General features: G+C 38.2%; 22 protein-coding genes and 2 non-coding genes across 40 annotated transcripts; 11 read left to right on the top strand and 13 right to left on the bottom strand.

The window, feature by feature from the left end:
• Positions 1 to 9,259: 9,259 nt before the first annotated feature.
• LOC117294986 (sec1 family domain-containing protein 1-like) lies at positions 9,260 to 24,632 on the bottom strand. The gene is made up of 20 exons (XM_033777549.1): positions 24,544 to 24,632; positions 23,435 to 23,594; positions 22,873 to 22,963; positions 21,900 to 22,022; positions 21,545 to 21,632; positions 20,872 to 21,017; positions 20,511 to 20,596; positions 19,486 to 19,585; positions 18,728 to 18,864; positions 18,340 to 18,430; positions 17,998 to 18,071; positions 17,621 to 17,702; positions 16,376 to 16,540; positions 14,615 to 14,694; positions 13,489 to 13,627; positions 13,265 to 13,318; positions 12,788 to 12,840; positions 11,626 to 11,728; positions 11,133 to 11,216; positions 9,260 to 10,520 (listed from the first exon to the last, which is right to left on the bottom strand). Exons 1-20 carry the CDS (start codon positions 24,581 to 24,583, stop codon positions 10,491 to 10,493), a joined length of 1,926 nt encoding a protein of 641 aa, XP_033633440.1. The 5' UTR covers positions 24,584 to 24,632; the 3' UTR covers positions 9,260 to 10,490.
• On the top strand, positions 17,390 to 17,462 carry Trnas-aga. The gene has a single exon. It is a non-coding gene; the product is annotated as a tRNA-Ser (tRNA).
• A 710-nt stretch (positions 24,633 to 25,342) lies between the features above and the next one.
• Positions 25,343 to 31,931, bottom strand: LOC117298338. Its single transcript, XM_033781542.1, has 2 exons — positions 31,722 to 31,931; positions 25,343 to 31,511 (listed from the first exon to the last, which is right to left on the bottom strand). Exon 2 carries the CDS (start codon positions 31,415 to 31,417, stop codon positions 25,343 to 25,345), a length of 6,075 nt encoding a protein of 2,024 aa, XP_033637433.1. The 5' UTR covers positions 31,418 to 31,511; positions 31,722 to 31,931.
• A 971-nt stretch (positions 31,932 to 32,902) lies between these two features.
• LOC117293523 lies at positions 32,903 to 37,040 on the bottom strand. Its single transcript, XM_033775874.1, has 2 exons — positions 36,121 to 37,040; positions 32,903 to 33,754 (listed from the first exon to the last, which is right to left on the bottom strand). Exons 1-2 carry the CDS (start codon positions 36,794 to 36,796, stop codon positions 33,615 to 33,617), a joined length of 816 nt encoding a protein of 271 aa, XP_033631765.1. The 5' UTR covers positions 36,797 to 37,040; the 3' UTR covers positions 32,903 to 33,614.
• A 1,456-nt stretch (positions 37,041 to 38,496) lies between these two features.
• LOC117297696 (phosphatidylinositol-glycan biosynthesis class F protein-like) lies at positions 38,497 to 43,640 on the top strand. Its single transcript, XM_033780846.1, has 5 exons — positions 38,497 to 38,757; positions 40,405 to 40,526; positions 41,448 to 41,564; positions 42,448 to 42,556; positions 43,415 to 43,640. The coding sequence occupies exons 1-5, from the start codon at positions 38,497 to 38,499 to the stop codon at positions 43,538 to 43,540; spliced, it is 735 nt and encodes a 244-aa protein (XP_033636737.1). The 3' UTR covers positions 43,541 to 43,640.
• Positions 43,641 to 48,382: 4,742 nt separating this feature from the next.
• Positions 48,383 to 60,201, bottom strand: LOC117289923 (seipin-like). Its single transcript, XM_033771123.1, has 8 exons — positions 59,763 to 60,201; positions 53,386 to 53,473; positions 52,139 to 52,214; positions 51,613 to 51,680; positions 50,900 to 51,034; positions 50,531 to 50,628; positions 49,824 to 50,041; positions 48,383 to 49,112 (listed from the first exon to the last, which is right to left on the bottom strand). The coding sequence occupies exons 1-8, from the start codon at positions 59,981 to 59,983 to the stop codon at positions 48,487 to 48,489; spliced, it is 1,530 nt and encodes a 509-aa protein (XP_033627014.1). The 5' UTR covers positions 59,984 to 60,201; the 3' UTR covers positions 48,383 to 48,486.
• Positions 60,202 to 60,842: 641 nt separating this feature from the next.
• Positions 60,843 to 65,761, top strand: LOC117305313 (centromere protein V-like). Its single transcript, XM_033790209.1, has 5 exons — positions 60,843 to 61,024; positions 63,020 to 63,051; positions 63,776 to 63,845; positions 64,540 to 64,654; positions 65,467 to 65,761. Exons 1-5 carry the CDS (start codon positions 60,962 to 60,964, stop codon positions 65,604 to 65,606), a joined length of 420 nt encoding a protein of 139 aa, XP_033646100.1. The 5' UTR covers positions 60,843 to 60,961; the 3' UTR covers positions 65,607 to 65,761.
• Positions 65,762 to 68,060: 2,299 nt separating this feature from the next.
• Positions 68,061 to 278,398, top strand: LOC117288372 (nesprin-1-like). Of its 8 annotated transcripts, none has more exons than XM_033769267.1 (132): positions 68,061 to 68,480; positions 70,434 to 70,729; positions 87,727 to 87,794; positions 90,429 to 90,524; positions 91,137 to 91,220; positions 92,329 to 92,421; positions 95,326 to 95,343; positions 102,490 to 102,752; positions 103,469 to 103,668; positions 104,321 to 104,406; positions 105,631 to 105,753; positions 107,104 to 107,415; positions 107,902 to 108,177; positions 108,863 to 108,959; positions 109,531 to 109,736; positions 110,952 to 111,113; positions 111,756 to 111,911; positions 112,895 to 113,233; positions 113,640 to 113,786; positions 114,744 to 114,911; positions 115,689 to 115,823; positions 116,936 to 117,097; positions 117,522 to 117,748; positions 118,022 to 118,127; positions 118,370 to 118,690; positions 119,077 to 119,295; positions 120,434 to 120,574; positions 121,456 to 121,776; positions 123,149 to 123,481; positions 124,010 to 124,321; positions 125,276 to 125,602; positions 126,077 to 126,730; positions 127,144 to 127,464; positions 127,838 to 128,188; positions 128,780 to 128,923; positions 129,502 to 129,675; positions 130,201 to 130,365; positions 130,779 to 130,934; positions 131,312 to 131,641; positions 132,183 to 132,335; positions 132,898 to 133,062; positions 133,823 to 134,149; positions 135,028 to 135,189; positions 136,156 to 136,320; positions 138,148 to 138,474; positions 139,291 to 139,419; positions 140,732 to 140,896; positions 141,704 to 142,030; positions 142,454 to 142,609; positions 143,423 to 143,587; positions 144,624 to 144,953; positions 145,542 to 145,697; positions 146,279 to 146,443; positions 147,106 to 147,311; positions 147,798 to 147,918; positions 149,441 to 149,599; positions 150,274 to 150,438; positions 150,766 to 151,092; positions 151,518 to 151,673; positions 152,084 to 152,575; positions 153,379 to 153,531; positions 155,081 to 155,245; positions 155,764 to 156,093; positions 156,874 to 157,029; positions 157,472 to 157,636; positions 158,234 to 158,560; positions 159,024 to 159,179; positions 159,597 to 159,767; positions 161,873 to 161,974; positions 162,548 to 162,862; positions 163,360 to 163,656; positions 168,417 to 168,532; positions 169,494 to 169,701; positions 170,829 to 171,032; positions 171,693 to 171,815; positions 172,395 to 172,515; positions 173,318 to 173,523; positions 174,163 to 174,305; positions 174,833 to 175,019; positions 175,985 to 176,290; positions 176,550 to 176,876; positions 177,288 to 177,611; positions 177,945 to 178,265; positions 178,743 to 179,069; positions 179,576 to 179,721; positions 180,382 to 180,568; positions 181,196 to 181,504; positions 181,964 to 182,290; positions 182,718 to 183,026; positions 183,659 to 183,916; positions 184,163 to 184,285; positions 184,775 to 198,349; positions 198,934 to 199,089; positions 199,783 to 199,965; positions 200,522 to 200,698; positions 201,124 to 201,468; positions 217,202 to 217,435; positions 220,208 to 220,348; positions 224,897 to 225,055; positions 225,926 to 226,138; positions 226,654 to 226,764; positions 227,435 to 227,455; positions 229,538 to 229,732; positions 230,825 to 230,950; positions 231,397 to 231,699; positions 233,009 to 233,335; positions 234,263 to 234,451; positions 235,074 to 235,211; positions 235,826 to 236,158; positions 236,618 to 236,926; positions 237,988 to 238,121; positions 238,690 to 238,927; positions 239,731 to 239,859; positions 240,381 to 240,578; positions 241,207 to 241,509; positions 242,336 to 242,529; positions 243,022 to 243,154; positions 243,727 to 244,362; positions 251,125 to 251,291; positions 260,072 to 260,234; positions 260,947 to 261,134; positions 261,727 to 261,877; positions 262,532 to 262,852; positions 263,153 to 263,353; positions 267,113 to 267,160; positions 270,436 to 270,918; positions 271,587 to 271,686; positions 272,512 to 272,714; positions 273,189 to 273,518; positions 273,650 to 273,868; positions 275,149 to 275,333; positions 276,001 to 278,398. In XM_033769267.1, the coding sequence occupies exons 2-132, from the start codon at positions 70,648 to 70,650 to the stop codon at positions 276,215 to 276,217; spliced, it is 41,478 nt and encodes a 13,825-aa protein (XP_033625158.1). In that variant the 5' UTR covers positions 68,061 to 68,480; positions 70,434 to 70,647; the 3' UTR covers positions 276,218 to 278,398. The 8 variants fall into 8 exon arrangements, with proteins under 8 accessions (XP_033625158.1, XP_033625113.1, XP_033625104.1 ...); XM_033769222.1 differs by having other exon boundaries at positions 161,621 to 161,974; positions 270,439 to 270,918; XM_033769213.1 differs by having other exon boundaries at positions 161,621 to 161,974.
• A 942-nt stretch (positions 278,399 to 279,340) lies between these two features.
• On the bottom strand, positions 279,341 to 287,496 carry LOC117289212 (TATA box-binding protein-associated factor RNA polymerase I subunit A-like). The gene is made up of 11 exons (XM_033770230.1): positions 287,284 to 287,496; positions 286,513 to 286,681; positions 285,686 to 285,849; positions 285,082 to 285,146; positions 284,644 to 284,746; positions 284,042 to 284,204; positions 282,628 to 282,725; positions 282,030 to 282,182; positions 280,931 to 281,142; positions 280,387 to 280,547; positions 279,341 to 279,901 (listed from the first exon to the last, which is right to left on the bottom strand). Exons 1-11 carry the CDS (start codon positions 287,335 to 287,337, stop codon positions 279,786 to 279,788), a joined length of 1,458 nt encoding a protein of 485 aa, XP_033626121.1. The 5' UTR covers positions 287,338 to 287,496; the 3' UTR covers positions 279,341 to 279,785.
• Positions 287,497 to 287,760: 264 nt separating this feature from the next.
• On the top strand, positions 287,761 to 294,527 carry LOC117289204 (TAF6-like RNA polymerase II p300/CBP-associated factor-associated factor 65 kDa subunit 6L). Its single transcript, XM_033770217.1, has 10 exons — positions 287,761 to 287,981; positions 288,856 to 288,942; positions 289,309 to 289,459; positions 289,750 to 289,806; positions 290,203 to 290,300; positions 290,740 to 290,913; positions 291,136 to 291,260; positions 292,248 to 292,380; positions 292,642 to 292,770; positions 292,983 to 294,527. The coding sequence occupies exons 1-10, from the start codon at positions 287,838 to 287,840 to the stop codon at positions 293,742 to 293,744; spliced, it is 1,860 nt and encodes a 619-aa protein (XP_033626108.1). The 5' UTR covers positions 287,761 to 287,837; the 3' UTR covers positions 293,745 to 294,527.
• A 1,448-nt stretch (positions 294,528 to 295,975) lies between these two features.
• Positions 295,976 to 298,571, top strand: LOC117289230 (probable L-asparaginase periplasmic). Of its 2 annotated transcripts, none has more exons than XM_033770253.1 (3): positions 295,976 to 296,151; positions 296,717 to 296,876; positions 297,308 to 298,571. In XM_033770253.1, the coding sequence occupies exons 1-3, from the start codon at positions 296,106 to 296,108 to the stop codon at positions 297,624 to 297,626; spliced, it is 525 nt and encodes a 174-aa protein (XP_033626144.1). In that variant the 5' UTR covers positions 295,976 to 296,105; the 3' UTR covers positions 297,627 to 298,571. The 2 variants fall into 2 exon arrangements, with proteins under 2 accessions (XP_033626144.1, XP_033626154.1); XM_033770263.1 differs by lacking the exon at positions 295,976 to 296,151 and adding an exon at positions 296,353 to 296,437.
• A 1,190-nt stretch (positions 298,572 to 299,761) lies between these two features.
• On the top strand, positions 299,762 to 311,165 carry LOC117289221 (thioredoxin-related transmembrane protein 1-like). The gene is made up of 6 exons (XM_033770241.1): positions 299,762 to 299,949; positions 302,702 to 302,863; positions 304,303 to 304,431; positions 307,725 to 307,770; positions 308,639 to 308,740; positions 309,900 to 311,165. The coding sequence occupies exons 1-6, from the start codon at positions 299,828 to 299,830 to the stop codon at positions 310,146 to 310,148; spliced, it is 810 nt and encodes a 269-aa protein (XP_033626132.1). The 5' UTR covers positions 299,762 to 299,827; the 3' UTR covers positions 310,149 to 311,165.
• A 3,445-nt stretch (positions 311,166 to 314,610) lies between these two features.
• LOC117290406 (prostaglandin reductase 2-like) lies at positions 314,611 to 330,101 on the bottom strand. Of its 2 annotated transcripts, none has more exons than XM_033771805.1 (8): positions 330,078 to 330,101; positions 322,304 to 322,422; positions 320,945 to 321,139; positions 320,251 to 320,421; positions 318,418 to 318,627; positions 317,043 to 317,246; positions 316,121 to 316,269; positions 314,611 to 315,913 (listed from the first exon to the last, which is right to left on the bottom strand). In XM_033771805.1, the coding sequence occupies exons 1-7, from the start codon at positions 330,085 to 330,087 to the stop codon at positions 316,162 to 316,164; spliced, it is 1,017 nt and encodes a 338-aa protein (XP_033627696.1). In that variant the 5' UTR covers positions 330,088 to 330,101; the 3' UTR covers positions 314,611 to 315,913; positions 316,121 to 316,161. The 2 variants fall into 2 exon arrangements, with proteins under 2 accessions (XP_033627696.1, XP_033627687.1); XM_033771796.1 differs by lacking the exon at positions 330,078 to 330,101 and adding an exon at positions 327,354 to 327,843.
• Positions 330,102 to 331,661: 1,560 nt separating this feature from the next.
• On the top strand, positions 331,662 to 340,634 carry LOC117290397 (calmodulin-binding transcription activator 2-like). The gene is made up of 2 exons (XM_033771784.1): positions 331,662 to 332,019; positions 339,468 to 340,634. Exons 1-2 carry the CDS (start codon positions 331,887 to 331,889, stop codon positions 339,827 to 339,829), a joined length of 495 nt encoding a protein of 164 aa, XP_033627675.1. The 5' UTR covers positions 331,662 to 331,886; the 3' UTR covers positions 339,830 to 340,634.
• Positions 340,635 to 345,482: 4,848 nt separating this feature from the next.
• LOC117306446 (phospholipase DDHD1-like) lies at positions 345,483 to 367,828 on the bottom strand. Its single transcript, XM_033791033.1, has 12 exons — positions 367,532 to 367,828; positions 365,056 to 365,491; positions 364,520 to 364,678; positions 363,683 to 363,811; positions 361,702 to 361,849; positions 360,676 to 360,904; positions 359,923 to 360,188; positions 354,291 to 354,369; positions 353,252 to 353,401; positions 350,371 to 350,593; positions 348,987 to 349,145; positions 345,483 to 348,131 (listed from the first exon to the last, which is right to left on the bottom strand). Exons 1-12 carry the CDS (start codon positions 367,634 to 367,636, stop codon positions 347,974 to 347,976), a joined length of 2,241 nt encoding a protein of 746 aa, XP_033646924.1. The 5' UTR covers positions 367,637 to 367,828; the 3' UTR covers positions 345,483 to 347,973.
• A 7,042-nt stretch (positions 367,829 to 374,870) lies between these two features.
• Positions 374,871 to 382,627, bottom strand: LOC117306554 (serine/threonine-protein kinase Nek2-like). Its single transcript, XM_033791082.1, has 8 exons — positions 382,417 to 382,627; positions 381,008 to 381,225; positions 379,997 to 380,234; positions 379,191 to 379,273; positions 378,829 to 378,955; positions 378,170 to 378,471; positions 377,956 to 378,035; positions 374,871 to 376,536 (listed from the first exon to the last, which is right to left on the bottom strand). Exons 1-8 carry the CDS (start codon positions 382,510 to 382,512, stop codon positions 376,286 to 376,288), a joined length of 1,395 nt encoding a protein of 464 aa, XP_033646973.1. The 5' UTR covers positions 382,513 to 382,627; the 3' UTR covers positions 374,871 to 376,285.
• A 433-nt stretch (positions 382,628 to 383,060) lies between these two features.
• Positions 383,061 to 389,123, top strand: LOC117288530 (ataxin-3-like). The gene is made up of 8 exons (XM_033769427.1): positions 383,061 to 383,121; positions 383,980 to 384,028; positions 384,909 to 385,024; positions 385,426 to 385,556; positions 385,922 to 386,076; positions 386,819 to 387,139; positions 388,014 to 388,089; positions 388,571 to 389,123. The coding sequence occupies exons 1-8, from the start codon at positions 383,098 to 383,100 to the stop codon at positions 388,893 to 388,895; spliced, it is 1,197 nt and encodes a 398-aa protein (XP_033625318.1). The 5' UTR covers positions 383,061 to 383,097; the 3' UTR covers positions 388,896 to 389,123.
• A 238-nt stretch (positions 389,124 to 389,361) lies between these two features.
• LOC117288538 (galactosylgalactosylxylosylprotein 3-beta-glucuronosyltransferase 3-like) lies at positions 389,362 to 396,805 on the bottom strand. The gene is made up of 4 exons (XM_033769437.1): positions 396,659 to 396,805; positions 394,487 to 395,085; positions 393,763 to 394,059; positions 389,362 to 393,258 (listed from the first exon to the last, which is right to left on the bottom strand). Exons 1-4 carry the CDS (start codon positions 396,744 to 396,746, stop codon positions 393,178 to 393,180), a joined length of 1,065 nt encoding a protein of 354 aa, XP_033625328.1. The 5' UTR covers positions 396,747 to 396,805; the 3' UTR covers positions 389,362 to 393,177.
• A 2,441-nt stretch (positions 396,806 to 399,246) lies between these two features.
• LOC117289008 (protein STPG4-like) lies at positions 399,247 to 403,771 on the top strand. The gene is made up of 7 exons (XM_033769909.1): positions 399,247 to 399,450; positions 400,127 to 400,201; positions 400,595 to 400,843; positions 401,860 to 401,933; positions 402,125 to 402,179; positions 402,379 to 402,486; positions 402,905 to 403,771. The coding sequence occupies exons 1-7, from the start codon at positions 399,328 to 399,330 to the stop codon at positions 403,016 to 403,018; spliced, it is 798 nt and encodes a 265-aa protein (XP_033625800.1). The 5' UTR covers positions 399,247 to 399,327; the 3' UTR covers positions 403,019 to 403,771.
• Positions 403,772 to 405,612: 1,841 nt separating this feature from the next.
• Positions 405,613 to 410,105, bottom strand: LOC117289003 (tRNA-dihydrouridine(20a/20b) synthase [NAD(P)+]-like). The gene is made up of 2 exons (XM_033769896.1): positions 409,928 to 410,105; positions 405,613 to 408,019 (listed from the first exon to the last, which is right to left on the bottom strand). The coding sequence occupies exon 2, from the start codon at positions 407,958 to 407,960 to the stop codon at positions 406,953 to 406,955; it is 1,008 nt and encodes a 335-aa protein (XP_033625787.1). The 5' UTR covers positions 407,961 to 408,019; positions 409,928 to 410,105; the 3' UTR covers positions 405,613 to 406,952.
• Positions 410,106 to 411,061: 956 nt separating this feature from the next.
• Positions 411,062 to 424,995, bottom strand: LOC117288994 (protein phosphatase 1 regulatory subunit 36-like). Its single transcript, XM_033769881.1, has 16 exons — positions 424,828 to 424,995; positions 424,598 to 424,665; positions 422,072 to 422,158; positions 421,593 to 421,729; positions 420,903 to 420,969; positions 420,380 to 420,478; positions 419,633 to 419,773; positions 418,927 to 418,969; positions 418,578 to 418,660; positions 417,394 to 417,543; positions 415,692 to 415,721; positions 415,402 to 415,491; positions 415,017 to 415,076; positions 413,739 to 413,843; positions 411,989 to 412,020; positions 411,062 to 411,784 (listed from the first exon to the last, which is right to left on the bottom strand). Exons 1-16 carry the CDS (start codon positions 424,855 to 424,857, stop codon positions 411,708 to 411,710), a joined length of 1,299 nt encoding a protein of 432 aa, XP_033625772.1. The 5' UTR covers positions 424,858 to 424,995; the 3' UTR covers positions 411,062 to 411,707.
• Positions 424,476 to 424,548, bottom strand: Trnav-uac. The gene has a single exon. It is a non-coding gene; the product is annotated as a tRNA-Val (tRNA).
• Positions 424,996 to 429,725: 4,730 nt separating the features above from the next.
• LOC117288707 lies at positions 429,726 to 498,634 on the bottom strand. Of its 7 annotated transcripts, none has more exons than XM_033769561.1 (17): positions 498,565 to 498,634; positions 490,457 to 490,728; positions 460,821 to 461,791; positions 460,069 to 460,166; positions 454,049 to 454,118; positions 453,032 to 453,229; positions 449,516 to 449,677; positions 445,581 to 445,616; positions 443,732 to 443,848; positions 443,282 to 443,377; positions 441,921 to 442,032; positions 440,669 to 440,821; positions 438,562 to 438,588; positions 436,035 to 436,063; positions 435,277 to 435,375; positions 434,689 to 434,788; positions 429,726 to 434,434 (listed from the first exon to the last, which is right to left on the bottom strand). In XM_033769561.1, the coding sequence occupies exons 2-17, from the start codon at positions 490,620 to 490,622 to the stop codon at positions 431,949 to 431,951; spliced, it is 4,920 nt and encodes a 1,639-aa protein (XP_033625452.1). In that variant the 5' UTR covers positions 490,623 to 490,728; positions 498,565 to 498,634; the 3' UTR covers positions 429,726 to 431,948. The 7 variants fall into 7 exon arrangements, with proteins under 7 accessions (XP_033625452.1, XP_033625453.1, XP_033625455.1 ...); XM_033769562.1 differs by lacking the exon at positions 498,565 to 498,634 and adding an exon at positions 498,465 to 498,551; XM_033769564.1 differs by lacking the exon at positions 438,562 to 438,588.
• Positions 498,635 to 499,022: 388 nt separating this feature from the next.
• LOC117292282 (protein-L-isoaspartate(D-aspartate) O-methyltransferase-like) lies at positions 499,023 to 505,955 on the top strand. Of its 2 annotated transcripts, XM_033774285.1 has the most exons (10): positions 499,023 to 499,083; positions 499,446 to 499,612; positions 500,352 to 500,462; positions 500,959 to 500,990; positions 501,297 to 501,401; positions 502,007 to 502,127; positions 502,747 to 502,832; positions 503,390 to 503,562; positions 504,672 to 504,752; positions 505,061 to 505,955. In XM_033774285.1, exons 1-9 carry the CDS (start codon positions 499,061 to 499,063, stop codon positions 504,742 to 504,744), a joined length of 891 nt encoding a protein of 296 aa, XP_033630176.1. In that variant the 5' UTR covers positions 499,023 to 499,060; the 3' UTR covers positions 504,745 to 504,752; positions 505,061 to 505,955. The 2 variants fall into 2 exon arrangements, with proteins under 2 accessions (XP_033630176.1, XP_033630184.1); XM_033774293.1 differs by lacking the exon at positions 504,672 to 504,752.
• The last annotated feature ends 452 nt before the right edge of the window (positions 505,956 to 506,407 follow it).

Genomic DNA, 506,407 nt, shown 5'->3' with positions numbered 1-506,407 from the left:
ATCTACAAGATGTATTCTTTTATTGCTACGCTTGTACAAATGTGAAGAAAGAAATAAGAGTTACAGAATTGAATATTTTGTGCAGTTTTATGAATTCTGAAATTAAATATTGTGGGAATGTTGTTTGTTATGAGATGTATATATAGTGGTTTACAATGTTGGTGACCATGCAATATACTATTTTCACATTTAGCCGATGTAGTTTTTTCCAACACTTTCTATTTCCAGTGTTATTTGAGGAGCCCAATGGCTAGAGAAAGTTTGTATCTAGATAAATGTTCAATGTAGTCGAGTTTAATAAAAGCCAGTTTGTAATAATCACGCCTGAGCATCCCCACAGAACAGAAATAAAATCACAAAAAAAAAGAAGTTTTCAATTCAACAAGTAGAAAATGCAGTTACTGCATGTATCACACTACTTTTATTTGTTATCATTTGCCAGTTTTTAACATTTATCTAATTGATGAGTGATTAAGGTAGAGAACAAATAACTATACATGAATTCAAAGTGATTGTTAATCTTTTCAAACTTTCTCGAAAATAAAACCTAAGGCAGTCGATAAAACTACTGGTTTTTTATCAAAATCCTAACAATGTGTTTGACATAGAAGTGCAGAGGTATGTCAATATTTGGAGGGAATCCAATTATTGTATTGAATGTGTGAACAGGCCTTGAACGTCGCTCTTGGAGGGGCAGAGCAATTTCCCTCTGATAAGGGGCACTTCTATGAGAACAATGTAAATTTGTATTTAAACTTTGCAACGGGCACCACGGCAATTGCTGTGGTTACCTTGGGTGAAGTCCTTTCTCTAATGCTTACAAATAAAGAGAAAAATGTGTTAAACGCCACGTTATTCAGACTACAAGACTTGCCATAAAAGATAACCTCACAAATCTGTGATGATTGTTACCTCAGTTAATTTTATAGAATAAGTTGAGAGACCTGACTTGGCAAAGTTTCAAATCCTATTAGTTATATCTAACAGGAAGTCTTGCTTTGTTTCCGTCTTCTTCTTTGTTGTTTCGCCCTGAAACTTAAACCAAAGGAAACCTGAAATGGTATCCATTGTTAATAACACCCTAAGGTGAGGGAGAATGGGGGACGCCTAGCAGAAAATCCATGACTATTTTTATTTGAAACTAATCTGCCATATTCACTCACTTACTGTTTTTTCCCTACAAAGTGTCTGTCTGTCTGTATTCTCACTTCCATAATGTATCACACCAGATCCATAATTTTTTTAAGTCTTCTGGCACAGACCTCATGTCTGCCATCAATTGGATTGTTAACAAGCCAATCTAGAATTCACGGCAGACACTGCAAGACTTCTATTATTCAAGATTTATCTTTCTGTAACCCAAAGCAAGGCCAGCGTACTTGTAAAACAAGAAAAAAAATGCACCGGCTGTTTCCCGAGGGACATCTCCTGAGATTTAGGTGTATTTGAGAGAAAGTGAGACGTAGTAGGAATTGAAGTAGAACCATCCTTGATGGTATCAGATCAGATTGCATCGCACCAGAAATTGAGTTTAAAGGATGAGAAGTTGAATTTTCTCAGTGGCTGGTCTGTAACGTTAATTGCATTCCACACACACAAAAATGTCTGGGTCGGAAGGGGAATCGCAATTCAGCAAATCTGAATACAAACCCTGTCTGGAATACAATCATAGATGTAATTATGATTCAGCATGCAAGATGAGAGTCTCGGAACATGTTTCATCACAAGGAGACAAATTCGTCCGTTTTTTAGACTCTATGTTTGTTGGTCTAGTCGAAGGGAATTATTTCAATATGGTGGATCTTTAATAAAAGACATGTTTGTCTTATTTGAATGTTGAAGGGCTTGTTTGATCAATGGAATAATTAACTAGTATTTAATTAAAAAGCCACATTGGCAACTAACAACAAACAGGCATAATTTTTTGTTTTTTTCATATTTTTTTCCCCTTTTAAAAATTAGCATGTAGTTATTTCTGTGTAACAAGCGACTGAAATTTTTGATACGCAAATTCCTTAGGCTGTATGTGAAACGCTGGAGGAGGTAATCAAACGTGATATGAGTAAATTATGGAATTCAAATTCCTCAGAATATTGGAATTCAGAAGGCTAGTAAATTTAATGATATGCAAACTTGGTAATGCAAATAATGTGGTGGCGATTTATTTAATATTCTGGTGTGTTCGGGTGTTAAAGTCATATGGGATTAATTTTTATAAAGCTTTTAGGCACAAACAAGATTGCCGAGCAAGATAAATATATTGCTGAGCAGAAACAGGTTACCAGCCAAAAAGACATGTCATTCACATAGTTATGACCGGTGTCCAGGTATTAAGTTTGCTTAGCAATGTTTCATGCTTATATAACAGGCTTATGAAATTTGTCTCAATTTCATAAATCCATTGAGCAGAAAATACTACTTAATCAAAACAATGTAAACCTCATGGAATTATAGACGGTTATTTGTTTCCTCCAAGCAAGATTTTTCTGCACACACAAGTTTTTGTGTTTATAGACTTTACGATGGGCCTCGCTGATGAGGTATGATTATTGGATGATATTTGAAGCTTTGTTTTAGGTGTGGGCAGTAAGAACTATTGACAACAGTTTGAATACAATCTCTTCTATCTGGTCATATCTTTGCAAAGGTCCTTTCACTTTCCTTGTCTTGGGTTCAGGTCTCGTTACAATGTACTGTAGATCAAAGAGGATAGTCGAAAGGTTGAATCTTGTTTTCTAGCACCCACTTTGCAATATACTTGCACATGTTGTAAATTGCAATACAAACTTTTTGTAGCAAAAGCTCAAATCGTTTCCTGCGCCAAACCATACTAGAAATATTTATCGGCTGTTATCTGTGGTTTTTTGCTTCTGTGTTAGGTGTGATGCAAAATTGTCCGCTATTTCCTTACCTAGATCCATACCTTTAAAAAAGTGTTATTTTAGCAATAATTAATTGGCAATTACTTGTTTTGTGTCTGTGAATGTGCCATGGAGCTTAGCTGAATGTAATTATACTCTTAAAATGAAATTTATTCTTATTTTTATAGTGGTTTGGGAAAAATTTACATTGATTATTTTTCATTTATTTTTTTGTTTATATTTAATGCATTTATTAAATGGTTCTATGGAATTTGGGACTAATTTGTAAGCCATGAAGATTTTGTTTATTACATAAGCCAAGTTATAATTGTTGGCTAAATCTGTTAATTTGACAGGCTATAAATTAAGCGATCAAACATCAAGGCTTCTTTTATTTTGTTTAATGTGTAAACAACTTCTGCCAAAAGTAAACTTATTTTTGATGATACAAATTATTGTTTTAATTTTTTTTTACAATCAGTTCACCTCATGGTGAAACTCTCAAGAATAATCCTGAACACTTTTGCGGATGGGAGGTAGAGGTCAGCTCGCCATGCCCGTTCTAAATTCCATAAAAACATTGTGATATTTTGTCAGCGAGTGGATTTGAAAATTAATGCCAAAAGAGAAGCGTGCTGCAAGCTGAACTGATTTTTTAATAGAGTTTAGCGGGTATGAGCGTATTGTCTGGCTGATACCTCACCGTGAATGAAATTCAATCACCAGTTAGAATGACCTAGTTGCATAATGTCTTTCATTCCTTGAAATTTCACCACTTCAATCAGATTAAATTATTCCTCTCGACACGTAAGATTTTGTTCATCAATGAATATTAAGTTTCCATCTGTTTAAAGGCAAAGTATACAAATTGTTTTTGGAACCATTTGATTTGTTTAATCCTATGTTCAAAACTAAGCTGTGAAAATATCATTTCAAAAGGTGGTCCCAATTTTGAGGTATTGACCCATTTCACCTGACGTCATAATCAGAAAAATCTGGAATACACCATACTGGTGGGCAATTTCACTGTGCGTTTTCATATATAACCCTATGCTGTGCGTTATGCAGTGAAGTGCGCATTGTAGGCGACGCTGCCTTAATACACGTAAACCCAACTTGCCCACCAACATGGTGAACGTGTGACGCAAGGGGTCAATTGCCCAAAAGTCCAGAGCGAACATGTCCACGGATTAATAATCCCTAATAGGAATGCACAATCTGAAAAGCGTGTAACGCTTCTGAGATTCTGAAATTTTGGGGCATACAAATTGATTTCTTTTTACATAACGGCATTTCTTCAAGGTGAAATGTTTCTCAAAATGCTTTATGTTATCAAGCGCTGCTTTAGGCTTCTAACCAAAAGGTTTTATATTGCCGTTAATTTTCAAAGTGATTACCAAACAAATACGCTCCCTTTAAATGACTTAAATGGCATTGATGTATGACCCTCTGACAGCAGCACATTTCATATTAATCAGGAATTGTTCAAAGTAAAATTTCTGATGACTAAACTTTGCTTCAGTTCTTTTTTTTTAATAGATGTTAAATTTGCATCGGGGATAAAGAATATTCATTTTGGTTTTACCCATACACCGATGTGTGTTAGCACTGTATACTCAGTACTTTCCCTAGTCCTGTGAAAAAATATCACAGGCATGTTACTCGGGTGGGATTCGAACCCACGACCCTTGCAATTCTAGAGCAGTGTCTTACCAACTAAACCACCGAGATTGCCCAGTAGCTAGAGGCAGTTCGAATCCTATGTTTTAGCAGCGGGTACTGCAAACGATTTAATAGATGTTAAATATGCCTGTAATTTTTTTTCACAGAGCTCGGGAAAGTACTGAGTATACAATGCTAACACACATCAGTGTATATGGATAAAACCCAAATGAATATTCTTTATTTTTGTTTCATTTCATTGCTGTATGTATAGTATTAAATTTGTTCATCTTTACAAAAATACAAGGGAATTATTTGTTAAGTTGTCTGTAGGAATCCTCTTCAATGTCGTTAATTCTTTGATTTTAAAAGCAATGAAAAACAGTATTTCTTTGCTTTTACATTTCAGTTTATCAAATTAAACATGTTTTGAATATATTATTCGATTGTTATACAATTTTAATTAACGATTTACTGACAATGGCGCAATTTGTGGGTATAACTAATTATAAAGATGTAACTTATGTTTTGAAGATTAATTCTTTACTCAGTTTATTTTCGTATTAACTCAAATCAATGTAAAACGTCAGAAAATTAAAGAAATGTGTAGATAAACTCAAGAAAAGTCTTGATGAGACAAAGAAGTACTGTTTCTGTGGCCTTTGAATCGTGTATGTATGCGTAGACCAGGGTTCTCCCTTAATAAAAATAGTAGCTTCTTATATAGCGCGTGTATCCGTCACTCAGTGACGCTCAAGATGCTTGAACATAACAGTATTTTTCTGCAAGGTGTCTTGGACTACGTTTGAGTTATGAGACCTACTCCTTTTACATAGCACCATTTAACGGTTTACAAGGTGCTGTGGCGCAACATGCTGCTAATCAAACCAGGAACACCGGGGCAAACCCCTTCTCTTTCTGATAAGTGCACTGGGTTCTTTTACGTGCATTACACAACACACGGGACCAACGGCTTTAGGTCCCAAGGGCGAAGCATCATGGTTAAGTGTCTTGCTTAAGGACACAGGTGTTTCGACCGGGACTCGAACCCACACTCTGCTGATCAGAAACGCCAGAGTTTGAATCGGGTGCTCTTAACCGCTAGGCCATGACACTCCACAACAGTGGTCCGCTGACCAAATGCCAGTTAAATCCCTTGAGGAGCAAGCAGTCAAGTGGTCCAGAGTTAACACTCTGTGTTAAAAAGCATCCAATTTAATATAAAATATGGACATGTGAAAAAGCTAGGGGACCAGCGAAGGCATAAGCTTACTGGTCCTGCTGGCTAGTGACTGATAAAGTAAAGGGCAAACCCTGTTAGGCTTATACACTTATGTCATCCAGCTGCTATCGTTGAGGTAAAGAAACAAAACGATACGTCCGTGTGATGCCCAGGATTGACCACAAAACAACCTCCTTTTGAAGGCACACTAATACAGCCCTGTTATGTGCAAAATGGCATTTAAGGAACCCTTTAAGTCTGTATATTCTTCAACCGCGAGTGGATTTCACAAAGCTTCGTATGAAGATGGTCATGGTGAAAAAACTCCGCTGTATAAACAAATGTTTTGCCTGAATGCCATACTTTTTGAGAAAGGCAAAAAAATAGTTCATGACGCTTTGACCCTTAATGGCTTAAAAAAGAGAAATGCATAAAACAATTACTTTTGATCCATTATGAGACCAAAAACTGGAGGTTCTAAAACTGGAAACCAAATGTTTTTATTTTTGTTTCAACAATTATTGTTTATGACTCCATTGACATTGATCTTAAAGGAACACGTTGCCTTGGATCGGTCGAGTTGGTCTTCGAAAAGCGTTTGTAACCGTTTTTTATAAAATGCATATGGGTAGAAATATGTTGTAAAAGTAGATTACAATGATCCACACAAACATGCCTCGAAATTGCACGGCTTTCCTTTTACCTCGTAGACTAACACAGCCGGCCATTTCCGACCATGTTAGTTCGCACAGTAAACGGAAAACCACGCAATTTCGAGGCAAACTTGTGTGGATCATTGTATTCTACTTTTAAAACATCTTTCCAACCATATGCTTTTTATAAAAAACGGTTACAAACGCTTTTTATAGACCAACTCGTCCAATCCAAGGCAACGTGTTCCTTTAAACTTTAAACTTTCACAAGAGTGTTTTTTCCTAAGTTGGTTCACATGAAGTGCATATACTGGCTTTGACACCAATGTTGTCCAAGTGCTTCAAGAGTATCATTGATTGACAAATAAAATTATTATGTCTGATAAACAATAAGTGGTACAAAAGTCCCAGACTTATATGAACATGATTGTTTATGCATGTACCATAAAGAAGTCTAGAACCCAATCACAACAGTCAACTCCCAAGTAACTAATAATGTCACGGAATTACGCTGTAGTACTTTGACATTTGAATGACACAGTTTAGTATAACCACCTGTGTATCTAACATTAGTCATCAGTCAACTCCTGAAGTAACATGAACATGCTGGATCAATGGCAGGATGACTTCATATACATGTATTCACCCTGGGGCAGCCTAACTGACAAAAATCAATCAACGCAGATTTTGTTATCCCCCTCCACTATCAAAGGACCAATGGTATTCTTTATCTGTGACTGTTGCAACTTAGTTTGAACTCATTCACACCAGAGTTAAAGACAGTGGACACTATCGGTAATTGTCAAAGACTAGGCTTCACAGTTGGTGTATCTCAACATAAGCATAAAATAACAAACCTGTGAAAATTTGAGCTCAATCCGTCATCGAACTTGCGAGATAATAATGAAAGAAAAAAACACCCTTGTCACACGAAATTGTGTGTGTTTAGATGAATGATTTCGAGACCTCAAGTTCTAAACTTGAGGTCTCGAAATCCAATTCGTGGAAAACTACTTCTTTCTCAAAAACTATGGCACTTCAGAGGGAGCCGTTTCTCACAATGTTTTATACCATCAACCTCTCCCCATTACTCGTCACCAAGAAAGGTTTTATGCTAATAATTATTTTGAGTAATTACCGATAGTGTCCACTGCCTTTAAATTTCATAAAGCATGTAAGCACAACAATATTACTTAACAGAAAAAGGTTGTTAGCCAAAATTACATTAAGTTTACATTGGTGTGACTGGTGCCCCACTCAACTTTTGCTTAGCAGAGAAAATTGCCTTCGAATATCTTCTGCTTAACAGTTTTTTTTCATGGCTCTGCTTATTGTGGAATTCTGTGCTTACAATGATCCTGTAGAGTTATGTGCTTACAGGGCTTGGTAAGCACAGAATTCTGCCGTAAGCAGAGCCATGATGTTGGACCCAGTTTAGAGACAAATAACGAGTGGCATGTGCCATATAGTTAGGCAGGGTTAGGTAGGAAGTTTGTTTATCTAACTCTCAAATAACCACAGCGTTCAAGTTGACTTATTCCTCAGCAAAACATGTTTAGGGTAGGTCCATCCCCGGCCTCAACAACTTCTAGTGTATCAACAACCTTATTTTCACATAAAACAGAACTGCTTCTTTGGGGTTGTTTTGCTTTGTTTTGTTTTTCTCTTTACACTTGGCAAGAATATTTTTCCGGTACCCTGCTTATTTTTGCCAAGCAGATCTATGAAATTGGGCCCTAGACACTTCCAAAGCCAAATAATATTTGTTAAATCCTCATTATTAACAACTCATCTGAAAAACAGAGTCTTTAAGGTCCCAATTTCTTAGTAAAAACAGAGCACAAGCCCCCAAGGTACCCCCAACGAAAACAATCGGATACACATAGGAAAAACATGGCCCCTGGAAAGCACTGTCCTTCCTCCCAGCTTACCCCTAAAGAGAAAGTCTGAGCAAATCCATCTAAAGATTGATTGCTCAAGAGCTTTCTTTGTTATATCCTGTTTTCATAGAATAACGTATTCATGTGCAAAACCCCCACAGCAGGGAAACGGATATGCCTCTATGGAACCAGATAAAGCGAGATAGACATCACAATGACATCACATGTTCCTGCGCGATTGCAAACAAATTGTGTGCAATTTGGATCCTGTGACAGCAAGAAACCGCATGTGTTTTGTTTGATTGATTAGCTTCAAGTCAAGGCACAAGTCCTACCCAAGTCTACCTAGCGTTCCAACAAAGTAGTTATTTTCAGTTTGCTTGATGCACTAGGTATCATCCATACCTTGACAAAAGGCTAACTTTATCGATGGCAGTTTAACCAAATCCAGTGAAACCTTTCATTTCAAAATTTCACTTGGAATATAGGAATATTTAATACCAAACATACTGAATCGCTATTCTGTCTGCCTGTAATGTTCTAGAAATTTATCCAATAACAAATTTGTTTCTACTTTCCTTTTTTCAATACAATTAAAGGCAGTGGACACTATTGGTAATTACTCAAAATAATTATTAGCATAAAACCTTACTTGGTGACGAGTAATGGGGAGAGGTTGATGGTATAAAACATTGTGAGAAACGGCTCCCTCTGAAGTGACATAGTTTTCGAGAAAGAAGTATTTTTTCCACGAATTTGATTTGAGGTCTGGAAATCAACCATCTAAACGCACACAACTTCGTGTGACAAGGTTTTTTCTTTTCTTTATTATCTTGCAACTTTGACGACCAATTGAGCTCAAATTTTCACAGGTTTGTTATTTTATGCATATGTTGACATACACCAAGTGAAAAGACTGGTCTTTGACAACTACCATTAGTGTCCAGTGTCTTTAAATAACAGAATAAAGCGAAAACATACTTGATTCATGTCTTTACAATACATTTATTATTTTCATAGGACAGGTACAATCATATTAAAACGTAGTTTGTCACAACTGCCCATGTATGAACATGGTACAGAAACTAGATTTATCATCAGCCAATGTCCTTTACAATTAGAACACAGTGAATCTATACACATAGCAGCAGCCATTTTGTATTCTTGATGACCACAGCTGTAAAACCGCTCTCATCTGGGCTCATGAAACAATGTAAATTGTTATAGAATTTTGGCTTGAAACCAGTTTCTGTAAAGCAATACTTTTCAGTGCTTAGCAAGTTTTTGTGCTTGCAGGCTTTATGAAATTAGGCCCATTACATGATACAAGAAACAGTACTTGCAGAGATGCATTTTGTTTTACTGCAAACAGAGGAAATGGCAAGCACGTCAAACTTTGCACTGCATTTTAAAGTTTTCTGAAGAAGAGGAAATGAGTTGGGCCTAATTCCGTAGAGCTGCTTAAGCAAAAAAAGTAGACAACAAAACTTTGCGTCCCAGAGAAAGCTACCAGTCAAAATACAATGTCACATGTACACTCTGTAACTGGCAATTTAAGGTTTATTATAGTTTTTTTACTCTACTCTACTCTTGAATCTCGATGTAAATTGGCTTTTATACATAATCTACATGACCAATGTTTTATACTTTTCAAATAAAATAATAAAACCTTTACCAACATAACAAAGTTTTAGAAGTTCAGTTGAGAATAACAGTTGTGCTAACTTGAGCCCAACCATTTGCTTAAACATAAGCAAAAGGAGTTTGGGATGAGAAAGCTCCTTCACTATAGATTTGTATTGTTGATTCCATCACTCATTTACTAGCAACTGCCTGCAAGTAAAGCAAATGCAAAGCGAATTTGGGTGACGCAACAATCGGTACGCACTCCATTTCCCTTTGTGACGCAGAGAAACTCGCTTCGCTCGAGGCATTCGCAGGAAGTACGAACCAGGCTTTAGAATGTCTTTCATCAATGCTTAACCAGCAAGGAGCCCAATGCAATTAACAATCTGCATTAGTCTAGTGAATTATAGATGGTGGTCAGGGTCTTAGGAAAAACTAAACTCAGTTTCTTTGAAGTGATGAGATATTTTTCAAAAGCTCCGCCACTCAAGTTAAATTAATACTCTCTTTACAACAGATAGATAATAATGTGCAATTTTATAAAGGTTGATTAGGGGTCAATGCTGTACATGTGTAGGATTCATCATCAGACGCTCTCCTCCCCAAGATGTGTTAACTGCAAAAATGAGAAGAATGAAACAATATTAGGATTTGAATATGCAAATGCATCAAAGAATTCTCAAACTAACGGTTGGTTTTTATAACCACAACTTATGGTATAATTACTGCATAAATCTGAACATGCAAATTCATCAAAGAATTCTAGAACTATTGGTTGGTTTCATAATGGCGTGTCATGGCCGAGAGGTCAAGAGCAACTCAAGTCGTGTTTCTGATTAGCAGAGTGTGGGTTCGAGACCCCTTCTTGACGCTTGTGTTAGGAAACTTAACCATCATTGCTTCGTCCTTCAGACGGGACGTAACGCTGGATGTCCCATGTGTTGTTGTGTAATGCATTTAAAAGAAGTTTTTCGTGTCGCTTAGAGAAGGGGGTTTGCCCCGGTGTTTCTGGCAGTGGCGGCTGAATGCTTCGCAGCACCTTGTAAACCCTTATAAGGTGTTACACAAGTGGGTCTCACAGTTCAAAAACTTTTTAAAAACCTGTCTGTAATTAAAGTATGATAAGCGCTTTTAGACACCCGTAGTAAAGGCACTATATAAAAACTTGTTTTTATTAGAATTAGTAGTAGGAAACTAAAGGAAACTACTGCAGAATAATATACGTTACCTGTTTCAAGAATTGGTCAGCATTGAATAATTCACTGCATCCGTACGTAATTCTCTTGCTGGACCCAGCTGTACTGGATTTACTCTGCCAAGAGAAAACAGTCAAGATATTTTGTATGGAGAGCGAGTAATGGTGACTGATATTGACTCATCAAAATTGGGACCAGTTGTGAACACGGTAACACCATTGCATGTTGGTGGTTCACTGATCAGCAGAGTGTGGGTTCGAGTCCCAGTCTTGACACTTGTGTCATCAACCAAAACATTAAACCATTATTGCTGCGTTGTTTGGTTGGGACAAAAAGCTGTACATCCTGTGTGTTGTGTTATGCACATAAAGTAAACCCAGTTCATTTGTCATCAAGAGAAACAGTTATCCTCTGTGTTTCTGGCGTGGTTGGGAGCAGATTGCGCCACATCACCATGTAAACCATCATAATTATAAATTCCTTGCAATAATGTGACAAACCCCAGGGAATAAAAAACATAGCTACCTTGACATAGTCATTGAGATTCTGGTATTCGATGTAATTGCCGCCACCAACGACAAACACAATGGCGTCTTGGAATGGCATCTTGTTCCTAGGGATGGCAGAACTGGAAAACAATAAGGAAAAGTAGTTATTATCAATCAGAGCTGGTAATGGGTTCTTCTCCAGCACATTTTATTGAAAAAAATTACAAAAAGGTGTTTTAAAGCCAATCTGGAAACAGTTCTTCTAGCATTTTTTCAAAAAAGCCTTGCAGGGCAAGAGAAATAAAATCCGACTCTGACTTAATTTGATCAAAGATGGCCACATTTCAAGTGACGGTATTTTTCACCATTAAATTTTTATCAGGCTGGATTTTTCGATAGCAGTTGTTAAAGTTGTTGTGGCCAAGCCATCAAGTGCATTGGATTCGAGTGGCTCAGTCATCAGGATGTGGGTTCAAATCTCAGCCATGACACTTGTGTCCTGGAGCAACTATAAGTGCTTCAATTCACACAGTGTCACACGGTGGTATATGGGCACCAGGTAGGGCAGAGTTGGTTCTTGTGGTGATATAGTTGACGCTACTCGGGCCAAACTCGGCTCGAGACGATGTGACCACGGTTTGTCCAATGTTAGAAGTTTGTTTCAATGGTCACAGATGCGGGGGCAGTTGTTGGTGCCTCACGGCCTGAGCTGGCAGGCTCTGGGTGCTTTGGTGTTGCAAGTTTATCATCAGTTTCACTTAAACGGTTTCTTGTGGTTGAGTTATCTTGGTACATGTACGCTTCATTGTTGGCAGCACATGCTGTATTGACCCATTTCACCTGACGTCATCATAAGAATAATCTTGGATGCGCCATTTTGGTGGTCAATGTCAACGTGTGCTATTCAGTGAAGTGCGCATTTTTAGGTGACGCGGCGTTTACACGTTAACCCATTGACCACCAACATGGTGAGCGTGGCATCAGTCGCAGCGTGTGGCATGCGTGCAAGGGGTCAATACTCCCCAGGGAGCTGAATTGGTTTAGGGAATGAAATAAATGGCCCGGTGACCAGGGATAATCATGTTGGAGCACCATGAGCGTTATAATGGCCGACAGATTTGAGCACATTATAAGAAGACACTATGATCATTATTATTATTATTTTAAAATTGATGTTCAGATAATAATGTAAACAATACCTGTCAGTAACTCTCAGCAGTTTGGGATCAAAGTAGCGATAATCGTCCGTTTCCTAATCAGCATCAGATAAAAGAGAGTAATGTAAGTTTATATGAAGAAAACTATAAATAAATAGTAAACTTGCGGGTATAACCATGTGTAAATCCCTTTTGTGGGAGTGCTGGCTCTAAAAAGAGCTGGTGTGGTCTCGACGTTTCAAACAGTTAACTCTGCTTGTCTTCAAGAGAATGCTGGACTACTGTTGGTGATGGTGGTGGTGGTGGTGGTGGTGATGGTGAAGCTTAAGTAGGGCTATGGGAATACACAATTGGGCGGGTATGATCCAAGCTGTTCTTGACCGGTGTTCTTGAACGCTTCACATGTTTTTATACTTACATGCTTGATGAAATTAGGCCCTATTCTGCAGGACAATTGATCCCCCAGTTTGGTAACTAGTAAAGACTTAATAATCCAATAATCTATCGGGTTAACCTTACCTGGTTGCTTTTGACTTCCATCAAAGCGTCCACGATTCTGGTTGCTGGTAAATTCTGCAGGAAGTACACATAAAAAAAAATATAAAAAAATTTCATTTTCTTTGATGTTTTTCAAGTTGTTTTACGGGGGACAGAAATTGACATGTTTTCTGTAAAGAGATGTCTAATTGTATTCAACTATCGCAGTGATAAATGAAATTTAAAAAAAAAAGATCTTGACTTACGTGTTTCTTGACAACAAAGTTTTTGACTCCTTCCATAACAAACTGTGAGCCAGTACTCATTAGTTTGGAGAACATACTGATGGTCTTGGTGCCCCCTCCTCCGTACTGACTAGGTGCTGTTGTCATCTTAGTGTAGTGTCTGCACCAAAACAATGAAGAAGTATCAAATGTCAGCGACTCAAAATATCAATGACTCAAAACTTAGTTTTCTTAAAATCTCACTTCCCTGAAAAATCTTTCTACATATAGATAACAAAACTAACAAGCAATCCTGACTTCACATTGCTTCTGTAAAACACCAATGTGTACAGTGCTACTCCTTAAAATTCGTCTTTAGTGGTGCAAGAATACATCAACAAGTGAACCTTATTGTAATGTTTATTACTTTATTTTTAAGTGCCACAGCTTGTATTCCTGGTAGCTTATACAATGAAAACTATACCATGTTACAGAATTTTCTATATTCACACCATGCACATTGAATCCCTCTATTGCAGCGGAGGCCATTCCTTTCATTTAATCAATTTAGCTGAGAAAAAATAACGATATCGAATGCTGTCTTTGACATTATATGGGATTTGAGGCATTGCATGGTGAGGTATCAATATATATTTGTATAGTCTCCTGACGATGACTAGAGCAAGCTAGTCGAAACGTTGAGACCAATTCAGAACTGACTCCACGGCAGTACAGTTAATTATGATCCTATAAGCTAAAGTAGTAGTCCCAGCCTATTTTCTATACCATCCGCCCTGGTAATAGTTAAAAAGCAAGACAGTTCTTTTCAGAACTGAGAAGTCTACCGAACCCCCGATTATCTACTCCGCGGCAGTAGAATAAAGCAAGGAGACAGTTCTCTAAGAACAAACTCTACCTGGCAAGTCTTTGACATTGCTGCCTAATAAGAATATAACTGTGTTTACAGACAGTGAATTTACAGAGGAGCATTTAATAACACTGTCTGCCTCCTGAGGCCTGGGTCCGATTTCACCAAACTGATCAAGCATGCAAATTTGCCGAGCACAAACAAATGTGTGCAGTTACTGACTGATTCTTTGTTACAACGTTTAACATTGCATATAAAATTTGGGCGCCTCGTCACAAGCTACAATTGGAAGCTACTTACTTCCATCTCTTGACGTAGCGTAGCGGAGCTAAATTACATCCTGCAGACTCCAAGGCAACTGAATATTGGTCGAACTCCGCCTGGAAAAATAACCAAATAAAGAGAAGATACAGAAACTTAACTCTTTGCCCCAGGGTTAATGTGTGGGTAGATACGTTCCTCTGAGGGAGAGTGCAGGGTTTGCATCCAAGATCAAACTTCGTGTGAGACATTACCAGCGGCCCGAGTTGAAGCTCAAATTTGACTGCCCTTCTGGCACTGTCTCTGCTAGATGGGTAGCTTTGTGAGATTTGTTTTGTAAGCTATCAATGAATACTTAGCAGTCTTATGGGAATTGTATACACATGAGCAAACAAAGTAGTCTGGTTTACCAATGAATTATGCATCAATGTTATTCTTGTGTTTGGAATATGACGCTGTTAAAGAGAACCTCCAAGGTATCATGATTAAACAAATTTTAAAAAAACTTCAATGTTCCTGTTTGTTCAAACACCTTGAGTGCCTTATTGTAGATACGTGTGTTATATAAGACTCCTGTATTATTGTTTACTTGATTGCATGGTTGTCCCCAAGATTTTTCAAAACCGAGGGGTATTTTGGACCCAATTTTGGGAAGTTTGGCCGAAGCACGCTGAATTGAAACAAGGTCCTCGGAATGTTTTCTACTTTGTGTTTTATCTTGGTTTGAAAAGTCCTACAGTGCACTCTGGATGGTTTTCTCGTGACATTTTTTGTTCCTAAATAAGAAATACAATTTTTACAAATTAAAATCAATTTTTGTTTTGGGTATTTGCTCGTATCAGCACACAATTCGTGGATCGGCCCGATATGCTAGCTTGTGCACGAGGAGAACCTTGGATTGATTCTTGTTTTATTATTTACAAACCAAGGATGGTAAACCCACTACAGATGTACGTCAGTGTACGTCTGGTTGTTGGTACATCTGGTTGTTGGTACGTGTGCTATATAAAACTCTTGTGTTCATGTTCATCTGATTGATTCTTGTTTCATTATTCCAAACTGATGATAGGTAACCCACTTACATCACTCATGGTGGGTGTTCAGATGTACGTCAGTGTACGTCTGGTTGTTGGTACATGTGCTGTATAAAAGACTCTTGTATTCTTGTTCAATTAATAATAATAATAATAATAATGAGAACTTATAAAGCGCACAAATCCATCAAAGTGCTCATGGCGCTAAATACAAAGAATAATATTTACATGTACAATAACCAAAATTGAAACGTAAGCCTAAGCTAAGAAGAAATCCAGAACATGTTGAAGAGAAATACAATACAAATGCAATATCAAAGAAAACATCGAAGGGTGGAAATCAAACCATTTTCTGAAATACTTGGTTGAAAAGATGTGTCTTAAGGTTTTTCTTAAATCGTGTTAAAGAAACAGATGATTTTACTAGTGCTGGCAATTTGTTCCATAGGCGTGGGGCAGCATATGAGAAAGATCGGTCTCCCCATGAATGATTGGATATGGGCTCAATAAGGAGACTAGAATTGTAAGACCGGAGTTTGCGAGGAGGATTGTATGGTTTGAGTAGATCATCAATATATATGCAGGGGCATTGTTGGTGAGTGATTTATACACAAAAAGTAGAAGTTTATACTTAACTCTACTGCTTACGGGTAACCAGTGTAATTCTTTCAAAATCGGAGTTATATGACAGGACTTTTTATTTAAGGTGATAACACGATTGATTCATGTTTCATTATTCCAAACCGAGGATGATAAACCCACTTACATCACTCATGGTGGGTGTACAGATGAAGAAGATGACAAACAATCTCATCTTATCCTCTGGTGATCCTGCATCCGGGTCCGTTATAACATCCATCAGGGATTTATCTAGAGACTGTTTACTCATCAGTTTCTCTTCCAACTCAAAGTAGACGTCCAGTTTACGCGCCTGGGCCGTATGAGGAGATATAAGGGTGAAAGTCATTGCTAAGAAACTAGGATCCACATTTTAGGAGGTTTTTTTTAATGATGGTCTTGCAACATTTGTATCACCCTAAAAGATTTCAAGAAGCTTTTGGGAAGAGCATTTTCAGCACTAAAAGGTTTCATCCCCTTATGGTGATCCCGTCTGCCACAAAAAAATCCTTGCTTAGTAAAATCAAATTACCGGCCAAGACTCCACTCCATTGTTATGCTAAGTAAACAACAGCTAAATACCAGTCACAAGCAATGTATATGGCATGAAATTTTGGCCAGTAACGTGTAAAATAAGCGAGCTATTTTCGTGCTTAAGCAATGCTTAAAGCAGCTCTATGAAATTGGCCCAAGGTTGTATTATACAGCTATCAGTTGCAGCTGACAGTTGTATAGCTTGACAAAGTAGGGAGACTTCCAACATAGTGCTAGATAGATAGCTCAGTTGGTAGAGTGCTGGCACATTAATCCGGAGGTTGTTAGTTCAAATCCCACTCTAGTCATCTTTTCTTGTTCAACCCAAAATCATTTAGAATTTATAAAGCCAGGTTCCTTTATGGTTTATTATTTGCATTGGGATAAAGAATATTAATTTTTGGTTTTACCCATATACACCGATGTGTGTAGCACTGTATACTCAGTACTTTCCCCGAGTCCTGTGAAAAAAATCACAGGCATTTTACTCGGGTGGGATTCGAACCCATAAAGAATATTAATTTTTGGTTTTACCCATATACACCGATGTGTGTAGCACTGTATACTCAGTACTTTCCCCGAGTCCTGTGAAAAACATAGGATTCGAACTGCCTCTAGCTACCGGGCAATCTCGGTGGTCTAGTTGGTATGACATTGCTCTAGAATTGCAAAGGTCGTGGGTTCGAATCCCACCCGAGTAAAATGCCTGTGATTTTGTTTTCACAGGACTCGGGGAAAGTACTGAGTATACAGTGCTACACACATCGGTGTATATGGGTAAAACCAAAAATTAATAACTTAAAAGTAGTTGCATGTTTCGTTTAAAAAATTATGCTTTGTGGGCGATGTGTTGTTTTACCTTGATTTGGTCTAAGAGTGCCGTAGCCACGTTGGTATGCATGTCAATGGTTTTCTTCTTCTGAAGTAGCTCTGGTAACGAACTGAGAACAAAAACAACAAGAAAGTGAACAAATTAAATAAATAAACAATTAAATAAAAAGTGGTCGCCTCCAAGTTGCCGGTAAATTTCCGTGTGTACAAGGCACTTCGGAAGACAAAGATATTGCTGATTGACATGCAGATATTGCTGATTGACATTGCGATCTCCAATCTTACTCAGCCATCTCAGATAACCTTCAAACCTGTAGCTTTACTTTTGGGTGTCTTATGCTCGTTGATACTTGAATGGTTTACTTTTCTCCATATAGAATCAATCTTGTATTGACTTTGACTTACCTAACAGCTGAAGTGAGTTTAGCTGTAGTATCAGATAACATACTGATAGCGCCCTCATCTTCTCCTTCAAGGCCCTAGGGTTAAGAAGAAACATTTCAACACTATGGTTAATCAATCTAGTTACCCCATCCACCAATGTCTTACATTTTTGTTAACAGAAACATGAGATTTCTGGGGGCGAGTGTTCAAAATGATAATAAGTGGACATACTGGAGTGTGACAAAAGATACATGACCACTCTAACTAAAAGGAACACTAACTAAGATTTGTAGACAAGGTGGGTCTTTAGTACTAAACTGTGGGCGATACTGTTGATGTTATTTGAAGGCAAGATGGACTTACCATGGCTGCTTTGAGTTTCTTGACTTCATCTTCAGATGCTCTGTAAGTTTCTAATTCGCTCTGTACCGCCTCTGCTACCTCTGGGAAGGGGCTGAAGAATATTTTTAAATAAAAAACAACATTGTTATAGTCATCTCTGCTTGCATGGATTCAGTCTTGCATTGTTTTACACACTTTTTAAATACAAAAAGAATCTTTTAACCATTATTGTGGTCCGATGATAAGAATTCCTCAAGTGTTGTTTATCACTTTTTCTTTGTTTGCTGTTTTGGGGCATACCATCATCTATAATAAACAAAGTAAATACAAAGTAAAAAGCTATGAACTATGAGCTTCTTCACCACACCCCAACAATGATTAAAGTTGACATGTTGATCCTGTTACTCACTTTCCTTTCTGCGATGACCAGAATCTATCTTGACATGATAAGTCGTATGACTTGGTTTTCTTCTTGGGTCGTGACCCCGTGGTGGAGTGACCTACATCTACGGTCTCCTCGATCACGACTCGGTTCAGCTGCAGATCCTATTGTAAAGGTGACACAGAGGGGAGGAATTTAATCTTCATCATTTATATCATACGGATGTGGGTTCGAATCCTGGTCATGACACTTAACTATAATTGCTTCTTTTCACCAAGGAGTAATTGGGTACCTGTTAGGGCAAAGATGGTTCTTGTGTTTGATTTAGCTTTGTGCACTACACATTTGACAGCACAGGCTGTATACCAAGGGAGCTGAGATGGGTTGGAACCCATTCAATTGTTTACTCATAGTAACTGTACACAATAAAACTAAGTGAAAAAAGTTCATTTCAAGAGGTGGTGGCATTTTTTAAATTTCCTTTGGGGAAGAATAATTCATAATTATAATACACAGTATGAGAAGACCAGGGCCCAATTTCATAGCGCTGCTAAGCACACAAATTTGCTTAGCATGAATTATTCCTTGGTAAAAACAGGATAAACCACCATATTTCCATTTGTTTGCATATTGCTTGTTACTTGTATTCAATTGTTGTTTGTTTATCCTCAAAACCTTGTGGAAATTTGGTTGGTAATTCTGTTTTTATCGAGGCCAAAATTTCATGCTAAGCAAATTTTTGTGCTTAGCAGCGCTATGAAATTGGCCCCTGGATAGAGACATACCAGTACATCATGTGCCAAAGCTTGGTAGGTCCAGGTGTGATGAAGTGGAGTTGCTAGATCCAAGTTCCGATCAAGAATCACTAACAACGGTCGCTGGAAACTGTGGATAGAAGTAAAATAACAACATTTGCTTTAAAGGCAGTAGACACTATTGGTAATTACTCAAAATTATTATTGGCATAAAACCTTTCTTGGTGACGAGTAATGGGGAGAGGTTGATAGTATAAAACGTTGTGAGAAATGGCTCCCTCTGAAGTGCCATAGTTTTAGAGAAAGAAAGTAATTTTCCATGAATTTGATTTCAAGACCTCAGTTTAGAACTTGAGGTCTCTAAATCAACCATCTAAACGCACACAACTTCATTTGACAATTGTTATTTTTCTTTCATTATTATCTCGCAACTTCGATGACCGATTGAGCTCAAATTTTCACAGGTTTGTTATTTTATGCATATGTTGAGATACACCAACTGTGAAGGCTAGTCTTTGACAATTATCAATAGTGTCCACTGCCTTTAAAACTATCTTGACAATTATATTCCCTGTATGTTTGTTGGTATTCCAAAGTACTATCACAGATGTCGCCGTGGTCTAGCGGTTAAACCGCATGACTTACAATCACAAGTTTGTGGGTTCGAATCCTAACAAGCTAAGCTGATTTCACAATGACTAAATAATGTATCGTAGTCTACAATTACTGAATCACAGTTTCCTTATTTGTGCAATAGGAGACTTTCTGGGACGATAGGTGGCAGCAGACTTACCGGTAAAGCCATTGTTCTCAGACATATGCGCATGCTCAGAACTACATAAACAATGGAAATTTACCCGGTAAGTCTGCTGCTACCTAGCGTTGGAAAGTCTCCCATTAATAATCATAGACGTTAAACCGATATTTGTATTCAGATAGTTTGGCTGTTGCCAGCTTGGAGTTTACATCCCTTTGTGGGAGTTTGTTGAGTTCCCTTTATTGGAAGATCTTCTAAACAAACAGACATACAGTATGAAGAATGCTCAGGAATTTACCTGAATTGTCCTGACTGCATGGAGTCCGTTGTGAAGAGGCTGTTTCGAGAATCTCGCAGGTTCTCCCGAAGTTTTTTGTCAAGTTTCTGATTTAAAAACAAACAACAAAGAAACTCTTAAACAATTTTCAAAAAAACAGCTTTACAAAAACATCAGCAAAAACAAAAGTTTACGGTTGAGGAGAATTTATTGTTCTCATCATAAAAATACAGAGCTTTTTAATCAAAAAAATATAAACGTTACAAAAAACATATATTTGCGACTACTTCAAGTGTTTCAAGTAGTTGATTTCACAACTTTGTGTAAAAAAAAAAAAAAAATTCTACGAATAATTTTGAAGACGAGTAAAATAAAATCTTACCTCAGCCACCATCTCGGCCGCATTTCCCTTTGGACATCTGATAATCGGCACAGTGCCCAGAGTGACACAAACAGAGAAGAGACTTGATGTAATGGTATCCATAATGGCCTCCATCTCTGTGTCCTTTACACAGGCATTATTCATACCTTAAGAAAATCAACAGAACAAACTTGTCTTCTTCTTATTTTTAAGAGTATTGAGAGAATTTGCCTTTTCCAGGTTTGCACTGTGCAACAAGAACTGGTATTCAATCTACAGTATTGTGAATGAGTTTGTGTACATAAGAACATAATTTGTAAAAATAAATTAATTTGTATTTTCACTTAGTTCTTTTAGGGATATAATTTGTGATTTGTCGGAATACAGGTTATTAGGAGGCGAAAGTAGTTTGCCAGAGCAGTTCAGGTGAATTGGGTGACATTTTAACGTTCAAACTTTTAGAGTTTAGTTCCACATTAGTTGTGGAATTGTGGAACCAAATGAAGTTGTGGATTTCAATGCAGTTGTGAATACCTTCAAAAACAAAGTTATTATGTTTTCCCGTTTAGCAATCTTGTTGGTATTTCTTACAAAGCAGTTGCATCATTTGATAATCTATCAAAATATAAGGTAATTTTTTTTCATTCTTCAGTTTTCACTAATCTATCATCCCAATGATTTGAGGGATACTCACTGTAGTATGAGATGGCATCTCTGTTCTGATGTCTGACTGTGAAGAAGAAATCTTCCATAGAGATGAAGTTGACGTACTGATCAAAAACCTGGACATTGTACATTAAGAGTTTGTTACACGTGATTCAATAAATAACAGCACAAACAAATCAAACAACACCCTGGATATAATCTGGGAAGATTTGGGAGTGTTTAAGTTAAGGGAGTAAATAAATTACTCAGATGTCTAATATTAATAAAAAGATTCTGGAATGTTCCTTTTAAGAATTACAATAAAAAAAGGTAGGAGGCTGTAGCTGTGACTTCAGCAGCTATTGTCACAAATTTATATTTGTATGACTCTGTTGAATACTTACTTTAGATATCTGTGATACATTGTTAGCTTGTAGTGCAGCACCGGCCAAGTCTTCCAGAAGCTGCCTCGAGATGGCCGAGATGAAATTCAGATAATAAGATTCATACAACTGGCTCTGACAATCCTGTAAATGAAATTGACAAAACAAATAAGCATGCATGTTCATGTAGTCACTTAGTCAAATTAGATGGATTGCAAGAGGAGATGACCAAAAAGGGAGTCTAATCAGTCGGGTAGCTGATAAGACAGTCCGGTAGCTGACAAGATTCTGAAAGCTACAACACTATAATTTTCTGGTGCGAAAACTTTTAGTCAGTCCTCTAATTTTACATTGGACTGAGGCCCAAAGCCAGCGATTGTAGCACTGGGCCAGTAAACTTATGAAAGGACAAGTCCAGTGGTCTTGTGTTTCTCATTTGAATATTAAAGGCAGTGGACACTATTGGTAATTGTCAAAGACTAGCCTTCACAGTTGGTGTATCTCAACATATGCATAAAATAACAATCCTGTGAAAATTTGCGCTCAATCGGTCATCGAACTTGCGAGATAATAATGAAAGAAAAAACACCCTCGTCACACGAAGTTGTGTGCGTTTAGATGGTTGATTTCGAGACCTCAAGTTCTAAACCCGAGGTCTCAAAATCAAATTCGTGGAAAACTACTTCTTTCTCAAAAACTATGGCACTTCAGAGGGAGCCGTTTCTCACAATATTTCATACCATCAACCTCTCCCCATTACTCGCCACCAAGAAAGGTTTTATGCTAATAAATATTTTGAGTAATTACCAATAGTGTCCACTGTCTTTAAATATATTTAACAAAATGAAGTGGTGTTCAAATGTTGACTTTTGAAGGTGAGTAAACTCTGAACTCCCGACAAGTATCAAAACGTAGGCTTTCTTACAAACAAGACACATAAGATAAATCTTTAAATGAATAAATAAATCAGACCCCTGAAATAAAAGTAACATACCCTGCATATCCGTTGAACATTCTCTTCGGTTGGAAGAACAAAATATACAGCTGGAACATCAGGAATGGGGTCACGATCTGAATGGAGTAGTCTGAAAACCACACAAACGCATCAGTAAATGGTTTCAATGTTTGTTTTTAGAATGTTGAACTGGTTTTGTTTTTCCTGGTAGAGTCAGTTGGTTGTTCAGAGCTACTTGGCATGAAATTTGCCCAAAAAAATTTTACATTAAAATTTACATTATAAAAAAGCACTAATCTGACTGCGCCAAAATCTACTGAATACATTGTACATCACAAGCCAAACAAACCTTGTTTGCCATTTGACCAAGCATTTCTTATCTTATTGGGTGTTAATATGACAAACTGTTTTCAGTTTTCCAAAATCTCTAATTGCTTCTATACATGAACGAACATGCATTTATTGAAGCATCATTTTGAGCCCACTAGAAAAAAAATACAAACTCTCCCTAACAATTTATAAGAGATTGGCTGATGATAAACAGACTTTCACTGGCCTCACAGAAGTTCAAGGTCTGCTTTTTCATGATGTCCCAACTTACAAATGCAAAGTGACACCCATATCTCTGAGTTCTCTGACGGACAGAATTGGAGAAATAATGTCCTGTCCAAAGCGATCGTATACCAGTATCTTCCATACTGGTTCGTTAAGGCTGCTCTTTGTTACCGGTGCATTCAGGTTCAGCATACGCTTCAGTGAAGCTGTGGACAAAACAATTGTATATAAAAATTGAAATGTTTATGGTTAACAAAAACTAGTTGAAAATTTGTGGCCCTCCTTCCTCCCCGACGGTCGTGAGGATGGAAGGGTTACCGGATGGGCTATTTTCTATTGACCCCATTTTCCCTTACTCTGACGCCACACACAGATAGCTACTCTCTGTTTACTGGTCGATCGTTTTGGGAGTAACACTGAATGTAAATAAGTCTATGGAGTTACTCCTAACTCGTCCTAAAGGTTTGCTCCACTGTTCATGGAGACGATTGCGAAACAAACCTTGTTCATATTATGTTGGTAGGACAAGGAGTAAATGATTGTAAATAATTATTCATAGAATAAATTGTTGGATTAACTATAGAATACAGGGCCACACTCGGCTAACCCTAATCCTAACCCTGATTGCATTCACGCAGTGTGGATTAAGTGGAGTGGCCCTGTATTCTATTATTGTACCAAATTATTAGAAAATGTATAAAAGTTACTAAATATCTTGTTGTTTTGCATATTGTCAATGACATTGACAACAATGTCATTGTGATTGCTGGTAATAAAAAGGTGATCCAATTCCATCCATGACTGGTGTATTTTTTTTTTGTAATTGTTGTCAAATTAAGTTCTAGGGAGGTGGTAACTAAACTACTGACTGCCTCTAGACCCACTAACTGGGGCGCTGTTTTTTCCAGAAATGTTGACATCAGCGGAGGTTGCGACCGCAGATGTCAAACTCAAATAATATTCGAAAAATCGGACATCGGACTCGGAGAGTACACATCGCCGGCGCCCAAGTTACTGGTGATTTTCCTTCAGTGTCTCTAGATATAGCAATAGTGTAGCATGTCAAGTATAATACTAAACCCTAAATACTTAAATATCTTTAAAATAATGTTTAAGGTTCCTAAGCAATAAGGAATTTGGAATAAAATGATTTACCAATCTGTTTGTCACGGATGGTGCTACTGGCAGCCGCCATGTTGATTTTTTTTTACAGTCTGTTGTCTGGAGACGTGATTTGCCATCAATAAAATAACGCATTCTTTGCTCTAAATTACAGCACCAGACTCAACCTTAATATATTATAGCGCCCTCATCAGCCACGTAGCGTTCTATTCTATTTATAGAAACGTTTATCACCAAACCTACTGGTTCGGGGGAATTACCTAACAGTAATAATATGCAAGTGAAAAGAAGGTGTACTTGAACTTTGATTTATTGGTGATCATATACCCGTGGTTCTATAGAGAAAGCAGAAATTAACCCCAATCAATTATACATATTGGGCTGGTAACAGTAATCATCGTTATACATTATACGCTATGATATGGGCCTACATGTACATTTATATGCATTGTAACAATGTGGATGTAAACAAATCGAAACGTGAATTACATGGAAAACCAACTTCCCTTAAAATCACCCTTTGTAATAATTAAAACAGTACTCACGATTAGGATGTACGCACGGGACTTTGGTGATTAATAAAAGTGATTCGATGATTGGATTAACCTGGATATTTAGGAATTATTTGAGGAATTTACGTGATTAGTTTGGATTTGGACTTGTAAAATGGCGATTGGTATGATCATGGAAACATTGGAGATTTTGATTCAAGAGAGGGCGCTATAACGAAAACTGTCCTGTTGCGGAGACTTTCTGACAGCCACCCCAAATTTAGGCTCTAAATTTTATCAAACAGAGAAAGTCTTCAAAAGTCCACGATAGGTGTCCAACTCTAGGGGTCTTCACTATCGGTGATCTCAGGTAGGCGTATCAGACGCGCAACGGGTCTGGTGTATTCGCGATCAGCGACTTTAACTCTGGCTGCTCGGATGCGATCATCAACTCCAGGAAGTGTCTCGATGACTCTACCAACTAGCCAATGAGCTCTAGGCTGCTGAGGGTCGGCAATCATGACAACATCGCCACAGGTGAGGTTACGGCAGTCCTTTTGCCATTTTGGGCGAAGTTGGAGGCTTGGCAGGTAGTATTTCAGGAAATGTGACCAGAACTGGTCCGCTAGTACTTGGCTGTGGCGCCATCGGCGTCGTCCTATCAGCTCGTCGACAGGGTATACTACTTGCGGAAGTGACTGGTCATGGCGTCCCATCAGTAGGATATTCGGAGTTATGGGATTGATGTCTGCAACATCAGATGAGATGTAGCCCAATGGCTTGGAATTGAGGATGCCTTCAATTTCTATCAGGACGGTGCGGAGTACGGCTTCGGTGACTGATTGGTCCTTGATTACAACCTTGAGACCGTCTTTAATGCTCTTGATCTCTCGCTCCCACACTCCGCCGAAGTGAGGTGCACTGGGTGGATTAAACTTGAATCTCACTTTCTGGTCGCCTAGTTGTGCTGCAAGGTCAGGTTTCATGGCATGGAATGCTTCCTGTAATTCAGTTTCAGCTCCCTTGAAATTGGTTCCGCAATCAGATAGCAACTCATAGGGCTTCCCTCGTCTGGAAATGAAGCGCCGAAAGGACATCAAGAAGGCATCGGTGTCCAGGCCTTCTAAGAGATCTATATGAATAGCTCTGGTCGTCATACACTTGAAGATCACCCCCCACCTTTTCTCGGAGCGGCGACCAATCTTGACATGCATCGGACCGAAACAGTCAACACCGGTAGAGTAGAAGGCTGGCTTAAATAGACGGAGACGGGACGGAGGAAGATCACCCATCTTTGGTACTTCGGGTTTTGCGCGCCATTTGCGGCATTCAAAGCATTGATGCTGATGACGACGAATTGCCTCCCTTCCCCGGAGTATCCAAAACTTGCGTCTTAATTCAGCTAGAATACGTTCTGGACCATAGTGAAGAAGCTTCTCGTCATAGTCACGTATTATCAGCTTGGTGATGTGGTGTTGAGGATCAAGGACGATTGGGTATTTAACAGCATCGGAGAGGATTTCTGCCCTACGTAGTCGTCCTCCAACTCTGATGAGCTTTGCGGTTTCGTCATAGGCTGGGTCCAACTGTGAGAGCTTGCTCCCGGACGGTATTCCTCGTTTGGCCTTTAAGGCAGACAGCTCTTCAGGGAAGCTTTCGAGTTGACATTTTTGGTACAGAAGATTTTCGATGTCCTCCCGCAACTGTGCTGTGTCATCTCCAGGTTTGGCCACCCCGTGAAGGGATAGTTTGAAAGCCTCTACCAGAGCGTCCCAGCTGTTGTACTGATGGAGATCGGGCTGCAATGGGTTTTCTACAATGGCAGTCTTACCACAGAAGGTTGCTTTTTTCAGCTCTGTTGCATCCTCTGTAGGGTCAGTGATTGGACTTTTCGGCCACTGAGACGGAGGTTGACGAAGATAGAGTGGGCCTGTCTTCCATCGGGATTCTTCACTCAGTTCTTTGAGTGACTTACCCCTGGTAATGTCATCGGCAGGGTTGTTCTGGGTGTCCACATAGCGCCAGTCCTGCACATCTGTAAGGGTCTGTATTTCGGTGACACGAGTACCAACGAAGACCTTATATCGGCATGATTCTGACTTCAACCACTGCAGGACCGTGGTCGAATCGCTCCATAGGGTGACCTTGTTGATCTCTAGGGTAAGTTCCTTACGAAGGAGATCGGCTAGTTGTGCACCGGTGAGAGCTGCTGATAACTCGAGTCGTGGCATCGATAGTTGTCTTTTCGGTGCCACTCTGGATCGAGACATGAGAAAACTGACGCTGACGTTCCCCTTGTCATCTTCAGTGCGGAGGTAGGCAACTGATCCGTATACTCGTTCAGATGCGTCACAGAAAACATGTAGTTCTCTATTGGAAGTCACTGTGTTGACATCAGGCGGGGTGTAACATCTCGGCAGTTTAACCAGAGGAAGGTCGGAGAGCTCCTCCTCCCAAGTGAGCCACTGATCACGGATCTTTCCTGGTTCCAGAGGGTCGTCCCAGTCTCGTTTTGTCTTCCAAAGGTCTTGCACTAGCACCTTAGCACGTGCTGTGAAGGGAGAAATGTAGCCAATTGGATCATACTGGCTAGCAAGAATCTTGTAGATAGTTCGTAGGTTGAGCGTCGAGTACTCAGTTGATCTGTGTTTATAACTGAGTTCGTCTGTTGAACATTGCCATCGAAGTCCAAGGGTGCCTTCGGACAAGTCGTTCTGACCAAAGGCTAACCAGAGCTCGTAGCCTTCAGATCTGGCATTAGATGGAAGTTCATCAACTACTGAAGGGATGTTGCTGGCCCATTGTCTGATGTTGAAACCACCAGTTGAGAGTAGCTTTCGCATCTTCATAACGAGCTCCTTTGCTTCGGATATGGTAGGTTTACTGTCAAGGCAATTGTCGACGTAGAATGCCTGGTCAACTGCACTGCAGACATCCTTGTCATCGCTGACGTGTTTGCGTAGTGCAAATGTGGCACAGCATGGGCTGCACGTGGTGCCAAATGGTAAAACTTGCCATTCGTAGATATCTGGCTCAACGTCTCGGTTCATCTTACGCCATACAAATCGAAGGAGAGGTTTGTCTTCAGGGAGTAGTCTCACTTGATGGAACATTGCCTGAATATCCCCAGATATGGCAACAGGGTGTTGGCGGAATCGCAGGAATACGCCGAGCAGTGAAGCACCTTGTGTTGGCCCTGGTAGTAGGTGATTGTTGAGGATCTTGCCTTCATACTCGTAAGAGCAGTTGAATACCAAGCGGTGTTTTCCATTGTGCTCAACTACGTGGTGCGGAATATACCAGGACTCTTCAGTTTTCAGAGCTTCTTCGTTGCTGATGATTTTCACAAAGCCTGTGTCGACAAGGGTTTGGATAAGCTTGTTGTGAATTTCAGCTTTATCTGGGTGTTTTTGGAGGCGTCTTTCGTTCCGCTTCAGGTTTTGCATGACGGCTTCCTTAGTAGCTCTGAATTTGTTGTCGTCTTTGGTGCGAAGTAGAGGAGTGGCGTAGCGCTGAACTCCGTCAATCTCTATTCTGATGGTTTTCTCTTCAAGTGTCGCTATGGCTTGCTTATCTTGTTTCGAGCGAGTGACTTGCTTTTCAGAGTAGGGTAGGATGTCTGCTTGCCAGAGTCGTTCAACATTTTTAAGCAGATCTGTGGTTGGCTGAAGGGTTGTCGTGAATAAGCACTGTTGCTCTTCTGATTGGCTTTGAAGGAGATTGGCTGGACCCTGTAGAGACCAACCAAGTTTTGTGCATACAGCTAATGGTGCTCCTCTGGGGCCAAATCGAACTGGTTGTATCGGGTGAATGAGGTCAGCATAGTCTGAACCAATCAGGATTAGTGGGCAAGCCTTATTGATCGGAGGCAAGGGTATCTGACGAAGGTGTGACCATCGTTTCTTGAGGGCTTCAACAGGATACGAGTACTCAGAGAGGCACAAGTTGTTGGCAGCAAAGGCACCATTGATAGGATATCTGACGTCAGAGTTGTCCCTGGGTGACACTTGCAGGTTAACTGATTTTCCTGCACATAGGAATGGCTCACTGCGCACTGTAGCCAGGAGTATGTTGTCTTCTACCCCAGAAAGCTTCAACGCTTGAACAGCTGGCATCAGGATCATGGTTCGCATTGAACCGTCGTCAAGGATGGCATAGGTCTCTATCATCCCTCCTGGTCCGTGAAGCAGAACTTTTACCACCTTTAGCATAATATGATGTGGTCGGGAGGGTTGGTCGATGAAGAGGGCTTGCGTTACTGCTTCTGTGACGTAAACCTTACTAGCTCCGCTCTGGATGGCAGCATGGAGGGCAGTCAGGTGCTGTTCTTTGCAGGTGTTACAAGGTTTCTTCAGGGTGCAGTTTTCTGGCTTGTGGGAACGCCCACACCTCCAGCACCTATTCTTTTCCTTGATCCAGTTAATGATCTGTTCGGTTGTCAACTGTTTAAACTCTGTACAGCTGTTGAGGTAGTGTGTTGTCTCGTTACACTTGGGACAGTAGGCTTTGGGTCTGTTTGGGCCCTTCTGTCCAGAGTAAGTGGTGTTCGTCGATGGGGGCATCGTTGGTGTTTCGTTTGTGACGAATACTGCTGTTGCAGGAGCATTCCTCTTCTGAAAGTGTTTATCCTTCTTATCAGTAGAAGGGTTGTCACTCTTCTGGATAGCAGTAGCCTGACTGACAATTCGCCTCGCTCGGGACTTCGTTTGCAACCAGTTTGCAAAGTGGAGTAGGGTATAGGTGTTGTTGGAGTCTACCTTAATTATGTCTCTACTAATGCAGTGCTCCACAAATCTATCTCTGTAGCTTGATGGAAGTTTGCTTAGGAGTCGGTCGACATGAGAACCGCACTTTAATTCATAGCCATTCTCTCCCTCCAGAGATTTAAGCATCCCTACCAATGAATGCACGGAGAGGGAAAAGTTCTCAAAGGCGTCATTGTCGTTGTACTTCACAGGGGGCATACTCAGGATGGAGTTGATTTCACTCTGTATCAACTGCCGTGGTTGACCGTACCTTTCTTTCAAGGCTTGCAGAGCTGCAGTGTATGGCTTGGCTTCATGGATGAAAGCTTCGGCTAACCTCTTGATGTTCCCGCTGAGTTTACCCAGCAAAACCTGGTACTTGTACGGCTCGGTTAAGTGGGGATGAACGTCGATCAGGTTATCGAGTGCCATTTTTAGGAGGGCAAAGTCTTTCTCCTTTCCACTGCTGAAGGTAGGTAGTACTGGCCTTGGTATGCCATATGAAGAGGCAATCAGCATCTCCGTGGAGTTCGGCATCATCATTTGTGCTGGAGCTGGCCCCATTGGATGTGATGGAGCCGGGTACGGTTGTGCGAAGGGGTTTGGAAAAGGTGGTGCCCAACCAACCGACTGTGTTGGTGCAGTCATAGGGTACGGATTGGTAACTGCCGGCTGCATGGATGGTGGTGTTACTTTAGATGGAGAATAAACAGCCGGAGTGGTGACATCAACTACGTGTACTTCAGCTTTGTGCTTATGAGCTGCAGTATTGCTGTATGTAGGGACATCACTCAAGTTGGCTATGTGACTATTCTCAGCACTGACTGTGATTGTTTGACCCTGGGTTGGTGAGTCAGACAATGTTGTTTGGTTGATGGAAGATGGGGTCACAGTTTGATGCTGTTTCTCTATCTCTGGTTCTGGATCACTGTTGACCATGGCTGTGATCAGTCGTGCTTCATTTAGCTGTTGTTCCACTTCTCGCAATCTTCTTTGTCTTGATAGTCGTGTGTTCAGAGACTCGCGCTGACGAAAAGCATTTCGCTCAATTTCTTCGGCACGTCTACGAGCCGCAAGGGCTTCTTCGTCTGCGTGTATCCGTGCGGCATATGCCTCATCGTCTAGCCTTTGTAACTCTTCATCTGCTGATTGATCTTCCTCAATCTGGCGTTTCATCTCTTCCAGTTCAGCCTGTTTGCGTTGCTGTTTGAGTTTCGCTGATTGGGAGTCACTCAGTATTGACTTGAAGGAAGATTTACTGTGACGGGACTGTCCGCTGTAGAGTGAGTTCGATGAGTGAGAACTCCTCCGTGAACGAGATGTTTGTGTGGTTACAACGCTATGCTCATCTGTTCTGCCGGAAGTTGAAGGATGGTGGTCAATAACAAAGTCCTGAAAGTGGGCCGGCATACGTCTGTCACGAGAGGACCGAGAACGGGATTGGACGGTAACAGCACTTGTCTGTAGTCCAACTGCTGCAGCTGTAGCTGTGCTGCAAACCCCGGTAGAGGAAGGTGAGGTCTCGACGATGGTGACAGTAACTGGGACTGGATGTGTACTGGTAGCTGGACTTGCAACTGGAATAGTAACACCGCCAATGGTAACTGCATGGGTATCATCGAGAGGGGTTGTCTGGTTAATGTTCTCGGTCTCCATTTCATTCGTAGCCATAGCCGTAGGTCGCTGGTTCAAATACGGGCTCGAAGGACCATGAAAAGAAGGTGTACTTGAACTTTGATTTATTGGTGATCATATACCCGTGGTTCTATAGAGAAAGCAGAAATTAACCCCAATCAATTATACATATTGGGCTGGTAACAGTAATCATCGTTATACATTATACGCTATGATATGGGCCTACATGTACATTTATATGCATTGTAACAATGTGGATGTAAACAAATCGAAACGTGAATTACATGGAAAACCAACTTCCCTTAAAATCACCCTTTGTAATAATTAAAACAGTACTCACGATTAGGATGTACGCACGGGACTTTGGTGATTAATAAAAGTGATTCGATGATTGGATTAACCTGGATATTTAGGAATTATTTGAGGAATTTACGTGATTAGTTTGGATTTGGACTTGTAAAATGGCGATTGGTATGATCATGGAAACATTGGAGATTTTGATTCAAGAGAGGGCGCTATAACGAAAACTGTCCTGTTGCGGAGACTTTCTGACAGCAAGAATTTTAAAAGTACGTGTTTTTGGAGTTGACTCATCTTTCGTGGATTACTCGATAAAACCGCATGAAAAGGCAATCAGCATGTCAGCCGGCTACCTCATTAATGCTTCTTGTTATGCTCATGGTGCCCCTGTCAGATGCAATTGTGTCCGCCATGCAATACTGTCCGCTCCGGACACTTTTGCATATGCAATCGTGTCCGGGGCTATGCAAAAACCGTCCGGTGGACATGTACATGACTGTACATGTATGTGCGCGCGTAAGCGAGCGTGCATGCACTGAACCTACGTATAAAATACAGCATGAATATTCACGTGTTTTATGATTGCAGGAATACCCAACGGCCGTACATTTCCCATGTCATTCATGACATGCACTTAGCTTGTAAAAAAAATGGCGAACGTGTTCCGTCGACCAAGGGCGTTTAATTTACTGCAAGGGCGGTTTTGCACAGGGGCGGACACAACTGCATATGCAAATGTGTCTGGGTGGATACAATTGCATTATGCAGCAGCGTCCGGGCAGACACAATGGCATTTGCAAAACCGTCCGGCGGACATTATTGCATATGCAATAATGTCCTCCGGATAGTATTGCACAGAAGACATAATTGCATGTCACTACCCCCCCCCCAAAAAAAAAAGTCCAACAACAGTCACACAGGTAGCATCAGTGGTTTCTGCCCCTGCCTTTCACCCGGTAGAACCATTGGAACCATGGAGGTACACGGACCGCCGGTGAGCTTGTGTATTGGAATTTTCAATCACTGCGTCACTACCCAAAAATGTTCACCCATGTCCACTTAAATGATAGGCTTATTCATAGTTTTCCAAATGCTTTGACGACTGTGTACACAGCTCGCCCCTATTCTTAGCCTATTTAATCTTGAGAATTAACATTAATAAATAAACAAGAAACCGACTAGAGCAAAGCAAACGAGACACAAATCACTTGTTGACACAAAATAAAGTTTTAATATTGTGCACTTGATTTATTTACAGGTAAAATGTTATTACAAATTTACACAATTATCTCAATATTGCTTTATCCGTTTTCTAAAATCGGGTGAACACTGAGATGTGAGTGCCCTGTCAATCGATCAATCGTTTTATTTCGAAGCACAGACTTCGGCAATGGAGGTTGGACTTGTGGGCAGGCCTAAAGATTAATAGTTTGCATCAATGGTTGAAATATTTTTCAAAAAAATTAAGTTGTCCATAACTATTTATTTATAGCCTCCGTCTTTATGATCATGCGAATAAATTATATTTTTGGACACTTCAGACACTTCAGAAGTTTCATACAGACAAGAGTGACGAAAAATTATGAAATCGAACGAGTGAAACTGACAGCAAGTATAGCTTTGAATGGCCCCCAAAAAATGGAAATATAAACTGAACTTTTTATATGTAAAATAAAGGTAGAGGGCCAACTAAATGAACACTTTCTCCAATGGTTGAAATTGACACTAACTCAAAAGTACGGCCATTTAAATTCCGACAAAGACTTTGTTTTAAAATGAAAAGACTGCAATTGAAAGTCTTAACCAGAATACTATTTTGGTGTCGAAGTTGTTATCGTTTTTTCTTCTTCATTTTTACTATTTTGAAGTTTATACGGTTGCTATTAATTGTGTTTGGCGACCCAGTGGCTGATGACTGGTTGTCTTGACCACATCACACGTCTTGCTCTCGCACGGCCTTGGCGCTCCGTAGGAGTTCTGCCGTACGGCGCTGCATCTCGGCACTGCGGTCCAGAGCTGTCTCGGTCCTCTGCTTCAACCACTCCACATGGGGCAGGGAACAACTTTTCGGACCTGTAGAAATAGGGAGACGAAAAAACAAAAATGCAAGTTATTTTCCCGAGACGCAAATGAATTTACAGCACTATTCGGAAACGAGCGGTACAAAACATAAAGAGAAGCCTGAGAAAAATGTCATGAGGACGAAATAAAGAATGATCTTTATTGCAATTTACGGCAATTAGCCTATAAACTAATATTATCCAATGCAAACCTTAGCAGCAGCCGAAAGTCTAATGGTAGCCAAACTTTGACGTGGCTGGTGGTTGACACTGGCCATACCAATTTGTTGTAAATGTTGAGTAGAACAGGGCTATTTATTTTCTGAATAGAGGGTATATTTTTGCTCTCATAAATCGACTTAACACATCATAGCTTTTCACTATTGGACATTATTAAAACGCCAAAAGGCCAGTACAGGTTCCGTCCCACTTTTGTAAATAATGTTGATTTCTAAATGGCGTATTAATTAACTGACTGATGTGTTTATTCCATGAAAGGGGCAACCTGCTGCCTATAACCAGCTAAACTTCACACGCTGGTTAAAAATAGCTCGATGACTATTGCTCCAATCAAAATCCCTGGAATTTCTCAGGGGTGTAGTTTCTGGCCAACTGGATGTATTGTTATTGAATTGTCATACAAAATAGAAGTACACTTTCTTGTGTCACACGCCCCTTGAAATTACCGTCAAGATGGGGATCAGGGTAAGATTTTGACGGGTGGAATACTCAGGAAGTGCCCTGAAATGACTCAGAACACCGTTGCCTTTATCTCGTACAACAACCTACAGATGTAATTCAATGGACTCTTGAAATAACAAGGGAGGATAAAATGGGTTGTGTGACTCAAACTTTACCTTGATTCTAGACTGACAGTGACATATTATTTTTATATATTTTTCTTTGCGTAAAAAAAATATAAAATCACCTGACTTTATTTTCGACTATACACGGTATTGCAGATAAAGGGACGGGTTGTATAGGCCCCATTATTTCAATATGGCACGTTAATTAAGGAATCCTTACTGACAGTGATATATTATTATTATTATTATTTATTTGTTCGTAATCTTTTCAAATAAAATCACAAGACTTTATTTTCGACTATACACAGTATCAATATTGCAGAAAAAAAGACGGGCTGTAGGCCCAATTCTTGAACTCTTTGTGTAAAATAGCCTACAAGTGCCAATTATCTTGTTCACAAATATTTCGTTTATTTTGATATTCAGTTCACGATCAACAAACTACACGTACAAAGTTCGTTCTGCCTCATAGGTTGTACATTATTTATAATAATCAGTTTGCGAAAGTTTGTCTGATAAATCCTTTCCAAATATGAAAAGCTAAACTCTGTGTTCCCTTAAAACTTAAAAGTCGATAGAAGGGATGGGCCCTAAACTTAAACTTTTACAAACATGAAGCACAGTGCGGTCCAGATCGCTTCATGTCTTTCATCTTTTATGAAACGCGTTTTTTATAGCGTGTTTTGTGTTTATTTAGGAATTTTAGAAACCGATATTCCACTCTCTTCCTCCTTAACATAATTATTCCATCTTAGCCTCGTCATTGCTGATACGGATATTAATCGACATCGAAACAACCAAATAAGTTTCATGGAACAGCAAATCAAACACTCTACCGATAAAAAAGAAAATTCCATGTGGACACAAAAACTCGTTGCTAAAATTTAACGCTCTCTCAATAATGGGGGAAATCAATAACACGGAAATTGTAAAAAATTTAATGATCGTAAAAAGTGCCATGGAAATTGATGGGTCTGCAACACTTCTTAAGCTTACATTATTTTCAACCAAACAACTTCAAAGTAATATAATAAATTGAAAATGTTGAACTTTGATTTTGTACTTTGAAATGTTTGTTCTTTACTTACAAATTTGTATTAAATTTTAGGGCAGGACAATAAGCATAATATTATAATCACAAACTGAAGTGCTATAAAACATTATGGCATCGAAGAATTAACTTTATGATGTTTTGTGCCATGCCATCAACATAGTGCTACTCGTGTAAACAAACTTGTGCACCACTTGGCTTTATAAAGTCAATATATTTTGGCTTTTACATACATTCCTTGTGGGCCAAGGTCTTCTCAGAATGTTTGAGTGTCTTTTATTATAAGAAATGTAAATTTGAATGTCAATGGGTGTTTTCTGTGTAAATTTACACACACAAATAATATGCCAGCTTGCCGGAAGAGGCGCTTTGTTATGAACTTGGCATCGAGATGCGTATCGTATTGTATGACACAACATGACAGTTGTATTAAAATAGCCACCCCCCCCCCCAAAAAAAAAAAAAAAAAAAAAAAAAAAAAAAAAAAGATCACGACACTCAAAACACTTTAATTATACTAACGATATCTCGATCTCCTAGACTTTAATTCATCGGCGAGCCATGACTTATTCGGTGACCGTAAAATAACGTCTTCTTCCCCATCACCATCGGCAAGACGTCTCGGTCTATGCACCATGGCCGAGGACATCGAGTAGCGTCTCCGCCTCGTCGTGGTAGGTGTTTCCCCGTCAAGATCGTCGTGATGGTCCCATGGGTCATCCCTCTCGAAGGGTGGAGAAGTTTGGATCCCTTCGTCGGCTGAAAGAGCATCCTCCTGTTCAGATTTAAGATGGTGACAAGGGGATGGTGATGATGAAGATGATAATGACTGAAGAGTAGTTGCTGGGATAGATTTTGTTGAGTTGGATTCCTCCTCATTGCACTTGGGTAATGGCATTTCACAGCAGTTCTGCTGAGATGTTGAAACCGACTTGGTTCCCAAACTGTCACTTTCGGTATCCTCACTTTCGTGTAGATTTAAAGGTGGAGTATCCTCTTCATGATCAGTCTTAATGACAACACTTCCCGTGTTCTCACAATGCTCTGGTAATTCACTTATAGTATCCAGTATATCCTGTTCAAAGCTTGGTCCTTGACAATCCATGATGGGATGCTGATGACGGAAGTCGGTTCCTCTCTCAGCAGTCGAGGAATGATTTTCAGGAGAAAACGTTGAAGGATTTCGGACGGTATTCATCGGTATTCATCCGCCAATCACCGCATACACTCAGAGTATTGTCCTTAGAAAAGAAATTCCAGAGTGTTTGTAACTGGCTTTTTTTACATGTAGATGAATCAGACAAGTTTTAGATCCCGTTCGCCTGTAAACCACAGAAATATGTTATGATACCTGCATGCTGTGAAGCCCCGTCATGAATCATAGCCCTAGATTAAAGTTCTCTAGCGATGATGGTTTGTTTATGTCCTTTCACTTCGACGTCACACTGCCCGGAGGTGCATTTTTCAAACTCAACACAAACACCACCCATTGTTACGCCACAAAGACTTACCTTGTGTTGTGCGTTGCATTGTGATTGTGTTCAGTCAAGCGAGAATTAGTAAAACTACCTGGGGAGACCGCCCAGTCATCTGTGACTCACGGTTCTATTGTTGGTGGGTAAACGAAGACTTCTGCGGGCAGACAGCAAAGGCTTTCACTCAAATATTTGTTGGCACATATCAATTTTGTTCATACCATATTAGTCTTTTTCTTTCCACCATTGTCAATTGAGCTGTTCTTGTTACTCATATTCAAAGTCTATAGGTCAATGTCGAAGTGTGGTAGGATCCCATTGCACTTTGTAACCACTGTAAACATTATGTAAATAACATTTAAAAGAAAATAGTTGAATCTGGGAAAACATTGCACTCACAACTGTATAGCAGAACTGCTTATGCTACCTCCAAAAATAGTTACAAAAATCATATACTTTTCTGTAAGGCCAAAAATCGGAGTATAGGCTTATGCCTATAATATAGGCATATTATGGCAATCTTTTTCAGCTAATGCGAAATGTCTAAACGGCAGAAATTTTGTAGTATTCGGTGGGACGAGTCGTTGCGAGTTTGCATCATAATAAATGAGACAAAATTAATTCATGAAAGGTGATTTTTGGAAGGAATACCGATTGGTCTTGCCATTTTACTTTTTTGTGAGAACCGTCTGGTGCAGTCTTGTGCATGCTTTATAATTATATCCACAACAATTTGGAGAATATAACTTCCACCACTTCCCCCAACGAACCTTGGATGAAAACTCCCGTTCAGTAGAATCGAGTGATTAAATAGAAAAATCATACGATCAAAGTTTATCATGACACATGAACAAGTATTGTGCCAAACAGGTGCGACTGTTGAAGCGTCGGACAGTCTCTAAGACTCAGTCCGAATTTTGTGCCAAAACACTGAGTTTAGCTGTCGTGACATCAATGTCATGCGATTATAACTCGGAACCTAATAATATTTACGCCTACAGTTTATGGTTTATGTGGCATCTGAGGCAGGTGTACAATCATTGAGGATACAAACAAAGTTGATACATGACTGAGAATATTCTTTAAAGCAGCTGGTTTTCAGTCTCAATTTTTGCAGCCCGAATGAGACTAATAGGCCCTAAGGAGGGGTACATTTTCTCCTACAAAATATTAAAGAAGGTCGAACGAAAACCATAAAGTGGACAAAATCTAAGAAGAACTCAAGGTACGTTAAAAATATTCTTTAATTTTTAGAGTGGTTATGAGTCAGAAAATCATCGCCTATCATTCATTAAATCTAATTGCTACAAATTTTGATAGTATTTTTTTTTTTGCAATGAAGACACCACGATGAGGTTGTACTGATTCAAGCATACAGCGCGAAATAGCGCCCTCTTCTGTTTAAAGTTGATTTGTTTCCAAGATGGCAGCGTCCATAGATGGCTCGATGAGGTCGGGAGGATCTAGTTTTTCGTTGAAATTCACTATTTTGGGCCAAGTTATTGTATTGTTATTCACATTAATGGCAAATGCAATACTAGTGATTCTAGATAGTAGATTTAATTTGATACAAAATGCGTTATATTCAATGAGAACGTTCTCAATAGTTTACGGAATTTTCCAGTGTGTTTTGTACGGAATAGTTTTTCGGGAGAAATTTGATTCAGATTTGGTTGGTTACAGAGTAAGTGAAAGTGTCGCTGTCATGCGCCCTGTCTGATTTTTGAATGGAAGTTTGTTTGAAATTGTTTTAAAATATTGTCTTGTATAATTGACTATTATTAATAATGGATAACTTTCCGTATGGCGCCACCACTTTTTCACTCATTTTTACTAAAAGAAAAAGGGATATCTCATTGAGTTGAAATGAGATACTATTTTATTTCATATCGAATAAAAAAGTGGTGGCGCCATGCGGAAACATTTCCTTAATAATACCTTGACTCTTTTGTTTGTTCAAGCTAGTCCAACTTCAATATGGAATGGGTCATCAATGCAGATCTTTTTTTTTTTTTGGCTTGTGTGATACGGCTCTCTTCTTTTTTGTTAAGATTGAGGCACTAGCCACTATATGAAACCACAGAGAGATCGTTCATCCAAGTATGGAGAAACTGTGGATAAGGTGTCTTCACCATCCAGGAAGGAAATGACTAATTAATAATGACCCTTTGTCTTCAGTCTTTGCTTTTCTCCTTTTCCCCACAGATGAGATATCCCCCTGTGTCTGTTAAATCCATTGTTAAATTGTAGCCTGCCTCATTCACCTAGTAATGACTTTCCTTTGTTAAGGCTAAGACTGTCTAAGAGTGGTTTGTGGATGCGAATATCTCTTTTTAGTTGTATTGGTTCTGAAAAGAACCTGGGGTTTAAAACCTCAGAACCAACACTACCCGACAAAAGAGATATTCACATGGTGTTAATGGAAACCTCTCTTTAATTATACTTCCACCAAGCTAAGTTTCAAATCATACTTGTCCTTTGTGTTTCCAACGTCTTGTGGTCAATCCAGGCCCTTCCCTTTTCCCTTTTTGTTACCCTCCTCTTTGTTCATCCCCTGCTTTCTCTTTTCTGCTTTCATCTATTTCCACTTGACTGCTTTTGTTTCACCAGTATGCCTGTTTCTGTTGAACATGTTCTCATGCCTGTTTCTGTTGAGCATGTTCTCACAACCATTGGGAAAGACTTTGTGGGGTCGAAATACAGGCAACTAACCATTTTTTTGTGCATTTATACCATAGGTTCTTTTGGTTGATAAGCAGTTTGCAATAACTAATACTATTTTTCATATTGATATTTATAATGGCGACTGTTCCACCCCAAATTGACAATCGCCCCATATATAGTTGGGACTGGTCCCAACAGAACTTGACTGTTAGTGTTACGGTTGGGAAGCCAGCTCGAGTTTTGGCACTAATTTATTGGGGCACTAATTTAGTTTAGTAGTTAGTTCTAGTTGCTGTAGCATGTTCCTCCATCCTCCTGACAGTCGCAACCACCTGGAGGATGGAGGGTTACTAAGGTATCGCAACTAAATTATCTTTCCATGCAGCCATTTCTCCATGAACAAGAATTGTGCAATCACAGGTCTTCAATACCTGTTTTGAAGACTGAAGAAAAAAATGTGTTTTAATTTTACATTAGTTATTTTTAAAAAGGGTATGCACAACATAGATTAGAAATGTGAAGTACATAAGTGTTCACTGCATACAACTTTAACATGGTGTAATGGTTGTTCATGGAGGAAAATTTCCCTTGAAATGTTTTTGCTTGAAATGCAAAAACAAAATGCTGAGGTTTGGTCTAACTTAAAATTTCTTCTTCTCATATTCAGACTAGCAACAGGGTGACGGTGATTGGCAAGATTTCTCGAGTCATAAAATGCGCTCTTCTGTTTAGTCTCAGTTGCATCATTATTCATATTGTTCTTATTCTCTTTGGAGCTGCAGTGCAGGAGTAAGTAAACAAACAGTCAGTTAAATTTGATTTTTGGGGTTGAACAAAGAATTGACTAGAGTGGGATTCGAACCAACGACCTCCGGATTAACGTGCCAGTCAGTTTCCCTTGTGGTTTATGTTGATATTGTCAGTTAAATTAGAAGAGTTATCGTTATTATCATCATCAGGGCCCAATTTCATAGAGCTGCTTTAAAAGCAGAAAATAGTCTGCTGAGCAAAAATGGGCAGTATACCAGCCACATTTTGTACTTGAGACATGGTAGTTTGGCTGTTGACCTTGCTCTTGTAAACTTAAATTTGTTTTGCTTAGCTGCTTTGTGTGCTTAAGCAGCTCTATGAAAATGGTCCCAGGTTGTTGGATGTAAGACTGTGGGTCATTTGCCACAGCTAAACTAATGCTGGGTTTGCATGCCTTTGACCACCAACATTTTGCCTGCGCTCCTGTTCAGTTTATATTTTATGATTTTGGCTTTGTTTAATATTTTGGTTTAAAGAAGGCTGTTCGCCTCAAGCCTCTGTTTATTTGAACAGTCTCCCTTACTAGCTACATTTTACTGTACTGTTTCTCTGTGTCTATATCATTGGTCATGTATACTCTTGTACCACATTGAATTAATTTTTATATTTTGCGAATGCGGAGCTAGATCCTTATTACTGTCTGATACTGTTATACTTGTTTCCCTAAGAAGAAACCACATTTGTTGTATTAATTTTGTACTTTACCATTATTAGTTAGGCCTACTGCTTTTCTTATTAACTTGTAGTTATTTTGTATGATGTCATCATATTCAGCTAAATAATAATGGCGGATACTAGTGTTATTCTCCTAAAGAAATAAGTAATATTTGTATGTTCCAATAAAAGGTTAAATATCCTATTTTTATTTCATGAGACACTTGTGTTTATTGTATTTGCTAGAGCTGTTGAAGAGACGTCGAACTTGGCCATTTTACTGTCTACATTGAGCACCCTTCCTTGTCTTTGCCTGCTGGGTGGAAATGGAGAGGCATGGAACCGCTTTGTCATCCAGAGAAGGTAGCTGTAACTCTAACATTCATACTCTTGGTCACAGCCAAACCAACCAGTTGAAACCATTCAACTTGTGGGATATGTACATGTATGGTAACACTACTGTGCACAGAACTAAGAATATGCAGTGTCCGAATTATTGCAGTGGAGGGTATTTACCTTTCAAAGAGTAGGAGGGTTACTGTATGTTTAAAGCACTTGGACATTATTTGCATGTGCACTAAAATGGGTCTTATATTTTTCGATGAGCACTTTGGTGTTGTGATTCTGGTGCTTAAAGGCAGAGGACACTATTGGTAGTTACTCAAAATAATTATAAGCATAAAACCTTTCTTGGTGACAAGTAATTGGGAGAGGTTGATGGTATAAAACCCTGTGAGAAACGGCTCCCTCTGAAGTGCCCTAGTTTTCGAGAAAGAAGTAATTTTCCATGAATTTGATTTCGAGACCTCAGATTTAGAACTTGAGGTCTCGAAATCAACCATCTAAACGCACACAAGTTCGTGTGACAAGGGTGTTTTTTTCTTTCATTATTATATCGCAAGTTCAATGACCAATTGAGCTCACATTTTCACAGGTTTGTTATTTTATGCATACGTTGAGATACACCAACTGTGAGGACTAGTCTTTGACAATTACCAATAGTGTCCACTGCCTTTAACCAGTGCCTTTTCCCAAACCTGGGCTCGGGCATCAATTTTGGAGCAGTGTACATTCTGTATGGTGTTTCCTGCATCAAACGAAGCCCGGAGCATAGCTTTAGCCACGGTTTTGAAAAAGCTGTTCTTTAAACGATGGTGATGTATTCAGTCCAATGCCATTTTCTCTGCTCTCAGAATTGTTCGCAAATATCTTACACTTGATATTCATCATTTCAATTTCTCACCAGACCCTTTGTTGGCCTTGAAACCTGCGTCCAGTATGTAGCTTTTTGTAGCCTGGTTGGTGCTTGGATGGGAGCATTCACGATACCACTTGACTGGGACAGAGACTGGCAGGTCAGTACTATCTTAATGCAGGTTAAAAAGGGTGTCCTTAGATTTAAAGGCAGTGGACACTATTGGTAACTACTCAAAATAACTATTATTAGCATAAAACCTTACTTGGTAACGAGTAATAGGGAGCTGTTGATAGTATAAAACATTGTGAGAAATGACTCCGTCTGAAGTAAAGTAGTGTTTGAGAAAGAAGTTATTTTCCACTTACTTAATTTTGAGACCTCGGATTTAGATTCTGAGGTCTCAAAATCAAGCATCTGAAAGCACACAACTTCGTGTGACAAGGGTGTTTCTTCTTTCATTGTTATCTTGCAACTTCGACGACCAATTGAGCTCAAATTTTCACAGTTTTGTTATTTTATGCATATGTTGAGATACACCAAGTGAGAAGACTGGTCTTTGACAATTACCAAAGGTGTTGGTCTTTGACAATTACCAATGGTGTCCAGTGTCTTTAACAATATTATGACATTCATCTATCAATAAGGATAGGTTGATGCTTGTTTCAAGTGAAAAAGCAACGTTGCAATGATGTGAAGTTGGGCTTTCAAAATAGTCAAGCTCAAGTTTGCCAATTTCATTTGGGTTGTGAAATAAGTAAAGTTTCTGGCAGTGGCTGCCAAATGCGCCGCAGTTCCTTGTCAACCCTTGGTCTCATAATTCATAATCTTCGAAACCTGTCTTAAAAGTATTTCTCTTTGTTTAAGTCTCTTCATCATCTCATTGGTGGATACAAGCGCAATATAAGATTAAATTATTTAATTATTATTACTCAATTAAAAAGTTGAGTTTGATGACTTTGTAAAGAAATTTGTGTCTGATGACATTTTTCTAAATTTGTATTTTTTTGTTTTTCAGGATTGGCCAATACCTTGTGCCATTGGTGCTTTACTGGGCCATACTATTGGATTGTTAGCAGGCTGCCTACATCTTCTCTCACTCATGTCCAAACAAAACTTAAAGAGCAAGAACAAAAACTTCTGAGCTTTGAAACCAGGTTCCACTGAGAGTCGTGGCCGAGTGGCCTAGTTCATCGGACCCAAGCTCTGGTGTTGTCAGCAGAAGAGTGTGAGTTCGAGTTCCGGTCTTGACACTGGTGCCTTTAAGCAAGGCACTTAACCATAATTGCTTGGGAAGGCAGTGCATTCTGCTCTGTAAGCCAGGCTCTTAGTGGATGATACCTATGCCTCCAGTAACACTGTGAAGGGGGTAACCCTGTTTCAGACCTAGGAGTGGGGTCAATGTGCCCCTGGTGACAGTTGATCTGGGGTGACAGCCTAGATCATGTGTACCTTTACCTTGAAGTGGCCATCTGCCTTGATGTTAGGCGATTTCTTATAAATAAATAAAAATTAAAACACTTGGTAGAGACTGTACTTTGTGGTCTACAAGCTGGCTAGTAAATTAACATCATATTTGCATGAAATGTTGGCATCAAGAGAGAAAGTATTAGTTAAGATAATGAAATTATGTTTCCAGATTGGATGTATTTCACAATAATGTAATTACATGTATGTACAGAAAACATGGGCATGATGTACAGAAGATAAATTAAGTAAGATGTATTGTAAAAAGATTGGTACTGACGTGCATGTGCATGTTTATGTCTTTGTTTTCTCATTATGCTAGTGTCTGTTAGAAATGTATCTTGAAACTTGAATACATTTATGTAAATTAAAATAAAACGAAGTAATGTACTCGTAAAGTTGAGGAATGATGAAGGATTTGAAATGAGGTTTTATTTTTGTGTGAGAGTTTATTGAGTGTCTTTATAAGCCTATCATCCTGATTGGCCTTGAGCTAAAAAGTTGCTTCAAACTAAAAAAAAAAAATAAGCCATGAAAATAAGCTTTTGAGCTGACCATAGTGTTTGCCTGGAGTTATTGTAGTTTTCCCTGTACCACCTTAGATGTATTCATCACAGCGGAGTTTTCGTAAATGTTTTGTTTCGCAGAGCCATCTTAACTGTTTTGCTAAGCGGAGCCTTTGTAACTTAGCGGAGCCATTGTAACTGGTGTGGTTGATTACTCTAAATTTTGTTTGGGCAAATTTCACTTGGTCTGCAAGTTAATCTGATACATCATTGAGAAACAATGAATTTTTGATTTGTTGGGGGTTGAGCAAAGACAAATTTATTTGTACAGAGCTTGAACCATTGACCTCTTGTTTAATGTGTAGATGCGCTACCAACTAAGCAATCTAGTCATATTGGCGTTCTCATATTTTTTCAAACTGTCTATGTTCGGCGATGCCAGTCAGAACCCATACAACCTGTAACTTTCAGGAGAATGAGTAAAGTCCCTCCCCTCCCCCGAAAAAAAAAGTGCGACATCTTGTAGCTTTTTTTTTAAATGCTTTATGAAACTTCATGCATTGAAATAAAAAGAAACAAAACAAGTTCTTTCTTTGAAAATGCATTTTATTACAATAGTTCTTCACACACGCACATTTCCTTAATTTTCTAGTAGAATATATTTATGTTAATTGTACAAATATCCTATTAAGATGGTACTCGTATAAAGAAAGAATTTTAAAGTAAACATACTCGCTAACAAAAGAAAATACAAATTAAGAACAGTATAACATTCACATTATCTTTTTTGCAGAAAAGAAATTGTGCAAGTTATAGGTAAAAAATGATGAGGCCGTCTTGGTTTAGCTCCCTTTACATCAAGTACAATATTGACACAGTCTCCAGGCAGAAAACAGGACGGCTGCCATGCCAGCCTTAATTTGTTTAAATACAGTAACTTAACTATTGGCTTTGGATGATGTTTTGACAATAGATACATGTATAATTCCCAATAATTATCTTTACAGACAAACATTGGTTTTGGGATTCCGGCTGCGCCAAACACTCACTTTTCTCGCAGCCAAATGGTTCACTGACCAATCACGCAAGTAAATAAAAACTCCCAAGTGCTGCTAGTGTTATATTGCACATTTGTGTGCTCAAAGAATGACTGATTTGCCTCCGGTGTTATAACTGGCATTTGGCCAGCGGACCACCAATTAGAGAGAACGCTGTACACAGTGATTAATCATCTATGTGTGTAAGGCAAAGGCTAATCTGACATTGTACATAATAAAGCTGCTTAACTATTTGTAATACCAATGTAAACATATTGTTAAATAAATTCATCAAAGTTGGTCCAATCATGGAGGAAGGAAAGCTACGTTCAGCACCATGTTATTTATTATAGAATTATGCCCTTATCCAAAGCACAGAAAAATAATCAAGTTATAAACCAGAGGGGAAAATAATGTATGATATTAGGCATGGAATTTTATCTTTGAGGGGGCAAGCTAATTTTCCAAGGGCACTTTCATTGTGAAGTCTATGAGAAACTTTTGAAAATGCAGCAAGGCCAAGACCAGGGCAAAAGTAACTCCAAGCATATGATAGGTTACCCTTCTGTATTGAATTAAGTGACCCTCATGTATTATTATTTTAATTTTTTAATAAATGACTGTTCTGTTTGATTGCAATCTTACAAAGCTATGAATTTGGCGTAGCATATTTGGACTGGTAGCTATGAAATGGCTTCCTTAATAATGTCATGGGTATAAGAAGGTACCTGGGTACATGACCTTTATGGTTTATGATAAACATTTACATATATATGCCAACATCGTAAATTATAAAGGAAGAAAAAAGAATTCCAACAGCTGCTTAGAAAATAAGTTTACTTATAAATAGAATGAATTAACTCATGGATATTAGCTTTCAAAAGAACATGACCTGGGCCCAATGTCATGGAGATGCTTAAACGGAAAATATTGCTGAACTATTATGATACCATGCACACCGGTAAACGTGATATGGCATTTGGCTGGCCACCTCATTCTGGTCAGCATAATGTGCTTAAGCAGCTCCATAAAACTGGGCTCCTTAATGAGAGATCTCAAACTTAAACTTTCAGTGCCTGCACGTTTTAGCAATATATAATATCAACAACAAAAACTTTGACTGGAAGAAAATTCTTTAATAATAATGTACTCACAAAGCTTGAAACCTCTGTGAAAATGCTGTTTATTAAATTTTTTAGAAAAATAATGGATTTGGTTGGAAGATGTATCTGACTTTTGTTTATCCCAGTCGACTAAAAAACTACCATAGTATGTTTTAAATTATTTTCCCGACTATGATCATGATGAATCCTTTATAACAAAACCTATTCAAACCCAAAAGAAATACCTAAAATAGAAAAGTTTTTTTAAACAACCTAACGTTTAACTTTAGAAGCAAACTGATGGATTTTTCCAAAATGAGGAATTTACAACAAAACCAAACTTGCGTAACAATAGACTTTCCGGCAATAACAAATCAAATCACGCAGAACTAAGTACATGTACATGCACAAGGAACACAATCAAATAGTAGTAGTCTACAACCAATGCTCTTGTTAGTGATTTTAAAAAACAATGAAAACCGGAAGAGTTAAGTTTACAATCCATGCCAAATCAACACAACTATAAATCCTTGAGAACCAAAAAAAACCAACTTAAAAACAGACAATACGGTTGAGATCAAGATATGATCGTATGAAATCCAATAATCTTTAGTGTTTCGAAGTTATTAATAAAAACAATTTAATATGAATTCAGAAAATGTAATACCGTGCATAGTTCATAATTGTTTAGTAATTTAAAGTTCATAGTGCACATCGTTCAAACTTAAGCACTTCCCGAGTATTTTTAGCTAAAGCACACAGACACCATTGGTAATTGTCAAAGACCGTTCTACGCATTTAGTGTAACCCAACCTGAAATAACATACATGTTTAAGTTTTAAGCTCAATCAATCACTGAAGTTTCAAGGGAAACAGTGGGGGAAAAAACACACAACATGTTTACATTGTTTTCAAACTTTTGAGTTTTTGACTCACAACTGAAAATTCATTGTTTTACTCGTTTCTCAAAAGCCAAGAAAAACACTTAAAGGGATTTTTTCCCCCATGACCATCTTTATCCCATGTAAGTTATGTGCAATTCTGTTCATATTTTCAACATTAATTTTCAATTATACCAATGTTGTGCACACTATAGTACCAAAAAGAAAGAAGCTGCAATATTCCAGGGAGAACATCGAAGGGTAGACGTTAGTGGATGGTATTAAGAGGCAAGAAAAAATAAATAGAAACAAATACTCTACAATAAATAAATACATTGAAAACCTACTTTCTGTATAATGGAAACCTAAAAGAGACTACTACTATTTCAAATACAGGTGGGATAAACACAATGGTAATTGAACATTGCAAAAATAGCATGTATTCAGGAGCCACAGTAATGTACCACCTTTCTACACCAAAAGGAAATGTTGTTCCATGAAGGAAAAAAAAGATAATTGATTTATCAAAAAAGCTAAGGCAATTTGTATTTTTTTGCGTCTGTGAATTGTTTTCTTAGATTCAAACAACTTTTTTGTTTTCATAAAATGTTCTTGACTGTCCGAGTGACAGAATGAATTTGACCCCATATTTAAATACTGACTTCACGATTATCCCGGTTATGTAAGAGAAAAAAAGCAAGTCTGATTTAAAAGAAAAACCTCATCCAGCACAACACAAAACCTCTCACTCATATTCGACAACAAAAACCAACTCTATAAGAATGTAATCTGTAAGAATTCCAGACAAAGTTCCAGAATTCCACGAAAGTGCACTTGTTGTTGGTATTCTTAAGTGAAATAAGAACCTGGCCCCAATTTCATAAAGCCACTCAGCACAAAAACCTGCTAAGCACATGAAAATCTGGCTAAGCAAAAACAGGTTACCAGCCAACATTCCATAAAGTTTACATTGTTGCAACTGTTGCCCCACTTATTTTGTGCTTAGCAGAGATATTCGTCAAGCACTATTTTCTGCTTAACAGCTTTGTGAAATTGGGCCCAGATGTGATGTTCACAATGACAGTCTTTGAAAGCGCTATTGGTCGGTGGTGTCGGGATCCCTCAAGCGTCGTCTCAATTCCTCACCTTCAGGTACAAGTGGCTCAACATCTGTCTCCATCTCACCAGCCAACCCTTCTACAACCTCTTCAACTTCTTCTTGTACCTTTCCTTTTTCTTCTACCTTTTCCTGTACATCTTCCGCATCTTTCTCCAAGGTCTCCTCTTCGGTGGTTGCCACTTCGTTGGAAGCCGACTGCTTGTCCAGGACCTCCCAGCTACCATCTGAAGATTGTGGCTCAGCATCCGTCTCAATCTCACCAGCCATCCCATCGACAACCTCTTCAGCTTCTTCTTTATTTGCATTCTCATCTTTTTCTTTAGCCTCTTCTTGTACCTTTTCGACAACTTCTACTTCCTTTTCTTTAACTTCGACCTTCTCTTGTACATCTTCCAAGATTGCCACTTCGTTTGGAGTTGGCTGCTTATCCCCGTCCTCCCAGCCACTACCTGAGGATCCCGCTCCTTGGCTTGGTTTGATCGTTTCAATGATGATGGATGAGCCTACGTCACCAACGCTGCTGATTCCTGAACTATGAGACTCTCGATCATCCTCACAGTTCCCAACAGTTTTCACATTTGATGGACGGCCCCGGAATAAAACTGAAATCAAAACAAAATAATGCGAGATTTAAACATTTTTAAATGACAAGTTGTCTTCAGAGTTGCTGTGGAGACAAACAGTTTTTTAAAGAAGTAGTTGAGAATGGCTTTTGGACATACATGCAGCGGGATGCTTTTAACGAGGTGACATGCTGAATGGAATGTTCCAACTTAAGAAATATTTACCCTCGCTACGTGTCTCCAAGAGTTACATTGTTTGGACGGCGACAAATCAAAGCTGTGAAAATCAAGGCAGTAGAAAGAAAGCGGAGCAATTTATACGTGATGAATAGACTGCTGATGTAGGTGACAATATAGTAAGAAAACATTGAGATGTGAAAGCAATCACTTGAGCCATGCAAGAATTCAAGCCATGCAAGATTCAGGAAATTACATCTTTCTCTGTTTAGGATGAATGAATTTTGTAAATCTTCTTGGGTGGATTGTAAAGCTACATTATTGTTCTCTACTATTTGAAGCACATTTGTGTGTGTGGCTGCGCGCATCAGATCGGTAAGAGCCTGTTAAACTTCAGAATTCAAAAGCAGATACTTTCCGACTTTGTTGGGACTAAAACAGAAATGCCAGAGTACATTGCTTAGCCAGAGAGTTGTCCCACTCATATCTCTGTTCTTTTCTTTGACTGTTGCGAATGATATTATCCCAAGTTGGAACTCCTTGAGTGTTGTGATTATTAAAGTAAGGACTCACCAGCTCGCTCAGACTCCAAGTTCTTCTTGATCCTCCTCCTTCGTTCCTCGTACCCCACGGAGTAAACATCGTCCATCCTAACCACCAACTCTTCCTCCTGACTTGAGAATGACTTGATACACTGCTGCCATGACAAGACAGTGATGAGCGAGAGGAAGACAAAGAACATGGTGATGAAGACTAGGGCGGTGGTCAGCGGCCAATGGTACATCAAGAACCTGCAGAGGGGAAATGATGAGGGAGTGAAATGTTGTTACTTGACTAAGTGAATAGTCACATTGTTTACTTGCAAAGTAATTACGTAGGGTATCAGAATACTTCTTTTAGTTGTTGAGGCATTGCATGGTGGGGTATCAATGTTCGGTTTACAACTTTTGCTTAATGGATCGAGAGGACTTTTCCTTATTAACTTCTTGCTGGCATGCTAGCTTCAGTAACGTCAATGAGAGGATTTGTCTTTATTATCTCCTTAGAGAATAAGTAAACCCACTCTTTGCAGAAAATACATGTATCATGGAAATAGCAGCCACAACTCAGAATTTTGAAACTTTGCACAGAAAAAATATTCCAAAACCAGACACATTTCGTCACAATATATTGGTTATAAACTTAGTGCACCTATTCACTGTGCAAATTTTTTTTAAAGCTGAAGATTCTGCCCTATAGCTGCTGATGATATTGAACTTCAATTTTTATAAACATTTTACCTGAGACCAGAGAAGTAAGCTTGAATCTTTAGCACTGAAGAGTAAACCTGTAGTTGCCTGGCTTGAAGCTCCACATAAACCCCCGTCGTTGGTTTATACTGTCAGATAAATATAATACTTAAAGGTAAATTGATGACGAAACAATGGAACTACCCATCTTTGCCACGTGGTGAATAGGATGGGCTTATGAGCTATCTTCTTTTGAACTCTAACCGGGGGCGCACTACTCAAATGCGTCATGAGCTGAAGGATTCTGATGGATATGGGACAGCTCCAGGCAAAATATAACAACATTTTTGGTTTAACTTTCCCAATTAATGAATTTAACAATACTTTTTAAGAATATTGAGATTAATCTGGTCTACTCACAGGATTGTCAACAAAACTCTCGATCAAACTGACGCGGATCAGTTGTTTCTCTTCACTGTATCCAGACAACATGAAAGGAGACAATATCAACGTCTCCATCAATTTCAGCAGGCCGGACCTGTAGCGCAACATGGCCTGGGGATAAATGAATAATTCAGTATACATCATCAAAAGTGAACACAAGCCTTGGTTAAATAAATTTTGTTCTACCTTCCACATAACATTTTAATAATCATGTTCCTGTTTAAGCATTCTTGATTTTTTTCTCTCAGTCCAAAAAATGTACATAAAAAACAGCCCCATGAATTTAATTCAATACAAAAAGATAGTATGGCTCCGTTTTGTTAAAGTACAAGTCAGTATTCAGGATTGTCTTTGCACAGCAGGGGCTATTTTGAAAGAGCTGCTTCAGTAGAAATATTGTTTCAAATTTTCCTGCTTAGCAGAAACGAGCATAATACCAGTCTCAAATTGTACATGTGCAGTGTAGTAAATCTGGTAAACAAAAAAGTTGTGGTGCTTTGCTACTTCTGTGCTTAACCAGCTCTATGAAATTTGGCCCATGGGCCCACGTATTAGACAAAGATGGAGGCAGCAAAGGTTACGGATACTCTCATGCATCCATCTGACTATGTCTTTCACCTTAACACTACATGATAATGTACGTGCACTACATGCACTACGAATACACCATACAGTTAAACCTAACTTACTGGACGTGATGAAGTTGCCGTGACCTCGCCACCCAATGATAACATGTCCGCTTTAACCATGAACATACCTGGAGTAAAACAATAAATTGATAACATGAATGAACATAAATTGATTATAAGTTGATTATAAGAAGGGTCTGGTCACCCGAATCTGGTTGCACCATGATACACTGTAGCATATAACTTGAAGGATAATTACATTATCTTGGCAGTGGAAATGTTAACTTAATTCCATCCTCTAACTTCATTTCATCCAATTTTGTCCAAGAACTTTGTCCAATTAATACTGTCTGGTATAATGATGTCCTTGATCACAAGTTACCGTTTACATTTGGATTCCTCAGACTATTACACAGCTCGATGTCACATGGTTCAGGGCAAGCTTTTGCTAAGTTTCATAAGAGACAGCAAACAGCCAAACTATTTTCTCACTTCATTTCCAAATTTCCACAATACACATTTTTGGAGAATCATAAAAATAAAAGTATCTTTTATATTCCCCATGTCTCACAACTCATCTACTCACCGAGGTTTTCATTGACCGGAGACTGAGGCATTTCCAACTCAAGCAGAACCTGGTATCTCTGACCACGCATCAACAACTGCAGCAATTGAAAAATGTATAATGGTTAAGATCATGGGAAGAAATGCATTTCAAGGAGTGGTGTGCTACCTGGGCCCAATTTCATTGAGTTGCTTAAGCACAAAAAGTAGCCAAGCACAACAGAATTATTAGACTAAGGTTACCAGCAAAAATACTCTGTAACATGTACAATTTGTGACTGGTATCGTGCTCATTTTGGCTTAGCGTAACAAACTGTTGAGCAATATTTTCTATTTCTAAATGCAGGTCTTTCAAATTGGGCTCTGTTGTCCATCATAAAAAAAACTTGTACTCAAAGGATTGCTTTATTATAGCATTAAAAACATAACCATACAGAAATCCATTCTTCATAAAACTAATCCACACCAAATAATTGTGTTCCTGAGAAGGTTTAGTGCAAACATCCCATTTTTAATGAAACAAAGTCTCCATTTTATCAACAGACCAAAATTATTGCACTATTGTCTCCTAAAGACAAGCATATCAACCGTTTGAATCAGCCAGAACATATCAACTACTCATTTTCAGAGCCAACAAAAGAGGTACATATGAATGTGTCAAAGAGAAAGGTTTCTCTATGCTTGTAACGTTGTACCTGCAAGTTGAGAAGTATTGTAGACGTCAAACTTCCAATTTTCAATAAGAAGGTTCATTTATAATGTAAATGTATGACTTGACTGTCATTATGTATAATATGTATAGCATCAGTGAAGCGTAAACATGACCCCCTTTGACATGTGTTTTGATGGACCCTGACCAGGCTATTATTAGCTAAAGTGATAATCACAATCCATTAATTATTTTGTGCATTGCAATTGTAAAGTGCAGATGGAAGGGCAATTGAAAAACAACATTGTGTAGGCTGCAAATAATAATGTAAATAATACTAGTTGATACATGACTCTTATGCAATGCACCTAATCCATGAAGCTAATGGCGCTTTACAACATTCCAGTTCATTGGGCATACTTTTAGACGGGTTCAATTGATTTCAAACGATTCAATTGTTAAACTGTGTAGGCATTTCTCCTCTAATTTCAATTCTGGTCTTTTACACGAAATTCTGGTCCAGTAAATATTTTGAGCTTAAAGTCTTGTGGGGTTGTCCCCCCCCCCCCCAAATTCAAGCCCTGACAAATGGTAATGGAGAAAGTGCAACAAAAACTTACGCTCGTCCCTCCTTCCAAGTTCTTCACCAGGGTTGTATTTACACTTGGGAACGGACAGTTCAGTTGAGTGCCATACTCCACACATGAACTGTGTAAAAACAAAACCATAATTATACAAAATTAAATAAATATGAAGAACTTGATTGAGGTGATTTTGACCACTGAGACAGTGGGATGTACGGGTCCACAGACTTTGAACTTTGCTCCTTGGCTATTTTATTTGGAACTTTTCAAAAGGCACCATGGCAAAAGCACAGTGCACCGCTTTATTAATTGCTGTGGTGCTAGGGCTAAACTTGAGGCGTGGTAACACTGTTCTCTTGAAAGGCTTAAATCCAGTTCACATTTCAGTACTTTAATTTGTTTAATAAGAAGTTGTTTAGAGGTGTTTTTTAGGGGGAGGGGGTATAATTTAAACCTGCTAAAATTACAAGTATGTTTTGGCTGGCTACCCAATCTCCCCAAATGAGTGGAACAACTGGCAAACGAAAACAACATGCTCAACAGTACTGAGCAAACATGGTCACAAGAAAGTCCTTGACATGTCTGGCTAATATATTAAGAATATTCATCTGTTGAGCAGAATTGGTTTGTCCAGGCATGATATTTTTGGTTCTTGAAAACAAAACCGGAGAAAACTTAAATTACAAGGGAGGACCTACAAGGTGTAGGCTCTAATTGACTATTTAGGCCTTACTAATAAATAACCAACTATTACTGTTTAGTGTTAATGATTTTTCTGAAGGGAAAATTTCAGAGAACAGACTCAAGTAGAAAGAATTTTAGCCCGTTTGTAACACCCTAAAGAAAATAAACGCCATTGATGCTATAAAATTCATTACTTTTACCAACAGTCTTTTAACAGAGATGAGTGTCTAGTAGGTATAGACCCTATAATTATGTGGATTGTGCTAAGCGTGGAACTCTTCAAAGAATCAGTGTCTAGTGTACCCTGGAATTCTGTGAATTGTGTGGCAGCATTTTAAGTTATACAAAAGCTAAGGACGAATGTCTGTACACAAAGAATAGTGTCTAGGTATAGACCTAAATACAATGTACCCTGAAATTTTTGCGATTATGTAACGGCATTAATTTAAACAAAAGCTAAGGTCAACATCACAAAGAATTGTGTCCAGGTAGACATATGTACCCTGGGCAGCGGATGAAGGACTTCACACAAAGACTTTACCTTGCATTCACAATACTGTCTGGCCTGTCAAAGGTGGATATTGATCAGAGCCAACAATGCACATGTCTGGGAATTCAATCATGGCTTCATGTTTGGTGAGGCACTCAAGAAAAGAAAATTGTTTACAAACCCACGTACAACCAAAAACACAACCCATGTCTAGTAGATGATAATTTTGATTCCCATTCATATACCTTTTCGGTAAAAAAACATCAACAGTAAACAACTCCTAATAAAGGAATGCTGTGCGCGTCGCGCATATCCCGTGATGTGGCACAACTGTTTCAGCCGTTGCTCTCGACCAATAGGAATGAAGGAACTGTCTTATAAGCACAGGTGCAAGCTCGCGTGTCATGCCCATGTTTCAACACTTTTTAATGGTCAATAATCAAAGGTTTATACACACCCACGTGACGCGCTCTCCACCATAGGAATAGCGCAACTGTCTAAGGTATATTGTATGAATTCCTTTTTTTCAAGAGGAATTTAGAGGAGTAGCCTGTAGATCTATTCAAACGTGCATAAATCATTGAATCCCGGTCATCCAATTCATACAGGCATATATAATTTCATCATTTAGGGTGTAATTTTGCAAAGAGCACTTCCACTGAAAAATATTAGTCCATTGGAAACTTTTGAAGGAGCACCGAGGCGAATACATGGGCAATGGATGCCATACGCCTCTCTTAATATTTATGCATGAGGTACGTCACAATGCTAACTCAAGACGAGGCGATGGGCGCAGCCACTGCAAGTGATTGGGGAAGTGCGCCCATAGCCTCATTTTGGGTAAGAATTATGACGTCATGCATAAGTATTAAGAGAGGCGTATGGCATCTGTGACCTCTGTTTAAAATCCTGACCAGTTCTTAATGAACTTTTTTGCAATTTTCAGAGCAGACAAATGAATTGAAGCTCATGTTTGTTTTACTTTGTGCTACCCTCATTAAAATCTTTGCGTTTGGAAACTGTATCAACTTTATGTGTTGTAATCAAAGACATAGTACAAAGCTCTGAGAATTCCTGAATGATTAATGCTGGTATGCTGCGACACTTCAGGAATTGTTTATTTTGTGACACAAATAGGTCTACTTAGCAAATGGAAAAACCATAAATCAATTTGGTTGTCTTGAAATTTGCTTTTTTTTAAGGAATGACAAAAATAATTCACATTGATTGCAACCCTCTGTTTCAAGATGGGTCCATGTCATGCACCGGTTATCATAACACTGACCTGTGCGATGTCGTGAAAATTAGCAAATATTATGTGCGCAGATGTAGGCCGTATTGTAATAAAATTAAACACGAACATGTGCGCATACATGCAATTAATTTATTTAAATACATTGCCAAAGAAAATATGTATGCGCACATTATTTGCGAAATGGTTTCACAACCAAAGTCGACATTGCGTAACAGTACCAGACTACAGGTACAGCTTTAGGAGTAAAAGTCTGCGCACATTTTGACCATTTTGCAAAAAAAAATCCCTTCCACGGCCACACCGTGGTTAGAGGACGTCTGTGATCCGTTGATTCAGATTCCAAATTACAAAGTAGAAGGTTCATGCAGGCTAAACAGAAGAGGTGGTGGGGTTGTACTTTATATAAAGCAGGATCTTGTGTATAAAACACGTCAAGATTTGTGTATTGGTAACTCTGAAACGGAAACATTTTTTATTGAGCTTGTTCACTCCAATAAATCTAATGTTATAATTGGAATTGTGTATAAACCCCCGAGTGTTTCTTGTAACGTTTTTACAGATGACATGGATGTAATGTTAGGTCGGCTTAATGCCGAGAACAAAAAATGTTATATTATGGGTGATTACAACGTAAATTTGCTGCAATCTGAGTGATACCGATAATGCTGTGCAACATTTTATGTCAATTCTTGATTCTCAGTCATTTTATCCCACCCTAAACAAGCCTACTAGGATTACTACTGATAGTGCAACTTTAATTGATAATATCTTGACAAATGATTATTTAAACCACACTGGAGGGGTTCTAATAACTGACATCAGTGACCACCTACCTGTTTTTTTAATTATTGATAATCTTAGAGAGAGTTCACAGACTAATGTGAAATGTAAAAGGCGGGTTTATGGTAACGATAATATTGAAAAATTTATTTGTGATCTGAATGCGACTGATTGGGATTTTATACCGTTGGTGAATGATATCAACTGTATGTACAACACTTTTTTAACTTATGTTAAACAACTCTATGACAGACATTTTCCAGTGATTGATGTGAAATATCGTTATGATAAATCTAAGCCTCCTTGGATGTCTGAGGGTATCTACAATTCTATTAGAAGGAAAAATCACTTATACAAGAAGTTTCTTAAAACCCGTACTTTACACAATAAATCCATTTATACTTTGTATAAAAATAGATTGAACACTGTTGTAAAATTAGCTTAGAAGTATTACTTGTGCACAAAATTTAATCAGGAAAAAAATAACATCAAAGGTACATGGAAACTTATAAATTCATTACTCAATAAGCACAAACAAAGTTTGAACCCCACTTATTTTTGTACTGATGACAATAACAAAATTACTGCTAGCAAAGACATCGCTGATGCCTTTAACAAGTACTTTGTTGACATAGGGAGTAACCTTGCCAGCAAGCTACCATTATTTAACACCCCTGTTGAAACATTCCTTGGTGCAAGATGTTCGAATTCACTCTTCTTGACACCCATTACTTGACACCCATTACGCAAGGAGAAATTGTAGACACTCTAAACAAGTTTCTGTCTGGAAAGGCATCTGGATTTGATGAATTGAACTCCTGTGTTATTAAGCAGGCTAAGTACTCCCTGGCTAAGCCACTTACTGACAACCCTAACCTCCTAAGTATATTTTATAGTATCAGTCCTCATCCCATCAAATCCCAACACCAAGGAATAACACTGCTAGTACACAGTACACAACCCATCAAATCCCAACAGCACACATTCTGCATTAGTACCCATCCCATCAAATCCCAACAGGCTCATACCTGTTGGGATTTGATGGGTTGTGTACTCTTGGCTTACTACAAAGTATGAAGAGTGTGGGCCTGCAGTGCCTTACCCATCAAATCCCAACACCTGTTTCAGTGCAGATATTTTTATAAATTTCTAATCCATTGAAATAACTACCCAAAACTACAACTTCACCTCACCCACTCCATCAAATCCCAACACTGTTACCCAAGGCCTGCAGACCTCATCCCATCATATCCCAACACCATATCAGAGTTGCACAGTACACATCCCATCAAATCCCAACAAAACCTGCTGTTGGAGTTTGATGGGATGGGGGTTGTTTTATTTTAATAAATCTATAACAGCTGGAGTTTTTCCAGATGGGTTAAAAAAGGCTCAGGTTATACCAATATATAAAAAAGGCTGCAAGCATGATGTTGGAAATTATAGACCCATTTCTGTCTTATCAACATTTTCGAAATTATTCGAAAAGTTAATTTATACCCGATTGATTTTGTTTATTTACAAAAATTACCCTTTGGGTTTGGCTTTAGACAGTTTGGCTTTAGACGTAACCGCTCGACTGATCTAGCTACATCTTTTGGTGTTAATAAATTGTATAATGATCTAGATGAAAACCATTTTTCAGTTGGTATTTTTTTGGACTTATCTAAAGCATTTGATACAGTTAACCATGCTATCTTGATGCGTACATTAGAACATTATGGTGTCCAAGGAAAAGCGCTTGACTTGTTTAAAAGTTACTTATGTAATAGATCCCAATATGTTTTGTACAATTCTGTAAAATCTACTGAACGGCCTATTACTTGCGGTGTACCTCAAGGCTCTGTTCTGGGTCCCTTATTATTTATCTTGTACATTAATGACATCTGCAATACATCAGAAAAAATTAAATTTTGTTTGTTTGCAGATGACACAAGTTTGTTGTATTCAGATAAAAATGTAGACTTAGCTGTGCAGAACTTTAATATTGAGCTCAGGGTAATCACTTCTTGGCTTTTAGCAAATAAATTATGTATAAACGTTCTCAAATCAAATTATATTTTATTTTGTGCTAGCCAGTTCAAGTACACTCAGTCTATTCCTTTAATTCTAAATAATGCCAATCTTGAGCAGGTTAAGGGTACTAAATTTCTGGGAATTCATATTGATGAAAATTTGACTTGGAAGAAGAAGCATATTGGCACTATAGCAGTTAAAATATCTAGAAATATAGGTATAATGAATCGGATTAAAAATGTCCTTCCCTGTAGCATATTACTGACCTTGTACAACTCTTTTATTTTACCTTATCTTTATTACGCTATTTTGACATGGGGAAGTCCAACTCCTAAATCTAATAAACTTCTTACTCTTCAGAAACGTGCAGTTCGGGTTATTTCCAAAGCGGACTATTGTGAGCACTCTGGGCCTCTCTTTTGTAATTTAAAACTGTTAAAATTCGTTGACCTTTATCATCTTAACTTAGGAAAGTTTATGTATAAATATATGAATAATCTTTTACCTGCTTATTTCAACTCCAGTGTTACACTTACCTCAAACATCCACTCCTATTATACCCGTAGCGCTGCTAGGAAAAATCTGTATGTTAACTATCGTAGTCTAAATGGTGTTGTCCAGCGTGGCACTTTATTTTGGAATAGTCTAGATGACTCTTTTAAATCATTGCGTACTCTCTCAACTTTTACCAAAAAACTAAAAACTCGTTTTCTTAATGAATACTAAGATTCTGATGTTATTTTTGTATGTAGACATTGTAACGGCTTTGTTTTCTGTCTTACACCTGTCAATTTTGTCCTGTTAGTTTTGTCCTGTATTTTTAATGTCTGTCTGTTTTTTTGGTTTGTCTGTTCATAGGCTGGGGAACAAAAGCTGTGCTTCTCCCCGGACCTAGATGTTGCCTTTTGTTTATTGTTTCATCTTTGGATAACTTTCCGTATGGCGCCACCACTTTTTCACACATTTTTTACAACAAGGGATATATCAATCAGGTAAATTAGATACTATATTATTTTATTGCGAATGAAAAAGTGGTGGCGCCATACGGAAACTTTTCCCATCTTTTAATATATTTTATATTTACTTTTATTTTGTCCATATTACTCTGTATTATACACTATACACTATTTGCAACATTGAATAAACGTTTATAATCTATCTATCTATCTATCTATCTACCATACAAACCTGAACTGCAAAAAGACAGGGCTGATGTGTGCAACTGTAGGCATGTAAGAATAGTAGAAACTTCCATACAGGAAAAGTGAAATCCACAGCTGTAGTGTGCCAAGCATGAGAAAACCCATCACTTTCAATGTTGTGCCTTTCAACCAAGAAACCCAGCGGTCTTTTCCCGTCGCAACAGACTCCATCACTGCGTTTGCTTTCCTACGGAAAATTCCCGACATGATGCTGATTTTTGTGTGGTGAAACTGCTGTACTACTGTAGTCAGAAGATGTACTTTTAAGTCCCTAGAAAGTGGCAGGCTGTCAGAGGGAGAGAGGCAAAACCCCAAGACGATGTTTCAACTCTACTCTACTTAGTCTTACTCTCTATGATGACACGAATCGAATGAGTGCCCTATATCCTCCTCTTCTCGATTTGATCATCATCGATCCGACACAAAAAACAAACTATCGATAAACAACATAAGAGGGCGACCTCTTGCGATTTATCTGTTACTACAATGTGTGCGTGCGCGCCCGAGCGTGACGTTTCAAGGTATGGCTGGCAAAACAGGACAAAACGTTTGCAGAGTTTTTATTGTTGTTTGCAGGGTTTTTATTTTTGTTTGAAGGGTTTTTATTTCTGGCCATCGAATCACAAAAGATGGTGGGTTTTTTTCCGTTCTTCCCGTGGTGTTTTGCAAAGCACGATACATTGAATAAGATTAATTTGGAAGTGTAATTCAGTTATGGAACTACAGATTTTAGGAAGATTTTCCTCGGCACTATTTTACCTCCATGATCCTACCATCCTACGGAGTATCGAAGAAGAAGTAGTAGTTAGATGAATAAAATTGACCCTGAATATGTTTAATAAAACTTTGATAAATGTCCGTTTTGTTTTTTGTATCATTTTCGTTTCACCACACATTTACAAAAAAATCCCCTTTTGCGTGACCTCTGGCCATGTAAGGACAGAGACTTATTCTATGCTCTGGACTATGGCATGAGCGATACTGGGTATTTTGGTTTATGCGTGATTAGGCCCGCCGTATGTCATTCGTAAGTCTCGCAGTCGTCGATAGGGGGCGTGCGTTGTTATTGTTTTGCTGATCAGCTAGCTGGCATGGCGCACAAAATAGGTCATCAAGTTCCTCCATGATCAAACGTAAACGCTCAGCTTAGAAGGAAAAGAAACAAGAGATCTTACATTTTTCGAAATGACTGATCTTGTGAAGCATACTGGAGGTTGTCACTGTGGAGCCGTCAAGTTTGAGGCTTTGGTAGGCAGTTTCATCAAAATTTGAAGTTGCTCTGATCAAACTGATTTTGATTTCATGTTAAAGGGCATTACATGCCATTTAAAATGAGGGGTCTCCCAAGGTCTTGGGAATTTTAGAACAAAAGTTATTGCACAATTTATATCGTCAAATTTGACCCTTTTTGATGGAAAATATTGCAAGCACAATTTGTGACCATACATGAACATGTACGTGTATATGCGTATACACAGTATAGGTTTATTAACAGAATACTTTGGTTACTTGTTATAGAAACTTATTTTAAAAGTAGTTTTAAGGAGCTCGCTCAACTTTGAGTTATGATGACCTTGCGATTAGCAAGTGAGTAGACCTAATTAAATATTCAAAATGGCTGCCATTTTGTATTAAACAAGTACAGTTTTGTAACAATTCGCAGGTTTCATTTTGCGATGGCAAGTTTGCGTGAGTATAACAGTTTCATTTATTCTTACAAGTAAACAAATTAAATGTAAATGAAATCATTATTGTCATTACAAGCTACTTAAAATTTAAACGGCCTCCAAATTTCTAAAATGACTGCCAAATTGGCCGCAAAATGTACAAGCCTTTAAAAATGGCCGCCAAGTTTTAAAAAATGGCCGCCAATTTTAAAAAAGGGCTGTGATTTGAAAGGCTCAAAAGTAATTTAGTTATCAACACAAGATTTATCAATTCTTTTCTCCATTTTTTGTTCCAGATATTCTGTACGGACTGTTGAAGGTGTGCACTTCATACTAATGGTAGACATTGGACACAACAGTCGCTGCTTCCTCCAAAGTCTGTCACGTCAGATTGTTTTCCCATGTGTGGCAAAGTCTCCACATGAAGTTGAATTTCCGATTTGAAGGCTGCAAATTGTTAAATAAAAGAATATTAAAAATTATTGTAGTATGTGTTGTACTTGTGTTTCTAAATAAACAGACAGAGTAGAGAAAAAAGAAGTTAATGTACCTGCCAAAATCGAATACATTATACAATAAAATAACCCCCCCCCCCCTCAGTCTCAAAAAAAAAAAAAAAAAAAAATCTTCTACAAAATTATTATCTGGAAGATTTGTATTTTTTAAAGCATTTTGGTGCAAAAAATCGTTTAAGAATACCAACAGTGAAGAAAAGTTTCTCAATCATCCTGATATTCATCAATTCTGATCAGCACGATTCTAATTTACTGCATTATTTACCACTTCATTATATATCCCCTATTTACTATAATGGAATGGTCCACTTTGGAAAATTCGGCGTAAACCTTGAGCATAAACTTGGACTATTCCATTAATATGATGGGAAGCCTTAAATGATATTTTAAAATTGTTTACTAAAATGTATCTCTAAATTTCACATAAAAATGTTTAAATTACGTAAACAAATCTTTAAAAATAAGTTTAGTCTTGTTCTTAATCATTTAAATGCTGAAATAAAGAAATTCTACTTACCCTGATTGACGCCGGATTCGTCCAGTTTTCCGCGGTGTTTTCGTCCCCGACCGCACACACCGGGCATCGTCGGGGCCCAAAATTTCAACCTGGGACACTTTTCACACAGCAGTGATTGATGTATCTAGGAAAACAAACCTATGGTGCATCTGTTTCTTTAGGTTTCAAGCTACGTCGAGACCATCCACTGCATCGTTTTTTATGTCAAAGTTGGGCAACCAAAACTGACGCGATCGGCAGAAAAATGCAGTTTTAACCAAGCCTGTAAGTCTTGAAAAAACTTTCATCATCGGGATTTTTTTTCGTAGACAACGGCAATATTTATGAATGAAACCAAGATGGCCTCCACCAGCTGATAACCGGTTCACATTCTGCAGAAAACAAGATCAATCCGCAGACACCCTGCAGAAAGCTATCGGCGAGTTTCAGGTTGCATGTTTGCGAGTTCCCGGATGTGAGTACTTCGGTCACAAAAACGCTACGCCAAAAAGCATATCGCGAAGCGCGCCACCAGCGGCGGCTCGCTTGATACTGCCTAGCTTTGGCACCAAGAGATGTTAAAGTTTTTGACTGCAAGTGAGTCCCATTTTTTATGTATGTTTCCAATCCAATCCAAGCAAAAAGAAATAATTTATGTACAAATTACAACAACTTTCTGCTCCCATCACTTAGATTTATAATAATTATTCAGAAATACCTCAGACAGTTTCGAAATTTTCTATTGGTGGAGAGCGCGTCACGTGGGTGTGTATAAACCTTTGTTTATGACCAGTAAAAAAGTTTTGAAAGATGGGCGTGACACGCGAGCTTGCACCTGTGACCTGTGGGTGCTTATAAGTCATTTCTTCATTCCTATTGGTCGAGAGAGCAACGGCCGGGACAGTTGTGCCACATCACCTGATACGCGCGACGCGCACACGATTCCCTTATAAGGAGTTGTTTACCCGAGGGCGGCGGAGGGCCTTACCTTTTCATAGCTGGAGGGGTGTTGTGTTGAAAGAAATCATTGAACAATTTTTAATTTTTGCATTTATTAAACTTTTTGACCAAAGGCGTTGATGTTTTTTGACTGAAAAGGTATTCATGAATGGGAATCAAAGTGTGTTGAATCGGTTTTCAACTAGTGGTTTAAACCCGCCGAGGCCTGGTTCTTGATAATTTACCTCGACTTTGTCTCGGTAAAATTATCAAGAACCAGGCCTCATTGGGTTTACACCACTAGTTGAAAACCTCTTCACCACACATTGATTCCCTTGATTATGCCCTGGCTGACAGGTTCTGTTTGCGTTTGTTTTACCAGCTGCAGTATATGCACGATGAAACAGAACAAGCACTTCATAGTCAATGAGTCTAATTTCACGATATTACGGGTAAGATCTTCCAGTCCTAGAGTTGTATACATTTATTTTTCACTAATTATTTAAAGGAACACGTTGCCTTGGATCGGACGAGTTGGCGCGCTTTTAACCATTTGATATAAAATGTATATGGTTTAGAAAGATGTTGTAAAAATAGAATACAGTTTTCTACACAAATATGTCTCGAAATGGCGTGGTTTTCCTTCTACCTCAACGACTAACATGGTCATCCATATATTGGAGTCATTGACGCCCTATAAATGGCCAACCGTGTTATTTTGCAAAGTAAAAAGAAAACCATGCAATTTCAGGGCAAATTTGTGTGGATCATTATATTCTACTTGTGAATTATCTATCTAACCATATGCATTTCATAACAAACGGTTTCAAACGCTTTTCATCGACCGACTCGTCCGATCCAAGGCAACGTGTTCCTTTAAAAAGAATGTTTTATAAGAAATATAATCCTAGCTACTCATTCATTAGAAAACTTACAACATCATGTATCATATCCTGAACTTTCTTATGTGTAACAACTGCCAAGAGATGCGTAACATGGAAAACTTGAGACATGTCAGGAATCCTAAATAAAACAGACAGAATTGCACTGCCCCCCCCGGTAGATGTTTTTTTTTTACCGAGTTCTGTTTAACTTTAAGTGTTTTGTTTTTGTGGGTTACTTGGAGCTCTTGATTTTTAATCACAGGGAGAAGACAATTTGACTTGCTACACCTTCAACACCAAGCAGGCAAAGCACACTTTCTGCAAAACATGTGGAGTACAAAGTTTCTACACACCAAGGTCTAATCCAAATGGGAAAGGTACAGCAAGTAATATTGTAATGTAATTATTATTTTTTTTTTTGGCAATGCTCAAGTTTACACAAACATGTAACAATACAACAAACCAGTACAAAAGGAAAAACAAAAAGGAGACTAAAATAATAAACAGACAATCCGGCAACCTGGCATCTTATTTAAAAAAGGTCATTTCTTAGAGCAGTCCACTTATTATCAAATTTGTACAGGTTGTTGTTGCCCAAATCTATTTTTTGGGGTGTGTTTTTGCCACATTGTTGTTTTTCTTTAAATATTGTAAATAAAAGTTTGGTTTTACAAACAATTTGTGTAGTTTTGTATATTATTTAATGAAGATTGAGTACAATTCTTCCTCAAGGGAAAAAAGAAAGAAGTTATTGTGATTGGTTTTGACTGGGAGGCAAAAGACAAGAGTGATAAAGATATTTGAAACTGTTAGGACTTTGACTAGGCCTACATCATTGGTTGTTGTCAAAGACCAATACCCACATTTTATGTGACCCATCACTCATCTTTATACATTCACATGAAATAACAATATCATTGAAGTCACACACAAAAAATAGTGAAAACCTACATTTCACTGTCTTAAAATATTTCGTTTCAGGCGCACAAAATCTTAACTAGTCGTTTTATCTGAAAAACTGCAACAGTTCAACCAAAATAAGTGAACCATGTAAACCTTTTAAATTCAATGTTATGCATAGCCTTAAAAGCCAAGTGCAAGTGTTTTTAAAAAGGTACATCCAACTCCCTTTTAACGAAAACCAGTTTGGTTTAAACATCTCTGCATACAACTTTTTATTTTATTTTAGGTATAGCGATACATTGTGTGGACAAGGGAACTATTGACAACATCACGATCATGACGTTTGATGGACAGAACTACGAGGAAAGCCTGGCAGGTGACCTAGAGAACATCAGGAAGTTGTCTGCACCCACTCAAGACGCTTGATCAATCAACCAAGAAAATAGTTGAAAGGATCCTCTTGTGAATTGTCAATTTCAAGATGGGTGTTTTTCACTGGTAGACAACTTTAAAGGTACTGGACACCATTGGTAATTACTCAAAGTAATTGTCGACATAAAAACTTACTATTAAGAGCTGTTGATAGTATAACACATTGTAAGAAACAAGTCCCTCTGAAGTAACATAGTTTTTGAGAAAGAGGTAATTTCTCACAAATATTTAAAGGCAGTGGGCAATATTGGTAACTACTCAAAATAATTGTTAGCATAGAACCTTACCTGGTAACGAGTAGTAGGGAGAGGTTGATGGTAAAAACATGGTTAGAAACGGCTCCCTCTGAAGTGAAGTAGTTTTCGAGAAAGAAGTAATTTTCCTCAAATTTGATTTTGAGACCTCAGATTTAGAACTTGAGGTCTCGAAAAACTTTCGTGTGACAAGGGTGTTTTTTCTTTCATAGTTGTCTGGCAACTTCGACGACCAATTGAGCTGAAATATCACAGGTTTGTTATTTTGTCAATATGTTGAGATACACCAAGTGACAAGACTGGTCTTTGACAATTACCAATAGTGTCCACTGTCTTTAAATACTTCAGGCCTGAAGTGTTTATAGGCCCAAGCCCAACGTTTTGTGCAACAAGGGTGTCTTTTCTTTCATTATTCTCTTGCAACTTTGATGACCAACTTAGTCAAACCATTCTTCTCACTTGGTGTATCTCAACAAATGCATAAAATAACAAACCTGTGAAAATTTGAGCTCAATTGGTAGTCGGAGTTGCGAGATAACTATGAAAGAAAAAAACACCCTTGTCACACGAAGTTGTGTGCTTTCAGATGCTTGGTTTCGAGACCTCAAGTTCTAAACTTGAGGTCTCGAAATCAAATTCGTGGAAAATTACCTTTTTCTCGAAAACTATGTTACTTCAGAGGGAGCCGTTTCTCACAATGTTTTATACCACCAACCTCTCCTATTACTCGTTACCAAATGAGGTTTTATGCTAATAATTATTTTAAGTAATTACCAATAGTGTCCACTGCCTTTAAAGGTGCAAAATTACTCAAAATAATGTTTCATTGCAATTGTTCATTAGGAACTATGCAAAAGGTCCTTAGAACGTATCATGTGTTAATTCAATGACTTCTGGTTGTCTGAAAAATTTAAACTTAAAAGATTACTATAAAAACAAAATTAACAAAAACAAGAACTGTTTCGCTGCGCTGCGCTACAAAGCAGCTAACAAGGAGTACTGAGCCTGACTTTCTTATTGTAATAGAGAAATGATGAATTGTTTGAGGATTCCCCATTACTCGTTACCAAGTGAGGTTCTATGCTGATATTTATTTTGAATAATTACCAATAGCGTCCACTGCCTTTAACAAACACAGTATAAACCCTTTGAAATATATATTTTTTTTAACCATGGTTTACAGGTTCAACTGAATAAGAGGAAATTTTGAAAATTTTAAAGTTATTTTGATTCTTTAAAAGAATTGTTTCATATCTCAGTGCTGTCTGGAATAGTTATTCATACCTGTATTCAGTTAAAATATTTCATGCTCAGTTTTATAGTAAAATATGAACTACAAAATATTTTTTTGTCAGCATTTTTATCAAACTATTTTGATTCTATTCACACTATAATTTTTGTATCAGCAAATTAATTATAATATTTTTGTTTCACTTTATTATAGTATTAAATTTGAAGAAGGGAGAAACAAAGTGTAATCTAAAGTCACTTCTTCCTAAAAGCACTACACGTATAAGCAAATTATTTTTCTAGTGAGATTAAAAACAAGTTGAACTTGAAGTAGTATTTCTTTGAAATACCATTTACTCAATTTAAATGTTTGGGGCAAAAAATCTAACATAGCATCTTTAATAAGAACTGTGGAAACAAGTTATGGATCTAAGGCTTACTTTTGGCTGAATTCATTATTAATTGAAAGTTGCCAAGTTTTTGAAAAATGTTGTTCCCATCTATTTTCTAATATAGACACCACTATTGATACGACAACTTTTGGCAAATGAAAGTTCTTGTTTACAAGTCATCTAGTTTTAAACTTGGGCAGGTTTCAAGGGTACGAACTGGTCTAATTATAAGTCTACCATGTCAAGATGCACGATGTTTGGTGGTAAAATAAAAACTTGTCACTAAAACTTTTCAATATATGTACACCACAAGGAAAACTGATGGGGTAAATTTTGAAATGATTTTTGGGGTTGAACAAAGAAAAATTGACTCGCTAGATAACTCAATTGGTTGGAGTCCCACCACTCTAGTCAATTTTTCTTTGTTCAACCCCAAAAATTGATTATAATCTTGACTGAATTTTGTTTGTTTGTGGTTTATTACTTGAATTTTGAAATCTAAACTGCCTTTGTAGGGTTGATGAAAGTATTGTAGTCAAAATCGCTTGAAAAGTATAATCTAACCAGAAATATAAAAAGACCATCCGACTCAAATTCACCCCACTAATTCGGTATACCGCCCTCAATAAATGTTACCGTGTCCATGTAGACAAAAATTGCAGTTCGATTGTACATGAAAAGTACATACGATAGACCATGCGGTGTATTGTACACAATCCCACATACACAGTGTGAGTAACGGAATATTCTGGCATGGAATGTCACACACAATAACAAAAGCTTTGGTCGATGTGTTTGTGTACACACGAGTACAAGTGGTAAAGCACTACACATAAAGCCCGTGTATGGCGCCAACGCGTGTGCTGTGGTGGATGGTACATGTATAACGTTTGCTCCTGTTGCCGCCGCGAACACTCAGTCACAAACCAGCGTCCAAATTTGGGGGAAGTCCGTGATTATGAAAAACGCCGCACCTCCATTGTTGAAATAAGGTAAGCCTTTTTAACGGTTCAAAATGAAATTCTTTTGTCTTGTTTACCTACTCGACCAAGCATCACTATTCCTAGCTGGACCTTGCCTCTTCTGGCCATCTCTATCTGCAGTCCAAGTCTACGGACGGGATGCAGTTTATGAATTTACAAAATACAATGTCAAGGTTAAGTCATTGTTGTGTTCCACTCACACGTCGAATTGAAGGTTGCAATTCATTGATGGGAAAAGTTTCCGTATGGCGCCACCACTTTTTCATTCGAAATAAAATAATATAGTATCTAATTTACCTGATTGATATATCCCTTTTTGTAAAAATGAGTGAAAAAGTGGTGGCGCCATACGGAAAGTTATCCCATTGATGAATGATGTTTAAGTGTGGGATCATTATGAACAGATGCTTCTGCCTTAAATTTGCATACAACAGCATGGTCTACACTTAATTTTCCATGGTTTGGAAACAATTTTCATTGATGAAGATCTTGAAGCTGTCAGTGTCGCAAGGATGTGGATGAGATGGTGAGAGCAGGATGGTGTTGGTCATGTGTGGGTGGGATGCTGATGATGGTGACTTATAACCAGTACATTCCATATGTCATATAAATGGTGATGATAGTGTTTTAATTTTTATTTGTCATGCTGCAGATAGAGGAAGGAAGAACAAATAAATATGCGTATTGATCAGACATTAAATAAATAACTGTTTAATTTTGATGTACATGTGACAAATTTGTGTAAAGAGTTAGTTAGTTGAGATAACGTAACCCTCCTCCCAGTCGGGAGGATGGCTATGTTATCGCAACTAGTATTACTAGTACCAATTCTCACTCTAGTATGCCTACTAGTAAAGTAGTAGTGAAGAGTGAGAATTGCTACTGAAGAGAACAATTTTTTCAAATATTTAAAGGCAGTGGACACTATAGGTTTTTAATTACTCAAAATAATTATAAAACCTTACTTGGTAACAAGTAATGGGGAGAGGTTGATGGTATAAAACATTGTGAGAAACAGCTCCCTCTGAAGTGTGGTAGTTTTCGAGGAAGAAGTAATTTTCCACGAATTTGATTTTGAGACCTCAGATTTAGAACTTGAGGTCTCGAAATCAACCATCTAAACGCACACAACTTCGTGTGACAAGGGCGTTTTTTCTTTCATTATTATCTCGCAAGTTCAATCACCGATTGAGCTCAAATTTTCACAGGTTTGTTATTTTATGCATATGTTGAGATACACCAGCTGTGAAGGCTAGTCTTTGACAATTTCCAATAGTGGCCACTGCCTTTAATTGGTTGGTAAAATGACTAGTTGTTGGATAATTTAAACACTAGGGGGCCTATACAATAACGCTTAAAATAGAAGCTTGGTAACAAAAACTCAGACTCGCAGACAATGTGTCACACTTGTCACTAAAATTTACTTATGTAAATTTGTAGCCAAGCAAACCCTTCTGATGTATAAGATTTGTTTGTGTAAAACAATTTTGACTCTATTTTTTTTCTTCTCTCCTTTATTATATTTTTGGGGGATTAAGTGTACTTGTTTTTAATATTGGGTATCACTTAGCTAAAATTTTGAAGGATTTGAAAAATAGAACTTAAAACAAAATCTTTTTGACTGCTTGATCACCAATTAGACCACAGATAATCAGACACAAACACACTTTATCCGAAAATACAAGCAGATTTTCATGAGGTTTGTTTATTGTCAAAATATTGACAATCCCAGACCCAGTGACTGGGGCGCTAGATTCCTTTTTTCAAAATTGTGACATCGGTCATTCATATGTCAAAATTTCGAAAAAAGGAATCTAGCACCCCAATCACTGGGTCTATGACAGTCCATGGAACACCCGGATTGCTTTAATAATATCAAATCACCCAACAGGTTCTCTTCACTCAAAAGTAGCCTCTCATAGATAAATGCAAACTAAATAAAACTGACTTTTGAACCTGCAGGGATCACAGATGACCATCCAGTGTGTACACACTACACCGTGCTTCAGACAAAACCCTCTCCATTCAGAATTTTCCCGCTGGTGCTGAGGAACGATAGAGAACTGTGCCTGGTAACCATCAATTGACTGGCGACCAGTCATTGCCGCCAAGACCCCCATGGATGTTATCAATCTGTCGCTGTCCGATGGATCAACATTGTTGGATTGATTAGAAGATGGCTACCCCACGGAGGGGTTTAACATTCACTGGACCACAACCAGATCATGTTATACAGTCTCAAATCAGACAGCTTGCAGGTTTGTTCCTTTGTCTACCAATTAAATATTGTATTGCTCCTTCATAAAGGCACTGGACACCATTGGTAATTACTAGAAATAATAGTTAGCCTAAAAACTTACTTGGAAACGAGAAATGGAGAGCTATTGGTATTATAATAATACAAAACATTGTGACGTACTTTTTGAGAAAGAGGTAATTTCTCGGTCAAATAATAAAAGACTTTAGCTGAAGCCTTTTATTATGCATCTGAAAGCACACAAAGAAATACGACAAGGGTGTTTTGCTTTCTTAATTCTCTTGCAAATTCGATGACCAATTGAGCCAAAATTTATTATTTTATGCATGTTGGGATACACCAAGTTAGAGTTTACTGGGTCTTTGACAGTTGCCGGACGTGTCCAGTGCCATTAACCCATTGTCAACAAAAATAATGCTTAACAGCAATTAATATGGGTTTTATTACATAGTGTAAACGTGAGGATAAACATTTTCATTCCCTGTTCTATGCCATCAAAAACTTGTAAAAAAAAAGTTTTAGTTTTAAAACAGAAGAAATAGGCTAGATTTGTTGTTATATCTGTTTATAAGGAACTTGAACCATCTCTGACTCAAATTGTTAAATACTACAGCTGTTACATGTAGTTAAATAATGTTAATTTTATCTTAGCATGTCATCTATTTGTGAATGCTGTACCAACAGTGACCTGCACTAGACTGAGTGAAAAATGTTTATGTGCAAACCAACATACAAAACAAACAAAATATAAACTAGCAGAAATATGTAAAAAAAAATCACAAACTATGTTCTATAAAGCAAACATCAATCCATCGTCCCTTATAACGAACGATGAACTGATGTTTGCTTTATAGAACATTTGTGCATAGTGATTGACAACTATCTCTAGATTTTAGTGGGTTTGTTTGTTTGGTTCACCAAGAAAAGTGTCAAAGTTACAATTTCCTGCTGGCTGAAAGAGTTTTGGTCTGTGTTCGCCTTTTTTGTTGAATCAACAGATCAACAGCTTACAAAAAGAATTCCCCCACCTTAACTTAACCCCATCCCAGAACTTTTTCACTGTCTATCCCCATAGAAATAAACAAGGGAAAGAAAAAGTCACAATATTTTTTATCTACAGATATAGTCTACCAGGATGTGCTTGAACCCTCGGAGCAATATTGAACCGATTATGACCAGGTTTCTTTCAGTTATTGTAGATTCCCGCTTTTTACCAAGACACTGTGTAAACAACAGTCTGTGTTTGATCTGAATTTATGAGTGATAACTTTTTTTTCTGGCTTGATGCCAAACAATGCACCCCTGGGTACACACAGATAGGAGGTGTAAACCCTGAGGGTACCACAACACTTTGATGATAGGGTTAGGGTCTGGGCTGTGGCCACATTGTGGGTTTGTGTAAATGAACCATGACAAACTTTTTGGATTATGAATAAAGGAAGCATTTGGCTTATAAAAGTTTCATGGATTCATTTTTTTGCAAACTTGAACAGTTTCCGAAAAAAAATTGTGGGATTGTGTCAATGAATTGTGAACAACTTTTCAATTTATGAATTTGTAAGGAAGCATTGGGCTTAAAGTTACATTAATTAATTTTGTTCTTCAAATTTTTTAAAGTTTGCAGAAAAAGGTAAATGAAAATTCAGCAGAAAATGGTAATCCTCATTAAAAAAAAATTGCTGTAAAATCAGTTGAAAGTAACAGCCAATTCAGAAAAAAAAGTAGATGAAAAATCAACTGAAATTGACAAGCCTCAATATAATCTGTAGGGCCTACTTGAATGAAAATAATAAATTGACAAGACAATATCACTGCAACTTCATGTCTTTACTTTAAAGGCAGTGGACACTATTGGTAATTACTCAAAATATTTATTAGCATAAAACCTTTCTTGGTAATGAGTAATGGGGAGAGGTTGATAGTATAAAACATTGTGAGAAATGGCTCCCGCTGAATTAATGTAGTTTTCAAGAAAGAAGTAATATTCCACGAATTTGATTTAGAGACCTCAAGTTTAGAACTTGAGGCCTCGAAATCACGCATCTGAAAGCACACAACTTCGTGTGACAAGGGTGTTTTTTTCTTTCATAGTTATCTCGCAACTCCGACGACCAATCGCGCTCAAATTTCACGGGTTGACTAAGTGAGAAGACTGGTCTTTGACAATTACCAATCCTGTCTGTCCAGTGTCTTTGATCTAAAATGTGTAAAAGAAGATGTTCATATTATTAGACCATGAAAAACATCCTCACTTGGCTACAGCCATCAAGCAAGGACACACACACATCTCCTAACTTTATAAACATGTAATACAAAGTAGAACATTAAAGCATCTTCACTTGGCTGCAACCATAGAGCAAGGACACATCATCTCCTTATTCTATAAATAGATCAGTCTGTCACCTTGAGAACTCTATGAAGCTTATCAAGTGTGCATTCTTAATAATCCGGATACAATGATTAACTCGCCATGCATCAAGGCTTTCATCCATTACTTAATTTGTTTAAATGGGATAACAGAATGGTTATAACGTTTTTGGAGGACATTCATGTGCTTTTCAACATAAAGAACTTAGAAAGAAGCTTGTTGAATAAAAAAAAAAAATAAACAGTGAATAATATGTTACATGGTGAGGTGTGAACAAGAGGGATCTTTTTCGAAACTATTCAGTCAAGATTCTTTATTTTCTTGTTTTTTTTTTAAAGACTTCTACAGCTTTTATGCCTACCCAAGTTTTTAAACTTTTAAGTGTTAGATATTTGCCATTATCGTGGCAAAGCAGTCTACATGTAGTTTACTGGACCCAAGCTCTGCAATCAGCAGCAGTAGAGTGTTCGTTTGTACCGGGTCATGACACTTTTGCTTGGGAGCAAGGCACTTGACCATGATTTCTTCGTAAAAATAGGGTATTCTGCTCTGCCAGCCAGGCTCTCCTTGTACAGCCTTCGAAGGGGGTAACCCTGTTTCAGCCCCAGTAGTAGTAGGTGGCTATGTGCCCATGGTGACAGCTGGTTTGGGTGACAGCCTAAATAAGTAGCCCTCACCTTGAAGTTGCTGTCCAGCCTTGTGAAGTTAGGCTATAATTCACACACAAAAAACCCCCAATAAAATGGAACACTTTGGAATTGATAAAACAACGCTCTTCATTGTACCCTAGGCACCCTTAAAGTGGCCGAGTGTACTTCCTTGAATTCTCTCCAGTTTATTGCAAACAGATGATAGTTTATTTATGATAACATGTGGATGGGAGAACCTGTGGATAGACAGCGTGTAGTGGCATTAGTTAGGGCAACCAAGCAACCGTTGATATGACCTAGATACAGATGTCAAAAAGTCACACGTCCCTGTTGTCAGTGTGTTTGTGTGTGCTGCACAACAAAAGGTCATTAGCGTTATTTGCTCAGTTTAAAATTACCAGTTAAAGAGGGCGCGGTAACCAGGACTTTGCTCCTAAATGCATCTAAATGCATTACTGAGAACTTGAATGAACTGAAACATGCAGTAGCATGCAGGCTATACAGATTGTAGTATTCTATACTGATGTCTATGGTATAAAAAGAGGACAATTAATGTTTATCACATTCAAGTCGGCTATTTCAATGTGCCGAAGTACCTGTGTATTGCTGAGTTGTGAGTGGGAGATGTTTTAAATCGACAGCTTTAAGGAAAAACTGTATTTCCTGGAGTCCTGGCTGGGTGAACTGTGTAGTGCGCACTGTAATGTGTTTCACCTGTATTGTGCACTATGCAGGTTTCCTCTTAAACTTTACAACTGTAGCTTGCTCTCAGACAAATTAACCAATTTGGAGAATCCATTGTTATTGAAATTATACTTTGGGCTGAAATTGAGATTATGTCTGTCCCTACATTATCTTTGCAACTGACTCATATGGCAAAATAAATAGCTTTCATACAAACTATGCATTTTCTCCGGTATGCACTGTACAAAGGCTAAAAGTAAAACCTAAGTTTGTTTGAAGTGTTGTAAGTTTGATTTTATGCAAAGTTAAGCAACTTCAAAGATAATTTTGAGCCAGGTGCATGGTCACTTACAGGGTGTGTAGTACCGAAGTGTCTGACATATTAAAGCACAAACTGTCTTACGTAAAAGTTGCTGTTTATTGATTGGGTGGAAGCCCTGTTCGAACTGGACTTAAAAGTAAAAGTGTCAGAGTAGAAGAGGGTAGGGGGGTATCCCAAATTGGATTTTCGGATAACTTTGTATACCGACCAGCCCTGGTCGGTCAATAAGGATTTTTTAGAAAAACTTGCCATTGATGTAAATTTCAAATATGTAGGGATTACATGAAAGAGCTTCATAAGCTGATCAATAACCTGTGTGTGTTTTGTGTAAATGCACAGTGTGCTATTCCTGTCAGTGAACACAGCTGATGTGGGCTTAGTAACTTGTAAGCTGAAACGCACACAATTTAAGATAAAATACTACCAGTACCTTCGAGCCTTCCTCCACGCTTCAAGCATAGAGAAAGGTCCTTTCTCTAAGGTACCACTACTAGTGTTTGTAAGGTTATGTTTGTGGATATAGACTCTCTTTTTCTTTAATAACATTAAACATTATTCACATTTTGTTTTCCAGGAATTTTTTTCCCCCAAATTATTGTTGTTTTATTCTAAAACCCTTTCAAAGTCAACCTACAATTCAAAAAGTCATTTCCAATCAAAGAAAAGAAGTGAATCCTTTAGAGAAACAACAATTCTTCTGCATTTTTGTATTACATTGCAACTTACCCTGAGAAAACATTCACAACTTCTATTGTTTTTTCTAATTTTAAATAGAATTTCAAGGTGCTGGTAGTAATGAAATTTGTATCATTTATGACATTTTTATGGTATACATTTATTTTGTATCCAGATGGTGCAAAGTAACAGAAACAAAAGAATGTTTTTAAGGCAAGTTAAAAAAACAGAACCACATTATGTTCTAATAAAAACTTTATTCTCATTTATTTCGTAAACAAGTTATTGCATTGATGTGAGGATACTAAGTACTGTTAAAATTTTCTGAGAAGGGTGTTTGAAACAAAAGCAGTTCATCCATCTTCTTGAGTCTTTTTGTATAGCATTCTACCACCAGATGACCGCAAAAATCATGCCAAATATCATTAGCTCATTTTTTTAAATGTTTTTTTTTTTTTTTTTTTCTTTTTTTGTGGGGGGGGGGGGGGGATTGATTTGGTGAATAGTTCATGCATGGAACTGCGTTGGCAGTGTATATATTTTTGTTGTGGTGGTGGGGGGGGGGGGGGGGGGGGAGGGGTTGCACATTCTAGCAGCTGTCTTTTTTCCACTGTCTAACCCCTAGCCTCAGGGTGCATTTTATTTTCTCTTGGGAAAACCCATTGAACTTCCCTTTAAAACCTACTGTTGAGTTCAATTCTCACCAATATATTGTTTAGCCTGGTCCAATGTATTTTGTTCCTTTGTAAGAAGAGAAAGCTTGTAACAGGAGTAGGATTTAGGCGTGTTTATTTGACTATGACCAAAAGAAAGTTTGCTGAATGATTGAAACCACCCAAAATAGAAGAGTTTGATGTTACAAGGCCAGGTGTAATATGAATAAGACCTTGTAAGTAGTTTAATTAAGTTTGTTTGGAGAATCAAATTCCATTGTCTTTCCATTTCAAACTTCTGTTTGGACGAGTTTATCTTACAAAAAAACTTACTAAATTCAATGTACATGTAAGAGTCAGGAACAAATGTATCTTAGGTGACTTTTCTGGATGAAAATTATCTCACAGTTGGTCGTTAATGATAAAAATTTGAACAACAAGCTCAACTAAGAAACTTACAACAATTCATTTTTAAACATAACAAACTAAATTCAATGTAAGGTCTTAGAACATCTTTATGTATGAAGTTTTAGGATAACAATTTTCTCACAATTTTTTTTTTAATCATACAAACAATTTAGACAGAAACATTTGTTTAAAAACATTGTCTAAATGTGTTTGCCAAACGTAGTCCCATCACTACTAGCCATCACTACTGTTACTCTGTACCATTATTAACAAAATTCATGAAACATAAGGAAACTGGAACACAATAATTCTCTGTGTGGGTCTCGTCCAGATCAAGTTCAGGCATCTCAAATTAATTCTTTGGTATAATTTGATCCTTGTTTGTGTACACAGAGCTTGGCGGTGTCCCTCAAAATATAGGTACATGTAACTTGACTTAAACCCGTCATTTTGATGTGTATCCCGTCCTACAATGTACTATTGACTTTACTATGTAGTGTTTACACTACACGAAAAGTAAACATTTTAATATTCTAGAACACCTGGGTATTTGTGCGTCGCGGATTATTTGCCATTCAACATTTTGGTATGCGTTGTTGTGGTTTTGGAATAATGAAGATGTCGGTCTCCTTTTGGTAGCTCATTATGTCATGCTGGTTAAGTCCCAAACATTCTGTCAAATCTCTCAAGAAGATTCCCCCTCCTTGTGGATGTTTCCGTGGAAACGATGAGGATGATGATGCTTATACGAGCAAATTGGAGAACGGAGGTAGGGTCTTTAAGTATTCCTGTTGACAATAGTATTGGACAATTAAATTCTGCTCATTTATAAAAATTTCTTTTTGTAGATTAGACTAAACTAAAATTTAGAGCAACTGTGTAGAGTAAACAGTGAGCCTTGTGTATAAATGTGTAGATGGATCAGTCCGGCCCGCATCATGGCCCAATGAACTTAAAAAAAAAAAATGTTTTGCTTTTAAAGGAACATTAGAGAATTGGTTTTTGCTAACAAAACAGTTGCTGCCAGTGTAAGCACTTTATGTAGAAGTTTGAGATCGATCGGCCATCTGGGTCACGAGAGAATAGTGAAAAACCAGTTACAAATTTTGCATTGCATCGATGCCAAAATAAAAATGAATAAAACGCTCACTGAGCAATAAACTCCAAACGCGAAGTTAGATTATTTATTTCTCATCAAATAGGACATTTCACATTTCAAACCGAAGTATTTCAAGGAATGTTTCAAACCATCATCATCATTAGAACGTGTAAGTTTTATGTAAATATGTGATCTTCACCATTTTTGTTTCTTACCAATTCTGTAACATTCCTTTAAATAATACAAGAACCATCTTGCTGAATAGAATGTTACCTGGTTAATCTCATTGAGACTGGCTCCTCTGCTAATGAAGAATGGTAAATTTGTGGTTACATATTTTCTGCTGGAAATGTCTTTGGAAATTGGCACAACAATATTTATGAAATGGTTTTTGTGCTATTTCGACTTCAGAAGGTTAAAGGGTGGCTGCAGTGTTTTTTTATTATTAATTTAAATAAAATAATAATAATAATAATAACCGTATTTATAACGCGCCTTTTGCCAAAGGATACAAAGCGCCAGGTATTATTACTGCAAGGAGTGGGGGCGATTTCTGAGATAATATAAGACCTAATCCTTAAGCACAATGTAATGGTTTACAAGGTGCTGTGGCGCAATATGCTGCCAATCCAGCCAGGAACACCGGGGCGAACCCCTTCTCTTTTCGACAAGTGCACTGGGTTCTTTTACATGCGTTTAAACAACACATGGGACCAACGGCTTTACGTCCCATCCGAAGGACGAAGCAATGGTTATGTGTCTTGCTTAAGGACACAGGTGTCACGGCTGTGGATTCGAACCCACACTCTGCTGATCAGAAACACCAGAGTTTGAATTCGGTGCTCTTAACCGCTCGGCCACGACACTTCCACCAACGGTTAAACATGACTTTTTAAACCTGAAATATTTTAAATTTTTATTATTATTAAATGCGCAAGGATTTTAAAAATGGTTTTCAAGAGATTAGGGGAACCCACCCTGCCCCTAAAAGGGGAGCCCTGATTTGCATAAACGTGACGTCATGTCGGTAACCCGAGCCGCCGGGCCCCCTGGCTGTGTGCATATAGAGACGTGTGCACTGTGTGGCCTGGTACCTAGGCGCGTGTAGTTAGGGACCAGACTCTTTTTGCCGAAGATATGTTTGAATTCCCGACGTGACGTCGATGGTAGGGGGGCAGTAACAATCAACAAAAGGGGGGGGGGCATGACTTATTCGCTAATTACGCAAGTCAGATATGTCGTGAATAAACAAAACACATTTTTTTGATGTTCAATACATATATCAGAAATAAATGACAGCAAAATTAACTGTTTTATTTGAATTCACTGACAGCATCCCTTTAAGGTAGTGTTATTTACTTGCATCTGTATTCAGACCCTTTTTCAAAAAGCACAATGTTTACGCAGTGCAGTGATTTTGAGTAGCTAACCTAAGTGTTTATGAATATTGACTCACAAATAACGAGCAGGAGTTGTTGCCCGGGATATTCAGTTGAACAAGGTCAAGTATGTGTTCCCAATCCCTTTAAAGTTATCATTTGCAGAAACATTAAAGTGTTTTCACAATTGAATTGAATATTAATAGCTGCCACCTGTTTAGCACCTGAAATGTGCAGAAAATATATTCAACCCAATTATAACTTCAGCTTAATAGTGAACAATAAGCTGTGAGTACGGATTGTTTTGACTTTGAAGAGGCAAGCAGAAAACCTGTTTGCTCAAAATTTTTTAAGTTTGTTTCCTGCCACTTTAAGACATTATTTATAGGTATAGTTTAGAAGACATTTTGGGTGCTCTGTCTGACCCTTCTATGGTTTGTATCATTGGCAGAACCATGAAAACAGGTCACACTTTTGTAAAGCTGTTAAGGAGAAAATACAGTCTGACAAATTTCTTTGCTAAGCAAAACAAATGAGTAGGACACCACACCAGTGCAGCAATGGAAACTTATTTTAATTTTAGCTGGTAAGCTGTTTTTTTTTCAGCTATACTTTTCTGTGCTTAGCAATTTTGTTGGCTTACTTACAGGCTTTATACCCCACAGTTTAAGTTGGTCACACCATAGAGAAAGGTCTTACTTACAGTGTGTGGTCTTACTGACAGTGTGTATGCCCATGCGTGGGTTGATTTTTTACTTGGAGTTCATTGGTCCCTAGAGACAAGTGGTCACACTGTGTCACAGCATAGAGCAACCTTGCTCTATGGTCACAGTCCATGTGGTCAGCAAGGTCATGTTTGACAACTAACACCATAGCAACCTATCGCCTTGACAACACTATCAGTTTACAGGTTGTTTTGGGACAGGGCGACTTTAAGGGCCTGCAGCTGTTGTGTCTGTCCCTATTGGCAGCTAGAGCTAGGGTGTGTAACTGTTTTTAATGATTGACTAAGTCACTGTGATATTTGGAAAAATATTTTTAAAATCAATGAAATTGTTTAAGTTCACTTTGAAGTTGTACTCTGAGAGGCTGATATGATTATGAAAGTGAGGTGAACTTTATTGGACAATGTAGTAAGCTTGGGCAATATCGATTTATTTTATTCACGATATATCGCCGACAATATATCGCGATATTCGATATAATCGCGATTAATGAAATTTGACATCATCAGTCTTCAAACTCCAAGTGAAAGTTGTAGAAGAGACAGTCATAGCTTAAGAGAGGTGTTCTAATGACCTATTCTTCTGGTTTTACTCCAAACCTATGGGGTGCAAGATGTCGCGATATATCGCGATATATCGATATTTCGATTAAAACCAAATCCATCCGATATCGAAATCGTTTCCAAATTAATATCGCGATGTTCGATAATATCGTGATATCGCCCAAGCTTACAATGTAGGACTCCAAAATGAATGCTGGATTGCAGGCTTGATGCCAGTGAATTTAGAATCAGGCCAGTAAACTTATTACTGGACAAGTATGGTGGGCTCGTGCTCGTGTTTTGATTCTGTTGAGTAAGAATACTTTAGCCGTGTAAAACTTCTCTCAGTGCTTGTTCTAAATAAAACAGTTGAAGTGTTCAACAACTGTTTGTATTATTTGTTTGCCCTCGCAGTAATTTCAATTCTGGTCTTGCCAATTAAATCTGGTCCAGTTAATATTTTGAGCTACAACTTACAAGCCCTGGTGTCTTGTGGCTTGACCAACCATTGTTTTACTACACTGCAGTAAACTCCATCTAAACACACAAACCGACAAGGATTTTAATCTCACTTAGTAGTTGGCAATAAACCACAAGGGAAACTGACTAGGGGAACTTCAATTCAATTTTGGGGCAAACAAAGAAAAAATGTCTAAGGTCATATTTTTGTTGTTTTTCACCCCAAAATTCACTGGTATACTTTTGATGTGTTTTCTCTTAATTGTTATTTTCTTGCATGGATTTTAATGCACTGCCCTGCATTAAAGTTGTACGGAATCCAATCAGTCACTTGTTGAACAAATTGAATGAGAAATTGTGTCATTTTATTGATGGGACATTTGAGAATTGATAGCACTCTGGACTCACACATTACCTTCCTGTTATTGATTTTTTTGTAAATTTGATGTAAAGGCCGCTCAATGAATTTCCCATCGGGATAAGAGTGAATTAAATGAATTGAAAATCAACACAATGGACTTTTGAAGCGCAGTAGCCATAAAAGACTGTAAATTATCATTGTCAAGTCCCGGAGTAATTGTATTTTATGTAGTCTAGGGATAATGCTAATGATGGCTTTGTTTGGGTACAAAAATGAGATGCATGACATTTTGATAAAATGAAAGCCTGTCTCAATGATGTGTGTGGGTTGGAGTAAAGTACATTATGTAGTACATACTACAGAAACCCTTAGAATTATTTGTTGCACAATATCCCATTGTGAGTTATTTGGTGCAGTCACTGGCAGGTGGTTTGCCAAATATCATGATTTTCAATGAATGTAAGTATTTTTTTAGTTTTTCTTTTAGAAAAGCTTTTCATCTAGATTTTCTTTATTATTTTTTTACTTTGACTGTGAATCTAACAAGTCAATTTTTTTTCAGTACAACAACTATCATATGGCTGAAACTGAAAGATTAGAGAACATTTTTGTTTTCATTTTCTGGTCTTTATCACTTCTTTCAAGTTGCTTCCCTCCTTTTCTGATATTGATAAAACCTTCATTTTGTCTTCCGCAGATTATAACAAAAATAGTTTGAACCCCTGGACTGATCTGGTTTATCTTCCCTTTCTTTCATGCCTCATTGCTTGACAAATTATGAGATCCATATTTTAAAAACAATAAACCTCCAGAAGGTTGAGGAAACTTGAACTGCAGGCGTCCATAAAGATTCAGAGCAGTATTCAAGATAACACAGCAGGGGGAATTTTCATTGTTTTTTTAGGGTAAAATTCTTAGCAATCTCAAATGCAAGATTTGCTCTTTTGGAACATGCTTTTCTTAACTGACTTGACTGAAGATTGTCCTAATTTTTACCTTGTGTAAATAGGGGGTTAGTAAATAGTACCCATTAGCCTTGTCACCTAGATTTCCTCTAAGGGTTTGTGTACCATTCAGCATACGCTTCAGGAGGTCTCAATAGGCTTAATAAGATAGAGGCGACCTGGAGTCATTCCTAGTCACAAAATGTGTATGCGTAGGAGGAGCGCACAATAGTGTGTGTAGCGTCTGTTGTGGTGTTGAATTACAGTACATTTACCTGTGGACCTATACACTGGTGGTAGACTGTTTGGTATGTGACCATCACTCACAGACCCTGTACACACCCTGCAGTGGACTGTAGGAGCTTACTGGAAAACACAGCCAAAAACTTTGGGAACCAAGTGCATGAAGTGTCTACTTTCCCACTGGAAGGTCTTGCAGGTCTTGTGGAACTATTGATTATATTTGCTTGGTACCGATGGATATATGGGTTACTACAGGAGGAGCCATTTATCTGTGTACTAACAACCTTGTGGGATTATTACTGCCCTATTGATGTGCCACCATGGAACAACGGCGTAGAAAGCTTCAAGGTTGGTTTGTTTGAGATGTTTTTAGTACATTCATACATGTACCTGTCAAGTCTGTGTTGCACATGGAGGTAGTTGCAACCATTGAAGAAGGAAACACAGGTTGCACTTCCTTGGTTTTGGTTGTTTGATCTGGGTCATTGGTTTTATCTAGGATACACAATTCACTCTCTCATTCTTAGGTTGGAAGATCTTACATGATGCATGATCTGTGATGTGACATGGATAAAGGAATAGATCCATGTTTGCACTTAAAAGCCACTTTCCTACCTACTCCTAAGCTATGAGGTTTGTTCCGTAACGATCGGAACAAACCTCATGGCTCTAGGAGTATGTCCTACCTATTTTCTTTCACATACTGAACTCACCAAATCTAAACTCACCACACAGCAAACAGTACTTTATGCTTCAACAAGAGAAGTTGTACAGTAGCATTGGTAGTGCAAGATGTGTAAGGTCCATTTAGCTGAAGTACATACAGTAAACATTTACAAGTTAGAGCGTCGTAAGCTTCTTATGTCCAAAGTTATCAAACTGGTGTAGTTTGTAGTATAGGTTCAGAGTTCCCACTGTGCTAGTCAATTGTTAGTTTTAAATACCTGAGGACCAGTGAAATCTGAGGACCAGTCAAAGGGCATCCCTGAAACTTTGTTTAATTTGAAACAGAGACCAGTGAAAAAGCTGGTGGATGTAAAAAAGTAAAACATTATGCTTACGGGTCCAGTTTGCTAGTCATTGAACTGTAGAGGTTGAGGACCAACCCTGTACCTGTAATTGTTCTTGGTTGCCTTGACACGTTATGTAATGTAATACGAGACTAAGAAGCTAGAAGCAGACATGATATTCTTCCTACTTTAGTCTGATTTCTGATTTGTTTACCCGATGATTAATTAGTCTTATCCTGAGTAAGGATAAGGACAAGTTATACTCGTTCTAACTTGGTGGTTTTTAAATATCTACTACATGTTGGACTAGCCCTTTTAGTTAGGGTTAGTCCTTTGGCTTGTCCTTTTGAGAAATCGACCCCTGAAAAGACCAATAAACCTAACACCTTGTGAAGGCCAGGTCAGCCCTTTTATTTGGAATTTTTTAAAAACTTTTTTTCCCAAGGACCAAATATCATGCATAATAGTAGGCTCCTACTGATAGAAGTAAGTTTGTATCCATGGCTGCCGTCAGTAAACTTCTTTCTCATTTGAGGTTCAGTAGTTTTTATGACAACAAATTATTGTAATGCTCAAGTTTTATTACGCTTTCAATACATGGGTCCCAAATCGCTCATTGTGTTTTTATGACAGTTAGGCCCCTATACAGTGTTACTTTGAATGATGGGTAATAAGACAGTGTTATGTTGTCTAATCAGACCCATTTGTGTAACACTTTGTAAGGATTTTACAAGGTGCTTGAATCTGCAGCAAACCATTCAAATTGCTGTGGGGACTTCAGTGTTACTCAAATGGAAATGAGTGGCCTTGGTTTAAAAAAACAAATATAAAAAAAAACCCGAATATTTCCCCAAATTCAACTTCATCTTTATGAAATGACAAATGAGTTAACTTGTATGTCGTATGATGAAATAAGAATTGAACACACAGTGGTAGTTCAAAGCAGCTCCATTTCAGGTTTGATTTTCTAAAAATACATACATCATATTCTTGGCTGCAGGGTTAATTTTTTACTTCTTAAAAATGAAGAGCTTTCTTTGAGACAGCAGAGAACGAAATATTGTCTTGAAACAATAAAATACAAAAAACATTGTTTGCTTTTAAAAAGTAAGGTACTTGGAATACACTATTCCCCAAAATAATTTAAGGACGCAAATGAATTTTTGTTGGTATCCCGTAAAATGTTAGTATTACTTGGCACATGCTGATGTCTTTCATCATCCATTTTGTGCAGCTACATCACTATTGAATAATGTGCTTGTACATACATGTACATTATGTATGTATGTACAGTCCATACCATTGTCATGGTCTAGTGGCAGTGCCACATCATTAGAATTTGCATCAAAGCATAGAAATCAAGTGTTTACTTAACTCATGTTCCTGGAAGTGTAAGGTTGGCATGAGTGACCGAGGAACATTGGAAAGAACTGCACATAAAAGCAGTACAGCCTCTGCTGCACATAAAAGCGGTACAGCCTTTGACTGGACATAGTGTTCAGAATGCAGTGATGGCTGTATTGTACCATAGAGAAAGCACCAGTCCTTCCTCAATGACTGTACTGTTTACACAGTCTGGGTGTACATTTGCAGTACTTGCCACATTGACATTGTTATATACTAAACTATAAATGGGGTGAGGCTATGTGCTGCTATAGGTGTTGCACAGTGTCGTAAATTCATGTTTGGGAATAAGAGTGGGGAAGGGAGTGACAAGGACAAAAAATAATAACATTGGATCAAAATGATTTATGGGGAAAAACTATGATTACAACGGATGGAATCCAGTAGGTGGGAGAAAAGAGTCAATTTCTAATCATTTAAATTGATCTGTAATTTGTTAATATTTTCCTAGAGAGCTGTACACAGATGTAAACAAACAAAGGTTAATGACAAGGAGACAAACTATAAACACTGAGCAACTCGTTGAATGTAGTTGGCATTACACAAACAATTTCAATAAAAACCCATAGCAAAGTTAGAGATAACCAAGAATTCATGCTGATCCTACCTTTAGAATGATGATGGTTGAAGTTAATTTTAAAGTTTTCAGGATCTTGAACTCAGTGTTCTCCACAGATTTTTAAATCTGTGAAATGAACTGTGGAGTTGTCCATACAGTATTTTTACTACAAATGAGTGGTGTAAACTTGTACTCTGACCCCAGACTACTCCACACATGGGAATTAAAGTTTATGGAAACTTTTATCGCAAAATATTTGTATGGCTTGGGTAAAGCCTTGTTGTTATGTCACACAAAGATAAGGTACTATAATGTAATTAATGCCCTTGTAAGCATCTCCACTTGTAAAACAAAGAATGTCTAAGGACAGCTTCAGTCAACTATATTTTGAAAGCGTCAGTTAGTTTGTTTTCAATCTAATGAAGGCTCACAATGAGAAAGCATGTGATTTCATACAGGCAACGCCAACAACAGAAGTCAGTGAGATTTGATTCCTATGTGGACATAAATACTTTACACTCAGAACATGCAATCACAGGTAAGTAATGCTGTACACAAACCATGGATCTTTTTTGTAGCTCCATTCACTAACTATGTAAACAGGGTAGGACACCAACGTGAAGGACGTCCATTTGTTGCTACCATGGTGCTGCTACTCTACATGGTTATTATAAGCATGGATTTTATAAGTCTATTGATAAACAGTGTGTTGAAAAGGATACCAATGTGTCGTAGAAGAGGATTTGTATCTTTTTGTGGATGTCGCTAATGTTGTGATGGGTTTTTTTTTGCAGGGAACTGCATCGTAATTTTTTACAAAATGATTACTTTGTTATCCTAATGTAGTGTAATAAACATGTATGTACATAACATTAATGTATACATGGTACACTTTGTGGAATTGATAGGACAACAAATGTACCAATGGATGTACATGTAGTGTAACAATACATCCATTAGCCCAGTTGGACCCTCTATGGTTGGACTATTCACTTTCAGAATGTGTCTGAAAAAGGGTGATTTGGGACAATTTGAGACCCCTCATTTATAACACTCATTTGTTGCCTTCAATTTATGGATGGTATTTTCTACAGGTTTTATTATATATAGCCTGACCTGATATTACAAAATATTGTGTATTAACGGGCGGCGACCCTGGGTTTACCACAGTCTGCTGCACCCTGCGTTGTTATATAAATATAAAAATACAAATGTCTGTTGTCATGTATGACCGACTTTGTGGTCAATGAAAATGTCACTTAAATACAAAATGCACCCAACCGTAATTAAATCTTGGATCTGAGAATTTAAGGCAGTCAGTTACACACACACACACTTACGTGTTGTACAGGTACATAATTTACGTGTAATATTATCATAGTAAAACTTGAGTCTTATTCAGCGCAATTATATCTACTGGTATCTCAGAGCATCTATCATTTTTTTAACGACAGGTACATGTATGCAAATTGTTTGGATCATGGAATCCAATTATATACATTGTAAAATTAATTGTTGTGGCTGATATGTAGACCTCTTGCATCTGACCTCACAAGATCGACCCAAACGAAACCTTCACTGAGGTCAAGGAATGACTAGAAAATAATAAAACAAACCAAAAAGACTGATAAACAAATTGTGTATGAGATGGCAATTTTGTTTTAGGAAATATTAAATGAAATTTACCCAAATTTCATGTGTCTCACGTAAATGATCTATTTGTTAATCCTTTAAAGGCAGTGAACACTATTGGTAATTACTCAAAATAATTATTAGCATCAAACCTTACTTGGTTACGAGTAATGGGGAGAGATTGATAGTATACAACCTTGTGACAAACGGCTCCCTCTGAAGTAACAGAGTTTTTGAGAAAGAAGCAATTTTCAACAAATTTGATTTTGAGATCTCGGATTTAGAATTTTAGGTCTCGAAATAAACCATCTAAACGCACACAACTTTGTGTGACAAGGGTGTTTTTATTTCATTAATATCTTGCAACTTTGACGACCAATTGAGCTCACGTTTTTCACAGGTTTGCTATTTTATGCATTTGTTGAAATACACAAAGCGAGAAGACTGGTCTTTGACAATTACCAATAGTGTCCAGTGTCTTAAAGACATACAATGTAGTGTGTAGCCAAAGGTTCAAGCCATTACAGTGCAAAACAAGTCTCTTTGAGAAGGCTACAGTAAACTTCTACACATGGGAAACATTTTCCAAAAGATCAACATTTCTTTCAACAAATCACACATTTAAAGATAACAAAATTACCCAGTGGAACTGAAAATGCAAATAAAACACAGTGTTCCACCATTGATAATCTTTATAAGCCTAATTCTTGAAACCTGGCTGGTTGTGATAAACATGGGGAGTCACCTGAAAGTTTTCCATGTACATGAATATTGAAGTGCTGGCAATGTATTTTAACCCAAAACAAAGGAAGGTATAAGAAACTAGTCAATTATTTGTCAAACAACATTTTAAGTACTTTTGTTATATGTTTTTCTTCCAGATGAGCAGGAGAGGGTGCAAAAGAAGACTTTTACTAACTGGGTGAATTCCTATCTGCGTTCATCCAAGGTAAGTACACTTTTGACTCAAATATGATTTGAGCATCTGTTACCCTGCTCATAACAAGGGAGCGTGGGGATTCATGAGGTTTTGTTGAAATTCTGTATTATAAATATAAAAAATAGTCTTTATCCAAAAACAAAATGTATCTCAAGCTAAAATGTGTGTTTCCTTGGTACATCTCAAAGACAATAGTATTTTTTTTTTACAGTGATAATGCCTTCTGGTTAAAGGGTTTGGTACTTTTTTTGTAGGACAAAAAACACAATGTCCACAGATTTACATTAAACTTACACAGCTTGAAGATAATGATGTAAGAAAGCTTCCCTGAAAATACTACGTGCTGAGGTGCTGTAGTTTTTGAGAAGTGAGTAAAACAATGTCATGAAAATAATTTTCGTCTCAGTGATAATAGACAAAACTTATTTTAGCATGTAAAAACATATTTTCATGACATTGTTTTACTCATTTCTCAAAGACTACAGCACCTCAGCAGCTAATACTTTAAGATACGCTTTCTAATATCATTATCTTCATGGACATCGTGTTTTGTGTTACAAAAAGTACCCTTGTAAACCTTTAAAACAGATATCATGGGTCGCACAAAATTGTACGATTGATGACATTTTTTGAGTACATAAACAACCTTGGCACTGATAGAGGTAAATGTGGCATTGCTTTAGAAGATAACTCTGGTGAGAATATTCCTCCGTACATGTAGCAGTGTGACCTCATTTACTATGGACCTTGCAATGTTACTGGTATGTAAATATATGTTCATGCCTACATTGCCAGTAAATAAGGTCACGAGTCTGGATCGTGATCATGACGATCATGGCGAACAGGGTGTGCATCACATTGGAAGCCAATTAGGTCAAGTTCAAACAATCAGACAGACAGTGCAGCCCAATGGGTACTAATACATAGTGTTATATGAACCTTTCCATCCAGACAGCGTTTATAATTTATAAGTTGGCAAATGCAGTTCAAGGGTTGATAATCACAGCACAAATTATTGAAGTGGTACTAATCATGTGCACATAGTATGCATTTTTGAAAGATTTTTTGAACGGGAGAATTATTTGCGAAATAAGTGCCACAGTTCTATATGATTCAATTTGATTCAATATGATTCAATGACAAAAAAACCCACCCTGGTTTTCATTTGAGATGCAATCAAGAGAAAACTAATAGAGCGGACAATTAATTTTAAATTCGATGTACAGCAACTTTCATTGATTGTTTTCATTAACGAATTTTCTTCAGAATTGTAAAACATTTGTTTACGAATTTTTGTAAATTTTCTTGTTCAAGGTGCATCTCATGATAAAGTGAATCTGATGGCTGAGAACATGTTATTAGAAACCCTGAAAGAGACTGAATTAACAGATTCATGCTGCATTCGATCGAATGACATTTAAACAGAAAAAAATTAAGAAGATATTTAAAGGAAGTCATGAAATCAAGATTTAGAAGGTTCTTGGGCAAATGTGGCTGTGGTTCAATTCCAGGCTAGGGCTATTCATTTTTTACCAGACAATGAATGACTGGCCAATATTAAGAGTGAGCCCTTTCGCTTTGTTGTTGTTACAATGCGAACAGCAATATAGATTGAATCTGTTGATGTAGAGTTGTTTAATCTCTGTGGTCTAAAGGTGTCTGACCATTTGGTCTCTCTCTTCTCGGTCCATGTCTAACCACAAGAGTCTGAAATTCTGAATCAAAGATTAAAGAGGGCCAACAGCGCAAGAAGGGCTATTTAGTAGAGCTTTATCTATCTGTTGGAACCTGAAGTACACTTGGGCTCCGTTTCAGGAAGTAAATATTTTTTTATGTCATAGTAATGGTCATTGTCTGCACTGATGTATTTTTGGATCAAACGCGCTGAAATGGCTTCAGTGCACATTTCAGCCAAGTTCCCCATCCTTCGGAGCTCAATGGTCTTTGGTCTGAATGCAGATTGATTTTGTGGATCTTTAGTTGTTCTTTTCTCAATGATAACAAGTTTTGGACTACTTGGTCTCGCTCTTGTTTGGTCCAGCTCTGACTGGACCCTGCGCCACTTAATGACACCAATCCCGCTTTACTTGACTGGGCATCAGTGGAGCAGCACAATAGAAATCTAGTCATTTAGCCATTTGGCCTGTGCCAGGAGGGCCTGTGCCAGCAGTCACAATACAACATCCCAACGGGATCACAGACCTTGACCAATTGAGGCCAATTGTGCTAAATGTTTAGGGCTAATTCAATCAAATTGAGCCATAACTTTAGTTTCACACAGGTCATACAAAATTGTCAAATGCAATACATTTTATAATTTCAACTAATAATTTGAGGTACATTAAATAAATGTACCATACGAGAGTATTGTATTTTGCAATTGTTGTTGAATTTTTTACAATGTTAAAAGAATATGCAAATAGTTTCCCCCACTTGTTTGCATTGAAATAAATTTCAAATCAAGATATAATGTAAGACAAAGTACAAAAGAGGAGAGAGTGCATTTACCATTTGTATTAACCCAAGAGCTACTATAGTACTGGTCCTCACCAAGAACAAAGTCGGAAGTACATTCACTCCTGTTAGCATTTCAGAATATTTAAACATTTAAATAATTTGACTGTGTTGTGGTCTTCCTTTCAGCGTGTTCCACCACTACAGGTTGTTGACCTCTGTCAGGACCTCAAGAATGGCATTGCCTTGCTGGCATTGCTGGAAGTCTTGTCTGGAGAATCACTGGTAAGAAAAATAGCGCTTTTTTTATCATTAAAGAGATTTTAGAAACATTTTGGTTTGGTTTTGAGTGCATGTATGAAGAGGAATCAGCGTCCTTGTTATCATATGTTTAACCCATACACCGATGTGTGTTAGCACTGTGTACTCAGTGCTTCCCCGAGTCCTGTGAAAAAATATCACAGGCATCACTCGAGCGGGATTCAAACCCACGACTCTTGCAATTCTAGAGCAGTGTCTTACCAACTAGACTACCGAGATTGCCCTGTCCTTGTTATCGTTTTCTTTATCGTTTCCCCTACCCTCACCCCCTCCTCTAAATATTGAAAAAAAAATTCAAGTTACATTTATTCAAATAAAGTTTTGTTTCCGTTTTGAGTATTTCCATGCATGTAGTCCCTCTCCCTTGCATTGAAGATTTTCAAGTGGCTGTTATAGATAAAGTTTTTTTTTTCCATTTTCTGTTTTTAAAAGTATTGCCATGTACAAATCTTAGTACTTGTAAGGTCCGGTTTGGATCGAAAACTAAGGCCATCTACCCTACTCATTGTAAACTAGAACTATAATACATTTAGTAAAAATAATACCAGTACTAATTGTTTCTCTTTTCTATTTCAGCCTTGTGAGAGAGGAAGGAATCTTAAGAGAGTGCACTTCCTGAGCAATATCAACACATGTCTACGATTCTTGGAAGGAAAAAAGGTAAGAATCCTACCCAGTATGCCATCTCTCCATCTTCTGAATCAATCAGTTCGGGAGTCATAATTCATCTTTGGCGTGTCAAGGCTGAGCAGTGAAGTGCATTTGACTCAAGCTCTGGTACTTCAGCTGCTGTTGGCATTTCAGAATAATTGTATCCCAAATTTAAGTAATCCCCAGAAGAAGTTTGTCTAACAATGTGACTAAAACTGTTGTTTGTTTGGTGAGTGTGGGATCGAGACACAGTCTTGACACAAGGATATTGAACCACTTTTGCTTCAAATGTCCTTTGGATGGGATGCAAGGCTGTGCAATTTAGGTCCTCATTAAGAGTAGGGGTTCACCATGGTGTTTTCTGGTACAGTTGGCAGCAGATTGCCCCATAGCACCTTGTAAAACATTGCATGGTGCTATATTTGAGTCTTGTATTTCAAATATAGCTCCGCATACAATGGAGAAAAATTATTAGCACTTTGAGACACCCCCGGGTATGATAAACCACTAAATAAGAATTGTGTGTTATTATTTTTATTTTTTTTTCATCTCAGCTAAACTAGCTTGATTTCATGCATAGGTTGTGGTCTCCAGGAAACCCCATTTAATAAGTATAATTTTGAGAAACATCTGTAGACAAGTCTTTGAGTCGTAATGAAGTAATGAAATCCCCTCTTGCTGCACGAGCAGAAATAAATTACTTTTTTCTTTGAGTCTTAAAGGCAGTGGACACTATTGGTAATTACTCAAAATAATTATTAGCATAAAACCTTTCTTGGTGACGAGTAATGGGGAGAGGTTGATGGTATAAAACATTGTGAGAAACGGCTCCCTCTGAAGTGCCATTGTTTTCGAGAAGGAAGTAAATTTTCACGAATTTGATTTCGAGACCTCAGATTCAGAACTTGAGGTCTAAAAATCAACCATCTAAACGCACAACTTTGTGTGTTCATTCATTATTATCTCGCAACTTCGATGACCGATTGAGCTCTAATTGTCCCAGGTTAGTTATTTTATGCATATGTTGAGATACACAAACTGTAAAGGCTAGTCTTTGACAATTACCAATAGTGTCCACTGCCTTTAACATAACTATTTCGTTTTTCTTTTCTTATAGATCAAGTTAGTTAACATCAATGCATCAGATATTGTTGATGGCAAACCACCAATTGTTCTGGGTCTTGTGTGGACAATCATCCTCTACTACCAGGTAAGAAGCCTTCTTATTATCTATACCAATGTGGAAATGTTGCATTACTGGTTCTCGATTACAATGTTTCTTATCTAACTGTAGGGACATTGGATGAAATTTTTAATTTGGGTTACAGTTTAGTATTAAATCTGCAAAGTGTAGCCTCTACATAATCCTAGCATTATCAAATTGGTGAAGATAATTGTCTGTAAATTTAAAGAAAATTAATGTCATCAAGATTTATGCAGTTAATGGTCAACTAAGGTCAATTAGGGAATCCTCCAAGTAACAAAATCAATTTTTATTTTGTTGAAAGATTGATCATAATTGATATGAAGTATTTACAGTTAATCTTTAATGCCTTGAGTTTGTGATTAATGGCATGTTTCAAAAGCCCAAAGTTTGATCAGGGAAAATAACAATATCATCTAATCTTTTCATCACATTTGATGTTGAGTAGTTTGAAGTAATAGCATTACCTGATAATACATTCATGTAAGGACTTATAATCCTTGTGATGTGCTGGTTGCAATTACAGGGATATTAAGTATTTCAATTATCATCTCTTATGGCGCACTGAAAAGCCTGGTGTGCACAAAATGCCCAGTTGGTTGTGAAATTCGTACTTTGCAAGAGCCACTTGAAATATCTACAAATAGCAGTTTGGGTAATTAGTAAGATTGATGTTTCCTTATGATTGCTTGGGTAAGCATTAATATTAGCTTTCCAAGAAGAAGAAAGAAAAAAAAACGAAAAAAGAAGCAAGAAGAAAAATAAACCCCCAAAACCCACACAACATCACTACTTTTGACAGTTATGGATGAAGTTCTACTTTTACAAAGTAGATAGCTATTAGATAACATAGCAATTAAAAAAAAAAGTCAATTTCTGGATCAACTTTTCAAGTAACAGTGTACCCACGATACAAGGTACATGTTCTACATGTATACCGTAGACTGATCACTGCTCGGGCCATTTGTTTTCTAAAATCAGCAGGGACTTATTTGTAAAATTCAACAAATAAATCACAACAATTAAATCAAGTGTCTCAAAGGATGAATACAACTTCAGTTGAAAATATAGTTCAAGGCTGTGTAAGCTTCGTTTTCAGCAAAAAAACAAAACAAGTTTTCACCAAAGAGTGGACATTATCACACATTTTGTATGCATTTAGAGCAATTTCTTTAAAAAGGTAGATTTTTCATCACTGTGCAGCCGTGGAAGAGGTGCCAGCTCACACAGCATGTGACTGTGTATTGCATGCTGGGATGCTATTCAGGCGATATTATCGTTCCGTCTTGAATTTCTGGGCTATTTTTGGTCGGGTTTTTCCAGTCACTGTATCCAGCTGTGGCATTGATAGATACTTCCATGAGATTGCTTCCTTTTACAAGCCCCTATTACTTCCTTCTCAGTCCAAGGGGAAGATATTAAACATTTGCTGGTGCTTTTTCTTTTGGCGGCGAGAATTAAAAGCATGCGACACTCACAAACCTGCATGACATGAAGAAAATGTGTCAAATAAAATCTTTATACTTGTTAATGAAAAATAGCAAAAGAAAGCTCAATATAGATTTCTTTCATCTCGCTCCCGCTGAGAATAGTTGTTGACAATTTATGTAGGAAAAGCTCTGCTCTTCTCCAAATAACATTCCTGGCTTTACAATTGCCTCTGAGAATGTTTGACTTGTAAAAAAAACCAAAACACGTATTTGTTTATATTTTGAAGCAATATTGCCACGTTAAAAGGTTCATTAGAAAAACCTTGTATGACTTAACTAAACTAAAAAACTCATCATGCATTTATTGTTTTAAAACCAATTAGTTGATTTGCACATTTTGGTTGAGTATGATTTTCAGATAGTACCACTTCTGTTTGTTTTGTTGATGATTTGAAAATTTGATAGACTTTGTTTTGCCTAATATCCCACCTTGCCATTTGTACATGTGTGAATAAATAATTGCCTAAAAATGCATGGCTTGCACGTTAGATGAAAGACCTGTTTGGTACGGGGGAGGGCTCCTGGTTTGGCCTTTATTCATCCGTTGGGTCGAAGGTCGCAGTGCACGTCTTCTGCGGCTGCAACACGCACCAACTGATGACACTCCTAGACTTGTGGAACGAGACCCAGGTCAGCTATCCCATGGTGCCTTTTGTTTTATTCATTCATCTAGCTGCACGACTGCTTGGATTTGTTTTTTTTGTCATCCGGATCACCACAGCGCCCTCTAAAGGGCGCATCAACTCATAACCTCATACTCACAGCTTTTTTTCATCATATCATGTTGCAGTGCTGTTTAGTTTTTCACCTAGGTGTGTGATTAATCATGCATCGGGTGTTTTGTGCAAATAATCAGTTTGAAATACAGCAGTGTAAATCAACAGTAACCATCAAACTAATTTTCATGAAAATCTGATGCAAAATTTTGAAAGGTGGCTTTGGTAAACAAAAGACATGTATTTTTAGGTGCATTCGGGATGGAATCTTAGTTTTTGGTGTTTACCCTACACAGATGTGTCACAAGCACTGTATACTTTTTGCTTGCCTGAGTCTTGTGGAAGAAAATGAAAACCCAAAGGCCTACTTGGGTGAGATTTGATGGTGGGTTCAAACCCCACCTGCTGCAGGACTCAGGAAAGCACTTAGAAAAGAGAGTAGACAGTTCAAAACTGAAAACCTTCTTGTGTCTATCTAATGGGAACTCAAATGTATACTCAAACATTTATTTGCACAGAACGCTTTATTAAACTCCTTCCTCCCTTTAGAATCTGCTAAAACCATCCAGACCAGAATGTAAGCTTTATTTGAGTTCAGGTGGTTCGGTCATTTGTTATGGCTGAAAGAAACTAGTTCCAGTCCAAACCAATAATGTTTGTAAACTAATAACATGGACAATTTCTCCTGTGTGAAATTTTTGCAGATCAGACATGCAATGCTGGTGAGTGAACTAACTTAACTTTGCTTGGATATGTTTGAAACAACAGTTTGTGTTGCTATGCGCGGTTGAACCAAAAAACGAAAACAAGAAAGGGCATGGTCTGAGGCAATCTGTATTGTTTGAAATTTGTGTGAATTCAAGTTTGACTTATTTTTTAAAATTGCTATGTATTGCTTCTTGTGTTTTCTGGTTGGAGTGTTGTTTTCTTGTTTTATGCGCTGCATGTACGGTTTTAGTTCTGTCTTGGACGTGTGTCTACGATCTTTGAGGGAGATTTCTTTCCTCCTTGGTATGGGGTGGCATGTTACATGTAGCTCATTGTGGGGTGCACTGTTGTTCTTCTTGGGTTCTCTTGATTTGTGTAGCATCCATGTATGGTGTGAGGTGGAATTGCAGGGTATCCTTGTACACTACTTGTCTGGTTTTAGTTCTGTCTTGGACTTGTGTCTACGATCTTTGAGGGAGATTTCTTTCCTCCTTGGTATGGGTGGCATGTTACATGTAGCTCATTGTGGGGTGCACTGTTGTTCTTCTTGGGTTCTCTTGATTTGTAAGCTTTATTTGGTGTGAGGTGGAATTGCAAGGTATCCTTGTACACTACTTGTTACAAATACACCATGAATTCAAATATGTATTTGCATATTGGCCCCTTGCACAACATCCAGGACAGGTACACACGCCTATCCTATCCGCCACTTTGGTAGTTGAGATAATATAAACAAAGGAATTGGCTCCCAAAATGATGGAAATGGTAGACTAGACATGCATTGTACTGAGGTGCGTTCCGCGTTGTGCTAAGTGGTCAATAGGTAGATTTTGGAATTGAAAACAAACAAAAACTATGCACTTTTGAATCATTCAGTTGATAAAGAGCTGGATTTTTTTGGATACAATGGGCTTACTGCATCTATGTTAAATTTGTAAAGAAGTTTTGTATTTCAGACTGGTGTTCATAATGGTCAAGTAGTGTACAAATGTTGTATTAATTATATGAATTGACTGTTTACGTTGGTACAGGCATAATGTACAAAGTAAAAGATTAATGAAAAAGACACTTCAAATCCTGAAAAAAGTGCTTGCATGTGACTGAGGTTTAGTGGGGCAGATACACAATGTAGGGGAAATATTTGGGGAAATGTGTATCGGATGATGCAGGAAGGCACTATGGCATACAGTCACAATGTGGCATGAGAAAGATATTTGGCTGTAGCACAGACGTGCCCTTTGACAAAATATAAGTACAATTTCAAACAATTGAAAAAAAAAAAAAAAAATCCTCAAAACTACTACCATTGCTTGTTTATTCTACCTGTATTTTTTCTAATTGCATATCTGGAATGGTCCTATAGCAAAATTTCTTTCTCACGATAGTCTCTGACTGAAATCCAGAATTAGGCACAATCCCCTATCAAAAGAAAAAATAGAGAGAGCGAGAGAGAGAGATAAGAGAGACTTTTTATTTAACAACCTGTATTCTGAAAGACACATTTTGTTGACTTAAGATTTTGCCAATTCGTGACCACCAGGAAGTGATTTAATGATACCAGTATAACATTATATGTTCCTGAATAGGGCCTATATATAAACACACAGTCCTGTTAATTATGCAGTAAAATAATGTCAAAAGCAGTTTATGTGAGACTGTTATATTTGGTAGCTTAGAAACAGTCAAGCATAAAACGGTAAAACACATTGTTCATTCATGTTTAAAAAGTTTCATTAGAACTTTATTAGACATCTTGCTGTGTAATGATCAGCTCATTTTTGTTGAAAAAGCAAGCAGTCATGAGTTACGAGTACCCTCATAATTCTCAGATCACTCTTTGTCAATCATGTCAATCATGATCAAAAATCAAAATCTTATTATGAATACGATTTCTAGTTCCTTGCTCACAACATCATTTGCTTAAATATATTGCAGTCTAGGCTCCTGAGTCACATCCATGGAGGTCTATTTCTACCTCCATGGTCACATATTCACTTCTCTCTAGATGCCAACTGTTCCTATCTAGGATTCCATGATATACACACTATTACTAGAACACCATGAGCAGTCTTCACTTGATTTAATAGCAAGCTACATGTAGACCAGTAGATTTGTATTATGCCTCACAGCATCATTTGCTTTTAGATACTGCAGGCTTGGCTCCTCGCATCATGGAGGTCTATTTCTACCTCCATGGTCACATATTTTTCTCTCTACGCCAACTGCTTTATGCTGCACCGCACCAAACTGGGATTCCATGTTATGGTTATACACACTGTGACACCACCAGCACTGCACTTGCTAAATATAGCAAGCTAAGGCAATACCAGTAGATTTGACAGCAGATGTAGGCTAAACATGGATCCCTTACACGCTTGCATGTATCATCTGGTTATTGGAGCGTGCACAATGTGTATAATTGGCCTGTGAGATTAGCATGGTCAACATTGCATTGCATGATACCAAAATCTATACCAACTAAAAACACCATTGGATAAACAATTATTTCCTAATTAACTTTATAACAAAAAATTCAATGAGAAATCTCTTTTGTTTGTCAGCTTCATTTTCATATAAAGATAAGCAGTTTGTCATGGCATTTGTTCTACCTCATCAAATTCTCAAACATGAGACGAGGAATCTGTAATTATACTGCTGATCCCAACTGAACAAAATGCTATATTGCTCAAACAATTTGTAAATACATGTTCATGTTTTGTGAGAATACATGCTGGGTTCGAAATAACCCATGGCACCCAAATAGTTGTCTCGGTGCCCCTGTGCTTGTGCCGTGGTGCCCTTTGCAAAGTACCAATACAAATTAAAATTGTTCTCATAGAAGTGCCCCTTACCAGAGGAAAATTGCTGTGCCCCTTCAAGACAAAAATTCAATGCCTGATGTAAGACCATGCAGGCAAAGGATACTGTGGATTACACTCCTAGGTTGGGAACGCTACCAAGGATATATTCAATTGAAGTTGTTTATATCTTGACCCAGATACGTGTTAGAAACAGAACAGAGTGGGGGTTGCTTGTGGAAGACCGTAATCTCAGCCAAGATTTGTTGCATGTCTAGAAGGATAGTCGCATAAGAAGGCAGAATAAGAGTGAGAGGTATTTTTCTGATCCCTTTTCTGAAGGCTGCTGGAGAAGATGGCGATCTGACTGTCCTTTGAAAAATAAAGGCCTTGAAATAACCAACGGCAATCACGGCCAGCAATTGGCTGTGGTGCCCTGTGGTTTTGCTGTGGTGCCCTTTGCAAAGTTTTAGTACATATTTACAATTTGCTCATAGTGTCCCTTACCAGAGAGAAATTGAAGTTCAAGGCATGAAAATGGAACCGTCCCATGTTTTACTAGAAAATCAAATTGAGGCCTAGCCCCCTTTGTTCACCACTGGTTAAAAATCATAGAACCTTTTTTTCCCCAGAAAATTATAAATTTACTCATTGAGATTTTCTTGTTTAGGGTACATGCACTTCTGAAAAAACACAAAAAAAACAACACACTTTCATTTCAGATTCAGTTCGGTATAGCTGCATTCACATTCATTTTACTATTGGAGGTTGCCTCTCTTTTATTATTGCTTGGAAATTAGATTGTTCATCCTTATTTCACATTATACATAATTTCAGACTAAAAAGGTCTGTGCACTCAATCAAACATGGCAGCATTTGCAATCTACTGTAAGGTGAACTGTGTTCTGGGCATCTTGCCAAAGAAGCTAAACACAAGCAGCTGGCTGTACTGCAATAAATGTTCGCTTGACCTCACGTGACACATGCATGTTGTGACACATGCATGTTTGACGCTGCTGTTCGTACATACATTATCCCTTTGTCTGGGTTCATATTGTTTTCAAGATGAGGCCCAACATCTTTTGAAATCCTTTTTACAAAATTAATAGTGAGCTGGACTTTCAGTTTATCTATTGATTCATGAACATTCATGAACATTCATGAAATCAAGGTTAAAGATTTGAATGATGGCTACATCTTGAAGTTATTATGAGAACATTTGTTGGGATGCGTTTTACAAAAGGTGAACCAATGGGCTGCCTCTGGTAATTTGCTCTGTTCAATGTTTAACATGGTTCTAACTTCAGGTAAAAACATTCAACAAACAATAATAATTTTTTTTTTATAAATAGGTCAAGTCGTTTTAAGCTAACAAATTTCTTTTTTTTCAAGTGGGCTAAATTCAGTCTCAGAATCAGATTAAATGGTGCCTGAAGGCATATACTCTGGGTATAGAAGTTGTGGGCGTTGGAACTGAAAGTAAATAACAAATGTTTGCACTGCTGTCCAACTGTTGTACTCTAAAAAAAAAAAGGGACATTCCATGAATCACATTGATGATCCCTCAACTTTATTATCCCATGGCGTGAAATATGAGCTCAGTAATGACAGTATTTACACCACTGTGCCAAGTTATTTTTGTTTGTCTGGGGTGGGGACTGGGTTGAGGGTGAGAGGTTGAGTTTGTCCCTGGGGCTCCTTGGAAGCAGAACACCCTAAGACATACTAGTATTTTATGGATGTCTCCATGAAAAATAAATGTTTTTAATGTCACATTGAATACACTGCTTTATGAATAACTGTAATCTTGATCTAAGAAACCTTTTGACAGCTTTCAAAGCTTGTCAAATGTTCTAAACTGTTCCCAGTAAGCATTGATACACTAGTCCTTGCACATACCAAACACTTGTAAAATAAATGTTGGGACTTGCCCTTTCAAAAACACATTAATATTTGATTTAATAGTTGTGCTCCTAAATCCATCATTTTTTAAAGATAAATTATCATGGAATTTATTTTTTAGAATGGGACTGCAGATGTTAACCTGTGTTTGTGAAGAAAAAAATACATACACAAATATCAAGTAATAAACTGCAAAGAAAGCTGACTGCTATTTAAAAAAAAAGAAGTCAATATTTTGTCATATCTTTGTGCGTGGGTGCCAGTCAGGGTGCCAGTCAGAGGCCATATAACCTGTGACTGCCATTTTGCCAGGGATCACATCTGAGTTTACCAAGCAGTAGCAGAGGGATCACCTTAACCAAGGGAATGTGAACAAATAACGATACCACCATTATTAGGGCTAGTTTAGCTCAGTTTGTGAAGCCCCAAGCGTTAATCCAGAGATCGTAGGTTAAAATTCTGCTCTAGTCAGTTTTCATTTTTTCAATTCAAATGGTAAAAAATCCACAGAATCGCAATGAAATAGAGCAGATTAAATAATACTCTTGTTTCTTTTAGTTAAGAAGTACATATTTTCCCCTTAAAAAAAAAAATGTTTGACAAACAACTTTCAGGCCAGTCCTACATGTAGGCATAGAGGAAGGAGTCATGGAGGCTAATGTGTGTATTTATTTATGCAAACATGTGCATGCAATCAATAACAATGTGTAGGTGGGTAGACCGATGACGGGGACTAATTTGCCTCATAGAAACTGCAGCGAGTACTTCATGAAAGATCTTATATATAGTGAGTCATTTTTAAACAGCAGTGGTGCTAAAGTGCGCTGACCTAGATTTCTGTAATTAATTGGAGAATCTGACACGCTAGGAAGCAGTAGACTCGTCAGACCTTCTTAATGTTGGTGTCCTCAAAAATAAAAGGTGATCCCTCTCCTGCTGCATCCCAGGTTAATTGTATACTTGGGTGTGGTCCCTGGCTGTTTATGCAGTTACAGGTTGAATTGCCTCTGACAGGCACGCTTAATGCCATTATACACTTTTGGTACAGAAAGAAAAGAAAAAGTTCACAGATTTACAAATAATTTACAGGGTTTACAGAAGGTAATGGTGAAAGACTTCTCTTGAAATATTGTTCCATGAAATGCTTTACTTTTTGAGGAAACATTAAAACAATATAAATTCTCGATAGCGAGAATTACACATTTATTTTAAACACATGTCATGACATGGCGAAACGTGCGGAAACAAGAGTGGGTTTTCCCGTTATTTTCTCCCGGCTCCGATCACCGATTGAGCCTAAAGTTTTACAGGTTTGTTATTTTATATATAAGTTGTGATACACGAAGTGTGGGCTTTTAGACAATACTGTTTACCGAAAGTGTCCAATGGCTTTAAACAAAGATAATGACAAAATAGGGAGACTGCCAACATTTGGGCTAGATGGCTCAGTTGGTAGAGCGCCGGCTTTTTAAGCCAAGTCATGCTCAACCCCAAATTACTGGAAATTTAAAACGTACATTTATAAAATAAAAACCTAAGGGCCATAGGATGGATTTGTTGGAAACACTTTGAAAAATCTATTTCTGTCAATAAACATGTTCTTCATACCTGTTAGCTATTTCCACCTCCATAATTTTAGTCACTAAAAAGGGAAGAGGGGTGGGGCAGTGAACTGAAAAATAAAATAAAAATATCTTGTTTAAAAAGGTAAACAAAAAATATGTTCTGCACGTTTCGTCTTGTACCTTTCCTATTGGATTCTTCTGTATTTGTACACATCGTCATTTACCTTAATAAGGGTGCTCTACCAATACTAATTTAAATGTACTTGTCTACTGGATGCAGTGTCATTTCTTTCAGAACAAGAAATGAAATACTTAAGTGATTGGCTGCAACTGCCAATGGTGCCACCACAGCCAAATGTCTTTTTTAATTAACGTTTTTTAGTGCATTTAAAAATACGTTTTAACTTACCTTATATATTGCACATGATTAAGCTTTGTACTGCCAGTTTTAAGTTCACACACAATACAAGTTTATAAGAATTTGCACTTGCTTTAGGCACCCTCCAAAGTTTTTAGCATTTTCCACGGGTCCTACAGAGAGTACTACTTTTTAGGACTTTTTCCCTCACCAGAAGTAGTACTCATAGTTTGCGCTGCACACAATTTAAAATAAAACATTTTACATACCTTTTAAAAGTATTTTGCCTCCGACTCTGTGTATGACTGTGAAAATATTTAAAACTTTGGACAGTCCTTAACTTTCAGAATGGTAAAAGTTGAAGACAACTCTGATATAGTGAGTCTCTCCTCAAGTAGGCAGCTCTTATTAATGCATTCATAGGACGCAACACACTGTAGACTACATCAAGCACAATTTATGAACAACTTCAACGGTCAATCGTTTCTTTTTGCAATCATTATACAATATGTATTCTGTATCCCCTCTATTCTGCAGATTGAGCAGAATGCCGGAGCGTTGGAGAGACTATGCGAGTCTGGTATGTCCAGCAGTACAGGGAGTATGGAGAGTGTCGGTAGTGATGTATCGCCAGCTCCATCTGCCTTCTCCCCCAGTAAGCCGCAACCTCCTAAAGCAAGTAGTCATCTGGAACCTCCACCAGCTAAGAAAGTTGCCACGGCTGTCTCAAAGTTGAAGGGGAAGTTGACGGCTAAGAAAGCTCTGTTGGGATGGGCACAGAAAGCTGCCAAAGCCTCTGGGTAAATCGGGGGTCCTTTTTGTCTGTTTCTTTTTCCTGTTTATTTTTACCTTTTTTCATTTCATACAGTTCTGGAGGCCATGCCCTTGGTACCTTCAAAAGTTTCAATAGACTTCATTTAAGAATTTACAATGGAAGAGCCCTTTGCAAAAAAATAGCCCTGCTCTCTCAAAGATGAAATTCCAGACTTGTCATAAGAGCTCTCAAGAAATGCATTTTCTTTTCAAAAAGTGATATTGACAACTAAAACTAATACCCCCATCTAACAACAGTCCCACAATTTTTTTTCTTCTCAATACTTGACCAAATTTGTTAGGTAATATTGGCCATTTATCAGTGATGACACTACTAAATAAGCAGGAAATTTTTCAATTGAGTTTTGAAAAGTTTTTTAGACTCGATCAAGAATGCCTTAAGTAAGGTTTATTTTAGAAGTACAATCTAAGGGAGATTTGAGGTTGCACCATTGAAACATCTTCAGGCCACGGGGGACATGGAAGCAGTTGCCTGCATGCCCCAATGTCATTGTCATGCTGCCCCTTGAAATGATCTAGTATTATTGTTTATTTTCCTTCTTATTGAGCCAGCAGTTTAACTCAAGTCAACTCAATCATTTCTGAATATATTTTTGTTTTTTAAAGACAAATTTGAAATCATTTCAACCAACTGCATAACACACATTGTAACTCTGTTTTCTTTTTCTTGGTTGATTTATAGCTCAGGCATCGATCTGCAAGTGAAAGACTTTGGCCCCAGCTGGCGGGACGGTCAAGCATTCAATATGTTGATTTATAACATACAGAACGATCTGATCGATCTCACAATGCTTCCTAAACGAACCAATTCAGAGAATCTGGACAATGCCTTCAATGTGGCTGAGAAGGAACTGGGTATCCCAAGACTCCTGGATCCACAAGGTTTGATTCTTAAAACATCTCATTTATTTCATGATATAGATTCATTTCTTTAAAGTTTGTACAAAAGTACACTGTATCATAGTATATAATGGCCTAATTTTCTACTAGGAAAATTGATTAGGCGTATTAGAAATTGTTACTGCACATGGATTTGAACCGCTGAAGGGTTAAATTTGGATGGGAAAACACTAAGATGGTTCCTTGGAAGTCCAGTGTCAACTTAATGATATTTTTTAGTAAGTTTATGTTATTCCATGCCAAGATGTTTAACACAACCCCAATAATGAACAAAAAAACACTCCAAAACAACAGATATTTCAGCATAATTTTCTTCTTATGTTGATGATTGTACTAACTGTAAAAAGATAAGTGTGCAGTTTTCATTTATTTCATAAAATCGCAAGTAATTGTTTTTACAAAAATAAGTATATTAATTTTTGAAGAAAAATCATTATTTGTGGACTTTTGTAGTTTCCCAAACAAATATGTGCACAGTTTTCATTAAAATCTCTTATGATCATTATAAATGTGAAAGTGCAATGAACGTCCTTTTAGAACTGAGCCGATGATTTTAACATTGTTTCCATGTAATTTTTAATCAAGTGTTGGTTTTAAAAACTTACTATTTTAAGACAATTCTTGTTCGTTTCAGATGTGGATGTGGAGAAGCCGGATGAGAAATCTATCATGACTTACGTCTCCCAATTCTTTAAAGTTTACCAAGAAACAGGGTCAAAGGTAGGTCTGCAGACGTGTTTGTATTGTACCATACCACATCCATGATACAATAAGTGAGCAATTAGCTATAGGCACCTAGCCATCTGTGAACTTGCCCTGCATGTCACATCAAATCACGGAGATACGTTTGACAGAAAAATGCACATTGTGTCTGAGTGATTTGGTATGCTCTTATTAATGAGAGTCAAGTCCCCAATGGATATTGGAAGATGGTTGTATTAAGCCATATGATGCCAAATTTGAAAACTTGAGCATATTATAAATACATTCCTGTTCGTCCTCTTCACTTTGCTGGACAATCCCTAGTGACTCAAAGTACTTTCTATGGTCAAAGAGTCTTCCACTTCATTGCCCCTTCGTCATGTAACGACATACCTCTTCATATTTGCAAAGCTAACTCTCTTCATATTTTCAAGGGATTTTTGAAGACTCATTTGTTTTATTTTTTTTCCTCTTCATTAATGTTTGGTGTTGCGCATAAAGGCATTTGCATTATGCACCATATAAATGTATCATATTTTTTATTATATTGTAGTAGTGGAATGCTCACAATGCAGCATTTTCAATGCTTTATTTACATTCCTAGGAGTGAGATATCATCAGAATTGTTGTATTCGGGTCTTGAATTACACAGAGGCGATGAAAGGCCATGGCATCTGTTGACCCTGGTCTTGGCCTTGGTACTGCTTCAAAAGTTTCCCCTAGACCTTAAGATTTTTCAATAGACGAGTGCCCTTTGCAAAATGAAAAGGTCCTTTATCTCTTAAGGATGATATTGACAGGCCTGTACAATGTATTATCTCAGTTTCCAAAAACTTAATTTTAACTGCTAATGAACATTTTGGAAACTAATGCTTAGGCTTGGGGTCCGACTTAAGGATAGTCCGCCTGTTTGAAGTCTTGTATGTGAAGGGTTTGTTTTCAAAATTACTGACGGAGATTAAGCCAGAGCTAAGCCCAGTTCTTACTTCCTGCAAATGCGAATGCGAATGCGACATGAATGTTGACGTCACAGGACTGTTTTTTGCTGCAAAAGTTGTGCAGGAGTTTAGCACATCTCTACTCTTCCGAATTAATTTTTGCAAATTTTTGCCGTAAAAATTTGTATTGCATCCGCATTTGCAGGAAGTATGGACCAGCTTTAAGCTTAAAATTGTTTGACTTCATAACATACGAATGACAATTTGTTAACATTGTTTGACCTTTGACCTTCTTTTAAATTAGGTTGATAAAGACCAAGAGCAGGAGAAGAAGATTTGTCATGACATTGATGATTGGCTGGTGAAGGGAGAAGCTATAATCACTGCATCTAGGCAGAAAGAAAGAAACAAAGAGGAACAATACCTGGTAAGTCTTAAGAAACTTTGAAACTTTGACATTGATGATTGGCTGGTGAAGGGAGAAGCTATAATCACTGCATCTAGGCAGAAAGAAAGACACAAAGAGGACCAATACCTGGTAATTCTTGAGAAACTTTGAAACTTTAGGTTATTTTGGCTGACTTTTTTCAGTTGAAAAATCAAATATTTCCTCAAGATTTGAATCTGAAAGTTACTATCAATTTTTCGGATGTTGGATTTATAAGCAAAAGGTCATAGGTTTATGTCCCACAACAAATGATTAAAGTAACATGGGACTTGTTTTTAACGATGTTCTAAATCTGGCTTTATTCTCCATTCAGCCTAATCAGTATAAATTGAGCCCCAGCTGTTAGTTGTTATCCTAAGCATCGAGATTTATGTCTTGCTTAGAGACAAGTCAATAATGAATTATTGATATTTATGATTGTCAACAGTTGCAGTTACAGTTAAAATGTGCACATCAAAGTCTACTGTTCATGTATTCGATTTTTGTTTTTTTCTTTGTTCGACTCCAAATCATTTAAAATTTACTCAGTTATTTTCCCTTGTTATTTTTGTTAATTTATTTGTTTGTAAATCAAGACCAACGGGAAAGAAATCATTACGAAAAACTCTTAGTATTCATGAAAATTACATAAAAACCGAACGAAAAAACTAATGATAAACCACAAGGAGTATCCGGATACTTCCTTTAAGATTTTGACCCATTAGACATGACAGCACTGTCTTATAAATGTCATCCTCCTATGATATCTTGAGTCAGCTGCTGTCCTCCTTTTAGGCCATGCATTCTTTAGCTGCCTCCGGCTGTTTATGTCTGGAGAACACATTATCCAAAATGCTGAGGAAAATGTTACGCTTAGCTTACAATGTTTTGTTATCAAAGTCTACCTATACTTACATCCATAGCGATCTATGCTTCCAGCTGTAGAATGTGCTAAGCAGATTTGATTGGTAAACACATTTCTTTCTATTTGGGATTGCGTTTGTTTCATACTAAGTATTTAATCGTTCTTGTCTTATCATGTGAGCAGACAAGATTGTCTTTGACAGCGTAGCAATATCTTTTATGGCTGTGGGTGTTTGTTTGCGGTCCCTTGGTGTTGAGGTATTAATTGTTATGAATATTCATGAGGTGTTTTGTGAAGTGTTTAAAGGTGATCAGGATGGAACAATGAGTTAAGGTAAGTTGTTTTGGGCGGGTAAATGTCTTCGTAATTGCTGGCAGTCTGGACAAAAAGAATGAAAGTAAAGGGAACATTTTATAATTCAGAAATTGACCTAATAATTACAACCACATGTGTGAAATAATTCATTTTGTTTTTCTTTAATTCAGCAATTCACAGAGTTCCAGTCTGAACACAAAAAGCGCCAGAAACTGATGACAGTGATCATGGAGAAGAAAAAGAAGAAGGTGCTACTTACGCTGTCGGAGGAACAATATGAGGTCACCGAATTAAGATGGAGTAAACTGGTCTCCAAGGAGGCGGAGTGGAGGAAGTCTGTGGAGGTGGGGCTTGCTGGTGGGCTCGGCCAATGCGGGGAGTGGCTTAACAAAGCTGAAGCCCTGTTGGGTGATGATTTGAGACCGTTACAGTCACAGGAGGAGACACATAGCACTATGAAGAGGAAATTACTCACTCACAAGGTATTATATGAATATTAAGTAGGGATGTATGAATATTGAGTAGGGATATGTGAATGTTGATGAAGTTATATGAATATTAATGAAATGTCACTTTCAATTTTTTGGAATACTTTTCTATGTAATTTGATATGAATATAAAGAAAGGAATTGCTCAAGTTTTCTTGGTAGATTTTTGTGTCAGATGAAGAAGTTTAGTAGATACAAATGTACTATTATAAAATGGAAGAAAAAAGCAAGAGCCATTTCAATAAATCTATTCAGAAAATGTATGAATGGATGTAAGTTTTTGAAAATAATTTACGATTGGGTTTAAACGGATTCAAATAAAGTGATATAGTTAAATATTATTCTTCCAAGTATCTTTAAAGTCTACCAACACCTCAAATCAAATGATAGGTCTCAAATGTTTGCTATGAAATATACAAATATTATTTTGCAGCTGTCTGAAAAAAAAAAAACCCATTTCAATTGTCCTTCTCATAACAGGAGCATTTCCGGAAGGCCACCCAGGTGCATAAGTCCTTCCTTGAACTAAGCCACACAGAGCTTGCAAAGGGCATCCCGCCAGAAATCCTGCAGAGTATGAAGGAGAGATTCGACAGGGTCTTAGTTGCGTCTCAGAACCGAGGGACTAAACTAGAGTACCTGGAGATCAAGTACAGACTGTTGGCGTTTATCGTCATGGCCGAGAAGAAGCTCCAGTCGTGGACGGTGAAATACGGCAACCAGGAGAGTGTGGAGTTGCTGCTCGCTAATTACAAGGTGAGGAAAGAAAAGAGGAAGCTGTTCAAGATTAGAAATGTTTTTTAATTTGTTATATTTTTTATAAATGAGTAGAAAGTTGCGTCAGATTGGTTGAGTGGATTTATGACTGATAATTTGAGTTTGCGGGCACGATTGGTGAAAGCTTTTTTCCTTGATATCGCTAGCTATTTGTCTGCTAGTAGTTGAATAAAGTAGTTATTTTCCAATACTGAATCAATTGCTTACTTCTAAAAAAAAACATTGCTGATACCCGTGCAACAAATTTTCTTATTCTGCATGTCATATTATCAGGCCTGATTATTTTTTTAAAAGAATTTTCAGATAGTTGTTGATACTTGCATGTGTTCTAGTTCTGCGAATGTCTTGGAAACTTAGCCATACCCGAAAGCAACCCCAAGAAAATAATAAATATGGTGTTAAAGGTCTACTTGTTTTGATTTAACCCTTAAATCAGAGATGGAGAAGTTCTTGGGTTTGATAAAGCAAACAAAAACAAAACCCAAAACAATATTAATCTTTATTTCACCTTTTATATCATCCAAGATTTGCCTGTGAATGTTTTTCTTCACAGAACCTGGGAAAGCTTAATACACATCGTTGTAAGGGTAACAACAAAATGTATTCCTTATCCCCCATGCAAATATATCATCTAACAAATCTTTATATGGACTCTCTGTTACAGATTTTTATAATCGATGATCAGTTCTTTGAGCAGTATGAAGAGACGTTGAAGCAGGTGGAGTTAACTACTGAGGCGTATCATAAGAGCATAACCAATGGTATGTGTCATCACTCCTAATAATTTTGACAAACTTTATGAATGAAATTGTTTACATTATAAACACCCCTTGCTGACTCTGAATTCTGGGTCACATTTCATAGCGCTGCTTAACGGCTGATTTTGTGCTTACTGTGCAATTTCTGTTTCATAGGGCTGCAAACCGTAAGCACACGAAAAGGCATGCTAACCTTCCGGTGCTTACCGTACACAATGCAAATCCATAAACACGCAATATGGCCGCCCAATTTTTCTGCAAACCTGTGAAATACGCTAAGGCTTAAGCAAATTTTTCTGCTACAGTAAGCACGCAAATTTGCTTACCGTTAAGCAGCACTTAGAAGTTGGGCCCTGGTCGGCTGATCTGGGGTTCAACAATATAGGCTAGTGCATAAATTTGTGCCACAGTGATTTAGATGCATGTAAAGACATTGCACGTGCGTCACTTGCGGGAAGTAGTTCCCAAAATAGTGCCCTCTCTTGCTAAAAAGTTATATTTTCTCATTTAGTCTCACTTTCATAATGTCCAATTTATGCGTTGAAGTGTTACTGTTTACCTTTTATTTACTCAGAGAAAGAGCGAGATACTATGCGACGCTTCCTTCATGACATGAAACAGAAGCGTCGCAATCTTACCGTTGAGGTAACAAGCATCAGCACTATGCTAGAGAGCGTGATAGAACACTGGAAATGCTACACTCAAAATGTCAGGCTGTTCCAACCATGGCTTGAAGAAGCAGAGAAGGTGTTACACAGAGGAGACCAGGCTGCTAAGATGGTAAAGTGCTTTCTTATTAAGGTTATTTGGTCTTATTTTCAGCTGTCCCTCCCTCGCCAACTTCCAAACAAGATTTCACAAAGCACAAGCGAAGTTCCTTGAATTTTCCTGAAAAAAAAAGCTTCTATCTTTCTTGTCAAACACCCCCCAAGTAAGACTTTGTATCGTGAAGCAATTTCCACTCAGGAAATGACACAATTCCATGACCTTTATGACTGAGTAGGCCAAGGTCATACACTGCACCTGACCTTTATGGCTGAGTAGGCCAAGGTCATACACTGCACCTGACCTTTATGGCTGAGTAGGCCAAGGTCATACACTGCACCTGACCTTTATGGCTGAGTAGGCCAAGGTCATACACTGCACCTGACCTTTATGGCTGAGTAGGCCAAGGTCATACACTGCACCTGACCTTTATGGCTGAGTAGGCCAAGGTCATACACTGCACCTGACCTTTGTGGCTGAGTAGGCCAAGGTCATACACTGCAGTTGGGTGTGGCCACACTAGATACATTTGGACAAGCCACTTGTTGCTGCGTTCTCTGAAATAAGTTTCAAAAATATAATCAAAGTTTGAGGGTATCTTGGACAAATCTGACAGAAAAGTGAAATAAATCCCTATGTATAATAATATAATATAGGTATTTATATAGCGCCTTTAACACAGATAAAAGCGCTGAACATTAAACAAAACAAGAACAAAGCAAAGAAAGATAGATAAACAAAACAACGTATGATTAATGACGAGGCTGACTGAAAAAGTAGGTTTTGAGTTTTTTTTTTTTTAAATGGCAGTAGACGATGATTCCCTGATGAGTTTAGGTAATTTGTTTCATTCCTTGGGCCCAGCTAGAGAAAAAGACTTGGAGCCGGCAGATCGAGAAGGCCTGTTCTCACAGAGAAGAGATTTATCAGAGGAGGACCGCAGACCTTCTCTGCCAGGAACCTAGCCAAGAACCAAATAGAGAGAAAACAAAGAAGGATGTTCAGTTTTAGATTTGGGAGGTATAACCCCAGAGAATTATTCCAGGAAGAGGTACCTCACACAATAAAGTAGGAACTGAAAACACAATCCACATAGTGCCCTCGAAGGGATTTGAACCGGGGTCCTAGAGGTGGTAGGCGAGGACAGATACCACCGCGCTAACCTAGCAGCCCTGGTTGTACTCACAAATTTCCTTCTTAATCTTGAGATGTTTGTTTTTATGTTGACAGGATTACTTCAGTGGTTTATCTCAGTGGCTGGACCGACACACTGCGATGAATGAAGGCGGTAACTTCCTGATTGAGACGTGTCAGGAGAGCGTCTCTCACAGCATCCAGCAGCAACTGCTCCTCATTAATAGAAGATGGAAAGAAACATTTGAACATGCTAAGGTCAGTCACAATGGGTGTTGCCATAACAATCTGGGCTCAGAATCGTAGAGCTACTTAAGCATGAAAGTAGCTAAGCACAGCAAAATTATACTAACCAGAATAAGGTTACCAGTTAAAATAGCATTTTACAACAACAGTTTACATGTACAAAATGAAACTGGTTTCCTGCTTAATTTTGCTTCTAAGCAATATTTTCTGCTTAAGCAGCTGTATGAAATTTGGCAGCGTGGAACTAAAAATAAAATAAACAAAGTTTTCTTTTATGAAACAAGTAGTTAATATTTCCCTCTTTTATTTTCAGATTGTTTTGTTTTGTGTCATGATTTGTTAAATAAATATTCTGTCATAATGTTTTTGTTTCAAAGATTTGGTTTTATATCTGAATTTATTAAGCACAACAGTACAAAAACACAAACTTAAAAATGTACACAAATCAAACTTAACAGTTTTTAAATCCAGTTTAAAATCATTTGTAATATCTGTACAGCAAAATTGACATATGAGAAATGTTTGTTTGTATATATTAAGAAACTGAGCTTAAATGTAGGAAAATCAGTGTTTTGTACCATCAACAACAATTTTGACAGAAAACTTTGTACAAGTTTCAAGTCTACAATCTGGAAACCTTTGATTCTCTTGCAGGTCTACATGAAATCCAACGAGACTGAGAAGCACCACAATGAGTTTACATCCAGAGTAGCTTCCCTTAATGCATGGCTGGACAAGGCAGAGGCTTGTGTGTTACAACCTGTAGGGTGTAGCTATGATGCCATGAGGGATCACGTTCAACATCTGGATGTGAGTACATGGGAAAAACAAGAGGAAATGTGACAGTGGTCTCTTATGTTGAATAGCTCATGGATTTTCTGCAAGGAGTATTCACGTATTAATCAATGGGTACACCTAAGAACAATCAAGAAGAACTATCACTATATTTGTTGGGCTTCTGACAAAATTGAAGGTGGAGAATAGAAATAAAGATGTGGGGTGTCGTGTTCGAGCAGTCAAGCGCAGCAGAGTGTGGGTTCGAGTCCCGGCCCTGAGACTTGTGTCCTGGACACATTTGGTAATTGTCATAAACCAGGGGTGGATTTCACAAAGGTAGTCCTAACTTAGGACTAGTCCTAGGCAATGCGAAGAGATAAGACCAGTCCTAAGTTAGGATGAGTTGCTGGTCCTAACTTAGGACCAGTCCTATCTCTTAGCATTGCCTACGACTAGTCCTAAGTTAGGACTACCTTTGTGAAATTCACCCCTGTGTTCTCACTTTGTGTGTTCTCACTTTGTGTATTCCACTATATGCATAAAAAAACAAATCTGTGAAAAATTTGAGCTAAATTGCAAAAAAAAAAGAAGGAAAAAACCACCCCACACATATTGCATAAATCAAATATATCATATATTATATCATAAATCATATATTTTCAAATATTTTAGTGAGAAAGTACGTCTTTCTCAAAAACTACATTAATTCAGATGGGGTGGTTTCTCACAATGTTTTATACTGTCAAAAGCTCTCTGTTGCTCGTTACCAAGTTGTTTTTCGAAGCTGCTTCAGCAGAAATTTTGCATTAACATTTTCTGCTAAACAAGAACTAAGCAGAACACGCGTGTGATATGATATTTGGGTTGGTAATCTACTTCTAGTAAACAAATCGCTTAGCTTCTTTTTGTGCTCAAGTGGCTCTACAAAATTTGGCTCTGGGTTTTCTGCACTTAAGGCTTAATAGGAAGAATCAAACTGTATGATTTCATAATCTCAATAAATATTTGATCATCAGGAATTCCGAAGCCAAGTACCAGGCCATGAGTTCAACTTCAAGCACCTCTCTCAGCTCGCGCAATCATTAGTCAAGACGCGCTCAAAAGATGAGACTGCTGCCATGGTCAACATTCTCCGGACGGTCAAGGATCGTCTGACCCTAGTCAGGGACTCCATCCCCACCCGGGCCAAGGCCATGAATGAGATGGTACAAGCCTTGAGACGATATGAGGATGGGCTGGAGGAGCTGGAGGGATGGATTGAGACGTCGGAGAGGATGCTGAAGTCTTATGAAGAGGAGAAGATGCTAGCCGCTGCAGAGCCTGTGGAGATGGAGAACCGTCTCAAGAAACATAAGGTGAGAAATACTTTCTCTAGTTTTAATTTAGCTTAGTTTAGTTAAGTTTAGTTTAGTTTATGTATTACCTTTATTGCACTAACATCAAAATAGAACAATAGGCAAAAGGGAATCACAGGCCCACTAAATGGAGACCCTTGATCACACATTAAAATAAAACAAGCAGACAGAGACAACAGCATAATACATTCTCCAGTTTTATCTTGAATCAGGGGTAGAAATACAGGAATTACCTTAGTTGAATTACACCATTTTTTTAGTTGACATAGATAGCTTACAGATACTTACAGAGGTTCATCTACCATGGTTATTTAACATTTTAAAAACATATTTCAAATTAGTAGTTAGTATTAACTGTGTAGTTGAGACTCATTGGCTAATATTTCTATGTATGGATTTGTTTCAGACCCATTTTTCCAAAGTGCCCCACTATGCACAGCAGCTGGAGGAGAATACTAGCATTGTCAGGTTCATCATCACTCTAAACAATGAGAAGTATACAGAGACTTCTGCACTGGAGACTACAACAGCAAACATCCAGCTACGCTATAGGGTAAGACAAATCACTTTGATCTGTGTATAGACCCCTTGCTAGGACATCACAATATACTACGTTCTGCCGATGGTCTGCCATTTTGGAAGTCAGTTTGCATGTAGAGACATTGTGAGCATAAAGGCACATGCATGTTGCCTTAATTCCGACATCAGTGTATTACAATAGGGAACCAGGGAACTTGACTATTACAATAGGGAACCAGGGAACTTGACTTCCAAAATGGCACGACAAAATTTGATGTGGTGATTCCTTTGGCCCAATTTCATGGCTCTGCTTACCGCTGATTTCTGAGCTTGCGATCACCAGTCTTTGCTTACAGCGCTGAATTTCTGCGCTAGCTGTGTAAGCAAAGAAAGTCCAGTAATGTGGAGTATGTACTCACACAAGCAAAAATTCCCTGCTAACCTGTAAAATATGCTCCATGGTAAGCGCTATATTCTCTGCTTCCATAAGCGCCGTTTCTTTACTTACGGTAGGCAGAGCTATAAAATTGGGTCGAGGTGATATGGGCCAATGGCGATCAACAAACAAATACAAGAAATCACATAATCAAACATTGTGTCTTGCATACCACCAACATTTTAAAGAATGTTTAAAGTTACTTGAAGAGTTTTCATTTGTTTGAAATCTCTCTTCAATTCCAATCTTTTTTTCTTATTGAGAATTCTCTTCCCTTGAATGATTTATAATGATTTGATCTGCAGCCGATTTCACGAAACGCTGGGATTAATCCTAACTCGAGTTAGGAAGAGTAACCCTTCCTAATTTAGGATGGGTTCAATTCGTCCTACGTATTTGGATACGGAACTGAACCCGTCCTAAGTCCTAATCCTAAGTTAGAAAGAGTTTGGTGAAATCGACGGCTGGACAGTTATTTACCCTGCACTGTTGTTAGGAATACTGAGCATCTTTTAGTTGTATTTCAACTTTCTATGATCCTTGATTATCATTCAGACTACGGTCAGTTTAGCTTGTGACTGGGAGGAGAGACTCTCTGGACAGAGGAATGAATGGCAGGGCTTTGAGCAGAGGGAAGCCGAGCTTGATGATTGGCTACAACAGGCCAACAAACAGCTGCAAGAACACAAAGGGCCAATCAGCAAACAGTTGGAGAGCCACAAGGTAAATATATAGACCTTATGCGATGACTTCATTCAGCCGCCATCTTAGAGGTAAAACACAGGCCACACAGGTTTGGCCAATGAACGGCTTCTTTTTGAGCTCTAGGTGAGAGATGATATGACATCATGTGCACAAGGTTAATTGACAGGGTGACAGTGAAAGGTAAGTGATTGAAAGAAGATTGCATTGGTTTAGATTGCACTTTCACTTTGTCCAGTTGGATGATACAAGCTTGTCACTTCATCTGTTCATGAGGGGGGTGGGGTCTGGTTGGCGTAATGGTTATCTTTCCTTGCCTTCCACCTCTTGGACCCTGCTTCAAATCTCTTCGGGATCGGGTTTTAGTCCCTACTTGATTGTGTGGGGTTTCCCTAGAAAAATTCGCTAAGGTTTTACCTCCCACATCTATCTAAAAGTGGCACTTCCTTCCTTGTCTGCTCCCCATTGGGTTAGTGGCTTGTATAATGATTAACTTCAACTCTCTGAGATACTTGGTTTCACAACCAGAATGAAATATCCGAAAGAATTTCTGAAAAAGAGAACATAAACATTTTCAACAGGTCGTGGCTGGCATTTCTTGTCTTAAAACTTTCCAACAGTTTCAAAGTTTTTTTATATAAACTTGTTCATACTATGTATTCATGATTTTAGTCGCTTCAAATTTATTTGCCAATATACCTGATCTTGAATTGATCACTGTATACTTGTATAATGAGTTTATTCTGTATGGCTTTGTCTGTATTTGCTTCAACGTTGACACATCTATATCCCTCATAGGTGTGGTTTGAGTCTGGGCAGCCCGATGCTCTGACTAGATTCCTATCAACGACTCAAGATCTGCTTCATTCACTACCACCAGAAGAGAGACAACTGCTGGAGAAAAGAGTGAGAACACTGCAGGATAAATACCAGGTAGGGGATTTACTGTTATTGAAGGCACCAGAAAATTAAGAACCAGTTAGTTTCCTTCATTTCAATGAATATGTTGATAGCCATTGAATTCCAAATGCTTTCTTACAAAAACCAATGATATACCACTCCATTGCTGTTCCAGTTTTGGTTTCTAAAGGGTCTGTATCTGTTGTTTTTGTTGAACCCTTGGAATGTTTCAATCATACACAAATGTAGATTTATACAGTAAAACTAGCCCATGAAAATTTCATTTTAACGATATTTTTGAAATGGGGGAGTGAATTATGTCCATGCAGGAAGAATAATCCCTTATACATTGTAGCAATACACATCACATCATCGAAGCGTTACCAGTAATGCTTTTTATATTCAAATTGTTGGGGACAAACAGTGATATATTTTTCTATAACCGCAGTACTTTGAAATTAAATGATTTTCAAAATACATTATAGACCAAACCAGTCGCGGAAGCGCTGGGCGCCGCAACGGGTGCCGCGCGCCACTGCTGCGGTGTCTTTGTGCCTAATTTGTGCACAAAGACATGATGAAATCGTTTTCCTTTTCACTTTTTATGGAAGTTGAATGTCTTCCTCGACAATCTGTGCAATTTCCCTGACATGGCTACATGCTATAACGATGTACTACATTCTTGATAAATTTGTTCAAAAATTCGGACAAAATGTAACGCATTTTAGCGACTTTTATGCAGTTTACGTGTCTTTTTCCCATAACTCACCTAAGACAATCATTGTTTTCAAGATGATTCAGTTTCTATTTAGTTGCAAATATTTGTGGTCAGTGATCTTCATTAGTATATCATGATGTCCTGGCAAAGGAAATTGTGTAAGTCGTTGAGGAAAACATTTAATTTTCATAAAGAGTGAAAAGGAACATGATTTCCTCATGTCTTTGTGCACAAAACTAGGCACATGTACACCGCAGGCGTGGCGCGCGGTGCTCAACACCTGTCCGCCCGGTGCGCACCTGGATTTGTCTCTACTATCCAAAGTTGCTGTACTTCTACCACATAAGTTTTTATTGGGATTAATTTTCAGACTCATTACCCAACGTATACAGAACCTTTAGGTTACACTTATCTTTGTTCTGCCTAGGCTGTGATGCAGGTTGTTCCTCTGAAGTCTGCCCAGCTACAATTCCATCAAGCCAAGGCCAATCTGGACCAGATACTCAAGGATGTTGAGATTGAGCTAGCAGATGAACACCAAGCTCTGAAAGATGGCACGCCGTGTCAAGATGTCATGGGCAAACATCAGGTGAGTGGTCTACATTGTTCAATGACATTTTGCATCAATTCAAAGTGAAGCCGGTACATCAAAACGACACTTTACTTTCGAAAAGGTGTCATGGCCGAATGGTTTAGAGCATCAGACTCAGTTTCTGGTGTTTAACTCATCCCGGTCATGACTACCATGATCGCTTCTTTCACCCAGGGATGTAAATTGGTACCTGTGAGGGTAGAGGTTGATATTGTGTTTGAAAAAACTTTGGAGCACCACGGCAGCCTGGGCTGTATACTCCCCAGGGAGCCGAGAAAGACTAAACGAATGTTATTGGCCGAATCACCAGGGCACTAATGTAAAGCACATTGATCTGGTTATTAAAAAGTGCGCTGTAAGGAACCACTTATTTCTATTAAATGCAAATTAATTTTTATGGGTGTGAATATTTTTGTTACAGAACTTCTTCCCCAAGCAGCAACCATTAGAGTCAAGTTCCAAATGCCTCCAAGCTATGGAGGACATTAAGAAGCAGCTGATGAGCCTTGACCCTAAGTATGACCCTTCACCTTTGACCCACACAATTCAACAGGGTCAGGAGAGACACACAAAGCTCCGTCAGCAGGTGCTGGAGTTATCCAAAATACTTCAGGATTTGCCCGAGAAATGGAAAGAATTCAATGACAGGTAAAGATTAAGAAAAAGAAAAAAAAAAGATCTCTAAATATTCATTTTAAACAAGGTTTTTTCTCAAAGATTTAGCAAATAAAACTTGTATAAGTCACAGTTTGTTTGGGACTAAATCGATGTGGTTACAAGTTGCTGTGGAAAGAAATAAACTAGCCAGACGGACTACTTGGAAATTTTGTTGACGGGTCCTTTTGTGTTTTAATGGGCAAATGGAACACTATTGAGGGACACTTACTTTAAATGCTGTATTTCTTTCATCTCAACTTGTAGATTTGAAGCTTTGCGCCAGTGGGTGTCTGACATCCATGAGGTCATGATGTCAATCCGTACCACCAAGAATCATGAGGACTTTAAGAAACTCTGTGCACAGTTTGAGGTAATCAGTCGTTTAGATCACAGGCCTGGAATTTCATTATTGAGAGGGTTTAACAGTTGGTGAAATCTGGCTTTTCCATTTCACCACCTTGTGGAATAGAATAGGAATAGTACAGAATTCGCCATATTCTCTACCAATGCACTAATTGGCATCAAGTATTTGTATACCATTATCAATCTCCGGGTAAGAATTTCCCTTTGACAGTAAACCAAATAACAACCATCTGACATCTCTACCCCCAGTTCCTGTCTGACATGGCCGACGATACCCACGATGAGTTCGCAAGGCTCAACACAACACTGAAATCCCTCTCCGCGGACTGCCCTCCGCAACAAAAGCTGACAACAGAGCGTCAGCTGGCCGGCCTTCTCCGCAACCACAAGTCTATCCTGGAGACCCTGCTTCAGTTCCCTGTGGAGAAGGTTGCTCTGACGATGATGTTCTCTTATACGGAGAGGGTGGGGGAGATGATGCAGTGGGTGAAGGAGATGAGAGAGAAGATGAGAGAGCCGGTGGAGTGGAGGAATCTAGAGTCTGTCAGGACTAGCCTCAACCAACAATTGGTATGCACTCAACTTAATTAAAATATGATATATTTCCCTTCATGTAGTGAAATATTTCAAATGATTTCGCACACACCAAACTGGCCCCAATTTCATGGCTGTGTAAGCGTCGTATTTCTATGCTAGCTTTGTAAGGGAAGAATGCCTAGTAATGTGAAGTACGCACAGGTGAAAGCAAAAATCACTTGCTAACCCATGAAATCATTTGGTGTAATCATCAAATTCCCTTGTTCCATTTGCGCAAAATCTTTGCGTTTTTTGGGAGACATTCAGTTGGATAAAACACAATAGTCATTTTGCTTTATAAATTACTGGAAAGGCAGCAGGTTAAACCTATAATGTAAACAAATTCAACAACTTGAGCTTGTGATTCTCAAAATACACAGGCAAGAGATTTGAAAATGCAGCAACGGGATGTTGAGGTGCACGAGTTGATTCACAACTGTCGTGAGTTGCAGCAGCAGCAGCAGCAGCAGCAGCAGCAGTCTCAGGCACACCAGCCACCAATCACCATGTCCGATGTCATGGGCCATGAAGCTACTGAGCTGGATAGGTCATGGAAAGATGTCAAGAGTAAAAGTTCACATAGAGTCTACGACCTCAAGGTGATTTAGTCCTTAATTATGATGTGATCTCTTCTTCAATTCAATTAAATTCACATTTATTCCCGCAAACCAAAGAGGTTAAAGAGGTACAGTTCTCAATATACACTGTTTTTTACGGGCAAGAAGGGTTTTAGCCATGAGCTGCGTCAAGCGTTCAAATTTTTCTAGAGAGCCAAGTGGTTTACGAACCAATCATTGCAGACAAAACTTTGTTTGCACTTATTTACGCATAACGCATAGTTGAGCTTTAAAAAAAATGATTGGCTCTCAAGATGACCAACTTCACACTCTGTGAAGTCAAGAGGGAACTATCTAAAAAATAGGCTGCAAAATGATACATATGAATCATTTGGTATAGACACTTTTGGCTTTGACTTATCAAATTAATCCAAAAGTACTGATATTACAAAGCAGTAATTTTTGCAAACATTTTGAAAGAATAACTAGTGAATAATATATATGGGCTTTATTTTGATATCACAACTTGCCTTGTCTTGTGGGCTTTATGCAGGCGTTAATTTGAAGCGTGGACCGACCCTCCTCACGTCATCACCTTTCTTCACCTGAGCCAATTATGTATAGGGTCAGGATTTCACCACTACTTCACTCTATCAGCAAATGTGTTAGTCCAAGCTTCACCCTTTGAATTATTTCCATAGGTTAAGCTACCACCACCAACACACATTATTATACACATACACGTTCGCGATCGCTAGCCTGAACATCTGACGTCTTTCCTTGCTGATAAGGTATAGACAGGGGACCAGTCTAGTTCGCCTCGTTGCTAACTTTCGCTAACTTCGACATACTTTCGGCGCGACCGATGTCGTGGATTCGATGTCACATCACCAAACACAAATAAGGCTTGTCAACGCTTCACCCTTTTCATAAACTTTATAAGTAACACTTCACCCAATTATTGAAAAAGAACGTTACGGCTTCACTATAACAACAAATTATTGACCTCAGGCTTTGGCATCGAAACGGCGTCGATATTTTGGGACCTCTGAGGAGGGTCGGTCCACGCTTCAAATTAACGCCTGCATTAGTCATATGATAAGTTTAACTTGACTTTCTCTTGTAAATAAAAACAAAACAGGCAAAATAATTTGTAAATTTGAAAACAATTTATGATTAGGAGTATCTGAAGTGGTTGGAGACCTATGAGAATGACAAAGGAAAAGTAGAGACATTCCTGAGGAAGGCTGATGCTGAGCTTCTCGAATCATCACCTCTGACTGGTCTGACGCCAATACAGAAGAAACTTACTGCGCTTAAGGTGCATTGTATACACATACATTAATTTTTTTTAAGTGAAGTGAGAGTCTTGTAACATGTGTTTTGTTGATTTTCCCCTCCCTTTGGTTTTCTTTTCTTGTAATCAGTCATAAAATCCTTCCTACTTCTTCCTATCCTTTCCGATTTTCTTTTCTTCAAATAGCCAGAAAAGTCTTTTAAAGCTTGCAGGTCAGCCCTTGTACTCATTCAAGTGTTCCTACTGTTTTCCAAGGACTAATTAGCGTGCCTGTGTAATGCACTTAAAATAGCTTAAAAATGCAGCAAATTTGAATCGTGTTGTAGAGTCCAATGCAGTGATTTTGTCATCGTTAAGAAAGTTTCTCTTGAAAGCTTCGATCTGTTGCTGTGGTCATGTTTGAATGATTGGGGGGAAAAAATGATGTAGTAATTTAAATACAGCTACTGTGTTGTAAGAGGAGACTCTACTTTTGAATGTTTTTATCCATTATTCAACTCAATTCAATTTTATTAGTCCTACCATGGAGGAAATTCATTTTGAATAAATGAAATACAGAAAAAATTAATAACACACAATCATAAATATCTACTGGAAATACATAATATTAATTAATCAGAAAACTACATAATAAACCACAATGGAATCATACTGAAAACAACATCTAAGCAGAAAGTAAACAAAGTAGTTAAACACTGAGGTTGAGTAGACGGACAGAGTATGGTATGAAGGAGTTGAGGTACCTGTTTGTTTTGCATCAAAGTGACTGCCATCTCCTACCACTTGTTCAAAGGATGGTTGGTGTTACATTCGACTGCCTCTGCTTTATGGTTTGGAAAAAAGACTGTTTGAAGTTTATTGAATGAATTGAGGCTTGTTATTAATCACTTGTTGTTCCATTGCAGGCTTTACATGAGGAGCAGACCAAACTGAAACCACTGCTTGCTGCTCTAAAAAATCTGACCAGCCAAATGCAGAACGCTTCGACCGACGATGCCACCAAGACAAACCTCCAAGATGATCTCTTCAGGCTGGAGGCAAGAAACGCCTCGATCCGAGATGAGATTGCCAAGAAGCTGGAGCATCTAAGAGGATTGGAGGACGGATGGAAGAAGTACGAGACGGAGGAGAGGAAGATGACTGAGTGGCTGGAGGCGACTGGCTCCAGTCTAGATGAGATTGAGAAGATTACAGGGCTACCTGAGAAATCATTGAGACAAGCCGAGGTAAGTGTGTCGTCAACTCTGCAATGGATTAAACTTGCTTGAATTTTGATACGACTCCATGTTGATGCAAACTTTGTCCCCCATGATATTGCGTTGCCTGGATTGGATGAACAGGCCGGGAATGATTATTTAAACAAAGAACACTGATAGACTGGGTTTAATTACTGAATAGTCCAATAATATTTACTATTGGACAGGCCCATCCAATATTAAATACATTGCAAAATGAACAAAGATAAATTTAGTAGAGCAGGATTCGAACCAATGACCTCCGGAATGTGTCGACTCTCTAACATCTTTGTTCGGATGTGCCAGTCAGCAGCCATACAAATGGAACCGGCAGCCAGGGGATCACCTTAAAGCCATTATACACTTTCGGTACAGAAAAAGAAAACAAAAGTTCACAAATTTACAAATAATTTACAGGGTTTACAGAAGGTAACAGTGAAAGACTTCTCTTGAAATATTGTTCCATGAAATGTTTTACTTTTTGAGAAAACATTAAAGGAACACGTTGCCTTGGATCGGTCGAGTTGGTCTTTGAAAAGCGTTCTGTAACCGTTTGATATAAAATCGAAAGGGTTAGAAAGATGTTGTAAAAGTAGAATACAATGATCTACACAACTATGCCTCGAAACTGCGTGGTTTTCTTTTTACCTTGTCGTCTAACACCGTCGGCCATTTATGGGAGTCAAGTTTTTGACTCCAATAAATGGCCGACCGTGTTAGTTCGCGACGTAAAATGAAAACCGTGCAATTTTGAGTGATACTTGTGTGGATCATTATATTCTACTTTTAAAGCATCTTTCTAACCATATGCATTTCATAACAAATGGTTTCAAACGCTTTTTATAGACCAACTCGTCCGATCCAAGGCAACGTGTTCCTTTAAAACAATATCAGTTCTCGATAGCGAGAATTATGGATTTATTTTAAACACATGTCATGACACAGCGAAACGTGCGGAAACAGGAGTGGGTTTTCCCGTTATTTTCTCCCGACTCCGATGACCGATTGAGCCTAAATTTTTACAGGTTTGTTATTTTATATATAAGTTGTGATACACCAAGTGTGGGACTTGGACAATACTGTTTACCGAAAGTGTGTAATGGCTTTAAAGGGATAATAATCAGATGTCAAATTTTATTTGAACTGACTGGATAAACTTACAATGATTTGATGTTGAAAAATCAACTAGAGCAGGATTTGAACTAATGACATCCATCAATTTGTCTCTGTTCAACTCCAAATTATTTCAAATTTACCCAGTCAGCTACCCTTATGGTTTATAATTTGATACCCAATAATTGATGACACCCACCAATAAAATGACAAGGATCTGAATGTATAAATATTTCTCTTAATTATACAGGTATTATTCACTGAGATTATTGAAAAGCAACATGATCTAGACTCCCTTGAGAGCTCCTTGAAGGATCTCACTAAGAACCAACCACGTCCGGAAACCGAAGCATTGATGGCGCAGAACCTTAGCCTCCACAACCAGTGGGAAACACTTTGCTCCCGGGCCAAGCTACAGAGCGCTAAGCTGAGTCAGGATGCAACACAATGGCAGCTTTATCAGCAACAGGTTGAGCAGTTGAAGCCCTGGTTGAAACAGACTGAAGAGCGGCTGGAGGGGAAGACTAGTCATATGGAGTGTAGCTCCATGGAAGATGTCGAGGAACTTCTTGAAGAGCTGCAGGTTATAACAACAAAATAATGGAATTGTCTTCTCTCGTGTAGTTTTTTTTGTGAAAAGGTTTTAATGTTGATGAAGAACTGGTCGAATACAGTTTTTGTGTTTTGTTAAGTCAAATAGAAAATATCTTTAATTTTTTGTGGGGTATATTATACAAAAAGAGGCACAGAGCCTTAACTTCATGCAGGATTTTGTGAATTTTATAAACTTCTCTGAAAACTATTCCAGATGTAAATTTTACAATTTAAGACCAGTGCATTATCTTGCCTTCTAGGAAATGCACTGGAATGTACAATTGAATACTCTTTATAAACAAGCTGACATGGTCTAAAGGTTTGTATTATTTTGAATCCCTTCCAGTCATTGGTGGTCTGCCACTGTTGGTTTTTGATAAAGAAAAACAATATTTAACAGAAATACTTTTTTCAATCAATTTTTACTTTGTTATTATCCGCCAAACTACACAATGCCTTAGGCTGAAAGAATTGAGTTGATGGTTAAATTATTTTCTAAATATTGTCCTATCCACAGGCAACGTCTAGAGATGTTGAGGAGCATCAACCACTGCTGACCAACATTCAACAAATGTCCACTCAAGTGACCCCTCAGCAGTCCGTCCAACCAGAGGTCAGTGGCCTGACCGACCGTTTGGCAACCCTTCAAGATAAACTGAGCATTTTGAAGGATGATCTGAGGGAGAAAGAGGCAGTATGGAAGGAGTATGAGGAGTTGAAGATGAGGTTGTTTAAGATGTTGGAAGATCAGGAAGCAATGCAAGGAGTTCACTGTCAGGAGTATTCAGGGAACTCGGCCACACTGGAGAAACAACTGGATGCCTTGAAGGTGAGAGAATTATTCTTTCTTTCATTTAGGAATAACAAATCTCATATAAAAGATGAACACCATTTTTTATTTACTTCTTAGGCAAGTACTAAAAAGCTTGTGTCTCACTGTGTGAACACCATCCCTTAAAAGAAGTGATGCAGTCATCAGAGAGAGATGTAGATAGCCCAAAGTTGTGTCCAAGCATGGAGTTTTGTATTTCTGGTGATTTACAGAGTCTGTAAACCTAAATTGAAATATCTAGGAGGTTCTGTGTCTAGAATAAGGGGGAACCCAGCCTGCAAGCCATTTTCAGGAACATTCATAATACAATTGTTGCACGCTGTGACGGGGTCCATGGCGTTTTGTACACTCGAGGGGGAAAATGGAACCCGAGGCGAAGCCGAGGGTGCCATTTTCCCTCGAGGGTGTACAAAACCCATGGAACCCAGTCACAGCGTGCAACAATTGTTTTGTTATACCTTTGTATAATTGTTATTCCTCTTCTTGAAGTTCTGTTGTCATCTTCAAACATTATTACTACAGGCTATTCATTGTTTAATAAGCAGACGAACAAGAAACAATCCCCTCGAACCCGCGGTTGTTTCGTACACAGCGCGAAATCGACCAACGCTGGGAACGATCAAGGTGATGTACACCGGTGTACATCACTTTTCATGTTACCCGGCCCGTCGAGCCATGTAACATGCGTTTTTGTTGCACGTCACATGATTGGTTCTCGACCAATCAAACTTCACAGTTTGTTACCGAGGTATAACAAAACTTTTTGTAAGCAGATGACCCTTTACTTATGTATACCTCTTATAATGGTTGACAGTGTCTTTGTACCCTTGTCAGAATCTATATTAGTGTTACAAGGAGTTTATTTTTTTAAATCATCTTCGTCTATGATAAGCTGTACTTTGAAAATGGTGTTTCAAGTGGTTAACTTTCCCCCTCTCTCTCTGTCAATAGAACCTGTCCGCAGAACGTCATTCAGCTCAGCCCGACATAGACAGATTCCACACTTTAAACAAATCACTGCAGCAACGCCACTGCACCCATCCAATTAGTGTGTCCAAGCTGCAGAATGATAACCACAACGTCGACACGAGGCTCTCCTCGGTCACCAAGACCCTTGACGATGGGGTTCAGACGGTTGAGGAGATCCTCGAGGCGAGGAAAGCGTTTGTCGGTGAGGCTGAGAGCTTGACGGTTAAGCTACAGGAGCATGAGAAACAGCTCTTGGATTGGTTGGAAGTTTACGATGATGAGGTGAAAGGAGAACTTGTTAAAGCTAAGGTAAGATTGACTCATTGATCTGGCTTTGAATGTGGATTTGGTAAATGGGTAGTGTACCAGTTTTGTTTTTGTATACAAAATGTTATCATTATCTCATTTTTAGAAAAATAGAAACTGTTGCAAACTATCTACCAACCAAAACGACCAATGCTATAAATGGCGTGACATTTTGACCCTAGTTGCTGTCAAAGGCTAAATATGCAAGCCTTTGAGAAATACTCTGCTAGGGTTGAAACATCAGGACATTAACTATTTTTTGCAGTTACTTGTATTCTTACAACCCTGCTTTGCCATCTGTCAATTAGCTATGAAAGTCTGTTACCATTTTTATCACATCTCATTCCATTTTTCGCAGAGGTGTTTACATCACGTTGATGCATCGAGACTGCTTTACTGATGTAGCTATGTAGGTGTTCCAGATTGCGCTAAGTTTCTGTATCATGAAGACATTTTTTATTTTTACTCATTGCACAGGCCAAACAAGCTGGAATTACAGAGCAAGCAACAAGGGTAGACAACCTGACCAAAGACGTCCAATCCGTCTGCAGTAAGTGTGACGCAGCCCAGGAGCTCTCCATCTCACGCAAGGTGACCGGAGTCTGCATGCTTCAAGAATCAATCCAAGAGGGCGCTGCCGCTCAGACTGGAGTCTTGCAACTCTTCCTTGAATTCGTTGAGACCCGCCAGACGGTTATGCAAACCTTAACGGAGGTAGAGGATGGATTGAATCACGGGGATCTGTCAAGAAGTCAAGTCTCTGAGCTATCTGAAAAACTATCGATATTGGAGTCAGTTTTCATACAGTGTCTTGAGAGGATGCAAGAGCTGAACAATCAAGCCCAGAGGGCCAAGGTGGTTCTTAAGATCTGTGGAGCCAAGAATGAGCCACCGAAGCTTCCCCAAACAGAGTTGAGCAGCTTGAAGACTCGACATGATTACCTGACACTGCAGCTCTCTTCACAGCTGGACAGGCTCTCTGAAACGGCGAGATTGACGGAAGAGTTTTGGGCAAAGCGGAAACGCCTGTCAGGATTGCTGGACAGCGTTGGTTCAGATCTTGAGGCGAAGAAAGCAAAGAAAGCTATCGCTACTCAGGATGATTTGCAGGACTGTCTGAAAGACTGTCAGGTAAGGCTTTTAAAAAAAATACTTTTATGGGTTGGTTAGTTTATAAACAACAGAGCTTGGAAGTTTGTTGGACATTTTTGCTCTTTGGCGGGGAGAGCTTTGGGGATGGAGGTTGGGAATAACCAAATCTACTTTGCAGCAGTAGAATATAATGGCAAGACAAGTTTTCAAAGAACATAAGCTACCCAGCAAGTAGATATGCACATGGTGTTACTGCAAACCAAATATACAATAACCAAATCATTTGTCAATTACCACTAGCTTTTGTTTTGCTGTTATGGTAGCAAAATACAGCTGCTGTTGAGACATCTTTTAAATGCATGATGGTACAAACATAAATCTGTAGTTTATTATCAAACATTTCATTTAAAGAAAATCAACTTAAAATATAATCAATTTTGCCTGTTACACAGAAATGTCAAGCACATCTTCTCGAGAGAAAGCCTGAGATTGCTTATCTCAAGAACCTTGGAGAGCGCCTCCTGAGGTTGGATCCCAAGGAGCAAGCCACCATCCAAGACTCGCTGGAGTCTCTCGACCACCATGCTAAAGACACCCAAGAGACGGTTGATGACACCGTAAAGAAACTTGAATCAGCTGCTGATCTTTGGTCAGAGCTGGACAGGTGCAGAACACCTTTTGCTGATGGAATTGGGAAGGTTGCTATGGTAACTGAGCAGCCAATCAAATGCAGTAGTAAGGAAGAGGTGGAGGAGTTGCTGCAACATCACCAGGTGAGGAGAAAATGTGTTTCCGGCTCTTTACTTTCTTTAATGACTACAGTAAATTGTGGTGATTATCAGAACAAGAAAACACCGAATGAACGAATCTCAAACCTTGCTTTGTACAAAGTTATTTACTGTGGTGTTGCCAAATAACTGTATCTGTCTGACTACTGTCTTTTTGTGTTACGTCTGCAAAGTTTTAGGCCAAATTTCATACAGCTGCTTAACTATGAGGCAAATGTTGCTCAAGAATTTTTTGCTATTCCAAAGTAAGCAGATTTTTTTTCACTTTTAATGCCATTTCACTACTTTGGAGAGCTTTCTGGTTTTGTCATAGGGTGTCAAAATATTTAAACACTTTTTGTATCAATTCATTCTGAAGGTTGCAAGTGACGATTTATCATCACTGCAAGAACAAGCACAGCACCTCACATCACTTGCCGATGACATCACATCACTCCTAAATGCTCTTCCATCAAACTCTGCTGACCCCGGATCAACGCCTCCCGCACTCCAGGAACCTCACTCCATCCCAGGCAGTCTTACATCCACAGAGGAGGTCTTGGAGGAGAGGAAGATGAAGCTAAGGAGACAGCTAGACTTATGGGATGCTGTGAAGTTCCAGGAGGAGGCCTTAGCGTCTTGGCTAGGGGCAGAGGTGATGGATTTGGAGCAGGTACCATCTCAGATGGAGGATGAAGGCAAGACTAAGGCGAGGTTGGATCAGTTCAAGGTTGGTTACTGGGCCTAATTTCATAGAAAAAATTCCTTGCATAGTAAAATCAGATTATCGGCCAAGACCCCACTCAATTGATATGCTAAGTAAACAACAGCTAAATACCAGTCTCAAGCAATGTACATGGCATGCAATTTTGGCCAGTAACATGTGTAAAATAAGCCAGCTATTTTCGTGCTTAAGCAATTTTTTGCTTAAGCAGCTCTATGAAATTGGCTCCTGCTCAACACAACAGGCTATTTTTTAAATATTTTTTTAAAAGCATTAATCAATAATTGATCACAACTTAAGAACTCACTCCGCCACAGTGAAGTTATGTCCCCTCGATACACACTGCGAAAGTAGACATCAAGGCTGATTTCATACCTTCCGCCCAGGTAGTGGTTAGTAGGCAGGACGGTCTGAATTCCTAAAAATCTAATACGTGGTAGTAGAATATGTTGCAAGACAAGTTCTTAAAGTAACATTGTCTACCCAGCAATTAGATACACACATGGTGTTACTACAAACCAACTATACATTGATACCTCACCATGCAATGCCTCGAATCCCATATTATCACAACTCATTATAATTTGTTTATAATAGACCGATATGTCCAGTCGTGAACCAGAGCTGACCCTTCTGGCAACCACTGTGGAAGAGCTGCGATCTATGAACCCCGGCGCTGCTTTACCAGTAGTTGAAGAAGCTGTCCAGAGAGTTGAAGCCAACATCGTCCAGGCCAAACAGGTGAACTTTTAGAAAACATCTTAGTGAAAGAAAAACAGAAATAACATTTTAATAATGTTTGCAGCTTACCTGGTTTGTACTGATACACACACCAATTTTCCCGAGAAATGTGTTCATGTTCTTGGCATTAAACGTCATTGTTGACCGGTCAAGGCCATTTTTATTTTCTGAAGGGCACTTTCATTGGGAATTCCTTTGATATAAAGGACACCTTTGAAGGGTCATGAATGTCAAGATCAGGGCAACAGAGACCACAGCCTCCATTCCAGGCCTGGTGTTAAGGAAATTGTTACATTGGTCTGCCATTTTATAATCATTATGTGCTAGTTTTTCAACAAAATGGTCAGCTATTGCAGGTGAATTTTCACAAGTTTTTTGTCAACAGGATGGTTGATGGAACATAATGGTTTTAAACAATATTCCGTCACCAGTGTATGATTACAGCGCACTTCACACTCGGTGTTTTCAAAGTCTTTTGAAAATAAATCCTGTCAGAAAAAAACCAAGGTCACACCAACTATGCACCATTGCTTGGAGATAGATCCATTATTCATGAGTTTCTTTGTATTTGACCTCAGCTTGCTTTGAACGCTGAGAGCAGCTTGGGCGAGTTCACCCTTCAGCGGGATGATCTCCGATCCAGACTCCAAGACATGATGTCTAGATTGAAGGAGCTCGATGACCGCCTGACAAGATGCTCAGATCTTAGCCTCCCGGAGGAAGGCATCGTGGATGAAATCCATGAATGTCAGGTAAGGTTAGCTGAATGATCCATGTCATGAGGTAGGTCGTCATTCATACACCCCATGGACCAGACTATACTGACTAAACAAATTGTTGTGCAGTTTTATTGTTACAAACATTAATTTTCTTGATTTATGTCTGCACTCTGTGATAGAAACAAAGAGCAACTCCAGCAGCTTTATTTCCCAATGTTTTACTCTACAAATCTCTTTGGAACCCCTTGCCTGGTGCATGTTTCCCTCAATCCTACAATCTAGACTGTTATAAGAGGAACATAAATTCCTACCTTTAGCTCCCTCAAATTATTTTTATCTTAAACGTTTTTTCTCGTAGCCCCAGTAGCACCTTTAAGCCTTGTTTTTGTGGGAAAAAAAATCTAAAATCATTTCAATAAATAATATAAAATACCGCATTATTGAAATACTCACTTCCTTACCCTTGATAATTGATTAAGGGTTCACTACTGAATTACCTTGTCGTATTAATCCTTATTAATCCGATTGTACTAAACATATAATTTTTCCACTTTTCAGGCTACGTCCAGTGCCTTAGACGACACCAGACCAGACGTCAACTCCTTAGCAGCAGACCTAGATGTACTACTAAAGAAGTTCCCATCCTCCAATGCAGCTCAGCTGAAATTAGATATGGAACTTTTACATAAGACGATTGATGAGGTCCAGCATAGAGATCACCAGGTAAATACTAAATTTCAAGTTACTAAAGCTGCACCTGCACTATGGAACAATCTTTTTCTTAGTATTTCTCACGCTACATCTACGGACGAATCAAGCCTAGGTGTAACTTATGTTTTAAGTTCTTAGAAACAACAGCAAGAAGCGCTTTAAAAATTGTGTTTCTTTTTATCCAAATCGTGAAGCAGTTCTGTCAGTAACGTTTTTTAAGATTGTGTATTCCTATTAGGGATCCTTATTCTTGTGTGAAAATATTCACAGCAGAATTTCAAAATGCAACCATGAAATGAAATTTATTGTATACATCTACATTTATAGTGGATTAAAACAATCAAGAAATTCCAAAAACCAAAGGAATTACGCCTTTCCTATTGCATTGAAATAAAACGATGATTTTTCTCATTAAATACCTCAAGATCGCCGAGGCATTGACCGATACCCTGATGAGTCTGTGTCAAGGTTCTCTCAGTGAGTTGAAGAAGGAGATGCAATCCACTGAGGAGGAGTTGAAGACAGTCTGCCATACCCAAGGTGAACCAGAGGCTCTGGAGAAGAGACTTAACCAGGTCAAGGTTAGTTCAGTTTGAATTGTTTGTCATTTTAATATAATCTCCTTTGGTAATGAATCCACAGAGTCTGTTTTGGTGGCTGTCGTGTTGAAGCCGTCTAGCGCCTCAGATTCAAGCTCTGGTGTGTCTGATCAGCAGAGTGTGGGTTCGAATCCCAGTCTTGGCTTCATGTGCATGCTCATATATTGACTCACCTAGTACAACTGCGGTCTGGCACATCGATGACGCTGTGATTGCTTGAGTGTAGGGTTGTTTGTCTGACAGCCGGGTATTTTAAATCGATAGTGCAGAGTGCTATTTTCTGCTCTGACACAATGTTTACGACTGCTTTTGTATGTGCTTTGATATTTTGAGTCTTTTTCTTTTTCTGTTCATTTAAGGATCTTAAGAGCAACCTACTGCCGCAGCATGTTTCTGGACTCTCAGCTGTCAACGACAAGCTAGAGAAGCTCCTCTCTTTCCTCCCCGTCGACCATCAGTCAGCCCTAAGTCAAAATGCTCAGTCCAACGGAGACCAACTCACTAAGCTACTCAAGGCTTCTGAAGAGTCTGAGAAGGCCCTGGAGTCATGTCTGCTTGACTGCCGAGACTTTGAGGAGACTGTTCAGGAGCTGTCGGAGGAAGTTCAAGATGTGGATAGAATCCTGGCGACTGCTCAGCAGCCAAGCTCTAGCTTAGAGGAGAGGAGAGTCCAGCTGAAGAAGTTACAGGTATTTGTCAAAGAGAGAAAGTTTCAACTTTGCAAGGGACAGTAATAGTTGCTGCGATCAGGGGCTTTGGGAGGGCGTATGGAAGCAAATTTGCTATCTGGCGGTTTGTTTCAGAGGGGTTGTGTGGAAGAAAGTAAGCCGACCTGCTGCTACCATTTTCCCCCACTGTATTCAAAAGTGTTAAGGCAAATTTATCCACTTAGAGGAAAGATAATGATTTCTGGCCAGCCAGATGACTGAACTGTTTTAGGCTGGAAGCTCTTGCTCTACTTGTTACTTGTAGCCTTCACAACTGAGTATCAAAATGCCAATAAAGACAATTATTGCACCCCTGCTACCCCACCTGGGGCGGTTGCAATTACAATGGCTGCGATATTTTGTCAGCAGAGAAAACAAATGTAAACAAGTAAAATTTAAATTAAAAGGCAAACATTTTTTTTGCTGGATCTTGAAAAAAAAATAGGATTGATTAGTAAGTAGCTAAATCAGCATAAAAATAATTGGTTATCACGGCTTTGATTTTTGACCCTATTCTTTACAGGATTTGTCCGAGCGGTTAGAGTTTGAGAGACCCACTCTGACCACAGTAGATCATAAGGCAGACAGAGTTCATACAAGGTGTGGAACTGAGAAGCCAATAAGTCAAGCCTCTGACCTAAGACGTGATTATGATCTCCTACAAGCAAGAGTCAAGGTAGGTTGTGATTGATAAATAACCGGAGGTATTGGCGTGGCATGGCGTATCGTGGTCGAGTTGTTAAGACCACCGGACACATGCTCTGGTATTTCTGATCATTGGGTTTGAGGCCCTGTCTCAACAAATGTGTCCTTTAGCAAGAGACTTTATTGGTTCATTTATTGATGGGACAGAAACAGTAGGTGTTATTTGTTGTGTAATGCATGTAAAAGAACCCACTTACCTTTATTGCTGAGAGAACGTATTTGCCCCAGTATGTCTGGCAGTGGCTGCTGGATGTGCTGCACCACCATGTTAACCCTTACAAGGTGCTACATAAATCGGTCACAAAAATCAAAAACTTGTCTGGAAGGAAATGTCTAATGATAAGCATGTTGAGATGCCCTTAAATAAGTGTCACATAAAATCTAGTCATTATTGTTATTTGTTTCCTTGTACCAAATTGAAATCCAACAAAACTTATGGCTTTTGAGGAATTTGGATAGGTGGGGTTAATGAACATACCTACAAGACCCTGTAGGTCTCTGTTAACAGATTTTAACAATTTTGGTTTGTTCAGGAGGCAATGTTGCAGTGTGAGCAAGGAATCATTTGTCATGAAGAGTTCCTGAGGACAACAGATGAAGCAGAGACATTCTTACACCAGGCTGAGGAGTCCTTAGCAACTTGTGCTGACCCCTCAGGTGACCGGGATTTGTGTCTTGGCAAACTACAAACATCAGAGGTATTGCTCTTTTTTTAAACTATCAGTCCTATCAGTTAAGGTTATTGTGTAAATGGTGGAAAATTTTAAGAAAATTTAACTGGGGGACTCTGTAACAAATTTCAAAAATTAAGTATTGAAACCGTGAGCTATTTAGATTTTTGGAAGTTAATAGTTAAAACACAATTTTATTTCAGAACCAACTATGTCTAGTAAACTTGCGTGTACAACCTTGTGTAAACCTCTTTTATGAGGAGAGTGAGCTCTGAAAAGAGCTGGTGAGGTCTTGAATGTTTAAAATAGTACACTCTGCTCAACTTCTGGGCCCAATATCATAGAGCTGCTAAGCACAAAAATCATTTTTGCATATTGCTTGTTACTGGTATTCAGCTGCTGTTTGCTTATCCCGAAAATCTTGTGGAAATTTGGTTGGTAATCCTGTTTTTATCAAGAAAGAAATTTCACGCTTAGCAAATTTTTGTGCTTAGCAGCTCTATGTAATTGGGCCCTGTTCTCTGTTCTCTCATGCTCATACTCCTGAAGACGAACAGAGTGTACTGTTCAAGACCATACCTGCTTGTTTCAGAGCCAACACTTTTCCCAATAGGGATTTAAACATGGTTGTACATGTATCTGCAAGATTACATGTCTTAGTTACTTTGTATTTTCCACACAATGCAAAGTTTAAAATATCACTTAATTTTATTTCTGTGTGCAAACCCAAATCATTTAAAATTTGCCCAGCCAGTTCATTACTTGATATTTATTTTGATTCAAACAGAATTTACTGTCCAAGCAGGACGACATCCAGTCTCATCTAGATTTAGCTGCCCAGTCCCAGGACAATCTGTCCCTTCAGACGACCCCTGAGGGCCAGTCCACTATGGAGTCTGTCATCCAGAAACTCCAAGGCCAGTGGAATCAGGTCATAGCCGGTTTGAACCAGTGCAAAGCGGTTCTGGAAGATCGGGTGCAGAAGTGGAAGGAGTTTGAGGTGGATATGTGTGATCTGGATCATTGGTTGCTGGAGGCTGAAGGTTCGATCAGTAAGGCTGCGGAGTTAAGAGAAGACCTACCTGAGAAAGCTTCACTTCTAGAGGAAGTCAAGGTATGACTTTATTTAACAGGGCATACAAAACATTTCCACAAAGTTTAAATCTTTATAGAGACCTTTAACCAATGTATCGCAAACTATGGGTTGTGACCTAAAAGTTGGACGCAAAAATAAATTCAGGTGGATCCCCGACCTTTGTCAGAAGTGCTTAGATTTACCTTAAAGACACTGACACTATTGGTAATTGTCTAAGACCAGTCTTCTCACTTGGTGCATCTCAACATATGCATCAAATAACCAACCTTTGAAAATTTGAGCTCAATTGGTTGTCGAAGTTGCGACATAATAATGAAACAAAAAACACCCTTGTTTCACGAAGTTTTGTGCTTTCAGATGCTTGATTTCGAGACCTCAAATTCTAAATCTGAGGTGTAAAAATCGAATTCGTGGAAAATTACTTCAGAGGGAGCCGTTTCTCACAATGTTTTATACTATCAACCTCTCCCCATTATTTGTTACCAAGTAAGGTTTTTATGGCAATAATTATTTAGAGTAACTACCAATAGTGTCCACTGCCTTTAACAATTTTGATAAAAAAGGGATGCCTCACAATACCTCAAACATGTTTTTTTCCCCTAACTGTTTATAAATGTTCATGCAGTTACTCATAAATTTATACAATTGAAACAAAGTGCTTTAATAAATAAATTTACGCATGTTTTGTTAAGACTTTACCTCTGAAGGAAAGGGTGCAATCAACTGGCAGGTTGGTCACAGCCTGAAGATTATATTAGGTCGCCAACCGGAAAGTTTGCAGACTGTTGACATGTTGTCATGCCATGTTGTATGATTTATTATAATGCATGCAAATATTTGAAGGTTAAACAAACATTTTAATTAGTTTGCTGAAACCTTAAATTTTTTTCTTGCAGACTCTGAGGGCTGAGATTCAACAGAAGGCTGAGCGAGTTGAGAAGTTTCAGCAGATGGCCGAATCTCTTGTGGCAGACAACTCACCAGAAGTGACTGAGCAAGTTGAGAGTCAGGCTGAGACCAGACAACAACACTATCAAGGTCTATTGGATAGAATCAAAGTAAGTTCCTATCTTAAAGTTACTCTCAAATGTATAAAGTTATTCTCAAAAATGTTCTGCAAAACTGAAAAGAGTCTGATTGTAATCAGCCACAAGGGAAACTGAACTGACTGGATAAATTGTTTGTGATTGCTAGCGCACATATTTTCCTTTGTGAATTTACCCAAAGTTTGGCACAATATTGAGGTCCAGCAGAACATTCTGGTGGTCCACTAAATAGACCGATCTATTAAGCTCCGCCCCATTGCGTATTGACCACAACGCAACGAAGGTCCGACAAATAAGGTCCGACATGCGTGCGCGTATGCTTGGCGCGCGCGGCAGAAGAGGCTCACGTGTTCTTGCTCACATGTGCGTCGTGGGCGGAGCCTAATGGATCAGTCTATTGTGAGCGTATACCTACATGAACGATCCTTCGTGCCTTGAACACGCCCAACTTTTGTAGGTAGAATCATTCAATGCACATGTCTGGTGCTTCTTAGTAGTACATCAAGCATGGAGCTGCTAAATCCCCTCATTTTGCTTTAAGCTCCCTGAAAGTTTACTAATCTTTCAATGTTCTGATGAATAAGTTTGAAAATCTTCCTGACTATAGTATAGAAGTAACAGTCCAGGGGTGGATTTCACAAAGAGTTAGGACTAGTCTTATCTCGAGTTAGGAAGAGGTACTTGTCCTAACTTAGGACTAGCTATACGTTTTTCTCTAAGTTAGGATTAGTCCTAACTCTTTGTGAAATCGACCCTAAGACTCTTTTAAGTGTAATAATGTTTTCAGAAGGATGTATTTGTATTGGCGGCTTCAGCTACGGCTACGACTGTTGCTGTTGGTGTTGCAGAGGATGTACTATACTTCAACACATGACGCAGAAATCTAGCCATAGCCGTAGTAGCCACCAATTTCGAACACGACCTAAGGATTCATTATCATTTCTTATCTTGGACACATTTCTTGTCTTTGATTATCAGACTCTTGAGGTACAACATGAGTCTGCAGTGGTTGCTCATGGATCATGGCAGGAGGCAGCAGAAGACATGTCTGGTATCATCAACGCAGTAGAGGAATGTCTGAATCAGACGATAGTCACACCATCTGATGTTCAAGAATTACAAACTAAGATGCAATGTCTACAGGTAAAAAGTTTTTTATTTTGCTGAAGTAAAACGTATTTAGAAATTGGCTGGGGATCTTCACGTTTTAGAGTGATGTCATTCCAGAGCTTACATTCAAAACAAATTGTGACGTTTTTGCATGTGTTTATTGAGTTTTATTGAAATAGGTTTTAGATTGTTTGATGCTGAGTCCACTTTCTGGCTGATTTGACCCAAATATGTGACCCGCTCCAACGAAATGAGGAATGTCTAGTAAAGTTTCATTTCGTGTAATTTGACACCGAACATAATCATAACAAACAATTAATGAAAATTATTGAATTTTTTAATTTTTTTATTACTACACTTTTAGGTTGCCTAAATCTTGATTAAACTTACAATGGTCTTACCTTTTCGTCAAAAGATTACTAAAGATGTAAAAACAGACGATTTCTGAGCCATGTTCTTGACGTAATTATCCAAAAATGTTCCAAATCCCACGGGACAGACAGCGAACATTCATTGAAAACACCAAATTTGGCGAGCGTCGCAAAACTTTTCACACAACTTGCATAGCGCCACCAAGAGTACCATTGGAAAGCCAAAGATTAGAGGTGTCTAAATATAGCCACCAAAAACATGTGTCAACACTGAAAGGGGTTCAAAGGTCACCAAAGGCAAACCCTGTTTTATCAGCGATGACATCTCCCATTCATAAATCCGCGTCGCGAGATTTAGTATGGCTCACAGACCGAGGCGTTGTTTATCCATGCAGCGTGAGAGTCCGATCACCCGACCCGGTCTTGTTGCCATAGCTAGTTGCAGCGCTGGTAATACGACAATGTACACACGAAGACTGCGCGGGTACCATGCACAAACTTTGCTACACGTACGACGTATGGAACAGTGGAATGTTTATCGAACGTTGGGAAAACAGTGTCTAATTTCCATCATTGTTTTGTGGTTTTTCAAGGTTGAATTGTTCCAAACCAAAATAATTCTGAATGTTAAAGGAATAATCTTTCAGTTAAACTTCATGCTGGGTAAGAAATTTCGCTAAAATCATGAGAAACATGCACGGGGAGATTGCGAATGTTCCCAGGTCTTCAAGCCGAGTATACCCGTGGGGGTTGATGCTATGCGCTGAGTGACAGCTGTCTTTACAATGTTTTGACTTGACGGAACAAAACTCGCATTTCAAGTTGGAAATATCAACGCAAATTGCTCTAAAATTTCAGGTAAACATTGTAAAACTTATTGGTGAAATTGTCTACACATTATAATCTAACTTCTCGTTGAGTTGTTTGTTCATTTTGGTAATTTTGTTTGCCTGACTACGGGGGGTTAAAAATTGATGTTTTCATTATCGTAAACAAAAATATTAATATTATTTTAATGAGTGTGTGAGACGTCGCGTTTTTTCAAATTAATTTTTATGGAGTTTGTGTTTTCCAAAACGGGTCGTAAAATTAAGCGTCAAGGGCGTCGAAAATTCCACATTGGTTCAGACAGGAAGGTCGTATGATCTTGATTTTTATTTCATTTAAAATATTAAGATTTGCTTGTTTGGAATATTATGAAATATGCAAATGTGAAATTCACTAGACATTCCTCATTTCGTTAGAGCGGGTCACATATGTTGATTTAAATTTTAAATAGCTTTTTGTGAAACATCATCAACTGTCAAAATCCATGCAGACAGAGAAAAAAGATAAACAAATTTTGGGAGAAATGATACTTAATTAATGTTTGGTAACTAGTGTGACATTTTCCCTTGTCTATGATTCTGTTTATAACCTAAGAAAGGAAATAGAGATTTAGAAGATCAAATTTTCTTTTTTTCCCTGAATATCCTTTCAATGTACACAGGACTTACAGTCCAAATGCCCAGAGGGCCAGTCCAAACTGAGTCAGCTCAACGACTGCACTGAAGATACACTAGCCTCCACCGCAGACACTGGACATGCCAAACTCAACCGCCAGGCCTCAGATCTCAATGACAGATGGGAGAGTGTTCTCGCCAGAGTGGCTGAATCAGAGGCTAAACTGGCGAGGAGTCTAAGTAAGAGGCAAGATCATGACGGGAAGCGAGATGAGTTTGAGGCGTGGCTGGCCAAGAAAGAGGCAGAGCTTGAGGAAGCTTCAGAGATGCAGCCAGATGAAGCCGCAAAAGAGAACGCCTGTCACAAATGCAAGGTCAGTATTGAATATACATGTAGATCCCTTATTTTCATATTTTTTGAAATATTAATATGAACCATGGTGAAAATGTTGTGAAAAAGGTAATTAGTTCTTTGCGTATGCTGTTTGTTGTGTATTTTTTAAATACTAATATGAACCTTGATGAAAATTTGGTGACAAAGGTAACTTGATGTTGGCCTATGAAATGGAAAAACAGTAAACAAGAGTGTGAAGATTGTTTCTTTCCCTATCCTGTTGGTATCCTGTCGTCATCATGTCTTATGCAAACATATCTGCTGCATGCACAAAGAATGTTGTTTGTTGTTGTTGGGTAAAAGTAAAAATGTTCATTCTATATTAATTTTGGTTTTACCCATACACATTGATGTGTGATAGCACTAAATACTCAATACTTTTCCTAGTTAATAAAAATAATAATAATAATAATAATAATAATAATAATAATAATAATAATAAGACAAACAAAACAATCAAAACAAAGAAAAACAGACACAACAAAATTAGTCCTTGAAAACCTGTGACATAAGATAAGTTTTGAGAAGAGATTTGAATGTTAAGATTAAGATTAAGTGGCAGAGAGTTCCAGATGCGTGGGCCAGCTGAAGAAAAAGACTTGTCACCCTGCCCATGAGTGTCGAGACTTTGGTTCAATGAGAAGAAGCATGGAACTGATGTTGGCCTAGTTCTGTGAGAAAAAATCACAGGCCTAATACTCGGGTGTATGTGGGTAAAACCAAAGTGGGTTTACCCAAACAAACCCCCGATGCAAATTTAACATATACATGTATTAAACATTCATTCTGTGTTCAGACTCTGACGCAGGATGTAGATGCACATGAGCCTGGGTTGGTTGATATATCAAACAGTGCTGAGCAGTTACTGGATACGAGCATTGAAGGCCTGTCAATCAGGTACTACGCCTTGAAGAAGAACGCAAAGGTAACTCAAACTTTAATAAGTGATTGATGAGTGACATATGTTGGTGTTGTAGGATTTGAAACTGTTCATGGTGGAAATATGATATGGAAAGGTTTGCGGTAACACCATTTATTGACTATCTCTAATAAGTTGGGGCGGTTCTGAAAAGAACCGTTGTTTTCAACTCAACGTTTTTATCAGTATGCTCTGACCATCGTCTGGAGAAAGCAACTCGACGTTTCGATCAGTATGCTCTGATCGTCTCAGAAGACATTAGAGATAGTCATTACATGGTGTTACCGCAAACCTTTCAATATTAATAACTTAAATATTTATAGCATGATCATGTTGTTACTCTGGTAATAACAATAGGCCATATGCACGAGTGCCATCTTAAAAACATTCTGCAATACATCTTAGGAAACCGAGTACAAATAAAAAAATACATCATGCTGCTAAGATGGGCGCCATGCTGAAGGTTACATGTGCCAGGTTTTCATAGTTGTGTACCACATTGCTTAAAAATTAGCGCACCATGAAAGTTGATGGTGTTGCTTTGACTCAGATTTGCAAAAATTTGAGGGTGCTCCGTCGTTGTCCCGGTTGTAATTATCTGTCCGCTGTATGTCATCTATTTAAAATTGAATACTTTCACTGAATGGTTTAATAGTTTTTAATTGTCAATAATCCATGTATTTTTTTTAACATACTATTAATGCTTGTAATGTGTAACAATGTTTTGTATTTGAGATTTTATACCTAATTGCATTTTTAATACTTCAGGATTTCTGTTGATTAAGTTTGTTGTTGAGTGTTTTTAAGAATGTTTACTCCCGTTGTTATAATTCCGTATTTTCTTATATTTTAGTTTGTCTATTTTTCCATGTTCAGCACTCTAGAGCATGTTTACAAATAATTAGGGCGCTATATAAGTTTGGTATTATTATTATTATTATTCTTATTATAATGTCAGTCCCGAAAAGAAAAAAACCTTGTTATCGGACATGAAGTTGATAAGTATCGGAACAGAGGGAGAAATTTGAGGGTGCTCCGTCGTTGTTCCGTTTGTAATTATCTGTCCGCTGTATGTCAGTCCCGAAAAAAAAAAAACACCTTGGTATCGGACATGAAGTGGATAAGTATCGGAACAGAGGGGGAAATTTGTGGGTGCTCCGTCGTTGTCCCGGTTGTAATTATCTGTCCGCTGTATGTCAGTCCCGAAAAAAACCCATCTTATTATCGGACATGAAGCGGATAAGTATCAGAACAGAGGGGGAAAAGTTGTACCGCAGTCAATGCTACATACTCACCTTGCCTTGTACACTTTGTACAGGAATCCTCTGAGCGAGCAGATAGAGCGCTGACTGATCACAGACTGTACAACCAGAGTGTAGACGATGTACAATCCTGGTTAGCTGAGGCAGAGACAGTACTTGATTCTAACAAGGTTGTGCCGTCACGGAAGGAGCAACTCCAGAAGCAGCTAGACAACTTAAAGGTAGTTTTATTAACTTTCTGAAACTACAACGTCTGAACATGATTTTAAGTTTGCTGCTAGAGGCACTAGTTATTGTTATTTACCTCATGTATAGAATCCTCTAATCTGATTGGTTAAAAATGGAGTCATGGAAATAGCTATGCCCCCTTTTTCTATCAAGATGACGTCATAGTGACTATGCCCGCCCTGAAAATAACGCAACTATGATACGTATGTAGAACTAGCGTTCGGTGTCACGGGATGACCTTTTTTCGCAGACGACCTTTCACCGTAGTCAGTGTTGATGATTAGAAGAATCTATATTCGGTATAAAAAAGAAATATTGACTGCTTAATAATCAGGGAACAGTTAAAATTAAAGGCCCTCGGTGATGTCAAAACCATGGCTATGCCCTCAGCTTCGCTTCGGGCATAGTCATGGTTTTGACATCACCTTGGGCCTATAATTTTAACTGTGGCCCTCATAGCAGTCAATATTTCCATACTATTATTGAGAAACATAGAACTAAATGTATCTTATGCAAACTGCAAAGGACCTATGGTATAAATGCAAAAAACAGTTAGTGGCCTAATGTTTTCAACCTTAGCAGATTCCTTCTGGGAGGCTGAATGACAACACAACACAACACAACACTTAGCAGTATACCTAATCATTTTTGTTCTGTTGTCATTTAGCCTTCTAGACAGACTCTGCTAGGGTCGAAACATCAGGCCACTAATTATTTTTGGTATTGTTATGTTTATTATTATCATTATTTCCCCAAAAAATCCAAGTAATTGATATCCTTATTTCACGCTCTCTTTTCAGAATCTTGAACAAAGCAGCGAAGCCGGCTGTCAGAAACTTCAAGATTCTACAACCATGGCAGAAAATGTCCTAACACTGACCTCTCCACCAGGTCAAGAGGTCATCAAAAGGTCAATCTCAAGCCAACAAAATGATCAGACCTTACTCAATCAGCAAACCAACCAGGCAAAGAGCCAATTGGAGGCAGTGTTACAGAAGTGGGAGGAGCATGATGAGGGATGTAAGAAGTTATCCGATTGGCTGACAGAGGCCGAGTCGATGATTGTTAACTTGGAGAAACCTTGCATGTCTTTAGAAGAGAAGAAGACTCAGCTTGAGAAACTCAAGGTGAGGAAATCGTTTTATTGTCCAACTGATAAAAGCAATTTATGTTTTTATTTCCTGAAGAGTTTTAACAAACACAGGAAGTACTAAATGAAATTCTTATTAAGGGCCAAGTGTGATTTTTCTGTATCTGCACCCACTCTCTGGAACTTCTTCCTTTACATATCCGAGCTACAAAGTCTCTAGACATTTTGAAAACATTGCTTAAAACTCACATATTCAGTATTTCTTATGATTGACTTTCTGTTTGTTATTTGTACCACTTTTTTTTGCCAAAACGTTTATGTAAATCTGTTTTTATCAATGTTCTTGATTGGTTTCAGTTTTGTAATCGCAAAACAAAATCCCTGCAGAGTTTGACTTGTCAGCAAGTTAATTTGATGAGTTGTTATGTGAGTATTATGTTATTTTTGTTTTATATTTCAGTCTCTTGAGCATGATGTACATTCCCATGAGGCACCCGTTGAAGCATTAACTCCAAAAGTTCAGCAACTCACAGAGGTTGGTGTGACGGATCCTAACATCCAAGGCCAAGCCATGGAGATCACTGATGAGTATCGGGACCTATGCAGCAGAATCAAGGTAAAAATCATCTATTTCTTGCACTGCTTGTGAGGGTCGATGAAGCAAACTTAAGGGGTCTAGCCCCCCCCCCCCCCCTTCACTAACAGCATTTGGTGGTTTGTCTGAGCGGTCAAGCCCACCTGACCCAAGTTTTTTTGTTTCTGATCAGCAGATTGTGAGTTCCGGTCTTGGCACTTGTGTCCTTAAAGGGAAGTTACACGTTTGGTAATTGTCAAAGACCAGTCTTCTCACTTGGTGTATCCCAACATAAGCATAAAATAACAAGCCTGTGAAAATTTTAGCTAAATTGGTCATCGAAGTTGTGAGAAAATGATGAGAGAAAAAAACACCCTTAATGGACGAATTTGTGTGCTTTCAGATAGGAATAAAATACTTCTAGCTAGAAGTCTTTTATTATTTTAGTGAGAAATTACCTCTTTTTCAAAATCTATGCTACTTCAGAGGGAGCTGTTTCTCACAATGTTTTATACTATCAACAGCTTTCCAATGCTCGTTACCAAGTCAGTTTTTAAGTTAATATTTGTTCTGAGTAATTACCAAACGTGTACAAATGTACCTTCCCTTTAAGTAAGACATTAAACCATTATTATGGTTTTAGAACAAGAAGAGATTTACATACGGTTTTTTTCAAGCGCCTTGGATGAGTGCCTTATTGGTAGATATGCGCACTACACAAGACTAAATGTATTAAACACAATCGTTCATGCTATATATACTTGTGACATTTTGCAGTTCAATTTGTTTTTAGTTGGAATAGTCCAAATACTTGCACAGCAATAACAGTTCTTTGATAATGTGTGATAATAACAGGTGCTGTTACAGCAGAGGGAGGAACAGGTGTCTGATCATCAGAAATTAACCAATCAGCTTCAAGACTTGTCTGATTGGCTGAAAGCCAAACAGCATGAGCTCGACCAACGCTCCCGATTGGCTCCTGATAAGCAAACCAACGAGGCTAGAGTGAGCCAGATTCAGGTAATTGATAGATCCATTTCTGTATGTTTAATGAACTAAATTTAAGTAGGATTTGAAACTTTGCATGGTGGAAATACGATATGGAAAGGTTTGCGGTAACACCATGTAATGCCTATCTCTAATGAGTTTGGGTGGTTCTGAAAAGAACAGTTGGTTTCAACTCGCCGTTTTGATCAGTATGCTCTGATCATCTTCTGGAAAAAAGAAAAGAAAAAAAAAAGAGGACACTTGCTGTATCTCAACATATACATAAAATAACAAACCTGTGAAAAATGAGCTCAATTGGTCGTCGAAGTTGCAAGATAATAATGGAATTAAAAACACCTTTGACACTCTAAGTTGTGTACTTTTAGATGGTTGATTTCGAGACCTCAAATTCTGAGGTCTCAAAATCAAATTCGCGGAAAATTACTTCTTTCTCGAAAACTATGTCACTTCAGAGGGAGCCAGTTCTCACATGTTTTATACTATCAACCTCTCCCCATTACTCGTCACCAAGTAAGGTTTTATGCTGATAATTATTTTGAGTTATTACAAATAGTATCCACTGCCTTTAAAGTATGGGAACATTGATGGGGGACACCCTGTGCCTCGTATCGGCGTGGTCTAGACATGAAACTACAAACAGTTCTTAGATCATGTAAATAAGGAAGCAAACATGTCTAAATGCTGATTGATTTAGCATAGGTTATATTTTTATTTTCGGGAATAAGAAATGATTAGACAACTGCCCTAAACCACCTTGCTTAAAGACAACTATTACTGTGCCATTCTAATTCTGAAATGGCTGAGGTATTACCTGTACACATTTTTAAACTGGTGTATAGTTTGACCGACTAACACGCAACATTTAAATTATCTCAATCTCCATTGTGTAAGCCAGACTACTATCAGTAACACTTCAAGGGAAAATAGTATTAAAATGTTCTTGGTTTGTTTGAAATTTAAGACGTCACCATGAGGTGAATGAATTTTCTAAGGGTGGCTCACATTAGAAATCCAATGTCAGCTAAAAACCTTGTGTATTTCCCATCAGGATTTCCTTGCCTCGATCCCCGATGGCGAATCCCAGCTCCATTCCTCCATGGATCAGGGTGGTATCGTCTGTCCGAACACCGCCCCAACCGGCTGCGATCGCATCAATCAACAACTCCAAACAGCGTCAGACAAACTCAAGTCGCTCATCCAGCAAGCCGAGCGCTCTCAGAGGAAACTCGGTGAGGGTGTGGACCTACAGCAGAGTTACGATGAGAGTTATCAGGAATTGAGAGACTGGATGACGGAGACGGACAAAGTACTCCAGGGGGATGAGGATCTTGGCGAGGGACAACTAGAAGCGAAGCAGGCCTACTTGCTAAAGATCAAGGTCAGAAACAAGTTTGAATTTTGATTCTATGTTTTTCCACAATGGTGCTACATACTGAGCTATCTTGCCCTATGTTGGCAGTCTTTCCTATTTTGTCAATTTTTTTGGTCAGGGGTGCCATTTAGAAGCCATTCATCAAGGTCACAAGAGAGTGTGAATTTATTCTACATTTTCCACAATGGTGCTACCAACTGAGCTTTCTTGCCCTAGGTTGGCGGTCTCCCCAGTTTGTCAATAACTTTGTTGGGGAATGCCAGCTTATAAGCCATTCAACTTGTAACTGTGGTATAGCCAGGGATTATTCCAAATTTTACGATACAATCTGTAAAGCGGCAGCAGAGGGATCACCTGAAGGGGATGTGACTTTTTATTTCATGAACTAAGTAATAAATGTGTGGTTTCTTACTTTGAAATCCAAACTGTGGCTACAATTGTCTTAACACGAGTCTGACAATGGTCTTGGTTGTTTGGAGAAGTTGTGGCCCAAAGATGTTGCCATCATTAACTCACTTAATTTCTAGTGAAGAGTTGTTCACAGCCTACCATGTCAGTCAATGAGAATTTGTATTGTTATCTCTGTGCTGATAGGCTCTTTGTGATGAAAGCCAGGAAATCCAGCCAATCAGAGCCAAGGTTACATCACTTGGGCAACAACTAGTAGCCAGTAACCCTGCTGCAGTGCACATCGGTAGTGAAACAACAAGACTCACTGCTTGGTACCAGACCCTGCATATGAATCTCAAGGTACTTTTATTTTCTTTGTCTTTGAACTTAATTTATGTTAAGGCAGTTCTTTTTTAAGACCACCGTAATGGACGGTTTTCATTTTTTTCCCCTCAAACCTCAAAGGCAGTAAACCACTTGATACTCGCAGACCTGATATTCATTCTGCTTTTTGTCTGATTTTGTTTTTCTTGCCCTTGAAAAAAATCAGAAAAATTGTGATCAAACAGCTTGAAAAGTTTAAGACTTAGAGTCTACACCATGTGTACATGTAGGGGAGGTAGTGCTTTCTGCTCTACCGGCTAGGCTTCAAATTGAAGATACCCAAGCCTACATTTGTATGGACTGTGAAAGGAGTAACCCTGTTTCAGCCCTAGGAGTAGGTGGCAATGGAAAAAATAATTGTAGCCCACACCTTGAAGTGGCCTTCAGGCCTTGTGTGTCAGGCGACTTGCATAAAAAAGAAAAGAAAAAAAAGATGGTACTTGATAAAATATTCATATTTTTTTCTCTAAGGAACAAATATCATGCCTGTACTCCGTAAAAAAATCCACCCCCCCCCCAAGAAAAACTAAATTTGATGTTTTTCTATTCTATTCAAGGATCGGGTTCGTCAAGCAGAGAGAGCAGTCACTGAGCAGCAGAACTTCCAGACAGCAGTGGAGGAATTCTACAAGTGGTTGAAGGCAGCTAGAGAAACTCTGTCCAACTGTCAGAATGTGACTGGAGAGAAGTCTGAAGTTAGCTCCAGGCTCCAGGAACTACAGGTAACGTTCAGTTCTCAAAGGATTATTTCAAACAAAATTGTGATCAACCACTGCAACTATTAAAAATTAATTTGATCAGTCACATCATTACCAATCAATCGTGTGATGATCAACTGACTGTTTTAACTACATCCACATCCCAAGTTATTAAATCTGGACCAAAATTCAATAGTTTGTAGCTAAGAAGTGTCTTAACGTATTGGGCATTTATGTTGACTAAGGGGTTTCTTTCCTGCCTTTCACCTCTTTTGACGCTGTTTTGAATTTTGTACCGGAGCCTTGCATGCGGTCCCTGCTTGATTGCATTGTTTTCATCATTTAGGGTTTTCTACCTACTTCTAAAACTGACATTTCTTCATCAACTTCTCTACACAGTTGTCTTCAGACCTATGGGTTACAGTTCTAGTCACTTCTGTGGCTCTCTTGTTTTCATTACCAGAAATGTATATTAACACTTTCAGTGCCAAGGTCGAACATTTAAGATCTATTTTATGTGTCCCGAAAGCGCCATTATCTTACATGTTCATGTACGATCTACTTTATGTATTCTAAAAGTGTACCTCAAAAAGCTGGGCAAGTTAGGTTTAAAACGCCGGCAAGTAATGGGCACTGTCAGTGTTAATAAATAATTTCTCTACCTTTTTTCACTTGCTCTTGGCCAGGAATTGATGTCAATGCGTCATCGTGGTCAGAGCCTACTCAACTCAGCGAGTAGTAAAGCTGAACGAGTCTTACCTCAGACTCCACCTAAGGGTCAGGAGGCAATCCAGGCTGAGCTTACAGGCATGAGAGGAGACTACACTGCCTTACTGGAGGACACGATGAGTGTGAAGGAGACTCTGGAACGATGTGTCAGAGACTGGAACAAGTAAGCTAAAGATAGTAGTTTATTGAACTAGCTTATTATTTTGTCATGCGTGCATAGCCACAATCATTGGCGCGGTTTTCTTTTACAGAGACACCATTTAAAATTTTTTTTGTATGTGTATCATTCTTACATTTTGAATGCTTTCTTATTTGATGACGCCTGTTTGTGGTGGTTAAACAGCTATTATGTTTTACTTATCAAAATCCCCCAAATTTAAACAAATTATAAATAAAGTGTAACTGTTCGCGGATCTTGTATTTGATAAACTTAACAGACTTATATACTTGTAATTCTTCCTGGACAAAGCTTTTTCAACATAAAAAAAACCCCAGTGGTTTTCAATTTGTTGTTTGTACTAAGGACACCAACAAAATATCCACCCATGATTATGGCTGTGCACATGACTTCTGAGCATGCCAACAATTAATTTTTTTACAATAAATTTATCCTAGCAAATAATTTGTACTAATTTCTACCTATCCACAGGTATGAGGCAAGCTGTGATAAGCTTTCCCGTTGGCTTGGCGAGTCCAAAGGACAGACCCGAATGGCGGCTGAACTGAAGTCAACTCTGGGTGAGAAGAAAGTCCAGCTTGAACGATGCAAGGTAAGAAATGACTGTGAAGCAGTGAAAGAGTAATAGTTGTGAAGGTAGTGCATTCAGTCAGGCTCCCTGTTTCAGCACCAGGGGCCAGTTTCATAGAGCTGCTTAAGCAGGAAATATTGCTTAACAACTATTTGCTAAGCAGAAATGAGCAGGATACTAGTTACAAATTGTACATGTGACATGATAGTTTGGCTGGTAACCTGATTCTGGTAAGCGTTATTTTATTGTGCTAAGCTACCTTTCGTGCTTTTAGCAGCTCTATAAAACTGGGCCCAGGAGTAGGTGGCAACGTGCCCCTGGTGACAGTTCAAGCAAAGCCCTCATTACCTTGAAGTGGTCTTCCGTGGCCTTATGTTGTTCGGTGATATCTCATTTTAAAAAAAGATAATATTTTTAAAGGGAAGGTACATGTTTGGGAATTGTCAAAGACCAGTCTTCTCACTTGGTGTATCCCATCATAAGCATAAAATAACAAGCCTGTGAAAATTTGGGCTCAATCGGTCATCAAAGTTGCGAGAAAATGATGAAAGAAAAAACACCCTTGTTTGATGAATTTGTGTTCTTTCAGATAGGAATAAAAGACTTCTAGGTAAACAGCTCTCCAATGCTCGTTACTAAGTCAGGATTTAAGTTAATATTTGTTTTTAGTAACTACCAAATGTGTACCTTCCCTTTAGAACCCATTCCAACCAATTGGCAGATCGCTCTCAAAGTCTGGGATTTTTAAAGATTTGTCTGAAGATTGCATTTGATTGGTAACAATCTTGTGTCGCACTCAACTCATCTGCAATGAGGTTCAAATTACTTGACATTGTTTCTTGTTTGCATTAAAATAGTAATAGTTAGTTTTTAAAAAGCATTGCATCTTTGAAATCTAGTCCAAGGTGTTGGCAGGTCACTTTCAAAGTTTGAGGTTGTGTTTGATTAGTAGAAGATATGTGTCCCACCTAACTCATCTAGTAATGAACATTCATATTGCCTTACATGTTTTTTTTCTGGTCATATGTTTTGGGAGTGTTAAAGACATTGGACACTATTGGTAATTGTCAAATACCAGTCTTCTCACTTGGCTGATCTCAACATATGCATAAAATAACAAACCTGTGAAAATTTGAGCTCGATTGGTCTTCGGAGTTGCGAAATAACAATGAAAGAAAAAACACCCTTGTCACACATAGTCGTGTGCTTTCCGATGCTTGATTTCGAGACCTCAAGTTCAAAATCTGAGGTCTCAAAATCAAATTCGTGGAAAGTTACTTCTTTCTCGAAAACTAGGTCACTTCAGAGGGAGCCGTTTCTCAGAATGTTTTTTATTATCAATCTCTCCCCATTACTCTTTACCAAGTGAGATTTTTTGCTAATAGTTTTTTTGGGTATTTACCAATAGTGTCCACTGCCTTTAAGCAAACTATGTGCATTTCATGATGATCATACTTTTCGATCATCGAAAAAGGCTGCAGTAATGTACAACACACGGACAATCAAGTTTTGTTGTAATGAATATTATTCAACTGAATTCCAGGCAATCCAGCAAGACGTCGCATCGCATCAGAAAGAAATGGTTGCCTTAACTGAGCATGCTCAAAAACTCCTGGATCAGAACCCAGATGGTCTTCAGCCAATCAGTGAAGAGCTCCTGATGTTCACTGACCAATACCAGAGCAGCGTGAATGACATCACGGTACTGGTTCCGCTCTTATATTTGAAAGAGGGTTTTTTAAAGCCCTTGATTGTTTTGCTTTGTTAGCATTAAAAAACTTATATTTAGTTTTTAAAATGCACATCATCTTTGTGCTCCCTTTTCCCCTACAAACGATCTGAAGGAGTGATCTATCCCACAAGCTTGAGTGGAATTCCAGAAAAATATAGCATTTTAGTGCCAAACTGCCAATGTGCAATGAGCTTTTTAATGGAGGATGAATATAGTGATTTGTTCGCTAATTTCATTCCAGAAACAGAGAAAATATTTAAATTTTATTTTTTAATAATCTAAAAGTTGGCATTCTGGCATTATTTCAAAACGTTATGCTACAGCACTCTTTTTCTGTTACAGAAAGGTGGTTATCTGGGAGGGACTTTAACAAATATCAGAATATTATTGTGTTATACCTCCTAAATTAGTGTTTATTTAAAAAAAAGGTCTTAGCTCGCTTAAAATATCTGGATGTACACACAAACTCAATAGGGGCCAAGATACTACGTTGTTGCATGGAGCGTGCTCGCTAAGGTACAATTTTGTTGCAGAATTGAGGTATGACTTTGTTGCACTGACAGGACAATATTAATACAGTTATTTTTATGAGATAGTAATTGCTTTTCAACTTATTCAAAGTTTAATTTCTTTTATTTTTGTAGTCTGCCATAGAAAATCATTCCCAGTCTGTCGCTGAACACACCGACTTCCAAAAAGGTCAGCGAGGGTTTGCGAACTGGCTCCGAGACGCCAAGAACAAATTGTCATCAGTAACTGATACATCAGGCAACAGTCAGACAGTGCAGGCCAAATTAATCGCACTGGAGGTCAGTATAAGTTCAAAGGTCATGACTTCTTGTTCTTGTCCAAGAAGGTCATTCTGTATTAAAAACTAACTTCTAACTTTATGGGCGCTCAATGGAAAGCCTTTGGATTCATTTTACTCTCTGCCACATGTCCTGATTAATGATCTTTGAAGTCCCAAAATAATTTCAGCCTGAGTTCAAAAGAAGTGGAGTTCCATGAGTACAAAAACTCAACTCAAAGCTCAGCGTAATGTACTGCATTGTCATTTCTCACTGTAAGTTAATCATAAATGAATCACAATCTCTCCATTAGTTATCAATGCCCATTTGTTTTTTCCCAATACAAAGGAACTGTTGGCAGCCAAGGAAGCTGGTCTTGAAAAGCTCGTCTCCGTCTCTGCAAGTGGAGAACGAACCCTTCCACTGACCGCATCACCTGGACAGGAGACTATCACGCAACAGCTTCAGAAAGACAAAGAGGAGATAGATGCACTGGCAGTCACCCTGCTAGACTCCAGAGACAGGCTGAAAGAGTGCGCCACACAGTGGGAGATGTACGAGGAGAGTCAGGGCGAGATGGAGGAGTGGCTGAAGGACATGGAGGAAAGACTAGGCACCGGGTTGGAACTTCAGCCTGGACTGGATACTAAACAGGACCAAGTGGAGAAGCTAAAGGTAAGGAGTAATGTGATAGTCACAAGAGTAAAAAGTAATTAACAATATGAACCAAAAATAAAATGGAATAAAATGTAAGTTTGTTTTAATACAATTACAAAGAAAAATGTACTATAATGAGGTTTAGACCCTTGACCTCCGACCTTAGGACCCAATTTCACAAAGCTATTAAGCAGAAAATTCTGCTTAGCAAATTCTTTTTCTAATCAAGAAATGGGTCGGGCACAGGTCGGAGCATAGGTAATTGTATTGTATACCAACTATTTTGGCTGGTAACCTATTTTTGTAGTAAGAGTTTTCTGTTCTTAGCAAGTTTTTTGTGCTTACTGTACATGCTTTATGAAACTGGGCCTAAAATGTAGATCTCTTACATATTATATTTCTGAATGTGTTGTTCAATCTAATTGGTTAAAATCTGTCTGCAGGATCTTCAAGAATCCATCCAGAGTAAGCAGCCAGCCATTGAGATGGTTTCCAGACAAGCGCAGACCTTGCTTGATAGCAGCGTTGGTAATGTAGGAGTTGTCAGTGAGTCTACTCGACTAGCGTCTAGATTTCAAAGGCTTGCCATGACAATCAAGGTAAATTCTTTCAACATTTCTTGGCAAGTTGCTGATTCTGGGTTGTTTGTGTGATGATCCGTCTCACATTTGCGTATTAAGTGGATATTGCGTCTACCCCAATAAACGAATTTATTAGGTCGAATATCCTCATTACTAAACAGTAATATATCCAGTTGTGTTTTTACCAAGGACACGTTTAAAACTAGGTGAATACTTCTTGATTTATCCCACACTACAAATGGACAGCCAAGATACCATTGGGCTTTTTACAGCAGTACAACTGTTTTCAGTGAAGACAGAGTGAAACACTTAGGCCCTGGTAAGTTGGAAGAGAACTTCGTTAAAAGAAGGATTTTCAAGACAGAGATTTTCAAGACAGAGATTTTCATAGTGTTACAAATCTTGATTGCCGTCTCCCTTCCTTCCAGGATCAAGTGAAGCGCAGTGAGCACAATTCCATTGAACATAGCCAACGCCAAGACACTCTGACAGACTTCAATACCTGGCTTGCCTCATCTCAAGAAGCATTCACTCAAAGCTCTGGTCTACTTGGAGACAAACCCACCCTCCTAGACAGAGCTAAGACTCTGAAGCAGTTGATGTCAAACAAGTCAACAGGACAGAACCTCCTTCAGGCTTTAGACCACAAAACCAGCAAGACGCTTTCCAACACAGCTGCCTCAGGGCATGAGGTCTTGAGACAGGATGTCCAGACGGCCCAGGGTGGTCTTGAGGAGCTGGTGACCAGCTTGAGTCTACAGCACCAAGAGCTTCAGCAATGCTTGTTGCTGTGGGATGAGTTTGATGACCAGTGCACCCAGGTAGCCCAGGACTTGAAGGAAGCAGAGGCTATCTTGGATAGGGAGCCTGAGCTGATGCCTGATGCAAAGCAGAAAGAGCAACAATTAGAGAAATATAAGGTAAGCGGACATGGAATTTTATCTTCAAGAGTGCAAGGTCATTTCCATTTTGCAAAGGCCACTTTCTCTGGAAAATATGAAAGTCTATGGGAAACTTTTGAAGGGACACCTAGGCCAAGACCAGGGGTCGATTTCACAAAGAGCTAAGATTTATCTTAGCTTCAAATCAATGACAGTTGCTAAGCAAATTGTGATGTCACAATACAAATCACTCTAGGAATACTGACAAGTGCTTTGTGAAATCAAGCCCAGGGCAACAGAAGCCATGGCCCTCATTGCAAGGCCTGTGTGTAAAGTGTAAGAGAACTGATCAATTGGTGAGGTAGTCAGTTGGGTGCAGGAAAGGCTGTTGCAATGGTATGGCATCAACTGGGCCCAATTTCATAGCACTGCTTAGCGGCCGATTTTGTGCTTACTGTGCAATTTCTATTTCATAGCGCTGCTAACCGCAAGCACACGAAAAAGCATGCTAACCTTCCGGTGCTTACTACACGAAAATTAATGACGTCACAATGCAAATCCACGGTAAACACGCAAACCTGTGAAATACGCTAAGGCTTAAGCAAGTTTTTCTGCTACAGTAAGCACGCAAATTTGCTTACCGTTAAGCAGTGAATGAAATTGGGCCCTGATTGATTTTGATTGACCCAAAAAAGTAGCAGATAAAAAGTGGCCTTTGATTCACTGCTCTCTGGAAAAAAAAGACAACAATTTAGAAATTTTTCTCTTCCAAAAACCAATGTTGAAACCGTCCATTTGATGCTATGTAAAACTCATCCATTTATCCGTTTGTATCATTGCAGAGCTTGGCAGATGACATAGCCATCCAGAATGATTCTCTGGAGTCTCTCTTGGCTGGAGCTAAAGAGTTGGAGAGACTGACCGAACAGGAATCGGTCAATGAGAAGATGGCTCAGATCACTCATCAGCACAATACACTGGTTAAAGCAGCCCAGGTGAGACTAAGCATTATATTGATTGCAAAAGGGTTTGGTAATAGGAGACTTTCCAACGCTAGGTGCTGCCACCTACCGGCCATACCGGGTAAATTTCCATTGTTTACGTAGTTCTGAACATGCGCATAATTCTGAGAACAATGGATTTACCCGGTAAGTCTGCTGCCCTCTATCGTCCCAGAAAGTCTCCCATTAGTATATACTTGTGGTAATGAAACCAAGGATGCCTTGTAAGTGAACTTAATCACTGAAGCTCACAAGCAAGAGAGACCTTATAATTATCAGTGCTTGCTATGTGCACCAGAAACATCGCGTTTAAAGGATCGCGTTGCCATGGATCGGTCGGGTTGGTCTTTGAAAAGCGTTTGAAACCGTTTGTTATGAAATGCAAATAGTGAAATGGATATTTTGAAAGTAGAATATAATGATCCACACAAACATGCACGGTTTTTCCTTTACATTGCGAAGAAACATGGTCGGCCATTTTGTGGGGTCAAAATTTTGACTCCATGAAATGGCCGACCGTGTTAGTTCGCAACATAAAAGGAAAACCATGCAGTTTTGAGTGATACTTGTGTGGATCATTATATTATACTTTTAAAATATCTTTCTAATATGCATATCAAAACAAACGGTTTCTAATGCTTTTCAAAGACCAACCTGACCGATCCAAGGCAATGTGTTCCTTTAAAGGAACACGTTGCCTATGATCGGTCGAGTTGGTGTATAAAAAGCGTTTGTTTCCGTTTGTTATAAAATGCATGTGGGTAGAAAGATGTTGTAAAAGTAGATCCACACAAACATGCCTCGAAATTGCACGGTTTTCCTTTTACCTCGTCGACTAACACGGTCGGCCATTTATGGGAGTCAAATTTTTGACTCCCATAAATGGCCGACCGTGTTAGTTCGCAAAGTAAAAGGAAAACCACGCAATTTTGAGGCAAACTTGGTGGATCATTGTATTCTACTTTTAAAACATCTTTCCAACCATATGCATTTTATAAAAAACGGTTACAGACGCTTTTTATAGACCAACTCGTCCGATCCAAGGCAACGTGTTCCTTTAACCACTACACTTCCACGATAAGTGTTCTGGGTTCTTTATGTGCACTACCAATCCTAGTTTGCTTTGTCCTGTGGCTTCATGTCCCATCCAAAGGACATACCAAATATGGTGAAGTAACATGTTCGAGGACACAAGTGTCATGATCAGGACTCGAACCCCCTCTCTGCTGATCAGAAACATCAGAGCTTGAGTCCGATATTCTCAAACACTCGGCCTCGACACGCCACATGTCGGCATCCTAATAATTTCCACACAAGTAAAAGTAGAAGTTAACACAGTTGTGAGAGTTCAAGTTACAGCCGTGTAGAAAGGATTTATCAGACATAGTTCTTAAAATTTTCGTTCTGCAAAAATGGATTTGAAACTATCAATGTTTTAATTAATTTTGCTTTTAAAAATGTGTATGATGTTTTTTTCCGATGGATGCTAGTGGTATTAAAAATAAATTTTTACTAAATTTGTTTGAAATCATTTTAAAATCAGATGGCAGTTGACACCACATCAAAGAGAGTGACAAACCACCAAGAGTACGATGACCTCAGCAGAGCTCTCTGCAATTGGTTGGCATCAACCAATCAGGGACTGACAGACAACAGTAGTCTAGCAGGTACTAAGGAAACGCTACAGCAGAGATCTGCCAATTTGAAGGTTAGGTTTTTTTTTTAATTCTTGTGTGCTGTTTTATCAAACCCTAATGTTTCTATGTAGTAAGCAGAGCACAGATGGTTTTAGGAATGAATTAAATGGCCCAGTGACCAGAGGTAATAATGTTGGAAGCGATTTGAGATGCCCTTCCAATTTGATAGTTAGGTTTTTGAAATTCTTGTGTGCTGTTTTACCAAACCCTAATGTTTCTATGTAGCAAGCAGTCACTGACCAATCATGCAAGAAACGTGTAAAATATCTAGAAATTTTTTGTTTAAATTTCATTTGGTGGTTTCTGTACACATCTGTATACTCCCCAGGGAGCTTGGATGGTTTAAGGAATGAATAAAATGGCCCAGTGACGAGGGGTAATAATTTTTGAAGCGCTTCCAGACGACCCTTCGGGTGTGTAAAGCGCTATATAAAATAATGATTACTATTGTTATCTTGTCTTTTAAAGAAACCATATAGTTATTTTTGAATTAATAATTTAATAATCCTCTGGTTGACTCCCCCAACAGGCTTTACAATCTGACATTCCTTCATTTGAGGCCAAGCTACTACACCCTACACAGTCCCTCGGCAACCAACTCCTCACCGAAACCTCCCCTGCTGGCTGCAACTCAATCCAGCAAGAACTGGATCAATGCGGTCTAGACTGGTCCACTCTGGTCAGGGAGTCAGACAACACAACTGAGTCTCTACAGGAAGCTATCCATGAATGGGAGGAGTTTGAAGGGGAGTATGGGGTGCTGATTGAACGTCTTGATGATGCTGAGGCTAAGATGTGTCAAGAGTTGGAGATGAAGAAGGATGTGACTGAGAAACAGGACCAGCTGAATTATTATCAGGTAAACTATTAAATTTACCTTAAATTCATGGGTGAGAATAATAATAACAACAACAATAATTAGCTTTAAAAGAAGTAGAAAAGATCAAAAGTACCAAGACCTGGCCAGGGAACGTCGTAAGATTTGGCAGGTGAAAGTTAAATCAGTACCTGTGGCGGTTTTGGTGCACTTTGCACCATTCCCAAGCCCCGGGGAAAATCTAGAAGAAATAGGCACAACTGTGAGGATAGATCTGTTACAGAAGGCAACGCTTTTGGGAACAGCAAGGAGCATGTGAAAGACCCTAGAGATCTAATACTATGGGACGAGGAGTTACCGGCACAACAAAAATCGTTTGCAGTACCCTGTAGCCACCGGGCAATCTCGGTGGTCTAGTTGGTTTGACACTGCTCTAGAACTGCAAAGGTTGTGGGTTCGAATCCCACCCAAGTAATATGCCTGTGATTTTTTTTCACAGATTTCGGGTAAGTGTTGAGTATACAGTGCTGACACACATTGTGTATATTGGTAACAAATGATAACTAGATTTTATATAGCACTTTATCTAGGGACATCTCAAAGCGCCTATCATTATTTAGTTACAGAGAGGTTTTTGAACTTCAACCTGTGTGTATATATTTCCATATTAATCAAATATGAATACTTGTGTGCATCAAATTTGACTTCTGCTAGGAATATCAGTATGTACTTCCTATCAACATTTCTGAAAAATCAACTGGAAATAAATTTGTTTTGCACTGTATGCAGTTAACTATTTCTTGGGTATCTTTGTGTTTTTAGAGCGTACATGATGACATACTTAGCCTGGAGACCCCTCTGAGTGCCACAGCAATGTGTGCTGAGCCCATCATTCATAACAATCCAATGGATTCAACAGTCAGTGGACAGGTATCCCAGGCTAGGTCTCGCAACCAGATGCTCATTAACAATGCCAAGGTAAATATTGCATGTTTTTCACAGTTTCAAGGAATGTTAAATGAAATTTAAATTAAGATGTGATTTTATCACCCACAGTTGGCAGCCTTGTTCATTATAATTTGCCATAAATTTGTTGTTTTTGGAATTAATTCATCTTCTTCTCAAAGTTTTGATAAACATTTAAATGTATTTTAATGTTTTTGTGATATTTATATTTTTTTATACAAATTTTCATTCTTTATGATTAACTCAGTGACAAATTTGTTTGACAAATAAACAAACCCAAAGAAAGATATAAAAAAAACAAGGTCAGAACGTGAAAAACTAGATTGCACGAAAACAATGTGGACAGTCTATTTTGCTTGAAATAGAAGATGAAAGAGACACATGTTATAAAGAATATTATTTGTAAACCCACTGTGATATCCATATTCATAAAATCCACTACTGCTTCCCACAGGCCACATTGAAGCTATGTCAAGAGAGGGTTGAAGATCATCAAGTCTTGAATCAATCATTAGAGGAGACAAGTGAACATCTTGAGGAGGCAGAGGAACGATTGAAACCTCTTAAAGATCTCTCAGGAGACAGATCATCCATTGATGAGAAACTGATGGCTGTGGAGGTAGGTTACAACAGCAACCAAGACTTATTACTCAGTCGATATTTTGAATTTCCAACCTGTAAAAAATCATCGTGTGTAGGATTTTAAACTTTGCAAGGTGGGAGTATATTAATCTGGGGTGCGTTTTGGCGGTCGTAACCAATAACTGTTTCGGTCATTAACCAATGGGCAACTCAACCGAAACAGTTGTTGGTTACGACTGCCAAAGCGCACCCCAGGTGAGGTTTGCAGTAGCACCATATGTAAATCTCCTTATTGTGTGTTGGACTACTCAAAAAAGATTTTTACAAGGTGCCATCAAGATGATGGTCTACGAGCAAAAATAAGGCCGACAAATAAATAAAGAGATTGAGTGAGACAAACCTTAATGGTTTTTTGTCTGGCAAACATTCCTGCAAGCAAGTTATGAGTAATAAAGTACTGATAATACAGAGACAGTGCTAACACAATGGTAAAAGGGGTAAAACACAATGTAGTTATCTTTTTCCCCGATGCAAATTTCCATCTATTAAATTCCATATTCATATTACCTTTTAAAAATTGGAAAAAGAAAGAAAAAAGAGAACCATTTGTCAAACCCTTTTGACCTCTTTACAGTCATTGGGAAACAGCCTCACCGACTACGAATCCCAAGTCCATCAAACCTCGGACCAAGGTCACCACGTCTTGCCCCAGACCTCACCTGAAGGTCAAGAGGTCATCCAAGGTCAGCTGTCTGACCTATCAGCGTTGTTGACCTCTGTGGTGCATGGAGTGAAGGATACCAATAAGGCGTTGGTTGAGAGGCTGAGATGTTGGAGTGAGTACGAGACGGTGGAGGAGGAGTTTGCCGCCTGGCTGAAGGAGATGGAGAAGATTCTTGAAGAGGAGCCGCAGAAGAGGGCGGATCTTGGAGACAAGAAGAGCCAGTTGGAGAGATACAAGGTAAGAGATAACAACAATTGACCTTTGTCATAGTTTCATTTCATCCTATTATTTTAAAAAATACTTTCACATTAAAGACAACTACATAAGATTGGTTCAAAGCTCACTGACTATGTAACATTTGTATCCTACCCTCAATATACTTTTTTAGGGGAAACACAATCAGAGTCGAGGAGCCAGGATTTGAAGACCTCCTAAAATCATTTTTATTTGAAATTGCCACATATCGTATCAGTGCAAAAATTTTGTATCTCCTAAAATAGCACTTAAGTTTTTATAGCCCGGATGGACTCGCATAACAATGACGAGCCGCAATAAAACATTTTTGCAACATTCAGAACATTCAGGCTTCTAACTAAATTCATGTAAAACGATTTACCCGAAGCCGGAACCTTGTTTCAAGTTACGTACATGTGCCCCCGCATTTCCTCCTAAGCTTTTTATCTATCTCTCTGTCATACAGGCCCTAGAGAGTGAAATTACTTCCCATAGCATCAATCTTGAAGACATGGGTCAGAAAGCTCAGAAGCTTCTTGAGTACGACACGGGAGACATGAATGTAGAAGAGCTGACTGATTCACTCAGAGCTCGTTACCAGGCACTCTGCATCAGATCAAAGGTAATGTATTAAGCTCTTGCAATCTTAGGCTGTGTCCGAAGCAGCCACAGCTATGGCTAGATCGGTGAGTCTGTCAGTGTTGAAAAATAGGCTGAAGTGAACGATCTAACTGTAGCCGAAGCTGCCGTTTTGGACACAGCCTAAGGACTCTATAGACTGCCACCATTTTGTCATGTTCCCTGTATCCAGTAACAGTAATGGATGCTAATATCCATTGTTTTAAAAGGAACCAGACTATTTGTCCTTTTGGCCTCCAAATTAAACCTCCTTCGGAAAAAAAGAAAGTTCTAAATTTTGTTTGAACAATTTCACTTTATAGTTTTGTAAGAGGTTTTATTACAATGGCACTAGATGTTAAAAATCTTAACATTTTTCTCACCTTTTTATAAACAAGTCCAACATTGTTTTTGGTTGCAGGATGTGACGGACACGCTGACACACAGTGTGATGGAGCACCAGGGTTATCAGGATGCACTCGAGGAGGCTGAGAGGGCGCTGTTTGACATTTCACAGCAGCTCACCGTCCAGGGGTCTCTACCAGAGGGAGAGAGCTTGGAGGATAATCAGCAACAACTATCACAACTACAGGTAAGTTACAGTTACGTGTAGCTGTATAAAATGTTACAAATTACAGGCATGTGATTGTACAGATTTTTTTCCTGATTTCATGTTTTTTTTTTTTCTGGAAGGAAGTAAGGCAACTATCAAACTGAGAAAGAAATGGCCCACATTGTGTCAAAACCTAAAGTTTTGAATTTTCGGTGATGCATAGAGTTCGTAAACCGCCTGAAGTGTAACATCTGAGAGGTTCTTGGTCTAGAATAAGGGGGACCGAGACCCACAAGCCATTTTCCTGGAATTTTCACCTCGGTGCAATTTTATCCCCGGTTGTATAATAACTCTGTTTACAATCTATGTGACACAAATCTGGGGGAAGAAAGTCAAAACGTAAATTGAGTTTGTGTTATTTTTTATAATGTCGTTTGTTAAAGATGAAGTACTTCAATTTTAACCATTGTAATGATAAATGTAATAGTAGCACCTGAAACATGCACTGGTTATGGTTGACTTAATTGTGGATGGATATTTGGTGATTAGAAAAGTTGTTTATGATAACATTTTGGCAATTCTCATTTGAATTATTACAGGCAGCTAACAAACATGCATGTAAAAATCAATACATATAAGTGCTAGTGTGAACAGAATGTAATCTTTCAAATGTTCAAATTTTTAAAAATAACAAAGGCCTAGATTAATAAAATTGCTTCTGCAGAAACTATTGCTTAACAGAAAAACATTTTGCGCAACTTAGACTAAATAATGTCTCTGGCAGCAAGCATCATGAAAAGGGACTAGAAAGCATTAGTTAGCTCAGCAACGTTTGTATAACGAATTATAAAATGAGCATCTTTTTGGGACCGGAAATCCTTTTGGAAAAAAAGCTGTGTGCACATTTGCTTCAATTTGTTGGACCAATAATTGTCATAGTATTTATTCTGCAACATTTAAACATTTTGTTAATATTTTTAGGTCAACAACTTTTTTAATTGAGAATAATTTAACATGATGAAAACTTACTGGACACAATCTGATTGGCCACATTTTCATTTGAGGTCAGGTTGAGTTTAAACCAATTACTGTTTAATCTGGTTAAAACTTTAAGTTGGCTAACTAATGTATGCTAACACTTCCTCTAGATCGTTGGCCAAAATTACAAAAGTATTTTATAAAAATGTAAATAAACACGTTCTAGTTTGAAAACATGTGCTTGTTTTGGCCAATGTTTGCATTGTACCCGTGTGGAATGCACCCAGGTAAACTAGACGTGGAAGTATGGTGACATTTATTTAATGGTAATGCTTTGGCTTTTGGGTTCTCTCTAGCTTTTTCAGACTTTACATTCAACATTAAATGCATGATTTAAACAATCTTATTAAAAAATTCTGTGTTGAAATAAATTTTGCAAATTTGTGCTTAATATTTTTCTTCAGCTTCTTAAAAAAGATTGTTCTAAGGCGTTGAGATGCAATAGTGTTTTGAGAATGGCTCATATTTCTAGCATGTCATCTTCTTTAATGATTGTCTTTTTGTTGGGTTTTAAATCCATGAAGGACATCCGTATTATGAAAAAAGCTATACCTGAAAAAGGACATTGATATAGAAAAACAGCAGAGAACATTTAACTGGTTGTTTACTAATTCTGGATGCAACAAAAACAAACCAGTTTTGCAAAAATCTTTGAGACATGCTTACCAAATTTATATTAACTTTTTTGACGCACTGGTTTTTTATTTTGACTCAGAAATTAAAACAATATTTCTTACTCTTCATCATTGTTTCTATAAATCTTGGTACATGGTTATACTTCTCTAACCATGGGGCATGCACTAACACCCCCCAACCATCTCTACCACTCCCCTTCCCCCTTCTAATCTTCACAGGGAATCATGCGACAAATCACTGCATGCTCTGCCAAACTAGACCATGCCTCTGTGGCCAGTAACCCTCTCACAAGCTCCGCCCAGGCCACGCCCGCACTAACCCAGCATGTAGAGGCGGAGCTTAAGTCTGTAGAGGAGGGGCTTCAGGCTGTCAATCAAACTGCACTGAGCATACAGACACGCCTGCAAGAGTTGGTTAACCAACAGCAGGTTTATAAGGAGACATTGCAGACATGTGCTGACTGGTTACAGGTGACTCAAGAAGGGTGGAGCCAAGATGAGGCGGACGGAGAGGCGGAGATTGTCAAGACTGAGGGGCTAGAGGATGCTCAGAATCAGCTGAAGGATCTCCAGGTAACAAACAGAAGTGTGACAACAAGAGATTGTGTATAGTTTGTTAGTAGTCAATATATGTGTCTGTGAATTATCATCAAAAACCTTATCTTAATGTTGGGTGTCTCAGTCTAGTTCACTGGACCTAAGCTTTAGTGTTGTTAGCAGCAGAGTGTGGGTTCAAATCCCGGTCCTGACACAATTGTGCCTTTGAGCAAGGCACTTCCATAATTGCTTCGTAAAAAGTTGGGAAGCTTGTGCATTCTGCTTTACTAGCCAAGCTCTTAGTTGACAATACCCATGCCCACATCCTTATGGACTGTGAAGGAGGTAACCCTGTTTCAGCCCCACGAATAGGTGCCAATGTGCCCCTGCCGTAGTTGATTTGGGTCGATAGCCAAAATCATTTAAGTGTAGCCCTCACTTTAAAGTAGCTACTTTGATGTCCTTGTGATGTTACACAATCTCTCATAAAAAGTTCCAATATAAATTTAATTTTTTTCTCATAGAAGTGCCCCTTAACCAGAGAAAATTGCTGTGCCCCTTAAAGAACGAGATTCAACTCCTGAAACGATATTTGATTTATCTCCTTAGTCTTTGTTGGACACTGCCGTGATGCACAACCAGCTTGTACAGGCCGCAGAGGAGGACCTCGAAGACACCAGCGGGGATCCCGCCACGACTCAACTCTCCTCCATTGTCCATCAGCAGTTTACTGTCGTCATCGAAACCATAGAAACACGCATCAGTGTCGCGCAGAAGCTGAGCAGCAAATGGAAGGAGTTGGAGGATCGGAAAGCAGTGTTGAGGGCGTGGTTGGAGAAAGCGAGAGCAATGGAGGAAGAGGAGAGACAGAAGCCAGCGGATCTAGAGGTTGCCAAGGCCAAAGGTCATCTTGAAAAAGTCAAGGTGAGAAAATGGTGTTTGACTACATTTTATCGCCTGCAAGATTGCTGATTGAGTATTTGTAAAATGTAGCTATCCATTTTGTTTTAACACAAGGTGATTAAAATATGATTTCCTATTTTGCAGTTTTTACCATTTAACTGTTAAATTATACTCATAATACTTGTAAAGGGTTTCCAATGTTTTCAATCACAGGATTGGTTAAAATATCTATTAAATCATTTGTGTACCCACTGCCAACACATTGGATTCAAACTGCCTCTAGCCACTGGGCTAGGTCGATGGTCTTGTGGTAGGACATCTGCTCTAGCAATGCAAAGGTTGTGGATTTGTATACCACCGAGTGATTTTTCTGTGGATTTTTTTCACAGAACTCGAGGAAAGTATACAGTTCTTAATACACGTCAGTGTAAGGGTAACAGATTATATTGAAATTAGTATTCTGCTTTGTTATGATGGAAACATTAAACTATTCAAACCTTTTTTATTTTACTCTAAAGGATCAACTGGATGATGTCAAATCCAAACAAGCAGAGCTATCTGAGATCTACTCTGAGCAATCCCACCTCTGCCACCGTCCAGACCCGGATCTTGATTCATTGGACCTAGACATCAAAGACCTAGCTGATGCTGTCCAGCAGCTGACTGAAGCTTGTAAGGAGCAACTAGTTGATGCAGAGAGATATCTAGAGACGAGGATAGCGGTGGAGGAGGTTCTCAATGATGCGGAGCGAGAGATTGCCGAGATGGAGAAGGATGACTTCATGTCCACGCAGGAGAAGTTGCAGAAGCATGAGGTAGGAATTGAATTTTTGTTCATGATTTAAGAAGGAATGGTTCGGGGATAAAAACAATGTGTTTCTTTGTTTGCAATATTTATGTTTTTTAATTACACTGTTTTGGGCAATTTGGTCTATTTATCAAACAAACACACTTCACATGCTATTTGTGCACATGTAATCCAAATTTATCAAGGGGCATGTTTTGATCTCAGCAGGATCAAGTCAAGACATGTGGCTGTATAAATTACAAATGACTCAATGGTTTTTCATTCAAATGTTGCTTTTTATAAATGAATGAAAGGTTTTCATTTATCAAGGGGCATGTTTTGATCTCAGCAGGATCAAGTCAAGACATGTGGCTGTATAAATTACAAATGACTCAATGGTTTTTCATTCAAATGTTGCTTTTTATAAATGAATGAAAGGTTTTCCCAGTGGAAAGGGTGCTGGCCCAACTTTAAAGTTGAAGGAGAGCTTTATGCTGCCACAAGATAGCAAAAAGTTTTGCGATAATTTCTTGCTTGCCCCTTCTCTGTCTATCTGGTTTGATTGATACTCAGTTGTTCCAGCTGTATATTCTGAGAATTTCTTTTTTTACTTCCATGGCTGTTGTGCTACCTGGTATTACAATTAGTTCTTGACTAATTCAAGTAATTTCTCATGGTAGTAAAATGTTTTAAAGTTATATTTAATACCATCAGCTGTGGTCTTGAATAAGGGAATAAAAGGGTAGCAACGTGTTCTTAAACTGCCGCTTAAAACCAGCAGGGTTGTGGCCGTGCGATAAAGGCCCGAGCCGAAGGCCCTCGAGGGCCTTTATCGCACGGCCACGTCCCTGCAAGGTTTTAAACGGCAGTTTTAAATTGAGTCACTTCTCTTTTATTTCCATTCATAAATGCCTTTTTGGTTAAAAGGCGTAAAGTAAGAAACTCTGTAAAACTTATCCGTTTTCTGACGTCCTTGAGCTCTGTATGTGTGTTGCATCTTTATGACTGAGACAGTTTCGGATATGCATTCGTGTGCGTAGTATGCATCTAAACTTATCCGAAAACAACCGGTTATAAACAGCTCAAGCTGGTCATTATTAACCGTTTAAACACCCCCACGTGACGCACTCTCCACCAATAGGAATAGCGAAACTGTCTGAGGTATTTATGAATGATAGATAAAAAATGCAATCCTGCAATATTATTTCATGTCAAAGCGTTCTCCCTAAACAGCAGTTCAGATGCTACTTAAAGCATCTCAGGCCTAGTGTAAAATCACTCCAAGTGGTCAACCTGGCTAGTTCAGTGTTGAAAAGAATCCCTACTTTATATGAAATATGGACTTGTGAAAAAGATGGTGGAATAACGAAATGGCGTTCTAACTGGTGTCGCTGGCTAGTCACTTAAAAAAAGGTTAAGGATTAACCCTAATGTGTGAATGCAACTACACAGACATACATGTACAGTTAGTTAAGTGGGTTTTTTTTTTTGTTTTTTTTTTAAATCAATTACAATATTGGTTTATTTTATTTAAAAAAAACATCACCAAATAAAAAGTCAAAGACTAAGGGAATTTGGTTTACAATAAGATTACATTAAAAATATGTTAAATACAAAATTAAAAAGTTTACTTGAGTGAAACAGGAATGAAGAAAGCAGCATTAAAAAAAACAAAAAAAAAAAAAAAACTGGTGGACACAAGTTAAAAAGGAAACAAAAGCAAATACAATACAAAGTGAACCGATGCTACCACATATGACCCATTCAGTTAAATGGTTTAAAATAGTCAGTCAACTAACTGGAAAATGTACAAAGAGTAGGAGGGTTAATACCTGATGAGATTCAACAAGATGTAAGCAGGAAAGTTTGGGCTACAAATCACTTTATTAAGGGAAAAAGATGACATGTAAAACGATAGCCATTAAGTTCAATTTGATCTATGTATTGATAGACTGTGTAGGTATTTTGTATTTAAATGTTTGGTTTTGCGAAAGTGTGTGATTTGGTTTCCTTTACATATTAAAAAGAATGTATTTGGGAACCCAAGGGGCCCCATAATATTTGAATGTGCATAGTGAGCTTTAATGAGCAATGCAAGCTGTTTGCAGACATTGACCTCAGTGAGGGCGTTGGGTTGCAATGCCATATGCAAGGGTTCTTACTGCTTCTTATTTTATAACATGTTTGTTCGAATCAATTTAACGGAATGGAGATATTTCTTCTTTCAAAAACATAAACTTTACTGCCCTTTTTTTAATTTTTTAGCTTTAGGCTGTTTTTCCTTGTTTTTCTTTAAAATGTTTCTCCTTTGTAAGACTGATTTGCATTCTGTTTGTTACCTTTACAATCCCCTTCACTCCCAAAAAGTGTTATTTCTTTTAAATAATATTTACTAAATTACTCCAACCCTTCCAAGCTGCCATAATATTATCACATACAACAAAAGTTATGTTCAAAAATTTCATGGAAAATCACTCTGTGTGGAAATAATTTAAAATTACATGTGTTCCTTTTCTGGAATCCAAACACTTAAGTCTTCGATCCATTCTCAAGTGAGATTCTTCCTACATCGCTTAAGAAGGACATCATTTTCCCCTCACAAGACTTAAAATAATCAATGTGCTCTTTGCAAAGTTTTGCAAGTCTATTGTACTCTAGTGTCACTCACCAATCAATACAGTATGTAGGAGAAATAAAGCAGCCATTTCTTCACTACATGATCGTACTTTTTTACCTGATAATGTAGTGGGTTGATCAATATTTAGATTCTTATCCACTGCACACATTCAGTAGCAGACAACTCTATTGTGTGATCTGTACTTGTCAAACAGCCCACCTCTTATTGGCTTAGCTGGCTTTACAGACAAGCCTACAATAGCCACGGGTATTTGCATATAGCTGATGGCGGGGACTTGAGATGGATTTTTTGTATATGGAGGGAAAAGTTGTTTACAATTTGTTCGGCGCTGTCAGAGTTACGACATGATGTAGAGAAGAGAGATCACATGTTGGTTGGTGGAGACATTGTGAATGATGTTGGTGATCCGTTCAGAAGAACTGACAAACCAAGAATGTCTTGTTGGAGAGATGAAGGAGACTGGATGTAAAAATTTTGAAAAGATATGCAGCAATTTTGGTTTGGAACTTTGGTGAAATAAACAGCAATTGGAACTTTGGTGAAATGAACAGCATTTGGAACTTTGGTGAAATTAACAGCAATTGGAATGCGGAACTATGAAGAAATTGACAGCATTTTTAATACGGAACTGTGTGGAAATGAACAGCAAGTTGAATGTGGAACTGAACAGCAAGTTGAATGTGGAACTGAACAGCAAGTTAAATGTGGAACTGTGGTGAACTAAACAAACAGCAAGTTGAATGTGGAACTGTGGTGTACTAGACAGCATGTTGAATGTGAAACTGTGGTGAACTAAACAGCACCTTGAATGTGGAACAATGGGAAAATAAACGGCAATTTGAATGTGGAACTGTGCTAAAATGAACAGGATTTTGAACGAGCAGCTGTGGTGAAATTAGCATCATTTTGAATGTGGAAATCTGTTGGACTAAACCAGAATGAATGTGGAATTCAGATGAATTGAACAGCAACTTGGATATCTTACAGTGCTGTTCAAATGAGACTTCCAGCTCTTGTGTTAAATGTCGTTCTCCAGACCGACTCTACTATGTTATTGTGCGCGGCGACATGACAACGCTTTTGTTGGAACATTTGTTCAGTCTTGACTCCCTTGGATAGTACTAACCCAAGGATAACCCACACTGATCACCATGGGTGCAGCAGAGAGCAGTTCATCAACATCCCCCAGAGGAAGTGTACCACATCTTGGCTTCTCAAAAATTGATAACAAACTCAAAAGAAGGGTCAGAAATACTTCAAATACCTCTTTGATTTATTGTGTACACTGTTTGGACACTATTCTTCATCTACCAGGGACCAAGTTCATAGAGCTGCTCATAGAGTTCATAGAGCAAGTTCATAAGCGCAACTTTAAGCTGAAGCAATTTTGATTACAAATAAAATACAATATCACACAAATTATTTGTTCCTAATGTCCTGCTTATTTTGCTTAGCTTGAAATATTTAAGCTAGATTTTCTGCTTGAGAAGCTCTGTTTAGAGCTGCTTAAGCAGGAAATATGGCTTCAAACATCCTGCTAAGCAAAAGTTAACAGGAAACCAGAAAAAATAGTACGTATGAAATGTTATTTTGGCTGGTACGTGGTGACATAGTTAGTGGAAGCAACATTTTTTTTTTTACTTGGCTAAATGTTTTGCTTTAGCAACTCTTTGAAATTGGGCCTAGTTAGAAATACACAATGTTGTTGACATTCGTTGCACATTTGTGACCCACTCTGTGAAAATGAGTCACATGTCGCCCAATGCATTATTATTATTTTTTTCTTTCTTTTTAAGATCTATAGTTGCATGGTTAACCTGTAGAACACTTACTTTTAGGCAATAAAGCTATGAATACAACAGTTTTGTGGTCATACTTATGTCTAATTTGTATCCCTTTGCACGAAATGGTAGTTTAAAATATCATTTTACTTTCAAATGGGAGTAACTCAGCAACGCGATACACCCCAAAGCTTAGACATATTCCAAATTACTGCTGCTGATGTGTTCTTTCCAGCCATGCATATAACTAAATTCTTGAAATTGCCTACCTGTGACTCATTTTCACAGAGCGGGTCACATTTGGTTCACAGTACATTGTATGACAACAAATGATAAAAATGTTTACACTTTCTTGTCTTGACCTTACAGAGAACCGTCTCCCTGTTAGCTGATAGGAAGGAACTGGAAGCTGTAAGAGAATCAACCAAGAAAGTATCTGGATCCACAAGCCCCAGAGAGAGGAATGCTGTGCAGGAGTTCCTCAGGTAAGGCGTTGGAATTAAAATATTGCATCACCTTGTTTTTTAATTGCAAAATAAATCTACTATTAAAGATATTAAGTAGGATTTGAAACTTTGCATGGTGGAAATACGATAGCTTTCTCCAGAAGACGATCAGAGCATACTGATCGAAACATCGAGTTGAAACCAACGGTTCTTTTCAGAACCACCCCAACTCATTAGAGATAGTTATTACATGGTGTTACCACAAACCTTTCTATATTAAAGATATTATAAAGGATTTGTAAGGATAAAAATGATGATGAAGTTTAAAATACTACAATGATTTTTTCTGTGTAAAATGTTTTAGAAACCTGTACCTAAAAAAAAACACCTTAAAACCTTTAAAGCTGATTTGAGTTGTTAGGACAATGTGTTACCATGCTGAAAATTGTGCGTGGTTTTTCACTATTTCCCCCCGACTCCTAATGTTAAAAGATTTACACACTTAACATACATGGTATACAAATGACTTAAACAATTAGTTTTGATCTTGCAGGGCCAGAAATGTTTGAAAACAGTAAAAAAACAATGGTAGGGTTTTCACTATGTTCTTGTGACTCCTATTGCCGATCGAGTTTAAACTTTCACAAGTTTGTTGTTTTACGCTCAAGTTGTGTCAACTAAAATGAGGACACTAGTCTTTAACAATAGCATTCTGCACTTATGCTAAAAATAGAAGCTAAGTACCTGGATCTCAGACAAAAGTGTACTTTAAAGTGGGCTTGTACGTTTAAATTGTATGTTTACACGTGACCATGGAGATAGAAATAGAGTTGCAACAAACTACACACTTTGGTGTGTGGATGGCGCAGTGATTTCGTAGGTTAGGCATGTTTGACAGCCGTGTATTTTAGGCCAAAATGACGTCATTAGTGAGGGGTGCTATTACCAATATTGCCGACTGCTTCAACAAACTACATCATTTCTGTTTTTCTGTTCATAGTGGAAGCACAGAGAGATGGGTAAGTCTCGGCGAGAGAGCCCGGACTGGTACCCACACCCTGCAGCACTCTCTGACAGACTACAATGCCTTCTTAGACAAAGCCAAGGAGTCTAGGATCTGGTTAGCTGAGACTGAGGGGGCGGTAGCCGATGGTTTCCTGATCAGCCCTGGGGTGGAGTCAGCTCAAGAGATGGTAGACGCTAACCAGGTAGGTTGAGTCCTATGTAAGCTGTAGTGATAAAAAAAAAAAGGCTTTGTGTAGCTGGACTGTTTCATGTTAAGTTTCGTTGTGATCCGGTTTGATCTTGAAAACTTTATTTTATTGCTTAGATAATAGTTATCTCTATGAAAGTCTTCCCTGGAAGTTGATCCTTGCAGGAGTATCTCCTATCATTAAAATGAAGCTTGTCAGTCAAGTTTTATCGAGGTGCTTAGAACAAATCTGATAGTTCAGAGCTCATCTCAACTCGCTGCATTGACTCATCCATGTTGAGCAAGTTGCTACTAGTGAAAATTTTGCAAACATACACAGTTAAGTTTTAAACAATCCCACTTCAGTTTCAAACTTACAAGAGACAAACTATGCAACCTAGCAATTAAAATTAAAAAGCAAAAATTTGCGTAATCATCTGATAGCGCCCTCTTTTCAACCAAGTTTGTAAGGCTATGTTTAAACACTCAGACGTGTTTATATCGCATGTTTAATCGTGGCCATGTGGTCTCCTCTTGACCAATCAAAATGTATTAACTGTTCCAGAATGTTTTTATTATTTTCTTAACTTGTTTAAATGTTTTACCACTGTGAATTGCTTGGGACCCTTTGGGTTAAGGTTGCTATATAACAGCTGTTTTATTATTATTATTGTTATTCCAGGTATTGAATAAGGGAATAAAAGAGTAGGCAGGGTCGTGGCCATGTAAGGCAAGGGCCTTTATCGCACGGCCACGACCCTGCAAGGTTTTAAACGGCCGTTTGAGAACAAGTCACTACTCTTATATTGCCATTCATAAATGCCCTTTTGTTAAAAAGCAAAATAATTCCACAATTATAGTTAATGTGACACTGCTTCTTTTGTGAATTTTTTCGAAGTTTGTGAAATTTCAAAAAATTTGAGCCCGTCGCACGGTGTGTGTATACGGGCCTGTTATTACATATTACGCGCTGTAACTAATAGCTATGAATTGCGTTCAGCCGTGTCTTAATCAACCGTTTAAACATCCCCACGTGACACGCTCTCAACCAATAAGAATAGCGAAACTGTCTGGGGTATTTATGAATATTGAATAAAGACTTAATCTAACAGTGCTTTGATTATTTGATCTCATTTCTTCCAGGTCGTGTGTTCAGACATCGCCAGTAAGAAGGCAGTGTTTCTCATCATCAGTGAGCAGGCTGATAAACTCTGCCAAGGTCTAAGCCACAGAGAGAGGGAGACTGTTCAGCATAGCATCCAACAGATCGGTGGGCAGTTAACCTCACTGCAACAAAGGGCACTGACTAAACACAAAATACTACAGACATGTGTCGTCGAGAGAAGGGTATTTATTGACTTCTTATTCTTTTGTTGGATATTTACATTTTATGATTTTCCAATAATTTTTTACAGCGACTAGCCAGCAGGATTAGTTAGCTTGCTGTGTCACTAGTCCACCAGCTTTTCACTAGTCCATGGTTCAATGGTTCATATTAAATATGGCTTCAAGGAATGCTTTTCCACACTGAACTATCCAGCCAGACTACAGCAGCAATTTGATTTTGGAACTTCGGTGAAATAAACTGCGATTCGAAAGTGGAACTTTTGTGAAACAAACATTGAACTAGGAGATGATTTTGACTGGTGGTTAAACTGGCAACTGGCCAGCATACTACTACAACCCGATTATGGTTGATATTAAAATTATCCTTACCTGTTATGGGAGACCAGTTCTGATCTTTTTTATGCCACGGTAATTGATTAATAAACGCAAAATGCCAGTGTTGAAATGAATGTGAATGATTGAATAAATGAATGTCGGCAGCATTGTGGTAGAGTGCAATTGATTTGTGACGTGAGCATTTTTGCAGCAACTCATTTGATTGATCAGAGTGAATTGTAATGGTGTGACTCCTTTTGTAGAGGTCTTTCTTTGCAGTGTTTTCTCATCCTCTGTTTTAAGATCGTTATTTGAAAAACTTAATTTGTATCTTCCTCATGTCAGGACTTCTGGCAGCAGTTTGAGTCCTGTTCGGAATGGCTAGCTGAGAAGGAGCCGTTTGTTTTAAGGAAGGAGAATCCTAAACTACAGGTGTCTGCTGTGGTCCAACAGGTGTTTGAAGCAAAGGTGGGTTGATGTCTCACAATACACACAAGATCAATTTTCATGTTCACGAACTAACCAAATTTCTGTTTTGGGGAACGACTCCAAAAGACTGCAAGGCTTGTAGCTCATATCTTTGAAAATGTTTCACAAGACTAAAAATCACTGTACTTATGGGTACAGCTTTCATAAACACTCAACAGAACTGAAAAAGATTTTTCTGAAGCAAAGGCAACATTTAAACACATTTTTTCTATAAGAAGATGGGGTGAGATATTATTATTCAACCACTCAAGACTGCCGGACTTGTCCGGTCATAAGTTTCCTGGTCCGATACTAAAAACACCGGCTGATAGGGCCTGCAGTCCAGTTTAATTTCAAGCTCTGCTAGTAAAATGAAAGTAACAAGAAAGTATTCATGAGATAAGTGTCAATGGCCCATGGTATAAATGCAAACAAATAGTCAGTGGTTTGATGTTTCAACTCTAGCAGAGTCTTTGAGAAACAGTTTAGTGACAGCTTTATAGAAATGGCCCTAGTCGGTAAGAGGAAAGTAAAATGAAAGTAGTCATGACCAAAGTATTAATCATCTTATTGATGCAGGCTGAGCAGGAGCAAGTGAAGTCTCATCATCCTCAGATGCAGCAGCTTGTCTCTAAGGGTCAACCCATCCTCCCTCAATGCAGTCCAGATGAACGCAAACAACTACTCTCTCAGCTAACAGGTATGTCAATTATCCAGTAATGTACAATTATTGTTAGCGATGTAAACCAAAAGAGACATAATTGGTATTTGAAAAAGCACTTTCTTTCATGTTTTTTTTTTTATACATATTCACAAATGCTGTGTGCTCTGAAATTTTCTTTTAAATGTTTTTATATTCAAGTGATTGTGTAAAACACGAAAAATGCTAATTGGTTTTTGTTGCCCATTTTTTATGCTGTTTGATTATTTCTGGAAGAAAAAGATTTGTAATGAGGCTCAATTTTGTTGTGTCAATGTTGTACACTTTCTGTTTTCACTTAGAACATTGTGCTTGTTTGAGCTTGAAATACTTGAAATAGTGTTTACATGTTCATTTATTTATTTATTTTCTATACTTATCCAAGGCAAGCCAAGTCTGTTCATTTTGGTTATTTGTGCTTAAAATGTATACAGGCAGTAACAAAATGAAACTTGTCACAAAACTTAAAACTTAGAAGTTAAAAAATATATGATAAAAACCCTTACCATTAATAAAAATATAAATATGAATGGTAACATATGAATGGACAGTTCTTTTCAGAACTGAGAAGTCTCCCGAACTTCTGATTATCTACTCCGCGGAAGTAGAATAAAGCAAGACAGTTCCCTAAGAACAACTCTACCTGGCAAGTAGATACACACATGGTGTTACCGCAAACCAAATATACATTGATACCTCACCATGCAATGCCTCAAATCCTATAACGTAATTGTACCTTGTCAGTTTTAAATGGTCCATGAGATATCTAATCGGTTGTGTTCTCTTGGATCTTTTTTAACAGCGATCCAGCAGCGCTACAGTCTCCTCAAAGACACGGCATCCTCTCGTCTTGACTCGCTGGGCAAGCATCTTGCTAAGACAAAGCGATTTGAGACTGATGTTGCTAAGATGGACACCTGGCTGAGTGACAGTGAGCTGGTTGCTTATGCACCGGTTGTCTTGAAGTGCCCACTGGAGCACATGAAAGAACAGCGTGAACAGTTTCAGGTCAGTGGGTTTTTTCTTAACTTCTTAGTTTCCTTGTTTTTCCTTAAAGCCAAAGTATACCTTTGGTTTTTAGAACCGTTCGATTGTTATAATCCCATCTAAATGTAGGTGTATACTGTACAATAAAACGTAACATCTCAGAATTTCACTTGGAATGAGGTTCGCGTTTTGACGTTTCGCCAACAATCCAGAGTGAATATGTCCACGCAGGAAAAATAATTGCTAATAATTCTTAGATTAAAATTTTGGGGCATAAAAACTGTTATCCTATTACATAACCACATTACTTCGAAGTGAAGTGTTTCTCAAAATGCTTTATAATATCGAACCATAGTAGTAATAAATATTTGTTATAGCACGTTTTACAATAACGTATCAATGTGCTTTACATTAGTTTTATGGCAAAACAGTGCAACTAAACAAATTGTTTTTATATCAGATCATTTGTGGGTAAGTTTATGTTTTTTTTTTTTCAATTTGTAAGTTTCAAAGGCGTGCTATGTATGGGTATGATTATAACATGTCCTTTCTCTGATGTTTTTTACAATTTGTTTTGTTTTTAAGGCAAAACTCTGATCTCTGAACTTGCTTTTATTATTTTATTTTTTTATTATAAATATCATGTACTTTCTTCCTCAGGAGATCTGTGATGACTCTCACTCTTATAAGAATCTGGTAGGCTCCTTACACACTCAAGCCCAAGACATCTCACCAGAACTAACATCTGAGGATAACCAGAGCCTAGATGAGCAGCTTCAACGACTTGATGACAAGTTTGAAAAGTAAGATGTTCTAAGCATTCAAATTGTTCGTAGTTCTAAATTTGAACTATGCTTACTACCAACGCTGCATCTTGTTTAACAGACAACACTGGTAATTGGCAAAGACCAGGTTCCGCACTGTGACCCAACTTTTGTATTAAATAACAAACCTGTGACACTTCAAGCCCACAACCATTTCACTGTTTACTAACGTAGAGTTTTGGACTTACAAGATCAATTCTTATTGTTTTCCTCATATCTCAAGAACTATAGCATTTCAGGCAAAACTATTATTAAAGGGAATATTATTTGGTTTTACCCTTGCACCATTGTGTGCTCGTAAGCACTGTATACTCAGTACTTTCCTGAGTTCTGTGAAAAAAATCACAGGCATATTATTTGGGTGGGAACTTTTCAACCAGGACCATCTTACTACCATGTAAGTTATGTGCAAATCTGTGAACATTTATCTTAAATCTAACCAATGTTGCGCACAACCTTGGCAAAAGATTCTGATGTTCAACTTTGTCGTTCTTTTACCCCAACAGAGTATCCGTCAAATCCTCCAACAAGCAATTTCATCTCGCAGAATCCATCAGCCAGAGGGAGGGTTATGAGCGAGAGATCTCAGACCAAGATGCTGAACTGTCTGAGCTACAGACCCTTGCTAAGGTGCTGGATGAGCCACTTAGTCATGATGTGGATCAGGCAACGGAACAGCTTCAGAAGGCACAGGTTTGTAGAATTCATCTCAGCCGCCCCCCCCCCCCCCCACCATGAACTAAAAAAGAAAATTCATGCTCTCTTGTTGACCATCATTCAAAAGCGTACTGGGCCCAATTTCATAGCACTGCTTAAAGGCAGTGGACACTATTGGTAATTACTCAAAATAATTATTAGCATAAACCTTTCTTGGTGATGAGTAATGGGGAGAGGTTGATGGTATAACACATTGTGAGAACCGGCTCCCTCTGAAGTGCCATAGTTTTTGAGAAAGAAGTAATTTTCCACGAATTTGATTTCGAGACCTCAGATTTAGAACTTGAGGTCTCGAAATCAACCATCTAAAACGCATACAACTTATGTGTCGACAAGGGTGTTTTCTTTTTTCATCGTTATCTCGCAACTTTGATGACCGATTGAGCTCAAATTTTCACAGGTTAGTTATAAAAAAAGAAAAAAAGAAAAAAAGAGTTAATCTTCTTTTGTTTGATCTCTGGACTAAGGTGAACATTGAACGTAAATCAAGTGGTAGGTTAGTGACTTCTTCAAGACCCTTGATGGTGTCCTCATCGAGGTCTCTGAGTCCCTGTATAAATCATGATAATTTAAGAGAGTAGCATTAGGACAAATGTCCTGGCTCGTAGGGATGCTAAATATCAGACTTTTATCTGTTTCAGACATTTTAAAGTCTGCTTGGTAAACAAGAAGTATGTATTTTTTCTCAAAATTTGTCAGGCTCTTTGATCTACTTCTCCAGCAGTGATGATACTGTTCTCCAAAGCTCCTTGTAATCTATGACTCCAGGGGCGAAATGCCATTATTTTAATGTTCCTCCTAAGTTCTGGATCCCAGTTTCACACTTTTTTGTCAGGAGGGAATTTCATCCCATGGCAGAATTCTACACCTATGGTCACTGTTTGTTTTTTTGTAATTTTGTTTATTAATATTTATACTTTTTGTGTATTTTCTTGTTTCAGGACATTCAAGTCAAAATTCAGAATCAACAACCCAAGATGGATGACCTTCACAACAGCAAAGTTGCCATGGTAGGCAATGATCAGGTCGACCACGCTGATGATGTCACACGATTAGACACAACCTATCAGGATCTGCTGAAGGCAACGTCTTCAAGGTGCTCTGTCTTCGAGGAGGCTGTGGAGGTGAGGAAAGAGTACACCAAGAATGTGACGGAGATAGAGGAATGTCTTGAGGAGTGTGGTAACGAGATCCCGTGCCTACAGGAAGCGGGAATGATGACTGAGGAGAAGCTGGAGAAATGTCAGGTAGTGTTTTTGGACTTGCGTTGTATTTCTGGGATCTTAAATAAAATGAGTTTTGTGGGGTTTTTTCCCCTGTTTTTTTGTTTGTTTCGGTGTATCCCTTTACTTGATTTCTATGATCTGATTTCTGAGGAATTTCTTACTCTCGTCTAAGCAAAATATTTGCAATTTAGAAGAAAACAAAATGTGATGTTTTGAAAAGCATAATTGTAATACGAAGTTGGAACAATTTTTAAATTTGAATTGATTGTATTCATTCAAGGCTCTGTTAGTGACACTCGGCAACCAGTTCCCAAACTTGACGACACTAGACACCCAAGGCCAAGATATTCTCCAGACGGCTGACAAGTCGGACCATCCCATCATCACCACCACCAACCTCAAGCTGAAACAAGACATGCAGTCCCTCGCAGAGCATCTCAAACAGAACCTGGAGGTCTTGGAAGGCACCAAGAAGGCCAAGGAATCCTTGACGGAGGATGTGAATAGATGTCTGGGATGGCTTGAGGAGACGGATACAGACATCAGAGGAGTGGCACCAATCAGATTGCCGTCTGAGAGAGTGGAGGAGGAACTCAGAAAACATGAGGTAAAACATCAAATTAGATTAAGTATTAATTATAAGTCACAATATGTAAACAAGAAATAGTTGGTTGGATTTGAAACTCTGCATGGTGGGAGTATAACCAGGTGAGGGTTTTTGGGGCACCATGTGTAAAGCTCTTTTGAGCAGTGTTGGTTCTAAACAAAAATGGTTGTTGAGAACTCAACATTTCGATCAGTATGTTCTGATTGCCTTCAGGAGAAAGAAGACATAATTGGGATGCCTTTTCCTTTATTGGGGAGCATTTTGAAAATAGTAAACAGAGGCTGACTGTGAGATACATGAAAATTACATTCTGAAATGTTTGACACTTGCCATGTTTTGTATCCACACCAGAAAATAGTATTGAATATACAAGATTCAAATGAAAAATGATACTTCTCCCACTTTCATCAGCTCCTTCAGCCCACCTTGGACAAGAAGCTCCAGCAAGCTCAAGCTCTAATCATCAGCGTCAACGCCAAGTATGCAGAGCTCCAAGAACCCATCCCAGCACAACTCCAAGCCGACCTCGAGCAGATGGACACCCTTCATTCTCAGCTACTCCACGGCACCAAGGAGAGAGCTGCAAGACTCCAAGAGGCACTGAGTCTTAGAGAGGATCTTGAGAGAGGGGAAGAGGCGGTGAAGGAGTGGTTGGACCCAGCGGAGGAGATGCTAAAGACAGATGAGGAAGGAGTTGATTATGAGAATGGTCATGAGCAGTTAAGAAAACACAAGGTGGGTTTAACTGTAACAGCTATTTTGTACACTCCAACTTGTAAATTGTGCAATTTTCCGTATTTATCTCCAGGTGTGCTGCTAAATGTTGCTGCATGGGGACACCAGGACTTACACATGTTTTTAATGAATGAAAAGATATGTTTATTCAAACACTGCACTTTTGAAGCAACAATTTGTACCGTTGTGTTTGAGGGCAAAGTATTCCTTTTGTTTTTGGAACAATTTAATAGATATTAACTTTGCATCATCAATAAAGATTATTATTTGGTTTTACCCATACACCGATGTGTCAAATTATATCAACATTTTGAATTTTGCTCTCGTTTACAGCTGCTGTTTGCCAAGGAAGCTATTTTCCAGAGTAAACTCGATGAAATTGAGGAAATCGCTGACAAAATCTTGCCCACTCTGAGCTCCGAGGAAAGCTCTTTACTCAAAGCGGACATTTCGAATCTCAGTTCACGATTGGCTGATACAGCTACGAGGTCAAGAGATATTGAAGAAAAGCTCCAAGATGGCGTCAATAACTGGCAAGACTTTGTGTCGAGTGCGGTAGAACTGAAGAGCGCCCTCACTGGTTTACAAGAGAGAGCTGTGTACCAGTCTCCCACCGATTTAGCGTCGGCAAAAGACAATGAGCAACTCAATCAGGTAAAGCAGCTCAATATTTGTATTTATTCTTAATTTCTGTTACCACGATTAAAACTGAAGAATTTTGTTAAATACTGTTTTGGGTTGAACACAGAAAACATTACTAGAGCTGGACTAGAACCTTCGATCTGCTACATCAGTTTCCCTTGTGGTTTTTTATTTGATATTGGAAATTAAATATTGCACCTCCTTAAGGTGATCCCTCTTCTGCTGCTTTCCAGGTTATATTGTAAGCTTGGGTATCATCACTGGTTATATGGCAGTCACAGGCTGAATGGCACCTGACTGGCACCCTGAACAAAGATATTGACAAATAGGGAGACTGCCAACATAGGTTAATATAGGTCAGTTGGTAGAGAACTGGCTCGCTAGGTTGCAAGTTGAAGTCCTTTTTTAAATGTTATTGTTTAACTTACGAAAATAGTTTATACAGCAAGTAAATCAAACATCTTTTTTTAAATTTTCTCTTTCTTCCAGGAAATCATGCAAGTAATGCAAGCCCAACTAACCCAACTGAAATCCCTGGAACAACAAGCTGAAGTACTGGTTAAGCATGGAAACCCACCAGGCAAAGCAGCTGTCCAAAAGAGACTGCAAGATCTTCAGGGTCTAGCGGAGATGTTACAAGACAAGTCGTCCAGTGACAACGAGAAGATGAGGAAGCAGGGAGAACGCTGGCAGGAGTATCAAGATGCCCTGCAAGAGGTGACGGAAGTCTTGCTGACTGCGGAGAGATGTTTGCCAGTGTCTGTCTCACACAGTATCGGGAATGAGGACCTACTTGTGAAACTAAATACAGCAAAGGTGTGTTAATATTAATCATAATGATTTTTATTTTATTCCTTGCTTAACATCTTCATGTAATCCTGATGCGCTTTACATGAAAAAAAAAGAATCAGTTAGTAAAACAACATTAGGCTACTTTTTTATTTGATCAAAAGTAGAACCTGTGAATGATAAATTCTTTCTCCAGATAATTGATGGAAATCACATAAATGTACCACATGATAGTTCATCAGCTCAGTGCTATAACCAAAGTCCTAAATTGCAATGTCGTAATTGGAAATGACCATTAAACGAATTTGGACCTTTAAATTATTTTTGATTTTTTAAGAACAATTACTCTGGAGACCGACTCTCAAGTCTTCTACAGTGCCAATATCCACAAAAGTCCACATCGCGCTTGATAAACTACAATTACCAGTAGCTCAAAGTTTGCAACACCAATTTAACAAAATCCATACAAACTGCATTCAAGACCTTATTGTCTCGATCTGACCAAATCTATTTATTGTATTCTTTACTATTAGGAAACAAATGCCAAGATTCACGATGGTGAGGCCAAACTTGCCAAGCTCCAGGAAGCTGGTGAGACGTTACTGTCTGACTTGGATGATCCAGCTCTCTCTGATCCAGTCTCTGAAGAGATTGCAAACATTAAGGCCAAACACAGCAGGTATTTACAAGAAATCCAAATCAATATAGCAATTGCTGTTGTATCATGCATAAAAAAGTTACTGTTAAACCTTGATCTTTCAAAATTGTTACTAATTGTTTTTCAGTGAAACTCATCTACCTTATGAATTAAGAAAACTGTGCTGTAATTTACAAAGAAACGCAAACTTAAAAATGTGCCAAAAAACACAGTAAAGTGTACATTTGTCTACCATTATGTCACAGTTTTTGCCAATGGTTGTTGCTTTTTTGGAGTACTAGAAACCACCCAAAAGTGTTTCAACATGTGAAATGAACATGCAGGCTTTTACTGAAAACGATTTGATTTGATTAATAATATTAACTTGGTAATGATTTTTAAATTTCAAAAAAAAAATTACGGAAAAGGTATGCAATTTTTTCTGTCCATTGTTGATCGAAGTTTGTTGGTGGTTAAAAAAAAACTGAATCAGCTCAAATTATTCATTGTAACCCTGCATGTCCATTTACATGTTGAAATACTGTTTGGGTGGTTTCTTTTACTTAAAAACAAATTACGACCACTAGAACAAAAATTATAACTTAACAGATGCAAAGTGGTACCCATTTTTGTGTTTCCTATCATATGCCTTTATGTCACCTCGAATCTGAGATATAAATTTTAACATTATTTGTTCTTCAGGTTGGAGTCTAAAGGAGCCAAGACTGAGGCCTCCCTGGAGGAGGAACTCACTGACAGGGATAGATTTGCCTCTCAGTCTGAAGATGTCTTGAAAGACCTGGAGACACTTCTTGCCAAGTTGACTGAGCTTGTTCAAAGTATCGGCCCAGAGCTCAAAGATGTTGAAGACAAGATGATTGGGAAACAGGTAAGGGAAGAATGTAACATTATAACTCGAGATTAGACTTGTAAGTTGTTTTTTTTGGTTTTCCGATGTTCAACCTCGAGTTAACACTTCTGCCCGGTCAAATTCTTCATTTTTCCCTAAGAAAATCACTACAACCCAAACGGCTGTCCCATAAGATGATATCATTTGTTAATTTAAAAAATAATAATAAAATAATAATAATCATCCTTTTTGTAAAGACAGTTAACTGAAATCTCTTTTGGATTTTAAACCAAATATCAAGTTGCATTTTTATCCTATTTTTTTTTACCAAGTTTAAAGTGATTTCAGCCAGAATTCCATATATTGGTGATGTTTTACTGATCTGGGCCCAATTTCATTGCGATGCTTAAGCAGGAAATACATGTAGTACTTGAAAATTGTCTGCTAATGAGCAGGATACCAGTCACAGATAGTACATGTGACATGCTGTCTTGGATGTAACCTTACTTTGGTAAGCATAATTCTGTTGGGCTTAGCTGCTTTTTGTGTTTAGGCAGCTCTATCAAAATGAGCAGTGGTTGCAAGGCAGTTATCACACCATGACGTTTTCCAAACATTCCAAAATGTTGTCCCTTTACACTGCATATTTTTTCCTCGTCATTCTAGGACTTCACAGATGACCTCGACAGTCTGAACCTGACCTCGGACGATCTGACCAAGACCCAACAGTCCAAGTACGACCACCTCCAACAGGCTCCTCCTCCTGAAGTAGCAGAGGAGATTGAGAAACTTCACATTAAGCAAGCTCAGGTCGCCGAGATGATGACGGCGGTCGAGAGGAACCTCTCAGAGGCCAAGGCACTTAGGGATGACTTCAGTAGTCAGGTGCAGAGGGTGGAAGAGATCGTTGGAGACGTGCAGGAGACCCTGGAGGGCAGAGTGACTGATGTCCAAAAGAGTAAACGCTCAAATGAGGTGGGTGGTTGCAGTTGTTTGAATAAATTTATAGCTTGTCATGAGTTTCATAGATGTTAAATTTGCATTGAGATAAATAACTATTTGGTGTTACCCATACACAAATGTGTATAAATTACACATTATACCGATATGTATTAAGCATTTTCCCTAGTCATGTGACGAAAATCAACAGGTACATTACTCAAGTGGGACTCCAACCCACAACATTGGTCATTCTAAAGCAGATATCTTACAACTTGACCACCCAAAATTGCGATGAGTTAAAAAGTAAATCAAGCTGCCACGATGGGTGCCATGCTGTAGTTTACGTGTAACTCTGTCATGTTTGTAAGTTGTGTATTGCATTGCTTTAAACTAAGTGAGGCATTATGGTCTCCAGTATGCTTGGTTTTCACCCTGAATCTTCTGATGTTTTTGCTCGTAAATATAACATTTTGTTTGATTTTTGATTGGCAGGAAGCTCAGGAGAATCTCCAAGAGGCTAAAGCCCTGCTGGACGTCCTCCAACACCAAGCTCACAGTCTCACCAACCAAACCAAGCAGCCTGTTGAAAAACAGCAAGTCACCGCCACGATAACCAACCTCCAGACACAGGTCATTACCCTTGGTCAAGCTGTGTCACAAAAGGTCACTGAGCTGACTGAGGCTGTTGCACTATGGGAGGACCATCATGAGGCTCTGGAGAGTGTTTCTGTTTGGCTGGCGGAGGGAGTCAGCATAACGGAGCCCAATCTTGTCATGACAAATCCACAGATTGTACACTCACAGCTTGATGCCCATCAGGTTTGTTTATGCTCTTTATACAAAAAATCTCTGCTCTCTGAAAACAGCCAGATAAAAACTTGAAGAAGAAACAAACCAAACAAAACAACTGAACCCTGGAATCTGAAATTCAGTACCTGGACAATTTCCAAACCTCGACTTGGGCTCCTGCTTATGCTTCTCCCGCTCTGGTTTGGGCTCCATCATCAACTTTGGAGCATTGTTCATTTTGCTAGATATTTGCATCATCAAACGAAGCCCCCACTGGAGCCTAAATCCAGGTTTGGAGAAAGCCCCAGAAATACTTTGTGCATACTTTCGACAGTTTGATTGAAGTTATTTTGATGTACACTGATGAACATTGTGCAATATTATTACATATTTTCAATTGCCAGCACACAAATGATCGAATTTATCATCAAAGTTTAATATTTACTTTCATTTTTAGAACGTCTTGGCTGATGTTCCAGACATAACAGACAATTTGGAAATTCTGAAAACCACCACCAAAGCCCTCGCCCACGTCTGTGACACCCAGGATCTTGCCCAGAATGCATCTGTTCTTGCTGACCAAGCCAAGGAAACGGAGACCATTACCGAGGAGAGGAAGTTCATCCTTGAAGATGCTGCCAAGAAGTGGGACAGTCATGAGAAAGAGATTACAGAGTTAACAGCCACCATCGCTCAGGCCAAGGCGGCCATGTTTGCTCCAGAACTAGAGTCTAAAGGACTCAGACAGCAAATGAAGGCACAAGAGGTAGGTTAAGACTCCTTTAAATTAGTGTAAATGTTTCTTGTGCACACTACAACACTAACACTCTCAACGATTTTGGGTTGTTTCTGGGAGGTTGCTTGTTAGTGTTCCCAACAGAGTGGCCATTGACTTGGAATGTGCACAGACAACGATTGACAGAGAAATTTGAACCTTCATGATGGTGTAGCAGTAATTGATGTCACAACAAGAATTTCACTACATGGAGATTTTAACAAAATTAAATATGGTACACAAACGAGAATTTGCTGTTATCTGAATTCAGTCCTCCTTATGTTTTCCATGTCGAAAAAACACATTTGTTTTCTTCAGATAAAAAGCAATCCTGAGGGGCCGATTCACAAAGCACTAAGATTCATCTTAAGATGAATTGTCAATATTAGTGCTTTGTATTGTGACATCACATTTTGCTTAGCAATCAATATTAATTCACTGTCAAGATATATCTTAGCTTGTTGTTTTTGGAGCCCTGCTCTGAGGATATTATGTTCCCAAAAGCTCCTTATATCTAGGGGTTACCAAATGGTAGAAATGCCATCATTTCAACGAACAAAGCATCAGACCTTTTTGTCAGCAGTGACTCTTACCTCTGTATGATGGTTTTGTTTTCTTTAAAGGATTTGGTGTCAGCACTAGAGATGTGTGAGGCAAGACTAGAAGAGCTCCAGATTCAACATGCGTTCATTGTCGTGGCGAAACCAACCTCTCCACAACACACCTCTGCCCCAGCCACTGAAGTAAGTGACACCACTGCCGCTACTCCTGACCAAGAGGTTTCTTACCCTCAACTGACTGAAGTTGCTGTTGATCTAGAGCAGCTTCATCAGATCGCTGATGAGCATAAGGAGAAGCTACAAATGTCTCTCATACAACAGGTTAGTTGAGGTTTATTTAACTGTTTGAACTAATCACTACGTTTGAAGATTTCAGGCATTATTCGCTGGATGATTCACAACATCCAGTATTATATAATAGTTCTGGTTAGTTCTTTTCCCAATAGACTTTTTGAACGATTATTGCTAGCAATTTTGCATGGTCAAATGTTTACACTGAACTTGTTTTGTACAATCTTAAGATGAAAACATTGTAATTTTGTTCTTGTTTATTTTGTGTTTTGTTAGGAGGAGTATGACGTTCAGCTGGAGGTCTTGGTCACCAAGATAAAAGCAGCTCAAGACAAGATGGCGTCACCCATTGAGCCAACTACAGTTGAGGAGATAAAACGACAGCTAGCTGAACATGATGTAAGTGGCTTTAATTATTTGCATTTCTATGTAATTTAATTCTTTGTTGATTTTTTTATAAACAGCTTAAAGCTGTAGCTAAGCGCCCTCATAAAATTATGTATGCCTCATTGTGGCTTTGGGGTTTTGTGGTCGCAAAGTCTAGGGCGGTGGGATTCGACTCTGTAATTTACAGAATGTGGGTTTGAATCCCGGCCTGGTCAGTCACTTAATCATAATTGCTTCTCTCCACCCAGGAGTACAAATGGGTACCGGTGATATCGATGGCGATGAACTTGCATCCTGGTGAATAGAAATATTCTTAGTCATGTAAAGCCAAGGGAACCAGATATAAACATTGGCGTGATGAGCTATTTTGCCTAGGGACCGACTTTATCTGTGGCTGTAGTATTTGCACCTCAGTAAATTTTACTTCTGCAAAAATTTGTGAGTGAATAATTTCTATTCATATTGATTTCTAATTTTTTTTTTTTACATTTTTCTTTGTAGGCTCTGGCAGCAGAAATCCAGACATATGAAGAGGAGATTCTTCAACTGAATGACAAAACAGACAAGCTGACAGAGCAGGCTGGAGCAAGGATAGCTGCGAGACGTGCATCCTATGCCAAGATCAATCCGCCCCTTCAGCTGATTACAAGGCCTCAGTTTGGTGTCCAGGCTCAGCTGATGAGGAGAGGTAGTCCAACGATGATTCCTGGATTTTATCAGACTCCTCAAGATGTCTCGCCTTTGAGTGAGCTTGATGGGGTGTCACCTGAGAGTGCCAAGATGGAGGCTTTTGGAAAGGATGAGATTGATCTTTCTGATTCAGAAGGACTGCCACATGAAACAGTAAAAGCTTCAGTTGGAAGTCCGCAGAAGTCTGCTCTAAGCTTCAAGCCTCATCAACAAGAACCTGTGACTCCTCTAGAAGATAAGATGAAACCACATGTGGTTACAGACAAGGGGCTGGCTTACATCCTAAGACCCCTCCAGAGCAAAGAACAAAGCATTGGGTCGAGTCCTTTGACTGGGTTGACTAGCGCCACCCCTGGTGGTGGCGTGGGAGAACCACTCATATCTCCTGACTTTGTGGTTGTTCAAGAAGTACATCCCCAGAAGGTACCAGCTGTCATTGGAGTAACTACAGTGAAAGATACAGACAGGCCGCTTGTTATTCAGGACCCTAGAACTGGAGAGCTCATGGTTGCAGAACCTGCTAGTGATCCACTGGAGCTTCAGGGTCAGCTTACAGCCTATGTACCTCAATCTGGGAAAGCACTGATTCTAAGTCCGAACAAGGAAAAGGCACTAGAAGCTTTTCCTGTTAAAGAAAGCAACGGGAAACCCTTCAAGCCTAGTGTCACTGAGACGGCTGTACAGAAGGAGCATAAACTCCCTCTAGAAGTTGACCCTGCTCATCAGCGAATGGCAGAAGAACCAACACTTCAGAAGCAAGTTGTGACAGATAAGGGATTGGCATTTGTCTTAAGACCACTTGAAGATACAGATTATACTGCTGGAGCTTTAAGTCCCTCATCTGGGGTGGCTGGCACTGCACCTGGTGGAGGATTTGATCAAGCAGTAGTGGACTATATTGTGCTGGATGAAGCTCAACCAGACAGCATGCCTGTGATTTTGGGAACCAGCATGGTACCTGTTGCTCAGAAGCCATTTGTGATTCAGGACCCACAGACAGGTCAGCTCATGATTGCAGAACCTGCGTCTGAAGTCCAAGAGCTCCATAATCAGCCAACTGCATACATACCTGCCTCAGGAAGAGCAGTTGTACTTGATCCAGGAAAACATAAGGCAGTTGAGGCTATGCCTGTTGGTGACATCCCACCAGTGTCTGAGCAGGTGACCTCTGTGAACATTACCCTCGATCAACAGCCTTGGAAAACAAATTTGACGTATCTCCTGTCTGAGGATCAGGAACACACTGAAATGCCAAGAAGTCAGCTAAAAACGCCTGAGCAGCCTATGGTAACACAGCTAGTAACTTCCAGAGGTCCAGTGTACGTCCTTAAACCAAGTGAAGAAGCTGGAGTTCCAAGCCCATTATCAGGTCAAGATGGTTCTGCTCCAGATGGAGGTGAAAGAACGTCTAACCTTAAATATGTCATTTCAGACGAGGCTTCCCCCCAGCAGGTACCCACCATAATTGACACTGTGACTGTTCCATACTCTGAACCTTTAAAGATCCAGGATCCAAGGACGGGGAAAGTCATGATGGCATACCCAGCTGAAAGGCCAGAACAATTGAACTCGGAAGTCACTGCATTTTGCAAACCAAATGAAATGTCACCGATGATGATTCACTATCCTAAGACGAACAGAGTTGAGGTAGCACAACCAGTTGAAACCCCTGTCGGGTTGGAAGAGCCATTGGAACAACTGGTTACTGAAGAGGGTCCAGCTTACATTCTGAAACCAATTACGGATCTTTCTCAGCCCATGAAAGTAACTGAGAATGGGATAGAACTGCCAGAACCTACAACAGTTCAGGAAGCAAAACTGGATCATGTACCAGCTGTGGTTACATCAAGACCTGTATCTCAAACTCCATCAGTATCACTGAGAGTAAGAGATCCAACAACTGGAGAGGTCATGCAAGCTATTCCGGCTTATAAACCAGAAGACCTTCAAAGAGAGGTGTCAGCCTATATTAATGATACACAGCCTGACCAAGTGAAAATCCACTATCCAGTAGCTAGCCAAGTCCATCCTCCTAAAGCAACACAATATGCACAAGAAATGGATATTGAGCTTGCTGCTGATAAAAAGACAGTTGTTGAGAAAACATGGTCAGTACAACTTCCCAAAACATCTCCAAGAGAAGTGTCTTTGTTCCTTGAAAGCAAACAAAGTCAGCCGGAGGTGAGAGAGAGTCAGTTAGTAACTTCAGAGGGGCCAGCGTATATACTAAGACCAATAGAAGATGTTGTAGGCATGGATCCTGCAGGTCCCTTAGAGACGGGAGAAGCTAGTAGTCCAAGCTCAAGACACCTCATCCCATCCCATGTGGATGAATTGAAAGAAGTACCTGCAGTAATCACATCCATACCAAACTTGCAATCTTCTGTAGAGCCTTTAAAAATCAAAGACCCTTTAACTGGATGCATTATGGTTGCACTGCCTTGCGGTGACCCAAGAAAGCTTCAAACAGAAGTAACTGCATACATTAAAGACCCAGATCAAGGCATCTTGAAGATCCATTATCCAGGCAGAGTGATAGTACCTCTAGAAAAGTCTGCAGATCCTGAACAGACACCATCACTTTCAAGACCTCATTTGCAGCATCCTACAAAGCAACTTGTTACAAATCAAGGCCCAGCATATGTACTTAGGTCTGTCAAGAAATCACTTGGGGCTGCAACTGCAAGCCCCCTCGATGATTCAGAAGGTATTGCCCCTGATGGTGGTGACTACATCATAACAAGAGAGGTTGCCGATGCATGCCTGCCAGTTGCAATGACTTTCAGACCTGTATCAAAAACACAGTCAAAGCTTTTGATAAGAGATCCACGAACTGGGGAGATCCTCGAAGCTGTTCCAGCTGATGATCCCCAACAGCTCAAGACAGATGTTACTGCCATCATTAGTGATTCGAAAAACCAACCAGTACAGATTTTCAAACCAAGTACAGGTCAAGCCCTCATTGCTCAACCCATCAAAGATTCAGGAGATGGGGAAGCTATTCCAGGTAAATCTTCACTCAATCAAGAAAGAGCAGTGAAAGAACCTCAACAGCAATTAGTTACTCAAGTTGGACCTGCCTTTGTGCTAAAACCACTCGAAACATTAAGGCCAGATGTTCAACGCATGCTTGAGACTCCTGTCATTCCTTCGGAAGATTCTGAACTGGTTGAGCTTCCCTTGGTAGTTTCCTCTTGCCCGGTCTCAGAGGTGCCATTAAAGGCTCGCACAATCAAAGACCCTTTGACAGGGGATGTTCTGGTGGCACTGCCTTGTACGGAGCCATCACAGTTCCTCACACAAACAATACTTTTTGTTGATCCTAAAGATGGTAGAGTGAAAATCCATCATCCCCAAAGCATTGAGCCAACACCAGAAGCAATAACTGCCTATCTTGAGAAACAACCATTGCACTTCAAGAAGGTTCCAGTTGAGAAGATGGACATTCCTGGAGAACAATTGGTTACTGAAGAGGGTCCAGCGTATGTACTGAGACCACTTAACTCAGTACAGCCAGATGAGAAACTCATTCAGATGACTCCATTTTCTCCTTCAGAAAAACTAGACAATGCTCCTATTGTACTTTCTACAAGACCGGTCAGTGAGGCTCCTATAGCAGCCATTAAAGTCAAAGACCCAATCACTGGGAATGTTATGGTAGCAGTGCCTTGTGTTACTCCAGCAGAACTACTGGCAGAAACGACGGTAGTTATTGACGGAGAAGACAACATAAAGATTCACTATCCACAAGCAGGCAAGCCAACACCAGAGGAAATGACTGCCTATCTTGAAAAACAACCATTGCATTTCAAGATTGACCCAGTTGGTGAGAGGGCCATTCCTGGAGAACAGTTGGTTACAGAAGAGGGTCCAGCCTATGTTCTTCGACCAATTGACACAATCCAACCTGGTGTTAAAGTTATGCGGAAGACTCCATATTCTCCCTCAGAAAAGTTGGACAACCTTCCTCTTGTAGTTGCCACAAGACCGGTCAGGGAGGCTCCTTTAGCAGCCATCACAGTCAAAGATCCAGTCACTGGCAATGTTATGATAGCAGTGCCTTGTGTGATTCCAGCAGAGTTACTGACAGAAACAACGGTAGTTATCGATCAAGAAGACAACTTAAAGATTCACTATCCACAAGCAGGCAAGCCAACACCAAAGGAAATAACTGCCTATCTTGAGAGACAATCATTGCATTTCAAGATTGACCCAGTTGGTGAGAGGGCCATTCCTGGAGAACAGTTGGTTACAGAAGAGGGTCCAGCATTTGTTCTTCGACCAATTGACACAATCCAACCTGGTGTTAAAGTTATGCAGAAGACTCCATTTTCTCCATCAGAACAATTGGACAACCTTCCTCTTGTAGTTTCCACAAGACCAGTCAGTGAGGCTCCTTCAGTGGCCATTACAGTCAAAGATCCAGTAACTAGAAATGTTATGGTAGCAGTGCCCTGTGTGATTCTAGCAGAACTACTGACAGAAACTACAGTAGTTATTGATCGAGAAGACAACATAATGATTCACTACCCACAAGCAGGCAAGCCAACACCAGAGGAACTGACTGCCTATCTTGAGAAACAACCATTGCATTTCAAGATTGACCCAGTTGAGGAGAGGGCCATTCCTGGAGAACAGTTGGTTACAGAGGAGGGTCCAGCATATGTTCTTAGACCAGTTAACACAATCCAACCAGGTGTTAAAGTTATGCGTAAGACTCCATTTTCTCCATCAGAACAATTGGACAGCCTTCCTCTTGTACTTTCCACGAGACCGATCAGTGAGGCTCCTTTAGCAGCCATCACAGTCAAAGATCCAGTCACTGGCAATGTTATGGTAGCAGTGCCTTGTGTGAGTCCAACAGAATTACTGACAGAAACAACTGTAGTTATCGATCAAGAAGACACCTTAAAGATTCACTATCCACAAGCAGGCAAGCTAACACCAACGGAAATAACTGCCTATCTTGAGAAACAACCTTTGCATTTCAAGATTGACCCAGTTGGTGAGAGGGCCATTCCTGGAGAACAGTTGGTTACAGAAGAGGGTCCAGCATTTGTTCTTCGACCAATTGACACAATCCAACCTGGTGTTAAAGTTATGCAGAAGACTCCATTTTCTCCATCAGAACAATTGGACAACCTTCCTCTTGTAGTTTCCACAAGACCAGTCAGTGAGGCTCCTTCAGCGGCCATTACAGTCAAAGATCCATTAACTGGAAATGTTATGGTAGCAGTGCCTTGTGTTACTCCAGCAGAACTACTGACAGAAACTACAGTAGTTATTGATCGAGAAGACAACATAAAGATTCACTACCCACAAGCAGGTAAGCCAACACCAGAGGAACTGACTGCCTATCTTGAGAAACAACCATTGCATTTCAAGATTGACCCAGTTGAGGAGAGGGCCATTCCGGGACAACAGTTGGTTACAGAGGAGGGTCCAGCATATGTTCTAAGACCAGTTAACACAATCCAACCAGGTGTTAAAGTTATGCGTAAGACTCCATTTTCTCCATCAGAACAATTGGACAGCCTTCCTCTTGTACTTTCCACGAGACCGATCAGTGAGGCTCCTTTAGCAGCCATCACAGTCAAAGATCCAGTCACTGGCAATGTTATGGTAGCAGTGCCTTGTGTGACTCCAACAGAATTACTGACCGAAACAATGGTAGTTATCGATCAAGAAGACACCTTAAAGATTCACTATCCACAAGCAGGCAAGCTAACACCAAAGGAAATAACTGCCTATCTTGAGAAACAACCTTTGCATTTCAAGATTGACCCAGTTGGTGAGAGGGCCATTCCTGGAGAACAGTTGGTTACAGAAGAGGGTCCAGCATTTGTTCTTCAACCAATTGACACAATCCAACCTGGTGTTAAAGTTATGCAGAAGACTCCATTTTCTCCATCAGAACAATTGGACAACCTTCCTCTTGTAGTTTCCACAAGACCAGTCAGTGAGGCTCCTTCAGCGGCCATTACAGTCAAAGATCCAGTAACTGGAAATGTTATGGTAGCAGTGCCTTGTGTTACTGCAGCAGAACTACTGACAGAAACGATGGTAGTTATTGACGGAGAAGACAACATAAAGATTCACTACCCACAAGCAGGTAAGCCAACACCAGAGGAACTGACTGCCTATCTTGAGAAACAACCATTGCATTTCAAGATTGACCCAGTTAAGGAGAGGGCCATTCCTGGACAACAGTTGGTTACAGAGGAGGGTCCAGCATATGTTCTTAGACCAGTTAACACAATCCAACCAGGTGTTAAAGTTATGCGTAAGACTCCATTTTCTCCATCGGAACAATTGGACAGCCTTCCTCTTGTACTTTCCACGAGACCGGTCAGTGAGGCTCCTTTAGCAGCCATCACAGTCAAAGATCCAGTCACTGGAAATGTTATGATAGCAGTGCCTTGTGTGAGTCCAACAGAATTACTGACAGAAACAACTGTAGTTATCGATCAAGAAGACACCTTAAAGATTCACTATCCACAAGCAGGCAAGCTAACACCAACGGAAATAACTGCCTATCTTGAGAAACAACCTTTGCATTTCAAGATTGACCCAGTGGAGAAGATGGAAATTCCTGGAGAACAGTTGGTTACAGAAGAGGGTCCAGCATATGTACTTATGCCCATTGAGGTGTTAAGGCCAGATGTCCAACACATACAGGAAACCCCATTCATTCCTTCTAGTGAGAGGAAGTTGGATGAGGTTCCTGCTGTAGTTTCCTCAAGACCAGTTTCAGAAGTGCCTTTTGAAACCATCACAATCAAAGATCCAGACACTGGGCAGATCTTGATAGCCATGCCATGTGTAGACCCATCAGATTTATTGTCTAAAACAACAGTGTTTATTGATCCAGCAGACAATACAATGAAGATCCATCGTCCTGCAGAAGTTAAACCTACAGAGGAGGAAATGTCTGTGTATCTTCCTGACCAACCATCGCAACAGAAGAAAAAACAACCTCAGCAACTTGTCACTGATGAAGGAAGAGCCTTTGTTCTCAGGCCTGTTAGAGAAAATAAAAAGTCGGCTAAAAAAGGCAAAGTCCTGACTGGAATTGAAATAAAGGAGATACCTACACTCAAAGCATCTAAACCAATATCAGCTAAAAAGCCTATCAAAATCAAGGATCCAAAATCAGGGCGTATCATGGAGGCCATCCCAGCAGTTGATCCCCATGAACTTGAAACCAACCTGGTAGCTTTTGTAAAAGACGATGATAAGAACACAGCTAGGATCCATTATCCACAAACTGCAAGAGGTACGAAGAGACCGTGGACCCCCAGTAGTGATTCTTCACAACCTCATCATGAGCCTGCTGATCAAGGCTTGTTGCATAAGCCTATCAAAGAGGATGCAACTGTATCCAAGTTCAGCAAGAAAGCTGCACAAGGATTCAAGTTTTCTCCTAAAAAGCAAGGAGTTGAACCTTTATCATCTGGAGAAATTGATGGTCATACCTTGAGACAACCATCAAAATCTGACTATGCTGCCAGTACCGACAAACATGTCTCTCCACAAGATGAAATGGTTGTAGATCCTAGCCCTATTACACACCAGCTTGTTACAGATAAAGGTCCTGCCTACACTCTAAAACCTCTGGATGAGTCGAGCACTAATCACTTTGGCAGTCCACTTGTAGGTAAACAAGGATCGACACCGGGTGGTGCAGTTAGTGGGGTCGACTACCTCATGGTGCAGGAGATGCCATATGAGCAACTCCCAAGGGTGGTAGGAACCAGACCTGTGACTGAAGGGCAGTTGTTAACGGTGCAAGACCCTAAAACTGGGAAAATGATGGCCGCTGTGCCTGCCCAGTCCTTGAATGATCTCAAGCGGTCAGTCAGTGCATATGTGCCAGATGGTAACAAAGATCAAGCCATGGAGATTTTCGATCCTGCAAGTAGGCAAGTCGCTGTAGCTTTACCAACAGAGATTGCTGAGGAGTTGTTAGATGGTGCAGATGAGGAATCTGCAGACCTTCCTGCACAATCTAGAGATGCATCCTTGCCCTCAACAACCCAAGATTCTGATGTTCCAATGTCATCTTTATCCTCCCATCAATCAAAACCTGGAGGAGCAGCTTCAGTATCTAAGCCTATTGAAGAAATGGAAACAAGTGAGCCACTTGACGATTCTTCATTCAAAATCATTGGTGAACTTGTTCAGACATCAACTCCATTTCTATCAAGGGCGCATTTTGAGAAGAAACCTTTGAGTCAAATATCAGCTTTTGAGTTTAAACCAAACCAGACACCATCGAATGAACACACAAAGACTGAAGAAGAGACCGAACACATTTCTGAAAATGTCTGTCAACTGGTGACAGATCAAGGACCAGTTTATGTTTTGAAACCATTTTATGACGGAGTGAGCAGTCCTGTGAAAGGTCAGCAGGGTAGTGCGCCAGATGGTGGAGTGGGTCCTCCATCTGCGGATTTTGTTGTATCACAAGAGGTACTACCACAACAGCATCCTATGGTCACTGGAGCTAGAGAAGTTCCAGAGACTTTGTCACTAATTGTGAGCGATCCAAACACAGGTAGAACTTTGGTTGCTAGACCAGCTGAGAACCTGAAGGACCTTGATGATCAACTGACAGCATGCATTCCTGACAATGCCAACCAGCCGGTGAGAGTTCATGATCCAAAGAAACAGAAAGATCAAATTGCCATTCCAACAGAAAATGTTCCTGGTCATGAATCATCAGCAGTACAGAGACCATCGGAAACACATTTGGCTCAGAAGCTTTCAGAGCAACATCCAGCTCAAGTTGGGGAAATAGAAATGAAAGATGCCCCTGATAAGGAAGACTCCCATTGGGATTGTTTCCAACTCCTGGCCAAAGAGGGACCAATCTACACGCTGGAACCCATGGACATAAATGCATTCCAACCATCACTATCTGAAGAAGAAAATCTGCCAGTTGATGATGAAGGTATGCCATTGGCAGATTTTGAAATATCTCCTGAAGATTCTCAACAGGATCATGAACCAGAAGTCACAGGTGCTAAAAATTTACCACAATCCAAAACTCTGATCATCAAAGATCCTAAGACTGGTCAGACGTTTGTCGCAAGACCAGCACAGAGTCTGGATGATATTGGTGAGGAGATAACGGCATGTATTCCTGATAATGCACAAGGCACTGTCGCAGTTCATTATCCTCACAGACCTCGAGCTGATGAGGCCATTCCATCTGATGGTCAAGGTCCAATTGAGGAAGCTGTATTACCTAGTAGAGTTGATGGAGTTGAAAAACCTCAAACTAAGCTGCCGAAGGCTCACAAACTACCATCTGCAGTAAATGGTGAAGAGCAGCATATGGATGAATCAAATTTCAGTGTACCTCCTGAAAAGGAAGTGAACCAGTTACTTACTGACCAAGGACCTGCCTACATCTTAGAACCATTTGATGGAGAAGTGAGCAGCCCATTGTCTGGTATAAACGGCAATGCCCCCGATGGAGGTCAAGGGTCTCCCTCAGTGGATTATGTAATCTCAGCAGAGACCCAACCACAGAATGTACTTCCACAGATAACAGGTGCTAGGAAAGTTCTTCCTTCTCAACCTCTTGTGATTCAGGATCCAGACACTGGGAAGACTCTGATAACCAGGCCAGTACAAAGTCTGAAGGAACTTGAGGATGAAGTGTGTGCTTTCATTCCTGACATCTCTCAACCAATCAGAGTCCGTAATCCTCACACCAACGAAGACAGAATTGCAGTTCCTACTGAGTATTCGCCAGTAGATGAAGTTGCATCTGCAGAGAGAGTGTACCCAGTCCACAAACCATTCAGACTTTTGGACGATGAAGTTCCAGTGGCACAACATCTTTCAGAAGAAGTGATGCAACTTCTATGTGATCGTGGACCAGTGTATGTGTTAACGCCATTACACACGGGAACAAGTGTTCCAACAAAGGGTGGAGCTGGATTTGCTGCTACTAGAGCAAAAAGCCCTCTAACAGCAGCTGCTGATATATCAGCAGATGTGCAACCAATGCAGGAGCCCATTGTGACCGGTGCTTGCACTGTTCCTTTGTCAAAACCCCTTGTTGTTCAGGATAAGGGAACTCATGAATTCTTTGAAGTGAGGCCAGCTCAAAATTTAAAAGAACTCTCTGAGGAGTTGACAGCATGCCTACCTGACAAAAACAACAACTTTATCCAAATCCATGATCCCCACACAAAGCAAGATCCATCTGAAAAGGCTGAAGAAGCTGCACAGTCACAAAAACCCAGTAAGAAGAAGAAACCCAAAAAGCGAAAGAAGAAGGGAACAGCAATGGATCACAAAGGGGACACAAAAGACATACCTGATGGACTTCCAAGTAAAGATGTTAAGCAGTTGGTCACAGACCAAGGTCCCGTATATATTTTAACACCAATGGATAGAAACTTGAGTTCTCCACTGAAGGGTCAAGAAAAAAGTCCCCAAAATGGGGGAGCAGGAGCACCATCAACTGACTTTGTGATTTCAGCAAAACCACAACCGCAGCAAAAACTACCTGTGGTTGTTGGTGCTAGGGATATTCCAGAAGCAAAGAAACTTGTTGTTCAAGATCCAGGAACTGGGGAGCTGCTTATTGCACAACCAGCTCAGAGTTTGAATGACTTAACTGACAAAATCACTGCTTGTATTCCGGATGATACCAATCAACCGATAATTCTTAACAATCCCAAAACAAAACAAGGCCAAGTAGCCATTCCATCTGAGAAGGCTGGCATTGATAAACCTGGACAGGTCAGTGAAGAATATGACGTGGTGAAACCTTCATCTCAAAGATCTAAAGGAGCCCAGCCTACGAAGAAACATCCAGTAACAGAAAGCTTTACAGCAGTAGCTTCTCCTGGTGCTACCACCCCAGAAATTGAACAATTGCTTACAGATCAAGGACCTGTCTATGTTTTGACACCAGAAGTTGACGATCCATCACATGTCCTTAAGGGCAAAAAGGGGCAATCGTTGGACAAGGGAGAGGGCCCTCCGTCTGATTTTGTAATATCAGAAGATGCAGAACCAAAGAAGCAACCAATCGTCAGTGGAGCCAGGAATGTACCAATGTCCAAACCATTAAGAGTGAAAGATCCCAGAACAGGCCAGACTCTCATTGCAAGACCCGCACAAAGTTTGAATGACCTGACTGATGAGGTTACGGCATGCATACCGGATGAAGCTGATCAACCTGTGAGAATTCACGATCCGTCTCTTACAGAGGACCAGATTGCTGTTCCAAATTCCTCGTCTGGTGGATCAAAGAAACGGAAGGCACAGAAAAGCAAAGACAAGAAACCAAAGAGAAAAGAAGCCAGCAAGGGAAAACAAAATATTGACACTCATCTGACTTCCGTGGCTCCCTCTGAAGAAATTCAGCAGTTACTGTCTGACCAAGGACCAGTTTTTGTGTTGACACCAATCGATGAGGTGAGCAGTCCATTGAAAGGGCTTCAAGGCAGTTCACCAGGTGGCGGTGCAGGACCCCCATCAGCTGATTTTGTTATATCCCCTACCACAACACCCTTACAACAACCGGTAATTACAGGTGCGCGGACTGTACCACTCACCCAACCCCTGATTCTCACAGAGCCTCTTACTGGACGAACTCTAGTCGCCAGACCAGCTCAGAACTTAAAAGATCTGAACGACAAAGTAACAGCATGCCTTCCAGAAGATTCAACCCAGCCTATGAGAGTCCATGACCCTATAAAACAGTGTGATCAAACTGCATACCCGCCTGAGCTTGATTTAGTTGATGAAACAGTGTCTGCTCAGAAAATTTACAGAGCAGAGAAGCCATTTGCAGATTTACTCGAAGATGGTGAATCAAAGAGAAGATCTAAAGATGACAGTGCAGATGATGTACCGAAACAAGAGAAACAACCAATGCTGCAACAGATTGTTACAGAGAAAGGGCCAGCATACGTGCTAAGGCCACTGGGATCATCTGCAAGCCCGCTGGATGGCATTGAAGGTGACGCTCCTGATGGTGGCTCCAATCAACCAATAATTGGAGATTACCGGATCCACGAAGAGGTACCCAATCAGAGCTTACCGATGAGAGTTGGTTCAAGGGCAGTGCCACTACAGAAACCGCTGGTTGTGATTGATCCCTGGACTGGAGAAGCAATGAATGCTTTCCCTGCAGAAAATGAAAAAGATCTATCTGAAAATACTGTAGCCTACATTCAAGATGAAGAACACAAGCCAATGACAATTCATGACAGTGGCACAGGCAAGGTGAAAGTGGCATATCCTATAGAGTTCAATCAACCAGAACAGTTAGAATCAGATGAAGAAGGGGACATGTCAAGTGGGGAGTCATCTGGATTTTACACCCCAGAAACAGGAACTCCAGCACGATCACGTTCAAACAGTGTGGAATATGTAATGGAGGAGCCAGTCCAGGCTAGCAAAGCTCCCACAAGTCTTACAGCATTCGGGTTCCTTGCCAAAGTGCTTGGAATCACACCCAAGGAAAAAGAAGACCCGAAAGATGAACAATTGACCGGGCTGGATGAGACTGATGATACAACACCCTTCGAAGAAGCAGCAGACTTTCCTCCAATAACAGACTCAGGTGATGTTAAACCAGGCAATGGAGCCAGTGAACTTCCTCAAGAACCAAGTACCCTGTCTCCAAAAAAACCATCAACTCCTGTCAAGACTGTTCGTTTTGCAGACAATATTCAACCAACTTCAAAATCTCCAGTGAAAAGGGGCAAGCAAAAACTTGTCCCCATTCAATCTCCTGATCCAGCAACTGAATCTCATCAGAAGCCAACCAATGTGGGACCGGGTACAACAAAAGCTGACGAACCACAAACTAGACAATCCAAGCCCAAGAAGAAACCAGCTGCAATTGAAGAGGCAGAGAAAAGGCATCCCACGCCGCCAACTGAACTTGCTTGGTGTCCAGTATTCTCCAAAAAAGCCCCAGAAGCTAAACCAACTCCTTCAGAAGTTCTCTCCAAATCGGAACTCCCTCCTACTTTCAAGCAGCCAACCCGTCAACCATCCATTGAGTGCCACCCAAGCTTTTCAAGACAAGATCCTAGTTCAAAATCACCTGCTTCGGAGCATCTAATAACCCCTGACACAGATTCTGATCTGTTCTACACCCCAGACGCACCATCTGAAGAAGAGCTCTACTATCCAGCTCGGCTACCTGATCAGACTACTCCGGACTCCAAGAGTAAAGCTATTACTTCAACTGCTTTATCTCAGCCTGGAGATTCCTCTCCAAGACACGATCCCAGTAAGAGTGTGGTCCGAAAGACGCCTGGAGACAGACGTCCTGAACCATCCAGTAATGATGGAGGAGATAAAATGGATGAACTCAACAAATCATGGGACAGTCTTCAGCAAAAGGTAAACAAATTTGTTTTAAGTTTCACTTTGATATTGGATATTTTTATTAAGTATCTTCAATCGAGGCAAGAAACTTGTTGGTAGAAAGATAACATTTTTCAGTCGTGATGCTTGCCACAGTCTAAAAGTGAAAAAATAATAATAATAATAATAATAGACTGATTTCATCTTTAAGACGACTAATTTATTACAAAATATGTGCATCACAAAATTACTGTAGACCCAGCATTTAAAAAATACAGTCAAAAATTGTGAAAGACTACATGTATTTATAGAATGGTTTATTACAAAATCTTCATAAACAGCCATATGCTGAATTACACTAACTTAGAATAAAAAGAGAAAACAACACATAAGTTGAGAACGTGACTTTTCAAAATTACATTAAAATTTGACATTAAAATCTTAAATAGAAAAAATGGTCGTAACAAGTTAGAAAATATAACATTTTTACTTTATGACACGCTGCACTCTGCAGTAATTTCACAATTAAACGATACATGCTTGGGTTTTGAATTTTAGTTTGGATTCTGTGGTAGCCATCAGGATAATAATAATTTTTCATAAACATCTTCGCTTAAAAGATGGGCGAGAAACAGAGGATGTTGCGGGAGGCTCTTGCACGTCAAGAAGATTACCACAATGCTCTGTCTCATCTCAACATGTCCTTGGAGGCAGCAGAGCTACGACTTAAAGGAGTTGACCAAGAGGATGTAGACCAAGGCATTGCAGCGCTTGAGGTAACTTTTCTGAAGGTGGCTGATGGTTGTGTTGGACAGTTTTGATTTCAGTTATTTTATCCAGGCATTGAGAACAGTGCAATTGTAAATAACTGATCCTTTTATTAATAGGGAATACAAAAAAAACAGAAGATTTGAGTTTTTTGCACTACACACATAAAGCTCTGTATCACTTTGGCTTTCAACCTCTGTCTGAAAGATTCCACTTACACTTAATTTGTTGAAAATAATGCATTTTAATAACTGGTACAATGCAGCTCTGAAAACACTGATCCAGAAACAATGCCTCAAAATCAACTTTAAAAAAATATTATTATGAAAAATTGCCCAACACAAGGCCACTCAGGGTGAGGGCTTCAAAGGACTAAAAGGGAAAATTTGAAGTGAGAGGATCAAATATCTGTTTACATTCCTCTTGAAATGTGGCAGATTGTGAGTTGGTGGAAAGGAAAATACAAGTAGGGAGTTCCAAAGTGCAGTAGTACTGGGGTAAAGGTTGTTAGAATATCTCCCAATCCTGGCCTTTGGAACGCACGCAGTGAAGGTTTGAGATGATGTGGCAAGGCATGTGCTGATTGTGACGGTGCATACAGAAGGGACAATGAGTGAGATACAACGAGTTAGATACCTTCTGCTCACATACCATGACAGATTATTTTATCAGATTCTTAATATTTAAATGTTTGATTACAGCACATCTTGGAGAATGTGACGTTACTCCAGTGCAGCATTGATGATGTGAAGGACAAAGGAGATAAACTGGTCTCACGCAGTGACGCTGGCAACAGAGACGCTAACCTAGCAACGTTGGCATCACTCAGTGAGAGAATAGACAACTTACTCTCTGATAGCTTGAACAAACTCAATCAGTTTCAGGTAAGTTTTGGAGAAATCATTACATCATCTACAATCACGGCCAAGATGTTTGGGCCATGTGACAATAAACATACCCTCCCTTGGCTCGAGCTCCCCCGCTTCCCCCCTCAATGTCATCAGACTTGGCACTGAGAACAAATATTCGATCGGGGATGGGGCCCAACGAGATTTGACAGTGATTGTAGAAGATGAAGGATATGTGTTTGCCTTTACTCTAGTGTAGACTTTTTTCATTTTTTTTAATGTATATTTTTAAATGAGTCTGGAACAACAACACAAATTTAAACAAGGAAACATTCATACAATTTTGTGATAAGGTTTTTATTAAAAAAATATTTTTAACTTAAAAAAAAGTCTAAACAATGGCTTATTTGAATTTGGATTTAATTAATAAACTTAACTTAACAGTTAATATTGTTTTTAGTTTGATTTGTCTCACAGCATTAAGATTTAGTTCAGGATATCAAGATTTAGTTCAAGATATCAAATTTGAAATTAAATTTTGTTTTTTTAAAGGTGTTCTCAATTTGTTTTCTTTCATTCCACCCTCGTTCAGATTGAGAAAGATGAGTTGAATCAATTGATGAGCCAGTTAACGTCTTGTAAGAATGAACTCTTGCAGCTTGAGGCGTGGTTGGATCACTTTGTTGAAGATCTTGAGGAAGCAGACGATCTGGCCCCCCAGGCAGGGCCAACTGTGGTCGTCATACAGCAACAGCTTGTTCTGAATCAGGTAAGCCAAGCCCATTCTTACTCGGAATGTTAGTCAGTTTAACGAGCAAAACATGTAAATTTTCATCGGGTTGAAGAATACTGTTTGGTTTGACACTTGCACCAATGTCTGTGGTTAAAACCAATAAATAAAACAACACAGCAACAACAACAAGAACAACAACAAAAAGATTTTTATTTAAAATTGGTCAATTCATGTTTGGTCAATTCATGTTGAGCAACATTTTCACATAAGAGAAAAAGAAATCCTGGTGCATTTTATGACAGCGTTTGTTGTCTGTACTTGGTTAAGTTATGGTTTTATTGTGACGACGATGTTCTCAACAACAACAAAAATCCAGAAAATTAATCCCTTGGATAAGCACAAAACAATTTTGGAATTCCTGTCAGTGATTGATAGTGAGCCACTTTTTTTTCACAACTCAGAACCACCAGCTTGACTTGAGTCGTAAACTCCAGAAGGTCCAAGACATACAGAGCATCATCAACGATATCCACGATGACCATCCATCCCGTGAAGGGGAGACGACCTCCTCCTTGGCCTCCCTCCTCCAGGCCCGCATGGAGACGCTGAAGAGAGACCTGACCGATAAGCAGGAACTCCTTAAGATGAGGAGAAATACGGAGCAGCTAGCTGAGGACTACCAGAGCGATGTACAACGTCTTCAGGAGTGGTTTGCTTCTCATCAAGGGATGTCGGTGGAAAGAGGGCAGGATCTACCGGCTAATGTGGGGTCCGAGTCATTGCAGAGGCAGATGGATCTCCAACAGGTAAGTTTTGTATTGAAATATTAAGTTATAAACCACAAGGGAAACTGACTGGTTCCTTTTTTTCAACAGTTTGTGTTAAAAAAATAAAAAATGATTGAGGTGGGACTTGAACCAACAATTTCCGGTACGTTAATCCGGAGTTTGTTGGTTCAATTCCTGCTCCAGTAAAATTGTCTCTGCTCAAACCCAAAGTATTGTAATATTGTGCATTTATTGAGTGTTACTATCCGTTGTAGTATCCACAGTTCTTAGTCATCATTGCTCCTTGAAGATATTATTATGATAGTCTTCCTACTTTGATTGCCGATAGTCTGAATTGCCGATTTGTTTTACCCTGAAAACTGTGATTAACAGCCTCAGGAGACTATTAAGGCCTACACTATGTATGCATAAATGACAGCCCTTTTACTTAATAAAATGTTCCTACTATTGTTCCAAGGACCAAGTATTATGCCAGAGAAAAATGAAAGCCAAACAATCAAGTATACTTAAAGGAACACGTTGCCTTGGATCGGACGAGTTGGTCTACAAAAAGGGTTTGAAACCGTTTGTTATGAAATGCATATGGTGAGAAAGATGTTTTAAAAGTAGAATATAATGATCCACACAAGTATCACTCAAAATTGCACGGTTTTTCATTTACGTCGCGAACTAACACGATCGGCCATTTATGGGAGTCAAAAATTCGACTACTGTAAATGGCCGACCATGTTAGTCAACGAGGTAAAAAGAAAACCACGCAATTTCGAGGCATGTTTTTGTAGATCATTGTATTCTACTTTTACAACATCTTTCTACCCATATGCATTTTATACCAAACGGTTACAGAACGCTTTTCAAAGACCAACTTGACTGATCCAAGGCAACGTGTTCCTTTATGATCCAAGGCAACGTGCTCCTTTAATAATCATACACATTGTTGACTTGCCCTTCAAGAACATCAACAGCTACCCTCCTAAAGTAGAGAAAAGTCTCCTTCACTTGATATATTTACGTCCCCATTTGTTTATGATTAGTAATTTCTAGAAAGATTGTTTTGTATTTTTTTGTCGCCTACTTTTTTATTCCCTTATTTTTTAAATATTTTTGTTGGCTCTCCTCCAAGGTTTTTTTTAGGAGCAATTAATACAGTTGAAGCACCTTGTAATGGTTTTGATGGTCGTTGAATCTCAAAATCCTCACTCTAAATTTCTTAGGGTCTCACCACCAATGGCTGAAACAAATCGTTAATAACAAAGTAGCAAAATACAATGTGTTTATTTTAAAACGATCCATTATTAGTCAATCACTGTTGTGTTGACACATTTTCTTTCTCAGTTTTACTTAGATTTGCTGTGTGGATGAGGCATTGGTTCATGTTTTTATTTTTACATTTTTGTACATAATTTGTTTGATACCTGAAATAACAAATAATTTAATGTATTTTTATGCTGCCTTTATTTTTTACTCCCCACACACATTCTAATTTTGTTAGTTGCTTGGTGCGGATCCCAGGGTAGGTCCTGAAACAAACGGGGTGGGGACCCGGACCCCACCCCGTTCTCAATGATGTTGTTTACTATCTGTTTTCTGTTTATAAACTTTAAACTTGTGCCGTCCGGAAAAAAATCTTGCAATATTTCCTGCATGCATTGTTGGCATAATCATTGTAACCCTCCAGTCACTCTTTCATGTTTTTGTTTTTGTTTTTTGGACCCCTTCCTGCTAAAAATTGCTGGATTTGGGCCTCGTTGTTTTTCATTCCTTAACAGTAATTTAGGAGATCAAATAATAACTTAATAATTACTGTTGTAAAATGGCAACTTACGTAAATACAAGCTCTAAACACTTATTGGCAAATGATGAATAGTACAAAATAATCATAATAATAATAATAATGCTGTACATATACAGCATAATTTTATATGGTGATGGACATCACAGCAGATGTTTTATTGTTGTAAGATGAACGATGATGGAGGGTTTCTATTCATTCTTTTGACCCATGACCTTTGCATTTTCCAGAAACACCTGTTACAAATGACAACAGGACGTATTTTGTACCTTAAGAAAAGGCAATTTTCTTGTATCTTGTTGGTTGAGATTTATTCTGAATTGGCTGAGATGTATTTTATTTGATCCTTACAGAGTTTTTAATCGTTCACAGTTAAGAAAAAATTAAACGTCCAATTACAACGATATAAAGTATCAGTCTCAAACGACCCACAGGCAGATGAGAAACTTTAAAAAGCCAGAAAGCCGAGAATGTTCTATAAAATATTATATATATATGCTCATTGACCAGGGATAATACTTTTCTAGCACCTTCATCAATATACACTTCACAAGACTCCAAATTATTAATATTGTTATAAAGAAAAGACATTTATTATGATTATAATTTGAAGGGGAAAATATATCATTGTTTTCTGGTACGAGTAAATTATCTCTCATCTCATTCTCAAAATATGTTAAAATGTTATCCCACTTCGAGAACTTATTCCTGTGGCAAGGCAATATATAAAACTATTGTAACATAAGAAATCTTCGGCAAAATACGTTACCACTGTGCACTGTGTACTCAAAAGCAAAGGTGTCTAATCTTATGTTGCAATATTAAGAGCCTGTACATGCACCTAACATTTGGCCTCTGAACACCAACGAAACTTTTGCAGTTATGCCTAACCCGCAACCTCAAACCCATAGGCACTTTTTTCTGACCTTGAATGACCTCAAATCCTGGCACTTTTTTCCTGAACTAGAATGACCTCACCCCAAAGTTTGATGTCTGACCCATGAAAGACCCAAACCACTTACTCCTGACCTGAGATGTGTCTGGGCATCTGTTATCTGCAAAGGTTCTTGAATAACCTCAAACTTTGGCACTTATCCTCGGGAAGACCTTAAGCAGTTCCCTTGCAAGACCCAATCCACTTATATCTGACCTGTGGTGACCCAAATCACTTAAACCTGTCCCGAGACATTTATAAGTTTATGCTGACACAATGAACATTGACTCATGAAACATGGGAACTCTACCCATGCACAGCTCTTATGAAATAAAAATACTTTTATAATGTGAATAACATTAGATGGATGATTTATCAAAACTTAATGTTACTAGAAGTCCTTTGGGCTCCATTGGTTCAAAGAGAAGCTTTTATTGACCAATGTTGACCAACTGACAATAATCTCGCTCCAGAGAGCTTAGGGTAGTGAAATAATGGCAATAGGAGAAAATCATTTTAGTTTTACTACAAGGAGAATGTTTTGGACGTTAAGGAATACGAAATGTAGTTCATTTTAAATGTTCCATTCTGTAGCTTTGTTTTTCATAATAGTTAAAAAGAGTTGCCTTCTGCAGCTTCATATTTCCTATAGTTAAATAGAGACGCTTCCGCAGATTCATATTTTCTATACCTTCTGCAGCTTCATATGTCCTATAGTTAAACAGTCGCCTTCTGCAGCTTTTTCCTAATAACAAAACAGAGTTGCCTTCTGCAGCTTCATATTTACTGTAGTTAAACAGAGTTGCCTTCTGCAGCTTTTTCCTAATAATAAAACAGAGTTGCCTTCTGCAGCTCTTTTCCTAATAATAAAACAGAGTTGCCTTCTGCAGCTTCATATTTCCTATAGTTAAATATAGTTGCCTTCTGCAGCTTCATATTTACTGTAGTTAAACAGAGTTGCCTTCTGCAGCTTTTTCCTAATAATAAAACAGAGTTGCCTTCTGCAGCTTTTTTCCTGATAATAAAACAGAGTTGCCGTCTGCAGCTTCATATTTCCTATAGTTAAATATAGTTGCCTTCTGCAGCTTCATATTTCCCATAGCTAAACAGAGTTGCCATCTGCAGCTTCATATTCCCATAGCTAAACATAGTTGCCTTCTGCAGCTTCATATTTCTCATAGCTAAACATAGTTGCCTTCTGCAGCTTCATATTTCTCATAGCTAAGCAGAGTTGCTTTCTGCAGCTTCATATTTCTCATAGCTAAAGAGAGTTGCCTTCTGCAGCTTCATATTTCCCATAGCTAAACAGAGTTGCCTTCTGCGGCTTTTTTCTTAATGATGAAACAAAAAATGCATTCAGCTTGTTAAGTATATATTATCATCTGAATCATCACATCATGTAATCTAACTTCAAGAGGCTCTCATTCAAAGATATTGTTTCAAAATGCAGGTTTACAGTTATTGGTTAGCATGCAGGTTTCCTCTTCAATGTATATTAGTGCCATAGAAAACTGAAACATGTCCACAAATTTGTTTGTTTTCTAGCAGGTTTCTACATTTTTTGCAAACTTGTACAGAGTTGCAAGTCTGAAAATGATTAAAGCTCTACTTGTCAGTTAGTTCAAATAAGGAAATGTAATGATAAAGTGGCAGATAAGACTAGTATGTCTTTCAATAATGCTCTATTCAAAACCATTTCCAAACAGTGAAGAATAAATTATGTTTTTGTCTATTACGTATTTTTGCTTCCTTTCTATTAAACAAAGAAATCGCAAAATTTATGTTTTCTTATGAGCGCTTGCAGTGTTGACATTCTGAGAAGCAGCTGCATTTAGATTCCTTTTAGAATGCTGCTGCCCTCAGCCTATGTACCTAGCCTCTCTTTATCATCAACCACTCATCTAGAAATGTGAATATGCATCAAGGTCATAGTTGAACCATGCGGTCTGCATGGCCAATCGTTTGCTCTGCCCCCACTGAATAAGTTAATAATACATTGATTGAAGAGGTGTACTACGTGTAGTGTATAGGGATCTCGTGGGCTCATTGCTGCAGTGCACTTATGCAACCTCACACGTACACATGTGCTGGCAGTGTGGTGGACAATAACAAGAAAAATCATCCAATTATGGACATCAAAACTGATGGAGTGAATGGGATATAAATAAATATATGTTTTGTTTGTGTCGAGTACACTGCACAATGATGAAATGAGGCTTCAATGTCTATGGGAGAGATCTTTACCTTGAAGGGAACCGCCATGCTGAGTTTACTGAACAGATACACCAGACAACGGAATGGAATAATGCGTTTATAGAATGGAAGCATATCTTAGGTTTTGTCATTGTGGGATCTAGAAATACTTAAAAGCATTTAAGTACACAGGCATTCTTCCTCGGTGATACAATCGGAGGTATTTGCAATGTACATGTATACCTACTGTACACGAGTCAGTAGTGTGTGCCTGCAATGGATGCTCCCTGTTGCCTCTCAACAACCACAGTCCAAAGATTACATTTTATGATAACCGGACGTACACATAAATCAACACGTAGTGCTACACCTACGTGGAACACACAGCCTTATTTCAAGGGATATAAACAACAAGGATGCATTCTGGATCATTAATAACAGTCACTACTTGGATTACTACAATGTCTCAACTGATTGGATGATAATTGTGAAAGTCGTTGCACAGCGTGCGGATTTACCTTTGAGAAATAATATTCCCTCTGAAGTGCCTTGTGATCGCACCACACAACAGCATCATGTATTCACCTCTGAAAACCAAACGACTGAAAATAAGCCACCGAGAATATGTAAGAATTTATTTGTAATATAAACAAGTTATAATTTTTCTGCAAATCATTATTTGTCATGCATGATATTCTTTTTATTTTACGTGATTTCCTTCTTCTTTTTTCGCCTCAGAAAAAAAAATCAGCAAAATCAGCCTAAAAAGACTCCTAATAATATGTGTACAATATGTAGCCTAAGGCCCAATTTCATAGAGCTTAAATTATTTCTTGATTATATTCTGTAGAAAAGTTACGTGGGATAACACTCAAAAATAGTATATGGTATTTTGGCTGGTTACCTTAATTTGCTTAGCATAATTTTGTTATGCTTAGCTATTTTTCATAATTAGCAGCTCTGTCCGAAATCCTACTTTATTTTTCCAAGGACTGTTGAATGTCATCCCTGAATTGTATATTCTCAAGTTCACTTGTATGTAGTGCTAATATTTTTGGTCCTAATTATGTGAAGTAAAAACACATTTGCTGGTACGCTGGTAGTAGTGACATCAGAAAGAGAAAGTTTATCTCTACAGTAAGCTTAGTTTGACATTTCATAACCGCCGATATGGAACTGATAAATTTTATTATGTTGCAGTCAGAAAGTATTTATGTCCAGGTTTGTGATAAAACTTTTCTGTATTTTCGATCTTCTACTTTATTTTGGGTGTTTCCTAAGATTGTAGATTTTCAAAAACAAGGTTCTCTCTGACGAAAAAATATTTACTGACAGTCTACAGTTTTCTCATTGATAAAAGCCCTTGGGAGAGACTCTGGCTTGAGAAATTAGGCCATTAACCACGTTTGCATTTATACCTCGGGTCATTTTGGTTGGTTGTCAGTTTGCAACTGCTAATTTTCTTGATTTCATTGAAATTAATCAAATTCAGTTTTGTTATGCACTCATTTTTCAATAGAAATAGTCTTTATTAATTAGGAACAAATTGCAAGTCTGTAAAAACCTCAAAACAAAACAGTGTTAGTTGTCATTTTGTCAAATATTCTTTTAAAGTGAAATTTGAACATAAAAAATACACAGGTCTGTACAATGCAAAAAAGAATGTTTTATGTCGGTCAAAAGCTCAAATCCATGATGTTTTGATTGAAAATCATAAAAATTTAGGAATGAACTAAAAAAATCTCTTTACAAAAAAATGTAGACATTACATTTTGAATTTGGTATCATCAAACATTTTTTTATTTTGCCGAAAATTGCACGGTACCAAATACAATGACATTTTACATGCTCTTAACTTGAGGTTATTGTCTTTTCCCCCAAGTTTCATTAAAATCTCTTTTGGAAAAATGAGTGAATCACGAAAACTGAATTGACCTCACAGTTCCTTCCTTTTTAATTATTGACAAGGGCACAATTGCTACATGCTCAAAGATGAAACAAAATTCCCTCGCTCCTTGAAACTGGAAATCAAGTATTGATATGTAAAATTACCTGGAGAATGTTACAAGATTCCATCAGACCTGAAGATATTATCGCAACAATTGGATTGCATCAATTTAATTCCGCTCATAAATAAAGTTGCTGGGTGTTTATAATAAAATCAAAATATATCACAGTTGATCAGGCTCAGTTTCATGGAGAGAAAAAATTGCTGTAAATAGTTTGTGCTAAGCAACATTAAGCAGGGTACCATCCACAAATGCTACTTTAGAAATGGTATTTTAGCTGGTGCATGTTTATGGTCAGCCTTATTTTATTGTGCTTAGCTAGTTTTTGTGCTAAAGCAGCTCTATGAAATTGGGCCCTACTGTTATTGAGAGTTTGTTAATTCGGATTATGTAAGTAAAGACTCACATGATGCAGCTGAAGAGCTACATTTTTTTCCGTCAAGTTCTCTTTTTCTTATGTGCCATTCATGTAGAGAGTAAAGACCACATACTAGGATAGAATATGAGGCATTGGAGCATATGAATCTAGTTGAGCTTGTGTTTTTATATTGAGGCCTATGGCAGGTGGCAACCACAGGCACTGTGCCAAGATTCTATTGACTGCTACATGGTGGCTCTGTCTGGCTAAGAAACTTTTCACAGATCAAAGAAGAATAACCATACATATAGGCTATCTAGGAACAAATCCTTTTTTGATGGTTTTTCACTCGTAGCTGTTCATATTCAGAAATTCAAATTTGTGGTGATTTTTCTCTAGTAGCCTTTAAAATAAATACCGACGGTCCATGTTTTTTGGTTATTGTGAAGAGAAACAAAATAACACAACGTAAAAATAGCATGTCATTGTTGTTGTACAAATAAGTAGTACAATTAATGAGGTGTTTTTTGTTTGTGCTTAGGGAACAATTTGTATAGTTTGTTGTTGTTTATTAATTTATTTTTTTCAAGAAACTTCTAACAATCGAACTTATAGATTGCGCTTCTGCAGGTGTAGGCACTCATGTTGTTTGTCAGTCAGGGTGTCACATTTTCCGATTTCCCGTGCAAAACAACAGAGTGCAGCTCAATAAAGAAACATCATCTCACCACCTTTTTGGTCTTTGAGGCTTGATGAATATTCCATTCAATTCTTAGGAGAAGGGCAAAACCTTCTCCTGTGTCATCATGTGAAACAAAGGTTAATTTATTTCCTTCGTCTTCTTGAGATCTGAGAGAGGCAAAAAAAGGGGCAGGCATCCTTCGATGTAATTCGTCTATGAACTGGAATGTTTTTGGCGAGTTAAAGTGGTCGTCCGATGTTTAATTTGCCACTCAATGCGTGGAATGTTACAAGGCAGTTTACTGTGTGGGAGGGGATAGCTTAGCTTCACCTACAGTTATGTACCTGATACATAAGCGTTCAGCGGCTTACCAATTTGATCATCAGGAAATAATGACATGGCTTTGAGATTTTAGGATAGCTTCTAAAGTGCTTTTCAATTTGTTGTCACTAATGAGTGCTGTGGCTTTTTGTACTTTTTTTTATATGATAAATAATATTTACACTGTAATTTTTTTTATTACTTCTCGGACAACCCTACATTGGAGCTTTGTTTTGGCTTTTATTATTAAAGGGTCTGTTCTGTCGGTTGTTTTGTCAATTAAAAGTATCTGGGTTTTGGCAGTTGCCTTTTTTGCTAAGTGGCACACATTTTACTGTAGAAAAAGGAAAGAAAAGTAATGAATTGATGGTATTTCTTTCTTATATATAAAAACAAAGAGGGGACAACACAATTTCACCAGGGTTTATACTTTTAGTTTTTGACCTCTTATTCTGCTTCTGGGAGGAAGTTATTAATAACACTTACAAAGCTTCTGCACCTGTCTTCATCTTTGAGATTCTACACTCAGGGAGGGTACATGCAACACTCTCAGATAGGCAACACTCTGTATGAGTCATATTTTGCACTATCGATAGCCTATCATGTTGACATTTATAAATGACTCTCTCTATGTCAGGTCATGTGGTCCCACAAGAAAATGTTGCCATGTCTCATTGTAACACAGAGGGGGGTTCTGTTTTCTTAAAGGGAAGATGAGATGTTGATCACAAAACGAGCTCAAATATGCCAAGCAAGCTACACCATTTGACTTTCAACCCATAATTTCACAATGCTGCTTAAAGGAACACATTGCCTTGGATCGGACGAGTTGGTCTATAACTGGGCGTTTGTAACCGTTTTTTATAAAATGCATTGGTTGGAAAGATGTTTTAAAAGTAGAATACAATTATCCACACAAGTTTGCCTCGAAATTGTGTGGTTTTCCTTTTACTGCGTGAACTAACACGGTCGGCCATTTATGGGAGTCAAACATTTGACTCCCATAAATGGCCGACCGTGTTAGTCGACGAGGTAAAAGGAAAACCGTGCAATTTCGAGGCATGTTTGTGTGGATCATTGTATTCTACTTTTACAACATCTTTCTACCCATATGCATTTTATAAAAAACAACTCGTCCGATCCAAGGCAACGAGTTCCTTTAATAGCGGCAATTCTTTGCTAACTGTGCAAGTTTCCATTTCATATAGCGCTGCTAACTGTAAGCACACGAAAAGGCATGCTTAACTAGCCAGAGCTATAGCTGCCAATTAGAACATGGCCTCATATAAAACATATCAAACTGAAATCATGTTGCTTAGGGTGATGTTTCTGAGCTTGTTATTTCAAGGTTTAGCCAAAGCAGTCAGCACCCGTCGCACTAGAGATTGAACATTCTTGTTTCTTCTGCTAGACCAATTCTGATGGAAAATCTAATACCTCTAAGTTTCAACGCGCTGAACCTTTGATATTCCTATGGACCTACAATGTACAACTCTGTGGCTTTGTTTCTGTTGTTAGCTCAAAACCAAAGAGTGGAGATTAGATGTCCTGCGGTTTACTCCCAGAATAAACCTTACAGCATGGGGGGGTGAACTAGTTGTACAGTCAATAAAGTACCTAATCGAGACCAGCTGTATAGTACCAGAGAGCCAAGACAGGTTTCTTTTGTTTAACTAGAACCTTTTTATACAAATTCAGCAACCCCACCTGCTGAGGTCACTTGATTGTCTAGACTGTTACAATTCTTATTGTATAGTTAACATTAATCCAATATAGTTGTGTGAAATCATGTAAAAGGATTAATGAATAGAATTCTTTGTTAGCGTGACAGGTGTTTGTGGATGAGATGAGGGTCTAGTTTAGAATTATTAACTTGTTGGTGATTAGCTGTAGGATTGAATGAGTCATCGCTCTTGACTTTGTGTTGGATTGTGTGGTAATTATAATATTGGTATGGATTCAGTTTAAGCATGGAGCTATTGGTTTAAGGGTCAGTTCAAAATAAACAAGTGGTGTGCGCGTGTTTTCTTTGGTGAACCAGTCAATTTGTGTTGCCCAACCTGCCTTTTTATATATTGACATTGATCTGCGAAGTTGTCTATCATCTAACCCTTGCACCTTGGTGTAGACCAATACATTTGCATATTTTGAAATGCTTCAGGTTTAGTTTTTAAGGTACATGTACATCTCGAAATTACCAAATGTCTGACAGACATTTCACCACTAGCTCTCAGTCTACCACCGCAATGGCCCGCAACACCGCAGTAGTACAGTCAGTATACACGTGTAAACAGAAATCTTGGACATGTATACGAGTAAACATTAAACAAGCAATCTTGGCCATCTTGGTGAATTTTGACTTGGTTTGTGAGGTTCACTTACTGAGCTTCTATTTTCAGCGCAGTGCTCTTGATTTACCGTTGTTATTCTGTCTCTTTTACTTGGGTGTTATTTTTAGTCTTAAATTTCTCATTAATGAAATAATGAGCGAAACCAGATAGAAATCCCCCACTGTGCCTAATTTTTTAGTGCATTATTATCTATTTCTGGTATTGAAACCAATGAACCTATAGGCAAGTAAAGAGAAGAAGTTGAAGAATTCTCAATTGTAGATGGTGGAGGAAGACCCCAACTGGGGAAACCTACACAATCAAGCAAGGACTGAAAAACCAATCCATACGCAAGGCTCACAAGAAACCACTCAGCCAAGGAATGCCAGAAATAGAATTACAGCAAGTTAAAACCATAATGTTAACAATTACCTCCTAATAGAATTAGGAATTTTTTGAGGGCTTGGGTTTTGGTTGCATTAAGGAATGATGTTGTGTTCTTAGAAGGCACGGTAAGACCATGGAGCTATGAATTAATTTCTACCTCCTCCATGGTTAGACTTACCTAAAGGCATGAGACATGTCCAAATACTACAGAGCGCCAAAAGTGCACGATGGGGAACTGGAGCTCCATCTATTATTGGAAACTGAAATACCCATGGGTGCCATTTCAACAAGCAACTATAAAATAATTGATAACAGTGGTCCGTGTCAGCACTGATCTAGTGTTGTTGCATTAAAAGAGTTGCTTACTGAAATGGCGGCAAGTGTACGTTTCATATTTCAGCCCGAGTTCCCCATCTTACACCTTCGATAAAAACTATTATTTACCGCCCAATCCCAAATTCCTTCCACCTAATTATCCCAAAACCCATGAATTTATACCCAGAGCTTCTTGATGGGCTTCCAAGTTCATTACAGGTCACCCTCACCTAAAAGCAAGTCACCTAGTGTGTAATAATACAGGCTCAGCTTAAATAGCCTTGGATGGTGGGAACACAACCACCACATGCCTAGATCTGGTTGTCCAAGGCCACATGTACCACGTTGAGGGAAATGCAAATTTGTTCAATTGATTTTCTTTTTTGTTAATAGAATTAACAATAATAAAAAGCATTTATATAGCGCAAAAATCCGCCTAAAAAGACGCTCAAGGTGCTTCACAGATTAAAAGAAGAATAAACGAGTAGCCAATAAACATACTGAAATACTATATATAAAGCAACAGTAAGCATAAACATGAATTCCAAACCTCAAAAAAACAAAAAAACAATCCCAGATAAAATTAAGGCAAATATGCTTACTATTTAAAAATGTTCGATGGTTACACAAGAAGCATTGTAAGCTTTGATTATAAAATCTAAAATAAAAGGCAAGATTGTAAATATTCTTGTTTACATTGGGTGTGATCAATATAAAATGTAAACATAAGTCATGCTTGCTAGTGCTTAACGTATTTCTATTTGGACGTTAGCCAAACAGTTTGCCGATTTTGTTAGCTCTGTGTATTTATAAATTTTGAGCTTAGTGGTCCGTAGCGTCAATCGAAGCTGGCTACTGGACTGTAACTGTACGTTCTTTTGTTCAGGTGACCCTAGGGATGACTTGCAATGGTTGGAATCCATGTAAGCCAAATGTGGCCAAATTTATTTAGGATTTAAACTTAGAAAATCTAAAGCCCACATTTTAGGTATTGTCTCTTATGACTGGGGAAAAGGTAGACTATGAAGTAGATTTCAGAGTTACTTTTTTTTTTTTTTTTTGTGACATCCGGGATCAGGATGGCCCAGTGGTTTCAACCCTGCCTTTCACCTCTGTTGACTATGGTTTGATTCCCATCTCAGACCGTAGCCTTGCATGTCGATTTAGTTTTTTTTTTTATTTACATGATTGCATGGGTTTTCTCCCTTTGAGATTTTCCTCTTACTTCTAAAACTGAAAATTGCCTATCGTTTCTTATTATTGGCGTTTATTGATGTAGAATGAAATAAATAAATAAATAATAAATAAATAAATAATAATAAAGAATAAGACAACTACACTATTGGTTGTATTTTGTCCAGTCTTCCACTTCATGATGCAATAGGAAGAATGGAAGAAGCTGCATCCGTTTTATAATGTTTACTATCTCTCCATATTGGCGCATTAAGCCACACTAATTAAATTACCAAACAATTAAGGCAGATGTATTGATCTTTTCTATAACCAGATAGGCTGAGGGGAATTGAACACCACTGGTTTCGCCACTAAGAGGATGTTCGTTTAGACTTCTATCTTATCCTCAAACAAATAGCGACTGAATAATTAAATTTAGGAAAAGAGTGAACACATTGTAAAGTCAATGAGGAGTTTATAAGATGCAGTCAGTAGCAAACACCATCTGTTTTTACATGACTCTTCTGTTACAAAATAGGGCATGGGTAATTGTTTACAAAAATATGAATTTCTTTTTGTAATCCCTTATTAGCAAGAGATACTTTTACTTTTATTCTTTATTCTGCTGCTTCTGTTTATTTAATCCATCATGTTGGAAATGACAGTTCAGCATGGAACTTTATCAATTTAATTTTCTGCCTTTCTGCTGTTCCATGCCTTTTAGCCAAATGGTGTGTGGTGGTTTTTTTTAGAATTCATAACAAACTCAATTTCATATTCATTATAAATAAAAGGCACATATACAAGGTTTAGCGGTACAGTGATTTCAGTTGAGTGGACTGGTAAAGTCTATGTAGTTTTGTAGAAGAAAAAGAAATAGGAAAAAGAAATATATTTGGAGCAGGACATAGAGCTTAACTCTAATTTGGTGACAATACAAATGTTACATGCTACATGGGATTTTAGGCATTGCATGGTGAGGTATCAATGTATAATTGGTTTGCTGTAACACCATCTACTCACTGTGTAGATTATGGTCCGCAGGAATTCATGACACTTCTCTACTACTGCGAAGTAGATTTTTGGAATTCGGGAGACTTGTTTATACATGCTAAAATACAAACAACCACTTATTTTAAAGCTCCGTGTTTTTAATCACCCTGGGCCTGATCATTTTTTATGGAGTGCAAATATTTGTATGCAACTACAAACACTATTCAAGATTAACGACACAGTAAAAGGCAGGTGGCAATCAGATGGAGGATTTGATTTTGCACACATTTTGCAATTTTGAGATGCAAAAGACTAACTACTATTAAAGTCATCTGCAGGAAAAAATGTGCTATGATTTGAGGTTAATTTTGTTGTCTTTCAGGGCAACTTATTACATTGAATCTAAAAACGTTGAATTGTCAAACACTGTGTTTCCTCATACCTGTAATTACAAAAAACATTGAATTGTCATTAAAATGTTTTTTTCATACTCACTAAGTAGCGTCAATAAATACATTAAGTTAATGAAAGAAGTCTTTTAAAAACAGACATCATGGGTATAAGGGATTGTGAAGGAAAGGTGATACCCAACGCCGGTTTTGTGCATCATCGTCTTAAGTCATAATCCCATTCAATATAGTTACTGACTACAGACGTATCACTCTGAAAGTATATTGATTACATCCAAGCCCTAGATTGACGTAAACAAGTATTCAGTCAAGAGTCTAGCCTGAAATGATGATCTCATTTCTCGCTAACGGATACTTCATGTTATTGACAAGGGACAGCAATATTCAACAAGAGGGAATAGAAAAACCACTTTTTCAAAGTTACTGTTACATTTTCTCAAAATTCAACAGATAAACAAGAAAGAGCGCACTGGGAATATTTTTTCTGGGTATTGTTTGAATAAGAAGAACAAAAATTTTTCAAAAACAAAAAAATACAAACTTAGATATAAAGTAAATCTGAGAAGATCCATTGGTATTGAACACATGAGCTAAAACTCATGTAAAAAGAGAGTTAAGCCGTTCCAATTCAATTAGTTGATTCACAGATTGCGGCAAATATTTTGTTGAAAATATAGACAAATTTAAACTGGAAATCCATATTTTTGTTTTATGCCCGGCAATGACTTTGGTTAGAATATATGTAACAAGTTGATTTTCAACATCAAGAAAACGGTTAGAAAGAAGAAAAAACACCCAAAACATTGTTAATCAGGCATAATTTTGGCCTGATGGATGTGCTTTGTGGCCTGGCTAATCCCAATATTAGAGCAGAGCTTACTGTCAAAACAACAAAAAACAGCTGATTTGGATTGTTCCAACAAATTTTTAAGGACAATGCTGAAAATTGTGTATGGTTTTTCACTATTTTCTCCTGACTTACACTTTGGATGATTGTACAGGTTTCTTATTTCATTTATTTAAACACAAGTTCTATCTGCGACTATTCCTCGGCTCTACCAATCCTGCATAATACCCTTTCAAATTCTATTCAGACGCTAAACATTTTGAATCGTTTTTTGTTCTTTTCTTCTTTTGACCTGAGAAATTTCTCATAATGTTGCGTGATGTAATTGATTGAGAGATGAGGAAACATCCCCCACCTTCCTTATCAAAAGGGCAAGACTCATGTACCATTCAGCTTCAGAGGTAGCCAGCCATCTTTGATTAAATGTTCACTCTTTTACTGTCTCTGTACATGGCTTCTAGGCAAGTCACAATCCATCATGGATCCACAGCTATAGTGTTGACATTAGCCGAGGGATGAAAGAAACATCTGCCTCACTCGGTTTGGGTTTTAAATTGTGATCGGTGCGAAGTCTTTGAGTCTCGTGCAATAATAAAAAATTAAAATAAAATCGTTTGTTAAAGCTAAATAAGTGCTCGTCTTTTGATTAGTATAATATGTAAAGACTATTACCCCATCCTCGATGGTAGAAAACAAAATGACTGCAGTGCAACAACAAAAATACTGCCCCGATCACAGTTGTGTTGAGAAGTAAGCTTTATTTTAACTATTAAATATAATTACTGGTTTATTTAAATCTGCTTGTACAATAAAAAATAATACAGCAAAACATTTATACAGTATAAATGTTTTGCTGTACTTTTTTTATTGTAAATCTGAAATTTTATTTAGCCTGCCGGCTGCGAAAAAGGATTGTTACAAATTTAAAAGCAATAGGCAAAAGTTTTGTTGCGAAAACCAAAAATAAACTCAGAAATTAATTACCAATTCATCTTTCCTTCCTACAGAGACTAGAAGAAGAGCTATCCGCTCACCAGGCTCTACTGAAGTCAGTCGCCCGCCGTGGATCAAGACGTCGCTCCCACGCCAGCAACTCTCCTAGTGATGATGAAGAAGTGAACGGCAAGGAGGATTCGGACCCGGAGCTGTCCGAGATGAAAGCAAAGTGGCGTGAGATCTCTATGCAGGAGGCAGAGAGGAAACAGCAGCTGCAGGCGTCTTTGGAGTATGCAAGACCTCAGGTAGGTGTTGGGTTGTTAAGGTTGAAGAGTAGCTCCTTCGTCTTCTTCTGTGGTGTGGCTGAGAGATCTAGTGTGATTGGACTCAAGTTCTGATGGTTAAATCATTTGAGTTAGGGTTCGGTTCCTTGAGCAAGGCACTTAACTAAAGTTGCTTGTCTTCATCCAGGTGTATAAATTGTGGGAATCTGCGATGGTTGACTTGGCATTAGGTTGGAGTAACCCCTTAGTGCTACATCTACATGTAGTATAAGCAGCTTGCGGTTTGTTTTATGCTTCCCAGGGGAAACATAACTACATAAAATGCATCTTACCTGTGATAGGTCCTACAACAATTTCTGCTTAGCAAATTTGTTTAGCAGAATTTCCATTTTTAAGCAGCTTTATGAAACTTGGTTAGGAAGTTTAGGAAATCAGGGCCCAGCGTTCAAGGTCTGCAAAGTACATCCAGAGATTGCCAACATGTAAAATACATGATTAAACATTCATGCAAGAATAAATATAATGTTATAGGGAGCGTGATTCGTCACTCATGCCTTCCTCATGAAGATACACAAAACACAAAAACAAAAACCACTTTGCTGCAGTGAAGTTTATGATAATAATAAAGTTTGTGCTTTGAAGATTTTGTGAAAGCCATCAACAATAAAGTATAAAAAAAACTTGGAATTGTCACTCAAACCAGAGGAACCTTGAAATGGTTGCGCAGTATAGTAAAGTTCAGTTTGTAAACTACTTCTTTAATTTGTAATACGGAACATGTACCTGCAACAACAAGAGCTCACATTTTATGCGAGTTATCAAAATAGTCTTGGTTGCACCATTCTGGAATAACATGTTCCCATGTGGTATTTTTCAAAAGGTTAAATGAAGCACATTTAAGTAGGGAAGAAAAGTAACACAATTCAATTCAATCCACAGTATCTTTTATTCCTACATATCATCACGAAGAAAACCCCCAAAAAGTACAACAAAAGTACAGTCAATATTATGAATGTGGAGGCACGTGCCTAAAAACAGGGCTTGTCAAGAACAGCCTACAAAACAAATTAAAACAACAGCTTATAAACAATGTTATAAATGTTTTGGGGTTGAATAAATTGTGTTTTTTTTTAGTTGTAAGCTTCTTTTTTTATTTCCTCAAAATGTTGTTGATGCATTTTTGATATATACACGAACATGTTCCCTCATAAAACGTCACAGCATGGATTTTTGTCCCCCGTGCCTCACAGGCATATCAAACCATGGCCCAATTACTCTGCACAGGTTTTCAATATTCCCAAGTTCAGCATCTTATGTGAGGGGAGATCTGCCCCCTAATGCAATCTAGAAGACAAAACACACAGATTGCATGGCAGCAAATAGCGCGCCAAAGGGCGTTCAGCTTGATCACGAACCACTGCAAGCCGCTTCTTATTTATGTGACTCAGTCACAGCTTGGCCCTGCTCATCAGTCACTATTTTTCTCGCTGTGCCTGCTGCCTTCATCGCCCACCGAAACAAGATGAATTATTTATGGCGTAAAGCAACCGAGCTGCCTCATTGGGAATACTCTTAGTGCCAATTTTCTATCTTTGGAAATTCTTTCCGGATGAACTATCATGAATCTAGTCATTCATTGTGGGTCATCTCCATAAAGATGTGGCAGGAGATCATTTTGAAAAAGTGCATCTTGTCCATTAAGCAAAATGTACAGCACTTCAATGAATTCTTTCAGTTTAAACCACAAATGTACTACAAATAAGTGATTCTTGCATGTGTAGGTTCTGTTCTGTTCAATTTCGTAAAGCTGTTAAGCAGAAAATACTGCTTAGGAAATACTTTAACTGAGCAAAAAAATGAGGTAGGAACCAGTGGCAGCAATGTAATCTTTTTGACATTTTGGCTGGTAACCTGTTTCAGCTAAGGAATATTTTTCCGAGAGCTGACATGCTTTATGAAATTTGGCCCCGGTCAATCCTGATTTGTTTCCTTATCTCATCTTGTCTGGTCAAAAATATCCAGAATTGTCCAGAGAAGCTTCTATTTATAGACCATGTAACCTTTGATTTAAAAGAAGAGTAGCTTTATACATTCTAGGGCCTTTGTGGCAGGAGAGATACTGCACAAGTCATAAGGGAAATTGTTTTTGTTGTGTCAAAATTTCCATGCAAACTTAATAATTTCCAAAATAACAGCTGAACAAGTTGTGAGATATATGCTCTCTTTCTTTATATCAAAACTTGAAAAAAAATTAGACAGTGAATCTTCATAAAATATATGATTTGGTGTTTTCTTCAATTGCGCCGACAAGAAGTCCAATGAACAAAGAATATTTTACTTAAGCTTAACTTGTACCTGCAATCTCTAAATTAAACTGCCGGCACACAGATATCTAATTTCAGACTTTCATTATGTCTGCTTGGTGAACAAAAAAACCTGTAATTTTTCTCGAGAAATAAAGAAATCATGTTTTTTTATCTAATTCTCTAGTACTGAGATTACTATTACGAGAAGCTTCTTGAAATCTGTGACTCAAGGAGTAAGGTCAAAATGCCATCATTTCAAATCACCTCCTAAACTTGAGATCCTAATTTCTGACTTTCTTTGTCAGCGGTGACTCTCGCCCCTGTTTAATTAACAGGTTAAGGACCTCTCCTGGGTCATATAACACAGAGTAAAGTAAGCCCCCCTGCTGGTAGCTAAGTAAATGACGCCCACGCCCAAGATCAAACCCAATCAAGATGAAATTATAACCCATTTTTCTTGTCCTGCTAAAACTGTATCCTCTTGCAGGAAAGCAACGGAATGCAATACCCACCAGTAAGACGAAGTTTAACCTTTGACATGCCTGAGAGTGCAAGTGGAGGGGATGATGAGAGTCTGAAGGCATCTCTGACTGCATTGAATCAATGTTGGGAACACATACAAACTCAGGTATGTAAAAATCTCTTCAAGTAAGTCATGTATTAATGTTTTGTGTCGGGTAACGAAGTAATGTTGTACAACTCCCAGATACATCCGTGTAGTAAGACATCAGGGCCCAATTTCATGTCTCTGCTTACCGTAAGCATGCCGTAAGCAAAGAATCTGCGCTTACTGAAGCAGGGAATCCGCGCTTACATTAAGCGTATTTTGCTGGCTAGCATTCAATTTTTGCTTGTGCACATGCCTACTCCACATTACTAGTAATTTTTCAATTACAAAAGCAGAAATTTGGCGCTTGCACAGTAAGTGGCAAAAGGTGATAAAAAATGCAGAATTCAGCGATAAGCAGAGTCATGAAACTGAGCTCGGCAAAGGTCTTTGGTTCGACAGAATCTCTGAAGGATGGTTTATAAGAATATTATTTTGGATTTACCCTTTAGTGTTCACATGTATTAAATCAAGTAGATACCCTCACCAGAAATCAGACAAAGAAAGTCATGTTGTTTATTCTTTTATTGACATTGCATTGCTCAATGTTGAGACTATAGCAGGGGATACCCAAACCATGTTACTAGAAACTGGCAGAAGTTCTCCCCCCCCCCCCCCCCCCCCCCAGCTATACAAAAACTCCAGGGTCCCCTCGTACACCAGCCATGAAACATGTTTCCAAATAAACATGGCCCTATAACTGAAGCAAGCAACGTTCCCGGAGCGTTCCCACCAAGAAGTGATTATCAGTGCAATGGAATCAATATTTTGAGGGAGTTTGGCCAGTGTTGTCGGAGTGGTATCAGATTAGATTCAGATTGATTCAGTGTGAGACACACGTCGGTAGCATTACCAATCCAGGCATGATATTCCTTCTACTTCAATCTGATTTCCGATTTTTTATTGCTCTTTGAAAAATCTGAAAAAATGATTACTCAGCCTGAAATTATGTCTATTAAAGGGTCTTTGTCATGAAAATAATTTTCGTCTCGGTGATCGTGAGACGAAAATTATTTTAGCATGTAAAAAGGTATTATCATGACATTGTTGTACTCATTTCTCAAAAACTACACAACACCTCAGCAACTAATATTTTAAGGTACGCTTTCTACTATCATTGTCTTCAAATGGTGAAAGTTTAATGTAAATCTGTGGACATTGTGTTTTGTGTTACAAAAAGTACCCAAATCCCTTAATGCCTTCACATTCTGTACATGTAGGTCAACCCTTGTACTCAATAAAATTATCCTACTTTTTTTCAAGGACAAGTTAGATATTATGCCTGTCAATCATGCTACCAATCAAGCTAGTTTGAGATACTTAGTATGGAAATACAGTCAAGATGCCGTTAAGAGGGGCTGTAAGCAGTAAGGGCAAATTTAGTTTTGTGATGCACTCATTTTCCAATAATGTCTTCATGAATATGGGACAAATATTACTACCAAGTCTCTAACCTTATGTTAAAATGGTGTAAAATATCAATTTTATTGACTTTTTTTTTCAGAGCGAAATTGTTTAACTGAAAGACACTGGACACTATTGGTAATTGTCAAAGACCAGTCTTCTGACTTGGTGTATCTCAACAGATGAAATAAAAAAAAAACAACCTGTGAAAATTTGAGCTCAATTGGTCGTCGAAGTTGCGAGATAATAATTGAAGAAAAAACACCCTTGTCACACAAAGTTGTGTGCTTGCAGATGCTTGATTTCGAGACCTCAAAATCTAATTCTGAGGTCTCAAAATCAAATTTGTGGAAAATTATTTCTTTCTTGAAAACTACGTTACTTCAGAGGGAGCCATTTCTCACAACCTCTCCCCATTACTCGTTACCAAGTAAGGTTTTATGCTTATAATTATTTTAAGTAATTACCAATTGTGTCCACTGCCTTTAAAAACATAATTGAATAGCAACATGAAGTGGTTCTGTACATTCCAAACAGAAAGGATTTGCCATTCAAAAGGTCAAATTCAAAGCTGTTTGTATTGTACACCATGGGGATGCAGGAATAATCTAAAAAATTCCCCCGCACATAGAGAAAACAGACCCATATTTAAAATGTGACATCATTGGATGTTTTCAGACATTAACAAAATTCCCACTGATATTGTATCAAATACAATGCCATTTTAGTCTGTTTTAATGAAAGTAAGAGATGCCAAAAAATAATCCACCTTCATAAGAACTCTGTCTTTTGGAAAGTGAGTGCTTGACAAAGCTGAAATTGACCTTGGAACCCTTCTATAAAGAGAGGCTTACACTAGAGTTCCCTTTAAACATCTATTTTCATGAGCTATTTAATTTACGTAATGATTTAAAATTGTTGGTTTCTTTTCCAGTGCTCGGAATATGTTTGGTCACAGATAGGCACTTCACAAATTTGTAATTATATTCTGAAAGACATTGTCACTATATCATAATAAGTATGATGGCTTAATGAGAAATAGCGATAACATGTTGTAGATTCAAGTCATGTCATTAAACTTTATATGTGATATCATAATGAGCATTTTGATTGTAAAAAGTAATGACAACATCTTTCGTTCTATTTTTATGTCAAACAACCAGTTTCTCGCCAGATGGCTGGTTTTTTATTGGTTAAAACAACAATGCCTATTTTGTTAGACGAGATTTTTATGGTATATATGCAATAACGATACTTTATGATGGGCAATACTTGACTTAACAGCTAAATAGCTTGGACACCCTGGTTATGCCAATGGTCAAAGGCTGTCCTGAAATATTGACAAACAATGCTCTTTGGCAGTGATTTCTGTAATAGCTGCATACATTACTGCAAACCAGAATCATTTGCATTTTGATACAGCTTGCTTTTAGCGGCATGTGGTTGAATACATTATTTGCAAATTTGTATTCATATCACTTTACGAATGGAAAAAAATGTATAAAGTTTAACAACAGAATGCTATTGAATCAACTCAAATTGATACTTTCCATCCTTACAATTTATTATGTTCTACACACCTGCACAATTCTGTGATTCAAAAATTCCATTGCAAGTTCCATTCTAAACATTTTCATCCGTAATAAAAAGTGTTTCCCCTGCAATGGGAGTAGGACCTGAATGTAATCATTGATGCAGTAGAAGTAAGTGCAGAACCTTGACATTCATACCACATGCTTGAAATAAATCATAACACGTTGTGGTTACTCTTAAAAACACCATTAAACATCAATTTTGTGTTGCATATTGCCCTCTTTACAAATCACCAAAATGCTTAAAAGGAACTTTGATTCACAATCAGTTTGAAGGGAAGGTTTACGTTTTGGTAATCACTCGTAAAATTTATGACAATCAAAAGGTTTGGTTAGAGGCTACTGTAGCTTTGGATAGAACATGTATCATGCATGTCGAGAAACATTTCACTTCAGAGAAGTTTCGTCATGTAAAAAGAAATCAGTTTTTTATTATGCCTCCAAATTTGCATCTAGCAGTACTGTTTACTCAGATTCCAATTACGGAATATTTGTTCTGCTCTGTTTTTTGTTTTTTTTGCGATATCTCAAAAAATTGACCAGCTTTAAAAATTAAATTTTCACATGTTAGTTTTATTGTATGCATCTACATTCATATGATTAAAACAATTGAATGGCTCCAAAAACCAAAGGTTCACTTTGCCATTAAGCATAGAAAGAAAGCCCACTTTTTGCTTGTTTGTTTTTATGTATCCAAACAAATGCAGAGGGAAAAGCCAAATGCTAATTTTGTTGTGTGTTCGTCACCGCATTGTCAGCCCCTTTTAGGTCAAGGTCATCTAGTCACTGTGGAGAAATGTCTCTCTCGTATATCTCCTGAAAATGCTGCAAGGATGAAATCATGCATGTTAGCTGCAAGCGTCTATAACAACGAGTACAAGAGATGGCCTTTAAGTGCACTGGCGTGAAACGCTGAATTTTTCTCCCCTGTACTGGCCGTCTATATGTCAATAACCCAATGGTCAAAGTGCAAAGACCTCGGATACAAATTGATTATGTAGATACAACGCAGAGGAACAATGACATGTGTGTTGTATTTTGTACTTTTGTAGTTTTGTGCAAATTTAGTGACTTTTGTTTGTTGGTGGATATTGCTTTAACTCTGAGAGGAGTTTGTGAGGATTAGAGGGGAGTTTTGTTGTTCGGGTTGGACTTCTGTGGTTGCCTTGATTTATGTAATGAAAATAAGAAAAGCTTGGAATATTGTATTAGATTAATTAATCTTACTGATATTTACAGCAGTTATGGCAACGAAATCGTAATAGAAAAATGCAAAGATTTGTTTACTTTCTTTACACTAATTAAATGTGTCCTGGAGGCAAAACATTTTCTGCAAATTCTTTGAATTATGAAACAATATTTATTGATGACAAATAAAATAGATTGATTGAAATTTCAGTTTAGAAGGTGTGTTAAAATGATGGCATTCCCACCTTAACCCTTAATACAGATTTCAAGAAGTTTTTGGTAACAGTTTTCTCAAATTCATTAATATCTTCCTCCATGAAATGAAAAGTAGTTCAAGAAATCTATGTAAAAAAAAAAACATTTTCATTATCTTGTTTTATTTTAGGTTGAAGACAAGCAGACGAGACTAGAGCAAGCGTATGAGTTCCAGTCAACGTATCAGACTGCCCTACAGAGAGTCTCTGGTTGGCTGGATAACATGCAACTCAAACTCTTCTCCTCCAATTGGCAGAAAGATACAGAGACTCAGCTAGCTGAACATGCGGTAAGGATCCCCAGATGACCAGTCACCCCATTTTACACAGTTCTTTGACAAACGCCCAGAGCTTGCCCTACGCCTAGCTCAGTGAACAATGTCTCATAAAAACTCCTACGGGCTAGTAAACGCAACTTCTCAACTAGAGTAGATTGTCATGGCCGAGTGGTTAAGAGCATCGAATTCAAGTTCTGGTGCTGATTCACCGGAGTGTGGGTGGAGTGTGGGTTCCAATCCTGGTCGTGACACTTGTGTCCTTGAGCAAGAAACTTTACTATAATTGCTTCTCTTTACCCAGGGGTATAAATGGGTACCTGCGAGGGTAGAGGTTGATATTGTGTATGGAAAAGCCACAAGCGCCTTACAGGCTGCTCAGGGCTGTATACTCCCCATCAGGGAGCTGAGAAACATTACAGGGATGTTATTGGCCCTATGACCAGGGCACTAATGTAAAGCGCATTGATACGGTTATTGTGAAATGCGCTATATAAGAATTTGTTACTATTATTTGTTATTAACTAGCCATGTGGGTTCATCGACCAACTCGACTGATCCAAGGCAATGTGTCCCTTTAAGCGCAAGGTCTGAGCACCCCCCCTTAGTCCAGGGTACAATCTCATAGAGCTGCTTAAAATTTCTGCAAAGCAAAAATAAGCAGGATACCTGTCACAAATAGTACACTTGACACTGTTTTTTGAGCTGGTAACCTAAATCTTGCAAACATAAATTGTTGTTGTCCTGAGCTACTTTATGTACTGAATGAAGCAGCTCTATGAAGTCGGGCCTAAATATATTTGCAGTTGATCCAAAAGCCTTTCACCACAGATCATTTGTAGGTAAAGCAATTTACCAGCCTATTTTTCCCCTCCTCATGAACAGAATCTTCAAGAAGAGATCCACTCGTTCCAGGACCAGCTAGAGGTCATGAACGACTCTTGCCAAGCCGTCATGTTGGAAACCAACGAGCAGAGTAAGCAGTTGATCCGGCAGGCCCTGGGTGACCTCAACTCACGTATGTCAACACTGGAGACTGAAGCCCAGCAGAGAGAGCAAGAACTCATGGAGAAGAATAGGAGACAGAAAGCATTCCAGGTAGGGGGTGTTTGTGATTGCATGGGGAGAAGGGCCCAATAGTGCATAGAGTCTTGAAAGTTCAGTTCGTTTATTCTGGCTGTGAAGCCAAGGATTCCCAGAAAAGTGAACTTAATCAATGAACTAGCCAAGAACCCAATGGAGGGCAGACAAGAAAGGAAGTTCAAGTTTTTGGAAGTAGGGGAAAATATTGAAACCAAAGCAGTCATTTAGGGGTTGAAACCCCAATCCTTATAGTTCCCCCGAAACGATTTTAACCGGGGTCCTACAGGTGGGAGGCGAGGAAAGATATCACTATGCCAACCTGACCACCCCAAGTTACACAATCTCTCACTTTATATCTATTCCATGCCCAAATTTTTACAGGTTTGTTATGTTATATATAAAGTTGATCGCCAAAAAAATGAAAACTATCTGCGACTATTTTGTCAGCTCTACCAATCATGTAATATGCCTGTAAGTAATGACAGTATGCTTCCCTTTTTTTTTCCCGCTGTGCTTTTATTTTTTGTCAGGATGAGGTTCAGGTCTTCCAGGGCTGGTTGGGTGATGCAAAGAAGAAGCTGAACCACCAAGAAGAGTCTGAGAGTACGCTGTCGTTAGAGGACAAGATCAACCAAAACCAGGTAAAATAAACCCTTCCACCACCAATTTCCCTTTGCACTCTCTTCATATGGATATAAATGTTGTCGATACTTTGCTTCACGAGAAATGTGCTGATGGACTCATATGGTGTCATTTATTTTCATGGCTCATCAATATGTAATCAATGGAGATCACATTGATTCTTCTACTCTGGGATTGGTATCATCATATTTAAAATGGCTACATCACTTACTTACCTGTTGAACAAATACTATGTTTGCCTAAATCTCTATGCTGGCAGGCAATTTGCTAAGAATTTCACAAATAGCACCCTCTGCTGTTTTACCTACATCGCCTTGTGAAATACGAGCCACACTAACATCCTCTTTTTCTCTTAGCTGCCCCAAAGGCAATATTGTCATACTCAAGTGCCTTGATTTTTTTTTTTTTTTTTTCAGAACTGCTATAGTTTTATCAGTAAATAAAGTAAAGAGTATGTAGAGTTGAGTTTGGTTTTGCGGGAAGTATGAACCAAGGGTAATTCTCATAATTTGGAGAGGACTGGCTCTGGGTCACTTTGATGTCACTGGTTACAATAAAATCCAAGTAGTATTACAAGTTCAAGCTTGTACATCATAGAGTTTTTATATCACGATAATATAACCACCATCTGCTCATATTGAATAACCTTCTTCCTTTGTTGAATGACAGCTACAACAGCAACAGATCAAGGTATATTTTCTAATGTGTTCTCTAGTTTCAAATCAATCTTTAGATTAGCTAGCCAATACTTCTGCTTCTTTTTCTGAAATGCTTGCCATGCGTACGATAGTGTACGTTATCTGAACGTGGATGTCCCAAAGCCTGTTTTTGTATTGGGTTTAACTAACAATTGGTTTACTTTGGGGCTTTGGGAAGGGTTTATATTGTTAACGACTAGCATTAGCGTTTTTAAAGGTTTTCTTGATGTGTAGAAACCTTGTTTATGCACGCTTGTAAAGTTAAAGTCTTCCGTGTCTTTTAGTGTCTGCCCAGTACTTTGTGTTTATATACAGCCTACCCGTCTCTTATGCCTCAAAGTTATAATGAAATTTTATGGTGAGGTGTTAAAGGGCATGCACACATTGAATGATGTTTATAAACAGATCTATAGTTTTTCAAATTTAAAAGATTTTCAACAAAACAAAAAAAGGAAATCAAGGTCTGTCCCGACCCAATAAGGCTCATTAGGTCAGGTTTTTTATCTGGTTTCATTGGCATTAAACGACTGAGAAAAATTAGATTCCCCCTGGACAGGATGCCATTGCAGGTTACTCAAGCTCTCATCGATACTGGTCGGGGAGAAGCCATTATGATAAAGTGCCTTGCTCAAGGACACAGGTGTCATTACCGACCAGGGTTCAAACCCACATTCAGAACTTTCAGAACTTGAGGGATCACTGATCCACATCAGTTATTCCTCTTATCTTGCAAATGATGTTAAATCGGCGTAAGAGTTTCTCAAAGTACCTAAATTTCTTTGATTTACCCAAGTTTTGTAAGGACAACGCAGTATTCTGATTGCCAGTATTGTAGGGCCCTTATAAAACAAAGTGTCGTTGTGCATGATTTACACATTACTTGTGTTACTGTGTAGAGGCTTGTATCTTTCATAAGTTACCTGAAAACATGGAATTGACGAGTATAAATGGCGCACAGTCCCTTTGCAATTATTAGTTTCCCTCATTTCCACTCCGGAAACTTTCTCAACTCTTGGGCGAAACCAGTGCTTAGGTTTCTTTTTCATGCGCCACTCTTGTACTAGCTGTAGAAGACACATCACGTGTATAATTGCCTTCTTGGCCACACAGCATATTACATCCACTCATTCTTTGCATTTAGAAGAGCAGTCAAAGTTTTGCATAAAATAGGTAATGACCTGACATGACTCTAGCAGATTCTTTCGCAAAAAATAGTTAATGATCTGACATTGCGACCCTAGCAGAGTAAAAAAAAAAAACGAAAGAAAAATAAATAGTAAGTGGCCTAATGTTTCGACCCTAGCAGAGTCTTTCTTAAAAAAGTAGTTAATGGTCTGATTTCGCCACCCTAGCAGAGAAATAGAAAGACTCTACTAGGGTCAAAACGTCAGGCCATTAACTATTTTTTGGTTGGTAAAAAATTTGCAAAGGCTAATACTATTTTCTCGTTCAAAGTGTTGTCATACTTCTAAGCTAAAAAGCATAGGTTTAGCATTTACATCAGAGTTTCTGCACGCCTTTCAAATCATTTGTTGTAAAGCATAGTGAGAAGAAGCTTACAGGAAATTTGGATTACTGACATTTTAAATTTAAATTTGATTTTGGGTTTAAAAGAAACTTTAAATTGTATGAAATAGTTTTATCTATTTCTTTATGCTTCTTGATTATTAGTGAAATGAGATTGCTATTAACAACACAGCTGGTTTAATGAGCTAAGTTCAGTGAGTTTTTCTTACTTTGGTTAATAACATCAAGCATGGAGACAAGTCACCCTGCTGCAAGGAAGGGGAAGGGGGCACACAAAAACACATGCATTGTTTTGAAAGGAAAATGAAACCCTCTTGTCGTTACCGTCATGAAACACAATACATTGTCTGTAGTATACCCTTTAAATGTTTCATAAAACTTTGTTCAATAGAGAAAGTCTGTTAAACTGCTTGCAAAATATTTTCTGCTGAAAATAATATATAAATCTGCAAAGTATAGTAATGGTGCATTGTGGCTGTTAGTCTGGGCTGTTCAGTATTTTTTTACTGCAAAAAATTTGAACTTTGTTAACAACTTTTTACTGCAGAATCTTGAAAGTGAAATCCAGCAGAATGAGATGAAGTTACGAGAGGTCGTCGAGAAAGGAGATCAGTTGCTGAACGCTGACCCCCAGACTCCAGCTGTTGGGAATGAAGTCAGCATGCTACAGGCCGGATGGGAGGACTTGTATCGACAAGCTGGCGTTAGGAGGAGACATCTTAACAAAGCTAAAGTACTTCAGGTATGTATTTTTGGTTTGCGGTAACACCATGTGTGTATCTACTTGCCAGGTAGAGTTTGTTCTTAGAGAGCTGTCTTGCTTTATTCTATTGCCGCGGAGTAGGTAATCGGGGGTTCCGGAGACTTCTCAGTTCTGAAAAGAACTGTCCTGCTTTTAACTATTACATGTACCAGGGCGGATGGTATAGAAAATAGACTTGGACTACTACTTTAGCTTATAGGATCGTAATTAACTGTACTGCCGCGGAGTCAGTTCTGAATTGGTCTCAACGTTTCGACTAGCTTGCTCTAGTCATCGTCAGGTATGGTAGCAGTTCAAACTGGAATCTACTTTATTACAGCTGCTGACAAGCAACATTGATAAAGGTTGAACAGAGATATACATAGTTTTTGTCTGAAATGCTATAGTTATTAAGTAGGGAGTAAAACTACATGCATTAGTTTTGATCTTGCAAGACCAAAACTTTCGATTTCGAACTTGAAAACGGGAAAATTTTAAAGTTTTCTTTCACTATCCTGACATATTGAGCTTAAATTTTCACCGATTTGTTATTTGAGTACATGTCGGGGTCAAACAAAGTGAGGATACTGGTCTTTCACAATTACAAATGTGGTTTATGTGCTTTAAAGTATGCAACATTTGATTAACACTTAACAAACTTTTCTCTGCAAAGTAGGTTATCAGCAAAAACTCCATGTTATGTGTATTGCCTGAGACGGTGCCACACTGATTTCCGCTAATCAAACACGTACATTTTGCCCATGATTTATTTGTTTATATATTTAAGGAGCAAGTGTGCAATAGTCTAACGGACATTAACAAGGTCAATGAACAGAATAGAAATTAGAGTCAGACTGAAGGCTGTTAAAAGAAAAGTTCTGATTGGCCAATCACATGGCCCACTTTGGCTCAGAGTTTCTAAACAAGTATAAAAGAAAAACAAAACTATATCGTATCTAGGAAATATTTTTCTTATTGTAGCTGTTTGACAGTTTGATAGTATAGACTGAACTCATTTCAAATTCTTCAATCCATTTAAAAAATTAAAATAAAAAAAACATTAACCAAAGTGTGATTTGTTTAACTTTCCAGGAGCAATACCACAAGATAATTCAAGACTACATGGAGTTTTTAGACACGGCAGAGCAGAAGTTGAGTCAAGATGAAGTCATTGCCACCGATGCACGTAACCTGAGAGAACAACTAGAGAAACACAAGGTCGGCTTTTAATGATACTATTGTCAGTCTGGACTTATTTATTTAGATTTGATTTTTTTGAATTTGTTTTCCTGAGCCATAGCGGTTTTCTTAACTGTAGTAATTAGTGTTGCACATTTATTTAAATAATAGCAAATTAGTTATGGCCATAATCATACTTTATATCGATATGACTTGGGCCCAGTTTCATATAGGCGATAATTAGCACAAAAACTTGCTAAGCACAGAAAAGTATTGCTTAGCAGAAACATTACAGTTTGCAGTGTCCTGACTAGTGCCCCACACAATTTTTGCTCAGCGATATTTTCTGCTCAACCCCTTTATGAAATTGGACAACTCGCAGCCAATGACATATCTTTATTGAGCTCAAAGAGGGCACTGTTTTGGGCTATTGGCATTGTATACCAGCGGTCTAATGAGCTGTCACTGTTTTTCTTTTTGCACAGGAGTTCTTTAGTGATCTAGGCACCCACCACCTCACTATCGAATCCATCGCCCAGAAAGCCGATCCATACACCCAAGAGCTCTTCACCAGCCAGCGGTCACTCCTTGACCAGCGCAGCCATTCCATTCAGGCCAAGGCCACAGTTAGAGGTCAGATGCTAGAGAGACTAGTGACGGACTGGGGTCAATTAGAGAAGAGTATCGAGGAATTGAGAGGCTGGCTGGGGCACGTTGAGGCTCAGCTTCCAAGCAGTATTGACGACGCTACACAGGAGAGTGTGCAGAAAGGCATTCACAAGTACCAGGTGAGAGAGCAATAACAACAGGGCCCAATTACATAGAGCTACATGTACTTGAGCATCAAAAAAAGCTAAGCAAAACAAAGTGTGCTTACCAAACTAAGTTCAGTTTGTAACTAGTATCCTGCATATTTCTGCTTAGCAGACAGTTGTTAAGAAATATTTGCTGCTTAAGAAGCTCTATAAAATTTGGCTCAGCTTATTCTCAGATAACCCCCAAGAAATGAACTGAAATGAGTCGACCAACTTGCAGCCTGATTGGTCAAATGTTCACAAAGTGCAATTTGCATATAGGTCACCCACCCAAACAGTCAATGAAAGACGTGGCTAGCCTTTTTGGCTTGCGTCCAACCCTAAAACTAGGGCTAGTCTTACCACAGATGTTGCCCAACAAATGGGTGACACAATGAAGATAGGATCTGCAAAAAACAGAAACTTATGCTTACTGAGGGTTCTCTGTAGTAAATAATGTATTTTATCTCTCTTGTGATAGAATGAATTAGAATTAGTCAATGGGCCATATTTTTGACCGCGTGAGGGCGCTCTCAATCACTTCCGGGGGTATATTCATTCATACCCAAAACAGTTATTAAAGATTGGAACACATAACCACCACAGACATCTAATCCATCACGGACAATAAGACTTTTAAAGGAGCCGTTATAATCCACCTCTAAAACAAATTGAAACTACGGCGCAACACTAATGACAGAACGCCTATTAATCTGTGCAGGGCGAATCGCGTATACCCCCGGAAGTGATAAAAGTACTATTTATAGCGCCCTCGCGCGGTCAAAAATAAGGCGCATTTCACTTCAATTCAAATATTTAGTGTACCACACTGCTTTAGCGAGGCTGTACCTGTCATTAGTTTCACACTACTGTTCACCGACTCTAAACAAACCTTTTTGGTTGTATTTGTTGATGCGTAAGAATCAAATTGAACTGACAGCTTGACATTTTGCTCAATGCCATTTGGTTATTTATTGCTTTTGTGGTTTTTTCCATTTCCTGTTGGTGTCAGAGACATTTCACCTTGGCAATTCAGAAAACTTATTATCCTTTGATCATGACACATTGTGTGGATGGAAAGTGGCTACCTTCTTTTCCAATTCACCCCCCCCCCCCAAAAAAAAAAAAAGAAAAAATAAAGGAAGGAAAAAAAAAAGTGCTAATTTCGGAACTTATCTGGAGTGAAAAATTATGCTTACTAACCTATCCTTCCCTCCCGTACAACTACTCCATATTTTTAATTGTTTTGTTAAATCAAACTAGCCCCTGATTAATGTTCTGTCTCTAATTTATCATCCTACAGGCCATGACAAACCTTCTGAGTGACCGTAAACCCACCTTACATCAAGTACTCAACCGCGGCCAATCCCTCCTTAAGAACGTCACCTCGGTCAAACTGGAAAACCAACTCCTGGACCTGTCCGAGAAGTGGGCATCTGTCCAGGCCAAGATCAGCCAGGAGTTGGCGATGTTGAACAGCCTCCTGGCAGAGTGGAAGGCCTTCCTGGAGGAGTCTGCAGGATTCCTGCCGTGGCTGAAGAAAGCTTCTAAGGAACTCATGGCATGGAGCAAACCTAATCAGGAACTCCATGAAGTGGGACCCATTGTTGCACAGTTGGACAAGTTCATGGTAAGGATGAGATTTTTTTTAAATTAACAACTCTTAAAAAAAATTGCACCGTTCAAAAAAAAGCTGACGAGGATTCAAAGCAGGCCTTGAATTTCATGGGGCAGAGCAATTTTTCTGCGGTAAGGGGCACGTCTATGAGGAAAATTTAAATTTGTATATGAACTTTTCAAAGGGCACCTCAGGAAAAGCATCTCTAGGGCACTCCGGCAATTAGTTTGGGTGCCACGGTTTGTTTCCAGACCTGCCATAGTATCAGCGCAAACAGAGCACTTTTGTAAACGTCGGGATCTTAGCCGGGTTATGTAAAGGAAACTCGCGTAGTAAGCACAAAATCGACCGATAAGCTCTAAATTGGCTCCAGGTAGTTCAACATTGGTTGAACCATTTTCTTACTTCACGTTTATAAATTCTCATTTACTATTAAGCAGCTGAACTTGCTCCGCTCGTGAAATACTTTTCATGAAATGGTTACATTTATTGAAGCATCAGCCAAAATTATTGCTATTCAAACTAGCCTATCTAAAGGATGTCTCATATTCAAACAAAATGCTACATTAAAGCCATTGGACACTTTCGGTAAACAATATTGTCCAAGGCTCACACTTCGTGTACCACAACTTATATATAAAATATCCAACCTGTGAAAATTTAGGGAAAAAATAACGGGAAAACCCACCCTTGTTTCCCCACGTTTCGCCGTGTCATGACATGTGTTTAAAATAAATCCATAATTCTCGCTATCGAGAAATGATATTGTTTGAATGTTTTCTCAAAAAGTAAAGCATTTTATGGAATAAAATTTCAAGATAAGTCTTTCACCATTACCTTCTGTAAACCCTGTAAATTATTTGTAAATTTGTGGACTTTTATTTTCTTTTCTGTACCGAAAGTGTATAATGGCTTTAAATCTTTGTTGTGTCAACACAGTTGTTCCGTAAGGACGTCGAGCGCCACACTGCAGTCAAGGAGTCAATCTGCAACCACGGCCAGCAGCTGATTAAAGTCAAGAAGTTAAACACACAGCCAATCACAGAGAAGCTACGTTTGATTGACAGCCAATGGAGCGAATTACAGAATGAGTTGCCTCATGTGCAGGAGGAGCTACATCATCTTCAGGTCAGTGTAAAAAAGTTTGTCCCTGTTTTACCGATTTTATTTGGATGTGTCATGGCCGAATTGGTCAAGTGCACTTGACCCAAGTGTGGGTTCGAGTTAAACTTGTGTCTTTAAGCAAGACACTTAACCATTATTGCTTCATCCTTCAGATGGGACATAAACCTGAGGTCCTGTGTGTTGTGTAATACAGGTAAAAGGACCCAGTTACATTTATTGATAAGACATGGGTGATTGCTTAGAGAAGAGGTTTGCCCTGGTGTTTCTGGTAGTGCTGCTTAATGCGCTGCAGCATCTTGTAAACCGTTACATGTGAGAGCTCAATGAAATAACAACATAAGCCACTGCACATATTGTGCTGTTGGAAAACTTTCTTCTAGTTTGTATGTAATTGAAGTTGAAAATATACAAAAATATTAAAAAATAAGGGTGAAGGAGTCGTATTTCTCAACTTGTGTAACTATTTGATTATTAGACTTTGAGAAAGACTTTGCTAGGGTCAAAATATAAAGCCATTTTTTAGGTTTTGCATTTATACCGTAGGTCTTTTTGGTTGGTAAACAGTTTGCAACAGCTAATTCCTTTTTCTATTTGATGATTATTATTGTTGTGTGATTGTCACTAGATGGATCTGCTACCATCTAGACAAGCTTTGAATGAGCTAATGATGTGGATGGATGCCTTGGAGAGAATCTTAGACAGTCATAAAGGAGAAACGTTCTGCAGCTCAGCTGAAGTAGATGCAATGAGACATGTCTACAGGGTAAGGGCTCATCTTAGTGTCTTTGTCAGTTACTGACATTAAGTTTGTAATTTTCCAAAAATACAGAAGACAATGATTTAGGCAATGTCACTTTTGATGTCACTTTGCTCAAAATACGTGGATAATAGAAAAACTTTCCACCACTCACTGGATCACTGCCAGTACACAGGCATGGTATTTTTCCAATTGAAGTCTGGTTTTCAATGTTATTGCCCTTTGGAAAAATCAGAAAAATTGTGATTAAATCTTTTATTGATCTTTGGAAAAAATCTGAAATATCACACTAGAAAAAAAACCCACACGTATAATGGCTTGGATGTTTCTACTGGCACCTACATCAGGGGAATTTGAGATGCGGTCTGAGATCTGTGTGCTTTGGTGACGTCACAATATTGAGCTTCTATTTTTAGTGTTAGTGTGGAGTGCTATCAAAACTATTATTGACATTTGACAAATTCATGAATACGGCCATTTGGTGCAAAATTTCCTTTGCTGTGTGAAAGTCTTGTATAGAATTTGTTGACTCCTCCCAACACTTTGATGCTCAGACTTTGGTTTTTCTTTAAAGTAAATTTTTGTTTTACTAACACATGAGTTTTTCTTTAATATTTCAGGGTTATAAGATCGACCTTTCAACCAAACTTTTGACCAAAGAGTTTGTCAACCAATCCATCCTCCACATGAGCCAAGACCTAGAATCCAAACGAGAGGACAAGACGGACTTTGCCGAACGTCTTGGGACAATGAACAAACGCTGGCAGACCCTCAATGTGACCATCTCCGAGGAAGTCAAACATCTAGAATTCCTGATGAAGGACTGGCTGGAGTACGAGAGACTCGTCAAGGAACTCAAGACATGGTTTGAGAAGCAGGAGGAGAAACTCAAGAAGTACGAGGGGAAAGTTGGACATGAGACAAGCGTTCAACAAGCTGTTAAGATGTGCCAAGTAAGTAATGGTTACCACCTTAAGTTTGTTAAGTTGTGCCAAGTAAATGATGTTACCACCTAAAGTTTGTAGAGCAGGAGTCCGCCATTTTTTTCTTGAAGAATTATTTTATATTTAAATACAACAAAGCGAAAAGCTTTGAAATCAATTTCGGGTGCCGTGGCAGAGCAGCCTCGTTCACTGAACCCAAGCTTTGGTGTTGTCAGCAGCAGAGTGTGGGTTCGAATCCCGGTCAACCAACATTTGTGCTCGTCCGGCCTTGTAATGTTAGGTGATATCTCATTTTTAAACAAATTTTAAACTTAAAAAATAATTCATTGTGAAAATTTGATGTATGAAAAGTTTAACTCAGTGTAGAAACAAAAAGTTTAGAATATTTGTTTTTTGCGATGAGATTACATTTTGAATGGAATAACAACATGGCCGTCACCTCGCTTTTAAATCTCCTTGTATTTCCAGACCATAGAAGATTCCATCGAAACCAAAGGATCCGACATCAAACGAATCAAACAAGCCGGCCTGACCCTAACCACAAGAGAAACCGTCCTTCAAACAACCAAAGATCTCGAGCAATCTCAAGCCGACCTCAAGACCCTCCTCCTGACCCTCCGAGGTCTTCTAATCACCTCCCTGGAGCAGTGGAGGATGTACCATGAGTGCCTACATAATGTATCCAACTGCCTCGGCAAAGCAGAGTATTCAGTCAGTCGGGTCGGCATGGCAACAGGCACGGTTGACTCGCTTGAATTCCAGCTGAACAAATTCAAGGTGAGAGCTGGAAAAAAAATAGATTTTTTTTTTTTCCCCCACATTATTATTTGTTATACACTACACTTGCATAGTTTGTGATGAACTAAATTACTTACCAATATTGTTGAGAAGTTGCGGTTCAAAACACATTCCTTTCAAATTGTTTTTGTTCACCCATAAATATTTTATTTGAATTTATCCAGTGAGTTTCTAACGTAGTTAACTACTTCAGAAATATTGTTAAAGTAATACTGTTGCGTCTTTCATCATATGTTATTTTTATCTCCATCTTTTCTGTTTAAATACATCCCATTGCAGGAATTACATCAATATAAGGTTTGCAAGGTTACCCTTTTTTTTGCACAGTTTTATCTCTTATTCAAAGAATTGTATTCAAGATTTACTCTGTCAAGTTGGTGTGTGAAGGAGTTAGTTTGATCATTGTCATACACTAATCAAATATTCTCGTTTCTGTTTGCAGTGCAACTTTTTTCTGCAATTTCAGAACTATCTTATAAGTTAATAAGCTCAAGCGCGAGTGGAATACGAAAAAATATAGCGCTTCTGCGTCCCATATCCAATAAGGCCACAGGCCGAGTTGGAAATTGGACGCAGATGCGCTATATTTTCCGTATTTCCACGAGCGCGCGTGTGATAACGTATTTATCTTCAAGCAAACTTGGCGCGTGACATAGAACACACAAGACGCAGGTAGTGATATTAGCCGTGCAATATAGGTTTTTATCACCACTCCATTCTGCAATTCTGATTGGTGGATTAGCGCATACTTGAAGACAAGTTTTGTTTACATTCATCTTCATAACCAAACTTCTTCAAAATATGAAATGATTTCTCCAGTTTCCTTTAAGCGTTATGTGTCAAAGTTTTAACATGCCACATTGTGATTTGCTGAGTTTTTACTTGCACGTTTAATACTTGAAGTGTTTTCAATTGTTTTGGAAGATTTGTCCTTTCGGGCGTCGGCCATCCCATGGTGGTCCGATTTCCAGATTTTTGAAAGATCTTCGACTGCCTGTCTTAGTAATGTAAAATAATTCAACGGTTTGTACTCTATGCAGGAACTGCAAGCTGAGTTTAAGAGTCATCAAGCACAGCTGATCAATCTATGCAAGCTAGCCGACAATCTAGGGAGTGTATGTAAACCATCAGTGTGTGAAGCCTTGGATCGGACGGTCAATGATATGACAACAAGGTGAGTCCAAATCGCCTATATATTCTTCGTCTTGTTTTATTTGGATTCTTTTTTCATTTGATGTCTCTCTGATCTGTAAAATGGAATAACCCTGGGCGTGTTTAGATTTATATAAGTCATGGAGCGGGAACCAACATAGCGTAGTTTGCTGTGTGTTCATGGAGGGGAGCATAAGCTTAAGATTGTGTGTTGTTTTACACATTTCAAGAAACAGTACTAATTTGGTCAAAATGTAATGCTGCTATTTATACAGCTTCTATATAGCGCTTGATCTACAGGTGCTCAAAGCACTCAATATTTTTTGACAGTTATACAAAGCTGTTTAGAGTTATAAAATCCATAAAGCTTAGACACTATGAATGCACAAGTAAATTTGTGAATTTTGGCGCACTGTCTTGAGTTTTCGTACTGAACTTTTAAATTATATTGCACAAGACTTCAGTTACTAATTTGAAATGTGTGTTTAAAAAAAAGTATCTCAGGTTTGTGAGCAAGTATTTAATACATTATTTATTACATTTGTTTTAGATAAACCTCTTATTTACATATCACCCTCCTTCCAATGTAGATGGAACACCGTGGACTACCAACTCACAGACACCGTTCTCCTCTTTGAGAAATCATGGTTACTATGGCAACAGTTTGAGGAAAAGCATGATGGCATTCAGTCCTGGCTCGGTGGAAAAGAGATAGCGTGTGAAGATGCAATGACCATCCCAGATGAGTCAGACACAGTGATAGATCCAATGTCAGACACAGTGTCAGACACAGTGACAGAGAGGGAGGGGCAACTTTTGACATGCAGGGTACAGTCATCTCTACTTTTCTCTGACGCGAAATTGATATGAAAACCTCGTAATAACTAGCAAGTTTTTCTGTAACCAATTGTAAAAGGAACAGGCATTTGAAGCTAGACTGTCCATTCAAATAACCGTGTCAAGGAGGCATCATAAACAGTAAATGTGCCTCCAGTGTGTCTGACCAGGGTCCAATTTCATAGCGCTGCTTAGCGGCCGGTTTTGTACTTACTGTCCGATTTCCATTTCATAGCGCAGTAACCGTTAGCACACAAAAAGGCATGCTAACCTTCTGGTGCTTACCACACGAAAATAAATGACGCCACAATGCAAATCCACGGTAAACACGCAATATGGCCGCCCAATTTTTCTGCTAACCTGTGAAATACGCTAAGGCTTAAGCAAATTTTTCTGCTACAGTAAGCACGCAAATTTGCTTACTGTTAAGCAGCGCTATGAAGTTGGGCCCTGGTTCCTCTTTATCAGGGTGTTTTAGCGTGAAACCAGGCCTTCTGCTTCTTTTCACCCATACTGTCTTGTGCTCTGCTGAGATGTTGAACGAAGAGCCACTCCAACAACTTTATTCCATGTACTGCATCTCTTTGGAATTTTTTGCCTGGTGCATGTTTCCCTCCATCCTACAATCAAGACTGTTTTAAGAGGAACATCAATTTCTATCTTCATCAGCTTCCCTGAGTTATTTTCATCTTTAAGGTTTTCTTCTTATAGCCCCTTACCAAGAGTTGCATTTTTGTATAAAAAAAAAACTTATTAAAAATATCATTCTTTTAACCTGCTTTACTGATAAACAGAAACTGCTTGAAGAGTTGTCCTCTTATTATGAGATTGAGACATTACGTAACCTGGTAGATCAGCTGACTAGACATATGGATGGAACTACAGCCAATAACATCTCCTCAAGAAGACGAGTACTCTCCCTGGTAAGACAGCGTTCTTCTTAAATTATAGGGACATAATAATAAATAAATAAAAATGGGTATTTTTATAGTGCCTTTAATAAGATCAAAGCGCTTCACAGTAAACTTAGATTCTCTAAACAGAAATAGAAAAAGAGGAAGGTTTGATTTTTGATTGATTGCTGTGTGCGCTTTTGCACTTTGGGCTATGAAAGTGTTTTGAAATTGATATGGTTGGAATATAATGATACACACATATATTCCTTGAAATTTAGTGGTTTTTCCTTTTATTTTGTGAGCTTACAAAGTGCACCATTTTTTAAGTCAAAATGTTTGCTTCATGTGCAATATACAATGTTCACTTTATAATTTGTATCTTTGAATTATATTTTTCTCTGTTGTTGCTTGTTGTGTGTTTTAAGTGCTGCGCTGTGGAATAAGGTCTAGTACATAAGCTAGATGGCATATTTTAAATGGCTGTCAACATCTTTTCCACACTGGTTAGGCAATTAATCATGACAACCAATATTTCCTCCCGTACACAGAAACAAGAGAGCCTCTGCAAGTCGCTCCGACGTTTCATCAAGATGCAAGAGGCAGATCTGAAGATGCAGAAGCAGTTCAGAGAGAGGACACAGAAGATGCTTGTCTGGCTTGAAGATACCACTGATGTTATCAATATGGATGATCCAAATCAGTCCTCAGATGAGAAGTCCATTCGAGATCGCATGACGCAACTTAAGGTGAGAGAATGAAAATAGAATGTTGAGACTGCTGCGATCTGTCGTCTGGGTGCGCACCGTCTGTGAAATATGCTGTACAGATAAAATCAGGGCATTGAAATTGCCTAAAAGTAGATGCACAAAGATAACTACAAACAGGATTCTCCTCTGGGTTCTGTTTCAATGCAGCAATTTTTCCTCGTGTTTTGAGATTCATTATTATTTCCAAATAAATCTATTTCCAAGGATAGAAAAGAAGGGTATATCTTTGGTAAAATGATGACCATGAAAACTTGGTAAGAATCACTGCAGCTGTTGATAATGTGTAACACCTTGAGAAACAATTATCTTCAAAGAAATGTGGTTTTACAGAGGGGCATTGAAAACCATAACCATATGAGAAACATTTCTGCATGAAACGTTTCTCAGAATGTGTGTTCAAATTAACACCAAAAGGCAATACTTTGCCTTTAAGCAGCTTGGCTTGAGAACAAAACAAATCGCATAACCTGTTTTTACTTTCTCAAATCAAATGTGTTCCCGGAAAATATATTTCTGTCAAGACTTAGAAAAAGTTTAAACTACATGATTATAAGTTTGTTTAAAAGTATACCTTTAAAATTGGTTAATCTTTGATTTCTTCTTGCAGGAGTCGATGGTTGCATTCAGTGGGCGCCAGTCGGAGCTCAACTCATTGAATGAGATGGGCTACCGGCTAAGTCTCAACCGTCCTAACGCGGCAGGCCTCTGCCTCGTCAACAACAAATGGAACGCCCTCTTTGGGCGGGTTTGTGAGAAGTTCCGTCGTCTTCAAGGAGTCTTGCTCCAGCAGCAGAGCTTTGCCCAGAAGTGCACCTCATGGAGTAACTTCATTGAGGAGACAGAGAAGAACCTGGCTGTGGTGATTGCAGGCAGCTTCTCGGAGCTGCAAGATCAACAAAAGGTTTACGAGGTAGCAATACATTGCTCTCAAGAAAATATTTGTATAAACAAAGCTAGTTTTGGGTTGAACAAAGGCAACATTGACTATAGTGAGATCTACCAACTGAGCTATCTAGTCCTTATGTTTGCAGTCTCCCTTATTTGTCAATCATTGTTCGGGGGGGGGGGGTGCCTGTCAGAAGCCATTCAACCTGTAGAAGCCATTCAACCTGTAGAAGCCATATTACGATACAACCTGGGAAGGGGCAGCATAGATTGGGAAGGGGTCATCATTGATTGATGAGCGGGTCACGGTCAATTGCCTGAAATATTCCTTGGGTTGCCATCCGAATGCCGACCGCTGCTCTTAGTTTGGATATCTAATTACCAATTAATAAATTCTTACATGTGTTATCAAATAACATGCTGCGAAAAAAATAAGAAGTAAAAAAAAAAAGTAAAAAAATGCCTCAAGTCAATTTTTAATACTGTAATTTAATATACCAATATAAACCACAAGGGAAACTGACTGGGTAAATTTTGAAATGATTTTTGGGGTTGAACAAAGAACTGACTAGAGTGGGATTCGAACCAACGACCTCCAGCACGTTAATCCGGAGGTCGTTGGTTCAAATCCCACTCTAGTCACGTTAATCCGGAGGTCGTTGGTTCGAATCCCACTCTAGTCAAATCATTGTTCAACCCCAAAATGTAATTTAATATATTGATGGATTTGTGTTTCTGTTCTAAGATGAGTTTTTCTTTTGGTTATGAAAAGCAATGCAGAATTTCTACCTTAAACCAAAGAATGAAATCTAAAATTTAATGACCTACATGTATATTAATCTTGTCTGCAGCTATTTGAATCTGATATCTTCAACCGTCAGCAAATCTTGTTCTCGATCATCAACGACGGTCAGCGGATGGTACAGGAAGGAGACCTGGATGACCCGGAGGAGTTCAAACATCAACTGGATCAGCTGAGTGAGCAGTGGCAGAGTGTGATCCGAAGGACCGCCGTTAAGAAAGACGATATTGAGAAAAACATCAGGTAAAGTTTCTCTGACTGTCGTCATAAAAAGCCAGTTTCTAAAGACAAATTGAAGATTTAATAGATGGAACTTTTGCATCGGGGATGAAAAATATTATAGGGTGTATACGAAAAGAGAAAAAAGAAACTTTGACAGAAGATTTTAACTTAAATGGCATTCACATGCTCCAGAATTTATGCTCCAGAGTTTTTTAACGACAGAAACCATTTACAAAACATCTTGGTTCCAAACAGTTTTGTGTTAATAATGTTTTTTGTTGACAAATGTAGCGAAAAGCCAGATTTCATACTTACTTTGTGGTTTTTGTGTAAACTAGTGACAGAAACCATTTGAACAAATCTTTGTTACAAATGTAGGAAATAGAGCATCTAAAACTTATTTACACATTTTTTTTTAAATGCCACTTGGTTTATATGAACAGCCAAAGTTCATGTGGTTGCTTGAACATTTATTGATTGATTAATTGAGTTTGAATGTGATTTGTTTAATAGAGAGTGGCAGTCATATCATCAGATGTTGAATAAGATGCAAGAATGGTTCGACGAGATAGAAGAAGAAGTAAGAACCTACGAGATCACGACCGCTCCACTCCAGAGAATCAGGAGCCTTGCTGACCAGGCAAAGGTAATCTCACCATTTACTTCTTTATCTTTGACATTGAAGCTTCAATTAAGAATCTACTTTTAAATACCTGGGGCCAATATTTATGGGGCTGCTTAACAATGTGATGCCCCAGCCCTGTCATATTTACACGGCTGCCCCACTGGTCTGCGGCCAGTAGACCATCGGGAAACAATGATAACTCGTTTGTAATTTTGATTTCACACTTTTTTTCAAAGCTAACATACTTTCCAGAAGTGTAGAGACAGTTTGACCAAAAGAAGAAAAACATTAGTATTAATTTTAAATTGTTTTAACGTTAATTAGTGTGTGTTTATACTGTCTAACTGCAGTTTGTTGAATAAGATGCAGTAATGGTATCACATTGTGTAGCAATACATTGTATCGGATTAGGGTTTTCTCTTCAGGAAAAGTTTGCTTACTACAAGGTAAGGGGAAAAAAAGAAAAAAAGTTGTAATTCGTTTTTGGTGCTCATGATACATTTAATTTGTTTTTTGCTCGAACTGTTTGGGGCTGTCGGAGCTGTACAAAAACTGTTTATTTAATATCATGCATTATTTTCTTGTTTTTACAGGGTACTTTGAAGTCAGTTGAGTTCCAAGAAACACACTACCTCTCATTGAACGATGCCGGTAAATCCCTCCTGAGAAACTCAGCCCGTCCAGCTGCTGAACAACTCAAATCAGAACTCACCAGCGTGCAGAAGAACTGGCACCAAGTGACCACCGGTCTGCGGAAGAACACTCAATATCTTGAAGGAATCATTGGTCAGTGGGAAGACAGCGATCAGCTGATGGACGAGATGCACTGTTGGTTGCGGACGAACCGGAAGGTCTTGAATCAACCTTTACCCCAGGATTACGAAGAGCTCCAAAAGGGATTAGAGAAGTGTAAAGAGATTGAGAACTCGTTTGACGCTACGAGTAGTAAGTTGGATAAACTCAGACAACATGAGTGTGACCTTCAGCCGACTGTCAGTCCAGACGACATGGCTGTTCTGAGCGAGCGCATCGCGCTACTCACTAAACAGTGGGATGAGATCCACCATCAGACCCGGCAACGCCGTCGACTAATCACGGACAGGCTTAGTGAGTGGTTAGTGTTCACGGAGAGATACAAGGAGTTTTGTGATTGGCTGACGCAGATGGAGGTGAAAATTGCACAGAATGGTGAGCACAGCATTGAAGATCTGCTGTTGAAGTTAACTGAGGTGAGCTGGATTTATATGTGTTTTTTTAGTTTTAGAAGAAGATGTTTAATTTTTTTGTTTACAGTCATTCAAATATTCTTGCCCTTTAGGAATACTTGTGTGAGGTGTTAATTGTATAGATGCTCATGTATGTTTGGGGAGAATTTAAGAAGTTTTTATGGGAGACTTGGATCTTTCTGCTTGTCATTACAAGGGGCACCAAGGGGCATGGGGCCAATTGCCTCTGTGAGGTATCAGGCCAGATACTTTTTTACAAGTTGCGACTTTGAAAGTATCAATTGTGACATATTGGATTCCAGGGTTTAGCCCTTGATTTCACTTCGACTTGTAGGGATTGTCGACTAGTTACTGAATATCATTTCTTGATTTGTGCTGCTGAAAATCTTAGGCATTAAATTATTGTTTGAATACGACAGAGCTTTGCCCAGTTCCCTCGTTCGGAAAACCATTTATACAAAAATATAAAAAATATGTATGTATTCATTCTCTTTGGACGTGTCTGAGGTGATTTTCTCGTATATGAAGAGGTTATCAGACTGACTAACAAATATCCAGCCTCAAACTTACAATTACTAAATTGTCATTCTGCTTTGATAAAATTCTACTATGCTGAACTATTTTCTCAGCCATGACTGGGTTGGGACCATTCATTGTCCAGTGGACAGTGGACTCAGTTTGTATTGTCATGGTTCAATTCACAGGTATGGGTGGTATTTGATATCCAATTTACGGTGGGCTTACTGTACATGTAGATCTTGAAACTTTAAAATGATTTAATAAAAGGGCGTCCAAGTTTGCTGGAAATTTAAACTCTGGGTTTCCAAATTGTTTACTTATAATACATTTACTTGAGTTTTGTGCACAAATCTTCACTGTTCATATGAAAGGTACTTCCCTCAATTCAGAGGGAAAAACTTAACAGAAAGAAATGATTCTAGTATAAACTTCATAATTAGTAAGCTTTCAGGCCAAAACTTGAAAAATAAGTGGTTGTTTTTATAAATAGTCTCATAGTCAGAGCACTTATTAAGAGTTTCAACCATCAGTGTTCAATACAAATTGGCTCTGAAACGTTTCATCTTAACTAATTTTCTAGGGGGTGGGGAAGAAAATTGCGTTTCTTAGTGACTCAAACATTTTTTTTGTTAACTTCCTCTTATTGTTTTTTTAAATGTATCACTTAATTTCTGTTTTGCAAACAGACATTTTAAAATTTCTTTCAACCAGGTTGATTTTTTTCCCCAATTAATGATAGTAGTTATTTCCCACTTCTTGTAATCTTCAAAAATTTATTTCCTTACTCACCTTACTAGGTGAATCTTTTAAGAAGCAAAACAAAACATTTTATTGAAGGGGATTGTAAGCATGTCATTTTAGATAGGAATTAATCCATCCATCAAGATGCAATTTGGAGGTACAAACGGAGATGGCTCATTCACCCATGACATTTACAATTTTTTACTGATCACTCATTCCTTCTCAAGTACCACCCTTGGGGGTCACTTTCAAATCCGTATAAGCTGCAACATTACACTCGCGTACCATTTTAATTCTCAAACCACACATTTCAGTGGAACAATAAGTGTACATTGTTGGCTCAAGCAAGGCGTTACAAGTAATCAATAGTGAACACAAAATCTGGTTTGACCCTTTCACTTTCATTGTTATTTTTCTCAAATAGTATTTTTTTGGAATACCGATCTGGTTGGTTTAGGCCTTTGTAGATGATTTATTTTGATTGTGTGTGTATGCACAAGGTCTTTTTACACTTAAAATTCTAGACGATCACAAAATAACTAAAGTACGGGCAGTTTTTGCCACTGGCTAGGATTTCTGTCATGCTGCGTTTATGTGAGTAATTATTTACATGGGTTTCACCCTTGTTTCTCTATCCACCCCCCCCCCCCCACACTTTAGGGGACTAGCTAAAAGTGTACAATTTTATTCCATTTTGTATGGTGATTTTTGTTTTAGTTCTTTAGACTTTGGAAGTTGGGTCACTGATTTAGTTAACTAATGTTATATTTTTTGTTGGTGGCCAGAAAGTCAGAGTCTTTCTCGAAGGCTAAGGTACAACACAACATAGACAGGAAGCAGTCTAGTGAATAGAAATGAACAGCTAAACAAAAATTCAAAACACTGTATTTTGTATAAATGTTTGAGAAAGTGCAGTAAACAAGTGTGAATGAAAGATGATTGGCACTTTACAGTAAAACAAACCCTTCTGTTGGGCAGCAAAGTTTAAAGCAACAAAGTTAGATTCCAAGTGTTTGTCAACAAACCTTCAACCTGTGTCCCAATTCCTGTCAATAAATAGAACTTTGGAATCTAAATAGTTCATCTTCACTTGGGTATCCCTGATGGGGGATCAATATACATTCTCAACGTGTTTACCCAAAGGGTACAACTTTATCAAACACAGTAAATAGAAATCTCCCAACACTCACACAGCACCCATGCGTCTTTGACCATGCAGGGAGTGTGACTAGAGCTTTGTGCTGGCATTCCCTTTAGGCCTGTTAAGCATCAATAGGAGATTGAATTTCCTGTGCATGTACTTAGTTCTGTTGCTGTTGCTGCCCGGGATCGGAGTGAGGTAACTGGCTCAGTAATATGCGTAGGTACACCACTTCAAGATGTACGCTAGGGCAGCCATTTTGAGTATTTTTGTCTTGGTGGAAGGGGTCGTTGATTAATTAAAGGAATGGAGTATACTTGTGGTGCGTTTGATTCAAGGAGTCATGTCTTGATGGGGTAAGTGTCTGAGATGATGCCAAGTATTTATAGTTCACATCAGTAGGTGCGAAGTGTCTTCCACACAGTGAATACAACCTGCATTAACTTGTTTGTTAAAACTCTTCTTTGTTTATGTTTTTTTTTTTACTGCTATCTTCCAACCCTGCTAATCTGTTTTTTTTAGATTCCTCTCAAAATCAAAGTCCAAATGTTTCAAAGTTAAAGGCAGTGGACACTATTGGTAATTACTCAAAATAATTATTACCATAAAACCTTACTTGTTGACGAGTAATGGGGAGAGGTTGATAGTATTAAACATTGTGAGAAACGGCTCCCTCTGAAGTGCCATAGTTTTTGAGAAAGAAGTAATTTTCCACAAATTTGATTTCAAGACCTCAGATTTAGAACTTGAGGTCTCGAAATCAACCATCTAAACGCACACAACTTCGTGTGACAAGAGTGTTTTTTTCTTTCATTATTATCTCGCAAGTTAGATGACCGATTGAGCTCAAATTTTCACAGGTTTGTTATTTTATGCATATGTTGAGATACATCAACTGTGAAGGCTAGTCTTTGACAATTACCAATAATGTCCACTGCCTTTAAATCAAACTGTGGTGGCAGGAAAATAACTGCAGTTCATGCTCGATAAGGGGATGTTTCGTTGTTGTTGTAAAGGCAAGTAAGTTATTCCTTGGTAAAGTGCATCACGAGGGCAATGTAAATGTCTACTACATGTTTCGAAGGGCACTGAGGCAATTATGACTGGGGCATGAAGCCAAATCCCTCCATAGCCTCTGTGCAGTATCAGGACTGAGATTTTGTACCAGTCATTGTGTTCTTTCCTCATGCTATAAAGAACAGTTTAAAAAGGAATCACATATTTTGCTCAATAAAAAACTTGTAGCAAAAGTAAGGAAATAATTGTTTTAATCTGGAAAAAAGATGCAGTTTGTGAATGATAAACTGGATAAAGACTTTTTTTAAACAAATATGGCATACAAGAAGTAGAAAAGTAACTCCAGGATGATGTTTGTGTTCATCTAAATTTTTTAGTTTTTAGTTAAACCAAAATTCAGATATACATTTTTTAGATGACCCACCCAGCTGGCCTTGATTGAAGCAGAACCCGTATGTTTAGTCATTTTTTGCCCTGATCCCTAATTTATGTATCTGACCACTCTCTACCTACATGTGTAAGCAGATTATGCATTAAAACTGCCATGCATCATTTCATAGATAGCTGTTATGCTCATATAAACACAGACTGACTGCTGCAAACCAAATTACATATTCTGGCACAAATTTCCCACTCACTAAAAACACGAGCTGACATATCTTTATTTGTGGAACCCCTGTGAAATAATGGCGATGGACTTTTGTTCGGGAGTTCAGGTCAAAACTTATCTCTTGCAGTTGAAGTTCTCTTGAAACTTTGCTTGGTTGTTGATTCAGTGTTACATTCAACAAAATGTGGGTCAACTGATGCCGTGCTTAAACGTTGACAATCTAAACAGTGGTACGTTCATGAGTATAGATGGTCATATTAAGTGCAGGATGGTATTTGGAATGAAGCAGTTTCTTCAACATACATGTATGTGAGTAAAACTGTGGAAAATGTCGATGACCGAGAAGCATATTGCTGATTGTTTAGTCAGGGTACTAGATCTCAATGATTTGAATGTTTATTATTATTAGGGCCTGGTTACTTGGTGTTAATGGCCTACAGGTCATCAATGTTTTTGTTTTTTATTTGTTTAATTTTTTTTACATATGATTGTAACTATAATCTTATTTTGAAATAAATCCAAGAAATACCTTTCATTCTAACCTATTAAAGTTCAGTTGCATCACTTTCTATTACGGCTCCAACCCCCTTTTAATTTGATGGAAGGTTGAAATGAGATGTTGAAGATGATTTAAGACGATTGGGAGTAGGTAGTGGGTATAGGTGGATTGTGGTCCTTTCTCTTTGGGTGGACACAGCACTGAGGGAGCTATTAAATAAGGGCCCCTACCTCCTGGTGGAGAGTCTAAAAGTCATTGCATTGTCAGTAATGGTTTAACCATGGTTTAATCTTGAAGAGATTTAATTCTATCAGGTTGTTTGGATTTGCTGTTATTTATTAAAAAATTTGTGAAGATTGTTTGTAGTGATCCGCTTTTTTGATTAGTTTTTGTTGGATCTAAAAACAAAAACTTGAAAACCAATATTTATTGAGATGCTTTTAAAGGGAGGGTATACCTTTGGTTATTACTCAAAAAATCAATTACCATAAAAACTTCCTTAGTAAGAAGCACTGCAGCTGTTGATAATACAATTTTGATAAACGATTCTCTTCTAAGGATTCAAAAACATTTCAATCTGAGAAATATATAGGGTTTTAACGATCAAACGGTTCCAAAAACCACAAGAAAGGTAGTCTGAATGATATAAGGAAAAATCATTCTTTGGTCAATTTATACTTTAAAGGCAGTGGACACTATCGGTAATTAATCAAAATAATTTTTAAAATAAAACCTTACTTGGGAATGAGTAATGGGGAGAGGTTGATAGTATAAAACATTGTGAGAAACGGCTCCCTCTGACCTGACGTAGTTTTCGAGAAAGAAGTAATTTTCCTTGAATTTGATTTTGAGACCTCTGATTTAGAATTTGAGGTCTCAAAATCAAGCATCCGAAAGCACACAACTTCGTGTGACAATATTAATTTTTGGTTTTTACCCATACACCAATGTGTGTTAGCACTGTATACTCAGTACTTTCCCAGGCATGTTATTCGGGTGGGATTCGAACCCACAACCCTTGCAATTCTAGAGCAGTGTCTTACCAACTAGACTACCGAGGTTGCCCGGCAGCTAGAGGCAGTTCGAAATCCTATGTGTTGGCAGCGGGTACCGCAACGATATAATAGATGTTAAACTTGCATTTAATTTTTGGTTTTTACCCATACACCGATGTGTGTTACAAAGTTGTTGTTTTTTCCTTCATTATTATCTAGCAACTTTGACAACCAATTGAGCTTGTGTGACAAGGTTGTTTTTTTCTTTCATTATTATCTAGCAATTTTGACAACCAATTGAGCTCAAATTTTCACAGGTTTGTTATTTTATGTACATGTTGAGATACATTGTGTCTTTAAGTAAGCATCATACCCATGTTTGACTATTTGTTGCTACAGACTCTGCCACCAAGTAATTTCCACATTCTTCTAATTATTGAAAAATAAAACAAACATCAATATTAGCATGATGACAAATGCAAGTTGACATTTGAAGTGGTATTAAGCTCCATACAATATTTCCTATCAACGATAGAGACTCGATAATTAAGTCCTTCATTGTGTAGTACTTCCCATTAATAATTTAAACTCTCTTATAATCTTGTATAATTTCTGGCGTAATGGCCTTCCGTTACAGCACCTTGAAGGTGAATGTATTGATTGAATATTACTTCCAGTATGGAGTCAAATCTCACTCAAGTATAGTAAGATGGCTTGTGAAGTGCGTGCTTCTACAGTGAACAACTTCTCTCATAGATTAGTTTTCAATTTGTGGCTGAATAAACTGCAAGTCTTGCGTTTATCAAAAACAAGAAAATACTTGAATGGAAAATTATTTTCTACAAAATGAAATTGTCCTGGTAAATTCAATTGATACAAACTCTTGAACAGATAACTACCCATAGCAAATTGTAAAAAAAAATATAACTTCAACTTTTATATAATACAAATACTTTGTTAAAATAAACATTAAAACAAATTGAAAACTTATTTTTTAGAAACCCCATTTGCAAATTCTGCCTGAATTTGTGTGACAATATTACACGTATGTTTAATGACAAAAATTATTTTAAGAAATTAAAATTGTTAACAAAATAACTGGTAACAGAGGTCAAATCGTATTCTCCGGTTTTCTTTGTAAGTTTGTTAAATTTATTTTACTTATATATTTCATATATGTATAGGGCCAAAAAAAAGCAACCGAATTATAATTCAATGTCTGACTGTTTTTCTTGACCACCAGGCCTACCAAGAGGAGATAGACTCAGCCGAGTTGAGCAAGAACCAACTGTTGGAGTTTGGGAAGCGTCTGATTGTAGCTAGCAATGAAGCTAGAGCCAGTGATATCGAGTATAAGTTAGCCAAGTTGACTGACCGCTGGGATCATCTCATGGACCTTCACAGTGCCAGGTAAGTTCAATTTGTCCAGTTTCTCTTCTTTTTTCAAATAGGGGAATTAAGCCCGGTTCATGCTGCCCGAAATGCAAATGCGAATGCGACGCCAATTTCAGCATCACAAATTCGCAACAAACAATTCGGAAGAGTTGAGCTGTAACATTCGCTGTGAAAACAGAGCTGTGATGTAAAAATTCACATCGCATTCGCACGAATCATGATCGGACTTACGGGTTTACCCTTAATGTTTACAGTGACTAACTAGCGGGACCAGTGAGCTTATTGTTTTTTTAGTCTGCTAGTTTCTCCCACTAGTCAATATTTGAGAGAATTTTGACTGGTACGCCGGGTTAGCATTTGGCCAGCTGACAATAGCTAAGGGAGAACACTGGGAATATGACCACTCAATACTGATGAAAGATTTCATCTGTGGAGAATTTTAAACCTGCCCAAAAAGTTTATCATGGCCTAATGTTTTGACTCTGATGGCAGAGCCTTTCTCTTTCTCTACTTATTGACACTCTGCATATTCATGGGGCTTCATCTTCATTTGTGGAAAATACCATTACCTGATTTTTGTGCAGTCAAACCCAAGTTTATGTGACTGCAAAGCCTTTTTGGCCTTGAGCATGCGGGATAGGTTTTTATTATTTTAACTTGGTAGTTGCCGTGTAAGGTAATAATGCACTGTCAGTTAATAAAATAAGTCAGAATAAAGTCATAAACTTCACAGGTTAATGAATCTCATTTATTTGACATTAAAATGTCATTATGACCGCTGAGTACACAAGGTTTCTATCTATCAAATTCAACATGAATAATACAGTGTCTGGGAATTACATAGTTCTTTGTGGAATTAACATTTTCTTAAGTGTACTGACTAGAAGTGTTCAGTTGTTTGTTTCACTTTTATTGATTTATTTTACATTTGGAATATGCAATATTAAGATAAACAAAGATAGCATTGTTTTTTCTCGAAAAAGATAATATTGGTGAAACTTCTGAAAGACAAAATATTGTGAATGCTCAATCGCCATAGTATTTAGTTTTGCCAAGAGGCTACTGTAAACATACCACACCGGAGGACAAGTAAAAAAAAAATGTTTTAATGTTTTCCTTTTTGTAACTTAAATAATGTAACCTTAAACCCATGCTAAGGAAGGTGCAGTGTCATGAATAGCGATCAGTAGTAAGCAGTCAATGTTTTGCCAACATTACCATCGCTGTGTCATATCTTGAAATCTAATTTGTCAGCTTGACAGGGCATATGTTGACATTTATTACACCCTGTGTAGAGACATCACATCTGACAGTCAAATCATAACCTCAGAAGATATCATCTTATAATCTGAACGATAGAGCAGTGAAATTCCAACCCGTTGGGTTCGTCCGTAGCTTCGACAGGATAAAACCTTGAGACCCTGCGGTGATACAGTATGCCGTTGAATATTGGATTCATTTCCAGCTTTATTAATTTCCAAGCAGGAGTTGTTAATACAGTATCTGGGAGAAGATTCCCCTTTGATAATCTCTGTAGGGTGCTATTTTTTTTTTTAGCTTGTTTTGTTTTGTTATAAAGTTCATTTGGGGTTGAACAAAGAAATATTTACTGGAGCAGGGGGTTTTTTTTAGCTTGTTTTGTTTTGTTATAAAGTTCATTTGGGGTTGAACAAAGAAATATTTACTGGAGCAGGGTTTTTTTTTTAGCTTGTTTTGTTTTGTTATAAAGTTCATTTGGGGTTGAACAAAGAAATATTTACTGGAGCAGGTTTTTTTTTTTTTAGCTTGTTTTGTTTTGTTATAAAGTTCATTTGGGGTTGAACAAAGAAATATTTACTGGAGCAGGGTTTGAACCTGAGACCTCTGGATTATCACTCTACCAGTTGAGAAAAAAAAAGAGAAAAACATTGCAAATATAATAATAATAATAATAAATAATATTTATAGAGCGCCTTTTACAAAAGTTACAAAGCGCTGTACAATAACTACAAATAAATACAAATTATAATAACTATTAAAGCTTTATAAATCATAGAAGTAAATGAGTATTTAACATGGCTTTGAAGGATTCAAGAGAGAATATTGCCCCAGGTATGCGAGTTTTAGTTTGAAAAGGTTCACTAGCTCAATATAGTTCAGGACAGTTCTTTTCAGAACTAAGTAGTGCCCTGAATTCTGAATTCAACTACTCTTCTGAATTCAACTCCTCGGCAGTAGAATAAAAAAGCAGGTCCAAGTTACCAACATCTGAACAGCAAAGTAGATATACACACGGTGTTACCGCAAACCGAATATACATTGATACCTTACTTTGCTATGCCTCTAAACTCAATATAAACTTTCATTTTGGGGCCTTTCTTTGTGGAGCTGAGACAAACTTATCTATTGGTATTGAAAAATCAACTTGACTAGGTCTAGAATCTTTCAGAGAATTTTGCTTATTTCATTCCTGAACAACTCTACATTACATGCACATGTGAAACTGTCATACTATTGGAATTTAACAAAATATAACAAAATAAGTAACTGTATATGTGATTTTACGTGTAAGACGTGCCATTACCATGGTAACCGAGATGTAAACATACTCCTAGAGTTTTGAATTGAGCCCAGGGTTTGTAAATAATCGGGGTCGTGACCTGCTTGTGAGGTCACATCAACAGGTGTTAATCTGTCGCATCTTGGAGGCAGGCTAGATTGGTATTGAGTGATGCTTTTGGCCCCAACTTGGCAATGAGACGGTGTGAAATGGAAGTTCCTCTTGTTGACTGAAGTTTTGCTGTGGGCCTACTTGACTGGGATACTGTGAAACAGAAGGTCTTGTTTGGGGGAATATCGTTACACTCCCATTCCACTTCTCTCAGCACATTTCTTTGAATTTAATTTACCACATGATTTAATTCATTTAAATTCAATGTTAATTGTTCATAAAATGGAAGTTTGCTCTGTCGAACTTGCTCATAACAGTACAAATATTTTTTTAAATTACAGAATAGCTAGGGTTTTCTGGTCTTTAGTTTCTATCAATTGTAATTTTGTACTTTAAATTAATGTTTTGCTTTGAAGTGAAGAAGTTTCTTGACTTGAAAGAACACTCTTCACACCATGCAGCTAACATTTTGCGAGAACTGAACCCATCTCAAGGAAATGTTTTGTCTTGAATTTGTGACATCAAATATCCCTTCACATTGACATTTGCGTGAAGTTTGAAATGCAGGCTTAACCATCACAAATATATTGAACATTGAATATCGTGGCCAGTTTGTGACATCAAATATCCCTTCACATTGACATTATGAATAAGCTTGAATTGGACTTTACTTTTACATATACTGAACAGGTGGAAATTGTGTATAAAATATCTACCCAGTTTTGTTTTGTTTAAGTGGTTTTTGTTGCAATTCATAATTTTTTTATATACCAGCAAAAGCTAATACGTTGCTTGAAATTAGTAACTCAACTGTATTTTTGGTAGGAGTAATATTTTTAAAATGGACAAAATTTAAAAAAAGATGATCATAAAACTGGATGAGGCAGTATAGGTAATAAAATTTAAGAGATTATCAAAAATTTATAGGTTCCATAGGACTGGTCAACTGACTTTTTCACCATATTCACTTCCTAGCTACAACTACATGTCCATGCTCATAAAGGAATGTTTATTTATGTAGGCTTTGGGGGTTGCGAAGATTATTTGTGAGTTACCATGACATTGTGCTGTTGCATGCATGGAGGAGGTTTGTTCCGCTGGTGTTCATTCACCTTTTGACCTGCTGCCAATATCTCAGGCCATTAACATCAACATCAAAACAATCCACTGCATAAATTGCTCAAGTCACCCAGGCTTAAAAGTGAAGTTGAAAGAACCTAGTCCCATAGGGGTCTTGGTAGCCAGGGCAATCAGACAGCGTGGGGGCGAGGTTTTGCACAACGGACAAGTGTAATTTACTTGTATTTGTTTGTGATCATTGGGTTGTTAAACGGCATTGCGTCCCGAGTATTAACGGTGAACAAAACAGACTCTCTGTTCCTCATTACACAGCTGGTTGAACTATCTCTATGGTTGTAGCTATTCAGATGTATAAATCAAGGTTTTATTCAAGATGCTTTTAATAACGACACGGTGGTTGAGCTTTTGACTCTCCTGCTGTGATTTTCCAAAATCTGGACTGGACATTTTCAGGCGAATAGAAGCATGGATAGACGACGAGACTCGTATTTGAAACTATTCTGGGAAGCATTTGCAGTAGCTGGGTGGTTCTGATGATGGGATCAGGGAACAGATTTTTGCTCTCTATGATGGGATCAACTCTGCATGAAGTTTCTGGACTGTAACAGAGACTGTTTCAGAATCGGCCAACATCTTGAAAATGCATTGTGAAATTATTTGCATTTTGGTGTGGTTTTCACCAGCGAATGAAACTAGTGTAACACTTGCTGCTGGCTGGTCTTCAGCCTTGTCTTCAGCCTTGTCTTCAGCCTTGTCTTCAGCCTTGTCTTCAGACTGATTGAGACTTTAGTTTCCCATGGTGTCCTTCCTGTGCATCTTAGAGACTGCAGCATTTGGAATCAAAGAATGTGTGGATCAATTACGCTTTGACAAGAATTACACGCTTGAATAGTAATCATTCTATAGGTTCTTAGGATGCGAAGAAGATAACATGCCTATTAGTATTACCCACTGGCAATGAGAGAGTGGGAGGAGTTTGGAGGCAAACAAAAGACTGTTATGTAACAATGTCAATAAGAGCCTGTTGTTATCTGCCTATTATAAGCAGCTTGAAAATGTTATGTACAATAGCTAACTACAATGACTACTGCTACTGAATAAACAACAGTTTATACTGTGAGAGTCTGTGAAGAACTCTTTGGTTATCCACCTCTTGTCATTATTGTCTGCGATATTCCACGGATTTGTTGTACTTTTAGCTGGACCAGGATCGTGAAGCAAATGGAGATTGCAGTCGAGAGTGATTTGTCAGCAGGAAATCAGCAGCCCATAACACAGTGAAGTCTTCTTTCTCAATGTGTAGTTATTATTACTGTCCATGGATGACGGATCACCACTCTATTGGATGACTATATATTCATTACAACTCGCTGATAGAAGTACTGTATTTAATATGGAACACTTTGACTTCTGTGATGTTGAGTAGGGAAAGAGCATTGAATGGTTCAGATGAGTTTTGACGGAGCATGAAGACGTCACAGTATACTGCTGAGAGATGATATGCCATCATTTTACTATACATCCTACATGTGTTATCTGACCAATCATATCTCAATGTCGGCTTCAGTGTTGATTAACACCATCATCTTACCAAGGTAAAATAGTAAGGCCAAATATGTAACAAAAAATACCAGTTGATCGTTTGGATTTTTCAAAAAGAGTAGGACGACGAGGGCCTTACTATTTACTATTTTTTTTCAAGATGGCCGTATTTCAAATCAAACAGGCCACCAATTATTCAGTTTGAATCAACCGCAAACTTATATATACCTATTAGTTGCATGAGGACCTGTGTTAACACTAACACTAACAGGGTCGGGTAACACTAAAAAGATTTGCTGGTAGGCATTCACTAATATTGTTTTATGAAACAGACGGTTACAAGAGTTCTTTTTTTATTTTTTTTTTATTTTTTATTTATACAAAAATCGAAAAAATAGTAAATAGTAAAAAAGAGGATGCGGCCTCAAAAAAGGATGCGGGCGGGGACGATCAACTGGTATTATTTTTTATTTGGCCTAATACTAAAAGTCAATGTCTCTTCTAGCGATGATGGTAACCCTCTAACATCCCGATGGTCGTAGAGGATGGAAGGAGGGTAACAATCATCGCCACTATGTCTCTTTCTTATGTACCTAGGTTATAGTTCTTACTCGTAATTTATTCCCTGTTGTCATTTTTAGCCTTTGAGGAAGACTGATTTGCTAACTTTGAAATGTCAGGCTATTAACTATTTTTTTTTGCTAACAAAAAGAAAACTGTAAGGTTCATTTTGTACCTCGGGTCGCCGGTTGTGTAATGAGAACATTCCAAAACTTCACCAAGACATCAAAATCGGCACAGGAGCTTATTTTCATGTGACGATCAATATTTTGTAGGATTGGCAAGATGGAATTTTGTTGTCCTACACTATACTTAATTGGATTTAAAATTTCCCTGCATTTTTTTTTTAAGAAATCTTAATAATTTGTAAGCACATCCAATTAATTTAATGTTTTTAAAAGATTTGTACATGTTTTGTTTTCTCCATTGATCTATGAGATTTTGTTTTTCTAAGTCTGTTGTACGACTTGCAAAACCTTAATACAATTTTTTTTAATGATTGCATCTTTATTAAGTTTTCTCTTGCTTTTCGGGCAACAACTTTGTCACTCTGCAAATTAGCTTGCTGTAGCAACGGAGAGAACCCGCCTTGATCCCATTTTGGGAGATGATTCTCACAGAAAACTTGGCGATTTCAAGGCTTTCTGGTGGCTTTCAAACAGATTATCCACACAGATACAGTATGCCTCTGACCACACAGAAGGGCCGTTTGCATTTTGTTCGCAAAGTCTAAATGAGGAAGGAAGTTATTAAGATGTGCCTTGGGTAGACTGAGCTTATCTTTTGATTTAACAGGAAATCAGCATCAAAGTGCTATGATTTGTTGAGAGTTGTTGTCCCTTTTTTAAAAATTCAAAACATTGTCGTTCAGACCCTGTCCTTTCCAGGGAGGTTGCTTTAGTTTGATGCACAGTTGTTTCCTTCTGGTGGTATGGATATATGAGACTTGTTATTTGCATCGTGCATGATTTGTACAGGATTGTATGGAGGCATACCTTTTGAGTTGTAACTTTCTTGATTGCATTTGTGGTGATGATGTCGAGTTTGCCAGAGAGTTTCCCTCCAGGTAATGTGTTGAGCAAATTGAATTTGCCATAGGGTTTGTCTCTCCTGGGAGAAAGCAACCCTGGTTGTGGATTTGTAGCAGTAGTGGACAAAGACATCTGTTTGTGTGTTCTGTGTGGGATTTGTGGTAAATTGTAAATTGCCTTTCCTTTAAATAAACTGTTGTTTTCTCATAAAATAATCATTAATTTCCAATTGTGTGAAATTTATCTAGCTTGTTTCCCTTTTGGTTATAATTATTGAATATATTTACGCGAGGAAATATTGACATTTTAAAAAGTCTATAACATGAAGTGGTTGAACTGAAAATGAGCATATCATTGAGCATAATTTTGTTTTGGATTATAGTTGGTTGGAGTGATTGATTTTGGTTTCTTGTTTTGGGGTTAAATTTCCAAATTGTTGTGCTCTCAATGTGTAGGTTTGCGGTGGATGGTGTCTGGGACAATTGCTAATAAACAGCTTGTTGGCCTAGGGAACCCTCTTTATTTTAGACCATGATTATAATGAACCTCCCTAATTACAATTTTAGGAAGTTTCCGTGCATCACCACAAAATATAAAACTACAGGTTTAGACACAATGTAGATTATTACTCTCTCCCTTTGGTGATTGCTTTACCTACATTGTAAATTCAAAAATTTAAAAGCTCAAGGAATTTTTTTCGCAAATCCATAGTAAACAAAACTTCCTGAGAATTCACACACGCTTGCGGTTAATTTAAACTGAGCAGGCTGATCAGACTGATGATTTTATGCTCCAGCCACCTAAACAAATTTGTTGGCTCTAATGTCTGTAAATAATGCAGTCTCAAGACTCCCAAGTCTTCATGTCCACACCACACCACCATGCATCATGTATGAATTGGTACCCACTGTACTCTGAATGTTGATTTTGTGATTTATGCGCAATGGACATTATTACAGCATCAGCACTGTGTAACCATAGGAGTTCTTTCAAGCCTTTCTGCCACTATTCACGGGGTAAATCGTGGCTGAATACAGACCCTCGGTATAAAAAGCTCAAGGGTTGTTTACCTCCAGAGAGAGTAGGCACATCATTCATACAAGTTGCCAATGGCCTAATAACAGAGCCCACCATCTGTTGGATATGTAGGCTTGATGGCTAAATGGGAGAGAGGAGACTTAGCTCATATTCAGGCCAAATCATATTGTTGCATAGTGGAAAAGTAGGCTAACGTAAGACAACAAAATGTACATGCACTGACTGAGGTTTGCCCTGTGGGGGCATCCACTCCTGCTGCCTCCGTCAAACCTGGGCTCAATTCTGCAGCAGCAAATATTCTATCCATGGCATTTTACATATGATAAATACTCGCTAGGCTGACTTGAAGGGTTTGAGTAGAAGTTCTGTGAAAAGCAATAAAGGGAAAGTAAATCAGCGTCCTTCTCAAGAGCTTAAATTAATTTCCTCTATTAATCAACAAACGCACCAGAGAAAGGACTAAAAATAATTAATTTAAAGTGAAGTAAATTTATTTTACAATGAAGCAAGAAAATCTTCTTTAATGTTAGGGATTTTTTTACATGTTATTTTGGGACTTATTTGTTTTGACAGTGGCAATTAAAACAAGCAGCAAATTTCAGATACAATTCTTTGTTTTTAACAGTATTGCAGGAGGAACAATTTGTCTGGAAGATTTCAGAATTCTGAAATGAGCTACAGTTTTGTTATCAGTGAGCTCAGACTATTTCAGATTGTAGGTGTTTCTAATCGTGGCTCACAACACCTTGTTTTTTTTTCTTCTTCTTCTCCTTCCCGTTCTTCTTATATCAGGTTCCAATCCCCCCTCTCCTGTTCCCCCCCCCCCAAAAAAAATGTTCCCCTGCCTGACTAAATATTTACTCTATTTTCACTGCCTTCTTCCTCTTCCGCAGAGTGCGGAAACTCCAGGGCACGTTGACCGCTGTGCAGGAGTTAGATCAGAACATGGGCAATCTCCGCCATTGGTTGACACAGACGGAGAAACAGCTGAGTACACCAATCATGTATGAGACGTGTGATGTCATCGAGATTCAAGCAAAACTGCAGACCCAACAGGTATGTTACTGACATACTACTAGTGTTAAGATCCCCGAATTCATAGAGATGCTTAAACTGCAAATATTGCTTACAGTTTTCTGCTAATAAAAAATAAGCAGGATACCAGTCACAGCTAGCTTTTACCCATGGAATGGTATTTTGACTGGTTTACCTTATTCTGGTAAGCATTATTTTGTTGTGCTTAGCTACTTTTGTGCTTGAGCAGCTCTATAAAATTGTGCCCATAGGAAGTGAATTTTTGTATGTATAACTGTGGAGGAACTAATTAAGTCTTCCATGGTAACGCAAAGCAAAATGCTACTCATAATGTATTGGTTGCTTCTCAAAAATCATCATTTGCAATCGGTGTAAATCATCATTTGCAAACGGTGTGTACAAAACTAATATTGAGCAAGGCTCACCATCAACACTAGTCCGGCGAACTTTGTCTTGTTAAAACTTATGTGGGCTAATCTACTGCTGAACTTGCCCTGTGGGCTACTATAAAACTGTATTTACGGTGCCCAGTAAAGCACATCATTTTATGTGCGGTAAGCGCAGAAGTCTGCGGTCAGTAGCCATGAAGCCGATATCCTTTTTTATCCGGTGTAGTGCCATACAAAAATTTAAAAACTGTGTTCTGGTCAATATCTGTTTTATTTTTCTGGAAGTAGAGTAAGAATGTTCTTCCGACTAAAGTTGTATGTCTGGAATTGTTTCTTTTCAACAGGAGATCCAGAAAGACATCGAGCGCCACAGTAGCGGAGTAGCCTCAGTGCTCAACCTATGTGAGATGTTACTCCATGACACAGACGCCTGCTCCTCGGATGCTGAGAACGAAGCTATACAGACCGCAACCAGAACGTTAGATCAAAGATGGAGGGCCATATGCTCCTCGGCACTGGAGAGGAAAATGAAGTAAGTGTGTGTCTCATATGAGTGTGAAGACTTATGGGGTATGATGACATTTTTACATTTCATACTGCTGTGCTTTAAAGGCACTGGATGCTATCTCAGTGCAAAGTAACACTTGAAGGGTTATCAGATGAAGTTTGCAGCAGCACCATGTGTAAACCTCTTTTGAGTACTGGTTCTAAAAGTAACAGGTGTTATATAACTCAATACAACTCCTGAAGTTGGACTCGGGAAAGTGCTTCACCACATCGGTGTATGGGGGTATTCTTTATCCCCCGATGCAAATTTAACATCTATTGTATATCATTGCGGTTCCCGCTGCCAAAACATAGGATTCGAACTGCCTGTAGCTACCGGGTATTCTCAGTTGTCTAGTTGGTAAGACACTGCTCTAGAATTGCCTAAGTTGTGGGTTCGAAACCCACCCGAGTTATACATGTATGCCTGTGATATTTGTTCGCAGGACTCGGGGGGAAAGTAGTGAGTATACAGTGCTTAAACACATCCATGTATGGGTAAAAACCAAAGTTAAAACTTTAAAGTGTTTTGTAGTCTTATTATCTTATCGCTGATTACTTGACCATTCCACGACTAGGATTGAAGAGACGTGGAGGCTATGGCAGAAGTTCATTGATGACTACACACGCTTCGATGAATGGTTGACGTGCAGTGAACGCATTGCCGCTAATCCACACACAACCAGTGCACCATTTGCTGTCATCAAAGAAGAAATCAAGAAGTTTGAGGTAAGTGTTTTTGTGATTCATTCTTCATTTTGATATTTCATTACAAAGCTTTAAACATATGGAAATGGCAGCTGGATTGTTAAATAATCTGAAAATGTACTTAATTTGTATAAATTATGTAACATAATTACAAACAAAGGAACCACAGAACCTGGACTTCTTGCAGGTACTATTTGTACACAACCCAATTGAAAACCACATAGCATATTGCAATTAATTTGTGTACTTGGGTTGTGTAGAGATATAACCTGTGACACCTCATGTTACATCTTGCCTTCCGGGAAATGCCTTGGAATGTACGAGGCCATTCCTTTTGTAAACAAAGGATTCCTGGTTATTAGGATTTTTTATTGGCAACCTCATGTTAATCACTCGCAAAGTGCGAGTTTAAGTTTAACTTTGAAACTAGCCCTTCAAACCTCATTGAGTCTGCGAAATTGGAGTCAATCAAACAAAATCAATATGGTTGGGAAGTGCCCTTTCAGAAAGAGACAAATTTGATTTATTCTTTTTTTATTTATTTCTTGATGGGGTTACATGCTGAGTTGATGACTTTTTGCCATTGTATAACTGACTAACAAATAAAGTGCCAATAACTTGTATAATCTTAGTCACCAAATTTATCAACAAGAATTTTTCATTGCATTAATCCAGGGATTCCAACGTAAAGTCCACGAGAACCTGACCCAGCTTGAGATCATCAACAAACAGTACCGCCGCCTGGCTCGGGAGGGTCGCACAGACAACGCCTGCCAGCTCAAGTCCATGGTCCACCAGGCAAACAGCCGATGGGATGAACTGGCTCGACGATGCACCTCCATCTTGAGAAGGCTGAAGTACACACTGGGACAGAAGGAAGAGTTTGACGCTTGTAAAGAGAGTATGTTGGTGTGGTTGACTGAGATGGACCTGCAGCTCACTAACGTGGAGCACTTCTCGGAATCGGACATATCGGTCAAAATCAAACAGATGATGGTAAGTGTTTTTATGGATGTAATAATTGCATCATGAGTGAACAATCTTGTTTTGGTTTTTACCATACACTGATTTTCATTTTGTAAAGGGTACCTCCAATAGAAAATCTTAAAGCCTATGGGAAAGTTTTAAAGTGGTACTTGGGCTTAGACCAGGGCAATGAAGGCCATTCAATTTGTTGCCACTGTGAAACTCAAAGCCTGTGTTTTCATTCTTTCATATAAAACTCTGTTTAACTCCTGACCAAATTTTGGTACTCAATTAATGCATTTACAAGCCAATGCACTCTATTTGCTGCAGGCATTCCAACGTGAGATCGAACTCAACCATTCACGGCTGGAAGAGATCTCCGAGCACGCTCAGATCTTAATGCAACGTTCAGACCCATTGGACAGTGTGATTATACAGACAGAGATGGACGAGTTACATCGCTACTCGATGGAGGTGTTCGATCAGGTCGGACGCTTCCAGCGCAAGCTGGAGAGATTGTCTATAGCCCAGGTTGGTGTTTTATGCTGTCATACCAATACTCTCATTCACATCCAAAAACCTTTGTAGTGCAACAATTATATAGAGTGAATCTTACAACTTGAAAACCAAACATATGCGATTGGTTTATTGAGTCACTTGTTTTGAGTGAACATCCAGGGCACAATTTCTTGAAGTTGTTAAGCAGAAAAATATTGCTTATAGTGGGGCACCAGTTGCAGCAATGTAAATGTGATGGAATTTTGGCTGGTAACCAGTTTGTGTTAAGCAAGTTTTTTGTGTGTGCTTAGGGAGTTTTTTGCTCACAGGCTTTTGGAAATGGTTCTGCTAACTGTATGCGAAAAATTTGTGCTTACAAAAGCAGAACAACCTGTGCTTAATGTAACCATATTTCACAGGTTAGCAAGTTTTTCTTCTGCATGTGTGTAATTCACACTTGCATACAGATTTGTGCTTAGCCTGCTAGTGAAAAATGGTGGCTGTGAGTACAGAATTCTTCGGTAAGCAGAGCCATGACATTAGACACAGGAGTGTCCAAGACAGATAAGATTTGAAATTGCTTAGTTGTTGCTCCTCCACGCTGGTTTGTGTTTCAGTTGGTAGATACATCCTACATTCGCAACCAATTTATTACCATTATTTGCCTCATCCGAGATTTGTGCAGTGTATGCAAAGCTTATCATAGTTTTGATCATGTACAGAGTTTTATTTGGTCCAGAACATCTACTGATTTATGCAAATAAATGCGTTGAAGATTATTTCGGTAGGGTCTTAAAGCAACTGCTGATTCTTGTGTTTATGCGTTAATATCTTGCAAGCAGTAAACAAAAAGTTTGCCAGACTTTTTTTTCAGAAGATATTTAATATCAGATTTATTTTTACCAGAGATTTAACTGAAGCATCTTGGAAACTTTGTTCTTATTTGTTTGTGCTGTCTTTTACTAACTTGTCACTTTTTATACTTGAAAAAAATGTATACATAGAAAACAGCACTCAATTCTGTAGATTTAGTGGAACATGTAGGCTCTGCAACGTTTTGTTTACTTTTTGTCAGATTCAATAACTTAACTTTTGAGAAAATAACATCACAGTAGCATGTTTAAATACTGGCACGACTCCTTGCACAATCTGAATGACGCACTTGAAGTTACACTACAACAAAATATATGTTTCTCAAATCTGTGATCGTTGCACTCTCACTCTGTCAAACTAACCCAAAACATTTATCATCTTCTAAACATTCTACAGGAATTTTATCGTTAGTCCTCTGCAAGTTAGCAGATATAGAGTAAATGTTGTTCAACTTAAACTTGGAATCAGTTATTAATCAGCAAACCAGTATAGAGTAGGGAAAGATTCTCCCCCAAGGTATGAAAGGACCATTCAGTAGCTGCAGTTGCGTGTGGCTTTTTTTTATAGACCAGTTCATCAATTCATTTTCACTGGCTATTCCAAACACCAGAGCTGCTTACATTGTTACTAACTGGTTTGGACACACCCTGCTTTTTAGTTAGCGTTCAAACTTTACCTGTTTGAAGTAGGTTTATGTTCATCAGACTTTTGGGTTTGCATTTGTTTTTGTTCCTTTCACAAGGGGCCAATTTTGAGATTTTTGTTCAGTGTTCTCATTCATACTGTAATCATCATATTGCTTCTGCACTAACATGTACTTGAGGTACCCAGATATCATGTATACATGACATGTGTCTACTGTTTTTTATTAAGCTACAGCTACGGCTAGATTCAAGCGTCTGTCTACTCTTCAACACTGGCAGGCGCGCCGATCTAGGCGTAGCTGTAGCCGAAGTCAATGGCAAAGTTAGTGCCTTAAGATTAGTTCCAGCCTCATCTGCTTATTATTCATGTCTTCTCTTTGTAAAGGACAGTGTTCTCCCTTAACTGTGGGTCCACCGGCCCAAAGCTAGTTGTTTCATTTAATCACTCATGGATAAAATACATTATTCAATATCCGGCTGGCTAATTCAGTATTGTAATAACTCCCTAATATCAAACATAGACTTGTAAAGAAGCAAAAACTTGCAGAAAAGTACAGAAAAGTGTTGCTTAACAGAAACAGTTTACCAGCCAAACTTACATTAAGTTAACATTCTTGTGACTGGTCCCCCACTTAATTTTTGCTTAGCAAAGAAATTTGACTAGCGGTATTGAAATTGGCCCCTGGTCCAGCTGGCTTTGACTGACTGGTCACTGAAAAGTTGAGGGTAAACTGTAGAGGGCAGTATTCATCCTAATAGTGATCACAGCTTTATTTACATCTTAAGTCCTGTAGCATTTTTCATAGAAATAAGTTTTTGTGCAGTGGAATGTCGAACAGTCTCTAAATATATGTCATGTCTGTCCTTGTTATCATCTTCTGTGTGCTTAGTGCCTGTAATAAGAATCTACTTTGACGTTAACTACTTTTCCTTTGTCATTGAAGAAAATTTTACACCATGAAAAATCTCTTGGTATTGGTCTGACCTTTTCACACTACAACATACCAATCCGGCGTTGACCTGTGTAACCTCCATCTACCCACTCTGCTGGGGAGTTGGGTTTGGGGTTTTGGGCCCGTGTAGAGAAATAACACTTGAAGCAAAAAAGCTTGTGTGAATGCAGTTTGAAAGCCGAGCAGATTTTAACAGTGTTGAAATGTTATGAAGTTAACTGGGAGTGGAACCACGTTTTTGGGAAAAAAGTCTAGTTTTGAGGCAGTACTGTCACAACAGGATACAATTGCCCAAGTTTTTGACACCAGATATGGAAAGACCAATGTTGGCCCTAATCACAGCCGAAAGGAAACTTTTCTTAGACCCCTGGCGAGTTGACATTTTGGGGTCCAAAAATAGGGTAAAAATTTCGATTTTGCAAGTTCTAAAAACCTACTGTAATGCATGATGCAAAAATAGCACAAGGGTGATATTTAAAGCAATACTTTTTTTCTCAAGGAAGGCCAAGAATGATACTTTGTAGTGATATAAAACGTTTTTTTAAATAATTTTGCATTTTGGTGGGGTGGAGTTGTAAATATGAGCTAAAAACCAGTTTTCAAACCCCAAAATCGGCCTAAAATGGCCAAAAAACAAAATGAGCCGTAACCATGGCAACGGGCTATATATAGAATTGAAAGTGCAATTTGTTTACTTGCACCCCAAGGCCCTTCCATCCACAAAGTATAAAAAAAATCATTTTTTGACCATGAGCAACTACATGTATGTCAATTATTTACCTGAACTGACTCTTAACAGACACTGGACACTATTGGTAATTATGAAAGACCAGTCTTCTCACTTGGTGTATCTCAACATATGCATAAAATAACAAACCTGTGAAAATTTGAGCTCAATTGGTCATCAAAGTTGCAAGATAACTATGAAAGAAAAAACACCCTTGTCACACGAAGTTGTGTGCTTTCAGATGCTTGATTTCGAGAGCTCAAAATCTAATTCTGAAGTCTCAAAATCAAATTCGTGGAAAATTACTTCTTTCTTCGGAAACCGTGTCACTTCAGAGGGAGCCGTTTGTCACAATGTTTTATACTATCTACCTCTCCCCATTACGCGTTACCTAGTAAGGTTTTATGCTAATAGTTTTTTTGAGTAATTCCCAATAGTGTTCACTGCCTGTGAAGTATAACTGAACCGAAGAATGATTTTTCCTTTTCTCATTCAGACTACCTTTCTTGCTCTGGGTGACGTCTTCCCTGAATTTGCTCTTTTCTTTTTTTTAAACTTTCCTTCCGATTTACTTTTTTTATCTTCATCCAAAAAGGGATCTGATTCTTCCTGTATCCCATTTGAATACCTCACTATCTCTAAGGTGAGTTCAAAGTTCAAAGGTCACAGTGGTACTGACCTCATCGCTTCTGTATGGAACTAAATGCAGCTGACACCTTTGTTCATGCATCGCTTCAATGTATAATTGTAACTGTGGAGTAATAATGTGAATAGCAGATGTCTTTAAAAAACTTGTCATCTTTCTTTTGTGTTTTTAATTTTTTAATTTGGAGACACTTTTTTGTTTCAAGGATGTGAGTTAATGCTGGTGACGGTGGTGGGCATTGATAATCAAGTGCCAGATGATTAGGTCGTTATGATAATCATAAAATAAAAAAAAACACAAACAATTGCTACTACTTGTGAAATATTCTAAACTGTTTGGGTAAATAATTAAGTGTTAACCGTCTTAAAATATCAGCAGAACAAAATTTTAAACCATGAATCGAAACCCCAAATAAAAATGCACTGCCCTAATTTTTAACTTCTCCCTGTTCTCAAAATGTTGCACCATCGAGGCAAATTTTTTCGCTCCATTTTCAAAAAGAGTGACCATGTACATTCCGTGGCATTTCTGCTCATTGGATATTGGATATCCGTGTCATAATTTCCGCATAAACTCAATAGTTGTAAAGTAGCAGCTGGACAAGTCTTGAGATGTGCCCCTTCCAAAAATCAGACGGTGCAATCTCCATAAAGTGTATGATTCAATGGTCTCTTCCAGGCCTGTATGCTTCTTTTTTTTGAAAGGACACCAAGGGCACCAAGACATGTTCTCCTTGGTAAATAGCACCCTATGAGGAAATGGCAAACATCTTCTAGAGCATTTCAAGGGCACCGAGGGAACAATTGCCTCTGTGAAGTCGGGCCTGCTCTTGCATTGAGCTGAGTACAAATCATGCCTGCAGGAAGTCCAGGCTCTGTGGCTCTTTGGGTAACATGTGATGTCCCAGGTTACATGGTTTGTTTACATGAATGTATCTCTGGTCCTTGCTCTATACAAGGGTGTTGTTGGAATAACAATGCCCTGGTTCATGACTCCCTCCTCATAAACATTGAGGTTGACATACAATTCAGCTCAGTCTTTCAATTATTCACGGTCGACTGCCTGCCTGATTGCATTCCTTCCCTCACAATAGAGCATGTGGGCAGTCTCTATTGTACTCTTGAATTACAAACCAGGCTATGAAGTCAGTCAAGGGTATTGTTTGCGGGCAATCAGTGTTTAGTTCAGTCTCCTGTTTGTTGTTGTTGTTGTTAGCAAGTTGAAACATGTTGCATTATTTTATGAGCCGTGGTTCCTACCAGTGATGATGTAAATGTTGACGAGTGTGGATGTGTTTCTTGAGTTTTATATGGAGGAATATTTGGAAATGAATTTTCAGTTGGGAGTTAATTTTGGAAGCGGATTAATAATGGTAAAGAAGAGATTATCAGCGAGGGAGATCACTTATCCCTATTGGATTCTAGAACCACTGGATGTTGTAAGTTGTAATTATTTGGCCATTGGCATTCATTACTGAACTAATGGAAGAAGGACCATACTAAACCATTGGCGCCTTTGGTTTACCATGGAGGAAGAAATGGTTTAACAATGTATCTTTTTTACTTAGTAGACCTACATGTAAGAAGTGTTTGTGGATATTTTGTTGTTGCTGTTCATGTTGATGGTAAGGTGAAGTGATTACCAGGTAGCAAGCATGTATGATTCTACAAGAGCTTTCTGATCAGTCCCAGGTCCCAGTGGTGAGACAAACCACACTAATTCCCAGTACTGGTCACAACCCCCCTCTTCATAGAGATTCATACATAGTTGTCACTTGTGAACCATTTCCTACCTTTGTTGTGCAACTTGCAAAACTTTGAGTTTGACTTAAAGGCAGTGGACACTATTGGTAATTACTCAAAATAATTATTAGCATAAAACCTTACTTGGTAACGAGTAATGGGGGACCTGTTGATAGTATAAAACACTGTGAGAGACGGCTCCCTCTGAAGTAACAGATTTGATTTCGAGACCTTAGGTTTAGAATTTGAGGTCTCGAAATCAAGCATATGAAAGCACACAACTTCGTGTGACAAGGGTGTTTTTTCTTTCATTATTATCTCGCAACTTCGGTGACCGATTGAGCTCAAATTTTCACAGGTTTAATATTTTATGCATATGTTGAGGCAGCAAGTGAGAAGACTGGTCTTTGACAATTACCAATAGTGCCCAGTGTTTTTAAAGGTAGAGTCATACTCATTGGCGTTTGTCATCGTAACGGCAATGCTGATTTTAGGCCAAATTATCAAGAAAGATAATGGCTGTAGCATTCACAAACAGACACCACAGAAATTTGAACCTCTAAAACTCACCTTGAGAAAGTTTTCAAGATTCTAACTCGTTGACATAATTTTACTGATTTCTAATCAACGAGGACATTTCAGATGAACTCAGATTGTTCACTGCCATACCATCTTTAAACAAGGAGGCTTTCAGATAGAATTTGCAAACAAAAAATTCAGTGTCGTACCAATGTGACCCTACCTTTAAGTTGTAATAGCAGACCTAACATGTTTTGTGTTGATGTTGACATGACAGTGCAAATGTCATGTTAAAGTTTTGTTTATTGATTTCTGCACAACCAATAGTAATTTGTTATTTGTGTAAACAGTTGTTGTTGTTGAGTTGCTGTTATTGAACCTGGTTTTATTTTGTTTCATAAGATGTATTTTTGTAATTAATTTGTAACCCTCTCAGCGTAAGACTAAACCGTTTAGCTGCACGCAGTTCATCCACTTCACAGATCCCTATGCTTTGCTCCACTCGCTCATAGTACTGCAGTGCTTCTTATCTATTTTGTTATCACTGTAATATTGTGTTATTGTAACAATTGGTTTTTTTATAGAAAGTTACTGCATGTTTCCCTTTTATTTGTGTATGAAGAGTCTTTTCAAAGTTTGATAGTTATCATTTATGCTAATGTAAACGTTACTACAGATTGAAATGTTTTGACTGTTTCTTGCTTGAAACTTGAGACAGACCACTGTTTGTTCCATTGACTGGAACATTTTCCAGCTGCGATGGTAATCATGTTGAAAATATTGTTAAAGGAATGTTTTTTAGCTGTTATTTTTGTTTTTGTTTAAATTGTTTAGTTTTATGAATATAGAGAAGTAGTGAAAGTACGTGCTTTCCTTTTCAAGTAGTACTCCTCTTTCTAACTGTTTTCTTGAACATTTGGTTCAAAATGTTAGTTTTTTATTTTCTAAATACTATAAAGAGGTCTTGCCAGAAACGGTTATTTTGACGGATTTATATTTCTCATTCTGAAGCAGCAATATGACACGGCAAGCACGGGGTCTGAAGAAGACAGCGAAGACCTCAGTTCAAGAGATATCAGTCCCGACCGAGACTCCCCATCCCACCTGAGCTCCCACCGATCCCTCGCAAGCAACAACAGCGCCCTCTCTGGCCACTCTCGATCCAGCCGTGCCAGTCGGAGGGAACCAAACTCATCAGGGAGATCGCGAGACACCTCTAGATCATTATCCCCGTCGCCAGCTCATGAGAACTATGCCTCAGGCAGAATCACCCCAGCCAGTGCGGTATCCCTTGACTGGGACATGTATGTATCTAACAATACCCAGCAGTATGCTGAGCCACCGGCGGGGGAGGAGGCGGGGCGGTTTAAGGTGGAGAATCAACATGTGCAGCAAGCTCTTGAGGATTGTATGATGAAAGTAGAGGCCACTGAGAATGCTGTCAGGTGTCGGACACCGACAGGACCAGAGATTGAGGAAGAGAAAGAAGGATATGTGAGTTACAGATTTTTTAAATATTTTTTTGGGAGACATCAGGGAAGGGCTGGTCTTGGATGGTGAATCATTGCTACCTTCCCCTTACTCGAAAAAAAACAACAACAGCCCTTTGGCCAATTTCATTAAGTTGCTTAAGCAAAAAGTATTGCCAAGCAATTGTCTGCTAATCAAAAATGAGCATGATGAGTCACAAATTGTACAGATGACATGGTATTTTGGCTGGTAACCTTAGTCTAAGCACAATTTTGTTATACTTATCCCTCTTCTCTAGGCACCTATGACTGGAAGATAACCTTTATTGGAAAAGATAGTCTTGATACTTGTGGCAAAGGAACAGATTGCCTTCATGCTCCCTGTAATTGCCTTGGTACTTACGTATTGATACAGTCCAGTAGAAATTGACATTACCCTCATAGAGGGGCCTTTTACTAAGATTGCCTTGCCCTTCCAAAGAGGAAGTATTAGGCCTTTGACTAAGATTGCCTTGCCCTTCCAAAGAGGAAGTATCAGTCCTTTTACTAAGATTGCCTTGCCCTTCCAAAGAGGAAGTATCAGGCCTGATCCTTGAATAACAACAAAGAATTCATTTTATAGAGAATATTTTGTATAGTTCAAGTTCGCTTGATGACCAGATGATGATGGGAATTTACTTTTTATTGATTCAGGATTCGCTGGTTGAGGATTGCCGGCTCAGTGTGGACGTTTTGAAGAGACTTGCAATCAGAATGCCCCAAGAGGATCCAGTACTTACTCAACAAATTGCAGGTAAATTACTCTTTCTATCAATGTTATAAGGTCAAGTAAAAAGACTTTTAAGGAAACTACCTTAAAAGGTAAAATGTATTGGACAGTGATATTGAAATTTGGAAAACAACTTTGTGGATATAAAAACATGGATCTGTATGCACTGCTAAAAATGGTATTCTTAAAATAAGATACATTATTATTTCAAGAACACTTTTATTGTGTCACTCCCAATAATCTAAAAAGAAACATTTTCTCGGGAGTGATACAGTAAGGTTTTTCTTGAAAAAATGATTTTTTTCTTATTTCAAGATACCATTATTAGCAGTGTGTAATTATTTTAAGTACAATTTATTGGCAGACATTTGATCTAGAGTGTTTGTCTCTTGTAACAAAAAGAAAAGAAGAAATACTTGCGTTGATTTCCCGCCCTTTGTCATGACACTTTCAAAAAGTGTCCAACCTATAAATTTATATATCACTCAACAGATGTTTTCCCTGAAGCAAAGGAGTGTGAAATTGAAAACAATATACATAACATGGAACTTTTTAAAGAAAGTTATAACATCTTTCCACCCGAGAAACTTTATGCAAACCTCAGATTTAGAATTTGAGGTCTCAAAATCAACCATATAAAAGCACACAACTTTGTGTGACAAGGGTGCTTTTTTCTTTCATTATTATCTCGCAACTTCGGCGACCAATTGAGTTCAAATTCTCACAGGTTTGTTATTATATTCATTTGTTGAGATACACCAAGTGAGAAGACCGGTCTTTGACAATTACCAATACCGTCCAGTGTCTTTAAATAACCAGTAATGATTTCCATCTCTCTCTGATTACCAGCTCTCTTGAATCGCTGGGAGGTACTCCAGGGTGACATCATGGAGAAAGATGCACATCTCAACCAGAACTACAAACAATGGCATCAATTCAGACTAGACCTGAACAATCTAAACACTTGGCTTGATGAAGCTGAGGTTCTACTAGGTACACAGGAGGCTAATGCACCCGCTGGAGATCTGGAAGGAATGATTAGAAGACACAGGGTATGTATAGTACTTGTGTGTGTTTTTTCCCTTTGCAGATGCCATCATTGCTGAGGTCAAACAAGTAGAAGCCTTTGTAGACATGACCAAAAGAGGTTTTTTTCACTGAATTCAGTGAAGGCGCCGTTTAAATTCCCGGCGTGATACGCAGGGGGTTCACTGTATTCTTCACTTTGGTTAGATTTTAGGGTGTTCATGCAAAGAACAGCAGTATGTTCAAAGAACAAAGGGAAATTCCTAATTATGAAGGAGGTCTTATTATAAAATATTACATCAAAGTATTTACCAGGCATGCATATATCAGCTGGTTTTCTCAATTTTTCTTCAGTGGTTTGTGCCATAGAATCTGAAAAGCACTGTTCATATTTGTGTGCAAGGTAGTTTTCTCTTTTTTGGGCAATAATGATTTACCTTTCTGATTGATGTACTGGGTTACACTTTTTATCACATCTTTTAAATTGTTTGTATATTCAGGAGTTCATTCTAGGCCTGAACGCACGCAAGGCCATCGCTCTCTCTATCAACCTATGCAGTCAACAGTTCCTAAGACCAGACAGTCGTCACACTCAAGCACTCCGCGATGAGCTCAGCAATATGAACCTACGCTGGGATCACGTATGCAGCAGAGCGGCTGACTGGCAGAAAGAGTTACAGTTAGCGATCATGCAGTGTGAAGAGTTTCATCAAACCACGGCTGATCTGATGGTATGGCTGGATGGTATCGAGGCAACCATGGATGAGAATGAGTCGGTAGATCTCAGCGCGGATGAGAATAGATTACATCATCAATACAGGGTTTTCATGGTGAGTTTTTATGTAACCGTTGTTTACTTTCTGCTAACTGGGGCCCAATTTCAAAGCTTTTAAACTGTCTAAACATTTGTTTGTTACTGTTGTTTAAACTTTTGTTTGGATTTATTCTTCATCATTCTCAGAAATTCAAGCGTGAGCTTGCGTCTTCCCAGCCCAAAGTGTCAGCCCTGAAAGAGACCGCTGATCAACTCCTTGTAGACGTAGAGTCCGAGGATTGTCAAGCCACTCGAGATAAACTTCATCTAATTTCAAGAAAGATCACAGCACTGCTAAGACGATGTGAGGAAAACCTTGAGCTGTTAGAGACCACCATTGACCCCACACAGTTTGAAATTGATAAGGTCGGTACATAGTTATTGACTTTTCCAAAAAGTCAGTTTCATACTCCTATTCAATGCACTCACATTTACTGAAAGAGGGTGTTTGTTCACATCAGCCTTTTTTGTTTCTAAATTGTAGCTACAACTTTGGGTATACACCTGTGTATACTTGTGGATGGCAGTAACTGTGTTAATTTCTGTGCTAATTATTTTTACATGTGAATTAAAGGCAGTGGACACTTTTGGTAATTGTCAAAGACTAGCCTTCACAGTTGGTGTATCTCAACATATGCATAAAATAACTAACCTGTGAAAATTTAAGCTCAATCGGTCATTGAAGTTGCGAGATAATAATGAAAGAAAAAAGCACCCTTGTCACACAAATTTGTGTGCGTTTAGATGGTTGATTTTTGAGACATCAAGAAAGGTTTTATGCTAATAATTATTTTGAGTAATTACCAATAGTGTCCACTGCCTTTAAGAGTTGCCTGTCTAGAAATCTTTGACCATATAAGTGCTTGACATTTTACACATTAAATGTTCTCCAATTTACTGAAGTATATTTTTGTTTATACCCACCTATCTAATATATAAATTGAAGCCGCAACTAATTTCCATTCTTGTGTATACTTGTGGTTGACAGTATAAACATGTTAATTCTGTGCTAACTATTTTTTTTACAACTGAATCAAGAGTGATTTGTCTAGACTTTGTTCACCATATCAGTGTTTCACATTTTACTTCTGAATATGGTTGGGTACTGCTTGTGCTAGTGGCACAATTTTTGTAAACTGTTGAACATGTTTGTGTGGTATTTCCATTTGTAAATCATCCTTAAGTATGGTTTACTGATAAGTTTGTTCATTTGGCTTGTCAAGTCCAAACCTCTAGGGCCCAGTTCCAAATTTTGCTCAATAATTTCAGGATATCAGTCGTTTTTGTAAGCATAATTTGTTTTGTGCTGAGCTATACCTTTTGTGTTTTTAACAGCAGCTCTATTTGGCCCCGGACCTGTTTTTCATTCATGAAGCTATATTTTAGTGGTAGGCTTAGTGTACAATTACAATTATTCTAAAACGTAAGGCACATGTTTGTGTGAAATGCGCTTTATAAGATCTAGTTATTATTATTTTTATTAGTATTATTATTACTATTATTGTTAGTATTATTATTATTGTTAAAATAACCTAGGATGAGCTTTTTTATTTGAATAAATCATTTGTCACTATTTATGAACGAATAAATTTCCACTCATCTACAGTTACTTATGATATGAATTTGTTTTGCTTTCGATATAACAGCCTGAAGATCAAAGCATCAGCCCACAGAGGGCAGCCTTCCCTCTTCAAGCCATGGGTGATATGATGGGGGAGTTTGGTAGTACACCAATGCTCCGTTCGAGTACACCTATATACACCATGAGACATTTCAGTGACGCTGCAACCAATACGATACCTAGAGATGAGACGGACGGAGCTCCTGTTGTGTAAGTTATTATTGCTTGATATCACATCCAGGACCCTATTTCATAGAGATGCTTAAGCAGAAAATATTGATTAACACATTTCTGCTTTATGGGATTCGAGGGGCATTGCATGATGAGGTATCAATGTATTTGGTCTGGGGTAACACCATGTGTGTATCTACTTGCTGGGTAGATAATGTTCTTTTGAGAACTTGGCTTGCTATAATATTATATTCTACAACCGCGGAGTAGAATTTTGGGAATTCGGAAGACTTCTTTACCAACACGGAGTAGATTTTTGAATTTAAGAAGTCGGTCAAATTCTGAAAAATCTACTCTGGCAGTAGAATATTTAGAAAGACAAGTTCTCAAAACAACATAATCTACCTAGCAAGTAGATGTACACATGGTGCTACCACAAAATAAATATAAAATTTTCTGCTGAACAAAATAAGCAAGATATCAGTTACTCATGACATGTGTTTTGGCTGTTTACCAAAGATATTATTGCGCTTAGGGACTTTTTGTGGCAGCTCTATAAAATTGGGCCCTAATCGTAAATTATTACATGATACATATAGTGATGAAATGCACACAGTGATAAATTATAGTTAATAACTGCTCATACAATAATCTAGTAAGAGCGACATTTTACATTCATTTGATATACTTTGTCTTCTTTTTACAGTGCTGTTGCTGGTGCCCCTGTCGGTCGTCGTCGCTCACCATTCATATCTAGAGCATTGAGGGCAGCATTACCTCTCCATCTCCTCATGCTACTTCTGTTGGGTGTGGCTTGTCTCGTTCCGATGACGGAAGAGGACTACAGCTGTACACTGACCAATAACTTCGCACGGTCACTACAGCCAATGTTACGCTTCACCAACGGCCCTCCACCCATCTGATTGATGGGTCGGCTTCTAGGACCCATCTGATTGGTGGGTCGGCTTGCAGGAATCGGAATGAGTGGATGTTCTTGTGCAATTCATTAAAGTGTTTTTAAGAGTACAAAAAACTTAGACAACTGAGTGAGGTGTTATTGTTTTGGAGTCATGGGGATTCATTGGATTGGAAGTATCAGACATTATCATGACGTTGGCCCTGCCCTGGAAATATTTCATGTGAAATTTGTTTGCCGAGCTACACCTAACAGGGAACCAGTTATGGATAATTTACATAACATGGCATGCGCACTGGTATTCAGAATCTAAAACTTGCTGGTACTGGGTTAGTGCTTAGAGATTTAGCCATCTTTTTATCTTAGCATGTTCACTTCCGACGACCCACCGTTTTGTATAAATCATCATGTTGTCTGATTGGTTATGGATCCAGTAAAACGAAAAGACAAATCTAAGAATATTCTCAGACAAAATTATAATTTCTTTTTACCTTCCTGTTTATTTACCATCAGTCAGGTAAGGTCTTTTAATACAACTCTCCGTCTGTGAGAGAATGTGACTCAATATTAAGTTATTGTAGTTGCGCACAAAGTGGTACAAAATTATTTTTTGTATTTCAGATTTCAAAAGTAGAATCAAATCAATATTTTACAAATCAGATCAACAACTAGTTTTTTATGTAGAGATATTGCAGAAATTTTTCTGAGAATAGCTGATATTTTATCTTAAGCGTCTAAATCATGTGCAGAAATCATGTGATTAAAAGTGTCACGCTCACACCCTTAATTTTTGGTAAACAGAAAAGGTTGCAGAAAATATTTGTTTCAGGCTGTCTCTTAATTAAGCGACTACGGCTGTGGCTGAAACACCACTTCAACAAGCACAGAAGCCAAGGCTGCCCTTAGTAAAAGCCAGAGCCGCTAATTCATACACGGCATTTTTGTAGAGAACTCCTTTTCAGTTAATAGTCTTTCGTTTCCTTTGTGAACCGGTTTTTAATTTCACCTTAGAGCTGTGCTGTAAAATGCTATGTTTTCATTTTGAAGTTTTGAAATATTAACTGATTTTGATTTGTATATAGGGTATTTTAACCATATTAAAAACTCAAGTTATTTGTAATTTATATTTTACTTAATATTTTCCTCTCCCCTTGGATGCAGTGATTTCATTCATTCATGTTGAGCAGCTAATTCTGTATAGAGTGTATTTTACTTATCTTAACATGTTTCAGTTCTTCACATTTTTCTTAAACTCTTGTTTGGAAAAAATGTTGAATGTGGAGTTGTGGGGTCCAAGTCCTGCCAAATACTTTTCTGAAAGTACTTGTGGGGACAACACTGGGGCATCATTAACTAGCTAATCATTCAACAAGCTTCGTGGTCATTCAACTTAAGCTTTCTGGTCATTCAACTAGTCATCTAATCATTGAAATATTTATCTTAACTAGTTGTAATTCAACTAGTTGTCTTTACTAGTTATAATTCAACTAGTAATCTCAACTGTGCTACATTTTAACATTCAAGATCATTAAAATTAATTTTAATTCATAAAAAAAAGGTTTTTAATCACATGTTTTTATGATACAACATCTATTTACCCACTGTGGAGAAAAAGTTTCTGTGAGCGTGGAAGGATTTCCAAAAATAACTACTCAAAACGCTTGACTTTGTTTTCTGTGAATTTTGTTTTTTCAATTCAACAAGTTTGATGTAATATTCATTCGCACGCTGCTCCTTTCTTAAAATAAAAGAAAAAGATATATATTCCTTGCCAAAGTACAGAAATATCAAGTTTGGGGGCAAACAAAATTGTTTGAAATAGTAATGAATGGTGGTTATTTGAAAATTAATTTAATCGTAAGTGTGTTATGAATATTAACTATTTTTGTATGGAAATCCATTTGTAAGAGTGTATCTAGTCTAATGCCCTAATTTATTTGTAAATTTTGGAATGTTGTATACAAAAGATGTATTCATTTTTTTACAACATTTTAGCTGTGGTTTTCAACTACAAGAATCCGTAATGGTAAAAAACATTCAATTAGTTTAAATTAACCGACCTTTTAATGATAGATGTTGTTTTTGTCACCAAGCATTAAGCTGCAAAAAAAAACACGCTGGTAGATATTTTTTATAATGCTTTGTGTATTCACAGTAGAGCATTTTGAGATGTAGATAAATTATCATGGTAAAGTATTGTCATAAAATAAAGATGTACATATGGAAATAAAGAAGTCATGTTTGCAAGAAATAACAAGTTGTCTCCAATGAGTTTCTTTACCTTGTGGATGGCAACGAATTCAACCAGATAAATTGTTTTCCTTCCAACCCAACAGGATATTTTATGGGATTTGTCGCAGGCTATTATGTTGCAGGCAGTGGCATGACACAGGATCAGGCCTTATGCTTCATTTTTAAAAGGGCACCACCGTCTTTTCTCCCAAGCGAGGGCACCTCTCTGTTTTTGTGGGATTTGTCACAATCAATTTTCTTTGAGAGTAGTGTCCCACTTCAACTCGGAAAACTATACAGTACATGTTCCCAATTCAAAACAGATCCCAAATCAGATCAATTTCGGAAACCATAGCCTTCGAATTATTGCTTGTCTATGTGTATTAGCATAGTTCTTGTTTTTTTGCGCCAGGAGTGTCATCATTGGCAGACATGGCGTATTATTATTATTTTATCATTGGCAAAGGGAAACCCTGACTTGACAAAGCAAAGTGAACAAAGATTCCCTTTGAAGCACCGGGATTTCTCTATCCATAAGTCACGCACCATGAATCACAAACTGGCTACCAACTGTTTCAATGACTGGAACCAAAGCTGGAACCTCCAAATGAAAAATAACACAAGTTTATGTAGAACAATATATTTGAAAATTAAACTTGATTTATTTATAATACCATATATATCGCAGCAGCATCCTTGAAATACATTATACATAATTTATTTTGGAGAAACAATCACTTCACATTATCATATTACAGACTGGCATAGTTTATCTATTATTCAAAACCACAGTGGATGATATTGAATGGTCAGACAGTAGGAGGATTGACTGTGTAGTTTATCCTTCAAAACCACAGTGAACAACTGGATGATGTTGAATGGTCAGACAGTAGGAGGGTTGACTGTGTAGTTTATCCTTCAAAACCACAGTGAACAACTGGATGATGTTGAATGGTCAGACAGTAGGAAGATTGACTGTGTAGTTTATCCTTCAAAACCACAGTGAACAACTGGATGATATTGAATGGTCAGACAGTAGGAGGGTTGAGTTGCATTCACTTCACGATACCATATTGCAGGCTGGCATAGTTTGTCAATCATTCAAAACCACAGTGGACAGTGGATGATATTGAATGGTCACCAGTGTAGGCTGGCAGAGTTCATTATTTAAAACCACAGTGGATTACATGAAATGGTCCAACCAGTAGGAGTGTTAATTGCATCGTGACATACACAAGCTAACCAGTCATTATTGCTGTGACGAAAATCCTGAGATTTTTTACAACTCCTGAGTTTTCTTGTGAGGAATCCGTTCGGAATAATGAACATTCCCTCAGCCCCTTCTATGATACCAAGTCATATTCTTCAAATAACTCAGCTGCATCCTCTAGGAGCTTGATGTATTTCGTCTCGTCTTTCTTCATGAAGTGCTTCTTCACAATGTGAACAAACTGTGATTCTGTGGAAAAGAATTGATACAAATAAATTGTTTACTTTGGGTCAATTTGGTCATACTGACAAACATTTGGTGTCAGAAATTTGTTTTTTATGTCTTGTCAGAGTTTTGTGTGCGAAAACAAAGTAAATATAAAAATTGTTTTTGTTTAACGCGAATCCCTGGAAACTGATGCTACCATAGATCGAGCAGCCGCAAAAACGTAGAGAAAATTAAATTGACAAGTATCTTTCAACCTGCCAATGAGTGATCAAGAGTGTAGAGTGTGTTTGTGCGTGTGTCGTTGCAGATCATCCTTGCACATCCTTGACTCCAGTTCTGATGGCATAGTCATTGGTGGCTACAGCTACGGCTATGACCATTGCTAAGGGTGTTGCTGAGGATGTTGTATACTTCAATGCACGATGACACAGACATCTGGCCTTAGTCGTAGCTGTACCCGCCGATTGGAACACATCATTACATTGATCACAAAGTCATTGACTAACCTGGGGTGTGAAGGAAAATAGCAACCAAAGCTTTCTGCAAGACCACTTTCTTATTACTCTTGAGTAGACCTTGAGCTGACTTGACATCAAAGTGGTAAGATGGCCACCAGTTTCTCATGCTCCAACAATCCTGAGCTGCTTTGATAGCGACAGTATCCTGTCTAAAAGATCCAGAGAGAAACAGCAAAATAAAAATCATTGAACCATCACCAAACCACAACCTTCTTACTCCACTTACTCTATGCTTACTCCAAGTAATAACAAAATTGTAAAGCGCTTATCTATCTATGATCAACCATAATATTCCAAATCAATTAAGAGAGCAAACATTACAAGATACTTAGATTATCAAATTATTCAGGGAATGTAATTAAGAACACATTAAGGAGAGATCGGCAAACTAACAAAAAACAAGTGGATAAAACACAATATATCTCTGTAAATCCCAGTCATGAGACATCTTTACATGCTACTTTGTATGGCGGGGTTCCAACAGCACCCTAAAATCTTGTAGTTTATTATCATTTGTAAATATATTTCTCACCTCCGAAATACCTTTGTAAGGTGTTTTGAAAGAATCTTCCAGGGTTTTAGCTTCTTATACCAGTACGGATAGTCCAACATATTGAATAGTGTATTGGTGAATGCATGGATTCTTTCGTTGTGTTTCTTTTTCTTCTTTGATTTGACTGCCAGCTGCTGGAGACGCACAAGCTCTAATGCAAGTGGGTCCGAGGGAACTCTTCTCACAAACTCCTAGAATTATAAAAACAAACAAAAAGAAACCAACATTGCATTAACCAGTCAAGATCAGATGAAGTGTATGCGGAATCTTCACACATAATTGTTTTGGACACACGACCAGAAATCAAGTAAACACACTTTTGTGAAGTACTCTGGGAATACTTGAACATTAACATGCACTGACATTCCCTTGTGTAACACTCATTGTGTAACACTCATTGTGTGACACTCATTGTGTAACACTCATTGTGCAACACTCATTGTGTAACACTCATTGTGCAACACTCATTGTGCAACACTCATTGTGCAACACTCATTGTGCAACACTCATTGTGTAACACTCATTGTGTAACACTCATTGTGTAACACTCATTGTGTAACACTCATTGTGTAACACTCATTGTGTAACACTCATTGTGTAACACTCATTGTGTAACACTCATTGTGTAACACTCATTGTGTAACACTCATTGTGTAACACTCATTGTGTAACACTCATTGTGTAACACTCATTGTGTAACACTCATTGTGTAACACTCATTGTGTAACACTCATTGTGTAACACTCATTGTGTAACACTCATTGTGTAACACTCATTGTGTAACACTCATTGTGTAACACTCATTGTGTAACACTCATTGTGTAACACTCATTGTGTAACACTCATTGTGTAACACTCATTGTGTAACACTCATTGTGTAACACTCATTGTGTAACACTCATTGTGTAACACTCATTGTGCAACGACTTATTTCCCATGCAAATAAAGAACAAAGAATGCTAGAATTCATGCTTGAAATCTCCATTTTTCTGGGGGGGGGTTATTGTGTAGTAATCAAAATAAGTAACAGTAATTTGTGAAAGTTTTATAATTCACACAAATTATTCATGAATGCTACCTTGAGAATCTGCATCAGATTGCTTTCACTTCCATTATTGCGTTTGAGAAATCTGTAGAGGTATCTGAAGGCGTTGGGATTGTCTTGACACTGAGTGCAGTATTTCTCAAGGACCTCCTTGGCTTCCTCTATCTTACCCGTCGTCTCCAGTATCTAAAAGATATTAACGCCATCAAGATAAGAGGCATTGCGATGAAGTTTGTAAATGTTAATATTCAGAAAAGAAAAAGAGCAAATTACCTTACACTAGCACAACAAACATTGTACAGTACTTTTCAGATTTACCATAATCGTTTCATCCTTCGGATGGGACATTAAGCCATAGGCCTCGTGCAAAGAACCCAAATCGTGGAAGAGTAGAGGTTTACCCCCTGTTTCTGGTTCACATAGCAAGCACTGATGTTTACAGGTTTCCTCAGGCTTGCGAGCTAGTGATTAAGTTCAAGTATAAGACATCACTGGCTTCATTACCAGAAAAGTTATAATAATAACCTTCAAGACATTAGATTTGCAGAGAATTTGAGCCTTGCGTCGCAGTGATTTAAGCTTCAGATACTACTTGGAGATACTGCACTCTATGAAAGCAAACAGTGATTACCTCAACATGTTTAGTGATGAAGATATCCCACACTCCAGGTCTACCAGAGAGTTTTCCCAGGCTCACACAAGCTCTCCTCACCTCAAACTCTCCACTCTCTGCATGGGGAATGAATCATTTTCATTATCTGCTATTTACCACAGTACATGTGTGCGAAACTTTTATGAAATGATCACAGGATTATTTAAAGGCAGTGGACACTATTGGTAATTACTCAAAATAATTATTAGCATAAAACCTTTCTTGGTGACGAGTAATCGGGAGAGGTTGATGGTATAAAACATTGTGAGAAACGGCTTCCTCTGAAGTGCCATAGTTTTCGAGAAGGAAGTAATTTTTCAACGAATTTGATTTCGAGACCTCGGATTTAGAACTTGAGGTCTCGAAATCAACCATCTAAACGCACACAACTTTGTGTGACAAGGGTGTTTATTTCTTTCATTATTATCTCGCAAGTTCGATGACCGATTGAGCTCACATTTTCACAGGTTTGTTATTTTATGCATATATTGAGATACACCAACTGTGAAGGCTAGTCTTTGACAATTACCAATAGTGTCCACTGCCTTTAAGAGATTGGTAATTTTTTGTTTTTCAAATAATAAACAACAAGGGAACTGACTGGATAATTTGTATAATAATTTTGGGTTGACCTAAGAAAACTGACAAGAGTGGGACTGAAACCTGCAACCTTAGTATTGTTGTGTTGGCCCTCTATCAACTAAGCTATCTAGTCCTAAGTTGGCAGTCTTCCTGTTTTGACAATATCTTTGTTTTGGGTGCCAGTCAGTTTAATGTATCAGTCAGTTTGTTTGTTATTACAAGTTTAAGTGTCTTTGTATGAAGTGTTTGTATCAAGGCCAGTTTTAATTTACCCAGTGTGGGATAATACAGTTTTTATCTTGTATTATTTTATCCTAACTTTCTGTTCTGTACTACTCAGTAAAACATCTGCTCTAGAATGTCAAAGGTCATGGGTTTGGGTCATCTGATTCATATCAAAATATGCCAGTGGATTTCGTTCACAGAACTCAAGAAAGTACGTAGTATACAGTGTATTAATTTTGGTTTTTACCCATACACTGATGTGTGTTAGCACTGTATACTCGGTACTTTCCCGAGTCCTGTGAAAAAATATCACAGGCATGTTACTCGGGTGGGATTCGAACCCACGACCCTTGCAATTTTAGAGCAGTGTCTTACCAACTAGACTACTGAGGTTGCCCGGTAGCTAGAGGCAGTTCGAATCCTATGTTTTAACGATATAACAGATGTTAAATTTTTTACAGTGCTAACACACGTCAGTGTATGGGTAAAAACCAAAATGAGTACACACTGCTTACACACATCAGTGTACGGGTAAACCAAATAATATCTTCTATACAAGTTCATTAAAACGGAATGAATAACGGACCAGCTGTATCGGCCTCCTGACTCTCTCTGTCCACAGACTCGAAATTCTGATGCCATGTCATGTACTGTAGCATCCCCGAGTAGGAGTTGATCAACAACTCCCAGAACTTGGATGTCTTCGCATCCTCTTTCCGCAGTTTGGTTCGTCTGGAACGCTTGAAAGACTGAAGAATAAAAAATTGTTTTATCAATTGAGATTTAGAACCATATTTACAGAGCCTATTTCTGGTTTCAATTTTTAAATTCATAAAACACATTACTACAACAAGATTTGGGGGATTGAACGTAAACAGAATATCAGGACTATTCAGAAATTGTGACATCATATTCATGAAAGCAGTATTTGTTTGGAATGACAACTGGTCAGTAAAATAATTTCGGGGAGTCTTGTTTAAAAATTGCCTTTCTTTTTGCAGCGTGTCATGGCTGAACGGACAAGCTGTGATGTTTCTGATGCTTTTAAACACTGAATTAGCCAGCCGGACTGCTTGGAGATAACTTTAATAATAATAATAATAATAATATTAATTTGGATGGGTCCTTGGCTAGCATTTGGCCAGTGGACCACTGTTAGGATTGAACACTGCTTGTTGTGGTACCTACCCTGACTTCCAGATGAGCTTCTTTATATTGCTGTCTACTAAGGAGGTAAAACACCTTCTCCAATCTCTTCTTCTTCAGTTGTTTATTGACCCCTTCTAGTTTACTATCAACAACAACGGTATCAGTAGGGATTAAGATTTTTTTTTTTAAATCAAGTAATAATGCACAAGGAAAACTGACTTAGTAAATGTTAACAAAGTTTGGGTTGAACTAAGTAAAACTAAGATATTCACAAAACAAGGAACTGCCAACCCGAGGGCAAGATAGCTCAGTTGGTGGAGTGCTGGCATGTTTATCTGGAGGTTGCAATTTCAAATCCGACTCTTGTCAGTAAAAAATACCAGTATTGATATGGTTTTAATCCCACTTCAAGGAACAGACAAAGAACCAGATAATAAAAACAGTTGTTTATTATATAGGAAGATGAAAGTTTCTCACCTGTTGAACTGTTCAATCAAAGCAGGGTCTGATCCTGGATGACTGTATAAAATCTCCACACCACACTGTAAATAGAATAAGACACATCTTGACGGTTAATGATTGTTTTGTGTGAGGAAATTTTGTCACAGGCGGTGATAAACACAGGATCAGGCCTGATGCTTCATTTTTAAAAGGGAAAGGACACCAAGGTATTTTCTTCCTGGAAAAGGGCACCTCTATAAGGGAAACTGTAAACTTATTCAAACATTTATATGGGCACCAAGGCAATGACCAGGGGCAAGTTGAGAGGCAGTTGTCTCCATGAAGTATGGGGACTGCATGATAACCTTTAGGCAGGGTTGGGTTTGGCTTTTAAAACAGAGGTCATCACTGACAACAAGGTACGAAACCAGGAGCAAAAACTTTGTGAGGCAAATGAAATGACATCTCAACCCCTTGAGTTATAGATTTCAAGGAGCTTTTTGAAACAGCTACCAAATGCTAGATCAAAGAGCATCTTCGTGTCAGGATAAACAGCTGCTTCTTTTAACTAGGCAGATAAAACAATCTACCATTCATCATCTCTGCCTAACCAGTGTCCTCACATTAATATCCTCCTTACCTTCCATACATAATCTTCATACTGCTGTGTAGGGTAAAGGCACATCATTTCCACAGCATGACTTGCTTCATTCCATCGATGTGTTAGTAGACACTCCCTCAGGCAAGCTAGTAGCAAAGGGAGACCTGTCTTCTCTCCAACGCTAAATCTGTCTGTTACATTCTCTACAATCAAAGGAAATATTCACAGAGTATTTATCCAAATCATCATCAGAACTGAATGAAGAAAACAAATAAAAAGTAACTAAATATTGTTGTTATTCTCTTGTCAAGTTAGCCATCAGTTAACTGTTTATTTATCATTAAGTGTTCTGGTTGTGAAGCCAAGTTCTCCCAGAACTTATTCATTATACTACTGTACTAGCCAAGAAGCCAACAGAGAGAAGACATAGTATGAGGTTTCAGTTTTTGATGTGGGAGGAAAACTCCAGAGATTTGTTCCAGGGAAAAAGTCACTCAATCAGAAAGGGACAAAAACCATATTTATGCCATCAAAAGTATTCAAACTTAGTCAGGTAAAGAATTTTGGCTAAAGAAATAAGAGATCGGCTAAGATTATAGCGCAAAAAGTAGCTAAGCTGCAACCAAATTATGCTTACCAGAATAAGGTTACCAGCTAAACTCCCATGTCACAAGTACAATTTTTGACTGGTACCCTGCTAGCGCTAATGTTTGCTTAGCAGATTCTTATTGTTAAGAAAATTTCTAGGCTTAAGCAGCCATGAAGTTGGGCCAAGATCACAAAGGTAGCATTATTACTAAATACCACGAGCAGTTATTAATGGGGCTAATCCTAGGAAAACTTTCAGAAGAAACAACAAAAATCACTTTTTAGAAAGTCTTTGAGACCAGGCAGGTGTTCCTCCTCTTTTTCTTCTTCGTCTTCAAGGTTTCCAGGGTCATCAGAATCCAAGATTGACGTGTCTGATGTGTCGGCATCACTCACATCCTTAGATGCATCATTTATTGACTCTGCATCATGCAGTGTTTTTCCATCCTAGACAGGGGAAACAAAATTAAAATATTACAGATAATTTTAGTGAACATAAATATGTCGGCATCACTCACATCCTTAGATGCATCATTTATTGACTCTGCATCATGCAGTGTTTCTCCATCCTAGACAGGGGAAACAAAATAAAAACATTACAGATAATTTTAGTGAACATAAATATAATTATAACAAAAATTGGTTCAGCACTGGATTGATGATTTGGTAATCGATGTGACTTTCATTGGTATGTCAACAAATTATCATAAAATTATAATAAAATGATCTTAAACTGTACAGAGAGAGAGGCGCATCTCAAAATTTGCTCAGCTGTGAAAAAATGTACACTTTCATGTACCCTTCATTTTCAGGAAATAATATTTTAATCATGGCAACATTGAATTCAAATATTTGTCATTTTTTTATCTATTATTTCCCATCCTGTTGGTCTGTTGTAATGACTACGTAAGATGGTGGGCTGAGACTGATACCTTTTGTACGTGGATACCTACCTCCATGGTTTCAGTCATTGTCCCTAAATTTATTGGGGAACATTTCACATTAATTTTTCATGTCAAATTATAATAACAATATGTGAGCTAGCTTACCGTTTGAAAATCATCACCACTCGATTCTTGGTCTTTCGATTTGTCCATCGTCATCTAAACAAGTAATCATTCAGACACTGAGAAGTTAGAACCGTTCAAGTGCGAAGTTGTTTCAAAGAAAACATTTAACCATTGAACCGATTAACAACAAACAAACTGGCTGTGTAAAGATTTCGGGAATTACCCCCATCCATGCGGATCACAAAATGTAAACACGTGTGAGAGCCAGGAAGTAGTTTATGACTTGCGCCCTCAACTGACGGTAGAGTTCATTTTATGGAAGGAAATTCTAGAATATTATTTTGGGGTGACTTTGTAAAACAATAGCTTAAGTTTAAATTGATAAAATTAATTAATAGATTATGCTCTTAAGTTTTAAGTTTTGTTTTTACATTTTTTAAAATACCCTTCTGATTTATTTGACATTTGTGATGTGTTCTATTATTTTACCTTCTTTATAATGGAATCTACCTTTCTCTGAAAACAAAATGGCTGCCTTCATTTGTCATTCTTGATTTCTATCCGGGAGCCAAAAAGCAGCTAGCAACTGAAACATGGCAGAAGATAAAAAGTTTGTGGTGCTATCAACGGATTCAGTAAAAACAGTAGCGGAGAGTGTTGGTATTGGCAGTTTATCTGAAGAGATTGCTGGGATGCTGGCAGAAGATGTGTGCTACAGATTACGTGAAATAACTCAGGTAACTTGACTTGCCGTTCCATAATTTTGAATGCTTTGCATGTTGCATTGCATAGGCCTAATTAAGAGTTTGACGAAATGCGCTATTGTTAACATTGTAACAATAACATTATGTTTCAGGATTTGACCCCTTGGAGCGGGAATGTGATTGAGACACCATTTAACCCCTGGCCGTAAAATATGTGAACATTCTGCTTTCATAACGATTGTTGTGTTAGTTACTGTACAGTTTTATTTTGAACTGAACTGAACTGTTGTTTGGCGCAATCTTTGAAAATTGCAATGTTTTGACATTCGCGCAAACCAATGTTGAAATTTGCATGCGCAGAGGCCATTTTCAAAGATAGTGGCGAACACACTCTATTCTCCCTACTACTCTAGAATCTAGGATTCAATACAGTTCAACTCGTTAAAAACTTATTAAAAACAACAGTTCTGAGACATAATTTAGAATTTTATGTATAGTGAACGGTTTGGACCATAAATTTTCATGGCTGTTGTGAGAATGTTGTTGTGTATGGATGGATGAGTGGAAAATGTTGATTTTGTTATTTATTAAAAAATAAAACAACTTGTTTACATATATTTTTAAATTAATGCAAGCAAAAAAGATCTTAAGTCTTAGATGGTAACTATCCATACCATTTTATATTGCTTTCATACTTATACAAATAAGACAAAAGGGAACTTCTTTAAAAAGTAACATTATAAGTTATTATATTTGATGTTAATATTGTTAGCATCTTATTAGTGTTTTTTTTTCCCCTTATTTAACATTGCTTTATTCTTTGTTAGTCTTATTTTAATTATAACTTTTCGCTTCTATAATCTATTTGTAAAAGTAATATTTTGTTTTAATAATTTTTTCCTTGCAGGCAAGCACCCAGTTTATGAAGCATGCTAAACGCAAACGTCTGAATGTTGAAGATTTCAACAAAGCACTGCGGTGGAGTGACGTGGAGGTAAGAATGGAATGAGACCATCAGGGAACGTTGCAATGGCCTCACATATTCTCAACCACCAACAGAGAAAAAGAGAAAGACAAACCCATTCCTTACCCTTATTGCCACCAAGGATAGCCGACAGTGTTTACCCTAAATCTTTCAGTCAAAAGGAAGCCGCACCAGCTGGTCATTTCACTAGTCTGCCAATCTTTTTACGGGTCCAATGGGGTAGGACATTTAAGTCGAGTACAGAGTAATAATTTAGTTGTAATTCTGAAGCTTCACAATATTACACCTCAAATATTATTCTGTTCTTTTGATTTTATTTGGTATCCTCTCTAAAATCATTCTTTTTTTGTGTTATCTTTAAAAAAAATATTACAGCCAGTACATGGCTATGGATCCCCTGACCCTGTGACCTTTGTGCCCATCAAAGATTCTGAGCTATTCTTTGCCGAAGATAAAGAGATCAACTTGACGGATATTGCCACAGACAATAAAATACTGTCAGGATCTGGCAAGACGTCAGTCAAAGGTAAACAAGATTTTGTTAGAACTAAATGTTGTTAAAATTTGAGGAAGAAATTTTCCTTAAAATTACTGATACTGATCCGATATTATTAGAACATTCCATCACTCTCTGATTGTAATGCTGAATTCAAGCAGATACAAACAAAATACAGTTTTATACAGTCCACAATCCACCTGTGTTGCATCAGGCATGGCTAAATGAAATTTTATTTCCATCCTTCCAAGTTTGAAATTCTACCTATAGAATGTCTGTAAGAGCAGCTAGATAATTTATTTCTTTGGATTTGTTTGCAGCATCTTGGGTTTCTATTGAAGGAGTTCAGAAACCATCCGGATCTCAGGCTAGTGCAGGTACGTCATCAATTAGAGGCCGTTCAGAATTGTCAATGTTTAATAATTAATCATTGAAAAGAAATAACTGAAACGGAGAGACTTGTAATTTTTGTCCCCAAGGACTTTGTCTTTATGGAAAATGGGTGCATCACAAAATTGTTTTTGACATTGGAGCCCCTCTTCAACACTGCACAGCCCAAACAACCCTGCTTGACTAAGTGTTATGCATGTCAATGTTGTTGGAGTCAAAATGTGTGGGTGTGGAGTTCCCATAAACTGAAGGATTTTGATTTGGGAGATCCCTTTACCTGAACATCTGTTGGCGAGTTTGGCTCCCAGGATTTTTTGTTACGAAACAAGTATTGAATAAGCAGAATTTAACTTGTAAATATTGCACACTTTTTATCTCATCAGGCGTCACCCACAATATTCAAAGTCTGACGTCCAATCTCCAGCAGTATTATAAAGATGTTACCAAGGCGATCTTTGATTTAGATGACCATCAGATGGAGGTAAAGCCATGTTTAGGATTAAATTTAGGATGTTAAGTTTGCTTTTTGAGGTTGCCATGGTTCCATGACCAGAAATGTATAAATATACTTTGAATGAGCAGAGTTATCAGGCAAGAAATTATAGTTTGAGATGAAGGAGGGTGTACTGTACTGTAAGTCCTTTTATTATCAGGGCCCCATTTCATAAAGCTGTTAAGCAGAAAGTAAAGCTTAGCAAATTTTTTGCTTAGCAATAAATAAGTGAGGCACAGTTGCAAGAATGTTTTTGTTTTTTTACATTGAAGAAAACTCATTTATCCTTATCAAAATGTATTAAACTATGAAATTTTGGCATCAAGATTCTTCTGTTCTTAGCTCATATTTGTGCTTACATGCTTAATGAAATTGAGCCCTGATCTTTTATACTTTAAAGATGCTGTGTTTGTGTTCACCATTACAGATAACTCTCATTGATCTGAGGAAGAACACCAAGATATCCGGACTGTTGCCATACTTAGTCAACCTTGCATCTTGTGGTATTAAGATGGTCAGTCATGACTTGGGCCAGTTGACACGTCTTCTGCAGCTTGTGGATGCTCTTATTCATAACCAGTCCTTGTACCTCGGACCGTATGTAAGTACTCCGCTAATCCTCCCACTATTGGGGTGTTTCTCAAGCCAACCAAACCATACTTCATTGTGCCACGACAGTTTCATTTTGTGGCACACACATGCTAACAACGCTTAATGAATTATGTCTTTCAAATTCGGATGAGCAGGGTTTGAAAAAAATGTGTTTAAGTATTGCAATCGTCCTAAGTTCTCACCTCTTTATTTATGTTTTTCTTTGCAATAGCTTGTGCAACTGATATCCACAGTGATGTACTGTATACTAGAACCTCTAGCTGTCTCCATCAATCCATTGAATGACCACTGGGCCCTAAGAGACTATGCTGCCAGATTACTCTCTAAAATACTCAGGTATTTATACATATAGGCATATATATTTGTTTCTGTCCATTTTATGAACAAATAGTTTGAAAACCACTGATTTAGGAGTTGTTTGAATACTATGTATATGTAGTAATTGCTGTGTCAATAATGAATAAAAAATGCTTGAGCTTGTTGAAAACAAAATCTGCAACAAGAGTTGCTAAGTATTCCTCTCACTGGTAAAAATCAAATGTTTTCGATCTCAGGCTGTGCTCCATGGTCATATGGGTCGGTGTGGCTTGCTGTTCTTGCATGCCTGCAGCTCGAACCGTTGGAGCCATGTCCTTCGCAATTCAGCTTCTCAGCTGCTAGTTAGGATGATCAGCCTCACAAAATACTCATTTCATTAGATCTTATATAAGCCTTCAGGTTTGGGTATTGTGGTTGTGTCTGAAGTGCCGGCTTTGGCAGTGGCTTTGGCTTTAACATCCAAAAGCCGGGCCCGTAGCCTCAGTCAAAATTGCTTGATTCTAACTCGGCTTAAACCACTTATTCTTGGCTCCTTTTCATGAAGCTGAAAAGCAAACAAATTCACTTAAAGGAACACGTTGCCTTGGATCAGTGGAGTTGGTCTTTGAAAAGCGTTTGTAACCGTTTTATATAAAATGCATATGGGTAGAAAGATGTTTAAAAAGTAGAATACAATGATCCACACACATTTGCCTCAAAATTGCGTGGTTTTCCTTTTACTTTGAGAACTAACACAGTCGGCCATTTAAGGGAGTCAAAAATTTTACTCCCATAAATGGCCGACCGCGTTTGTCGACGAGGTAAAAGGAAAACCACGTAATTTCGAGTGATACTTGTGTGGATCACTATATTTTACTTTTAAAATATCTTTCTAATCATATGCAATTTTATAACAAACGGTTAAAATACGCTTTTCAAAGACCAACTCGACCGATCCAAGGCAACGTGTTCCTTTAACACATTGCTCCTCTTTTCTTACACACTGACTTTCAATTAATTTTGCAGATCCTCAACTGAGATTGTAGGCCGATTTAGACACCAGCTCTTAGCCACATTGAAGGAAGTTTTAAGTGACCCAGCAAGGCCACTTTGTTCACACTATGGGGCTGTTGTGGGACTGTGTGCTCTTGGGACTAGGGTAAGGGTCTTTTAAAAGCTCTTGAATTTATAGTTAGGTTGCAGTAACACTAGGTGGTAATATTTGTTGCTGTGGTCATTGTAAATTTAGTTTTTTGTTGTTTTTTAGAGTTTTTAGAAATGTTTGTATTTCTAAATGTTTTTCTGTAATACAAAAAATTAGAAAAAAGTTTATAAAGCTCTGTATTTAAAACACAATTCAGCCTTTCGCTGCGAAGTTTGAATGTTTTAATAAATCATTAATAATAACGATAATTTACAGGCGGTGGAGGAGGTGTTTGTGAGTCAACTGTTCAGCTATTGGCCGACTCTTCAGCAAGTCTTGGAAGATACTTCAATCTCTAACTCACAGGTCAAGGGAGATGGTCACAAGGTTCATGGAGCCATTCTGGTAAATTTGTTATTTTGTGTTATCATTTCTCAGATTAAAATGTTTTTGTGAACATGTTTCAGAACCAAATTACTTCAAATGGAATCTTTTCAAAAAAATAATTCATACTGAAAACAGCTGCAGTGCTTCTCAGTTTTATGGTCATTTATTTTTGGAGTACTTACCAGTTTATGACCCTACCTTAAACAAAAACACTCATCATCTCTTCCCAGGCTGCGGCTGAAATGCTCCTGAGAGCAAGGCAAAATCAACCCATCTTGGAGGACTCTGACCATCCAACCTTTGATCAGTCCCCTAACACCAGCCCTGATCATCAATCAGACTTTCCCTTCGGTTCAGCCAGCCATCTCGTCCATCTCAGCAGCAGTGGCGTTAAGAGCAATGCCGACAAAGATGAAACCAAACCACAAAAGACATACACTGTTTCCGAGCTGTATAATGAACTCTACGAGTACCTCGGCGACAGCCTTACTCTTAGGATATATCCTTCTGAGCTCGCGGAGGAGCAGCCTGTCGAGGAGCCACCAAAAGATATTGATCTAATGCGACTGCTGAATGCGGATTCTCACAATGAGCATCTTCATGGAGGAGGATCGCTGAAGCTCAACAGACAAAAGCATCCCAACAGACCACGCCTTCTCTCTGGAGGAACAGGTAGAGAGGGGCTCCGCCCGCGCCATGGTAAGACACCAAAGAAGGTCCGTGGGCGAGCTGCCTGTCTCAAGGATGCCTTCCCTTTAGCAAAGACAATCAAGATACACAAGTCTGATTTCACAACACAGTTGAGCGTTCCTGGACACTTGGCAAGTTTGCGGACCAAGGGCTCATCTGAGAGTAGTGGGGCAATACCCTCGTGGTTGACAAGTAACTCTGATGTATGGAAGATTAACATGAGGATGCCTTTGTACGGGAAGAGGAGGTTAAGTGGAGGTCATTATCAAAGAACTGTGAGCGACTTGAGTGCTTGCTTGTAACATTCTTGTGAGCATAATCATTGGGATGAACTGTACATGTAAAACTACTATTACTCACGTGAAAATGTTAACTTTTCTGTCCATTATACCAGAATCTTGGTATTAGGATATCAGTTATCTTTAGGTGAACTGTTAATGTACCTAGGTTCAGTTAAAGATGCTAGGTCCACTTTTTGGCTGATTTGACCCTACATTTTTTAGTTTCCAGAAAGGCATGAACTTTATCTAACTGGTAGGTGATTAGTTTATGATAAATAATTGTAAAAACAAGGAATTATTTGGGCAAAAATTAACTGGATAATCAATTAACTTTCAAATTGAAGCTACTTGCTTTTTATTTTTTATATTATTCAATCATGTATTTTAGATTTAATGAGGTCAGTTATTTCAGTGCTGAAGATAGTCTTGACCTCAAGACCGGTCTTGAACAACAGCTTTATTTAAACGGCAGTGGTTATTTGCGCAAACTTGCCAAGCACAGAAAGTTTTGCTTAGCAGAAACAGGTTGTCAGCCAACATTCCACAAGGTTTACATTGTTGCCACTGGTGCTGAACTTATTTGTTGCTTAGCAAAGAAATTTGCTGGGAGCATTTTCTGCTTAACTGCTTAATGAAGTTGAGCCCAACCAGTGGTTTATAAACTGGTTGCAGATTTTACAAGATAGCTTGAAAATGTGGGGAAAGTGGAAAATGTTAATAAGAGCTTGGCCCGTGGACACTATTGGTAATTGTCAAAGACCAGTCTTCTCACTTGATGTATCTCATCATATGCATCATGAAATAACAAACCTGTCAACATTTGAGCTCAATCGGTCAACAAAGTTGCGGATAATAATGAAAGAAAAAGCACCCTTGTCACCTGAAGTTGTGTGCTTTCTGATGCTTGATTTCGATACCTCAAATTCTAAATCTGAGGTCTCAAAATCAAATTCGAGGAAAATTACTTCTTTCTCGAAAACTACATACTTCAGAGGGAACCGTTTCTCACAATGTTTAATACCACCAACCTCTCCCCATTACTCGTTACCAAGTAATGTTTATGCTAGTAATAATTTTGAGTAATTACCAATAGTGTCCACTGCCTTTAAATGCAGAAATTTTGCTGATGAGCTTTCTGCCCGGCAGGTGCTTAGCTTCTTTTTGTGCTTAAAAGCAGCTCAATTGCTTTTGCCAAATTGTGATTTATTTATTTCTGAAAAAGTATAAAATAAGAATAAAATGCTGTTATCTTGAAAAAGTTTAAATCTTATGTTCGTTCTTTAGGCACACTAAACACATACAGAACATTTGACCAAAAATAATATGCCTTTTAGAAACTTGATGATTGAAATGAGTAAGACTTCTGCAGCAACCGGAGATGTACCCGCAATAAATAAACATAATGGTCACCCATCATTATATGGAAGTTTGATGAGAGACCATTTAATGTTTTCTCAAGATTTGTTCAATCACTGAAGCCAAACGATTGATTATGAGGTTTTATTCTTGAAATGTAAATAGTTTTTGACAAACTTTCCCAATGGAATTTATACCATAAAGCTTTCAAAAAGACTACAAAAATTAGTTAAACGGCCTGACATTTCGACTCTATATTTTAGTAAAAGAACTCTGCTATGGTTGAAACGTCATGCCATTAACTAAGTAGTTTGCAGTTTATATCTTCTCTTTTAAAACACCGAGTCAAAGTTAAAGACACTGGACACTATTGGTAATTGTCAGAGACATGTCTTCTCACTTGGTATATCCCAATATAAGCATAAAATAACAAGCCTGTGAAAATTTGGGCTCATTGGTCATCGAAGTTGCGAGAAAATGATGAAAGAAATAACACCCTTGGACGAATTCGTGTGCTTTCAGTAGAAATAAAAAAAACTTCTGGCTAGAGTAGAAGTCTTTTTATATTTTATTGAGAAATTACCTCTTTCTAAAAATCTACGCTACTTCAGAGGGAGCCGTTTCCAACAATGTTTTATACTATCGACAGCTCTCCAATGGTCGTTCAAGTCAGTTTTCAAGTTAAGTTAATATTTGTTTTGAGTAATTACCAAACGTTCACCCTCCCTTTAAGCTCCATCACTGGTTTGATAATACAAAAAAGCTTACACAGTCATTTGCCCGAAAGCTTTTGATATAAGAGGTGACACTATTTTACATGATAATTGATTCAAAAAGATAATCACATCAATCTAAACATAATAGCAATACAACGACCACGTGCGCGGCGGCGGCCACTGATCTGTCTTTGGCTGCAACCCGTTCATAGTTGCTCAACCGTTATAATAATTTATAGAGCAAGAACCACAAGACTTGATGTGCTTTTGACAATATTTTGTGGGAAAAGCCGTCCGTAACGAGTGTTTGATGATCAAGATGACGGATGAAGTAGTATTAGTTCTGCAAACAGGTGGTAAGTCATGATTGTTCAAAATTATACCATAACATAGCAAGGACTAAAATATACATGTATGTCTGGCTAGTCGGATATCTATTCAAAACCCACAGTGAGAAATAACATCGACAAAGTGCAAACAAGTTGGGGGTTATATAAGGAGCATCAGTGGTTGAATATGTTGGCCTACCGCACCCATAATGGCACCATAAAGCGCGATATTCGTACAAAGGTTCACTACTTCCGCCATCATGCTGTGTATTATCCTTACTCTATGGTATTATGGAGCAAGGACAGCCATGCGGTTGGTGCACACAGAGCAAATAACGTTATTAACAACTTCAAACATTATCCACGTAACTAAATAAAAGAAACGTGTAGTTTCCGAACAGGTTGTTCATTTTTTGCATAGATAGGCTTTATTTTGTTTTTCCGATTCTGTTAATTCATTACTGCATTGTCTATCCTTTTTTGTGTTTACTTTTTTTTCAAAGCCAATGGAAGCCAGGTTCACTGTTTTTTTTTATGATGCGGACAAAAACAAATATATTATCTAATCTTATCTTCTTTCAACTCCGACCAGGTACAATAGACAAAGACTACCCCCATGTAAAGGGAGGTTACGCTTTTGAGATTGGGGAATCTGCCGTGATGGTTATGATGCAGAGAATCCGGACTGATGTGACATTTGAGTATCAGACAGTATGCAGGAAAGATAGTCAGGATATAGATGATGATGACAGGTGAACAGAATTGTGATGAAAATTAATTAGGCAGGGTTTATTTTTTGGTAATATTGTCAAAGACCAGTATCTTCACAGTGGTTTTATCCCAACTCATACAAATTTAACTTGTTAAAATGTAGGCTCAATTGATTGCAAGAAAACAGTGGAAGAACAAACACCCTTGCACGCACACAGAGTTGTGTGCTTTGAGATGAGAAAGGCTTAAACTATGACCTCTGTCCTTATACTCTATGCTTCAATCGGGTACGTTTCTAACAATGTTTTATAACATCTCCCCAGTGCTCTTTATTTGCCAAGTAAGATTTTATGGCAACTAATCTTATAAATTGAGTATAGCCTAATAAATACAAATTCGCTTCGTTCATTGGATTGTATAAATTCATTCGATTACTTAATGGCTTTTGTATCATTTTATTTCAAACCTATAGGGAGCTTCTTTGGAAGACCTGCCAGCAGGCCACACAGAAAACCATACTGATCACCCATGGCACTGACACGATGATTGAAACAGCCGCCTATCTTGCTAAAAGAAGGCTCCCCAATAAAAATATCGTTCTAACGGGAGCATTTCTCCCAGCTACCTTCAAGAAGTCTGAGGCAGAGTTTAACATTGGAGTGGCATTAGGGGCACTTCAGTGTTTGACAGAGTGTGATGTGTACATTGCAATGACTGGCAGAGTGCTTCGTTGGGATAAAGTGACTAGGGACAATCTCAATGGAAAATGTATTGCCATTTTAAAAGGGTAACAAGCATTGCTAACTGCTCAATGCACTGGTTGAAATGTGTCAAACTTTGTAAACGGTAGAGCCTACTCAGCCTTGCTCTACTTAATTTCAATTACTTTTTGTTCTTGTGTTATAGGGTGATGCCATGAAATAGAATTTAAGTAACTAATGCCTTAGCCTATGATTAGGGAGCGAGTAGCATCTTTGTATTTGACACTTTCGAAAAAGGAAGGAAAATATCCACGAACTTTTCACGCACAAAATAACCGCTGTAATGGGCGTGGCACTGGAAATCTAGTCCATGATAGTTGCGTTATGATCGGACTGGTTCCAGGATCTATCCGTATTTGAAACTGTGTCATTGGAATTCTGAAATTTGTTTGAATCAAAATTTGTATCGCACATTTTTGAATGTCAACTTGTTTGCCAGTGATCAGAGTAGGCCTCATCATTGAATTTCCTTGTGAACTGCAATAAAGGCGCAACCACGGCGTTATAGGCCATGGGACCACCATGTTTACCCAAAACAAACTATTGATGTCGAAGCTTGTTAATTTGGCAAGAAATCAAATGTGAAATCGTTTTTGATGACAAATTACCACATGGAGTTTTCAGAAAGAAGCTAGAATTGCACTATGCATATTTTGGGGCTTTAGGCTATATTACCTCAAAATAGGGCCCGGAAATCATATAAGAAAAAAACCATTGTTTTGACTCATTGGCTTATTTTTCACTCGGAATGCATGTGCAAATGTGTAGGCCCTATGTGTAGGCCTGGAGCAGTAGGGGCATAATTTTTATTTACCGCGAGTTTTAAAGGATATGCTAAGATCTTACATTGAGCCCTTGCTCTATGATGTCACCCATTCTTTAAAGCATACACTACTTTCGGAACAGGTTCACAGATTTACCACAAGGTAATGGTGAAAGACTTCTCTTGAAATATTATTCCATGAAATGCTTTACTTTTTGAGAAAACATTAAAACAATTATCAATTCTCAATATCGAGAATTACGTCTTTATTTTAAACACATGTCATGACACGGTGCGGAAACAAGGGTGGTTTTCCCATTATTTTCTCCCGACTCCGTTGACCAATTGAACCTAAATTTTCACAGGTTTCATACTTGTTATATTTAAGTTGTGATACACGAAGTGCCAAACTGTCCGCTCCGGACATTTTCGCATATGCAATCGTGTCCGAGCTATGCAAAAACCGTCCGGCGGACATGTAGGCATACATGACTTTGTGTCCGGGCGGACACGGTTGCATATGCCAAACCGGAAGGCACTAAAAACTAACCTCTACAGCTGTTCCGGGAACTTTTTTAAATGCATGGTTAGAAAGATGTTGTAAAAGTAGAATACAATGATCCACACAAACATGCCTCAAAATTGCACGGTTTTCCTTTTACCTCGTCGACTAACAAGGTCGGCCATTTATGGGAGTCAAGGAAGTTTTTGACTCCCATAAATTGCCGACCTTGTTAGTCGACGAGGTAAAAGGAAAACCGTGCAATTTCGAGGCATGTTTGTGTGGATCATTGTATTCTACTTTTACAACATCTTTCCAACCATATGCATTTTATTACAAAAAACGATTACGAACGCTTTTCAAAGACCAACTCGTCCGATCCAAGGCAACGTGTTTCTTTAAAGTACTGTTGCAGCAGGTTTGGGGAGTAGTGTTACATAAGAGTGGACTAACCACTAGGACCTGGTTGTTACGCTCGGGTGCCGAACCGCTGTGGAGTTTAGTATTTAGTGCCTTCCTTATTGCATATGCAATAATGTCCTCCGAATAGTATTGCATAGGGGACACAGTTGCGTGCGACATGGGCCTTTGGACACTACTGTTTATTTGCGCACTTGCCATGTCGAAGTGAAACGGCAGCAGGGCGAGCACTGTTTGAAACAACTTCGGAATTTGGCACGGCCAAAAATAAATAAATCTGGGTTTGAAGGCGCGCGTACATTTTGATTTTATAGCGAGGCCAACCTTTTCCTCGTCCCTCGGTTTGTTAAGCGTTAATATCATATGGGGACGAACTTGCTGCTATCCATAGTGACGAGGTTGATGTTGGGCCAGACACGATTGGCAACCAGACGACTTTGTACATGTCTTGATGGCAAATTATTATGGGAACCATGTGATAAGGTAATTTGCACATTGTACACGTCGACTTCTGCAAACTCCGACAAAGTTCGTGTAAAAACGAAGATGGAAAAGGTGACTTTGTTGGCCCTTTTGGCCGTATTTATAGTGTTTGCCGAAGCCAATGTGGTAGAAATTACTGATGAAAACTGGAGAACTATAATGGAGGGAGAATGGATGTTAAAATTGTAAGTTTTTAAAAGTAAAAAAAAAACGATTTGTGCATCATGTCAAGAATACATGAAAAGCAAAAGGTCAGTTCAGGATGTAATTTATTAAAGGGAAGGTACAAGTTTGGTAATTACTCAAAACACTTAACTTAAAAACTGACTAGGTAACGAGCATTGGAGAGCTTTGATAGTATAAAACATTGTGGGAAATGACTCCCTCTGAAGTAACGTAGTTTTTGAGAAAGAGGTAGTTTTCACTACAAGTACAACAATACAAAATTAATAAATAAAAGACTTCAGTTTTTTTAGCTAGAACTTTGAAGTCTTTTATTATTTATTCCTATCTGAAGAAAGCACACAAATTCGTCCAACCAACAAGGGTGTTTTTTCTGTCATCATGTTCTCGCAACTTCGATGACAGATTGAGCCCAAATTTTCACAGGTTTGTTATTTTATGCTTATGTTGGGATATAGTTGCGATAATCGTAACCCTCCATCCTCCCGACGGTCGGAGACCGGAGGGTTACGACACAAGACTGATATTATCGGTGTAACTAGCAGTTTTGACCAGTTTTTGCCAGACTCGTGATCAGATTCGTCCTTTTTTTCCACTTTCCAAAATCATGACAGACATTCTAAACACATGGAGTTGATCTTTATTGTATGACAACGTCATCTGGAACCCTTAAAACAACATCATGAAAATATTTGGCAGAAAAAACGACAAAAACTTACCAAAAGACTGACCGAATATATCCATAATCCATAGCGGGACCAACTAGTGATTTTGAACGTCGCACTTGCTTGGCAACAACCAATCAGCGTGACCCAACCATCGATGTCGTATGCGTATCGGCCATTCCAGCTTGCAAACTCACCGCCTGTGTGTGTAAGCACCGATCCCCCGCACCGAGTGCGCAGCATGCAGGCATGTACATGTACATGTACTGTATGAACATCGTGCGTGCACAAACTATACAGCTCGTAAGTACCGTGTGCTGCTCCATACCCCCACATGGCCAAACACACCCTGACGTTGTGTGTGTGTGTGCAAGTGTACACAATACATGTACATGTACATGCCTGCATGCTGCGCACTCGGTGCGGGGGATCGGTGCTTACACACACAGGCGGTGAGTTTGCAAGCTGGAATGGCCGATACGCATACGACATCGATGGTTGGGTCACGCTGATTGGTTGTTGCCAAGCAAGTGCGACGTAGTTGGTCCCGCTATGGATTGTGGATATATTCGGTCAGTCTTTTGGTAAGTTTTTGTCGTTTTTTCTGCCAAATATTTTCATGATGTAGTTTTAAGGGTTCCAGATGACGTTGTCATACAATAAAGATCAACTCCGTGTGTTTAGAATGTCTGTCATGATTTTGGAAAGTGGAAAAAAAAGGACGAATCTGATCACGAGTCTGGCAAAAACTGGTCAAAACTGCTAGTTACACCGATAATATCAGTCTTGTGTCGTAACCCTCCGGTCTCCGACCGTCGGGAGGATGGAGGGTTACGATTATCGCAACTAGTTGGGATACACCAAGTGAGGAGACTGGTCTTTGACAATTCCCAAACGTGATAATTTATTTGTTGATTACTACGATTGATAAGCGCTCCAGTTACTGGGTCTATCCCTAACCAGACCTGAGTGTGGCTGAGTGGCCGAGCAGTTTAAAGAGCTACCAAACTCAAGCTCTGGTGTATCTGATAAGACGGTAGCCAACCTTGTTGAGCTGTTAATGGCTCAGCTTTTAACATCGGTCTCATCACTGTCACCATTACAGCCCACCTTCGATACATGTCTTAAACGCTAAGTTTTCAAAGGTCGCAAAATGCGTGGTAGTTTGATTGCAAATTTCTCCCATTTTAAAAAGATTTTAAAAATCGGTCCATGCCAATCCACGTTCATATCCTTGGCCCCAGCATGTCTGATATTAAAATCTTTCTAGGTTCTTGCGTAGCTTCAATTCAATAACTGTAATGCTCTGGCTACTTTCAAACACCCAAGCTGAACTACCGGAGCGTTACATTTATTCATTAAAACTAAAACTAAAACTAAAACTAGCAAAAATCGTACTTTTGTTTGGCTATTGTTGAACACTTTAAATGATACCCAAAAACACAATTGTATTGTGAGTGTTACTGTTGCACAACTGTCATTATCACAAAATTTAATGATTTTGGCGATTGCCTCCGTTGCCCCTTGCCATTGCCTTGATGCCCATGAAATGCTCCAGTAGAAATTTACAATTTCCTCATAGGGTACCCTTGCCAAAGAGAAAATTGCCTTGGTGCCCTTGCCCTTTCAAAAACGAAGCATACAGCCCTGCAGTAGGCAATACAAATCTTATTTAAATATAACAGTTAAAGTATTTGTATAAACAAAATAATTGGGCTATCTCACCTCTAATTTGTGTGGGTAAGTTAGATTTTAATCTAGGAGATTGAACTTCATTTGCACTCGATACCAAAAAACAATTACTTCATTACACAGTGACAATTACACCTCTAATAATTTAGTTTTTGAAAGCAACATTTTGTATCGATGAAACACCAACCCATTTTGTTTGTGGACAATGTAGGACTAGGAGTGCACTATTTAGCTTGGATTTCTAGAAAATAGAAATAGCTGATTGCAAACAACTTACCAACCAAATGGAACGATGGTATAAATTATTACTCACTATAAATGCAAAAAAATAGTTAATGGTCTGGCGTTTCGGCCCTAGCAGAGACTTATTATTTTTTACTATTTCTTGTTTACACAGCTATGCCCCATGGTGTCCAGCTTGCAAGGCCGTAGCTCCAGTGTGGTCAACCTTCTCAGTTGATAGTAGAAGCCTCAATATCCAAGTGGGTGAGGTGGACGTGAGTTCTTCACCGGGACTCAGCGGTCGATTCATGGTCACCTCATTGCCGACCTTTTATCAGTGAGTACATTAACTCTTATTTATGTAAGCAGTTTTTTCCTGCCACCATCAAGGACTGGAATGTCTTACCCTGTAGTGTGATTTCCAGCAACTCATTAGACTTCAAAGATTTTCACTGAACACTTCAAAAGCAAACTGGTGTGATGTGTCATTAGAATTAGAATTGTTTTTGCCAGCCCAGTAATACAGATACAGATTACGATATTAGTTGAGGTTTGTAGTAGCATCATGTGTTAAATCTCTTTTGAGTAGTGGTGGAACCACCAGTTCTTTTCAGAACCAAAATTACTCCAAAGATATTTACACATGGTGCTACCACAATCCTCGCTGTACTAAGTTATAATGCTGTTAATGCTTACAGCAGGGCTCCAAGATAACACTTAATGGCAGGGCCAGAGGACTGTGGTCTTTTGTTTTTAAAATGCTTAATAATACATTACTGTGTGAAAAACTGTGTGCCTTTCCTGAAAAGTTCATACTAATGCCAATGCATTTCTATTCTGTGCCCTAGCAAAACAAAACTATGCTTACCAGACGGTCAGGTTGAATACCATTTCACATAAAGTATATGTGACTGGTATGATTGCTTAGCAAAAAACTTACAAGGTCAAATTGTCCTTTAAGCAGCTCTATGAAACTGGGCACTGGTCATAGCCATGGTCTGAATGGGATTGTTTACAAATGCAAGAGCAAATTTTTAGAAAATAAGAGCTAAGTATTATTTTATTTGGAATCCAAGCCTGAACCTATGAAACGCCTTCTGTGTTTGCCAAACCTAGAAATCTTTTTCTTGTACTTCTTACAACTGGGTCTACTGACCAAACTTGCCTCTTAACCTCAAGTCATCCAAGGTCCATCTCATTAGTGTTGCTTGAATTTAATACTGCACCCCACTAACAACTGGCTTAAAGGCAGTGGACACTATTGGTAATTACTCAAAATAATTATTAGCATAAAACCTTACTTGGTAACGCGTAATGGGGAGAGGTTGATAGTATAGTGCATTGTGAGAAACAGCTCCCTCTGAAGTGAAGTGGTTTACGAGAAAGAAGTAATTTGCCACAAATTTTTATTTTGAGACCGCAGATTTAGAATTCGAGGTCTCGAAATCAAGCATCTGAAAGCACTCAACTACACTGTATGTGACAAGGGTGTTTTTTCTTTCATTATTATCTTGCAACTTCAATGACCGATTGAGCTCAAATTTTCACAGGTTTGTTATTTTATGCATATGTTGAGACACCAAGTGAGAAGACTGGTCTTTGATAATAACCAATAGGGCTTTAATTCTATAGCATTCGGATATTCATTTACCAAAGAGAGGAGTATTTTGTATAGACAGCTTTTGGACAGAAGTAAGGAGAAATAGGAGGGAGACTGCTTTCAAGTCTATTTGTATTTCCTACAAATGTAATCAAGTCTATTGGTCTTTCCTACAGTGTCCGTAATGGGGAGTTTAGAATCTACAGTGGATCCCGTAAATTGAATGACTTTTTGGAATACATTGAGCTAGACCGATATACTGAGCTTACACCTGTATCACCCTGGAAGGCACCTGACTCCATCTTGTAAGTAGAAGGATTTACATCTTTGTATAGACCTTATTGCAAATACTCGGTACGCGTGTGTTAGGCATGGAATGAGGTAAACACTGTACTAGCTAGCGATCAAGTTTGATTGCTAGCTAGACCAGCATGCACCTTATTTAACAGTTAGCGCTTGCGCAATGGGTATTTGCGAAAAGGTCTACGGTGGGAGTATAGTTTGGCAAGGTTTGCGGCAGCAACATGTGTAAGTTAAAAAATAATTGGATAATAAATATTATTTTAAAAGTCCATTTTGAGTAGTGTTGGTTCTAAATAGAATCGGTTGTTGACAACTCAAAAGAGATTTACACTTGGTGCTACCGCAAACCTCACCTAAATTGTAAGTAGATTAGTTGAAACCAACAGTGTTTTCATGTACCATATGACGAACATTGTGAGTGTCTGTTTTCAGATTCAAACTAGCTTCCTTTTTAAAGCCATTATACACTTTCGGAACAGAAACAAAAATAAAAGTTCACAGATTTACAAATAACTTATAGGGCTTACAGAAGGTAATGGTGAAAGACTTCTCTTGAAATAATATTCCATGAAATGCTTTACTTTTTGAGAAAACATTAAAACAATATAAATTCTCGATATCGAGAATTACGGATTTACTGTAAACACATGTCATGACACTGCGAAACATGCGGAAACAAGGGTGGGTTTTCCAGTTATTTTCTCCCGACTCCGATGACCGATTGAGCCTAAATTTTTCACAGGTTTGTTATTTTATATATAAGTTGTGGTACACGAAGTGTGGGCCTTTGGACAATACAGTCTACCGATAGTGTCCAATGGCTTTAAAGGTAGGGTAATAGATTTTTTTTCTTTTTTTTTTTCAAAGTGCTGATTTTATAGACACATCAACAAAGAAAGATATAATTCAAGTCCTTTGTTGAAGTTTCAGCTGAACATGGTTTGTACTTGCTGAGAACAAATAATGTCACTGTATTTACTCACTAATGTCAAATCCTTCCACGTTTAGCAAGGTCCACATCTCATGGCGCAGCAATCCCTAATGGACACCAACCCTCAGAATGTATTGAGAACCATTCTCAGATTTAACTGTTTTTATGTGGAAAATAATCCAAACTGTATTACTTCAAAGGGAACCCTTTTTTTAAAATAGTAGTTTACACTGTCAAGAGTTGAAGTGCTTCTCAACAAGTAAGTTTTGATGGCAGTAACTTTTGGAACTACCAATCTATGACCAAACCTTTTAGAGGCGCTGGACGCTATTGGTAATTTGTGACCCGCTCTAACGAAATGAGGAATGTCTAGTGAATTTCACATTTGCATATTTCATAATATTCCAAACAAGCAAATCTTAATATTTTAAATGAAATAAAAATCAAGATCATACGACCTTCCTGTCTGAACCAATGTGGAATTTTCGACGCCCTTGACGCTTAATTTTACGACCCGTTTTGGAAAACACAAACTCCATAAAAATTAATTTGAAAAAACGCGACGTCTCACACACTCATTAAAATAATATTAATATTTTTGTTTACGATAATGAAAACATCAATTTTTAACCCCCCGTAGTCAGGCAAACAAAATTACCAAAATGAACAAACAACTCAACGAGAAGTTAGATTATAATGTGTAGACAATTTCACCAATAAGTTTGACAATGTTTACCTGAAATTTTAGAGCAATTTGCGTTGATATTTCCAACTTGAAATGCGAGTTTTGTTCCGTCAAGTCAAAACATTGTAAAGACAGCTGTCACTCAGCGCATAGCATCAATCCCCACGGGTATACTCGGCTTGAAGACCCGGGAACATTCGCAATTTCCCCGTGCATGTTTCTCATGATTTTAGCGAAATTTCTTACCCAGCATGAAGTTTAACTGAAAGATTATTCCTTTAACATTCAGAATTATTTTGGTTTGGAACAATTCAACCTTGAAAAACCACAAAACAATGATGGAAATTAGACACTGTTTTCCCAACGTTCGATAAACATTCCACTGTTCCATACGTCGTACGTGTAGCAAAGTTTGTGCATGGTACCCGCGCAGTCTTCGTGTGTACATTGTCGTATTACCAGCGCTGCAACTAGCTATGGCAACAAGACCGGGTCGGGTGATCGGACTCTCACGCTGCATGGATAAACAACGCCTCGGTCTGTGAGCCATACTAAATCTCGCGACGCGGATTTATGAATGGGAGATGTCATCGCTGATAAAACAGGGTTTGCCTTTGGTGACCTTTGAACCCCTTTCAGTGTTGACACATGTTTTTGGTGGCTATATTTAGACACCTCTAATCTTTGGCTTTCCAATGGTACTCTTGGTGGCGCTATGCAAGTTGTGTGAAAAGTTTTGCGACGCTCGCCAAATTTGGTGTTTTCATTGAATGTTCGCTGTCTGTCCCGTGGGATTTGGAACATTTTTGGATAATTACGTCAAGAACATGGCTCAGAAATCGTCTGTTTTTACATCTTTAGTAATCTTTTGACGAAAAGGTAAGACCATTGTAAGTTTAATCAAGATTTAGGCAACCTAAAAGTGTAGTAATAAAAAAATTAAAAAATTCAATAATTTTCATTAATTGTTTGTTATGATTATGTTCGGTGTCAAATTACACGAAATGAAACTTTACTAGACATTCCTCATTTCGTTGGAGCGGGTCACATTTACTCAAAATAATTGTTAGCATAACAACTTAATTGGTATTGAGCAATAGAGAGCTGTTGGTAGTTTAAAATATTTTACGAATTGACTCCCTTTAGGAAAAAAAACATAGTTTTTGGGTGGGGAAAGAGGTAATTTCTCACTCAAAAGCTTTTTATTATGCATCTTAAAGCACACAAAGTAATGCAACAATGGTGTTCTTTCTTTCATTCTCTTGCAAATTTGATGACCAAATGCACCAAAACTTTTGCAGGTTTGTTATTTTACGCACATGTTTGGATACATCACGTGAGAATGCCGGTCTTTGACAATTACCAAATGTGTCCAGTGTCTTTAAGGAAACACCAAAATTAATTTTGAAGACAAAGGAGTCGATGACTTCTCTCGTACAACTTATAGCAAAATGCATCAATTGCTGCTCAATAATCAGCTTTTGATACTCAATAGTAGCAATCAATCCAAATACGCTGTGCAACATTGCTTGACAAAATCATTCCCAGTTTGGTAATTTTTCAGAAATGGGCTAACTTAAAAGTATTGTCAGGTTGTTCAAAGGAGTCAAAAAGTCCAAATATATGGATATGTGTTTGTTGGATTGACATCAAAAATATGTTTGTATTTCCAATTACAGCATGACCATTGTGTCATCCATCTTCAGAGTGTCCATGCAAGTCAGGGTAAGTTGATCTATACTTCTGGTTACTAAAAATGTAGCATTTTTGGGTTGGACAATGTATTTTTATATTTTAACATGAACTATTACACACATAATGAATGTTCATGAGTGCAATGGTGCGAATATGTTCATGAGTTGAAAGATGGAATGTTCTATTCAACGAGGTGGAGCCGAGTTGAATGGAACATTCCAGCTTTCAACGAATGAACATATTCGCACCATTGCACGAATGAAAAAACATTCATTATTTGTTTTATATAACATCCAAGTAGATCTTTGTCATTTTGATTGAAAGATACAACTTTCAAAACAAACAATTTCAACTGTAAAAGCCGAATGCTAGTAATTTTACTATGCCTTCTTACAGTAACACCTGCTGCGTTACCAAAGACACGCGCACGCAGTAATGTTTTTACTCAGCACGGTGAGTGACTCAGCGTGCAATGGTACTTTTATTTGCTATCACGTGACGGACAATCCTCCAATCAAATCGCAAGGATCTGCTTGGGTGTTATATAATTATTGATATATACTTATTACCTGGCTAAGTTACCAGGCAATTCAACCCTAACTCTGTTGGGGATTTACTAGGATCGTTGGTCAAAACCAGAGTGGATGATATTTAATTGTCAGACAGTAGGAGGGTAATGCATCCTATTTAGTTGCATTCACCACACTGTGCAATATTGCAGGCTGGCATAGTTTATATATTATTCACAACCAAAGTGGATAGTATATGATATTTAGTTGTCAGACAATTTGACGCTTAGTCGAATGAAAGCATTTCGTGAGAAGATATTGAGCTCCTACACATTATATAACTTTATAAATCAATTTATCCAGAGTCATTTTTTCCTTTGAATTTGCAGAGTTTTCATTTGACAATGACGACAGATTATGGTTTCCCTGCATGGAGTGTGTACGTCTTCTTTGCTGTCTGCACAGTACTGATGGGTCTAACTCTTGGAATGGTAAGAGGGAACATTTTCTTTCATTTGAAGATGGACTGAACATTGATATCTGGGCCCAGGTTCATAGAGCTGCTTAAGCACATAAAGTAGCTAAGCACAACAAAGTTATGCTTGCAAGAATAAGGTGACCAGCCAAGTTTATACACATACAATTAGTGACTGGTATCCTGCTCATTTCTGCTGTAGAAAACTGTAAAAAAAATGTTTTCTCCTTAATCAGTGCTATGAAATTGTGAACATGGTTGACTGGAACACTTCTAATAGTGGTGATTTGCAGTGCCGTGTCAAACATATTCAGTTTTGGAGAATTTGGGGCTAATTGAAAATGCAATTAATATTTTTGTTGGCTTTTCATAAACAACCTTTAAGTTGACAATTTGTCCACTGTTCAATGTTTACAAGATGTATGGACACGTTGTTTGTTGAACTAATGTTAGACATTCAGTATACTGCCATCATCTCTGATAGCAATCATGACTACCAAGTCTGTTGTTCATGAAGACAGGGACCATGGCCAAGTTTCATTACAACTGTGAGCACAAAACTTGACCATGGTTGGTGAGCAGAAATAACTGTCTGAATTGTCTTAAAAGTGTACATTAAAGCGTTTTGTGCCCCAGTACATTTTTTTTGCATTTATGCTCATTTGTTTCTGCGCAACAGTTTTATGAAATTTTGCCCAGACTATTTGTTTCCTTCTAGCCTCAGTTTGGTATTACATAGGTTTGAATGGGAGAACGTCACCGTTAAACAGAGGACTATTTGCAAATGCCTTTGACGGTTGTAGTTATTTTTTAGTCTTGATATGTAAACATCTTTGTGTCTAGCTGCACAATAGACTGATCCAGTAGCTCATGTGAGCAAGAACACTGGAGCCTTTCCAATGCCTTTCTGCACAACTCTGCCGCCCGCGCATGTCGTACCTTATTTATCGGACCTTCGTTGCGTTGTGAGTGGTCAATACGCAATGGGGTGGAGCTTAATGGAATCGATCTATTGTCATGGAAGATACACCATACACAGTAACACACACAAGACAGTCAGGGCACACTGATCGAAACATTGATCATAAACCGGCTCTGCTCAGAGTCACCACTACTACCAGAGTTTGTCACCGCAAACCTTACTTACTTAAATATCTTCACTTCTCCCATGCCAGGTCTTTGTCTTCATCACTGATTGCCTTTGCCCAACAAGGCATCCAACAAGACGTCTTGAAACAAGGAGCGATGAACCAGAAGCTTACCCCAAGATAACAGAGGAAGATGAGGAGGAGCAGGAGGAGGAGGAGGAAGGGATAGCAGGTGAGGAACCCACACCTCAAGGAGATGCTCCTGGGGATGAGGGAGGTGATACCTCTCTAAGAAAACGGAAAACAGTCGCAGAATCCACAGAGGCAAAGGACTGAACTTTGAACTGATTTTGTAACTCAGCGTTGTGGATCTTCTTTGGACAACTTTCAGCCTTTACAGCAACAAATTGAACGCCATTTTGGAGTGGATGTGACTATGACCAGGTGAACGGTGTTGGATTTTATTTTCAAGGTGCAGTGCAATAGCCACATTATCGGTTTGTCTCTGGATTGTGTTCATGATGTTGGTCCATTTTTTATACTTGATGAAACCTGTTAGTGCACGGCCATTTGCCTAGAATTTTCAGTGAGGGGAATAAGGGAACTTATTTTTTTTGATTAACTTTCAGATTTCGCATGTTTTTTTTTTTGTAGTTCAAATCAAAGGAATTGTGTTGCTTAAATTCAATGCGATAAAGACAAACCCCAGAAGTGCTTTAAATTAAAGATCAATTAATTGTACAAATTTATACTTTCTGATAATTACCTGTAAAAAAAGTGCTGAGATTTTTAGAGGAAAAACTCACTTCTTGTTTAAGGTCAACATTGATTATTACATGTTACTTGCCAAATAATGCTGTAGTGTTCATCAATCACTTCTAGTTATTCTTAGACTAGAATTTCATCATTCGCTTTAAAGTGAATTCACTTTATTTGGCGACATCACATCGGTAGAGTTTGTCCAGCAACCAGTGCATTTCTAAAACGCTTTGTGGCCAGCAATCGGTTAATGTCACATATGGGGTATAACCACTAGCAGCAACTCCTTCTCTGTTTTGTTTTAGCAATGTTTTATGATTATTAGTTTCTTTCATGGTAATAATTACTGTTATGCCTCACTAACTTGCTCGACTAATTGCTGTTAATATTATGAAAATTATGTTAAATTTTAAAAGGGATTTTAAGTTGGAGGAGTCGATGAAGAAAAGTTCCACTCTTCTCATCACTGGATAGGACTTTTGTATTAATAGGTACACAATGTTGTAGCCTTGTAGAGTTTAGGCAAAATTTGACAAGTACACAAGGCTATTATAGCCTTGTAGATTTTGTGCAAAATTTGAGAAGGATATATGCAAAATTTGACAAGTACACAAGGCCATAGCTTTGTAGATTTAAGGCAAAATTTGACAAGTACACAAGGCTTTAGCCACAAGGCTATAGCCTTGTAGATTTTAGGCAAAATCTGACAAGTACACAAGGCTATAGCCTTGTAGATTTTAGGCAAAATTTGACAAGTTCACAAGGCTATAGCCTTGTAGATTTAAGGCAAAATTTGACAAGTACACAAGGCTTTAGCCACAAGGCTATAGCCTTGTAGATTTTAGGCAAAATCTGACAAGTACACAAGGCTATAGCCTTGTAGATTTTAGGCAAAATTTGACAAGTACACAAGGCTATATAGCCTTGTAGATTTAAGGCAAAATTTGACAAGTACACAAGGCTTTAGCCACAAGGCTATAGCCTTGTAGATTGAAGGCAAAATTTGACATGTACACAAGGCCATAGCTTTGTAGATTTAAGGCAAAATTTGACATGTACACAAGGCTATATATAGCCTTGTAGATTTTAGGCAAAATTTGACAAGTACACAAGGCCATAGCTTTGTAGATTTTAGGCAAAATTTGACAAGTACACAAGGCTATAGCCTTGTAGATTGAAGGCAAAATTTGACATGTACACAAGGCTATAGCCTTGTAGATTTTAGGCAAAATTTGACAAGTACACAAGGCCATAGCTTTGTAGATTTAAGGCAAAATTTGACAAGTACACAAGGCTATAGCCTTGTAGATTGAAGGCAAAATTTGACATGTACACAAGGCTATAGCCTTGTAGATTTTAGGCAAAATTTGACAAGTACACAAGGCCATAGCTTTGTAGATTTAAGGCAAAATTTGACAAGTTCACAAGGCTATAGCCTTGTAGATTTTAGGCAAAATTTGACAAGTACACAAGGCTATAGCCTTGTAGATTTAAGGCAAAATTTGACATGTACACAAGGCCTTGTAGGTTTTAGGCAAAATTTGACAAGTTCACAAGGCTATACAAGTACACAAGGCTTTAGCCACAAGGCCATAGCTTTGTAGATTTTAGGCAAAATTTGACAAGTACACAAGGCTATAGCCTTGTAGATTGAAGGCAAAATTTGACATGTACACAAGGCTATAGCCTTGTAGATTTTAGGCAAAATTTGACAAGTACACAAGGCCATAGCTTTGTAGATTTAAGGCAAAATTTGACAAGTTCACAAGGCTATAGCCTTGTAGATTTTAGGCAAAATTTGACAAGTACACAAGGCTATAGCCTTGTAGATTTAAGGCAAAATTTGACATGTACACAAGGCCTTGTAGGTTTTAGGCAAAATTTGACAAGTTCACAAGGCTATACAAGTACACAAGGCTTTAGCCACAAGGCCATAGCTTTGTAGATTTTAGGCAAAATTTGACAAGTACACAAGGCTATAGCCTAGTAGATTTAAGGCAAAATTTGACATGTACACAAGGCCTTGTAGGTTTTAGGCAAAATTTGACAAGTACACAAGGTTATATATAGCCTTGTAGATTTAAGGCAAAATTTGACAAGTACACGAGGTAAATTTTAGGCAAAATTTGACAAGTACACGAGGTAGATTTTAGGCAAAATTTGACAAGTACACAAGGCCTTGTAGATTTTAGGCAAAATTTGACAAGGATTTAGGCAAAATTTGACAAGGATTTAGGCAAAATTTGACAAGTACACAAGGTTACAGCCTTGTAGATTTAAGGCAAAGTACACAAGGCTTATAACCTTGTGTCCTTTTCAAATTTTGCTTGAAATCTACAAGGCCTATAGCCTTGTGTTCTTTTCAAGTTTTGCCTAAAATCTAGATTTTAGGGTAAATTTTGCCTAGTAGATTTTAAGCAAAATTTGGAAAGGACACAAGGCTAGAATTTAAGTACACAAGGCTTTATGTAAACCACAAGGCCTTGTAGATTATTATGCAATACGAAATTGGGCCATGCCTGAGATTAATTACCTATTCATGAAATACTTGTACCACTTTCTCTCGGCAATCAACATATAATATAAAGTTTACATAACAAATTGTTTAGATCCCATTATTAGTGTTTGTTTGTTTGTTCTTTTCATTTAATTTTTAAATAAGATTTGGTCCTTGGTTTACGTTTCATCATGAGTGCATACTTTGCTGATTATACCAAATTAGTGAGGTATTTTAATACGTTTACGTTTGAATACATGTTTTCAATACTATAAATTGTCAGTAGCGTAACCAGACATTTTCTCTTTTAATTTTGTTTCGTTGAGGGGGACCATCAGATCATAATTTTGAGGGCTGTCTAGTGTATCAAATTTGTGCATTTGGGTATTGGGGCAGAGGCTTCGAGCAGTCCTACCCCATCCCCCTTTCTGGTTACGTCACTGAAAATTGTACACACAATTACTTAGCTACAGCTACTAAACCTCAACAATATTTCAGGTACATGATGGGAAAAGTTTGTTACTGGCAGTTAAAAATACATTGAATTGATTATTTATAAAAAATGAATGCAACAAGAAACCAATAAAAAAGGAGTTGACTTCCAGAATAAGGTTAATTATTAATAATACATGATTGTAATGTTGTCAATTAATTTGCATGTGAGTTCTTGTAATGTTACTTGATGATTATTCACAATATGGGCACATTGTTACTGTGGTGCTTTACATGGGATCAGGCATACCACCATATAACCATGGAGGAAGAAAACGTGTAAAGAAATATACTTAGCAGTATTTTCTGCTTAACAGCTGTATGAAACTAGGGAACTGTAAGCAGCGAATAATTGAATAAGCAGTGCTATGAAATTAGGCCTAGGTCTTTTCGGGGTCAATGTGAATCTTAAGAGACTCTTTTCCATTTAATTATTAAAACATAAACCTGAATACACCTGTAAGCTTTGAAACCAATTAAGCTTTGAAAACAGTAAAGCTTTCCTCATATACCGAGGTGACTACATTTCCCTGCAGCATTTCAGTGCATTACATTTAAAGGAATGTAACTGATGAACATTCCTACTTGCACAACAAAATTGAACTGAGTTCTGCTGACAAACAAGTATACACATAAAGAATTGAACATTGAACTGCTGCTGCATCTGGTGCATTAAGTTCTTTCATCACTAACTTCATTCTCTGTTTTTGTCAATTTGAAGTTATAAAGCAGTCATAAAGTTCAAAGGTGTCACCTTCTCATTTTCATGGCATATGAAAAGTCATCAATTGTGAATAACCCTGTTTTACAAATCGGCATTTGGTTTTACAAATAGATTATAGCCTTGTCTGTCAACTCAGGATAATAACCTGATAATTACATTCTTAATTTAAAGACACTGGACACTAGTACTATTGGTAATTGTCAAAGACCAACCAGTCTTCTCACTTCATGTATCTCAACATGCATAAAATAATAAAACTGAAAATTTGAGCTTAATTGGTCGTCGAAGTTGAGAGATATTAATGAAAGAAAAAAACACTCTTGTCACACGAAGTTGTGTGCTTTCAGATGCTTGATTTCGAGACCTCAAATTCTAAGACTGAGGTCTCGAAATCAAATTACTATCAATCGTACTACCAAGTATATTTTTATGGTAATAATTATTTTGAGTAATAAACAATAGTGTCCACTGCCTTTAAACAAAATATTTAGAATACACACCAGGAACAGTTCAAAAATATTTTCTAACGTTCAGGATTCTCTCGAGATGTATTGAATACAAACAAATTACTGTACAGATGGTTATAGACTGAATTATTAAACAATGTGGATATATACATCCTGTTTTTACCACCATGATTATGTAAAACTGGCAAGTAAGAACCGTAAGAAATAACATCTCTTCACAATTAGATTGCATTTTGAGAATGTTGTAGAATCTATACACAATGCAGAGATATTTTTAGTTGTTTTTAAATTGTAAGCTTATGACGTCTATTTAACACTGAAATAAGTTCTATGGATTATTCAGATTAAATTAAAATACTGTGTTGAACCAATTCACCCGACATAATTGACACAATAATGTCCATTTGAGGTCTGGTGATTCCTTCTTAAGGAACACTTTCTTACATACAACTTATTATTTTCAAAGGCAAATGTCAACTCATGTCATTATTCTATTCCACATCTTTCAACTTTCCGATCAGAATTTGATTCAAATGCTTCAAATTTATTGCTTCCATATCGTATAAAAACTTTTATATTGTTTCAATAAAACACCATAAAAATAGCATGTCTCTAATTATTTCATTTATATCACATGATTATACTTGATTTTTCTACAAAAATACGAGTAAATTTGACCAAATACACCATGTATGCCATCTTATGGTTCAAGCGAGTATATTTGTTCTACAAATGCCCAGACAAAACTTGTACATAGAAATTTGGCCCCTAAAATTGGCACATCATCATGCCGACTTTTTGTGAATATCTTTTTACGCCCGCATTATACGTTGCACATTCAATACACCAATGACATTTTCTTAATTCATAATTTATACATACACGATCCAAGTGTAATTTTAAAATCATCACATGATACCTGAGGATAGATATCAGAATGCAATTGCTATAGCTTGAGAACAAAAAAACAAGCTTGTCAGTTAAGCCATAAAATAACCCATTACCTTGAGTCCTTGACGTTGAGAAAGTTTGCCTGCCAACCATAACGGCTACTGATGCTTGAACTTGATTCCTGGCAAGAAGAAGTTGGTTTAGATGAGTCTAGTCAAGTAGCTGCTACCACACTCTGCCTTGAACCAACCGGTCATGTTAGGCTTGTACACTGTAGAAAAGAACACAAGGGCTTGATTTCACAGAAAGCATAGACTGATCTGAAGTGCAAATCAATCCTACTCGCTAAGCAAAGTGTGATGTCACAATACAAATCACTTAGGTGATACTGACAACTTATCTTAAGATAAATCTTCGTTCATTGTGAAATCGACCCCAGGAAAGCTACGGTGCATTGGTTACTTGTGATCAAACTCACCATCGGTCGGCAGACCAACTTGCTCCGAGATGACCACCTCCTCAAGGGTTGGCGACATGAACTACCTGCTTCCCTATGTTGTTCCCGTTCATCATTCCAACAAAGGCAGCACCACAGTTCTCAAGACCCTCAACCACCGTTTCTCTTGTCTGCAGGTAAGAAAATTCATGATGGAAAGATTGTTTAGTTATTGTTGTGGACATTTGTAACCCTGTGTCAGCCCCAGGAGTAGGTATCAACAGTCCCTGGAAAAAAATCAATTGTTGCCTTCAGGCCTTGTGTGTCTGGCAACTTGCATAAAAAAATTGTGTTGTGAAAAAGATTGAATTTGATAGAGTTTCGGTTTGCTGTTTACTGGGTTGGCAATTGCAAGATCACCGAGTTTGAATAGACCCCCTTTAGCCTGAGGTCACAAGGCGCAAACCGTGCTCTCACTGAGGCTTTTGACGACCCTTCACTGGGTGAGAGCTGAACGCAGCTTGAGTTTGGTGCACTAGACCACGCCACTCCCGGGTAGTATAGAAAATGGCGGCTTCCGCTACAGCTACGGCTTTTGCTAAAGGGTGTTGCTATGGATGACCTATACTGATGATGATGCAGCAATCAAGCTGTAGCTGGATTCATCATTTAAGACAAGGCCTTACTAAACCCTTCCAGGAGAAAAGACAAGCTCCACTTAAATTTAGCGCTATATCATTGCATTGCCCGCTGCTAAAACATAGGATTCTGCCTCTAGCTACCGGGCAATCTCGGTGGTCTAGATGGTAAGACACTGCTCTAGAATTGCAAGGGTCGTGGGTTCGAATCCAATCCGAGTAATATGCCTGTGATATTTTTTCACAGGACTCGAGATAGTACTGAGTATACAGTGCCTACACACATCGATGTAAGGGTAAAACCAAAATTAATAAGCTCCACTCACCTTAAGTTTTCCTTCTTGAACCCATTTGGCAAGTTGAGCTATCCCCTCTTTGAAGAGGCTATTGTAGTTATAAGATGCAAAGACTTCTCTGTCGATCCGTCTATTCTTAAGAATATCCCGGATGCTTTTTTCAAGAGGACACCTGATGTCGATGCTGTACTGTGAGATTTGGCCGCAAGGAACGATACGACTGTCATCGTTCATCTGAAGGACAAACAGATATGGTATGATGAGTTTAATATAATAAACTTTACAAAGTTCTTGTTTTATTACCACATCAGTCTATAGGGTGGAGACATTAACAGCCAAGACCGAGACCGGGACTAGTGCTCCCGAGACCAACCCTTCAAAGACAGACAGCGACTCTTTTGAACCGAGACCCAAGACCACAAAAAGATCTCAAGAGACCCACAACACAGTGTATACTGCTCTGCCTGGTGTAGGACAAGGGAGTCTAGTATACATGAAATAATAAACCTGTGCAGATTTATGCTCAGTTTGTCATTGACGTCAAGAGAAACAAAAAAAGACCCCAATGTCTTCACTGCTGCCAAAAATAAAATAAAAAAATCAAACTTGCGAGATCAAAGCTAATTAAATTGTTGTACTCAAATCTAAAAAAACTCGACATTTTAGGTAAAAATATTTCAGGGGGTATTTACCACCATGACCAACTTTAGACCTGTATTCTTCGTTTTTTGAAAGGGCAAGGGCACCAAGGCATTTTCTCCCTGGTAAAGGGCACCCTACAAGGACATTTCTACTGTAGCATTTTAAGGGCATCAAGGCAATGACCAGGGGGCATGGAGGCAATCACCTTTGTTGCCTCCAAGAAGTATCAGGCATGTCACTTAATACCATGTGAGTCAAGTGTAAATATGTAAACACTAACATTATCAATCTGACTAATGTTTTTAACATCTTTCATTTTTTCTTTTTTTAATCCTGCAATTTTCATTTGCCATTTGCCTTAAAGGCAGCGAACACTATTGGTAATTACTCAAAATAATTATTAGCATAAAACCTTACTTGGTAACGAGTAATGGGAGAGAGGTATATAGTGTAAAACATTTGAGAAATGGCTCCCTCTGAGGTGACACAGTTTCCGAGAAAGAAGTAATTTTTCGCGCATTTTGATTTTGAGACCTCAGATTTATAATTTGAGGTCTCGAAATCAAGCATCTGAAAGCACAACTTTGTGTGACAAGGTGTGTTTTATTAATGGTTATCTCGCAACTTCGACGACCAATTGAGCTAAAATTTTCACAGGTTTGGTTTTTTATGCATATGTTGAGATACACCAAGTGAGAAGACTGGTCTTTGACAATTACCAATAGTGTCCAGGGTCTAATTAACAAGGGAATTAGCCACCTACCTGCCTAATGACGTGATTGCTGATTTCACCACCAACATTATCAAAGTAGACATCTATACCAGCTGGACAGCACTCCCTTAGCCTGGCCGCAATGTCATCTGTTTTGTAGTTTATTGCTGCGTCAAATCCAAGGTCATCGATTAGAAACCTACACTTTCCTTCTGTACCACATATGCCTACGACTGTACCACATCCATCTAACCTTGCAATCTGGAAGAGGGGTAGGGGGGGGGGGGGGGTTCGAGGAGAGAAACATTATTATCCTAATCCACATTGATAACAGGAAAATACAGGGACCTTTACCTTGACCAAACAACACTCGAGTGGTAAAACCAAAATTAATATTTTTTATCCCCGACGCAAATTTCCATATTAAACAACATTTTTTGAAGAGACATGTAAGCTGATATCAAACTTTTACAAATAAACTGTGTGGGTTTTGTGCCCCTGGATCTATCCTTGGTAGGTGAATTGTGCATAAAGCATGCAAGTTTGGTGGAGTTTTTGTTTTGTCTGTTTGTTTGTTTGTTTGTTTGTTTGTTTGTTTGTTTGTTTGTTTTTGTGGCTTTGGTGAGGGGGGTGATACTAAAGTGATATGGGTATCAGTTGTTTTGTGGGTGCATTGACCTTTGCATAGCAGCAGGTTGTAAAAACAACTGGAGGACTAGACTTGTGGACAAGTCATTAAATGATTGTTGTGTGATACCATAATGACTCTCGCACCACAAACTCATGAGATTGGTGCTGGTCTCTGCTTGCTCTCGCGAGACTACTGCTCTCTCTACTACAGCTCTATTAAAGAAGTCAGGAGCCAGCAGTCTAGCAAGAGAGCAGCAGCGAGAGGAGACCCTCAAAAAACAACACAACTGTATCGTGAGAGAGAGAGCCATTATGCTATTAGTGCGATAAACATTTAAGGACTTGTCAACAAGTCCAGTGGGTAAATAAATTAAAGGGGATGGACTTGAGCTTTTGATGGGTTTGGGTCACTTATAAGAGTGTTCAAAATGCTGTTTATCAAACGATAGTTTCTTTGTAACTTTATGATAACGGAAATATTTCCATCATTTAGTGATCTTTGGAATGTGCTTCCCATTGTTCTCTGTCTACATGACTTATGAAATCGGTTAGAGACCCCAATTTTACATAAAAATTATCTTGATAAAAGAATGGATCATAGATTAAAACGAGTCTTTTGGCTCACATCTGGGTTACGCTAATCTTGTTTTGGTTTGTACAGTATGTAGTTATGTCAGATAAAACCTCTTTTGGTTATGTACACTTTGACACCACTTAGTCATGGTGACAAAATACTAAATGCACTGTAGTGTTTTTTTAAACATCTAGTGTGGCCCTAAGACTACATTATTTGCTATTTTTAGAAAAATAATGAGAAACCTATTTGAAATGGTTTTCTTATCTGTTCCTATGTATTACAATTGATCAAAACAACTCCATCCCCAAACACACACCCCCCCCAAAAAAAAATTCCTCATTGAATGAATAACTGCTCAACAACAATGTCACATGGCACACTGTTTCCTTTTTAATTAGACGAATGCCCTGCATTTTTGATAAATTCGGGGGGAACCCTGTAGACTAAATGAAAGTATGCTAAAAAAGAAGGTGTGGGTTGCAAAATTAATTAAGTGTTGTTTTACTGTTATCTCAAAAGATGACCACCTACTTTGACAAAAAAAATCCTATAGGTTGAGTGATGTGTTTGTTGCAAATCAGAGGAAAGAAACTCAAAACCATTTCCCACAGAAATCCAATAAATCTTTCAGCTGTAAGTTTTTTTTCCCTCTCTGCATTGAATAATAGAACACTTACTTGACCCGCTAGTGACCCACACGCCCCTGCAGCCGCACTGACGACAAACGTCTGATTGGTCCCTGCCTTGAGCTGGGCCCTCTCCCTGATTCCGATTAGTGATGTTAATCCAGGCATGCCAAGGGCGCCAAGCGCCAATGAATGGTGATTGTTGGTGACGGATGTGTCAATCTGCGGTGGAGAGAGACAGAGAGAGTTAAAGACTGTGGTTTGCCTGGACTTGAGTTTGTTGACTTTAGAAATCAATATACATGTACATTTTACTGGGAATTTGAGCACGCCCCCAAAAAGTGATATTTGGCGGGTTTTATGGTTAGGGTTGAAAGCTACCTCAGGATTGGACCTAAACGGAGGCCACGGAGGCCATGGCCTTAACTGCCCTGATCTTGGCCTTGGTGCCCCGTCAAATGTTTCCCATTGACATTACAGATTTCCAATGGAAGTACCCTTTGCAAAATGAAAATGACCTTGCCCTCTCAAAGATGAATTTCCAGGTAGGCCTACTATCTTGGAGGAAATTGCACTCTCTCAATTGCACTCTCTCAAGAACTTCAATCTTTACCCTAGTTAAGGTACGCTAGTAGAGAAAATGGCGGGAAATAGAGGTACACCAGTAGAGAAAAGGGCGGGAAATATGGCAGAGCAAGGCATTATGGGCCTACTAGCTGGGATATAATTAGACCGAAACCCCCACCTTGTTGGTTTGAGCAGCTGGAACCGAAGCGTGAAGTTGCCATGGCCAATTGAAATCTTTGTATACGATATCCCCGGCAACAAACGTGTCACATCTGCTCTCCGTGACAATGCCGACCCCTCCTCCCGATATGGTGTGACCCAGTTTCCATGGATGTAAGTGCTGCGTGCCAGTGTCAGCATTCATACATATTCTCTATAAAAAAAAGAAGGAACAAAAATCCACAAAATAAAACTAACAATGAGGAGAAAATGTGAAAGGAAGAGGAAACTAAAGTACATTTCAACGGGTCAAGTAACAAAAAGTTAGTTTTAGTTAGTTTTGCAGTATCAATCACTTCTCGTTTTGGTTTATGCACATGGGAAAAAGGATTAACAGAGCTGTATTTTCAAATTTGTTCATAAAGTTCTTTTACTCAGAGGATATTTGTTAAAGAAACACTGCATTTAGCAACTTAAAAAGAAACAGTAAGATTTTTGAAAGATGCCACCCAGACCCTTAATGAAATAATTGGGTAAATTTAGGAGGGCATTGATTTTGACGTTTTGATTCCCACAACAAAATTTGTACTCATTTGTTTTGGATGTCTGATGACTTCATGTTTCAAATTTAGCTACGAATGAGTATAAAATAAAACTACACTTTACACCATTTTAAAGGCAGTGGACACTATTGGTAATTACTCAAAATAGTTATTGGCATAAAACCTTACTTGGTAACAAGTAATGGGGAGAGGTTGGTAGTTTAAAACATTGTGAGAAACGGCTCCCTCTAAAGAGGAGTATTTTTCGAGAAAGAAGTAATTTTCCACGAATTTGATATCAAGACCTCAGATTTAGAATTTGAGGTCTCGAAATTAAGCATCTGAACGCACACAACTTTGTGTGACAAGGGTGTTTTTTCTTTCTTCATTATTTTGCAACTTCGACGACTGATTGAGCTCAAATTTTCACAGGTTTGTCTTTTTATGCATATGTTGAGATACAGCAAGTGAGAAGACTGGTTTTGTCCAGTATCTTTAATGTAAGGTTAGAGTAATTTTTCTCCACTTTCATGAGGACTCTTTCTAATTGTAAAATTAGTGTATCCACAGTGTATTTTGACCATGAAGCCCCTCCCTAAAGAGATGGTCTACTCTGGTCTTCAAAATGGTTTCTTGTTAAACAAATGATGACAGGCAAATTGATTGACAGGTTTACGCACAGGTACACAGTGGTATGTTGTGATTCTTTCTCACTAAGATTTGTCCTCTAAAAATAAAATCAAGGGAAAGATTTGTTTTTAAAACTGAAAGTTAAATACACATCAATTGATGTAGGAGACAATAAGTCGTTTTTTGTCTCGAGGAGACAAACTTACCATGTATGGATCGACGGAGAGAAATAATGTCTTGACTAAGAGGTGTCCATCTTCAATATCTGTGGGATATTCACAATCTTCCGTGTGGAAATTGTCTACTGTTGGCTTTCCTTTCACCCCTAAAAGAAAAAGAAAAGTTTTGTCATCAAAACAATTTTCAGTTCATTCTATATTTCTTCATACTGTCAATATTATGTAAGTATACAATTTATTTGTCTTTAAACTGAGATCACAGAATGAGATGAAGGAAGTCCATTTCTGGTCGGTCAGTCGGAAGGTAGACTATTTGCCCTGACATTCCATTATGTAGCATGCAAAGGTATACACCTAACAGGCGAGATACTTTATTTCCCCTGTAAAAAGTGGATCACAGGGTACTGGTACTTACCTTCTTAAAGCCATTGTACACTTTCTGTAAACAGTATTGTCCAAGGCCCACACTTCGTGTATCACAACTTATATATAAAATAATAAACCTGTGAAAATTTAGGCTCAATCGGTCATCAGAGTCGGGAGAAAATAACGTGAAAACCCACCCTTGTTTCCGCACGTTTCGCCGTGACATGACATGTGTTTAAAATAAATCCGTAATTCTCGATATCGAGAACTGATATTGTTTTAGTGTTTTCTCAAAAAGTAATGCATTTCATTGAATAAAATTTTAAGAGAATTCTTTCACCATTACCATCTGTAAATCCTGTAAGTTATTTGTAAATCTGTGAACTTTAAATTTTTGTTCTGTTCCAAAAGTGTCCAATGGCTTTAAAGAAGGGGGTAGTGTGTAATCCCAATTCCAGACCTTTTTTTTTTTTTTTTAACAAATGGGTCTTCCAAGATAGAACAGGCTGCTACCAATGTTTGTTTATCGTTGTAGGTGGCTTAATGGGAGGTAAGTCCGATTGGTCAGAGATTCCAACATATGTGGCAGATTATTGGCAAAGGCCTTTTTGCAATTCATAGTGAATGCATACTCATAATCACAGGAGAACAACACATCTTGGTGTCTTTTATGGGAAACTTTGTTTTCTTTCCTTTTTCAACAACATTCTTTTAAGGTAAATGATTACTTAGGTAAAAAGGTTAGCTTAACAAATTAGAAAAAAATAAATAACAAAGGCAGCGGCACAATTTTGTGTTCTTTGAATACTGGCCAAAAGTGTTATCGCATAAAGTATTGGCCTTTCAGATCATGAGTATCAAATTTCGTTTAAATATTATAAAATCATTTTTTCAAACAGCAACGATTGTATCATTGCTTTCACATTGTCAAACCATGCATGGCCTGACCCCGCGTACTTTTAGATCTTTACTGCACCTTAAAAACTTCATGAACAAATAAAAAAGCTTTGTTCACCCTGTGTTATTGTTATAATTTAGTTCTCACTCTCTTTAAAATTTTGACAGTGAACTTGTGCTCCAGCTAAAAAAAATTATACATATATTTTTTGGAAAAGAATTATGTCAAGCGGAGAATTTTTAGACCAACTCATGCAGAGAGTTTGGCACGGCCACACCAATACATTTTCAAAGCGTATCATTCAAAATCACTGAGGAGTGATGACAATTTGACAAAGCGTGGGAATTGGTGGGAAAGTTGGGGAAGCTTTTCAACCATCGCATGGCCCACACGTAGGCAAGTTATTTACACACAAGCTGTAAGTAGGGCAAAGAACTGTGCAGACACTTTGAATACAAGTTGCTGAATGGCATTAGAACTATTAAATCAAGTTTTGATAGATTTGCCGTGAGAGCTTTGCAGCATTTACCAAAAGGAAACAAAATTGTTTTTTAATTCAAATATGAAAAACACTCAGTTAAAGATGCTATGTCAGATTTTTGGCCGATTTGACCCCAAATATTTGATTTAAAATTCAATAGGTATTTTGATGGGGGTCGAGAAAGTTACAAGCTTTCATTTGAGCCATTGCTCGAAAAAGTCCGCCAATTATTAGTAGCACTGAAATAAAGTGCTCAAAATTAGTTTTTGTTGGGATCCAGACAGTATGTATCATGGGACCAATTCTTATGTGTTTTATTAGAAACATTTTAAATTTTTGTCATGGTCCTGACCATTAAAAGTAAAAGTTAAACTTTTTTTCGTTAGAGCAGGTGATACTCTTTGAAATACCTTTCACTCAAAAAAATCTATCTTTTAATGTTTGGGGTCAAAAACCTGACAGCATCTTTGACATTTAGACAGTAAGCCGTGATGCTTATAGGAAAAAGAGTATTTTCCTCCTCAGAACAGTCTGCAAAAAAAAAATGTGACTGACATCCATAAAATAAGTCTGATCTGGTACCTATTTCAATTCAACAATATCACTTGACACTGTAGTTTCTAGAAATACAGTTTAAGTGAAAGTTCTTTTCAAACAGTGACATGCACCGTCCCTTCAAGCAAGTGATTTGTTAGTACCAACAGTAAGTCTTTTTTACACCCATTATTAGTTAGTAATTCAAAACGACAAATTGATGCAAAGTGGCCGAGAAATGCATAGCTGTTGGCAACAAAAGTTCAGGGGGAAAAAACTCCAAAATGTGGACAGACCTTGGTCCTAGGTATGACTGTTGCATTGATCAGCAAGCCTCATGCTGTGTAACCCGGTACGCCTGGTTCCCCTTCCAGGCAGAGTAAATCTTCACACACAATCTGCGATGATAACATCTGACAGTATTGCCTAATATTACGCCCTTGGCCATGATTGGAAATTGTCTTCTACTGTGAAACTTTCCAATGTGTTTATTCAAAAATAAATTGCTGCATCTGCAACTAATGGATCATGTTTCAGGTTGGTTTAACAAAGAGATTGTAATTGGCAGACCTTGAACTTCAAACAACTTTTTTCCCCTTAAAAAGACACAGCTAGAAGAATTGTTTTTATTTTTACTGGAGTTTAAAGAGAGCACAGTCGCAAAAATAATAAAAACAGTAATTCTATACTGTAAGCTCATCATGCTTATTAAGTATTCTATGTTTCACAAAAATGAGAATGAAACTGGAAGCATAATTTTAGCAGTCAGAAGGGTGTCTGTGTGTCTTTGAACATCCTGTTTTTTTATTTGGACACCCTGTTTTACTTGTCATTTACATGTAATAAGAATGTAAGAGACCATTTTGGAAACCCTGTTTTTCTTGAAATTTACATAATATAAGAATGTAAGAGACCATTTTTGACACCCAATTTTAAAATTTCCTCAATTTTACAATGGACCTCAGGCCTGTAATAGTTACAGGCCTGAGGCCAGTGACTTTTGCTTTGAGCCAGTAAACTCATAACTGGACAATTTTGATGGTCTTGCATTTTGCATTTTGATTTTCTGTCTGATAAATCTCTTCAAATTGTGATGAGTATTGAAGAATGAATATATACCAGGCCTGATGACCAAGGCAATGAAGGCAATATTGCATCCATGCCCCCTAGTCATTGCCCTCGTGCCCTTGAAATGCTCTAGTCGAAATTTACAATGTCCTCATTAGGTACTCTTTACTGAGGAAAAAGTGACTTAGTGCCCTTGCCCTTTCAAAAACAAAGCATCATCATGGAGTATACAAAGATATTTCTCTTTCAAAATGGTTTTGTTGAAATTATCAGTTCAAATGTTAAACCATGCAGGAATTATTTTCAATTTGATCTTGTGAAAAATTCTTGTCTGGTAAACTTGTTGTGCTATGTGCTATGTGTACGAGCCCTGTGTGGTTTTCAACCCAAATTTGAGCCATGGTGTACATGCATGCAGTGTATCTGGGCAGGATGAATTGTACCATGGAGCAACATGGTGTTAAATGTAGAGCCCGAACAGAGGGGTGTGGTGGGGTTGAATGTAGCAGGAGTTCCTGCACTATGCATTTTGAGAGAAGATTTAGGAGCAGCATTGACAATCATAGTTGTTGTGTGTGTTAAATTGAAGCCATTTGAATTAAAGAGTGGTTAGAATCTACCTTATAAGCATATGCTGTAGTGATGTTGAATTTTTGCCTGATTTTAGGGTCATATCTTGTTTTTTGTCGAAAATTCTGATTTAGGTATCTAGACAAAAATTATCAAGAAAGATGCAACAAAAGTCACCTGTGAAAGTGTTTGATAATGTAGCTCTTGTCCATTTGTTGAGAAAACTCAAAAGAAATTCACTGTTTTTTTTTCAAGAATGCCAAATCCATAAATGTTTACCGAGGTGCTAACAGGAACCAACACCATGGCCGCAGCAGTCAGTCACAAATGGAAACTTGAGTCTCCAAAACTCGCCTCAAGGTAAACTTTCGATATTGAAATCTTTTGACATAGTTTTAATAAGGTCTATATCAACAGGGGAATTTCAGACGAAAACAAGGGGGTTTTAGGATGTATATGCTTACCATGGAGGAATAAATTCCTCCATGTGCTTACACAATTGTTTTCAGGGTCATTACCAAGGTATGACATCTGTTCTAGATTTCTGGTCTTGGACGTAAGTCAGTTGTCCTCTTTTGGAGGAGTTGGCATAAATCATACTATAAAATAATGTAAACAAAGACCACACCAACTACAAGTCCAAAGGATGAACAAATGACACCATTCAAATAATCACATACAAATTTATAACCAGGAAAAGTTCTGCATTGCAACCGTTGACAATTTTTTTATTTTTTTAAGTCTCTTATTTTGCCCAGTTACAGGCCTGATACTTCATGCCCCCCTCCATTGCCCCCCTGGTCAGCGTGATGTTCAAATAAAGATGTTGATGATAGAGTGTCACTCTTTTATCAAAGAGAAACTGTCTTGGTGACCTTCCCTACGCATCAGACCACCGGTGTTATGTTTTAATGAATATATATATTTTGTAAAGTGATGGTCAGATCATTATTGTATCAGGCATAGCATTTTTCCCCGTACACCCTTGCCCATACGATCAGAGGACAGGAAGACCAAGAATACCAGCACAAAAATGTATTAATATCTAAACACATGTGGCTAGGCTAGTAAAACCATAGAATGACAAGGCCACTCATTACACAGGCAGAGCACCTTGTTGGCCAGTGGTCAAATAGAGAAATTTACTGTTTTACACTTGCCTGGACGCTGACACAGAACTACACGGCGATTGATGAGTGCCATCTTGTTCCCTTGGGTTGAGTTTACTAAACTTGCGTCCCTGAAATCACCTTGAAAAGATTACAATCTATGCTTCAGAATGTGTCCGTGTGTGCATACAACAATTGAAAATACACGGAAGTCCTGTCCACGGAGAAACCCGTACTACAGGCGAGCACGGACCGACCGCAGCTGCCGTGTGAGATCGAGAAACAACCGGTCAGCAGTCGGGGTGACGTGAGAGTGGGTCGACGATAAGAACACGGCGGCGGACGGGGTGCTAAAAGTGTCGTGCAACATTAACCTTGAGACCATGTGAAGAAGACGAAATGACTCCCAGCTGCTGTCAGTGTGGAAGGAAGACTGGGCTGCACTTTACAAACTCGACTCTGTCAGCTGCACCCGCATTGTCTTCCAATTTCAATAGGACATGTGTGCAAGTTGTCCACTTTTGAGGGGGTTGTCCCATCCACAGACGAGTTGGTCTCTATTAGTACACAGGTAGTCACCGTATCATTGAAAACACACACAAGCGCGCGTGATTATACAATGCGTTGACCCCTCTCTAGCTATATCTCGCATCGGTGTCGATGACCGGTGGGACTTCGATCCTACCTACAGTGACTTTGAAACCCTGGATATGGTTCATTAACTCATCATTAACTTTGATCGGTTGCTTCAATGCAGAAAAACAGACAAATTGTCTACTAAAGGTCATGATATACTCTTGAAACTTATGGAAAAAAACCGCCTAGCATAATAAATTATGGAGAGCTTTTGCAAGAATCAGGGTTATTTACTCCGACCGCACATGGACCACGTGTTGCGGTCATAACTCTTGATCCTCCCGAAGTGTCCTGTCCAAGAAGCTGCAATTTTTACAATTTTTTGCATCAGGATCTTATCACTGTAGCAGATTAGACCGGTGTCAGATGCAATTGTGTCCGCCATGCAATACTGTCCGCTCCTGACACTTTTGCATATGCAATCGTGTCCGGGGCTATGCAAAAACCGTCCGGCGGACATGAACATGACTGTACATGTGCGCGCGTAAGCGAGCGTTCATGCACTGAACCTTCTTAAAAAAAGCATATCAATATGCAGCATGAATATTCACGTATTTTATGAACGCAGCGAATACCCAACGGCCGAACATGATTTCCCATGTCATTCATGACATGCACTTAGCTTGTAAAAAAACCGGCGAACGTCTTTCGTCGACCAAGGGCGTTTAATTTACTGCAACAATAGTTTTGCACGGGGGCGGACACAACTGCGTATGCAAACGTGTCCGGGCGGACACAATTACATTATGCAGCAGCGTCCGGGCGGACACGATTGCATATGCAAAACCGTCCGGCGGACATTATTGCATATGCAATAATGTCCTCCGGATAGTATTTCATAGAGGACATAATTGCATGCGACCGGTACTGCTTGTAGGCCTCCATTAAGTTTTCCATACATGGAATAATCTGCAATTGGGGGGGGGGGGGGGGGCCTTGCTCTATTATGATCTGCCCACCTCCATGCCCTGGGGAGACTAGGATTGGGGATACCAACAAGGCCTCCCGTCATCGCAGTGTGTATATATTCCCCGAAAGAAAAACAAATGTTCCTCCTCACAGGCCTATCCTTTGAAGTAACGGGCCTATTGATAAGTTATGCCATGGATGTAGAAATATTCCAAAGGGTGTGAAGAAGGGTGGCGATGGGGGTAGGCTAATTTCGTATCGCGCACGGGATCGGGCGAAGGGGCCCCTCAATAGACCACACACGCATACAATTCGCCCGATTTGTCCTCATGATGAATTTCAATGCAAACATTCTAATAACAAATAGACTAGGTCTATGTATTGTTTGAACCGAGTTAGGCCTAGGCCTAGGCCTACTGTTGAAGTGGGTTTAAACTTCTTCTTTTGCAATAGGGTTTGCACATTTTTGAAATATGGGGGATCTTGCCAACGTTCCACGGACCACCCAAGGAAGAAAAAAGGACGGGGAAATATCCGTTGCCTTTTATTGGATGGATAAGCCAATTGTGTCAGTCTCTAGGAGTCCAATATAACTTTCACTTTATGAAATTGCTGACTGCTTGATACAATGTATAAATAGGAAATAGCAGGCCAGAGTTTTGAGAAATGTAAAGCACTGTGGATATTAGGTGGAGAGGGTACAGGAGAGGGCTTATTGCGTGGTATCTCCAATCCGAGAAAGGAGAAAGCCCCCCTCCCCCCTCACCGTGATTATTCCATGTTCCGTCAACCAAGGGCGTTTAATTTACTGCAAGGACAGTTTTGCACGGGGCGGACACAACTGCATATGCAAATGTGTCCGGGTGGACACAGTTGCATGATGCGGCAATGTCCGGGCGGACACGATTGCATATGCAAAAACGTCCGCGGACATTACTGCATATGCAATAATGTCCTCCGGCTAGTATACAAATATTGACTGCTTCGAGTGCTATGGTTAAAACTATGACTCCCGAGGTGATCCCCGGAGCGTTCTATTTTCCCGAGGCGAAGCCGAGGGGATCACCAAGGGAGTCATAGTTTTTAACCATTGCACGAGTAAAAGCAGTCAATATTTGTTTTATAACACCCCAAACATTTCTAAATACTGTACTATTATTATTAAGTTACAGACCTGAATGCTACAATCCACGGACGACGCGAATACAGATTGCAAACACTTTTACTTACTGTGTTGCATGTAGTGTCGTGCAATCCGAAGTGGTTACAGACTGTTAATTTATCATCCTCGTACACGCAACGGACGTCTGGGTACTGCACGCCGTGTGCTAGTCTGTCGGACTAGCGCACGGCGCCGTGTGCTAGTCTTCGGACTAGCGCATGGCAAACCGACGCACTATCACACGGCCGTCGTCTAGCGAAACTAAGACATGTCATGTGACGCGCTCTAAACCAATGAGCAGGCAGAATACTTGCAAGGGGTGTTATAATAATGCATAGAGGACATAATTGCATGCGACATCGGTACTCTGACTCACGCCCCCTCGTGTGCTGGTGCCCACCAGCCAGCCAATGAGATATGCACAGGTGTGTAACGGCTATAGTGAAGCAATCTACAATAAAGACTATCCATGCTACGTCATCGTAACTTCCTATTATTTAATAATTGCCGTGATGCAACTTTTTTTTTCAAGGGTAAATATAGACAGAGGTGTTCTTTTGAAACGGATCAGTGGACTTGAGGCAGGGAAGCGTATTCACAAGACAGTGAAATAGCATTGGCCTCAGAGGAAAACACTGTCGGCCTTTGTCATAAAAACATAAACAAACAAACAAACAAACAAACAAACAAACAAACAAACAAACAAACAAACAGACAAACAGACAAACAGACAAACAGACAAACAGACAAACAGACAAACAGACAAACAGACAAACAGACAAACAGACAAACAGACAAACAGACAAACAGTCAAACAGACAAACAGACAGACAGACAGACAGACAGACAGACAAACAGACAAACAGACAAACAGACAAACAGACAAACAGACAAACAGACAAACAGACAAACAGACAAACAGACAAACAGACAAACAGACAAACAGACAAACAGACAAACAGACACACAGACACACAGACACACAGACACACAGACACACAGACACACAGACACACAGACACACAGACACACAGACACACAGACACACACACCCCCACACAAACACACAAACACACAAACAAACAAACAAACAAACAAACAAACAAACAAACAAACAAACAAACAAACAAACAAACAAACAAACAAACAAACAAACAAACAAACAAACAAACAAACAAACAAACAAACAAACAAACAGAAAAAACTTAACTTAAACCGATAAAACCACACATACTGCAGAAACAATTAAGCAAACAAACAAACAAACAACAACATCCGTTTGCAGATTTTGCTTATCCACATTGCTACTTTATTCGATAGCAAAAGTGACGCTATGTTTGCCATTGATAAGTAGACCTTTGCACTTGTCTTGCTAAGAAATGTTTGAGCACTATAAAATCACGCAGTTCACATTGTCACCATGAATAGAATCGACACAATAATTGTATAGATTGTGAACTTCTAACTCATTTACAATTCCAGATTGTTGATACGTGACATTCTATCGTTTAGATGATAACTACACCATGCATGGTCATCTGTATTCCATTTAAACCATCCAAATGTCTAATTAACCACAGTGCTCTTCCTGTTACTCAGCAACACATGATGGTTTACTTACCACTCGATGCCTCTTGCGGGCCGGCCGCAGATTCTATGAAAGGTCACCCAGCCCAAGTGTCCGTATAAAACTTGCTACAGATGATACCATGTTATGCTCAATGTTAGTTGACATTTTGTATACACACCAATGTCTGTACGTGAGCTGTTTTCATAGGCACATGCTCATGCCCATCACTGTCACATTTCGAGTTGAGAAATATTAATTGAATAGTTATAATTTGTAAGAAGCACATCTGAGTTCGTTTATCACCATCATGGGGAAGCACAAGGCGTATGGGAGCAATCCGAGGAAGCGAAGGAGAATACGTTTTGTACCGAAGTGGCTGGAGAAACACGGCACCCAAGATGGAGCACCACTCCCACCACCGAACTCGGTCAATGACCCTGGTAAGATTTACATATTACATTTTCAAATGTGTAATTAATTGCACAGTCAATATCAATCTATTGACCGAATATTTTTGTTTGCGATACGGAGACGGCTACAACACCGCGAGTCAGTGACTTAGTGTTAATGTATTGTATTTGTAGACTTTCATGTAGAGTTTGATAACTTTTTTGGTTAAATCAGGTTTTGCGTTTAGCACAAAGTAATTAAACCAAATTGTGTCCTTTAAAAAAATGACAGACTATAGGCCGATATGAGGGCATCCATGAGTATTTTTCCTTAGAACATTATTGTTTTCGGAAACACTAATCCATACTAAAGACACGAACAACAACAAGTTTGCAATGAAACCATGATACCAGCACCCATGCCTCAAAATTTAATTGGTAATTACTCAAAATAATTGTTAAGCATAAAACTTACTTGCTAACAAGTTATGGGGAGAGGTTGATAGTAAAAAACATTGTGAGAAACGGCGTCCTCTGAAGTAACGGAGTTTTCGAGAAAGAAGTAATTTCCCACGAATTTGATTTCGATACCTCAGATTTAGAACTTGAGGTCTTGAAATCAAGCTTTAGAAATCACCCGACTTTGTGTGACAAGGGTGTTTTTTCTTTCATTATTATCTCGCAACTTCGATGACCGATTGAACAGGTTTGTTATTTTATGCATATAGATACAGCAAGTGAAAAGACTGGTCTTTGACAGTTACCAACATTGTCCACTGTTAAATAAAGTCGATGCGCTCAAATAAAAAAACACGTCGTTTATAATTATATACATTGGCGCGAAACCAAAGACTAAGCATATAGTATGGAGGAAGAAAATAGCTAGATAACATTCGTAATAATTGTTTTCTGACTCAAACTATCCTTACATACAGGCGCCCCTAATCTTAGTTAAAAAGAGCTGTCGTTAAAATTAACTTGAAGAATCGGTTAAGACTATATACTGGTGTCAGATGCAATTGTGTCCACTCCGGACACTTTTGTATATGCAATCGTGTCCGGGGCTATGCAAAAACCGTCCGGTGGACATGTACTTGATTGTACATGTATGTACATGTATGTGCGTATGTATGTATGTATGTTTCATGACATGAAAAAATGGCGAACGTATTCCGCCGACCAAGGGCGTATAATTTACTGCAAGGACGGTTTTGCACGGGGCGGACCCAACTGCATATGCAAATGTGTCCGGGCGGACACAATTGCATTATGCAGCAGCGTCCGGGCGGACACGATTTCATATGCAAAACCGTCCGGCGGACATTATTGCATATGCAATAATGCAATAATGTCCTCCGGATAGTATACATATATTGAGTGGCTCAGAGTGGAATGGGAGGAATATTATCGCAAGGTAACATTTGGACTGCTCCATTTCACGAGGCGAAGCCGAGTGAAATGGAACAATCAACATTTTACCGAGCGATAATATTTCTCCCATTCCACGAATTAAAGCCACTCAATATTTGTTTTATAATAACTGACATAATAGATCCTTGTCATTTGATGTATAACATTATGAAAAATCACACAAATTACTGACAACCAAAAATCATATAGCGCCGCGTAGCGGCAACAATGCACAAATAACACAGGTTCTGCTTTGTTTTAGCAGCGGCGTAGCAGCGCTGTACTGCTCAAAAACATTGGGAACAAGGATGATCCTAACTGTTGAATGGGAAATGCTATTCACCATGGACGAATATGTCTTTTTGATCGCCGGTGTGGCGGTTTCAACTTTCCGCTGTGTTCAGTTTTCCGAATGACCAAATACGGTAGCATTACGTCATGCGATGCCTGCGCACAGCAAGCGAAAGCAGTCCATTTTTAGTGCCGTATTGAGTCATCCGTTACCCGCCGGTAGCTGTCATGGCGGCGTCCACGTATCGAGTACAACTAGCGGCAAACGCGTGGATCGTATGAGTTGTTTTTTATGCAAGCAGAGCGTGACCTGCCTAAAGTTGTACCCATGAATACATGTAAAGCTGGGGCAAGAGATTATGTGACTACACAGAAAAGAATCGTAATAATAAACAATTTGGGGTAGTCACTGCTGAGAGAACTACAGTGCTCGCCAGGGTACTCGCGGCGGTATCTGACAGGTCACCCGGAAAACTGAGCACGCCGGAAAGCTAAAACCGTTCGAACAACGTGCTGATATGTCCGACTACGTCACCCGGAAAACTGAACACGGCGGAAGACTGAAACCGCCACACCGGTGCGGATGGGAGTAATAGTGAATGTCACGCGAAGTTAGTTCCACCAATCAAATGACAATTGGATCTGTATGTCAGTTATATAAATTGCATAGAGGACAAATTGCATGCGACACGATAATCCCTTCGTGTATAAGATGTTATGGTGAATAGAAATTATACAACTGTTTCTCGTTTCTCATTAACAAAGTATGACCCACCTTTAATGATGTATTTTCTTGATTTCTGGTCACGGCTTTGTAAGTAATAATATGACCTTTTGGAAGAGTTGACATCAAAATCATGTACACCCTATTCTTTGGTACGTGAAACACTATATAACCACCAACACAATTTTAGAACAAGTAATTTTTTGTGATAGAAATTACACAAACTATTTTCCTGGGTCATTATAAATTATTACCGAGTATGACTGTACCTTTTTGTAACAAACTAACATGGACACACTATGAGATAAGTCCATGATACATTTTTGAGTGGTATTGATGCATAAAGCATCCGACTGCTTTTGTTTGTATATAAGATAAACATTTAATATTTCATCGGTGTTGTTAATGGATACGTCGTCGAGCAAGTCATATAAAATGATTCATCCCAGGAGAAATAAACAAAACGAATTCCTTCCATCGAGAGATGGTTTCTCTCTCGGTATAATAACAGTAATACATTCGCCAGATTTTATGTCGTTGCCGAAGTTTTCCAGGTTCTCCTGATGCGAAGCTTTTGAAACGAAGTCTTCATCAACATTCAACTAAACCAAAACTGTTCTGAGACCCATTTCTGTCATTCTGTATGTTGATAACTAAGACCAAGTGAACAGGACGATTTCAAATTGAACTATTATGTCCAAACGAGTACGGATTTAAAGGTAGGCCACACAGGTTTTCCCTGCAATTTCAACAAAAGTTCTAAACACGTTCTATTCTCGTGGTCAAAAGAGTGGTCAATTCAAAGGACGCAACTGTTCGACTTGGCAAAAGCCAAGAGCAAGAGGATGGTCAGCCACTCAATTTCCAAAATGTAATTAGACCAAGTAGAAATTCAACTGTTGATGAAAATTGATATTATTTATCTTACACGACTGTATATGCCATAACGATAATAATGAGCATTATGGATATTTGACGCGGGAACTGTAATTCGTATTTGAAGTTGCGCTATGAAAAGAAAATGTTGAAAAGAGATAGGCCCACGATAACCGTTTTTTGGACCGACTACATGGTTTACACCACATAAGAATGCGGTCATGTTGTAACATGAACGCAGTCTTGATTTCACCTATATAGGTAATGATTCAACATGAATACTAATGAAGTGAAAAGGAAAGAAGAGAAAAACTCGGTCGTGTTATGCTGGCTATGTATAAAACACTGTGACCTTTGAGTACTGTTACCCGATTCCATCATCAGACTCAAGTGTCACAATTCTTACCTTGCTTGTTCAGGTGCATGTGTTAATTTCGTATATGCTCTGATGAGTGGTATCGGTACATAGTCTGATTCCAGATAAATAGTGGCATTGGCCTTTATAACTACAAAACTTGCGGGCCAACCGTGTATAAATCTCCGCTATGAGGAGTGTTGGCTCTTAAACGTTTCGAACAGCGTAGGCCTACTGTTTTTAGATGATGCATGCAGAGTGGCTGAAGGAATGCACATTTACACTGTACGAAACGATATACAGAGACCACAACAGCTCCTTGAGAGCCAATGCACAAGTTGGATGCAGCATGAAGAAGTTGCAGCCACAAATTAACAGAAATTGCAAAAACTGGAGCTGTAGACCTAAATTGGTTCTTTCCGGACATGGTATCGGTAGTGTCAAGTTGGTGAAATCAACACCGTGCCTTGTCACATTAGATACCAACTTAGAGAGAAATTAATTCAACAACGGAGTTGTTGCAAGAGTCCCTTATAATCCACACATGTAAAGCTTTGAAGACACTGGACACTATTGGTAATTGTCAATGACAAATCTTCTCAACATCATGCACAAAATAACAAACCTGTGAAAATTTTAACTCAATTGGTTGTCGAGGTTGCAAGATAATAGTGGAAGAAAACTTAACACCCTTGTCACACGAAGTTGTGTGCTTTCAGATGCTTGATTTCGTGACCGAAAAATCTAATTCTGAGGTCTCGAAACCAAATTCGGTGAAAAATTACTACGTTACTTCAGAGGGAGCTGTTTCTCGCAGGTTTTAGTATACTATTAACAGCTCTCCATTGCTTGATAACAAGTTAGTTTTTGAGTAATTCTACCAATAGAGATTCCAGTGCCTTTAGGAAAGGTACACGTTTGGTAACTACTCAAAACAAATATTAACTTAAAAACTGACTTGGTAGCAAGCATTGTAGGATAGAGCTGTTGATGGTATAAAACACTGTGGGAAACGACTCCCTCTGAAGTAACGTAGTTTTTTTTTAGAAAGAGTTAATTTCTCACTAAAATAATAAAAGACTCCTAGCTAGAAGTCTTTTATTCTTATCTGAAAGCACACAATTCGTCCAACCTTTCATCATTTTCTCGCAACTTCGATGACCTATTGAGCACATTTCACAGGCTTGTTATTTTATGGTTTTGGTGGGATACACCAAGTGAGAAAACTGGTCTTTGACAATTAATAAACGTGTACCTTTCCTTTTAAACATCACTTACATGCGTGTAGCCTACTTAGATTAGATTAACTGTATCGTGAGACGTGTTTATGACCAGAAGAAAATAACCTTATCATCTTACCACGGAGGAAGGAAGAAAAAAACTCATCCCGTCTATATTACATCCTGGAGGCACATTTGAAAATGTCACATTCCCTGTGTGATATGTGGACGTAATTTTATTTGCTCCGAATTTTCGGCGAAAAAAAAAAACGCAACCACCTTTTGAAATGAAAATTGTATTTAAGTTATTTTTGTTGTGTAAATCTTCATTCATATGTGATTAAAACAACCAACTGGAAGTTCAAACAACAACTTTGCTTTTGCCTTTACTATACACGACTCATAACCTGTCGTCTTCTCCGGGCCATCACTCCTTACTAAGAGCCCTTCACAGTTTGAACGCGCAAACTGTCCTTAGACGTTTATCATGCTGCCACCATTTTGGTCATGTTCCCTGTATCGCATTTACGAAGATGTATGTTAAAATTAATTGTACAAAAAGGAACCAGACTATTCCTTCTTCCAGCCTCGGCCTTGGTTACATCATAGAGAAAGTCCCTTCTGTATAATTTGAATGGGAGAAAATCAAGATGGTCGCACCAAGATAAAGGTCTATTCTTACCACCTCCATGCTCTTACCAAGAACAATCTATTTCCAAACCAAAAGTGTAAGAATAAAACTTGACAGCTTTATGACAACCTTAGGCCTACCTGGTGAAACTTAATAATAAGTCATTGATACATTTCGAGGCCCATTCCAACAGCTGTGTGACTAGGCCTGTCAAACGATAAATCAAACGATAAATCTGTCCCATCTTATTTTAAACTAAGGATGGATTTAGATAAACCCACAGAATGAACTGGTAAAAAGGGGGTTGTAGCCAAGGCATGCGAGACACCCCAAAACTATGAGCAGGCCTACACCCAATTTACGGCGTTCTGGATGGTATACCATGTGCGCAATTATAGGGCTAAGGGTATATATCGAAGGCTCTCGTGACTTGGAGAGCAGCGATCACAAGCGACTGGCTGGGATCGCGGCTCCCCTTTTCACAATAGTTTATCTTCCCCTCCCTCGGTATGAATAAACTTCGTTTATAGAAATGTAGTATAAGTGATGACTGAAAGATGGGGTCCTACTACTTGCCGTCAACTCGCCGTCAACTCACTTGTGCCGTCAACTCGCCGTCAACTCCTCCAATATACATTTAAAATCCACAAAAGAAGCATAGAACGGTGACGTATCGGCTAAAAGAGAATTTGCGTAAGTTTTAGGTCATATTTCGGAATAAAAATTGAGTTTTTTTTCTTGTGAAAAAATTATCTCGAAGCTGCAAAACCGTTGGCCGCCATCTTGCTTTTTCATATGGATTAATCTTGGCCCAAGATGTCAATGATTTGTACTTTTTTTATCAACACAAAGTCGTTTTTGTGAATGAATTTGTACCGAAAACCATGAGAAATATGTAGTTTAGCCCAGACTTAACACTTCCGTGCCCCATTTATAAATTGTTCAAGTAAATTTAATGAGTTGACGGCACGAAAATGATTTGACGGCGAGTTGACGGCAAGTAGTAGGACCGGAAAGATAGCTTCCCAGTCAGAAAAGCCTTTGCAGGTATCTAAGCCTACAACTCACAGGGGAATCTACCCGCATAACTCAAATAACTTCGGATCAGCATTCAGTGAAGTCAATGTCTCATTAATGCACGAGTGGAGTTTTGATGCGGTTGCTAACTGAGCATAAAATTCACATCAGATTAAATAAAAAGCGCACCATAGACCCTAATACATTTTATATTTACACATGAAAAGAATTTAAAGCGACTGTAACATTTTTTTGGCTGTCACTGGCCACACTGTCCACATAAACATTTCTCATTAACGCAATGTCAGGTCGTTTGGAAACTCTAACGTGCATCGGTGAAGAATTTGTAAATTATATCCCGATTGTGATCCATGGCTTGACAACTGACGTGGTATTCCGTGTGACGAGCACTCGATGTTGCCAAAAAGCGGCACTCAGTTGCCTGCAGCTGCACTTTGCATAAAATCCGAATACAAACTTTGACTCTAGCAGAATTTGAGAACTTTTCCTTAAAAAAGTTGTGTAATTGATTGTGTAATTAGTGGAAGTATATATCTGTGTATGTGCCAAGGTAAATAATATTGCATTTGGGAAAGGTTGAGGTGTCCGGCTTTTAAATACTACTCATTCGCCCAAAGTAGCTAGCTCATGAAAGTTAATAACGATTATGTTGTGTTATTTTAAAACTGAAATAAAGAAACAACCCATGATTTATTTTGGACACAAGTTAGACACGATCACGCAACATTATTGTCTGAGTGTGCAAAACTTCGCTCGGTGGGACTGTTGATTGGGTGGTTGTTGTTACTTTTTATCAAAGCCAAAAGAATGACCGAGCAGCCATCCAAGGCAGAGAGGTCATTGGCGATGTATTTTGCCTCAGAGCTTAAAGATGATGGTGTATCAAAATTACGTGCGTGCTTTGATTAACCTCACACCTGTGTATTTAACTTATGTGTCCATTCCATCCCACAGAGGCAATCCAGGAGCTCATTCTCTGCGCAGTAGATGGTAACATCATCGCAGTCCGGCTGTTAGCCCAGGCCGGGGTGAACGTCAACAGCCCAGACGGGGATGGTTGGACGGCCTTACATCACGCTGCCAGTGAGAACCAGCAGGACATTGTCAAAGTGCTAACGGGTGAGTGCGGAGCAGACATGTCTATCAAGACACCGAAGGGACTCACGGCGTCCGATTTGGCTGGGAGGAAAGAACTCGGGGGAGGGTCGGCAAACCCATCATCATCATCATCATCATCATCGATGTCATCACCAATGTCAACGCGATCCAAGAGATTGTCATCATCCTCCTCGACCGAAGGATCAGGACGGTATTGAGCATTAGCTGAGACTAAACAGCCTCTTAGAAATACAAAAATTGGCGGAGATGACAGAATCAGCTGCCTGTAATATACAACGAACTTTCGCCCCCAATAATAAAAAAGAAGATGAAGACCACCATCTTCGTCACTTAAACTTAATTCAAACATGCACTGTTGTTATTGCCCCTCCCCCTAAAACGAAGGGGAAAAACTTCAGATTCCAGTAAACGGTGTATGGCCTACAGTCAGCCCTCGTTGTTAATGAGCAAGATGCAAAGAGTTTCTACTTATAAAGAGTCCATTTTGAAGTCCCAAATATCACATCTGCTTTGTGTTTCACAACAACGTATGTGTCATATTTAAAGAGGTAATTTTGGGCAGTCAGTCCCACATTGCAGCGACTTATTATAACGGGAGTCGACTGTCGTTTTCTATGGCATTACTTTTAAAGAAAGAACAAAAATGAGAAAATAAGCTAATCAGATGTAAAGGTGCAGAATATTGTACAATGTGAATAAACTGTTTAAATGTTTCATTTAGTTGAGTTTGTGTAGAACTAGTGATTACTAGTCCCGACTATCCTGTTTTTGCTTAAAATGCTCCTAGATTTAATGATTAAACTAGCATTTTGCAGAATATCAAATACACAGGTAAAAAGGGGTAACAATTTTAAGTGGGAAATACCGTAAAGAAATATAACTGAACTTAATTGATTGCTCAATTATATTTTGGTAACAACTTCAGAGGTAAGGTTTGATTCCATCCAATATACACTCTGAAAACTCCCGGATCACAACTACAAGAAAAGAACTCTTACTATAAGACGGGTTTGTTTTAAGTTTTGTTTATACTTGACTTCCTCTCATACATATGTTTTTAATTTCAACAAAATTTAAGAAAAAACTGCTGTAAATAGAGTTGTTCAAAACAGAAATCTGGCAATTGGATGTTTTAATATAATTTATAAGATAATAATATTTATAATTATGTTTGCGTATTTGTTTATGCATAATATTCCATCAGATAAAGTTTAACACAATCAGTTCACCAATTATGGTCAAATTAGCCGGCATTTTCCTCAGAAGACGAAATTGCATTTTAATTACTTACACAAAATTAAATGAAATTACATTTGACTCGTGCATAAAATATAAATCAACAAAACATTGTGGATTCGTTGTTTGAAGCACACCATTTTAAAGAAAAACAATTTTCGATAATATAAAGAGGTAGCAATAAGTTCAACTTTATAATAACAACCAGCCTCACAATAATAGAATGGAAACCAAAGTTAACAGTATTTGAACACATGTACGTCTCTATACTAGACTACAGCCATGATATTTGACACTTCCAAATGTAGGACCAGTCCTTGAATTTCATGTTTGAGAGGGCAAGGCCATCATTATTTTGTAAAGGGCACAGTATGAGCATCGTATTCTGGAAAGGTTTTGAAGGGGCACCAAGGCCAAGACCAGGGCAACAGAGCCTCCAGGGCATGTGTTATCTGAGGCCCGTAGGACAAAGTACAGCACAAGGGTTGGCCTTATCCATGTAAAAATGGTTTGGGCTTTCACATTCATCAGATGAGAGTCGTTGCTGACATAAAAGGTCTCAAACTAAGATCCAAATTTGAGGAGGAATATTGAAATGTTGCCATTTCCACCTTTTGGTAACCCCTATGGTTTATATATCACTGAACTTTAGTTTTAATTATAGACGCCATATCCACAGCACAAGAGAAGTAGATCACAAAGAGTAGGAGTTCCTTATCATAATATGTGAGGAAAATAGTATCTGATTTACTTCACCAGGCTGACTTTTAAAAAGTCTGAATTCAGATCAAAATTTGAAATTTCTCATTTCCGAATAACAAGTTTGCTGACCTTTCTGAGGGGGGAAAATGGGTGAAAAAAAGGAGAAAATCATATGTGGAAGAATATCATGCCTGACACTAGTAAGAAATGTACATGCAAAGCTTTATCTTTCTCTTTTAACTCCCTCCGTATACAAATCATAAAGTATAGCAACATCAAATATTATACTTCAAAAATAAATAAATATAAATTCTGTCATAATATTTAAGAGCTCTTAAATGAGACACCCTCTTAAACATAAACCAAATAACAAGGTAATAAGTGTAAGTGTTTTATACTGAAACTGGTCATTTGTCTTACCAGAATACACAATTAAAGATTCATAAAAATGTCCAAAGTACACTTGAGCAAGTTTTGATGGGAGCACTATTAAGGGCGACTGATCTTATAAAGGGCAGACCTTTTTCCTTTACATAGCACCATGTAATGGTTTACAAGGTGCTGTGGTGCAAAATTCAGCCAATAAGACAAGGAACACCGGGGTGAACCCCTTCTCTTAGCGATAAAAACAGTGGGTTCTTTTAAGTGCGTTACACAACACACAGGCGAACAGCCTCACGTTCCACCCGAAGGATGAAGCAGTGTCTTGCTCAAGGACACAAGTGTCACAACTGGGATTCGAACCCACACTCTGCTGATCAGAAACACTAGAGCTTGAGTCCGGTTTTCTTACCAGCTCGACCACAACATGCCATAATGACTTTAAAGAATGACTAGCTAAATTAGAACTTGAAATATCTTGGGGGGAAAAAACCTAAGCAAGTTTTGTTAATTTTATTAAAGTGACTTTTGCAAGTTCATGTTATATTCAATTTAAAATTAGTAAATTATGCTAGAAAAATCAAAATGGCAATAATTAATGGCATTGACTTCAAAGATCATTTGGCTCAACTGTCTGCACTACATGGCAATACAATTCTTCATGATTAAAATATTCATTATAGAGATATTAAATTGATTTCAGTTGGTGACACACGATGTGGTTAATATCACTATCATAATTAAGATTAAACCGATTTGGAGAAACTTTTTGAGAATACAGAAACATTTCGGAGAAAATACCAAAAGTTCCCACTTGGTGTACCTCAAACTAAACGTCAGACAAACCCTCAACAATACAAAGCCTAACTATACAATCGGGTTAATTTGTTTCATTTCTTAAAATAAAGGCTTGTCAAATAAAATTTAACAATTAAGGCATTGGTTGACATTTGACTCAGTATCTTTGCCTGGCATTTGAACATGTATATTTGATACTCATCAACGTCATTAAGACATCTTTAACTTCCCATATGGATGGAACTAGGTCACTCAAAAAAATGGGGGGGGGGGGATTCCAATCTTGTCTGGTACCTTATAAGCACCTGTCCTCTTTTTCCTCTTTGAATTTTTGTTGAGTCGTTTAAGCTTTTGAAACTTAATCGTGCATACAAAACTTTACACACATTAAACACAAAGGTTTTACCCCATTCACCTAAACAGTGTGAAACCTGGCCTAGAAAAAGCTCACAATTGGGTTTATCATGGGTGAAATCGCTTTGAGAATTTCACTCTTAACAAATTGGGACATCCTGGGTGAGAGAAAAAAAATCACAGACAAGAAACAAATTATGACTGGGGAATTCAAGGTTGATAGTCAGGGAAGCATAAATTGTTTCTTTTGAGGTTAGTTTTGGATTCTGGATTAAGAAACTAAGGAGCGCTTTATAATCTGGAAATCACTTTCAAGTCAGCAAGCAACGATTTGTTGGTTGTTGGTTTATGGGTTACTCCTGCTTTGTTCCGACACCACTATGTTCTGATACCCCTAAGTTCCGATGCCACTATGTTCCGATACCCCTCTGTTCCAAAATCTGTATGTTCTGACACCTCTAAAATTGTATGTTCCTAACCCTAATCCTGATCTTAGTCCTAACCATAGCCCTCACTTTAGTATGTAAATCACAAAGAGCATTCACTGATTATCGCTCAATATTTTAGGTCAAATGATAAAAAATAGTTATTAAAGCAAATCAAAGAAATTTTAAATTTTAATATTGGGGCACTTTGGTGTTGAGTTATAAGCATACAATTCATGTAGCAATGCAACAAACAGTACTGTCAATGTCAAATGCCCATTATGTACATACAACTTCACATACCCTATCCTATAATTAGAATTTCAAAAATATCAAAATTTAGCTTCCATTGACCCATTAAAAATAGATTGTGCAAGTGTGATGTAAGTCAATTGTAAGCCATTCCTACTTCACACAAACTGGCTCCAACGATTGCCAGAAACCCATTAGCCTTTTTGGGGTATGGCGGACGTGATAGGAGTATACCGTTTTGTCTGGGTGTAAACCGTAGAGTTATATATAAGAACTAGAGGGCGCACTGGCCTATATACGCGCCCCAGCATGCACGCAGGCGGCCATTTTCTAAGTTGACAAAACTGGCATCCCACAGCATGTGTTTGTGCGACCATTTTGCAAGTTGAACAAAACAGCATCGCGTAGCGTTTAATAAACACAAACTCCAACGTGTGTTTCATATTCAACGCGCGTACAGAATGGCGCGCGCGTGTCTCCTTGCGGTCCCGTCGCGTTTGTGCATGAAGCATCACCCGTGCGCTCTCTAGTTCTGATATATAACTCTATGGTGAAAACAGACGAATTTACCCAAACCTTATAATGTCGTAGTATTGTGTCCGCTGCATTATGGGAGCTGCATTGAATTAGTTTTTCTTTGATGATTTATACAAGAATTGCAAATGGACTTGACTTTTAAATATTATATCTTCAAAGACTAAGATCTTCTTCTAAATTAAAAGTTTCTTTCACATAAATAAAAGGGATTTTGGGGTGAATACAAAAATCGTCTTTTTTGTGTGCAATACATGTATTTCATAAAAACTCCAAATGGTACGTTTTAGTACAAAATGTGTGAATGAAAGCCCTAATGGTGTACTCTAGTTACAAAATGTTTCATCTACTTCATAAAAAGTGGAAATATCTACACTAATCATTACTAATGTGTTGGGTCAGGGTACTTTTTGTAGGACACGAAACACAATGTCCACAGGTTTACATTAAACTCACACAGTTTGAAGATAATGACGGTAGAAAGCTTCCCTTAAAAATATTACTTGCTGAGGTGTATAATAGTTTTTTAGAAACAAGTAAAATAAGTCACAACTTTTTTGTTTTAGTGAGATGAAAATTATTTCAGCATGTAAAACATATTTTGGGGACCTTGTTTTACTCATTTCACAAAAACTACAGCACCTCAGCAACTAATGTAATATTTTAAAAACTTTCTACTATCATTAGAGATGTAAATTTGTGGCCATTATGTTTTGTGTTACAAAAACTACCCAAATCCTTTAATTGGGATGACATTTTTATATTATTTTATATACAATCTATTGCATTGATTCAAATATTGAATGGCAGCTCAATTTAAAAGTTCATTCCTGATACTCAGGTTTGTGAATATAATGATACCTTACTTGTAAATTTACTTCCAGCATATTACATCACATTACAAGCTCAATACTGTATCACTTTCCTTAATGTTGAATCCCACAGACAGGAAATAGCTACGCAAGATTTAAGATGTGCGAAAAAAACCCAAATCGCATTCGGTATACACTGATGGTGCATGGTTCCTTTTCTGGTACAACTATGATTTCTTACTTATGCCAGTTTACACCTTTATTGCGGGCAAACACTTGACACTACCACTTCGAGAATAACGCCTAATACCTGACTTTCAAACCATTATGCAACTACCAGTACTGATGACCTATTTCTCCAAAAAGATGAATTTTCAAGAGTGTGTAATATCTGCATGAAAGGTACAGTGCACTCATAGAATAAACTTCTTATTGCCATGATGTAAGTTGCACACGTATAGAAGTGAAGCCTAAGAGCAGAAGCTTTTATAGCACAGATATCTGCAAATAAGATTCTCAAGGCGCTTGCACAAAGAGAAACATTTAAGGCATGTATTTCGAAGATTTATGAATTATGAAAACAATTTACTTGGCACATTACACAGGTTTACAAGGTGCTGTGGTATATTGAGCAGCCACTGCCAGTGACACCAGGACCAACCCCTTCTTTTAGAGTAATTGGGCACTTTAATGTGCTATTGAACCTACTGCTTTACGTTCTATATGAAGGAAAAAGCAATAATGGTTAAGTGTAAAAGGACACAAGTGTAAAGGCTGGGACTGAAAACCACACTCTGCTGATTAGAAACACGGAGACTGGCGTCCCTAATATACAGTTGGCCTCAACTTTCGTTATTGGTAAAGATACCACATTAACAAACATATTCAAAGCCACTTGAAAACAGTTCCACAAAAACAGGGGTGACAAAAAGGTCTGAAACTAGAAGGTTCCTTGGAAATGATGACATATTTTCCCTTTTCAAGGGAGTTACTTCAAGGCGCTTTTGGGAACAGTATCCTCAGCACTAAATAGTGCTACTTTAATAAAATAAAAATAAAAAAAAGCATGACTTCTTTTTCTCGGAAGAAAAAAACCACAGCTTTTCTGTCACCATTCAAACGTTAAAAATGGTTTAAATTCAGATAAAAATCTGACATTTTCCATCCCTGACTAGATACAGAATCTAGAAGGTTATGCATGAGATCAAAAGGTGTATAGTAGCTTTCACACAATATCAAAACTTACTTAGTTGGTTAACTTGTTTGTCATCATGGCCAGTATGACAGTTGCTTACTGGTAGCCTGCAGCAATGAAGTACTGTTAATAGCTAGCCTTACATCGACCAGCAAATATATACGCAGCATTTTAAAAATAAAATCTAGTTCCAATCTTCAAGATACTTTTTACATGAAAAATTTACCTACGCGTCTGATTTAGCAAAAACGTCATCATTGTGTGTGTGGCGCAGAGTGCAATTCTGTAAATACATGCTAAGCAATGCATTTGATTTTTATGCAGAACGCAGATTCCCAGAACACAGTACGAATACACAGACTTTTGTGCATTGTTTGGCATGTATTTTCATTGTTATACATTGTGCAATACGCACAACACATGCTTGAAAGAGGCCAACAGTTTTCCTTTGCATAGCTTTGAAAACTCAAAATATGTACAATCACGGAGCAATTCTTACTTCGAGAAGAAGTTGCAAGTTATTTTTTAAACAACTAAAGCAAATGCATACTATAAAAATAAAACCTAGCTGATCAACTGAAAAGTTGCAAGTGTTTACTGTCATCTGCTGTACAATGCATTAGCTTCATCTTTGTGCCATACCGCAAAAAGTTATCAAGGTTAAACCAACAGAGGGGGCTATAACATATAAATCAGAGTTGTCTCCACTCAATAAGCCATTTGTGAGTTAGATTTGAATACTGCCTAGTACAACGACAGCTTAGTGACAAGTTCCTGCTTACATTTGAAATCCTCCATTGACAGTAGCTTTTGCAAAGTTACAGAAAAGAGGGTGAACACCCATAAACAACTTTGAATGAATATCTATGGTACAATAAGTACCAGGATTTGCTCATCTGGAGGTTCCTCTACAAAAGCTTGCCCAAAGCTATTTGGCATAGCAACTGTCTCTATAGTCTGAGCACTTCAAATTTAAGCAGTCACTTGTGACTAAGCAAGTCATTGATAAACATTTTTCAAATATGAACATGAAAATTCTTATTCTCAATGGGTACTGTGCAAATTTGCTATGGTTGCACAATCGTTTGAGGCACACGTTACCACTTGTGAAGGCAAATATCATCCATTTATCTCTTTATCTATATAGACTCTTCCAACAATGTAAACAAACTAGCCACCACTATTTCCTCATGGCATGAATAGAGTCATTGACACTTTAACTTAATTGCAACTTAATTTCAACACAATTCCAAACAGATAACCAAGGCGTTTCTGTGTACTTTGTTCCCAGCTATTCTGTAAAGTTGGATCCAAAGTTTTCTAGTAATAATTATGAGCGATCCTTCAACCAGGACCAACTGAGCAAAGAAGCCAAGCACACATTGCTGCTTAGTTGTAGAAATATTTGTGTTGCTTAATATCGAAAGCTGGTTACCAGCCAAAATACTATGCAACGTATATTCATTGCAACTGGTTCACGGAAAATCTTTGATTTAAGATTATTTAAGCAAACTTGCTCATGATAGAAAGTTAGGCAAAAGATAAATCTACTCTTCCATATCATAAGACAGGATTAAGACAGGATTTAGATTTAACCTAAACAGGATTGTTCTCACCTACTGCCACTGGACTAGTGGCCAGTAGCCTTTGGACTAGTGGCCAGTGGCAAGGTCTTCAGGGAAGAGTTGAGTCAGCATGAACAAGGAGAGATCACCTGAGGACCAGTAGGAACTGTGAGATGTCAATGCTGAGATGTACATACTACTCAGATTACCCTGCCGAAGCTCAAAGTCTACTCGCTGCTCCAATTCTGTGGAAATCAAAAAAAAAATTGCGATATATTTTTTATTTTGTTTACCACTGAATTCGTTACCTCTTCCTACCCACTGTTCTTTATTTCCTCATTCCAAAATAGATAACACTCCAATTCATTAAAATACAACCCTGTCGTCCCATGGAACCAACCTTACACGTGCTGATGTCTGCCGTGCTCTCCATTTTCGGAGTCAATGGTAAGCAGGTAAACAAAGCTTTACCTAAAGTGCGCCGTACACTGTATTACACACTGGGACCTTGACTACCAAGTTGGTGCAGGAGAGAGGTAGGGGGGGGGGGAGGGCAGAACTAAGAGAAGTACATTAATGCCCCTTATTTTTGACCGCGCGAGGGCGCTATAAATAGTATTTTGATCACTTCCGGGGGTACACGCGATTCGCCCTGCACAAATTAATAGGCGTTCTGTCACTTTTGTTGCGCCGTAGTTTCAATTTGCTTTAGAGGTGGATTATAACGGCTCCTTTAAAAGTCTTATTGTCTGTGATGGATTAGATGTCTGTGGTTATAATGTGTTCCAATCTTTAAAAACTGTTTTGGGTATGAATGAATATACCCCCGGAAGTGATTGAGAGCGCCCTCACGCGGTCAAAAATATGGCCCATTTCAGGAAGAGATGAAATTGCTGGCTAAGAACCCAAGTGGTAAAACTCAGTGCAACAATTAACTATTTAAAAAAAGGAAGTTTTTTGGGTGCAAATATATCCTGTTTACATTTAGCCCATTTCACTTTTTCCTTCATTTTGCTAAGCACTTTCGAATAGGTAACTAGAATGGTGGCACTCTACAAATGCCCGATGATTGATAAATTTGACGTCGCTATAGGACTTACCAATAGTATCCAGCTCTGATGGGATTCCTGCTTGTACAGACACAGCATCAGCGTCATATGAATCCATCGCCCTCTGTAGATCTTCGAGAGCGTCAAAATCTGGATCCCGCTCCTCCGAGCCTGATCGAGAAAACTTCGCCAGGAATCCCCCAATTCCTTCTGCAGACAAAAAATACCCCAAATTATAGTGAAGGGTTCAATATGCAGCGATAACCTTCATGCCACTCACAAGAAACAGATCTTACAAACGAGCCTTTGTAAAATAAATATATATTAGTTAATATTAATAATAATAATAAAAACATTTATATCGCGCCAAAACCATTTAAAAGACAAATGCTCACAGGCTTTACATAGTATTGACATTAACCAATAAAAGTTAAAATGCAGGAATTTAAAATACAGGATCACCAAAATAAAAAATACAATAGTAGCAAAAAATCTGGACTAGCTAGTGCAGAAGATTATCAAAAAGCTTTTAAAAAGTAAGTGAAAATAGGCCTACAATAATAATAACAATAATAATAATAATAAACAATCAGTAAGAAAACCAAAAAACAAACCAACCAATTAATTAATTGATCAATGCATCAACCAAACCAATCACTCAACCAGTCAAGCTAGCATAAACAATCAATAATCAATCAACATTAATTAATTATAAAACGCCATCCAGTACAATAACGTCAACCAAGAAGCATTTTTAAAAAGGAAGTCAAGACAGGCCTTCATCAAAAAGATATTCGTTTATGAGAGATGGCCTAACATCACAAGGCCGAAACACACCTCAAGATGAGGGCTACACTCAACTGATTTGGACCCAAATCAACTGCCACTCAACTGATTTGGACTAACGACCCAAATCAACTGCCACCAGGGGCACGTTGCCTCCTATATGCCCCTGGGGCTGAAACAGGGTTACCTGCTTTACAGTCCGTAAGGATGTAGTCATGGGTATCATCCACCAGGAGCCTCGCTAGTAGAGCAAAATGCACCACCTTCCCAAATTGTTACAAAGCAATCATGGTTAGTGTCTTGCTCAAGGGCACAAGTGTCATGACCGAGATTTGAATCCACACTCAGCTGCTGACAGTAAACTAGCCCGCTCAGCCACGACACGCTAAAAGAGTTAAAGTGTTAAAAGAATGTAGAGCTAGAAACTGTCCCTACCCTTCATTTCACAAAACAATATACTGCAAGACAGTAGCAAACAGGTATTTTTTCTTTTTTTTACAATTAAACTCTGTTAATTCTCTGTTAATTCTCATGTTAACTCAAATTTCCTTATTGATTGAAAACATTTTATATGAGTTTCAGCAAAGGTCACTTGTTGCCGTTTCCGTTTAAGCTGTTCTATAAACTATGGTAGTAGATTCATTCTTACCAGTGAAAGACGTGGTTCTACCGATGGCAGGTTTTGCATTAGCACCTGTCTCCACCCCGGTCATTTCTTCATATACAGCAGATCGACTCGTTGAGTTACTCGTTGGGATTCCCATGGATTTAATCTGATCATAGGGGATCTGTTTAGCCGAGTCCTTGTGGTGGATGGTCATGGGGGCGACGTTGGCGTAGTGTTTTAGCATCAGAGGCTCTAGACGATAGGCCTGAGGGAGTAATGACAGAAAACAGTTAAACATCCAGGGCCCAATTTCATAGAGCTGCTAAGCACAAAAATTTGCTTAGCATGAAATTTCTTCCTTGATAAAAACAGGGTAACCATCCAAATTTCCACGTGATTTTCAGGATAAGCAAACAACAGCTGAATACCAACATGCAATATACAACTACTGGAAATACGGTTGGTAGTCCTGTTTTCATCAAGGAAGAAATTTCATGCTAAGCAAATTTGTGTGCTTAGTAGCTCTATGAAATTGGGTCCAGATCAGGGCTCGAATTTGGGGGGAAAACCAAGACTGCAGGGCTTGTAGCTCAACAATTTTACTGGACCAGAACATGTGTTACAAGACAGGAACCAAAATGAGAAGAATACTATGTATATAGTACCACATTTGAGCTGTTTTTAGAACAAGCACCTGGATCAGATTTATCTCATTATACTTATGATTAATACCTTGATACTCAACAAGATATTTGTAAATCAGTTTAAGTTAAAAATACATTGAGGTGTTATTCAAAAGCAGCAGACTGCTGGACTTGTACGGTCATAAGACTGACGCTAAGTCACTGGCCTCTGATTCAGTGCTAATTTCAAGCTCTGCAGATATAAGGGGAAGCATTGGGTCGAGGCACATCTTTGTGTGTCAATCTTTTGAACGGATGGTTCCAATTTGTCATCACATAGGGTATTGTCAGCCATCCTTCCCTCTGTACTAACACAGCAATAAAATCCCCAGGATTGACATAAATTTAAGCATTTATTTGTCTCTTGAAGTTCAGCGAGTTCTTCTTGAACAAAGTGAAGAAGATTCGAAACATAATTGATGATGTCCACATTGATCCATCGTCTCCTCTGGAAGGAAGAAAGTTTCCTTCTCATGGTTCTCTCCTACATGATTTTCGTCCAGTCACTGAAGATGACCTTTTAAGGATCATCATGAAGTCACCAACCAAGACGTGTGCTTTGGACCCACTGCCAACATGGCTGCTGAAAAGACATTCATCAGTCATTCTTCCCAAACTGACAGAAGTGGTGAACGCTTCCCTCGAGCAGGGTGCGTTTCCGAATTCTTTAGGCCATGCTATTGTGACTCCTATCTTGAAGAAATCATCACTTGACAGGAATGATCTAAAGAATTACCGTCCTGTATCCAGCATCTCATCAATATCAAAATACATTGAAAAAGTTGTCTCTGCTAGACTTACTGAGCACATTAATCATCACAACCTGTTTGAACCACTCCAGTCAGCATACCGCAATTCACATAGCACAGAAACTGCCCTCCTCAGTGTACAGGATCACGTTCTCAAAGCAATTGATCAACAAAAAGCTATTTTGTTTGTTATGTTGGATCTCTCAGCGGCGTTTGATACGCTAGACCATGGCATCATGCTCCACCGCTTTCAAGAAAGCTTTGGTATATTCGGTAATGCCTTGCAATGGTTTTCATCTTATTTCAACTGTCGCACTAACCATGTTCATGTTCCTGGAGCGGACTCAACTACCACTAATCTTGACTACGGCACCCCGCAGGGCTCTGTTATTGGACCTTTGTCTTTTACACTTTACACAGTCCCAATTGGGGAAATTCTACGTAAGCACAATATGTTATATCACATGTACGCTGATGATATTCAGATATACTCCATCATCGACCCAAAGATCCCGTTAGATGCAGAATGTGCATTGTTCAATTTATCTACTTGTGTGAAAGACATTCAGCATTGGATGGTGGCCAACAAACTCAAACTTAACGCGGATAAAACTGATTTCATCATAATTTCCTCCAAAACTGCCAGTAAAGCTCTTGGTCACCTCAAGTTTACTTTTGAAAACACAACTATTTCACCTGCCAAATCGGTACGAAATCTGGGAGTTGTGTTTGATTCCAGGATGTCAATGGATGATCATGTTGCACAAATGAGTAAGAACACCAACTTTCACCTACGAAATATCGCCAAGATACGTCCTTACATCGATGAGGATACATGTCATTCCGTTGTTAGATCACTTGTGCTGTCAAGACTAGATTACTGCAACTCGCTTTTGAAAGGAATCACAAAGAAAAACATAAATCGTCTCCAGAAAGTTCAGAATAAAGCAGCCAGACTCATCTTTAAGACCGGTCGTCATGACAACATTTCACCACTATTTCAGAAATTGCACTGGCTGCCCATCTCAAACAGAATTGACTTCAAACTTTGTCTTCATGTCTTCAAATCCCTTGCCCACCAGTCACCATCATACATATCCGACATGCTACAACCGTATGTCCCACCGCGTTCCCTACGCTCTTCCTCAGAGAACCTCTTGGCTGTACATCGCACCGTCTCCAGAGCTGGTTCGCGTGCTTTTTCTGCTAGTGCTCCAAACCTGTGGAACTCATTACCATCACATCTTCGCCATGCAACTTCACATAAACAATTCAAAAAACTACTTAAGACTCACTTGTACAGAAATACTTGACTCGTTTACTTCACTTTACATTGGAACATCTTGGGTTTGGATTTCTTTCTTTGTTGCATCTTCTGTAGGCGCTTTGTAACCTTGGGAAAAAGGCGCCTCATATAAATGCTGATATGTATGTATGTATGTATGTATGTATGTATCTTTCTTTCTAATAAGAAAACACAATTTGACTTACAACTGGGTCTGCTGGGTGATAAATATTGAAGATTTGTTTACAGATGGATTTGGGAATGATTTGGCTGATCGATCCGGTTCCTTGAGCCCGGAAACCTCTCATTACAAGGAAGACGGCCAATGGAGAGCCCACACAGAAGAAACTATCAAGCTGTTTACAAACAACAACAAAAAACAACAACACAAACAGAGTTGTATAGATTAGATGTACTACATGTATTAAGGCAACAATAATAATAATAATGGCCATTTATAATGCACTATGTCTGTCTAAAAGACACTATTGGTGCAGGAGAGATGCAGAAGCAAGTAGGCATACAATTAGTAAATAGATTTTAGCAAAAATAAGTTTTCACTTATAATACAATGATTCGTGACGAGTACTGGATACTCGATGCTCCCCCTCCCCAAAAAACCTCAAGAAGAAAAAAATCTACAGGCTAACTATCTGGATGGGATTTAATTTATTTCAATTTTTGTATATACAGTATGTGACAAATTACGGGAGTGAAATAATAGTAATAATAATAGCAAAAATGTATATAGCGCCAAATCCATCAAAAAAATAATGCTCCATGGTTCATACATAGTAACATTAACAAAAATATCCATAGATAAACACAAAGTCATTATCAGAATTAACAAAAAGGTATACAGATCAGTTGAAAATTCAGCAAAATATTACAAAGGAAAAATGACAAGCAATTATATGCAATATGCAATTTTTTATTTTAAAATGCAAAAGTAAGTAAATGTATAACAGACCAGCTGTGACCACTAATAAAAAGTTGTTAAAAGAGACATACACCACAACTTAACTTATGAAGACAAATTTAAGAATGGACAATAAGTGCTAAAATGATACCATTAATGGTAGGGGTCATTGATTGGTAATACGAAAAAAAACCTAGAGACCATTAAACTTGGTAAGAAGCACTGCAAACAAACACAACAACAATTCATAATTACATACATTTTCCATGAGACTTTTCCCCCCTAAAATAAACCAAAATGGTTTAATAGAATGTCAAAGTCTTTACCTGAAAATCTAGCTTTGGAGATGTGATGCTTACAGCAACTTGATTGGTAGCAAGAAGCTTATCCTCTAAGTCTGACACTCTGTGAAATGAATCAAACACAATAATTAAAAATAAACAAAAAACCCGAAAGCCATAAATGAAGGATAAATAGATAGATAGAGAAATAGCTAATAAACTAATTAGGCCTTGACAAAAAAACTGTATAAAAACTATCAGTAATGAAAGGATACAAATTTTAACTAGATATAGTGTTTGTAGAAACAAACACTAGGTGTTCGGCTATTGTTGGGTCACTGTTTGAATCAATGAAAATAAAGTGTTGTTGATAGCTCGTCAAATTGCAAAGAAATCAAAACCAAACAGGTTTCTTGATGTGTAATAATTTTATGGTAAAGCATCAAAAAGTGTACATTTCAACCTAAAAGCCTTTAAATGCCCTTTCAAAGCATTTTACAGGCACTTCCGGTGTAAAAAGGTCAAAAGGTCAAGATAAGGTCACCAACATACCCATTTTTGTGAAGTACGTGAGGCCCTTTCATATGATGTATAGATTGTCAAAATAGCTTTTGTGGTCGAGGAAATGTGAACTGATGAATAATGACGACTGGAGAAGAGACTAACTAACCGGAAGGGAAATGTTTGTTGAAAACGCCTTGAAAACAGACTACGTACGTAAAGCCCTTTCATATGATGTAGATTGTCAAAATAGCTTTTGTGGTTGGAGCCTTATGCATAATGACGACTGAAGAAGAGACTAACTAACCGGAAAATAAATGTTAGTTGAAAACGCCTTGAAAATAGACTAAAAACGAAGCTATTTATAGGAGAAGAAAAAAAAAAAAATTAACTAGATATAGTGTTTGTAGAAACAAACACTAGGTGTTCGGCTATTGTTGGGTCACTGTTTGAATAAATGAAACAAGTATTGTTAATAGCGAGCAAATTACAAAGAAATCAATGCCAAAAGATGAAAAATGATGGGTACAGATCAAAGCCGTTTTCATGCAGTGGTGCACAATTCAGGCCGTTTCGAGACTCCTTAACTTTTGAATTTGGTCGGTGTAATTACGCTTGTCGAAATGATCTTTGAACAAAATGTCAGGAAACGTAAGGAATAAAGAAATAGCTTAGCTCTTGGCCAATATCGTACGAATTTGTTTTTACTAAACGCCTGACCTGACATTTAATGTATTCATGCTAAAAAAAATTAATGAAAATTATAATTAGGTCTCCGTTCTACAAACTAGAGTTAATTCGAATTTCATCTTGCACTGCTGTTTGACATAATTATTCCACTTACTGCAAGTACTGATTTGTACTTTTCAGATTGATATAATTGCGCAGATAATATTATTAAAATGTTCACCTTAGTTTGTATTTATAAATTACTCATGTTTGGGGCATTGTTAAGGTTCCAACAGCCGGTGTGGACGTTTTTTTATTGTCATTTATGAGCTAGCAACTATTAGCTCCCCACTTAACTGTTTACATCTGTTTTCATAAATATACAAGTCATTAAAAAAAATATTAAGTTTTTATTGATGACTTGTGTAATGAAAACAGATGTAAACAGTTAAACGGGGAGCTAATATTATTTGTAATGTCAAAAGTTGCACTAATAGTTGCTAGCTCATAAATGACAATAAAAAACGCCCACACCGGCTGTTGGAACCCTTGATAATGCTCCAAACACGAATAATTAACAAATACAAACTAGGTGCAAATTTTAGCATGTGAACTTTTAGTGCACCCCAGTTAAAATCTAGGGACGAAGGCTTGAATCGTGTGGATTGATTGTTCAGACCCTACGTGATTGTTTGGGGTTTCCCTCTATAATGGTTGCCTACCACATCTAAAACTGACATTTCTTAACCACTACACGAGTATCTCCAGGTATATGGCTCTTTCGAAAAAGATGTATAAAGAAAAACTTTACATGTAGTGGTTGTATATTTACAAACACTTGTTCGGTGTACATATCTATTTTTTTTTAAATCAAAACTTAACCCCTTTAATCCTAACACAATGTGTTTTATAAAATTGGTGGGATTTGATCCTACAAGGTTTGCACTGCTGGAGCAGATCTCTTACCGCTGCTAGAGCAGGGCCCAACTTCATAGAGCTGCTTAACGGTCGATTTTGTGCTTACTGGGCGCACCTAGCAAATTGTTCATTTCATAGCCTTGCTTAAGACAAGTCAAAAGGTCAAGAGAAGGTAACCAACATCTCCATTTTTATGAAGTACGTAAAGCTCTTTCGTATGATGTAAAGATTGACAAAATAGCTTTTGTGGTTGAGGAAATATGAACTTATTAAATACTGACGACTGTGGAAGAGACTAACTTATTAAAAGAGGGAAATGTATTTATGAAAACGCCTTGAACGCGACTATACACAAGCATTAATGTGTACATTTCAGCCTAAAAGCCATTAGTTAACGCCTTTTTCAAAGCATTCAAAGCATTCTAAAGGCACTACATACGTACGTAAAGCCCTTTCATATGATGTAGATTGTCAAAATAGCTTTTGTGGAGAACTGGAGAAGAGACTAACTAACCGGAAAGGAAATGTTTGTTGAAAACGCCTTGAAAACAGACTACGTACGTAAAGCCCTTTCATATGATGTAGATTGTCAAAATAGCTTTTGTGGTTGAGGGCATAAGCATAGGAACTTATGCATAATGACGACTGGAGAAGAGACTAACTAACCGGAAGAGAAATGTTTGTTGAAAACGACTTGAAAACAGACTAAAAACGAAGCTAACAGGAAAATAAAAAAATAAATAATACAAAATTTGGTCGCCAATTGGTCTCCCATCAAAGTACTGACCAAGCCCGATTTTGCTTAACTTCAGTGATCGGACGGGAACCGGTCATATCAACGCAGTACGGTCGTAGATAATATACAATAAATTCGATTTGAACCAGAAGACAAGGTCAAAAAGTTAAACGCCTTGAACGAAGACTATTCTACATGAAGCTTTTTCGCGCTCTATGGATGATCACTGGAGCGTGACTCTCCCGCACAGCTAATACACTACACGTTGTGTGTATGCCTAAGTGTAATGTTTATGCACATACCAACGGGGGATTTACGTTGTTTTTCAGACGTGAATTTCGAAATTTTCAACCTCTCTTTTGAGCCGGAAGACAAAATCAAAATGTGGTCATGTCTGTGAGGCGTTTACGGAGTTTTTAATGCCCTTTCCGATGATGTATTGATTGTAAAAATCCCTCATGTAGATAAAAAGTTATGATTTTTTGAAATAATAAACTTTGAATTAGTGTATCTCGTCAACTGATGACGTCATCGTGACGTAACAACTTTTGTATCATCTACTGGTTATTGTCTACCTGTGTGCAAAGTTTCAACTTAATGCAAGCTTTGCATCTATGCTTTTTCTTGCGGACAATCGACAGCGAGAAGAATAAGAAAAACCCCAAAAAACTAGATATAGTGTTTGTACAAACAAACACTAGGTGTTCGGCTATTGTTGGGTCAGTGTTTGAATCAATGAAAAAGTGTTGTTAATAGCTCGTCAAATTGCAAAGAAATCAAAACCAAACAGTTTTCTCGATGTGAAATAATTTTATGGTAAAGCATCAAAAAGACTACATTTCAACCTAAAAGCCTTTAAATAATGCCTTTTCAAAGCCTTTTACAGGCACTTCCGGTTTAAAAAGGTCAAAAGGTCAAGAGAAGGTCACCAACATACCAATTCTTTTGAAGTACGTGAGGCCCTTTCATATGATGTATAGATTGTCAAAATAGCTTTTGTGGTCGAGGAAATGTGAACTGATGAATAATGGCGACTGGAGAAGAGACTAACTAACCAAAATGGAAATGTTTGTTGAAAACGCCTTGAAAACAGACTACGTACTTAATGCCCTTTCATATGATGTATAGATTGTCTAAATAGCTTTTGTTGTTGGAGCCTTATGAATAATGACGACTGAAGAAGAGACTAACTAACCGGAAAAGAAATGTTGGTTGGAAACGCCTTGAAAATAGACTAAAAACGAAGCTATTTATAGGAGAAGAAAAAATTAAATAAAAAAATAAATAATACAAAATTTGGTCACCAATTGGTCTCCCATCCAAGTACTGACCAAGCCCGATTTTGCATAACTTCAGTGATCGGACGGGAACCGGTGTTATCAACGCAGTACGGTCGTAGATAATGTACAATAAATTCGATTTCAACCAGAAGAAAGGTCACAAGGTTAAACGCCTTGAACGAAGACTATTCTACATGAAGCTTTTTCGCGCTCTATGGATGATCACTGGAGCGTGACTCTCCCGCACAGCTAATACACTACACGTTGTGTGTATGCCCAAGTGTAATGTTTATGCACATACCAACGGGGGATTTACGTTGTTCTTTAGACGTGAATTTTGAAATTTTCAACCTCTCTTTTGAGCCGGAAGACAAAATCAAAATGGGGTCATGTCTGTGAGGCGTTTACGGAGTTTTTAATGCCCTTTACGATGATGTATTGATTTTAAAAATCCCTCATGTAAATCAAAAGTTATGATTTTTTGAAATAATAAACTTTGAATTAGTGTATCTCGTCAACTGATGACGTCATCGTGACGTAACAACTTTTGCATCATCTACTGGTTATTGTCTACCTGTGTGCAAAGTTTCAACTTAATGCAAGTTTCGCATCTATGCTTTTTCTTGCGGACAATCGACAGCGAGAAGAATAAGAAAAACCAAAAAAAAAAACCCAAAAAAACGAACAAAAACAATGAGTTGTTCGGGCTCTTGCCCGAACACCTAAAAATGCATAAAACAACCACACAATTAGTAAATTCCATACATAAAACAGCAAGAAATCAATTTGCTAATAAGGAATCCCAGCCCGCCTTAAATTAAGGAAAGGGAAGGGGTGTGGGTGAATAAGGGAAAATGAAAGTGGTGGTAAGGTTTAAAACGCTGTGCGTGAAAGGTAAACAAGAAACGTCTTGCATAATGCTAGGAAATTAAGTGAATAATGTCTGTAAATATAAAATAAGAAATACTTAATATTAATCTCAGGTACCCTTTGGGCAGCCTCAGATCAGACAAACCAATGAAGGCACTACATATTATTTGGTTTTAAAGACAGTGGACACTAATGGAAATTGTCAAAGACTAGTCTTCTCACTGGTGTATCTCAACATATGCATAAAATATCAAACCTAAGAAAATTTGAGCTCAATTGGTCGTCGAAGTTGCGAGATAATAATGAAAGAAAAAACACCCTTGTCACACAAAGTTGTGTGCTTTCATATGCTTGATTTCGAGACCTCAAATTCTGACTTTGAGGTCTCAAAATCAAATTCGTGGAAAATAACTTCATTCTTGAAAACTACATTACTTCAAAGGGAGCCGTTTCTCACGTTTTATATCAATCTCTTCCCATTACTCGTTACCAAGTAAGGTTTTATGCTAATAATTATTTTGAGTAATTACCAATAGTGTCCACTGCCTTTAAGCTCATATTTGGTTTTAATCTCACACAGATGTCAATGTGTGTAACTGAGTCTTGAGTACAGTATACAGTGTTGATGATGTATAAAGGGTAAATCCAAATTCTTTTACCCCAATGCAAATTAAACATCTATCAGAAGCTACTTCAAACCAACCTTTTTCTCGCTTCGTTCAGTTCAGCTGCTAGTTCCTGATGGGTAGGACTCACCGAGTCAAGATCAGGGTGGCTCCCTTGTACATTATTAAGGTATTGATCATAGAGGTGGATGGGATTCCAGCCAGTTAATATGTCGTAGACTATAACACAGCCGAGAGAGTGAGCAAAGATGGACACTTTGCCCCCATTGGGCTCAAAGCCAGGGTTACGAGAACAGAATATGGAATACAGACGACACATCTGGGTGTGCAGACCCTTGACAATCTGCAAGAAAAGATTGTAACTAGCTAACTTAAAAACCTGTTTTGAAGTTTTTCATTGTTTTATTTAGTATTATTATTTCATTTCTCTCCACAAGTTTAACAAAATTACAAACAAAAGTGATACAAAATAGGCATACCCCGGGGATCAGCCACCCCTGCTCCGGAGAAGGGGTAAGGGGTAAAACCCTGAGGTATTCTTGAAACAAGCAACCAAAACTCTATGGAATAGGGACACAGCGTGAAGTGGTTGGGTAACCGATGGGTTAAACAAGTCCCGGGGCTTCCGCAGGGGTCGATATCACAAAGAGTTAGGACAAGTCCTAACTAGGAAATATTAAAAGCTTAAGGCTAGTCCTAAGTTAGGACGAGTGAGACGAGTAACTTGTCTAGACTCAAGATAAAACTAGTCTTAACTCTTTGTTTAATCCACCCCTGGGTTGTATTCCACGGGTATAAGAGATACAGTGTAATAAGGGCTAAAGTCTTACCTCTGATCTGTACAACGGGCTGGTGTAGTACAGTATATCCATTCCTGTATTATTGAGTACATGGCGTAATGACTTGAGCTTCTGGGGTGTGATTGCTGACACCCCTCCACTGTCTAGGGACAGAGAGGAACGCCATTCAACCGGGAGGAACTCCACACGCTTTGTACAAGTAGGACCCTTCAGGTCTGGAAAGTGCTTGTTGATGGTCTTCTCACTTCCTTTCCGTAAGCTGGAGACATGGACAATGAAATTAGAGGTATTATACATGGCTGGTAAGGATAACAAATTAAAAACCACCACACAGTTGTTTTTCACGTTGAGTCAGAAAGCTTACTGAATATTAAGTTTTTACTAGAATTATATTTTTCTATGAAATAATTCCCTCTGAATTTTTTTTATTTATTAGAAAACTGTATCTAAAAACCTAGACAACCTGCAAACTTAAATTAAGGACAATGTGCTTGCATGCTGAAATTTGTGCGTGCTTTTTCACTATTTTGTTCCGACTCACACAAGGATTAAGCCCAAATTTTCAAAGGTTTTCTATTTAGTCGATCACTCACGACATGAACATTATCTGCGACTGTTCTGTAAGTTTTTACTAATTCTGTATGATATCTTTAAACACCTAATTGCCTGGGCCAATTTCATCGAGCTGATTAAGCACAAAAAGTAGCTTGAGCACAACAAAATTATGCTTACCAGAATAAATTTACCAGCCACACAAGCATGTCACATTTCTGTTTAGCAGACTATATTGTTCAGCAAGATTTTCTACATCTCAATGAAATTGGGCCCAAATTCATAAAGCTGCTTAAGCACATAAAGTAGCCAAGCACAACAAAATGATGCTTACCAGAATAAGATTACCAGCCAAAATACCAAGCCACACATACAATCTTTGACTGGTATCCTGCTTATTTTGGCTAAGCAGAAAATGTTTAAGGAATAATTGTGCTTACGCGGCTCTATGGAATTGGGCACTGATAATAAGGACCTAGTGATTAAACAACTACAAATACTTACTCTGTACAGTTCTTGATGATATTTCGTCTGTCCATTATCTGACCAATGCCATGCACTACAAACACAAGATGACTGATAGGTGGAGGTTTATCATCTAGACTGGATTCCTCATGGTATCCTCGGATGATCCGGTAACCACTGGTAGACGCTGTGGGCACAAATGTGTCTGCTTGTAAATATCACAGGGATGAGAGTAATTTCTCATAAAAAGGTCTCAAACTATGTAGGATACAAATTCTGTTGATGTATGTTGAAATGATGGCTTTTCCACCTGAATGTGTAACCATGGAGTTATAGATTCCACTGAGCTTTTACAAACAGTGTTCTCAGCACTAGAGAAGTAGATCAAAGAGCAGGATTTTGTTATATATGGAAAAACTAACGGCTGATTTTCTTCACCAAGCTGACTTTAAAAGTATGAATTCAGATAAAAGTCTGACAAATCTCATCCCTGATATCAGCACCACAGTGTTCTTTGATAATTTATTAGAGACAGCCCAACATCACAAGGCCACAGGCGGCCACCTTGAGGTGAGGGCAACACTTAAGTGTCACCAGGGGCACATTGCCATCAGTGTCAGCAGGGGCACATTGCAACCTACTCCTGGGGCTGAAACATTGTTATCCCTTCAGTCTGTAAGCATGTAGGAATGGGCATCACCCACTAGAAACCTGACTGGTAAAGCAGTCTACCCTCAGGTGTGATTTATCTGCAGAGTATGCATCGTTTTTTTCGTGCGTGACCTCTGTGTGAATATTAACTAGTCAAAAGGGCTTCTGGAATTTGGTCATTTTCAGCCTTTTCTGAAAAGTCTCAACCAAAATAATGTACCAGTTAATTGAAGCGAAGAGCATATCTGTCGTTATGTATAAAAAAAATCGGTGCAACTCAAATTTTAAAAAGTGAAATTTGTACGTAAAAATGGCTTCAAAAACAGAGAAAACATGTCACAAAAACACGGCAAATTTTCCCATTATGAATGTCGGCAACGGTCCCCAATTAGTATGTATGGATAGATTATTTCATATTCTACCTGGAAATGTTAAAAGCGAGACCGGATCGTACCTAGTCCAGTCAGGATACAGTGATTTCCACCGTTAATCCAAAACTCCCATTTTGAAAAAATCAACTATTAGACAGCATGGTTTTCCTGCACGGGTGATTGGCTGACGATGACATCATCAACGAATATGGCAGCAACCTGTTTTTCGTTGGTATGGTAAAAGCACTTGTCTAAACTATGAGCTGAATGAGGATCAGCTCATTCATCCCATGGTACAGACAGGCTCTTTTGTTATTGACTAACGCTGCCTTTGTGATCGGGGCACCATACCAACAAAAAACAGCATGCTGCGGATTGCTGCCATATTAGTCAATGATGTCATCGTCAGCCAATCACCGTGCAGGAAAACCATGCTGTCTAATAGTTGATTTTTTTCGTAATGGGAGTTTTGGATTAATGGTGGAAATCGCTGTATCCTGACTGGACTAGGTATGATCCGATCTCGCTTTTAACACTTTTTGGAAGAATATGAAATAATCTATCCATATATACTAATTCGGGACTGTTGCTGACATCCATAATGGGAAAATTTTCCGTGTTTTTGTGACTTGTTTTCTTCCTTTTTGAAGCCATTTTTTATGTACAAATTTCTCTTTTTAAAATTTGAATTGCAACGATTTTTTTGCATACAAAACGACAGATATGCTTTTCATTTCAATGTACTTCTACATTATTTCTGTCAATACTTTTCAGACAAGGCAGAAAAAGACTGAATTTCAGAAGCCCTTTGGACTAATTATATATTCAAACCGAGGTCACGCATAAAAAATCACGCCAACTCGTGCAGATAAATTACAAAGGAAACTTATTATATCGAGTGACCTGCGGATAGACTGAAAGCCTTTCAGTTCTGATGGTTGAGCCATCAGATTGTGGGCTCGAATTTAAACAAATAAAGCCGATTAACTTGTGAGTACCTTTAGAGAGGCCAATAGTAGTCCCAATGGAGCGTGCAATCCTTGAGCTTTTTGAATTGCTGTACATGAATACATCCTTGATGCTGTTCCAGTCCACATGGTGATCTTTAAACCTCAGTTGCTTCAACACTGAAAACCAAATAATAATTTGTTTTTTAACCCGATCACTGATTGTGTATTCATTAAATTGTTTAATTAAATTTTAGTAGCCAACGGGCACTATCTTGGTGGTCTAGTTGGTATGACACTGCTCTAGAATTGCAAAGGTCGTGGGTTCGAATCTCACGCGCTTAATATGACGCGCTTAATATATCCACAGAACTCGGGTAAAGTACCGAGTATACAGTGCTAACACACATTGGTTTATGTGGGTAAAAACCACAATGAATATTCTTTATCCTGATGCAAATTTAACATCTATTAAATTTCATATTTGTTGATATTAATATGAATGAGGTTATCAGATTTTTTGAAGGAAAACAAATGCCTTAAGGAATAAATATATTATTTGGAATAAGAATATAAATTTAAACATTGGGGCTAGGAACGAACGATGATCTGTATGTAGGTACAATACTCATATACTCATACATGTATGCTGCATTGAAAGAGAGTCAAAGACAACTGCGTTGGGGCTGACTTTGTGGGAAGTGACTTTCTGGTTTCATACACTCATCATTTGGTGACCGCTTTTTTTCGAGAAATGTTGAAGTTTTTTGCCAAATTCATGAGATCTGAAAAAATCCTCAAAAGTGATGCACCTGCTTAAACAGATTACCACTACGAAATTCCAATAACCATTCCCAAACAACAGGATTATTATAAGTGTCTAGTTACCCTGTTTGGCAGCCTTGGTAGGTGGTGCATCTACTGTGGTTTTCTGTCCACCAAACTCGGCAAAGTGTTCAGTCTCTATCTGGGTAGCAATACTTTCATCTAGAGGTTCTGAGTTACATTGATAGAACCAGGTACCCCGCATAGCATCCACTGTCTCATCTGTACAAATTACAAAGAAATAAAGGAAGAACGGTACATGAATGAAATGCATAAATGGTGGTCAGTCAGGAAAGAAAAAACAAGTTGGGGTCCAATTCCATGGCTCTGCTTACCCAAAACTTTGCGCTTATGAATCCCTGTGTAGCATATGTGAGACAAGTGCAGAATTATTCTGTAAGCTATGCCATTAAACTGGGCCCTAACCCATGGACATTAGTCAAGTGCTATGACTGGGGATCCAAACCCACACTCAGACAACACCCAAACTTGCAGCACTAAACTGCTCGGCCACGACACTCCACAATGGACTACGATAGCACTGACTTATTTTTATGCTACATAATCTTTTGGCAGTATGCACTTGTCTTCCAACTCACCAGACCAATATAAAGCATGGCACTTCTTCTCTAAGATATCCACTTCATACAGCCCTCCCCTGACTAAGATTCTCTCACAGTCTCCATCTTCAGCATCTCCTTGTTCGTACACCTTCCGGTACTTCCACTCCAACTGGCAGGAATCGTATCCGATGAACGGTACCCACTTCTTGCTGGAATCGTCCCTGTAGAACCATCTCACTTTGGTAACTTTGAGTTTCTGAACCAAATCGTCCTCATCACTCTTTGCACGTCTTGGAGGCGGGGGCCTCGGAGGTGGCTTCTTACTCTTTGGCCTTGTGGAATCATTGTTATTGGCCGTTCCAAGCCCGTCGTTTCTTGTGGAGCTGCTGGAGTTCTCAGACGGGCTGTAGGGATTATACGGGGGTGGTCGTCTGTATTCTTCGGGTACATCACGCTCTGGCTGGTCCATAGCCTGGTCAATTCATATAAACAAAACATTATTTTAGTCAAACACATATTGAACTTGTTTCAATATTTGTTTTACCTGAAAGTATACATTTATCTGAAAGTATGCAACATTTAAAAAAAAAAACCTTTGAAAATGTTTGGTTGTTGTGTTGTGTGAGTCAGAAGAAAATAGTGGAAAAAACATGAGCAATTTTCATATGATATGGGCCATTTTAGGTTTATTTTTTATAACACACCCTTGTTGCTTTGGATTGGATTAAACTATAACCAGAACTTGGGCTCTGTCCATATTTCTTTTCTTTTTACATGTTGGGATGAAAATACAAACGTAGAAAATAATTCAAATGAGCAGAGCCCCAGTTTTACTGGGTCCACTACTACTATGACTAAACTATAAATGTCTGCTTGATCTGGAAATAACAATGAACAAGAAGGACAGAAGGTTCTAAAGGGGTTATTTTGTTTGAAAATATAGTAAGTAGAATTAAACTAAAACAAGACAAAACAATTTTATATTATAGGCCCTATGTATTCAATAATATAGCAAGACAGTTCCCTAAAATACAAACTCCACATGGCAAGCAGATATACACATAAGGTTTATCGCGAATAGCAAAATATCAATATCAAGGCACTGTTGAACCCACACAAAGGTCAGGCGTTGCGAGCGCGAGTCGTAGAAACTGCATAGAAACCGCCCCATATTCCTTCCCACAATGCATTGCGTTTCTGATTCGCGATAAACCTTATGATCTGTTACCACAAACCAAATATATAAATATAATAATATTATTATTAAAATTATCATTACCAATTATGAATCCCCCCCTTACCAGTTTTCACGCTATTATGCCTTTTTCTTTGAATTGGGAAAAAAATAATGATGCCTTATATCAACCGATGCCCTAATTACCTTCTTTTGTTAATATGAAGTATGCAAACATATATTAAAACTTGATGGACATTGAAATGTTCACACTACACACCGATCTTCGATGACTTCAACTGGCCCCATTTGTTTTGAGTTTTTCCTGTGTTCACGGCAAACAAGAAAGCATGGTTTCCCGGTAAAGCCATACATGGAAGAAACATCTGCAGTGACTACAAGTGTTCTTTGAGACTCTGTGTACGACTCTATAGCCAGCAATTGTCTTCGTTTTATTTAAAATATTTTTTATTGAAATTTTAAAATTACCATGGTTATTTGCAAAAAATAACAAAAATAAATAATTTAATAAAAAGTGTGAATAATCATTGGCTTTCAAATCTGATTTTTATTTACTTTTTCCCCTTTTTTTCTCTTAAAATTCATAATAAAGCATATAAATAAACAGTGATAATTGAATCAACAAGCTGATCGTTTAAATTTTAATATTAATAATAATATTGATCGGAGGGTAAAAAAAAAAATCTCCAAAAATATTAGAAAATGATGTAAGGCACATGGCTTCTTTAAGCCTCTGCATTTTTTTCCAGAATGCTCAGCAAAATATTCAGTCACATGATTTGATCATCATGAATTGTGAATTGAAATAGTGTTTGATGAAACTTTTTCGGTGGGCAAATATTTTTATAAGGCCTCAACATTATGACATATTTTTGTACCTTGTAGAAATGCCTAAAATACCAAACTTTTTGCATTTACAAGTGCAAATATCCAGTGGAGCCTTACGTGTTTCTAAGTTTTGGTCAAGGGAGAGGAGACTCTTTGCTTGGCAAATAAAACCACACAATTTGTATCTAGGGACTGTTTACATCGCGCACAGAGAGGTAAAAGATTTGCCACGATTTTAGGGACACCTCGAAAACAGGACCTCCTACGAAATATTAAATATAAATTTATAAATATAAATTTTGAGTATAGCAATGTTCATCAGGTAGTTTGTCCTTTTCCAAAACTGCAACAATAACTAAAACAATGTTTATCAAATTGTTTACGCCCAAAACCATGGAGAAAATAAGGTGGGTGGGCCGGGCTGGGCCAGCATCCGGTATCCAACAAGGATTCCATGGCCGACTGGTAGGCCGGCTGGGGAATAATTACCTGGTGCATCAGCCCGTAGCTGAATCCTAGGTTTTGCTCTGCCTCCGCCGTGCCGTTGTCACCGTAGCTGCTTTGGTAGGGCGAGTTCGATGAGGAATTCATCATTTACTCATTATGATTATTGCTTGATACTCAACGAACGTTAAAACAGTTTAGAATTCACACCGTTTTCAGCGATATAGTTCTATGTTCAGTTAGGTTTGTCGCGTGATGTTAAATTCATGACGTATGGTCATCACAAACTCAAACATAAACACTGCATCATCATCATGCATCCTGCCTGCATCATCTGCTGCATGCTTTTTTTGGTTTACCTAAAAAAAAGATGAACCAGACTGTAATTTTCAACTTGAGAGGGCGCTTTATTCATTTGCACATCGCAGCATGTAGTTGATGCAAATGTGCACGATAGCAACTTGGACTCTTTTGGAGAGAAACTAAACAAGTGTGAACATTTAGTGCAAATTTCCTATAAATGCTGCCATCAAGTAAGTAAACGTTTCATCTTTCTCTCACCCAAGTAAACTTGTTCTCACCATAAGGATAATGTGGGGGAAATCACTCCCCTTCTCGATCTTCACTAATCGTGCGACTGTTGTCTGTCGAGTGTTTAATTGTGCGACTGTTTGCAACAGCTAATTATATTTTCTTAAACATATGATGTAACAACCAACATGACTGACTGACTGACTGTAACTTGTGTAGTGTGTGTTGTGTATAAAAGAAAGGAGCCTTTTGAGTTAGAAAAGATCAGGCTGGAAAAAGGTATCCTCCATCCAATCTCCAACCTGGGCTACATAGATCCACTGAAAACTAGGCAAAAGGGAAGGGTGGCTGGAGAATTAGAAAGGAAAACTAGTGGGACATGTGGATAAATTCCTAAAGAACGTCGGGGGGCTCTACATAAGCTTATCTAAGCTGTCTGCCCCAGTAACCAGAACCACCGTCTGCTCCCCAGTTGTGTGATGGTGTCGGTGGATTCAAGTAAGTTCAAGTGTTTATCATGGAGCTATATATACTCTGCTCCATTTTGGTTCATAACATTTTGAATTTGTATACTCATGGAGCAATAAACTAGACTAGTTTATTTATTGATCCATGGTTTACTTAACACCGCACGCAGAATATAGTACATGTATATTCATTGTATGTGTTTACCACATCATTTGTATTAAAATGTAGTTTGATATTTTATAACAGAGTATTTTTGTTATATTTCTTGTTCCAGCGAATCTCGTCACAAGAACAAGATCTTCCTAGTAAGTAGTAGTAGTAGTACACCTGCAAGTGCAATTAATATTCCAATTGTAGCACTCTTCTCCGAGGACAGCAACCCAAGTCATCATGTGGCCAATACTCATGGCAGGTCTACGTACCTATGCCCCCTATGTAACCTTCCCAGTTGCAGTTGTAGTGGGTGCCTTTGGATTCTATATTGAGAGAACGTGGCGAAGTGATAAACAGCCAGGCAGGGCTAGCATTGTCGAACTAAGAGAGGAACGACTACTTGCGGCATACGCTGAACAAGATTGTACAATGGTGGACAGTCTCAAGGACAAGAAGGAAATTCCAAGGACAATATTGGACAGAAATCCACTAAGTAAATGAAAACTTTGAAAGTGGAGTCGTCTTGGAGAGCAATAACTCATCAAACACTGAATACTGCTTCGATGAAAGTTCAGAAAGTCATTTTTTATGTAGTCACACACACAAACTTCAAATATTTGTTCGAAGACCTTATCATTGTATCATTTTGGAGAATTAATCCGTGGCAGAATCTGTTCTATCCACGAATGAAGCAAACTTTTTTATACAAACCCAAAACATGGTGTGAGAATGTATTGCTGAGAACCTTTCATGGATCACTGGTGATCTTTCAGGACAACTGGTTTTGATGTGTCAGAACATTTGTTTCCAATTCTAATATAATTTTTTTTTTTTAATAATTGTTATTCATATACCAAGCCAGTAGCCAACAAGAAAACAAAGGTCATTAGGTTTGAGTAATTTTAACCTAACATATGAGTAAAAGTTCTACTTTATGTAGTGTTTAACCTGTCTGATGATGTGAGCTAGATGGTGAATAGTTTTATTGATCGTTGAAATACAATTTAAGCAGCCTGCAAACTATAAGAATGAAGCAGTCACAGAAATGCATGATTCAATCCCAACACACAGAAACGCATGATTCAATCCCAACAAACTTTCAAAAGTTTGTAAATTACACGAAATTACAATCTTTTATTTTCCTTATAATTATGGTCAAACCTTCACAGCGAGGCTAGGAATATTGGTGTAAAAGAGCAAGGTGGTCACTGAAAATTAAAATAGGAACGGGAAAAGGGAATCTGGCATGTACAAGGAAAACAATATCTTCACTTCTGAAACAGTAGTGATGCAGCAATTTTTCACCGACATCTTTATTGATTAATAGTTGGTTCACTCAGGTCACCACCTTACTTATAAAGATTTCCTTACAGACACTGGACACCTGTGGCAATTGTCAAATACCAGGCTTCTCACTTGGTGTATCTCAACATATGCACAAAATAACAAACCTGTTCGTGGACAATTATTTCGTGGACAATTATTTCTTTCTCAAAAAACTATGTTACTTCAGAGGGAGCTCTCCATTGCTTGTTACCAACTAAGTTTTTATGCTAATAATTTTTTTGAGTAATTATCAGTGCCTTGAAAGAAAATGGAACTTGATTTAAACAAAATTGTTTTATAGGAAAAGGTCTATGGGAAAGTTTTGAAGGTCATAATGAAGGCCAAGACCAGGGCAACAGAGGCCATGAACAGACCTTGGGGAAAAAAGCACTGTGCATGCAATTATGGTTTACTTTTTCTAACTGCCTCTGAAGAAGTCGTTATAAGAAAGCTAAATAAAATTCGCAAAGGAGTTCAGAAAGTGTTAACAAACAAAATACATGTTCAAAAGACTACCGAGACTAAGAAAATGTATGCAATGTGATTATTGACCCTGATGTATTTTTTTCATTATGTTAATTCTACTTTTTAATGTGTTAACACAGTTTTAATTAGCCAATAAAACTCACTTCAAAGAATCTGCAGTTTTAATGCTTGTATTCTTTCCGGGTAATCTTTGGACAATAATTGACCAACTCGACCAAGAATATATCAATATCAATTTACTTTTTGTATAAAAAACAAACTGATTACATGTCATTAACTTATTTTATCGCAGGCATGGTATTTGAGTACAAGGGCTTCTTGTACAAATGGTATAGGCTTTTTTGGCTTTTAAAACTTTTTAAAAACACTAAAAACAGATTTTTTTCAAGGACAACAAAATCAGATTTTTGCAGAAAAAATGTTTAAGTCGGTATTCCACATTACAATGCACATTGGATAGTGAATATACCAGAGTTGAGAGCTGAGAGTCATTGATGACAAAATAATCTCATTTCAAACTGGGATCCAAAATTCAGGAGGTATGTCAAAATTATATTTTCAACTTTTTTTAAATCATTTTTCGCTAAATACGTGACATTTTGATGATTTTTTTTTACAGCAACCATCTATAAAAACATTATTTATGATTCTACACCCCTAAATTGCGTAAACGGTGAGCCGGTGTGTCCTTTTAAGGGAGCTTCTGTGAACAGTGTCCTTGGCACAAGTAGATCAGATAGCAGGTTGTACATTTTAAGAAAACAACTGCTTTGTTTTCAACAGACTGACATAAAAAGTTATAAATTCTGACTAAGGACTTAAGTTCTTTATCCTCAGTGTACTCTTTTGAATTTTACAGACCAATTTGGAACCATGGTGGAAGAGAGGGGTATAAGTTTGTAATTTTTCCTCAAGATGAAGAATCCTTTTTTTCCAAACTTTCTATTCAGAAATCCGAATCATCATGATCACTTTCTGTTTTTACAGGGCGAGGGAAGACTACTCTCATATTCCATTGTCCAACACAAATTATGCAATTCTTTCCTAAAAGACTCCTACTAAAATATTCCTTGATCGTCGTTTCGGCTTTTCCATCCACCAACAGTTCGTCAGTAACAAAATCAAGGTCGTCCGATGTCAGCGAGCAATTGTCCCCATTTGTCTTCATTACATAATGAATTACGGCTTCAGTTTTTGGCTTGAAATTGATGACTGTAATTTGAAAGAATATGGGATCTTCGTCGAAGCAACATTGATGGAAGGGAGAGTCAGGGGGCGGTCCACATAACTTGCCCATTAGGCCAAATTGTTTGCCCTCTGCAGTGACCAGTCTGCCTTGAAATGAAGCTCCAGGCGAGTCAAAACACAGCATTGCAACACCACTTGCAGTCCATTTCTTGTCTTCAGTTGCAGCCATGCTCATTTCATAGAGGTGCACTGTGCCCTGTCGGTTGTGGGTTGTACTATATCAGCAATTGTATCCAATCAATGTCCTATTCAACAAACATCACAACTGCATATAATTTATTATTAATTGTAAAAAAAAAAACCCCAAAAAACTAATAATTATGAAGACAGAAAAGATGCATTACTTACAATGCTTACGTGAGAAAATAAGCCAATATTTATGTTTTACGTGAGTAGTTAATTTTTGTTTGTAAATTAAAAATTAAAAACTAAAGAATAAAGTTTTTGTATCAAACAAAAGTTCCAAAGTTTTTTGGATAGCGAAGCAAAAAATGACACAAACTACACGTGCTAAAAGTTAAATTTCTGGTCTGGTTACTGTACACTATGTTACAATAACATTGAACCAATTTTACATTATTTTTAGATGGGTACCATACTATTGTGTGTGATTGGAACTTTTGCCTCCCGTAAATAAGTCAATAATTCCCGCTGGCTTCCGATACACGACTGTCATTTCAGGTAAAAGTATACGATTGTTACAATAAATTACCTTTATAAATGTAAGTTACGACCTTCTCCTTCGAATGGGTGGCGTTGATTGATCGGCACTTGCCCTTGTTCAGTTGTTGGAAGGTGTTTTTTTCTTAGACGTTATTTGGTGCAGCATTCTATTAACATGTACTTGTAGTTCTAGTTGTGTGTGCGATATACATACAAGGATTATACGCGAGTAACACGGCACGCAAAGTATTCAACCTCGTTCCCATCCAATTGTGATTTTGGACCTTTTGTAAAACATTATTATTGACGTTGATTGATCGGCACTTGCCCTTGTTCAGTTATTGGAAGGTGTTTTTTTCTTAGACGTTATTTGGTGCAGCATTCTATTAACATGTACTTGTAGTTGTGTGTGCGATATACATACAAGGATTATACGCGAGTAACACGGCACGCAAAGTATTCAACCTCGTTCCCATCCAATTGTGATTTTGGACCTTTTGTAAAACATTATTATTGATATGGGAATTTCTGTGTTTTTATTAATTGTATTAATCATTAATAATTAAAGAATCCATAATTAATACAAACATATTTCTTTAAAGCCATTATTTTATACACTTTCGGTAAACAGTATTGTCCAAGTCCCACACTTCGTGTATATCACAACTTTATAAAATAAACATATGAAAATTTAGGAAAAGTTTCCGTATGGCGCCACCACTTTTTCATTCGATATGAAATAATATAGTATCTTATTTACCTCAATGAGATATCCCTTTTTGTAAAAATGAGTGAACAAGTGGTGGCGCCATACGGAAAGTTATCCAAAATTTATGCTCAATCGGTCATCGGAGTCGGCAGAAAATAACGGGAAAACCCACCCTCGTTTCTGCGCGTTTCGCCGTGTCATGACATGTGTTTACTATAAATCCGTAATTCTCGATATCGAGAATTGATATTGTTTTAGTGTTTTCTCAAGTAAAGCATTTCATGGAACAACCTTTTAAGAGAAGTCTTTCACCATTACCTTCTGTAAACCCTGTAAATTATTTGTAAATCTATGAACTTTGTTTTTTTTCTGTACCGAAAGTGTATAATGGCTTTAAATGAATGAGTATGAATGAATATGAGGTTCATTTCGCACGCACGCTATCGTCTCCACGAACCTTGCCAAATCATTCAAATTTCAATCAATTGACATGTAAAAAATTCCAACTCAAATATTTTTGCTCCCAACCCAAGTTCCCATTTGAACCTGGATCTCACCAAAATTAGGGTTAGGCTCGATTATTGAAATTGTATTTGTTCTTGTTTTCCATGATATTTGCTGAGTGCTGAGCTCTGCGTGGGTCCAGAAAATCCATTTCGCAAAACAAGAGTGCAAGAAACGATCAATTTGTTAACAAACCATAGGAAAGAAGTTGTCAACTTTTTCAACATTTAAAGGAACCCAACATTTGCACCATCAATCAGTCACTGAATTAGGGAATAACAGTGCGAGGACCCAGTCTTCACTGCGTGGTATGACCGGGTTGGTGGCTGGTGCTGTTAACGAACTGAGCCACCAACCAAGGTTACGACGTTACTTTGGAAACAATAAACCAACAACAAAACTCTTATCACATCCGCCATACCTCAAAAAGGCTTATGTTAGTAAGCAGGGCTCAGAATTAATAATTGGGCCACATGCCCGAGTCTAGTGTTTTTAGCATTGGGCCAGTAAACTTATGACCGGGCGAGTTCGTTGGTCTTGTGTCTGAAGAAAGACATTATCTCATCTTTAGTTATACATGTATATAATTCTGTAATCATTCTTTTCAATAAAGTTGTCCTGTGTGCAATAAGTCAATTCTGCAAAATTGTGTTTTTTCTCATTGATGCACACTGGAAGGCAATTTTAATATTTTTAACGTGATGTTTATAATAAATTGAATTGGATTGAATCTCTTGCAAAAAAAGTTGGAAGCTGCTGTTTATAGGCAATAAAGAAAAACAGATCATAAATCTAATTGATGCGCATGAGAACACATATTTTTATTTTAATCCCTTTGGAAAATGTTGGGTTTTTGATTAAACTGTTTTTCTTCTTATTTTTTGTTACCAGTTACGGAGAGTTTCAAGTGAACAATGGTTCTTCAACTTGTTGCGAAGTACTGGTGGGTGTCGGTAATGCCAACAGCTTTAATGGTTGGTATGTACATTGACAGAAGAGAGACACGGAGGCTGAGTGGATGGAAGAATAGAACGCAATTGTACAAACGGGAGCTGAAGGCAGGAGAGGACCCATGGAAAGCATATTAACTATTGAGACTATTGACTGAGCAAGAGTTAACGATGTTGAGATCCTAGTAAAAATTCTGAATATGACCGGGTGCAAGTCCTTTGGTCCGCAGTAACTGTCATGGGGTTCATTCGACCATGGAGCCATGAATCCACAAGCCTTACATCTATTTTATGGACCCACTCAAGATTTGTTTGACGTGAACCAACATTGATGCTAGTTTTTTCCGTCACAATGGAACATTGACATGAAGTGATCACCACATCAACTCTGACACTAAAGCAATGGATTCCAGTGCCCTGCGGAGGAAGTGCCACAAATACTTCATGACTGTTTTGTTATTTCATTTGCTGTATGGGCTCAATGGGATGTTAATTTTTTACAAATGAAGGGGATGTTACGGCATAAAAATAATTGGATTTGAGACACAACTGTGGTTTTTAAAAACATAACGGTGTACCAGATTGCATCTACAAGATCTACGTCCTCCAACTATCGAAGTACATGCTAGCAAAATGTACAGTGCTATCAATTGTTAGAAAAACATAAACAACAAAATTCAAACACACGGGACACCGTAAAATCTCAGTTTGTGTTTAGAGCGATATTATTTACAAATCTTTTATTTGTAAAATGTATAGAGTTGTAGGTGTGCATTAAAACAAGTTTAAAAACAAAAACTTTTCAAATCAAAGTTAAACACTATTTAATGCAACAAGATGCAGCAGAAAGAACCCATTATCAAAACAAGGGACAGAATAACACTACATGTAGTTCTCGTCTGATGACTCTTTTTGCACTTTAATAAACCATGTCTGTATTGAAAATGGAAATCAATAACTTCCAAGAATCCAATGTGACATTTAAATGAATTTTTTCCCACAAAAACTGTTGAAATAGTTAAGATACAATGATAATTTATTTGCTGTGCTATCAACAGTTATGGAGCAAAAGACAAAGTTTGTCCTTCTTACAAAGAATTTATTGGACTGTTCAACCAAGAGTGGCCCCGTAGATTATCAGTAACATTTTGAAGTTCTTTTTATGATGCAAAACAATTTATTAAAGCAAACCTGAGCAGATTTGCATGTTAGCACATTTCAGTTGTATTGTGTTAAAATAAAGTTGGAGTTTCTAAGTTCTTAAATTTGACCTTGAAATGGCAATAAAGGCAGTGATTGGTGGTAAAAAACCTTAGTTATGTGCAGTTGTAAAAATTTAGTACAAACTCATTGATTTATTTTAAGATTATGTCTTCTATGTACACAATAATTTTCTCAGAAATTAATAAGGATCAAATTTGTACACTGTATTCACAACCTTAATAGTAAATGTACAACTTTGGTGTATTTACATTATTGTTTTTTTAATAAATAGAAATGGTCTTTAAAAATGGTCACTCAACACACAAATCAAAGCTGAAAACACATCACCCCATCTGACTAAAAAGTGCAGCTTATGATTGGACTTTCAGAAGCCTTCAATAAAAATCAAGCTATTCCTCTATTTCTATCTCTCTTGGTTTTTTACAAAAGCTACCCCAAGGAAGATTGGTCAGCAGAGCTGTGTCGAGAAGCGGAAAAACTCAACCCCAAAAGCTACCCCAAGGAAGATTGGTCGGCTGTGTCCAGAAGCGGAATTACTCAACGCATCATGTTCATTAAAAGTTTGCTCTTATACTTTGCTGTCTGTTCCTCTTTCTGTAATGCCAGGCTCCTCATCTTGGCCTTATACAATCTATCCTTCAGTTGGGCTGTCTTCCCTACTTCACGCTTCTCTGTTCTAAGGTTAGGGTCTGTGACCTTCCTCGGTGGTATGTTCTCTTTTCCAGGGGCAAGAGGAGCAAAGTGGACCCTCTTAGGGGTGGTGCCAGGGTGGATTTCGTCATGGAAGTCTAAGAGATGAAAATGTAAAAAGGTTGGTTAATCTCTTACTAAGTCGCTGCAAATTTTGGATATGTACATGTTGTATCTTGTATCATGAAATCTTTCATAGCCGCAAAGATAACCCGACTGTAATCAATGAAGCAAGTGGTTCTCTAAGGAAGGTATCCAGAAATAAACATTTGTTAACTACCTAATTAAAGTTTCAAAAAAAATTCAGGCGGGGGAAAATAAATGTCTTCTCATGTGTCTATTATGATTATGATATTGGTATTAGGGTAACTTTTAAAGAAGAAATCTTTGCTGTATCTTTCTGTTCCAACATGCAACAAGCCTATCTTTAAAAAAAAGATGACGAAAGAGCACTTTAAACTTTTCCTGAAATGCATTTATTTGTACAGAAATAATTTTTCTGACAATACATTTAAAATTGTCAAAAACAATTTACCAACGGATTCTTTCAATTGCTGAACCGTGTTAAATATAATTAAATCTGATCACAGTTGGAGGAATGACATTTATTTTTTGTTATAAGTGGATTTTATCAAACATGTGTACAACAAAGTTAACAAGGTTTTTCTCGCATTACAATATAAACAAATTGGTTCCATGGGAATTTTGAATGGATCAGCAATAATTTGGCACATTTAAATGAACATACTTATTTTCCTGGTACAAAAATAGTGTTAAATACTCTTCTAATATATATATTAAGATTTACTATAACTAATATTTCATAAAGATTTTGGGTTAAATTTACCAAATAAATAAATAATAAACAAATGGCTGCACTTTTATCAAAAATGATGGTTTTGCATAGTCGGTATTGCAATACACGTACATGATTTTTACAGACAACATCACACAAATGTACCAACCAGTTACTTGACTAGAGTTACTTTTACTAACAAAGGCCATATTTTTGGTCTGTTTGAACAAGTATTAAACAAAATATAAAGTATCTTACAACCTTTAAAAGGAGTGATTTTTACTTATTTTTTCAAATCAATTATTTGATATCGATTTGAGCAAATTAGTTAAAAGAAAAATACAAACAATTTTTGTATTACCCCTACAGTACTTTTTGTTTACTATCTAGCACATGTACTCCAATTTTTTTTAAATTATATTTGTCTCCATCATGATTCAATAATATGGAATGTTGATCACTATATTCTGACATCCCTATGTTTTGATAACCCTATCTATGTTCCGAACACTAGGGTTGTCGGAATATAGGGTTGTAACTGTATGGAGTCTACATACACAAATATGCAAAACTAACAGACAACCCTTGATCAAAAAACGTTATGGAGCTACCGGAGGTTTGTGACACACCGGAGGGATGGGTTTTCTCCATTTCCGCAACTCCTCATGAGCCATGGATGAATAATCGGGGACAGTCAACTGACGGACACCCGAACATTTACCTTTCTCTGTGCGCAGCTCCTTCACTCTATCGTTAAGATTCAGTCTTGTCAACTGGTACTGGCTGAGCATCGTCTCCGCCCTGAGGTAGAAAAACAAACAGATCTTCATTTTGGTGGATTTCAGCACCGAGAATTCATTGTCATCTCCTGCAATGTAGCAAGACAATGCAAGCGCTTTCTGTATCGCACCCAAGTTGAAAAGTAAAGTGCCAACCTTGTCAGTTTTTCGTCAGCCAGTTTCTCCCTGGTAGCCATCCTCTTATCCCTGTTGTCCAGCATCCTGGATCTCTCCTCGAGGTGGTCCTCTCTCCGTCTCAAGTACTCTTCTCTCTTCTTCAAGGCTTCCTCGCGTTTCTTCATCGCTTCTTCTCGTTTTTCAACAGCCTCGAGTAGCTCCTGTGTTTTCTTTGAAGAATTATCACCGGACTGGCTCGGCTGAGGCTCTTTCTTTGGAACACATTGCACTACAATTCTTGGATGTTTCAGGATGTCATCAATAGATGGTCTCAGAACGGCCTAGCAATATTGTAAACAAACAAATTCATAAATGCCATTATATTTTTACAAGTTTATGAGAGAATTTCCTTCATTAAAAACATGCTATTCCCTGGAACCTAATTTTATGCAATTAAAATGTGAACATTTTGGCCCAATTTTATAGAGGCTGATAATCTTATTCTGGTAAGCATAAATTTGTTGGGCTTATATGCTCTTTGTGCAGAAGCAGCATTATGAAATTGGGTCCTAGTGCAGGCTTCATATTGTTTACATCGCTACCTTTCTCATTAAATAACTTTTTGCATACCCAATCCGTTGAAACTTGATACAGAGTAATGCGACGGCAAGAGGATGATTATGCAATTTAATACTCACATTAGTTTTCAGCATTTTTGAGATGAGCTCGTTGAGTTCTGATGAGTATTGAGATGGCAATGGACGGAATTTGCCTTCCTTGATCTTGAGTGCCAAGTTCTGCTGGTTGATGGCTGTAAATGGCGGGCTGAAAATATGATGGACAAAATCTATTAGTTTGAAACTCACTTGCTAGATGCAAAAGGTGCGACACAAAAACAAATTGTAGGTTTCAATGAATTTGTATGAGCAAGTACCAACATTTCTAAACAACAAAAAGACAAGCACTTTTGACATTACTTTGGTTAATCTGACATTGTTTTACGGCAATCACTACAAACAAATATCGCACAAAAAACACTTAAACTTCTATTTGAACTCACCTCAATGAACAAAGCTCATATATAAGGCAACCAAGTGACCACATGTCAGACTTTTCATTGTAGGAACAATGGTTCATTTGCTCCTGAAAAAAAAAAACAATTTAGAAAATTGAGGAAGTAAAATTATGGCATGAAAGTAAACTGCAACACGACTTGGGATGTCTCAAATAACATTTCGTAGTAGTATTTGAATTGAAAGCTGATTATTGAAATCTTGTTTGTACACAAACTATATCAAAAGGTCTTGATTATTTAAAAGAAACAATATCATCTTGTGTGATTTGTCAATGTGGCCATAGTGATGTGATTGATGGATTGATGGTTTAAAATCAACCTTAGCACTTTGTGAAATCCAAGACCTATTCATAATGAATAAATAAGGCAAGCTAGGTCATAGCATTAATTAATTACATTGCAGACCAATCAATCACTTCACCTTAGTAGAAACTCAACTGGTCTATCAAATGCACCGACAAGGATCTTTCTGCATCATGCCACAAACTAAAGGCAAGATTTAGCAATTCACATCTAAATGGTGGCATCGTCCATATGTTGTCATGGGAATTCAATGAGCCAGATTTTTAGGTGCGCATTAGTAGTTGTGATTGTTGAGGGGGGGGGGGGGGAGCTTAGTGGATTAGGCTAATTAAAAAAGTCTTGTCTCAATATTGAACTGTTTTCAATCGCTGCATCAAAATAGGACTAATGCAAGACCTTCAAAACTGAAGACTTGAGTTACAACTGTTGGGAGCCTCCCATTTTCAGAGTGTTAAGAATTGTTATTCCAAACCAAAGAGGAGACTTACAGGTGACATGTAGTATGGTGTCCCAACAAATGTCTTGGCAAAGCTTGTGTCATGTTGAAGTACCCTGGCCAGGCCAAAATCGCCGAGTTTGACATTGTGAGTTGTGTCCAGGAAGACGTTGGCAGGTTTAAGATCACGATGAAGGACAGCACTCCCTTTAACCCGCTGTTGACATTCGTGCAGAGCCAATGTGATCTGGCGAAGGATCTTCCAGGCGAAGTCTTCTTCCAGGTATTTCCTGTGGAAATGACAATCAATAATGAGCTTTTACTTTAACTTGTAGTTTGGTAAAACTTGTATTGAGTTGGAAGTGAACATCAAGAACTCTGAGCACTATGTTGGCAACACTTTTTACTGAAGATGGTACCTTGACAGGGATAAAGGCAGAAACCACTCTTACAAGCAGGATGGTTTCAGTAAAGATACCTAGCATTGCACACGGTGCCATAACTACCAGACTGACTACTAGAACGCATTTGAGCAGGTGTGTACACACAGCATTTATGTCATTCACACATTCAGTGGGTCAAAGGCGTATCCAATACATGCCGCCACTGACCAGTATGTTCAAAAGGCTGGTATGTCAATATGTGGCATTATACATGCTCAGTGGGCCAGGATGCCTGTTGAATCAATGATAACTATTCAATTCAATCAAATCAACATCTATTTCCATATTGGTGAAAAAGGGAGAATAATTAACAAAGTACAATTATTTAAGTCAAGAACAGGTCAAGAAAATAATTAGTGAAAATGAGATGAAAAAATATAATGTAATGGATACTGAGCGAACCAATATGAGGGCATTTGATTGCTATTACTCTGAAAAAATCAAGCTGTAAATACTTAAAACTCTGCCACGTGCCACCACCGGTCAGTTTAAGTAAACTGGTGCCAAGCTGGACACGTGTAATGTACAGAGTTGGATTAGATGCGCAACATTATGTACCCTAAGACTTGGGAGAAACGTGGAGGAAGAATTTCAGCAAGGAAGTTGTTTTAATAAAGTACCTGTCTCTTCTGCATCGTGAGATGAGACTTCCCAGGTCCCCACCTTCACAGTATTCCATAATGATATAGATAGTGGTAGAGTTCCGATCAACGATGCGGTCGTAGTAGCGGACAATGAACTCATGGCGAAGCTCTCGGAGTAGATTCACCTCAGAAACCAGCATCTGTTTCTCCGTTTCCGACATGCTGCCATAGTCGATCTCCTTCCAGGCTAGGATCTGTGTGGTACATTACGTGTACATGTATAGAAACAAGTGGATGTTAATCAAAACAGGCCTGCTTCCTTGCTAATGCAAACAAAAAAGTGCTTTAAATTATTGCTTGCTTCAAACAAATTGTATACTTTTGGTACTTTGGTGAATCCCAACATGTATACAAATGGCAAAACCATCACATTTTTGGCAAGTCAGTCAGTTGTCTTTGCTTTACTTTAGAATGCCGGTTTACCTGTCATGTTACTACCAAATTAAACTTTAAATATAAACAATAACATAATTTATTATTAAATAGGCCTATCTCTAGGGTTTACTAAAATTATTAGCTAGTTTAGAATTGCAACTTTTAATCATAACCATACATCTACAATCCTCCTGAATGGTTAAAGGAATACGTTGCCTTGGATCGGACCAGTTGGTCTATAAAAAGCGTTTGTAACCGTTTGTTATAAAATGCATATGGTTGGAAAGATGTTTTAAAAGTAGAATATAATGATCCACACAATTATCACTGAAAATTGCACGGTTTTCCTTTTACGTCGCAAACTAACACGGTCAGCCATTTATGGGAGTCAACAATGTTAGACTCCCATAAATGGCTGACTGTGTTAGTCTGCAAGGTAAAAAGAAAACCACGCAATTTCCAGGCATATTTGTGTAGATTATTGTATTTTACTTTTACAACATCTTTCTACCCATATGCATTTTATAACAAACGGTTACAGAACACTTTTCAAAGACCAACTCGACCGATCCAAGGCAACGTGCTCCTTTAAATTAAAAGAATATCACAACTATTTCAGAATGGGCCTATATCAGGATAGATCAGCACTTATCCTCTACTTAAACAATTTAGTCCTAGTTTTGCGATGATCGTAACACTAACAGAACCCTCCATCCTCCCGACGGTCGCAACTTAACCAAAGTTCAAACATTACATAGTGTAGTCCGAACCCTTTTCTCCTTTCAATTTTTAATGGAATTGCGGAAAAGTTTCCGTATGGCGCCACCACTTTTTCATTCGAAATAAAATAATATAGTATCTAATTTACCTGATTGATATATCCCTTTTCGTAAAAATGAGTGAAAAAGTGGTGCCGCCATACGGAAAGTTATCCTCACCTCTCGTCCTTCGACGACTCGAGAAATGAAAACGGAAAATATAATTAGAAATGCAAAAAAGAAAACACAAACCTTTCCATCATTTTTTCTTCTAATCTTCTTGCATTTCCCATACGAACCCGATCCTATGGTGCAGATTACTTCGTAATCACTGATTTTAGTCGGCATTTTGAAGGAGCTTCCACGGTCTACAGCAAACAGACTTTATTCTTACTTGTCACAAATTACCACTGAAAGAATACGACGAAGAACAAGCCAAACTATGCGTGGCATGCACACACGAAGGAGCATAGCCTATGTTTAGTTCGAATATACCCCCAACAACAGAGCTTTTCATTGGTCCGCTATTATCAAAAGCGTAATCTCATTGGTTTAGGATTACGGTCAGGGGTTAGAAATTAAATGACACTTGCTTGTCTGGAGTCCTTTTCACACATACTATTTGCATAACAATCGGGGTCGCAAAAAGCCCACGCCAGGGGCTAGACTATTCCATTTAATTTGAAGGGAGAAAATATCCAAGCATTTGGCAATGCATTGTTTGTTTTATCATTTATTTAAAAAATAACTCATTTGTTTATTTTTGTTATATTTTGAGCAATTTTTTATAAATTCAAAACATTACAGTTACTTATTAATTGATCTTTATTTATCTTATATGTACTCAAATACTTGCAACTTACCTGTCACTTAATCATCAAGTCCACCAGGATAAATCTAAATAAATCACATGAGGGCGTCTTCCAGATCAACATGGATGCAATTTTTCATGAACGAGTGAGTAAAAATGCAATATAATTTTTACTTTCTATTTCCGTGTATGTTTGAGACATATCACTAAATTACTTAAGAAAGTATAAGCAGTGACTGAAAGATTAATTTACCTTATTTGATTTCCATACAACGTTCTACTCTAAACTGAACGACTGAACTGAGTCGATTCAGTGGGAAAAGGTTTCGTTTGTTTTTGTTTGTTTGTGTGTGGTGGTGCAGTGTGGGGATTGATGAAAACAAAAATAACACCACAGATGCGAGCCCCTGGCCGGTGAGCCCCTGTGGTGTTATTTTAGAAATGTTAAATGATCTGAATCACATGTCGTTGACAACATGTTAAAGGCGGTGGACACTATTGGTAATTGTCAAAGACTAGCCTTAACAGTTGGTGCATCTCAACATATGCATAAAATAACAAACCTGTGAAAATTTGAGCTCAATCGGTCATCAAAGTTGCGAGATAATAATGAAAGAAGAAAACACCCTTGCACACAAAGTTGTGTGCGTTTAACTTGAGGTCTCAAAATCAAATTCGTGGAAAATTACTTCTTTCTCCAAAACTGTGGCACTTCAGAGGGAGCTGTTTCTCACAATGTTTTATACCACCAACCTCTCCCCCATTACTTGTCACCAAGAAAGGTTTTATGCTAATAATTATTTTGAGTAACTACAAATAGTGTCCACTGCCTTTAAAAAGTCCTCCTGTTTCAAGCCACCTATTCCTGACCTGACTCGATCTTGTGTACCAACAAATAAAAAGTTTTTTTTTTATTTAAAGCTTAAAACTAAAAACTACCTCCTGAGTCCATGGTATAACTGTCCTGAATCTATTGTTATTGTGTCATTGTTTGTTTTCCACAGCAAGAGGGCTCACTCTGTGCCCAGCACTGCCTGAACTCACTTCTTCAAGGTCAGTATTGTTGATATCAGGTCACATCCGAAGGACGTCGTTCTATACTTCAGCGCATGATGACGCACAAATGTAGCAGTAGCTGTAGCAGCTAATTCACACATGGCCTCATCATCACATAAAACAAAAATTTACGTGAATAAATTACTATTATCAAAACACAAATGGATGACATTGCCTGTAAAAACACATCACCATTAATTAGCTTAACATTAATTTCAAAAGACAAAGCAACATTTATATATTAGTGATTGCCATAACTGGCCAGGCAGGGATTTAAACCAAGTTTATGTCAAGAACTGAAATCGGTCACTGTCAAGGTTTTTTTTTAGACAAGTATTGTTCTTGTTATTTAGTTAAAGGGAAGGTACACGTTTGGTAATTACTAAAAACAAATATTAACTTAAGAACTGACTTGGTAACGAGCATTGGAGAGCTGTTGATAGCATAAAACATTGTGAGAAACGGCTCCCTCTGAAGTAGCGTAGATTTTGAGAAAAATGTAATTTCTCACTAAAATAATAAAAGACTTCTAGCCAGAAGTCTTTTATTCCTATCTGAAAGCACACAAATTCGTCCAACAAGGGTATTTTTTCTCTCATAATTTTCTCGCAACTTCGATGACCAATTTAGCTCAATGTTTCATGCTTGTTACTTTATGTTTATGTTGGGACACACCAAGTGAGTCTGTGACAATTACCAAATGTGTACCTTCCCTTTAATGTCATTTAATTTATTGTAACATAAACTGCACATGTCACTACTGCATTGAGATTAAGTTTTCAAAGCTTGCCAGAGATTAATGAATGCAATACTAATGATTTAAAGAACAATTTGTTTAACTGACAGTTATGTGTATTGGCAACTTTATTGACCATAGGTCCTTATTTTAGTGCTGTGGACTTGGCAGACATCGGAAGGGATCTTGATGAAGCTGAGAGAGCAACCATGGCCGAAGGAGACATCAATTCTCCTGAATATCTCAGGTTTATCCAGGTAAAATTGTATGCTCACTGAAAGTTTTATTTTTCAATTCTTTTTTTTTTTCAATGGAGCTGAACATCAGGTCTCAATTTCATTAATTATTTCTCAAGTTGTTAATCCTACAGAGAGTGCTTAGCAAAGAAAAACTTTGCTTAGCAGAAACAGACCTTCCAGCCAAATTATCATGTATTGTTTTGTTTGAGACTGGTTCCCCACTACTTTTTGCTTAGCTGAAAATATTGCTAAGCACCATTTTCTGCTGAGCAAGGTTATGATATTTGGTCCATAGATGTTGACCTTTTTCATATAAGATGTTCATTACCCTTGAAACAATAGTCTAGCTCACTAAGAAGTAACATGCGGAAAAATTATCTCTAGAAGTACTTGGATTTTGTGTTTCATTCTTTCCGTAGCAACCGTCGAGCAACATGGATGACAGTGGATATTTCTCAATACAGGTCATCGGTCGAGCCATGAAAGTCTGGAGCCTAGACCTCCTCCCGTTTGGTAGTACAGAAGCAGTGGAGGCAAATATCCATCCAGAGTAAGTGTCGGCCATGCAAAGGTTTAAAGTATTTGAGGAAACCCAAGACAGTCATCTGTCTACAAGTTCGACGAAACAAAACAACAAAAGTTTGTCAAACTCATAGAGGATGAGATTCTTTAGTATTTGTTGTCTTGAAAAGCTGCCAAGTAATTCAAAAATGTCAAACAATCAATTGAATGATAATATTGTACATCAGCAGCGTGAGCATTAATATCTTGGTTTGTCCTTTTAAAGTGAAACTTTCCCAACAATGCAAGAAAAAATGGCATTCAGTGGATATGCTGATTCAAGCCATTGTCTAGTCATTTCAAGAGGCTGAAAGTGTTCCATTTTTCGTTGACATATCACAATTTTTTCCTCAGACGCGAGAAAGCTTTTATATGCAACTTCAAGGATCACTGGTTGACCATCAGGAAGATTGGCCGACAGTGGTTTAACCTCAACTCATTACTCACAGGCCCAGAGCTCATTTCAGATACATACCTTGCTATGTTTCTTATTCAACTACAAAAAGAAGGTTGGTTTGACCCCCAACTTCTTGAGGAAAGTTGGCGCTGAACTTTCCTAAGTTTCCACAAACAGATTAGGTTGATACATGTTGTCATTATAATTTTTCCCCATACACCGATGTGTGTTAAGCACTGTATACTCAATTACTGTAAAAAAAAATCCACATACATTTATTACTTAGTTTGGATTCAAACCCACAACATTTGCCATTCAGAAGCCTTATAGCAGATGCTTTACCACTAAACCCTCCATGTTGTCATGTCTATGGGGTTGGTTTGGCTGCCAAACTAGGGAGGGTTTTTTTGAGAATTCTGAGGTTGGTAGCTAATGGGTAAGGAGGTTTCTTCTCCATCAGTATCAATATTTTTTTTTCTGTGACATTATTAAGGGGTGAAGGTAGGCTCAGTGGTTTCTTTCCCTGCCTTGCACCTCTGTGGACCCTGGTTAGAATCCCGCCTCTGAATGGAGGGAGCATTGTATTTGGATTGGGTTTTCAGTCCTTACAATAAACCTTGATTATTGCGTGGGTTTTCCCCGTTCTTTGAGGTTCCCTCCCACATCTAAAGCTGTCTATTTCTTCTTGTGTCCTATTCATCCAGTCAACAACATTACTCACATTCAACAGACACAATAATTAGGATTAAACAACTTAACAACTATGAAAGAAACGAAGTAGCATAATTTTGTGCTTACAAGTGTAGTTGGTTGAAATGGAGCTTTTTGAAAATTTGTGTAATTTTTTGTGACAGGGTACTCATTGTTTGTAGTCAGAGGCTCGCTACCAGATAATGAAGCAGACCAGCTCCTCAATCTCATCCCAGTCATTCAGACGATAAAACCCCGCTTACTGTCCGACCTCGCCCAGCAACAAACAACAGCGTCAACCTCAACGTCAACGGGGGAATCTTCCTCGGGGAAGAGGTTGGTCAGTCTGGAGGATCTCCATAATGCACTGCAGGCAAGCCAGAGTTCGGAAGCCAGGGATACAGCAAGAGGGGAGAGACTGTGCGGTACCCTTAAGAGTGACAACAGTCGAGGTTTAGCTGATGCTATGAAACTAAGCATGCAAGGTATTAACTGACTCCGCCTCGCTACAGTGGGCAGCGCCGTATCGATACCTCTCGTCACTAACCCCTGGTAGGGATGTGCTAAAAAACAATGCTGATTGGCTCCCAAAAGTGATTGCTTTGCCCGTATGGTTGTTAAAAACTTTTGAGCACTTGCATGGTGCTTGTAGGATGCAGAGTACCCACGTGTAATGTTGCAAATATGTCACGAGATTCCTTTATAATGATTCATGCTTATACACAGTCACCTTAAACAGCATAGAGTTAGACATATCACAAGATCCATAGATGAATCATAATGAGAGGGGACCAGTTGCTCTTTTGCAGGCTAGTAGCCTGAGGCTACCATACTTGAGTGGGCACGTACACTGGATTGGCCAAAGGCTTTAGTAAAATTCTGACGGATTTTAATGAACCAATTCCAGGGGTTAATAAAATTGAGCCATGCTTCAAGACAGAAACCGTAATGTAATTTGTAGTTTTACTGTACTCGCTGCAAATGCCTGGTATAAATACTCATATGTGTGCCCTGCCATTGCAAGAACAAGCAAAATCAAGAACCAAAGAAAAATATTGTGAAACCATAAACCATCAGACAGTGATGAGAAATTTCAGACCTTTGTATGAATTTAGACTTTGTAAAGTCTGCATGATAAATAAAAAATGCTGTCATTTTATCATTAAGCTCCTTGGAACTAAACTGCAGGGCATCTCAAAAGGTAGATATGCCATCATTTCAATGTACCTCCTAAGATCTGGATCCAAGTTTCAGACTTTTTTTGTAAGCAGCGAATCTAACCCCATCAGACCTGACTAGACTTGTTATTGTAACTGCTTTGACTCATGGTTGTTGTTTGTGGATTCTTTTTCCATGAAGGAATGGGAGACCCTAGCGTAGATGACAAAGTAGATCCTGAAGACCTTCGGAGAAAAAGACAAGCATTCTTTGACAGGTAATTTATTAATTGATGAGCATATTGTTTGCTTTTGTTTGTCAATCTCATGTGGAAAAACTGGATTTTGTGAAACACTCGATACAGTTTTTTTGTATTTTATTGTTTTGTAGTACTTTTTTGTTGTATGAGATGAAATGTAAATAGGTATTCACACAGCACCTTTTTTTTAAGTTTCGTTTCAGACAAATTTCCACAATTGTGTTTCATAGAGCCATGTTTAAACACGAGTTAATGTACAGGCAGCCACTTCCAGGAAATCTCCATGCGAAGACAAAACATGAACGCGTGAATTACCACATAATTTTCTTGGGGATAGTAAGATACTAGTAGACAAATTTATCTTGTGCTGCCAAAGTGTTCCTTTTGCATGCGGTGCAGTTCATTGCCTTCAAGTTGCCTGTAAAAATCGCCCCGTGTGACAAGGCCTTTAGAAATGCTAGAAGATCTAATAAATCAAGACTGTTTTCTTTAACCACAGACAGCAGAATCAAGAGACTCAACCATCACAAGGCCAAGTTGACTCTCTTCCAAGTGAAGGGAACAATCCCCCCGCTGCCACACACCCACACAGCCAAGTCCAAGCCGGCCAGCCAGTGCTATCAGAACCCACTCCAGAGGAAACAAATCCTCAAGAACCAGGTGCAATCGGACATTCTCTCGAAACAAAACTCTTTGCAAATGATGATCAAATGACTGAGGAGGCGATGCTAGAGATAGCTATCCAGATGTCATTGGGCGGAACGCAGAAACTAAGTTCTGTCTCTGGAACAGAACTACAACCACAGCACGGGAATGGATCATGAGTCATGACTGTTTGTATACTATTTACATCTGCAATATAATGCAAACTGTTTGGCTTAGTGAACAGCAACTACATGTAGTTTAAAAAACCTAATCTTTTCAGTTTTCAGAGTTGGCCAATAAATAAGCTGTTTGCTTTCAGTTAAACAACATCAGTTAAAGACAGTGGACACTGTTGGTAATTGTCAAAGACCAGTCTTTCCATTTGGTGTATCTCAACATATGCATAAAATAACAAAGCTCTGAAAATTTGAGCTTGATTTGTCGTCGGAGTTGAGAGATAACTATGAAAGAAAAAAACACCCTTGTCACATGAAGTTGTGTGCTTTCAGATGCTTGATTTCGTGACCTCAAATTCTAAACTTGAGGTCTCGAAATCAAATTCGTGGAAAATTAATTCTTTCCCGAAAAACTACGTCACACTTCAGAGGGAGCCGTTTATCACAATACTATCAACCTCTCCCCATTACTCGTAACCAAGAAAGGTTTTATAATAATTATTTTGAGTAATTACCAATAGTGTCCACTGCCTTTAAAGATGCACTTTGTAATAATAGTAGCAATGCGCAGTTTTTGTTATAGTGATTTATCACACCCGAGGGTGTCTCAAAGTGATCATTATTTTTCTAAAAGATATGCAGAACTATGTTTGAAATATAAGACTTATTTATGTCATAGCACCATGCTAACACTTACGAGGTGCTAAGGCGCAATCTGCAAACAACTTTTACAAGAAAAAAACGCAGGGTTGATAAGTTTACCGTGTTCTTGTACGAGCATTACACACCAACAGCTTTACAATCCATCCAAAGAACAAAAGTATAACAGTTAAGTGACTTGCTTAAGGGCACAAGCATCAAGACCGCACCGTCAAATATTATTACGAGTCCAGTTACAGATTAAAATTGACTGTGTCGTTTATCATTAGCACATTATTATTAATGCTAGTGTTTATCTTGTCTGAAAGGACAAGGTTTTGCAAGCCGTGATTCATAACCAACATAAATCCTTAATGAACAAGCACACATCCTTACAAATTTTCATACCTGCTAATGAAAACATATATTTAGTAACTAATTTTGTTCTACTGCACTGAAGCACAAAAGTTCACATAAAAACAAAAATGGATTTCTGGATTATGTTTTCTGCATAGTTATTACACTTTTATAAAAGCTTTTATAAAAAGTGTACTCTGCTACAGTGTTTTAATCTGGGCCAAATTCTGTAAGAAAAACATGCCGAGCACAGAAACATTTTGCTTAGCAGATTTAAGACTACCAGCTAATATACCTTTAAACTGATGGGACTTTGTACTCCACTCTTTTCTAAAATTCTTGCTTAGCAAACTTAATTCCAAAAGAGCTATCATGTTCAACTTGCTGTACATTTAATGTACATGCACATTTCTTGACTACTAATAAATTGTGTTTTATGAGATGGATCTACTGGTCTTTTTTATCTCCCTGGACGAGGCTAGAAAGTTGAAATAATTAGGTCCAAACATTTAAAGCGTCGAAAGGCCCTATGATGAAAGTTTGGCCCAGGTTTCAAAATCTTAAAAAGTGCCTTACTTCATGTCAATTCTTTTAGTAATTTTCTTTTGCCACTTAATGATGCCAAACATAGACGCCAAGTATGTCTTAAACATTGCCGATTTCTAATTACTATGGATCAAGGGTATGGAAATTGTTTATGCGAAGCAGTATTTAGTTTAAATATTTTCGGTTGAATCGAGATCAACTGATAATGGCTCAACAGAGTTTTACAAAAAGTGCCTCCAGTAAATGTGGAGTGTTAGGGGAATGTGCAGTCATTTAAATCCTCCGGTTTGTGGAGCACTACCACAAAAATTTGATTTTTTGGGTAAAATCATAGAAAGACAAAGGTGCATTTTGGTTACAGAATGTTATGTTTTATTGTACAAAATAAAGTACTGTGGCTCTTGAATGTCGGACTCGGTAGACATTAAAAACTTTCGTTCACAATTCCTATTCCAAGAAGTTTTTTTTTTATTAGTGGGATTTGTGACTGTAGGCCTAAATAACAATCAGACTTATTGCATTGATATCATCACACCACCATTGGAGAGTTAAAATCACGATGAAACAATGGAAATGCACAGATTTGTTAGTATTCCATACAGGTAGAGGATTGGCCAAATAAAGGCCTGATATTCTTCCTACTTTTAATAGTTTGTTTTGTTTTGCCCTTTTGAAAAATCAGACACATTTTCAGTAATAAGGCTTGACAACACAATAGCAGCCTACATGTGTACTTGTAGGTCAGCCCTTGTACTTGAAAAGAAATGTTCCAACATTTTCCCTCTGACCAAACATAATTATGCCTGCTATTGCACAACCTCCTTGTTTTACCTGCAAGCGAGGGCGCCCTACTCAAATCTATAGTCACGTGCATACGGTATTTTGCTTATCACTTGGCAGAAATACCACCCTTATCAAAGTTACAATATTTTGGTGACAAGTTACAGGTGAAGAGAGTTTAGGAGGGTCTGTAGCAAAAGGTAAAGGGCATTTTCCAATTTTGCACCTTGCCTTCAACCAAGGAAAACAACGCCTTGAAAGCAGTTGATTCATGCTCTTTTATGTCACATTGTTTCAATCATTGTAAATTTTCTGAAATATTCTAAGCAGAATTGTCATCCCTGTTCTTTCTTAAAATCATCCTGAAAAAAATAAAATAAAAAAAAAAGTTTTAAGATGATAGGCAAGTACTATTCTGGAAGGCAGGTATATAAATGATTTGTTGAAAATATACGTTTTTATTGAAATGTTACTCACAGAAAAAGTTGTTGAAATATAAAATATAATCCATATTGGAAACTCTGATACATTTGTCCGGATCATTTTTTGTACTGCTTGCCAAACATTAGTAAGTCTACTTTTGCAATAGTTTTAGTGTCCGTTGACAATGTACTCCAAAAAATAAATAAAATAATGTAGATTAACAAGCTGTTCACATGTATGTATAAAATGATTTTCCTCTGTATTGCAAACTTTTACAACTTCTGAGACTAGTATAGTTTAAAACGTTGCATATGTGGACCTGAGAGGCTCGTGGTTAGCACCAGTTAAACATGCCTGAGCAAGTTAAAGACATTAGCACCTCTAGAAATCTCAAGATTGCTAGCATTTGCAGATGGGCAACTCGGGCTGAAAAGTGAGGTATGCACTGGATGCCATTTTAGTATGCAACTCTTTGGATGCAACAATAGATAAGTGCAGACAACAACCATCAATACTGTAACAAAAAACTTGCTTATAATCGAAATGGCGCCCATGCCATATTTTATATTGAGTAAATACAATTAGCTGTTGCAAACTGCTTACCAACCAAAAGGAAATATAAATGCAAAAAATAGTTAATGGCGCGACCTTTCGATCCTAGCAGAGTCTTTCTCAAATGCTAAATAACAATAGTTAGCTACAGATGCTAGGGTTTGCTACTTTTAACAGAAAACAAGAAGCCAATGTTGGTAGAGATTTTGGGTGTGATAAATAAAATTTGAAAACACTAACGCAAAAAGTTTGTAAACAAAAATAAACCACTTTTTTTTGGCACAGACACTTCAGTGTTTGTTAATTTGATGAGAACAGAGCAATAAAACAGTTAGTTTACAACAATTCAAATTTGTCTAACTGACCCTTATATTACTGTAATAGTGTTGTGAAATTTAAGCGTTCTTTTTTTGAGGCGGGTTCATACTTCCCTAGAACTTAAGTGACACAGAAAATCAGTATGTGCTGTATTCCAGTTATGGGTTTTTATTGTAGTAGAGAAAAAAGGCACTGAAAAACTTCAAAAATAAATTAATCTTTAATGTATTTATTGGCAAGTTTGTTGAACAAGTATACATAGTCACAAAATGGTTATAAAAATAAGAAACATGTTAATACATTATTTTGCAGTATTTCTCTAAACAAGTACCCCTGCCTGTTGGACTCGGTGCTCAGGTACAAGAGATGCTCGGTACTCAGTCACTTGTACTCAATGGCCCAAGAACTTTAACTTCAGTATACTTGGTCAGTCACCATAGTACTAAACAGTGCCCAATGAAAAGGTCTTTGACTGCATCACTCGGGAGTATATACTCGACTGCATTATCAAATATCATGACTGCAGAGTGAGTCATGAAAACTCAATGAGATCAATGCATGATGTAATCCAAAAAGTAAATTCGTACATGTCAACCTTGATAGCAAATCATTACAACTTGGTACATTATGATAAACAAGTCCATTGTTTCCATTCTTCAAAGTGGAATGTTTATACTTCTATACGTATATCTGTCTCCTTTACATCGTACTTCAGTTTAGGTTTCTCTGTCCTGGTGTGCCAAACATAAATCTGCAAAATACAAAATATATTTATAACGGTTATTTAAACCTTGATGGAAATGCAAATAAGAGAGATATGTGGAGGCGGAATGGGAAAAAGCTCTTAATTTTAAAATTTAAAATATAGCTGTGAACTGAAAACAGTTAATTTAAAGACCAGTGCTCTGGTAAGTGGCTTTCTTTAAAATTGAATTTATACAGAACAATGTTGGTCTGAAAAGTGTTGAAACACTTAGGAAGAAACATTAATGCGTAACTTATCATTGAAGATCTGTTTAGGACTAGTTCAATATCATCATTTAAATTTAGTAAGTTTACTAAATTGATGGTATTGAACTAGGAGTGAACAGATCTTCAATGATAAGTTAGCAAGTAATAAGTGAAATTTTTTACAAAGGAAAAAAGAAAGACATTTGAAAATTGCTAACACAATGCTTTGCTGACTTTATGGTAGAATTAAAAAAAACCTCAACAGATTTTTGAATGATGAATATGAAAAACAGAGGCAACTTACTTTTGTACACATATCAGCTTTTGGTTCCAAATCCTCAATTTTGATCAAATTCACCAGCAGAGAAGACTCCAAGTATCCTCGTTTTGCTTTCAAGTCAAACTTTGCAAATGGTTTCTCCTGCAATAACTTGAGATTTATGGCGAATCCTGCCATGTCCATAGGATAGGGTCGTGCAGGTTCCCAGCCCACATTAAAGCCAATTATTTGCCCTGTTTTCTTATCTACTCTCGGGCTTTCATACATCTGTCCTCCTACAAGACCCACTGGCCACATGGAGACTTTTTGAGTGTCTCTCATCTGAAATTAACAAATCAGAACAATAAAATAAGTATATAAAATAATTATATTGGAGGCTTGTATCTTGTCCTGGCTGTTTTTGTAGTAAAGTTGTTTTTGTTTCAAACACTTTATGTTTTTATATTTCTAATGAGTCAAACTGAGTGCATCCTATACTTCAATGCACATCAAACATTGAAATGTTGCAAATTTTAAAGTATTTGGCAGATCAATGACTGTCTCAGTAAGGCATTTCTTTAAGATTTTAAGACATTACAACCAGTTATGCCACCAGGCCTGTTAATATGGGGGGGGGGGGGGGGGTTGAAGAAGATGCAACTCTTATGACAACGATGGACTTACACCACTGTTATTCCTAAGCTAGGGTAAGGCAAACATAATCAATTAATATGGTGCAATAGTTTTGGGTTAAAAATGTCAAACATACCTCATCAAATATTTGAAGACCATAGGTGTTATCGTCGTCAGCAAAATAAACAACCCCAGGATTCTTAGTAGCGTCCACATTCTTTAATAACCACTCGATGGCAGTATTCCTTTGTTCGACACCTCTAGGCTTCAGCCAGTTGGGGTCATTCTTACCCAACTTGTACTGTTCCGGCGTCTTGAAATTCAAATGTGTGTACTTCATGCCGCTGTTTTTCAAAAAGTTGATAACGAGACTGGATTTTCTGTTTGCATCTTCCACAACGATCCAGTGGAAATTTCTCACATGGAGGAACGACTGTGCTATCCTGGTCAACTCCGCTTTCTGTACAGGTCTTGTATGGGTGGGTGTAACGGCATAGATCGTAGGTAGGCTCTTATTTCTGGGGTTGATACTGTCTGTGATTTCTCCCACGGCATCGGGATACTGTTGACGGAGACGGACGGCAAGACCTTGTAGATTTTTCCTGTCTTCTTTGAGTTGTTGCTCGGTATCATGAAGGAATGTCTGTTTTTCTTTGTAGTCCTGATTAATGGCATGCATGAGGTATGGATGCTTGTGGTTTCCACCACTGCTCCCCATTTGAGAACATAACGAATCTAGTTAAAACATTGCGGATAAAAAGAAACAAACAATATGATTTTTGAATGTCAGTAGTGAAAACAACATACCCTTACAATACTATGTTAAGAAATGGCAAGTAATGTTTTACTGTAAAGTTTCAAATATTTTTGTGTTCTTTCTTAATCATAGACCTACTCTATAATAGCTTACCTATTAGTTTCTTTAAATACATACATCTTTAATGGCCTCAGGAACCTAAGCAGAGTCTTTCACAGACAAATTATTACTTGGTACTCTTATTTTGTATTACCTAGTAACCGTACACTCAGAAGTAGTCAAGTAGTAAGAAAGGAGCAAAAAAGGAGGCAGAATGAAACAAGTGTTCAATAAATGAAAAGGGGTACAACAAGTAGGTAAAAGGGAAGAGGGCTAGTTAAACACAAGATATGACACGTCAATAACAACTTGTTGTCATCCTCTGCATGAGTGTGGTGGACACAGTCAAAAACCTACCCCTAGAACTAAAGAGGTTAGTTCTGCTATAGTCATGTCTCCTCGTGTAGATGACAGCGGAACGAACCTCATAGTTCTTCTAGGAGTAGCAAAAATACCCATTTGACCATTTTCCAGTACAGTCAGTCCATCGTCCTAGTTGGCTTGAGACAGAGATGACTCGGATCATAGTTGCAATAAACTTAATCCTCCATCCTCCTGACCACCGTAGACTGGCGGACCATCGGGAGGATTATCGCAACTAGGACCATAGAGGCTCTGACCAAGTTGACTTGGGTCTTGGGAACCAAGACATAAGTTGGCTTGGCCCTTGGGAACAACATGACTTCTGACTGAGTTAGCATGCATTGGGCAGAACATGAAGGAAGGAAGTACCTGCTCATGACAGTGGAACAATTAATTCTTAAAATCTTACCAAATTGTAAAAAAAAAAAAACCACAAACTCCAGAGTCTCACTCTCCTCAGTCTGAAAGTAACACTCACTCCAGGACTACTCCTAACTAAAATGAGATTTGTTCTGCCATCTTCTCAGAAAAGTTTCTGTATGAGGCCACCACTTTTTCATTCGATATGAAACAACATAACACAGTATCTAATTTACCTAAATGAGATATCCCTTTTTGTAAAAATTAGTGAAAAAGTGGTGGATCCAATTCGTCTCCACGAAGTAATGACGATAGATGAACGAGCCTCATCATAGCTCTAAGTACTGTAGGGACTAGGAGTATCAGTATGTTATCACTATCAGTAACCCAGGACCACCCCCCCCCCCACCCCCACCACCAAAAAAACCAAAACAACAAACAACTTAAAAAACACACAGCGACAGAATAAATAACTATCGATAATTCAATCAATCAAAGTAATTGGAGTAGATAAACATGCATGCACAAATCAATATACATCAGCAGCGGATCATTAAGATAGATCACTCAACCACTCTCAATAGTGTTTAGTGTATAAATCAGCTGAGTCTGATCGTTCAATTTCTAGAATCATCAGCAACATATCATGCGGCGAATCCTAATACAAAATAAATGAACTGTCACTGTGTGATTGTCTTCGGTAGACATGTCAGTCAAAGGTATACTTACTATAATTAAGAACCAACCAAAGTATCCCAGCAGTTGAGCAGAAAAAATACGCAAAAACGAAAGTCCGAGGTCGCCAAAGAGCCCTCATTTCGTTGGGAAGTGCTGTATCAGTCACTTCAATTCAAATGACTTCAAAAATCATGTTAAAACATGTTGACAAGGACCACAGAATGGTTCCCCAAGCATAATGTCACAAGAGAGAAGTATGTGTCGTCTAGGTATCGCCCAACTCGTGGCGTTTCATTGAACGCATACTGCGCAAAAATGCCCCATTTACCAGTATTGTCGATCGGTGCAATATTTATAAATCATGAAACATTTGGAAAATCAAGGTTCGAAAAAGAAAGAAAAACAACAATTCCAAAACAACAATAAAAATGAACAATGTTCTAAAATGAAATAAAAAGGTCTCACTATTTTAGAAATAATGAAATAATGATCCGCAGCTAATTGTTGAGCATAATCTATTTATTTGCCCGTGCTCTGTGAAATTGGCGTGGCTTACAGTGGATTACGTCAAACTTGGGTGTGGCCATTAATTTAGCTACTCCCATTATAGACGCCTCTGACCCCGCATCAGATGATAAATCGCTCGGCATATTCTTCAAAGTGAAATGAAAGATAGATAAGGCCACACGATGGACCTATCCCATTAGGCTTGGCAGACGAGGGCCATATGGGACTCCTCCTGGTTGCCCATCCAATGTCCTCCTCTTCACAGTTGGTCCTAACCATAGATAAGGTCCTACATCTTGCAGGTTAGCAAATAATTTTACAATAGTGACTACTTAAGAGCGCATCTGGTCTCCCTCCTGTTGGGGTCAGTATGGTGGGGAAAGTTGGAGTGGGCTGCTCTATGGTTAAACTGCATCACTTCAAACTCAGCGAGATGCCATAGATTTCCATATAAGAATACGACAGTATGTAGCCCCCTCCCAGGCCTACCCCGAAAACCAAGACAACAACTCACAAATACAAGCGAACCCGAACTGAGAATTGCATTGCATGTGCCCAAATGAGGAGAAAATATTTACCGCCAGCCCAAATACCCGGTATCAGATGCAATTGTGTCCGCCATGCAATAGTGTCCGCTCCAGATACTATGAATATGCAATCGTGTCCGGGGCTATGCAAAAACCGTCCGGTGGACATGTACATCGATTCCACGTACATGACTGTACATGTATGTGCGCGCGTAAGCGAGCGTGCATGCACTGAACCTACGTATGCAGCATGAATGTTCACGTATGTTATGATTGCAGCGAATACCCAACGGCCGAACATTTCCCATGTCATACATGACATGCACTTAGCTTGTAAAAAAAACAATGGCGAACGTGTTCCGTCGACCAAGGGCGTTTTATTTACTGCAAGGACGGTTTTGCACGGGGCGGACACAACTGCACATAGAAAATGTGTCCGGGCGGACACAATTGCATTATGCAGCAGCGTCCGGGCGGACATGATTGCATATGCAAAAATCATCTTGACTGAGCTTATGATGAAGATTAAAGGGAAGGTACACGTTTGGTAATTGTCAAAGACCAGTCATCTCACTTGGTGTATCCCATCATTATGCATAAAATAACAAGCCTGTGAAAATTTGTGCTCAATCGGTCATCTAAGTTGCGAGAAAATGAAGAAAGAAAAAACACCCTTCTTGGACGAATTTGTGTGCGTTCAGATAGGAATAATAGACTTCTAGCTAGAAGTCTTTTATTATTTTAGTAAGAAATTACCTCTTTCTCAAAAACTACATTACTTCAGAGGGAGTCGTTTCCCACAATGTTTTGCACTATCAACAGCTCTCCATTGCTCGTTACCAAGTCAGTTTCTAAGTTAATATTTGTAATTACCAAACGTGTACCTTCCCTTTAATGGAAACAATTATAAAAGTTGCCCATATCTAGGTTATGAAATAATTATGCTCTCTCTGTTCGGTGTTACCATACCTCCATGGTGATACCATATATGAGTGCACACACAAACTCACATACCGACGAGAGCTCGCCCAACAAAGTGAAGTTTATTGTTTTATGGAAATGTCGACTTTGTAAAAACAATTAGTTCGCCTAAAAAGGGGGCGAGTTACTTCAGACGTGTCGTGAATAATTTAGAGATTGGTGAATTTTTCTGTCGTTTAATCAAGGAGCAATTATTTTTTCCTACATGATGTGCATAGTTTTATCATAAGGCAAGGTTTTTATACAAGTCAAGATGGAGCCTTTTTTTTTTTACCAACCAGACATCGAGATCATTGGTGGTGACCTGAGTCTGGGCTCTCATCAATAACATACAAGAAACAAAGCAAACCCAATCCTACTTGAATGGGGTAATTTTTCCACTTCTAACCCGCCGCAATGACAAGTCCTTCAGTGAAGTTATCTCTTCAACATGCCGCAGGGGATCCTATTGCTGGCCCATTGTATCAATGATCAATATAATCTATTTGCATAAGAAGCACTTTTATTGGTACAACCCCCTGTGCGACACAGTCCATAGCTCGTCGTAACCATAGTGAAGCTCACACAGTGTTGAATGAACTATCATATTCAACACTTCCTATGGGGTCTGCCCTATGCCCCCGTAACACCGATCGTGCCGGCTGAAGTGGATTACTTTGTAAGAGCAAAACAAACCTGTAGAGAGACCTACTTCTTTCAGACAAAATGGTTCCCGATTCAACGACGGGAAAGACGGCTGCCAAACCTGCTACGGTTAGGCCAGTCAAGACTCGTCTGAAGACAACGAAAGACAGGACAGGTGTGATGGAAAGAGAGACAAAATTTAAGGTAAACCCACAAGTTACAGTCTACTAATCCGCCTTGTTCGATGGGACCATGGAGAGGGATAAGTATCGCATGGGTACAATGATAACCCACTGATTGTATTTACAGTTGTCAGGTTTCTACTTCACTTGGTTCCACCAAATGCAACTGTTATTGTCACTTGTGGAAATAAATCATGTGGTTTAAAAGAGACATCGTCATCACGTATATTTTAACGAGGTTGTTATTAATCAGTTTAAAAAACAATAGTGTCACGTCACCACTGGTGGTGATTTAAGTCTCTCTCTAACTCTATGCAGATTATAAAACCAGACATTATTTGACCCTTGGAAAAACGAGTAGGAACATTTTGATCGAGTAAGGGCTGACCTCTACATAGTCTAATTACTTTCAGATTTTTTGGACAATTTTTCTGATTTTTCCCTTGGGTAATAATATGTCAGAAATCAGGCTAAAGTATAAGAAGAATAGATGTTTATTTGTCTGTTTATTTGTTGTAACCAATGTCCTTCGCTGCTCTGTACAATTGCCAGACAATCGTGGGATAACTTTGTTCACGTGGTCGTGCATCATTCCCTCTATACCAAGAACTTCAAATAAAATACCCCACCCACGTAATGTGGGCGGTACATCATGTGATTGATCTTTTAAAACAACACTTATATGTTTGTTCTCTCAGGGACGGAAGAGTTTGAAGGATAACTACGAGAAGCCGGTATCGGGCCGAGACCAATGGTGGAGAGCACACATCAGGGTAAGATATCGACGCTTCATGAAGTTCCCGCGAAGTCAAACAAAAGTGTTCCCGATCAAGTCCGACGTTTCGCTTTACAAAGCACGAATGTTTTCGGCACATCGCATGTTCCAATAAGTATTTAAAGTAGGCTGCTTTCTAATTCGGTCAGAGGCCTCTCCCTATACAGTGATTATGACAAGTTAATATTATTTGAAATGGAAGTGTTTCTTTGAGTCTATACATGTATAGAGGGCCGGCTATGCCTAATTCTGTCTGACAATTTCAGAAGGGATTTACAAAAACAAACATCCCCCAATGCAAACTTACTAAAACTAACTGCGATATACGTAACAGCAGGATTTAAAGTATATTTGACGTAAAATTTCCCCCTTTTAAAAAAAAACCTGACAGGAAACGCCAATTCCAGGTTCCTATGCGACTCGCAACTTTCTAGCAGACCTCGATGAGCGGCCAGCGACGTATGCCTTCAAGGGGGAAGGACGCAAGAAAGACGCCGATACGCAACGCAAAGGCACCGTGCTGTTACCTGGTGCCTATGAGGCACATGACATGGTATATGACTTAGAGCAGACAAGATATACATATTCCATGAAGAACACTTCTAGAGACGAGAACGAGCTACCTGGAGTTAAAGACAAGGTTGGTATAAATACCAGACAGTTTGGTTCAAGTTCAGGGGTCGATTTCACCAAGAGTTGGGACTCGTCTTATCTCGAGTTACGACAAGTAACTCGTCCTAACTTAGGATTAATCTTAAGGTCTGCATGCTACAGTGCAGGGTTGGGACTCGTCCTAAGTCCTAAGATTAGTCTTAAGTTAGGAAGAGTTTTGTGAAATCGACGGCTGGGCTTATACAAAAGCGTCTGCTGAAGCACGGCAACTGACATATTCCATGTGCGGCCATGTTGATTTTCTCCAATGCAATTTATTGTAACGAAACCAAGCCTGAAGGAATAGTCTCGTTCCGTTTTGTACAACGAGGGTTAGCACCCATCAATGTTATTGGACATCAATTGTCGGGAGTCAATGTCCCTGTGTGTTATGCAGTGTTTGCCCACAAAAGACTGACAACTAAAGTTGTTTGTAAAATATGTAAATTCGTGGCAGCATGCAGTGACGATTTTTGGCGAAGCGGCGTTTGAACGCTAACCATAATTTGCACGTGCAACTTGACTCCCAAAACCATTCGAGCGTCTGACATTGGTGCCATTATTTCAGGTTGACAAAAGTTGGGTAAAGTTGGAGTGTTCATTGATTTCCCTCACACTTTGACGTGTTTTGGCGACCCATGGCGCGAAGCAAGTTTATTTGACGTAAAATTCGTTGACCTAAACAATTTCTGAGTTATGCAAAAACGGGTCGGTAACAAGCCCACATAAATCATATTCTCTTGCAAAAGTGTTCTAAAAAAATCCAAGAATTATAAATTAGTACACTGTATTTGCAATGTTACTACAATTGTTGGATGATTCACATCACCGCTGTAGAACCGATAACGTAAAACCAATGACCAAAGCTCAAACATTATTTCTGGTCGACGAGACTCCAAAATGCCCTCCTTCCGTCGCCATTTTGAATCTCCTCCAGGATTTCTACCACGTGCAGTTTTTTGTTAAAGTGATGATCATTTCATTTGTGTGTTCTTTTATACGCAGGGGTGCAACGTTTGTCCGACGCAATATCCAATGGAAAATTATCTATCATTGGCGTGTGAAAAGCAACCATCGAAGTAAATATGAATTTTATTTCTCATTATATAAACTTATGTTTCGTTACTTCCTGTATCCATACGCATCCTGACACACTGAAAGTCTATCCAGAAATACGCGGGTGATTTCAAATTGTAAACGCCCATAAATATGTGAAATCTGAAAAAATACCTCTCTCATAATTGTCCTTGTGATTTTTATTTGTTTGTAGGCACCCAATGTTTAAATCTACATCGCAGAGATTCCCAACAATATATTTTCAAGGGGTAAGTATAGAAAACATTCTTTTGAAAGCACACCACTTGGTCAAAATAATAATCCGAGTTCGAGGAAATATCAATTCCCTTTCTTTTTAAGATACAGGATACGGTAGATATCATAATGACTAAATGCTTCCGACGGTTGTAAAATTGTATCAAACGAATAAATTTCACTTTTTAACAATTTCACCCCATTTTTCAACAGACAAAGAACCCACCACCAGACCGTTACCAAGCCTACATCCCAGAAACCATGCATGTTATATCATCCAGCTTTAAATCACGGACACCAAGGTTTTCAACATCACATACGGTAAGTCTCCACTTCGCCATACATCCAAACCAACCCTGGGGTGGATTTCACAAAGATAGTCCTAACTTAGGACCAGTCCTATCTCTTAGCATTGCCTAGGACTAGTTCTAAGTTAGGACTATTTTTGTGAAATCCACCCCTGGTTTCACATTAAATGCAATCGATAATCGATTCAGAGAACCGATTCAGAGAAGTTGATTTTTTTTTCGGAAGTGATAATAACTTGGTTCAACCGACGATTTAATGTTTGCATTTCGAAAAGTAAAAAAAAAGAAAGAATCCTCTTCATCACAATGGAATCCAAAGGTCATTTAGTCCAAATACACTTGGTGTATAAACATTCTTCAAAAGAAACCAACTATCTCCAACTTTAACATACTGCTAATGGTGTACACTTTATTTTCTTATTCTATTACAGAAAGTACCTGGGCCTGGATCGTACGACAAAACCTTCCAGTCTCCAATGCCAGCCACTATATCCAAGATGGGGAGGAACCACGGTTTATTCTTTACCAGTGCATTTAATTTATGAAAAGCAAAAGTTTCCTTCTAGTTTTGATACAATTCCCCTCCCTCTGAAACCCAAACCACATTATTTTGTTCACAAACCCCATTCGAAAACTATTATTTCTACATCATGGTCATAAACCCAAACAGCCTTACACACACTGTTCAGTATTATCATTCTAGTTCTTCAATGTTTACGATCCTTAATGCTTCAGTGTTTCCTTTAACATTGCCTTTTCTTTTATGTGCATAAGCATTTAACCGTTAAAGTATGTTTACGGTCTTTCAACAACATGAAACATACAGGCAATCTATTGGAAGAAGTTAAACCAACAGTTCAAACACCAAATAGTATTAAGTAAAACACCTGTACACTAAATGGGTTATTTCATAAATTAGGCAGGGGCTATAACCACTTGCCTCTTAGTTTATGGAATGACCCACGTAAACGACCGATGTCAACTATTATATACATGTAGACTTCTATTAACCAAACTTCAGTTCATAAACATTGTATTTTAACAAACAAAAAATGTCAATAGGGTTGTTGATTCTTTTGTATACAGACAGTAAGATCATCTATATAAGGTCAGTTATATCCTAACAATACATGTTCATGTAATCTGAAACTTAATTGGTTTTGGTGTTTATTCAAAAGCAACACAAGCTTCAATTATAAAGTGCATTTCTTTTTGTAGAAATGCAGCTGTTGCATAGACCTTATCGCAAATACCAATGCGCAAGCGCAGACTGTTGAATGAGGTGCATTGTGGGATAGATATGGATCAAATTTGGATACCAGCTAGACCACAATGCACCTAACTCCAAGCTTTACGCGCACGCCCCAGTATTTGCGAAAAGGTCTATTGCAAATGGTACATGTTTTTTATGTATGGTAAAACTTGATGTGAAATGTGCAACATATGATGTTTTTTTTGCAGCTTAAAACATGGCAATTTTATTGTATATTTTGGCGGCTATTACTGACAGCTAACATTGTGTTTACAATAGCAATTTGTTGAATGAGGCTTTTTGAGTGTGTGATTTTAAAATGTTGATGGTTTTGTGAAAAATTATACTTTTGTAAATAAATTATTGTTTGTATATAAACTGTTGTAATAAATAAATAAATAAAAGATACGGCTAAACAATTCCGGTTGCAATTTGTTCGAGTACAAAGGTGTTACATTTAAATATTTAAAAAGGATTGTTCAACAAACTAAAAACCATTATTTAAACATAAAATATCAAGATCCAACTAAAGCCGTTCTGATGGACCAATAACTACATAGCCGAACAAGTCTTGTGTGCAATTATCACGATTTCCGCGAAGAGTTTGAATGTTATGGGTGCTGGGTTTATGATATCTGCTTGGACAAGTTTCACAATAGCTATTATGGTGTTTATGTTCCTAAAATTTATACCGATGGGGCTTATGCTCCTGGTAAGTTCAACTATAGAGATGAAAGGACAGTATGGTTCAACCATGTCGACGGACAGGTTCTAGATAGCAGCCATACTAAAGTTCTTTACCAATTTCTCTGGTTGGATCTGATACTTACAACTCCATCCCGCACAAAACACACACATTATAACGTAACCACAACGGCTATGTCCCACCGGGGACGAAGAGATTAAGTACATGTAGTTATATTATAGTCAAAAATTTGCTCTCAGTACACACATTCAACTTCAAATTAATTAGAATTACGGTGAATTTCAGTGATCTGCCCCCGTCTCAGAGACTCTCTGCCACCAAATACGTGGTAAAATTCACAGGAAGTTTCTTTTAATAGATACACAGTGCATCTCTGCCTCCTTCCACTCAGCAGAATCCCGATAATAACAGTTTTCTGTGACGTTGCTATACCTACACTCAACGCAAAACGTTTCCAAACAAACCAGCATTGGTGAATGATGACATCCTCATGGGGAAATGATGCTCCGTTCGGGGCATAAACATAAGATGCACATTTATCCGAATTGGGATCTTATGAATGAAAATGGGCTGGAGCTCACTCTTAAGTCAATGATCCACCAGTACCGATCATTGAGATCTTGTCTTCCGTTTCTTCCTCTTGTCTTAAGTAGTCTCTCTCCAATAGACACTGAATCTCCTCAGAGGTCAAAGGTTGCTCTGGAAACATCCTCCTCTTTAAGTCACTGATCGTCGTCACATCTGAAGTATCCGAAATGTCCGCATCGTCGACCCCTGAAGCGTCTTGGGTGATGAAACGCTTCATCGCATCTTCCTTGGTTTGATGGAGAGACTTGAGGATTTCTTTGGAGTTCAGCTTTCCCGGTTTTTGCTTCAGACGGTCAAGCTTCGCCTCTTCATCAATGAGAAATGAAAAAGTAAATTAATTTTACTTCAAAAAAAGTTAATTGTAAACTCATCTTAATGAGGCCGACAGTATCTGAGATTCTCAATAAGACGCTACATACAAAAACGGCTTTAAGAAATTTGCTTTTCTTACATTTTGTAAACCATTTACGAGTCAACACATTACGTTTCACATAATTAAAATTGGCTAAAACTATTGACTTAATAATCATAGTTATCCATCGAGTTCTTTCGACACACATTGATAAAAGGACTCCGAAAGCATTGAGTTTTATTTTATTCTTTATTATTCAATTCAGACGATTGTATTTCTTGACAATAAAACATATCAAGTTAAAATACCACTAAATTTGTTAGCAATTCCAGAATGCTGCAAGTTTTTTAATATAAGAAAAACACTTTTTTTTTCAATCCAGACGAATGTTTTTTCTCAAACATGATACCTACTCAGTTAAAAAAACATTAATCAAAATAAATCATTAAAAACTCTAAAAAGTGTACCTGTTTTATGGTTAATTTCCTTAGTTTTTGGCCCATACTATTGTCTATGCAAAATACGGCTGATATTGTTTATGTTACGACTTCGGATCGCTAGGTGGCAGCATACATCACAGAGCTGCTTAAAGGCGGGGTATACTTCTGGTCATTGCTCCTCAAGTTGATAACCACAACTAACTTTGGTTAAGAGCAATGGATAGCTGTTGAAAACATTGTTAGAAACGACCCCTTTGAAGTAGTGTAGTTTTAGAGAAAGTGGTAACTTTTCACCCAATAATCTGAAAGCCTTTCTCAAGTATGAAAACACAACTTTCTATGCAAACAATGGTGTTTTTCCTTTCAATACCTTCTTGCAACCCCAAAGACCAATTGAGCCAAAATGCTCACAGGTCTGTATTTTTACACATGATATTTGGATACACCAAAATGATGATACTGGTCTTTTCTGATTACAAAGAATATACCTTGCTTTAACGCAGAAAATATTACTTAAAACATTTCTGCTAAGCAAAAACTAGCAGAATATCAATAATAGGCGGTACATGAGAGATCGTAAACCTTATTCTGGTAAGCATAATTTTGTTGTTCTTTGCAACTTTTTGTACTTAAAAGCAGCTCTATGAAATTGGGCCCTGTTCACAGAGCACTGTTTAAAGGTCATCAGGATGACTTGTCTTATCCAATTCCAAAAAATGTCATGTGAAATTTTATCAAATTACATTACTAAAATTTTTAATTACTACAATTAGGAGGAGTCTCAGTTTCTTTCTTGGTTTAGTTTTAGTATTAGGGTTAAATTCTGAGGTTAAAATTAATTGTGTTTTCTGTTAGAACAAAAAATGTAATTGCATCCTCTTTTGGCCATTGGTTCTCTTTGGTATTGGTAAAATTGACATATTAAATTTGGATGTTCATTGAAGCAGGCATGGAGTTACATGGAGGCCGAAGAGGCAATGTCCTATGTTGCCCCTGGTAGTGGCCTTGGTGCCCCTTCAAAGGTTTCCATAGATATTTTAAATATTTCCAACGGAAGAGCCCTTTGTTAAATGAAAGATGAAATTCCAGGCCTGCATTGGTACATCTTGGAAATGATGCAAACAGAAACATTATTAATATATTATGATTCAGTAAGTTTTCCATTTATCAAAAGACTATCAGTTCCTGGGGTTTCCGAAGAGCATCTTATACCATAGTTCTCTTCAAGGTAATCCATGACACCAGCAGTGCTAGTAATAACATTAAAGACTCGCCGTTCTGCTCTGGTCAACACCTTCTCCATCATGTTTATTAGATGATGATGGAAATACTGGAACTGTGTACCCAGAGATACCGATATATCAACCCATTGCTGCACACAATCGATTGGTGTTACAGTGTGACCAGCGTACATTGCTGGATTCTCTAGGATTCCCCTAGCAGCCATGACACCATCGACACCCGTTTGCTCGCAAACTCTATGAACATCGGTCAAGCTCTTTATATCTCCATTGGCAATCACAGGTATTCCAACACTCTCTTTGATGAGTTTCACGGCGTCATGGTTTGCGGGTTCGGTTCGATCATGAACGGTTCGGCAATGAACTGCAATCCAAGAGACCCCTGCACTCTCTGCCTTCTGACATAAGTCCACGGTGTCGCGTAGATTTCGATGGATTCTTATCTTGATCGATGTGGTGAAGTCTTCGCTGCCCGTCCTTGCCCAGGTCTGCCTCACCATGTCCCTGACTAGCTCTGGCTGTTTAATGAGATGAGCACCGTAACCATCACACGTTGCCCAGCGTTGCGGACAACCACAATTCAGATCGACTCCGTCCGCATAAGGCCTGACAACCTCTGCTGCATCAGCCAAGTCCCTCGCATGTTTGGCTGCAAACTGAACAATCAGCGGTCTGTCCTCTCTGTTTGTTGTAAACTCATTGTCTCTTGCCTTGGTAGATTTGACAAAGCTATCTGCCATGATCATCGGAGTGAAAGTCAAATCACAATCATATCTCCTAACCAGTGTTCTAAAAGCCAGTTTGGAGTACCTCACCATCGGGGCACACATCTTCACTGGTTCCTTCTGCTTAAACAGATCCGTAATGGATCGACTTTGGAAAGTCGAGTCTTCATAATTTCCCTTCATGGTGGTTCTATGGTTTTAAGTTTGAGTACATCAAACAATCCACTGTCCGAAATCTGCTGCTGTAGGGCATCAAAACAAATTGAAAATCTATATAAAAATTACAATGAAATAATAACTCTCTCTCATAAATCTGCAGTTGCACCCAATTTGTTACAATGTTGTTTGCGCTGGAAATAATAAACTCAATTTCATCCATTATAATTAGCTGGCACCATAAAAAAAAAACAATACACTTTCCATCTCCGGCAATTTTAATAAAAATGTGGATTTATTTATCTGTACAAGCTTGTGAACTTGCTATAAATTGAAATGCATTGTCTGCCCAAAACCGCAAGAAGTCTTGTACACGCAGTTCGCACAACACGTCACATGCACACAGTGCAAAGTCTTATTTCTTGAGTGAATACAAAAGTTAGTTAAAATTGATATTAGAAAGTTTTGCAAGAAATCCAAACGACCTCCATGCCATGATAGGCACAGATCTGATTCTGAATCAAGCGATGAGGATCCTGAACCCAAAGACAAACACCCCAGGATTTTATTGGCCAGCCCCCTCTAAATTTAAGTTTGCCCCCCCCCCCCCAGATTAACAGGTCTTGCGCCGCTGCTGCTTGATCATTATGATTGATTGGGCAAATCAATGGTATTTCAAAAAGTGTAGCATAGAGAAAAGTACTTTCAAATTATTACTCATGTTGTAAAACCATGTATCAAACCTTGGTCGTACAAACAAAACACAGAGGTCAAAGTATAGCCCTGACTGCAGCATGCTGGTACCATGCTACCTCCATGCAGGTACATGGTAGACTAGAGACTCTAGAGTGTCAGTCTCTGTTTACAAAAAAATACTGATATCTTCAGTTAACTAAACTGAAGGAGTGCGTAGTGTAAAGCACATTGGATGAGCATATTTTCAAAGTTTCCGTTTTCAACATCAGGGCCCAAGGTACATATACAAATAGGGGAAACTTGACCTATTTTTCATTTTTTTTCTCCTTCATATTAGTACAGTGGCGTGGGACTGTGGTTTGCATAGAGCTGCGATCAGCGTATGGAAGAAAAAGTGTGCAATCTCAAAATTTTTGTTTAAAAACTGGTCCTGTGGCTTCGGCTCTCCTGCCAACACAGTTTAATGTGTACAAATGTACACTGCTCCAATATTACAATTACATTTAAGCATGTAGTGTAGCCTGTAGGTAATGAACAGGGACCAATGTCATAGAATACTACAGTACCACTGCCTGAGCAATTATTGAAGAATACCAATAAAATGATATAGAATTACACTAGACTAGGATTAGAAACCATACACAATAAAATTTACTTCAGCCATAACACTACTCTACTTCCACCCGGGTCCCCTTTTCCTGGATATCATTTAATTGTTGTTCAAAAACAATTAAATAAATTCTTAAAAGTAAAGGTTGCCACATTCTATATAGTTGCGATCCGACGGCGACGCCTAAGGCCGTCGGGAGGAGGGTTACGTTATCGCAACTACATTCTATACTGCAGTGCACATAATCAGACCGTACTTCTAGAAACTATAACTTAAGGAACTTTGTAAGGAACCGGGGAGCCTTCTACTAGTTTCTAGAGAAGTAATCAGACTGCACATCTTAGTACATTCACTGCACTGCATTTTACTTTGAAGTTTTAGTTTTAGACAACAAAAATAAAGTGGAAAATTCCTTGCCATGTAAAAATTGTGTACACAACACACAGACCCCCGTCAGAGTGATTCAGGTTTCTATGGCACAAAACGAGTAATCCGAATCAGCTACATCATAACGATTTCTATCATAACATTAATTTGAGCTAGCTGTGCTGCTAGCTGCCGGGCTGCCTGCCTGCTATAAATGTGTTGTGAACTACCATGCCATATATACTACACAGTCACAGTGTAGTGGTGGACGTGCAGTTAAACTGCAGTACGAATTATATATAAATTATAATTCACTACCTACCCAAAGAAACAAGGTACTTCTGAGACTGTTCGCCAGTGTTCTCGTTCAGCATGGGTGGTTTTAAGGTCACGACAGCTTGTGTTTTAACGATTGGTGAGGGATTGAAGTTGTCCTCGAATCCCATTTTACCGTCGTCAGCCATTTTAGTTTGTACCATGTGTTGCGCACAGCTGGAGAAGAGGTATAACGCGCCAATTGTGTTTTTATTAACTATAATGCAACATTGTTAAAACTTTTTACAACGTGCGAGATGGTGCGAGGGTGCCACCGCGACACCATTCGAATGTTGAGATCCAGTGTTTTTTAAAAATAACATTTGGAATAAGTTAAAGTGTTGATTATGTTTCCTTCACAAATGTGAGAATTCAAAGATGTACACATATCGCACATATCGATCTCTGATGCAACCAAAGGGTCATGGCTTTTGATTCTTTCTTGTTGGATCATTATTTTTCGTGATTGTTAAAATTACTCTTTGGAAAATAGTTCCTTGGAGTTTATTGGCACTAGATTTTGAGTATTTGCGGGTAGGTAGGTATGGTCTTAGGCTAGGACTAGCCTACGCATGATAGTTAGATCCGTTTGTGGTGTGATTTGAGCGTAGATCGAAGACACGTGCACCCCAATGGAATTCAAACTGGAAAAACCGTCGAGTTAAGTTGTCGATAAACATACGTTTTATTATAATAAAATATATTTTTTTTACAATTTCGGGGTGTTTTATTTATTATTTTCAGCATTTAGGATGGGTTCATTGCTTCTATTTAATTGCTACTATTTAACCACGGAGGAAAAATTATTTAACCAAGTTCCCCATCCTATCCGAATATGCATTATACATGTACATGGACCGTCAGCAAATCATAAAACGGAAACAAAAGTTGACTAACGTACAGTGACACATGTAAGCGTGCCCCAGAAATGTACTGTCGGAATACATAAAAATGCCGAATTTTTAATTAAGAAGTCAGTGTAATTCAAACTCGGCAGAAAATGTTTCACCAATTATTTGTAGGAGAGACCACAGGAAGGCAATTTACCAAGCAAAGGCTGTCTGGTCACTACAGGTCTGTATACATATTCACAAATCATGGAATCAACACATGAGAAAAAAGACTGACTTCACACATCCAATGTTTTAACAATTCAATTTAATCGAGAATATATACACTTGAATTATGATTTATTTTTCCACTTTACAGGCATACAATGTTTGTTTTCACACCAATGCCAGATAAATTATCTTGATAAGAAACAGTAAATTACATCAGAAAGGCACTGAAATGGGGCTTGTTTAAGATAAAGACAAAAAGACACTTGGCTAGAAGTTATACCTTGGGCAATTGTCACGTGTATTAATGTTGTATGCACACTTTAATTCATATTCAGTTATGTGAGGGTACATCACACATGCAAGTGCTTTACAAAAAATATTCTTATTTTGTTGACTTAGTACTAAATCATACATGGTGGTTAATTGCATTGTCATATCCAAATGAACAAAAGTTCATTAAATGAAAAAGAGAATAAAAAAATAAAAAAATAAAAAACCCAAACCACATAAGTGTTACAGTTAGAAAATAGACGATTCTTTTTGCTTAACAATTACTTTTAAGACACCTCTTGATCAATCAGGTCAATTTAGTAAGAGGAGTTCCCAAAATATGCAAAACCACTTTTTATATTAACTGCACAAACGCCATCATAATCCTGAGCTGACAAATTACTCTTAAACGTCTTGACTTTTTCTAAACTGCTACATAAAGCTTGCTTTCTCTTTCTACATGTCATCATCATCATCCGTGAAGATTTCTGTTGTTGCTTGGGACATGTCAGTATGATGCCGGCTCAAACCCACTGAAAAAACAAAACAAAAAAACAAACGTTTTAAAAACGCATATAACAATAAAGTCTGCAGTCCCTAAAATCTACAGACATTTTAAAACAAGAGAGACTGGTTCGTGTTAAGTAATATTTCAACGTATTTGTGAATAGTTTTCCCCCCTTTTATATAATTTTAAGAAAACATGTAAATATGAATAAAAAAAAATCTTTTCATACCATGTTCAGGACTTGGAGTTCCATACTGTGAACTGCAAATAAAAAGAGAAAATAAAGGTTTCAGAGGACAAGATTTAACTGCACACAAAAATAGTTCAAGCATCCCTTATTTTTTTTTTTCAATTACGGTTTTACTAGTATAAACACACATAGACAAGGAACAAGTGATGCAACTTTAGTGTTGCTGCGTTTTAAGCGTGTCAGTGAAAAGTAGCGATAAAAAAAATTAAACCAAGAAAGAAATTGAAAGCTTTGCTCGGTGAAGTTGTTGATAACAATGAAATTCACACTATCACAGCAAGGTCAAAATCAATCCAAGAAAAATTCCACCAATTGCTTGAGAAATAATTTAAATCTATTTTTATTTAACTCTATGATTGTGAGAAAGTAAAGCTTTCTGTGATATTTCTCCACTGGACTAAAATACACTACGTGTCTTAATAATAGTAGAGCGCACTAACCACTTCCAACTCTACCTAATTTTACAGAAAGTTCCCTGAAAATAATCAACCAATCGTAGGATGTTCTGATGAACAAATTAAAAAACCTCTCTGACTGAGGAAACTTTCCCCGTATTTTGCTGAATGTAAACTCCCTGATTGTTGTATACAATATCCCTGATTGCAAGATGCAAATGTTGGCAGCTATGGTCATAAATATTTTCAGTTCATTTGGCAGGGAGTAAAACATTGAGGGAAAGATTTGGGTTTATTTTAAATGCCAAAATCAGGTTTGTCCTAAGCCTCTATGTATACAGATGTAACACAGTGAATGCAAATGGAATCGGTGTACAGTGTACAATGTGCAGGCATCAAGTGGGAATTGTGCTTTCTTGACGACACCAGTCGATTGGTGTTGTGATTAATAAGTATCACACCGCCACAAGGCTGTCAAATCACACTCTCAAGAGTCATCACAGTTAAAACAAAATCTTGATTATGACGTGGATTAAAATTTCCCAAAGTCAGTAAACCAGTGCAGTCAAAGTGTGTAACAACAATTATGTGACACGAGAGAAACAAATGGACAATTCTTACTCTACGTCCAAGTCAAGGATTGCTACACAGACTGGTACTTAAGAAAAAAGAGAAAATTTCATCAACATTCTGGTGAGGCTTGACGTTATTTCGTAAGATTCACTTGGAAAGTTAACAATAAAAGGATTGGATGTTTTTCCTCCCCAAACACAGTGCTTCACAGAACTGCTTCATATTATTTCTTGTGCAGAAACAGTTTACCAGCCACAAATCCATCTGAAGTATATTTTTATTGTGACTGGTCACCTGCAAATGTTTGCCTCGACAGTACTTTCTGTTTGGCAGCTCTATGATTTTAAGTAATTGGCCGACACCAAAAACAAAGCATTTAGGACGTCATATTGGATGAACCGTCACCTATTCCACTGGATGATAACTAAACTCTCAAAAAGCCACCAATCTCAAGGAGCTTCAGTGCATGAGGAGCGCTCAGAAAAAACAGTTTTCCTAGGCTCCCACTTAAATCTTCAATTTAGCTCACCCATCCAGGTGAGGTCGGGAAAACTATCAGTGTGATAAATAATGGTGTAATATCTGCAGCTAATTGTTTAATGTTGGAAACGAAATGTACATGTTGCCAGTCTTGTGTTGTTGTGTGTGTTTTGATGTTGGTTTTCTTTGTTGTTCGTTGCTAGTGTGTTGTTGTTGCCATTGTTGTTCTTGTTGTTCTAGTTGTTGATATTGTTGTTGATTACCCTTGAATGTACCCTTACCTTGATTTTGCCTGGTCCTCATCATTCTCTTCATCCTGCTCTGAGCCTAGAGGCGCAAGCGTCAATGTGTTGAATTGGTCCAAAGGCTCTCCAATGATTCCAACTCTGTAATACATTAAAGGAACAGTATCACAGAAGAGTACAGATACATTCATTTAGTTCAGCCACAGTTTTCACGATACATAAGACCACTGTTAACTGTACTAAGTGACAACTTCAAATCAATTCAATCAACAGTTATTTTCATATTGGTGGAAAGAGGAGAATAATAAACACATTAAGTACAATTATTTAAGTCAAAGACAGTCGAGAAGAGGTCAAGAAAATAATGAACGAAAATAAAATGAAGAAAATATAATATAAAGCCAGAAAGGCTTGTTTTGAAATGGCCAACAAATACAAACAATCTTACTCAAAGAGGAAGAAACAAAATACAATATTAATATGATAAAACAACTAAAATGAAGGTGGTATAATAACAGAGTTTTCAAGATAAGGAACAGGCAGGAATGCATACAAGAAAGGCATGGTTTGAAGCATATGACCAGAGTTTGATAAAACAAACCAGGACACAATGAAATGATGATAATGGACATTTTTTATAGTGTGCCAAATTGTCTGTCAAAGCAGCTAACATTTTAAGATAGGTATGCCAGGTTTTTGATTTATGTGTCTAATATAGCACCTTGTACAGGTGTGCAAGATGATGTGACACAATCTGCAGCCAACCATGCCAGAAACACAACGGTGAACCCTTTTCTTGGTGTACTGGGCCCAATTTCATAGAGCTGCTCAGCACAACAATTTCTTTAGCATAAAATTTCTTCCTCCATAAAAACAGGATTACCAACCAAATTTCCACGTGATTTTCAGGATAAGCAAACAACAGCTGAATACCAGCAACAAGCAATATGAAACAAATGGAAATTTGGTTGGTAAGTCTGTTTTTATCAAGGAAGAAATTTCATGCTCAGCAAATTTTCGTGCTTAGCAGCTCTATGAAATTAGGCTGGTTTCATTACATGGATTACACAACAAACGGAACTCTTTGGCTTGAAGTTCTACCTGAAGGCTAAAGCAATATTGGTTACGTGCCTTACTTAAGAACACAAATTTCCAGACAGGGACTCAAACTCTGCTGATCACAAACACCAGAGCTTGATTTCGGTGTGCTAGCCAATGATAACGATAAATTTGTAAGCAAGAAAAAACATTTTAAAATCACAGTGTAAAATGTGGTAAACTTTGTCCCCCGATAATTATTATATAAATACTGACCTGTGGTTCAATCTGACCTTTCGACCCGACTCATATTCCTGTTGTGGGCCAGTCTGGTTTCTGAAAAAAAAAAAAAAAAAAAAAACCCATAAAAGTAAAGAGATGTGTGTCTTATTTAGTTTTACCCTCAACCCTGTGAGAAAGGGATTTCACGAGGCATGATTTCCACTACCTGTTGTCCCTCTTAATACAGGTGAAACAAGCATAGCATGGTAAGTGCATGCCTATGCACACACATAATGGACTGGCTGGGTGAATATTCACATCAGCTTTTAACCAGGTAGGCCAGGCCAGGCCAGGCCAGAAAACATTTGGCATGTGAACACGTCGTCTAACATGAAGTGGTTAAAGGATAATTCTACTGAGGAGCACCAATGTTACTTACCCTTGGGCATCCAGAGTCATTCTCTCAAACAGATAATCATTCTTCTCCTTAGGTGTAGGAAGTAACGACACAAGGACTGGTGAACGTTGACTAGTGTGGAGGAAAAAAAGAAGAAACTGGTGTAACATGAATTCTCAACAGAAGTGAATTATTCCATTCCTCTATAGTATTATCATTTGGTTAAATATTGATTCTGATCTATCCATTTAAAATACTGAATCATACTTCTTTTAAAGTTTGGTTCAAAGGAAAATACAGTTTTGAGTGTTTCATGATATGATTAAACTTACGTTATTATCTGTGTAATTGCTGGACGTTTCCTGAAGCAAAATAAAACAAATTAAAAAATTTAATAGTTAAAACCAAACTTATAAAACAAAATAATAATTCTGTTATCTTAGCAATCTTCATTAAAATTTCTAACATCTGAATAAAAAAATAAAAATAAACAGCTTTTGTGCCTTATGCAAGGCCCCAAACAATTTTACAAATAATACATAAATCAACAAATATTTAATACAGAAAGATACAACAACAAAATCAGCAGAATGCAGAACAACTGAAATACATAAAAAGTAAAAAAACACAACTACAAAGGTTTTACAAAATAGAACGACCTCATTTCAATGAAGAAATAACAAACTGGCACTGCAGAGAAGAATGGGATCATTTAATGGCAAAGCATACCTTTGGTTTTAATCCTATATAAATGTAGGATGTATAATAAAACTGATTTTCAAATATTTCAAAACGTGAGGCAATCATGTTTTTGAGATATATATCACAAACAAATCCAGAGCGAATATGTTCGCGCAGTAGGAACAATCCCTCATAGGAATACACAATCTAAGAAGCTTAATTGACAGTAAGTTTCAAGTTTCGGGGCATAAAAAACATCATATATTTTTTACATAACAACATAACATTTCAAAACGTGAGGCAATCATGTTTTTGAGATATATATCACAAACAAATCCAGAGCGAATATGTTCGCGCAGTAGGAACAATCCCTCATAGGAATACACAATCTAAGAAGCTTAACTGACAGTAAGTTTCAAGTTTCGGGGCATAAAACATCATATATTTTTTACATAACAACATAACTTTGAAGTTTAAATATTTCTCAAAATGCTTTAATTAAATGCCATTTAATTTAAGAGTGATTACAGCAATAAACATCTAGTTTCATTATGTTGACAAAAGGAGAATAATAAACAACACATCAAGTACTAATATTCAAGTCAAAGACTGTCAAGAACAGGTCAAGAAAATAATGAATGAAAATGAAAACAAAGGGGACGAAACAAAAAATAATAGTAATATGATATTACAGCCAAAATACGGTTGGTATAATAACAACAACCAGGCCGGAGTTTTGAAGATAAGCAACAGGCAGGAATGCACACCAGAACTGAGCTGAGTATTGGGAAACCAGGGGTGGATTTCACAAAGAGTTAAGGCTAGTCTTATCCTAAGTCAGGACGAGTTACTCGTCTTAACGTAGGACTAGCCATACATTTTTAATATCTTCTAGGACTTGTTGCATCCCAAGTAATCAAAAATGATCACCACGGAAGCTGCTACACTAAGAGCAAGTTCGAGTGCGCACATTTAGTCCACCAGTGGTCGACCACAGACTAGCAACGCACATGCGCAGTGATGTACTCACCCGAACGACTCGTTTGGTAGTCTAGTTAACCTTCCGCCTTTTCACTAAAGTGTCACTGGTTCCCCTCTGCGCTTAACACATGTTAGAATGGAACATGCTGTTTGGACCAGTGAAAAACCATAAGCTTGAGGCTGGTTCCAAACGGTCGACCACAGTAGTCAACCAATGGTCGACCAGCCTGGGTTCGAGTCAAAATGGTCAACCTTTAGTTAACCATTGTGCACACTCGAACTTGCTCTAAGTTAGGACTTGTCCTAACTCTTTGTGAAATTGACCCCAAAAGAGGCCTTAAACCGACCCAAATACCCTCCCTTTAAACTCACAATTTCTTCCTCCTGTACTCGGCTGGTGAGATGAGTTTCTTCTTGTGGAAGTCAGTGTCCATCTGCTCCTCTCGATCCTTTGCATCCGCATCCTCCTCAGGGGCATTCTTGATGCGCAGAGCTGGGTTGAAGACGTCTGATCTTAACATTCTGAAGTCAAACATTGCGGTTAAACAATTTTCATTTTGAGAGGTTTGCAGGGACACCAGTCTTGGTTTCAAGACCATGGTACGTGTGGGTACACACAACCATCATTCAGATCTATATACACTGTACACTGTACATGTTTTCAATGATTAAACAAAGAGGGGGTGCTTTGTAATTTTGTTCCCTAGTTACCACCGAGGGTGAGATTTAGATGTCGGTTGGGAAAATAACACTAGCCATAGCACCATCTTTTTTTATTCATTACAAATGCACATTGACACAGATCTGAACACTGGTGGGAACATTGGTGTGCACGCAAACGCCCTGGTCTAGGGACCACGACTTTGGGAATAATCCCTCTTTTGTGTTAATAATAATAATAATATCGAAGTCTTATATAGCGCACGTATCTACCAAACAAGGTACTCCAGGCGCTGAGTATATGCATACTTTCAGAAAGATAGGTTATTGCAGTGATGGATTCTGAGACCCAATTATGTAGCACTTATAAGGGTTTACAAGGTGCTACGGCGCATTAAGCAGCCACAACCAGGAACACCGGGGCGAACCCCTTCTCTTTTCGATAAGTGCACTGGGATCTTTTACATGCCTTACACAACACATGGGACCAACAGCTTTACGTCCCATCCGAAGGACCAAGCAATGGTAAAGTGTCTTGCTTAGGGACACAAGTGTCACGGCTGGGGATTCGAACCCACACTCTGCTGATCATTGAGCAGTGTTGTAGCTCTAATTAAACCGATGGTGTTCAACTAACTATAAACACTTCAATCTGTATGTTCTGAGTGTCTTCAAGAAAAATCACCTACTCTTGTTAGTTTTTGTGGATGAGACACTGCTCAATGATGCATGGCAGACATTTTTGAACGAATTAAACAAAAGAAGAAAATAATAAACTATTAAAATTGAAACTGCTTTCCAACCCAAATGATAGGTGGTATAAATGTAAAAAATATCTCCTGGTCTGATATTTTAACGCTAGTAGAAAGTCAAAGGCCAAATAAAAGAAAACTCACCTTCCCATCTCTTTGTTAATGAGCTCATAATCTTTGCGGCGAAACACAATCCAAACCAAATGGACACAAAATCTGTACAGTGTCTGCAAATTATGTAAAATAAAAGTACATAAAAATTAAGATGGAAAAAAGGCAACGTAGAACTAGATTCTACACTTCTGTTGGTTATTATAGAATGCCTCTGAAATTGATCTTCATCCCCCTGTTGGTCATATTCCTAATCTGCAGTTTGGTCTAAGCTTATTTCTTGTAGTTTTAGCCTGGGCTGATTTCTTTCAGTCTCCTTCTTTCACACTGACAGTATTATAAAGATAATGTTGTTATCTGTTATCAATAAAACATACATTACCTCATAAATATCTCTGTCTTTGTAAGTTGATGACACTCTCTCACTGTTCAAAAAATGAAAAACAATGGTTTGAAAAGCTTTATAGGTAATGTCTCCATTTCCACCTCGACGAATCACTGCCTTGGTTATTTGCATTCTCAATTCTTAAGATCAACTTTGTTTCAAAATCCTAACTGTGGAGTTCCAATGTAATTTGGAATAAGACAACAGATAGTCACAAGTTACAACAGTTGAGGCCGAGTTTAAGTTGCTTCAGTTAGAAAATATTTGGTGACAATAACAGAAATTTGATAAATATACACCTAAAATTGAATTGAACCAAATTTAATTTCATTTATGCTAATTGTAACGCCAATGACTCTCTAAAAAGCAAATCTTTTCATCACTGTACTAGCCAAGAAATCAACGGTGAGAAGAAAAGCAAGAAAGACATCCTTCTTCATCAACACAATGCAACAGCATATTCCCTGCAACTGTCAGTACCACACGTAAGGAAGGTAGTTTTAGCACTTAAAGGCTAACTAGTTACATAAAAAAAGTGCATGAGCTTTGGTAGCAACAGATGAAGTATTTGCTACTAAAGCTCACTTTTTTTTTAATGTAGTAAGTAAGTCTTTTTAAAAGTGATACCACTACCTCCCTTGTTTATCTATCAGACTAACACAACTATTTTTAAGTTTAATTTCACACTAGTAAAGAGACGAACCTTCCACATCCCATGTGATGATGATCTGGTAATCCTAGGCCCAAGATGAGAACGCAGTAACTCTTGGCTAATTTATGCTGAGCTGCCTCCATGCGAGATGTAATCTCTGCCATTGCTTTCTTCTCTGCCTGGCTCGGTTCACTACAGAAATATTGTCAAAGGATACAAAATGTTTGTCAGCACCATAGAAATATCTCATTATGTTGAAAAGTGCAGCTTGAGTACCAAAGTAACGCCCGGTTCATACTTCTTGCGAATGCAAAGCAAATTTTGACGTCACTGGACTGTTTCTGCAGTGAATGTTTCACTGAGCACTAGTCAACTGTTGCAAAATTTTTGTTGCGAATTTGTGATGTCAAAATTTGTATCGCCTTTCGTGTTAGCACAAAGTATGAACCGGGCTTAACTTTATTATGCTCCGATCTCTCTGATCATTCAGGAAAAAAATGCCCTCTCCTGAAAACGATCAGAGAGTGACTGCTCTATGTTCTGATACCCTCATGTTCCGACAACCCTTAGTTCTGACTAGAGTTAGGGTTAGGGGGTTAGAGTTAAGGTTAGGACTGGGATTAGTATAATACATCAGGGGGTCGCAACACAGCTTTAGCAGCTCTATGAAATTGGGCCATGGTCTTGGTTTTATAGTGTCATGAAGTACCTAGCCAAGCTTAATCATGGCAATATGAATCAATGGGAAAAACAAACAAACAAACAAACAAACAAGCAAACAAACAAACATGAACTTACGTTGTCATCGTCTTTGGTTTACTCTCCAAAACAATTTGCTCAAAAAATGATGAGAAATAGTTGAGAAGACCGAGAAGAAACTCATCAAACTGATCCAATCTGAAATAAAAACACAGATTAGAAAATGGATTCTCATGAAAAAATAGAAGCTTTTTTAGATACAAAAACCATGACTAGATTTGGGTGTAGCGTGTTAAAGAGTGTTGTTTGCAAGTCAAGTAGCCTAGTGACGAGTGAGTGTGGGTTCAAATCCAGGTCATGATACTTGTGTTCTTGGGCAAGGGCACTTATTACTTTAAACTCATCACCCAAGAGTATATGGGCACCTGAGAGGGTAGAGTTTATTTATTTCAATGATAAGAACACAATAAATGCCTACAATTAATAGCTATTCAGAGTAATTTGACAAGTCATTGCATCAAAATTGGGATTGAGTTCACAAAAAAGTTGTATATTGGAGAAATACATGAATAAGAAGTGATACTTGTGCAGATACATGTATTCAAAGGAACAGTATACTTACTCATAGAGACACATCTCAAATGAATGTGTTTGGACATTGACTTCAATCAGTAAGGACAGGACAACAGCTGCAGAAAATAAAGAGATTATAAAAAGCATTAAAAGTATTAAAATAACATTGCTGCCAAATTGCAAATTGCAAATGGCATACATTTAAGGGCATATTATAACAAATACTCTTGTCAATTTTAACTTGTGCTTTTGTCAAGAACAATCTAAACTGCCAAACGATTTTAATTGCTTAGCAAAGTGTGATGTCACAATACAAATCACTGTGGTAATACTGAAAACTCATCATAAAAAAAGGAATCTTAGTGCTTTGTAAAATTGAGTGCAAAATTTAAATAGACCCCTTATATATGTCGCCATTGCATGCTAAGGTCAAACAATAGAAAGGAGAGCTACGCATGTATGCACCACCATGCATACCTCTCAGCCAAAGAGGTCTTCATTTGACTTCAGTGAGGGGGCTCAGGCCTGTGTATGCTTCGTTGTTGAAAGGGCAAGGGCACAGAGGCATTTTTTCTTTGGTGAAGGGCACCCTATGGGGAAATCGTAAACTTCTAATTGAGCATTTCAAGGGCACCAAGGCAATTACCAAGGCAGGGGCCTCCGTGAAGTATCAGGCCTGTGGGCTATTGAAACATGCATGGGGCCTATTGGATGAGACAGAAATATAACGCTGACTTACATTTGACTCTTTGAAGAGTGACGGTTGTTTCTTTGGTAGCTTTTGATCGAGCCGACTTTGATGTTAGTCCCCCCTGCCTGGCTCCTTTGGAGGCTAACCCTTGTCCTCTGTCCACATCATAACGTACTGACTGGGCTCTGAAAAGTGTTAAAATGATTTAAGTACAGCTGTTTCAATGAAAGCTTTTCTAGAAAAGGTCAAGTCACTTTTAATATAAAGGCTTGAATGGAAATGTAAACAAACAATAAGATAATAACAACAACAAATTGAACCACATTGATCAATCACCATCAAACTCGCTTCTTAAAAAAGGTATTATTAAAAAGCTTTTAAGGTCCAATTTTAAAATAATTTGCCAAAAATTCTAAGCAAACATAATCAAGTAATGGACCACATGGGAAACTGACTGGGTAAACTTGAAATCATATTGGGTTGAACAAATATGAAATGTTATTAATACAAAAACATTAAACAATTACCTGTCTTTCTTTCCTGGGTTGTCATTGAACGTGATGTTCTTCTTTCTGTGTCCTTTCTTATCCTTCTGATCATTTGATGGATTAGCACTTTACAAAAATAAAAAAATAAATAAAAATTGAGAAATTATATATCATAAATTGCGGTTTGCAAGAATGCTTCTTATGGCGTTGATGTTGATACATCTGTTCATTGGTTTACCAATAAGAAAATAGTTAGCTGTTGCAAACCTATGGACCTATGGTATAAATGCAAATAGTAGTTAGTGGCCTGACGTTTCGACCCTAAAAAGACAATAGTAGGAGAAAACGTCAGGCCACTATCTATTTTTTAATAGTGATAATAATGACAATAGTTAACATTCAAACACGCCATGTCTGTCAGACTTGACACTCGTGCCGTGATTGAGAGCAAAGATTAGAATTGAGTGAATAAAAAATATCAATCTTACTGATTGAGTTTAGGAACTATGGAAGAAGAATTTTGAATTGTGTACTTGAGGTGCAAGTTTACAAATAAGGACAAACACTGCATAATAACTGCACTGGAAAAATTCAAAATGAAATAATAATAAATGAGAACTAGTCAACAAGATTGATAATGATATTTGTAAGTGTGATGATATTTTTGACTGATAAACAAAATAAGGAACACCAACAGAATTGTTTTATCATAATAACAATAACAAATTCTTATATAGCGCATTTCACAATAAACCGTATCAATGCGCTTTACATTAGTCCCCTGGTCATTGGGCCAATAAACATCCCTTTTATCTTTCTCAGCTCCCATTAGGGAGTATACAGCCCGAGCTGCCGTGGCGCTCCGAAAGCTTTTCATTCACAGTATAAACCTCTACCCTCGCAGGTAGTCACAATAGATTGATGTTTTTGGTTTAAAAGACTCTCTAATTTGGGAAGAAGGTTAAAACCTAGACCAAAATAATTACCAAAACTTCTCTACTCAGTTAACTGTGAAGAAGAAATTGTGTGGTAACTTATTGAGCCTCCATTTAAAAAAAGTTACCCTGTTGACAATATGAATGTGACAAAATAAGAGATTGATTTATCTTGATGATATCTGCACAAAAAAGTGATTCATATTAATGGTTGTTAGATCATAGAATTTGAGTGAAAATTAAATGTTCATGTACATATGTGTACATAGGAAGTTTGTTTTTCAATTTAATTAATACAAACTGACAAATTCTAAAAATAATGTTCATCTGATGGTATCTCTGCATTTGTGGTCATATTGATGAAGAATGAGATGAAATGATGAAAATGAAATGAAATTATGACAGAGTTATTGGGCGATTTTTAAATTAATTGGGCAATAATAATGAGCCCACCAAAACTCTTTGTGCAGTTAAACAAGTGCTATGTATGCTAGCATTAGTCACTGCATCAAATGAAATGGAGTGTGAAAATATGCAGGAATCATGGAATGTGATGACAATTGTGAAAAAAATGTAAAACAAAAAGACATGACTGAATATGATCTTTCACCTGTTGGGCATCGGTGTGCGATAACTACTGGATGAATGTAGAATTAAAATGATAAAATGTAAGGGTTTCAACCAATTTATTTAATCATACATTTTAAGTTGTACATTTTTCCGTGCAGTGCAAATAAATTCCCATCGTTAAGAAGAACTTGAAGTTGAAGGGATTACAAAAAATGCTACATTTAACTTTTACAAAAAAACTGTACTGTTTAGGATTGGTAAGGATACACAAATCTCGGCTTAATTTTAGTCTAATGAGTAAAACTTTAAAGGCAGTGGACACTACTCAAAATAATTATTAGCCTAAAACTTTAGGCGCCCCCCCTCCCCCCCCCTACTTGGTAACGAGTAAAGGGATGAGGTTGGTGGTATAAAACATTGTGAGAAACGGCTCCCTCTGAAGTGGAGTAGTTTGTGAGAAAGAAGTAGTTTATGAGAAAGAAGTAATTTTCCACGAATTTGATTTCAAGACCTCAGATTTTGAATTTGAGGTCTCGAAATCAAGCATCTGAAAGCACACAACTTCCTGTGACATGGGTGTTTTTTCTTTCATTATTATCTTGCAACTTTGATGACCGATTGAGCTCAAATTTTCACAGGTTTGTTATTTTATGCATATGTTGAGATACAGCAAGTGAGAAGGCTGGTCTTTGACAAAAAGTTCATAACAAGACAAGTCAAACCATACTCTATGGTCAAACTCAGTCCACTAGATTGCTGGTGGAGCCATGGAGGTAGAAATAGACATCCCATTACTTTACTTTTATATTGATTGAACAAACAAAAATGTTAAATCTAAGTTTAAAAAAAGATCCATTCATTAACAATAAGTAAACTTTTTGTGAGTTATACATGTCATGACTGGGGGAAAAAAAATTAACACGCCATATAAAAAATCTTGGCTTCGCCCGGGCTCGAACCGGGGACCTTCTGCGTGTAAAGCAGACGTGATAACCACTACACTACGAAACCACCTTGCTTCACAAAAAGAAATATTGCTTTATAAACAATTCACACTAACCTTGATTGGAACTCCAGTGAATTTGAATCTTCTTTCCAATACCACTTTCCAGTGCTTGGAGTTAGTACCTTGGATTCGAAAAATGACGATACATTTTAGACAAAACGGCAATGCCAAGACCGCACACACTTTCTTTATGCACACAACAAACAAACAAGAACAACATAAAACACGAACGAAACAAACTTTCCTGACTGATCGAAACGAAAGGTTAGAAAGAAAATACACACCTCTTCGGTCACAAGCACCGTTTTAGCCATAGCTTCTTTTATGAGGAATGCACAGTGTATGTTGATAAGACAGACATACTTGGATAACACGACAATTGCAATCAAATTGTACGTACAATTAATATGATTATTTGGAACTTGGCTCAGTGCATGGATCGTGTTTATGACTGCAACCGCCGCTGTGTGAAATCGTCCACGCTGGTGCCCATCAATAACCACCCGTTATTCAAGCGTTTTGTGAAGAGTACCAATGAAATCTCCTAGGAACAACGCAATCCACATGATGCGCGATGATGAAGAGATGACACTTCGATAGCTCTGAAAAGTGACAACCTTAGTAAAATTTAAGGGGGGGGGGGGGCACAAGCAAGGGGGTGAACAATTTTTTATTTATTTTTTGGAGGGGGGGGGGGGTGGTTCCCATAAAAGTACAAAAAAATAAGTAGAGTAGGCCTAAACAAATAAACAAAACAAAAAAGTCCTCAAGAAGCATCCGCAAAAAAAACACAAAAAAGTCTTTCCAGATCCCAACGTAAACAAACAAATAACTTAAAAAGTTTGTGTCGTAGTAGTTGCGATAGGGACTTTTCGTTTTTGACGACGGATGGTTCTGCGACAGTAAAGATGACATTTGGCGTCATCTGCGCATGCGTCGGCTTTGAGGACGGTCGTCCCTCAATTTCTACGACAGTACTTTTGGGATGAATCTTCGTTGTGCTGAAAAACGACAACGTTTAGCTGAACAACCGTCGCAGAACCATCCGTCGTCGAAAACGAAAAGTCCCTGAACGTAACCCTGCTGCCGACGCGTCGGCAGGAGGGTTACGTTATCGCAACTAGTGTCGTAGGCCTTTACTCCGACTCCGTCGTCCATCCCACAACATTCCCCCACATTTGTTATCGTTTTATTAGACATATATAGGCATAAGATGTAGGCCTATATATATAGAGGACGGAGGCAGACGATGGACAATATGCAGAAACAATATATAAAGCTGCAATTTTTTCTGAGGGCGGGGCACACTATCCCCAGAGACACGCCCCGCGTCCCATCACGCGGACAAGGGTATTGTTGTACATTTTCTATCATGTTCGCCCACATACAAGAACTTCAACTGGTTATACGGCCTGCCCTTATTCGACGCCTATTTTAAATCCAAAAATAAAAAATTGTCTGGCCGGAGTGTAAATTATGATGAGGGTGTAAAATTCATGGAAAACCAGTTTTGTCAACATCGAAATTATCAAAGCGTATACAACTTGAACAGTAATCAATGGCACTTGTAGGGCAGGGGTAAACAAACTCCCATAGCATCAGTACAACATGATTAATATTTTAAAAAACTACACAAAAAATACCCAGAAGTCTCACAGCTTTTTACAGTAATTATTCATTGACTCTTGAACTTTAATCCTCTGCTCAATTAAATATGGTGAGTCCAGTGCTCGACAAGTAATTCCCTCTCTAGGTCAATGGTCAAAACACCCCTACATGTGTAGTTTTTCCAACCGTCCGAGCCAGTCCTATACCTAGGACCAATTTTTAGGGTCTATGAAATTCTGCAAAGCATAAAGGATAGGACTGAGAAAAGTGAATATTGAGTGCCAATATATCTGGTTGAATAATTCAACCATAGCAGCATCATCTTTTTGTGCTTCCTATATAAATTTATAAAATTGGGGCGTAGTCCAAAGTTAGTGAAAACCCTATCATGTCCATAAGGGCCAATGAAAACATTCCTTTGGACAATTTAGGTCTTTCTAGACACAGTTTCAAGGCAAATGATTTGTTGTTTAAAATTCTGAAATCATAAAAAATTCCAGTGAAATCACTGGTCTGACACAAAGAATAAACCTCCACCTAACACAACATTTTATAAATTCATGACGGATATCTTTATTGTACAAGGCATCCATATCATCAGGTCATGCAAGTTTTTAACCTGCACTGAGAACTTTTAAATAAGGTTGTTAAATAAACCAGAAAAGAACATCATTAGAAAGTACAGTTCCTACACAAAAATAGTTTAAAACTTCACAACAAAAGTGCAGCATAATGTGGATGGTACAGTCACACATCTGGGCCCAACTTCATAAAGCCTGTTAGCACAATAACTTGCTAAGCAAAGACAAGTTACCAGCCTAAATTACATCAGGTTTACATTGTTGTGACTGGTGCCCACTCAGTTTTTGCTTAGCAAAGAAATTATTCAAGCAGTATTTTCTGCTAAACAGCTTTATGAAATTGGGCCCTGATGGTTCAATCTCTGAAAAACTTTATGAATATTTAACTTCATAAATATTCAATTGGTGTTAAATATCGATGATAAAGATATTTGTCAAACTGCTTTTCATAAAGAGATTCTGTGTTGAAAACTATTGTGCTTTAAATGTGCAACTTAAGCGTCATTTCTGATACCTCATGCCAAAATTGATTTGTAGACAGAATTAGACCTCACAGTGCACCTGACAAACCACTTGGGAGCCATTTGCATTAGCCTTTTTGAGGTATTGTGGACACTATATGAGTGCACCGTCTGGTTTGGGTGTCTACAGACAAATTTACCCAAACCAAATAGTGTCACAGTATATTGTGTCCACTACCTCAAAATGGCTTATTAGGGTTAGTTAATGCAGAGAGCACTGTGGAAAACATATGCTGTGGTATATGGTTGGTGCCAGGATGTTTTTTTCCTTCAGTATAGTGGAAAGAATTCTAGACAATGAGTTGGTTATCTGTTATAACGAGACCAGTGGTTGGGTACAACTCAAGGTAAAATCATTTAACAATTGACAAAGAAAGCTTTCCAGACTTTACTGATTTGGATCCAAAAGCTGCACAATCCTCTCACCAGAATGTCTGCAGCATGGAGCAATACTTACTCCATGGTCTGCAGAGTCAACTTTAAAGTCTTACATTTTGCTTCAATTTCCACATTGTTCATTTTAGTTTCATACTATGGAGCAAGAGGCAAGGTAGACATCTACGTCAGTGGTTTAAAGCAAGGTGTATTGCGATTGCTGTTGCAGGCAAAAACTTATCTTAAAGTTTGTATATCATCAGGGGTTTTTGCACAAAGGAGGCTCTGTACAAAAGACCTCAGCACCACTTAGGTTTTGTGTGTACATCCGAATAGTAATGAACCACTTTTTCACAGGTGTGTGTTGCAAGGGCTATTTTTTGAAGATGTGAGTTTTTTGCACAGCCACAATGAAATGATATTGATTAATGAATATACACAATATTCAAAAATGAAAACTGTTTCTTCAAACAATTTTATTCTGCAAGAGTGTTTTGTTTTTCCACATAACATTCACCAATTACTTCTTCATTTTCCACAGGAAATCTTGAAAGTACTTGCTTAAGTCAAGTTTAACTTAGAGGAAAGCTTTGATAGGGGACCTTGTTATCTTTGTCTTAAAACAAGTGCAAAAGCCTCCATTCCAGCTTATTATGCAACATGAACATAACTTAGTTTTAGTATAGAAAGTACATTTCAAGAAGTAGAAATCCAGAATATTGAATTTTATATACATTTTGTGTTTTTTGTACAACATGGCTTCTTTCAAAGAGCACCCAAAATACAAATTATTTTCTTGGATAAATAAATATAATACATTAACTATACAAGAGACTTGCCATGTAGTAAATACTACAGAATAGTTAAGTAGATATACCTTGTTAAGAGAGGTCAATACTCACTACGCTGGTTTACCCTGACCCTTATAGCCCAAAATCCATCCCGGTTCATATTTCCTGTAAATGCAAAGCAAATTGACGCCACAAAAAAGCAGTGAACAATTTGCAAGAGTTGAGCTGTTCTTGCCAAACAGTTACGACAAAAAAGCAGAATTGTGAAGTCAAATTTGCATTCACAGGAAGTACGAATTGGGCTTTAGCAATTTACTTGCCCAGACCTGACCCACGCTTTTACCCCACCTGGGTCCAAAAAAGTAAATATTCATTTGTGAAGCCAGAGTCCTATTTCATACCCTTGAAACATAATCTGATTAATTACTGTATCAGTTTTGTTTTGATTTGTGTAGATTCTTGGGAAATGTCAGAATGTATGGTCAAACGTGAATATAAAAGTGATTTGTTTTAAACATCTAGTTAGAAATCGAACAAATCACTGAAGTGACTTCAATCAGAGGTATAATTGTTTTAAGCACTTTTGTTCAAGGAGTATCAATACAAATTTTATGATAACACATAACAAATAGTGATTGGTATCCATTAAAAATTATCCATCAGTAAAAAAATATCAAGATCTTTTGGGACAAAAAAAAATAGTGTAAATGTGAAAGGAATATAAAGACAAAATTATTTCAAGGATTCTTCACAAAGTCGGCCTGAATCAACTCCAGTAAAATTTTCCAGACAACTACACGTTGTTAATGGCTGATGTTTGTGACCCATAGAGTTATATATAAGAACTAGAGGGCGCACTGGTGATGCTGCTTGCACAAACGCGACAGGACCGCAAGATGACAAGTGCGCCATTCTGTACGCGCGTTGGATATGAAATACGCGTTTTAAGTTTTTTTATTGAACGCTCACGCGATACTGTTCAACTTACAAAATGGCCGCACAAACACACGCTGTGGATGGCTGTTTTGTCAACTTAGAAAATGGCCGCCTGTGTGCATGCCGGAGCGTGTATATAGGCCAGTGCGCCCTCTAGTTCTTATACATAACTCTATGCTGTGACCCTATAGCAGAGTCTTCCCCTTAGCCTTTGACAAAGAATCTGCTGGGGCCGTTAACAATGTTTGCATTTATACCACAGGGCCAAATTTCTGTAAGCTGTTGCTGATTAACAAATTTCTTTGCTAAGCAAAAAAACAGTCAGGCACCAGCCACAACAATGATAATATCATGTTATGTGGGCTGGTTACCTGTTTCTGCTAAGCAATACTATTCTGTGCTTTGCAGGTTGTTGTGCTTACAGGCTACATGAAATTGGCCCCATGTCATTTGAAGGGATGGATTGTAATGTCCGATCAGAGCGATTAATGAGCTAAACCTTTTGAGAGATGCCACACACTAAATCATTGTTGAATGAAATTTTGAAAACAAATCTGCGGGAGGCCGACAGAAAGAGAGAATATTGGACTGAACACTGTTATTAACAATCTGATCATACAACATTACCGACTTTTAGTATTCTACTTTCATTCCCTCCAGACAGAAATATTTGATCTCCAAATAGAAGAATTCTTTTCAGGCCAGGGCTTAATTAAGCAGAAAATATTGCTTGACAACTGTCTGCTAAACAGGAATTAGCAGGATACCAACTGCAAATCGTACATGTGACATGAAAGTTTGGCTGGTAACCTTATTCTGGTAAGCAAAGTTTTGTTGTGCTACTAAGCTACTTTTGGTGCTTAAGCAGCTCTATGAAACTGGGCCCTAGTGTTACATAAGGGAAGGGATGAGACATTTTCATTTTACACAGGGTATTTTATTTTGTCTGTGGGAATATTTAAAGAATCACCAGGGTCAAGAACAGAGGCAATGAAGTCCCTTTTTTGTGCCAACTGAAAACTGTTGGCCCAATTTCAGAAAGCTGCTTAAGAACAAAAACCAGCTAAGCACAACAAAATTATGCTGATCAGATAAACGTATACCAACCAACGTACCATTTCATATGCACCATTTTTGACTGGTATCACTGCTAAATTTAGGCTCAGCAGATAAATTGTTCAGCAAAATTGCCTGCTTGAGCAGCTCTATGAAATTGGGCCCATGTTGTTTGTCTTTGTTCTAAAGATGATTACATTGCATCTATACCACACATCTAACGACTTTTAAGTACACAACAACTTAGAGTGAAGTTTTTGTTGGCATCGTCAGAGTCCGCAGGGATCAGTCCTTGGCACTCTACAGTACAAGGCTTGATACACAATAGAAACTATACAGAAACACGATATGCTTTAAGCAGTACACAAGGACTATCGACAAGACAAAAAATAAAATGTAGATAACAATGTACAATATTACTTTACAAATGTACACTCACAAAAATAACTCACTGTAGAACAAAGCACAGTGAACGTTGGCACCATTAAAAAGCGAAGAAAATACCCACCAATTAAAATAAAGTAAGATTTACGGTAGATATACATGTACACTGCTTTTATACGTTGGTAATTGTTTAACTTACAATAAATGCCTCAAATGAGGCCTAGTCAAAAGTTGTATTTACACAGAAAGTAAATAATATATATTTATGTACAGAAATATTCTTTATCTTTGGGTATCTGAATGATAAAATTCAAAGTCGTATAGATTAAATTAAAAAAACAATCATTGGTTTCAAGTTAGCGTTTACTTCATTACGTACATGTATATCTACACTGAATTAATAATCATACAAAAATATGATAGTAAAACTGGAGCAGTGGATCTGTAAAATACATTGGCACTATCAAAAATGTCTTTTAGGTTCCCGCAAGTGATGTGAAGACTATTTGGGGATTTCGAATTTGAAGGACTGTGTGAGTCGTGGCACCTATCAGATGCAGGAACCCACAAATATAACCCCAAGGGTTGATAACACAAAGATACTTCTAACGTAGGATTAATCCTAGGACTCTTTAGGAGTTATTAAAAACTTAAGGGCTAGTCCTAACTCGAGATAAGACTAGTCTTTACTCTTTGTGAAATCCCCCCCTGGTCCTTCTCGGAACCCAAGGGTCCAATTTCATACAGCTGCTGAAGCAATTTGTTTAGCAATTTTATGCTAAGCAAAAACAAGCAGAATACCAGTCATAGATTGTATATTTGATGTGGTATTTTTTTTGCTTGTATACCTAGTTCTGCTAACCATAATTTTTTCCCCTCTCATTGTTGTACCGGAAAATTCCCTTTTAATGATGTTTTGCTTCTTAAAGGTAGGGTCATACTTGAGCTTCACGTTGAACTTCTTTGGCTTAGAAATGCTTCAGGAAAAAAATCCTGAGTAATGATCAAAATGAAAAAAGACTTTTCATAAATGTGTATCAAACAATTTGACAATTCTGTTTTATGTTGACTACATCTCTGTATAAAACTATAAGGTTTAAAATTATCGAGGTTGATAATTTGATTCTTGACACTCCGTGTCAGTGATTAAATGTTAAGATTCTGTAGGAGTTGCATAGCCTGAATGAAAGCTGTCTTCTGATGAATCTTGAGCCGATAGCTCCGATCTAGCATCGGTGTAGTTGCTCTCACATGAGGTAGCTCTCTTTAGCTGGTCCGAGCTTGTCACAGCCTCTAACATCAAGGGACTGCTGTTGGACCTGGATTTGGGATGAGAACTCTCGCCATCAACCTCTTGACTCTCCTCGATGGTTGGGATTAGAGTTTCCTCCGACGAAACTGGAGTTTCCTCCGACGAAACTGGAGTTTCCTCCGACGGGACTAGAGTTTCCTCAAAAGAGACCAGAGTTTCGTCCAATGAGACTAGAGTTTCCTCAGACAGGAAGAGAGTTTCCTCTGACGAGAGTGGAGTTTCCTCCGACGGGAGGTAAGTTTCCTCCGACAGTGACTTGTTCTCCTCTGCTTTGCTGTGCTTTTCTGCATCAATCTCTTTCTTAGGGTCGGCGCAGGTTCTGCGTACAGGCTTAGAGACGGCCTTTTCAAGCTCTTGAAAGCGTTCTTTGAGTGATCGAAAGAGGATGGGCTCCTTACTCTCTGCTGTTTCATTGTTAGAGGAGGAGTTCGTGGAGGATGTTTCAGTTGAATCAAGGTGGAGGTTTACCCTGGGAACATGGACAGGCGAGGTATTTGTGCTGCTCTGTGCACTGCTAGCATAGCTACTCATACCATCAGGCTCTTCTGATGCGCTACAGTAAGATGCCGTATCAGAATGGTAGAGCTCCAGGTAGTTTCCTTCGCTCTTATGGTATCTCCTCTGGATTGGTCTTGATACCCATTCCTGTAGTTCCTGTCTCCTCTCCCGGAGTGACTTTATTGAGCTACCGACCTGTTGATTAGACTGTTTGTGGAACTCTGCATTCTGCCTGATGGATTGTAGCCGCTCCTGTATCCCCATCACTGTTGGAGTCACCGCTTTGGATTCCTTTTTGAGGGATTTGGGCTTCTCAAATCTCCTCACAACATCACGTACTGAACGTCTGTTGCGAGCACTACGACTGAATGTTGAGGTCGGTGTGTCTTGGGTCTTTTCCTCCTCTGATGATGATCCTGTTGCTGTCACTGGGACGGCATGAAAGACGGAATCTGAGATATACCTCGCCCTTCTAGATGGTGCCTGCCATTTTTCATTCTCCGTCATCGCTCTCTGGAAAGTTTCAAATCTACTGGTGACTTTTGTTACCCTTTTGCTTCTCACTACAACATCCACACCCTTATCGTCCTTTGCAGAGGAAACATCTCCAAAAGCAGAATCAGTCTGCTCCAAGCATGAGTCACTACTTGACTGTCTTGTCACAATCAATTTTGGACTTTCCTTGGCCTTTCGGCTAAACTCACGAGCAAGCTTGTTGACTGTTTTAGTACGTGGTTTAACTTTAGGTTGAACAACTATCTTTTGTTTTGGTTCTTCCATTGGAGGAGGCTCTATGATGGTTCTCTCCTCCGTTGACTCAGTTCCAGCTGAAATAGTATTTGCTGTACTTTCTGTTCCATCCTTTGACGATTCGCTTTCGTCCTCATCTTTATTTTCAGAGAGATCAAGTTGAGAATACTTTTCTCCCAACAATTTGAAGGCATTGTTGACAGACTCCAAAAGGTTCTCATTTGAAGAGAAAGTAGAGGATTCCTCCGACACTGCTTGAGGTGATTCCGGTGTATGAGGATGTTCAGTGTAAGTTGGGATACAACAGGCAGACCTGCTTCTGTCCTCACATGCGCTGGTCTCTAGCATATTAGGATCTGAGCGAGATCTACTATACATCTCACTGACTGCTGCCAACATCTGTCTGTCCTCACTGTTGCAGCGGGAGAGGGGCATTCTCTGATGTGGCGTATGCATTGCGGCGTCAGCACTAAAAGGCCGATTGCCATACGATACACTCCTGCTCCTCATGTGAGGGCCAAGAGACATAGGAATCCACACATCCCCGTTCTTACGAGCACCCAGAGGTCGGTAGCCTTTGATGTTTGAATGACGAAGCTTGAAAGGTTCCGATGGTGAAAACTTTTTAATGTATGAAGGCAATGTCTCTAAGTCTACGGCATCTTCATGTCCAACAGCAGCATTGTTAACTGTTTCTGGCAATGTCTCTAAGGCTTCCAACTCATCTGGGCTGTCTGGGCCTTCGACAACTTCCACGATGGCATTGTCATCATCCTCCTCACTATCATCCAATCCAAGACGCTTCCGAACGGGATCAATCTTCTTAGATAAGTCCTCAGAGGTCTTATTGCCCCGATCAGGACGTCTACTAGAGCCACTACCGTCCTTATCACCCTCAACTGCAGCATGTTCGGACAGCGTCATGCTGCCGATTCCAGAGTCTCTGTTTGACTCTCTCTTCCGGGTTAAGTTGCTTCTCTCCATCATGGCTCTGTCTCTTTCTTCATCACTGTGTGTGCTGGACACATTGCCATCAAACTCGATGCTGTTACGGCTTAGTCTTTGGCTAAGGTTGTTGGCTGTTGGGGTACAAGAAAAGGAAAGGAAATCGTCAGAAACTACTTTAGTTTTCTGTTTGTTTGTTTATGCTTGAAGGTTCAAATTCCTACACCTCTGAATTATATCATTATTATTATTGATTGGTTTATTTCAGAAATAAAAGCTTCACGGCCTTAAGGAGGCTGAATTGAGTTTTACTTTAACATACTTACGAAAAGTTAAAAACAATAAAAAACATCCAACGAAAACACGGAAACATGTCTTAAGATCTTACCAAGTGGTTGATCTTGTTTATCCGGGCTCCTTGAGTCTGGTGTTCTGGTCGAGTCAGAGCAAGCTGATAAGCTACCTCTTCTTGCTGGGTTACTCTCATCCTGTGTATTGCCACACAAAAACAACAACATTGTTTTGATTAATACCGGTACACAAATAAAGGGAGTCATCAAAATAGATTGTGTGTCCTAAAACGAGTTATAAGAACCAGGCATAGAATTTCATCATTGGGAGGGCTAGGCCATTTTCATTTGGCACAAGTCCTTTCCCTTGAAAGATCAAAATTTTATGGGAAACCTTTTATGGGAAACTTTTGAAGGGGCACCAAGGCCAAGACCAGGGCACCAGATAACATGCCTCTAGATAATTCCAGGCCTGAAGAACCCTATTGCAAAGTGATTGTGTGTGAGGTTTTGTTGTAGCACCATTTGTAAAAATCTCTTTTGAGTAGTGTTGATTCGAAAAAGAAAACGGTGGTTGATAACTCAGTATGCTCCGAGCGTAATTGGGAGAAATGTTGATGTTGACTATTTTCAAAAACACTACTCTATACGTAAACGTTGGATGAGACAGGGAAAAAGCCACTTACCACAAGTGATGGTTTTCTTGAAGGTGACTCAATTGACTCATTATCGGATTCCTCATCGGATACAGTATCTCGGTAAAACTCACTGGATCTTCTTCCGGCCTGTAAGAAAAACAGATATTTATTGTTAGGTTATGAGGTGAGGTTTGTCTCTGTTTATGTACAATATGCGTTACTTGGCATCAATGATATTTATATCTCAACTAAAACTACACTTATTACAGAGGCTGTCCTATGTATAGTTTGGTGAATTAAATAAACTTATCGGGAAAACTACAACATTAATTGGCACATACAAATGTGTTTATCGGCATAACAACTGTAATTATCTGCGAAAACTATACAAAAACAACTATGGGCAAAACTTTACAAAAAATTTGCAAACACAAATGAACAATGGCTAGAGAGAATAGTTACATAAATTTGTAATATTCAACAGTTATTCAGCAAAACTGATACATAAATTGGCAGAATAAAAAATATATTTATCAGCAAAGCAACTACAATCTAAATACAAATATAGCAAAATATAGCAATCATCAACAGACCATCAATTGTAAAGGAGCAAAATTACAAAAGTTGAACTTTGAATGTTACTCAAAATTATAGAAAAAAACAGAAAAATAAATAAACAATTGGAACAAGTGCCCCTGCTGTCTCTTTCACTGCTAATCTCCTATAAAAATACTTTCTCATCATTCACTGCTATAAACACAAAATAATTTTCAGCAAAATATTTATCATAAAGAGAAATAACTCACCCATTTTGACAGCTCTGGCTTTTTCATACCTGTGAGAAAATAACATCAGAAAAAGGAAACGATGATGATATGACAACTTTAACCAAACTGAAGACGGCAAATTTATGCACAATGCTTTTTTTGTTTAAACAAAATGCAAATTGTCAAGCCTTTTCAAGCAATTCCTTGCAAACAGAGTGTGGTACATCAGCTAGGTTGGCATTCTTTTTTTTTCCCAGGATGAGTGGGAGCATTTGCTTTTGCAAATTTTGCTTAATGTAGGTATCAAACAAATCCAAACAATTCAAGCTGAACTTTTCAAATTTAAACTTGATTCCTGATGTACCTGATGACCTGGAAATATATACTGACTGTGTGCTGGGGCCAATTCCGTAAAGCTTTATGCAGAATTAAATCAAGGCACCCACAGCAATTACCATGGAGCCCTGTGCTTTTGCATTGGTGCCCTTTGCAAAGTTCCAACACAAATTTTTATCTGTGCAGAGAAGTGCCCCTTCACCAGGGGAAAATTCTTGTGCCCCTTCACAAGCAGAGTTTTAAGCTTGTATAAGCAATTGTCTTCTGCTTTAGAGCTAGCTACCAGTTTTTTTAATTTCACAACGACGCCAACCATAACCAAAGTAAATAGCCAACTTGCCAATGGTTCTTGAAAGCAGATGTGTAATGCAATAATGCAAATCCATTGTGAAAGCACACATCAACCATCAAATCTTCTTGATAGTTTGTAAAATAAAATTTTGATTGTGAAAGTTTTTCTGCAGTAAACAGTTCTGAATCTGCGCTTGGAACTAACATACAATTGTAAATTTGTTGATTCCTCAGCAAGTTTCTTAATAAACAGTCTGCACCAAAACAAACATCTTTATCTTAAATTTACTAAAATGTTCTCCCAATATTTGAACATACATGTAGATAAAAATTTAATTTGTGAATCATTCCTGTCAATCAACACAGAGTTTTAAAAAGTTATAATTGCAACGGAGTGAGAATATGCGAACAAACCAAAATGAAAGCTCAAAGAGGAAATGATTAAAGGCAAATGATATATGAAATAAATTTTATGATATGAAATCACATGCATGAAATGACAGCATTCATACACGTATGCAAGGAAGCATGCCGCAGGGGATGTATGTGAAGTGCATGGGTCTAATGGAACATTGCATACATAACAAAACAAAAACCTCAGTCAACACTTGGTCAGGGTTTTCCCTTACTTTGTAGGACCAGTTAGCGTGCTGTTTCACTAGTCCGCCATCTAGTCCGCTCATCCACATTTCACAATGAAGAGGAATGCATTTCAACAACGAACTATAAACAAATTGGGACTTTTGGGATGCTAGGTGGCAGCAGACCTACCAGGTGAATCCATTGTTCTCAGTACCATGCTCAGAACTATGCCAACAATGAAAATTTATCTGGCATGTCTGCTGCCATCTAGTGTTCCAAAGGTGGAGTGAATTTTGAATGGTCCTTGGGTGTTCAAACAGGCATTTGGCAAGCTGACCCCACTAAGAAGGGAGAACGCTATTGATGCCTGTAACCAAGACTACAACTTGACACCTCACACTTGAGACTCAGACAATGATGCCTTAGGACCAAGAATGAGAATTTTGAGGTCCGAGATGGAGACCTCAAGGTCTGCAACAGAAACTCAAGACCTTGAAGACTGTACCTCAGAGGCCTGCAATACAGACTTAGACTTCATGGTCTGACACAGAGATCTTTAGTTCTGAGACTGAAATTCAATGAATCCAAGATTTCAACATGGACAAACCACATAAAACAAACATGCTCAGTGCATCAAACTTCACACAGTGCAGCATCCTAATAGTACACCAATCCCATCTTAATGCTTTTGGACTGGAAATTATCTTAACTTTGCTCCAGGAAAACTGCACACTATTTAAAGCATGGTAGTTTCTTTGTATAATATAAAGCTTGGTTCAATTTCAAGTGATTGGTTTGCATTTGCAGTAATCAAGCAGTTATACTGCAACTGGGTAATTAAACGATTTGTGCTTGAGTAATACTTTGATCATTTTATGATGATCAGCCTGGTTTGGGGTTGGGGGGGGGGGTTGAGGGTGCTTTGCAGGGTGTCGTAAAGGAAAATGGCAGAAGCACCATACAATTATCTCTTTTCTGTGGGAAAGCTGCTAGAGAGAAATTCTCACAGGGCTGGAAAACAACAGACATACCGGTTCGCATTAATGCGACTTTACCGTGTGGAGAAGAATTTTGATTGACAGAAGAACAGGTACTGTGCTTGCACCTAGGTATATTTTGCAGAATTGTAGTGGAAAGAACTTTCAGCGACATTCCTTTTTTTGTATTTGCTCTTTAAATTAGCCCTGGCATGAAGACTTTTTTTGTGTATTTACAGCAAAGATAATTCTATGGGGCTGCACTGAATATCTGGGAGAAGGGGGGGGGGGGGGGGGGGAGGAGTGTAATTCTGTGACTAGCGAGGTAGGAATCTTGGATAGAGGATTGGTGTACCATCTTAATGTGATCGCCCACTCACCTTTAATAATCATGCTTTCCACAGCAGCTGTAAAGTGTAATAAGCAAGGATGGGAGAGAAACCATGGGTTAATATGGCAAAGCTTTAAAATAGAAACCCCCTGGGTGTCTATCACCATGTCCGCCACCATGTATGGATGCATGTACATGGGAGTATGGGTATGAGGGTTTGTCATAGGTTATGTATATTTTCACATGTGTGTTTGTAACTTGTCAAAATTGTGATCTTTAGTTTAAATGTTTTTAACAAAACTGAAATTACATATTTGAAGCAACAAGTGTTTGTGATATAAGAAAATGTCTAACAGAAAGAAATGACTTCATCCATCTCAATCAAATACCTACTTAAAATTCAAGATTCCAAATAATTTTTTGAAAACACTTCTTTCCTAATAAAATTGTTAACAAATAGTTTTGTTTGAAGTATGTGAATATTGGAAGCGTTGCCAAAACTACAGAAAATGCTGGGTCCTGTCTTGATTTAACAAAAGGGCAAGAATACCAGTATCTGCATTTTTTGCATTGTCAAATGCTGTACCTCATATTGATTCAAAGAGAGTAAGTACATAAGAGGCAGAAGTGTAGTCAACATTACTAATGTTGCTATCTTGATTCAAACAAGGAAAGGCTTACCGGTAGCGACAGTTTTGCCAACATTGTCAAATTGTATCTTTTCTTGGCTCAAAATTAAAACAGCAGCATTGTCAACATTTCGCAATGTTGTATTTTTGTTTGTATTCAAAGCAAAAATCATAATGTAGAAGTAGTTTTTCCATCAATGCTAATATTGTACCATTCAAGGTGATTACACATACCCTTGGCTACATGATCAATTCTGTACTCAAACTTCAATTTCAATCATTTCAAAATAACAAAATTAAGCAATTTCAATGATTGCACAGCATATTTGGCAAAGACTTGAATACAATGTACACTTCCAACACCTATTTTACATTTTTCATTTGACAGTCGAAATCAATTTTAAAAGATGAATCACGAAAGAGGTTAAAAACTAATGAGCTACCACAGAAGAAATTTCTATTCTTGTCTACAGTGTTACAAAGAGTCAGTTGTAGATAGCACATTTTCTTTTCAAAGAAATAGTTATGAAGAATGTGTTTGTTTATTTTCAGAGGAAAGATGTTGACAGCATTGTTTATATGTAAAAATTGTTGCGACAGTTGAAAGTGATATGACTGGACCCCACCACCAAGCCGTTAGTATATCAGCCACCTTATATGAGATTTACCACAGAGACAATAAAAGGGCTGTAGAACTGTTACCATATTTAGTAACTCATTCTTCTCTCAATCCCCTTTGTGGTTGTTGTGGTTACTTCTAAAAACCACCTCCCACCTGTTACAAAAAATACATTTTGATAATACTTAACCACTGCTTTTTGACTCACAAGGTCCAGAAATACCTTTTTGGGGAAATTTAATGTATGGTCTGAATTGATTTCAACTTTCAGAGTCAGAGTGGATTGAAATAGCTTTTAGCGTTTAGGGCTAACATCAACCCTCGCCATATCCACAAACCACAAACATATATAGATGCAAATATTGAACCCTGTGGTTATCCAGATTGTCCAACATTGTAATTATGCACAGCGACTACACAGCCCTTTTACATCACAATAACACGATACCTGATACGAACAAAGAGGAAAGTTACGCACCGCAACCAGTAGTGATAACAGAGTGTTAACAGAGTCAAGACACAATGACCAAGAGAGAAAGAAAACAAAGCCAACGATCCAAGTCAGTTGAGAAGAATAGTAGTAACATGAAAACAGCTTTATGTCTACTTTTAAAAACAAGTCACTCATAAACTGTATTATTTTGTTATCAATAGTGTTTTTATCAACACAGATTATTTTCTCAACCAAAAAATAAATAAACAAATTTTCTTTTGATATAATTATCAACCATTATATTATTGGAAACGGAAAAAAAACAAGTTAATCAAATATTGTTTCAGTTTATTAAAAAAAGTGTTATTTTTATGATTAATCTGCTGGAAGAAAAGTGAGATTTTAACCAAACACACCAACCAACCAAAAAGAAATTGTACTGTTAGCTAATTCTCTAGGTTGACCTTTGACATACCTTTGACCTGTTTTTGACCTCTCATGAGCTTGCCCATAGGTTCTGAGTTGCGTCGTTTCTGTCGTCTTCTAGACTTCCTCTCTTTCTTCTCTCGAGCTTGCTCCTCCTGCTCTGTCTGACTTTCTTTGTCCGACTCGGTCTTTGCTGACGTGGCTAGAATTTAAAAAGACATGACATTTGGTTCACATGTTTTCAGTTTCCACTAAAACAAACCTGTTTACAGTAGTAAATTCCCCCCCCCCCTAAAAAAAAATTCATAAAAAGACAAATCTTATTTACTTCCAGTAGCAAAAAATGCAAGTTTGGACTTTTAAATGGGTTGATAACAAATTGTAAATAAACAAATCTTTAAACCCAAATTCTAAATTTGAAAAAATTCTCTGAAGAACTAATTCTAAACTTTTGTGGCAAATCTGTATCTCACACAAACACACGTCATGGCTAACTGCAAGAAGCCGGTGCTGAAGTAACAAATAAAACTTGCACATTTTAAACAGAAAATAATTAAATCAGAAAAATTAACAAAGATGTTAACCACGGCCCTAAAACCTGTGATAAAGATCAGGGAAGGCTAAGTGAGTTCTTGCTACGCAAATAAATTAACGATCAGTCTAAGCTGATTTCCAATTGAGGGCCCAAGAAAATTCGCTTCACTTTTGCGACTACACATGAAATATGAACCAGGCTTAAGCCCCTGACTCTGTGGGAAGTTCTCTAATTTCTAGAACCCATGGACCATCAATCTGTGTCTAATTAGGCAGATTGATGTTTGGATCATGGAGTTAAGATGGAATCCCTTACCCAGGTACAACCACTCAATTATAGCAAGACATCAAGACGGCAAGTACCATCTTATCCATTCATTGGTCTCTCTTTCTTATCACCCGCCTATGATTGGCCCCATGTGTGCGTAAATCCAGGGGAGGGCTTTATCTTAATGCTACTAATGCAACTGGATGACTGCTTCAGTTGTTGTTTTGCTTGATCCTACTAGCAGGGGTGTATGATAGGCTGAACTGCGAGCTCAAAACATGAAAGCTTGAGAGAGCACACATTTATCTTTGGTTTTAAAAACCCTACTCTGCAATCTGGGGCATTCCTTTTGGTTTTATCTTTATGTTTTTATGGAATTTGATCTCAATGAAGAAAGAAAAAGAAAGACAAAAAAAAGTACATAATTTTATTTATTTTTTTGGTGCAAAAAATAATTGGATTTCATCCAAGAAATGACATCCCTGTACTAGAGACTTACTGCTCTTCAGAATCAGATCTTTGACCTTGGTGGGTATGGTGCTGCCGTAGTTCTCCAGGATCAGCCTCTTGATCTCGTGGGTCCAGAGTTTCTTCTGGTCGACGTTGCGAGCCTGGCCAAAGGAGAAACCAAGAGCAATTTTAAGCAAAAAATAAATACAGATTCAAGAAAAACTTAACAGACCTTGTTGAATTCCACCCGAGTAAAATGCAGAACTCAAGGAGAGACTGAGTGTACAGTGCTATGACACAATGGTGTAAGGGTAAAACCCAACCTATAAATAGCTGTATATTTGAAAACAATGGAATTGTAGCCTCTCTGATAATTTTTTCCTGTTCTGAGGTTATCTAATCTCGACAGAAACTGAACAAATTTTCCAGGGGGGAATAAACAAGCGTCTTACTGTACATTAAGGAAACAGGTCAGGAGGATCGAGTACATGGTAATATAGGCAAACACGTAAATCAATCACTAGTCTGTGCTTTTAATGTGAAGACGGCTCCATAAGACTAGTCTGGCTCCTGTCTCCCAGGAGGACCTATTGCTTTCTGTCTACAAATCACTCTCAATGTGTGTCATTCCTATGTCAAATCTATAATGATATACAGCGATCCTTTGCCATAAAGCGACTCCCAGCCTTGGATACATTCATGTTTCCCCTTTCAGTTTACTCTGGAACAACAGCCCTCACCCCCATGCGCTATGCGCACGATCAATGAGGGCGCTCTTTAATGATATTGGCAACCTGTTAACACCAATGAGGAGCTTATCATAAGAAATATCCTTGCGGTGACACCGTAGATAAATCTCTCTTGAGAGATGGAGGAGAACTGGAGGACTCAATGTTTCGGACAGTATATTCTGTCCTTCGCCAGAAAGCTTATCCCTGGCTGGTCCAATCAGAAGTATCACTATCGCCCAGTTACCATGGTAATTTTTTTACAATGAACACCACATGGTTTCAATCCAAGCAATACACATACATGGCTTCCAAGTACTTCAAAAAAAATCAAGAGGAAAATTGTTTGGGATTTGGTCCACGGACCTTCTGCAGACATAAGCAGTGCCCAATTTCATAGAGCTGCTTAAGCAGAAAATATTGCTCAACACATTTCTGCTAAGCAGAAATGAGCAGGATACCAGTCACAAATTGTACATGCGACATGGTAGTTTGGCTGCAAGGACAGTTTGCACAACAAATGTTGAGAATGAGGGCTGGGGACTGAGGTATAGGGGAAAGGATGAAAAAGCCATATGGGGTGAAAATGAAGGGCGATGAGAGAGAGAGAGAGAGAGAGAGAGAGGGGGGGGGGTACAGGAACAGGGCCCCCCACAGGAAAGATTCTCTTGGCTAGACTTACCAGGATGGTGTACTGTATACTAGGATTGTTGAATGGTATCACATTGAAGCCCAGCGGCTCCTTCTGTAAGCTCTCAATCAACATCAGGTTATTACACTGTAGGGGTTGGGAGGCAAACAACACATAAGATACACTTGTTGTAATGGAACACTCACACTTGAACCTTGTCAGAATTTCATGACAACCCCCCCCCCCCTAGCGCTTTGGTGAAATCCTTCAAAAATAAAACACTACAGCCATACATACATGCTGAAATTTAATTGTGTTTACATGTTAAACATAAACACTGCATTTTTTTGTTGGTTTGATGTTGGTGTCAAAATGTGAAGAGTGAGATCCACATTATTTATGATGCTCTGCGCAGACATTTTGTTATGTCTAGATTTAATACTTTGGGGGGGGGGGGATAATGTGTTGAGGCACAGACTTCATCAAGGAGAGGTCGCTTACGGGTATGTGGGTCTTGACGCTGATCAATGTGTCTTCTCTTTTCTTGCCGATCAGTAACACCTTCTCAAATAAGTAGAGGTAGCGTTCTGCCCGAGCACCTTGCATCCGGAAAATATCCTTCGGGATTAAAAGAAAAGTTAAATACATATTACAGAGTGTTTAAATAATCTTTTTTTTTTTTTTTCATTTTTTTTTTCATGGAACATAAAACATTTCAGGTTGGCTGTGTTACTGCCATGCAAGGCTTGAATTTGACACTAAACCACAGGCCAGAGGCCAGTGATTTTAGCGATGGACCAGTAAACTCATGAACGAACAAGTCCGGCCATCTTGTGTGTTTCAATTGAATAGGCCTAATACCACCTCACCATGCATTTTCATTCATTTAGATGTTTTGTAAATGTTTTCTTTGAGCTATACAGACCATGTATAGACCTTATGGTCTTATGGAATTTTACCCTCAATTCGAGCCCTGTCATGGGAACATACTGTAGTTTAGGGCGAGAAAAGCAAAATCAAATCTTCTGGTATTTTGTTCCTTTTTTTTTATAATTCAAAATGCCACCTTTTTGCCTAACAAAGAAATTATTATATTTTACCACAAGTTTTCAAAGACCTGTGGTCAATTTCACAAAGATAGTCCTAACTTCGAACTAGTCCTAGGAGTTATTAAACACTTAAAGCGAGTCTTATTAGGACGAGTTTCTAACTTGAGATAAGACTAGTTTTACCTCAATCCACCCCAGTAATGCTAACGTGATTCCCTCCCGATTAAAATGAATACAAAGAGCCGTCTTAAAACATTCTGTCACCCCTGGTTTGAACCCACAATGAAGACCTCTCTGCCAACCATGATGTGTGTTGAGTAGTTCAAGTGGGCATAGCATTAGGTAATACAAACAGCTCTTCATAAAGGTGATGTAGGGTTATGTTGTAGTAAGTAGGCCGACAAAGGGGGTTTTGGAGATCAGAGCACATTGAGAGATGATTGAAAAAACAAAGTTTCCATCAACTTCTTTGGCTGTACATATTTTTGTTTGCCCCCCCCCCCTCCCCCACAGCATGGCCTGATTTCATAGAGCTGCTTAAGCACAACAAAATTAAGCTAACCAGAATAAGGTTACCAGCCAAAATACCATTCCGCATGTTCCACCTGTGACTGGTATCCTGCTGATTTTTGCTTAGCAGAAAATTATTAAAGCAATATATTTTATGTTTTTTTTAGCAGCTCTACGAAAAGAGTTGGGCATTGCATGACAGCAGGTATAAATCTGCACCCACACACACACACCACTTGGCAAAGTGCTAGTTCTCAAAGCAAAATTGGGGCATATAGCTGTTTGGTTATCCCAGCCTCAGTTTGGGAACACTGAATTGCGAGGACAAAGTGGCTGCTCTTTCAATGTCATTCTGGTGCAGCTACAAAATGGTTCAAATAAACTTTGAACAAAATGACCAGTGTATCATGGTATGAACAACCATGTGCATGCAGGAAGAACCACTGAACAACCCAAGGTCACTCATAGTTACTATTGAAAACAAGTTCTAACCTATAATGCACGCTCTTTTGCTGTAACAGGTCAAAAGAAACAGTTTGTACACAAAAACAGTTACTGATTACTCCAGAAAATCTGACAACAATGGAATGCACTGGGAGTCCACCCACCATGTAATAAACAACAGGATGTGCCCTGTGTTTGCATGGATGGGTGCAAACCAAAAAAAAACAAAACACAAACTAATTTTGGTCAAGCTGGTTTTTGTTTTCCGGTCAGCTCAACAAACTTAATTTCAGATGAACCTCAACTTTTTGGGCCGGCTTAGGACTGACAGGTGCTTGGGTTCTTACCTCTAGAACTAGGTCACCACTTGACATCAGGTCACCCTGCAAGATTTAACAAGAACATGGGAAATGGTTTTGTTATTAGATGATAAGACTTTATACGATTGTTGTGTTAATAGTTTGCAGGTATAAATACTGAAAGTTTAAAAACAGTTAAAAGCGTGAGCTTCCACTTTTCATGATATTATTGTAAACCAATTGAGAAGTATTAATGCTATTTTTGGGAGTCCATCACAGGCATGTTTAAAGACATAAATAGATTTCCAAAAGTATTTTGGTCGACAAACACCTAAGGGGTTTTCAAGCAGCGTAAATATTTAGTGAAGGTCATGAGATTCTGAATAACAATGCATCAAGACGGGAAAATACTGGGAAGGAAAAGGGGGTTGGGTAAGGGTGGGGGTTGCATAGGAGAAATGAAGTGTATTGTGGTCCTCCATGTTCCTCTTTGTAATGTTTCCATATATTCATTTGAAATCACTCTAGGCTTACTCTAGAAAACCTTTAGAGATATTGTGTTTAGAATACTGCAGTTCAGTTTAAGGAGGGAGGAAAAGCCAAGTAATATGGCATGTCCAAGATGTCAAATTTGACTGCCTTTGACATATGGTTTGATTTAGCCTAAGCTCTGGTGCAGAACAATTGAATAATCAGAGAGTAACTGGAAGCAGGGTCTGTTGTGGTAGGGAGATTGGAGGATGGAGGGTGGAGAGCGAAGACCAGCGCTGCCGTGGTATGGTGCCCTCCTCCAGGCTCTAGATGATGATGAACATTGGCAAGATTCTTGGGGCAATAGTTGAAATGCCATGGACTCTATCTCTTACATGGACCCACGGAGAGATGAATTTAACTCATGGCTTGGAAACTATGCATCACAGCATGGCTGCTGCTGCCGGGATGTAACATGGATGTTAAGCTGGGGGTATTTGGGAAGATTGATCTCAGTCGGGGAATACAAGGCATCTTTCTTTAAAACTTAAAAAAAAAAAAAAAAAAAAAAATGCATACTACATGTACTTCGTACAAATAACAGACAGTATTGCCCCCCAAAGAAACCAAAACAGAAGAAAATCATATCCTTTAAAATAATAGAACTAGGAACAAAATCATTTGTATTTGACATATAATATGTGATGAAATGAACAAAATTTTATAACTGAACATAGTAATTTGTTAGCTATTCTCCCGCACCAGCGTGTCTACCTTTAAGTTATGTACACATATCCCAAGCATACGTGTGCCTCCTGACCAAAAGTGACCAAGAACTAGTTGTGTACTTATCCTCGCAAAAATATCCCCAGATTTTGAAATGCAATGCACTGTTGATAAAAAAAAGGCAGAGTGTTGTTTTCTGAAACCTTGACCTTAAAGGATTAGAGAAATAGAAGCGCCGAGGTGTTGGAATCGTCAGGTTTATGCAGGATCGGAATGTTCAAGGTATGAATAAGTGTGGAAGCAGAAGTAATGGTATTGTCCTATCAGTCACTAATCTGTTTTATCCGGGAGGTTTCTCTTACACCGGTGTCCCAAAAAATGGAAATAACAATAACAATAAACCGTTCTTGTAAAGCGCATTGCACTCGGAGTCCCAATGCACTATACACATGGTGAAGGTTCTGGTCCCATATGGAATAGGGCAGGAGAGTTCTTGAGGTTGAAAACGCTAATGCCTAGTGAAGCCTTATACTATATAGTGAAGGTGAGCCTGTACTGGAGGAAACGATAATTCTCTGTCATGCATCGTTTGTGCTAAGCAGTGCATGTCACAAGCTTATAAACCTACTTGAATGTCATTGTTACTGATGTATTGGTTATATTATGGTTCCATCCCACTGTTTGTATAGAATGCTTGCTTTGAGTAGAAGGGAAAAGGTACACATGGTGTCGATGTATCTGCAAACATTCGCTGCAAAATTCTAGCAGTGAATTGTGAATATTTGTTTTCCTTATCTCTAAGAGGCAGGGTATACTTTTGATAATTGTCAAAGACCAGTATCCTCATTTGCTGTATCCCAACATGAGCATAAAATAACAAATCTGTGAAAATTTGGGCTCAATTGGTCATCAAAGTTGCAAGAAAGCAAACAATTGTTTGCTTTCAGAAGGCAGATACATTCAAAATTTTGTGGGTGAAAAATAACCTCTTCTAGAAAGCTGAACGACTTCAAACAGCTCTTAAGAGCTCTTCTTCTTAGTGCACATATAAATACACACCTACGTCTTGGTCACTATAGTGCTCCTTTTAAGGAGCAACTTAAAAGTTGTTATGGTCATTATAGAGTAACAACAAGGAGTATACACTGCCTTCAAGAAGGGAGACTCGCTTGACGGGGATCTGTCATCCTTCGATACATGGAAATGAATAATAATGATTGAACATTGGCTTGGCAGCATCAACATTCTTCATTCTATCTCTCAAAGAAACCCAAAGAAAACCTCAGGAATGTACCAGCAGCTCTGAAACGGTTTCCATGCTCAAATCCTTGAAGCAGCTCTTTCAGAAACAGCCAAATGAATGATTGGAAATGACCGACGAGTGTTTGTCAAGGCACGAGCAAATCTAATAACCAGGGCCAAGGAATTTTAAGCCAATCAGATACTTCCGCTTATTTTTGTGAAATCAATTGCCAAGCACATACCTTAAAAAATAGGAGGGGGGGGGGGGAACCTTCAAATATCTAAATGAAAAATCACCATTTTTACTAGAATGAATATACAAGAAATGACGAGAACAATTCTTTGACATCAAATTTGATCCGCGCAATCTTTCAGGTAATAACTTGATAATTTGCCATTGTAGGTGTTTCATTAATGTTGAACTTTCCCTTTAAATGAATACCACCAAGCAACACACCTCATCTGCACAACTCATTCAAACCAATCTAAACACATCCTGGCCACAATAATCTGTTGCCATGATTTTTTTTTAACTTTGTGATAATGTTGATTTTGGCTGCATTGCACTTTGGTATTTACAAATCCAGCTGTTTCACGTCCACGGCGTCTGGGTCACACGTGGGTATATGGCACTGTGATTCACTGCTCAAACTAATTGTGACATAAGGGGGGGGGGGGGAGGCTCTATATCCAAGACGCCAAAGCCCCTCAGGTCCCGGTCAGGTTTGGTCAAATGAAAGCAGGACTCCAAACTGTGTTGATTTTATACCCAAGTACGTGTCCTATGACATGTATGTGGAACAGTGTTACACCCGTCCGTTAGACAAAGACTCTCAAACACAAGCTTGGTTTCTTTAAGTTTAGGTTGAAAAAAAAGAAACAAAGTCAACCAGGACCTGGTGCTAGGCAAATCCACCAAGATATTTGAGACTCTTGTTCTATACCTCCCTGGTTAGACTTGGACGGAATGATCAAGAACACTAAGCAGACTTATTAGACATGAGATGAATCACGTGAGATGGAAGAACATTTGATTAAGGATAGTTCATGCCAGATGTCATACACCTGGAAAGAATTTATCCCTTTTTTCTTCTCTACAGATTACGGTCTTCTAGCCATGCCCATGAAAGATGCGGTTTGTTAGACGAATTCTAAAAATATTACTTGCTACCCTACATTTGTGTTGTACCTTTTTTTGTGTTTGTTCACTTATCTTACTCTTTTCTTACTAACATATACCATAGCCCAATTCATACTTCACATAAAATGCAAAATAGAGAATTTCTTTGTGTCACAATGGGAAAACATCGGATACCTAATTGTTGGCATCACATAATTCGCTTCACTCTGCTTTCGTGTGCCGTATGAACCAGGCTTCACCAACAGTAACATTTTCAAATAAGTAGGATTTGAAACTCTGCACATGGTGGAATTACGATCTAGTAATGTTTGCAGTAACACGATGTAAAGAAAATCTCTAATTGAGTTGGGGTTGTTCTGGTTTCTTTTCAAATAGTTTATTCTTTCTCTGGTTATATCATTACCTCCCAGCCAATCAGCTGGCTCTGTATCTCCTGTACGTGGACAGACGCTTCGTGTTTGCGTTTCATCTCGTTGATGTAGCGAGCAATGTCCGTCATACAATCTAGCGTATCTCCTATGGTGTCGTAACCATCGTCGTCTTTATTAAAATGTTTATACATGTCCTGCAAGAAGCAAAAAAATGATCAGACGGTTAATTAATTTGGCACACAAAAGGTAATGGCATCTAATAAACCCCTTACATAACGCGAAACGCTACAGGGAAGCCGAGGTCACGCACAAAGAACGGCCGCTTTTGAGCGTGTGGTGTCACATGCAAGGGGTCTATTGCCAGAATGACAATGGAAAATATTATCATTCATGAGTTAAAAAAAAAATTGTTTTCTTCTTCGGGGTAATGGTTAAGAAAATGAAACATAAACAGAGCGGTAAATTCAAATGGAAGCTCATAGCTTTAGGTATGACCAAATATTACAAAGTGAGTACCCACACTAACAAAAATAATGAAGTAGTATTAATAAATAAAATAATACACTGAAAGGCCGTTTTTCTGTCCCCCTTTAACAAAATGGAAAACAAAATATTTAAAAAATCAAACTTTCTACCCATTTTTGGAAGACAAAGAGCAAATGTCAACCATATGTACACATTGGATCAATAGTGACCCAGCAAGACAAGGCCAGAGTCAAGTAATACCCCCACAGTGGGAGTCCAACGAGTAAAATGACATAGTCACTTGAGTTTCACTTCACAACATGTGAAACATATCACGCCTGACTGCTCTAAGGTGACTGTGGGGTTCAACAAGAAAATGGGAGTGTAGTTTTTTTATTTATGACAAACTGGACCCTGGGGGTGAATTACAGTAACTGGCATTTACTTATTTGTCTCGCTACATATTTGTGCATAGAAAATAAACCCAACTCATAATGTTTACTCTCGGAGGCGTGGCAATTGTTTTGAGAGTTTTTTTATATATTTTTTTTTAGCAAAGTGGAGGGTACATGTAAAAAAAAAACTTTGCTGGTACAAAAGCTGTGCGATAAAGAATGCCAGGATAAACAGCAATATGTTTATAAAGCTCTTCCCAGTTCTTAGTACAGTAGTATTATTAAAAAAAATTCTATAGATCTCCGTTGTGCATCAGAAGATTAATTGATGGACGGGAATCAGTCATGTGTTTAATCCGCCGTCTAGGTTTCACGGAAAAAATCATTGGAATTTCAAATTAGACTACTCTTTTTGTGAAACCCTTGTAATAGGCCTAAAGGTTAAATTTTTTAAGCCTCAGTTTTGTATTCTGCAGGCATGCAACAAAAAGAATAAATTACAAAATTCCAATGTTTTTTTTACAGTGTTTTTGAAGGGGCGTCAGCCGAAGACTACCGGCAGCATACCTCTACATATATCTCGAGCCTGGAATTATACTTATCAAGTTCTAAAAGCCATTTTGAAAGTTTCAACAACGAACCCATGGTTTTCCTTTTCAGGAAAAAACCCCACCTAACAGTCAACACAAGGTACTGGAAGTCTTGTTTGCCAAATTTGGAGAGTTTACAAATATTTTGGAAGTAGGCTAGACACAAAGTTGAGGTGAGATATTTTGTTTACTTTCAATTTGGAAAAAAAGTGCAACATCTTGAGTTTCAAATGTGTTTTCAAAAGTAGTTTCTTGGAATGGTGCTGTTATCATGCAGCCAGAAACAAATAGTTTGCTTTTGGACATGATCTATGAGAGAATATTCATGTCTGTGGGCGCCTGCAAATGCACAGCACACCCTTAGCCTGAAGTATAAAAGAACATGTCAAATTGTTATCTTAGATTTAGATCTTTGTTTTTGTTAGGGCAGTTTTTCTTTAAAACTAAAGGGCCCCTCTATGAAGTTTCAGCTGTCTACTGAAATGTAAACTGAAAAGTATTCTAACTTTGCAATATAAAGCACAGAGATTTTAACAATTCATTTGATGGGCTGCACCTTTAAGTGTAGAACCTTGAGTGAGAATTAAGTCAGATTATTGTAGAGAAACTGCAACTATCGGCTGATTCTATCTACATATAGGAGCTGGATCCTGATTGCTACTTAGTAGGGAGTGTCACCAAAACGGCTGGCCCAAAATAAGCCAGTTATAACTTCATGACCTGGGTTCAGTTGGAGAGCACAGGCATATATTCCAAATAGGTAGTTGAAAAGTCAACAAAAGTACACCAAACTGTGTATTGCCATGTGATCTGTGAGAATTTCATCACTATCGTCAAACAAAAAATAGTTAAGGGAAAGTAGGCCTATACTTTTGGTGATTACTCCCTCCAAAAAGTTAAGGGAATTAAGGTAATTACATTTTGAGAATGTATCCTTTGCCTTTAATTGTGGTTGATTTGTTTGTACTACATCAAGACTTTTAGTTGAACTGGTTTCAGATTTTTGGCAAATTTTGTTTTCCAGAAATGAAAAGTTGTTTACATGATGGTTGCTTGGAAGTTGTAGAACTACTACAGTGTTTACCAACATAAGCTTTGGAAAATACAAAAGAAACAGCCCTGTTCTAGCTTTGCAGCCTGAGCCATATCAGGGATGCTTTTAATAACTTTGCACATGACCAACCCACTATTTGAAACTGAACGTTTTCTTTCAACTTCACCACAAATTAAAGCTCCACTTATGTTGTGATAGTTGATATCGGACCCAGCCCACAGTGTCCATGAGTCACTCCTGCATCCAGCTGTTAGGGTTTGGTGAGGGTGCTGGGATTGTCCCCATGGTAACTATCACAGTTGTCATAATTCTTAGAAACCACTGTTAATTTCAATTTTCGTTTTGATTCAACAAAAGATCAAGTAAATTTCTCATTTCCGCAATTAAGAACCAAAATCGGAGGGGAACACTTTCATGTTCTAGCTTTTATCTTTTTTGCTCAGAGAATGGTCATGGCACCATGAATCCTGGCAATTTGTCTTTTTATGAATGGCACGAATGTTTGTGAACTGTAACATTGATCAATAGTCAGTGATCTCAATTCCACATGTGATTTTACTCCTAAACTATGATCTGAATGTCAATATCCATCAACACTCATCAAAACACTCGGACCATTGTATGCAATTTATCTTCATTTTTCAATCTTTTTTTCCCTCAATTTTGATGACAGGCTGTAGAAAATACCAAGAAGGCGACAACCGGAAACATTTTATAAAAACTAGAGTAAGTATACTTCCATCTTGGAAAGGCATGCCATCCCCTCCCCCCCTCTGGTATTTAAGGTAATTTCTCTGAGAAAGATAAGTTTTTGTTATTTGTTACTCGGCACTACAAAATTTAGGCCCCTACTGGTTAAAAAAAAATATCAGAGACAGATAATCTATTTTGATTGTTTGAGAGAAGATCAACCAGTCCATTGCAAGTCGTTTAAAACCTTGCATAGAAAATTTGATAAAGATCACACAACATCAGCCCTGCCACCTTTAAACAGCCGTTTAAGGCCCTCTGTGACACTCATTCAATAACCCACTTGCAACCTACCTGGAAGAAAAGATGATATTTCAGGACTCTTTGGACCGGTTTGAGGAGGTACGCTCCTAGAGGTAGTGGATGGTTCAGGTATTGCTGACATTCTCGGAAGAATTCAACTACGTCCTCCTGCGCCATGATATCCATCAAGATCTCCACAGTGTTGGGATAGTTAGTGCAGTAGTCTGTGTACACTGAGAACCTCTTTTCCTGTTCAGGAAGTAAGATTCAGAAGTTTTAATTAACCATCTCATTATAATAATTATAACAACCCATATACACCGATGTGTGTTAGCACTGTATACTCAGTATGTTCCCTGAGTTCTGTAAACAAAATCACAGGCACTCGATTGGGATTCGAGCCCACGACTTTTGAAATTCTAGAGCAGTGTCTTACCAACTAGACCACAGAGATTTCCCAGTGGCTAGAGGCTAATTATTTATCTGTAAATTTGCTTGATTGTTGGGGGGGGGGGGTGAGCTCAACACAATCTTCTTCAATATTCTACAGGGACTTTTCAGCTTATAAAACAGGAAAAAACACTTTGACCAGGATAACGTTCAGGGTTGTCCCTAAGATTTTTCAAAACTGTGGGACATTCGGACGGATGTTTGGCCGAAGCACACTGAATTGAAACAAGGTCTTCAAACTGTTTTCTTCTTTGCATTTTTTTATCTTGGTTTTTAAATTCCTACTGTGCAATCTGATGCATTATGGCTTTTCAGAAGAAACAAAAGATATTATTTTTCGTTATGCGTATTGGCGCGATACGCTAGCCTGTGCATGGGGAGAATGTTTTAAAAATTTAGTAAACCAAATTGGGAAGTGTGTCATGTGCATGGGGAGAATTTTTAAACAATTTAGTCAACCAAATTGGGAAGTGTGTCAGTGCTTATACAACCATGTTAAAACATTGGACAGCAAACATATTGAATCATATTAGAGATGACCCAGGACAAAAGCCAGGATCTTTACGCACAGCCAATTAAGAAAGATGAGAAGGCAAAAAGGTAGTAGTAATATCTTACATTGTCAAGGAAGCACTCGGCGATCAGTACTGCATCGTTATTGCACTGCTGTAACTCCTTCAGAAGTTTACTGTAAATTAGACAAGACAGTTAATGGACAGTCAGTTTGAATTCGTGTATGGCTCGACACTGCTCAGAATGGATGACTCTGCAGATCTTACGGGTTCAACAAATGAGTGTCACAGAAGTCTATGTAAATCTCATAGATTTACAAAGCATGTTTTGGGGTTATATTATTAGAGTATAAACTTTTGATTGTTTTGGGGGGTCAGGAAGGATGTGACAATGTTATAAGTTGAACCCAAGTTTAATTACACACATAATTCTTCTCCTGTTTCTCATACCCCATTATGTATAAGTAATCAGACTTTGGCTTCTTAGTGGAAAGTAAAGAGCCCTAAGCCCAGGATGACAAAAGCTGATCCTAATAACCTTCATTATAACATGATTATATTAACAGGCATGCCACATTGACTAATATGTACACACCCCACCGCAACAATGTCAGAGGCTTCCTCCCGGGCCTAACCCCCTCTCGAAAGCCTCTGATCCCTAGCTCAGCCCATTCTCATCCAGCCCACACTTCCAGGACCTTGTTCACAAGAGCTTGTACCGTACTCCACCCGCTCTGAACCCAAACGCCACTGTGACATTTGACAACGATGACATTACAGAGTGTATCTCTAGTGTTTTAACGAGTGATTTTGAGATGGCAGTCATGAGGTAGTTTCCATCACCAGCGGATGTGCAAAAGAAGTTGGGTCATACTTGCAGTACGTGCAGTTGAATGATCTGTGTGGGTGGCATGTAGGGGGAGATGAATGAATAAGCCACAATCAAAGAGCTCTTTTTAAAATTCACTGTGAATACTTTCTGGTGGGGATAATTTTCAAATTAAATCTCCGGATTTGTCATGAATACCAAATGAGATTTATCTCACAAAAAGTCTTCCTGCTTGTTCCTCTATTCATGTTCTTTGAAACTCATTTAAAACTAAAAAAACAAAGTCAAATTTCAACGTCATAAAAGTTATCTCGCATAGAATTATTCTTGTTTGCTTCTCTGCAAGTTGAATTCAGGTTCGTAAAACCTCCTATCGTTAAAGCTCCTCGAACAAAAACAAAGTCAAGTTTCTGATGTTGTAAAATTCAGCTAGTAAATTAAAGGGCAGGTCTCAGACAGCAGGTCTGTAACTCATTTAAAATGTAATCGGATTAAAATCACCCTTTAACAATAGACTTTATCAAGATGGACGCTACTGGGAAAACATACACAAACCCCACACACCCCGCACACTAATAAAAAGTTAAAAAGACGTCAACAGGAAATTTGGAAGCATCGCCTCATGTGTGATCTCATCATCTGATTGTTGGATGAAGCTTAGGAAATATGACAACAGTTAATGGACTTCCAGATAAAAATAACACTGTCCTTTCATAGACTTTCAAGATGGCCTTTGAGGACTGACACCTCCTGTAAACCATCAAGACCAGGGGTCATTACAATGAAAACAACTGTTTAAGAAAAATCTCCTTGTTTTTTGTAAGCTCTGTTAAAGCTCCTAACTACTGTCTGTTACAGAATGACAAACATGGTGGATTAGATCCCCCTGGTAGTCAAGTGATGAGGAAGAGGTCTGGTGTCTACCCTTGTACTAATCTGTCATGGCCATGAAGTGCTGCAGGCCCAAGGGGTTAGGTGACAGGAGGAAGCAGGCATTGTGGCAACTGGGGATTGTCTAATTATCAGGATGGTATGACAGATCATCCTGGATAAGACAGTGGTCTGCTGCTAGTTCTAACGCTAGTGCTATACAATCTCTTTCAAACCTCAACACCCAGAGTATGGGCTGCGGATGCCCCTAATCAGCAAATGGCAAAGGTTGCCTTCGGATGATGTCATACAGCTATGGGCCCAATTTCATGGCTCTGCTTACCGTGTAACTATGCGCTTACGATCATTCTCCGCTTACAGGCAAGCGCCGAATTTCTGCGCTATCTGTGTAAGCGTAGAATGCCTAACGTGGAGTACGCACAAGCCAAAATTTATGTAAGCACACAACACCCTGCTTCCACAAGCACCGATTCTATGTCTCTGGTAAGCAGAGCCATGGAATTGGGCCCTGATCATAGGGATTATAACTTGGACTGATAAAATTTCAAATTCAATAAAAACACAAACTAACTTTTAAAAACTTAATAACTGCACATGTGGTTTAATTTCATTCTATCTGATTGACAAGTGGTACTAAAAGACAATTTGTAAAATAGGGTTTACAATAACATTCAGCATTGTCTTGAGCAACAAATCTATGACAGGGTTGTCCTTTGACTTCAGTTCTCTGGCATATGTACAGAGAGCACAAGTCTTCATCACACACAAATAACACCTTCAAAAAAGTATGCAGTGAAAAAAAAAAGTCGCAGGGAGTTGTTAAGAGCCAAAACCAACAGCCCTGAAGGAATGTAACATTCAGTGCATTGCACTGCAAATCCATGAGAACAAAACAGAAACAAAGTTCAACACTGGGCCATGCTGCAAAATGGCTTGACTCGGAAAACAAAAGCAACGTTGCCACCATGCACAAGGTGTGAAAGCCCCTTCCTCTATAGCTCTGCTGCACATTAGCCAGCTAAAGGCTTTGTATTGTAAGCAAGTTCTACTTAATATAGAAAGGTCCTCCTTTGTCATCAAGGGGGAGGTGTGTGAATATAACCGTCAGTGCAACAATTTGGTTTTGTGCGCACTACTGACAGTAATACAATAACTTCTCTCCGGTTTTTCAGACGGACTAGAATGCAAATGTTACCCCACAATAAAGCATCGCTAGGAGCCATCAAAAAGGAGGGTGCCACATTTCCATCATTGAAAGGATCATTCTGAACTGCCTTAATGTCCTTTCACAAAATAAATTCATTCATATTCACCGGAAATTCATATACTTTAGAAAAAAGCAGGTCGCTGCAGTTAAGATCTCCATCTGGGCTCTGAAGCAATGTTCCCAGGTCCCATATTTCACATGATCCCCCTTTGTGCATAAAATGAATGAATCAGAGAGTCACGTCTGCAGTGTGAGCAAAAAATCCCCAGCCCAGATAATTTTGCAGCACCTAAATAATTTCAAAGTTACTTGTTTGAGGTACTATCAATAAGAACATTTTTCCTCCACAAATCAAAATTTTTTCAGATGGTTATTCTCATGAAGGTGGTTTTTAGTGGATGTTGCACTGCACCTCCAAATAACCATTGACCAATACAACATCCCTGCTAAAGCAGCAACAAATATTGCTTAATTATTTTCTTCTACACAAAAATATAAGGCTTTTGATGTGACATGTTTTTCATTGGTAACCTTATTTTTGGTAAGCATAGTTTTGATTTGCTTAGCTACTCTTCGTGATTGAAGCACATTGCTCAGAATACATTGTGAGAAGATTGATGCGGGTAACCAGACTGCTCCAGAACTATCATAATTGACATCAATAAGTCACCAGACTATAGTTTTGCATGTCTCTCGGAGTGTTCAAAAACCTTTTCCACAAAGCAAACCGCCACGAAAAGCTATAATTGCTTAACTTTTGAATTGTAAATGTCTCACAGGATTGGAAGTCAGATTTAGATCGCAGCACGGTTTCCGGTGAGTCATGTTGAGGTCCAGGGGAACATCAGGTTTTACATATAAAGCAGGTTCCTGCCAACTCTTTGGGAAGACTGTTGAAAAACATACGAGGGGAATAGACTTCCCAGGTAAGGAAGGGGAAAGGGGGCTTGGGCTGATAGTGAGGGGAAGGGGGGAGGGGGGGGGGGGAAGCAGATTAATCTAACCTTCCTGTACAAAATGTCAAAGGCAAGTTGCCAATACAAATTGACAAAACCATGTTCAGCTTCAACCACTGAATGAAAAAACCCACTCAGAAGTCTGCAAATTTCCTCAAAAAAACTTTTCTCTTCTTTGGTTTGGCGATTTGGTGGCCCTACCAATTACCGAGAGGCTGTACAAAAGGCAGTGAAGCCCGGTTCATGTACTTCCTGCGATACAAATTTTGCGAACGCGATTTGAATTTTGACATCACAGGGCTGTTTTTGCAGCGAATGTTTTCGCAGGAGTTGAGCACAAGTCAACTGATGCGAACTATTTGTTGCAAGTTTGTAATCAAAATTCGTATCGCATTCGCATTTGCAGGATGTATGAGCCGGGCTTTACTTTAAAAGCAGACATCACATTATGGGTGCCTCCTGATTGCAATATGAGTAAACACAGACACCCACTGACTCAGTCCCCTTGACTTTCACCTTAACATGAAACCTGATTACGTATGTCATGATCATAATGACACGCTCCATTTCTCTTTATCAGACATGAATCTCCTCCCAGAGTTCCAGACATACCCGCCCTGAATTGTCCCCCAATAAAGGTAATTTCCGGGACGACGACTCAGTTTCAAAACAATAAAGTCTACGAGTGACCAAGACACAGTAGGGACATAAGTTCACTATGCATCACAGGACATGTTCGTTGTCACTTGGTCATTTTTAGACAAGTGCCAATGACCAGGGGTTAAATACTGAAGCAGTACAGACCAAAGACAGGTCAGACAATGTCTTTACCAGTGGCACAGAAAGTCCATCTAACTGGATAAGCTACAAGGCCATCTCATCAATGGGGGAATTTTGATAAGAAAGACGCCTGCAGCCATCCAAGTCCTTATTTAGAAATTGAAGGAAAGCAGAAATTCAGTCACCCTTTTCAACAGAACACAACCAAAATCACATTTAAGCTAATTATTTTTTTTTACAATGAAACCACTCCACACCTATTTATGGACCACCCCTTTAAACATAAACCTACACGCTGTTGGCAATACACTGGGTGGGTAATTGCACCCACTTTTGAATCTCACCCTAGGGAAATTACATCTCCTTTAAGGAAAGTAAGCCTGAGGCATGGTTAATCAAGAAAATGATCTTGAATCATTTACGAAATGACATTCTTGACAAGAGCAGAGTGGCAACTCCACACACAACGAGGCCAGTATTTTTTGGTAGTACTAGTAGAGGTAGCATGTAATACAGCTATATCAAGGTTTATCCCTGGGGCTACTGGCTGCTCCATATCACCTAACTACACCACACAGCTAATTTCCATCAACATTATCGCACCTGAATAATCTTCCAACAACATACAACCAAAGAGAGGGGTGGGAAAAGAATCCAATAAGCTCATGCCTGGCTAATTCAGGTTCCTTGGGATTATTGGCGGAGTAAAAACTGAAGGTGAAAATGGCCTGATATCAATCACATGGTGTTTATTATTTTGACAAGGTGCCTTGGAGTATGATCATTTTAATGAACTCATTACTGCGTGTACTCCAGCGTAATAATCTATTGAGGACACACAGTTCACTGGTGATGACTGGGGGTTTAACTTTTGGCTAACCATGGGTTAACATAGGATTACATTTATGCTATTTTGGATGAGGTCACCGCGTGGTTCGCAGGTGTTCCCATGTGTTATTAATGTGGCGCATGGGGGGTGCACATTCAGCAGCTGATAACATTCTGATTCCAGAAACATTGACTTGATGTTTCGAGTGACCTGCAGCGTTCACTGGGGTGTGTCGTGGCCGAGCGGTTACGAGCACCGAACTCAAGATCTGGTGTTTCTGTTCAGCGGAGTGTGGGTTCGAGTCCCGGCCGTGAAAAGTAGAGTTATTTTATCAAGTACAAGGGCTGACCTACATGTGTACACATGGTGTGGTCCTAGAAAATAAACATTTCAGGCTACTTTTATCACAATTTTTCAGACTTTTCTAAGAGAAAAAAAAAAAAAAATATGGAAATCATACTTAAGCAGGAAGAATTTCATGCCTGATTAGCGCACACCGCAAACAAATCCTTGAATAGCAACTTTTACAGCCTCCACCGGTCACCTAGTTAGCTAGACCTAGACACAGGATGTATTTTCACTGATAAAATGGCTATGACGTTGACCTGAGAGTGGGATATGAGACAAGACTTACTTATTAAAAGCGTGGATCTCCAGGATGTTACCAAACAAGGTGTCTTGTTCTATCCGGCTCATTAGATTCCGAGTCAGTGCCATTGGGTACTTGTAACCCTAGGAGAAGTACATAAACTGTCAATAAGTTGCGCATGGTTTTAGATTAGATCAATGGCAAGTATTTATAGAGTAGATTGCAGAAACTTACTTTACAGGTAACTCTCAAGTTGTGAAACTTTTCTATGCGATTTAATTTTGGCTGGCTGGTTTGTTAACTTTCAACAACAAAAGTTTCATGAAACCTTGTATAAAATTATTATCCTGCAAGGGTACATTGCACTTGGTTCAATTGTCACATTTTTTATAGATTGAATTTTGGCTTGCTGGTTTGTTAATTTTCAAACAATTTTTTTTTTAAAATGAAACCTTGCATAAATAAAAGGATTATCCTGCAACATTGCACTTGGTTCAATTGTCATTTGTCATAAACCAAAGAAAAACATTAAACAAGTCAAAGACTATGGACAAATAAAAGGATAAGATGCCAAGAAATTTCAAGGCCTAGAATTCCCACAAGATCTGAAACTCTACAAGATTTCTCATTGGTTGGATTACCACTAGTTTGTGTCAGCAACAAATTATTTCTGTCGCTACCCTTGTATATGTAGCAAACTTTGCTCTTGGCAAAGCCTGAAACAAGCATTCTTTGATTTTTAAACTTGGAACTTAATTTTGGAATGACTTCTGAATCAGTCCAGATTGTTTATTTACCTCGATGATATCTGCAAGATCCACCACATAATTCCTCTCCGTGTCTAAAAGTTCTTTGCACTTCTGATCAAGATATGACAAGCTGAGTCTTGCGAACTGTGGGGACTTGGGTTTAAGGGGAGGGGTAGAAGCAGGGGAAGCCGTCGGGGACATTGCGTCGTTCTCAACCTCCGCCATCGCCAAGATGGTAGGATTGATACGAGAGGATTTCCTCTTAGGGTCCATTCTGATGGCAGCCATTGGAGCAGGCTCAGAATCGCTCCTTAGTCTCTGTCTCGGCTTAACGGGAGAAACTGCATCAAGAGGCTTCTTGTTTGTAACTTCGCCTTTGGATTTCCCAAGAGCATTGTTCTCGATAAATTGACTGAACTTTGTTCTGGCCAATCGAGCGCCGAATGATAGAGTCCTTTGGAAACTTCTCAGGTTTGCGTTAGTGTCCGTCTTTTCGGGCGGCGTTGTTGCAGCATTTTTGCGTTTTTGTAGATTGCTGTGTTTCTCAAGACTTGTTGAATTGGATTTGCTCTCTGAGTGAGCCGTAGTACAGGTTATTTCAGTCTCCACCTGGTCCATCTTGGCTCTAGTACTTTCTTCATCCAAAATCGCCGCACAGCTCTCACTCCTTGGTTTGAGGCTCTCCTTGATCAAATCAAAATCACTCTCCATGTCCGGCTGTGTAGGCTTGTATAAAAAACTTTGGTTGGGGGATGTTGGAGTCGTTGCCTCAGTGTCTTCCTCATCTGGTTCGTTATTCATGAGACACTCTGGTCTTTTTGCCATCTTGTCTTCCTGGTCCTCAGACACCCTGGTTCCCGTTGTTCCCTGCTCAGTGTCGATGATCTCCTCATCGTTGTTGGTTCTGTTGGGAGATTCCGTCTCAGTGGGTTCACTCTCTTGGATAGACATGAGTTCTCTGTCTGATGCATACTTGTCATACAGTGTGATCAGTGAAGGCGCTATTTCCATAGAGGAATCTGTACATGGAAGAGACAAGAAAAAAACAAATGATATAGGGCCTACAGTTAACTTGGTGTCAATTCTGGTATTAAGTAAATTATTGTTACAAGTGTTAGCACAAATTCAGGACTGGAATTACATGCCAGCCATGGAAGCCAAGGCCTTGCCACTGATCCTGGCCTAGGTGCTCCTTCAAAAGTTTTCCTTTGACTTTATGATTTTCCAATGAAAGTGCCCTTTGCAAAATATATAGGCTAGCCCTTGTGCATGCCCTCTGAGATAAATGCCAGGCCTGGAAATTAAGTACCTGTAATACTCCACTTGTAGGGCCTACATGGATGTAGGACGGGCGAAGAAAAGGTAACACGCTGGTAAAGATTCATATTTGACAAATCCTATATTTTGTCCTTTTAATCAGTTTAACTTCAACGAAAGTTTAAACTTTAAGATAATGAAATTGAGTCCCTCATGTACAAAATGTACAACTGATTATTCTTTCTTTAAAAACCACAAACTACAACACAAGTTGGTAAGCATTACAAAGTTACATCTTTCACTACCCTTCCACATAGCGAAACTCACTCTCTCAACAAGTAATTGCAAGAATTTTCATCCCGAATCCACTGACAAATACCCCCCAACCCACCTGCGAAAACATTGTGCAATCTATCAATATAAAATAGCAAGCTCTTAGGATCTACTGTTACAAGAGCCAGAAATCATGTTTGAGGTTTTAACCACAAAATTCCTCCTCACACCACAGATGAAAGGAAAGTCTGTCCTGATGGACCAGTGGCTGAAATCCCCACTGTGCTTCATAATAAAAACCAACTCGGAGAATTTGCTGGAGGGGTGTTGCCTGTAAATTAGGCACTACTGGAGTGGAATTAAAGTTTGTCTTGTATTTAGTGCTTTGAGGACCTTGGGGGTTTGCTAAACAGCTTGAGGGTATATCTTTCCTCCATTCTTGCTCTATCTTATTATTGTGGTACTGAGAGACAAGTACTTTATTACACAAACTATCCAATTACTGTGTAGATACACCTTGATGGTTTAGAGAATTGCAAGGGTGTGATTTCTTTTTCGAATTAAGTGTTTTCATAACAAACCTGACAAAGAGCTGGATTTTAGCCACTTTCTAAAGTAAATATGTTACCAAGTGGAACTTCACTGCTGAAAGAATGAGACCACATCCACTACATGCACCAAAACACTTATGTTTGAGAAGAAAAGAAAATTAATAATAGTTTCTTGCAGGTGTGTGGGAGTTTTCCCTTGAAAAATTCCTGTCAAAACATGGTATGCCAAAGTGTAAATGTAGTTGTCACTTTTGCTATTCTATTCAGAAAGGTTCCAGCATTCAATAAGTGAATAATGGTAGGTCAAACCACACATCATACAGAAGGACAATAAACAACCCGGTACATCAAATATCTGGCTGTATAAACAATTGTAAACCCACACCAACTTTTGGGAAACTTCGTTACACATGTCTACACACAACCATGAACTAAAAACCATGAAATGAGACGATGATCTAGGCCATATACTAGTATCAAGTAAATTGCTGTAACAAAAATGGTTTATTTAAAACAATAGCGGTGTGTTGCATTCACCCAAAGTTCGGAACTGATTGAGTGAAGCAGGTGATATATCTCAGAAACTGATCTTGTTATTTGATCATTAACTTGTGTACCTTTCAACATCATGAGAACAATACGGGGATATTTTCGACTAGAATCACAAAATAAACAGTAACTACAGCCTGGGTGAAAATAAAACAACCCTTTGGCATTAGGTATGTTTACTTTGGGTACCAGATGGAAGTCTTGAGTTAAAAAAAGAAATAACGGAAGAGGGGTTCTTAGAACAAGTGGGTGACCAGTTACAAAGCGCTGCATGAACAAGGCAGGAATGTGTCTCACAACTCTGATGTTTCAAAGGGGGGTAATGTGAGAGTTGAAATACCAGGACTGGACGCTATGGAACCTTGTTGTATTATATACACAGCTCAGAGGCTACGAGAATGCGAAGTTGGCAAATAATAACAAGGTCCAGTTTGGACATTTTTGAGGGACTGTTTGTTTTACACCAATACCCTGTATGGCCGAGTGGAGAATCAGGCACTCGACTTTGGGAAACAACTTGGTGTTTTTTGTTTTATTAAACAAACAATATCAAGTGAAAAACACCCAAAGAAATACCAGTTGAGGCATGACATTTGGTCCTTACAAAAACCGTAGGATCATTTTATCAAGTATAAAGACTGACCTACATGTACATATGGTATAGGCTTTATTAAATTTTTAGGCTATTTAATCACATCTTTTCAGATTTTTTTCCAATGCCCCAAAATCGGAAATCAGACTGAAGTAGGAAGAATATCATGCCTGGGTATCTATATTTAAGAAAATCAGAGTGAAAATTTAGGTCGTAAAATACTGCCATAAAAACACAGTTTAAAAAAAAAGTTATCAATAAGTTTAGTAAAATTGCCAACAATCTGACTTACTTCCTTGATGATGACAAACATTACAAACTACATGCAAGGGCTGACAGAAAGTTTTAAACACATACCGTACACATGGCACATAACGGACGTATGGACCGTAGAAATCATGATTTTCCTGACACACACCAAGCACCGAGCAAGTAAATCCACAGACAGGCGAGAAAACTTGATTGGTTCACTGGGAAATAAGTCTTGGTTTGGATGTGCTGAAAGAAGCAGTGTTGGTCACTGCATAATGTCCTTGCTGCATGCAATCTTGGTGTCCGGCCACATAGATCAAGGTTTGATCATGGCTTGACCATCTATGGTCTGACCATACCTTTATATACAACTATTATTATCACACTTAGCACATTGAACGATGAGCGTGATACTGATCCATCCTCACTGCTAATGTATCATATCCCTATGAACTACACTATAAACTCTATTTTAAAAGTGACAACTCACAGCCCTGATTTCCTGAATTCTAATTAAATCACCCTGTATGAAGTTAAACCAAACCACATGTTAGTCTGCTGTCTGGTTGGATGGAGTAGGAATTCCAGTTATGTGGGAATTGATGATTCTACCAGAAGGTTGGGTGGGGTATTACAATCAGCAAATTGATATTGTTTATGTTTGTTTAATTCAATAAGTGTAAATAATGATAAAATAAACCTTTTTTAGGTACACTTTTCAACTTCATTGAATGTTAAGATTCAAGAAGAGGTTCATGAAGTGACTGGGTGGTACTGTTTTATAGGTTCCATTAAATAGGCGTCTACTGTACAAATTATTTACAAAACCTGTTGTAGAATCTGCTAGTGCTACTATACATGGGACACCCAACATGCAGTGAACAATTTCCCTTGTATTGTATTTGATCAAATTGCTCCACACAAGGTTTTATCAATTACTACTCAAAAATCATTTTGCTACTCAATTAGCATTCAGTGTGCACAAAACCAATAGATGTAAAAATTGCTGGACGAAAATTGGTCGTTGACTTATAGTTCGCATTTGTTTTGCTATTCTGGGGAACATAACACCAGACTAATATTTCCCTCATAATATTTTATAAACAGAGAAACCTGAGCCATGGCTACCACAAAAAAGCGACACTAAAAGGTCAAGACTCAGGTGTAGATTCCGACCTCAGCCTTGGACTGGTTTTGACATCCTTTCCTAATTATTCCATTAAATGTTTGTGGAGGCTATACTCCATTGCACGTATAGGAGGTGGGCTAAAACAGTCTCCTATACCTCTGAATCATGGGCACCCAATTATAACTTCAATGCTAGCACTGCAGTGAACTTTCAGACATGCATAGTTTTGCCAAATCATGATAATAACTCTTGAAAGTCAAAAACTGGGAGTCCAATTTCAAGAGAGGAAATTGAACTCAAAAAAAGAGGACACATTTGTTGATAAATCAAGTGTCAAGTAATGGTATTGCACAGGCCTAGGATTTCACCAAAACCACCTAGGCCATCACCTCATTTACCCATGTCTAGTTGACCCTTAAAGCTATTCAAAGCATGTCAATTTTCCCAATAAAAGTGCCATTTGCTTAGGGAAATGGGACTTTTCACATCCATAATAAAAGTACTGGCCTTGCCAGCTCACCCATTGCCCTCACTCGGAATCCTCTCTGACTTGTTTTTTATTATCACACAGGAAGGAACACCTTCTGACCATCGACATGATTTGCGTCAGTGATTGTTTGACAGTTGCTACAACCAGTGACCACAATTTCTCATAAGAGTTATTAGATATCCAACAACACATCAAGAAACGTCCTCACTTTATGCCGATATGGAAATGCCCTTACCATGCCTGGACCTACCACACCGAAGCCTAGTCACGCACCACACAAATGATGAGATTTCATCCTGTTTATTTATTTATGGCTTTTTTGAGTGATAGTACGGCTGATGATGACCGACTGCCAATGCTTTAATACCACTGAGAATACAAATTTGTTGGAATATAAACCATAAACGAAGGAAGTAATAGAAAATCATCTGGACTTTGATGGATCTACTTTGCCAGTGAAAGTTGTGTTGTGAATTGCAGACTGAGTAGACCCACAACAGCATATGGCAGATAAATTACAAAATTGCGCCAGGAATTCCAAAAAATTGGCCTCCAAGAATAAGATTTGTATTTTCATTAAAAAAAAATGCAATGAATCAGATTCATGTTCGTTTAACTTAATTTTTATCTTCAAAGAAAGTCTACGTTTTGAATTGATTTCCCTCAATGAAATATGTAATCACCCCATACTAACTCCCTGGCCATATACTTTTCTCTGCCATGCTCTGACTGGGCATAGAGTCTACCTCTATGATGTAACACTAGAAACATTTCAGTAATTAATGTCACATAGTTCTAGTTCTATGTTACTTATTTGGAGTTCAAGTTCACTTCTAATTTCAATTAGTTGTTTGAATTAAAAAAGCAAACAAACCAAACACTTCCACACATTGTCTGTGCTTGTTGTACATTCAAGTTGCTTTTTTAAAAACTTGCTCATTAAACCATCTACTTGGCAAACAAATTTGACTTCATTTAACAAATCCAGATTCCTGAAATAAAGAAGACGACTGCACACGATCAAAATATCAAAAATCATCCAATCAAAATACAACAAATCCAATTGATCATTAGAAATTTACCTGCAGGGAAAAGTTCCTTTTCAATCCTCATGCGAAGCTGCATTATCATCGCCACAGACATGACTTGAATAGTCACAAATCCAGCATTATATAAAAAATCCAATAAATCCAATAACAGTGCCAAGTTACAACTTATACCCACACACAACCTAACATCCCAAGTGGTACTCCAGCATTAAGCTATTCCAGCTGTTCCAACAGACAGACTGGTTAGACTGGGTTTACTGCCCTAACTGAACATGGGCCTTGCCTTCGGCCTCACGTATCATGGGTACAATTAGCTCACCAAACACATGTACACCTTGTCAAAAGAAATACCTGAACAACTGCAGTGGAACAACTGCTCCTTTGTTCTTCACGGAGAGAGACTCAACCACTTTTCAAATCTCAACCACAAAGTAATGTTCAAACTTTTGGAGGGATGGGTCGATGATAAGTTAACAACGTACATACCCAGAGAACTGCATGATTACAGCGGCAAATGTTAGGCCCTATGGGTTGACAATATTTACGTTTTATTCTCCTTGGTCCAGACAAGTAATATCGCGGGTTCCACCTGATTCAGAGACTAACCAAGGAAATAAAGCGCAGTCCAATTATAGACATACATCCACACTGAGTCAACAGCCAACCACTACCCCCTCAGTATGAATAATGCAATTGCCCACATGCCAATGTGCGCAACTGCACTATAAAAAAAAACTTGCATACGAAATACCTGAACTTGAGATAACAAAAGTGAATTCTTTGTCAAGGTTTTTTTGTTGAGGTTTTGGTTTGGTCTGTTTGGTGGTGGCCCCAGGAAGCAATTGCTTGTATGTGGCAACAGGTAGGGTATATACAGCAGTTCCGTTCTTTCAAAATGTTTTTCCCACAAGCTTATCTAAACATGGCCGCTGAAAGAGCATGAAATATAGAAGACATGGATTGAAGGCTAGGTTATGTCAACAAATCAGCTACAGTGTAAAAGGAGGGAAGGGTTTCATTCTGACGAAGACTATAGAAACCATATCACGGCACTGTGGGACTTTCACACTTTCGGAAGTTAAGAAATAAAAATCACACATGGGGTGTTAAGAAGTGTCAGAACTATTTCAGTGTATTTTGACTCAAGTAAACAAATAATCTAAAAACATTAAAAAAATTGGCATCTGGAATGAAAAGTGCACTGCAATGAGGTGCATTAACACTTTTAGTAATGTTGAACGTGATTTGAGGACATCAACATCAAGACCATGTACTCTCACTTTGCATGCTCTGATTTCCCCATGTGACTTAAAAAAAGACCTGGGGTCCCACAAGGATGTTCAAAATTCAACAAGTTTCTTCAGTGGTTGAAATAATAAAGAAATAAAGTGTTGGGGCGCAGTGGGACACTAACCTAGACAAATAAAAAAGAATAAAGCATCAGACATTTGTTTACGCTTCTCTGTCACACCTTTTATGATTCAGAATTTTTTTTTTTGGAAGAACTGTCATTGGTTGGTTAGCCATGCCAAGTATGTATGGGAACTGTGACCATGCATGGGTCAAGGCCCAGCAGGACCTAAACAGCTACTGTATTGTGCTCTATTTACTTTCCATTTTGTCCTTCGATTTTGGGGAGGGAAAAGTGACAAGTGCGTTTCCTTTTACATGTGTAAGGTTAAAGGCAGTAATTGTACATGGGTTTTGTTATGTGTCTTCATGTACTCCCCCCCCCCTCCTGCACAATGCTTGATAAAAGTGCACATTTTAAAAGCAAATATTTTTAAATTAAAAATATGTTTCACTAGGCCTAGGGCCTGCATGGATAAAATAGCCAAACACCTTCTATTCAAAATTACGTAAGTTTTTTTTGTGCCAGAATTTCTAATCCCAGTACAGTAATTGTGCCATTGTATGCGTAAAGGGCCATTTACACAGATATCGGTGACAACAAAATACAACATGGCCGACCATTTACATTGCAAGCAGGCAAACTACGTGGAAACTGGAGCAATTTTTCTAAATAACCACAGCGCAAAAATGTGCATTCTGACCATTTTGTGCAACAATATACAAACTGCATTAGCCAGCCTTTTTTTACACACACATTGGCAGTAATAATAAACATCCAAATCTCTAAATCAGCTATCAGGATGACCAGGTATCCAGCAGTGTCCATTCTACCATAGAGGAAGATACTACTGAGTACTGGTCAGCAATCAAACCCTAACCCTAACCCAAACCCAAACAACCCCTAATCCTGATGGGGTGGAAGTTGTTAACTTTATCACCAGGATGTCTACCCTATATTTGTTTACACTGATTCCTTCCTATTATCAGCCACACATTCCCCAAACAAATGACTGAGCACACAATAGTGGCTGACAAACCACTGCTTATTTAATCAAGGGGTTAATTGGCTACATAAATAATTGATTGGTGTTAGGGTAGACAAGAGAAATAACAGCTTCCTGTCTTTTTTACTGTATGTCCTCCATGGTGTACTCCATGGTGTAATATACAAGCATGATTAGGTCCTTGGGAAAAAAATAGAAAACATTGATTGAGTACAAGGGTTGACAGACTTTTCAAGCTATTCAATCACAGTTTTTCTGATATATCCAAAGGCAAACAAAAAAGAAAATCAGACACTACTAAAAGTAGGAGTATAGTATCACGCCTCAACATAACAAGCACACATTCATTATCTCATCTGTGATCAGTACTGCAATGTACACTATCTTGCTACAAAATGTTTCTATACCATTATACAGAAAAAATACATCTAGAGTGATTGATGATTGAAGTGCTGCACATATCATAGGAAATAAAGAGTGACTGCGATACAGCATAATTGTTCTGACGCCAGGGAAGAACATTTTATTATCTGACCATCTGACAGCTAATAAGACACCTAATATACACACATAAGCAAGCCTAAAAACACAACAAAACTTGTAAAAGTACAATTTCCCTAATAAACTATGATGAAGTTGTTGCTCTGAAAGTTTACCTTCCTTGTTTAACCTAAACTTAAATGTTCAACAAAACAAAACAGAAAAGTCAAATCAAATTATTTGTTGAATTCAATGCATTCCCAGATAAACAAAGACGATAGTTACCAGAAAGGCGAGCCATCTCGACTTTCTTCTTCTTCTTCTTCCCTTTTGATTTACCAAACGGAAGAACAAATCCAAGCATGGTTCAACAATCGTCAGAAAAATACTCAAAACAGATCCGAAGTCCAAACACCAATCACTCTCCGCAGTCCGCACACAGACATTCAAACCAAAGAAGAGGAAATTAACGTGAATAAATTGTTTTGCAAAAAAACAAATAAATCGTTGAGCAGAGCCTCTCCTCTGTTCATCTCAAACCAAAACTCAATGACAGAAGAACAGAGAAAAATCCACATGTCAGGTTTTTATACGTACATCTGTGCACGAGCAGGCATTACCTCATTTATTCCCAGGGTTGCCAGTTCCACGTTGGAACTTCTCCAATCGAATATTACAATTTCATTCAGTAATCCCTGTGCATGATCGAGCACGGTCAATGGTTGGATGTTATTTCCGATCCCCGGTTGCTGACCCGGCCAGCGGCTAATAGGGGTGACCTGCATAAGTGTACATATTTTACGGCCACGTCGCTGCAATGAGGTAATGCATTGCGGTGCTATATTAGGGATAGCTGGCTGTTTAGTCGTTAATTAATTAGAAAGGGCATGGGTAACATTGATACATGCAGATATTGTGGGCGTAAGAGTGAGATGGAGGCAAGATAAGAATTCATGAAATAATAAATACTTACTGCTCATTGGCGTACAATTTGATATGATTTATTTCAAGCGTTAGCCTATTTTATACATGTACATTATGCAGACTGTACATATTAATCCGAATACATCACATAGATGGTACATTTGACAGTGCCATACCATAATACATAATAATGTGCATTACAACATTATTTTTGTAGGCCTTTTGGATACATGTATACAGTAGAGCTGTTTTATGTTATACAATATGAACTTTGCGTTTTATGTAGGATGTGAAGGCAAGCTGAAGACTAAAAGACTCGCGTGAATATTCAAACATTGGAACCTGTTAAAGAGCATGAATTTGTTTCCTTCATTCATGTGTTCATGTTCATGGGACCAAATAAATCAAAAACGTGACAGCTAAATGTACATGTAATTTTATGTATAACAGAGAATTCAACTAATTCTGTAAAAAAAAAAAATTGTTAAAAGATCTGAACATTTAATGCGATAATTGTTTTTAAAAATGTCTAGGTACCGGCTGAAATTTTATGAGTTATGATATTTCTTGATAAGGATGTAAGACATGTACAGTACATTGTACTCGTTGTGTCCATAATTTTACACTTCGCCCATTTACTTTAACCTTTCCAAAATGCCACATTGTAATTTCTCTGCTATAAATAAACTAAATTCTATATTAGACTTGCCTCAGCAACTAGGAAATTTGTCATGAAAAATCTGCCCTCCGTTCAAAGGTGTACACTCCCCCAAATGCTTACCGACCTGAACTTAATTATTAACTTAATAAGGATTGACGAGCTCCTTCATTAATTACTTCCTCGGAACAGTTTTAATAACATTTGCATAATCCTATACGGAAAAAAAAAATCCACAAGTAATGTTTTCCCCTAGGGTCAAAACAAAATTGTAATTTGGATTAATTTTTCCAGAGTGTAGGTAAAATATGCCCGTGGATTCAAAACTTAGTACCCTCCAAAACAAAGAGTAATTCTTTAGTCCTGCAGGGCGAGTGCTCTATACGCACAAAGGATGAGTCATTGGCCTCAACCATTTTTATAATAGGAGGGGGATAAGATGAGGGGATTCGAATCTCTGAAGCATCAAGACAAGCGCTGCCTATACCGGTCAATGACAAAATCTTAAGTCAGCAATAGAGTGTAATCATGCAATTTTTGTACGATAGCAACTTGTTAAACAATCCAAAAGGAATGCAACTATAACTCATGAGTTCCAAAAGTAAAATGAGGAATGAAACAAACTCATCAGTTCCAAAACAAACCCAAACTAAAACGAGGGATTTGAGTCACCAACTCATTCATCGTGGGTGCCCAAAAACAATCAAAAACATATTTTTAGACATTCTCAAGTAGATGTCGACTTAATGCAGCAAATCTTTCAATGTATTAACCCTGCCATAAATCATTGCCTTGGTACCACCAATTGTTATTCCACTCCAGTCAACTATTGCTCCATGAGTCCATGGAGGCGAGTCAACCCAGGGTTTAAGCTCATGACCAGAACAGTTATTTACGTAATGCTCTGCCATTAGCGTCCTCGATGGTAAACATGAGCTTTTTTTTCAAATTCAAAACACATAAACAAATAAACGGCAGCCATGATAGGCGGCCAATCACACGGCTTCGTTGGCCGTGACTCATTGAAGGGATCGATCGATCATTAAAAACCCTCTCTTGACTTCAAAGGTCAACGTTGGAATTCAGGTTGATCTGCTAGAAAAACATGGAACATTACCAGTGATTCCGAAGTCTACACGTATAGCTCTCCTATACAAATACGGCTGGCTATGGGGATGGGAATCAACCATTTTTTTTGTGTCCTACTGACATTGTGCAAACTGTCGAACAACACATATTTTTTAGGAAGCTGTTTATTTTATAATGAGTTGCTAAAAATAAAACAATGTTCATGAAAAGCGTTTGCTGCTGATTCTGTTGCGCTTCTTGAAAAAATATAGGGCCTAGCAATGTCTAAATTGTCTGGTTATTACAAATAATTTGTTTGATACTGATTATTTTAACAAGTTGCTATTAAATAATGTTCATGAAAAGAGTTTGCTGCTGATTTTCTAGTTCTTCCTTAGACAAACAAAAGGCCTTAAACATATTTCTTTCTCCATGTTTTAACTGAATCTCATGTACTAAGTAAGGAGATTGGAGATATACATAATTTAAGAACACCACATGTTGTTTTCACAATGCAGGGAATGTATCAAATTCAGATGTATTTTACTAAAAACATAGAGTAGTTGTAAACAAATAAATACATAAAACCATAATATGTGTGTACAAAAGATGTTGGTTTAACAAGAATCACAAATTTACACAGATAAAGTGTTTATGGAAAAAATAAACATGTATATATATGCCCTACAAGTAAGATTATTATCAAGTATGTAACATAAAACACCAACATAAGTTACTGCTAATAATTACCAGATTTATTGCTAATATACGACCAAATGTACTAATTGGAATTCTGAAACGACTTCATGCTCAAATTCTTAAATGACAGTTTTACTTCACAGATAACTGTGTAAATAAAACGCTAAACAACAAACCCATAGTACACTCCTGCATCTGTTATTTATTGTCCTCGCTCCATTAGGGGAAACAAATTGTATTCATTGCTGAACAATCGATAATACTGGGATACAACTCATGCGTTTCCGCCATTCCATATTATGACTAATATTATTTTTTTCTATGACATATATAGAGTGTGGATTCTGTGGAATAGTCAATGAGCACTTTATACAAGTGTATTGTCATATCTGCCATACCTTTATGCTGACGTAATTATCATCCTCAGAAACCAGACCCACTCAGTGTGAGATCAGTACATGTACCAGTACATGATGTAGTAGTAGTAGGCCTTACACGAGAAACACTCAAGCTGTTCATCTACTGAGTAATGGTTACACCTGCTTCAATCATAGCCTGTGTTTTTCACTGTCCGCACACAGGAGCACCAGAGTTCGCCTATTACCACTGAATGTTGCACACAATTATGCAGAGTGTCTGACAATCAATATTATTTGATTTACATGTACTGTACAATGTACAATGTGCGACTGGTTTACTATGGCCCTTTGAGCAAGGGATTACCAATACCACAGCTATGATGTAACTTCACCATTATTCATACAAAAGGATCTATGTAAAATTGATATTATTCATTTTTACATTTCATTATGTACGGACATTATAGAGTAGATGTTCTAAAAGGACTCTCTCAGTTTGTTGTCAATGAATTGAATTGAAGGAAAAACATCTGGCAATTAAAACCACATGAAAAATGTTGTGTGTGGTCATTGAGTTCGACCTTGAACCATGGCTGAAGGCTTGGACCAAAGACAAAAAGTAACGAAGCAATTGTTACCTCTTTGGTGTAAAAGTGTACCAGTACATTAATTTTGTTATAACTCAAGGTTCTGTTTATGAGCACAGTATGAAAACATCTTTTTATGAGGGTTATTTTCCTCCATGTCAGAAACATGATTGGTGTTTGTTTACTGTTTATATCTTTGTCAATCAGATTCAGAATTATAAATGACCTGCTGAGTACAATTAACTACGGCTATTACTTTTCTCGTTTCAATTATTTTTCTTTTGTTATATTCGTGCCTTGATGAGAAAACCTCTTGCGACTCTGGTTAAAAAAACTGTAATTTAAAAAAAACCAAACCACTTTCCTTTTAACAAAATATTTCTTTTGCTGCTTTTAAATTGGGTTTCTATTTTCACAGTCCAACAACCTCTTGATTACTGACATTTATTAATGTTGGTCTTTTACAAACCATTTGTTGTTGGGATCCTTGGTGACTACTGATAAGAAAGACATGTTTTCCTTCCCTCCTGTTTACTTTCACTATCCCATGGTCAAACTAATTTCATCGTAGTCCAACTGAAGAAAAAAAAACAATCGTTCCAAGAAGTTGTTCGTTTTTATGGGTCTTACCAACAAAACCAGACCATAAAAGATAAGAATACAAAACACAATTACCTGCAACAAGGAATCACAATTTGAAATAGATCATCGGCAAGACTGAGTATAACTCTCCCGTTTGACAGTCCACACAATACCAGAGCACAATGCATCATGATAGAAACACAAACTGCAGTTCAAACCAATTTCCAATCGGCTGCGGGCCACCAATACGCAGCAGACCAGAGTTCACCCAAGGTTCTAGCTGGACTGGTACTACTGGTAAAAGTAAAGCCCATTAAAATAAGAGCGTTTTTCCCATTACATGGGGTAGCAAGTAGACCGTGCAATAATTGGCAGCACTTGAACTGTGCGAGGCAGGACGGTCCTTGGGATAAACCATGCCTTGAAGGGGATCTTAAACGAGCGTGTACGCCTCATCTTAATAATTCACCCATAGCCAGAAAAACCACAGGACAAATTAATGAACCAAGACAGTCACTTTTGGGGTCGAGAATTGCTTTGTTCACCTTGGTTCACCCTGCTGGTTGGTTGCCTGATCTGATACATGGGTCATGGATGTCACTTTTTTTAAAGAGTAAAAAAAGGTCCAGAGGGTCAATTAAGTCATGGCTCTTACCCCTTTTATAATATCAAAGCCGCATGAGTACAGGGGCACACGTAGGCCTGACTGACCTCTGTAAAGTAGCCTCACTCACCATTCCAGGACCTCCACTGATGTATGGTCACTTTTCAGCCAAGTCAACTCCCATTTGCTGGACTCCCCTCTTTCTTATCATTGAGATACATGTACAGTCCTTCACTGTTTGACACTTGCACCCTCACACTTAGATAAACCTAACAGTGATGAGTGAAATAATTGCACTATTTTGAAAACATTGTAATAATGGACACAGTGTTGCTGCTGAATTATTGCCCATTTTAGGCAAACGCCCAAATCATACTACATGTATGATCCATGTGAACAGCATCAACAGTGTGTACAGCAATGTACTGAAGTTAAGTTTAACTTACCAATATGTGTATTCATAGTTAATTATTAACTACCAATGGAGTTATTAATTCATTAATTATCTTAAAGAAAATACCATACTCACAGGAATAACAAAACGGTACAACTCCACCACTCAGCAGCTCATTATAGTTTCTGCATTACAATGACAGCATTCAGTGTACATGTCTACATCACAGACCACACCAGACATACAATAACCTTCCTTTCCACACTGGATAAATAATAAGTCCAATGTCACAGCCGCATAGGTAGAATATGTATTGATAGAATCTTCCAACATCAATGCTTTGACTTCATAGGAATCCTACACATATCACTGACAAGAGCTCACACTGGAGAGCATGCAGGGTCCCTTGGATCGGATGGACACACTTCTAGAGTAGAGAAGGTTCTCGTCCAACGTCATCGATTTCAGGAGACCGATCACTCTTAACAGCTGACTGCAACTGCAAGGGCATGAAACTATTCAGTGAACTAACGCACACACACACACACACACACGCACACTGGACAGAACAGAAATCTCTAAAGAGACTTGCGGCGAGCAACCAGAAACGACCAACCTTTGATTCGGGTGCAAGAACTATTCATCCGTAAAATTTGCCTCTGCTTTTGTGCTCTTGACATTTGTTGTCTTGGGTCAGGGTCCCTGATTTGGACAGAAAGCTTTTTTTAAATCCGGGATTTAGAATGTACAAATCAGTAGTCAGGGTTGTACGTGTACATGGAGGTACATCAACTTCTCCTAAATTGTAGGTTGACGGTGTTCCGATTGGTTTTTACAGTTTAGTGGGGAAGGATAGGAAGTTATTTGATAGATTACAGGATGTTAAACAAATTGTGTCAAGGCTTACCCCATAACTATTGTCTCGCACATTCCAAGCATGCCAACACACTTTCCCTTCATTGTCAAAGACTTATTATTACGCAGGAATTCTGGAATTCACACTGCCTAATTTACTACAAGGATTGCCAATCAGAAAGGAAGCCCAAAAAAAATAAGAAGACAAGTTGGGACAATAATGGACTTGTTTGGGTCTTCTTCAAAGTTTGCACAAAACAACAAAAGTGTTCTAAAAAATGTATAGACGGCTGGCTGGTTGTCTGCTCCGTTATTGTTCGTGTACATGGTATTACCCTAATCTCAAGAGCCCCCTTCAAAAGAAGCACCTGCATAGGCTGTACAGTGGCTTTTATTCTCTGTCAGGTCCTTGCACTACAAGGTATGTCTACCCTACATGTTATCAATCATGCCCAATATGTGGCAGAGGGTGTCCCCCCCCCCCCCCAAGAACAAATATTTCCATTCCTTACTCTTTTCCTCTAGTATAGAAGTACCCCCTCCCCCTAAAATCACCCAATGAATTCGTGAAGACAATGAAGACACAGATCCATGCATGGAAACAATTATTTATATTTGGTTTCTCCAGAAGACGATCAGAGCATACTGATTGAAACGTCGAGTTGAAACCAACGGTTCTTTTACGAACCACCCCCTCGAGAAGACGATCAGAACATGCTGATCGAAACATCGAGTTGAAACCAACGGTTCTTTTCAGAACCACCCCAACTCATTTAGAGTTACATGTATATTATAGGTTAAAAGTTCATTAAAAAGAAAGCCAAGTAGAGTAAAAGAAAGATTTTTTTTTAAACGGTTCAAGTTTGATTACCTTTGTTGCCACAAACTCCCGTTTTTGCTGATGATGAAATAAATTCCACAGGAAATCTTGTGTTAAAACAAGTGCTCTTCACCATGTTCTTACCCTTAGGCCTACTTGTTTGTTTTATGATTGGTCTTTTGGCTGATAATACTGTGGTCATTGAACATTGCTCAACCACTGACCACAAAATGAACCACACCCATAAGATATACATTCCTCACGTAAGCCTTTCAACTGGCTTCCTTCATTGAGCCATCTTGCAATGTCAATTTATGCAGACTCATGAATATAACACATCTTTAGAAAATATCCTTGGTGAATCCAGGCATTTTCTAAAATCATTAATGAAAAACATTTAAGAAATAAGAATGTTATTGTCCGCAAAATAAACATTAGTTTCCATTGGCACATTACATGTTAACAATAATATTTTGTTGCAATATGTACAAAGGAGTCACTGAAATGGCTTTCTTAAAGCGCAAAATTATTTTCTTTTGAATTTGTCTGCATGTTTCTCTCTGAATTTGATTGTCATCCTCAATATATTTGTACAGCAATCACTTTGAATAAACTCCGTTCATATCTGTACACTTGGTCCGTATGCAATCCATTCTCCAACCTGATGTCCATGCATCGCCACCCCCACCCCCCCCCTACTCTTCACAAATTGCTGGGAAACAAACGATGAGCAACCATGACCAATCTCTGATATCGGGAGTCAAGATTCATCACCAAAACCACTAATCATCATTTTAAAACATCATCATCTTTCATAAATAGCGTCAAACGAGACGGAATATCACACAGTGTAAAAGAGCCATAGAACAAACCTGCCACGATGAAGCCACGCTTTATGACCAATTGTTAATTTCCCATTCTATTACAGTGATTTCCTTCCTTCGTTATCTTCGACACTTTGTGGCCATGGGAATAGATGAATGGCTGACGGGAATATCTTAGATGTTAAAGGCACGGACATCGTTACTTTTCTTGGAAAGGTTCCAACACAATCCTCCAGTTGTCAAAAAATGTTTCTTTGTAATAGATCACACTCAACTGTTTAAGGGAGGGCATACTTTCGTAATTACAACCAAAATTAATAACCATCACAACTTTCTTGGTAAGAAGCACCGCAGCTGTTCCCTTCAAAGTAGAATGGTTTTAGAGAGAGAGATTCAAAAACAAATTCAATTTGAGAAACCTTTCTGCATAAAATATTTCTCAGATTGTGTTTCCAACTACGGATTATTCTTTCTGCAAGGACATAACCGCTCAAGAATTTCAGCAATATCTTAAAAAATGCTACCACTTTTTGAAACTAAATTTTCACAGGTTAGTTTTATTGTATTATACATTGATATCCCGAAACGAGTCCAAAAACCAAAGGTATACTCTGGTAACAGAAATCCCCCAAACCCAATTCTTTTGATTCGTGAAAGTCAACAAATAAGATCAGATTATGATTTTACTTTTACACATTTTGCTAAAATACTAACCGAATTCTATATATTTCAGTACATGTATTCCTTATTAATACATTTATCCATTTATTTATTCAAGTCCTTCAACCATACAAAGAAAGATTACATGTTCGAGAAAGACTCTGCTAGGGTCGAAAACGTCAGGCCATTAACTATTTTTTGCATGTTCAAGAATCATAGTACCACATTAGAGCTTAGCAACCAGGGTCGGGGTCATACCCGTATGATGCAAATATTTGTTTCAGGTACCCTACCATGTTGAGCCTCAGTCAGCAATTTTAAAAGAATAGAACTAGACAGTCCATGGCCACAACTTTGTTTTTCCTTTTTAAAACTAACTCCAACTCCAACTTGCAAAAACGCTTGTTGCTTTTTTTTTTTTTTTAATAGTGTTTCTTTCATTGGTAGGCATTTTTGTTTTGGGAAAGTGTGGGGAAAATTAACACTGACTAACAGTAAGCAAGTCAGCAAACTGGCTTATTCCATACGCTCCATGAAAGGATGTACGTCAATTGGCAAATCGACATTCGTTAACATCCTAGACCTGGCCACGCCCTTGAATGTACAAATTAACTTCCTGACAATCTCCAGTAAAGCTGTCCAACACATAGTCGTCTTTAAAATGGATGGGCACAAACATGTACATCATGTACACATTTTGTACAACACATGTAATAGATATTCAAGTATTTCGTCATAATATGGGGAAAATGTAATTTTGTACTGGATTTAATGCAAAAGGCACCACAGCAAAGCACAGGGCACCAATTGCTGTGGATGCTGTGTGTAATTCAAGGCCTGTTAATTCATTACATAAGCCAACAGCTCAAGTGCTAAAAATAGTTACTAATGGTGAATAGGAAATGAGAAGTAATGTTCGGTTTTAGATGCTACAAAAAATGAGCGAAAATCAACCCCACCCAATCAGGCAGGGACTGAAAACACATTCCATATGCAAGGCTCTGGTCAGAGGTGGGATTCGAACTGAAGTCCACAGGGGTAAAGTCCACATTTTGTTCTCCATGATCTAACCGAGTGCAGTATGAATAATCTGTAACTGTTCAGTGACACATTTCCCTTTGAAGTGTCCCTAAAGATCTGAATTTCATAATTATGAGGAAATTGAACATTACTTTTTGGATCAAAACCAAAACTTTATTAGTCTTTCTGATTCCAGGGAACAGCGAAAACCAAACACAGGAGGCAAGAAAACACACCAAAGAGCAAAGAAAGACACTTTCTCTGTGGCAATTCAGTGCGGTTTTGATTCAACAATACAAAAGACCTGTTATGTTTGGGATTCAGATTATAATAGAGGTAAAACCTGGACCTGGATTTGTTTGTCTGGGGACCATTTCTCCTGAAATTGTTGCATAATAAGCTTAATCTGTCTATATGCTGGTTAACTGTCAACATTGGGATGTTGATGGCCAACTGCATTGTGTACATTAACAGTGTGTACATTGTGTTTACCAGAGAACAATGAAGTTAATGGTGCAGTGCGGAACATCATTGCTTACAATATGATAATTCCTGAAAAGAAAAACAGTGGTTATGTGTTGCTATGTTGTTCCTATTAGAATACTCCCCTTATTTAGTGTATAGTTTCAAAATCAAAACTAAACCACCGCACGATCAACAGCGATTAATAATCAACTGCAAAACACTATCTCATCGATGTTATAATGTGTAGGACAAGTACCAACTACATAATCATGAATTATTCATTTATGTTTATTTGGGTGTGGAGGGAGAGCAGTTGCCCAACACATTTCTATCAACAATCAATCCCAAGATCAAGCAACACAACAGTTTAATCAAAGTTAAAGTTTCCAAGGCCTTCAAGAAAGACTGCTAGGGTCGAAAACGTCAGGCCACTAACATTTGCTTGCATTTTATTTTCCGCTTGGCATGCTTTGCTTAAAAATCAAGCATGGCCTTACCAAATGTAATAGTACACAAACAAAGACGTGCACATAAATAATAAATCTAGAACACAATCCAGATCTATACAAAATATATTAACTACCGGTATACCACTGTGAAAGAGCTTTTTATTAACGGCTTCCTTAACTGCTGTATTACTTGTGACCCACTTTCATATTTTTATAATGCAATGACACAATTTTATCAATAGTTCTCCATGAAAGGTGATCCGTTTTATGTCACCGGGATACTATAACTATAGGTGCATGCCTCCACGTAGGTCTCTCTGTCTTTCTGGGTCTTGCAATGTTAGAGTACCGTATTTGGAAATTCTTCATGTTGTGCACACGAGAGAGCTAGGTTTACTCAGATTAATGTTGTCCCCAAAATAAACAGTGTGATTGTAAGGGTTGGCAGTGGTGTAATGGTCGGGAAAGTTTTAACGTAAAATGAGAAAAATACTTTCAAAGAATATTTGCAGTCCTTGATCACTCGGACTCTTAACTGCATCAGTATCAAATATAGCGTGCGTTTTTTGATACGGCCAGTTATATAGTTCACACTACGTCTACTATTGTACCAACTTGTTTGAAATGGTTGATTTGAAATTAACAAATTGAATGCATGTCCTTCAATAGTTCAGAAAGAAGTTTGAACTTTCTATACTTTCATTATGCTTCTCAACGAGCCAATAAAGAGTACAATTGTAGCCAACAGCAAGTCTGCGCTTTGTAGGCTTCTTCAAGCTGTAAACAACACAACGCCCGAGATTGAAGCAAAGAAAATGTTTTCGCTACGAGGTGGCGACAACAGGGAAATCATTCACCCATAAGGGACAAAGTAGCTCAACCATGATCGGCATTTGGGGGGAGCCGAAATTAGAGTGGTAATCCTACAATGGGGGGAACTGGAGTGAGATCAAGGGATGACAAAGAGAAGATAATTGTTACTAGAGAGCCAACAGGTAGCGTCCTGTCCTCTTCCAATGAGGCATGGGGAGGTAGCTCCGGGATGGTGTGAAGCAAAGGTGAACATAGAGAAAACATCTATTGCTGACGGGTAATTCAACGTAAAACAGAATTCAGGACTGTAGAAACAGTTCCACTTCTCTGTTATTAGATTGGGTCGCAGGAATAGCAAGTGTTACAAGTTTATGATAAACAATTTAAACTAGCTGGTTACAAATTTTGTTATTATCTTTTCCCCCGGAGTTGTCATTTATGTACAAAAGTGTAAACACTTCATACAAAATAGTGTCCCTGGTGATCCACTTTTAGTCTCTAAACAAATCAAAGATAAAGGATAACAAGGACATATTGTATTGCCTGAAACAAGTTGACTAAAAAGTATACGGAACAAAGACAAGAATTCCAATAAATGTGTAAACAAACGGTGGACTATGGAACCATAAATTTATATCTTATTTACCTCCAGATTATGTTCCTGATACATTCAAATATGAAAATAATCATTTTTAAAAGAGATGATTTCATTCATCGCAAATTTAAGTGAATCGGACATTAATCTGCACCAATAATTACAGAGACAATTGGAAAGAATTCTTCACTGTACATCTGTGAAATAATGCGTATTTAGAATGAAAACAGGTCTCCATAAAGCCATATCCGAATGGGCAGCGACAGCTACCGGTGTTGCCAAAAGGATGTCCTATCTACAGATGACCCGGCAAAACAGTCAAAACCATAGCCTTAGCCGCCAATTTTGACGCTGCCTTTAAAACAGTGTTCTCCCTTAACAGTGGTCCACTGGCCAAATGTAAGTTCAGGCCTGGGGCCCTGGGATTTCATCTTAGAGAGGGCAAGGCAATTTTCATTTTGAAAAGGGCACTTCCACTGGAAAAACTTTAAAGTCTAGATGGGAAACTTTTGAAGGGGCGCCAAGGCCAAGACCAGGGCAATGGAGACCATGGCCTCGGTGAAATTCCAGTCCAAAAGTCCTTACAAGTGGTCTGGTTGGATGGCTCAGTGTTGAAAAGTCGCACTATTTATTACAAATATTGACTAGTGAAAAAAAATGGTGGGCTACTGAAATAGCGAGTTAATTGGCCCTGCTGGGTAGTAACCAAAAAAGCAAGGACAAACCTAACCAATGGTGTATTGATTAAGAGCATAGAGCAAGGAATTCCTTGCTCTATGTTAAGACCAGCAGTCTTCTCTAATGGCAAGACTTGTACATTCCCTCATATATGCTGCCAAGGAAAGCGACATTATCGTATCCATTCTAATAAATTTTCAGCAAGTGACAAGCTGCACGCAGGCCTAATACTTCACAGAGGCAACTAAGGCGATTGCTTCCATGCCTCCTGGTCATTGCCTTAGTGCCCTTAAAATGCTCCAGTAGAAATTTACAATTTCCTCATAGGGAGCCTTTTAACAAGGAGAAAATGCCTTGGTGCCCTTGCCCTTTCCAAAACGAAGCATATGTGCACCATTTGACATTCTGCACCAAGATCCTTAGTGATGACACACAAGGATGCTACCAAAAACTGATGAATAATGACATGTCCTGATGTGACACGACTACAACTTGTCCCTCATTAGTCTCATCACAGACCCAAAGCTGGGGTTCCAACAAGGACCCTTCCAACAATGAAGAGGCCAATCAGGGTAGGAAACGACAGATCTACCCGCTTGAGGTAAATTCACACAGTCATTCCCAAACACACACCTCGGTAAATTAAGGGTGGTGGACAATGGCAAGGCTTAAGCCACCCCACTTGGAAGTCTTTTTGGGTCCAAGGAAAACAACTTGAGATTTGTTTGAGAGCGAGCCAATGTGAAGCAAGTAAACAAACTTTCTTTGGGTATTGTTGGGGGAGGATGACCTTGCGAAGACAGGCAGGCGGTGTACCAGGTAGTGGGGGTGTAGGCCTATAATAATTATATTCCTTCTGCAATAGAAGATGAAAGGAGGGGCCCTTTGGGCAGCCAAATGTTTTTTTACAGGTAGATCGTGTGATCCAATCTAGTAAACTCAGTCCAGGGTTACTGGTCAAACCCTTGCTCTATGGTCAGACCAAGTGTGCGCATCTTGAAAAATGTGCAAAAATAAAAGTTTGTGCGCCAGAGAAATTTGTCAGCAGGCCTTTAAAAATTTGCAATATCATACAAATTTGTGTGCATCATTCTAAAAGCGAAGTAGATCATAGCTCAACTTCCAACAGCATACTTGTCCCATTTCCAAGGACATACATTTACTGATTTATACACACATGAGTTGAGTTTCCCAAAAACATTCCAGGATCCCAAGCAATCAATACCGTCTTTACTCTGAGAAGTAATAATAATAATAATAATAATAATAATAATAATAATACTAAACATTTATATAGCGCCAAATCCATTAAAAATGCTCCCAGGCGCTTTACAGTAAACAGAATTTTCTTGCAGTGTGTGGAGTCAGTCATTTTGTTGAAAACAGTTTCTGTTGTTGTAGATTACCGATTTTGTTCTACATGCCAGGTTAGGCCTACCATTTTCAACAACTATCCAATGGAGTCATTTCAAAAGTCCTTCACTAGCTCATATGCTCTAGAGACACTTTTCACAAATGAACTACCCATATTGGGAGAGAAATTTTACTGTTCCTTTGATGTTTAAACAAGCATTTGGGCTTGGCGAGTGGACTACTGTTAAGATTTTTTTTTTTATACCAAACCCCCTTCGTAGAAAAAGTTAACAATTATTTAAAGGTAAGGTGAAGAGTGGAAACAGGAAATTATGAACTAACAATTACCTGAACTCACTCCGCTCGATCAATAAAAAACAGAGTCATTTTAAACAAAGCGTTCATTGCCAGAAGCAAGGTCTCATTGATTGTTTCCTATCGCAAAGAGACAAAACCAAATGAAGACGATTCCGTCCTGGTTCAGGTGAGGGTCATTCAGAAAGTACATCTACCCTCAAGATCTAGATTTCAGCGAACCAAGACAAAGCTCTTTCCCGGAATTGTCGGACACTCCAAGTTATCAATAATGTATCTTGTACATTGTGCTCTGTTAATTCAGCTTTCAATTATAGAAAAGTAACGCCTTCCAAGTCAACATAATTGAATTCATCCTCAATTACTCTTTTATGCGACCGAAATGTAATGTAGGAAAGTACACAGCTAAGCAAAATCTTAACAGCTTTACAATTTTAACTCCAGGCTAGAAAAACAGGTACAAGTCAAATAGTAATTTGAGAACATGTTGTATGTCGAGCATACAAAACATGAAAATTCAATTCCCAATTCATACCAACAATGACAGCGACAACAACAACAACAACCACCAATCAATACAAGGCATGCGACTAATTTCGTACTGTCTGAAGCTTGATGTAAATGATAAAAATACAGTCAACTGTCTCTCCTCAACAGTGCCTGTAAACCTAACTGACAATTAATTGACAAGTAGATCTACATTTCACCAACTTAGGTGTTCTTATTATTAGATAAAAGGTCATTTTTAACGAGGCACACAGAGTTAACTATAATGAACTAAAATGAACTTACACTTACAGAGTCTAACGTTAAACAAATTTCTCGGAAGATTCCCACTGTATGCTAACGTTCCTCTCACGCATCCAATTCCAAAAGCCAAACCGACAGGCCCCTTCTAGGAAATGTCACGTTCCCCTCAGGATAAACCCAACGACTCCACAGCGGTTAGCGTAACTAATGAGCATTGATTCGGGGGATCTCCGTCCCGTTCATTAGAGGACACCAGGCTTTGTGTCCTCTTCAAGTTTCTGGATGTGACCCAAACACAACTTAAGCCTAATCCTATCATCAATTATTCAATTATAAACACTTTCAATGAAATGTCCTCGTAAGTCAGATAAGAAGTATGTTTACAGTACATTAGCCTATTTTTCCCCCATTAGAAGTTTGCTTTCATTGTTAACACTTGAATCAAAATACCAGTTCAAACATTTTGTCAAATCATGCATATTCAATGCAGTTATGGACTTTCATTGAAGGCAACCTTTTTTTGTAGTCATGCCGAATAGTTGCTTATATCACAAGTAATACATGAAGGTTCACACACTTTTGCCCTGCATGTGAGGATTGAATTTCAAAAACTACTCACTAAATTCTTTAAAATGACTTAAAAGTACATCATGGCTGAAAGACTTTGAAATCAAATAGTTTTGTTTACTTGAAATGAATAACTTGAATAACTAAGTAAGCTTTATTTCAACTCTTAGTCTTTATATTTTGAATTTCTATAATTATTGTAAACATCTAAACAAGGATCTACTAAAGATTAACAACAAATCCTTTACTACAATCACTCCTCAAAAAGTCTACCCATGATGAAGAAAAAAAACTCCTCTGATTTCTGCGATTGTTTTTTTGACTTTGTCACTCACTCACCAGGAACCTGTTCTCTGTCTTCCTCCAACCTCTTCTTGGTGGACCCACCACGAGAACCACAACCATAACAATTCCCCATTGTTGACTGATGACAATCGCCACTGGCAACCACAGTGGGAGGGTTATTATCTCTATTGACATTAATGTGCTTCAGTAACACTTTCAGGTTGGCAAACTTTGCATACTGCAGCATCTTGCTCGAAGAAGCGGTGTCCAACAAGTCCTCAGAAAACCTCCTCCTCGTAACATCCCAAAACCGATTCTGTGGAGTCCTATATTTGGCTTCCAGTTCGGTCCCCACTCTCTGATGACACATTCCCCCTCCCAGGGTCGTCTTCCTGACTAACTCAGCCAACCGGACGGTTACAAATCCAATCCCAATCCCTAATGCTATGGAAACGGAACCCGTAAACTTGATCTTGTCAACTCGGCTTGAGGTGATTGGTACCCAGGTCATGTCTTATGATGATTAATACAGGAAGAGTAGGTTTATCAAATCAAAGCACAATAAAGAGAGGGCAAAAGAAAAATACGACCGTGATCTAGTTTGCTGTCTTTCTAATTAATTATGATTACATTAATTAATGTTGGCATTTTGGAATTTCCTATAGGAAATACCTTCATACCAAGTTCTGAGAACATTCAATCATACAAGTGTGTACCTATAAATGTGATTGGAGGGAGACAACTTTTCATATTGGGCTCCAAAATACAAAATCTTTTTTCACCAACATGAACTGCCTGGCTTCCAGGATATTCAAACCAAAGCCAATAATGTGCACAAACTTTAATATAATGCACAAATGATAACCTTTCAGAGCTCACTAGGCCTGAAACTACCCAATCGACCACTGGCCACAGTCCAGTAAGTTTAGCACTAGAGGCCTAAAACCCCCAAGACTAAAAAAAGTCCAAAAGTCTATACTGTTTTATTCCCAAAACACATACTTTTGAAGGAAACACATACTTTTGAAGATTTATGAAAAACAAATGCATACTAGCTTTTAGTGCTTTTCTATAGACCCCTTGCATGTAATGTAGTCAATGAAAACCTTTAATAGGCTAAGAAAGATGTGCGCGCCGCATACACACTTCCGTTGTTTTACCCCAGTGATGGAGGCCAATGCAAGAGGTCTGTTCCAAATTAAGTTCAACAAATATTAAAAAGAAATTTTTTTAAAGGCCTTAAGAAAACAAAATTGAACCGGTGAAAGTTCCGGACAAGAAACTGTGCTCTCTAGTGGATATGATGCTCGTGACCAATGCAACAGGTTCTGCTCTAGAGTGACTCAAAGGTTCGTGTTCAACTTGAATACAATCTGTTAAGAAACAACTAAAAAGGGCAAGATCACATAGCTATCACAGAACTATCCGCTTTTTATCTTGATTTTTGGGGGTTGAACAAAGAATTGACTAGAGTGGGATTTGAACCAACGACATCCGGATTAACGTGCTGACGCTCTAATAACTGAGCTATCTAGCCCACTTTTAATCTTGAAAGTTTACTCTGAGTAAAACTGATTTTAATATTATGAAAAGCAATTCCACCTGCAGTGCAGATAACTTCTTCCTAAATAAATTAAGAACATGGAAGCTTGTTGTGTCAACAATGTGAGCAGGCGAGTCCAACTTTTAGAAGTTACATGTAGTTTGCCAAATTTTCCACAAAATGTTTCAGCAAAAGACAACTTAAAATTTAAGCTACTTTGATTCAGTAATACTGAGAGTCCAAGAGGGGAAAGCGCATGTAATACTAGAGGAAATCTGTAAAACCTTTGGTCAGCTTCGATTTCATCAGTGGGATAACACTAACACTAACAGAGACTCACATAGTATCAAATGTTCCAATCCTTTTATCATGATGGAGCCATGATATTCAATACATTATGAAACGGCTGTTACCAATCAATGTTCTGAATGTGCTAAGAGAGATAAACAATCGTCAAGTTACATGTAGGAGGCTATAATTCAGAGTCAAAACATTCACTTAAGACTGTATCATGAATCACCAGCAAATAATATAAAGGCAAAGCTCCTTTCCAAATGTACTTTCTATTAGGTGTGGCTTTCAAACTTCTAAATATATTTTAACCAACACTATAAGAACGACTGAAGACCATCTATCTTATAAATTAATTAATTGTTTAAGGAGTCATACATGATGCATATTAAAGTACGTACTTGGCACATTGACGTACATGTACATTTGAACACACTTACTTTTTAACAAAATGTGCTAATCAATACGAGGTTTCCTCCTACTAAAGTGAGAAATGAAATGCTCAAGTTTGCACGAAATCATGGTGAGTGATAAGAGTCCTAAATAGTATTGTAATGCTGAGGCATTACAATACTAATTAGAGCATGATTAGAGTGATGATGTACAGCACAGTGTTCATAATATAAGCTGCACCCTTGGGATGGTACAGGGGGGAACACTTGCTGGGTTCAAGGGTAACTTAGCTCACCCCACTAGGGTCTCATCCACTCTGTAATTTCATATTCGTCACCGTCCTTGGAACAAGTATACAGATCAGACAAGTGGGTTGGACAATGAACTAAAAACACCATAGCAATACCATAGCCAATTAATTTTGTACAAAGTTGTTCTGCTCTAACAAATCCAGTCTTAGGAAAACAAGTGACCAAGCAAGTAGTTTTGCAGACATTTAAATTTAGCTTGTCAATGGCTCATTCAAAGCGTGTACTATTTCCATCTGTGTATTTTTGTCATGATGACTTTTTTTGATACTGTCACTAGACTTCTATTTCAGCACTTACCACCACAAGCTGATGCTGGATTTAAGAGTTAAACAGAACCCAGGACAGCTGACCCAAGGTCCTCAGGAAGCATCATCCGTTGTGTTTTTCTTTTTAGTAAAAATATCCTTCCGTTTTCTGCTGACCACATCCCAAAATGACCATGATATATGAGATCTCAGAGCATTACTGACTATAAAAACAAGACTTAATGCGAGCAGGGAACACTTTAGATCAATCAGGTAAACAGAAATAGCAGATAATAAATATTAAAAATAGAGTTGAAGTTCTAGTTGAAAAACTTCCGACTCTGCCTTTATGACATTCGTCTGTTCCATTGTGGGCTTATCGTCAATATCATTAAATAAACGAATCATGAGGGTGCGCTGGGGGTCGTGAAAGAGGTCAGTGGCGCCTGTGACCGGCAACCAGTGATTGCTTCCATCGTGTCTAGGGGTGAGAACCACAATTGATATAAACCTTGTGTATTATACATTCATAAGAATTCCAGAATCAAATATAGCGTGTAATGTACAGAAAGTTTGATCTGTGATCTATTTCTTGGCTTAAATTGGGGCTCTGATTTAATGTACACAAAGTGAAAAGGCAGACATTTGTAACTTTTTGGGGGATGAATAAATGCAATGCTGTCCATGCCAACATAACCACACATAACTGAACAGTTTGTATTCAAACAATTGACAGTGAACATGGCACTACTAGTGCCTATATGTACATTTAGGGCATAGGCATACATGTAACCACGTAACCCGCATACGTTCATGTTATGTTTGAATATTGTATGTTTTTAGTAGGAATAAACCCAAACTCAGAGACCAAGGAATTTCAGTTACTTTTGATGAGAATATGGAAATGTTATCTCTTGTTAAAAAACATCCCAATGTAATATTTCCTGGTATAAATACAGTACACCGAACCTACTGACAGGTATCGAAAATAATAATATAAACACCCTGATAAACTCAAGATTCTACATTATAACACTGTACAATAAATACCATTAACATTTTATGTGCCTTGATGACTGTATGCATAACACAGATCTTAAAACAACAAAGGGCTCCATCAACATTCTCCAGTTGGGTCATGTCCATACCAGCATCATTCAGTTTAGTGCGAAGGATGGCTTTACCACTAGGGAGGGAGGGGGGGGGGGTGAACTCGAGATGCAAATTTATTCCTTTTAGTTATGGTTTCAGTTTTGGTCCCATAATACAGTTGGACTGTGTATGATGTATATCACCTGATATAAACTTTATAATTGTTTCAATATTTGTGTAGGTCAAGAGAAGAGTCACAGAGGCAATGCATGAAAACTGAAATACAACCACAAAGCTAATTATAAAAGTATTTATGAACAAGGTGTTTTTTTTTTAAAGTTTGCTTCTTTGAAAAAAAGGAAAGGTTATTTACTAAGCAAGCACTCAATGTTCATCCCACTCTCAAATACGACAGCTGTCAGCTTAAATTTTATTTCAATTGTAACACAATTTGACGGACAACCTTCATCAAGAATGAACAAATAAATAAACTTCACAAGACAAACCTTTTTTACTCTCAGGCTTGTCCGTTGACACCAGGGATGCCCTTGAAGTAATAAAGACAGCTGTGCCGTCCTCCATCTCAGCTACAGTACACATCGTCCCCGCCCCTGCTGTCAGGCTCTCTTGGCCTCTGTCATCACCTTGATCGCAACCATCCCTATCCTCCATAGCTCAACCCCACAAATCCCAAGTTACATCAGTAGAGTCCAGATTTGTCGAGTAGCGGGCATTTGAGACGCAGCGGGTGTTTCTCAAGGCATGGTGAAACCACAACCTGCAAGGAGGAAGATACATTTTTATTGTACAGGGTGTTGTTATACTGGTGACAAAATTGAAACTGATAACCTAAACTGTTTTTATGGCGTTGCTGAGGCTGATCTTGATTTAAAGGGACAATGCAGCTTCATGGGGATGCTTGGAATCTTACTTCCTGTATGATTTAACAAAGCCTTAAAAGTTTTCAAGTGTTCCCAACCAAGGTGCATATAATACAAATGAATATGGCCTTCTACGAATCAATATTTAATGATGTTGAGGTAAGAGGCATAAGCATTAGGCAACTATTACATGTTTGCCTCAGTAAATTGGCAAGGGACTATTTACTCTGTTTGCTTTCTGTAATTGATTGAAAGGCAGTCCTGCATAATGCAGGGTTAAGCATTGTATACAATGGCTGACTATAACGGAACGTTACAGAATTGGTAAGAAACAAAAATCGTGAAGATCACAGATTTACATAAAACTTACACGGTCTAATGACACAAATGAATGATGATGATAGTTGAAAACATCCCTTGAAATATTTCTGTCTGAAATTTCATATTTGATGACAAAATAATCTAACTTCGCGTTTGGAGTTTGTCGCTCAGTGAGCGTTTTATTCATTTTTATTTAGGCATCGATGCAATGCAAAATTTGTAATCTGGTTATTCACTATTCTCTCGTGACCCAGATGGCCGATCGATCTAAAACTTCTACAAGTTTGTCAGTTTATGTATGTGGTGGATTACATGAAGTGCTTACACTGCCAGCAACTGTTTTGTTAGCAAAAACCAATTCTGTAATGTTCCTTTTACACACAAGTTGTACAGGCCACTTATAATTTCTTTCCGCAGTGTATGTACACAGTCTGATTTGAGCAACACTAAAAAATAAAAAATATATGATAATTAATTATGAGAATGAAAACTACCTCCCAGAAAAACAACAAGTTTTGAATGCTTCCAATGCTTTCAGAAAACTTCCCCAGCAAAGCAAAACCACTTATGGATACTAGTTTCCAATACTTATAGTTTCCTATACTTTAAACAAGTTTGTTTATAAACTTTGAAGCTAAAAGCTGAAAACATGCTCACATGGTTCAAAAAGAGTACTCAGGGCCTGTAGATGAAAATATGCACCACTTTCAAGAACACACAAATTTGACACCAATGTGAAAATAAACAGCAACAGGGTCAAAAGGGTTCAAGTTCATTTTTGTGAGTTTGGACAAATTCCAAATATTTACATTTGAACGACTTTTCGGGTCCAACAACCCTATTCTTTACAACCAGTTTAGAGCTCATAATAAACAAACTGCTGAAAAACTATCTGAAGGTATCTAGATTAGTTGCAATGTGGTTGACTTGGGCCATAATTTGTTTATCTCAACTAATGAATTCATGGATGGCAGACATTTCTTAAAAACTTGGTATAAACATTTTAAAAATAAGTGTAAAAAGGATCAAGGTGGTGACTCGGACGTAGTACTCAAAATGATTGATTTGTTTTCATTCTCAATGTACTACATGTATTGGCCGGGTGTTTTTTTAGCTGCAACTTTTATTCAGTAGTTCAGGAACAACATAATAATTGTAATATATTTCCTGGTTCAGAGTATGACTTCCTTTATTTGACATCAAGAGCAATGGGAGACTTTCTGGGACGATAGAGGGCAGCAGACTTACCGGGTAAATCCATTGTTCTCAGAATTATGCGCATGTTCAGAACTACGTAAACAATGGAAATTTACCCGGTATGTCTGCTGCCGCCTAGCGTTGGAAAGTCTCCTATTGTATTAATGCTTCCACTTGTGTAGTTCAATTACATGTACTATTAGGGTCATGTCACAGTCACACAAGGCAATCTACAGGAGGCAACCAGTTCCAGGCAATCTCCAAGAAGAGAATTTTAACAAAGTTTTTGAGAAAGAGTTAATTTCTCACACTAAAACACTTCAGGCCAGAAGCCTTTTATTAGGCATCTGAAAGCACACATGTGTGCCACAAGGGTGTTTTTTCTGGCATTATTCTCTTACTACTTCTATTAATAACCATGGTACTGGTACCCCCATGCTAAAACCAATTGAGTCAAAGTGTTCACCTATTTGTTATTTAATGCATTTTATGTTGGGATACATCAAGTGAGAATACTGGTCTTTGACAATTACCAAACGTGTCCAGTGCCTTTAAACCATTTTAGTCATGACTGAGTAACAGCGGAGGCGTTACATTATTAAGCCCAGCCATCTGTATCTCTCACACCATGACAACAATAATAAATTATGAAACTCATCAGCCTATAATGTAACTCATTCTAAAAGCTTGAACCAAACCCATCCAACAAATTCATGTATTACAAAATATGATTCAGAAGTAAAAACACTGCCTCCTTTGAATCAATCATCAATGGAGCAGACTAAGTCCAATCCATTGTCGCTGAGGAATCTTTTCCACAAGTTGAGCAGAGCGCATCTTCGATCTCACACAGAATACCAAAGATCGAAAGGCCAAATAGGAGAATGCCACATCTCCACAGTCAAGTCGTCACAGCAGTGATCGGACACAGCAGTTGGTTAGGGTCTTAGCAGCTGTTCATGCAAGAACAGACCTCTATTTCCGGCAGTGACTGTGAAAGCTACTGGGTTTGCGTAGCTTAACAGTTAAAGAGCTTTTGTAATTACACTTTACGAACTCCTGCTGTGACCTGGTTTTTAGTACAAATTTATATTAAAATACTCACTTAATAACAATGAATCCCCATCTTCAGAATAATGATCGGTTTGTGTATAATATATCCTACTACTGCATTCGATGCCCCCATGCAGAAAACCAGAAAGTTGGTGCTATCATAAAGAAAGGACATCCTTTTCTGTGATGCTACTGCTGTATGATGGTGCAATCAAGTAAATTTAGTGCCAACTGAGATTTTACATGGGTCACACCATGGATGGTCACACTCTCCAGATCATTGGTGGGATTGCATGCACAAAAGGGCAGGTGACAAGTTAATCTCCAGTAGGGGACATGCACTAAAAGCATAGAGAAAAGGTAGTGGGATCAAGTGGTAGAAATGTCAACAGGTCAGTTCAGTTCTCTCATTTGTGAGGCTTTCTCTGTGGTTCTGTAAACAGAATTTAGCTGCCCAAATGTGTTGTGACACCTCTTTGCTGGGCTTTGCACAAGACAGCAAGAATTGATAGGCTTGGTTTAAAGGGACGAGTTGTGTGTCAGATAATTGCTTTTCATCATTGAAAAGCAAAATTAGATTCAAACCTGGCAAGGTACGCATGTTCTTAAAGTGTGAACTTTGTAGTTTTGCAACAAATCCAACCTGATTCATATCCTGTGCCAAATGTCTGTCTTTACTCTTTACTCTTTACTGCGTCTAACTGTAATGAAAGTTTTTTTGACAAGTTCAACATCTGTCCTGTGAAACACAAGTACAAATCTCAACCTTCCCACATGGTGCAGATTATTACAAGAGACAACAATTCAGACAGAGACTGGTCCTTGCTCTATGATCTGTGTGTACAGCACATCCATCTACGTATTCTAGGCTTCTTGTTATGGTCAGTAGTAGCTGCATCTAGCAATAGCAGCATCGAAATTGGTTTCCTTCGTCCATGTTTTATAGTGTCCAGAGATGATTTTCCTTGTATAGCAGAGCAAACTGCAACACAAAATGTATCACTTGCTACTCAATTATTAGCATTCAGTGTGAACACAACACATTTGCTAAATATTTTGCTAAGCACAATAGCTGGATAAAATCCCTGGTATCATAAATAGAGCAAATCTTGCTTGATGGACTCCAATCTATATTGCTATAAGCTCAACCCAGAGCCTTCGCAGCTTCACACCCAATTCTTGTAAGGCCTCAGATTGTAAGGCCTCATGAAATGGCAACTTGTTTTCACATCCACTTGTAGAGCTAGAGGGTGGTGTGGGTGTATACACATAAAGGGTGCGTTCGTTAAACTTCCCCGGGTCGACCCCGGTGTGTGGCGTTTTTTTTTTCCCAGGACGAAAGTGTGCAGATAATTACCCATGGTTTTCCTGGAAAAAAAAAAACGCCACACACCGGGGTCTACCCAGGGGAGCTAAACGAACGCACCCACTGTGAATTAGTGTGATACACATGTTCAGTCTACTGAAACCATTTGGTCCCCTTCATATCTGTGCACAGGATAGAGCAAGGACTGGTCCTTGCTCTATGATCTGTGTGTACAGCACATCCATCTACGTATTCTAGGCTTCTTGTTATGGTCAGTGCTTGCTTTATGGTCGGTAGATATGAGGGTCAGAGCCTTTTGAAATGTCTCGGTCCAAATACTCTTCTTCATGTCCGGACAATTACCGCCTACCATCCACAGGTGCTGGTTGACAATTGTCAATACCCAGACAATTATTACAATGGGTTTTTTACCAATTACAGCTCAGTATTATGTAATTCACAGACAGTCCAAGCAATTCATCCGAATACAAAATGTGGATAATAACCACGCAATCAGTTGTAAACCCACGCTTCGCTCGCGCTACCCTAAATGCATTTTAATTATTTCCAATAAAATGGCGAGTTAAATCTCAAACAAGAATATTGTGCAATAATAATACAATATATTTATATTGTGCATAATGCAGGAGCCTTAATGTAGGACTGAACAATCAAACAATATCATGTAGCCTACAATACAAATTGTACATGTATGCTTCTGGTATAAACTAAAATAATTTTTGTCAATTAGGCTATTGTCAATGTGTTTTAGTTTTCAGTGCAATAGGGCCTTCTTGTAACTTGGGACTTAAAGGGTTATGGCATTCTGAAGTTACATGTAGTATTAAAAAAAAAAACTATTTGATTAGTTTTGAGTCATCAAAATGTATTACAGATGTATGTAATTTCCTGTTGAGGCAGTTTGTTTAATTGAATATTATTCAAATGAGTCTGGCTTGATATTCATCTACATTTAGTAATTTTGACAATGACTTCTCTTCAGAGTAAATGAACAAAGTAAAACCTCAAATGAGAGAAAAACTTCTCCTGCAAGTTGGCTGTCAAATCATCAACCAGTTCGCTTCAGGATGAAACAAACCATTTCCAAATGTTAATAGCTGGTATTTGTTTTAACTGATTGTGTTTCTAATGCAAAATCGGTTGGAAAGTTGTTATGTAACGGCCAATCATCAACATATTCCCGGTTCATTTCATTTTAAACATCAAGAAGTACACCACCAGGGAAAGTCGCATCCCCTTGATAAGGTGATTTCTCTTCTGCTGCTTCCTAGGTCATACAACAAACTTGGGTGTGGTCCCTGATCATTCATCAGTTAAAAGGTTAAATGGCTTCTGCCTGGCAGCCCCAAACAATATGGACAAAATATAATGGAGACCACCATCATAGGGCTAGATAGCGCCTAAATGGCAGAGCAATGGCATATAATTTAAGTCTGGAGGTTGCTGTCAATTTTTTCTTTGAGCAACCCAAAATTATAAATTTACCAAGTCGTTTGACCTTGCTCTGTGGAATTTTAATTCTCTCACCAAATATTTACAATTCTTCCTATTTTTTCACGCCAACAAACCTTATTTGAATGGTCCTGGTTTATTCAGAGAATCAGTGGCCAGATTGGGGTGTGATCCTGCTAAGTATTTCTCCACTAAGAACCACGCTCAGACTCTTTAGATTTGAGTGTATACACGTGTCTAGACTGGACCACACAATAGCTGGAGCCACCATAGAAAAGGACTGCATGGACACATGCATACACAGACACCTTTAAATGTGATTGCTTCCCTTTCAAAATGATATCATCTGAATTTAATAGTGTGCAAATTATCTACTCACTATGGTAGTTATTGATGAAACTGTCAACAGGCATGCTGAATTACAGCATTAACCTTCCTTTATTGTACCAGTAAGGTCAAAATACTGGCGAGAAAAAAAAATACAATTTATAACTCAAATAAGAAGAAGGATAATGTGTTAGGGGACCATTGGGCAATAATCCATCTTCCAAATATTCTTGGCTTTACTCAAGAAGAGGGAGGCAAACTGTTGCTGTCTTAAACTTACAGGCAGTGGACACTATTGGTAATTACTCAAAAGATTATTCTCATAAAACCTTTCTTGATAAAGAGTAATGGGGAGAGGTTGATGGTATAAAACATTGTGAGAAACACCTCCCTCTGAAGTGACATAGTTTTCGAGAAAGAAGTAATTTTCCCAGAATTTGATTTCGAGACCTCAGATTTAGAATATGAGGTCTCGAAATCAAGCATCTGAAAGCACACAACTTCGTGTGACCATGGTGCGACAAAGGTGTTTTTTCTTTCATTAATATCTTGCAACTTCGACGACCCATTGAGCTCAAATTTGCACCAACTGTGAAGACTAGTCTTTGACAATTACCAATAGTGTCAAGTGTCTTTAAAAGTAGTTGGCTCATTTCTCTGTTTCCGATAACAATTTCTATTTGTAGTTCCATACAATTTGATCTAGTAAATTTGTACACCCTTCAGTTCCTGAGTAGACTCTCTCATTATAGTACTTTCTTCTCTGTACCTTGTGTATACAAATCACAAGCAAGCATTTTTTTGAAAGAAACATTTCATGGCCTAATCAATACAACATTTGTCACATGCCTCCCACTGAGCCACATAAAATCATACATAATTTCATTATTACAAGAGCCATATTAACTAGGACTGGAATGCGAGTCCTGATGAGGCAAGGCCAAAAAGATCTGCAGCTATAATAATATCAAATTATATTCCTCACACAGTATCCGGCGGCCATTAGACTTAGCAATTACTGTAGTTGCGATAACGTAGTCCTCCCGAAGAATCGCAACTATAATTACTGTAGCTGTTTCACTATAGGGCCAACCACTAGTCAAGCCTTAAAATTAATTTGCTATGATTTGATTATTTTATGATAATTAAAAAATGAATTCATTTATAAATTAAATAAAATATTACGATTGTTGCACCTACAGGATGCTCAGATAAATATTGTTTGGTTTTAAAATCATGCATTCTTAATTTTGAATCAATGTGAATCGTCATGAATGAGTCTAGTTGCGATAACGTAACCCTCCTCCTGGCGGCCGTCGGGAGGAGGGTTACGTTATCGCAACTAGAATGAGTCACACATATCTAGCTGTGAAATGGATGTCATAAAATGACTATGACTATGAGGACTTATGTGTAGACGACAAACAAATGAGTATTGAGTATTTAGAATCACGAACATAACTGAACCAGACACCTTGGTAATAATGATTGTTAGCTAGCATTTTTGTTTGCCTCTCTTTTTCGTACCACGGAATGCTCTTACTTAGTAGTCTTTATTATTTTTTTTTAGGACCGGTTTCCCAGGTCCCATGGCCCAGCTAGCTCAACCAAAAGCATCAGATACATTTTATAAATCTAGCTACAATGGAAATTAAATAATAAATAAATAAAGCATCTCTTTGACTTTGTGAAATGAAAGTAAAAAAGGGTATTCAGCAACGCCCCCCCCCCCCAATATTCTGACTCGTGAGCTCGTGAGTGTCGTTTCTCGTTTGCGTCCGCTGTCAGGAATGACCCTGCTAGAGAATATAAAAAGACAGTCCAACTGCAAGCATGGAGGATGGAGAGAAGACCTCCTGTACAATCGAAGTGTTCACTCGATACAAATTACAATTGGTATGAAACCAAAAACCCCAACTAACCCCTAAGCCCAACCAAGGCAAGCAAAAATCTTACCAAGTTTCCACAGAACACTGAGGTCCTCTAAAGATAGCACCACAGATGAGTAATATGTGACCATGACATTGAAGCTGTCTAAGACAATTCGTCAACCTACCTCTCATCAGCTGACAAAACCATCTAACGTTTTATAAATGCTGTGACATTTTCCTCTCCCACATCCAGTCTGCTCACATATTTATTTATTTTCTGAACACACTTTTTGTTCTCGTCGTCGTGTTTTTGCAGAGTGCAGTCGGGCGCCACCACGCGACGACCAGACGCGTCACACGCTCGCATTTGTTCACGTTGTATTCTATTTTTATCCACTCTGGGGACACACCATAGTTCACGAGGGGTTACTTTTTTTGTGTATTTCCGATTAAAACACGAGGGAGTTATTTTTGTATTAAAATAAATGTATGTATTAATTTAAACACATTGTTTGTCCATCAGCAAATAAAAACAATCTCACACTAGGTTCTTTTCGAAAACAACCTATTTTTTGACAGCAAATCATAATAATAGACCACTTTTTACCCCCCTTCCTTAAAACCATTTACGTGTCAAATCAAGTTTCACCCTTTTTAGAGTCAACACTGCGAGAATGCACAATGGTGTTGTTAAAAAGGCAAAGGTAATCTGTTTATTGTTTTAAGACAAGTGTAAAATGGTATGAACTATTTAAAAACTCATCCGTTATTGTTTGTGTATCACCATTTCATTCCCTTTTCACAAAATTGTTGTAATATTCCTGTTACAGTTCGTTCGTTTCCTTGCTTTTGCTGGTTAGTTTGTCCATGGTTTGTCGTTGACACATTTATTGATAAGGCACGACTATTTATTATTTTTAGAAGGGATGGTCGCATGAACTCTCTATCCAAAACTCAATTTTTACATATAAATAAGTGAAAATAAAGCTTCTATTTGTTATTTCACTCTGTAACCTAATTAAATATCTATACATATAAATATTTTGTTTTACATTTGATTTTGCAGAACATATTTTAATCTAGGCATTCCCATTTGTGACAGTGGGCGATTCTATTTTGTCGCCGTGACCTTTGTTGTGGTTTATTTTTCGATGGGGGCGCCATTTTCACGATCAGCAATGGCGTGGCGATCCAGTGGAACAACACACGAAGAGCTTGTTTACAAGCTCAAACGTGAGTTATCGCTTGTTCTATTTTAAGCATTTAAAAATGCATAATTTGAAAGTTGTTCGTATGTTATAGTTGATCAAGTCGATGTATTGAGATTTGATTGACCAATGCTTTGCTTGTCTTGCTTGACCTGCTCTGACTGAACATGTTGTGTTGTGACCCCCAATCCACACCCAACCCGCTGTCACCCTTTCACATCACCACAACATTTAGCCCCATAAATTGGTCCAGTCCACTCCGTAACCTTGGCCCCAGCACCACTGAAACCTTTCGCTTCCTTGAAAAACCATCTGCAACGTTCTGCATCATGAAACTTACCCATCTAATGCTTCAGAAGTTGCAGATAGCACTACACTTGGAATTGTTTAAAAAAATAGGTATCACAGATTTTTAGTAAAAATCAAGTGAATTTTGCGTGTGAATTTTCTCAACTAACGCTCTTTTACCGCTAATGCCGATATGCCGATTGTCCCCCGACCGTGCCTACAATTCAGTGTTAGTGAAACAGTTGTTGGCTGGTCAGTGGGCCACCAAAAGACTTCACAAAATTCCCTCTTGCCATGGTTTATCATTTTTCAACCCCAATCCAATTCGAACCTACACTCCTTCTTCAATGTTCAACATGTTTCTAACTTGCTTGAGATAAGCAGATATAAAGAAAGTCAAAGAAGTTTGATGTTGTGCTGGCAGAAGTTCAAAGAAGTTTCAACTTACCTTCAGAATATTTCCCCTTCATTCATAGAGCATGGAATCATTAAGACGGACAGTGTACACAATGCGATGAAACAGGTAGATAGGAAGAACTACAGCAAGACCAAGTCAGATCCTTATGCAGATTCCCCTCAAGGAATTGGTGAGTGACTCAAGTTCCCAGGCTCCCCTCTCATCTAGGGAGTGCTGTGTCATGCTGGTGTCTAGGGTACTGACTAAAAGAAGCTGTCTTGTGTTAACGGATTTCCTTAGTTAGGTCACAGGCCTGATAATTCATGATGCCCCCTGGTGTAGAAATTTACAACTTCCTCACAGGGTGCCCTTTGCCAACAAGAAAATGCCTTGGTGCCCTTTCAAAAACAAAGCATATGCCCTACAGGCCTGAGGTCATCCAGAATCCTTGCCTGATATTGATGGATTCATTGCAGACCACATAATGGCTTGTCAAACCAATATCATAAACTAAGTCCATCATAAGTGTTGAGCTACCATGTACTGTTGGATTTTGTTGGATCCAGGAAGTTGACGTACAGTATGCACTCCTGTAGTAATCAGCGATGATGAGTTGCTCTAATTGAGGTCAAAGAATCACATTCTCTAATCAGGGACTCTTTCCCATCTGCCTTTGTCAAATCCAGGTTATGCTGTTACGATCAGTGCACCTCACATGGTGAGTATCTGCCCCCATTTTCAAATTGAAGTTTTAAAAAAAGGGGTTGTTTTGGAGAGCTAATTATTGTATAATTTTTTACTACCACAAATCAAGCTGACTTTTCCAATAATACTGAGCGAGAGTAGTTTGCACTAGCCTGCTATGCACTCCAACATTGGGAAAATCTAAAACCAATGATTAACATACTATCAATCGTGCTTTCGGAAGCATAAAACTACTGCAATTTTGGTCCTGAAACTTTGGTTTGTTAACTTGTATTCAGTGTTCCCCACACTTTGACTTGTATTAATTCTTCCCCACCAGCATGCACATGCTCTTGAGCTGCTGAAGGATCATTTAGGTGAAGGCAACTCAGCATTAGATGTGGGTTCAGGAAGTGGTTATCTGACAGCTTGTATGGGGTTAATGGTGAGTATTAGTATTGAGCCAATTCCATGGTCGCAATATGTTAACCACATGAATATGATGGTTAACCATAGGAACATGATGTGGTGCGCGATAATTGAGACTTTTCATATTGAGAATTGTGTTTGATAAATGACTGCAGTTCTGACATGTGCTCAAATAGTTTGCGGGAACCCAACTATTAACAACAATAACACTTCCCTGTTGACACATCTTAGCCCAATTTCATGGCTCTGCTTACAGCGGAATTCTGTGCTTACAGCCTACCATGGATCAGTATGTGCTTTTCAAGCGCCATAAATGCAAAATTCCTGGCTGCACTATTTTTAACAATCAAGTGGTGTGTCATAGATAACATCATCAGCACTTGAAGGGCATTTAAAAAACAATACTTAGAAGTGGGTGTGTGCAGGCCTGATACTTCATGGAGGCAACAGAGGCGATTGCCTCCATGCCCCCTGGTCAATGCCTTGGTGCCCTTGAAAAGCTCTAGTAGAAATGTACAATTTTCTACCTCCATGCCTTTACCAAGGAGAAAATGCCTTGGTGCCCTTGCCCTTTCAAAAAGCAAAGCATACAGGCCTGTATGTGTTTTATCTTTTGTGCAGGTTGGTGAGACCGGCCGAGTAATAGGTATCGATCACATTAAGGAGTTAGTTGAGTGGTCAGTCAGCAATGTAGCCAAGGAACATTCAAATCTATTAGACTCTGGTCGTGTCAAGCTTGTCGGTGAGTGCTTTAGGTCTGTGTGTAGGGTGTGTTTTGGCGTCTGTAACCAATAACTGTTTCGGTGATTGGCCGGTTTCATCAATGGCCAATTCAACCAAAATTGCTATTATTGGTTATGATCACAAAGATGCATCCAGTGATACAATTTTGCAGTATCCATGTAAAATAGGCTAATTTAACCACAATGTCAAACACAAATCCAATTCAAATAGAAGTGTTAACGTTTCTACTCCAATAAAAAAAAAAATACAAATTTAAAACTAGACCTAGAGGTACGTCTCTTGAAAACACAACCATCATGTTATTTTGCAACAAAGGAACTTAGTCTTCAAAATTACCAACATTAAACAGTGTTTCTTGTTTTAAAAAATTTGTTTGACCAAGCCAAACTGAGCAAACAACTTGGTTACAATTTGGTCAGAACAGCTGTGTCGTCGCAACTGACCTGGCATGCAAAAACGGTTATCCAATGACCAAAGCTAAAACAGATTTGTGGATGGGGGCACCAAAATTCACCCCAGCAACCTCAACTACCATTTTATCCACCCAAATTCAAAATTTGCTTTTAGCTATATAGCAGTGATTGATTTGTCCTCTTCTTCAAATTCATAACATGCAGTTGGCGATGGAAGGAAGGGTTACCCAGAGGGAGGACCGTATGATGCGATTCATGTAGGTGCAGCAGCTCCTCTACTACCACCAGCTGTAAGTTTAGAATTGATGCTACAAACATATTAGTTGGCAGTGTTGCCATTATCAGCAAACACTCTTACCCAATCTTTTGGAGAGCATTGGGGCAATAAGCAGCAAAAAGAATTCCTGCAAATCCTGAAAAGTCTTTGTTTGAAACAAATAATTCCCGCTGAATAAAAACCTCCAATGTAGGGATTGTTTTAGTATAAATAAACAGTGGGGCAGTAACAAAAACATTTTGTTGAAATTAGTCAAAAATATTTCTAGTGTGGGTTCTCCACATGCACAATCTAGCTCAAGCTGCAAGCCAATTTGCAAAAAAAAAAGCTTGTTGTGCATCTTACTTAAAATTAATTGATTCGTCCTCTAAAACGGGCGCATATCATGGTTCAACAAAATATTGGCTTTGTACTCGGCAGTTCCTGATAAAAATACAAGCTTGTCATAATTTGCCTCTGTTTGTTCGGTTTATGAGTTGCATGCCTGGTATAATCAGTTAAGAGGAAATCTTTAAAACATTGGTATAACTTTTTTTTGCTTTTATTTTGTTGTTTATTTGTCACTGACAGCTTATTGAGCAGTTAAAGCCAGGTGGTCGCCTCATCATCCCAGTGGGTCCCCAAGGCGCCAATCAAATGCTGGAACAATACGACAAAGATCAAGACGGCCGCGTTACAAAGAAGAACTTAATGGGTGTGGTCTACGTGCCACTGACGAGCAAAGAACACCAGTGGCCTGGCAGGTGATATTAAGAGATAATTTTAAAATACTAAACTTACTCAGAACAGACAAAAATCTAAACAATAATTTGATAATTCTTTGTTACTCCAAAGTCTGCAGTAACTGGGCTGGAATTTCAGGGCAGGGCTTGTAGCTTAAACTGTTTATTTTTTGGACCAGAATTTATTTTGTACGGGACCAGAGTCTAAATAAAATCACCAAGCACTCGGAGAAGATCTATTTCATTTATGTGAATGTGCAAGTGTACCTCGATACTCGTGAAAGAGAATTGAAAGATAGTTCTTACATTCACAGTCAACCTTTGTTCACAAAGACATGATGGTATACATAAGACTACTGTGCTTGTCCCATTTTGAGCTTACTAGCCTGACATTAAAGTCACGGGCCTCGGGCCTGTGGTCCAGTGTCAATTTAGAGCCCTGCAAGAAAACTAAAATAATAATGACTGGGCAATAATGACATTGCACGAGATTGGGACGTTGTATGACATTGGTCATTATTAGAGGCATTGTTATAATTGACTCAAGTGTTTCAAGTATAATCGCTTCAAGTCTCTGTTAAAGCTTTAAATTTCTGGACATTGTGTGGGGAAGCAGGGGATACATCTGTTCCAAGCTTTGGTGAGCAAAACATTGTAACATTGCAGTTAGTGTGATTGTGTGAAGGTTGCATGAATACATTGGAGCTTTCAAACCAATTTTTGTAGCTACAATCCCAAATCTTGCTAACTTTAAAAAATAACTGCATTTATAGAGGGATACCCCGTCGGATAAAAGTTGGGACCGTCAAAATTCACTAATACAATGTACGAATACCTATCTAAAGGTCACTATAAAAGAAGTCACACAGTAGTTGGTCATGTCAGTGCACTGAAAATGCTGTGTCTCCTAAAAATAGCAGTTACCTTTGAAATTACAAATCAAGTAAAAATGTCCGGATGTACATACAAGATAAGTATGCGCCGAGATACAGCGTTTCTGCATGGAGCATTTTCATGTGAGGTACAGCATTTGTGTAAAATCAAGATACATCATTTTTGCACTGATGCAACGATTTGGCTACATCTTGATAAAGGACAGCCCTTGGTCCTGATTTCTTTGTTCTTTCCAGACTTATAGAGGCAATCCTGAAGCGGAAAAAGTCTGGAGAGAGCAAAGATGCAGGTCCATCATCCACTAAATGAGACAGAAGGTACGCCTTGGCTCAAGTTATGGCCAAAATGAATAAACGCCATCCTTTCCTTGTGATAAAAGTGTGGAAAACATGTGTAAATTTTCAGGCCTGACATGGGGATACTGCTGTTTAGCTTTCATGTACACATCAAAAACAGTTGGGCAAGATGATGACTAGCAGAAAACCCATTTAGCGAAGGCTGTTGATTAAAACAAAATAACAAGTCTTATTTCTTGCTCCCTTCCCAACCGAACAAATATCTTTTTCAAAGTCGGACTAAGTGTTATTTTTTGTTTTTTCAATTCCAATTTTTTTCTTTCTTACAGGGGCAGACTTGATCTTTGAGACGCTTTTGGAAGGATTCATGACCTGGAGCTTCCGACCTTTGATCTCTGACCCCAAAGCTGCAATTATATTTGGTTTAGTTCTGAAGCCAATTTCTCCAACATGTATAGTGTGCATGGAGTCCTGAAATAGTTCTACATGTACATACACAGGACAGTTTGGCTTCTAAGGCTAAAGAGGCTGTAGTCTTTCCAAATCCTCAATATTTTATCTGCCAAGTTGTGATGAATGTTTTTGCAGTATTTTTTGTTTTTTAATTGTATGAAACACTGTGGAGATTTTTAGAAAGAAGAGACCTCTTTTTGCCTTGGGGACTGAACTTGTCTATGTCTTAAACAACTTTCAGCTGCAAATCCCATTGATGTGTAATAACATAGGTATTATTGTTTGTGTTGTGTACAGACAACTTGGTAATTCCTGTCAAAATGTCTTCAAAATGTCTTTAAAAATATGTGTACACATAATTTCAAAATAATAAAAACAAATAACGTTGTATGAAAACAAAAGCCAATGATAACATGCATCTTGGAAGTGTCCGCATCTGTTCTCATGAAATTTCATCAGGTTGATTGAATGATGTAATAGTTTTAAGCAGCGAAACTCAAGTGAATTTGCTTTTCTACTAGTCCTTTTGACCTTTCACCTCTGTGTAAATACGACAGTGACAGTGGACATTTTTTAGAGCCCCCCATAATTTAAATCTTATTTCTAAGAAGCCACTCACCGGTTTATCATTCAAAGCCGAAGTGGATGATAATGAAAGGTTGGACAATAAGAGACATCAGTGTTATAGCAACGATGGGCGGTGCTGGGCGGGCCTGCCCAGGACTCTCAATTTATGCCCAGCACTCTGAGCAAAATACATGATGCTGCCCAGCACAGATTTTAAATATTGTCCACTTTGCATGGGTCTGAGACACAGATAATAATAATATCAAAGTCTTATATAGTGCACGTATCTACCAAACAAGGTACTCAAGGCACTGGAGTGAGAAAGAACACAATCCAAAGGCCATTCAACTTATTGCCTGGCTTCATGATACAAACAGTTTGGAAACCTGGCCCCACTTAATGAGCAATAATGGGCCATAATTAAACATAAACAATTTTGTTGATCTCCTTGCCCTCGGTAGACTTCCAACAAAACTTGATTGATTGCCCACTACTAAATTTGGTCTAGTTACAACCCTGAGAGGCATAGTACAGGACTGGTATTGAATGAAACGGAAGTTGATGTAACTGATGTCAAAAGTCGGCAAGTTTCAGTTGCGCTGAAGCTGTAATAACTTCCGTCACTTTCACTAAAATGAATTTTCAAATTAATCCAA

The sequence above is a fragment of the Asterias rubens genome, chromosome 1, assembly GCF_902459465.1.
Source record: "Asterias rubens chromosome 1, eAstRub1.3, whole genome shotgun sequence".
NCBI lineage: Eukaryota > Metazoa > Echinodermata > Asteroidea > Forcipulatida > Asteriidae > Asterias > Asterias rubens.
This window is presented reverse-complemented; position numbering and strand designations above follow the sequence as displayed.

What these genes read in the sequence shown, in the direction of transcription:
- LOC117294986 (XM_033777549.1), bottom strand. Translation starts at nt 24,583, where the DNA reads ATGGCGGCTGCCAGTAGCACCATCCGTGACAAACAGATTG. An exon ending in ATGTATCACAGATATCTAAA is followed by an intron (nt 21,633 to 21,899) that starts GTAAGTATTCAA and finishes TACAATGTCCAG; the next exon opens with GTTTTTGATCAGTACGTCAA. An exon ending in AGATGCCATCTCATACTACA is followed by an intron (nt 21,018 to 21,544) that starts GTGAGTATCCCT and finishes GATTTTCTTAAG; the next exon opens with GTATGAATAATGCCTGTGTA.
- LOC117298338 (XM_033781542.1), bottom strand. Translation starts at nt 31,417, where the DNA reads ATGGCTACGAATGAAATGGAGACCGAGAACATTAACCAGACAACCCCT.
- LOC117293523 (XM_033775874.1), bottom strand. Translation starts at nt 36,796, where the DNA reads ATGAATACCGTCCGAAATCCTTCAACGTTTTCTCCTGAAAATCATTCC. An exon ending in GTCTAGGAGATCGAGATATC is followed by an intron (nt 33,755 to 36,120) that starts GTTAGTATAATT and finishes CTATTTCTACAG; the next exon opens with GTCCGAAAAGTTGTTCCCTG.
- LOC117297696 (XM_033780846.1), top strand. Translation starts at nt 38,497, where the DNA reads ATGGCAGCGTCCATAGATGGCTCGATGAGGTCGGGAGGATCTAGTTTT. An exon ending in TTTGGAGCTGCAGTGCAGGA is followed by an intron (nt 40,527 to 41,447) that starts GTAAGTAAACAA and finishes TGTATTTGCTAG; the next exon opens with AGCTGTTGAAGAGACGTCGA. An exon ending in CGCTTTGTCATCCAGAGAAG is followed by an intron (nt 41,565 to 42,447) that starts GTAGCTGTAACT and finishes ATTTCTCACCAG; the next exon opens with ACCCTTTGTTGGCCTTGAAA.
- LOC117289923 (XM_033771123.1), bottom strand. Translation starts at nt 59,983, where the DNA reads ATGTCGGGAATTTTCCGTAGGAAAGCAAACGCAGTGATGGAGTCTGTT. An exon ending in ACTTGGAAGGAGGGACGAGC is followed by an intron (nt 52,215 to 53,385) that starts GTAAGTTTTTGT and finishes CAATTGCTGCAG; the next exon opens with TTGTTGATGCGTGGTCAGAG. An exon ending in AGAGTTTTGTTGACAATCCT is followed by an intron (nt 50,629 to 50,899) that starts GTGAGTAGACCA and finishes TTTATCTGACAG; the next exon opens with TATAAACCAACGACGGGGGT.
- LOC117305313 (XM_033790209.1), top strand. Translation starts at nt 60,962, where the DNA reads ATGACTGATCTTGTGAAGCATACTGGAGGTTGTCACTGTGGAGCCGTC. An exon ending in CCGTCAAGTTTGAGGCTTTG is followed by an intron (nt 61,025 to 63,019) that starts GTAGGCAGTTTC and finishes TGCCTAGCTTTG; the next exon opens with GCACCAAGAGATGTTAAAGT. An exon ending in GTCTAATCCAAATGGGAAAG is followed by an intron (nt 64,655 to 65,466) that starts GTACAGCAAGTA and finishes ATTTTATTTTAG; the next exon opens with GTATAGCGATACATTGTGTG.
- LOC117288372 (XM_033769213.1), top strand. Translation starts at nt 70,648, where the DNA reads ATGGCTACCCCACGGAGGGGTTTAACATTCACTGGACCACAACCAGAT. An exon ending in TCTTGTCTGGAGAATCACTG is followed by an intron (nt 90,525 to 91,136) that starts GTAAGAAAAATA and finishes TTTCTATTTCAG; the next exon opens with CCTTGTGAGAGAGGAAGGAA. An exon ending in AGCAGTTAAGAAAACACAAG is followed by an intron (nt 177,612 to 177,944) that starts GTGGGTTTAACT and finishes TCTCGTTTACAG; the next exon opens with CTGCTGTTTGCCAAGGAAGC.
- LOC117289212 (XM_033770230.1), bottom strand. Translation starts at nt 287,337, where the DNA reads ATGACGATGGACAAATCGAAAGACCAAGAATCGAGTGGTGATGATTTT. An exon ending in GTGGTGATGATTTTCAAACG is followed by an intron (nt 286,682 to 287,283) that starts GTAAGCTAGCTC and finishes TCCCCTGTCTAG; the next exon opens with GATGGAAAAACACTGCATGA. An exon ending in TATTTTCCTTCACACCCCAG is followed by an intron (nt 279,902 to 280,386) that starts GTTAGTCAATGA and finishes TCTTTTCCACAG; the next exon opens with AATCACAGTTTGTTCACATT.
- LOC117289204 (XM_033770217.1), top strand. Translation starts at nt 287,838, where the DNA reads ATGGCAGAAGATAAAAAGTTTGTGGTGCTATCAACGGATTCAGTAAAA. An exon ending in TTACTCTCTAAAATACTCAG is followed by an intron (nt 291,261 to 292,247) that starts GTATTTATACAT and finishes TTAATTTTGCAG; the next exon opens with ATCCTCAACTGAGATTGTAG. An exon ending in TGTGTGCTCTTGGGACTAGG is followed by an intron (nt 292,381 to 292,641) that starts GTAAGGGTCTTT and finishes GATAATTTACAG; the next exon opens with GCGGTGGAGGAGGTGTTTGT.
- LOC117289230 (XM_033770253.1), top strand. Translation starts at nt 296,106, where the DNA reads ATGATCAAGATGACGGATGAAGTAGTATTAGTTCTGCAAACAGGTG. An exon ending in ATTAGTTCTGCAAACAGGTG is followed by an intron (nt 296,152 to 296,716) that starts GTAAGTCATGAT and finishes AACTCCGACCAG; the next exon opens with GTACAATAGACAAAGACTAC. An exon ending in GATATAGATGATGATGACAG is followed by an intron (nt 296,877 to 297,307) that starts GTGAACAGAATT and finishes TCAAACCTATAG; the next exon opens with GGAGCTTCTTTGGAAGACCT.
- LOC117289221 (XM_033770241.1), top strand. Translation starts at nt 299,828, where the DNA reads ATGGAAAAGGTGACTTTGTTGGCCCTTTTGGCCGTATTTATAGTGTTT. An exon ending in AAGGCACCTGACTCCATCTT is followed by an intron (nt 304,432 to 307,724) that starts GTAAGTAGAAGG and finishes TTCCAATTACAG; the next exon opens with CATGACCATTGTGTCATCCA. An exon ending in TGGGTCTAACTCTTGGAATG is followed by an intron (nt 308,741 to 309,899) that starts GTAAGAGGGAAC and finishes CTCCCATGCCAG; the next exon opens with GTCTTTGTCTTCATCACTGA.
- LOC117290406 (XM_033771796.1), bottom strand. Translation starts at nt 327,396, where the DNA reads ATGGCACTCATCAATCGCCGTGTAGTTCTGTGTCAGCGTCCAG. An exon ending in CAGCTGCTCAAACCAACAAG is followed by an intron (nt 320,422 to 320,944) that starts GTGGGGGTTTCG and finishes TCTCCACCGCAG; the next exon opens with ATTGACACATCCGTCACCAA. An exon ending in GTGGGTCACTAGCGGGTCAA is followed by an intron (nt 318,628 to 320,250) that starts GTAAGTGTTCTA and finishes CCCCTCTTCCAG; the next exon opens with ATTGCAAGGTTAGATGGATG.
- LOC117290397 (XM_033771784.1), top strand. Translation starts at nt 331,887, where the DNA reads ATGGGGAAGCACAAGGCGTATGGGAGCAATCCGAGGAAGCGAAGGAGA. An exon ending in GAACTCGGTCAATGACCCTG is followed by an intron (nt 332,020 to 339,467) that starts GTAAGATTTACA and finishes TCCATCCCACAG; the next exon opens with AGGCAATCCAGGAGCTCATT.
- LOC117306446 (XM_033791033.1), bottom strand. Translation starts at nt 367,636, where the DNA reads ATGATGAATTCCTCATCGAACTCGCCCTACCAAAGCAGCTACGGTGAC. An exon ending in GCTACGGGCTGATGCACCAG is followed by an intron (nt 365,492 to 367,531) that starts GTAATTATTCCC and finishes TGAATTGACCAG; the next exon opens with GCTATGGACCAGCCAGAGCG. An exon ending in CCATGCTTTATATTGGTCTG is followed by an intron (nt 364,679 to 365,055) that starts GTGAGTTGGAAG and finishes TAATTTGTACAG; the next exon opens with ATGAGACAGTGGATGCTATG.
- LOC117306554 (XM_033791082.1), bottom strand. Translation starts at nt 382,512, where the DNA reads ATGCCGACTAAAATCAGTGATTACGAAGTAATCTGCACCATAGGATCG. An exon ending in CACCATACTACATGTCACCT is followed by an intron (nt 379,274 to 379,996) that starts GTAAGTCTCCTC and finishes TTTTTTTTTCAG; the next exon opens with GAGCAAATGAACCATTGTTC. An exon ending in GGAGCTGCGCACAGAGAAAG is followed by an intron (nt 376,537 to 377,955) that starts GTAAATGTTCGG and finishes TTCATCTCTTAG; the next exon opens with ACTTCCATGACGAAATCCAC.
- LOC117288530 (XM_033769427.1), top strand. Translation starts at nt 383,098, where the DNA reads ATGGATGCAATTTTTCATGAACGA. An exon ending in AATATCTCAGGTTTATCCAG is followed by an intron (nt 385,025 to 385,425) that starts GTAAAATTGTAT and finishes TTCTTTCCGTAG; the next exon opens with CAACCGTCGAGCAACATGGA. An exon ending in TATGAAACTAAGCATGCAAG is followed by an intron (nt 387,140 to 388,013) that starts GTATTAACTGAC and finishes TTTTCCATGAAG; the next exon opens with GAATGGGAGACCCTAGCGTA.
- LOC117288538 (XM_033769437.1), bottom strand. Translation starts at nt 396,746, where the DNA reads ATGAGGGCTCTTTGGCGACCTCGGACTTTCGTTTTTGCGTATTTTTTC. An exon ending in GTCTTCAAATATTTGATGAG is followed by an intron (nt 394,060 to 394,486) that starts GTATGTTTGACA and finishes TGTTAATTTCAG; the next exon opens with ATGAGAGACACTCAAAAAGT. An exon ending in AAGCTGATATGTGTACAAAA is followed by an intron (nt 393,259 to 393,762) that starts GTAAGTTGCCTC and finishes TGTATTTTGCAG; the next exon opens with ATTTATGTTTGGCACACCAG.
- LOC117289008 (XM_033769909.1), top strand. Translation starts at nt 399,328, where the DNA reads ATGGTTCCCGATTCAACGACGGGAAAGACGGCTGCCAAACCTGCTACG. An exon ending in GGTGGAGAGCACACATCAGG is followed by an intron (nt 400,202 to 400,594) that starts GTAAGATATCGA and finishes AAAACCTGACAG; the next exon opens with GAAACGCCAATTCCAGGTTC. An exon ending in TGTGAAAAGCAACCATCGAA is followed by an intron (nt 401,934 to 402,124) that starts GTAAATATGAAT and finishes ATTTGTTTGTAG; the next exon opens with GCACCCAATGTTTAAATCTA.
- LOC117289003 (XM_033769896.1), bottom strand. Translation starts at nt 407,960, where the DNA reads ATGAAGGGAAATTATGAAGACTCGACTTTCCAAAGTCGATCCATTACG.
- LOC117288994 (XM_033769881.1), bottom strand. Translation starts at nt 424,857, where the DNA reads ATGGCTAAAACGGTGCTTGTGACCGAAGAG. An exon ending in AAACCAAAGACGATGACAAC is followed by an intron (nt 419,774 to 420,379) that starts GTAAGTTCATGT and finishes ATATTTCTGTAG; the next exon opens with TGAACCGAGCCAGGCAGAGA. An exon ending in AACTCCAAGTCCTGAACATG is followed by an intron (nt 411,785 to 411,988) that starts GTATGAAAAGAT and finishes TTGTTTTTTCAG; the next exon opens with TGGGTTTGAGCCGGCATCAT.
- LOC117288707 (XM_033769561.1), bottom strand. Translation starts at nt 490,622, where the DNA reads ATGGAGGATAGGGATGGTTGCGATCAAGGTGATGACAGAGGCCAAGAG. An exon ending in GTATACAGTACACCATCCTG is followed by an intron (nt 442,033 to 443,281) that starts GTAAGTCTAGCC and finishes TCCTTTGGCCAG; the next exon opens with GCTCGCAACGTCGACCAGAA. An exon ending in CAAGAAAACCATCACTTGTG is followed by an intron (nt 434,789 to 435,276) that starts GTAAGTGGCTTT and finishes GGCAATACACAG; the next exon opens with GATGAGAGTAACCCAGCAAG.
- LOC117292282 (XM_033774285.1), top strand. Translation starts at nt 499,061, where the DNA reads ATGGTGTTGTTAAAAAGGCAAAG. An exon ending in GTGTTGTTAAAAAGGCAAAG is followed by an intron (nt 499,084 to 499,445) that starts GTAATCTGTTTA and finishes TTGATTTTGCAG; the next exon opens with AACATATTTTAATCTAGGCA. An exon ending in GAACACCAGTGGCCTGGCAG is followed by an intron (nt 503,563 to 504,671) that starts GTGATATTAAGA and finishes TGTTCTTTCCAG; the next exon opens with ACTTATAGAGGCAATCCTGA.